The following is a 576,716-nucleotide window of genomic DNA, read 5'->3' on the forward strand; positions in this document are numbered from 1 at the left end:
TTTCTGTCCTTTATCGAGCCCATCTTTGCATGAAATGTTCCTTTGGTATCTCTAATTTTCTTGAAGAAATCCCTAGTCTTTCCCATTCTGTTGTTTTCCTCTGTTTCTTTGCATTGATCACGAGGAAGGCTTTCTTATCTCTTCTTGCTATTCTTTGGAACATTGCGTTCAGATGTTTATATCTTTCCTTTTCACTTCTCTTCTTTTCACAGCTATTTGTAAGGGCTCCCCAGACAGCCATTTTGCTTTTTTGCATTTCTTTTCCATGGGGATGGTCTTGATCCCTGTCTCCTGTACAATGTCATGAACCTCATTCCATAGTTCATCAGGTACTCTATCTATCAGATGTAGGCCCTTAAATCTATTTCTCACTTCCACTGTATAATCATAAGGGATTTGATTTAGGTCATACCTGAATGGTCTAGTGGTTTTCCCTACTTTCTTCAATTGAAGTCTGAATTTGGCAATAAGAAGTTCATGATCTGAGCCACAGTCAGCTCCTGGTCTTGTTTTTGCTGACTGTATAGAGCTTCTCTGTCTTTGGCTGCAAAGAATATAATCAATCTGATTTCGGTGTTGACCATCTGTTGATGTCCATGTATAGAGTCTTCTCTTGTGTTGTTGGAAGAGGTTGTTTGTTATGACTAGTGCATTTTCTTGGCAAAACTCTATTAGTCTTTGCCCTGCTTCATTCCGTATTCCGTGTCCAACTCTCAGCAACCCCATGGACTGCAACCCACCAGGCTCTGCCGTCCCTGGGACTCTCCGGGCAATAATACTGGAGTGGGTTGCCATTTCCTTCTCCAGTTGTCTCATGTTAAGTATCCTAAAACTTTTAAGACAATTTTAATTTTTCTCTTAATAGAGTGTCCAAGTTTGAGGCCAAATATTTATAAAATACATATAACTAGTGCCTAAAAGAAAAAAAAAAGCAAGTTTTAGTATTGTTTTACAATTATTTTTAGATAATGATTTATGTTTATACATGCTATTGAGCTTATATGCCAATGTTGTTGTTTAGTCACTAAGTCCTTTCTGACTCATTTGTGATCCCAGTGTGCTGTCTATGGAATTTTCCAGGCAAGAATACTGGAGTGGGTGGCCATTTCCTACTCCAGGGGATCTTCCCAACCTAGGGATGGATATCGCAGCTCCTCCTGTTCTCTTACATTGTGTGTGCTATGTTGCTTCAGTTGTGTCTGACCCTTTGCAACGCTATGTACTGTAACTCACCCATCTCCTAGGCTCCTCTGTTCATGGGATTTTCCAGGCAAGAATATTAGAGTGGGTTGTCATGTCCTCCTCCAGGAGATCTTCCCCACCCAAGGATCAAACCCAGAGCCTCATATATAGAAAGCCTGTCTTTTACCAGTGAGCTGCATCAACCTCTCCTGCATTGCATGTGGGCTCTTTACCACTGAGCAAAATTAATAAAAGGATGAAAAATTCAAGCTTCATATAATAAGAATTTTAAATACATTTCAATATATGTTACTAAAATTAAATACAGTAACATAATGTTATTAAAACAATAAATCATAGTGATTTTTTTAATATGCCTGGCAAAGACAGTTTTAAGAGTCAGTTATATCAAACTATCTTGGAAAAAATATTTCAATTTTGTTGATAGAATTCCACATCATAAGGAAAAAATGCTTCAAAACTATTTTACAGACCTTTGATATTACAGTTTATATAACTAACATTGAAATCCAATGAAAGCCCCAAATATAGACTTAAATCTTATTTATGACTAGAAGTAAAAAAAAAAAAATCATAGATAAAAGATAAACTAAAAGTATATTAAAAGATAAATACTCCATAATCCAAAAGGATACATTCCAGAAATGCAAAAGTGAAGTGATATTAGAAAGTATAACCATATGATTCACCACATTTCTAGATTTTTAATTTTTAAATAGTGTTTTAAAATGCAGTAAACAACATGTAAAACTTGAAAATACACTTCTATTTGGCTTTTTTTTTTTTTTTAAGTCGCTCAGTCTTGTCCAACTCTTTGTGACCCCATGGACTGTAGCCTACCATGCTCCTCTGTCCATGGAATTCTCCAGAAAAGAATACTAGAGTCAGTACCCTTTCCCTTCTCCAGGAGATCTTTCCAGCCAAGGGATCAAGCCCAGGTCTCCTGCATTGCAGGCGGGTTCTTTACCATCTGAGCCACCAGGGAAGCCCAAAAATATACTACTAATTAAAATTCTTAGAATACTATATGTAGACAGCTTCTCCACTTTTATTATAAAAGCTGAGGATATTTCTAAAAATGAAATTAATCAATTAAAGGCATTTTTAGCAATGAAACCACCACCACCAAAAAACAAAACTAAAAACGTATAGCAGAATCCAATTTAAAAAGAAAAAATGAAGCAAATAGTACTTTTTAGAATAATAGGAGAAAGCATACATAGAGAATCACTGCTGCCACCTCATCTGACTTCCCTCCAACCCATTCCTACTCACAAGATGGCCATCAGAGGTCAACGGGTAATCCATTCCCACTGACGAATGATTCAGAAATGTGACCCAAGTCATAAACTCATGGAAAAAAGGATGATTTGGAAAGAAGACTGTCACTCCTCTGTCACACTGTCATTTACACCAGAGGTACCTGAATTTAGCTTATTGAGAACATTTGAGTAAAGTCTCCAGAAATTGAAGACCATGCTCCAGGAAGGAGCAACTTCTTTCATTTCCCTCTGGATGCCATCATCTGTGCTTCATTGCCCTGAAGCCTTCTGTAGCCACTGTCTGAAGACGAGTTTGACTCACAAAACTCAGACTGTGTTTTTAGGACCACCTTGCATCCGGTCCCATCACTTCATGGGAAATAGATGGGGAAACAGTGGAAACAGTGTCAGACTTTATTTTTTTGGGCTCCAAAATCACTGCAGATCATGACTGCAGCCATGAAATTAAAAGACGCTTACTCCTTGGAAGGAAAGTTATGACCAAACTAGATAGCATATTCAAAAGCAGAGACATTACTTTGCCAACAAAGGTCTGTCTAGTCAAGGCTATGGTTTTTCCTGTGGTCATGTATGGATGTGAACGTTGGACTGTGAAGAAGGCTGAGCACAGAAGAATTGATGCTTTTGAACTGTGGTGTTGGAGAAGACTCTTGAGAGTCCCTTGGACTGCAAGGAGATCCAACCAGTCCATTCTGAAGGAGATCAGCCCTGGGATTTCTTTGGAGGGAATGATGCTGAAGTTGAAACTCCAGTACTTGGGCCGCCTCATGCGAAGAGTTGACTCATTGGAAAAGACTCTGATGCTGGGAGGGATTGGGGGCAGGAGGAGAAGGGGACGACAGAGGATGAGATGGCTGGATGGCATCACAGACTCCATGGACGTGAGTCTGAGTGAACTCCGGGGGTTGGTGATGGACAAGGAGGCCTGGCGTGCTGCGATTCATGGAGTCGCAAAGAGTCGGACATGACTGAGTGACTGAACTGAACTGAACTGAACTGAATCCACTCACCTCCCAGTTTTGCAGTTGTTTCAGCCAAGAAGTCAGACTTTGTTGGGTTTTTGTTTCCCTGTAATCAACAGCAGGACTCAGTAACTTCAGAAAAGGATCTAAGATAGTCAATAATTTAGGCTCTGTGGACATGGGGTCTGTAACCCAACTCTGGTGTTTTATTGCAAAATCAGCCTGAGGCAATAATAAACAGAAGCATGGTGGAGCTCCAGGACATCTTTATTTACCAAAACCCCTCATAAAGATACTCACTTTTGTTTTCTTCTATAACATTTGTAGTTTCACGATTTGCATCAAGGTCTTTGAATTGTTTAAAATTAATATTGGTATATGAGGCAAGGGATGGATATGTTCAGCATTGTTTATTCCTTGAGAAATCTATCCTTTCTCTGCTGAATTACCTTTGCATGTTTGTCAAAAAATCCATTGGCTGTGTTTGTACAGGTTTATTTCTGGACTCTATTCTTTTTCACTGATCTACTGAAGCGGTTAGTCACTCAATCATGTCTGACTATTTGCAACCCCCGTGGGCTGTAGCCTGCCAGGCTCCTCTCTCCAAGGGATTCTCTAGGCAAGAACATTGGACTGGGTTGCCATTTCTTACTCCAGAGGATCTTTGCAATCCATGGATGGAAACCGGATCTCCTGCATTGCAGGCAGACTCTACCGTCTGAGCCACTGATCTATTTGTCTATTGAATACCTCATTGAGCATTGCTCTGACTTAAAAATCAATCCTGAATCAGGCAGCATAAGTCTTCCAGCCTTGACTTCTCTTTCAATGCTATTTATTCATTTTGATATGAGTTTTAGGATCAGCTACTTAATTTCTACAGAAAAGACTGCTAGAATTTTGATTGAGGTTGTGTTGAATTCAGAGGTCATTTTAGAAAGACTTGGCATAATTTCAGTATCATTCTCTGTTTCAGGATCATCGTATGTTTAACCATGTATTTGGGTCTTTAATGTTTCTCAGCAATGTTTTGTGGTTTTCAGTAAATAAGTGACACTTTTTATTAAAGGTATCCCTATGTACATAATATTTTAAACTATTATATATGATTTTTATTGCAATTTCTTTTTGTGTGTGTGAATGCTGCTAAGTCACTTCAGTCGTGTCTGACTCTGTGCAACCCCATAGACGGCAGCCCACCAGGCTCCCCCGTCCCTGAGATTCTCCAGGCAAGAACACTGGAGTGGGTTGCCATTTCCTTCTCCAATGCATGAAAGTGAAAAGTGAAAGTGAAGTCACTCAGTCGTGTCTGACTCCTAGCAATGCCGTGGACTGCAGCCTACCAGGCTCCTCCACCCATGGGATTTTCCAGGCAAGAAAGCTGGGGTGGGTTGCCATTGCCTTCTCCAGTGTGTGTGAATAAGGTTGTTCAATACAGCAGCAATGTTTACCATTTGTCCAGCTGAAATCTTCCAAGATATTCTAACCAGCTCTATGGTCAAAAGTTGGCCAACGTGGAAGCTGCTCTTGAGAGCCTGATCATGACTGTTTTTAGGTCTTCTCCCTCAAGTCAAAATGAAACTATGTACCCAGAGGGAAAGAAAACCACTGTGAAGCCTTCTAGGATTTACTAAAACATTCCAGGAAACACAGTTCTAAATCTAGAACATAGGAATCTTTTGATTTATATCTTAGTTGAAGATCTTTTTCTTGATATAAAGAGGCAATTTGAAGGCAACATAGTCAGATGTCAGAGTCTTGATATCATCTCAGGTTGCAACCCAATTCTTTGAGGAAGTGAAAGCAAAAGCACTTGTCTTATAAATCCCATAATTATAACAACAGATATATGGCTGTGGAAACATTTTAAACCCATCTATTCTTTTACCAATCCCAAAATATTCCCCTACTTATGTCAAAAGGCTGATAAAATATTTGGATTTAGGAAACAAAAGCCCTTCTTGGAGAAACATATCCTTTCTCAGTGCCTATGAGAGGTAACTCTTTTACTTGTTCTCCTCCAGGAACAGAGTCATCTCTTGAAAATTTCAGAGAAAGACTTATTTAAAAAGTTAATTTTGAAATTAGGTGAATACAAAATTTTAAGTCTTTCTTACAAGTATTAATAAAAATCTTAGCCATCTGAGCAGGTAACCCTAACATATTCTATCCGGCAGAAACACAATTTGGATCTAGTTTGTGCTTTATAAACTAGTGGTTTAATAGAACTATAATATTATATCTGCATTATATCATATCATAGTTAAAAATTTTAAGTGAAAACTGTAAGATTTTTGCATCTATATGTCAACTAAAAATATATATTCACAACATAAAAATTGAGAATTATGTTTTATTTGGAAGGATTTTCAGGACTTCAAGCCCAGGGAGCAGCATCTCAAGCAACACTGAAAGAACTGCTCTGAAGAGGTGAGGAGGGAGCCAGGGTATATAAAAATTTTGCAGCAAAGGGCAGGTTGTCTGAAGGTTAAAGATTATTGTTAATTAAAGAAAACCAAATATGTCAAGTTAAAGAATTTAACACTTGTCTGTGTATCAGAAGATGCTAGAGTCCGGGCTATGGAGCCAATATCCTCTTGCTTTCATATCCTGAGTTTCCTCAGGGCTTACATTGGAAAGTGGCTGCTGCCTGATGGCTGCTAGATGGCTGGTATTCTTTCCTTTCTGAGTTCCCTCAGGGCTTACCAGTTCACCATCTGGTGGTGGCTGCAATCACTGATGACTTGTGACATTCTTTGTTTACTGATATGGCAGGAAACATTCCATTTATCATATTTGTATGGTTATATATATATATATGTTTTTAGTGTGTGATACTTTTCTACTTCTGGATGATATTGCCAAAATTAATTTATAAAAAGTGAAATTTAAGTGGCTTAAAGATAAACAAGTATAAATGAAGCATACTCTCAAAGCTAGAGAAACTAACCCAAATGTTTTTCTTAAGTTTACATGATCCAGAATAATCTTTGGTAAGTCAAATCTAGTTTAAGTTCAATTTCTGATTGTTTATTTCTACTGTAGATATTTTTATACCTTGATTTTGTGTCCTGGTCTTGCTAAACTCACTTTTTAGTTTTGGTAGCCTTTTCATAGATTTCATAGGATTTTCTACATAAATAGTCAAAAATATCATCTGTGAATAAAGACCTTTAATTTTTATTCTACAATCTGATTTTTTTTAACATTTTAAACTTTTTCAGGACAGTGTTGATTTTCCATAATCTCTCTTACTTTCATGCTTTTCAAAGAACTTCAAAAGAACACTAGGTTTAGAATTTAGAATTATATTTTATATAACTGAATCTGACCAATATTACTTAGAGAATTTTAAAGTAAAGAAGCTAATGTTCACTTGTTCTGCAATTTGGTATATTATTAGGTGGAAAATTTGAGTTGCAGAAATATTTGTGTGTGTGTGCATATATGCGTACAAAGAGAGAGACTTATCACATCTATATTATAAATATATGTAATTGAAAGTATTATATATGTGTCTCTCTCAGTGTGTGTCAATACCCTATCCATCTATTTATCAGTCTATCTAGGAGGGCACAGAAGAATGTCTGAAAAGACATACTGTAAATTGCTGTTTACTTGTAGAGGCTGGGTATAGGGGAAAAAAACATTTTACTACATATAATTTGCTACATATCATTTTTTACTTTATATTACTTTACTTTGTATTGCTCACATACTTTACCACAGACTTTCAAAAATAAAGACATCAAAATAGATAAAATATAAGCAAAGATTATAAAAGTGACTCATCAGGAAATTGTTGTTTCAGTGTTTCTCATATTCTTCTACATGCTGCCTTTCTTTTGTGCTATTAGAAACGCATTGTGTTATTAGTCCCACCAGGGACTTCCCTGGTGGCTCAGTTGTTAGACAATCTGCCTGCAATGCCGGAGACCCAGGTTCGATCCCTGAGGCAGGAAGTTCCCCTGGAGGAGGAAATGGCAACCCACTCCAGTATTCTTCCTGGAGAATCCCCATGGACAGAAGAGCCTGGTGGGCTACAGTCCATGGGGTTGGACATGACTGAGCGACTAACACATGCAGTATTCTTGCCTGGAAAATCCCATGGACAGAGGAGCCTGGCAGGCTACAGTCCATGGGGTCGCAAAGAGTCAGACATGACTGAGCATGTGAGCACAGAGCAAATGCAAACTATTATTATTAGAAACATGGGGCTTCCCAGGTAGCTCAAATGGTAAAGAATCTGTCTGCAATTCAAGAGACCTGGGTTTGATCTCTGGGTTGGGAAGATCCCCTGGAGAAGGGAATGACAACCCACTCCGGTATTCTTCCTGGAGAATCCCCATGGACAGAAGAGCCTGGTGAGCTACAGTCCATGGGGTCACAAAGAGCTGGACATGACTGAGCGACTAACACATGCAGCACGAATTATGAAAATAAAAATATTTATTTTAAAAAATATGCCCATGAGAAAGCTTTAGTATATTGAAAATACTATGAAAGCTAAGTCGTTTCTTCATAATAATCAAGCATGAGCTTATTGAAGTAAGAGAAACTAAATTCTAGGTTATTCAAATAAATGGCCAAAATCTATTTTCAAAAATATTCAAAAGAAATACTTTCTTTGAAATTCAATCACAAAAATATCATGTTAGATTCTTATCAGGATTTAATTTTAATAAAACCATCAACCAATGTTTGTTCCTGGCACTGATGCTTTTATAAAGGTGCTGCTGCTGCTGCTGCTGCTGCTGCTGCTCTGTCGCTTCAGTCGTGTCCGACTCTGTGCGACCTCATAGAGGGCAGCCTACCAGGCTCCCTGGTCCCTGGGATCCTCCAGGCAAGAATACTGGAGTGGGTTGCCATTTCCTTCTCCAGTGCATGAAATGGAAACGTGAAAGTGAAGTTGTTCAGTCGTGTCCGACTCTTAGTGACCCCATGGACTGCAGCCCACCAGGCTCCTCCGTCCATGGGATTTTCCAGGCAAGAGTACTGGAGTGGGGTGCCATTGCCTTCTCCTATAAAGGTTCTAGAATCATGGTATCAAAAATATCTAATTAGAATTATCCTCTGTTACTTGTATATTTAGAGTGAGATTTCTCATGTCTTCTAAATGTACAATTTAATTCTCATGATATAGATGACATTTTGTCATTTATCCCCTATAAAATGGCAAGTCAATACAAAAATAAAGGTTCTACTTTTCATTATAAGTCTGTCCTTCAAATTTTTAAATTTAAATGTTAACACATATGTAAACACAAACTTTGTGTGCACACACATTCATTAAAAAATATATATTTAGAACAATCAAAATTGCCCTCAGGCAGTAGTAATGCAAACTGATATGTTCTCTATTTGTGCACACTTTATCAATGTTTTAAAACCCTTAGCAGCCTTACTTTTCTGGTGTTGTATCTTTGTATATGTATGCTAGTCTCTCAGTCATGTCTGACTCTTTGCAACCTCATGGACTGTAGCAGACTAGGCTCCTCTGTCCATGGAATTCTCCAGGCAAGAATACTGAAGTGGGTTGCCTTCTGCAGGGGATCTTCCTGACCCCTGTCTCCTGTATTGCAGACAGATTATTTAAACTACAAATTTCTCAGACTTGATATGTTGCTTTCTAATGTTTCAAATGACATAGGACCAACCCAATGAAGAAATTATTTCTGAGTCACTTTGTATCCTGACCTTGGCATCCCAGATTACTACCTCTTCTACACTGTGCACCCTTGATATTTATTCATGTGCATATAATTTTTAAAATAAGAATACTGTAGGTGAGGAATAATGTGAAAGGTAAGATAAAGATAATTTGGCAGCTTCTACTTTGTTTCCTTTGGAATAGCCAAAGGAAAGAAAAGAAAAGAATGATGAAAAAATGGGGAAAGATATCTCCTAAACTGACATAGGACATTCCTTCTGACAGCCCATTAGCTGTAATTCAGTCATTTGACCACACCCACCATCACTTCATAGCAAATAGATGGGGAAACAGTGGAAACAGTGTTGGACTTTATTTGGGGGCTCCAAAATCACTGCAGATGGTTTGATTGCAGCCATGAAATTAAAAGACGCTTACTCCTTGGAAGGAAAGTTATGACCAACCTAGATAGCAGAGATATTACTTTGGCAACAAAGGTCCATCTAGTCAAGGCTATGGTTTTTCCTGTGGTCATGTATGGATGTGAGATTGGACTGTGAAGAATGCTGAGCACTGAAGAATTGATGCTTTTGAACTGTGGTGTTGGAGAAGACTCTTGAGAGTCCCTTGGACTGCAAGGAGATCCAACCAGTCCATTCTGAAGGAGATCAGCCCTGGGATTTCTTTGGAAGGAATGATGCTAAAGCTGAAACTCCAGTACTTTGGCCCCCTCATGCGAAGAGTTGACGCATTGGAAAAGACTCTGATGCTGGGAGGGATTGGGGGCAGGAGGATAAGGGGACGACAGAGGATGAGATGGCTGGATGGCATCACCGATTCGATGGACATGAGTTTGGGTAAACTCCGGGAGTTGGTGATGGACAGGGAGGCCCAGCGTGCTGCGATTCATAGGGTTGCAAAGAATCGGACATGACTATGCAACTGAAATGAAATGAATGAATGAACAGGCAAGGAAATATTTAGAAATTTATCTTTATGTTTCAGTGTTTATCTGCTTAGCTAAAAGTTCTATTAAAATGAAACGAGGGAAGAATTAGGGTGAAGGGAAATTGTCAACCTGCCTCACTGACCCACTTTTACCTCCAAGACTTAAAATGTTGGGTCAACCTATTTACTCGTGATCCATCCTGACCTATTTCATGATGTCTCATTTATTTCAGTTTGATGTGGTCTGGCATGTGGTTGCTTCTGTACTAGACCTCTTAGAGTTTTATTATTACATTATGATTATTATTATTGGCTTCTTGAATCTCATTCCTTCTTTGTTGAATCAGAATTTTTTGGGATGTGGCCTCATTTTACATTTTTAATGGTACCCAGCATGATTCTTGTAGGGGTTTACTCGGCACTTGTACATATAATAACCACTGATCTAGACTTCATATAGTTATGCCTGGCTTGATGAAAAAGAAATCATCACAAATATAATAGTAAATAAAATAAAACCTCATATTGTCATCTTTACATCAGTAAATCATGTCTACTTTGGGTAAAACCATGTTTCCTAAGTTCCCTTATTTTGTTCTATCTCTATGGGCTTCTCACTCTCCTACTTCCAAATCAAAACTTGAACACAGGAATTTTACTATGCTTATGTGAATTACTTCTCCAAAGACATCACTTTCTAAGATTTCTCTTTAGTTAACTAGTGATTCAGGGTTGGCCTCTCTCCAAGATATTGCAGGTACCGAATCAAACATTCAGAAACTCTGACATCTGGGCTATCCCAGGGACCCTAAAACTCTGTCAGAAACGATGCTTGCAATCATGTCAAGATGGAGAATATTTTGAGGACTCTCCCCTCAAAGTCCAGTATATCATGGAAGTAGATGTTTTAGATTGTCAACTCCCAACATAAGGAAATGTCATTAGGTGACTGTTCAAATGTTTATTTTAAAGTGAGACTGAATGCTGTTTGAATAGACTTAATTCATCTCTTCTCAAAATTCAGGCAAAAAAAGATTGGTTTCTGGAAGATGGACTAGATTTTCACTAGGATATTCACCATGAATAATTCAGTCTGAAGATAAATAAATGTACATGAAGAACAGATACCTTTTGCTATGCTAGTACCATAAATCCAAATAAAATTTAGTATATTTTTATGTATTCTTTCACACTGAGCTGAATTGACATTGTTCTTCTCAAGTTCAAGTGAGGAACAGCTCTAGTTCATGCAAAATTGGTATTAACTTTTACCAACCTACTGCACCTACTGAGCTATACTAAGTCCTTGATTGAGAAAGCTACAGGAATAAAGAAAAAAGGTTGAAAAAACATGTTTTAAATAGGTCAAGGAAGCTACTTTCTTCATTTTATTTATACCTCATTCTGGGGTTTATTTAAAACCCTCTGTGGTCCTCCTTTTATTATATGATTTTTCAGAAATAAAAAGCAGCAGGGCATCATCTTCAGACTTTATTTCTGTTTATTTAATTTTTTAAAAAAGGTTTTCTTCAGTGAATTGCTTCTGGGCCCAAATACTTAGCTAAATAACAAACTGTAAAAGCATAAATATTTTAAAAGACTAATATTAATGGCAATAATAAAGAAGATATCACTTTTATTTAAATTCCTAACCAAACTCATCATTGGTATTCTATTCTCTACCCAATACATTTTTTCTTCTCTACAGTTTTCTTGTATATCAGTTGCACACTAAATAATATCTAGATACCTAGAAAAAGGGTGTACATAAATTATATCAGGAAATATACTGTACCTTTAAAATGTTGTTTTTGTAAATTTTAAAACAGTGAGAAAATGATTTTGACAGTGTTTTAATGAGAAACACAAACTTGTGTAAAGAAAATATACTTATATTTATACATGTCATATGTATACTTACATGTATTTTCATACATATACATATATAATGCTGCATATTCACCCATCTATGTGTATTATATATATAATGTGTATATATATCCATATGTATATCTTCATACATATAGCTTTGCATAGTAAATACTAGAAAGTATGTAAAAATTGTAATGCTAATTTTGTTTGAAAGGAATAAAATATTTCAAGTACTATTCTGCCATTCTGCCAGTTTCAACCTATATACCTACACAGTTATTTTCTTCCATCTTCAACATTTCTAAAAAATATCATTTAGTCCCTGTAAGTATGGCAAGTAGAATCAGGTAAATTCTTAAAAGTTAGAACAAATGTGGTATGCTCTTCCACTTGGTTGCTGTAATTTAGAGAAATATCTAATTCTGCTGTTGTCAAGAATTTGCGTGTATAAATTCTGTGGCAATAAGAAATGATGTTTCCATGTTATAAGTTAACTTTTTAAGAAATATACTAGGATTAACTAAGGACTAGATTGTTTTTCTCAGATAAAAAATGTATGTATTTCTGAAGATGCAAGCTGCATTAGTAAAAACTCATAACTCAACTATGTGACATTTAAAAAATGAAAGCGAAAACTATGTGGGATTCAATCAAGTTTGCATATGCTGCTGTCTAGATAGTGTGGAAGCTCAAATGCCAAATATAGATTAGAAGATATAAATGGAATTTTTTTTCTCCTGACAACAAAATACTTCTGATACATGGTATTTAGGGAGAAAATATATACAAATCCTCTGGAACTTCTAAAAGTCCAGGGATTGAAATTATTTTCTTTTGAAGAAATATATTGGACAGATTACAGTGAATGACTTCCCCAAATAACCAGGAATTAGGTTAGTTTATATACTCCAGAATTAATATTAGCAGCACTATTAAAAAATGGGGGGGAGGCATTGTTATTTGTAAATTTGGTAATATGAGGTTAAACAAAGACTTAAAAAAAAAAACCTGGGAGACTTCTCAGTACCTTTAATATAATAAATAATAGCTCATATTATTGAGTGCCTGCTCTGAATTAGGTCATTATGACAAATCTACATATGATCGTTACAAGAGTCTTTTGAGGTAAGTAGTATTATCATCATTCCTATTTTAGAGCTGAAGCTCTTTAGACTTATATCAAATAATTTGGGTGGATTTACATGGACAGCAACTGCTGAAGAAGTTGTATGAACCAAATCAGACCAAAGCGAAAGTCTGGATTCTTAACTACCGTAAAATATGCAACACGTTTCCTCATTAGCCGATGCCCATTGATGGTCTCCAGCAACAGAACACAGTGTACTGTGCTTTGGGGGGACTTCCCTGCTGGCTCAGGCACAGTGTACTGTGTTTCTCAAATGTATGGGATCTCAGACCTTATACTTTTGTCCAAATTATCTGTGTCCTTCTGGATTAAACAATCCATTCTGCAAATATTCAAATCTTATGCCTTATCTATAATCTCTCAGTACATTATTAAAATGTCTTTGTTTTAAATAGTTCTTTTTTTAAAATCAGAGAAGGGTGTTGCATGGAAGAAAGAAAATCTGAAGGTAGGGCATGGGAAAAATCAGATAGTATTGTGTTTTATTCCATTTGGGTCAGTGCTCCTGTGGGTATTGCTCCCTACCCATTTTCACCCTCCATTCTGTCCCAAGAGGTTGTACTCTGGAATTGCATCCCCTGGGCCACAACATTCCCTGGTTCCAGTTGAGTTTGGCCAAAGGGAGCAAATCGGAGGGCAGGTAGGGAGAGAAATTAGAGTATTTCTTTGCTGGCTTACTTCCATGGTGGGCCATGGCTTTCCAGAGACTGCTCTCCTTTACTGTTAGCTGGAGTTGTTCTTCTACACTACAGTCCTGAATAAGGTGAGCCCATTCTTTTGGCTTCTTCAGCTTTCTGCATATTAGCAGATAATATCAATAGATAGCAGGAGATTTCCTGCGGCTGCTGGCCCTGGACAACTGCCCTCTGATAGTTCCCATTAATCATTCAGACAGACTTTGTTGGCTCCCATTAATCCTGTCCAAGCCTTTTTCAAAAGTGTTTTGTATTTATATTCAATGTCTCTCATTCTCGGTAATATTGGTTGATCCTATATGGCCTGTTTCCATTTACTTAATGGGAACCATCTCATTCTCTTTTATAATCCCCAGTTTCTGAAGGTGGATACTTTTCACAGCCAGAGTTCGATCTAGTCATTTGTGGTTTTTCTGAAGTAAAACAATAGATTCAATGGAGGATGCTTTTACCTAATTTAGGAAAACTATTTTTAAAGGTCCAAAGTTAACTTACCCCAGGAAAAAGTATGTTTGGACCTAAATGAATTAGGCATTATCCAGAAGAGTCAATGGGTACCGACCACAGCGGCCTTATTTGATTGGTTGACATGGCAAAAAAAAAAAAAAAGGGGGAAAAAAAAAGCACCTTGTGCTTTCACTTGTCTCTTGTGATATCTGGTATTAATTGTATTTTCAAATTCCTGAACTCTGTCTATGTTTATCTCTAGAGTATGTTTCTCTTCAGACTTTTTTCCAGACTTATTAAGATATAGCTGGCATTTAACATTGTGCAAGTTTAAGATGAGGGTTTGATACTTGCATATATTGCAAAATGATCACCACAGTCGGTTAGCTAACACCACCATAACTTCACATAATTACCATTTTCTTTTCATTTTGGTGAGCAAATTCGTGATCTGTTATCCTAGTAACTTTCAAGTATATAGGACAGTGTTGTTAATTATAGTTACATTAGATCCTCAGAACATACTCATCTTTTAACTGGTTGTTGTTGTTCAGTCAGTAAGTTGTGTCTGACTCTTTGTGACTCCATGGACTGCAGCACACCAGGCTTCCCTGTCCTCCACTATCTCCTCACTATTTGAGCATCAGTTTGCTCAAATTCATGTCTATTGAGTTGGTGATGCTATCACACCATCTCATCCTCTGCTACCCCCTACTTCTATTGCTTTTGATCTTTTTAAGTACCAGGGTCTTTTCCAATGAGTAACTGGTAACCTATACCATTTGATTGACGTGTCTTCAGTTCCCTGACCCACAGTCCTTGATAACCACCATTTTACTTGTTTCTGTGAGTTTGGCTTTTTTAGATCCCAGATATAAATGATATTACACAAAATTTGGCTTTTATATTATGTTTTAAAATATGTTTCAAATATTGTTTAAAGACAAGCAAGAAGTTGTTGCTCATGGTGTTGGATTAATGGTACTTCCTTGACTCATTTTATTCCATGCAATGTTGAAGGATAAAATAAATATAGAAAAATTGTTTATTAGGCAAGTGTCCGCTCTATTCAAATTATCCACAACTAATTTACATTCGTGTAGCTGTCTTGGCTTTAAAGAATCCACCTACAAAATAGGAGATTCAGGAGATGCAGGTTTGATCCCTGGGTCAGGAAGATCCCCTGGAGGAGGGCATGGCAACCCACTCCAGTATTCTTGGAGAATCCCATGGACTGAGGAGCCTGACAGTCTATAATCCATAGGGTCACAAAGAGCCAAAAAAGACTGAAACAACTGAGCATACATGCAGCTGGATTACAAATAGATTCATATATTTAAAGTGAAATGTCGTATAGAAAAATCAAGAGTTAATACTGAAAAGGTTTGACACCAACATATAGCAAGTTATGAGTCCAGTTTAAGCAGCTGAATTTATTTTTCCAGGAGAAAATACTTTTGTTTTTTTTCTCCACTTGGAATTATCAAGATGCAATTTTCAAGATGCAAGTGGTTAAAAAAAGAAGCAATTGGATGCATGAATAAAAGTTAGAAGAATGGACAATTTGGGCTATATAAAAAGGAAGTGACATTAGTTGAACCTGGGAAAATATAATCTGTAAATTGATGAAAAACTATAATAGCATACCATTCTGACAGAAGGTTTACAATAATGCCTTCTTTAATGTTTTTTCAAGGAATTTGAAAATTTACATTTCTCTTATGGCACTTAAAGTATTAAGTGTTCTATTTTTGTGCAAATAATTACTTTCTAAGAAAATAAGCACCACATGAAGCAAGACTACATCTAAATCATCTTTATATCTTGTAAATGTAACAATTGACTTCTAAAAAATTCTAAAAATGTGATAGGTAAACATAATTTTAGAAATGGAATTAGGAGTTTTGGGCTCCAAAATCACTGCAGATGGTGATTGCAGCCATGAAATTAAAAGACGCTTACTCCTTGGAAGGAAAGTTATGACCAAACTAGACAGCATATTCAAAAGCAGAGACATTACTTTGCCAACAAAGGTTTGTCTAGTCAAGGCTATGGTTTTTCCTGTGGTCATGTATGGATGTGAGAGTTGGACTGTGAGGAAGGCTGAGCGCTGAAGAATTGATGCTTTTGAACTGTGGTGTTGGAGAAGACTCTTGAGAGTCCCTTGGACTGCAAGGAGATCCAACAAGTCCATTCTGAAGGAGATCAGTCCTGAGATTTCTTTGGAAGGAATGATGCTGAAGTTGAAACTCCAGTACTTTGGCCACCTCATGGGAAGAGTTGACTCATTGGAAAAGACTCTGATGCTGGGAGGGATTGAGGGCAGGAGGAGAAGGGGAATGACAGAGGATGAGATGGCTGGGTGGCATCACTGACTCGATGGACATGAGTCTGAGTGAACTCCGGGAGTTGGTGATGGACAGGGAGACCTGGTGTGCTGCGATTCATGGGGTCGCAAAGAGTCGGACATGACTGAGCGACTGAACTGAACTGAACTGAATCCCTTCATACTGATACTGAAAAATTGAGACTCAGAGAATGTTAATGTTTTATTCAAGGTCACAGAACAACAATAGTTACCGAACTGGAATTTGATATCAAGTTTTCTAATTCCTAGGAGAAATCAGTTTCAGTTATAGCATGCTGGATTATTAACTGAGAGAAATAAAGAAATTAATAAGTAAAATAAAAAATAGTGTAAAACTATAAATTATAAAACATTTTCTAAAGTCTGGATATTTGACTAAAACAAAAAGCCTTATAACTAATTGTAGCATTAAAATAACTTCAAATATCTCAGCTATCAGATCAGATCAGATCAGTCACTTAGTCGTGTCTGACTCTTTGCGACCCCATGAATCACAGCACGCCAAGGCCTCCCTGTCCATCACCAACTCCCGGAGTTCACCCAGACTCATGTCCATCGAGTCAGTGATGCCATCCAGCCATCTCATTCTCTGTCATCCCCTTCTCCTCCTGCCCCCAATCCCTCCCAGCATCAGAGTCTTTTCCAATGAGTCAACTCTTCACATGAGGTGGCCAAAGTACTGGAGTTTCAGCTTTAGCATCATTCCCTCCAAAGAAATCCCAGGGCTGATCTCCTTCAGAATGGACTGGTTGGATCTCCTGCAGTCCAAGGGACTCTCAAGAGTCTTCTCCAACACCACAGTTCAAAAGCATCAATTCTTCGGCGCTCAGCCTTCTTCACAGTCCAGCTCTCACATCCATACATGACCATAGGGAAAGCCATAGCCTTGACTAGACAAACCTTTGTTGGCAAAGTAATGTCTCTGCTTTTGAATATGCTATCTAGGCTGGTCATAATGGGTGATCTCAATTCATATTAATGTAAATATAATATATATATAATGCAAATATATAGTCATAGGTAAAAAACTTACTATATAGCAAAATATATTCTACAGTTCAGTTCAGTTCAGTCGCTCAGTCATGTCCGACTCTTTGTGACCCCATGAATCTCAACATGCCAGGCCTCCCTGTCCATCACCAACTCCCGGAGTTCACCCAAATTCATGTCCATCAAGTTGGTGATGCTATCCAGCCATCTCATCCTCTGTCATTCCCCTTCTCCTCCTGCCCCCAGTTCCACCCAGCATCAGGGTCTTTTCCAAAGAGTCAACTCTTCGCATGAGGTGGCCAAAGTATTGGAGTTTCAGCTTTAGCATCAGTCCTTCCAATGAACACCCAGGACTGATTTCCTTTAGGATGGACTGGTTGGACCTCCTTGCAGTCCAAGGGACTCTCAAGAGTCTTCTCCAATACCACAGCTCAAAAGCATCAATTCTTTGGCGCTCAGCTTTCTTCACAGTCCAACTCTCACATCCATACACGACCACTGGAAAAACCATAGCCTTGACTAGATGGACCTTTGTTGGCAAAATAATGTCTCTGCTTTTTAATATGCTATCCAGGTTGATCATAACTTTCCTTCCAAGGAGCAAGTGTCTTTTAATTTCATGGCTGCAGTCACCATATGCAGTGATTTTGGAGCCCAAAAAAATAAAGTCTGACACTATTTCCACTGTTTCCCCATCTATTTCCCATGAAGTGATGGGACCAGATGCCATGATCTTAGTTTTCTTAAAGATGGAAAAATATCCAAGTTGGAATTCCAGCAGGAAAAATTATCTAGGAAAAAATACCATTGCTGATTTTATGTTTATCCACTCATTTTTTAAAATAGCATATAATATAGACCATTTTTGGGGAAATAGAAAATATCTCTATATTAGGTGTTTTCTAGGATATTAATCATTTTAAAACAAGGTTTTCTTAGCATTTATCCATTTAATGTACCTAATTCTATAACATCATTTGAATATTAAGTTATATTTCATCATTTTAAAAGCTCCTTCAAACTTAGTAATTAGTGCCAATAATATTTAATGTTTGATTTAATGTTCATTTTTAATGCCACATTTTATAATAAAAGTGTAAGTGATATAAATCAACAAATGCATTTGTGAGGTCAAAATTATTACATTTGACATATTTATGAGTAATTCTACAGAGATATTGTGCCACTAATCTAAATACCATATTTTAAAGTTCAAGAACATTAAATGATTCTGGTAACCCCCTAAGGGTATATATACTTAAAATGGTCAAGTTAGGTGGAAATGTTAATCTCATAAAGTTATAGACAAAAGATTTGAACATGTGTGCCAAAGCTTTTTTATTAGATATGCTCACAAAGTGAATGTTTTACCACAGTGTAATTTTACATACGAATTACGCACACATACATTTTAATCACAAAGCAATTTTGAAGACTATATTTTAATACAACTTTGAATAGAAAATAAGAATTATTATTAGGCGTAGTAAAATCAACCTGCTACTTCTCAAAAGGGAAGACAGGAGGTTGCCAATTGCTGCCCCAACTCATTCTTAAGAAATTGCTTGCCTCCCTTTTCATTCTTCTTCTCTTGAAAGCCAGAACTTGGGAAAGAGACAGGACCTTAGAGAACGAAAGAGCAGCAAGAGAGAAGGAGCCTGGATTACTGAATGATCATGTAGAATACAGCTGCCTGCCCACCCCCACAGGACCACTTACCTTGCTTTGAACTATGACTTAAGAAAAAGGTCATTTTCTAACTTATTTGAGATGCTATACATTGTGATTTTCTTATTACTGTGATTTGGTCTCTTCACAAAGTAATACAAACAACATACAAAATTGAAAGTGTCAGGAAGTTTGACAAACTGAGTATGGGATAACTGACATCACAAAAAGACATAAAATATATGTTTCCTTGTGAGCAGGTAATAGATCATAAATATCTAGACCACATTTATGAAAAACCAGTCATATGTTCCAAGTTGATCATCAGGCATTTGGTCCTGTCCAAAATGTCCTTGAGACATTTAGTCCACACCAAAAGGTCCTTGAGATTTAGTCCTGTCTAAAACCACTTCGCATAGACCAAATATACTTATAAACATGGGAGATTGCTCTAAATCTCAAGGACCTTTTGGTGTGGACCGAAGTTTTACAGACCAAATATCTCATGGATGCTTTGGAGAGGACCAAAATGTCCTGAAAAGTTCAAATCAGGTCATCAAATTTAAGGCTTCTTGGGACTTGCCTGGTGGATAAGTGCTAAGACTCCCACTGTAGGGACCTGGGTTCTAGCCTTAGTCAGAGAACTAGACCCCACGTGCCACAGCTAAAGTGCTTGCAGCCACATCTAAAGATCTCACATGCTGCAACTAAAAAAACCCTGCATGGAACGTCCAATGTGCCACAACTAAGGCCCAGTGCGGTGAAATAAGTAAATTAATTAACTTAAAAAAAAAGAAGAAAACATGTCTTAAGACTTCTTCTTCACAAGTAAGAAGGCTCAAGTTGAATATATTTAAACTGAGCAAAAACAAAAATTTTATTCTTATGATGATGGATTTCACTGCTGCAAAATTCAAGGCAGATCTGTCAGCGAGCACCATTAAAAGCTATAGCAATGTAAGTGACTAAGTGAAATTCATTATTTCTTCCTTGATCTATACTCACAAGAGATAGGGGGAGAAAAGGTCAAACTTTCATAATGAGCATAGTCACAGCAAAGTTTTTAGATCTGAATCATTTGCAAGTCCCTAAACTAGTTTTATTTTAATGTGACAGGCAAAAATATGCACCATAAAAGTGTAATAATGTATTCATTAGTCTTTTTTATTAGTTTGAGCATATATTTTGAGGAAGTAGACATACTCCTATTGCCTATAAACTGAGATGCACTCCTTTTTAAAGCCATTCATTTGCAGAAAATTTATTGTAATAAAATTAGAAAAGCATGAAAACAATTCAACATGTGCTCCCACAAGGCTAACAAGTTCTAACTAATCCATTTAGTTAAACAATTAGTTTCAGTTTGTAAAATACATAGTGGTTAATCAATTTTTGGCCGATGTGTCATTTTAGACATGCAAAGATGCATTAATAGTGTCATAAAACATGCATAACTAACATCTCCATGGAATGCTTTATGATCTTCTAATTTGCATAAGGTATAAACAGAATGTGTGAGGAGAATGAATATAATAAATGCTAGCTCTTGAGGACTGAGGTCACTTAAAGCATAGCAAATAAAAAGTGGTTTGTCTCATATCCAAGTTTCAACTTTCCTCACACGGGTTATTAATTATATTGTAAGCCATTAAAAAAATAAAATGAGGATGTTACAGAATGCATACTTGTAAAGTAGAAAGCCAAGTAAGTTATGATAATGTGTGTTGTCTGTTAGTATATGAATATTTTTGAAGGTTTGCTTGTGTGTGCTTGCTCAGTGATGCCTGACTCTGTGTAACCCTGTAGACTGTGGCCACCAGGCTCCCTGTCCATGGGATTTTCCAGGTAAAAATACTGGAGTGGGTTGCATTTCTTCCTCAGGGGATCTTCCAAACTCAGGGATCAAGCCTGAGTTTTCTGCTCTGCAGGAGGATTCTTTATTGTTTGGCCATCTGGAAGGCTCTTTTGAATGTTTATTATAGAATATTACGTAGGACAATGGATATATGTAAGGTGCGTAAAACTGGATATAAATTGTTTAAACAGTGACATCCTTAAGCTAGGGCAGCCCAGAGGTGTCAATATCAGGACGTTTCTGCTCAGTAAAAGCTCTAGTTTCACCTTTGGCAGGGGCTATTGTTTTATTCTTGCTACCAAAAAATTAGCACAACAAAACAGCTCTGATCAACAGCTTGACAGACACTAAAATGTGGGTAAGGGAAAGAAGGAAAGCTGTCAATCAAAAACATAGGAGCTATAAGTGATTTCCAAGTTTTAAGTCTTTAGAAGTAGGCTATTGAGACCCTTTAGAGAATTTCCTTGGGTATTTTTGTATGAAAACTCAGTATTTATAGTAGACATTGAGCAACTGCAAAACAGATATAAAAATTGCTGTGAGTGCATTAATAAGAGTGTCTGCATGCTCCTCTTTGGGATGTTAGCTGTTCAGGAAAATCTTTTATCTAGACTGGGACCCAGAACTGAGTGCTTTTATGGCTGTGCACACAGTGTTTTGATAAACAAAAGAAATATGGTTCAAATGAAAAGGAGGCCAAAAAGCAGAAACCGGTTTCTAAGCAATGGCACAAAAATCACAGAGTTCTTATCTTTGGAGGATTGAGAGGAGAAAGAGTTTGAAAGTGCCCCCTAAGGTGCCGAAACATAAAAGCAGGCAGAGTTGTATCAGCCATTTAACAAGTCATTGCCCAGGTGGAAATTTCATGGTGTCTAGTCCGTTCAGACAGAAAAGGCAGAGAAGAGTTCTTGCTTCATGGAATAACAATGGAGTAGGATACAAGAAGATTAGCAAACCTTGCACTACGAAAAAATAAGAATTCAAGAGGAATCAAATCCTACCAAAATTATGAATATCCTAAATTTCTTACCTAGCGAACCTTTAAAAATGATCTCTAGAGAGAAAATAACATCATGAAAGGTTCTATTCACTGAATAAAAGTACCTAGAATCTAGAAAATGCACACCAGATAAACAGTATCTTCTGTGCAGTGCTTCTCAAAGTGTGGTTCTCAGGAGGACCACCAGCATAAGCTTTGCTGGAAACCCATTAGAAATGAAAATCTCAGCAGAACTCAGAACCTGCCAAGTAAGAAACTCCCATAATCTGCATTTTAATAAACCGTACAGGTGATTCTAATGTACACAAAGTTTAAGGACCACCAGCATAAGCTTTGCTGGAAACCCATTAGAAATAAAAATCTCAGCAGAACTCAGAACCTGCCAAGTAAGAAACTGGGAGTGGGCTCCATAATCTGCATTTTAGTAAGCCTTATAGGTGATTCCAATGTACACTAAGTTAAGGAACATTGCTCTATGGAATATTGCCTTACTCTTTCTGGGTTGGTAACAAAATGTACAAGTTATTTCCTTTCAGTGCTCTGTTTCAAAGCTTTTTGTTCTCATTAAAATGCAATTCTCATCTAATAAAATAAAAAAAAATTATTCAGATGGAAATGAAATGCACATAATATGATTCCTAGTAATTTTCCAAGAAACATTGAAAGTCTTTAATGAACCTAGGAACCCTCATTATGAGATTATTGACACTGTGGCCTCATGGTGATGACTCAGAGAGAGACTGCCCAGTTTAAGATTTAATTAACAAACACCATGGACCTTAATCTACTAAAGCTGATCTAGCACTGATCCTGCTGAAAAACCAGACTGCCTGTCACAGGGACCAAAACTGAGTCCCCGTTATGATGGAACCATACTTCAAAAGACCAACCAGTCAGTCGGTAGCCAGTTGGCAGGTGATATTCCAGCAGGGTGGCATACTTTGTAAGGATCTGCCACTGTTCTTCAGAATGGAGGATGTGCAGCTGATCACAGACCTCTGTATGGCATTGTCTCCCAACTAGGAAAAATTCATGAGTCTACTAACCAATGGGTAAATGTAGAAGTAGTCACACGTAGCATCTGCACACAGCATCCGTGGGGGAGTTCGTGCTTCCCATTCATGCAATGCTTGGATCCTGTTACTGAATAGAACAGAGATACACAGCAAAGATACCATTTATTAAAAACTATAGCCGTTACCTGGGTGCTTTAAGCTCCTTATGTTCAGGGAACAGTAGGCAAGAATGGAGTTGCTATCTTGCCAGGGCTAAGGGATCTTGAGAGTTGAGGGAAGAATGTACCTGATATAGGCAGGAAGGGAAAAAAGAAAGAACCTGGTGACTTGCTTGGTGCTGCTTTGAACACCCTTGTCTAGTTGTGACTGTAAATATCAGGTACAATAACCGTAATCTTAGGAAGATACGGTGATCAGGGTTGAGATTCCTTATGAGATTCCTTATTCCTAAATCTCTATAGGTGAGATCATGAGGTGTTAATAAAATTTAAAAAGAAGACATAAAACATTAAGGAAATAAAAAGACATGAGACATAAGACAAAAGAAAAGGAAATAACCAAGAAGACACAAATAAAATTGGAAAGAAATCTAGGACAATATTTCATACATAATGAAAGCATCTAACAAATCGATAAATTCCTGGATAAAAGTGATTCAAGAAGAAGCAGAAAATAAGAATCCATCAAAAACAATTACAAAAATAGAAATACTAAACAATGAAAAACTTAATATTTAATTCAACACATATATTCTATGAAACATTCACAGAAATGTCAGTATTTAACTTATGTGTATATTACTCTGAGATATAGAAAAAGAGAGAAATTATAATTCATTTAATGAAGCATTCAAATCAAAAATGGTATGACAAAATTTCAACCAGTTTCACTTATGGCAAAGATGTTGTCCATTAATAAAATATGAGCAAATTAAATTCAGCAATGTATTTTTAATTGGGATTTTAAGTGTTTGTTTAATAGCTGGAATGGGAGGATATTTTACTATGGTAAAACATTAACGTAACATATAATGTTAATTAAAAGAGAAATATAAACATAAAAATAAATCAGATGTGATAATAAAGAACATTATAAAATCAAATACACACAGGCATCATTTTTTTTATTATCAATCAATTGGGTTATATTTTCTTTTTTTTTAAGTTTTATTTTATTTTATTTTTTAACTTTACAATATTGTATTGGTTTTGCCATATAGCAACATGAATCCACCACATCATTTTAAACTCAGAAAACTTAGGAATATGAGAACATTTTTTAATTTGAAAATAGGGATATATCAAAATACATGTCAAAAAATTCTGTGAAACTTAATAAACAAAACAAGAATGATAATCATCATCATTACTCTTTATAATTTTATGAAAATTTAAGGCAGTGTAAATAAGATAAATAAAACAAAACGATTTGGGACAAAGAAATAAAAATATAAATATATAATTGTTTTATTTGTCTACACAGAAATTAAAGAGTGGCACAGAGGTTACAGCATCTGCCTGCAACGTGGGAGACCTGGGTTCGATCCCTGGGTAGGGAAGATCCCCTGGAGAAGGAAATGGCAATCCACTCCAGTATTCTTTCCTGGAGAATCCCATGGAGGGAGTAGCCTGGTAGGCTACAGTCTATGGGGTCGCAAAGAGTCAGACATGACTGAGCGACTTCACTTTCACTTTATAAACAATTAACAGTAAATAAACTTAGAAAATTTACCTGGTATAGATCAATGTAGAAAATCAGTAACATTTATATACACAGCCAAAACCATTTTGACAATGGAATTAAAAATGTAATATCAATAAGTGTAAAAACAAAAGACATAAACATTCTGAATTTGGTCCGGCAAAACAGAAACCCTTTAGAAAAAGTATAATAGTTATTGTCTTAGTCAGTTTGGGTTATTGTAAATACCATTGACTGAGTGGCCTATAAACAACGGAAATTTACTTCTCATAATTCTGAAGGCTCAAGTCTGAGATCAGGGAGCCAACAGGAGTGAAGAAGGGCCCTCTTCCATGTTGCAGACTTGTCTGTGTATTCTTAAAGGGCAGAAGGGACTGGGGAGCTGTATGGGATGTATAATACAAGAGCACTAATCTCACTCATGAAAGCTCCACCCTCATGTCTAATCACCCCAAAGGCCTCACTCCTAATACTATCACCTTTGATAGGTTAGGATTTTAACCCATTTGGGGAGGACAAAAACATCAAGATCATCAGTTCAGTTGTTCAGTTACTCATTCATGTTTGACTCTTTGTGACCGCATGAATTGCAGCACACCAGGCCTCCCTGTCCATCACCAAATCCAGGAGTTCACCCAAACTTATGTCCACTGAGTCCGTGATGCCATCCAACCATCTCATCCTCTGTCGTCCCCTTCTCCTCCTGCCCTCAATCCTTCCCAGCATCAGGGTCTTTTCAAATGAGTCAGCTCTTCTCATCAGGTGGTCAAAGTATTGAAGTTTCAGCTTCAACATCAGTCCTTCCAATGAACAACCAGGACTGATCCCCTTTAGGACAGACTTGGTGGATCTCCTTGCAATCCAAGAGATTTGCAAGAGTCTTCTCCAACACCACAGTTCAAAAGCATCAATTCTTCAGCAATCAGCTTTCTTTATAGTCCAACTCTCACATCCATACATGACTAATGGAAAAGCCATAGCCTTGACTAGATGGACCTTTGTTGATGAAGTAATGTCTCTGCTTTTTAATATGCTATCTAGGTTGGTCATAACTTTCCTTCCAAGGAGTAAGCGTCTTTTAATTTCATGGCTTCAATCACCATCTGCAGTGATTTTGGAGCCCAAAAATACAAAGTCAGCCACTATTTCTACTGTTTCCCCATCTATTTGCCACGAAATGATGGGACTGGATGCCATGATCTTTGTTTTCTGAATGTTGAGCTTTAAGCCAACTGTTTCACTCTCCTCTTTCACTTTCATCGAGAGGGTCTTTAGTTCTTCACTCTCTGCCATAAGGGTGGTGGCATCTGCATATCTAAGGTTATTGATATTTCTCCTGGCAATTTTGATTCCAGCTTATGCTTCCTCCAGCCCAGCCTTTCTCATGATGTACTCTGCATAGAAGTTAAATAAGCAGGGTGACAATATACAGCCTTGATGTACTCTTTTTCCTATTTGGAACCAGTCTGTTGGTCCATGCCCAGTTCTAACAGTTGTTTCCTGACCTGCATACAGGTTTCTCAAGAGGCAGGTCAGGTGGTCTGGTATTCCCATCTCTTTCAGAATTTTCCAGTTTATTGTGATCCACACAAAGGCTTTGGCATAGTCAATAAAGCAGAAATAGATGTTTTTCTGGCACTCTCTTGCTTTTTCAATGATCCAGTGGATGTTGGCAATTTGATCTCTGGTTTCTCTGCCTTTCCTAAAACCAGCTTGAACATCTGGATGTTCACTGTTCACGTATTTCTGAAGCCTGGCTTGGAGAATTTTGAGCATGACTTTACTAGTGTGTGAGATTAAGATCATAGTAGCTGTCAAAAAAACATAAAATACCATATGATATCACTTACACATAGAATCAAAAAATAAAAGATATGAATGAACTTATTTTCAAAACATAAATAGACTCACATACATAAAAAACAAGACTGTGGCTATCAAAGGGGAATGCTATGGGGAGGGATAAATTAAAAGTTTGGGATTAACAGATGCACACTATTGTATATAAAGTAGAAAACAACAAGGGCCTACTGCATAGCACAGGGAACTACATTAAATATCATAATAAGCTTTAATGGAAAAGAATCTGAAAAAGAATATATATATATATATATATATATATATATATATAAGTTATTGGCTATACATCTAAAACTCACACAGCATTGTAAATCAACTATACTTCAATAAAAAAAGAAAAACAGAAACAAACAAAACATAAAACAAAACCCACATGGAGAACAATTTCTTTTAATGAAAGGAAGTTAGGATTCCTAAGATGAGAGTTCTTGGTCACATGAACTACAAATGCAGTACAGTATTTAAAATTCCTAAAGTTTTGTTTTTTTTTTTTTTAAATAAGACTTACCAACTGGTCCTAAAACATAGAGGTATGAGCAGATGTGAAAATAATAACCAAGGAAAATTTAAGATTAATAAAGAAGGATTTCCTTATCAGCTGATAAGATTTACTATGGTTATTAATTGCATATGATGATAGTAAGCATAAAACAGTCAAGAGTTAAAAATTATGGAAACTATATTTACAATAATTTGACAACAATACCAAACAAGACATTGGTACTATTAAATTGTGTTGTGGCAAATTTTTTTTTCTAATTTTATTTTATTTTTAAACTTTACATAATTGTATTAGTTTTGCCTTTAAAGATAAAGTTATTCCATGGACAGAGGAACCTAGCAGGCAACCGTCCATAGGGTCCTAGAATTGAATATGACTGAGCATGCACGCATGTTTGCATACCTATATCTAATGCCATATCATTTAATCTCAATTTCAAATCATTTTAAGACACAGAAAGACAAAATGGAAAAGAGGAAGCTGAAAAGTTTTTAGAAGATAATATAGATGAATGTTCTTATAATACCAGGAAAAATGATTGCTAAATTGGACCACATTAAAATTTGAAATGTTTGACTATTTTAAGATGTCATAAGTTACATTTAAAAGTTAAACCACAATTTAAAAATATTGCAATGGACATATGTATAAGCATTACTAGTCACAATATATAATAAACCTCAGCAAATTAATCAGATCAGATCAGATCAGTCGCTCCGTTGTGTCCAACTCTTCACGACCCCATGAATCACAGCACACCAGGCCTCCTTGTCCATCACCAACTCCCAGAGTTCACTCAGACTCACGTCCATCAACTTGGTGATGCCATCCAGCCATCTCATCCTCTGTCGTCCCCTTATCCTCCTGCCCCCAATCCCTCCCAGCATCAGGGTCTTTTCCAAGGAGTCAACTCTTCGCATAAGGTGGCCTAAGTACTGGAATTTCAGCTTCAGCATCATTCCCTCCAAAGAAATCCCAGGGCTGATCTCCTTCAGAATGGACTTGTTGGATCTCCTTGCAGTCCAAGGGACTCTCAAGAGTCTTCTCCAACACCACAGTTCAAAAGCATCAATTCTTCGGTGCTCAGCCTTCTTCACAGTCCAACTCTCACATTCATACATGACCACTGGAAAAACCATAGCCTTGACTAGACGAACCTTTGTTGGCAAAGTAATGTCTCTGCTTTTGAATATGCTATCTAGGTTGGTCATAACTTTCCTTCCAAGGAGGAAGCGTCTTTTAATTTCATGGCTGCAGTCACCATCTGCAGTGATTTTGGAGCCCAGAAAAATAGTCTGACACTGTTTCCACTGTTTCCTCATCTATTTCCCATGAAGTGATGGGACTGGATGCCATGATCTTCGTTTTCTGAATGTTGAGCTTTAAGCCAACTTTTTCTCTCTCCACTTTCACTTTCATCAAGAGGCTCTTTAGTTCCTCTTCACTTTCTGCCATAAGGGTGGTGTCATCTGCATATCTGAGGTTATTGATATTTCTCTCGGCAATCTTGATTCCAGCTTGTGTTTCTTCCAGTCCAGCATTTCTGATGATGTACTCTGCATGTAAATTAAATAAACAGGGTGACAATATACAGCCTTGACGTACTTCTTTTCCTATTTGGAACCAGTCTGCTGTTCCATGTCCAGTTCTAACTGTTGCTTCCTGACCTGCATACAAATTTCTCAAGAGGCAGATCAGGTGGTCTGGTATTCCCATCTCTTTCAGAATTTTCCAGTTTATTGTGATGCACACAGTCAAAGGCATTGGCATAGTCAATAAAGCAGAAATAGATGTTTTTCTGGAACTTAAAGACAAATGACGTAAAAAAAAAAAAACTGGAAAAAGTCTATGAATAGGCAATTCGAACCATAGAAGTCAGTCTGGGCAATTAACGGACAGCAAAAGGCAAATCAACAGAACTGTGGTAGGTGTGGCTCAGCTGGTAAAGAATCCACCTGCAATGTTTGTGACCTGGGTTCGATCCCTGGGTTGGGAAGATCCCCTGCAGAATGGAAAGGCTACCCACTCCAGTAGTCTGGCCTGGAGAATTCCATGGACTGTATAGTCCATGGGGTCGCAAAGAGTCAAACACGACTGAACAACTTTCACTTCACTTCAAAGATGAGAAGGCCCCAATCCCTAGAATCTCTTTGCATTACATGGCAAAAAGGACTTAGCAGATGTGATTAAGGGTATGAGCCTCATGATAGTGACAGCAGTTTGGATTATCTAGGTAGGTTCAACCCAATCAAATGAGTTCCCAAAGCACAGAACCTCTCTAGCTGGAACAAGAGAGGTAAGGTCTAAAGAGAAGTCTGAGAAATTCTAAGTGAGCTGGGATGGCCCCACCACTGCTTGGGGGGAACCACATGGGGCAACTGAGAGGAAAGGCAGGCAACCTCTCAGAGCAAAGCCTGGTCCCTGGCTCACAGCCAGACGGAAAAAAGAAACCTGGATTAGGCCAACACCATGACTGAGTTTACAAATGGAATCGTCCAGAGAATCTAGGGAAAAAAAGAAAACATAGACGTGCATACAGCTCGATTTTTCCCATGAATGATTTTAAACACAAAACAAGCTTAGACACATTATTCCCAGGCTTCTGATCTACAAAACTGTGACACAATAAATGGTTGTTATTTTAACCCCCTAGATTTGTGGTAATTTGTTATCGTAGCAATAGGAAACCAATATTGGCATATGCATACTTCCATGTGTAACATGCATAGTAGTGGGAAGTTGCTGTATAGTACAGGGAGCTCAGCTTGGTGCTCTGTGATGACCTAGAGGGGTGGGATGGGGAGATGGGAGGGAGAGAGGCTCAAAGAGGAGAGGATATTTGTATATGTATAACTGATCCACTTTGTTGTACAGCAGAAACTAATACAGCATTGTAAAGTGATTATACTCCAACTAAAAAATTGAATACTAATACAGCAGCAATGAAATATTTCCTACCCATTAGCACGGCCAAGATCAAACAAGTATTGATGGAGATGTGAGAAACAGGAACATATACACAACTATTGTTTTGGTAGGAGTGTAAGTTTTTATGGTGGTCCTGTGGAAAACAACTGGTCTCTATCTGGTTAATTGAACATGTGCATACCTTTGGACCCACAGATTCTACTTCTAGATATCTGTCCTAGAGATGAGTGCTCATGGAGACATGCATTAGATTACATTTTTAATTTGCAATAATTATAAAGATAAAAAATGGATAAAAACCTAATGATCATTTATTAAAACATAATGAAGGGCTACCCTAGTGTTTGAGAATCTGCCTGCCCATGCAGGAGACATGGGTTCAATCCCTGGTCCAGAAAGACATGCCACGGAGCAGCTAAGTCTGCATGCCCCAACTACTGAGCCTGTGCTCTGCAGCCTGGGAGTTGCGACTACTGAGCCATGTGCCACTAGTACTAAAGCCTGCAAGCCCAGAGCCCTTTCTCTGGAACAAGAGAAGCCACAGCAATGAGAAGTTTGCCCACCATAGCTAGAGAAAAAGCCTGAGCAGCAACGAAGACCCAACGCAAACAAAAATAAATAAATAGATAAAGTTATTTCTTAAAAAATTTAATAAAAAAGTAAATGGTTTATTCATTTAATGGAATCCTAGGCAACAATTATGACTGTTTTTCATCTCATATAATAATAATAATTAGAAGATAAAAAATATTTAACAGTTTTAGTTCTTACTCCATAGAAGGCAGTATTCTAATTACCTAACATATAATATCTCTTTTTGTCTTCACAGCTATTTGATGTAGGAACAATAGTTATCCCGATGAAAAGATGGGAAAACCAAGACGAGCAGAGATCATCAGCAATAAGGACACCAGGTTAACCATTTATATTGTAGTTCATGTGAATGATGCCCCATAGCCTCGAGCAGTATATGAAACATGTTGTGCTATGTGGATGACTTGAAGTAAATATAGTTTATCAACATTAGAACCGGGACTCTATCCCAAGCAGTATGACTCCAGAATTCTTGCTCTTAGCTAATATATTGCTATTACTTTCACTATCCAGCTATTAAGGCTCTGCTATATTCCAGGCATTGTGTGAATGCCTCACAACATCATAAGAAGTGGATCAATAAGGACTTTGCATGTTCAAATATGCAGTCCAGGGCAGGAGTGGGATAAATATATGGTCATAGCATAAAGTAATGATGTTCAGAAAGGGATGCCCTGGGTATAATGGCAGGCGAGGGACACCAATTTAGGCACAAGTGGAGGAATGAAGAAAGCCTAAAATAAAAGACACTGAAAACAGTTCCAGTAAAAAGGTAGTTTCATAGCAGATGAAAAAATGCCCAGGAAGGGTCCATTCTCAGAGACAGAGAAATAGAGAACCATGAAAGCTTGTGTTCCTTATAGAATGCTTTATATACATCCAATACTTTCATTAAAAATTAAAGTCTCATCAGATCCTTGCCTACAGATGTCACAATGAATGGCACAGAATGTCAAAAGGCCATATATGACATTCAAATGAGATGCCTACTGAAGACTTACAGAAAGGCTACAATCTCAAACTTGGCCATTACCAAGGCTCTTTTTTTATTAGTTCACTTCAGTTCAGTTTAGTCGCTCAGTCTTGTCCAACTCTTTGTGACCCCATGAATCGCAGCATGCCAGGCCTCCCTGTCCATCACCAACTCCCGGAGTTCACTCAAACTCATGTCCATCGAGTTGGTGATGCCATCCAGCCATTTCATCTTCTGTCATCCCCTTCTCCTCCTGCCCCCAATCCCTCCCAACATCAGAGTCTTTTCCAATGAGTCAACTCTTTGCATGAGGTGGCCAAAGTATTGGAGTTTCAGCTTTAGCATGAGTCTTTCCAATGAACACCCAGGACTGATCTCCTTTAGAATGGACTGGTTGGATCTCCTTGCAGTCCAAGGGACTCTCATGAGTCTTCTCCAACACCATAGTTCAAAAGCATTAATTCTTTGGTGCTCAGCTGTCTTCACAGTCCAACTCTCACATCCATACATGACCACAGGGAAAACCATAGCCTTGACTAGACGGACCTTTGTTGGCAAAGTAATGTCTCTGCTTTTGAATATGCTATCTAGGTTGGTCATAACTTTCCTTCCAAGGAGGAAGCGTCTTTTAATTTCATGGCTGCAGTCACCATCTGCAGTGATTTTGGAGCCCCAGAAAAATAAAGTCTGACACTGCTTCCACTGTTTCCCCATCTACTTCCCATGGAGTGATGGGACCAGATGCCATGATCTTTGTTTTCTGAATGTTGAGCTTTAAGCCAACTTTTTCACTCTCCACTTTCACTTTCATCAAGAGGCTCTTTAGTGCCTCTTCACTTTCTGCCATAAGGGTGGTGTCATCTGCATATCTGAGGTTATTGATATTTCTCCCGGCAATCTTGATTCCAGCTTGTGCTTCTTCCAGCCCAGCGTTTCACATGAGGTACTCTGCATTTAAGTTAAATAAGCAGGGTGACAATATACAGCTGTGATGTACTCCTTTTCCTATTTGGAACCAATATGTTGTTCCATGTCCAGTTCTAACTGTTGCTTCCTGCTCTGCATACAGGTTTCTCAAGAGGCAGATCAGGTGGTCTGGTATTCCCATCTCTTTCAGCATTTTCCACAGTTTATTGTGATCCACACAGTCAAACTTTTTATTAGTAGTGTTTTAAACCAGTGTTCATTACTTTTTCCACCACTGGAGTTGAAATGTGTGAATGTGGAGATGAGAAGTGGCAATTTCACAAAGAAGCAAAGGTACTTTTTTCCTAATTCACAAGAAAAAGAGAGTCAATGCAAAGAAAAACTTGTCTTGTGTGATAAGTATGCTGAATGGTTGGCTAATCCCACTCCCACATATATGTATATATGCTCAGCCTGTCCGACTCTTTGTGACCCCATAGACTGTAGCCCTCTAGGCTCCTCTGTCCATTGAATATTATGGGTAAAAATACTGGAGTGGGTAGTCATTTCTTACTCCAGGGGATCTTCCTAACCCAGGGATTGGACTGGCATCTCTTGTGTCTCATGCATTAGCAGGTGGATTCTTTACACTAGGACCACCTGGAAAGTGCCCACTCCCACATGTATGCCTCAGCAAAATTATGAAAGAATATAGGTAATCATCAGTATCTCTCATGAAAAATTAAAGTCTCAAATGTTTAACTTATGAATGTCAAGAGACTGTTGAACATTATTTTGGACTTTTAGGGGAAAACTGACTTTTTAAAAAATATAATAAATAAGAAATCTGACATTTTTTCATGAGAAAAGCAAGAGAAAAGAAGAAACAAAATTTCATATTTTCTAACAGTGGGAAATTAATTTTTCACTGCCTAAGATAAGTGCTAATGTTTAACAACATTCCAAAAATACTTATGCAAAATTATATCACTTCATGTATTTGTTTCAGGGGGATTTTGTTTGTTTTAACAGTGGATGTCAGAAAAAGGCGAGCTAAAGCTTTAGGGCTATGATTTGCTTCCATTGCCTAGCAACATGAGCAAATATAGATGTGCAGAAGCAAAAGTAGTGACCTTTCTTTTGTTCCTGCCTCTAATGTTTACAAAGGATCTTTTGAGTATTTCGGTATTGCTCATAAATTTGGAGGTCACTCAGGATGCAGACATTGTATTATTTTTCACTCTATATTTTGCATGAGCAAGAAGACTTCTGCATCTCAGGAAACAAAATGGAAAAACAAAGCCAAAAATATAGTAGCTACATGTTAAAAATTAGTATCCTTAATTATTGTTTTAGTAATATTTCTAATTTGTAGAATGCAGTTAGATACTATGCAATGTGAGAGACACATCTACCATATTGCGTTCTTAAGAAAAAAATGTGTTAATAATATTCTATTATGCTAGGAACCTGTGTTAGTAAATGGCTTTCCCAAAAGAATGAAGTATCACAGAGAAATCTTGGTTACATGATGGATAATTTGAAAATTACTTCTTCACCTGAGAAAGTCAGCTGCTATTTTATAAATGAAAGTGAAAGTGAAAGTCGCTCAGTCATGTCCGACTCTTTGCGACCCCATGGACAATACAGTCCATGGAATTCTCTACGACAGAATACTGGAGTGGGTAGTCTTTCCCTTCTCCAGAGGATATTCCCAACCCAGGCCTCCCATATTGCAGGCGGATTCCTTACCAGCTGAGCTGCAAGAGAAGCCCAAGAATATGGGAGTGGGTAGCCTATTCCTTCTCCAGCGGATATTCCCAACCCAGGAATCCAACTGGGGTCTCTTGCATTGCAGGTGGATTCTTTACCAACTGAGCTATCAGGTAAGCCATTTTATACATAGCTGGTAATAAGATGTACCTCTATGGAACCATGTAGCACTATCTGGCAAAGTTAAACACATACAGCCTACAACTTTGCAAACAGAGCTTTCAGTACATAACTAAGAGATACACTCATGCAAGTGTACAAGGAAATAAATAGCAAAAATATATAGTTGTTATGCATCTGGCATGCTCAGTCAAGTCTGACTCTTTGTGACCCTGTGGATTTTAGCCTGCCAGGTTCCTTTGTCCCTGGGATTTTTCCAGGCAAGAAAACTGGAGTGTGTTGCCATTTCCTCCTCCAGAGGACCTTCCCAACCTAGGGATCAAGCTCACATCTCCTGTGTCTCCTGCATTGGCAGGCAGATTCTTTACTACTGAGCTACCTGGGAAGCCTGATATTAATTTTCTACTGCTGTGTAACAAACGACTACAAACTTGGTCATTTACAAATTATCTTGCAGTTTCCAGAAGTCAGGAGCTGGGTCCTCTGCTCAGGAACTCCCAAGACTAAAACCCAAGTGTTGGCCAGAGCTGAGATTCCATCTGAGACTGGAGATCTCTCCCAAGCTCATTTGGATTGTTGGTAGGAAGCAGTTCCTTGTGTCTGTAAGCCTGGACCCTGTTCCTAGAGGTTACCCCTCTCTGCAGGCAGTTCACAATGTTTGCTTATTTAAAGCCAGCATGAGTATATTTTTCATATTTTGGATCTTTTCCTTTAGATAAGATCTGGCCCCTTTTAAGGGCTCACAGATTAAGTTAAGCCCACCTAGCACAATCTCCCACTTGATTAACTCAAAGTCAATTGATTTTCAACCTCAAATTCATTTCCAAACCACTTCAGCTTTGGCTTAGAATGTAACTTAGCTTTTTTTTTAAGTTAAATCTATCATATAAATAGTCTTGCCCACAGCTACTAGTAGGGAATTACACACGATGTGTAGAACAGAGGTTAGAAATCTTGGGAGCCATCTCAGATTTCTGCCTACCATACTGCTTTATTAAAATTAAGAAAAAAATGTATGAAATCAATGTGACAGTTAATTATGTTTTATTAGTTTCAAAAAATGAAGTAGTATTCAATACTGCAAATGAATAAAATAAAGCTATTTTTGTCAACATGGATGGATCCCATAAAATAAACTGAATAAAAACAGCAAGATACAGACAAAAAAAAAAAAAAAAAACATGGTATAAACTGCATAAAGTTTAAATTTAGTCAAACTATATAGTATATTGTGAGAATGTACACAATGGTATGATAATCTCCAAATTTAGTTTAAGAGTCACCTCTGGGAGGAAGGATGGAGTAAAATCTAAAGAGAGTCTCTGCCCATAATTGTGGAATTTTCTCTTTTAAAATAGGTTCAGTTCAGTTGCTCAATCTTGTCCGGCTCTTTGCGACCCCATGGACCACTGCACACCAGGCTTCCCTGTCCATCACCAACTCTAAGAGCTTGTTCAAATTCATGTCTATTGAGTTAGTAATGCCATCCAACCATCTCATCCTCTGCCATCCCCTTCTCCTGACTTCAATCTTTCCCAGCATCAGGATCTTTTCCAATGAGTCAGTTCTTCACATCAGGTGGCCAAAATGTTGGAGCTTCAGCTTCAGCTAGTCCTTCCAATGAATATTCGTGACTGATTTCCTTTAGGAGTGAGGTAATAGATACATTGGGGCTTAGTATAGTATTTTTATTTATATTTACTCATTCAATATATTTTGCAATAAATATTAAAATATAGAATTACCCAAGGAAACTTTTCATGATCTACATCCATAACATTCGGGCAGAATCAGTGACTTCTCTTAGATGTGTATCTTGAAACAACAGGGTCTTTATTTTTTTGGCTATTGTATTCTTTCTCTAAACAAACTGAAAGTAGAATTTGAAGGTATAAACCATTAAAAGCACAATCTACACTGGTTGAACCAGTGGAAAGAGACTGTGTAAGAGGGGACAGAAAGGGTGAAGAGCCCAGACATCCATTTTTTGCCCTTTCCACAAAAAGCATCTGAGTGTTTAAATCACAATCCACAGAATGCAAACCACCGCTCTGTAACTTTATGCCTCACTTACATATGCCTCCATTACGACAGTAACCATCCTAAAAATTGATTTCCATGGTTTTGTCTGCTCTGACAGACGTTGAGCATCTTTCCATCTCCACAGCTAGCTTTTTTTTTTTTTCTAAAGCTATACTTAGTATCAATGAATGTTTCTTAAATGTGTTATTGATGATTTCTTAGTGAAGTTAGGATTCAAGACACACAAAACACCTAGAACAGTTCAATAGGAAAAGAAGTAATACCTTTTATTAATTTAGCAGTCTTAGTGGAGAAGGCAATGGCAAGCCACTCCAGTACTCTTGCCTGCAAAATCCCATGGATGGACAAGCCTGGTGGGCTGCAGTCCATGGGGTCGCGAAGAGTCAGACATGACTGAGTGACTTCACTTTCACTTTTCACTTTCATGCAATGGAGAAGGAAATGGCAGCCCACTCCAGTGTTCTTGCCTGGAGAATCCCAGGGATGGCAGAGCCTGGTGGGCTGCTGTCTATGGGGTCGCACAGAGTCGGGCACGACTGAAGCGACTTTGCAGCAGCAGCAGCAGTGCTTTTTAGACATGCTTGAGTCAAGTGGACGCTGTGATGCAAGAACTCTGATGTTTGAAGGGAGGACGTTAGAAAGTCTTTCCCGTTAGAATGGTTATTTAAGTGAACACAGATCCAACAAAACTCCATCTGAGAACACCTCATGGCCCACTTTTAGTGTTACATTTTCTTACCTGATTTCTCTGTCTCCTCAATTCAGCTCCTTCATTTTAATGGTAATGGGTCATTTTCTCTGTTCCTCCCAGGGTTTGATTCCGCTAACTTCAACGCCCTTCCCTCTTTCCAATTTTCAGCTATATTGATTTAAAACATCTGCTTATATTTAACTGCCATCTAAAAAATGAAGAAATGAAGGAAGTAGTATATTCACATAAGAGCCACTTAATTAAATGGAGTAACACAGTCTACCATTATGACAACTTCAGTGCTCTATGCCCAAGAACAAACTCTGGGAAAATACCAAAATTTAGGGAGTAAGATTTTAAAATATTAGAAAAACAACACAAATCTTAAAATTCACCCAGGAAAGTACACTTTACAAAGAATCAATAGGAAAGTGTATGTGTAGCTTGCCAACCTTATGAGGACTGGGGAAAAATATTCCTTACTTCAAAATGCTGACTTAGTTGCTCCTTTATCTCAGCTCCCCTTTGCAATATGTTCATCCATTTATCATAGCATTTACAACATTGGATTTTAAATGTCGAGTTTTTCCTGAGCTTAAGTCTCTCTAGACACCCTATACTAGCCTTGCTCTTCCAATTTGTGACTTAGTTCTAGATCATGAAATAAGAGCAACAGTCACATAAAAGTTATCCTGTCCAACGGACTGTGCCATGATGTGATTCTGGAAGGCTCTCTCCATTCATGTGACCAAGGCCAAGGAATATATCCTGAAGGATGCTTACACTCTGATTAAGTCAACCACCTGCCCTGACTCTTCCTTAAATACTTGGGGTTAGAACATCTTAGCCTGTGCTGTCAGCAAAATGGACTCTAAAATCCTTTTTTTTTCCCCTCTTCCTTTATAAGCTTCATTAATGGTTACTGTGGGCTTCTCTGCTCTCACTGGTAATGAATCCATTTGCCAAGGTAGGAGGCACTGTTTTGATCCCTGAGTCAGGAAGATCCCCTGGAGAAGGAAATGGCAACACATTCCAGTGTTCTTGCCTGAAAATTCCATGCATAGAAGCCTGGCAGGCTACAGTCCACGGGGTTGCAAAAGAGTCACACACGACTTAGTGAGTAAACAACAAAAATAATGGTTACAGTGAGTCAGGACATAAATTTGTAAGCTAAAATTTTAGAAACAATTTTGAAGGCAATCAGGAAATATTAATAATATAGAGTCAGACACCATGCCAAAACTTTATTATATACAGCATGATTTGTGTAAAAGTTGAAACAGCACCATCAAGTTGATACTCTTGTCCTGATTTTATGGGAAATAAAAACAGACTCCAACAACTTGTGTCTTTGATGTTACAGAAAATAAAAGAAATACTGAAGACACTATTCAGAAGGAGAAATTATGACTTTAAAATTCCAAAGACCACGTAATTTTCCACTGTATGACTCATAGCCTTCTCCTAACAGTAGATGTTTACAGAGAAACATACTTGTCTACTGTTACCCTTTTCCCAGTTGCCCTTATTAGATGGCTTCCCAGAAGATCTTTTGAATTCTCAAAACTCCAGTCAGCTATCTCACCATCTCTGTGTGAACAGCTCACTACTCATATTGACAAATTACTCTGAATTATGTTTGGTTTGTCAAAGCTCAATGACAGAATGAGGTCCATGATCTCTTTCCAAATCTAGACATCAATTTAATCTTTGGATGTGGGTGGATTCCTGAATAATATTTTGATCCTGTGGGAGGCAAAGTCACTTACACTCCCAGTGCAATGATGTTCTGTTTTTGTTGTTTCTATTCCCTCTACTTTTCCTTTGTTGGTTCCTTTATTTATTTTGAAAGTTCAAAAATCCTGACACCTGAAAAGTTCATCTTTACTTTTGGTCCATTGCATGAAAGCAGTAAAGACACAGAGTCTGGAGCTTCTAGAGTCGGGATCTTTGTTCTACTGGGTCTACCATATACTCTTTGTGTGACTTTGAGCAAGTTACCTCTCTTTGACTCAGCTTCCTCATCTGTACAATGGAGTTATAGAGACATATGTAACTCTTCCTATTAGTAAGAATGAAACTAACTAATCATGTCAGGAGAGGGCCTGACACATAGTCAACACCAGTCTTGTTAAGGCATTAACTCTCTTTACAGCAGACCCCATGTTTCTCTTTTTCCAAAAATGTGTTCCTATTGGACATCAAATTCTCAGTTCATTTTTATGTTTTAATCAATTATTTTCCTCGATTTGGGGCAGATTTTTCTCATTCCTCATTTTTCTGTGATATGCCCCCCATTTTTTATATCCTTCCAGAAAGAAGTCACTTAAAATTTCAAACCACCAAATACATAGAAGAAATGAGAACTATTATAAGTTCAAACTCAGGAAGAGCAGATCCATTCCACAATACATGTCTTTTAACAGAGCTGAAATAATCAACTTTGCTTGTCTTGCTTGAGTTCTTACTTTCTGTCCAAATTGCTAGAAAAGGAAAGCAGACAATTAAAAGATAAATGTTTATCTCACTTCTTAGCATCCTTATAATCCTAAGAGGTTCACATTGCTACCTAGATCCAACTGTGTCTATATTCTAGAAATAAAATGTTGTACCTGGTCTGCAATAGTTCTTGAAAGTTTCATATAATCACAAGTATAATTCAAACAGGCTTACCAGTTAACACAGTGGTAAAAAGAATATGCCCACCAATGCAGGCAATGCAAGAGAAGTGAGGTTGATCACTGGAGTAGAAAATGGCAACCCACTCCAGTATTCTCACCTGGAAAATTCCATGGACAATGGAGCCTGGAGAGTTATAGTCCATGGGGTCACAGAGAGACAGACATGACTGAGCATACATGCACACATCCATATTCAAATATTTGTTTGGTTGTATCTTCTTTGTTTCTTTGAAACACGCACCATATATTAATGCTACGATACTCTGAGGGATGCAGAGATATTTTTTTTTTTTAATTCTTATGTATTCACAGAATTTTAAATACCCAGAAGCTAACTCAATCTTTCATGACCATAATTATCAAAAAGACAGTTATACCAAACATATTTATTCTGCACAAAAGAACAGACTATAAACACTATGAATTTATAGTAATTGACATCTTAGGGAAATCAAACTGTCAAGAAGCTCAAGTTATGATTTAACATGTAGTATATAATTAGGGTTTCCCTGGTGGCCCAGACAGTAAAGAATCCTCCTGCAATGCAGGAGAACTGGGTTAGACCCCTAGATCTCTGGATTGGGAATATCCCCTGGAGGAGGGCATGGCAACCCACTCCAGTATTCCTATTTGGAGAATCCCCATGGAAAAAGAAGCCTGGTGGGCTACCATCCTGATGGGTCACACAGAGCTGGACATGACTGAGTTGACTAAATACATATAATTACTACTGCTAGGTTTTGTTTTTCTTTTCTTAGAAAAGGAGATACCCTTATTACTCAGAATCAAAATATGTTGCTATTTTTAAATGTCTGTAAATCATGTATATGGTTATTCTGTTTATTTCATAATACCCAGTTTTTTAATATCAGATATTATTGATGGAAAATAAACATTGAGATTTCTCATCACTTAGTTTCTTCAGAAACTAGCTTTACATGCTATAATGTTAATATTAATGTGTGTATGTTCAGTCACTCAGTCGTGTCCTACTCTTTGTGACCCTGTGGCCTGCAACACACCAGGTTTCCCTGTCCCTCATCATCTCCTGGAGTTTGCCCAAGTTCATGTCCACTGAGTTGGTGATGCTCTCTAACCATCTTATCTTCTGCTGCCCCTTCTCCTTTTGCCTTCAATCTTGCCCAGCATCAGAGTTTTTTCCATTGAGTCCACTCTTCACATAAGGTGGCCAAAGTATTGAGGCTTCAGCTTCAGCATCAGTCCTCCAGTGAATATTCAGAGTTGATTTCCTTTAGGATTGATTATTTTGATCTCCTTGGTATCCAAGGGACTCTCAGGAGTCTTCTCTAGCCCCACAATACAAAAGCATCTATTCTTCAGTGCTCAGCCTTCTTTATGGTTCAACTCTCACATCTGTATATGACTACTGGAAAAACCAGTTAATATTAATAGCACACTTATATATTATAATCATTACAAGGACATGGAAGCCTGGCATGCTGCAGTCCATGGGGTTGCAAAGAGTTGGACACAACTGAGCGACTGAACAACAACAAATTACAAGAATAGTCTTCAAAAATAGCATATTTTATTGTCTTGGAACATTCAGGCTGCTGTAACAAAAATACCGTAGAGTAACTTACCAACAACAAATAAGTATTTCCCACACTTCTGGAGGCTGGGAAGCCTGAGATAAAGGCACCACAGATTCAGGGTCTGGTGAGGGCTCTATCCCCGGTGCACACATGACTGTCTTCTCACTGTCCTCACATGGTGGAAGCGACAAGGGGCTTCCTAGGGTCTCATTCATAAGGACATTAATCCCGTTGATGAGGGCTAATGACCTCCATAAAACCCCACCTCCAAATTCTATCACATTGGGTGTTAGGATTTTAACATATGAATTTAAGAGGAATGCAAACATTCAATCCATAGCACATATCAACAACAACAAAAAAATGTCTAAATAAAACACATGCACTACTTATACTTTATATGTGTTCAAATAATCAATATGGGCATAGTAGTTTCTCAATTTTGAATACCAAATTTTTTTGTAAATGTGAGCTGCAGTGCACAGGGTTACAGAGAGTCAGACATGACTGAAGCGGCTTGGTGTATGATGTGGTAGAAAACGCAAACTGACTGGCTGTATATAATACATAGAAATGTGGTTATAGACTACTTGTTACTATTGAGGCAGACTAATAGCTGTCAACTTACAGCTATCCTTTTTAATAGTGGGCTCCAATTTTACCTAAAAATACAAATCCCTAAAATGAAAAATGTTTATCCTGTTCTTTCATGTACCTGGATATAATCAAATGACTAAGTTCTGGCCATTTAGAGTAAATATAAATGATATGACAAGCTTACCAAAAAAGTTTGTAAAGGAGTGTGCTTGTCTTTTTCCTTTTATCTTTCCTGATGTCCAGAATGTAGGGGTAATGGCTGGAGCATAAGAAATCACTTGAGATGATAAGGTAAATTTAGGAAAGAAAATAGTTTATAGCAAAGCAACAAGATAGAAACAAGTATCACTGATTTGGAATACCATACTAACTAATTCTGGAATTCTTTATATTTCCATTATCAACAGGATATGTAAAATAATTTTGGCATATTGATAGAATGGAATCATGAACAGCAATAAAAATGAATAAACTACAACTATGTGTAAACATGAGCTTTATTCACTAACGTTATATTGAACAAAAAAGTATAATATTATCTGAGCTAATTTCATATATAATGTCTAGAGCATTCAAAATATAAAAGAAGTAGGATTACTAACATATAAATACAAAAAACTAAATATGATAATTACAAAAATGTAGAAAGAAGAGTTTCATTTAAAAGTAACACATAGTAAGTAACAAAAAACCTGATACAATTATTAAAAAGAAATAGATATATTTTGCAAAATCATTTTTTACAAAAGTCAGAGATTTGTGGAGACAAGAAGAGTAAAACTAGAATTCCAGATACAGAAGAGCCATTCATGAGTCAGATTATGTCCACAGGCTGTTTTCATGCCTTGTAGGCTTAACCACTGTGGTACCCAAGTGGTGAGGATAAAGCGTAGCCCTGGCAGACAGCCTTTAACAGAGGAAAGGAGAAACACACTGTAGTTTATTGCATGGGGCTTAAATGACACATTAGAAACTAAAAGAACTCTAAAGGAATAGCCAGTTTTCTCTATAGAGCACGTGGTATTTCTCAGGAAAGTAGGAGACTAGGGGAGAAATGAAAAGTTTTTAAAAGGGAGAAATACCTCAAATCCCACAATGTGTAGGAGAAATGTTACACAGAAGGTAAAAGCCTACCATAAATGTATAACTGATATCCTCTTTTTTTTTTTCCAAACTCATAAGAGCACTTTTTATTTGAGGCAAAGAAAAGCCTAGCTGAAAGGATTACAGTTCCAAGCAATCAAAACCCCACTGTTAGAGGCACTATTCTGATTTTGTGAATTCAATTTAGAAAAGAGTATTTGGGTTGCATGTTCCCCAGATCCCCAGACTAGAAGAGCAAACGAAAACTGAAGAGACTTCTACTAATCTACTGATTCTGCTCTTTGGACCCGACACCAAGCTGGCCGAGCCCTTGCGGGTTTGTCTAGAAGTTGCTGACCCACCACTGATATCCTCTTAATATGTAAACTATCATTTGAAGTAAGCTGGGAAGGAAGACTAAAGAACCCAGCCAATAACCCACAAAAAGGCAGAAGCAACTTTTCTTCAGACATACAGGGCTGAGAATAAAGAGACCAACCAAACTTTCAGTCAAAATCTTGATGGCCATAGCTGGGGAGGGACTGAGAGAAGAGAGAAGAGTTGTATTACTCAAAGGGCAAAAAAACATAAACCTAGCCCAATCTATATGGTACCCTCCATGGTTCTTTTAAATATTACCTTGAAAACAATCAAAATGTTCTAGCTTTTTAAAGTGCAAGATAATGTGGCCAGTAATTTTGTTTTAAAAAATGAATAATTAAATTGACTTGTAGATGACCTATTTTTTATATTGAATAGTGAAAAGTTTAATGTATTATTATTGATATATGCAAGACAATGAAAAACAGACCAAATGGACAAAAGATGGAAATTTTAACAGACATCCATATGAAAGAATCAAATGGATGCTCTAGAAATCTTAATATGAATGAAAAAAATAGAACCCAAATTTGTGCTTTGAATACACACCTTTTTGAGGTTAATTTGTGCTTTTATTTACAAGTATAACTTAATTACAGTGACCTGCAAACGTTTTTGATCAAAAAAATACATTTTATATCACAGTACAATAAACACACACATTTATATAATATGTATACATATATAAGTGAAACAAACAAAAGTTTTGCCAAAAATATCTACCCTGAGTGGCATTTTTTAGAATTTTATTAAATTGGAGGATAATTGCTTTACAAAGTTGTGTTGGTTTCTGCCATATAATAACTCAAGTCAGCCATATGTATATATGTACATATATGCATATATATGACTTCCCTGGTGACTCAGATGGTAAGGTATCTGCCTACAATGTGGGAGACCCAGGTTTAATCCCTGAGTTGGGAATATCTCCTGGAGAAGGAAATGGCAATCCACTATAGTATTCTTGCCTGGAAAATCCCATGGACAAAGGAGCCTGGTAGGCTACTGCCCATGGGGTCGCAGAGTTGGACACAATTGAGCAACTTCACTTTCTTTCTTTCTATACATGTATATATGTATCCCCTAACTTCTGAGTCTTCCTCCCATCCCCATCATCCCAGCCCTGTAGGCCATCACAGAGCACCAAGTTGGGCTTCCTATATTACACAGCAGCTTTAAATGCAAAAACACAGATAGTTTTAAAACAACATTATGGGAAATGGTGTACCATATAATTATGTAAAAATAGCATGAACAAAAAGGACTGATTTAGCTGTATTCATATCAGACAAAATAAATTTCAATCCAAAGGATGTTACAAAAGATAATGATGAACATGATCAGTCCTCCAGGATGGCATAATAATATAAATATATAGCACCTCATAATATAACATACAAATTTCTCAAGAGGCAGATCAGGTGGTCTGGTATTCCCATCTCTTGAAGAATTTTCCACAGTTTATTGTGATCCACACAGTCAAAGGCTTTGGCATAGTCAATAAAACAGAAGTAGACGTTTTTCTGGAACTTTCTTGCTTTTTCAATGACCCAATGGATGTTGGCAATTTGATCTCTGGTTCCTCTGCCTTTTCTAAATCCTGCTTGAACATCTGGAATTTCACAGTTCACCTACTGTTGAAGCCTGGCTTGGAGAATTTTGAGCATTACTTTGCTAGTATGTAATATGAGTGCAAGTATGTGGTAGTTTGAACATTCTTTGGCATTGCCTTTCTTTGGGACTGGAATGAAAACTGACCTTTTCCAGTCCTGTGGCCACTGCTGAGTTTCCCAAATTTGCTGACATATTGAGTGCAGCACTTTTACAGCATCATTTTTTAGAATTTGAAATAGCTCAACTGGAATTCCATCACCTCCACTAGCTCTGTTGGCAGTAATGCTTCCTAAGACCCATTTGACTTTGTATTCCAAGATGTCTGGCTCTAGGTAAGTGATCATATCATCATGATTATCTGGGTTGTAAAGATCATTTTTGTATAGTTCTTCTGTGTATTCTTGCCACATGGAACAACAGATGGGTTATAAATAGGGAAAGGAGTATGTCAAGGCTGTATATTGTCACCCTGCTTATTTAACTTATATGCAGAGTACATCATGAGAAACGCTGGGCTGGAAGAAGCACAAGCTGGAATCAAGATTGCCAGGAGAAATATCAATAACCACAGATGTGCAGATGACACCACCCTTATGACAGGAACTCAAAAGCCTCTTGATGAAAGTGAAAGAGAAGAGTGAAAAAGTTGGCTTAAAATCAACATTCAGAAAACGAAGATAATGGCATCTGGTCCCATCACTTCATGGGAAATAGATGGGGAAACAGTGGAACGGTGTCAAACTTTATCTTTTGGGGCTCCAAAATCACTGCAGATGGTGACTGCAGCCATGAAATTAAAAGACGCTTATTCCTTGGAAGAAAAGTTATGACCAACCTAGATAGCATATTGAAAAGCAGAGACATTACTTTGCCAACAAAGGTCCATTTAGTCAAGGCTATGGTTTTTCCAGTGGTCATGTATGGATGCAAGAGTTGGACTGTGAAGAAAGCAGAGTGCCGAAGAATTGATGCTTTTGAACTGTGGTATTGGAGAAGACTCTTGAGAGTCCCTTGGACTGCAAGGAGATCCAACCCGTCCATTCTAAAGGAGATCAGCCCTGGGTGTTCTTTGGAAGGAATGATGCTAAAGCTGAAACTCCAGTACTTTGGCCACCTCATGTGAAGAGTTGACTCATTGGAAAAGACTCTGATGCTGGGAAGGATTGGGGGCAGGAGGAAAAGGGGACGACAGAGGATGAGATGGCTGGATGACATCACCAACTCCATGGTCGTGAGTTTGAGTGAACTCAGGGAGATGGCGATGGACAGGGAGGCCTGGCATGCTGCGATTCATAGAGTTGCAAAAGTCGGACACGACTGAGCCCCTGAACTGAACTGAACTGAATCAAAATAATGAAAAATTTTAACAAAAATTAACCTTAAATGGCATATAAATGGATTGGGGAAAGGGATAAAATAAAGTAGTTTAATTGCTTAAAACCAAGTGTTTTAGTCACTCAGTTGTGTCCCAGTCTTTGTGACTCCTTGGACTGAGCCCTCCAGGTTCCTCTGTCCAGGGAATTCTCCAGGCAAGAATACTGGAGTGGGTAGCCATTCCCTTTTCCAGGGGATCTTCCCAACCCAGGGATCCAACCTGAGTCTCCTTCAATGCAGGCAGATTCTTTTCATCTAAGCCAACAGGGAAGCCCATTCTTTATATTGAAAAATGTATGTTATATTTTGAAAAAATGAAGCTAAATATGGGGAAAAGATTTCTAAATATTTTTAAAGTTATTTCCATGAGAATCAGTATGTAGACTGCTGTATATGACCACTTGAAAGAAAAAGGCCTTCATTTTGATAAAATAGTTAATTTTTTAAATGAGGTCTTTGCCTCCCTATACATTATTTCTTGCCTTTTCTTTTTGCTTTGCTGTAGTTGTAACTCAGTGGCACAGACACCATGCTATTTATGGTTATTTCAAGCATCGGTCACATGAGCACTGCTCTCGTATACATGAACTACCTTGTACGTACTTCTTAGGTAATGTGTTACCTACTTGTGTTATGCTTTGAGCTAAAGGTTATGATTGGTTTCAGATGTTTTTATCATTTTGAACCTGAGGTTCACAGTGCAAGGGGATGACATGGATGGCTGAGTCGGGTAGCTGTCAGACTTTATGGAATACTGGGTCTACTCTCCTAAATTTCATAAAATGTGCCCATTCCTCCAAGTCAGTGTTCTATGTCTCTCCCATGTTGCAAAATATTTGAACTTCAAATTGTTCCCACAAGTCTTTAGAATCTACTAAAAGACTATGTTCCCCCTAGCAGTTCTTACTTCTCTTGCAGGATTTTGGCACTGGTTATAAACTTGAGACATGAGTCTCAGTGAACTCCGGGAGTTGGTGATGGACAGGGAAGCCTGGCGTGCTGCGATTCATGGGTTCGCAAAGAATCGGACATGACTGAGCGACTGAACTGATCTGATATGATAAACTTGTACTCCAAAAAATTTTACTAAGCTACTTGCTGGCTACCTCTTTTCAACTTTGTTCAAATTAAAGGTTTGAGAAGCAATAGTAGGAATTTCGTTAATTCCCTGACTTTATCTACTTTCATATCTAGAAGGTAGAGACAGAATGAGAAGTTGTGCCATAGCATTCTTTAATTTTCTCTTTGTTTGAGAAAACTACTTTGGCTGCTAATTTTTAGCATGGCCTGATGACTGAAGATTTATTCTTTCTTCCTTTTGTTTTTATTGCTGCTTTTGCTCTTGCTTCTATTTCTAGGTTTCACTACCCATTATTTTTCTTTTACTATTAAATTCTGAAATAAATTCATCATTCTGCAACCTTTCTGTAGAAATGAAACATTTTTTAAAATCTAAGCTACTAAATATTATTTAAGTATCTAAAAGTCGACAAGGGATATGACTAGTTATTAAATCAGTTCAGTTCAGTTCAGTCACTCAGTCCTGTCCAACTCTTTGCAACCTCATAGACTGCAGCATGCCAGGCTTCCCTGACCATCAACAGCTCCCAGTACTTGATCAAACTCATGTCCATCGAGTCGGTGATGCCATCCAACCATCTCATCCTCTGTCAGCCCCTTCTCCTCTTGCCTTTAATCTTTCCCAGCATCAGAGTCTTTTCCAATGAGTCAGTTCTTCACATCAGGTGGCCAAAGTATTGGAGTTTCAACTTCAGCATCACTCCCTCCAATGAATATTCAGGATTGATTTCCTTTAGGATTGACTGGTTTGAACTCCTTGCAGTCCAAGGGATTCTCAAGAGTCTTCTCCAACACCACATTTCAAAAGCAACATTTCTTTGGCGTTAAGCTTTCTTTATAGTCCAGCTCTCACATCCATACATGACTACTGGAAAAGCCATAGCTTTGACTAGACAGACCTTTGTTGGTAAAGTAGTGATTCTGCTTTATAATAATGCGCTGCAGGATTGACACAGTTTTTCTCCCAAGGAGCAAGCGTCTATTAATTTCATGGTTGCAGTCACCTGCAGTTGCAGGTTGCAGTCATCATCTGCAGTGATTTTGGAGCCCAAGAAAATAAAGTCTCTCACTGTTTCTATTGTTTGCCAATCTATTTGCATGAAGTGATGGGATCAGATGCCATGATCTTTGTTTTCTGAATGTTGAGTTTAAGCCAGTTTTTTCACTCTCCTCTTTCACTTTCATCAAAGGCTTTTTAGTTCTTCACTTTCTGCCATTAGGGTGATGTCATCTGCATGTCTTAGGTTATTGATATTTCTCCCAGCAATCTTGATTCCAGCTTCTGCTTCATCCAGCTCAGCATTTCGCATGATGTACTCTGCATATAAGTTAAATAAGCAGGATGACAATATACAACCTCAACATACTCCTTTCCCAGTTTGGAACCAGTCTATTGTTCCGTGTCCAGTTCTAACTGTTACTTCTTGACCTGCATACAGGTTTCACAGGAGGCAGGTAAGGTGGTCTAGTACTCGCATCTCTTGAAGAATTTTCCACAGTTTGTTGTGACCCATGCAGTGAAAGGCTTTGGCATAGTCAATAAAGCAGAAATAGATGTTTTTCTGGAACTCTCTTGCTTTTTCGATGATCCAACGGATGTTGGCTATTTGATCTCTGGTTCCTCTGCCTTTTCTAAATCCAGTTTGAACACCTGGAAGTTTTCAGTTCACTTATTGTTGAAGCCTAGTTTGGAGAATTTTGAGCATTACTTTGCTAGCGATATAAAAAAGTTATTGTATATTTGTCATAATTGGAAGGAATTTCTTCTCTAACTACGGTTTGAGTTAGGCTTGGTTTAGTTCCATTCTATTTGGCTTATTCAAATTTAGATACACTTGATAATTAATAAAGACACTGGGGGAGGAGAGGGTGAGATGTATGGAAAGAGTAACATGGAAACTTACATTACCATATGTAAAAGAGATGGCCAATGGAAATTTGCCCTTTGGCTTAGGAAACTCAGACAGAGGCTCTGTATCAATCTAGAGGGGTGGGATGGGGAGAGAGATGGGAGGGAGGTTCAAAAGGCAGGGGATATATGTGTCCTTCTGGTTGATTCATGTTGAGGTTTGACAGAAAGCAACAAAATTCTGTAAAGCAATTGTCCTTCAATTAAAAAATAAACACATTGAAACAATACATGAGGAGTATTGTGCACTGCACAACAAAGCATATCATCGGTCGAGGTATCGTGGACTATATGGAAGTGGCTTGGAGTTATCTGTGTGTGTGTGTGTGTGTGTGTTAGTCACTCAGTCGTGTCTGACTCTTTGAAACCCCATGAACTGTATAGCCTGCCAGGCATCTCTCTCCGTGGGATTTCCCAGGCAAGCATACTTTAGTGGGTTGCCATTCCCTTTGCTAAAAGATCTTCCCAACCCAGGAATCGAATCCAGGTCTCCTGCATTAGCAAGCAGAATATTTACCATCTGTTCCATCTCTATATATGCCTAAGTAATTGCTGGTCACCCCACCGGAGGCATGATTCTGGTAGCACTCTTACTGCTCCCTGTGCCAAATTACCCAGAATCATGATCTGAAAGTTCAAGGCCAGAGGTCATAATGCATGGTGAGATATCTAATTCAGTGTTTTTAGTTTTGAAATCTGTCTTTTATCAAGTGAACCTCAAAATTCTCTCTGCTTTAGGTTTTGCAAAACCTGGAACTGTTCTTGTTGTTTAGTTGCTAAGTCCTGCCTAACTCTCTTGCAAGCCCATGGATTGTAGCCTGCCAGGCTCCTTTTGTCCCAGGCAAAAATACTGAAGTGGATTGCCATTTCCTCCTCCAGGGGATCTTACTGACCCAGGGATTGAGCCCATGTCTCCTGCATTCACATGTGTAGTCTTTATCACTGAGCCACCAGGGAAGCCCAAAACCGTCCATAAGTGTGGCCTAATTGTTTTGCCTTCAGTCTCAATTCAAATCCAATTTTACAATATATTGTCCATGGAGACTTGGGCAGCACCCTTAATTCATCTAAGATTTAATTTTCTCATCTGCAAAATAAAGATCAAATGATCAAACCACAGGATTAAAGAGACTTCTAATGCTTAGATTAATGCCTTTCAACATGAAGCAATTGAAAATTACAGTTACTCTAACTATTACTACACAGATAAAGAACACTGGTACATATGATGACTGATCCTAACCTTGTGTACTCTCATTACTTTCTTCCTTAGTTTCTCCTGTTGTGATATGATTTCTTTAAAACTTTGAAAATAGCCATTCATATCCCTGTGCATTAAAGTTCAATAATTTCTTTTCAGAGTTAGATTAAGAAAAGTACATGATATTATCAGGAAACTACTTCAGAATTCCACCTAATATAGAGCAAGGATAAACCTTGTTAACTTGGATATGTAAAAAATGTCATCTGTTCCAACTGGTATTCTCAGAATATTTGTTCTACTTTAGATAATTAATCTAGAAGAAAAGTGTTTCTATTAATAAAATCAGCATACAAATAGAGATGTGTTCATTCATTTTCCGTGGCTGAGACAGGGTCAAATATCTGAAAAGACTTAGAAACATATTTCCTATCCTTTTGCATGATTTATCCTCTCCTGAGTGTTAGTGTGCAATTAAAGTGCTCCAATATTGTAAAGTCTATTATTCTATTAAAGACTTTTAAATTCTAACTATAAAATAAATTATTCGTTTCTGATAGTTGGACTACTCAACACATTATTGGCTTTCAAAATTTTAATTACATGTAGAATGTTTATGGATCATCTCTTTCAATGAGGCTAATTTGAATTTTGGAAACTATATTAGAATTTGCATACTGAAATCTGGCAAAGAGTTGTTCAAAATATTTGCTGAAGGAATGGATGATTTAATGCCTAGAAGAATATACATATGGAATAAATCGATTTAGATATATTTTTCCATTAAATTGTATAAAATGAAAATTTTACTCTCCCACACTTCTGTGTCAAATATTTGGTTCAGATGTGCTTTTCTGCTTCCATTTTATGAAGGATTTCAGACCTATTTTTACTCTAAAAGAGAATTATGCAAATCACATTTAATCACTCAATAAAATAGTTCTGAATGAAGTGTTTCCAGTTATCCACAATTAGTTTGATAGCTGAGGTTATTAAACCAGTTTTCATGCTTATTTCATCTTGTAATTTTATTCATTCATTTGCAATTTTGACATTTGCATAGTAATTATAGGGGAGGAAAATTATTTACAATATATTGAAATACTCATAGATAAAATAATTTCTTACTACTGTCTGTATTTGCCTCAAAAATAGACAGACAAACAAAACTTCTCTGGATAATTTTAATTAGTGTCTTTTGAGGCACAAATGTCTAATTCAGAGAGGCTTTGGTACAAAAAAATTGGAAAAATAATTGGTCCTTTATTTTGTTAAACTTAAGACATTTTATGAGTTTAGCCATAAATTAGAGCACCTGGATCTCTATAATTGTCCCATAACTGATGCAAGTGGAGATTTCCCACAACCTTTAGAGAGAAAATGAAAATAAATAAGTTTTACTCTTGGATATGTGAAGCAAGAACTTCCAGATGTTCAAGCTGGATTTAGAAAAGGCAGAGGAACCAGAGATCAAATTGCCAACATCCGTCGGATCATAGAAAGAGCAAGCGAATTCCAGAAGAACAACTACTTATGCTTCGTTGACTATATTAAAGCCTTTGACTTAGTGGATCACAACAAACTGTGGAAAATTCTTTAAGAGATGGGAATACCAGACCACCTTACCTGCCTCCTGAGAAAGCCTGTTTGCAGGTCAAGAAGCAACAGTTAAAGCCAGAAATGGAACAACTGGTTCCAAATTGGGAAAGGAGTATGTCAAGGCCGTATATTGTCACCCTGCTTATTTAACTTCTATGCAGAGTACATCATACTAAATGCTAGGTTGTATAAAGCAGAAGCTGGATCAAGATTGCTGGTAGAAATATCAGTAACCTCAGATATGCAGATGACACCATCCTTATGGCAGAAAGCAAAGAGCAACAAAATAGCCCCTTGATGAAAGTGAAAGAGGAGAGTGAAAAAGTTGGCTTAAAACTCAGCATTCAGAAAACTAAGATCACGGCATCCAGTCCTATCACTTCATGGCAAATAGATGGGCAAACAATGGAAACAGTGAGAGACTTTATTTTTCTGGCCTCCAAAATCACTGCAGATGGTGACTGAAACCATGAAATTAAAAGACACTTGCTCCTTGGAAGAAAAACCTTGACAAACATAGACAGAGTATTTAAAAGGAGAGACAGTACTTTGCCAACAAAGGTCCATCTAGTCAAAGCTATAGCTTTTCCAGTAGTCATGTATGGATGTGAGAGCTGGACTATACAGAAAGCTGAGCGCTGAAGAATTGATGCTTTTGAACTGTGGTGTTGGAGAAGACTCTTGAGAGTCCCTTGGACTGCAAGGAGATCAAACCAGTCAATCCTAAAGGAAATCAGTACTGAATATTCATTGGTGGGACTAATTCTGAAGCTGAAGCTCCAATACTTTGGCCACCAGATGAGAAGAACTGACTCATTGGAAAAGACCTTGATGCTGGGAAAGATTAAAGGCAAGAGGAAAAGGGGCTGACAGAGGATGAGATGGCTGGATTGCATCCCCGACTCGATGAACATGAGCTTGAGCAAGCTCTGGGAGGTGAAGAAGGACAGGGAAGCCTGGCGTGCTGCAGTCCATGGGGTTGCAAAGAGTCAGGCATGACTGAGTGACTGAACAACAACAAACTAATGTTTGAGTATTCTAATGTTATTTCATCATTTTTCCCCATCACCATCTTCACACACACACACACATGCATTCACACATATACACAAACTCTAAGACTAAAAAATTCCCTTCCTCTTTGCTTTCAAAATTTAAATTTTCCAGTCATATGTATACTTTCCTTAAATAACTTTTCTTTCTCTATATATCATTCATGCTTTGATTCTGGGATATTCACTTACTTTTGTTCTTGTTCAGCCACTAAGTCATGTTGGACTCTTTTCAACCCCATGAACTGCAACACGCTAGGCTCCTCTATTCTCCAATATCTTCCAGAGTTTGCTCAAATTCACATCCTTTGAGTCAGGGATGCTATCTAACCATCTCATCCTCTGCTGCCCCTTCTCCTTTTGCCTTCAATATTTCCTAGTATCAGGGTCTTTTCCAATGAGTTGGCTGTGATCAGGTGGCCAAAGCGTTAGAGCATCAGCTTCAGCATCAGTACTTCCAATGAATATTCAGGGTTGATCTCCTTTAGGATTGACTAGTTGGATCTTCTAGCAGTCCAAGGGACTCTCAAGTCTCTCCAGCATCACTCACTTAGGTAATATATTTTATTTAAATACATTTAACCAGGTTTCTAAAAAGAGAAAGCCTCGATAAGTACTTGTCATTCTGGGAGTGTCTCAGCCCTCATAACATTTTAAATATGTGCCATCTTTATCTTCTCTCTTTTCTTTTTCTTTTTTTTAATTTTATTGTATTTTTTAACTTTACAATATTGTATTGGTTTTGCCATATATCAACATGTATCTTCTCTCTTAATCCATACAGATAAGAATGCAGGGGGAGAGTTGTCCCTCTGAATTCTCAGCAGAAATCTGAGGTAGAGAAGGGCTTTCTCCAGAGGAATATGTTAACATTGTCTTTTAACAAATGAATAAACTCAGAAATATTCAAGAGATACACAATGTTTTTAAGAAAATTTTATTGGTTTGGACTGTAAAAAAGCAGACATATCTCAAATGAAAATAGGTCTTGGAACCCCAAACTTCTACAGACAGAGAGCAGTGTAAGAAACCTACTACTACAGACTAAATATTTGTGTCCCCCCCAATTTTTAAGTTGAAACTTAATTTTCAACATGATGGCATTTGAAGATAGCAACAGGAGGTGATTAGATTATGAAGGTAGATCTCTCATGAATGGATTAGTGCCCTTATAAAAGAAACCCCCCAAATTTCTCTTGCCACATCCACCATGTGAGGATGCAGCAAGAAGACAGCAAATTGTGAATCAGGAATCAGGCTTTCACCAGACATTAAAGCTGACAAATCTTGATCGTGGAATTCCCAGTCCCCAGGACAGTGAAAAATAAATTTCTGCTGTTGATAAGCTATCTGGTCCATGATGTTCTATTATACATTGCAGCTCTACTGTACTATGATATCAGTGAAATAAAATTCACATTATAAAACAAGAAAATCTTAACCAGATATCCCCATGACAGAAATATTTGCTCAAACATAAAGATAAATTTTTCTTCTTTTGGCACCAGACATCAGTCTCCCTAGAAGATAACATTCTTTTCTCAATCCTGTAAGGGGTCATGATGATGCACCACTTGTCTTGTATATCTTTGGTGAATTTTATGTACAATGCCAGTATATCATTTCCCTTAAAGAGAAAAATAGAACATACTGTGTCAGATGGCTTGGGGATGTATTAGACTTCACCTAATAAAAGTCCGACTCTGTGCGACCCCATAGATGGAAGCCCACCAGGCTCCCCCATCTTGGGATTCTCCAGGTAAGAATACTGGAGTGGGTTGCCATTTCCTTCTCCAATGCATGAAAGTGAAAAGTGAAAGGGAAGTTGCTCAGTCTTGTCCAACTCTTAGCGACCACATGGACTACAGCCGACCAGGCTCCTCCATCCATGGGATTTTCCAGGCAAGAGTACTGGAGTGGAGTGCCATTGCCTTCTCCGAATAAAAGTTTTTAGCTTAAATACGTACTTACATGGTTATTGGTGTTCCCTTGTAGCTCAGCTGGTAAAGAATCCACCTGTAATATGAGAAACCTGGTTTCTATCCTTGGGTTAGGAAGATCCCCTGGAGAAGGGAAAGGCTACCCACTCTAGTATTCTGGCCTAGAGAATTCCATGGACTCTATAGCCCATGTGGTTCCAAAGAGTAGGACACAACTGAACAACTTTCACTAATACGTGGTTATTAAACTTACTATAGATACGTTACCTGTAATCTACATATTTTACAAGTTATTGTGTCTTGCATTACCAAATGTGTGACTGAGCTACCAATAAAAATGATGATGCCTAGGCAACTTGAATCAATTGACCAAATGTATAATTCTATTAGATCAATAATTGTAATAGTGGAACTCTAGATATGGAAAGAAGCAACAAGAGGGTGCCTTTTCCTGAACATAACAGACTAGTAGGATAGGTGTGTCCAGAGGCCTTTGGCTACACTTAATTGAATAGCCTGAGTGGCCTATCATGAGGAGTTCTAGGGCCATGGGACAAATGTTTCCCAAATCTTGATCAAAATTAAGACCAAAAGGGAGGGAATTGTAAATAAGGAATGTTGCCCACCATTCAGCTCTACAAGAATCGTTACTGGTCAACACAGTTGCTGATCTATAACACACTCTGAAAGAAATTTGGGGTAATATAAGAATCCCCTCAAAATGAGATAAGAATCAGAATCACTTTGTGCTCTGGAAAAACTGCCACAGATAGTAAAGATTATCTGAAAAAAAAAAATTTATGAACCCAGTTTCTTACATCTTGCCATACTAAGAAAAGCACCTAAACCATTAACTAAGATAGCTGGCCCCCACAAATAGTAATGGCTTTCTACTAAGATGTGTAATTTAATGCATGTACCCCCTACCCCAAATCATACATACACTGACTTTCCCCTTTGCCACTTCAGAACAGTCCTCAGAGTTTCCCAAAAGACTTTCTTCTGAGTCATAATCTTTAGGTTGACTAGAATAAAATTCTTTCTTTCTTATATTGAATATTATTTTTTTGACTATATAAATATTACTCATTTATAAATGTGGGGTATCACTAATAGAAAAAACCCTAAGAGTTGAGAAGGTGGAACCCTAAAGGATGGAGCCAAGAGATATGAACTATTACCAAAGAGTAGCAGGACTGAGTCCTAATCAAGGCAGTACCAAGAAGTGCCAAATGCAGGTTTCAAAAATTGTTATAGAATAGCGACTCCTGTGTGTTTCTTGTGTTTCTCTTTTTTGGATGAGAATATTTATAGAATTATAGTAATTAATCCTACTCTTGTTCTATTACTGTAGCATAATATAATGACTGCACAACATCCAGGATGGCAGATAATTTATCTCCTTATTTTACAAATCTTTTGATCTAAAGGGAGTACACTTGATAAAACAATAAAGAACACATTTCCATGCCTGTTCTAGTTTAGATGGTGAGACTCTAGAGTTGGAGTTGATGTAATCAGATGAGACTTCGGGAGCCTTGGAAAAGGGTGAGAGTATTTTGTAGTCAAATGCTCTGCTACTGAGCTACACCCACTCTGTGGGTGAGGGTATTTTCAACACGGGAAGATGTATATCACTGGAGTCCAGAGGGAAATCTATAATATTTTTCCTCCAAGAATAGTAGATCAGTTGACACTGATCTTAGTCTACCGATATTTACAAATGTGAGTAGTCTTCTCCTACACAGAATCATGGCTGGATGCCTAATGTAATCTAATAAACAAAAACCTTATTAAGACTATGGAAAGACCTGTACATGCAAATACAGTAATGTGTGATCAAGGCATGGAGGCTTCCATGTTGGTTACTCTTGATTCAGCCACTCTGGAAAAATGTGGCTTCTGTATACTGGTGAAGCTTGCTTGGAGAAGCCATTCATCAGCCATATAAATTAGACCCACCAGACATAGTTTTTCCTTTAAATAACATCAAACTCATAAGAAACTCTAAACCAGAATTTCTTCCACTGAATTATCGCTGAATTCATAACCCCTACACATTGTAAGAGATAATAAATGATCGTTGTTGCTTTGAGTCACTAAGAATACGATATAATAGACAATATTAGATAACTAACATAATTTCTTACACTGATGTCATTTATCAGATCAGATCAGTCACTCAGTCATGTCCGACTCTTTGCGACCCCATGAATCGCAACATGCCAGGCCTCCCTGTCCATCACCAACTCCCAGAGTTCACTGAGACTCACGTCCAACGAGTCAGTGATGCCATCCAGCCATCTCATCCTCTGTCATCCCCTTCTCCTCCTGCCCCCAATCCCTCCCAGCATCAGAGTCTTTTCCAATGAGTCAACTCTTCTCATGAGGTGGCCAAAGTACTGGAGTTTCAGCTTTAGCATCATTCCTTCCAAAGAAATCCCAGGGCTCATCTCCTTCAGAATGGACTGGCTGGATCTCCTTGCAGTCCAAGGGACTCTCAAGAGTCTTCTCCAACACCACAGTTCAAAAGCATCAATTCTTCGGCACTCAGCCTTCTTCACAGACCAACTCTCACATACATACATGACCACAGGAAAAACCATAGCCTTGACTAGATGAACCTTTGTTGGCAAAGTAATGTCTCTGCTTTTTAATATGCTATCTAGGTTGGTCATAACTTTCCTTCCAAGGAGTAAGCGTCTTTTAATTTCATGGCTGCAATCACCATCTGCAGTGATTTTGGAGCCCCAGAAAAATAAAGTCTGACACTGTTTCCACTGTTTCTCCATCTATTTCCCATGAAGTGATGAGACTGGATGCCATGATCTTTGTTTTCTGAATATTGATTTTAAGCCAGCTTTTTCACTCTCCACTTTCACTTTCATCAAGAGGCTTTTGAGTTCCTCTTTACTTTCTGCCATAAGGGTGGTGTCATCTGCATATCTGAGGTTATTGATATTTCTCCCAGCAATCTTAAATCCAGCTTGTGTTTCTTCCAGTCCAGCATTTCTCATGATGTACTCTGCATAGAAGTTGAATAAGCAGGGTAACAGTATACAGCCTTGACATACTCCTTTTCCTATTTGGAACCAGTCTGTTGTGCCATGTCCAGTTCTAACTGTTGCTTCCTGACCTGCATACAGATTTCTCAAGAGGCAGGTCAGGTGGTCTGGTATTCCCATCTCTTTCAGAATTTTCCACAGTTTATTGTGATCCATACAGTCAAAAGTTTGGTATAGTCAATAAAGCAGAAATAGATGTTTTTCTGGAACTCTCTTGCTTTTTCCATGATCCAGCGGATGTTGGCAATTTGATCTCTGATTCCTCTGCCTTTTCTAAAACCAGTTTGAACATCAGGATGTCATTTATACAAAGTTTTAAAACATGTCAAAGGAAATTACAGGATTTAGAATTACAAGAGTACACGTTTTTAAGTAGCAAAAAAAAAAAAAAAAACTTTACATAAAAATAATCTAGTGGCTTTCTTTGTACACCAGGAGAATCATGTATTTTAAAACATTGTTACATATAACTATACATTTCAACAGGAATTTTAAGTAACATAAATCAAAGGGAAAGTGCAGTACAGGATAATATGCTTTATGATTGATGTATTTTAGAAACTGAGGGGAATTTTGCTGAAGGAGTAAGAGCCATATTTGGGACTTGAAAGAAAATAAAAGTTAAATAAGGAAAAAGGAAGGAAGAAGAAAGAGAGTTGAATTAAGTAAAAAAAGGAAATAAAGATATTATCTGCACAGATTAAAAGCACAGAGCCAAAAGAGAGTTTGGATCTTTGACCACATTCACTTAAAAGTTACTGAATGGAGGATGAATGCATACTTTTGAACCATAGTTTTCTCTGGATATACACCCAGGAATGGGATTACTGTGTCATATGGTGGCTCTATTTTTAGTATTTTAAGGAACCTCCATACTGTTCTGCATAGTGGCTGCATTCTCACCAACAGTGTAGAGGATTCCCTTTCCCCCAAACCTTCTCCAGCATTTATTGTTCATAGACTTTTTGATGATGGCTATTCTGACTGGTGTGAGGTGGGACCTCATTGTAGATTTGATTTGCATTTCTCCAATAATTAGCAATTTTGGGCATCTTCTCATGTACCTCTTGACAATCTGTATATCTTCTTTGGAAAAGTGTCTATTTAGGTCCTCTGCCCATCTTTTTACTGGATTGTATTCTGTGATATTGATTGTGTGAGGAATCTAAAAAATGGATGCAAATTAACTTATTTACAAAATGTAAACAGGCTCACAGATCTAAAAAATAAACTTGTTACCAAAGGGGAAGGGAGGATGACAAATTAGGAGTCTGGGATTGACATAAACACTCTACCATATTTAAAATAGGTAACCAACAAGGACCTACTGCATAGCACAGTGACCTCTACTCAATATTCTATAATAAGTGAAATAGGAAAATAATTGAAAATTATACACACACACATATCTGATTGAAGTCAAAAGGAGAAATGGGCAGCAGAACACTAGATGGTTAGATAGCATCACCGACTCAATGGACATGAATCTGAGCAAACTCCAGGGGTTAATGGAGGGCAGAGGAGCCTGGCATGGTACATTCCATGCGGTCACGAGTTGAGCACGACTTAGTAACTGAACAACATTCAACAACAAAATATGTGTCTGAATCACTTTGTGGTATAACTGAAACTAGCACAGCCTTGCAAATCAATTGTAGTCCAATATAAATAAAAATTTTAAAAGTTATTTAAAGATTTTAAACATAGGCATGGTAAGATCAGACATGCTTTAGAAAGAGGAAAACTGGAGTGAGAAGGATAGAGTTTGGGAGTGTAGCCTCCTGTTGAATAATTAGGAGATCTTGAATTAAAAATATAGCAGTAACCATGGAAAGTCTTCCCCATAATAGGTAATGGCAATTCTATTCTTCCAATTTCTGAAACCCCAAACTTGTGCATTCTTTACTGCTTTCCCTTATTTTTTCACACATCACATCCAATAGTTTGGCAAACTCAGTCAGCTTTTCTTTCAAAATACATCTCCAATACCTAAACATCGCCTCTGCCTCAGGGACTTTGTGACTTCTGTTCTTCTCCTTTCAGTGCTGGTCCACCAAATATTTGTAAGGCCGACTCACTTTTCTCCTCCAGCTCTTTACTCCTTTATAACATTTTCACAGAGGACTTTTCCAGGGCATCACATATAAAATTACAGATCTTCCAATTTTCTTTATCCTCCTTCCTTACCCTATTATTGTTCCTATGTACTACTCCATCTATTTTATTTAATTATGTTGCTTATAATGTTTCCCCATTCTTAGTGATGGGAGTTGGAAATTTGTATACAAAGATGAAGAAAAAAGAGAGACATATGGTGGACAGTCAATAAATATTTATGAATGGTGAATAAATAGATTAAGAAGATATTAATACTTTTTGTTACAATTGGCAATATGATTTTAAGAATAGCTCCCAAGTTTTGTCTGTGTTAGGACTCTCCAGGGCCTCTGTCTACCATATACAAACTTCTTTTAGCCCTAAGTCCTGATGAGTCCAGTAAATTGATTCAGAACTAAATGTCAGGGGATGAAATATTCACACAATTTTCAGCTTCAAAGCTTAGCAACAATTCCATAAGTAGTTTTTAATAGTCATCTCTTCCTCCAAACCCAATATATTAACCTTTTATAATGATTTGACAATAGAAAGAATAAAAGGGGAGGAGGGTTTGAATTGAAATACCTGGGATTCTTATTCTATTTCTACTATAATTTAGGACTTTTAACTCCATTTAAAAGTTTCCACATCTCAAAAAATAAAAAGGCAAACAAAAATTAAATATATCTGCTCTAATTTGCAGATTACATTGCAAAGGAAAAAAGAGAGTTGTATAATATACTTATTTAAAACAGGAAAGGTTATATACTCTATGCACAAAAATTCTTTTAATGCTAAATTTCCAAGGAGTCTAACCCACTAATATTTCAAATATATAATTATAAATGAAGAATTTCCAGTCAGTTGTTATAATAATGTAAAAGTTCTCAGAAGTAAATTCTATGTAGTAGGAGTCAAATATGATAGCCCAAAACTTTTTTCTGATTATAAAACTACTTCTTAGTGATCTACACTGGTCATTAGTGTAAAATGCTTTGCTTATGTGAGCTCACTGTCTTCCCCTTAAAATCTCTGTAACCTTTAAAAGATTCTCTTTATGTATTTGTCAAAACTGAGAAATCTGAAAGAAAAAAAAATGTCCACACAGCCCAATTACAGATTACTGAAAAGGTCAGCAAGATGTCAATGTTACAGAGCAGTCTGGAAAATCTCATGAGAACTTTCAGCTGAAAGTTCAATTAAATTGCTGGGCTCCTGACTTGGAGGAATCAATCCCTCATAAGAATAAAGGGCAATAGCCACCCTGTGGGTAAAGAACACTGGTTGACTATCCTCCTGATGTAGAACAAAGGTAAGGGGAAAAGTGGTAGCAACAAACACAATGCTTCCGGCGATTAAAAGCCATTTGTTCTCTCATGTTTTTTCAACACTACCAGGTGCATTTGACTTGTAGTAAATACATTCTAGAAAAAGCTTCTGGTTTATCACAAAGGTCTTACAGTTTCATCAAATTTCATAATTTAAGAATTTTTAAAAATGATAATTAAAAGTATTTTTAGAAGTTTGTACCAGTACAAAACTCCAAGATACACTTGTTTTGTTTTCCTCTTAATAGTTTCAATTTATTTTGTACTTAGAGCACAAAATTTCAACATTTATAAGGCTTTGAGGAAATTTTGAATAACTCAAACATACGACCTAAAAATAAAAATATAACAAATATAGCTGTGTGAAGAATTCTAAAAGTAAAAGCACATGAACCTACTTTAAAATTATGAGATGACGTATAAAGTCCTAAGAATGCTTTTTGAACATCTTCTAATAATATTCACTGTAGCAGTTAGGTCTGAGGGCATTTTCATGGAAGTTATTATGTACTTTTTTTGTGGTCTAGTCAAATATATCTAAAGATGTCTAGATCTTGAATATTCATTAAGTTAAAACAACTTTAGCAGTATATATATAAATTTAGTATTATTATTATATAATGAAAACCTGGAACAATCATAAATTGCTGGTTAGAAGCACTTTGGTAAATAATTTGGCAATTTATTTTAAAGTTGAACGTTCATATACTGCATGACTCAGCAATTCTATTTCTAGATGCTAACTTGAGAAATAAAAGATTTTCTTTAAACTTGTATTAGAATGTTTATAGAAACTTTTTCACACGTGTGTGCTCAATTGGTAAGTCATGTCCAACTCTGTGACCCCATGGACTGTAGCCTGTAAGGCTCCTCCGTCCATTGGATTTTCCAGGCAAGAATACTGGAGTAGGTTGCCATTTACCACTCCAGGGGATCTTCCCAACCCATGAATTCAACCCCCATCTCTTGTGCCTCTTGCATTAGCAGGCAGGCAGATTGTTTACAAGAGTCACCTGGGAAGAAGACAACTTTTTCATAAATTAACATTATATAATAATGATATATTATTATACATTTATATGGTCTTCCCTGGTAGCTCAACTGGTAAAGAATCTGCCTGCAATGCTAGAGACCTGGGTTCAATCCCTGGGTTGGGAAGATCCCCTGGAGGAGGGCGTGGCAACCCACTCCAGTACCCTTGCCTGGAGAACCCCCATGGACAGAGGAGCCTGGAGGGCTACAGTCCATGGAGTTACAAAGAGTTGAACCTGACTGAGTGACTAAGCACAGCACACAGCATACATTAATATAATAGTATTACTATTAATGAATATTATATATATATTAGATTATTATTTGAAATGGATACAAGTGCATGACTGTGCTGTGTGATTAAATATAAAATGGACAGATATATGTGTGTTTAAATGAACCTGTCTTTGTGTAAATAGCAGTACGAACCCACATCCATGTATAGTGAGCCCACATGGACTCATATTGAATATATTAATTTGTGGTCTCATTTCTCAGTACCCCTAGAACATCTTTCATATTGAGTATTTTACTATATCTGCTGATTGCATTGTTTGGCAGAGTATGCACTCAAAGCTTCCTTACTGTAGAAAGCATTCTCAATAAATACAAGACTCCTCTAAACCACTATTGTTCTCCTCTGTGCTTAGGATTTGAATTGAGCCTGGCATACCTTTTAGAGAATGAAGTAGCAACCCACTCCAATATTCTTGCCTGCAAAATCCCCATGGACAGAGGAGCCTGGCGGGCTCGAGTCCATGGGGTCACAAAGAGATGGACACGACTGAGCAGCTAAGCACAGCGCAGAGTGTCCCATAGAGTTTTCAAGGATTAACTAAATTTATAGTGCATAAAATTGACCTGGCATGCATAAGCGCTCCATAGCACAGCTATTACAGTTATGTTTATTATTATCATGAGATCTGTCAACTGTTGGGTCAGGAGTAGGTCCCAAACAAGATTACATTTAGGTAGAAAAAATTATATGCTAAATAGTTAACTAATCGTAGCTACTGCAGATAATTACCTCCTAAGACCTGATGGCTCAGTGGTAAAGAATCCTCCTGCCAGTGCAGGAAACATGGGTTCAATCCCTGGTTTGGGAAGATCCCCTGGAGAAGGAAATGGCAACCCACTCCAATATTCTTGCCTGGAGAACATCAGCTACAATCCATGGGGTCACAAAGAGTCAGACAAGACTTAGAGACTCAACAACAAAAACGAAGATAAACTAAAAATGACGGATTGATTTACTACTTCAAAAAATGGCAAAAGTAGTCACTGAATGTATAATTTATTAAAATCATTTTGAGGAAACTGACAAGTGAATTCTTGGTTAGTCATTCAACTGTTTGATCAAAACAAGACTCATATGTCTTTTTTAATTGTTTTTATAAAAGGGCAAAATGGTAATGAGCAATTTTAAGTGTGAGTCACAAAAAATAATGAAATAACTTCCTACCATCCATCTGGATTCTTTAGTTGATCATTTTAGAGAACTAAATATAAAATCTTTTGAAAAATAAAATAGGACTTTCAGTATACATGTTTGTCTTTGCTAAGTAGAATTACAGCTTAAAATCTGTTACTTAAAATAAATGGATGTATTCATTTAAAAGAGTAAAAAACTAAGAGATAAGGATAACGCCTCAATCATCTATTTTGCACTCCTAAATTATATTTGCTTGTGTAACGCTTTATTAACTAGAAAAATAAGTATCTATTAAAGGATAACTGGACTGCCTTGTTGATTTAAACCAACTTTAAATTACTAGGAAGGGGATACATGGATGGGGGAATACCAGCGAACAGTACCTGCATGATGTACTTCTAAGTATATAAATAAATTAAAGCATATTCCCCAGATATCACAAAACAAAATCAAGTGTTCATATAAAAAAATGTTTAACTAATGTTCAGCTATTACCAACATATGGCATATCGCTTTGTATATTTTTCAGAAAGCATTACTCTATAAATTTCAAAATCCTTCCTTATTAAAATTATCTTTTCATTTGTGTATTTGCTCATTTGGACTCAGTGTAAAATAAATAGATAATATTTTAATATTTATCTAAAATAAATAGATAATATAGAATTATGCCACCCATTATTGAGCTTAGCAGTTGTGCTGCTTTTTTGCATTTTATTCAGTGCCTGAAAATAGGTTGCCTAAAAAATGCCTGAGTTACAACCAATAGTCTTTGGGGGAAGAACATACTTTGTGTTTAAGGGAAATAAGAATTGCAAATTACTTAGTAAACTGATGAATATGCATTACTGATCCAAAAATTATAATTATTTCAAAACAAAACTGTTTTACAGAATCTTGATATTATATAAATAATTTTATATTCAATAAGCATTTTATTTAATAAGATGCATGCCTTTTGCACATTAATGTTTTCTTTTAAAAATACAGCTCATTTGAATAATTGCCTCTTCTAGCATAAAGTCAAATGAAACCCTTGCATGTGGTAGGAAGCACTGTGGTACAGCTTTTGGTTTATTCAAAAAGTGTGAATAAACTAGTTATTCTAGAGTCATTGAGAGTACAAAAATCAAAAACGTATAAGCCTTTAAATAACTTTAAGTTCTGTGTTTAGAATTGTTAAGTGGTCCAAAATAAACTTCACAAAGAAGGCTTTCTTTTTCTTTTTCTGTGTATGTAAAGGCATGAGGGACCAACATAATTTCTTAAATATTTTAAGGTGATATAAAACTTGAGGACCAGAAAAATTTATTTCATGGTGATTGTAGTTAATACCAGAGTATATATACTTACAAGATGCTAAGAAAGTAAATATTAAATGTTCTCATCTGAGAAATAGTAGTTTTGTAAGATGATGGAAATGTTAGCTAGCACAATAGTGGTAATCGTTTGCAATGTATCAGTGTGTCAAACAGACACAATGTAGACCTTAACCTTACTGAAGATTGTATGTTAACTATACCTCAATACGGAGGAGGCAACGGCACCCCACTCCAGCACTCTTGCCTGGAAAATCCCATGGATGGAGGAGCCTGGTGGGCTGCAGTCCATGGGGTCGCTAAGAGTCGGATACAACTGAGCGACTTCACTTTTACTTTTCACTTTCATGCATTGGAGAAGGAAATGGCAACCCACTCCAGTGCTCTTGCCTGGATAATCCCAGGGGAGCCTGGATAATCCCAGGGGAGCCTGGTAGGCTGCCATCTCTAGAGTCACACAGAGTCGGACACAACTGAAGCAACTTAGCAGCAGCAGCAGCAGCAGCATACCTCAATAAAGTTGGAAAGGAAAAGATTGTAAGAAAATATATTCCAAAATTATAGAAATCTTTTTTGTTCCTGTTTTGTGTTGTATCCTAACACATAAAATAACAAATATATATATACATAGTTTATATAATAAGCATGTAGATACACATTAATATCTTTAATGATATCTAAAACTCATTCTAAAAAAATGCACAAATCTACACTTCAAAGGATTGTCAGTGAGTGAATGTGCCTGAGCATTCTTCACACAGATAAAGAAATTAACCAACAGCTGCAGAAGCTTGTCTCTTGTCTCTATCTTAAATATCATGACTACACTGATTTCTAAAAGCATAAGTCAGTTTTGCCTGTTTTTGAGCTTAATATCAATCAAGCCATACCAGTATTAATCCCCTGGGTTAGGTTTCTTTTGCTCAACAATTATATTTGCCTATTCATCCATCTTGTTAAATGTAAGATTCATTGATTAATTTTCATCGTTCATATGATATCCAGTTGTATGAACACAAAGCATGTTTTAACTCTTCTAGTACAGAATTACACTGGAGCTGTTTTTTTTCTTCCACTAAAGTAATTAACTTTGCTATACATGCTCATGATTTGTGGTGCCTATGTTTGGATGTTTTGGGGTAAATGCCTACAAATGTGATTGTTGAACTTCATGGAACAACAGACTGGTTCCAAATATGGAAAGGAGTACGTCAAGGCTGTATATTGTCACCCTGCTTATTTAACTCATATGCAGAGTACATCATGAGAAACGCTGGGCTGGATGAAGCACAAGCTGGAAACAAGATTGCTGGGAGAAATATCAATAACCTCAGATATGCAGATGTTACCACCCTTATGGCAGAAAGTGAAGAAGAACTAAAGAGCCTCTTGATGAAAGTGAAAGAGGAGAGTGAAAGGGTTGGCTTAAAGCTCAACATTCAGAAAACTAAGATCATGGAATACGGTCCCATCACTTCATGGCAAATAGATGGGGAAACAGTGGAAACAGTGGCTGACTTCATTTTCTTGGGCTCCAAATCACTGCAGATGGTAAGTGCAGCCATGAAATTATTTGCAAACCCATGGACCACAGCATGCTAGGACTCCCTGTCCATCACCAACTCCCAGAGATTACAAAACTCCTTGGAAGGAAAGTTATGACCAACCTACATATAATATTAAAAAGCAGAGACATTACTTTGCCAACTCCATCTATTCAGTTCAGTTCAGTCACTCAGTTGTGTCCGACTCTGCAAACCCATGGACCGCAGCATGCCAGGACTCCCTGTCCATCACCAACTCCCAGAGTTTACAAAACTCATGTCCATTGAGTCAGTGATGCCATTCAACCATCTCATCCTCTGTTGTCCCCTTCTCCTCCTGCCTTCAATCTTTCCCAGCATCAGGGTCTTTTCAAATGAGTCAGTTCTTCACATCAGGTGGCCAAAGTATTGGAGTTTCAGCTTCAATATCAGTCCTTCTAATGAACACTCAGGACTGATTTCCTTTAGGATGGACTGGTTGGATCTCCTTGCAATCCAAGAGACTCTCAAGGATCTTCTCCAACTCCACAGTTCAAAAGCATCAATTCTTTGGTGCTCAGCTTTCTTTATAGTCCAACTCTCATATCTATACATGACTACTGGAAAAACCATAGGTTTGACTAGACAGACCTTTGTTGGCAAAGTAATGTCTGTGCTTTTGAATATGCTGTCTAGGTTGGTCATAGCTTTTCTTCCAAGGAACAAGCATCTTTTAATTTCATGACTGCAGTCACCATCTGCAGGATTTTGGAGCCCAAGAAAATAAAGTCAGCCACTGTTTCCACTGTTTCCCCAACTATTTACCATAATAATGGGACCAGATGGGATCGGATACCATTGTCTTAGTTTTCTGAATGTTGAGCTTTAAGCCAACTTTTTCACTCTCCTCTTTCACTTTCATCAAGAGGCTCTTTAGTTCTTCTTCACTTTCTGCCATAAGAGTGGCGTCATCTGCATATCTAGTCAAGACAATGGTTTTTCCAGTAGTCATGTGTGGATGTGAGAGTTGGACTATAAAAAAAGCTGAGCACCGAAGAAATGATGCTTTTGAACTGTGGTGTTGGAGAAGACTCTTGAGAATCTCTTGGACTGCAAGGAGTTCCAACCAGTCCATCCTAAAGGAGATCAGTCCTGAGTGTTCATTGGAAGGACTGATGCTAAAGCTGAAACTCCAATACTCTGGCCACCTGATGCAAAGAGCTGTCTCATTTGAAAAGACCCTGATGCTGGAAAAGATTGAAGGCAGGAAGAGACGGGGACGACAGAGGATGAGACAGTTGGATGGCATCACCGACTCAATGGACATGAGTTTGGGTAGACTCCGGGAATTGGTGATGGACAGGGAGGCCTGGCGTGCTCTGGTCTATGGGGTCGCAAAGAGTTGGACATGACTGAGTGACTGAACTGAACTGAACTGAAGGATTGTGTATATTTAACTCTAAGATGTAATGTCAGTTTTCTAGTTTGACTTCTCCAAAACAAATTCCCACAAATTATGTATGAGAGAGTTTCTTTTGCCACACGTCTTTTCTGACATTCTAATCTAATGCAACTAGGATTGGCTTTAGTGTATAGATGTTAAAGTTAATTTTTATCCATATAGCTATTCACTTGGCACAGAATAATTTATTAAAAGATTATTCATTAAGGCACCAGTATTGAAATAAGCAGAGTATATGAAATGCTCACAGCTTGGAAAGATAGAGATTCCTCAAATAGTCATTTATTTTCTGATTTATTTCACTCGTATGACAGACTGTAGTTTCATCCACATCACTTTAACTGATTCAATTCATTCCTTTTTATGGCTGAGTAATATTCCATTGTGTATATGTACCACATCTTTATCCATTCATCTGTTGATGGGCATCTAAACTGCTTCCATGTCCTGGCTATTATAAACAGTGCTGCAATGAACATCAGGGTACATGTGTCTTTCTGAGTTATGGTTTTTTCAGGGTATATGCCCAGTAGTAGGATTTCTGGGTCATATGGGCTTTCTTGATGATGCAGTGGTAAAAAAATCCCCCTGTCAAGAAAGAGACTTGGGTTTGACCCCTGGGTCAGGAAGATCCCCTGGAGAAGAAAATGGAAACCCACTCCAGTATTCTTGCCTGGGAAATCTCATGGAGAGATGAGCCTGGGGGCTACAGTCCTTGGGGTCACAAAAGAGTTGGACATGACTTGGCAACCAAACAACAACAACATCGTAGTTCTACATTTATTTTTTAAAGAAACCTCTATACTTTTCTCCACAGTGACTGTCCCAATTTACATTCCCATCAACAGTGGAAGAGGGTTCCTTTACTCCACACCCTCTTTGGCATTTATTGTCTAGATTTTTTGATGATGTCCACTCTGACTGGTGTGACGTACCATGAGGTGTACCTCATTGTAGTTTTGATTTGCATTTCTCTAATAATTAGCAATGTTGAGCATCTGTTCACATGCCACTTGGCCATCTGTATGTCTTTTTGGAAAGATGTTTATTTAGGTCTTCTACCGATTTTTTGATTGTATTGTTTGTTTTTTTGATACTGAATTCCATAAGGTGTTTGTATATTTTTGAGATTAATTCTTTGTCTGTTGCTTCATATGCAAAATTCTCCCATTCTTAGGGTTGTTTTTCATGTTGTTTATGATTTTCTTTGCTACGCAAAAGCTTTTATATTTAATTAGGTCCCAATTATTTATTTTTGTTTTTATTTTCATTAATTCATATATATGTGGAAAATTCTGAAAGAGATGGGAATACCAGACCACCTGACCTGCCTCTTGAGAAACCTATATGCAGGTCAGGAAGCAACAGTTAGAACTGGACATGGAACAACAGACTGGTTCCAAATAGGAAAAGGAGTACATCAAGGCTGTATATTGTCACCCTGCTTATCTAACTTATATGAAGAGTACATCATGAGAAACACTGGGCTGGAAGAAGCACAAGCTGGAATCAAGATTGCCAGGAGAAATATCAATAACCTCAGATATGCAGATGACACCACCCTTATGGCAGAAAGTGAAGAGGAATGAAAAAGCCTCTTGATGAAAGTGAAAGAGGAGAGTGAAAGGCTTGGCTTAAAGCTCAACATTCAGAAAACTAAGATCATGGCATCTGGTCCCATCACTTCATGGCAAATATATGGGAAATAGTGGAAGCAGTGTCAGACTTTGTTTTTGGGGGGGCTCCAAAATCACTGCAGAGGGTGATTGCAGCCATGAAATTAAAAGATGCTTGCTCCTTGGAAGGAAAGTTATGACCAACCTAGATAGCATATTGAAAAGCAGAGATATCACTTTGCCAACAAAGGTCCATCTAGTCAAGGCTATGGTTTTTCCTGTGGTCATGTATGGATGTGAGAGTTGGACTGTGAAGAAAGCTGAGAGCCAAAGAATTGATGCTTTTGAACTATGGTGTTGGAAAAGATTCTTGAGAGTCCCTTGGACTGCAAGAAAGTACAACCAGTCCATCCTAAAGGAGACCAGTCCTGGGTGTTCACTGGAAGGACTGATGCTAAAGCTGAAACTCCAGTACTTTGGCCACCTCATGCAAAGAGTTGACTCATTGGAAAAGACTGATGCTGGGAGGGATTGAGGGCAGGAGGAGAAGGGGACGACAGAGGATGAGATGGTTGAATGGCATCACAGACTCAATGGACATGAGTTTGAGTGAACTCCGGGAGTTGGTGATGGACGGAGAGGCCTGGCGTGCTGCGATTCACGGGGTCGCAAAGAGTCGGACACAACTGAGCTACGGAACTGAACTGAACTCATATATACAGAATCTAGAAAAATGGTACTGATGAACCTATTTGCAGGGAAGGAATAGAGATGCAAAAATATAGTATGGCCTTGTGGACATGCTGGGTGGCAGGGAGGGAAGGGAGAATTAACTGAGAGAGTAGCATTAACATATATACAGTACTGTGTGTAAAATAGATAGCTTGGGGGAAGCTGCTGGATAGCACAGACAGCTCAGCGCTCTGTGATGACCTGGGGGGAGGGGATGTTGGGGGTCGGAGTGAGGCTCAAGAAGGAGTGAATATATGTATACATATGGCTGATTCACTATGTTGTACGGCAGAAATTAACACAACATCGTAAAGCAAATGTATTTTAATATAAAAAATGTTTCAGGGAAAAGAGTTATCTTATTGATCAGAGCAATGTGAATAAATATTTCTGCAGGTTTTTTTGTGCAAATTGGCAATCTGAACCTAAAATTTGTATGTATATGCAAAGAGTTAGTATAGTGTGCTGCTGCAGCTGCTAAGTCGCTTCAGTCGTGTCTGACTCTGTGCGACCCCAGAGATGCCAGCCCACCAGGCTCCCCCGTCCCTGGGATTCTCCAGGCAAGAACACTGGAGTGGGTTGCCATTTCCTTCTCCAATGCATGAAAGTAAAAAGTGAAAGTGAAGTCGCTCAGTCATGTCCGACTCTTCCTGATCCCATGGACTGCATCCTACCAGGCTCCTCTCGCCATGGGATTTTCCAGGCAAGAGTACTGCAGTGGGGTGCCATTGCCTTCTTCATAGTATAGTCTAGACAATGTTAAAAAAAGAAGATTAAATTTTGAAAACTGACATGATCATGTAGAAAGACCTGCAAAAGATTTATAGTAATAAAGGCTGGAAGGTATTGATGAAATGACAAATCATAGTCCATTAGAACCAAACAGACACTACAGAAATAAATTCACCCATATATGATTGTTCAATTTATGACAGAGATGACACTGCAATGCAATGAAGAAACATCTGTATGCATTTTTTACACCAGAATACTTACCAATAAATCAAAATCAGTTCCAGATTTATTGTGGATCTATGTGTGAAAGGTTAAAACAATAAATCTTCTGGAAGAAAACAAGGTAGGTTTTTAAAATAATCTTAAAGATTTCTTAAATAGAAGTTAAAAAGTGCCAGCTGTGAATGAAAAGACCACACTATAAGATTAAAAAGACAGGACTTTGAGTCAGAAAAAATATTAGCAAAACTTGTATTAGAAAAAGACAAATTGAAACTACAAAAATAATACCAACAAACCTATAAGACAAAGGGAATCAGGTCAATAGAAAAACTGCAAATATTTCAACAGGCACTTCAAAACAACACATGAATGACCAACAAAACACATGTGAAAAATTACATTAGTGATCAGGAAAAGGAAAGCTAAAGCTACAATATGATACACTCCTACTACTACTACTAAGTCACTTCAGTCGTGTCCAACTCTGTGCGACCCCATAGATGGCAGCTCACCAGGCTCCACTGTCCCTGGGATTCTCCAGGCAAGAACACTGGAGAGGGTTGCCATTTCCTTCTCCAATGCATGAAAGTGAAAATTGAAAGTGAAGTTGCTCAGCCGTGTCTGACTCTTAGCCACCCCATGGACTGCAGCCCACCAGGCTCCTCCATCCATGGGATTTTCAGGCAAGAGTACTGGAGTAGGTTGCCATTGCCTTCTCTGATGATACAGTCCATATCCACTCAAATAGCCAAAATTAGAGTGCAGTCAAAATCACATGTTGGTGAGATGTGGTGCAATCGTGATTCTCGTACACCACTAATGGGAGTGGAACTTTGTTCAGCTACTTTGGGAAACAATTCAGTGGTACCTACTAAGGTCAAACATACCAACACAATGACCCTAAGGTACACGCCCAACAGAAATAAGCAGATATGTTCATACATGTACCAGAATGTCCACAGCAGTCCCAAACTAGAAGCAACACCAACAACCATCTACAGAAGAATGATTAAATGAATTGAGATACATTCACTTGATCATATACTGTGCAGTAATAGAAATTATCCAACTGCATGCATCAGTGCTCAGCCGTGTCTGACTCTTTGTGACCCCATGGACTGTAGCATGCCAGTCTCCTCTTTCCATGACATTTTCCAGGCAAGAATACTGGAGTGGGTTGCTGCTTCCTCCTCCAAGGGATCTTTCTAACCGGGAATTGAACCCACTTCTCTTGCTTGACAGGCAGATTCTTTACCACAGAGCCACTTGGGAAGCTCTTAACCAACTACAACTAGTCACAAAAACATGGATGAGTCTCACAAATGTAGTGCTGGGTGAAAGAAACCAAACACACAAAAATATGTACTCCATTTCTGCTTTATTAACTATGCCAAAGCCTTTGACTGTGTGGATCACAATAAACTGTGGAAAATTCTTCAAGAGATGGGAATACCAGACCACCTGACCTGCCTCTTGAGAAACCTATATGCAGATCAGGAAGCAACAGTTAGAACTGGACATGGAACAACAGACTGGTTCCAAATAGGAAAAGGAGTACATCAAGGCTGTATATTGTCACCCTGCTTATTTAACTTATATGAAGAGTACATCATGAGAAACACTGGGCTGGAAGAACACAAGCTGGAATCAAGATTGCCAGGAGAAATATCAATAACCTCATATATGCAGATGACACCACCCTTATGGCAGAAAGTGAAGAAGAATGAAAAAGCCTCTTGATGAAAGTGAAAGAGGAGAGTGAAAGGGTTGGCTTAAAGCTCAACATTCAGAAAACTAAGATCATGGCATCTGGTCCCATCACTTCATAGCAAATAGATGGGGAAACAGTGGAAGCAGTGTCAGACTTTATTTTTCTGGGCTCCAAAATCATGGTGATTGCAGCCATGAAATTAAAGGACGCTTATTCCTTGGAAGGAAAGTTATGACCAACCTAGATAGCATATTCAAAAGTAGAGACATTACTTTGCCAACAAATGTCCATCTAGTCAAGGCTGTGGTTTTTCCAGTGGTCATGTATGGATGTGAGAGTTGGACTGTGAAGAAAGCTGAGAGCCAAAGAATTGATGCTTTTGAACTGTGGTGTTGGAGAAGACTCTTGAGAGTCCCTTGGACTGCAAGGAGATCCAACCAGTCCGTTCTAAAGGAGATCAGTCCTTGGTGTTCATTGGAAGGACTGATGCTAAAGCTGAAACTCCAGTACTTTGGCCACCTCATGCAAAGAGTTGACTCATTGGAAAAGACTCTGATGCTGGGAGGGATTGGGGGCAGGAGGAGAAGGGGACGACAGAGGATGAGATTGCTAGATGGCATCACCGACTTGATGGACGTGAGTTTGAATAAACTCCAGGAGTTGTTGATGGCAGGGAGGCCTGGCATGCTGCAATTCATGGGGTCGCAAAGAGTTGGACACGACTGAGTGACTGAACTGAACTGAACTGAACTGATGGCTACATTTATAAAAAGTTCAAACTTTGTCAAATCTAACCTATGAAGATTATAGATTTATTAGAAGATAATACATTGGTTACTATTGGGGTTGATGGTGACAAAGATGAGGCTCCAGAAGAGCTTATGGGAGTAAGAGTGATATTTTGTGTTGTTCACAATGCTAGTTATACAGATAATGCACTCAATGAAATTAATTGAGCTGCACACACTTACTGATTTGTGCACTTTTCTATAAACATTGTATACATTATTAAAAGTTTACTGTTAAAAAGTTTGTACAACCTATTTAAATTCCAATGTTGGCTTTTGTGGGAGATTATTTCAGCATCTGTAAGAACTTTGACAAGCAAGCTGTCAGCATTTTAGTTCAGAGTACCAGCTTTGTGAATTCACCCAAAGAATGAAATTCACCAGAGAACCAGCTCTGAGAATTCAGGAGCACCAGAGTGGAAGCTCTGGGTCTGTGGTGCTTTGATCAAGCTCCCTTTACCAAAGAATAGCCTAGACTCCCAGGTTTCCCTGCTTGTTGACATATACCATGGCTGTCATCTCAACCATGAGTTAACATTTTGTTAAATCTTCCAAAACATGGACGATAGACCTTGAAATAATTTCACAGCAGATTCCCCCCATTTTTCTATTTTGAAATCTAGCTACTTAACCAATGATCTATGTTAGAAGAGAATCTTCACACTTAACAAGAAAAAAGAACTCACATAATATCTTCAAAGAGCTAAATTCTTAAGGGATTTATTATTATCTATAATATTTTTATATACTATGAAGGCACTGATTATACATTGAATAGCATAATTTTTATTTGACAGGAGTGAAAAGCATTTCCTTCAAGAACGGCTCTGTAGGATGAAGCCGGTGCTCCCCAGCAGACGGGATTTGGCAATGCAGCAATTAAGCAGCATGGAAGCAGCACCAGCATGCTGTGAACATATTCATAGGAGCCTCATGAAAGTCCCAGGACTGCTGGGCCAGCAGCTGCTCACTACCAACAAAGCTGCTGTTATTACAGAGCACTGTTTTTTTTTTTTTTCAGTTCTCCCTACAATCTTTTTATAGTATGGAGTTCCTTTGCCACAAGGGCTCATCACCAGTGCAGGACTGATTAAGCACACAACAGCCAAACATAAATAACACCTAGTTAAGTGGACACATCATACATGAAAAAAGAACAATCCTGTATGTCCAGGAATATATACAGCTTATATCTCAATTACATAAAAATTGAATCATGGCCAATATCGCTGAACAATGTGGATTAACCAGAAAACTCATCTCAAACCTGCAAAACATAAGTATCTATGATAGGATGCTTAGAAGACAAGATATCTTAATTTGAAATCTCAGTTCCTCACACACACTTTCAGTAATTCTGAAGAGCAGTCAAACTGTATCCCTAAATACCGTCCTTCATGAGTCAGGAGAAAACAGGATGTGTTGTAAATTTAGTCTGGTATAAAATATAATTCTTGACATGGAAAGATCATAAGAGTATAAGTCAGAAGACATCCATTCCAGGTTCCATTGATAACTGGGTAAACTGAAGCAACTTACTTATATTTAAAATTGAAACAATAGCTGCTACACTGTTCAGGACTGGTGACAGAACACATGAAATAATGTATGAGGATGCCCTTTACATATAAAAAGCTGTAAAAATGTATAACATTTGGTTATAAATAGGATGACCCCTGATTGCTCCCGAATAATCTATACATTTCTGGGAGACATATAATTGATACATAAGACTAAATAAAAACTTCAACATATTTTTTCACTTTCATAAGCTGAAGATTCTCACTTTTTAATGTACAGAATACATTGAACTTTTTATAATATAAGCCTACTCTTAGCTTTCATCACATAAAATCCTCATATTTTGGCTGCCTCGATGTGCATATATCCCTGTTTTTGTAATGACTATATTTCAGGTCCCAGACTACATAGCATTTTCTTATTTTCACTACTTTTCCTTAAAAGAATCTCTTTTTAAAATATCTTTTGAACAATTAAATGTTGTCTTTCTGTATCAGTATTGTATCTAATTCTCTTTATTTGTAATGAACAAACAAATCCAAACATATATTTTTATAACCCTGCACATATTTACAAAGATTTCCAGAATGTTCTAAATGGAGTTGGCAATTTTGTAACAAACTTCTAAGAGAAAGATCTTTGTGAATCTCTATTACAACACACGCATGTGCGCACATGCAAACACACACTCACACACATACAGCAGTTAAGAGATGATCCTTTTCTTTATTTCTAGACCACACATCCAGTCAGCTTTGCAGATAGCAATGCTCTCCTAAGCTTACTGTACACAAAGGACAATCCAGAAAATGTAATTTAATTTTTTAATTAAACCTTCATTTCTATTTAATTGCACACTACACCTTCTTCAGCGCCGAAACATAATGAGAAGGAAGCAATTTCCAATGTGTTTAAAGGTCTTACACTGCTCCAAAGTAGAACTGGTTTCCATGGAAACTGGCATACCACCCTCTATTTATTCCAAATAAATAACAAATCAAAAGTGCAGCTGTAATATCGGGGAATTCTATTTCTCCTAACACAATACAAAGCCACAAATACCTCTGCTAGCATTAGGCTACCACTTGTGATAACCTAATAAGTGAAAAGAGCAGGTTTTCCAAACACAGTCTGTGGCTGCAGTATTCCACCCTGTGATGACTGTCACAATGACCTTGACTTCCATTCTATAAAATGCCCTTGGGTGGGAAGGCAAAACAGAAGGCATTATTTTCATGGTGTGAGATATTTTACACTGCAAATGAGATTTGCTTGTCTTAACCTAAGAAGCAAATCAAATTCTGAATTACATCATCTAATAGCTACTGCTGGGAGGTGCCGGCAAGAGAATTATTGATTTGGAAAGCCAACATCTGCAGAACGCTAACCTGATCTATTAAGGCCAAACAAAGGGCTTGTGGCTCAGCTGCTCCCTTTCTGTCACCTTCATCATGCTTTCGGCTAAATGAGCTTCAGCCCAGGAGACAGGAAAAGAGGCTGGTGTGAGTCCATCAAGTTTACTAGTGACCATATGGGAGAGCATCAATTTGACCTAGTGCAAAACCTGCATCCCTGGGGCTCATTCACATGAAAGCCTTCTCTTGCATGTTCACACATGCACGCGCACACATGCACACACACACACTCCTTCCCCTCGAACACAAGAGCCAGGGCATTAGACAAAAAAACATCTGTATCTTTCACATTTCAACTCATTTCTAAGTCCTCTCATGAAACGTAAATCTTGTGGGAAATTAAGTATCCATTCAAATAGAGATGGAAAATCTAATCTCATACTATTTTCTCATAAAAGCTACTATATTATAGTCAGAAATACTGGTATTTGCATTCATCATTTTATTTAAAAATATGCTTCAAGATTTGGGTATACATCATCTGCATGACTCTGATGAGATTGTTTGTGATCAACCAACCAAACAGATTTATTTTTCATTTGGCAATTGTAGAGATAAAATGAATAATGAAAACATACATGTAGGCATAACCCAGGCATTTTATTGTTTGTGTGTGTCTGTCAGTTTCTGATGTACAACAAAGTGAATCAGCTATGTATATACATATATCCCCTCCATCTTGGACTTTCCTATCACCCCCCTCTCCCATTGCACCCCTCTAGGTCAACACAGAGCACAGAACTGAGCAAATTTCCACTAGCTATCTATTTTACATATGGTAATGCATATATGTCAATCCTAGTCTCCCAGTTCATCCCATCCTCCACCCACTTCCCCTATATCCACATGTCCATGTCTATGTCTCAATTTCTATTCCAGGGAAAGAATAGAGAGGCAGATGTAGAGAACCAATATTTGTTGCTCTTTTTATCCTCTGCAATAAGGATGGGGGACCTCTAGGAAGAACAGAATCGTTGGTCTCTTGTTATGTTCTGATGTCTGGTGCTCAGTGAAAACACAGCCGAGCTGGGGTCAGCAGCACAGAGCTCTGATCATTCCACCCATTGTTTTCAGGCAAGACAGTTCTTTCTACAGAGGAACAGACTAATGAATAGAACTGTTTCAGCATGGAACTGTTAATCTCTTTATGATTTTTCAACATCACCATTTTTCTTGGATATCTTGCCTTGTGTTTTGTTGTAGCAATAAATGCAAAGAATCAGGGGCCAACATAGTTGGTGTTGAGATTTTTAAAGCTACTCACCCAAATCCTAAATATGCCAAAAATATGGATTCCTTCATGAACATTCGTTAGAACAAAACCCCTTTTCTTGAAAATAGATACACTACACCAAAGGGCTTCCCAGGTGGCACTGGTGATAAAGAACCTGCTTGCCAATGGAGGAGACTTATGAAATGCAGGTTTGACCCCTGGGTTGGGAAGATCCCCTGGAGGAGGTCAAGGCAACCCACTCCACTACTCTGGCCTGGAGAATCCCATGGACAGAATAGTCTGGCAGGTTACAGTCCATGGGGTGGCAAAGAGTCAGACATGACTGAAGTATCATAGAGCGCACTAAACCAAAACCAGCAATAAATCTGTTTAAACTAATAATTAGTAAAATCTTACACAAAGATTTAGCAAAACATCAAATATATGCTAATGATTCTATCAAATACTGATATATTGCTAAAATCATGTATTAATATTTAATCAAAAAGCAATAGATAAATTAAGTTGTCATATAATTAGCTAAAAGCTACCTAAGAATTCAATACTTACAATCAGCATTTTCTTAATTAACCACCTACACTCACTCAAACTGTTGAACTATTAATATTTGAGTACATTAGATCCAATAAAATTGGATATAAAATTCTGAGATTCAACATTTGACAAGAGTAAAGCTGAAATTTACCTTCAAGTTGTTGATTTTTAAATGAATTAATATAAACAAGATTGCAGAGGGCATACTGAATTAAGACAATGAAGGAGAATTTCACTTTATCAATGGAGCAAGTTCTGCACACGAAGAATTGATGCTAAGCAGGGTATCACTTTGGAGCCACCTATAGCTGAAGGTATCCCAAAGAAAGGCAATGCCAAAGAATGCTCAAACTACCACACAATTGCACTCATCTCACACGCTAGTAAAGTAATGCTCAAAATTCTCCAAGCCAGGCTTCAGCAATATGTGAACCATGAACTTCCTGATGTTCAAGCTGGTTTTAGAAAAGGCAGAGGAACCAGAGATCAAATTGCCAACATCGGCTGGATCATAGAAAAAGCAAGAGAGTTCCAGAAAAACATCTATTTCTGCTTTATTGACTATGCCAAAGCCTTTGACTGTGTGCATCACAATAAACTGTGGAAAAATCTGAAAGAGATGGGAATACCAGACCACCTGATCTGCCTCTTGAGAAATTTGTGTGCAGGTCAGGAAGCAACAGTTAGAACTGGACATGGAACAACAGACTGGTTCCAAATAGGAAAAGGAGTTCATCAAGGCTGTATATTGTCACCCTGCTTATTTAACTTATATGCAGAGTACATCATGAGAAATGCTGGACTGGAAGAAACACAAGCTGGAATCAAGATTGCTGGGAGAAATATCAATAACCTCAGATATGCAGATGACACCACCCTTATGGCAGAAAGTGAAGAGGAACTCAAAAGCCTCTTGATGAAAGTGAAAGTGGAGAGTGAAAAAGTTGGCTTAAAGCTCAACATTCAGAAAACGAAGATCATGGCATCCGGTCCCATCACTTCATGGGAAATAGATGGGGAAACAGTGGAAACAGTGTCAGACTTTATTTTTCTGGGCTCCAAAATCACTACAGATGGTGACTGCAGCCATGAAATTAAAAGACGCTTCCTCCTTGGAAGGAAAGTTATGACCAACCTAGATAGCATATTCAAAAGAGGAGGGAGGAGGGTTCAGGATGGGGAACACAGGTATACCTGTGGTGGATTCATCTCGATATTTGGCAAAACTAATACAATATTGTAAAGTTTAAAAATAAAATAAAATTAAAAAACAAAAACAAAACAAAAGCAGAGACATTACTTTGCCAACAAAGGTTCGTCTAGTCAAGGCTATGGTTATTCCAGTGGTCATGTATGGATGTGAGAGTTGGACTGTGAAGAAGGCTCAGCACTGAAGAATTGATGCTTTTGAACTGTGGTGTTGGAGAAGACTCTTGAGAGTCCCTTGGACTGCTAGGAGATCCAACCAGTCCATTCTGAAGGAGATGAGCCCTGGGATTCCTTTGGAAAGAATGATGCTAAAGCTGGAACTCCAGTACTTTGGCCACCTCATGCGAAGAGTCGACTCATTGGAAAAGACTCTGATGCTGGGAGGGATTGGGGGCAGGAGGAGAAGGGGATGACAGAGGATGAGATGGCTGGATGGCATCACTGACTTGATGGACATGAGTCTGGGTGAACTCCGGGAGTTGGTGATGGACAGGGAGGCCTGGTGTGGTGCGATTCATGGGGTCGCAAAGAGTCGGACATGACTGAGCGACTGATGTGATCCGATCTGATCTGATAGCTGAAGGTTTCTTTTTCTTTTTTAAAAAATTGGAATATACTTGCTTTACAATTTCGTGTTAGTTTCTGATTACAACAAAGTGAATCAGCTATATGTATACATATATTCCTGTCCTCTTGAGCCTCCCTCCCATCCCCAAATCCCACACATCTAGGTCATCACAGAGCATTGAGCTGAACTCCCTGTGCTATGCAGCAGCTTCCCACTAGCTATCTAAATTGATACAGCCACTATGGAGAACAGTATGGAGATTCCTTAAAAAAAAAACTAAAAATAGAACTGCCATATGACACATTAATCCCACTCCTGGGCATATACCCTATTCAGTTCAGTTCAGTTCAGTTCAGTTGCTCAGTCATGTCCAACTCTTGCAACCCCATGGACTGCAGCATTCCAGGCCTCCCTGTCCATCACCAACTCCCGGAGCCTACTCAAACTCATGCCCATTGCATCGATGTTGCCATCCAACCATCTTATCCTCTGTTGTCCCCTTTTCCTCCTGCCTTCAATCTTTCCCAGCATCAGGGTCTTTACAAATGAATCAGTTCTTTGTATCAGGTGGCCAAAGTATTGGAATTTCAGCTTCAGCATTAGTCCTCCCAATGAATATTCAGGACTGATTTCCTTTAGGATGGACTGGTTGGATCTCCTTGTAGTCCAAGGGACTCTCAAGAGTCTTCTCCAACACCACAGTTCAAAAGCATCAATTCTGTATAGTCCAACTCTCACATCCATACATGACTACTGGAAAAACCATAGCCTTGACTACATGGACCTTTATTGACAAAGTAATGTCTCTGCTTTTTAATATGCCATCTAGGTTGGTCATAACTTTCTAGGTTATTGATATTTCTCTCTGAAATCTTGATTGCAGCTTGTGCTTCACCCAGCCCAGCACTTCTCATGATGTACTCTGCATATAAATTAAATAAGCAGGGTGACAATACACAGACTTGATGTATTCCTTTTCCTATTTGGAACCAGTCTGTTGTTCCATGTCCAGTTCTAACTGTTGCTTCTTGACCTGCATACAGGTTTCTCAACAGGCATATACCCTGCTGCTGCTGCTGCTGCTGCTGCTAAGTCACTTCAGTTGTGTCTGACTCTGTGCGACCCCATAGACGGCAGCTCACAGGCTCCTCCATCCCTGGGAGTCTCCAGGCAAGAATGCTGGAAGTGGGTTGCCATTTCCTTCTCCAATCATGAAAGTGAAAAATGAAAGTGAAGTTGCTCAGTCGTGTCTGACTCTTCGCAACCCCATGGACTGCAGCCTACCAGGCTCCTCGGTCCATGGGAGTTTCCAGGCAAGAGTACTGCAGTGGGGTGCCATTGCCTTCTCCAGCATATACCCAGAGAACACCATAATTCAAAAATATACATGTACCCCAGTGTTCATTGCAGCACTGTTTGTAAAAGCCAGGATATGGAAACAATCTCAACATCCACCGACAGAGGAATGGATAAAGATGTAGCTGAGGGTTTTTGAGTCAGAGAAGACTTTGGTTTCAGTTCTTGCTGCGAAACTAAGAGAGGTATCATTTGCTTAAGCAATTTATTTACCTTCTCATCATTAAACCACTGTTCTGTGACCCAGAGTCCAAAATGTCTATCTCAGAGTGTTAAACTGAAGAAATATCAGTAAAGCACCTCTGCAATGCTTAGCACGTAGTAGGCCATTAATGAAGTTTTTTGCCCACTTCCTACTTTTTTCTAATTTAACGCTTAGACTGGGAAAAATTGTAAAGCTTAAAATGCATCCTTCTTAACTCTATATCAAATCCCTTCCCCACTAGCCGTCCTGTTTCTTCCATTCAATCTCATCCTCAAAGGAGATTCTGTCTCCTCAAAACTCGCTGAAAAAAAGCTTTAGGGACTTCCACTGCAGGAAGCATAGGTTCCATGCCTGGTTGGGGAAATAAGATCCTGCATGCCACATGGTGAGGCCAAAACACCTAAGTAAATAAGTAAAAACTAAGACCTACTGCATAAAACAGGAAACTCTACACAACACTCTGCAACCTATATGGAAAAGAATCTGAAAAAGAAAAGGGTGGATATATGTGAATGTATAACATTGCCATACAGCAGAAATCAACACAACGTTGTAACTTATCTATACTCCAACAAAAATTGAAAAAAGAAAAAAAGTTTTATAAGTGTGGGGAGAGAACGAATTAGTCAAAATGGCACGTTCAGGCTCTCTTGCCCCACATTTTATAAATAATTACTGTGTAACAGCTGAGATCATTTGTAGCACTGCTCATGTACGTTTCGAGGTACTCGTTTGGTCACGAGCTACTTTGTGCTGTAGAGATATGTGAGTTCCACCCAGAAGAAATGGTGGCATTTTACTGCTGCATCACAGCTGTGTCACTTGGGTCAGCCACAAGAGGAGAGACTATAGTGTGAATACTGCTACCGCTGCTGCGTCAGCCAGGAGAGAATACTGTTACGGCTGCTGTGTCAGTCAGGAGAGAGGTTGTGTGAGGTTATGTTGTGTTGTGTTATGTCTGCTGCTATGGCCGCTGTGCCAGCCAGGAGAGAATAAGCATGTCTGCAGTCCCTAAGGCTTCTTGTTCCAACCTTAGCTCGGCCTTGCCTACCCTGGGTTCAGCGAACAGTGCCGACAGTGTGAGCAGCAAGACAACTGGGATTGTGAACAGGATGAAGAGCAATACAAGAGGCTTTGGAGAAAGTAGAGAGATGCATTATTTTTTAAGAATAAATATAAAACATAGCTTTTGAAAAATATTCAAACAATGTTAAGGTATATGGAGTAAAATTAATGTTCTCATTATACTCATTCTTAATTTTCATTTTTATAATGATTATGAAAGTATATAGTTTTAAAAATCAAATAAACTCAGAAAAGTATAACAAAAATAGTCAATCTTGTCATTCATATATGCAGCTACCTGTTTACCCACTGCAGGCAATGTTTTTCAGTTCTTTCATTCCTCCATATATTTAGTGTCAGATTGTTAAATAAGGCAGTATTTATACTGCCTTTTTCTTCAAGTTTTGGATATTAACCTATTGATTTCCTAATACAGAATGTGAAGATTCAGATGTCTTTTTTCCTACCCCAACCATATGCTCACATGTACATATTTCCTCTGTCCAACTTCCAAAGTAACTTTATTCTAATTTTGGTGAATTCAATATTTAGTATTTGTTTTCTCTCTTGGAAATCTTTTTGGTTTCACTGGAATTAATAGTTGCATCTGTTTTTGCTTTGTCTATTTACTATGCCAAAGACATCATTTAATTGGCATTTTTTGGAAATATCTCCCCTGGAGTCCTCTTTCTTTCATTCCAGTTTGAGCCTGCATCTTCCAAAACCAGAAGTCCAGTTGAGAGAGTACTGTAATCACCATTTAAAAACACCCTTCAAGACATGGAAGCAACCTAGATGTCCATCAGCAGATGAATGGATAAGAAAGCTGTGGTACATATACACAATGGAGTATTACTCAGCCATTAAAAAGAATACATTTGAATCAGTTCTAATGAGGTGGATGAAACTGGAGCCTATTATACAGAGTGAAGTAAGCCAGAAGGAAAAACATAAATACAGTATACTAACGCATATATATGGAATTTAGAAAGATGGTAACAATAACCCGGTGTACGAGACAGCAAAAGAGACACTGATGTATAGAACAGTCTTATGGACTCTGTGGGAGAGGGAGAGGGTGGGAAGATTTGGGAGAATGGCAATGAAACATGTAAAATATCATGTAGGAAACGAGTTGCCAGTCCAGGTTCGATGCACGATGCTGGATGCTTGGGGCTGGTGCACTGGGACGGCCCAGAGGGATGGTATGGGGAGGGAGGAGGGAGGAGGGTTCGGGATGGGGAACACATGTATACCTGTGGTGGATTCATTTTGATATTTGGCAAAACTAATACAATTATGTAAAGTTTAAAAATAAAATAAAATTGGAAGAATAAAAAAAAAAAATAAAAAAAATAAAAACACCCTTAACTCTTTTACAGCACTAGGTTCCTGGTGTTTTCTCTCCCATGATTACCTCACATTATATAAAACCTCTTCTTGCTAGTAGACTCACTTTAGAGACTCTCCATGCTGATGTGATGAAATAAGTGTCCGTGTTGAGAAAAATCATGGGGCAGCAGCTGAGGGCAATTCTAAGAACTGTATAAACCTCTAAGAGCTTAGGAAGTCTCCAGTCAACATCTGGCCAGAAGATAAGACCATAAGTTCTATCCCACAAATGAATGAATTCTGCAAACAATGTGAATGTGCTTGGATGCGGAATCCTTCCCAGTCAAGCATATAGACATAGATGCCACCCAACTAACACTTTGACTGGGCCCATATTAGACCCTTAGCTGAGGATCCAACCATGACACGCCAGGACTTCAGACCCTGGATAAACAGGACATAATAAATACGTGTTTTTTAACTCACTATGTTGTCATTTGTCAGCAGCATAGAAAATGGACACTTTTTCCTTTCCAAATTATTTTTCTTATTTGTTCATTTGGATGTTCATAATTGCAATAAAGTACTTTGTTCAAATATTAGATAATCCTCAATTATATCTTTGTATTTACTCATCCCTCCAGAATGATTGGGGTTTTGGGTGTATGTTTTATTCTTTTATTCCATAGCTTTGGCTTAATTGTCTCATCAACTCACGTTTCCCTGGAACTGGGGATAAATCTCTATCCAGGAAGAAAACAATGGTTTGCTCAAGCAGAACACTGCATGATACTAGCTGTGCTTGTGTGCATGCTAACTCATTTCAGTCGTGTCTGACTCTTTGCAACCCTGGACTGTAGCCCGCCAGGCTTCTCTGTCCGTGGGATTCTCCAAGCAAGAATACTGGAGTGAGTTGCCATGCCCTTCTTCAGGGGATCTTCCTGACCCAGGGACTACACCCACATTTCTTACATCTCCTGCATTGGTAGGCAGGTTCTTTACCACTAGCGCCACCTGGAAAGCCCCATGACACTAGCTGCTGCTGCTGCTGCTTAGTCACTTCAGTTGTGTGCGACTCTGTGCAACCCTATGGACGGAAGCTCACCAGGCTTCTCTGTTTATGGGATTCTCCAGGCAAGAATACTGGAATGGGTTGCCATGTCCCCCTTTCAGGGGATCTTCCTAACCCAGGGATCGAACCCACATCTCTTACATCTCCTGCATTGCAGGCAGATTCTTTATGGCTGAGCCACCAAGGAAGTCCCCATGACACTAGCTACTTAACTCTATTTCAAGGTTCATTATAGTGATAAGAACAAAAGTATTGCTTATCTATAATCACAACATTCTCCTGAATAGAAGAGAGTATATCTTAAGCACTTTGTAATTATTAAAAGCAGAGTTAAAAGGGTATCCATTTAAATTTTAAAAACCTGTCCAGTGACATTTGAAGAGATGGAAATACCTGAGAGGAGAGACCTTGTGGCACGTATGGCACAGAATGGAGCTCTGAGAGGTTTTAACTTCAACAGTGAAGTTAAATTATCCCTAGAATGAAATCTTCTTATCTTAAACAGTTGAAAGAAAACTTCAGAATGATGAAAATGACCTCCCCCCGCCACCCCCACCCTGCCCCAATTAACTCTGGGCTGGAAAAAACAATATAACTAAAGGGAACCAACAACCTAAAATATAGAATTCACAATATTTAGCATGCTATTAGAAATTGTAAGGCACTAAAAATTATGGCCCATAACTTGGAGAAAAGAATGGAGACAGAACTACACATAACAGAGATGACAGAATCAGTAGCCAGAAACCTTAAGCTATTATAAATCTTATAAATGTGCTAATGGATGTAAAATGAAACATGGAATGATAAGAAAAATAGAAGATATGAAAAAGATTCAATGGAAACTCTACAGATAAATGTATTATACCAAAATGAACAATATTCTGAAAGAGATTAACAGTAATTAGATGCAGAAAATAGCCATGGAATTGAAGGAAACTCCAAAATAAAGTGCACAAAGAAAAGTTTAGAAAATAAAAATGAACAAAGCATAAGTGGTTTGTGGGAAATATCATGTGTAATTCAAATCCCAGAAAGAAGAGAGAGAGAGGAGAATACACACACACATACAAGGGAGAAAGAAGAAATAATGGCTGATTTTCTTTTCTTTTCTTTTTTTTTTTTTTGACACACACACCTGTTCTGACCACTTTTTCCAGTACTTTAAAGAGGTTAGTCAATTATATATGTAAATATAAAATATTAGAGCTTTAAAAGCATTGTTAAGAAAATAAAAACCACAAGCAGGATCAAATATGTCTAAAAAACCTCAATCCAATAGATGATTTGAATCCACAATATAGAAAGAATTCTTACAATGCAAAATTAAAAACAACACAGTAAAAACTGGACAACAATTTTAATCAGCCACTTCATCAAAGAACATATGTAAATGATGAACTTATACATGAAAGGAAGCTCAACATCATTATTTATTCAGTTCAGTTCAGTTCAGTCTCTCAGTCATGTCCAACTCTTTGCAACCCCAAGGACTGCAACACGCCAGGCTTCCCTGTCCGTCACCAACTCCCAGAGCCTACTCAAATGGATGTCCATTAGTCGGTGATGCCATCCAACCATCTTATCCCCTGTCATCTCCTTCTCCTCCTGCCCTCAATCTTTCCCAGCATTGGGGTCTTTCCCAGTGAGTCAGTTCTTCACATCAGTTGGCCAAAGGATTGGAGTTTCAGCTTCATCATCAGTCCTTCCAATGAATATTCAGGACTGGTCTCCTTTAGGATGGACTGGTTGGATCTCCTTGCAGTCCAAGGGACTCTTGAGAGTCTTCTCCAACACCACAGTTCAAAAGCATCATTTCTTCAGCACTCAGCTTCCTTTATAGTCCAATTCTCACATCCATACATGACTAGGGAAAAACCATTATTTAATAGGAAAATGCAAATTAAAACAATGGTAATGGCTCAATGGGTAAAGAATCCACCTGCAATACAGGAAACTCAAGAGATGCAGGGTTTATCCCTGGGTTAGAAAGGTCCCCTGGAGGAGGAAATGGCAACCCACTCCAGTATTCTTGCCTGCAGAATCACCTGGACAGAAGAGCCTGGCAGGCTATAGTCTTCAGGGTCGCAAAGAGTCAAATACGACTGAGCATGACATGGTAAAAACATACATTAACTGGAATGACTTTAAATTTAAAAGATTGACAGCAACAAATGTTGGCAAGATGAGAAACAATGGAATATCCATGCATTACTGGTGGAAACAGGCATGATCATCTTTGGAAAACATCTGAAGAATTATTATAAAATTGAAGGCACTACAATCATATGACATATCAAAACACTCCTAGAAATGACTCAAGACCATATATGTCCACAAAAAGACTTTTACATGAATGTACATAGAAACTATATTTATGATGGCTAAAATTGGAAGCAAACTAAATGCTCATCAATTAATCAATGGATTAGCAAACTGTGGTTTATTCACACAGTGAAATACTATTCATATTTTGCTGTTAAAAGGAGTATGCTACAATACAATGAAGAAATAAGGAAGAATCACAAAAGAATTTTCCTAAGTACAAGAACACATACAAAACATTACATACTTTATAATTCCATTAAATTACATTCTGCTGCTGCTGCTGCTAAGTCGCTTCAGTCGTGTCCGACTCTGTGTGACCCCATAGATGGCAGCCCACCAGGCTCCCCCGTCCCTGGGATTCTCCAGGCAAGAACACTGGAGTGGGTTGCCATTTCCTTCTCCAATGCATGAAAGGGAAAAGTGAAAGTGAAGTCGCTCAGTCGTGTCCGACTCTTCGTTACCCCATGGACTGCAACCCACCAGGCTCCTCCATCCATGGGATTTTCCAGGCAAGAGTACTGGAGTGGGATGCCATTGCCTTCTCCAAGTTAAATTCTAGAAAAAGCTAAAAATATAGTAACAGCAGATTGATGGCTGCTGGGACCATGGATAACAGAAGAAATTGATTGCAAAGGCACAGAGAAGCTTTTGGGTCGGGGAGGGGTGATAGAAATATTCTCTCTTTTGTTAGGGGCTTCCCTGGTGGCTCAGCCAGTAAAGAATCTGCCTGGAGTGCGGGAGACCTGGGTTTGATCCCTGGGTTGGGAAGATCTCCTTCCTGGAGAAGGGAATGGCTACCCACTCCAGTATTCTGGCCTGGAGAATTCCATGGACTATACAGTCCATGGGATCACAAAGAGTCAGACAGGACTGAGCAACATTCACTTTTCATCTTTTGATAGTTGGAGTGGGTACCAGTCTGCAGACATGCAGATGGTAAAATTCATTGAATTTTACATGTAAGTCATTGCCTTTGGGGGTTGACTTCAAAGAATAGACAAGTTTTATGAAGTTCTCTTTTTCCATTCTAAAAGCTCATCCTTATTTACATTGTTTAGTCACTAAGTCGTGTCCGACTCTGCGACTCCCACCAGGCTCCTCTGTCCAAGGGATTTCCCAGGCAAGAATAGTGGGATGGGTTGCCATTTCCTTCTCCAGGGGATCTTCCCAACCCAGGAATCAACCCGAGTCTCCTGCATTGCAGGCGGAATCTTTGCCTTTGTGCCACCATATAGACTCATGAAAAAGAGTGAACCCTGAGCTGAAGGCTCTGGGGACGAAGTTTCAGGATTACAGTAGGCAGAGTACAGAGATGGGTATTCTGTTCCTACATCCATAGCCTTGGAAATGAAAATCAATTGAATTGAGTTCACTGGTATTTTTAAATTATGAAATGATAATTTTAGTTTTACTGTCTAGAGCACAGACTAATGATATAAAAGCAAGTTTAATCACTGCAGTGATCATCACAGTAGAGCGATGTTAGAGGCACAAAATATGTGCTCAGCAGGAATTGTTTTTCTAGAGAGAAAAAAGCCTCAGCCCAATTGCTGTAAATAAATACTTCATGGGTACTATGTATGTCATCATTTGGTGACTAATATAATCAGTATTTCTTCCAACCCTTCCCAGCTGAGTTGGTATCCATATTTATGTGACCTTTTCATTAACATCTCAGAGCTGTCTTTGGCATAAAATTTTGTCCCTATAACTGTATAATTAATTGTTAAAACTTTAAAATATTTCATGGAGAAAGAATAATAAGGCATTTATCATGCTATGTGGTTTAAATAATTAAATATAAGTAATTATTTATATTGGAGAAGGAAATGGCACTCCACTCCAGTACTATTGCCTGGTAAATCCCATGGACAGAGGAGCCTGGTAGGCTATAGCCCATGGGGTCGCAAAGAGTTAGACACAACTAATTATTTATATAGAGAGATTATACACTGAGAAGGTGAATTTTTCTTGGACATATGAAATTACTCAATATTTTCATCAGAGAAACAATAAACAAACCTTACTAAAAATTTTTAACTATGTAAGAATTTCTTAACCTAGTATCCTCAGATCCCTTAGAATAAGATGCAAATCTGTGTAGATATATTATCTTCTGGTGAAAGACAAGATTTCAATGAAGTTAATTTTACTCGATGGAGTGTGTAACTTAAAAATACAAGGCAATTGGCCTTTGCTAATAATGAAATGCGGAGCTACTTTAAATCTCATTTTTATTTCTATCAATCAGCATTTTGTGCCTTGGTGATAAAGAAAGTTGGAACATGAAATTGTAAGTGTGGCTTTAATATAAACTTAAAGCTACTCATATGTCAAGATAAAATATAATAATAATAATAGTAATAATATTAATAACAACAAATACTTTATAGCAACTAACATCATCCAGGGGCTTCCCAGGTGGCGCTAAAGGGCAAAGAATCCACCTACCAATGTAGGAGATGTAAAAGACACGGGTTTGAGTCCTTGGTTGGAAAGATCCCCTGGAGAAAGAATTAGCAACCCTCTCCAGTATTCTTGCCTGGGAAATCCCACAGGATCAGACACGACTGAAGCGACTTAGCACACAGGCACATACTGTCTTCCAGATACTATTCTGTTTCATACATGTCATCCCATCTTTGTTGTTCAGGCGCTAAGTCGTGTCTGACTCTCTGCGACCCCATGGACTGCAGCACACCAGACTCTTCCGTCCTCCACTATCTACCAGTTTGCTCAAATTCATGTCCATTGGTTTGGTGGTGCTATCTAGCCATCTCACCCTCTGCTGTCCCCTTCTCCTTTTGCCTTCAATCTTTCCTAGCATCAGAGTCTTTTCCAATGAGTCTTTCACCCCATCTGTCTGTCACAATAATCTCAGAGACTAGGTACCATAGTCATTCCCTTTCACAGCCGAGGACATGAGCATTCAAGTGTCTTGCCAGGACCACACAACCAGCAAGAGTCACAGCAGTGGTTTGGAGCCAGCATTCAACCCAGCCAGTCTTGTTCTACAGGATGCTTTAACCCATCCTGTTGTCTTTTAGACTCCATATGCTTTGAAAATTGACATTAATTTTAAAATCAACTTGATTATTAGAATGCAGTCTACTTGGATTAAAGTCATAACAAGTATGATCACCTGTACTGATGAGAATTTTCAGCTTCAGTAATCAACTTTGATGTTGAAAACTTTTAATGTATATATTTACATTGCTTTTTAAATATGCCTTCTGTTAGAAAAAGATGAAATGGAGCAATTCCTTATGTGCCTCTTCAACTGCTTTGCATTACAGCATAGTCATAAGGATAATCTGAATTGATCATTGCTGCTGCTGCTGCTAAGTCGCTTCAGTCGTGTCCAATTCTGTGCAACCCCATAGACGGCAGCCCACCAGGCTCCCCTGTCCCTGGGATCCTCCAGGCAAGAACACTGGAGTGGGTTGCCATTTCCTTCTCCAGCGCATGAAAGTGAAAACTGAAAGTGAAGTCGCTCAGTCGTGTCAAACTCTTAGCGACCCCATGGACTGCAGCCCACCAGACTCCTCCACCCATGGGATTTTCCAGGCGGGGTGTAATAAAGTTACACATTTTAACAGAAGATAATGACTATGCAGATTTATGGCATTTTGTGAATATGTGCCTTTATTGCATGCTAAGCCACTCAGTCATGTCCATGTCCAGGTCTTTGTGACCCTATAAACTGTAGCCCACCAGTCCCCTCTGTCCATGTGATTTCACAGACAAGAATACTGGAGTGGATTGTCATGTCTTCCTCCAGGGGATCTTCCTGACTGAGGGATCAAACCAGAGTCTCTAACATCTCCGCGCTGGCAGGCGGGTCTTTACCACTAGTGCTACCTGGAAAGCCTTTATATTGAGGATAGTTTTGTTTTGTCTTGTTTTTTTTTTTTTTTAAGGATAACATAGCTGCAAATCCCATTACACGCAAAGCTTTAGAAAATAGCTGGCTTCCTAGAATTCAGTAAATTTTTACAGTAGAAGCTGAAAAATCCCTCCTCTGTCAAAATTGGTTCATATGTTAAGTATCTCTTACATAATGGTATTATAGTATGTAACTAAGAAATATATTCTGATTCCTACATAATACTTAAAGGATTTTTGCTTAAAGTTTGCACTGTCTAAAATATGAGTTATAATAGCTTGAGGGTTTCTTTGTGTATGAGACATCATATAAATAAAATCCTTACCACTGAGTAAGATTCAGTACCATACTGAATTTGAATTTACAAAGCATATGAAGTTGTAGTATCCAAATTCCTAAGAATTCACGATTTTAATTATTTGAGTTCACCCACTGAAGGCAAAATATATTAGCTTTTTAAATTCCAAAGTAAGTCTCTTATAAAATAAAATAATGTTAAAGAAATTCTCATACAATATAGAATCTGCAAAATTACGTTACCCTAATTTACAAAGCTATGGAAGTTGGAAGAAGGAGATGGAAGAAACTTTATAGATTTCCTCAAATAGAAGGTCTGGAAATTAATGTAAATTTTAATGTGTATGATTCTAAGAGACATAGAGTCACACTTTCAAATAGAAATAACAGACTACTTACATATGTGCATTTTGTTTAAAAGACCACTGGCCTGGTAAAGTCCTTTCATTGTATAGGTAGAATACTGGTCCAGATAAATTAAATAAGTTATTTTATGAGCAAAGAGTACTAGAACCAAGTTTATGTTTTTAATCCAAATTTCCAGTCTCTAGTGTATAATTTTAACTACAGATTTAAAGCAATTTTTCATTGGTACATTTTTAATTTCTGGATACATTATTTGAACATGCACTAAATTCCACAGTTTGTTATGCTTGATATCACAAGTAATATTAATAATTGTCTTATATGAGAATTTGTGACCTTCTTTCATTACCTTTACTGCAGAGAAAATATTACAAGCATATTAATTTCATAAAATATCATTCATTTACTTTTTCCTGGATATGATATTTTGAAAAGTGATAAAGCAAAGTTTAATTCAGCACAGAAAAGAAATCCCAATTGGAAAAAAAAGTACCTTTACATTCTTTGACATCTTACTTTGATTCAATCTTGAAAATTAAAATCGCTTCTCACAGTCCAAACCAATACCAAGAGTCTTCCTAGACAGTGTAATAAAATAGCTGTGCAATTTGGGTCTCACCTTTCCATCTCATTTTATTTGATCTCACTACCGCTATACAATTAAGGCTCAAATAATTCACATTTGTAACCACTTAATTCTTGCTATTTTTAGCTTCATACCATATTACAGTATTTGCAAGCTTTAAGCAGGTTTCAGTTCAGTTCAGTCATTCAGTCGTGTCCAACTCTGCGACCCCATGGACTGCAACATGCCAGGCCTCCCTGTCCATCACCAATTCCCAGAGTTTACTCAAACTCGTGTCCATTGAGTCAGTGGTACCATCCAACCATTTCATCCTCTGCCATCCCCTTCTCCTTCCACCTTCATTCTTTCCCAGCATCAGGGTCTTTTCCAAAGAATCAGTTCTCTGCATCAGGTGGCCAAAGTATTGGAGTTTCAGCTTCATCATAAGTCCTTCCAATGAATATTCAGGATTGATTTCCTTTAGAAAATCCTTAAGCACGTTTTGATATATATATATATATATCATATATTTATATATATATATATTTTTTTTTTTAAGAAGACTTTTAGGACTTCCCTGGTAGTCCTGTGGTTAAGAATTCACTTTGCAATGCAAAAGATAGCAGTTTGATCCCTGGTATGGGAAGATCCCATATGCCTAGGGGCAGCTGAGCCCAGAAGCCACAACTACTGAAGCCCTATACTGCAACCACTGAAGTCCATGTGCCCTAGAGCCTGTGCACTGCAACAAGAGAAGCCATGGCAATGAGATGCCCTTGTTCCGTAACTAGAGAGTAGTCCCACTTGCTGCAACTAGAGAAAGCCTGCACACAGCAATGAAGATCCCATGCAACCCAAAGTAAATAAATAAAGATATTTAAGCCTAGTAAAGGGATTGAATACCTCCCTCAAGGTCATAAGGGAACTGCCTTACATAGTTGTAAAACAGAATTTTTATAATAATAATGGCAGTATTGTAGTATATAATATATATAATAGTGGCAGTAAGATGTTGAAGAGAGAGTTTGAAAAACATCTTAAACTATTATCATGATACATGTAGCTCATCAGCAACTTGGCACTGATTCCTCTCCCTTCTTAACCCCATACCTTCAACTTTCTCTTTTACATTCTCTATTTCAGTCTTTAGTTGTTTGCCAAATTGCCCATAGTATCTTGGCATGATACTGCCTCTACCTCATGACGTGTTGGTCTTTCATTTACTTGTCAGATCAGATTGTATTTTCCTGTCCCCACCCCCACCCTGGGTTATGTGAAAGTGACTGCCATGAAGTGGGAGCTCATTATTTAGAAACCAAGTGGTGTCATAAGAAGACTGCAGATAAAATTGTATCAGAGTACATTTTATGAAAAGATTGCTTGGGTGAAGTTCTGGGAGAGAACAAGAACTGGAAAATCAGAAAAAAGAAAAAATACATAGGTAGTGTTGTTTGAGTAATGCTTCATCAGATAGCTAGAGCATGATGGGATAAAGTGCTAGACATGAGGGGAAAGAGATTGAACAAAGATAAATTATCAGGAAATTATGTATAAGAAAGAAGAATTAGCCTTGTCTGGCTACAAGAGTAGGAAGAAAGCAAAAGGGGAAAAAAGTTTGATACCAGACTCTAGAATATCCTGGAGATTAAGAATTAAAATTTTGTTTTGAACAATCATTGAATTAACAAATTGTATTTCAGGAGAATTATCTTTGTAGAATTTTGCAAAATGTAGTATAAGGGGAAGGGTTAAATTACTACCGACAGTCTCCTACTTACATGGTTTGACACAATTTTTTGAATTTACGATAGTGCAAATATGTGCACTCAGTAGAAATCTTGAGTTTTGATCTGTTCCTGAATTAGTTATGTGCAGTATGATATTCTCTCATGATGCTGGACAGTGCCCATGAGCTGGAGTACCCAGTCAGCCACAAGATCATGAGAGTAAACCACCAATATGTTTACAACAATTCTGTACCCAGACAACCATAGTGTTTTTCACTTTCAGTATAGTATTCAATAAATTACATGACTTTTAATACTTTCACAAGAGTGAACGTCGACATTCTAGGAATCAGCGAACTAAGATGGACTGGAATGGATGAATTTAACTCAGATGACCATTATATCTACTACTGCGGGCAGGAATCCCTCAGAAGAAATGGAGTAGCATCAACAAAAGAGTTCGAAATGCAGTACTTGGATGCAATCTCAAAAATGACAGAATGATCTCTGTTCGTTTCCGAGGCAAACCATTCAATATCACAGTAATCCAAGTCTATGCCCCAACCAGTAACACTGAAAAAGCTGAAGTTGAATGGTTCTATGAAGACCTACAAGACCTTTTAGAACTAACAACCAAAAATGATGTCCTTTTCATTATAAGGGACTGGAATGCAAAAGTAGGAAGTCAAGAAACACCTGGAATAACAGGCAAATTTGGCCTTGGAATACGGAATGAAGCAGGGCAAGGACTAATAGACTTTTGTCAAGAAAATGCACTGGTCAAACAGTTGCTGGAAGAGGTGCAAACACCCTCTTCCAGCAACACAAGAGAACTCTACACATGGACATCAACAGATGGTCAACACCAAAATCAGATTGATTATATTCTTTGCAGCCAAAGATGGAGAAGCTCTAAACAGTCAACAAAAACAAGACCAGGAGCTGACTATGGCTTAGATCATGAACTCCTTATTACCAAATTCAGACGTAAATTGAAGAAAGTAGGGAAAACCACTAGACCATTCAGGTATGACCTAAATCAAATCCGTTATGATTGTACAGTGGAAGTGAGAAACAGATTTAAGGGCCTAGATCTTATAGATAGAGTGCCTGATGAACTATGGACTGAGGTTTGTGACATTGTACAGAAGACAGGGATCAAGACCATCCCCATGGAAAAGAAATGCAAAAAAGCAAAATGGCGGTCTGGGGAGGCCTTACAAATAGCTGTGAAAAGAAGAGAAGAGAAAAGCAAAGGACAAAAGGAAAGATATAAGCATCTGAATGCAGAGTTCCAAAGAAATGCAAGAAGAAATAATAAAGCCTTCCTCAGCGATCAATGCAAAGAAATAGAGGAAAACAATAGAATGGGAAAGACTAGAGATCTCTTCAAGAAAATTAGAGATACCAAGGGAATATTTCATGCAAAGATGGCCTTGATAAAGGACAGAAATGGTATGAACCTAACAGAAGCAGAAGATATTAAGAAGAGGTGGCAAGAATACACAGAAGAACTGTACAAAAAAGATCTTCACAACTCAGATAGTTACGATAGTGTGATCACTGACCTAGAGCCAGACATCCTGGAATGTGAAGTCAATTGGGCCTTAGAAAGCATCACAACGAACAAAGCTAGTTGGAGGTGATGGAATTCCAGTTGAGCTATTCCAAATCCTGAAAGATGATGCTGTGAAAGTGCTGCACTCAATATGCCAGCAAATTTGGAAAACTCAGCAGTGGCCACAGGACTGGAAAAGATCAGTTTTCATTCCAATTCCAAAGAAAGGCAATGCCAAAGAATGCTCAAACTACCACACAATTGCACTCATCTCACACGCTAGTAAAGTAATGCTCAAAATTCTCCAAGCCAGGCTTCAGCAACACGTGAACCGTGAACTTCCAGATGTTCAAGCTGATTTTAGAAAAGGCAGAGGAACCAGAGACCAAATTGCCAACATCCACTGGATCATGGAAAAAGCAGAGAGTTTCAGAAAAACATCTATTTATGCTTTATTGATTATGCCAAAGCCTGTGTGGATCACAATAAACTGTGGAAAATTCTGAAAGAGATGGGAATACCAGACCGCCTGACGTGCCTCTTGAGAAACCTATATGCAGGTCAGGAAGCAACAGTTAGAACTGGACATGGAACAACAGACTAGTTCCAAATAGGAAAAGGAGTACGTCAAGGCTGTATATTGTCACCCTGCTTATTTAACTTATATGCAGAATATATCATGAGAAATGCTGGGCTGGAAGAAGCACAAGCTGGAATCAAGATTGCTGGGAGAAATATCAATAACCTCAGATATGCAGATGACACCACCCTTATGGCAGAGAGTAAAAAGGAACTAAAAAGCCTCTTGATGAAGGTGAAAGAGGAGACTGAAAAAGTTGGCTTAAAGCTCAACATTCAGAAAACAAAGATCATGGCATCTGGTCCCATCACTCCATGGGAAATGGATGGGGAAACAGTAGAAACAGTGTCAGACTTTACTTTTTGGGGCTCCAAAATCACTACAGATGGTGACTGCAGCCATGAAATTAAAAGACGCTTACTTCTTGGAAGGAAAGTTATGTCCACTCTGGTTAGCATATTGAAAAGCAGAGACATTACTTTGCCAACAAAGGTCCGTCTAGCCAAGGCTATGGTTTTTCCAATGGGCATGTATGGATGTGAGAGTTGGACTGTGAAGAAAGCTGAGCGCCAAAGAATTTGATGCTTTTGAACTGTGGTGTTGGAGAAGACTTGAGATTCCGTTGGACTGCAAGGAGATCCAGCCAGTGTTTTCTGAAGGAGATCAGCCCTGGGATTTCTTTGGAAGGAATGATGCTAAAGCTGAAACTCCAGTACTTTGTCCACCTCATGCGAAGAGTTGACTCATTGGAAAAGACTCTGATGCTGGGAGGGATTGGGGGGCAGGAGGAGAAGGGGACGACAGAGGATGAGATGGCTGGATGGCATCACTGACTCGATGGACGTGAGTCTGAGTGAACTCCAGGAGTTGTGGATAGACAGGGAGGCCTGGTGTGCTGTGATTCATGGGGTCGCAAAGAGTCGGATACGACTGAGCGACTGAACTGAACTGAGCTGAAACCCATTGTAAATCAAGGAAGATCTATATGAACAATGCCAAGGGGGAACTTGTTGCCTGTGCTAAAGAAGCTAATAGTTTATTGGATTGTACATTTTTGTGATCAAGTGCCTGCATGAAAAGAAAAGGTAGAAAAAAGAAAGAGATAAGAAAGAAGGTAGAGCTGAATTTGGAAGTCTTGACTCTGTTTTCACTAACTTTGTAAACTTTAGTAGTCGCTTAAACTTTCTAAGCTTTAGTTTTCCTAAATTGAGAAGTTAACCAACTATTCTGCCTGCAACATATGGTTCGTAAGAGGTTTATATGAGAAAAATAAATATGTTATAAAAATTGCAATTCACAAAAAAATCAGTTCTTTTGTCATAGTGTTTTAATGAAGCACAGAGCCCTTCTGAACATGAGTCCAGGGACCAGTTCTTGTTTTAATGCATAACATTATGCAAACATATATAGATAGTAAATCCATCTTCATATCCATGCACATTGAAAGAAACAAAAGTAAACTCTATAGCTGAAACTTTTAAAAATATTTTTTGGTATCATGAAGTTATAAGGCAAATAACCGTATTCCACTTGAACACTGCCTTATTGTTCTATATTGAATTTTCATTATAAAAACCCACATTTATCTAGTCAAATGGACAAGTACTATGAAGCAATCTGGTAAATACATCAGAAAATCACTTGGAATAAAAAAAATTAATTTGTTCTTGGATTACTCTATTTCCAGTGAAAATAATATGAATGAGACATGGCCTAGCAATGAGATTGTCTAAGAAAATATTTAAGAAAGACAAATCTGTTCTCCAGCTAAATGTTCTTGTGACTGGAAATCTGAACTCAGTGCCTGTAAAATTTAACAGAATCCTATAATGCTGTTAACCTTCTGAAACCAGAAATAGTGAACATTTATTACTCAAGAGTAAGTTGTAAAACTATTACAGAAAGTCAAGTATAAAAAGAAAAAACAGCTCAAAATAACTTCCATATTTTGTGACTATTTCTCCTAAAATGTATTTTAAAGTATAATTGCTTTTTCAGTATAATTTTTATCTCAAAATAATATATATTTTTTACCATTAATAAATAATATTAAATTGATTATATTTATATTTATTGCACATAAATAACTCCAAGACAATGTCAATATAATTTCTATGCATATTAAAAAGCAGAGACATTACTTTGCCAACAAAGGTTCATCTAGTCAAAGCTATGGTTTTTCCAATAGTCTTGTATGGAAGTAAGAGTTGGACTAAAAGAAAGCTGAGTGCTGAAGAATTGATGCTTTTGAACTGTGGTATTGGAGAAGACTCTTGAGAGTCCCTTGGTCTGCGAGGCGATCCAACCAGTCCATTCTAAAGGAGATCAGTCCTGGCTGTTCTTTGGAAGGACTGATGCTGGACCTGAAGCTCCAATACTTTGGCCACCCAATGCAAAGAACCAACTCATTTGAAAAGACCCTGATGCTGGGAAAGAGTGAAGGAGGGAGGAAAAGGGGACAATAGAGGATGAGATGGTTGGATGCCATCAACACAATTGACATGAGTTTGAGTAAGCCCCAGAGTTGGTGATGCACAGGGAAGCCTGGCGTGCTTCAGTCCACGGGATTGCAAAGAGTCAGACCCTACTGAATGACTGAACTGAATTTCTATGGCAGGGACATTGTCACTTTTCATAAGGTATATTCATTCATCTATCCAATACATAACATAGGGTAAATACTTCCAGCCAAGTGTTGCACTGGATAATAGTTACACATGCCGCTACCCACAGAAAGTTTGGGGCTTCCGTGGTGGCTCAGCAGTAAAGAATCTGCCTGCAATGCAGGAGATGCAGATTCAATCCCTCGGTTGGGAGATGCCCTGGAATAGGAAATGGAAACCCACTACAGTATTCTTGCCTGGACAGAGGAGCCTGGAGGGCTACAGTTCATGGGGTTGCAGAGTCGGACACGACTGAAGCAACTGAGCACACACATCAGAAAGCTTATATTCAAGAAGGGAAGAATATACACTAGAGGTGCCCAGTGTTATAAAAAGATTTAATTTGATCAATCACAAATGCTATAAAATATTACAGCATTTTGAAGATTTTAACATTCTAGGGCCAGTATTCTAAATAAGCTATCATTTATTTCCTACTTGCATCTTCAAAATATTTTCTCAGCTTTTGTCTTCCTCCAACCCCCACTGCCATATGCATGCACACCTCCTGAGTGCAGGCTAAGTTGAAATAGTGGTGTTAGACTCTTTGTGACACTATGGGCCATAGACTGCCAGGTTCCTCTATCAGTGGGATTCTCCAGGCAAGAACACCCGAATGGGTTACCATCTCCTCCTCCAGGGAATCTTCCCCACCCAGGGATTAAACCCAGGTCTCTTACTTACATCTTCAGCTTCAGGAGGCAGGTTCTTTACCACAAGCACCACCTGGGAAGTCCTGCCAAATGCAGCTACCAAAAAGTCAGGAATAAACAGTTAATTTCAAGCACGTCCAAGTATGTGCTTTATGTTATAATTGTTATACACCCAAAACACTTAACAAAATAATATGCAAGCCTAAGATTGTTGTTTTTGTTGTTCAGTCAGTCAGTCATGTTTGACTCGTTGCAGCCCTGTGGACTGCAGCACACCAGGCTTCCCTGTCCTTCACCATCTCCTGGAGCTTGCTCAAACTCATGTCCATTGAGCCAGTGATGCCAATCAATCATCTTGTCCTTTGTCGGCCCCTTCTCCCCCTGCCTTCAATCTTTCCCAACATCAGGGTCTTTTCTAATGAGTCAGCTCTTGCATCAGGTGGCCAGAGGATTGAAGCTTCAGCATCAGTCCTTCCAAAGAATATTCAGGACTGATTTCCTTCAGGGTTGACTGGTTTGATCTCCTGCTGTCCAAGGGAGACTCTCAAGAGTCTTCTCCAACACCACAATTCAAAAGCATCAATTCTTTGCCACTCAGCTATCTTTATGGTCCAACTCTCACATCCATACATGACTACTGGAAAAAAAATCATAGCTTTGACTAGATGGACCTTTGCTGACAAAGTAATGTCTCTGCTTTTTATACACTGTCTAGGTTTGGCATAGCTTTTCTTCCAAGGAGCAAGTGTCTTTTTTCTACATTATTTTTAAAATTAAATTTTTCTGCATCATTTTAAAAAATATGTTTAAGAACTTATTCATTATTTAAAACATAAGTACATAGCTATGGAGTGGGAAGAATGATCCAAATCTATATAAAATTTATTCCATATAAAGGAATAATCTATGTAATATCCATACACTATAAATTCTCTAGAGAGAACCATATAAATGTCACAACTGCTATTATGAGTATTAAGTATGCATAAAAGATTTTGTCCTCAAGCATTATGCAAGATTTCTTAATTAAGTGGTATTATGATATCTCATAGTAATTAAACAAAAATGAGTGATTTCAGAATCCACCAGAATTCTTTAACTAGAAAGCAAAACAATGTAAATTAATCTCAGGAACTAAAACCAGCATGATTGGAACCCAATTGTCCTCTATTTTCAAAGTTAGGAAATGCTGTATGTTGTTTTCCCATTACCTCATGGAGTCTTATGTTTCATTAAATATTGCTGTGCTTTTCCTGACCATTTCTATCTTCAAATAATCACAATAATCACATAGATTTGGTTGTGCAGGAAGAAACAGATGAGAATTGAGTGTCAAGATGGAAGTCTTGATTGTGAGATGGCCAGATGAAGGGAGAAATGAAAGGAAAAAAAATGCTGAATTTCATTATTAACGTAAAATACTGCCAATGAGCACGGGTTTTCTATAAATACCTTTGGGAAACCTAATACTTCATGTTTTCTCAATGCCAGAGGAATCTCAAAACTTTTAACCACATTCTGGCAGGACAGAGCCATGCACCACAACTGTAATATGCTTTGGCAATCAAACTGTTTGAATCTTAGTCTAACAACTTAGCAGCTATATGACCTTGGACAAGTTACTTAACCTTGTAATGTCCAGATTTCCTCTTAAAAGGAAGAGGCTGTGGCAGATTGCATTTCCAGTCTCCTTAATTCAGTGCTCTCTTTTCGGTCCCTCCTCCTGTGGAAAAACTATACATTCCCAAGCTATTGAATTCAGTCAGGACCACATGACTTTTTCTGACCAATGAAGTAAGTATGGAAACGGCATGAGTATCACTTTCAAACTGAAGGGTCAGGGGCGCAGCACAAGTATACATGGGCTCTGTCCCCTGCCACAAGGTCTAGACATGTCCTCAGACACCTTGCAGTACAGCCTCTGCAAGTCTACCTTGGTTACCTAGTAGAAGAGAGCAACTTGTGTTCATTAAGTCACTGGGCTATACAGATGGAGATATCAGTGAGATAAGAAGAAGATTTAAGACAGAGACTTTTAAAAAGAAAACAAAATAATAGTTTTCTATAGAAGCAGAAACCAGGAAAAACACTAAAAAATAGAGGCTAGAAAATTCCAAGACTCATTTGGTAGGATTCTAGTCATTTTGAGAACTAACTTTGCAAGCATTTGTATCCTTTATCTTCTCTTCTCTATTGAATTGCTTCCCCTTAACCTATCTATGTCTGTTGGTTCTGTGCTGCTATGCTTAGTCACTCAGTCGTGTGTGACTTTTTGTTACTCTTTGGACTGTAGCCCACCAGGCTTCTCTGTCTATGGGATTTTTCAGGCAAGAATACTGGAGTGGGAAGATCTCCAGGGGATCTTCCCGACCCAGGGTTGGAACCAGCATCTCCTGTGTCTCCTGCATTGCTGGCAGATGCTTTACCCACAGATGTTTTATAGGGAAGTCCTGTCAGTTGGTTCACCCAGATAAAATAACTATCAATTATGAATCTCTTTAGCTATTACCCTTTCTCTAACCTTCTCTAGAAAGTCAATATTTATAATTCTAAGTGTCCCACCTCATTTTTTACTTCATAACTATACAAATCCTCTACACAAGCCATGGTAAATAACATATAGTTTTCATTCCTGCCTTCTTCAAATCCTTTTCTTTTTTTGCTCTTCGCTTCTTTCTACTATAAAATATCATCTCTTTCTCATTCATTTGTCTGTTTCACGCTTCAATAAAAACAATCCAAGAAGGCTTCTTGGCTTTAAATATGATGGGTTAAGTTCCATGCTAACTTACTTCAGAACAGCCTTGGATTACTTATGTCACCTTTCATACCACATGCATACACTTTCAATTGACTCTCTGTTTTCATAGCCATGAACTCCTTGAGGCTAGAACCTATCTTCTTTATCTATTATAGTTAGTTTTCCTGAATCCAAAATGAACATGAACTGTGACATATTCTCACACATAGTCAGTCTGTTCCTTTGGCTTAATTTTACTCAACTGTGTACAGATACAAAAGATGCTGTTAGGAATTTCATTTACACCTTGATGCCTTGTAAATACATTCTCTTCAGCTCTGTCTATTTTGGACAACTCATTTTTCCTATCCATTTAGCTGCTCATCAGGAAAGATGAAAGTAATGGAAATAACATGTTCTGTTCAAGGACTAGTTAATAACTGCTTCTACCTGACAGAGCAAGAGCAGTTTTTCAATTGGAACCAAGCTGCTCATTTATTGATTAATGGCCCAAACAAAAATTGTTTTCTTCTCTCCTACAAACAGTTTAGCCACATTTCTAAAAGAGGGTTTTCAAAACCTCTGCCTGAACACTTAACATAAAGTTAATCAAGGATAACAGATAAAACATCTAATAGATAAAAGGTGATTCCATGTCACCACTGAGTATTCTAAATAAGTCATTTCCATTTTTTGTTCACTTGAAGCTATTCAGCATTATGTGAAGTTATTACAGCATCAAATGAACTTAAAATCAGAAGACATTTTATACTATGTTATTAGGATACTGGGCTTACATTTAAAGAGCTATTCTGTTCAAGTTTCTTTTTTAATCCAAGAATCCAGAAGATTAAACTAAGATTTTTGAGCCAAAAAGCCTGATAAAATAGAACATATCCTGCATTATATAATTAACACAATTCATGAGTATTACTATTTCTTCTCCTAACAACCTAACAAAATACATATAATTTGTACAAGCATTTTTGTCCTAGAGGTATTAAAACTTATTAAAATAATGTAATCACATTCCTGGAACAAATGTATTCTAAGTTGCTACAGGTTTATCTAATCAAATTTGTAACTAAACCCAACTCTGCTTCATCACTTGATAACTTAGATTCTTTTTTTTTTTTTAACTTTACAATATTGTATTGGTTTTGCCATATATCAACATGAATCTGCCACAGGTATACACGTGTTCCCCATCCTAAACCCTCCACCTTCCTCCCTCCTCCCTCCCCGTACCATCCCTCTGGGTCGTCCCGGAGTGTTACTCAGCCATTAAAAAGAATACATTTGAATCAGTTCTAATGAGGTGGATGAAACTGGAGCCTATTATACAGAGTGAAGAAAGCCAGAAAGAAAAACACCAATACAGTATACTAATGCATATATATGGAACTTAGAAAATGGTAACAATAACCCTGTATACAAGACAGCAAAAGAGACACTGATGTATAGAACAGTCTTTTGGACACTGTGGGAGAGGGAGAGGGTGGGATGATTTGGGAGAATGGCATTGAAACATGTATAATATCATATATGAAGTGAGTCGCCAGTCCAGGTTCGATCACTTGATAACTTAGGAATGAAAACACTGGGTAAATAAAAAGATAATCTTTATATCCAGACTATTTGTTTTCTCTATTCTACTTCCTTGAAACCAGAGAAATTCCTTTAAAAGGTTGATTTAGAGAATACTTACTTTAGTAGATAGCCATAGAGAGAACTTACTGAAGGGAAGAAAATTTTCTCCATTTACCAGTTCTTTTCCTTCTTTCTTTCTCCCTCCATTTCACAATAATAGTAATATCAGAACCCAAAAAACTATAATCAAAGAGTACATGAAGTTTTGGCACTGAGTTAAATTTCTTATTTTTTCCCAGATGATGTGCTAAACCAATATATATTGTTTAAATTTATCAGTCTTGTCCATAGACCAAGTGTTACTTGAAAAGCTAAGACTATTTTTACTAATACTTATTCTTTACTAATTTTCCTGTTCATTTGCATTATACCTCTCCCCATATAATATATAATATATAGGACTTTGAATTAATATTTTGATACAAATCATCTATTATTTCATTTATCATCTGCATAGGATTTATTGTTCAGAGAGCCAATCACTCTGAGATTCTTTCTTCAAGTTATATGATCTAGTCATCAACTGAAATAGGTAAATATTTGCATTCTTGGAATAAAGTTGCACCTGAAATTCTATATTGGATTGACCACATGTTCATACTTTTAAATAATTAGGGCCTTTAAAAATAATGATCACTATAGCATTATTTATTCCTTCCTGTTATCAGAGTCAAACCATAAGCTATATGGTTATAATTCCAGCTTTATAAGTATAAATTTGCTTCACATTTTTCTTTAATCTATCTTTTGCTCATTGGATCTATTCACCTTATATGAGAGTATTTTAGACAATGTAACAATTTGATCTGTTCTCAGATTGGTAGATACATGTGATTCTAATCTATATTAACAGCTTCAGTCAAAATTAGAATTGTAACTATGCAATATTGATAATATAAAGTATGCTATGCTTACAATAAGTATACTGAAAAAGTTATATCTTTTTATGTCAATGTTTTGTCTTTACATGGTTCAATCAATGGTAAATATTTTGCTTCAATTGTTTTGGTATTCTGTTACTAGATTTCTATTCACTTAAGATGATTATGCTACTTGGGGAATTGAACCCTTTATCATTGTGCATTGCTTTTATTTATCTCTGGTATGCTTTCTTGTTCTGAAATTGGCTTTGTCTGAAATTAACTACTTCAACTTATTTTGACTTTTGTTGGCTTGACATACATTTCTCTATGCTATCTCTTTACTTTTAACCAACCTGGGTCTTTATTTTTAATGTGGATTTCTTGTATATAGCATAATAGTTTATCTTCACTTTTATATCAATGCTGATAGTCTCTGACTTTTAATTGCTGCATTTAGACCAGTCATATGTTGAATGATTATTGATATGGTTGGATTAATATATGCCATGTTTGTAACTGCTTTCTATTCATTCCTTCTTACACCTTTTTTTTGGTTTCTGGTTTTGACTGGCACTGTATGTGATTCAGTTTCATCTCTGCTTTTAGCATATAAATTATACCACCTTCTAGAAAATTTTAAATGAATGCTCTTGTGTTTCTAAGATACATTTCTAACTAATCTAAGTCCACCTCAACTCACACTGTACTACTTCACCTGTAGTACAGATACTTACGTATAACGTAGTATTCCTAATTTTTCTCTCACCTCTCACTGATTTAATTTATTTCACTTATCTATATGCAAAGATCATCCAATATGTTGCTATTACTATTGCTTTAAACAAAATCACATTTTCCATTAATAAAGAATAGAAAAAGTATTTTATTACCTGTATTTATTTTTTCTGATGTTCTTTTTTTGCGTCCAAGAGGTTATTCTATACAATTTTCTTTCTGCCTAAAGAACTTTCTCCATTTTTTGCAAGCATGTCTACTAGTAATGAAGTTCCTCCGTGTTTGTCTGAGAAAGTTTTTGTTTCTTCGTTACTCTCGAAAGAGAAATTCATTAGACATATAATCCTAGGTTAGTGTTTGTTTTCTTTCAGTGCTTTAAACATTTTACTTTATTTTCTTCTAACTTCCATGAAGCCAGACCAGAAGTATTGTTTCAAAAAGTAGTTCTTGTTCTTCTTATGTCCAAGAGGTGATGTTTCCTTCTGTAATCTTTCAAGGTTTTCTCCATGTCTCCTCGATTTTCTTCAGTTTAAATGTGATACAGCCACGTGTAGAGTTTGGGGGTTTATGCTTTCATATAGTGACTCAGTGAACATGAATTTGAACAAACTCTGGGAGACAGTGAGGACAGAGAAGCCTGGAGTGCTGCAGCCCATAGGGTCCCAAAGAGTCAGACATGACTGAGCGACTGACAACAACATAGATTTTGATATAAATCATGGTTAGTCTTTTCTGAATTTCTTAGACTTGTGGTTTTGTGTTTGCTATTAATTTTGAAAAGATTTTGGCCATATTACTTCAAATGTATCTTCTGTTATATTTTATCTTTCTTCTACTCCTAGCATTATAATTGCGTGTTATATTACATTTGTTTTTATCAATCCACGGTTCCACTGGGTATTCTGCTCTGGTTTTGTTTGTTTGTTTTATTCTTCCTTCCCTTTGTATTTCAGGCTGTGAAATGAAATTTGACCTATCTTCAAACTTACTGATGTTTATCTCACCCATGTCAATTTACTGATGAACACATCAAAGGTATTCTTTATTTCTATTATGGTATTTTTTTTTTAGTTTCTAGCATTCCCATTTTCTAGAATTTCCATTAGCTTTTTCCTTAGTAATCCACCTTTGTGCTTATGTTACCTACCTATTCTAGCATGCTGCTTATTTTTCCATTGACGTCCTTAGAAGATTAATCACAGTTATTGTAAATCCCCTGTTGATAATTCCAACATCTGTGTCTTATCTGAATTTGTCTCTGACACTTGCTTTGTCTTCAGATGACATTGTTTTCTTGCCTTTTGGCATGCCTTGTAATTTTTTGCTGAAAGTCAAATATGCTAGATCAGGTAACTAGAACGGAAATAAGTAGTCTTTTAGTGCAAGGATTTACTTTATTGGGGCCAGGAGTTGATCTTTGTTTAAGTTTGCTATAGCTTTAGGTAACAAAAGATTCAGGTTCCTCTAAGGCCCTTGTTTTTACCCCCTCTGGTCTTTGGGTTTCAGTCAATATTCCTCTTCAGCAAGATTCTTTATCTTGCAGGACTTTTTTAGCTATAATCCACTGTTGTTGTTCGCAGCCCTGTTGATTTAGAGGAGATGGTGGTGGTAAACCATGTGTAGTGGAGGCAAGGGGGAATTCTGTAATCTTTTGATGAAATCTCAGTCTCTCAGTGAGCCTGTATCTCAAGACTTCAACCAACAGAAATCTTTTTCCAATGACATAACTTCTTCTCCTGACCCCTACTCTTTTCTGGGGATACAACATCCCACATCTATTTTCTTGAACCTCTAACTCCATTGAATGTTGGTTATATTTCTCTTAGGTGAAAAAGGAAGTCAGTAGCTATTGAAATGGAAGCAATTCCCTTCTCACAAAAGAAGTTAGGCTTTAAGGTGGCTCAGTAGATACAGAATCCACCAGCAATTCAGGTGACTTGAGTTCAACCCCTGGGTAGGGAGGATCCCCTGGAGGAGGGCATAGTAATGCCCTCCAGTATTCTCACATGGAGAATCCCATAGACAGAGAAGCCTGGTGAGCTACAATCCATGGGGTTGCAAAGAGTTGGATATGACTGAAGCTACTGAGTAGGCATGCATGCACTAAGTCCCTTTTTCTAGAGACTAGACTTTTGTCATGGAGAGAGCTCTGTATGTATTTCACAGTGGTTACACCTCTCCCCTTGCCAGCACCACAAAGTGATCTTTCTTGACTCTTCATTATTAGACTCTTATAGGCTTCTTGGAGGCAAAGCTCATTAAAAAAAAAAAAAAAGGGAGCCCTCAGGAGTTTTTCACTTTCTCATCAATCTACACTCAGCTTCCAACTGGTCAAAATTACTATTTTCATGTTCCTACATAAGTCTGTGGTTCCAACAGCTTCTGCTCCTGGTAAGCAGATCTCACCTGTGCTTTTCTGAATGCACCTGTCTCTCCAGATTTCAGGGTGTTGGTTTAGTCCACAATTGTAACTTTTAAAGGATTCAAGAAAAAGGCATTGAATTTCAGTTTCTCTAGCTTTTTCTGAAAGATGGAATGATGATATAAGCTCTTTACATGTGAAAGCTGAAGCCAAAAATTACTGATGGTAAGCATTTAACAACATTTTCTTATTTTTTCAATTCTAAGTTTTGATAAGTTGAGTCACCACATTGCTTTTTAAGAGATCCTAGTGAAATTACTGTTGTCATGCCATTAGACAAAACTATTGCTATCAAATTGGCACTTGCAAGAGTCAATGAAAGAAAAAGATTTTCTCTAACTGACGCATAAATGAAATGGTTTTCTCAACAGTTTTACAGGGAATAAAGGAAGATTGTAAAACTAAATATTGTCATTTTTATCAAATAAAAATTTACCTAGCAAGGCTTTAAGCTCAGGTAAAATAAAATTTAAGTGTCAGTTTAATGATAAGGCTTCCTCCCATGTGCAATACAGAGTCACTACATTTTTTAATTAGAAAGGATTTTAGAGTTCATTTAAACCAATGGTCCTTAATCCAAGGTTTATGTATTAGTTTCCAGGGATACAAAATTGAAAACAGCCTCTAAAACTGTGAGCACTTCTCAGGAGCACTGATCCTTTGGACCAGCATCAGTGAGACACATGCTCTGATGCAGAAGGCAGAGCTGAGTTGCTTACATAGACTTGGATGCCATGACTTATTTATGTCATCATTTCTATTACATCTTCAAGGGATATTTTCATTGGTTCTCTTCTTCATGTGAATTAAAGCAATCTTTCTTACCATAGTTCAGTCACTCAGTTGTGTCCAACTCTTTGCAGCCCCATGAATTGCAGCACACCAGGCCTCCCTGTCCATCACCAACTCCCAGAGTTCGCTCAGACTCACGTCCATCGAGTCAGTGATGCCATCCAGCCATCTCATCCTCTGTCGTCCCCTTCTCCTCCTGCCCCCAATCCCTCCCAGCATCAGAGTCTTTTCCAATGAGTCAACTCTTCGCATAACGTGGCCAAAGTACTGGAGTTTCAGCTTTAGCATCATTCCTTCCAAAGAAATCCCAGGGCTCATCTCCTTCAGAATGGACTGGTTGGATCTCCTTGCAGTCCAAGGGACTCTCAAGAGTCTTCTCCAACACCACAGTTCAAAAGCATCAGTTCTTTGGCATTCAGCTTTCTTCACAGTCCAACTCTCACATCCATACATGACCACTGGGAAAACCATAGCCTTGACTAGACGGACCTTTGTTGGCAAAGTAATGTCTCTGCTTTTGAATATGCTATCTATGTTGGTCATAACTTTTCTTCCAAGGAGTAACCATCTTTTAATTTCATGGCTGCAGTCACCATCTGCAGTGATTTTGGAGCCCCAAACAATAAAGTCTGACACTGTTCCACTGTTTCTCCATATATTTCCCACGCAGTGATGGGACCAGATGCCATGACCATAAGCACACAAAACTGTCCTCCAGTGCTGTGCTTTTTGTGTGTTGCTTTTCTTACATGGTCCATCTTCCTGCAACCGGACCACAAAAATGGAATACTACACTTAGGAACTCACTTTTCTAACGGGCATATGAAAGTGAGTGTTAGTTGTTCAGTCACGTCTGACCCTTTATGACCCCATGGACTGTAACCCTCCAGGCTCCTCTGTCCATGGGATTTTCCAGACAAGAATACTGGAGTGGGGTGCCATTTCCTCCTCCAGGGGATCTTCCCAACCCAGGGATAGAACCCAGGTCTCTTGTACTACAGGCAGATTTTTTACCATCTAAGCATTGGTGGACATGGGAGAAGCACAAATATCATAGTACACACACTCCAACTTGTTATTGTCAAAACAAATGTTTAATTACAGGCTCTTGACAATATAGCAATCAACACGCTGATACTGTAAATGGTCATATTGCTGCTGCTGCTAAGTCGCTTCAGTCATGTCCGACTCTGTGCGACCCCATAGACGGCAGCCCACCAGGTTCCCGTCCCTGGGATTCTCCAGGCAAGAACACTGGAGTGGGTTGCCATTTCCTTCTCCAATGCATGAAAGTGAAAAGTAAAAGTGAAGTCACTCAGTCATGTCCAACTCTAGCGACCCCATGGACTGCACCCTAGCAGGCTCCTCCGTCCATGGGATTTTCTAGGCAAAAGTACTGGAGTGGGGTGCCATTGCCATATTAGATATCTTGAAATCATTTATGTTTACTTCACTTAAGAATCCCTTTTTTTTTTACTACTGTATAGCACATGGAACTCTGCTCAGTGTTATGTGGCAACCTGGATAGGAGGGGAATTTGTGAGAGAATGACACATGTATGTTTGCCTGAGTCCCTTCACTGTCCACCTGAAACTATCGCGATAGTTTTAATCATCTATATCCCAATACAGAATAAAAAGTTTAAAAAAAAATTGGCAATGGCAGATAGTGAAGAACAGGAAGCCTGGTGTGCTGCAGTTCATGGGGTCTCAAAGAGTCAGACACGATTTAGTGACTAAATAACAAGCAAAAAAAGAAAAAATAAAGTGGAATACCAAAGTCCTGGGAGGATCCAAGACATTATTCAAGATGAAGAGTAAAAATGGACTGCTTGATGTTAACAAAAAAAGAATCCTTTTTTACATATCAATAATACTAAGCCCATAACTTGATTATATCTTTATGATTTCTATATCTTATATTTCTATTTTAGGCATCAATTCTATCATATAGAAGAAGCAATTTTAGTCTTTTTCCCAATACACTTTTCTTTAATTGAGTCTAAGATTTGTATTTCCAGGGAAGAGTGGTATGTGTGTGTGTAAAATAACTTTGGTTCAGTTCAGTTCATTTCAGTAGCTCAGTCATGTCCAACTCTTTGCGACCCCATGGACTCCAGCACTCCAGGGTCCCTGTCCATCTCCAACTCTTAGAGTTTACTCAGACTCATGTCCATCAAGTCAGTGATGCCATCCAACCATCTCATCCTCTGTCGTCCCCTTCTCCTCCCATCTTCAATCTTTTCCAGCATCAGGGTCTTTTCCAATGAGTCAATTCTTCTCATCAGGTGGCCAAAGTATTGGAGTTTCAGCTTCATCATCAGTCCTTCCAACGAATACTTTGGTAAGTGGTACCATATCCTGAAACTCTGTTCTGAATCCATTTCTCCAATATATTAACACCTATAGGCACATCAGCTGGTAATTCTGTAGATAGCATTAGCTCCACTCCAACCCCAACATACATAGATATAGACATATATTACATATCCAGAGTTTTCATGACTAGGTCAGTATAGCTGGCTATAGATACCGTCCTCACTCCTTTTGATTAGGGGATAAAGGAAAGAAGGGTGTAGTACTTATGCACAACCCACTACACTTAGTGATATTAAGGGCATGCTAATGTGGTTGTTTCTATCTCATTTGTAATATAATTACTAGATTTTTTTTCTATTCTCTCCTGGAAAAGATACAGCTATTTTAGAAATGCCTATTTCAAGATATAGACTTAAAAATCACCTCCCACAGATCTCCTTGTTCAAGTGTTCTCAGAACTGTCACTGGGAAAATTGAACATTGTCAGTTTTTACTCATCCTCCCTTGCTTCTGAAAATCACACTTTGTCCTTCTCAGGATGTTCAAAACAGTCTCTAGAGTGACTTCAAATTTCTTCTCATCACACAACTATGAAAAATTTCATATTAGCCAGGAATTCTGAGCCTGCCTCATCACTGACAACAATTTTCTGACAGAGTTGTGGCCAATGATTTAAGATTCTTTTGCTTTCATTCTAGTCTATTATTGCTTGTGACATATTACAATGCACAAACATAAAATGCATCCTTTTATGATGTACGATTTCGTACTTTTTAGTATATTCTCAAGTTTGTTCAATCATTACTTCAATTTAATTTGAGAACATTTCAGCACATCGAAGAAATTTAATAGCCAGTAGTAACAATTTCACATTCTCCCTTTCTCTTGCCTCTGGAAAATACCAGTCTACATTCTGTCTCTCAAGATTTGCCTATACTATTCATATAAATAGAATTACACAATATGTGAGGTTTTGTGCCTTATGTAAAGTACTTTTACACTTATATTAATTTTTCCAATGTTCATTCATGTTTTAACATTCATCAATAATTCATTCCTTTTTATGCTGAGTAATATTTCACTCAGCTGGTATAGAGTCTGGCAGACTACACTCCATGAGGTTTCAGACTCATACACAACTCAGCAACTGAGCACACATCCAAATATATATATATATATTTGGACATGGCATTTCTGTTTTGTACTACCATCTTTCCATCATGGTATCTTCTGAGACTATTACATTCCCCTCCAGTTCTTCTGTCCATAGAGGTCCCTTTTTTTTGCTCATTTCTTAAGGTGTCTAGATTGAGAATAACTTTTATTCTTTCTGTGCCCCTCTCTAGCGCAAAGGGAATTTATCTCCCTGCTCAATATTTCTCTGGGGCTATGAAAAACTCTTCAAGACTATTCAGAAACACTTTGCAGCCATTTCTGCTCTGGGATCTAAGGTGTCTAGATTGAGAATAACTCCTTTATTCTTTCTGTGCCCGTCTCTAGCGCAAAGGGAATTTATCTCCCTGCTCAATATTTCTCTTGGGCTATGAAAAACTCTTCAAGACTTCAGAAACACTTTGCAGCCATTTCTGCTCTGGGATCTGTCTGTCTAACAATCTATCCTCAGGGATCCTGACTCAGGTCTTTATTTGCAGGGCTCCCACAACCTAATCTTATGTACTTCCAGTATCTTTGCCATTTAGATCTAGACCCATGAAGTTATACTCAGGATATGGTGACCCATTAGCTTTTCAGATATCTTCATTTCACTTTTAGCTCTCTTTTCTTTTCTTCTCACAGCTTGAGAAATCTTTGTTAACATTAAGATTCATCGTTTCCTCTATTCCTGTGATGCTGTAGATTTTCAAAACTTTTAGTCTTCTGTGTGTTTTATGTGGTGTCTTAGCTTTCTTGAGGTACATCATATCCTATAATGTAAGTAACTGAAGGAAACCAAGAGGAAATACTGAAGAACAAAAGTGATAATTCTGTATCAAATTAACAAATAACACAAAGCTTTCTATCAAGATGCCTTTTTGTGTGTCAAGAGCAGGAAGCTGCATACAATAGCTAAACAATAAGTAACTCATGCATTAGAATTCTTTTTAAAGTAATGACGTGTGTGTGTGTGTGTGTGTGTGTGTGTGTGTGTGTGTGTGTATTCTTAGTCTCTCAGTCACAAAGAGTCACTGACTCTTTGGAACCCTTTGGACTGTAGCCCACCAGGCCCCTCTGCCCATGGGATTTTTCGGGCAAGGACACTTGAGTACGTTGCTACTTCCTTCTCCAGGGGATGTTCCCAACCCAGGGATCGAACTTGCATCTCCTATGTCTCCGGCATTGTAGCCGAATTCTCTACCGACTAAGCCACTGGAGAAGCCCAAAGTATTGGGGTCAAATGCAAAAACGAACATATTTTCCTTCATCTAATTACCAGAACTAGTCTGAAGCCTGTGACAGAAAGTTACCTCATAGAATAGGAGTTAACAGTGTTAGCACTCATATAATGGGCACTCATCTTAAATTTACTGATGTTGGGGTTAAAGTCACTTGCATTTTTTTATAGTAGTATAGAAGAGTTAGCATTTTGTGGACCAATGCAGTGACTTTTGTGCCCTTTGTTGTCAGAGATTTCTTATGGAATCAGAGAGGGAAACTTAGTTAGCCCTACTTAGTTCTAGTGATGAGGCAGCTAGAAAAAATCTATATCTTGCCCAGTTAAAAGAAGATGGCTCACATAGCAGAATTACAGTATATGCTCAATTGTTCCTAGAAACTTTCTAGAAAGGTTTTCCTTCAAATTGAAGGGTTTGTTGACCACAGTTGTGAGTGTAATAAACTTCCTTAAATCATTACATGCTGCTGCTGCTGCTGCTGCTAAGTCACTTCAGTCGTGTCCGACTCTGTGTGACCCCATAGATGGCAGCCCACCAGGCTCCCCCTTCGCTGGGATTCTTCAGGCAAGAACACTGGAGTGGGTTGCCATTTACATCATTCCCTATTCCTTAATTATTATGAAGAAAGTGATCATGGGTACTCTGTATTTTTTTACAGAAAAGTTAATTTGCCTTCCATAGTCAAATATTCAAATTTTAAAAAACTCTAAGTCATATTTGTTCTTTTGCAACCAACCAAAGACATTTATGAGGTGATTTAAAATAGTGTATCTTCAGCCTAGCAGAAAGAGTTAGAAATATCAGAGCAGCTAAATGAACTTCACATGCTGCTGGGATGAACATATGACTAGTGTTTTAATAGAAAATTATTATCTTGGATAAAACAATTTGAGAAGGAAAATTGTATTATTCCATTTCGCAGTAAAATATATTTCTAAAAATAAATATGCAAGCATTTAACTGAACAAAATTCCTTTGCAACAATTGAGTGACCCTTTCTATAGGTATCATCCCTCTGATGATATTAATGAAATAGAAATAAATAGATTTCAAATTAATTTGCCTTAAGTAGATTGTAACAACTATGCTGATTTAAGAAAATGGCAACCCACTCCAGTGTTCTTGTCTGGAGAATCCCAGGGATGGGGGAGCCTTGTGGGCTGCCATCTATGGGGTTATATAGAGTCGGACACAACTGAAGTGACTTAGCAACATGCTGATTTAATGAAAAGTCTCTCATTATGAGGCAATAGCCACAACTGACTAGAATTTGAACGAATATGGTTGGAGGATTTCTGATACATTCAACCCTCATTTCTTCCATAAAGCTGACAGAACTGGAGTTTGCTTCCACTGTTAGCTTCTACTACATGCTGGTATCATAAAGAATTTTCATCACTTTTACATGTGAAACAAAAGCCAGAAAACACATAAAAATAGAAGTGTTGGCATGCCCCTAGCTACATTATCAAAAGTTTCTCTTTGCTCAAACATCATTGAAAGACAAGTTATAGGAGGTGAATCCTTATGCAAATTTTATGTATGGTTACCGTTAATGTGAAACTAAATACCATAGTCGATTTTACTTTTGACTATATCTTAATGCAAAGGACTGCATCTACTTTAAAAATGAGAGCAACAGCCCAAATTTATTATTTCTAAAGACAGATATAGAAACTAGAGACCTGAAAATGGCATATTCTCTCAAGGCAAGAGCATGAGTTATTGACAGAGGAAGAAACAAATTCCAGATGTTTCTGACTCCAAATGCTGTAGTGCTTCCATCATAAAGTAATGCTTATCGAAACATCTGTGATAAATGAAGAATGGTATCCCTAGTATTCTTTACACAGCAACATGAAGCACTAGCGTGCTCATTGGAACTTCTGTATTGGATGGAAGATTTGGTAAGACAAAGGCATCATTTTTTACAAAAAAGAAAACATAATCAGTTCTGCAACTGGCCCCTCTACAAAACTCCACCTGTCAAAACTTAGTTGTTTCCTACTTTCAAATTTACCCAAAACCCAATAGAATCCCCCAAATAATGATAATCCTACCCAGGCACACTCTTACATTGCGGTAGGTACAATGATTGAGTATTCAATATATAGAAGCACTTAGGATAAATCACAGATGAATTGTATATAAAATATGGGAGGTTAAACCCCAGTAAGTTGTCTTCTGGAAGAAGCTACATTTCATATAACTAAATAGCTATGTTGATGTTCAAGCATTATAAATGCTTAATGCTTATATCCCTCTAACATCCTGGTGTTTATTTGTTGTTGTTTAGTTGCTAAGTCATGTCCAACTCTTTTGCAACCCCATGGACTGTAGCCCACCAGGCTCCACTGTCCATGGGATTTCCTAGGCAAGAATACTGACTGGAGTGGGTTGCCATTTCCTTTTCCAAGGGATCATCCCAGACCACGGATCAAACTCACATCTTCTACTTTGGCAAGCAGATTCTTTACCACTGAGCCACCAGGGAAACCCAGTAGCATTCATACTTTATCATTATATGATCCTAGATATTGTAAGATATCACTAACATATTATGTTTCAGCTTTCATGAGAAATTTGGAACAAAAAATAATTTGCTTAGCCTAAGACCAAACCATGAGACTTCCCTGGTGGTGCAGTGGTTAGGACTTCACCTTCCAATGCAGGGGGTTCAGGTTCCATCCCTGGTTGGGGAGCTAAGATGGAACGTGCCTCTTGGCCAAAAAACCAAAGCATGAGACAGAAACAACATTGTAACAAATTCAATAAAGACTTTAAAGACATGGTCTGCATAAAAAACAAAAAAAATGTTAAAAAAAGAAAAAGACGATACCATGGTATTTCAGCACTCTCCACCCCCGCTTAAAGGAAGCACAGTTAGTGTCCTGGGAGCTGATGTTGAAAGGTGGGCCACCACTCTCTGCTGGTCACACTTACCATCAGAGTAATTTGAGAAGCAGCACATGGTGGGGCAACTGTCCAAAGAACAGAACACTGTCCAAATAGGTAATCAATCTGTTAGGGCTGGGCAGAGAGAAAGCTTCCAAGTAAGGATGCCAAGGGCAGAGAAATCCAGGAGACCAGACTGGAGAGAGGGCTAAAGCAGATGGTAAGGTTTGTAGCCACCTGACTAATTCTCTGAGCCAATTAGCAAGTACCAGTAGTGGATTTGGGGATGACTCTTTAAGGCATGGAAGGACAAATGTCTCCCATAAGAATATAGGTTGAATTTAGGAGAGCAGACTCTAAAAAATCCGTAAATGCTTCTGTTTTCACATTTGGATATCAAATTGGATTAAAGAGTTGAAAAGATTTTGCATTTTTTAAACACCATGAGTCTATCCAAAAAATTAAAAAATTAAAAATAAAGGGAAAAGATTCTTAAATTTATCCTTTTTGTCCCTTATACAGGCTTCCTTTGTTGTCACTTCATTGTTCATTCAGCCTAGACCCCACTGTTCATTACCTTAATTTCTCCCCACAAGAAACCTCATCTAATTTTAAAGTGTTTCCTTATGTTACAACAATGGATAAATATCATGATACTGACTCTGCTCCTTAATTTAGGCTCCTTAGTACTCTAAAGAAAAATTTACAACCCAAGAATTCTTGTTAGTACAGATTTTTCCTGTAATCTGACCCCCTTTAAAGAAAATTTTTGATTAGAGTGCAGTTGTTTTACAGGTTGTGTTAGGTTGACTGTACAGCAAAGTGAGTCAGTTATAAGTATACATCATGTATACCCTTTTCCAGATTTCCTTCCCAGTTACATCACCACAGAGCATCAAGTAGAGTACCTTGTGCTATAAAATAGGTTTTCGTTAGTTATCTATTTTATACATAGCATCAATAATATATATACATGTCAATCCCAAGCTCCCTATTCATCCCACCCCCTCCCCCTTGGCACCCATAAACCTGTGCCTCTTTTTCTGCTTTGTGAGTAAGTTCATCTGCATCATTTTTCGAGATGCCAATGGTGTCACTAATTACCTAGCCTCCCAAGGCAGAAAAATCTTGTGTCTTTCTGTCTGTCCTTATAATCAATTACAAACTCCTCTCAAATATTTCTTGACTCTGTCCCTCATCTTCCCACTACCATGGCCCTAATTTTGCCTTATAACAATGTTTTGCCTGAACATGATGAAAGCCTTCTACTCAGATGTGACAAAAATGTGATGCTCCCTGTGAACCCCCACTGCTGGACTGAAATTCCTGAAAGTTTCTGAAGCTCCAGACCTTTAAAGTATTGTCATGATACAATTAGAACTTCAAACTCACTTGCCTCATTGCACCTTTTTTACTGCACCAACCCCAGATACCAGTTAGGTGACCAGAAGGAACCTCTGAGTGACCACACCTCAAGGAAAACCTGCCAAGTGCCCAAGCCACAGGTGATTCTGTGTGGCCCAAGAATCCATGGGGCTTCAAGAAACTCTTAGAACTCAGATTCTCCAAGTCCTCATCTTTGTTTAACAGCTGGTATTCAAAATAGCAGGACCCATACACATAAACATACACACAGACTAAAACTGCAGTTCTCATATTTATCTCATCATAAAAACTACCCCCAGCACTGTTTAAAAGCCAAATTTCCACATCTGGGTATTAGACCTGAGGTGAAAACTGGTAATCTGTGTTTTAACCTGAGTGTATTTGAATTTTCTCTTTAGGAAACATTGCTCTACCAATTTCATGACAGTAACTCAACTGTGCTCTCTTGCACAGTTAAATAAATTTTAATAAAAGATAAATTCATCTTGTGTTCTCATTCTCTCTCACTTTCTTCCCACTTGCTAAATATTTTGCCCACTAAAATGTCTCTTGCGAGACAATAAAATCCTCAGACTCTTTCCTCAATGTTATCTCAATGTTCTGATTTCATGAAAACCTGACTTTCTGCTGAGGATGAATCTTCTATTGATTTGCTCTCAAGTAAACTTATTCATTTTCTCATACCTCATGTACTCTGTGGGTTGAGAAGGTTGGTCTATGTCTTCCTTATTCCTTTTTTCAAATGTTTGCATCTCATTCCTCTTGTGAAAACCCCCTTTTATACTGTAGCTATGAAAAGAAGGAGGTGGGGTTCAGAGATAGCTCAGCCTGAGGACAATACAGAGTGCAGGGAAATATTCCTATTCTGAAAGGGACTCAAGCAGGGTCTGAAAGGGGGAAAAAAGTGGAGAACACGTGAGAGAGAGATCACTATGAGTGTAAGGTTTTTGGGAATTAAACTCCACGTCATAAGTGGAAAAAAATTATCCTTTGAAACATGAAAGGCACTTTCTGTATTGCAAAGTGAAAGAAGAAGTGGGTGATTATAGACACACTTTGACTTTCATATTTTTGGTGGAAAATTGAGGGAATTCCAATCTGGTGGCTTTTATTTAGTTATTCAAGAAGGAGACAAGCTTCTCTTTGCAGAAAGTGCAGTTTACAAGGAACCATTTGAACTTTTGAAGACCAGAAACAATTTGAAGTTGTTGCTCTGAGTAACAAAAAGCAAATCATCTAAAGAAATACAGTGTTAAAAACTACTGTATATTGGCATAAGTCCGATTTGTGTGTGTATGAGTGTGGCTGTGTTTTCTCCAATAACTACTCCATTTCACAGATGCCAAGTCAGGAAAGATAGGTGTTGGGTTCATCAACAATGATGATGAGGGTGCATGTGGCACAGATTTATACATGAGATAACCTATTAGAGAATAGAGTTTAGAGAATTTACAAGAAAGTAATTTAAATGTTGATCACTGATAAGGTTCTTCTTGGTGTGAAGAACTTCTGCTTCCAATGGTACCTTATGAACTTGGTGTGCTTAAGGTATGGTTAGGGTCCCAGTTGGCTTTTTGAAGTTTGGACTCCAGTCAAAGCTATATTGATCTATTGATATTCTGAGTCCTGAGGTATTAGGGTCACTTCAGAGCCAACAACAATCACTCCTGAAAAGCCTGGGTGTTTCCCACACTAGTCACTATCTATGCAAATGAACAAAACTCATTTTGGGGAAGAATACTTTGGCCACCTGATGCGAAGAGCTGACTCACTGGAAAAGATCCTGATGCTGGGAAAGATTGAGGGCGGGAGGAGAAAGGGGATGACAGAGGATGAAATGGTTGGATAGTATCACCAACTCAATGGACATGGGTTTGAGTGGACTCTGGGAGTTGGTGATGGACAGGGAGGCCTGGCGTGCTGCGGTTCATGGGGTCGCAAAGAGTCAAGACACGACTGAGTCACTGAACTGAACTGAACTGAACTGAAGAGGTTTCCTGGATATTCTTGTCATATTATAGGGTTCTTTCCCAAGGAAACTTAATTGTTTTCTTCCTTCAAAAGTTCTGTGTCCATGAGCACACTGAAGGTTTGTCTAATATTTGGATAAGGGGCATATAATCTCAGTGTTGCTTGCTCAAGCCAAATCTCTATTCATGAGAGGTGGATACTTATTATATTAAAACAATTGAAGAAGGAGTGTATTGAGTTGACCACCAGTATCACTTCTAGATACCTTGCCATCAATTAGCTGATATGAAAGAGCTTAGGAGATTGTACAAATCTCAGAGGTCTAGTCATAATGCTTGTCTCACCTTGTGTTGTGAAAATCATACGTGTATAGCCCTTTATGGTATATATGCTCCTCCCAGCTGTCACATTGTCTCATCCCCACTGACCTTGATATAACCATACAGAACCTGCAGATTCTTCTCAGCCTCAGCTGTTGCTAAGGCTGTTGACCACAGCCATCTCTACCAGGCCACAATAGAAGTGACCAAGTCTGTATGGGCTCTGACTAACTCCACGTTAGTATAACCAAAGTGTGTCACTTCATGCCAGCGTCACCACATGTGACTCATTTCCTGCTCAAGGGTGTCCCTGTGAAACTTCAGATGTGAAATCATGTCAACAGTCTTGGGGACTTCAAATGCAAAATGAAGGAGAGCAAGGGAGACAGTGGTTGATGGATAAATTCTTATTCCTTCATCCCTCTGGGTGGACTGTCCTACATTGTTATTTATAAGACACTCCCAAAAAATCCAGTTATTAGTTTTATGTGATTCCAAATAGTGGAAAAAATAAATTTGTTGTCACACCCCAGAAGGTATTCTCCCTTCTCTGCCTCATCCCTACTTTTTTGGTTTTGCATTCCCCTAGAGTAGCGGTTTTTGCTCTAGGCACTTGTCTCTGGATGAACCCAAGCTAACAGTCCATTTCATTTGTAGAGTATCCCACCAGCATTTCTAGCTTAGAGAAAGCCATGATTAAAGCATTATTGTAAATAAAATGTAAAATGTGTGTTTTCCTCAATATTTTCTTAAGTCCTTGGTAAAGAGTGACTCCTCCAGATTTTTCTGAAGGGAATATGGGCTTTGGGTGAAGGGGATGGAATCCATGTGATGGATTTAATATAAATATTGAATACTTTTTTCTATATTTGTCAAGGTCTTTCTGAACTCTCAGTGTCTGTAGTATAGGTCAGAGTTAGTCTGTATTGTTAGTGACTACCACTCAGCACTATGAACTCTAAGTAAAATGTCATTCGTTACTTACCCTTTCCTTCCTAATGCTCTCCACTGACTTTGAGATTAAGTCAAACCACTTTAGCCTCATAGGCAGGAGGCATCTATAGATCTCTCTAGCTTTATCTCCTGCTCCTACTAACCTTATTCTTCTCAAACTCTATTTTTAGAGTTTGTACATCACTCCCATACCTGCTTCTGTAATTTTGTTTATGCTGTCCCCTGTTCTGGGGACTCCAGCCTTATACTTCTCTTTCTTGTGAACTTTTTATTTATAAAGACTGAGATAACTTCACTTTCCTCCAAGAAACATTTACTGACTTTCCCCCTCCACATCCAAGAGACCATATTCTTATGAAATTGTATTATTATGAAAAGATCATTTATTTCCTTGGCATCTCCAGATGTAGACCAATTCCTTTAAAGAAGGGGCCAAGTTTTATTCATGTACGTATCTTAGGACTCAGAGCAATGTAGATTACACAGAATATGTCAAATAAATGTTTCCTGAATTGCTAAGATACCCATCAGAGGAATGTCTATGGAAGTCCATGAGACAAAGGCACAATTGACCAGAAAATAGATTTCAAAGAAAAATACTTAAGTTTAGCTACAAAGAAAAGACACAAACAGTGGTTTAGAAGAAGGTAGGCAATAAAAATTTCAAAGAAACACCGAAACTGAAGATGCCAGACACTGAACTTCTTCCTAACTGTAAGCATTGTTCCTGACAAACCGTCTTCTTCAGTATTTCCCTAAGATAAACTGCTTAGTTTCATTATAAACACAGACTCTCAAAGTTATTTCATTTTAATTTACTCTGCAGTTCATGTGATTATCACATAGGCTGAGAACATCTTTTTTATTGCCAGATGGCTTTGTTTCTCGTTTGATTATGATTATATGTGTGTGTGTTAGTCACTAAGTCATGTCTGACTCTTTGCAACTCCATGGACTGTAGCCCACTAGGCTCCTCTGTCCATGGAATTTTCCAGGCAAGAATACTAGAGTGGGTTGCCATGTCCTCCTTCAGGAGATCTTCCTGATCCAGAGACTGAACCCACATCTCCTGCATTGGCAAGCAAGTTTTTTACCACTAATACTTCTTGAAAAGCCCTATATTGTCAAATATCTTTGTTTCTAGCAACTTTGGATACTTGGACTGAAAAACTGTTAAGGAACATTTATTACAAAAGCTAGAAATAGCTAATACTTCAAAGATTGAAAAAATTATTATTATTATTTTGCTAATATCAGATTTAATAATTATACTTGCTGTGTGTTTGTGTTACTCTCTCATTCGTGTCCAACTCTTTGTGACCCCACGGACAGAGGAGCTCATCAGGCTCCTCTGTCTATGGAATTTTCCAGGCAAGAATACTGGAGTGAGTAGCCATTCCCTTCTCCAGGGGGTCTCCCCAACCCTGGGATCAAACCCAAGTCTCCTGCATTGCAGGAAGATTCTTCACCTTCTAAGCCACCAGGGAAACCCAATCATAGCTGCTACCATGTGTTAAGTGCCTACCAATAGGAAAGGTCCTGCTTCAGATACTTTGTCTCTAATCCTCATAAATAAAAAAGGAGGACTTTTTTTCACTTAAAGAAAACAAAATATCTCAGAGATAATGAAGGATTTGATCTGACTTCAGATCTACTTGAGGCCAAACTTGTTCTTTTAAGAGGACAAATGAACATGGTGTGATAGAACTAGTTTTAATATCAATGGGTAGCTTCATGATTATAAAATTTCAAAAAATAAGAATAAGAAACTTTCAACATTTAGTTCCAAGGGACAGGATTTCTGAAGAACACACTGAACTGTATTTCTTCTTGCCACTTACTTCTGGCATTCATTTCTGCTTCATTTGCTTTAAAGGTTGTATTTCATTTCAAATTGCTTCCACTGTTACTAAAAATGAATTTAGAGCATAAAGAAACAAAAACTACTGACAAGTTATTTCCAGTTCCTTAGATGAGATTTCCAGGACTCTTGTTATTTTAAAACAGAATCTTTTCTTTATCTACCCTTAGAAAATTACCCAACTAATGATGAAAGTAATTGTGACTTTTCCTGCATGTTGGGAAATTGCCCTTCATGGTCTCATACCTCCATCACCCCCACAAATCCCTCAAAATCTCCTTAATGAAATCCAGCAGATAAAAATATTCAAGAGCAATATCTTTCATCTATGCTTAAAAATTAGATTTATAAGTGGAAAATTTGTATTTTGTCAGGAGTTGAAGCTTTTATTATTGTTTCTGAACTAACACCAAGTTTTAATAACATATCGTTAAAAATGAGAACAGACTCTGATAGACTGAGATCATCCCAACCACGTTGGCAGAAAAGGACATCAAAGACCCCCAAAGGGAACTTCATGCAGGAGAGGAGATCAGGGCTGTGACGTCACTTTCCTGCCAGAGCTGGTCCTGGGAAAATGAGCAGCTGATGCTGGGAGCCCAGACGGGATGGTCCATCCTGGCTAAGAAACTGTGCTTCAGGGAAAAGGTTTGAACACGTGAATATCAACAAGTGTCCCTGACTGGAGAAGTCCAAGCAAGAGTCCCTCCACCTTCCAGGCAGGCAGGGTCTGTGCCAACCTGGACATGTGGTTCTCACCCCTGGGGGGCATGGCGACAGCTTGCAGGATGAATGCATTAGGACAGCAATGAGAGCACAAACAGACAAACACGTGGTCTCCCTTGAGCATGGAGGAGCTCTCTAGTTAGTCTCTAAATAGAATTGGGATGCTGGAAAGGTATTGAATAAATAAATCCCTTCAATATCTCAACAATTCAGTCAGTGAGGGAATTTCTCTAGAGAAATTCCAGACTTGTCCCTAATCCAGAAAATGGGGCCTCTATCAGTTGTAATTTTGAAATCAGAGAGATATGATCATTATGACACTGTATTCTAGTTACGTGCTTTCTACCTCTTGCATGTACATTACCTGTAACCAAGGAAGCTGCATGTAGTGTTTCTACTGAACTGTAAGTCAAGGATTTGAATCCACCCACTGGTTCCAAATAGGAAAAGGAGTATACAGTCAAGGCTATGTATTGTCACCCTGCTTATTTAACTTATATGCAGAGTACATCATGAGAAACGTGGGGCTGGAAGAAGTACAAGCTGGAGTCAAGATTGCCGGGAGAAATATCAATAATCTCAGATATGCAGATGACACCACCCTTATGGCAGAAAGTGAAGAGGAATTAAAAAGCCTCTTGATGAAAGTGAAAGAGGAGAGTGAAAAAGTTGGCTTAAAGCTCAACATTCAGAAAACTAAGATCATGGCATCTGGTCCCATCATTTCATGGGAAATAGATGGGGAAACAGTGTCAGACTTTACTTTTTGGGGCTCCAAAATCACTGTGGATGGTGATTGCAGCCATGAAATTAAAAGACACTTACTCCTTAGAAGGAAAGTTATGACCAATCTAGATAGCATACTGAAAAGCAGAGATATTACTTTGCCAACAAAGGTCCGTCTAGTCAAGGCTATGGTTTTTCCAGTGGTCGTGTATGGATGTGAGAGTTGGACTGTGAAGAAAGCTGAGTGCCAAAGAATTGATGCTTTTGAACTGTGGTGTTGGAGAAGACTCTTTCGAGTCCCTTGGACTGCAAGGACATCCAACCAGTCCATCCTAAAGGAGACCAGTCCTGGGTGTTCATTGGAAAAACTGATTCTGAGGCTGAAACTCCAGTACTTTTTCCACCTCATGCGAAAAGTTGACTCATTGGAAAAGACCCTGATGCTGGGAGGGATTGGGGGCAGGAGGAGAAGGGGACGACAGAGGATGAGATGGCTGGATGGCATCACCGACTCGATGCACATGAGTTTGGGTGGACTCCGAGAGTTGGTGATGGACAGGGAGACCTTGCGTGCTGCAATTCATGGGGTCACAAAAAGTCTGACACAACTGAGCAACTGAACGGAACTGAACTGATGCTCCCATTTTGCTTAAGAATGAGTGGAAACTCCCTAACCATTAAAATCAAGTTTGCGGTGTCCAGAATAAGCAAAATCAAGCACAAATACCCTTACAGATTGTGGTTTGAGCAAGGCTTATTTTAGTCTGATTGTGTTACCCCTTACAAAACCACAAAGTTCATGCCATGGAGGAGCTCTCATTTCAAGTGGACCACATGTCAACGATCTTAAGCAAATTATTCTTTCTTTGAGTTAACTGTGATGAAATCTTCACATTGGTACTGACATATTATTTGAAACTGAATAATTCTGACACATTTATTCCAGATGCATAACGAGATTGTCCTTAAGAACATGGGTTCATGACCTTGTATTTTGGAAACTGTGAAGTTGTTTTGTAATGTCTAATGGCAGTGCATTTTAGGAATGCATAATAATATAACTTGAGTATTTCAAATGTGAAAACTCTAATAAAGACTTTACATATCTAGACTTTATTAAACACTGTACTGCCTCCTTAATTGTATTTAATAATTATGTATCACATTATACATTTTCAAACCACTTTTCTCATTAATGAATGTATTCAATCTCATCATTGGTTAACTTTGAAAAAGATGAGCATTATGTAGCTCAGATGGTAAAGAATCTGCCTGCAATGCAGGAGATGCACATTCGATCCCTGGGTCTGAAAGATGCCCTGAGGAAGGGAACAGCTACCCACTTCGATATCCTTTCCTGGAGAATCCCATGGACAGAGGAGCCTGGTGGGATACAGTCCACGGGTTGCAGAGAGTCGGGCACAACTTTGTGACTAAGCACATACCCTCAGTTTAAGGATAACAAAGAACAATTCCCCCAAAGTCATATAGATACAAGCCCATAGCTTTATGTTTTTGGAATCTACTGCTGAGCAAGGGGGCTCCCCCAGTGACTCAGCAGTAAAGAATCCACCTGCATTGCAGGAGATGCAGGAAATGCTGGTTCAATTCCAGGGTTGGAAGATTCAGGAGAAGGGCGTGGCAACCCACTCCAGTATTCTTGCCTGGGAAATCACATGGACACAGGAGTCTGGTAGGCTACAGTCCATAGCATCACAAAGAATTGGGCACAACTGAAGCGACTGAGCACACACGCATGCTGAGCAAGGAGGACTAGTCTTTACAATTATTCAGGATTAACATTTAGCTTTTTATGAAGCTCCAAGGGTTCAGAGAAATGAGGTCCTTGTTACAAAGACCAGTTCATCCTCCAGCAGGCCCACCAGTGTCCACCTAGATTTAGTCCTTCTGCAGAGATGCTTCTTCAAGGATTGCTGCTGGAAAAGCACCAGGTATGTTATCATGTATGATCCCACCTCTTGATAGAACCAGAACACGAGCCAGCCTCTACTCACTTAGTGACCCCACTAATCTTTAACAGAGCCCCAAATCTAGTTTTGTATCTGAACAACAAGTTTCCAATATTGAAAAAGTTAAGACCCTTTGCTCAACTGCCTTACCAAATTTGAAACAAGAAACACGTGACTTTTTGATTCTCTACAAAATGTTAATTCTGAGCTAGCTTCCCTATAGGTATCTGTCAGTAAGGGAAGTTAGGCATTTGTGAAAATTCTCAAGAATCTATAAGGCAAAAGCACTAATATGAGCAGGTTTTCTGCAAGATGCTTGTTCACCAACCAAATGCTCTCCTAAACTCTTGTGTTGGATATGTGAGTGCTAACTGCTAGACACATACATTTCTTACTTACACTCGTGTTGTTCTGTTGCAAGGCATGGAGCATGGCTACCACATCACCCTAAGACATCTGGTTATAGAGAAGAATATTTAATCAAAAGGCACATTTGATGGTAGCCTGACTTAACTGACACTTATTTCAGGCGCTACAGAGGCATGAAAATATGAGTTTGTACCTAGTAACTTAGCATTTGTTAATTTCACATAAACAACGTGTTGTTTGTTGTTGTTTTTTAATTCCACTTTAGATATACATGAATGTCTATACTTCTATAAAGTCATCATCTTATTAGAATTTCCCAGAGAGTCATGCATACTTCCAAATGTATTTCTGTCTGTAAAGCCCTGCTAACAGTGCCCCAACATGAAAAAGTAGTCAAAGTCAAGATTTTTGATCAAGAAAAAATACTTTATTCTTTCTTAATTGCAAAATCATTTTACCTCAAATGCTAGCTTATTCATTTGTTTCTAACTAGTAAAATACATGAGAATTGCTGCCTTGGAGAATAATTAGGAAAATTACAAGATTTTGTTTTTGTAATACATTAAAAAATGCAAAATGAGTAAAGTTTCTGCAAAGGAGACAGACAATGTTTGGAGATAATTCGCCTAGGATCCACCATATCAGTACATCTTCTGAGCAAAAGGCACTGACAACATTATCCAAATCACTGCAGATGATGACTGCAATCATGAAATTAAAAAACACTTGCTCCTTGAAAGGAAAGCTATGACAAATCTAGAGCACATACTAAAAAGCAGAGACATCACTTTTCAGACAAAGGCCCATGTAGTCAAAGCTCTGAATTTTTCAGTAGTCATGTATAGAAGTGAGAGCTGGAACATAAAGAAGGCTGAATGCTGAAGGATTTATCCTCTCAAATTGTGGTGCTGGAGACGACTCTTGAGAGTTCCTTGGACTTCAAGTAGATCAAACCAGTCAATCCTAAAGGAAACCAGTCCTGAATATCCATTGGAAGGACTGATATTGAAGCAGAAGCTCCAATACTTTGTCCACCTGATGTGAAAGGCTAAATCATTGGAAAAGACCCTGATGCTGGGAAAGATTGAGGGCAGGAGGAGAAGGGGGCAACAGAAGATGAGATGGTTGGATGGCATCACTGACTCAACAGACAAAAATTTGAGCAAACTCCAGGACACAGTGATGGACAGGGAAGCCTTGCATGCTGCAGTCCATGCATTCGCAATGAGCTGGACACAACAGCTGAAAAACAAGGCAAGGGGAAGATTTGTTTAAATTCCAGAGTCATAAAGCTACAGACTTCCATGTCCTTACACACTCCAGGGTGATAAAGATGGTGATGTCTCTGGAGGAAAGGACTGGTGGAAGCTGTCTCCTTGTAAGACTGGGGTTTTCTCGAGGGTCAGTGTCCCTCAGGTGTGGCCAGGATACACTGTGTCCCCATATGACTGGGCTGGAGGCTGGAGGACAAGAGAAAGCCGTGCAAACAGGAACCCCAGGCTGTCCTCTGTGCCTACAGTAACAATATTAATCTACTTGAACCCATTGTCTACTTAATGCAAGAATGGGGCGCTCTGGTCTAGTGGCTTCAGAAGTCACTGCTTCTTAGGAAGTTTACCACTTGACAGGTAGACATAGAAAAGCAAACATTGGTCTTAGGATTGTACACTTTGCTCTGTTAAAAATGAGGAAGCCAGAAAGTAAGTGTGTAAGTAGGTGATGTCACAAGTTCTAGAATGAAGTTTTCATAGGAAAATATCTGTCTATGAGTCCAGGGTCAAAACACTCCCTTTCTGCCAGCAAGTTTAAGTAAAAATGATCCAGGGTATGTGTGTATGTGTGTGTGTGTGTGTGTGTGTGTGTGTGTGTGTATGTGTGTGTGCCTGTATGTGTTGTGTGTGTGTGTGTGGTGTGTGTTTTCATCTCAAGTATCCAGATTAATCTGTGTCTGGATTGTTGACAAGATGAAATGGGAAATTTGAGCCAACAAATCTGAGGTTTAAATGTAAGAAAAAGTAAACTTTTACTATGAATGTTATCAAACGCACATACACACACATTCATAAACTTTGGGGGAGAAAATTCAGAAAGTTCCTATTGACCAAGGGGAGACAAATGAAAATTGGTTGCACATCTCCTATTATTTTACAGTACAGAGAATAGTACTGAAATTCACTTAATTTTGTTATTTATTACTGTATTTCAGTGAAAACCAAAATTTTTCCATGTACCTTTATAGAACTGGTCATTTTATTGATCTTCTACCCTGTTTTTCTAACTCAGCTTAATATCTTCAATGGGACTTCTCCTATCAGGGATCACTGTATTTCACACTAAGGAAATGTTACTATTAGAGTTCTCCTTTCCAATCAATTTCACCAAAGTTTTGTTGTTTATTATGGTTTTAATCTTCATAATTCTACAATATTCAGTGAACCATCCTAAAGCTTTATTTAGTAAACTAAAACATTGGGGAATTAAAATGACTTACAAATGACTTTTTTGGAGCATGTATATTCTGATTTTCAGTTCAAGTTTTTTCCCCTGTTTTGCAATTCAGCAAGAATGTAAAAATTTCCTATGTTGTTTAACTTTCAAGCATCAGTTGTCATTTGTTGTTGCTCAGTTGCCAAGTCATGTCCGACAGTCTGCAACCCCATGGACTGCAGCAGGCCAGACGTCCCTGTCCTTCACTGTCTTTCAGAGTTTGCTCAAAGGAAGAATGGATGGCATGAAAGCCCAGCTTGCAAAGGTGAGAGTGGGGACCTATATCAACTGCTTGTCCACCTTTTGAAAGGCAAAATCCCTTGGAGGGAGATCTGGCAACCAACTCTAGTGTTCTTGCTTGGACAATCCCTTGGACAGAGGAGACTGGTAGGCTTCAGCCCTTAGCCCAGCTTCTAACCTTTCACTATACCACACAGCACATTATTATTTCTTCTCTTTACTTTAGAACTCCAAAATCTAACTTGAAATAAAATCTATGCTGAGGTTCTGATTATTATCCATGAAAACAGTTTAGAAGTATTTTGAAATCAGAAAGTCACTGGTCTATATTATTTTATTCTTTCATTTATTCATGCATGTATGCAATTGTTGACTGTATTTGTACTGAACATATACTGTGTATGACAGACACTCAAAGTTTATTCCCTAGCCTTATAATTTTTATCTAGCTCCCAATTAAAGTGTCTTGCTGCTGCTGCTGCTAAGTCACTTCAGTCGTGTCCTACTCTGCGACCCCATAGATGGCAGTCCACCAGGGCTCCGCCATCCCTGGGATTCTCCAGGCAAGAACACTGGAGTGGGTTGCCATTTCCTTCTCCGATGCATGAAAGTGAAAAGTGAAAGTGAAGTTGCTCAGTCGTGTCTGACTCTAGCGACCCCATGGACTGCAGCTTACCAGGCTCCTCCATCCATGGGATTCTCCAGGCAAGAGTACTGGAATGGGGTGCCATTGCCTTCTCCAGCTTAAGACACTTAAAGTGTCTTAAGTCCATAAAACTTGTTGCTATAGAGATTTCTTATAAAGTCAAGGTCTTTAATTACAGTTGAAGTCCATTATCTTCACTCAGTACCAGGTATACGAACATTTTCTAACTCTTCTTAGCCACCTATAAGATCACATACAAAAGGAACCAAAGAATAGAAAATAAACCATATCCAGAGTACTCCACTGGGCTTCACAGGTGGCTCAGTGGATAAAGAATCTGCCTGCAATGCAGGAGACACAGGTTCTACCCCTGGGAGGGGAAGATCCCCTGGAGGGGTCTTGGCAATCCACTCCAGTATTCTTGCCTGGAGAATCCCATGGACAGAGGAGCCTGATGGATTATAGTCCATAGGGTTGCGAAGAGTCAGACACAACTGAAGCAAGTGAGCATGCACGCACCAAGAATACTCCATCACTGCCTCTTCATAAACAATCCAAAATGCACACCTTCATTCTACCTCTAATGTTAAGAAAGAACACTGCTGGAAAAAAATCTAGAATCAACATGTACTACCAACATGTATGTATGTTTGGTTTCTGCAAAATTCAAATGTCCCTAGGAGGAACAAAACTTGTAAAAATTATCAAAACTGATAATGATGAGTCAATTTCAGATTATCTGGTAAGAGCTCTTTGATTTAAAAAAAAAAAAAAAAGAGCAAGGGAAAATAAGCTTTTCCTGGTCAACTAAACTTCCAAATGAATGGAGTTAAATAAAAGGTCATTATTTAGAAACACTGCTTTAGGTAGAGGTATTGAAGTTCTGCCAAAGAGGTTATTTGCCTACTAAACTAATTTGATTTGTTAAAACAAAAGCTTTCAAACTAATGAAATACTGGTATTTGCTTTCTGAATAATGACCTTCCTCCTTTTCCTGTACACTTCACTGTACACTATCTGTACACTTCAATATTCTTCCATTTCTCTTCCATTTTTTTCCTCTTGTTATATCCAATTCTTAGAGTGATGGCAAACCAGACTTCCCAGATCAATTACACTGAGAAAACAACAAGGAAACAGACCAGACTGAGCAAAGTATTCCACAAAGAAAGTGAATGTTCTGAAACAAATAAAGTGAATATGTGCATTTTTGTGCTTATCTTCCATTAAAATATTTCTTTGTCATGCTTAGTATATATTACTCATCAGTATCAATTTTATCTAATACTTTCAGTTTGAGAATAAAAGTTTCATTGTAAAGTCAAATGATTGTGTAGTATCAATCTACCCATCATGAGGAGATGTGTTTTCTATATTTTAATACTGCTCGTGTGGTGACCAGCCATGAAAATATTATTTGATACATATGCACTTTTTCAGTATAATCTAACATTCTGAAACTTCATATAAAAAGGAAAGCTTATTAAAAATCCCGCTTTATGCTGTGGTACATATATACAACGGACAATTACTCAGAACAGTCTTATGGACTCTGAGGGAGAGGGAGAGGGTGGCAAGATTTGGGGGAATAGCATTGAAACATGTAAAATATCATGTATGAAACGAGATGCCAGTCCAGGTTCGATGCACGATACTCGATGCTTGGGGCTAGTGCACTGGGACGACCCAGAGGGATGGTATGGGGAGGGAGGAGGGTTCAGGATGGGGAGCACATGTATACCTGTGGTGGATTCATTTTGATATTTGGTAAAACTAATACAATTATGTAAAGTTTAAAAATAAAATAAAATTAAAAAAAAAAAAGAAAGAAAAACACCAATAAAGTATACTAATGTAGGGAAAATCACTAGACCATTCAGGTATGACCTAAATCAAATCCCTTATGATTATACAATGGAAATGAGAAATAGATTTAAGACCCTAGATCTGACAGATAGAGTGCCTGATGAACTATGGAATGAGGTTCGTGACATTGTACACGAGACAGGGATCAAGACCATCCCCATGGAAAAGAAATGCAAAAAAGCAAAATGGCTGTCTGGGGAGGCCTTACAAACAGCTGTGAAAAGAAGAGAAGCAAAAAGCAAAGGAGCAAAGGAAAAATATAAGCATCTGAATGCAGAGTTCCAAAGAATAGCAAGAAGAGATAAGAAAGTCTTCCTCAGTGATCAATGCAAAGAAATAGAGGAAAACAACAGAATGGGAAAGACTAGAGATCTCTTCAAAAAAATTAGAGATACCAAAGGAACATTTCATGCAAAGATGGGCTCGATAAAGGACAGAAATAGTATGGACCTAACAGAAGCAGAAGATATTAAGAAGAGATGGCAAGAATACACAGAAAAACTGTACAAAAAAGATCTTCACAACCCAGATAATCACGATGGTGTGATCACTGACCTAGAGCCAGACATCCTGGAATGTGAAGTCCAGTGAGCCTTAGAAAGCATCACCATGAACAAAGCTAGTGGAGATAATGGAATTCCAGTTGAACTATTCCAAATCCTGAAAGATGATGCTGTGAAAGTGCTGCACTCAATATGCCAGCAAATTTGGAAAACTCAGCAGTGGCCACAGGACTGGAAAAGATCAGTTTTCATTCCAATTCCAAAGAAAGGCAATGCCAAAGAATGCTCAAACTACCGCACAGTTGCACTCATCTCACATGCTAGTAAAATAATGCTCAAAATTCTCCAAGCCAGGCTTCAGCAATATGTGAACCGTGAACTTCCTGATGTTCAAGCTGGTTTTAGAAAAGGCAGAGGAACCAGAGAGCAAATTGCCAACATCCGCTGGATCATGGAAAAAGCAAGAGAGTTCCAGAAAAACATCTATTTCTGCTTTATTGACTATGCCAAAGCCTTTGACTGTGTGGATCACATGTATTCTTCACAGAGCTAGAACAAATAATTTCACAATTTGTATGGAAATACAAAAAACCTCAAATAGCCAAAGCGATCCTGAGAAAGAAGAATGGAACTGGAGGAATCAACCTACCTGACTTCAGGCTCTACTACAAAGCCACAGTTATCAAGACAGTATGGTACTGGCACAAAGACAGAAATATAGATCAATGGAACAAAATAGAAAGCCCAGAGATAAATCCACGCACATATGGACACCTTATCTTTGACAAAGGAGGCAAGAATATACAATGGATTAAAGACAATTTCTTTAACAAGTGGTGCTGGGAAATCTGGTCAACCACTTGTAAAAGAATGAAACTAGACCACTTTCTAACACCATACACAAAAATAAACTCAAAATGGATTAAAGATCTAAACGTAAGACCAGAAACTATAAAACTCCTAGAGGAGAACATGGGCAAAACACTCTGACATACATCACAGCAGGATCCTCTATGACCCACCTCCCAGGATATTGGAATAAAAGCAAAAATAAACAAATGGGACCTAATTAACCTTAAAAGCTTCTGCACATCAAAGGAAACTCTAAGCAAGGTGAAAAGACAGCCTTCAGAATGGGAGAAAAAAATAGCAAATGAAGCAACTGACAAACAACTAATCTCAAAAATATACAAGCGACTCCTGCAGCTCAATTCCAGAAAAATAAATGACCCAATCAAAAAACGGGCCAAAGAACTAAATAGACAGTTCTCCAAAGAAGACATACAGATGGCTAACAAACACATGAAAAGATGCTCAACATCACTCATTATCAGAGAAATGCAAATCAAACCCACTATGAGGTACCATTTCACACCAGTCAGAATGGCTGTGATCCAAAAGTCTACAAATAATAAATGCTGGAGAGGGTGTGGAGAAAAGGGAACCCTCTTACACTGTTGGTGGGAATGCAAACTAGTACAGCCACTATGGAGAACAGTGTGGAGATTCCTTAAAAAACTGGAAATAGAACTGCCTTATGATCCAGCAATCCCACTGCTGGGCATACACACTGAGGAAACCAGAAGGGAAAGAGACACGTGTACCCCAATGTTCATCACAGCACTGTTTATAATAGCCAGAACATGGAAGCAACCTAGATGCCCATCAGCAGATGAATGGATAAGAAAGCTGTGGTACATACACACAATGGAGTACTACTCAGCCATTAAAAAGAATACATTTGAATCAGTTCTAATGAGGTGGATGCAACTGGAGCCTATTATACAGAGTGAAGTAAGCCAGAAAGAAAAACACCAATACAGTATACTAACGCATATATATGGAATTTAGAAAGAGGGTAACAATAACCCTGTGTACGAGACAGCAAAAGAGACACTGATGTATAGAACAGTCTTATGGACTCTGTGGGAGAGGGAGAGGGTGGGAAGATTTGGGAGAATGGCATTGAAACATGTAAAATATCATGTATGAAACGAGTTGCCAGTCTAGGTTCGATGCACGATACTGGATGCTTGGGGCTAGTGCACTGGGACGACCCAGAGGGATGGTATGAGGAGGGAGGAGGGAGGGGGGTTCAGGATGGGAAACATGTGTATACCTGTGGTGGATTCATTTTGATATTTGGCAAAACTAATACAATTATGTAAAGTTTAAAAATAAAATAAAATTAAAAAAATTAAAAGATGACAAATAACAACAACAACAAAAAAAAAACGTAAAAAAAAATAAATAAATAAACTGTGGAAAATCTGAAAGAGATGGGAATACCAGACCACCTGATCTGCCTCTTGAGAAATCTGTATGCAGGTCAGGAAGCAACAGTTAGAATTGGACATGGAACAACAGACTGGTTCCAAATAGGAAAAGGAGTACGTCAAGGCTGTATATTGTCACCTTGCTTATTTAACTTATATGCAGAGTACATCATGAGAAACGCTGGACTGGAAGAAACACAAGCTGGAATCAAGATTTCCGGGAGAAATATCAATAACCTCAGATATGCAGATGTCACCACCCTTATGGCAGAGAGTGAGGAGAAACTAAAAAGTCTCTTGATGAAAGTGAAAGTGGAGAGTGAAAAAGTTGGCTTAAAGCTCAACATTCAGAAAACGAAGATCATGGCATCCGTTCCCATCACCATGGCAAATAGATGGGGAGACAGTGGAAACAGTGTCAGACTTTATTTTTCTGGGCTCCAAAATCACTGCAGATGGTGATTGCAGCCATGAAATTAAAAGACACTTACTCTTTGGAAGGAAAGTTATGACCAACCTAGATAGCATATTCAAAAGCAGAGACATTACTTTGCCAACAAAGGTCCGTCTAGTCAAGACTATGGTTTTTCCTGTGGTCATGTATGGATGTGAGAGTTGGACTGTGAAGAAGGCTGAGTGCCGAAGAATTGATGCTTTTGAACTGTGGTGTTGGAGAAGACTCTTGAGAGTCCCTTGGACTGCAAGGAGATCCAACCCCGAAGATCCATTCTGAAGGAGATCAGCCCTGGGATTTCTTTGGAGGGAATGATGCTGAAGCTGAAAGTCCAGTACTTTGGCCACCTCATGTGAAGAGTTGACTCATTGGAAAAGACTCTGATGCTGGGAGGGATTGGGGGCAGGAGGAGAAGGGGATGACAGAAGGTGAGATGGCTGGATGGCATCACTGACTCGATGGACGTGAGTCTGAGTGAACTCTGGGAGTTGGTGATGGACAGGGAGGCCTGTGGTGTGGTGCGATTCATGGGGTCGCAAAGAGTCAGACACGACTGAGCGACTGAACTGAACTGAACTGAATGCATATATATGGAATTTAGAAAGATGGTAATGATGACCCTATATATGAGACAGCAAAAGAGACACAGATATAAAGAACAGACTTTTGAACTCTGTGAGAGAAGGCAAGGGTGGGATGATTTGAGAGAATAGCATTGAAACATGTATATTACCATATGAAATAGGTCTCCAGTCCACGTTCGATGCATGAGACAGGGTGCTCAGGGCTGGTGCACTGGGATGACCCTGAGAAATGGGATGGGGAGAGAGGTTGGAGGGGAGTTCAGAATGGGGAACACATGTACACCCATGGCTGATTCATGCCAATGTACGGCAAAAACCACTGCAACATTTTAAAGTAATTAGCCTCCAATTAAAATAAATAAATTAATTTTTAATCCCTCTTTTTATTATTTCTTTTAATGTAAACTTAATGGCATCTTAACAAATAGGTACATAAGGCAAAATGCCATTATTGATAATATTTCTTACTTAGCATCTACAAGGAACATTTTTTTTCACATTATTTTTTCACATTATTTTTTCACATTATTAATGTGAATAAAGGAATTCACATTTACCTCTTTCTCAAAGAACAGAAAAGTAACAACAAAGTACCACTTCAGGAAATTGGTAAGTTTTGAAACTGACATATTGACAGTATAAAATTGAGTGATAAATATGTAAACTTTATAAATGAAAGAAATCTAACCTATTACAAATCAAAATCTTGTATGGGGATGTCCAAATGCCCAATGTTCTTTAATCATCAGAGTTGTTGTTGTTCAGTCTCCTAGCTGTGTTTGACCCCAAGGACTGCAGCAGGCCAGGCCTCCCTGTCCCTCACCATCTCCCAGAGTTTGCCCAAGTTCATGTCCATTGCATCAGTGATGCCACCTAGCCATCTCATCCTCTGACACCTTCTTCTCCTACCTTCAATCTTTCCAAGCATTAGAGACTTTTCCAATGAGTTGACTGTCCACATCAGTTGACCAAAATACTGGAGCTTCAGCTTCAGCATCAGTCTTTCCAATGAGTATTCAGGGTTGATTTTCTTTAAGATTGACCATCAGAAAGGTCAATGTTTCATTTACGCTTTTGCACAGTTGAATAGCTTCAAATTATGTAAGTATTATGTCACATTCATATTTACATTTATCTAATGACATGACTGTTCCATTCTTGTCCTTTTGAATTCTAGCATATTTTCTCCTGTTTGAGATGAATAACTTGCCTCTGGTTTATTCAGAATCTAACATCTGTTTTATTGTTGATCACCAGTGCCTGTGATAATCATTGCAACTAAAAAAAAGTCCTCTGGTCCAGCAGCTAACACCCATGGTAGGTGGTAGCTTGTCCTCAAAGTATCAATTCTTCAACTGACCAGTTTCTCAGTTAAAAAGTGTGGGAAGGAATCCCCAGCAATCTAACCAGGGTCCAGAGGATAAGCTCTTTCAAATAGGCCATGTCCATGAAAGTTGGAAGATGTAAAGATTCAAGACAATTTCTGGGAGCCTTCTAACAGCAGAGACAAGGCACAGATACCAAAGCATTTCTTTAGATAAAGCCAGCTCACCAGAGGGCACCAGGGCCATCTGACTGAGCCTGAACCCCAAGGATCATCACAACTGTAACTGCCTGTTGTTTTCATTCTCACACAATGCAGTGTTCTGGATGAAAATCATTCCCAGCAGGACTTGATCAGGACTTGATCACTTCCCCATCCTTTGCTCACAATCTCAGTAGTTAATGGAAACTACTGGATGCCTGTTGCTGTCTCTAACAAACATGATAATTTATTCTGGGGCCTCCATTGACTTCCTTGCCTCTACTTTGAAGTGTTAGTCCCTCAGTCGTGTCCAATTCTTTGCAACCCCACGGACTGCAGCCTGCCAGACTTCCCTGTCCTTCACCATTTCTTGGACTTTGCTCAAACTCATGGCCATTGAGTCAGTGATACCATCCAACCATCTTGGTTGGGTCCACAGAAATCCATTCCAAAAGTGTTTACTGATGTTCAGAGACTCTTGATCCCTTCCTCTCAATAAATGATAAGTACATAGATAAATTGACTCAACCTGCTGTCAGCTTGGGAGAAGCTCAAATAAAAGCCAAAGTTCAGTCACGTCCAGCTCTTTGCAACTCCCACGGATTGTAACCCGGTAGGCTCCTCTGTCCACGGAATTCTCCAGGCAGAAATACTGGACTACCCACTGCCATTACCTTCTCCAGGGGATCATCTCGACCCAGGGATCAAACCTGAATCTCTTGTGTCTCCTGCGATGGCAGGCAGATTCTTTACCACTGGCACCACCATGGTAGAACACCAAATGAAAGCCAAAGAGAAGGTTGTAAATGGTGCCAGCATCTTTTTTCCTACCTATAGTTTGTCAGGCTCAGACAAAGTCCCACAAAGTCTATTCAAAATTATTTTCTCACTTTGGTTCTGAATTGAGAAAAAAATTTAATACAATATTATAAAGTAATTAGCCTCTAATTAAAATAAATAAATTTAAATTTAAAAAATTTAGTAGGCAAAAGAGAAATAAATGACTTTTGCTGTGCTTCATTCCATTTTACAAATCCATTACCAAGATCTGATGAGAAACGAACGCCAAAGGCACTTTGTCACCATTTAGTAGTCGTTGATATGTTATTGGGCATGGCCATTTTTTAAAATATGTATTTTTTTTTGAAGTATAGTTGATTTATAATGTTCCAGGTACATAGCAATGTGATTAAGTTATACATATACACATATATTATTTTTAAAATTAATTTCCATTATAGGTTATTACAAGATATTGACTATAGTTCTGTGTGTTATACAGTAAAACTTTGTTGCTTATCTTTTTTCTTTTAATTAGAAATCTAGCAACCTATTCATACTAAGTCTAGTGGAATCAAAATGTCACAAAATCTTAAGTTGGGCAAAAACTCATAAGTTCTCTGAAATATATATATATATTATAATATTATTTATATATAATGTATACAAAAGCCTTTCTACTATGATTGATAAAGGCTTGAGAAAGAACATCAAAAAAAAAAGATGAGATGGAAAAATTGGAAAACATAAACTAAGTGAAATTGGAGCACTGAATATGAAACAGAAAAAGTTAAACTAAATAAAGTAAAAGATCATCATGTAGTCCAGTTGTTTTTAAATATGGCTGCTCATTAGAAACATATCTGTAGCTTTGGAGAAAAAAATACATAGGCATTTGTATTTTTCAAAAAATTTCAAGATAATTCTTATAATCATTTGGATTTTAAAAAGTGATTACAGGTTTTTCTATTAGATGGTAGTTTTGGTGATACAGAATTCTATTATTTTTCTGTTGACCAATCCTGATACAATGATATTAAGTGAGTAATTAACATTAGGGCTTCCAAGGTGGCGCCAGTGGTAAAGAAAAGAAATGTGGGTCCAATCCCTGGGTCAAGAAGACACCTTGGAGGAGGAAATGGCAACCCACCCCAGTATTCTTGCCTGGACAATACCATGGACAGAGTAGCCTGGTGGGCTATGGTCCAGGGGGGCACAAAGAGACATGACTAAAGTCACCGGGATGCATGCAATCACAATAGTAAAAGATGTTTATCAGTTTTCACAATCAATAACCAGACAAAAAATAAAAGAAAATCACAATTTCAAGCAATAACGGGAACTTGATTAACTTAACAATATTTAAAAATTATATGCAATTTACATACAAAACTTACATACAACTCAAGCAGAGTACTACGGTAAGTGGAAATGCATACAGGTGTATGTTTTCATTTGCCCAGCCAGTCAATGTCTTTTGGTTGATGCATTTATCTGTATATAGGGCACAGTCATTCTTAAGGCCTTTTCTAAATGGTCTCTTATCATTAACAAGTTCAGTATGAAAACTATAGAAAAGTTCAATTTTATTTAGAACAATTAAGGCCTTTCCATGAAATCTATGGCCAGTTCTGAGTTTTTAACTTAATGGGTCAATGTTCATTGGAAGACAGTTCAGAGAACAATATGACCTCATTTTGTTTGCACAGTGGGTTTCTTTTGGTGACCACTGTCGGTAATTCTCATCTCTCTGGTACTGTTATTCTCTGGTTCTAGGATAATACAGAGAACAAAGAAGCCTTTGGCTTTCCAGAGGAGACATTCACTTTATTTGCAGTTTTTCCCTGGGGGTTTTGTGTCTTAATGCTTAAATTTTGTTAAATGATTCCCTAAATAAAATTTTAACTTTCTAGTCTCTGCCCTTTTGAAATTCCAAAATAACATTTCTGAACAGAATGTTTGATTTTGTCATACCAGTTCTTAAAATAATATATGAGACAATCTCTAGTAATACTTAAGAGTGTGGATGCTTTATTTTTAAAGATTTTTTTTTTATTTTGAAGCATCTCCAAAATACTAAATATTTAATCTGTCATTTAGAAATACATAAAACTAAACTTCATGGTTAGTTTCCTATGTATTTAAAATATGTATTATGGAAAGTTTTATGGTATTTGAGAAAAACTTTGAGTGCTTAAATTTGTTTTAAATTATTTTTACAGGATTGCAAATTAACTTTCATAAACTGAGATCCCTGAAGGACTGTGCTGTAAATTCAAAAATTTAATTAATTTAAACTTGGCAAAATTAATTAAACTTGGCAAATTTGCTCCGAAAGCATCACAGTTAGATCCAATAACTTCATGTGTGTTGGTGTGTGCCTCTGCATGTGTGTGTGTGTGTGGTTTATTATATGTGTGTGTACTTTCTAGAACTACTTTCTCATTCTTTTCTAAATGTATAAAATTGAATTTATTCACATTCTTCCATATGTAAAATTGTATATTAATGGAAGATTAAAACATGTTATTTTACAAATTGTGTAAATGTATTTTTACCAAGTGATGTCATAATTACATAGATATGCTGGGAGGATTGGGGGAAATTACAATTAATCAGCACAGAAATATGAACACATATGTTAAGTATACTCATGAATAAAATATTCTGCTCAAAAATATAACATATATGTATTTAGAAAAAAATATTTTGTAATCAAATTTGTTTTATCTATCTAATGTTAGTGACACCAAACAAGGAAATGACATATGTTTCTCTGGAATAAACTCTGGTTTGTCTTACTCCTTATGCTAATCCATATGCTCTAATTTATATGAATCAATCTGTGGCCAAAACTCTGTTGTGATAATGATTTAAATATATTTATATGCCATTAAAAATAGCTAAGAAAGAGTATCTTTAAACTCAATAATAGAACAATTACCCAAAATGAATATTATAAAACAAAGAAAAATAGGACAGATTTCTTACATGGAAAATGACAATATACATTTATAATGCAGATTAGGTGCATGAGGATGAAATATTATTTCATGTGAAAGCATTATATATAAAAATAGACAATAGTGAGTTATACAACTAGCTGTTTTTTTTTTTTTAATTATTGCACAGTTCTGGTCCATATAGATCACTTAGGGCTACTTTTTTTAATCCTCAAGTCTTACTGTCAAAATCAGATCTTCTTAAATTAAGCACTAAAATGTGGCCCGTCATCCAGACACCACACATTTCCCCATATGGTGCTGTCATCGCATTCCACACACTGCTAGCTCAGACTTTGCACATATTCTGTTGCTATGGCCCAAACTGAGTAAATATAGCCTAGGTGAAAATAAAAGACCCCTATTATCAGATATGAATCCCACTCAACTAAGAAGCTTCCTTTCTTTGCCCACATCAAGCACAGGGTTTCAGAAGAAATCCTGTATCCCTTGAATTTGCAATCACATAATTTGATAGATAAACTGTATGCAGAATTTCTCCTAATCATTATAATAGTAAACCCTTTGTTGAGGAATAGAATTTTTATTCAATTAATTTTTATTAAGTATCTATTATATGCCATGCAATAATAAGAAATATAACTGCAAATAAAATAGATACAGCCCCTGCTGTTAAAATTTTTTGTTGCTATGTGCAGATAAGATATTAACTAAATAATCTTCATGATAAATGTATATTTATATAATGTATGATGATGTATTAGTTTGCTCGTTGCCATTTAAAAAGTACTACAAATTAGGTAGCTAAAAAAAACAGAAATTCATTATCTCACAGTTCTGGAGGCTAAAAGTATGAGAAAAGATTGTCAGCAAGGTTGGTTCCTGCTTTTTACTCAGGGAAAATCAGTACCAAGCCTCTCTCTTTACTTCAGATGGTTTCCTGGGGGTCTTATTTCTTGACCTGTAGACATTGCATCCTGATCTTTGCCTTCAGGTTCATATGGTGACGTGTGTGTGTGTGTGTGTGTGTGTAAATTTCTCCTTTTTATAAGGCACCAGTTATTCTGTTTTAAGGAGCTCACCTTACTGTAGTATGACCTCATCTTAACTCACTATTTCTGCAAGGATCTTATTTCAAAATAAGGTCACATTCTGAGGTCCTGAGGGTGATGACTTAAACATACAAATTTAATGGAGATGAGGTGCACAATTCAATCCATAACAGATGACACATGCTTTTAAAGAAAAAAAAAAAAAAAACACTATTTCATAAGAGTATAAGTACGGTAACTTGGACTAGGGGGTAAAGGCCGGAGAAAAATTAAGGACAATTTGCCTAGACAAGTGACTTAATGAAGGAAACAAAAAAAAAAGAGAAAGTGAAGATGAATACAGAAAAAGGGAAAAACATCGTCATAGAAACTCTTGAGCTTCAAGGTGATTTTCTTCAATGGTGCTCAACCAACACCACAGGAAGCCAGCTAATTAAGACACTGGAAGGGCCTATGATATTCAGCAAGCAAAACATCACTGTTGATTTTTTATACTGCAATTGGGATGAATATCTATGAATGCTTATAGTGTAGACAACACTTACAAACAGGGAAAACGGTCATGAATGACACTGAGAGACTAGAATAATGAGAGAAAATCTAAAATACAGGAAAACTCAACGATGAGACCCAAACATATAGAATGTCAACATGTGCAATTAAATTTATAGTGTGCACTGGTGTCACAGAAAAGGGTTAAAAAAGATAAGTCTAGAAAACAAGGTGAATTTCACAAAATAAAAATGGGCTAAATAATTAAGACAAATATTCTATAATAAGTAGATATGATAAAGGAAAGATGGAGTAATTTTCTGAAATTTGGGGCAAAGGCAGTTAGTGGGAACAGAGAGGAGACAATTTTGGAAATATCAAAATATAGCAACAATTTCTGAAAAATCTGAAGTATATTCTTCTCAGATTTTGTCACATAGCAAACTTACAAGGTAGATCCTGTGAATTAACTGGAAAAATCTTATAAGAAAGAAATCCTGGTAAATGTTTAATCACTGACTTTCTGAAAACAAATATATGAAAATATGTGAATATGCATATATATGTGTTGACATAGATATGTACATAGATATATAGATCTAGGTCTATTATAAATTTATATTTATATCAGTTTAATAAACTGATATACAGGATGTATAACAAACAACTTGCAAATAATAAGATATACATTACTCTCCATTAGAAATTTCTTACAGCAAATTGATTCTCACAAAATACTTTTATTGATTTTTGCCAAATTCTTATATAGCCAATCTAGATTATTAAGTCAATAAGTGCAATTCCAACATATATATTGGTTGATATGAATGTTGGTTTCTTAATAAGATGATGACATTGAAATAACATAGGCATTATGTTGGAATTTCACTCAATCATACATAGAGTGGAATTACACTCATTCCTCAACCTGGAATTTTTCTCATTCTTTAAGGTCCTGAGTGACTTCTTTGCTGATTGGATAATAGTCTTTGGATACCACAGGAATATTTTCTCTGTATTTGAGGTGTTCACAATGTAACAGGTGTAGACACAGGGCACTTTTAGGTTTAATTGACATTATTAACATTTTTCCATCACTTTCTTCAGTCTGAGCAGTGTTCAGTCATGTCTGACTCTCTGTGACTGCATGGACTGTAGCTCACCAAACTCCTCTGTCCATGGAATTTTCCAGGCAAGAATACTGAAGTGGGTTGCCAGTTCCTACTCCAGGGCATCTTCCCAACCCAGGTATCAAACCTGCGTCTCCTACACCTCCTGCATTGGCAGGCAGATTCTTCAGTCTAGACAATCGAAAAATAAGTTGGGGGCTCCATGTTGATGAACACCTTTAGGATCTCAGAGAAACAGAGGTTATGGAAGCTCCACATGCCATCTCCTCAGAACCTGCCTATATATCTCTTTAATTTGGCTGCTTTTGAGTTGTATCATTTATAGTTAACAAGTAATCATATATATATATATATATATATATATATATATATATATATCAACCTGATATCACTTAATGCAAAGTTGGGAAAGGATACACCACATTATATAATGCTTTATATAGATATAAAGCATCAGTGCAACCATATAGATGCACTTTTATATATATATATAAAACCTCAAAAGCATAGATAATAATCAAATAATTAGAAAGGATTGAGTACTAGGACATACCAGGTGGCTCAGTGGTGAAGAATCCATCTGCTAATGCAGGAGCCACAGGACACTTGAGTTCGATCCCTGGGTTGGGTTGGGATGATCACCTGGAGGAGGTAATGGCAACCCACTCTAGTGCTTTTGCCTGGAAAACCCCATGAACAGAGGAGCCTGGAGGGCTACAGTCCATGGAATCACAAAGAGTTGGACACAATCTGAGCATGCTGCTGCTGCTGCTGATGTTGCTGCTGAGTCGCGTCAGTTGTGTCCGACTCTGTGCGACCTCATAGGCAGCCCACCAGGCTCCGCTGTCCCTGGGATTCTCCAAGCAAGAACACTGGAGTGGGTTGCAATTTCCTTCTCCAATGCATGAAAGTGAAAAGTGAAAGTGAAGTCGATCTGAGCATGCAGGTATACTAAATATTCATTACTTTTTTTCTTAAATTAAGTGTAGGAGTGTATTACTTCAGTTCAGTTCAGTTGCTCAGTCATGTCAACTCTTTGCGACCTCATGGACTGCAGCAGGCCAGGCTTCTCTATCCATCACCAACTCCTGGAGCTTACTCAACCTCATGTCCATCAAGTTGGTGATGACATCCAACTATTTCATTCTCTGTCATCCCCTTTTCCACCTGCCTTCAATCTTTACCAGCATCAAGGTCTTTTCCAATAAGTCAGTTCTTCACATCAAGTGGCCAAAGGATTGGAGTTTCAGCTTCAACATCAATCTTTCCAATGAACATTCATGACTGATTTCCTTTACGAAAGACTGGTTGGATCTCCTTACTGTCCAAAGGACTCTCAAGAGTCTTCTCCAACACCACAGTTCAAAAGCATCAATACTTCAGTGTTCAGCTTTCTTTATAGTCCAACTTTCACATCCATACATGACTACTGGAAAAACCATAGCCTTGACTAGATGGACGTTTGTTGGCAAAGTAATATCTCTGCTTTTTAATATGCTGTCTAGTTTTGTCATAGCTTTTCTTCCAAGAAGCAAGCGCCTTTTAATTTCATGGCTACAGTCACTATCTGCAGTGATTTTGGAGCCCCCCAAAATAAAGTCTGTCAGTGTTTCCATTGTTTCCCCATCTATTTGCCATGAAGTTATGGAACCAGATGCCATGATATTCGTTTTCTGAATGTTGAGCTTTAAGCCAACTTTTTCACTCTCCACTTTCACCTTCATCAAGAGGCTTTTTAGTTCCTCTTCACTTTCTGTCATAAGGGTGGTGTCATCCGCATATCTGAGGTTATTGATATTTCTCCTGCAATCTTGATTCCAGCTTGTGTTTCTTCCAGGCCAGCGTTTCTCATGATGTACTCTGCATATAAGTTAAATAAACAGGGTGACAATATATAGCCTTGACGAACTCCTTTTCCTATTTGGAACCAGTCTGTTGTTCCATGTCCAGTTCTAACTGTTGCTTCCTGACCTGCATACAGATTTCTCAAGAGGCAGAGAAGGTGGTCTAGTATTCCGATCTCTTTCAGAATTTTCCACAGTTGATTGTGATCCACACAGTCAAAGGCTTTGGCATAGTCAATAAAGCAGAAATAGATGTTTTTCTGGAACTCTCTTGCTTTTTCCATGATCCAGCGGATGTTGGCAATTTGATCTCTGGTTCCTCTGCCTTTTCTAAAACCAGCTTGAACATCTGGAAGTTCACAGTTCACATATTGCTGAAGCCTGGCTTGGAGAATTTTGAGCATTACTTTACTAGCGTGTGAGATGAGTGCAATTGTGCGGTAGTTTGAGCATTCTTTGGCATTGCCTTTCTTAGGGATTGGAATGAAACTGACCTTTTCCAGTCCTGTGGCCACTGCTGAGTTTTCCAAATTTGCTGGCATATTGAGTGCAGCACTTTCACAGCATCATCTTTCAGGATTTGAAATAGCTCAACTGGAATTCCATCACCTCCACTAGGTTTGTTCATAGTGATGCTTTCTAAGGCCCACTTGACTTCACATTCCAGGATGTCTGGCTCTAGGTGAGTGATCACACCATCCTGATTATCTGAGTCATGAAGATCTTTTTTGTATAGTTCTATGTATTCTTGCCATCTCTTCTTAATATCTTCGGCTTCTGTTAGGTCCATAGCATTTCTGTCCTTTATTGAGCCCATCTTTGCATGAAATGTTCCTTTGGTATGTAAAGAGCAATATTGCATAGGAACCTGGAAAGTCAGGTCCATGAATCAAGGCAAATTGGAAGTGGTCAAACAAGAGATGGCAAGAGTGAATGCCGATATTCTAGGAATCAGCAAACTGAAATGGACTGGAATGGGTGAATTTAACTCAGATGACCATTATATCTACTACTGCAGGCAGGAATCCCTCAGAAGAAATGGAGTAGCCATCATGGTCAACAAAAGAGTCCGAAATGCAGTACTTGGATGCAATCTCAAAAACGACAGAATGATCTCTGCTCGTTTCCAAGGCAAACCATTCAATATCACAGTAATCCAAGTCTATGCCCCAACCAGTAACGCTGAAGTAGCTGAAGTTGAACGGTTCTATGAAGACCTACAAGACCTATTAGAACTAACACCCAAAAAAGTTGTCCTTTTCATTATAGGGGACTGGAATGCAAAAGTAGGAAGTCAAGAAACACCTGAAGTAACAGGCAAATTTGGCCTTGGAATACGGAATGAAGCAGGGCAAAGACTAATAGAGTTTTGCCAAGAAAATGCACTGGTCATAACAAACACCCTCTTCCAACAACACAAGAGAAGACTCTATACATGGACATCACCAGATGGTCAACACCAAAATCAGATTGATTATATTCTTTGCCGGCAAAGATGGAGAAGCTCTATACAGTCAGCAAAAACAAGACCAGGAGCTGACTGTGGCTCAGATCATGAACTCCTTATTGCCAAATTCAGACTTAAATTGAAGAAAGTAGGGAAAACCACTAGACCATTCAGCTATGACCTAAATCAAATCCCTTATGATTATACAATGGAAGTGAGAAATAGATTTAAGACCCTATATCTGACAGATAGAGTGCCTGATGAACTATGGAATGAGGTTCGTGACATTGTACAGGAGACAGGGATCAAGACCATCCCCATGGAAAAGAAATGCAAAAAAGCAAAATGGCTGTCTGGGGAGGCCTTATAAATAGCTGTGAAAAGAAGAGAAGTGAAAAGCAAAGGAGAAAAGGAAAGATATAAGCATCTGAATGCAGAGTTCCAAAGAATAGCAAGGAGAGATAAGAAAGCCTTCTTCAGCAATCAATGCAAAGACATAGAGAAAAACAACAGAATGGGAAAGACTAGAGATCTCTTCAAGAAAATCAGAGATACCAAAGGAACATTTCATGCAAAGATGGGCTTGATAAAGGACAGAAATAGTATGGACCTAACAGAAGCAGAAGATATTAAGAAGAGATGGCAAGAATATACAGAAGAACTGCTTCTGTTAGGTTCATACTATTTCTGTCCTTTATAGGATTGTATTACTTGATCTCTAATAATGATCATGTTTAACGATTAGCTCGAAAACTCCTGAAAAATCATTAATGAGCTATCATGAGCCTGTTCATGATACCACTTTCACATAACACTGGAAAAAACTCATCCTGAAATTACTGCCACTCCAACTAGCATCAGGACACAAACTCTAGGTACTGTAGAGTGATGTCACTTCAATAAAAAGGCAAAAACTGAGCACTGTTATATCGAACTATGGATGTTGTTTGGTTAAATCTGAAAATGGAGTCAGGTGAGGCAAATACAGAAAGATTTCAGTATTTCTCTAAAGAAATACTTGAACACAAAATGTTCTAAAGAAATTCCCCAAAGAATTGTTCCTGTTGTTGTTTAGTCTCTAAGACATGTCTGACTCTTTTGCAACCCCATGGAATGTAGCCAAACAGGATCCTCTGTCCATGGGTTTTCCCAAGCAAGAATACTGGAGTGGGCAGTCATTTCCTTCTCCAGAGGATCTTCCCAACCTAGGAATTGTACCTGTGTTTCCTGCATTGACAGGCAGATTCTTTACCACTGATCTACCACAGAAGCCCCAGCAAAGAATTATTGAGTCCAAAAAGTTTCCTTTGACCTATACATTATAAATTTCAAAACTATGTCTCCAGGCCAAAAAAGAACTTGAAACCTGCATCTCATTTTATCCATTGCCCATGTTCATTTTAGAATTCTACAGGCATCTCACATGGAATGTATAGAAGACAAAATTTATTATCTGTTTCCCAAATCTGCTTCTTTCCATGTAGTCTCTAGTTTTGCAAAAAGAAAGCAGATTTCAATCTAGTAAAATCCAGTCTACACCATCTCTCTTATGTGCCATGTCTAATTAGCCTATAGGTCCTATAGTTCTTTCTTCAATGCTTCTCTCAAAGGCACTTCTGTGCCTCAGTGCTAATATGCATTATATCATATCATATCAAGAACTTCTTAATTGATTATCATTTTTCCAGCTTTAGGACCATTTAAGTCAAATTCTTAACCCATGCCAGTATTCTTGCCTGGAGAATTCCCATGGACAGAAGAGCCTGGAAGGCTACAGTCCTTAGGGTCACAAAGAATCGGACACAACTGAGTGACTAGGCACAGCACAAGCCATATTCTTACACTGCATTTATAGACATTTCTAAAATAAAAACCTGAGTATGTATTTCCTTTTTGAAAAATCTATAATGGTTTTGAAAAACATTTGGTCTCCTTAATATGGATTCAAACATTTTGTGACTACCAATATCAGGTTGACCTGACTCCATGCCAAATTTCAGCTTTCCTGAAAAATGAATATTAAGAAGAGCATTCCCTCTGTTTCCATGTAATTACCCATGATTTCATCATACCACTCAGCCCCATTCCCCAGCTGCATGATTAACATTCACTTATCCATCATCACACAATGGAAACACTGCCTGTTTTCTAATAGAATAGCAATATTCTTTAATGATAATGCTAGTATGACTGAACTGTCACTCTTATATACTATTGATAGATTTATAAATACTAACAACCATTTGAAAAATAATTTGACATTTAAAATGTTAATATTCTTACTTTTGGCAATATTAACATTCATTTTACACATAAGGTTCATATAAATGTACAAAGATACATTTGAAAAAAAAGTGACCTTTTTTAGTATTACTTGTTAAGGCAAAAAACTGGAATCAATTCAACAGAATAACTTTAAAATATGCAAATTAACATCTTGAAATAACTTGTAGGCATTTTAAAATGTGGTAGATTTGTGTCTATTGACCTGAAAATCTACACTATAATGCTCGAAGAGAGAGGAGCAGCATTTTAGTATTTGCAGATGATCCCACTATCAGCAAAAGAAAAGGTTTATCTTCACTTTTTAAATGTTGTTGGTGTTCCATCACTAAGTCATGTCTGACTCTTTGCAACCTCATAAACTGTACACACCATGCTCCCCATCCTCCACTGTCTCCCAGATTTTGCTCAGATTCATGTCCATTGAGTCAGTAATGCTATATATCTCATCCTCTTTCATCCCCTTCTCCTCCTACCTTCAATCTTTCTTAGCATCAGTCTTTTCTAATGAGCCTGTTCTTCACATCAGGTGGCCAGAGTATTGGAGTTTCAGCTTCAGCGTCAGTCCTTCCAATGAATATTCAGGGTTGAGTTCCTTAAGGATTGACTGATTTAATCTCCCTGAAGTCCAAAGGACTCTCAAAAGTCTTCTCCAGCACCACAGTTCGAAAGTATCAATTCTTCAACACTCAACCTTTTCTATGGTCCAAATCTTACAACCGAACATGACTACTAGAAAAACCATAGCGTTGACAATATGGACCTTTTTTGGCAAAGTAACATCTCTGCTTTTTAATACATTATCTAGGTTTGTCATCACTTTTCTTCCAAGGTGCTAGCCTGTTTTAATTTCTTGGCTGTGGTCACCCTCCACAGTGATTTTGGAGCTCTAGAAAATAAAATCTGTCACTGCTTCTACTTCTTCCCCTTCTACTTGCCATGAAATGATGGGACTGGATCTCATGATCTTCATTTTTTGAATGCTGAGCTTTAAGCCAGCTTTTTCACTCTCCTCTTTCACCCTCAAAAAGAGGCTCTTTAGTTTCTCTATGATTTCTGCCATTAGAGTGGTATCATCCTCATATCTGAGGTTGTTGATATTTCTCCCAGCAATCTTGATTCCAGTTTGTGGTTCATCCAGCCTGGGGTTTCATATGATGTGCTCGGCATAGAAATTAAACAAGCAGGGTGACAGCCTGCTTATACAGCCTTGACATCTTCCTTTCCCAATTTTGAACCAGTCAGTTACTCCATATCTGGTTCTAACTGTTACTTTTTGACCCACTTACAGGCTTCTCAGGAGACAGGTAAGGTGGTCTGGCTCTCCCATTTCTTTAAGAATTTTCCACAGTTTGTTGTGACCCACACAGTCAAAGGCTTTAGCATAGTCAATGAAGAAGTAGATGTTTTTTCTGGAACTCTACTGCTTTCTCCATGTTCCAACGAATGTTGGAAATTTTATCTCTGGTTCCTCTGTCTCTTTGAAACCCAGCTTGTACATATGGAAATTCTCAGTTCATGTACTGATGAAGCCTAGCTTGAAAGATTTTTGAGCATGACCTTGCTACCATGACAAATTAGTGCAATCATACAGTAATTTGAACATTCTTTGACACTGCCCTTCTTTGGGATTGAAATGAACTTTTCAATCCCAATTTTCAAACTTTGGATGGAAAGGACTTTTCCAGTCCTGTGGCTACTGCTAAGTTTTCCAAAGTTGCTGATGTATTGAGTAGCGCACTTAAACATCATCTTATAGGATTTTAAACTTTTAAAATAAAAACTTTTAATATGTTCATTATTTTTTGTTGTTGTTCATGTATAGGTGAAAGCAGATAGTATTTGGATATAACAAAACAGAAACAGACTCGCCGATGCAGAGAATAGTGGTTACCACAAAGGAAGAATGACATAGGGAAGAGTATAAACTGGAAATTATCAAATAATGAGTCACAGAGATGAAATGTACAATAAAAGGAACATAGTCAATATTATACAACTTTGCATTTCATGTAATCCATAAAAGTATCAAATCACTGTTGTAGACATGAAACTAATATAACATTGTAAGAGCTCTATATTTCAATTAATAAATAATTAAAAATAAAACTCCTTTATTTTGGAATAATTTTAGATTTACGGAAGTTACCAAGTTAGTACAAAGAATTTGTGGATACCCGCCCCACCCAATTTGCCCCATTGTTAATACCTTGTACTTTTACAATATATTTCTCAACTCCCCCCTCAAAACAGTATAGATATATAATGCTCAACTGAAATCTAAATTTTATACAGATTTCATCTATTTTCCAATAACATTTTTTCTCTGCTTCAAGATTCAATCCAGGGACCCCGGTACATTTAGATTTTTCATTTTGGGCTTAAAGTCTTCTGTTTTATTTGTATTTCTTTCTCAAAATGCACATACATGTTCAGCAGTGTTAATAATGGCTCAAGTGTCACTCTCTGAAATTCTTCCCTGTCAGAATTGAAAGACTCTCTTTAGTTCCCAAAGAATCTTAATTATCCCTCCAACAAACACGCATTATAATCATCAATTTTCTTTCCACCTCCACAACTGGTTTTAATTAGGCAACTCTGAAATAAAAGAGTTTTCCAAATTATTAGTTCATCTTGCTTCTTCATATCATGATACCCCTGGTGGAGCCAATATGCAAGCACATTAATTTTAAAAACACAATAAACTAAATAAATAATAAACACTGAATATTGCAATAGCAGAACCAAAGGATTAAATTACATAAAATATTCATAACTGCATATTTATACGTGGTCATGTAATCACTGAATGTCGAGAGGAAAGATACAAAGCTCACCAGCTGAGGCTCAGAATGAACTAACAAAATTTCCACCTACAATGAATTGGGTCATAAAATGAATTCATTTCAGTGTCATACAAATTCTCACGGAAACACCATAATAGGATGTGATAGAGATACCACGCACACAGCAAAGCAACACTGCTGATCACTTTTCATTGAGTGACAGACATCAACATTAACCACTGAAAGATCTTAGTTGAGAATTTTTAAATGTTCTTTCACAGGAGAAGTCTCCAGGAGCTATTTTACTGATTAGGGATTTTAGAAAATCTTTCCAAAACAGTGTGCCTATGACCACTGAACCTTTCTGTACTCATTTTATTAACAAATGAAGAAAGGAAGGCTCACAGAGATGAGAAAACTTCCTCAGAGTGGCATACCTAGTCAGTGGTGGAGCAGTACCACCAAAAGCCGTTTTTGCATCGCTTTTACTACCTAAGAAACTGAGGCCGTCTGAATGTTAAAGAATCCACCTGCCAATACAGAAGAGGTAAAAGACAGCGGCTGGATCCCTGGGTAGGGAAGACCCCCTGAAAGCACAGCAAACCACTCCATTATTCTTGCCTACAGGATCCCATGGACAGAGGAGCCTGGACGGCTACAGTCCACGGGGTCGCAAAACAGCTGGACACGATTGAAGCTACTTAGCACTCAGTCAGGAAACTGAAGCTCGGCTTTAAATTCACTATGTGCAAGGTCATAGAATAAATCAAAGTAATACAGGGACATTTCTAAAGCAGAAGGTTTATTTAACATAGATAAGAGTTATGCTCATTTGACACAGATAGGAACAGCCAAACTGTCAAATTTTTTTTTCAAAGTTTTAGAATAGAATTGAAAGACACGGAAGTCCAGCCTGTATTTCAATTATGATGAGGAGTAGTTGGTTAGGTGTCTGATGGTGATGGACTTGAAGTGTGTCGTCCACTGGAAAACGCTGTTCTCCAGGATTGCCGTCTCTGCACAATTCTGAGTTCAGTTTAGTTCAGTAGCTCAGTCATGTCCGACTCTTTGCGACCCCATGAACTGCAGCATCCCAGGCCTCCCTGTCCATCACCAACTCCTGGAGTCCACTCAAACAAATGTCCATTGAGTCGGTAATACCATTCAACCATCTCATCCTCTGTCGTCCCCTTCTCCTCCTGCCCTCAATCTTTCCCAGCATCAGAGTCTTTTCAAATGAGTCAGCTCTTCGCATCAGGTGGCCAAAGTATTGGAGTTTTCAGCTTCGGCATCAGTCCTTCTAATGAACATCCAGGACTGATCTCCTTAAGGATGGACTGGTTGGATCTCCTTGCAGTCCAAGGGACTCTCAAGACTTAGTGTGAGGCTAACTGGGACATTCTGCATGATATCTGCAAAGTGGAAGTGAGGCAGCAGTGTGTTCCTGTGCTCAGAGAGGAGCACCTTGGGCAGCTGATCATTGCCCTTGCTCACCCACGCTCACCTGCTTCACGCCAGGAGACCTCTGCCCACAGCTCCTTCAGCTCATGCCAGACCTGGTGGGTCAGCCTCTCCAATGCTTCCCCCCACCCCCCACCCCACCCCCCCACCACCATCCCACCACCCCACCACCCCCCGCCGCAAGTTGCACTGAACTCCCTGAGCACAAGAGCTTCTCCCACAGGACACCCCACCAGGGAAGCAGGAGTCTGGGAAACAGTGAGAGATCAATGTAGGTGCCAGTACATTCTAATTCCATTTTGCCCCATCATTTCTGGTTCAGCTTTACCCATGAGTCCCTCACTGTTTGCATTTTCCCTTCCAGACTACCAACCCTGTGGACTTCAGCCCAGTATCTCTTAGAGAAACATCAGCAGCACATATATGGTGTAACTAGCCCCACACTTGTGTAAAGTCAAATCCCTTATAACATACATAGCCTCTGGGGTCTCTTTTTCTGATCGAACTCTAAAAATGACCCATAAAAAATTCTTGGGGTTTACAAACAAGAAGGAGAAAGACTAAAAAGCAAACAAATGCATTTTACAACTCTTGGGAGCAACTTTCTATTTGTCATATTGGATGCTGCTCTACTCAAGAATTGCAGAATAAAAAATGTAATAGATCAGTTTAAACAAACAAAAACAAACTCAGTTCCTAATTGGAATACAAACCATTGAACTGTGATCAGTATGCCACAGTAATGGCAGGACACCCATGATGATGTGTTAGTTTCAAATATTCTCAAACAACTAAAAACAGTCTTAAACCACCCAAGAAGTAAAATATATTCAAACACCTTCGAAAAGGACAATTGTGGACATTGGTACCCTGTGGTCATTTTAATTTTTAAGGAGTATATGACTCATGTATTTTTTCCTTTTATCTAATTTGAGATAAGAATGTAACTTAAAAGTTATTCTGCATTAGGACACAATTCTGATTTTGTACAGTACAATTAATTTTATTTTCAGTGCAGCTTAAGAAGGAAATATATCAAACTAGTCCTTGCCCTTCTAAATAGTAGATAAACTGTGTGCCCATCTGTCAGTTTCTGCTTCTTTGAATTACAGACCAGTGAGCTTTCTGGGTTGAGTGATCCGTTTATAGTGGATCTTGAGTTCATCAATACATTTTACAAAGTATTTCCACTAGAAACAAAACCGTCATTGAAAATGAATCATAAGGGTTACTGTCAGTTTCTGTACTTGAGACACATAAACTAATATTGGCTAAAAAACAAATTTCTTTCATGTATATTAACTTAACTAATGAAGCTTTGTTATTTGGAGACTTTCTGTCATGTAAAACAGGAGTGATCGTGGCATTTTAGTCATACATTGACATATAAAACTTCCAACTTAAACAGCTTCTGTCTTTGGTACATCAAAATGACAAGGTATCTTTAAAACTAACTGTTTACTACCAAGTATATTGAAACAGGGTGAATGGAACAAAAGTAAGGATGGAAGAAATCAATTACTGAGAACTAATTCATCCAAACTTGACAGCAGAAACTATATCTATACACCCCTTAGTAGTGTCCAACTCTTTGCAACCTTATGGACTGTAGGCCACTTGTCTCCTCTGTCCATGGGATTCTCCAGGCAAAATACTGGGGTGGGTTGCCATGCCCTCCTCCAGGAAAACTTCCCAATCCAGGGATTGGAACCCACATCTCTTATGTCTCCAGCATTGGCAGACACGTTCTTTACCACTAGCACAACCTGGGAAGCTTCTCTTGGGCCTATAGGAAAACATATCAAATGTACTGCTAAAATAAAGTGTTAGTCACTTAGTGGCTTCTGACTCTTTGTGACTCCATCGACTGTAGCCCACCAGGCTCCCTCCATGGAATTCTCCAGGTAAGTATACTGGAGTGGGTTACCATTTCCTTCTCCAAGGGATTTTCCCAACCCAGGCATCAAACCAGGTCTCCTGCTTTGCTAGCAGATCATTTACTATCTGAGCCACTAGGGAAGCCCCAAATGCACTGATGATATAGCATATATTTGCCTTTCCATTAAAAAAAAAAAAGGCTGATAATAATAAAATGTGGGCAAGATATTTATTGAATAAAACCTCATGTCTCTTTCTGTGAGAAGTCATATTTGGATTTCTATCTATTAATATTTAATGGCTAGCATTGTACACCTGGGAGTTGGCCCCCACTTCTGAGACCTTTCTGAACCTTCATTTTCCTCTTTTACCTTTCTTGTTCTTCCTTAACCCAAGTTTTGTTGACTATTAAAAAAAAAAAAAAAAAAAAAACAAAGAAAAGCAAGTGAATTGACTGTTTACTTACAAAGAAGGGCAGTAAGGAGACTTTATCAGAGACCCCTTAAATTTTCTTTTTTCCTGGCAAAATGTCTTACTACATGGTTCAGTTTCTCCTATCAGAAGTGTGTCAGGGAAGACCTCTGAAGGCCCTGAGATTTTACTCTACTTGAATAATCACAAGTTAGCCAGTTTTATTTTCACAGAAGCTGACCAGAGACCCAAGACTCCTGGGACGGAAACAAAGAACTTTCACAGCACAGCAGGAAGCAGGTGCCTCATGCTTGTGTGTGTTCCTTTTGCTCTCCAAGTTTCATGGGGTGAAATAGAGGGGCCCAAGTGGATGCTGTGCTTGCAGAGGATCTACATCACAGCTGAGGGATCTCAAGCTTAGAAAACTTCGATCTTTAATAGCATGAGCTGCAAGGAAACCTGACCTTTGCTCCAGAGGGGAAGTTATTTCTCTCTCCAGGGTTGCTTGCTACACAAATATATTTGGGAAATAGCTGATATGAAAGATTGTCAGTGCTTCTGTTCTGAAGATGTGAAAAACTGGAAAATATCATGGAGAATTATCTTCCAACAAAAGTTATACTGGACTTAGTTCAACATTTTTGTAATATGAAGAGCAGGCATCTGCCTAACCTTAAACTCAAAAAGTGTGAAATAGCAAACAGAAGAAGTGCTCTCTAGCAGGATAGAACTAATCCAAGTAATTTATTAAGCTTCCAATTACATACGGCCTTGTATTAGAACTATACCAAGCAAATTACCTGTTAAAAACATTTCCTTCCTTAACTACTTCATTTAACATAAAATGAGAGTAATGTTCTAGAAATATGTTTATTCCAATTGCTTTGAAAATAAAACTCTGCCTTAGGAGCAGGGTCATTAGGCATATTTAAAGTGTGAATAGAGAAATAAAGAAAGATAGGTAGGTGGATAGATAGATGATAGTTTTGGATTTTTTTTTTTAATTGCACATAATGCAAAACATTCACTGAAGATAGGCTGATAGCCTCTTTTTTGTGCTATGTTCTTGAGGTGAAAGGAGAAGGGTTATTGAATTGGAGGATATGATTGCTACTAGCAAGGACTCATTTTCTCTATGTCAACAGACAAAATTGTGTTTACTCCTTAGGCTGTGTTCACAGATACATATTGGAATGTCTGAACTCACTCAGAAGAAGAATAAAAATAAATTTAATTAAAGATATGTTAGCAGTTTTATTTAAATTGTGGAAAAATAAGCAACTTGACTTTTCCATGAGATTTCTGTGCATTATAAGAGTTTAATCTTGCCGGTGTTTTTTCACATTGGTTGATATTTTTTCAAATACTAGGTTTTTGGCTTTTTCCCATCATCTGGTTTACCTGTATGTAACATATGATTATACATCTGCTAATTATGGAGTTATTTAGATTATAGAGGTAATACATTTTTGAATCACATAAATATAGATGGAAAGATGGAATCCAATATTGACACCACCGTGAGTTAAGTAACCACAACAGAGCCAAGGGTCTGAGAGCCTCTGAGGAGGTGCAAAGTGGGAAACCTTCACCTTCAGATGCACATTTCAGTAAAATGAATGGGAGTAAGGAAAGAAGCCAGAGTCATGCTCAATTCTATGTTAATGGCTGATTGAGAAAGAGGGAAAGAGAGTAGACTCTTCCTTTCTGTCCAGAGGAAAGTCATATCTCCTGAATCTCCACTCTGAGCAGAGTAAACAGCCCACCCAAAAAGAGTTTTAGAGGTGTCTCATTCTATTTTACCTCCTACAATATGTTCTGACTTGGTAATTCTATCTGTTTTATAGCCCCTCAAGTTAGCATCTATCTTTTCTCTGTAAATATGATAAATACTTGGAATTTGGCTATTATATATTGGTCTCTGTATTTGATTGTTTCACTGAAACAAAAACTTGGAATTGAATATTTCCAACTACATACATTTTACAGTTGAAATATTCTGTATTTAAGATATTTATAAGCTGTAAAAGTTTTCCCATGAAACTCACATTGTGTGTGTGTGTGTGTGTGTGTGTGTGTGTGTGTAAGTGATGATTTGAGTCACTGAAAGTCAAGTCATGACCTCAATGAAAATCTAACAATTATTTTATTTTCTGTAAGGTTCCTAAAAAGTACAAAGATCACTTTACTTCAGAGACTCCTACACACATATATCCATCCTGAAGTATAAAGTATATGAAAAGTAACTAAAACATCTGAAAGAATTTGAGAAGGAGAATACGCTTTATTTGGTTGCAAATTCATCAAGCAAGTAGGTTATTTATTTCCATAAGTTTAACAATACTTTTATGTACTTTCATGATGCTTAAAAAAAAAAAAAAAGCCTCCAGCACAGAATATGCAAGTTCCTTGAGTTGGCGGAGTCTAGGCAGCATGGTGATTGACAGCTGGGAAAATCTTTGTGATTGGCAGGAGACGGCCATTCCCTCCAGGGGACACTTTGCATGCTGCCACTAAAAATCATGCCAGCCTCTCTCTCTTACTTCTTCCAAAATCTTTTATTAGTAAATTCCTCCTGCTGTTCCACCTAAGCCACTAAACACCTTATAGGCTGGCTTCCCCAGAAAGGAGAAAATAAGATATTAGCTGAAGGACTGCATTCAACATCAGCACCTCAAAGGTGAACCACAGTGACATGTCAGAAAACCAGGTCAAATTCCCAGGTGAAAAAGCCAAAAAGATTTCCTCTTATTCCTTATTTCTAAAAGGGTGCAAAATATTCTAAATCTCCTCTGTAATTGTTCTCTTACCTCTCCAGTTCTCTCTGACAAGGGAAGGGTCCTGGACATAGCTAGTGGTCAAGAGAAGAAAGATCTAAAACATCCTTCTAATCTCCATTTTTTTCTAATATCTTATTTTTGATTGGATGATAAGTACTTTACAATATTGTGATGGTTCTTTCCATATCCAATTTTGTATTCTTACTTAGAAAAAGAATGAAGATCTCTCCTGATCTTTTTTTGTTTTCCTAAGTAAGAATACAAAATTGTGAATATGAGACATACCCATCTTCTCCATTCTTCATTTTCTAACATAAAAGCATTGGGAAAATATCCATTAGACTCCAGCCATACTGGCCTTCTTTTTCTTTCTCAAACATTCCAGTCATTTTTGGGTTTGCAACAGCTACATTTTGGGGAGTCAGAAATGCTCTTGTGCATGCTCAATTGCTTCAGGAGTAGCTGACTCTTTGCGACCCTGTGAACTGTAGCCCGCCAGGCCCCTCCATCCATGGGATTCTCCAGGCAAGAATACTGGAGTGGGTTTCCATGCACTCCTCCAGGGGATCTCCGTGATCCAGGAATTGAGCTTGCTTCTCTTATGTGTTTTGCACTGGCAGGTGGGTTCTTTACCACTAGCACCACCTGGGAAACCCAGAAATGCTCTCAGCAAACACTTAGTTATTTAATATTTTCTACTGTAATGAATAAATGAAGCAAAATAGGATGCTAAGCAATTCTGCACTAAGCTTTATTATTAAATGCATTAAGCAAAAATATTTACAAGTTACTCAAGGACTTCTTCTATTTTATGGAAAACTAAATCTATCCTTCCCTTTCCCCCAGACAAAGAACAGTTGTGTTTCTTTGATATATTTAATGTAGCTAATTTCTAGATTTCCCTAAATATTTTCTGTACCTAAAGAGAAGAGCCATTTAAAAAAATTCAACTTCCCTCCAGACCGATTCTAATTCTTAAATAGACCTGATGGGATAAAATATGGAGAGGATGGAGGAAAAGATTGAGCTGTGTGAATTAATACTGCTTGCAAAATAATGTGAAGTAGCATCTCCAACTTAAATGCACTTAAGAATGTTTCTGTTCCTTGGTGTTAAGAGCTAGCATATAGAATTTCTGACAATTAATATTTGACCTTGAGAAATGGGGTGGAGGGAGAGGAGATTCTATAATCCAAAGAATAAAATGTCTGCAATTTATACTGGAGAATAAATGGGGAAGGGAACTTGGAGAGCTCTGACCCACGTCTAAGGGTTGGCAGAAATCGTCTTGACTTTGAAAAGTATAAAGCAAGAGGCTGGACTTAATGTATGGGCCATGAGTAGAATTTCCAGAAAGAAGAGTAAGCCTTGGATGGTGGAGATTAGAAAAAGGAAATCAGTTCAGTTCAGTCACTCAGTGGTGTCCGACTCTTTGAGACTCCATGGACTGTAGCACGCCAGGCTTCCCTGTCCATTACCAATTCCTGGAGCTTGCTCAAACTCAGGTCCTTTGAGTCAGTGATGCCATCGAATCATTTCTTCCTCTGCCATCCCCTTCTCCCTGCCTTCCATCTTTCCCAGAAAAAGGAGAGAATCACTCTCAAAGACAGAAACAGAGAAAAGACCAGGGTAGATATTCTAGAACACTCTGAACATAAAATACAGCTTCTGAGGCACAAGTAATCAATTATTTGATGTGCAATTTAAAATATTTCTCTCCTGGTTTAAATGTTTCTCTTGGTACCATTTGCTAGAGCCTGATACTTTCTAGAGCTTTCAGTAATAGAGTTCTAGAGAAGAAAACACCAGGAAATGAAGAGAAGCATAGCCCACTCCATGTATTCCTCTCAGCGCTCCCCCAAAGACAGGAAAAAGCCAAGATGAAGAGTTGTTGGTTGAGCAGCTTCAGTGGGTGAGCAGGAGGGAAGTGAGCGATGGTTTATGGTAGAGCAGAGAACAGGGTAAGCGTGTTGTGTGGGAGCAGCCACATTCCAGACACAATGAGGGCATGAGCAATGAGACAACCCCTCTCTTTCTAAGGTAATAAATAGAAGGAATCATCAATTAGAGGGAGGAAAACTGATGCATGGGTTACCTGTGCTGCAAAATTGCATGCTTCACAGAGAGTTTTATCAAGCATCAGCAATAATATGTATCAAAGGTTCACCACTTTGATGTAATTGATGTGTTTATCAGTAAAGAATCTGCCTGCCAATGCAGGAGAAATGGGTTTAATCCCTGGTCCAGGAAGATCCCCTAGAGAAGGAAATGGCAACCCTCTCCAGTATCCTTGCCTGGAACTCCCCACGGACAGAGGAGCCTGGTAGACTACAGTGCATGGGGTCACCAAGAATCTGACATGACATAGCAACTGAACAACGATAGCAAAATGGTGTTTGACTAAAGCGTCCTATGTTGTGAAGTGCACTGATTGCTCAAATTTATAGTACAGCTTTCTACTTTAAGTAAGTTTTTAGGGAAAAGTTTGATGTTAGCTCATCAATTTTATATCATGTAACGTTAATGAAATCTCTTGGTTTCCACACAGTAGCAGTGCTAAATGGAGATTTAAAAATAATGAACAAATGACTAATAAATAAGGTTATTGAACCAATTAATGAATGCCCACATTTATAAAACAGAATTATAAGGAAGCAAATACATTTTTCAGAAGATGACTCAGTAGGATGTTCATTAAGAGGTCAAGACTTTTAAAACATGAATAAATTCCCCAAATCAACATATGCAACTTTCCTAAAACAATTCTACCTTTAAAAAGAGATATGTTCCTGTAAATAGCAAATTCTCAGCCTTGCCAAAGACTGTTCATTTGGTTCTCAGAACACTCTGAGATCATTTCTCTACTTCCAGGCATCCCTGTTCTCAGGTGATCCTGAACACTGCCATTTGTCTGAACGTTATAAAATATCACATTAATCTTATTATTCTTCTACCCAAACTTTTTGTGGTCCTTCATTGCTTATTAATATTAAACTTAGGTCAAATTTCTCTTCCTGTGGTTTATGTTTTACCATATTTTTCCAGTTATCTATTTGTTCAGTCGCTAAGTTGTGTCTGACTCTCTGCAATGTTGTGGACTGCAGCATGCCAGGCTTCCCGGTCCTTCACCATATCCCGGAGCTTGCTCAAACATGTCCACTGAGTCAATGATGCCATTCAAACATCTCATTTTCTGTCATCCTCTTCTCCTCCTGCCTTTAATCTTTCCTGGCATCAAGGTCTTTTCCAATGAGTCGTCTCATCACATCAGGTGCCCAAACGATTGGAGCTTCAATGCTACATAGCAAATCATCCCCAAACTAACTGATTTCAAACAATACCTTATTATCTTTCATGGTTTCTGGGGGCCAGGAATTCAGAAGGTGGTCTGGCATTAAGTCCTATATGAGGTTTCAGTCAGAGGGAGGCTGCAGCTAGAACATTGGGACTTACCTGGTATAAGGGAAACCACTTTTTGCAGTGTTTGAGTTTCTCCACGTGGTCCTTCTAAAGGTGGTACTTTGGGCTACCTCACAGCATGATAATCTGGGGGCAGTCAGATAGCTAGCATGGCAACTAAAGGTTCTACTGTGATTATTACAAAGAAATAGGTAGAAGCTTTTATCTGCCTATATAATGCATGCGTGTGTCTGTGTGTGTGTGTTAGTTGCTCAGTCTTGACCCACTTTGTGAGGTCATGGACTGTAGCCTACCAGGCTTCTCCTCTGTCCATGCAATTCTCCAGGCAATAACAGTGAAATTAGTAGCCATTTGATAGCTTATGGTGAATTTGATAGCTTTCGGATTCGTGATCTCCGAAGAAGATTTAGCTCTGGAACCAGGGACCAGGCTTGATCACTCAAGAGCTTTTGTGTAGCAGAGTTTTTTTAAGTAAGAAAATGGACAGAGAAAGCTTCTGACATAGACATCAGAAGGGGGACAGAGAGTCCCCCCCTCCTAGTGTTAGCAAGGGAATTATATACTTTTTTAATTGGTTATTGCAATAAATCAAAAGAATGTCTCAAGGTTGTAAAGATCTTACTAGACCCACTCCAACAATTTATATTTTAAGATGACAGGATTAGAACTAACAATAAAAAGATCTTACCAGACCCACTCCCCTAATATACATCTTAAGATAACAGGATTAGTCAGAAGGTTTTCAAGAAGGAGAAACTATCCTCAAGCAGGATACATTGTTGTTATATAATCCTTACTAAGGAATGTAGAAAAAAAAAAACAAAAAACTGTTTGTCCTTCCCTCCTCCTTGAGAATTCTAGACCCCTATCTCCTCTTTGAGAGCCCCAGACCCTTTTCTCCTCCTTGGGGACCCTGGACTTCTTATCAACCTGCCTAGGCATTGACTCTCTCACATACATTCCTTTGTCCAGGGGATCCTCCCAACCAAGAGACTGACCCCAAGTCTCCTGCATTGTAGACAGATTCTTTACCATCTGGGCTTCCCTGGTGGCTCAGAGGTTAAAGCATCTGCCTCCAATGCAGGAGACCCAGGTTTGATCCCTGGGTCGGGAAGATCCCCTGGGGAAGGAAATGGCAACCCACTCCAGTATTCTTGCCTGGAGAATCCCATGGACGGAGAAGCCTGGTAGGCTACAGTCCACAAGGTCGCAAAGAATCGGACACGACTGGGTGACTTCACTTTCTTTACCATCTAAACTACCTGGGAAATGTATATTGCATTATACATATAATGCAAATGTATCCCTAAAAACTCAGTTCGAATATCACCTTCACCAGAAATCCCTTTCTGATTCATATTTCTTTATAATTCTACTTTTTGCCATCCCCAATCCATCCTGTAAATATTTCTGTTAAAGTCTGACTTTGGGGAAAATAGCAGCATGTACTAATCATTGATTGAGAGATAAATCACTTTCTTTAGACTAGCACTCCAACTTGAGGAATAGCTCCATGTGTGTTCTGGGAAAGTCTGGAGTGAACCAGGCATTAATCTAACAATTATGTGAGCTCAGATGTAAGTGTGGATGAGAGATGAACAGAGCAAGACAGCTTCAGTTATCTCAGTAACAGAATCATGAGGTTTGTAGACATCACTGAATGTGTCTGATTCACACCATATAAACGGTAAGTTGTGAATACAGAAGGTCTCAATGCCATCATCCTACTGACAGACAGTTCCTGGAAATTCTAAGCTGCCCTTGAACTTTCCGAAGATATAAATAATCAGGCAGTGAGTCTACCTCTACAAGCAATTTTTCTCTAGACCTTGAAGTCACAGTTTTTGTAAATGAGTCATAACCATACTTCCTGATTCCTAGCAAAGTTCTGATTTACTCATTTTAACACAGCAAAACTATGGATAATATACCTTTTACTCTCACAAATGCCCTAATTTAGAGAGTAAATTGTATTGTCACCAAGGTCACATTTTTGATGTGAAATAGATCTTTCCATATAAATTTGCAGTTATTTTAAATTCAACACTAGCCAATTATTTTAAATAATAATAGATGTCAGTTTCCACTTTTTTATTATTTTTATTAAATTCAATTTACATACAATAATATTTATTGGTTTTAATTATACTGTTTATTGAATGTTGACAAATGTGGTCATACATGCAGATAGTGTTTCTTGATACACAGCAATTCCATTACCCTATAAATTTTTCTCATGCCCCTTTCCAATTTATTCCCCCACTTCCTCCAGGCAGGTTTAGTTCTGATTTATATCACCATTCTTCAGTTTGTGTATCCTGCAAGTTCATAGGAGTGGAAATATATAGTACACTCTCTATTTTTTTCAATCTTTCTGCTTCTTTTGCCCAAGGCAATGTCTGTTTTTTTCTAACTATTTTTATTTTTTTAATACATATATTTTATTTTATTTTTAACTTTACAATATTGTATTAGTTTTTCCATGTATCAACATGAATCTGCCACAGGTGTACACATGTTCCCCATCCTGAACCCTCCTCCCTCCTCCCTCCCCGCACCATCCCTCTGGGTCATCCCAGTGCACCAGCCCCAAGCATCCAGTATCGTGCATCGAACCTGGACTGGCGACTCGTTTCATATATGATATTATACATGTTTCAATGCCATTCTCCCAAATCATCCCACCCTCTCCCTCTCCCAACAAGTCCAAAGACTGTTCTATACATCAGACTTTATTTTTCTGGGGCTCCAAAATCACTGCAGATGGTGACTACAGCCATGAAATTAAAAGACGCTTACTCCTTGAAAGGAAAGTTATGACCAACCTAGATAGCATATTCAAAAGCAGAGACATTACTTTGCCAACAAAGGTTCATCTAGTCAAGGCTATGGTTTTTCCTGTGGTCATGTATGGATGTGAGAGTTGGACTGTGAAGAAAGCTGAATGCCGAAGAACTGATGCTTTTGAACTGTGGTGTTGGAGAAGACTCTTGAGAGTCCCTTGGACTGCAAGGAGATCCAACCAGTCCATTCTGAAGGAGATCAGCCCTGGGATTTCTTTGGAAGGAATGATGCTAAAGCTGAAACTCCAGTACTTTGGCCGCCTCATGCGAAGAGTTGACTCATTGGAAAAGACTCTGATGCTGGGAGGGATTGGGGGCAAGAGGAGAAGCGGACGACAGAGGATGAGATGGCTGGATGGCATCACTGACTCGATGGACGTGAGTCTGAGCGAACTCCGGGAGTTGGTGATGAACAGGGAGGCCTGGTGTGCTGCAATTCATGGGGTCGCAAAGAGTCAGACACGACTGAGCGACTGATCTGATCTGGTCTGATCTGATACATCAGTGTCTCTTTTGATGTTTCGTATACACGGTTATTGTTACCATCTTTCTAAATTCCATATATATGCGTTAGTATACTGTATTGGTGTTTTTCTTTCTGGCTTACTTCACTCTGATTAATAGGCTCCAGTTTCATCCACCTCATTAGAACTGATTCAAATGTATTCTTTTTAATGACTGAGTAGTACTCCATTGTGTATATGTACCACACCTTTCTTATCCATTCATCTGCTGATGGACATCTAGGTTGCTTCCATGTCCTGGCTATTATAAACAGTGCTGTGATGAACATTGGGGTACACGTGTCTCTTTCAATTCTGGTTTCCTCGGTGTGTATGCCCAGCAGTGGGATTGCTGGGTCATAAGGCAGTTCTATTTCCAGTTTTTTAAGGAATCTCCACACTGTTCTCCATAGTGGCTGTACTAGTTTGCATTCCCACCAACTGTGTAAGAGGGTTCCCTTTTCTCCACACCCTCTCCAGCATTTATTGCTTGTAGGCATTCATAGATGCTGTTGTGTATATCAATCATTCATTCCTTCTCATTATGGGGTAATACTCCAGGTATGCATATACTGTAACATGATTAGAAGCCATTCACCTGAGATGAGTGTGCAGGTTATATTCAGTTTGAGCTATTATAGGACAAAGCAAATATAAATATTATAGGACATGTTTTTGTGACCCAAAGTTTTTATTCTTCTTGGATTAAGTACCCAGTAGTGAAATTGCTACCTTGTAGAGTAAAGTGAAAGTGAAGTGAAGTAGCTCAGTTTTGTGTGACTCTTTGCGACCCTATGGACTGTAGCCTACCAGGCTCCTCCATCCATCGGATTTTCCAGGCAAGTGTACTGGAGTGGGTTGCCATTTCCTTCTCCAGGGAATCCTCCCAACCCAGGGATGGAACTCAGGTCTCCTGCATTGTAGGCAGACGCTTTACCGTCTGAGCCAGAAAAGGTCATAAAGTAGGTATATGAATAAATTTACCAAACCACTATCAAACTCTTCCAACTTGTCGTATTCAATGCCATTGTTTATTCCTAACATCAATGTATGAGACTATCAATTTCTCCACACCATTTCCAACACTGGGTATGTACAATCCATTCAATTTTAGCCATTATAGCATAATTGTAGTACTGAAAATAACCTTTGACTATTAATCATAATCCAAAGCAATTTTTAAATTTTTTTAGACAACAATATAATCTAACATGAGCACTGAAAATAGATATTTTAATCAAGGGTACTAATCACAAAATAAACAACTGATTGTGAATCTTCTAATTTTCCATATTGAAATATTTTTAAAGATTTTTATAACAACAATTTGAAAAAGAAACAAAGACTAGCAGAACCCACATTTATCTTGACTGTAGTTTTCTTCAATTAACAAGATAATTATCATATCCCAATTTTAGAAATTATTTTAATTTGTGCATCTTAATAGGTCAATATCATTGCAAAGGGGGTTTGGGCATTTGTTTTTCATGATGAAACTGGAAAATATAGAAAAGCCTTAAAATCCTAAAGTTTGAAAATTTTTTTACCAATTCAAAAAATTATATTCTTTTTAGTTCAGCTCACTTTAGAGTGACATTAGTCATAAAGATATGTTCAATGAAAATGAGGAATGAAAGCTCTGAAACCAAAATACACAAGGCTAATTTTATTAAATGATTGTGTTATCAAAGAAGATCATACAAAATATTACTTAAAAATGAGTTATTGTTAGCTACAGATAGCTGAGTAGCAGTCTCAGCCTGAAAATGTGTTCATTTCTGTTTTTAAACACCTGGTTATAGTTTTAAGGAATATTTTTTAAAGAATATTTTAAAAACCTTAGTACAATGTTAGACTAAGAGTTATCTAAATTCAAGATAGAATTCAACGTTGGTAGTACCTGCCCACATAGTCAATGAAGCTATTGACCCAAAGGAAATTTACCTGTAATCAGCTGAATATCTCAGGCTATTAGGTGGAACAATCCAAATTATAAAGAGAAAATCTATTACAGCTATGGCTCTTTATTATCCAAAGATGAGACTCTACAGTATAATTTTGGGAAAAGACATTCAATAACTAAAATTAATCATCAATCACCACATTACTAGAAATCCATTACTCTTGTCTGTCTAGGATATTTGGATAAAATTCATTTGATGAATCTTCATGAATGATAACCTTTTTGCTAAGGAGGCAATTAGAAACACAATTTAATATTAAATAGATACATATACTTATTAAAGCTACATTACCATCCAATTTTCTTTTTTAATTTATAATATATTATTAACACAGCCAAAATCCATTCCCAACACCTGTTTGATCATAGAAAAAGCAAAAGACTTAAAAAAAAAAAATTTAGTTCAGTTCAGTTCAGTCACTCAATCATGTCCAACTCTTTACGACCCCATGGATTGCAGCACGCCAGGCCTCCCTGTCCTTAACCAACTCCCGGAGTTTACTCAAATTCATGTCCATTGAGTCAGTGAAGCCATCCAACCATCTCATCCTCTGCCATCCCCTTCTCCTCTCACATTCAATCTTTCCCTGCGTCAAGGTCTCTTGAAATGAGTCAGCTCTTCGCATCAGGTGGCCAAAGTACTGGAGTTTCAGCTTCAACATCAGTCCTTCCAATGAACATTCAGGACAGATTTCATTTTGGATCGACTGGTTGGATCTTCTTGCAATCCAAGGGACTCTCAAGAGTCTTCTCCAACACCGCAGTTCAAAAGCATCAATTCTTCTGCAACTCAGCTTTCTTTATAGTCCAACTCTCACATCAATACATGACTATTGGAAAAACCATAGCCTTGACTAGACAGGCGTTTGTTGGCAAAGTAATGTCTCTGCTTTTTAATATGCTATCTACGTTGGTCATAGCTTTTCTTCCAAGGAGTAAGCATCTTTTTTATTTCATGGCTTCAGTCACCATCTCCAAATTTTGGACCCCCCAAAAAATAAATCTGTCACTGTTTCCACTGTTTCCCCATCTATTTGCCATGAAGTGATGGGACAAGATGCCATGATCTTTGTTTTCTGAATGTTAAGCTTTAAACCAACTTTTCACTCTCCTCTTTCACTTTCATTACCAGGCTCTTTAATTCTTCTTCACTTTCTGCCATAAGGGTGGTGTCATCTGCCTGTCTGAGGTTATTGATATTTCTTCCAGCAATCTTGATTCCAGCTTGTGCTTCTTCCAGCCCAGCGTTTCTCATGATGTACTCTGCATAGAAGTTAAATAAGCAGGGTGACAATATACAGCCTTGATGTACTCCTTTTCCTATTTGGAACCAGTCTGTTGTTCCATGTCCAGTTCTAACTATTGCTTCCTGACCTGCATGCAGATTTCTCAAGAGGCAGGTCAGGTGGTCTGGTATTCTCATCTCTTTCAGAATTTTCCACAGTTTATTGTGATCCACACAGTCAAAGGCTTTGACATAGTCAATAAAGCAGAAATAGATGTTTTTCTGGAACCCTCTTGCTTTTTTGGTAATCCAGGAGATGTTGGCAATTTGATTTCTGCTTCCTCTGCCTTTTCTAAAACCAGCTTCAACATCTGGAAGTTCATGGTTCACTTACTGTTGAAGCCTAGCTTGGAGACTTTTGAGCATTACTTTGCTAGCATTTGAGATGACTGCAATCATGCAGTACTTTGAGCATTCTTTGGCATTGCCTTTCTTTGGGATTGGAATGAAAACTGACCTTTTCCAGTCCTGTGGCCACTGCTGAGTTTTCCAAATTTGCTGGCATATTGAGTGCAGCACTTTCACAGCATTATCTTTTAGGATTTGAAATAGCTCAACTGGAATTCCATCACCTTCACTATCTTTGTTCATAGTGATGCTTCCTAAGGCCCACTTGACTTCACATTCCAGGATGTCTGGTTCTAGGTGAGGGATCACACCATCGTGATTATCTGAGTCACGAAGATCTTTTTTGTATAGTTCTTCTGTGTATTCTTGCCACCTCTTCTTAATATCTTCTGCTTCTCTTAGTGAAGTGAAGTCACTCAGTCGTGTCCGACTCTTTGCAACCCCATGGACTGTAGCCTACTACGCTTCTCCTTCCATGGGATTTTCCAGGCAAGAGTACTGGAGTGGGTTGCCATTTCCTTCTCCAGAGGATCTTCCTGACCCAGGGATTGAACCCAGGTCTCCCGCACTGTAAGTAGACACTTTACCCTCTGAGCCACCAGGGAAGTCCCTGCTTCTGTTAGGTCCATACCATTTCTGTTCTTTATTGAGCCCATCTTTGCATGAAAAGTTCTGTTAGTATCTCTAATTTCCTTGAAGAGATCTCTAGTCTTTCCCATTCTATCGTTTTCCTCTATTTCTTTGCTATGATCACTGAGGAAGGCTTTCTTATCTCTCCTTGCTATTCTTTGGAACTCTGCACTCAAATGGGTATATCTTTCCTTTTCTCCTTTGCTTTTCACTTCTCTTCTTTTCACAGCTACTTGTAAGCCCTCCTCAGACAGCCATTTTGTTTTTTTGCATTTTTCTTGGGGATGGTCTTGATCCCTGTCTCCTGTACAATGTCATGAACCTCCGTCCATAGTTCATCAGGCACTCTATCTATCACATCTAGTCCCTTAAATCTATTTTTCACTTCTACTGTATAATCATTAGGGATTTGATTTAGGTCATACCTGAATGCTCTCGTGGTTTTCCCTACTTTCTTCAACTTAAGTCTTAATTTGGAAATAAGGAGATCATGATCTGAGCCACGGTCAGCTCCCAGTCTTGTTTTTGCTGACTCTATAGAGCTTCTTCATCTTTGACTGCAAAGAATATAATCAATCTGATATCAGTGTTGACCATCTGATGATTTCCATGTGTAGAGTTGTGTTGTTGAAAGATGGTGTTTGCTATGACCAATGCATTCTCTTGGCAGAACTCTATTAGCCTTTGCCCTGCTTCATTCTGTACTCCAAGGCCAAATTTGCCTGTTACTCTAGGTGTTTCTTGACTTCCTACTTTTGCATTCCAGTCCCCTATAATGAAAAGGACATCTTTTTTGGGTGTTAATTCTAGACGGTCTTATAGGTCTTCATAGAACCGTTCAACTTCAGCTTCTTCAGCATTACTGGTCAGGGTATAGACTTGGATTACCATGATATTGAATGGTTTGCCTTGGAAACGAACAGAGATCATTCTGTCGTTTTTGAGACTGCATCCAAGTACTGCATTTCAGACTCTTTTGTTGACTATGATGGCTACTCCATTTCTTCTAAGGGATTCTTGACCACAGTAGTAGATATAATGGTCATATGAGTTAAATTCACCCATTCCAGTCCATTTTAGTTTGCTGATTCCTAAAATGTTGACTTTCACTCTTGCCATCTCCTGTTTATCACTTTCAATTTGCCTTGATTCATGGAACTAACAATCAAAAACCGTTACTTCTGCTTTATTGACTAAGCCAAAGCTTTTGACTGCATGGATCACAATAAATTGAAAAATTCTTCAAGAGATGGGAATAACAGACCACATTACCTGCCTCCTGAGAAACCTGTATGCAGGTCAGAAGCAACATTTAGTACCCGACGTGGAACAATGGACTGATTGCAAATTGGGAAAGGAGTTCATCAAGGCGGTATACTGTCACCCTGCTTATTTAACTTATATGAAGAGTACATCATGTGAAATGCAGGGTTGGATGAAGCACAAGCTGGAATCAAGATTGCCGGGAGAAATATCAATAACCTCAGATATGCAGATGACACCACCCTTAGGCAGAAATCAAAGAGCAAGAAAAGAGCCTCTTGATGAAAGTGAAAGAGGAGAGCAAAAAAGTTGGCTTAAAACTCAACATTCAGAAAACAAAGATCATGGCATCCGGTCCCATTACTTCATGGCAGATAGATGGAGAAACAGTGGAAACAGTGACAGACTTAATTTTCTTGAGCTCCAAAATCTCTGCAGATGGTAACTGCAGCCATGAAATAAAAAGATGCTTACTCCTTGGAAGAAAAGCTATGACCAACCTAGAGAGCATACTAAAGAGCAGAGACTTTACTTTGCCGACTAAAGTCCACTTAATCAAAGCTACGGTTTTTCCAGCAGTCATATATGGATGTGAGAGATGGACTATAAAGAAAGCTGAGTGCTTTTTTGAGTGCTGAATTGATGCTTTTGAACTTGTGGTGCTGGAGAAGACTCTTGAGAGTCCCTTGGACTGCAAGGAGATCCAATCAGTCCATCCTAAAGGAAATCAGTCCTGAATAGTCATTGGAAGGACTGATGTTGAAGCTGAAACTCCAATACTTTGGCCACCTGATGTGAAGGAAAAGACCCTGATGCTGGGAATGATTGAAGGCAGGAGGAGACGGGGACGACAGAGGATGAGATGGTTGGATGGCATGACCAACTCAATGAACATGAGTTTGAGCAAACTCCAAGAAAACTTTGGGATGGACAGAGGAACCAGAGAAACTGGTGTGCTTCAGCCCATGGGGTCCCAAAGAGTCAGATGCAACTGAACTACTGAACTGAATTGAACTGATTAACATAGCATTCACCTAGTTTTTTATCTAAAATAAGTATTATTTATGAGTCCCTTACTTACTGGAAAAAATATATAAATGTATGTGAAATTTTTATTTTAATTTTATCAAAGCAAGAGTTAGAATGCAGTAACTTGTGGGTAGCCATGTGAAAGCACACATAGCCATTCACTGTGCTTCACTAAATATTATACATAAACAAAATTCCAGAAAGTTCAGATATGGAAAGAAATTAAAAGCATCCAAGCTTAAGAAAAGAAAAAAGAAAAAGAAATAGTCATAAAAAAGTCTTAAAGTACTTTCATAACAAAAGACATAAAATTAATAAAGCAAAGTAAACTTGCTTTGTACTCTCACAGAATGTCAACTAAACTCAAAACGTCCTACCACAGCTGATGCAGCCAGCCATGGAAAAATCTAATACTCTATGTGAGTACCCATTCACCTCATGTTCTTTTCTTAGACTCAACTGAGCTTGTCTTGGAAGGGTTATGGTATCTTTGTGCATTCTATCTTTATCTTCATAACTCTGTGATCTCAACCTTTCTATAAAACTGCTGTCATACTTAGGTTTAAGTCCAATATGTATTAACTATTTGTTTATTCATTAGAAAATCTGATCAACTTTACTAGTATTTTTATTAGGAGTACTCTTTTCTTGGGGCTTCCTTGGTAGTTCAGGCAGTAAAGAATCTGCCTGCAATGCAGGAGATGCGGGTTGGATCCTTGGATCGGGACGATCCATAGAAGGAAATGTCAATGCACTCCAGTATTCTTGCCTGGAGAATTCCATGGACAAAGGAGCTTGGTGGTTACAGTCCATGCGGTTGTAAAGAGTCTGACGTGACTGAGAAACTAACACTTTCACACTTTCACTACAATGTGGTCTGTGGTTTTAGTGGCCTACTTTTGACTTTGTTTTGGACATAAGAGCCTTTAATTTTAATCTAATGATTCTGCAGAACTTGAGGGGGTTTTGTTACTGTTGTTTAGTCACTAAGTCATGTCTGACTCTTTTGCAACCCACAGACTGCAGCCCGCCAGGTTTTTCGGTCCACAGGATGTCCCAGGAAGAATATGGGAATGGGTTGCCATTTCCTACTCTAGGAAATCTTCCTGACCCAGGAACTGAACCTGCATCTCCTGCATTGGCAGATGGATTCTTTACCACTGAGCCACCAGGAAGGCCCTCAAGGGGTTTTTAGAAACACACATATTGCATTATAGTAGATAAACCTACAATGTGCAAGACACACATACATAATCACTTGTTAGGTGCTTCCACCATCCCCAACTTGAGAGCAAATGAGCCTATATGGAAATATTTCTGTGTTTCCCCCAGCCCCACCAGTTTGCCACTCACTTCCCAAATACACACACACACACACACACACACACACACGTATGCACACACCCAATTGGTTATAATCCCTCTACCAGTGAGTGTGATGATTACATTAAATCTCTGAATACTTCAAGGTATACTGAAGGAGTTCATTCCTAAAATAACACCATTCAGTTCAGTCACTCAGTCGTGCCCAACTCTTTGTGACCCCATGGACTGTAGCACGCCAGGCCTCCCTGTCCATTACCAACTCCCAGAGTTTACTCAAACTCATGTCCATTGAGTCGGTGATGCCATCCAACCATCCCATCCTCTGTCGACCCCTTCTCCTGCCTTCAATCTTTCTCAGCATCAGGGTCTTTTCAAATGAGTCAGCTTTTCACGTCAGGTGGCCAAAGTATTGGAGTTTCAGCTTCAACATCAGTCTTTCCAATGAATACTCAGGACTGATTTCCTTTAGGATGGACTGATGGGATCTCCTTGCAGTTCAAGGGACTCTCAAGAGTCTTCTCCAACACCACAGTTCAAAAGCATCAATTCTTCAGTGCTCAGCTTTCATTATAGTCCAACTGTCATATCCACCATGGTAGGCACTTATATAAGTATGGTGCGGCATTCTTACCTCTGGATGACCTCTGGATGCTTGCATTCTCAGGAAGACTCAAGTAATATACACAGAAGTATTGAAAATTGTAAATTGTGATAACTTTTGTCAAAACCAGACGTTTCTTTTATAAGAAATGTCAAGAATTTGGAGGGAAGGTCTTTGTGGGACCAAGCCAAGGTCAAACCAAATTAAGTGCCATCTAGAGTGACTGGAGAAGCTGGAAGAAACAGGAAGATACTCCCTCTTCCTTTGCATCTATTTCACTTTATGGTCACTTAAAACTTTAATCTTATCACTGTGAAATATGTCTATTTATCTAAGACGGGTTTCAGCTATGCATGCATGATTTAAAAGAGCTTTCTGAAGCCAAACATTTCACGATTACCCCACCACTCATTCTATCCCCTTATTTTATTTTCTAATTAGAAAAATGTCAAGCAAATAATGAAAAAACATTATTCTAAATGCCCACATGTATACTAGCCATACTCAGCAGTGGCCACAGGACTGGAAAAGGTCAGTTTTCATTCCAGTCCCAAAGAAAGGCAATGCCAAAGAATGCTCAAACTACCACACAATTGCACTCATCTCACATGATAATAAAGTAATGCTCAAAATTCTCCAAGCCAGGCTTCAGCAATACGTGAACCGTGAACTTCCAGATGTTCAAGCCGGTTTTAGAAAAGGCAGAGGAACCAGAGATCAAATTGCCAACATCCACTGGATCATGGAAAAAGCAAGAGTGTTCCAGAAAAACATCTATTTCTGCTTTATTGACTATGCCAAAGCCTTTGACTGTGTGGATCAAAATCAACTGTGGAAAATTCTTCAAGAGATGGGAATACCAGACCACCTGACCTGCCTCTTGAGAAACCTGTATGCAGGTCAGGAAGCAACAGTTAGAACTGGACATGGAACAACAGACTGGTTCCAAATAGGAAAAGGAGTACATCAAGGCTGTATACTGTCACCCTGCTTATTTAACTTCTATGCAGAGTACATCATGAGAAACGCTGGGCTGGAAGAAGCACAAGCTGGAATCAAGATTGCCAGGAGATATATCAATAACCTCAGATATGCAGATGACACCACACTTATGGCAGAAAGTGAAGAGGAACAAAAAGCCTCTTGATGAAAGTGAAAGTGGAGAGTGAAAAAGTTGGCTTAAAGCTCAACATTCAGAAAACGAAGATCATGGCATGCAGTCCCATCACTTCGTGGGAAATAGATGGGGAAACAGTGGAAACAGTGTCAGACTTTATTTTTTTGGGCTCCAAAATCACTGCAGATGGTGATTGCAGCCATGAAATTAAAAGACACTTACTCCTTGGAAGGAAAGTTATGACCAACCTAGATAGCATATTCAAAAGCAGAGACATTACTTTGCCAACAAAGGTCCGTTTAGTCAAGGCTATGGTTTTTCCAGTGGTCATGTATGGATGTGAGAGTTGGACTGTGAAGAAAACTGAGCACCGAAGAATTGATGCTTTTGAACTGTGGTGTTGGAGAAGACTCTTGAGAGTCCCTTGGACTGCAAGGAGATCCAGCCAGTCCATTCTAAAGGAGATCAGTCCTGGGTGTTCATTAGAGGGACTGATGCTAAAGCTGAAACTCCAGTACTTTGGCCACCTCATGTGAAGAGTTGACTCATTGGAAAAGACCCTGATGCTGGGAAGGATTGGGGGCAGGAGGAGAGGGGGACGACAGAGGATGAGATGGCTGGATGGCATCACCGACTCAATGGACATGAGTTTGAGTAAACTCCGGGCCTTGGTTAAGGACAGAGAGGCCTGGTATGCTGCAGTCCATGGGGTCGCAAAGAGTCGGACACGACTGAGCGACTGAACTGGAACTGGTTACTAGCCATATTGAATATTTTGCTCCATTTGCTTTAAATTAACACTAAGAGGACCCTGAAGGAGTTAATACTTTCTTTGTATTCCACTATGATATTTAACTCCCGGCCCCCCACCGCCCTGCAGAGGTGACTCATTTTCCTGAAGGCATCAAACATAATTTCTACCCATGAGTTCATGCTTTTGAGATCAAGAGCGATCCTTAAACAACATAAAGTATTGCTTTCAGTATTTTCAAGTTCTCATAGATCATTTTGTGTACACTAAATGCCTAGTTTTTTTTTTCTCCTATTCATTGTGTGTTTTAAGAATTATCCAGGCTGATTAATGGATCCTAGAACACTCATTTTAATGAGTATAAAACACTCGATTGTGTGGATATGCCAGAATAATTTTATTTCTTTGATAGCCATTTTTCTCTATTGCAAGCAATGCTTCTAAGAACTTTTAAAATATATATCACCTCTTGCATATGTACAGAAGAGTTTCTACTTGTTTCCTAGAAATGGAAATATCAAGCCATGGATTACACACAACTTCACCTTTAATGGACATTACCAAATTGTTATGCATGATATTAATAGCAGCAATGCTAACCATTTGTGCCACTCATCAAATATATCTTATCTCTGCTTTTCAGTCATTTCTGCCCACTTAAATTTAAGTGAGACCATGTGACTACTTCTGGCCAATGAGTAGTGAACAGAAGAGATATTGCTTTCTACTATTTTAAGCACATGAAGTTATTTTCTATTGTGTTTTATTTTCCTTGATAATATCTAAAGAGGTTGTGCATTTCATTGTTTATTTATTGACTCTTATGACTTATTGGTCATGGGGATTTCAGCTTCAATGAATTCATATATTTGCCAATTTTTCTTTGGCATTGTTTGCATTTTCTTAATTATTTGTCATTCATTCTGGATGGTGGGTCCATATCAACTAGCTGGAATGAATTACCAGAGTCTTCTAGGTTCTCGGCCTTTTGGCTAAGATCAAGTGAACTTCCCTGGTGGCTCAGACAGTAAAGCGTCTGTCTACAATGCAGGAGACCCGGGTTTGAGCCCTGGGTTGGGAAGACCCCCTGGAGAAGGAAATGGCAATCCACTCCAGTACTATTGCCTGGAAAATCCCATGGACAGAGGAGCCTGGTAGGCTACAGTCTATGGGGTCGCAAAGAGTTGGACACGACTGAGCAACTTCACTTTTCTCCTAGGTTGTGTCTTTTTTTTTTTCTTCTAATTTTGTGTAATGTATCTTCTGCCAAATTTTTAATACATTTAAAAACTCTAATGTATTAAAAATAAGCTTATCCTTTTATGATTTAAAACTTTTTACATATATATTTATTTTAAATAGACTTTATTACCTCTGTCATATATGTTTTCTCATGATTTTGCTTCTTTTTTACTTGGAGTATTTTAGTAGAAAGAAAAATTATAATCTGTGACATAAATTACTATGCTTCTTTTAAAAATAATCATAGTCAAAAATAAAATTTTTATACAGTAGATTCATTTCTTAAAAATTATCCAATATTGGTAAATCAAACTATATTTTAAATATCAGAAGATATTCCATCATTTATTAAACCAGTGGTAAAATATTTTGAATGATATATAACTGCTTTCTATTTCTTATCAAAGAAAGGATCTTAATTTTAGGTTTTGTAAAATGAAAGGAAATGGTTCAGAATAGAATAGATTGAGCAAAATAATATATTTTATTATTACTTGTGAGATGATAAAGCCCAAAGGACATTCAATGAAGGTTATTTTCTGCAATACTATATGGATGTTTAAAGCATCAACAAAATGAGGCTTCTGCATATTTAAAGCTTCAACAAAATGAGGTTTCTGTGAACATTAATGTCAGCTGATAATTCAGACCAACACTTCAAACAAAGATAATGAAAAATAAGGATTAAATATGCTTTTTAAAAATCATCCTAAAAGTAACAACCATTAAATAAATATTTACCAGGCCAAAACCTAGAAGAAAAAAAGAATAAATATAAGGTCACAACTCAAAAGTTATTTTTTCCCTGAAAATGTTTTTTTAATTATGAAAGAAAAGCTGTGAGATATAACAGACTTGAGAAATAACACAGGACCAAGAGAAAACTATCACAAGGCACCTGAGTTCCAAATTGTTTGGTTGGGAACTCTAATAAACCCCTTTCTTCAAACACAGATTCAGAGGATTAGATTTTAGAGTAAATGTTAATTAATTAAACTGGGTGGGGGGTTTGTTGATAAGTTGTTTCTAACTCTTGTGACCCTATGGACGGTAGCCCACCAGGCTCCTCTGTCCATGGGATTTCCCAGGCAAGAATACTGGAGTGGGTTGTCATTTCCTTCTCCAGGATATCTTCCTGACCCAGAGACTGAGTCTCCTACATTGTAGGTGAGTTCTTTATCAACTGGGCCACCAAGGAAGTCCCCTGCAATTAAACAAACCCTTTCCCAAAATTGCGATCTAGCTTCAAATCATCTGTGTAGTGAGGAATTCTCAAGCCTTGAACTTGGATTAAAGTGGTACAAGGGGAATGATGTGTTTCTGTATACAACTCTGCACCATCTTGAAGAGGGGGTGACAAAACCAACCCACTAGCCCACCATCAGCTTCTGAAAATAAGGTTTTATTCATACACTGCTGCTGCTGCTGCTAAGTCGCTTCAGTCATGTCCAACTCTGTGTGACCCCATAGACTGCAGCTCACCAGGCTCCCCCGTCCCTGGGGTTCTCCAGGCAAGAACACTGAAGTGGGTTGCCATTTCCTTCTCCAACACATGAAAAGTGAAAGTGAAGTCGCTCAGTCATGTCCGACTCTTCGCGCCCCATGGACTGCAGCCCACCAGGCCCCTCCATCCATGGATTTTCCAGGCAAGAGTACTGGGGTGGGGTGCCATTGTCTTCTCCTATTCATACACAACCATATCCATTTGTTCTGTTATCAGTGGCTACCATAGCTCTACGATGGCTGACTTGAGTACTCACAGCACAGGCAGTATTGCCCAATATTTGCTGCCTAACTCTTTACAGGAAAAGTTTGTGCATCTCTCATCTAGGGTACATCCTTCTGGGTTATCTTAATGATTCTTACTGAGGTATTTTCTCACTCAATAAACTGTAGATACATATACTTGATAGAAATACACAATAATTCTTGTCTGTATATATAAAAAGTACAGGTTCAATTGATTTCTTTCCCCCACCGTGGACAAAGTTAAGTTTTATCTCCAGTTTCACAGTCAATTCAACGTATTTCAAAAATTCTATTCAATATATTTCAAAAATGCTGAAATGAATGTGAAACTGGAGATAATACTAACTTGGTCCACAGTGGGAGAAGAGATAAATCAATTGAACCTTATTTTTGGGTGTATATATATACTTTTGTGTATATATATATATATATCTTTGGATTTCCTTTTGAGCTTGTTTAACATGGTCCCAGTTTCCTAATTCATGAGTTAAATAATGAGTTAAATAAAATCCTTAACATATGATTGCATTTATATCTGTCTGAAAGTTATGTTTTTAAGTTTCCTTCAAAAATTATTCTTTAAGAGTGCTCTCAGATTAAATTGTCACTGTGGAGGTTAAGCTACATAATTGTGTAACCAAGCCCACATTGACTTATCATGAAATTGTAGGAACAGTGGGTTTCTTTAGGACATATTGTGATGTTGGTGGCAACTTTGCACACAGTTTCATATTGATCTGTCAAACCTCAGCCAGGACAGACCCAGTAGGATCTGATATATTGAGATGTATGAAACCCATGACTCCACACATGGATACCTGTGCCATTTATAGTACAGCATGTTTGTGTCCTTAAAAGTAATTAACCTCCAATTAAAATAAATAAATTTATATTAAAAATGAATTCTGATTAAAAAAAATATATATATATTTGTGGCATTTAGTCCATTTTTGAAAGAAATTGATTCAGTGAGATCTAAATTTTGTATTCAGTTTTACATATCTGATGATTAAGGACATTTTCCACTGACTTGTTTTTTTGTCTTAATCTGATCAGGTTGCTTATAACAAAACACCATAGGCTGTCTGATTTGAACAATGGATATTTTGTTTCTTACCATCTGGAGGCTGAGAAACCCAAGATCAAGGTGCTAGCATGGCTGGTTTCTTGGTGAGGGCCTTCTTCCTGGCTTATAGACAGTCACCTTCTTGAAGTATTTTTACATAGTGAGGGAGAGACAGAAAGCTCTGGTCTCTCTTCCTTTTCTTCCATGTGTGTGTGCTCAGTCACTCAGTCACGTCTAACTCTTTGTGGCCCCATTGACTATAGCCCACTGGGCTCCTCTGTCCCTGGGATTTCTCAGGCAAGAATATTGGAGTGGCTTGCCATGACCTCCTCCAGGACATCTTCCCAATGGAGGGATTAAACTCATGTTTCCTGCATCTCCTGCTTTGATAGGAAGATTCTTTACCACTGAGCCACCCAGGAAGTGTTTTCTTATAAGAATAATAATCCTGTCTTGAGGACTCAACCCTCATGATCCTTCTAATTATCTCCCAAAGACCCTGTCTCCAAATACCATCACATTTTGGATTAGGACTTCAATACATGAATTGGAGTGTGGGGCAGTGTGGAAACAAACTCTTAGTCTATAACACATTTCAAAACCTGTTTCTACTTTGAAGTGAATTGAAAGTCATGTGAAAGTGAATTCAGTCATGTCTGACTCTTTGCGACCCCATGGACTATACAATCCATGGAATTCTCCAGGCCAGAATACTAGAGTGGGTAGCTGTTCCCTTCTCCAGGGGATCTTCCAACCCAGGGATCAAACCCAGGTCTCCCACATTGCAGGCGGATTCTTTACCAGCTAGAGAAGCCCAAGAATACTGGAGTAGGTAGCCTATTGCTTCTCCAGTAGATCTTCCTGACCCGGGAATCAAACCAGGGTCTCCTGAATTACAAGCAGATTCTTAACCAGCTGAGCTACCAGGGAAGCCCTACAACCCAGATACTTTCAGTGCATAAAAAAAAAAAAAAAAAATTATATACTGAAATAGGTAACAGTAACTGAACTATACACGAATGTGAAAATCACTCAGATATAACCCACTGAATACAAACCAGCAGTACCTCATCTCTACCTCCCCTTAGTTGAATCCTAAATGTACTTGACTCACCCTACTTGAGAGGAAGTTTTATGGAGAGGAAGACAAAAGAGCTGTCTCAACTAAACTGCCATTAAAATATTTTACTCTGAAGCACTACTGCATACTGAGGTAAGCAGTAAACTGTCTCTCACTACACTCTTGGCTCTTTCATTTTGTGATTTTGCTAGATTAAAGCTTCTTCCCTGTTACAGTGTAAGTTGCTCAGTCCTATCTGACTCTTGTGACCCCATGGCCTGTAGCTTTCTCTATTCATGGGATTTCCAGGGGAAGAATACTGGAGTCGATTGCCAACCTGGATCTTCCCGACTCGGGGATCCAAGCCAGGTCTCCTGCATTGCAGGCAGATTCTTTACCATCTGAGCCACCAGGGAAGCCCTGTTAAAATGTATTTAAATAATTGGTGATTTGAGAAAGAAAACATCTTCATTTGAATATCACAAAAATGCTCAAAAAATAACCAAGGTCAAGATTTATTTGATCTTCCCTTACTTGATTACAAAATGTTCTTAAATGAAGTCTTCATTTTACAACAGCATAAAGTTTAGCCCCAAATAAAACATTCCATCTGTTTCCTGAAAGGAAAAGGAATCCAACTCTCTCAAATAAACAAGGATATAGCCTATTGTCAATGCATGGAAAATCAAATGGTAAGGCCTTATGTGGGGAGGAAGCAATAGAAATCTTGATTATCTAATTTAAGATGAAATCTAAAGGCTCTCAAGAATAAAAACTGTTCTCATTTTTGTATATAGAGGTAAATGTTTTTGTGAATTCTTTCCAGGTACACAGTTTCCATGAGACTGTGTTAGTGGCACCCCGTTGTCACAGAAATCACTATGCAGCAGATAGATTGCAGATCTGAGAAATTATTGCCACATCATAAGAATCCTACGCCTGGGAATGGGCGTAAAATCTGTCTTTCACTTGATCTTTCCTCACCTCGGAAACTAAGTCATTAGAATTATTTATTTTTTACTGCAAAAGAGCATCTAAGTGTTTGATACCTTGAATTGCTCAATTTTCCACAGTTTAAATGGACAGATGTCCCACCGTTATACTCTGCACCCACTGAATTTATATAACTGGTCTTCATAAAAAAGATTTTGTGTGTGCTCTTAAATATATAGGAGTGAATGCTCCAAATGAACATGTTGTGTTTAGAAGAAAAAACTGCAAGCTCTATTGAATCTCTGAGACTATTTTCAATTTATTAAATTAAAACAAAACAAAACAAAACAAAACAACTCTGGCCCAGTACAAGTTATATCATTGTATGTTATAAATATTAATAAGCTTAACTCTACAAAATACTTCCAGGTAAATTAATTATATTTGACATACTCATCTTCTTTAGCTTTTGCTCCAAACCCCAACAAGAAAGGCATTAAAGTACCATAATTTTAAAAACTTTAAAATATAACTTTAAAAGCCACAGACATGATTGGACAGGAAACCACAGCAACAAAATGTTGGAAGTTGGAAAGTACAAGGACTAGAGGTACATGGCTTAGAAGAACTAAGAGAAATTTAAATTAACAGTATGAAAAGTCAGTTACAAAATCCTTACTTATGCTGCAAAGTTTTTATAAAGCTAAGGAATTTGAAGCACCTGGAATTTATAGAAGTAAGGAAAAAATAGGGACTAAAACTAGGAAAAGGGCTTCCCTGATAGCTCAGATGGTAAGGAGTCTGCCTGCAAAGTGGGAGACCCAGGTTCAATCCCTGGGTTGGAAAGATCCCCTGGAGAAGGAAATGTAAACCCACTCCAGTATTCTTGCCTGGAAAATCCCATGGTAAGAGGAGCCTGGCAGGCTACTTATGCTTGTATCCATTACTTGTTTTCATACCTTATTCAAGACTACACAATGGAGTATTACTCAGCGATTTAAAAAAATACATTTGAATCAGTTCTAATGAGGTGGATGAAACTGGAGCCTATTATACAGAGTGAAGTAAGCCAGAAAGAAAACCATCAATACAGTATACTAATGCATATATATGGAATTTAGAAAGATGGTAATGACAACCCTGTATGCTAGACAGCAAAAGAGACACAGATGTATAGAACAGTCTTTTGGACTCTGTGCGAGAGGGAGGCGGGGGGGGGATGATTTGGGAGAATGGCATTAAAACATGTATAATATCATATAAGAAATGAATCGCCAGTCCAGGTTCTATGCAGGATACAGGAAGCTTGGGGCTGGTGCACTGGGATGACCCAGAGGGATGGTATGGGGAGGGAGGTGGGATGGGGAACACGTGTACACCCGTGGTGGATGCATGTTGATGTATGGCAAAAGCAATACAATAGTGTAAAGTAAAAAAAATAAAAATAAAGGACCACACATGATATTTAATTGCATTGAGCAGCTTCAGCTGCATGCAACAAATTCTAGTAAATTCTCTTTTCATTTTTATTGTATTACAAATACCTTCTAATTTTCCTTGTTATGGCTTCTTAGATACACCCATCATTTAAAAGCAGACATTTTATTTCCAAATACATGAGATTTTATTTAAAGTATCTTTAATACTAATTTCTCATTTTTATATTATTTTCTAATTTAAGAGCTTTCTTTTCTGCAATCACCCTCTATGTCTTTATCAGTCTAACGTTTTGAGGCTTTCAGTGGCTTAGTCAAAGATATCTCTTGGTAAATGTCTCATTGCACTTGAAAATACGTGGGTTATTTTAAAATATTTTTTCATATTCAAATTTCTCAGATATGATTCTGATGTAATCAGATTATACCACTCATTGCCCCCATTGTTACTGATTTTCACAGACTCCAGTTACTCCTCTTTGTATGTCAATGATTTTAGCTTCTGGGTCCTTGCCACTACTTCCAATACCAAATCTACAAGTGTAAATGCAGATTTTCCTTCCAACAGTTTGTTTTGTTTTGTTTTTTTCTCTCCTCTCTTCATTTCTTGAGTCTTTCACCTCCAATGATGTGATGATGTTAAATAGCAACCTACCTCAACAAATGACTTCTATGATCCTGGTATAGATTTTGTCACTAGGAAAGCTCCATAATCTCAATTTAAGCATCTCAATTCATTGACCACAATTTTTGCCTTTCATTCCCTCCTTCCATCATCCCCCCACCATCCATCCTTTGGCTCTGACAGAATCTCCAGATCTTAGATTCTATCACTCATCTCTGTCCCTCATTCTGTTAGTAGGATCATTCGCCACCTTCTTCCCCCAACAAACTTAAATTCCATGTTTAATCATTGTAATCATGTCACTATAGCTGCTCTCCACTCCCTATCCCCCTTCTCACTTTGATTTTTCACTTGGTAAGACCACAGCCCTGGCTAGACACAACTGTACATGCATTTGAACCCACTGGAACCCACACAGCTATGTGCCTGAAGAAAAAAATCATACTTACACTTCAGTTCAGTTCAGTCACTCAGTCATGTCCAACTCTTTGTGAACCCATGGACTGCAGCACGCCAGGTTTCCACTGAATTGGTGATGCCATCCAACCATTTCATCCTCTGTCAGCCCCTTCTCCTCCCTTCAATCTTTCCCAGCATCACGGTCTTTTCAAATGAGTCAGCTCTTCGCTTCAGGTGGCCAAAGTATTGGAGTTTCAGCTTCAGCATCCATCCTTCCAGTGAATATTGAGTACTGATTTCCTTTAAGATGGAGTGGTTGGATCTCCTTGCAGTCTAAGGGACTCTCAAGAGTCTTCTCCAACACCACAGTCCAAAAGCATCATTTCTTCGGCTCTCAGCTTTCTTTATAGTCCAACTCTCCCACCCATACATGACTACTGGAAAAACCACCACTTTGACTAGACAGAACTTTGTTGGCAAAGTAATGTCTCTGCTTTTAAATATGTTGTCTAGGTTGGTCATAACTTTTCTTCCAAAGAGCAAGCGTCTTTTAGTTTCATGGCTGCAGTCACGATCTGCAGATTTTGGAGCCCCCCCAAAATAAGGTCTGTCACTGTTTCCATTGTTTCCCCATCTATTTGCTTACTCTAGTGTAATTTTAAACCCATGAATACAAACCTCAGTGAATCCTTACTGCTACAGTCACACAATATACCTCTCAGCAACATAGCCTTCCACTCAACTAGAATAATACATTTTTTCCTCCTCTCTCTAAACCCATGTCAGTTTTCTTAATCTCACCCTCAGTTGAGAATTGCTTTAATCTGCTTGAGCTGCATAACAAAATATCATAGACTGAGTGGCTTAAACAAACAGAAATTTATTTCTCACCATTCTGGATGCTAAGAAGTATAAGATCAAGGTGTCAGCCTGGTAGTTTCATTCTGAGGCTGCGTCTCTTGGCTTGTAGGTGGCTGCCATCTCACTGTGTGCCCACATGACCTGTTGCTTGTCTGAGTGTGAGGACAGAGAGAGAAATATCTCTCTCATCTTTTATGAGACCCAATCTATCATATTAAGATCCACACTCATAACCTCTTATAACCCCGTTGCTTAGTCTCTCAGTTGTGTCCACCTATTTTGTGACCCCATAGACTGTAGCCCACCAGGCTTCTCTGTCCATGGGATTTCCCAGGCAAGTATACTGGAGTGGGTTGCCATTTCATTTTCCAGGGGATGTTTCTGACCCAGGGATGGAACCCACATCTCTCACATTAAGACAGATTCTTTACCACTGAGCCACCAGGGAAGCCCCTTATATAACCTTATTTACCTCTTAAAAGACTGATCTTCAAATATAGTCACAATGGGGGCTGGCTAGGACTTCAATGTTTGAATCTGAGGGGATACAAAAATTAAGGTTTTGTTTGTTTTATTAAGGTTTTAAAAGTAGATATTAAACAACAAAGATAACCAAAGATAACCAAACCCTTAATAATTATAATACATCAGTGTCTCTTTTGCTGTCTCGTACACAGGGTTATTGTTACCATCTTTCTAAATTCCATATATATGCATTGGTATACTGTATTTATGTTTTTCTTTCTGGCTTACTTCACTCTGTATAATAGGTTCCAGTTTCATCCATCTCATTAGAACTGATTCAAATGCATTCTTTTTAATGGTTGAGTAATACTCCATTGTGTATATGTACCACAGCTTTCTTATCCATTCATCTGCTGATGGACATCTAGGTCGCTTCCATGTCCTGGCTATTATAAACAGTGCTGCGATGAACACTGGGGTACACGTGTCTCTTTCCCTTCTGGTTTCCTCAGTGTGTATGCCCAGCAGTGGGATTGCTGGGTCATAAGGCAGTTCTATTTCCAGTTTTTTAAGGAATCTCCACACTGTTCTCCATAGTGGCTGTACTAGTTTGCATTCCCACCAACAGTGTAAGAGAGTTCCCTTTTCTCCACACCCTCTCCAGCATTTATTGCTTGTAGACTTATGGATCGCAGCCATTCTGACAGGCATGAAATGGTACCTCATAATGGTTTTGATTTGCATTATCTAGTTTTAATATAATTTTGCTTCTTTCATCAATAGATCAGTTTGCAATTTCAATTTAAAATACCTCTTGAGTAATTGTTTTAGACTCATAAAATTAACTAGAAATTCCATTTAATTTACCCAAAAAAATAAATTAGACCATAAAAAATTAAACTTTTCCAGGATAAGTTTAATTTATTAGTCTTTCATGAACTGTTTTGCTACATAGGAATTTTACATTTTATTTGGGGTGAGCAAAATGATACCCCTAAATGAGAATCAAGTGTATTAAAATTATAAATTCTTTTAAAATATTAAAATATGAAGAATTATTCATAAAGTTGTCTTTAATATGACTATTAAAAGCTATCTAATTTATTAGAGTAATGAGATATGTAGTCAGCCCTAAAAACTTGATGATAAATAAGAAATTTAGAGTTCCACATTTGAAGTTTGATATATGGGTTATTAATTTTTGAAAGTGCTACACTCAATATGTCAGCAAATTTGGAAAACTCAACAGTGGCCACAGGACTGGAAAAGGTCAGTTTTCATTCCAATCTCAAAGAAAGACAATGCCAAAGAATGCTCAAACTACTGCACAATTGCACTCATGCCATATGCTAGTAAGTAATTCTCAAAATTCCCCAAGCAAGGCTTCAGCAATATGGGAACCGTGAACTTCCAGATGTTCAAGCTGGTTTTAGAAAAGGCAGAGGAACCAGAGATCAAATTGGCAACATCCGCTGGATCATCGAAAAAGCAAGAGAGTTCCAGAAAAACATCTATTTCTGCTTTATTGACTATGCCAAAGCCTTTGACTGTGTGGATCACAATCAATTCTGGAGAATTCTAAAAGAGATGGTAATACCAGACCACCTGATCTGCCTCTTGAGAAATCTGTATGCAGGTCAGGAAGCAACAGTTAGAACTGGACATGGAACAACAGACTGATCCCAAATAGGAAAAGGAGTATGTTAAGGTTGTATATTGTCATCCTGCTTATTTAACTTATATGAAGAGTACATCATGTGAAATGCTGGGCTGGAAGAAGCACAAGCTGGAATCAAGATTGCCAGGAGAAATATCAATAACCTCAGATATGCAGATGACACCACCTTTATGACAGAAAGTGAAGAAGAACTAAAGAGCCTCTTGATGAAAGTGAAAGTGGAGAGTGAAAAAGTTGGCTTAAAGCTCAACATTCAGAAAACTAAGATCACGGACTCTGGTCCCATCACTTCATGGAAAATAAATGAGGAAAGAGTGGAAACAGTGTCAGACTTTATTTTGGGGGGCTCCAAAATCACTGCAGATGGTGTTTGCAGCCATGAAATTAAAAGGCACTTGCTCCTTGGAAGAAAAGCTATGTCCAACCTAGACTGCATATTAAAAAGCAGAGACATTACTTTGTCAACAAAGGTCCATCTCATCAGGGTATGGTTTTTCCAATAGTCATGTATGGTGTGAGAATTGGACTATAAAGAAGGCTGAGCACAAAAGAATTGATGCTTTTGAACTGTGGTGTTGGAGAAGACTCTTGAGAGTCCCTTGGACTGCAAGGAGATTCAACCAGTCCATTCTAAAGGAGATCAGTCCTGGGTGTTCATTGGAAGGACTGATGTTGAAGCTGAAACTCCAATACTTTGGCCACCTGATACGAAGAGCTGACTCATTTGAAAAGACGCTGATGCTGGGAGGGATTGGGGGCAGGAGGAGAAGGGGACAACAGAGGATGAGATGGCTGGATGGCATCACTGACTCGATGGACGTGAGTCTGGGTGAACTCCGGAAGTTGGTTAAGGACAGGGAGGCCTGGCGTGCTGCGATTCATGGGGTCACAAAGAGTCGGACACGACTGAGTGACTGATCTGATTTGATCTGATCTGATGCTAGGAAAGATTGAGGGCAGGAGGAGAAGGGGATGACAGAGGATGAGAGGGTTGGATGGCATCACCAACTCAATGGACATGAGTTTAGGTAGATTCTGGGAGTTGGTCATGGACAGGAGGCCTGTCTTTCTGCTGTTCATGGGCTCCCAAAGAGTCAGGCATGACTGAGTGACTGAACTGAACTGAATTTCAAAAATAAAGTGTTTTGGACTAATGTTTCTTGTGGTCCAAAATATCCACACTATGAAAAACTTCACATTGATATAAATGAGTTCAACAAAAAGGTGTTCAGTTCAGTCAGTCCTGTCCAACTTTTTGCAATCCCATGGGCTGCATCATGCCATGTTCTCTGGTTCCCTCTTTCTTTTGTTCATCACCAACTCCCAGAGCTTGTTCAAACTCATGTCCATGAGTTGGTGATGTCATCCAATCATCTCATCCTCTGTCATCCCCTTCTCCTCCTGCCTTCCATCTTTCCCAGCACCAGGGTCTTTTCCAATGAGTCAGTCCTTTATATCATGTGATCAAAGTACTGGAGCTTCAGCTTCAGCACGAGTTCTTCCAGTGAATATTCAGGATTGATTTCCTTTAGGATGGACTGGTCTAATATCCTTGCAGTCCAAGGGACTCTCAAGAGCATTCTCCAACACCACAGTTCAAAAGTATCAGTTCTTCAGTGCTCAGCCTTCTTTGTGGTCCAGCTCTCAACATCCATACATGACTACTGGAAAAACCATACCTCTGATTATATGGAACTTTGTCAGTAAAATAATGTCTCTTCTTTTTACTAAGCTGCCTAGGTTTGTCAGAGCTTTCCTTCCAAGGAGAAAGTGTATTTTCATTTCATGGCTGCAGTCACTATCTGCAGTGATTTTGGAGCCCCAAAAAATAAAGTCTGACACTGTTTCCACTCTTTCCTCATCTATTTGCCATGAAGTGATAGAACTAGATGCCATGATCTTCGTTTTCTGAATGTTGAGCTTTAAGCCAACCCTTTCACTCTCCTCTTTCACTTTCATCAAGAGGCTCTTTAGTTCCTCTTCACTTTCTGCCATAAGGGTGGTGTCATCTGCATATCTGAGGTTATTGATATTTCTCCCTGAAATCTTGATTCCAGCTTGTGCTTCATCCAGCTCGGAATTTCACATGATGTACTCTGCATGTAAATTAAATAAGCAGGGTGACAATATACAACTGACGTACTCCTTTCCCAATTTGGAACCAGTCCATTGTTCCATGTCCAATTCTAACTGTTGCTTCCTGACCTGCATACAGATTTCTCAAGAGGCAGGTCAAGTGACCTGGTATTCCCATCTCCTGAAGAATGTTCGACGATTTGTTGTGATCCACACAGTCAAAGGCTTTGGCATAGTCAATAAAGCAGAAATAGATGTTTTTTTCTGGAACTTTCTTGCTCTTTCAATGATCCAATGGATGTTGGCAATATGATCTCTGCTTCCTGTACCTTTTCTAAACCCAACTTGAACATCAGGAGGCTCACGGTTCATGTACTGTTGAAGCCTGGCTTGGGGAATTTTGAGCATTACTTTGCTAGAGTGTGAGAAGAGTGCAGTTGTACAGTAGTTTGAACATACTTTGGCATAGCCTTTCTTTGGGGTTGGAATGAAAACTGACCTTTTCCAGTCCTGTGGCCGCTGCTGTTTTCCAAATTTGCTGTCATATTGAGTGTAGCACTTTCACAGCATCATCTTTTAGGATTTGAATTAGCTCAACTGGAATTCCATCGCTTCCACTTTCTTTGTTCGTAGCAATGCTTCCTAAGGCCCACTTGACTTCACATTCCAGGATGTCTGGTTCTAGGTGAGTGATCACATCATCATGATTATCTAGATTGTCAAGATCTTTTTTGTACACTTCTTCTGTGTATTCTTGCCTCCTCTTCTTAATATCTTCTGCTTCTGTTAGGTCCATACCATTTCTGTTCTTTATTGTGCCCATCTTTGCATGTAGTGTTCCCTTGTTATCTCTAATTTTCTTGAAGAGATCTCTAGTCTTCCCCAGTCTATTGTTTTTCTCTGTTTCTTTGCATTGATCACTGAGGAAGGATTTCTTATCTCTCCTTGCTATTCTTTGAAACTCTGCATTCAAATGGGTCTATCTTTCCATTTGTCCTCTGCCTATCGTTTCTGTTCTCAGCTATTTATAAGGCCTCCTCAGACAACTATTTTGTCTTTTGCATTTCTTTTTCTTGGGGATGATTTTGGTCATTGTCTCCTGTGCAATGTTACGAACCTCCATCTGTAGTTCTTCAGGCACTCTATCTATTAGATTTAATCCATTGAATCTATTTGTCACTTCTACTATATAATCATAAGAAATTTGAGGGAGGGTAGGGGAAGGAGGAGGGAGGAGGGTTCAGGATGGGGAACGTGGGTATACCTGTGGTGGATTCATTTCGATATTTGGCAAAACTAATACAATATTGTAAAGTTTAAAAATAAAATAAAATTTAAAAAAAAAAGAGAAAAAAAAAAGAAATTTGATTTAAATCATTGCTGAATGGTCTGGTGGTTTTCCCTGCTTTCTTCAGTTTAAGTCCAAATTTGGCAATAAGGAGTTCATGAATTGAGCCACAGACAGCTTCTGGTCTTGGTTTCACTGACTGTATAGAGCTTCTCCAGCTTCGGCAGCAAAGAAAATAATTGATCTGATTTTGGTATTGACCATCTGGTGATGTCCATGTGTAGAGACTTCTCTTATGTTGTTGGAAGAGAGTATTTGCTATGACCAATGCATTCTGTCAGCAAAACTCTGTTAGCCTTTGCCCTGCTTCATTTTGTACTCCAAGGCCAAACTTGCCTGCTACTCCAGGTATCTCTTGACTTCCTCCTTTTGTATTGCAGCTCCCTTTGATGAAAAGGACATCATTTTTTTGGTGTTAGTCCTAGAAGGTCTTGTAGTTCTTTGTAGAACTGTTCAAATTCAGCTTCTTCAGCATTAGTGGTTAGGGCATAGACTTGAATTACTGTAAGATTGAATGGTTTGTCTATGAAATGAGCAAAGATTGTTCTGTCATTTTTTAATGTGCACCCAAGTATTGTATTTCAGACTCTTGTTGACCATGAGGGCTGCTCCATTTCTTCTAAGGGATCCTTGCCACAGTAGTAGATATAATGGTCATCTGAATTAAATTATCCCATTCCTGTCCATTTTAGTTCACTGATTCCTAAAATGTCAATGTTCACTCTTGCCATCTCCTGTTTGACCACTCCCAACTTACCTCAGTTCTAACAAGGACCTAACAGATTCTAACCTGGACCTAACATTCCAGGTTCCAATACAATATTGTTCTTTACAGCATCAGACTTTAACTTCCATCACCAGTCACATCCACAACTGGGCATTGTTTTTGCTTTCCTCTTGAACAGTATGAAAACGCAAAAAAGTTATTGGAATAACATTATTTTGAATAAAGATTAAGAGAAATAGTGAAAATGAGGTGTTGGTATTGGGTGGAGAAAGTGAACACCCAGGAAGAAATGGAGCCAACATTATTTGTACCATATATACTCAGCCCAACAATTTCAGCTGGAAGTTGACCTGGACATTTGCCCTGTACATTGTCTGCAGTCGACCTTAAGTGCTTATCATATCTCTTGACTTTACTGAAAAGAGATTCAAATCCAGGGAGTCTGTATCGAGTCCATAGGGTGTACCACTACATCAGTTCAGTTCAGTTCAGTCGCTCAATCATGTCCGACTCTTTACAACCCCATAAATTGCAGCACGCCATGCCTCCCTGTCCATCACTAACTCCCAGAGTTCACACAAACCCATGTCCATCGAGTCGATGATGCCATCCAGCCATCTCATCCTCTGTCGTCCCCTTTTCCTCCTGCCCCCAATCCCTCCCAGCATCAGAGTCTTTTCCAATGAGTCAACTCTTCACATAAGGTGGCCAAAGTACTGGAGTTTCAGCTTTAGTATCATTCCTTCCAAAGGACACCTAGGACTGATCTCCTTTAGAATGGACTGGCTGGATCTCCTTGCAGTCCATGGGACTCTCAAGAGTCTTCTCCAACACGACAGTTCAAAAGCATCAGTTCTTCGGCCCTCGGCTTTCTTCACAGTCCAACTCTCACATCCATACATGACTACTGGAAAAACCATAGCCTTGACTAGATGGACCTTTGTTGGCCACTACATAGGCTGATTTTTTTTCAATTCCTTCCAAACCATGGTCTTAAAAGCAAGTAATGAGTCATGTATCCTCAATCCCTGTGCCTAGGTCTCTTTATTTAGATGTCTAGTCTAAAGCAATTAAGATGAAGAACACATTTTTTGTTTTTCTCAGAAGTCTCCAAGGAAAATCTTTCCTCTTTCAGATCCTGATAATCTTGAAGTTGTTCTCTGACATTTTTAAGGGGTTCTTTTAGTGTTGTTTTTATTTGAAGCATCTTAAATCTTTCTTTTGATGTCCTTCCACTATTGCTCTGTCAATGTAAATCTTCAAGGGAAAGAATTCTGGTCACAGTATTTCTTTTGTGATTGGGGAAGGAGGCACTTTGACTTTATAATTACTTATTTCAGAATTTTTCTTTTTCTATCCAGGTGACTACTTTGGCATCTCCAAGTCCTCTAATATTTAATATATAATTAAAATTACTTAGGTCCAATAATAGAAGTTGGTCAGTGGGTAATTTCTCCTGATAATCTATAGCTTCCAACTCTGAGCCCTGATTCTCCTGGTTTTTCCAACTCACCTTAACTTTTCTCTAAGTGACTGTACTTTCTCTTCACCCTGAGGTGACCCAATTTTATACACAAGTCTTAATTTCTGGCAAGCATCACTCTTAGGAGTCAGTTTTGAGGAATAGACTTTTATTGAAGATTCAGGGAGGAACACTAGAGTATTATATAGAACCCTAGCAGAAATTAAAACATAAAATTTAGCATATTTCTCTTTATTTTTTAGAAGTAAAACTGCTTTGTATTCTTTTCATTGGTATAATTTTAAATTAGTATTATACAGAAAATAGAATTAAATTAATCAGAATAATTATAAAGTTAAAAATTGCATATACAATTTTCCTCATTAGAGAGTGTTCCTATGATATTGCATAATTTTTAAAAACACCTTTATTAAAAGCTACACATTATTCAGGAAATACACTATATGTTAATCATCCATTTTTCCAATGTTGAACATTCCCTGTAATTTCTAAAATTTTCACTTAATAATTTTTTAATTAATTTATTTATTTTAATTGGCGGCTAATTACTTTACAATATTGTGGTGGTTTTTGCCATACATTGACATGAATAAGCCATGGGTGTACATTTGTGGTACATATACACAATGGAATATTACTCAGCTTTAAAAAATAACGCATTTGAGTCCATTCTAATGAGGTGGATGAAACTGGAGCCTATTATAAGAGTGACGTAAGCCAGAAAGAGAAACACCAATACAGTAGATTAATGCATATATGTGGAATTTAGAATGGCAGTAATGATGACCCTATTTTCAAGACAGCAAAAGAGACACAGATATAAAGAACAGACTTTTGGACTATGTGGAGAAAAGGCGATGGTGGTACAATATGAGAGAATAACATTGAAACATGTATATTGTCATATGTAAAATAGATGACCACTGCAAGCCTGAAGCATGAAGAAGGGCACTCAAAGCTGGTTCTCTGGGACACCCATATTTCTCTTTCTTAAAATCTCTGAACTGTCTTTATATTTCTCACATGCAAAATTTCTACTCTTTTACCTCTCTTTGTCCCAGGTGGTGCTAGCAGTAAAGAACCTGCCTGCCAGTGCAAGAGATACTGGCTCGATCCCTTGTTTAAGAAGATCCCCTGGGGAAGGGAATCGCAACCCACTCCAGTATTCTTGCCTGGAGAATCCTATGGACAGAGGAGCCTGGCAGGCTACAGTCCGAGGGGTCACAAAGAGTTGGACATGACTGAAGTGACTTAGCACGAGCAAAAGACACCTTTTTTTAATATATTTAATTCCCCTCCTTTGTTCCCTTTCTCAGTAACTACAAGTCATCCCAATTTCTTCTCAATTTGTTAAACAAAGCAACATGTATCCTTGAAGATTTTTTGCTAAAATTAATGATAATGGCTCCCTACCTATTTAAGTTAAAAATTAATGATTGTGTGTGTGTGTGGGGGGGGGGGGGTCTGTTGCTTAGATAAGCTTGAAAAGTGCTTAATGAAGATTTCTCTCTTGTAGGATGTCTTCTAAGCTTTGATGTGTAAGTGTGAGGTGGGTGCTGAATGGGGAGAAGACCTTGTAGTAATAATATCACTTAATATACAACTGGAATATACCTTCTAGTTTTCTTTACCTGGAAGTTTCTGCCATGTGATCACTGTGTTTAGACTTCTGAAATTCTAGGACAGTGCTTGATACATAGTCTGTAAAAATTCTTGGATGAATCTAAAAAGACATCATGAATAAATGAATAAATAAGTAAGAAGGAAGGAAGTTTCTTTCTTCTGAAGGGAGAAACTGAATTTCTTGTAGCCCACTTCTGTTTTAGACTTATAGATTCACTTTGAGAGTTGTGATTTTATGTATGTGAATTATGATTATTTTCTATTAACTGCACCATTCCTCTGTAGTTTGTAAAGCAGAGGGACTTCCATTGTTGCAGTGGAAGCATCAGGTTTCCAATTGGAATTATCTCCCAAATATCTGACTCTTCACTTAGGGTAAATACAAGATGGAAGCAAAAATATTCAGTCATAGGAGGGAAAGAATATGGAATATTTAAGTGTGGAAGAGAAAGTAATAATTTTCACAAACTGAGATGTGGAAAACAAAACACACTCTGCCTCTCAGATCCCCTATGGAATTGAATGACTGGGAATATTAATGTAAAGATAGGATCTCCAAGCCCAGAGGGAAGTCTCTTCTGATCACAGAGTTATTTGATAGCATCTATTCACAATACCATGATAGTTACTGACGTATTTTTCACAGAACCATGAAGTCATTTCCAGTTCTTCTTGTTTTCCTCCTCACAAGAGAAATGTAGAGATGTGACCCCAATTATTAATGTCACTAATCAAGCATATATGGTTAATGTTTACATTAACATTTGTTGACAATGTGGCTGGATTGTAGCCTCTTATCAGTACTTTTGTGTTAGAGAGGAAAAAATAATAAGCTTTAGCATCATCTTATCTATTGTAAATCACAATATACACTCACTATGCCACTCACTTTTAGGCCAACTATTTCTAATAGAATACTTACTTTCTAAAGGAAAGGAGACCACAGCACATCTTGATATCATACCCATTTAAGTGTCTATTATGGTTATGTGTGAACAAATAGTATTAAAGCCTGAAATGTTCTGCCTCCTCTGTTTCACAGAAGACCAATAGAAGCCCAGGGGAAAGGAAAAAATGCTGAAGACTTCTAAATCTCAGCTAACTTCATTCATGATACACTCTATATGTTCACACTGTAAAAACAGCTATAGAAGAAGGGTGAATTCTAACAGAGTCTCAAGATTAAAAAATACAAATTACTAAAATTGCTTAAAATATCAACTTTATATAAACCTTCAATTTTTCTATTAGTAGTCCCATTGATGAATGAGAAAAAGAGGTATTGTAAGCATTGACAGTCTCCAAACCTTTCTGGGGTTGAGAACCCCATGAACCCAACTTACTTGACAATTACTGTTGAACCTTGTAGGAAAGATGGTTGCCAATTTATTTTAGAGTTTAAAGAAACTAAACCTGGATATAGAAGGTAAATTGATTACACTTTCATTGATAGTCAAGATAATCCATATCAATTTTACAACAATGCTGTGTTCAATTTATTTGGTTGGTTACTGGGCTGGTTGTTTGATTGATGATAGATAGATAGAATAGATAGATCTCAATGAGAAAATTCACAGGAGATGGAAGGAAGATGTTAGTCAACTTAAAGAATGAGATAAAATAGTCAAATAGATTCTTAGTTTAATTCATAAAATCAGTTAAGCATTTGTAAAGGCTGTATGGAATGTACAGTCTTAAAGCTGTGATACTAAACCCATCACCAAATTTATGTTAAATTTCTTAGCATCCATATTTGACTCCACCAAGACACTTCTATGGGCATCTGAATCAGCATTTACTGATGTTATTAAAAGCTAATTGATTTTCCCCAAATATACTTCTCTTGGTCAAAATGAAGTCATTGAGAGAGTATCCCATTATGTGGAAGATTTGGAAAAGCAGAAGTATATACCTTTTGTTTGGGAGAATTATTTTGGCGAAAATAAACTTTTACCTTATATTCAGGTATATGTTATATTTATAAACCCAAACAAAAGGTTTTGGGAACTATTCTTTGAAGAACATTTTGTTTGGAACCATGGGACAAAGTGAACCACATTATCAAAAGGATTTAAAAGCAAGTGGATATGTTACTATATATCAAAAGAAAATCAACAAGAATCTACTGTATAGCACAGGGAGCTCTACACAATATTTTGTAATAACCTATGGGGAAAAAATATGAAAAGAATATAGATATGCATATAACTAAGCCATCTCGCTATATACCTGAAACTAACACAACATTGTAAATCAGCTATGCTCTTGTTCTTGTTCAGAGGCTAAGTCATGTCTGACTCTTTGTTGCCCCATAGATTGCAACACATCAGGCTTCCCTGTCCTTCACTATCTCACAAATTCATGTCCATTAAGTCAATGACCAACTATACTCCAATATAAAGTAAAATTAAAAAAAAATAAAGTATATATCTACACACATGCTAGCAAGATTATGTTCAAAATCCTTCAAGCTAGGCTTCAACAGTACATGAACCAAGAACCTAGTACATGAACCTAGATGTACAAGCTGGATTTACAAAAGGCAGAGGAACCAGAGATCAAATTGCCAACATCCCCTGGATCATAGAAAAAGCAAGGGAATTCCAGAAAAATGTCTACTTCTGCTTCATTGGTTATGCTAAAGACTTTGTTTGGATCACAGCAAACTGTGGAATATTCTTAAAAAGATGGGCATACCAGAGCACCTGACCTGCCTCCTGAGAAGCCTGTATGCAGGACAAGAAGCAATAGTTAGAACTGGACATGGGACAATGAACTGGGTCAAAATTTGGAAATAAGCACTTAAAGGCTGTATATTGTCACCCTGTTTATTCAACTTATATACACAGTACATCATGCAAAATGCTGGGATGGATGACTCACAAGCTGAAACCAAGGTTGTTGGGAGAAATATCAACAACTTCAGATATGCATATTATACCAATTTAATGACAGAAAGTGAAGAGGAACTAAAGAGCCTCTTGATGAAGGTGAAAGAGGAGAGTGAAAAAGCGGTCTTAAAACTCAACATTCAAAAAACAAAGATCATGGCATCTGGTAACATCATTTCATGACAAATAGGTGGGAAAAAAGTGTAGACAGTGTCAGATTTCATTTTCTTGGGCTCCAAAATCAATGTGGACAGTGACTGCAGCCATGAAATTAAAACATGCTTGCTCCTTGGAAGAAAAGCTATGACAAATCTAGACAGTGTACTTAAAAGCAGAGACATCACTTTGCCAACAAAGATCTGTATAGTTAAAGCTATAGTTTTTCCAGTAGTCATGTATGGATGTGAGAGTTGGAGCATAAAGAAGGCTGAGCACCCAAGAATTGATGCTTTTGAATGGTGGTGCTGGAGAAGACTCTTTGAGATTCCCTCGGACAGCAAGGAGTTCAAATCACTCAATCCTAAAGGAAATCAGTCCTGAATTTTCATTGGAAGAACTGATGCTGAAGCTCCCCAATACTTTGGCCACCTGATGCAAAGAGCTGACTCATTGGAAAAGACCCTGATACTGAGAAAGATTGAGGGCAAGAGAAGAAGGGAATGACAGACTATGAGATGGTTGGGTGGCATCACAGACAATCAGTTCAGTTCAATTCAGTCACTCAGTCATGTCCAACTCTTTGCGACCCCATGAACCGCAGCACGCCAGGCCTCCCTGTCCATCATCAACTCCCAGAGTTCAACCAAACCCATGTCCATTGAGTTGCTGATGCCATCCAACCATCTCATCCTCTGCCGTCCCCTTCTCCTCCTGCCCTCAAACTTTCCCAGCATCAGGGTCTTTTCAAATGAATCAGCTCTTCGCATCAGGTGGCCAAAATATTGGAGTTTCAACTTCAGCATCAGTCTTTCCAATGAATATTCAGGACTGATTTCCTTTAGAATGGACTGGTAGGATCTCCTTGCAGTCCAAGAATTTGAGCAAACTTAGGGAGACAGTGAAGGACAGAGAAGGTTGACATGCTGCAGTTCATGGGGTCGCAGATAGACATGACTTAGTGACTGAACAACAACAAAACAGACAAGTGAATAAGTAACTGTGATGTGTTAGGCAACTTGGAAAAGTCTGCGTTTTAAGATTTATTGGATCATCGTATTTGTTATGAATTGGAAGAATCAGAGCCCAGGGGTCAGAAAAAAGCAATTGAAAACAAAAATGCATCTGCGCAAGAAGAATCATATGGAAGCCTAGACTAAGATAGTGAGAGGAAAGGAAAAAGAAAGAACTAAATTTAATTGAGAGACTGTAAGAGCAGCAATAATTAGACCAATAACGTATTAGGAACACATAGAGCAAAAGAGCAAAAGGTAATAGATGTCTGATTTTTCTAGTTTGAGACATTGACATAGATGTTGACTTCAATGAGAATGAAAGACGCTTCTGTGATAACCTATTAGCACCTCCATAAGAGTTGAGAATTGATTGTTGGGTTCTGACACTTCCTGGGAAAAATTAATCCTTTCATAGTGAAAAATTGAAAGGAAGTGATATAAACAGGCTCTTTTTATTTTTCTGTGAAAATAATTGTGCAAAAAATTGAGGTCTAAGAGAAATTATACTCAGGTTTTTCCAGGTATAATTTACATTTAGTAAAGTTCAGCTTTTTTAGATATTCAGTGCAGAGAGTTTTGAACTATATACCTCCAACAAAACCAAAGTATAATTTCCATTTTTTTTCCAAAAAGTTATAACACTTTGTAATGAATCTTTTTCTTCCATCCTTAGTTCCTAGTAACTAATAATCTGATTTCTGTCTCTCTGGTTTGCTTTTCTAAAATGTCATATAAATGAAATAATATACCAGTTTTCATGCCTTTCCCCCTTAGCATAGTCCTTTTGATCTACATAATGCTGTTGCAAGAATTAGTAGTTTTTGCTCTTGTTGTACTATGTAAGTACACTGTAATTTGTTTAGCTACAAAGAAGTTGATGGGTATTTGGCCTGTTTCCATTTTTTGGTAATTATGGAAAAAGCTATAATAAATATTCATGCACAGAAGTTTTTACAGACATAATTTCTGAGGGTTTTTTTGTTTGTTCTAGTAAACACCTAGGGTTGATATGCTGGGTCAAATGATAAAGATATGTTTGAATTATTAGAAACTGCAAAATTATTTTCTTATGTGACTTAAATATTTCAAAAACCTAATTCTAAAAACTAAAACTCTAGTGTTAACAAAAGAGAGTATAGAAGAGAATCTTTATAACTTTAGATTAAGCAAAGATTTTTTAGATAGAAGAGGAGAACCATTAAACCATTTAAAAATGGCTTCCCTTCTGATAGCCAAAAGTTTTTTTCTCTAAATCTATGAATCTGTTTTGTAAATAAGTTTATTTTTTTATCAATTTTTAAGATTCAAAATAAGTGATACAATATGATATTTGTCTTTCTCTATGAGACTTACTTCACTTAGTATGGTAATCTCCAGCTCCATCCATATTGCTGCAAATGCACTATGCATTATTTCATCCTTTTTAATGGCTGAGTAATATTCCATTGTACATATGTACCACATCTGCTTTATACATTCATCTGTTGATGGGCATTTAGGTTGCTTCCATGCCTTGACTATTGTAAACAATAGTGAATATTGGGGTGCATGTATCTGTTCAAATCATGGTTTTCTCCAGATATATGCCCAGGAATGGGGTTGCTGGACCACAGGTAGCTCTGTTTTTGGTTTCTTAAGGAATTTCCATACTATTCTCCATAGTGGTTGTACCAATTTATATCCCCACTAACAGGGTAGAACAGTTCCTTTTTCTCCACACCCTCTCCAGCACTTATTGTTTGTTGACTTCTTGATGATGGCCATAGAATGCCTATTTTTCTAAATATAAATGAAGACAAAGAGCAACTAGAATATTTGTAAGGCTCAACCTCTTTATATTCTATTTCTGATGGTGGATTGACACTTGGGATAGAATAGTCTTTATTTTAGAGATAAGATATTTTCCTCTATAATATTACTCAACAACCATCTTTTAGAAACAATCAGACAAAATTCTTCCATTTTTAGCAACTTGTTTGGCACAAAATAGTTTTCTGAAGACATTGATTATAGTTGGAAATCAAGTCTCCCTAACTACTGTCTATAATAAATATATTTAGCTTGACAAAGAAAAGGAGACAGAGAAATAGAAAAAGAAAGAAGGAAGCAGGAAGAAAGGGAGGAAGGGAAGAAAGCAGGAAGGAAGAGAGGGAGAGAAAATATATTTCATCTTAACCCAGAGGCTAATATGGAGTTAAATGTGTCCATTGGGATTTTGAACTTGTGGTTCTGAACCAACCAAGCATAAAAGGGAAATTAAAAAAATTTTAAACTACTTATAGGCAGTAGTACCCTGGACTACAAGGAGATCAAATCAGTCAATCCTAAAGGAAATCAGTCCTGATGCTGAAGCTGAAACTCCAATACTTTGGCCACCTGATGCAAAGAACTGACTCATTAGAAAAGACCCTGATGCTGGGAAAAATTAAAGGCAGGAGGAGAAGGGGATGACAGAGGATGAGACTGTTGAATGGCATCCCTGACTCAATGGACATGGAGTAAGCTCTGGGAGTTGGTTATGGACAGGTAAGCCTGACATGCTACAGTTTATGGGGTCACAAATAGTCAGACAGGACTGAGCAACTGAACTGAACTGACTTCACTGTTATAGACTGTCTTACATCCAGAATGATACCATTTGAGATTTACTATTTTTCAGTTATCTATTCTACAATAGCTCTTTGGGATACAGATTATATTTTAACTGTCTCTATGGAATGCATTGAGTGATAATTGCATGCACAGAAAGGCAAAGTTAGGGTCCCTTTATTGTATAGATGTCAAACTCTGAAAGCACTAAATTAAAAATTCTGATCAAAGACTCCTTTTCTATATACTTAGCACTCATCAAAATAAATGCTTCTGTCTGAACTCAATTTGGCAACAGTTTGTTTGGTCAGTTATATAACCATCCATTTGCTTTGCCTACATATGTCCCCACTGACACTCATTGCCAGGCTAAGCAGAATCTAGATCAGGAATTTGCAGAGTCAGTATTAAAAAGCAGCAAGTGAGCGGCAGGTTCTGTTTCTGGTAGAGACCCAGGTCACAGGGGTGGGAAGGGGCAGCCAGGGGTCAAGGAAATACAGGGCCAAGTGGGTCCGATGCCAATTTCCATGGTAATGAACTGAAGCCAAGAAGCCATCCAGAGCCCAGGAAGCCTCCACAATGACACAAGGCAGGCAATAGTTTCTAGAGAGATCAAATTTTGTAGGATATTCTAGGAAACCTTTATAGGTTAACATGTCTGAGCCAATTCCTATTCTGCTGCTGCTGCTGCTAAGTCGCTTCAGTCGTGTCTGACTCTATGTGACCCCATAGATGGCAGCCCACCAGGCAAGAACACTGGAGTGGGTTGCCATTTCCTTCTCCAATGCATGAAAGTGAAAGGTGAAAGTGAAGTCGCTGAGTCTTGTCCGACTCTTAGTGATCCCATGGACTACGGCCCACCAGGTTCCTCCATCCATGGGATTTTCCAGGCAAGAGTGCTGGAGTGGGGTGCCATCACACCAGGCTTACTGTAGATCTTTCTGCTCTTGCTTTAATTGTTTATAATGAGTATTATCTTCATCAATGAGCACAATGACATAGATAATTTTATATCTTAATTGCACCTTTCTTCAACTTGATAATTGCAAACTCTCTATATTAATGTAATATTTACTTTTGCTTGTCTCTCATGTTCATATTGGCATGTTGAAAGATTATGTGCTTGATAAAATATTTGTAGACTAAATGTTTTCATTCATCTTTAGAGAGTTAATTCTATATAGAAGAAGCAGAGCTATATTAGGAGACAATTTGAATTCTAGCATTTTGTCAGTAGATAGGTTGAGATTTATTTTATTTAAATTTTATGAGCCTCAGGTGTCACATCTGCAAAATATAGCTAAATAATGCTTTATCTATCTGAACATAGGGGACTAAGCCAATATATCATCTGATAGTCACAAAAATAAATAGACTTTTGGGAAGAATAGAAGAGTTCTGCATGAGTTTTTGAAGGAATTGAATTCTCAGTCCTAAATCTTCCAACATGGAGCTGTAGGAAATATAGAAAGTATTTATATATAATGGCATTTTCAGAGACTGAAAAAGTAGACTTCAGAACAAACAGTGCCCTTAGCCCCACCCATTTCAATGAGATGCCTAACAACACTCTGGACCTGCATATCTCATATATAGTTTACCTTAACTCTATAATTTACATTAATGTTGTCAAACTACACCCTGTTGTATGAGAGTTTAGAATGTTCTAGAAAAGAATTGCTGGAAGGAGTACATATAGAAAACCCAAATTAATTGTCAAGGGAACCCAACTTCACATTCTAACTTTGTGATGGCACATAGATTTAGATACATATCTTCTTTCCTAGATACTATAATTAACAGTACATGTAAGAAAAAATAAGGAAAAGAAATAATGCATTATACAAAGACATGTACTATCGATGGAAAAGCAAATGGAAAATTCCTTGACATCAAGCGGCTATCACTCATTACTGAACTCAAGCAGAGGAAAGTTACCCTAAAGAATAAATGCAATATAGTTTTCAACCAAATAACTCAAATTTTAGGGTTGAAAGAGGAAATGACAGAGAGGCAATGTGGAACAGAGAAATTGCAAGAGTTCTGTCCACAGACACACCTGGCTGTAGCAATTCCACCATGTTTGGATTTGGCTTGGAAGAGTCACTAAGAGGGAATTCTGCCAAAGCAGACTGATTATTGGTATTAGGAGAGAGAGAAAAAGATAAGTGGTTCTCCAACTAACTTATCCCTACAATACACATGCAGGTTAAAATGACTCAGCACAGCCATAAAATCCTCAGAAGTTTTAATATTTATAGTAAATCCTGCCTTACCCTCTTACCACTTTAAATTCAGGCCAGAAATAGACACTTCTTTCTTCCTGAATAGAGTGTGCATCTCTCATTCTATGAAAATCTGTCCCACTATGTGTTTTCTCAGTCAACTTTCTCCTCCAAAATGTTGAATCACAGCAACAATAAAAAAAAAAAGTGTATTTTTGAAGTTTTGGCCACAGAAATCAGAGCAGAAAAAGAAATAAAAGGAATCCAAATTGGAAAAGAAGAAGTAAAACTCTCACTGTTTGCAGATGACATGATCCTCTACATAGAAAACCCTAAAGACTCCACCAGAAAATTACTAGAGCTAATCAATGAATATAATAAAGTTGCAGGATATAAAATCAACACACAGAAATCCCTTGCATTCCTATACACTAATAATGAGAAAATAGAGAAATTAAGGAAACAATTCCATTCACCATTGCAACGAAAAGAATAAAATACTTAGGAACATATCTACCTAAAGAAACTAAAGACCTATATATAGAAAACTATAAAACACTGGTGAAAGAAATCAAAGTAGACACTAATAGATGGAGAAATATACCATGTTCATGGATCAGAAGAATCAATATAGTGAAAATGAGTATACTACCCAAAGCAATCTATAGATTCAATGCAATCCCTATCAAGCTACCAACAGTATTTTTCACAGAGCAAGAACAAATAATTTCACAATTTGTATGGAAATACAAAAAACCTCAAATAGCCAAAGCAATCTTGAGAAAGAAGAATGGAACTGGAGGAATCAACCTGCCTGACTTTAGGCTCTACTACAAAGCCACAGTCATCAAGACAGTATGGTACTGGCACAAAGATAGAAATATAGATCAATGGAACAAAATAGAAAGCCCAGAGATAAATCCACACACCTATGGACACCTTATCTTTGACAAAGGAGGCAAGAATATACAATGGATTAAAGACAATCTCTTTAACAAGTGGTGCTGGGAAAGCTGGTCAACCACTTGCAAAAGAATGAAATAGAACACTTTCTAACACCATACACAAAAATAAACTCAAAATGGATTAAAGATCTAAATATAAGACCAGAAACTATAAAACGCCTAGAGGAGAACATAGGGAAAACACTCTCTGACATAAATCACAGCAGGATCCTCTATGACCCACCTCCCAGAATATTGGAAATAAAAGAAAAAATCAACAAATGGGACCTAATTAAAAGCTTCTGCACAACAAAGAAAACTCTAAGCAAGGTGAAAAGACAGCCTTCAGAATGGGAGAAAATAATAGCAAATGAAGCAACTGACAAAGAACAAAATAATCTCAAAAATATACAAGCAACTCCTGCAGCTCAATTACAGAAAAATAAATGACCCAATCAAAAAATGGGACAAAGAACTAAACAGACATTTCTCCAAAGAAGACATATCAATGGCTAACAAACATATGAAAAGATGCTTAACATCACTCATTATCAGAGAAATTCAAATCAAAACCACAATGAGGTGGCATTTCATGCCAGTCAGAATGGCTGCTATCCAAAAGTCTACAAGCAATAAATGCTGGAGAGGGTGTGGAGAAAAGGGAACCCTCTTACACTGTTGGTGGGAATACAAACTAGTACAGCCACTATGGAGAACAGTATGCAGATTCCTTAAAAACCTGGAAATAGAACTGCCTTATGACCCAGCAATCCCACTGCTGGGCATACACACCGAGGAAATCAGAATTGAAAGAGACACGTGTACCCCAATGTTCATCACAGCACTGTTTATAATAGCCAGGACATGGAAGCAACCTAGATGTCCGTCAGCAGATGAATGGATACAAAAGCTGTAGTACATATACACAATGGAGTATTACTCAGCCATTAAAAAGAATACATTTGAATCAGTTCTAATGAGGTGGATGAAACTGGAGCCTATTATACAGAGTGAAGTAAGCCAGAAAGAAAAACACCAATACAGTAGTATACTAATGCATATATATAGAATTTAGAAAGATGGTAACGATAACCCTGTATACGAGACAGCAAAAGAGACACAGATGTATAGAACAGTCTTTTGGACTCTGTGGAAGAGGGAAGGGGTGATGATTTGGGAGAATGGCATTGAAACATGTATAATATCATATAAGAAATGAATTGCCAGTCCAGGTTCGATACAGGATACAGGAAGCTTGGGGCTGGTGCACTGGGATGATCCAGAGGGATGGTATGGGGAGGGAGTTGGGAGGGGAGTTCAGGATTGGGAACACATGTACACCCGTGGCGGATTCATGTTGATGTATGGCAAGACCAATACAATATTGTAAAGTAATTAGCCTCCAATTAAAATAAATAAATCTAAAAAATAAAAATAAAGTATAAATTAATATTTCTAATTAGTATACTAGATTTTTAAAATCTAATTTTTAAAAATACTAAAAAAATTGTAACCTTGTAGCCATTCCCAAGGATATTTAAATGCAAAAAAAAAAAAAAAGATAATCATAAAGACAAAGAGGGTTAAAATTTTGTAGAGGCATAAAGTATAATATTATACCAATAAATTTTTAAATACAAATATGTTGTTGTATAAGTAACTACCTACTTAATGAATTCTATTGAGAAAGTCTACAAAAACCAAAAACAAATGTACCTGACCCATAAGACTTTCCAGGTAGGTTTTGGCAAAGAATCAAGACTTTTATTCTACTCCAGAGCATAGAAAACATGAGACTTTTCAAACATTCTTTATGAAGCTGTAATAACTCTAATATTCAATGAACAAAGATGGCATAAAAGCTATGATACATCAACATCACATATATATATACATGATTTATTAATATTTTAAAGGTATCATTTCATAAAATCCAACAGAAGTGAAAAAACTTTACCAAGAATAGTGTTCATTTGTTCCAGGAAGAGAATAGTACAACATCATAAATCTGGTGTGTAATGTATTACACATTAATGGAGAGTGCTAAAATAAAGTATTTAATATATGAAAATTGTCTAACTGAAAGGCCAAAATTTGTTAAGCAAAAAATATTGGAATAAATTTTTACTAGGTGGCCAGATTGTTTAAAAAGTAAATAAAATATCAACAGCACTTAATTTAGGTAACAATTGTCAGTTACATCACATTAAAATATTTTGAATTCTATAAAACATTGAAGATTAGATCTAATATGAAATGCACAATTCCAAGACAAAAAATAAACAAAATTTTAATGTAGAATGTTGAATAAATGAAAAGATAAATTTTTGCACTATATTGACTGAAAAGACCCGACATTATAAAGATACCATTTGCCAAATATTTATATAAATTCAGTGTGTGTTCAACAAAAATTGCTGCTACATTTTCTAAAAGTATTTTTATATTTTTTGTTCTAAAATTCACCTCCAATTGTCAATTATTGGCATTAGCAATAAAGCATTGATTTTTTAAAATGTCACTTAAAACCTACATCAGATCATGGAAGATCCCTCTTGAAATATTTCCATGACTGGTTCTTGTTTAAATTTAAAATCTCTACCATGGTTAAAAAAAAAAAAAGAGTGCATTTTTCCACCTCCTGCATTTTCATCCAGTACTCCACATTCCCACAAAGTTGCAATCTCTTCTCCTGTGAGAAGCAAAATAATGGGCTCCCAAAAGCATCCATGTCCTCATTCCTAGAGCCTCTAAATGTGTTCAGTTATGTGAAAGAAGAGAATTAAGATTGCAGATGGAATTAAGGTTGCTAATCAGCTGATCTTTTCCAAGAGCATCCTGTCTAAAGCAATTTTGTGACACTTCCTCTTATTAGCTTTATAGAATTCAGCACAATTTGCAATTTTCCCTTTACCATTTGTCTTCTTCACTAAGCTCTATATGAGCAAGAATCTTATCTTCCTTGCTCTGTGCTTCATTTCCAGGTCCCCACTCAGAGTTTAATATGTGTAAAGAACTGACTAAATGAATATACTATAAAGTCATAATAATAAAAGCATATGATAATGGCACAAAATATATGTAAAAATCAATAGATAAGAGCCCAGAGCCAGAAGAAAAGAATTATGAAACTATAGAAGATAATAAAGATTTTATTTAAAATCTGTGAGTTAAAAAGTACATGTACACCCATGGCTGATTCATGTCAATGTATGGCAAAAACCACCACAATATTGTAAATTAGTTAGCCTCCAATTAAAATAAATTAATAAAATAAAAAGTAGAAGAGCTAATAAATTAAAGCAGCCATTACCTGCATACACAGTTTCTTGCTATGCTCAAAAGTAAGTCCAGATAAATTGAAGATATAAGTGTAAAAACAAAAAGGATATTTTCATAACTTTAAAATGAAAAAAATCCTTTCTAATAGTGACATGAAATACAGAAACCATTAAGAGAAAAGACTGATTCCTTTGAGAACCTAATAATTCAAATTCTCTAAAAGCAAACAGCCCCATAAACCAAATTAGAAAATGCCATAAACAAAATTGAAAAACAGTGGAAGAAAATTTTGCAGTGCATGTTATGGACAAGAGATAACTATACAAAGTTTCTGGAGTGGGTTGCCATTTCCTACTCCAGGGTATCTTCTCCACCCAGAAATCAAATCTACATCTCTGTGTCTCTTGCACTGTTAGCCAAACGTGGCACCAGAGAAGCCCATGAATTCAGCAGAAATATATTAACAGTCTTAATTTTTAAAATGAGAAAGAACAGAATTCATGAACTTTCTAATAAACATGAAAAGACATGTAAAAAGCAATTCACATAACTGACCACTGAACAAATATGTCAAACCTTAAATAATAATCAGATTGTTGTTGTTCAGTCACTTAGTCATGTCCGACTCTTTGAGACCCCATGGACTGCAGCGTGCCAGGCTTCCCTGTCCTTCACTTCACTTCATGGTGACGCCATCCAACCATCTCATCCTCTGTTGTCCCCTTCTCTCCTTGTCCTCAATCTTTCCCAGCATCAAGGTCTATTCTAATAAGTTGGCTCTTCACATCAGGTGACCAAACTACTGGAGTTTCAGCTTCAGCATCATTCCTTCCAATGAACATTCAGGGTTGATTTCCTTTGGAATTGACTGGTTTTATCTCCTTGCAGTCCAAGGGACTCTCAAGAGTTTTCTCCAGCACCACTGTTTTCAAATTGAGTTTGAAAACATCAGTTATTCAGCTCTCAGCCTTCTTTATGGTCCAGCTCTCACATCTATACATGACTGCTGGAAAAACCATAGCTTTGACTATACCTACTTCTATTGACAAAGTGATGTCTCTGGTTTTTTGTTGTTGTTGTTGTTTTTATTGAAGGATAATTGCTTTACAGAATTTCTCTGTTTTCTGTCAAACCTGAACTGTATGGCTCAGGAAACTTAAATAGGGGCTTTGTATCAACCTAGAGGGGTGGGATGGGGAAGGAGACAGGAGGGAGTTTCAAAAGGGAGGGGTTATATGTACACCTATGTCTCTGTTTTTAATATGCTGTCTAAGTTTGTCATAGCTTTTCTTTCACATAGCAAGCATCTTTTAATTTTTGGCTGCAGTCACCATCCAACAGTGATTTGGAATCTAAGAAAAAGAAATCTGTCACTGTTTCAACTTTTTCCCCATCTGTTTGCCATGAAGTGACAGGACTGGATGCCATGATCTTCATTTTTTGATGTTGAGTTTAAGTTAAGTTTTTCACTCTCCTCTTTCACCTTCATCAAGAGGCTTTTTAGTTCCACTTTGCTTTCTGCCATTAGAGTGGTATCATCTGCATATCTGAAGTTGTTAAATTTCTCCCCAAACCCTTGATTCCAGCTTGTGATTCATACAGCCTAGCATTTCTCATGATGTACTCTGCATATAAGTTAAATAAGCAGGGTGACAATATACAGCCTTGACTACTCCTTTCCCAATTTTGAACCGGTGCATTGTCCCATGTATGGTTCTTAATGTAAATAAAAGCAATGGGATATTTTTCATGCATCAGACTGGCAAGATCAAAATACTTAGCCCCTTGAATGTGAGAAAGACAAAGGATTCTCAGCTTCTTAAAGAGAGTCAATTGGTACACCATATTTTTTTTTTATATATTGGTGTATAGTTGACTTACAATGTTGTGTTAGTTTCAGGTGTACAACAAAGTGAATCAGTTATAGATTATTTTCCTGTGTAGATTATTATAGACAATTCTCTGGGCTATACAGTAGGTTCTTGTTGATTATCTATTTTATATATAGTAGTGTATATATGTTAATTCTGAACTCCTAATTTACCCCTCCCCACCACCCTTCCCTTCAGTAACCATACATCTGTTTTCTTTGCAATAAGTATCAAGGCTTTTCTTTGAATTAAACATTTAACTTTTAGTGATTACATACAAATTTATTCAAAGTTATGGAAACAGAAGTACTCATCAGAGGAGTGCTTATAAGAATGAAGAAAGAGCAGATAGGAAGAAAAGAAAAGAGAAAGATAGAAAGCTTAAGAAGCAAGTTACAGAGCAGCATATGTAGAAAAAAAATTCCCCAGGTATTTGTGCGTATATGTTACATAAAAATCTGGAAGAACATATACCAGAATTTTAATCTGGAGATTAGATGATGGAATCAAAAAGACTGACTAAACATTCTTTTTGTGTGTTTTTTTCTTTTCTGGCAATACAATGACCCGCTTTAAAACCTGTTTAATATACCACCTTCTCTTTGGGTAACATAAATTGGTAAATAATAATTATCAAATTTGAGAACACTGTAAGACTTCTGAAAATGGCAAAGGAGAATGAGCATTAAATTTCCTAAGGGAACTTTATGGACAGCCAAACTTCTGCAAAAGTGCTTTACAATTTATATCTATTATATACAGGAAATTAAGGGAAATTCATTTATTATATTTCATAATTGCCATTTATTTCTATTTTGCAAATGCACATTACTTCCTTTCCTTCACTCTAGGGCACCAAAATATTTTGGGTAAAAGAGTAAGAACACTAGTCTCATCTTTAGCAAGGAGCTAACCCCAGAGATCAAAATCTAATAAGACAAATCCAAGCTATGCAAGAATGTTCTGAGGCATTTTTCAGGTAGAGATAGAGCAACTGAAGCACACTGAAACAAGTCCTCTCTGACATTTAAAACACCCTAGGCTTTTCAGATGGCGCTAGTGGTAAAGATCCAGCCTGCCAATGCAGAAGACATAAGAGACACGGGTTCAAACCCTGGGTCAGGAAGATTCCCTGGAGGAGGAAATGGCAACCCACTCCAGTATTCTTGACTGGAAAATTCCATGGACAGAGCAATCTGATGGGCTAAGTCCCTGGGGTCACAAAGAGTCGAACACAACTGAGCACGCACACACACTAAGGAACCAGTCAACAATCATACACATTCAGTCTTGAAGCATAAAGAAACAACCCCCATGGAATTAATTTTAGACCAGTGAGAGAAAAATATAGCAGATAACTTATCTCTCTCCCTTCCTCCAAAAGAACTGTCATGATATCCACTGGATCATGTCATCTCTTCAACAACAGTCCTGCCAAATCAATCATCATTGTTCTCATGCCAAACAATGGCTCACTCAATAATGCACCCCCCAACTTTGCTTTCTTCATTCTCTGCCTCATCCCCCTTTTCTCTCTCTTCTGCCTTTCTGAGACCTCGCGCTCCACAATAAGTTCTAACACATAAACATTTGGCTATAAGTAACTGAGGTCACTCAGTTGTGTCTGATTCCTTGTGATCCTATGGACTGTGGCCCACCAGGATCCGCTATCCATGGGATTTTCCAGGTAAGAATACTGGAGTGGGTTACTCTTTTCTTCTCCAGGGGATCCCAGGGGTCAAACTCGGTCTCCTGCATTGCAGGCAGACTCTACCATCTGAGCCACCAGGGAATCTCTAAACATTTGGCTAATAGCCTGCTTTCTACAAAAGTATTTGCCTCTTTTCTATGAGAGAGCTATGATATAAGATACACCTCTGCATAGGTTTCTTCTGTTTAAGATGCACAAAAAACTAAATTTTCAAAAATTAAACTAATTAAAATATATTGACTTTCATTTCTATGTCTTAATTATCAAAATTTGGCTCTGTGTCCTTAAACAAACTGATTGCTTATTTAGAAATTTAATTTAATAATTTATAAAATTAATTTTCTCCTTACTAAACATTTATTTCACTCATGCATATTTCTAATGTCTTATTTTTATTGTTGTGCAGTCGCTAAGTTCTGTCTGACTCTTTTGAGACACCATGCATTGCAGCATGCCAGGCTTCCCTGTCCTTCACTGTCTACTGGAGTTTGCTCAATGTCCACTGAATCAGTGATAATATCCAACCATCTCATCCTCTGCTGCCCCCTACTTCTGCCCTCAATCTTTCCCAGCATCAAGGTCTTTCTTAATGAGTTGGCTTTTTGCATCAGGTGGCCAGATTATTGGAGCTTCCCCTTCAGTATCAGTCCTAGCAATGAATATTCAGGGTTGATTCCCTTTAGGATTAACTAATTTATCTCCTTGCAACTCAAGGGACTCTCAATAGTCTTCTCCAGTGCCACAATTTGAAAGCATTAATTCTTCGATGCTCAGTCTTCTTTATGGTCCAACTCTCACATCCATACATGACACATGACTACTGGAAAAGCCATAGCTTTGATTATACGGACTTTTGTCAGCAAAGTGATGTTTCTGTTTTTTAATATGCTAAGTGTGCTATAGCTTTCCTAGTTGACATCATTGCTGCAGTCATCATCCACAGTGATTTTGGAGCCCAAGAAATAAATTTGTCACTGTTTCCATTGTTTCCCCTTCTATTTGTCATACTGTTTTATTAAATAATATTAATAAAAACATAAATATTACTAGTCAAGAATCTCAGTATTTGAGATAGACAAATACATCAGAAATCATGATACATTGTTCTGACTGCAATAACAGAGTTATCTGAAAAATTATGGTCAGAAGAGAAGGAGCTTCTAATCCAGGCTTCAGGCTTTAAAAAAGGTTAAAATCCTACTTGATGAATCAGTACCTGTGAAAATTCTTAAAGAATATGTAATATTTAGCTGAGAAACCAGATTAGAGATATCAGTCTAGGCAAAGAAGATAGCATGAGAAAAAAAAGCCTTTGAAAGCAATCTGTTTATGACATATACAACGTGTTACTGAAAAAAAAAAAAATCACAGAGCCAGAGATGCGTCACGAGTAGATAAAAGTAGACAAGGCTGCTTGTGCCTTTAAGATCTGGGCTCTGCTGAACGTGACAGGGAAGTAATGAAGACTCCTAAAAATAACATGGCTGCATTAACAGTTCTTGATGGTCTTTTCTAACTCAAATTCTATGATTCTACAGCCCTGTATTCTTGTAATAGGATAGAGATTAAAAGTGGCATTTTGTTGAAATTATATGCTATGGTAGTATGTTAGTAACAGTGTATTAAATAAAAATTATTATTGATAATGTAAGATCAATCCCATATGCATGGTTTCATGAGATCACATCTGGAATGCTCTTTTCATTGGAGCAATATCTTTAAGAAAAATGTTGATCTGACAATATCCATAAACTGTCCAAGACTAATGAAGGATTTAGAAAAACATTTCTGGGGAAGAAAGTACTGTCTGTCTTCAAATATTAAACAGTTGTCATATGAAAGAAAAACAGATATAAGCTAAATAGCTTACGGATTGAAAATACATATGTAATTTGTGAGCAAGTTATAAGAAGCAAAATTCCAGTTTAGTATATGAAAACAGAATGTGACAAAACTTAAGTTTTTCAAGAGGGAAAGCATTTTGACATATGCCTCAAGCAGAGGTTAAAAACAGCCTCTTCTAAAACTGGTGCTACTCTCTGGACAACACATGAAACTGTAACTCACCCTTTCATCATAAAAACAGAACAAAACCAAACCAATAAAAAATTTGCCCTCTCACCATATAAAACTGGGAAAACATCAGAGTTTAGACACATATATTTGTCGTGTATATGTGTATAGTGAAAGTGAAAATCTCTCAGCCGTGTCTGACTCCTTGCCACCCTGTGGACTATTCAGTCCACGGAATTCTCCAGGCCAGAAGACTGGAGTGGGTAGTCATTCCCTTCTCCAGGGGATCTTCCCAACCCAGGGATTGAACCCAGGTCTCCCGCATGGCAGGTGGATTCTTTACCAGCTGAGCTACCAGGGAAGCCCAAATGTGTATAAACCTCATACAAAATGGATGTAATATAGTTTTCCAAATATGTACTTTTTCATTATAGTTTTAGAATAAATTCATTACTGTCAATTTAATTCTCTTTTTGAATATTCTGCTTGGAAAATTATATTTGTGTGAACAGACATAAAATCTGCAAATATTTTGTATTAATAAATATATACTAATGCATATATATGGAATTTAGAAAGATGGTAACAATAACCCTGTATACGAGACAGAAAATAGACACTGATGTATAGAACAGTCTTTTGGACTCTGTGGGAGAGGGAGAGGGTGGGATGATTTGGGAGAATGGCATTGAAACATGTATAATATCATATATGAAACGAGTCACCAGTCCAGGTTCAATGAAGGATACAGGATGCTTGGGGCTGGTGCACTGGGATGACCCAGAGGGATGGTACGGGGAGGGAGGAGGGAGGAGGGTTCAGGATGGGGAACACATGTATACCTGTGGCGGATTCATGTTGATATATGGCAAAAGCAATACAATATTGTAAAGTTAAAAAATACAATAAAATAAATATATTTTTTTAAAAAAACAGCAATTCCAGCTAGAGATTGTGAGACTATATCATACTCTCTTTGATAGGGCAAAGGTTTGTAGAAACACGCTATTAGAATTTATTGTATTAATAATTTACCACATTGTGTTTTATATTGCTATTGTACATAATCATAAATAATATTTTAATACAACTTTTAATTTTCTTTCAAGACTTCATTTCTCGAAAGCCCAATAAACTGAAGCATTCTGTGAAAAAAATAAAAATAAATAAAAATAAAAAAGGGATCAGTAAAGTCAAGTCAATAGCCCACTGATTAACAACAGGATACACAACATTGCTGATAATTTTGTTACAAATCTCCAAATTCCTTTAACAGTGATAAATTAGAAACATAAAAAGGTTTTAGAAATTCTACATAAATGCAAATTTGTAATCTCATATTTCTTAATTATACTCACTAAAATTTTCTTTGCTCTTAAAAACTTACTTTTCAGTGCAGTTCCTTTTGTTATTCTATAATAAACCAGGTTTTAAGAATTCTGAACAATGTAGCAAGAGGGTGAGAACTTAACATTTATTATATACAGTGACTTAAAGTATTATTAACCTCATTATAGAACCAAGATACACTCTGTTGAAACTAGTTAAAATACTCAAAAAATATCCCCATTTCTTTTACATTTCTAGAACTGCATCAAGTATGGATTGTATGTTCTAAGAAGAGGAAGGATTAATAAATACCAAGCATGCAGATTGGTTCAAAGCACATCATATGATGTTTTGATATGATTTATCTATATACCAAGAAAACACATTCAGATATGCTTTATCTATACTTATGTAATACATTTGAAAATTTCTTATAATATTTCCATGGAAAAAATAGAGAAACATGCTATGAATGACAATATCATTGGGTAAACATGTAATTGAATTAACGACCCTGCCCAAAGGTAATGATTGATTTAATATAAGGAAAGATTTAGTGGGCTTCTCCTCACTTGTAGCTGTGCATTTTGATCAATATTTTCGATTTAAATAATGTTGTGAGACTTATGGAATTTCAAGACAGTGGAAGACACAAGGGTTAACATAATGACTGGTGAGATGGTCTAAACTTATCAAATACAATAAACTGAAAACAAATGTAAATACCTATGCCTAATTTTTTGATTGTCTGTATAGGCAATTAAAGGGGAAGTTGGCATTTTATAAAAAGTGCACATCACTTTATTAAAAGTGCATGTGATGAAAAGATGCTCAACATCACTCATTATCAGAGAAATGAAAATCAAAACCACAATGAGTACTATTTCACTCCAGTCAGAATGGCTGCGATACAAAAGTCTACAAGCAATAAATGCTGGAGAGGGTGTGGAGAAAAGGGAACCCTCTTACACTGTTGGTGGGAATGCAAACTAGTACAGCCACTATGGAGAACAGTGTGGAGATTCCTTAAAAAACTGGAAATAGAACTGCTATATGATCTAGCAATCCCACTGCTGGGCATACACACCAAGGAAACCAGAATTGAAAGAGACACATGTACCCCAATGTTCATCACAGCACTTTATAATAGCCAGGACATGGAAGCAACCTAGATGTCCATCAGCAGATGAATGGATAAGAAAGCTGTGGTACATATACACAATGGAGTATTACTCAGCCATTAAAAAAAATACATTTGAATCAGTTCTAATGAGGTGGATGAAACTGGAGCCTATTATACAGAATGAAGTAAACCAGAAAGAAAAACACCAATACAGTATATTAACGTGGTGTTCTTTGGAAGGAATGATGCTAAAGCTGAAACTCCAGTACTTTGGCCACCTCATGCAAAGAGTTGACTCATTGGAAAAGACTCTGATGCTGGGAGGGATTGGGGGCAGGAGAAGAAGGGGACGACAGAGGGTGAGATGGCTGGATGGCATCACCGACTCAATGGACATGAGTTTGAGTGAACTCCGGGAGTTGGTGATGGACAGGGAGGACTGGCGTGCTGCAATTCATGGGGTCGCAAAGAGTCGGACACGACTGAGTGACTGAACTGAACTGAACTGAACACATATATATGGAATTTAGAAAGATGGCAACAATAACCCTGTATGTGAGACAGCAAAAGAAACACAGATGTACAGAACAGTCTTTTAGACCCTGTGGGAGAGGGCAAGGGTGGGATGGTTTGGGAGAATGGCATTGAAACATGTATATTATCATATGTGAAATGGATTGCCAGTCCAGGTTCGATGAATGATGCAGGGTGCTCGGGGCTGGTGCACTGGGATGACCCAGAGGGATGGGATGGGGAGGGAAATGGGAGGGGGGTTCAGGATGGGGAACACATGTACACCCGCGGCAGATTCATGTCAATATATGGCAAAACCAATACAATATTGTAAAGTAATTAGCCTCCAAAAAATAAATTAATTTAAAAAAAAAAGAAGTGGAAAGGAACATTTCCCAGCTCATTCTGTGAGGCTGCTGCTGCTGCTGCTGCTAAGTCGCTTCAGTCGTGTCCGACTCTGTGCAACCTCATAGACGGCAGCCCACCAGGCTCCGCCGTCCCTGGGATTCTCCAGGCAAGAACACTGAAGTGGGTTGCCATTTCCTTCTCCAATGCATGAAAGTGAAAAGTGAAAGTCAAGTCGCTCAGTCGTGTCCAACTTTTCGCAACCCCATGGTCTGCAGCCTACCAGGCTCCTCTGTCCATGGGATTTTCCAGGCAAGAGTACTGGAGTGGGGTGCCATTGCCTTCTCCAATTCTGTGAGGCAGTATTACTCAAATGCCAAAACTAGAGGCCAGTTATTTTGTAGAATTCTCAACTTTGCTCCATCCAGTGTTTGCTCTCGAAGAATATCATGTTTTGCATCTTTGACAGGAAAATGATGGAAATGATACTGTGTTCACATCATCTCATTTTATCAAGTGGTTCATGATTTCAGTGTGTCCCAATATTGATGATATTCACTTGGATCACTTGATTAAAGTGGTTGCCATCTAGCTTCTCCACTGTCAAGTTACTCTCCCCATCTTGTAATTAAAACATTCTTTTGTATTTTAAAGTATATACATATTTTATTCCTCTCCAAAATTTATATTTATTAATTTAATTAAATCTATTTGATTAATAGCCTCTTATTTTACTAAGGGAATCATGACTTGTCACTATCATTATTTATATTGATATTCATATTTTTCCAGCCTCAGACAGTGGGAACCTCCTTAAGCCAGGCTCTCTGTCCTTTTGACATCTTCCCATCATTCTTTGAGCAATTTGATGCTTTTGGTAAAAGATATTCCAGGCTCGTCTTGTACTTTTCCTGACCTTGCCATGGAACTAACAATTTCTCCCAGAAATCCCCCCAAATTTAGTGGAAATTGGAATTTAGAATCCAATGTATGAGACTTGTATATACTCATTATTTCCCAGTTCCTGCCATTGGACAGAGTCTGGGAAGTGTACATGTGTGTGCATGCCTCTGTGTGTGTATCCCCCTCGTATAACTCTGGCTCTGATATCACAAAACTCTGGATTGTCCCCAACCAATGTGAATGCCTATCTCAACATATTCAGATTCTGACACCCACTCCAAGCAACCGTTTTATAAACATACTCCCCTTACCCTGCTTGGGCTTTGATACTCTGCAATGGAATACCCCCATGTTCAGATACTCCCCTTGTCCCACTCAGCCTCTAACTGCCCACACAGGGCTGCCCACTTCCATGCATGGATGCCCTCCTCTTCTTGTTTGGCCTCTGACTTTCTACACAAATCTGTCTCCTCCATGTGGATTTCGGCTTTTCTGGACTTAGGTTTTTACTCTGCATGCCTGGCCAGCCTCCTATTTAATATACTCTGGACTAAAGTGACTCTTGTGGCAGGCTTCTCTGCTCTGTGAAGGCCTCTTAATCCCAATTTGGCACTGACTTCCCATGATACGTCCTGGGATAGATATCCTTTTTTCCCTGCTCAAATTGTCACATCTGATACTACTCACCTCCCTTCCCTGTTCTTGTGGATCTTATCGTTTCACCCTATTTGAGTTCTGACGCCCCATACTAGGCTACCTTGTCTGAATGGATATCCTCTTCACCCCTACCATCTCATCTGGCCCACTATGGCACCATGCCCCCCTATCATGGATGCCTGTCTTGATAGATCTCATGGAATTGCTTTATGAATAGTTGCTTTATACTTTGGGGTGTAATCCCAAAGGATGACTTAATTAATTACGTTGTTCATTCTGTTTAGTTTTGGCCATTGGAAGCTCATTCCTGTCTTCTTTGACATAACCCCATTACTGTGGGGCTTTTTTTTTTTTTTTTTCACTTCTGTTTTGATACAATAAGATCCCCAAACTCCTCTTCTATATTTTTTCTCTGAGCCCTATAATCAGCAATTTCTTCTAGAAGCCTGGTTCCTTTCCTTGGAAAAAGTATTGGGAACCAAGATCTGTGCTTATTTCTACATCATTGTTTCTTTCAGATTTTGAGAGTATCACTTCTCTTAGACACTTTCGGCTCACGGAACAAAGAAATATATGTATGTATATTCATGTGCCATCTATTTAACAGTTTAATTCATGTATGCATGTGTAACCGTATCAAGATTGTTAACCTGTACCCCTATGAGAAAGAACACTATCAACAAGATTAAAGTGAATTTATCTTTTGCTTTCAGTCTTGCAAACTCTGTTCATTTCCAAAATTACTTGTCAGGGACTCTGATTGAGGTAGTTTTAAATATTTGCAATATAGTTAGATTGTTCAGTCAGATTCTGTATTCCATTCTTGATGTCAAAACTTTTTTTTTTAATATGCATACATTGATTCACTTTATGTGCTGTAAGATTCTAAGGGTTTTGACAAATATGCAGTGTCATCTATTTACCATAACATCACACAGAACAGTTTCACTGCCCTAAAACGTCCTCTATGTCTGGAGAAGAAAATGGACAGAGGAGCCTGGTGGGCTACAGTCCATGGGGTCTCAAGGAGTCACTCACGACTTAGCAACTGAGCATTGTCATTTTTAGGAACAGTGAAGGCAACAAAACACATCAGCGGCTCCTAGTTTGTGGCCTCTCCTTTATTATCTTTCTTTCCCACTTGGCCCTCTACTCCACAGGGGCACATGCCCATGGGTCTGCTCTGCTCACCCAGTGTCGGGATTTAACAAACGGAAAAATAAAAATGAAAGATGTACCCACCCTCCCAGTAGAGCACCAGGTTCAGAAAGAATACAGTGGCAAGGAGATGGCATTCTGTCACCCCCAACTCTTTTTCAACTACCTGCTGGAAATTTCCCCATCTTCCTTTAAGCCCTACTGCCAGTTGGCCCCGCAAGCATCCTTCTCCTCCACCCAGAAGTCATCACAATGGCCACAGGGGTTCTGGCTGGGGCGGGGCCCTCTACAACATCAGCAAGGGCCCAGCCCTGGCTGGTCCTCAGTCTCCAGGTGCCAGGGCAGACCAGCACACAGGAGCCATTTCTTCTTGGCTCACCATGTGGTCCCTCAAATCATTCCTGTGCTTTACCATGGATGTTACCTGTGTCTACGCCTTAATGTTTCCTTCTCTGAGAGACAAAGCTGAAGAAATCCAGGGGAAGATGCTCTGTGGAGGGCACTTTTTAATTCTGCAGAATCTACAAGAGCATGCCTGAGACTGGCTTGAGATCACGTTGCTCTGGCTTTTCTTCATTGTGCTGATGTACGCGACAGTGAAGCTGGTAGGAGAGAGTGGCGAGAGTCAAGTGTAGACTCCTGCTGCCCGTCAGGGCCGTTCATTCAGCTCTCTCGGAAGGAAAAAGGAAAAGTCTTCCTCTGAAAAATACTATGTGTCCCATATCTTAACCCTGCTCGAGACGTACTTTGCGAAATTTGTGTCCAGTGTGCAGAATCTGAAACTCATCACGTCAACTGGTGGTAACCACAACCTCCTCAGTGTTGAGGTTCCTGCAGGCTTATGAGCTCTGGGGCAATGAAGAATCTGACTGAGTGGGTTTGTGAGCCAAAGTAGGAGAGGAATTGTGAGCGCTGACATATCTTATCCAAACTAATAAAACTATTCTAAAGCAAAAAAAAAAAAAAAAGTGCATGTGAGAATAGCATTGAAACATATATACTACCATATGTGAAACAGATCGCCAGTCCAGGTTCGATGCATGAGACAGGGCGCTCAGGGCCAGTGCACTGGGATGACCCTGAGGGATGGGATGGGGAGGGAGGTGGGAGGGGGGTTCAGGATGGGGGACACATGTACACCCATGGCTGATTCATATGGATGTATGGCAAAAACCACTACAATATTATAAAGTAATTAGCCTCCAATTAAAATAATTAATTTATTTTTAAGTGCATGTGAAAAAGTCTTAGTGGATTCAAACCCCAAAGAGCTTGAATGGAATAGCTAAAGTACCCTTGAATTTTCTTTAACTGAACCCAAACTGTTCATTTGATTTTCTACAAGCTCATTATGAATCAACAGAGTGATATAGCTGCCCAAAATGCCATCCTGAGATGCATTAATTAGAATATTTGCTCAGAATACAAGAAGTCAGAATAAGTACAGCTTTATCTGCATTGTTCAGACAGTCCCGGGAGATTTTTGTTCAACATGGATGCCTCATTACAAATCTAGAAAGAAAAACCTACAAAGCAGTACCTGTGTATTCAAAAGACTGACAAATTGTGAATGTGTATCCTGAAAAAAAAAAAAAAAAACACTTAGTATTTCAGTTTGAGTTCCCCAAAACCCAGATGCTAAGATAGGACTGGATATACAAGAGATTTATTGGGAAATGTCTAATGAAGGATAGAGGGGAGAGTGAGAGTAGATAGGATGAATCTTGAGATTGTGATGCAACACAAACATTCATGAAGGAAATAGAGAAGGGAGGACTGTATAGGAAGAGCCTCAAAACACAGATCAGGTCTGAAATAGTCTTGGCCAGACCTATGGAAAGTTTCCAAAGCAAACTTGGCTTCTAAAGGGCAGAAACAGTATCTAATATGACAGCTGTGTTCAGTCACTGAATGGGAGCAACCTGAGAAAGGATGTCCTCACTTCACAACCCCCATGTATCCAAAGGTACAGCCACTGGCATGTTCTGAAGACACACCTCCATGGCTGCTACACTTGAGGAGGCATAGTAGCTATCTTAAATTTTCCTTAAAAACTGTAATATGGATGAAAGTCTAGATATTTTTTCTGAAAGACTTTAAAGCAGAAATGGATAAAATCTCAAGCTTCATCAAAATATGGAGTTCATAATAATTAAGAGCTAAAAAACATAATGAATAGTGTTACAAGATGATGAGTAGCAAAGGTCCGTCTAGTCAAAGCTATGGTTTCTCCAGTAGTAATGTATGGATGTGAGTGTTGGACTATAAAGAAAGCTGAGTGCTGCCCGAAGAATTGATGCTTTTGAACTGTGGTATTGAAGACTCTGGATAGTCCCTTGGACTGCAAGGAGATCCAACCAGTCCATCCTAAAAGAAATCAGTCCAGAATATTCATTGGAAGGACTGATGCTGAAGCTGAAACTCCAGTACTTTGGTCACCTGATGCAAAGAACTGACTCATTTGGAAAGACCCTGATGCTGGTAAAGATTGAAGGCATGAGGAGAAGGGGACAACAGAGGATGAGATGGTTGGATGGCATCACTGACTCAATGGACATGAGTTTGGAGTTGGTGATGGACAGGGAGGCCTGGCGTAATGCAGTCCATGGGGTCACAAAGAGTCGGACATGACTGAGCAACTGAACTGAACTGAACTAAAAGAGTCAGAAGTTAGACCAGAAGATCTGTGAAACCACTTCTTAAATCCTGAAGTCTAATGAGACTTAGGAATAAAGGAACTAAGAATAGTAGAAGCTCAAGCAATTAAGGAACATGGTTTGTTCAAATGATTATAAGGAGACTGGATTAGGAAGTTTTTATTTATTTATTTTTCTTTTGTAATAATGGTGCATTTTGCGTTTCAGAAGAAAATAGTGAGACATATACGGCAAATCCACTGCCTCTCGTATACTAAAAGTCCCCTGTGTGTGTGCTAAGTCATTTCAGTTGTCTCAGACTCTCTGCAACCCTATGGGCTGTAGCCCATCAGGATCTTCTGTCCTTCGAATTCTCCAGATAAGAATACAGGAGTGGGTTGCCATGCCTTTCCTCCAGGGGATCTTCTGGAGCCAGGGATCAAACTGGGGACTCTTGCATTGCAGGCAGATTCTTTACTTCTAGCACCCCCGGGAAACTCCTAAAATCTTCTGCATTGGATTAGAATCAGATAACTAAACTGCACTTAAGTCATAAGCTTTGGAACCCTGATGTTCTGAAAAACATAGGTAACACTTGTCTGCCCTTTTTTGAAAGGAAGAGTCCTTCTTTACTTTTCTTGTCAACACAGCATACATTCAGGCAATAGAGTATTCTAGATTTCAGTCATGTGCAAGTTTCTGCTTCCTTTAGAGGATAAAAAATTAAAAAGCTTTTGCACTCAATATTTTCTGAGGCCAGTGAACGGGTTAAATAAGCTAAAGTTAAGTCCTGAATATGAGAACTGAAAATCTGGCAACCAGCCCAGAGTCCATTTCCAAAAAGCAGCAGCTATCCTGGGCTTGTACAAAGGAGGTGGTTGCCCTAGCAACAGTAGCTAAAAAAGAAAATATGGCCGACAGGTATACGTACAGATTGCTCTAAAAAGAGGGAGATGGCTCTGCCAGCCCTGCACTCAGTATTAAGGAGTCATTTTGCAAATCTCAAGCTTTGAAACTGAACCCTCTAACTTCCAATTGCAGAGATTTTCCCTGTCATATTTATTGAGGTCGTGATCAATGCGTTTCATGATTCGCCATTTTAGAGCAATGGCTGAGAATGAATATGCCCCCAACCTAAACACAGTTACTACAAATGATTGTCAAGATACATCAGCTTACTCAAAAGGCCTCTTTCAAGAAAGATGTGCTCAAAATAAACATTGGTTTCCCCCCCGCCAAAGTCTTGAATTAAATTATTTATGTTCCAGCTCTTTTTTTATTCTTCTGCAGAACTGTGACTTTCATATGAAACATTTAAACTGCTCAGAGTCTCTGTTATTTTTTACATAATTATTTGTCACTTAAACTGTCATCTGTTCTTAAAAAACTAAACCTTCTCAGCATCCTGTGTGTACTAATTATCTTTTAAAAACTGTTTTATGGAATTAGCCTTAGAGATTTTTCTGAGACTCTAAAAGAATGGTGGTGGTTAATACTGTTTGGTTAGAAAGGACGGATGTGTTTTTATTGGAAAGCTTGCAGAATCCTTCCTAGAGTATCAGTTTCTCTAAAGGTATAGTCCAGATTGGTTTATTTATAGCGTTTATCATAATTTATGAGTACTGTGTTGAGTTATTCAGTCATATGGCAATCAGGTGCTGCTGCACTGTGCTCAGTCGTGTCCAACTCTTTGTGACCCCAGGCACTGTACTCTATTAGACTTCTCTGTCCATGGAATTTCCCAGGCAATAGTGGAGTGGGTTGCCATTTCCTTCTCCAAGGAATCTTCCCAACCCAGGGATCAAACTTGGCTTTCTTGTGTCTCCTGCACTGACAGGTGGATTCTTTACCTACTGAGCCACCTGGGAAGCCCTATGGAAGCAGAACCTTTGCCAGAAAGGCATAAGCCAGTGCTTAGTGGAACAGGTCATAATACACAAGCTTTCACTCCTCAATTCCATTCTCAGATAGCCAGTTCCATTTTCAAAAAAGCATATGATGCAAAGACTTATACTCGTTCAAGAAATCAGGGTCCCAGTTCTCTTAGCCTATGAAATGGCCTTAATAAGACCCTTCCCTTAGGCTCCTGATACTCCAGAGAGAGCATGATGAGCTCCATATAAGTAACCTCCAAGGTTCTTCTTGGCTGTTCTGTTCCATGAAAATGGGCCTTTGCCTACTATGAACACAAAGGTTCTGTTTAATTCATTCAATTTTGATTAGAGCTTCTTCATCAAGTTTCTTTACAAGTTTTCTCTGATTTAACACTCCTAATTTTCCTAGTAAAAATTAAATACTACCAGCTTTAAAATTCTAGGTAGACACTCATTGTGCACAGTGAATGAAGGACTCCAGCAGACACTTCTCAGAGATATTCTGATGTCTGGATCATCTGTTCCTTGAATTAGAGTATGAAATCCCCAGGGCAAATGTAAAAACACAAAGGAAGAGTATATCAAATGATTCTTAAGAATGGAATAGCAAAAGTTGGTAGGGAAGAAATAGACATATAATAGTTAGCATAAGGGGATGCTAGGATAATTTTAGAGTTATCCATGATTAACTCTTTAATTCAATGTTTCTAAACTTTAACCAGAACCCTTTTGAAGGTAAAAAAAGAATTGACCCACTGTGTTACTTTGTGTTACTTTGACTATACTTATGAAGTGTATAAATGTAAAGTTAGGTATAAACAGCATATGCTCAGAAGACAGCCATAGAAACAAATTGAACAGGAACTAAATGATAAAGTCAATAAAATTAAAATTAGTTATTAATGTAATGTGGTGAATCAGCTTGAAACTTAATCTGCTTTAAATTTGAATATTGTACTGACGGCCACATCATGGTTTTAAAAGCAGTTGGCAGGCTTATGCTACTCTGTGTCATCTGCTAACTCAATTCACCCACTGCTTTTCTCTGCTCAAACTCATGAGAAACTTTTATTTGCATAGTACTTCACTTAGCCTTCATGCCTGGGAAAGAATAGCGTACTTTCTTAATCACCTTCTATTCTTTTTTCTCTTGCAGATGACTACCACAGATATACCAGTGGTGCCAGTGTGAGCCATGCGTCAAAAGGCATGAGGAGCAATTCTAGTGCAGCCATTCTTGGAGTAATCACATGATCATGGAATCCAACCTTACTTTTCTCTCTGTGATCATAAAGAGAAAAACAGAAAATCAAGACAGTATTGTAGAATATCCACAAAGCCCCAGTTGGAGAAACAGAAATCTAGTGGATAATTACGTCCAAAATAATTTTGGTTTTAAAAATAGTTAATAAATTGTTTTGATTTTTAAGAAGTTCTTAGTTTCCAAGGCAAGTATCTTCAAAACCCCAATTTCCTTATGCATTTGCACAGTTGACTGTATAACCACTCAAGTAGCAATCTTCATTTCTGTCCTCCTTACAGAGTCTGAGATAAGACGAATTCTCACTTTCACAGACTTCCTTCCACATAGGGGTGGCGAAGTGATTTTATTGGGGCCAATGAAATAAATGTGAAGGACTGCTTTCAATTTGGGAAAGTGCTTCATTTTCCTGATAAAAGTGACAAGTATGAAATGATTAATTGCTTGTCCTCCCTCTCTCCCTTTGTTTCTGCTTTGAACATAGACTTTTTTTTCCCCCACTCTTTTTGATATCTCAGACTTCTCATAACTCTGAGGGCCAGGACATTAAGTGTGGTAGAAAAGAAAGGTAAGAACCTGTGTCCTTGGTGATTTCTAGATTTTTTTTCCCAAAGTTCTTATTAGTTAAGTAATACGTATCTGGAAAGTTTAAGCCACTGTTAAGCAAAAATTCTGTTTCTTACAGCCAGAAGCATTTGTAATTTAGAGATCTTATATCATCTTCCAAATCACCTAGTTTTTTATTGATGAAAAATAATCAGGAGCATGGAGTTGGAAATGGGGTGAAATATACTCCATTTATTCCATGTGGTATTCCACATTACATTTAATATTTTATGTTCCAAAATTTCATATTATATTTGTTATCCTTTGATCTAATACTAACCATGTATAATCACATAAAATGTTGATACTAACTTGCAATAGGAAAGATGGCTCTTTCTTATAGAGGTGTTGAAATGGTTTATAGTGCTGCATCCTGGCCCTGAGTATGTTTCCACCCCCAAGCTAGAGTACCTTCTATTCTTCCTTAACACAGCTGACTTCTTCCATGCCTTAGATGAGACAGACTTCCTCCTACTTGGATCTTGCATACACTGTTCCTCTGCCTGGAGTGCCCCTCCCAACACATTCCTCCTCCCCTCCTTCTGCTCCAGTTTACCCTTTGGATCTAACTTAACATTTCAATTCCTCAAGAAAGTTTGCTAGACTCCACCAACCTAAACCAGCAACTCTGATCTAACTCACTAAAATCCTTTCCTCCTGAGTACTTTTATTAACTTGAAATGACACATTAATTACTATATTTGAGCTTGATTTCTACCCCCAGTCTCTTTGCCTGAAACCCCATGCATTTTACGTTCATTAATGGATCTCTGTACCGAGCCCAGTGTTAGTTACCTGATAGATGTATGGTAAACATGTGTCAAGTCAGGGAATAATTTAATGAATGAAAACATAAGTGAATGGAAAATGGGAATAATGTAATGATATTTCAAAGGTAGCAGACCCTGAGAACTGATAACTTCTATTGATTATAAGAAATCTTATATTTCAATGTGTGTATTAGAGCTACTAAGCCTCAGATCAATTATATGGATATATACACTCCTATTAATTTGATAATCCAGTGATAGTGCTTTAGAAATTCATCAGGGTGCACAAATGAAATTATTCAGATCAGATCAGATCAGTCGCTCAGGCATGTCTGACTCTTTGCGACCCCATGATCGCAGCACGCCAGGCATCCCTGTCCATCACCAACTCCCGGAGTTCACTCAGACTCATGTCCATCGAGTCAGTGATGCCATCCAGCCATCTCATCCTCTGTCGTCCCCTTCTCCTCCTGCCCCCAATCCCTCCCAGCATCAGAGTCTTTTCCAATGAGTCAACTCTTCGCATCAGGTGGCCAAAGTACTGGAGTTTCAGCTTTAGCATCATTCCTTCCAAAGAAATCCCAGGGCTCATCTCCTTCAGAATGGACTGGTTGGATCTCCTTGCAGTCCAAGGGACTCTCAGGAGTCTTCTCCAACACCACAGTTCAAAAGCATCAATTCTTCGGCGCTCAGCCTTCTTCACAGTCCAACTCTCACATCCATACATGACCACAGGAAAAACCATAGCCTTGACTAGATGAAACTTTGTTGGCAAAGTAATGTCTCTGCTTTTGAATATGCTATCTAGGTTGGTCATAACTTTCCTTCCAAGGAGTAAGGGTCTTTTAATTTCATGGCTGCAGTCACCATCTGCATTGATTTTGGAGCCCAGAAAAATAAAGTCTGACACTGTTTCCACTGTTTCCCCATCTATTTCCCATGAAGTGATGGGACCAGATGCCATGATCTTTGTTTTCTGAATGTTGAGCTTTAAGCCAACTTTTTCACTCTCCACTTTCACTTTCATCAAGAGGCTTTTTAGTTCCTCTTCACTTTCTGCCATAAGTGTGGTGTCATCTGCATATATGAGGTTATTAATATTTCTCCCGGCAATCTTGATTCCAGCTTGTGCTTCTTCCAGCCCAGCATTTCTCATGATGTACTCTGCATATAAGTTAAATAAACAGGGTGACAATATACAGCCTTGACGTACTCCTTTTCCTATTTGGAACCAGTCTGTTGTTCCATGTCCAGTTCTAGCTGTTGCTTCCAGACCTGCATACAAATTTCTCAAGAGGCAGACCAGGTGGTCTGGTATTCCCATGTCTTGAAGAATTTTCCACAGTTTATTGTGACCCACACAGTCAAAGGCTTTGGCATATTCAATAAACAGAAACAGATATTTTTCTGGAACTCTCTTGCTTTTTCCATGATCCAGCGGATTTTGGCCATTTGATCTCTGGTTTCTCTGCCTTTTCTAAAACCAGCTTGAACATCAGGAAGTTCACGGTTCACATATTGCTGAAGCCTGGCTTGGAGAATTTTGAGCATTACTTTACTGGCGTGTGAGATGAGTGCAATTGTGCGGTAGTTTGAGCGTTCTTTGGCATTGCCTTTCTTTGGGCTTGGAATGAAAACTGACCTTTTCCAGTCCTATGGCCACTGCTGAGTTTTCCAAATTTGCTGGCATATTGAGTGTAGCACTTTCACAGCATCATCTTTCAGGATTTGAAATAGCTCAACTGGAATTCCATCACCTCCACTAGCTTTGTTCGTAGTGATGCTTTCAAGGCCCACTTGACTTCACATTCCAGGATGTCTGGCTCTAGATGAGTGTTCACACCATCGTGATTATCTGGGTCATGAAGATCTTTTTTGTACAGTTCTTCTGTGTATTCTTGCCATCTCTTCTTAATATCTTCTGCTTCTCTTAGGTCCATACCATTTCTGTCCTTTATCGAGCCCATCTTTGTATGAAATGTTCCTGTTCCAAGAAAAAAACATTTCCTTGGTAACCAATTTTGTCTGGTTCTATAATGAAATTATTAATGTATAGCAAATAAACATATGTTCTGTGAAGCATATTAAGTTATCTGTTACTTATAGATTAAATGTCCCTTTTTCTCACTGCCCATTGCTAGAGATAATCATGTCTATCTTTTTAGAGATCTTATGCATCATGACATAATTGTTAAATCAGATAATTTAATTGCCATAGGAGGTTTTATTTTCCTTGAAAACCTGAATCCCATGAAAGAATTATGCTTTCAAAATTTATACATACCTAGGCAAAAAATTCTCACTATAATAAGTTCTTTTGTAAATTCTTAAATATGAGTTCTCTTCCATTATATATTAGTTCTCAGGTCTTAAATGAAAGCCAAATATATAATTGTCTTACTTTTCCTATTTTTTTTATATAGGTGAGAACCTTCACCTATATCTTGGACTAAAGAGAAGGATTTCTGATTGTGTGTGTGTGTGTGTGTGCGCGCTCAGTCATGTCCGACCCTTAGTGACCCTTTGGACTTTTATAGTTTACCTCCTATTTTTTCTGATTTCTGCATTAAGAAGAACAAGTAACCATAAGCTCAGGTAGCTCAGTGGTAAAGAATCTGCCTGCCAATGCAGGAGATGCAGATTCAACTCCTTGGTTGGGAAGATCCCCTGGGAACGGCTACCCACTCCAGTATTCTTGCCTGGAAAATCCCATGGACAGAAGAGGGATTTTCCAGGCAAGAATACTGGAGTGGGTAGCCGTTCCCAGGGGATCTTCCCAACCAAGGAGTTGAATCTGCATCTCCTGCATTGGCAGGCAGATTCTTTACCACTGAGCTACCTGAGCTTATGGTTACTTGTTCTTCTTAATGCAGAAATCAGAAAAAATAGGAGGTAAACTATAAAAGTTAAAGAATAAAAAAAGTTAATGTAAAGCCTGATTAAAAAAATCTTACAAACCATATTTTTTTTCAATTATCTGTTTCTATTTTGTTTATCTATGACTATAGACTATTCTACTTGTCCTGATTTTTAAAGACCATCAAATTATTTTCTTAATTATTTTTAACTGGAGGATAATTGCTTTTCAATATTGTGTTGGTCTCTGCCATTTGTTATTGTTCAGTCACTCAATCATGTCCGACTCTTTGTGACCCCATGGACTGCAGCATGCCAGGCTTCCCTGTTCTGTACCATCTCCCCAAGATTTCTCAAACCCATTTCCACTGGGTGGGTGATGCCATCCAAGAATCTCATCCTCTGTCATCCCCTTCTCCTCCTGCCTTCCATCTTTCCCACTATCAGAGTCTTTTTTAATGACCTGGCTCTTCGTATCAGGTATTGGAACTTCAGCTTCGTATCAGGTATTGGAACTTCAGCTTCAGCATCAGTCCTTCCAAAGAATATTTAGAGTTTCCAAGGAGAAGGGGACGACAGAGGATGAGATGGCTAGATGGCATCACCGACTCGATGCACATGAGTTTGGGTGAACTCTGGGAGTTGGTAATGGACAGGGAGGCCTGGTGTGCTGCGATTCATGGGGTTGCAAAGAGTTGGACACGACTGAGCAACTGAACTGAACTGATTATTGATTTCCTTTAGAATTGACTGGTTTGATCTCCTTGCAGACCAAGGGACTCTCAAGAGTCTTCTCCAACACCACAGTTAAAAAGCATCAATTCTTTGGTGCTCAGCATTCTTCTGGTCCAACTCTCATATCCACACATGACTACCAGAAAAATCATAGCTCTGATGAGATGCACTTTTGTAAGCAAAATAATGTCTCTGCTTTTTAATATGTTGTCTAGGTTTGTCATAGCTTTTCTTCCAAAGAGCAAGCATCTTTTAATTTTATGTCTGCAGTCACCATCTGCAATAATTTTGGAACCCAAGGAAATAAAGTCTGTAACTGCTTCCATTGTTTCCCCATCTATTTGCCATGAAGTGATGGGACTGGATGATATGATCTTGGCTTTGTGAATGTTGAGCTTTATGTCCGTTTTTTCACTCTCCTCTTTCACCTTCATCAAGAGGCTCTTTAGTTTCTTTTCCCTTTCTGCTATAAGGCAGGTGTCATCTCAGTATTTCAGATTATTGCTATGTCTCCCGGCAATCTTGATTCTGGCTTGTGCTTCATCCAGTCCAGCATTTCGCATGATGTACTCTGCATAGAAGTTAAATAAGCAGGGTGATAATATACAGCCTTGACATACTCCTTTTCCAATTTGGAACCAGACTGTTGTTCCATATCCAATTCTAACTGTTACTTCTTGACCTGCATACATATTTCTCAGGAGGCAGGTCAGGTGCTCTGGTATTCCCATCTCTTTAAGAATTTTCCAGTTTGTTGTGATCCACACAGTCAAAGGCTTCAGTGTAGTCAATGAAGTAGAAGTAGATACTTTTCTGGAATTCTTTTGCTTTTTGGCTAAAAGCAGATGTTGGCAATTTGATCTCTGGTTCCTCTGCCTTTTCTAAATCCAGCTTGAGCATCTGGAAGTTCTGGTTCACATACTATTGAAGCCTCGCTTGGAGAATTTTGAGCATTAATTTGCTAGCATGTGAAATGAGCGCAGTTGTGCGGTAGTTTGAACATTCTCTGGCATTGCCTTTCTTTGAAGTTGGAATAAAAACTGACCTTTTCCAGTCCTAAGGCCACTGCTGAGTTTTCCAAATTTGCTGGCATATAGAGTGCAGCACTTTCACAGCATCATCTTTTAGGATTTGAAACAGTTTGGCTGGAATTCTATCACCTCCATTAGTTTTGTTAGTAGTGATGCCTCTTAAGGCCCGCTTGACTTCACACTCCAAGATGCCTGGCTCTAGGTTTTTCCCATATATAAACATGAATCAGCCCTAGGTATACATATGTCCCCTCCCTCTTGAACCTCCTTCCCATGTCCTACCCCTCTCTACTCCTCTATGTTGTCACAGGGCATCAGATTTGAGCTCCTTGCAGTAGATAGCAAATTTCCACTGGCTATGTAATTTTATATACAGACTATCAAATTAACCATGTATTTTTGCTGTAAAAACCAGTCCATCATTTCAACTTTAGGCTGGTATCCCCATAATAATAAAACTATGTCAATACTAAATTTCAAATTGTGTAAAAACTCTTACTAACATGGAAAAAATACTTGATCTGTCAAAATAAATAACAGTTAACTCAGATTGAGTAAATGATATATATTGACTTGATAGAAAGTTGAATTGTTAAGACATGTTAAGATATGTTAAGACATGCCCAGTGAGATTGTATAATGGTGAAGCTAAAGAAAGAACATACCCTTGTGAACATGAGTGTCATAAACTTGATTATGGGGAAAAAAATGGTAGATTTTAAGAGGATTGAGTTTGAAGTGAAGAATATGGGGATTATGAGCTGGATGATGAAGGGAAAAAAAAAACTCAAATTAAGTTCAATCCAGTTGCAAACCAACCATCCCAACGACATTCTACTGATCTTGAATATGAAGGTGGGTGCAAGAACCTACATATATAATAAAATTGCATAAATTAAATACATGTGCACACACATACAAACACACACTAATACAAGAAAACTGGAAAAACCTGAATAAGATTGATGGATTATATCAATGTCAGTATCTTGGCTCTGATGTTGTACTACAGTTTTATAAATTATCATTGTAAGGAATTAGGTTAAGGGCATATGGGATCACTCTGGATTAGTTTTTACAACTACGTGTGAATCTACAATTATTTCAAAAAATAATGTTTGAAGATGTCCTCTGGTTACAGTGATTACAATGAGCTAGAAAAGATGCTAAAAAAGAAGAGTTGGGTAGGGCAGGGCGGCTTCTTCATCTGTTCAGTATTCTCCATATTATATGCTAGTTGAAAAGATTTCCTCTAAATACTAGGATTTAGACTGTACCAATCTCATAGGCTTTTGATCTTATATTTTGTTAGCTCCTTATCTCCTTGATAAGAGATAGTAAATGTATTAAAACCAAGCATTGTCTCTTATCAAAGTATATAACTCCTATGACAGCCAGCACCAAGGTCATAGATATTAGATACCAGTTCTATATTTTTTAATAAATTACTGGATGCACGTGCACAAGCTAGGAGTACACAATCCTTCTTAACAATTTGGTTTTGCTGTAATTAGCTATGACAAAAAAAAACCCAGAAAAGATGGAGACTATTGTTCCTGCTGTTAGGTGTGACTAGTGTTCAGTGGGCTGCTGAACTATCGATTTAGAACACAGTTCGTTGAACCTAAGGCTAAAAGGGTATCTGATAGAAACCTCATCATCTATCTCCCTCATTTTTACAGAACAGATACATCATGTGACGTTCCTGAAGACCTGGGGGCCAAAGGTGGCCAAGATGCAAAGAGTGATTGGATAGCACAAAAGTCAGTTCACTTTGAAGCACATCAGGTTAGCACAAGCTCGTCTCAGTTAGGGATTAAAGTGGTTTCAAGTTGACTGAAAGCAGATTACTCAGTGGACATTTGTGGAACAAGCCAGTATGTGTTGATTAACAGATCAGTCATGGGTTCCACTGTCTGAGGGCTTTTCTATAAAGCCTAATAAAACCAGAGAAGCCAAAGGAATTACTGGATTCTCCGAATATTTGAATGACTGTTATTCTCCCTCTAAACCCATTTTGATAGAAAATATAAATACATAAAAATAGTAAATTTTTTATCTATAAAAAACACAATTTCCTTATTTTAATATAAACATAAAGGATGTTTGAGAGATGCAGTGTTACAAATGCTGGGGCAACTAAGAAAACCATGACAGGATTATTAAGAAAACATTCAAGGACAGTATCAGAATATAGTGGGATATTGTTCCATAGACCAGTGGCTTTTAACCCGACTGCATGTTAAAAGCACTTGAGGGTTTTAAAAATATCAGTGTTCACATACAAAGCCCCAAATTGAATCCAAATATTTGGGATGAGTCTTTGGCCTTGATTATTTAATCATTTATCATAATTGTTGTTTTGTGATTATTAAAGTTTCTCAAGGGTTTTTAACGTACAGACAGGTTTGGGAACCACTGACTTGAACCAAAGGCAAAAATGATACATTCAGAAATGCTGCATCCTGTCCCCCTCGACAAAAAAATTTCCCTCCATTAATCTTACTTTCTATCATCTTTACTAAATAATAAGCTTCCTGTAAATCAAATTTTATGAGTTGTTAACTTCTATTCTTGCCTAGATTTCCAGAAATTCAAGATGAAGGAGACTAGATATCAATTTACAATTGTTATTTTACACAAGACACAGAAATTATTACAAATATTAAATATTACACTTGAGTATATATCATCAGATGCATGAATAGAAAAAGTAACCTTTTTTTTTTTGGTCTGTTCATAGTCCTAGACCCCAAAGTGAATAAATCCTTTCAAATGGATCTCATTCAAAGATATAACATAATTATAAAGCTAGAGCTCATCTTGGCTCTCTTCTTTTGCAAATGTTTCTAAACTCAGATTATTAAAGGCAGTACTGGGTGTGCTTTGCAGGTAATGTAAACAGTGCTGTTTCATAACATTCCCAGACAATATTACAAAACTCCCTCCATCAAATAGTGCCTTGAATAGGTTTGCCTTCAGATGGGAAAAAAAGACCAAGACTTTGAAACAAAGGAATACATCAGCATCATGGCATAGTGAAGCCTTGATTGAGAAGAGAACACTCCCAAGATAAAAGGGAAAATGACATCTCTGAATCACTAGATATCAGATGCATACTGAGTAGCACCAGATATCTAGGATGAAAATGGACTTGTGTCCTGAGGAATCACTGCCCGGGTTACCCATTGATTCCTTCTCTGTCGTTTGGGAAAGCTCTGAGGTATAAGGGATTGAAGGTAAATTGAATACATTTGGAGGCAATAAAATGAGAAAAAGTTTAGGAATTTTTATACCTTTGATATGGCTGCATTTCTCCCTTAGAAGCATGACTCATAGTTAAAAGCTAATTCATTCAGTGTCTTTTGAATCTTTAATACGTCCTTTAGGAGTATAGAGAATACAAACATGATTTACAAAGAGTTTGTGACCTTAAATAGCTTATACTCCAGGGGAGAAATGAGAGCATAATAACCATGAAGGTATCTGTATGATTAAACTTTGCATATAGAAGTGAGGCTAGAGGTTTCCAGTTGACAGGCCCAGAGGAATGAGGAGGTAAGGACCATGGAACACAAGAATCTTGGAGTTGCTTTAGCCATTCGTGTGATGTCATTTATCCCTGAGTGATTCCTGTCAATGTGAACACAGTTCCATTTTGCGTCAGAGAAGTCTCTCTGCTGCTGCTGCTGCTGCTAAGTCATGTCAGTCGTGTCCAACTCTGTGCAACCCCATAGACGGCAGCCCACTAGGCTCCTCTGTCCCTGGGATTCTGCAGGCAAGAATACTGGAGTGGGTTGCCATTTCCTTCTCTGAGAAGTCTCTCACCAGACAGCAAATTTAGGACAGAAAACTTGCCTGTATTGTGTGAGCTCTCTCAGTAAATTGTTGATCAGCGTGACTCAAAAAGGAATACAGACAGAGAAGAAGAAATATCATATGCCATACCTTATATGTGGAACCTAAAAGAAATTATACAAGTGAACTTACAAAACAGAAACAGACTCATAGATTTAGAGAATGAATTTAGAGTTGCCGGGGGGAAAGATGAAGAGAAGGAAGAGTTAGGGAGTTTAGGATGAATATGTACACACTGCTATATTTAAAATGGATAAGCAACAAAATTATTCCAGTCCATCCTAAAGGAAATCAGTCCTGAATATTCATTGGAAGGATTGATGCTGAAGCTGAAACTCCAATACTTTGGCCACCAGATGCGAAGAACTGACTCCTTGGAAAAGACCCTGATGCTGGGAAAGATTGAAGGCAGGAGGAGAAGGGGATGACAGAGGATGAGATGGTTGGATGGTATCACCAACACAGTGGAGATGAGTTTGAGTAAACTCCGAGAGTTGGTGATGGACAGGGAGGCCTGGAGTGCTGCAGTCAATGAGGTCCCAAGGAGTCGGACACGACTGAGCGCCTGAACTGAACTGAATAATCTACTTCATATTTCGTCTCATCTACCTCTTATTAGCTTTGTCCACTAATTTTTGGGCCCCAACCCAGATCTTTTTCTACATACAATCTTGTTTCTTGGAAATTCCAAGTAAATATCCCAGCCTCCTAGGCCAAAGTAAATGTATTATCCCTGCACACACATACAGACTCACACACACGCACACATACATACTCTCTCTTTTTCTTCAGCCACACAGATTTCTGCATTTTCTTTTTGATGAATGACACTGTCATTAACCTCTCTAACCACAGCCCTCAGAGCCAGCCTCAACTTATTTTCCCTCACTACTCTGTAAACTCTTATAAATTCTACCTCCTAAACATTTCACTTGTTTTTTGTTTTTTGTTTTTTTTCACTTTCTACCTACACTCCCACTATCTTGATTTAGACTGTCTTTATATTTTCCTTAGTTATTCTAATAACTCTTACTATAGCCTCCAAGTCTTACACCAAGCTAAGCATTCTCCCAATAAACATCTAATCATGACACTGCCTTATTAAAATTCTTCATGTGACCATTACTGACTTGAAATTTGTCATGACCTTTTCTTACTTTTTCAGACTCAACTATCCTACATACACATGTATGCTGTGCCCTTAATATCCTTGTGAAGTACTGTATTCCTCATACCTCCATACAATATTGTCATGCCCTTTACTTTCAAGATTCAACTTGTCAAGTACTGATAACAGAGCCACTGGAAAATTAACTAGGAATGTGCCTTAAGCAGGACAAAATTAAGTTATTATTCTGGAGGTCTGAAGTGACAGAATCAGGTAGAGAACCAGAATCAATTCCAAGAAAGATCAAGGTCAGTGAAGTTAAGAAAGTTTCTGCAAAACAATATTTTGCCCATAAGAAAACAGAAAGAGAAGACCATAAATAAGAGTGGTTAATTTGTGGTCAGGATAGTTTAAAAAGAAATAAAGTTAAGAAAAGAGAACTTAGCTAGCAGTTCAAACTTGAGACAATAAATTGACAAGCTGGCAAGCCCCTTTTATTTGGAAACTGAGTCCTTTCAAGGAGATGAAGAAAGTACAAGGTTAACTGCAGAATGTAAGCTGCGATGGCTAGAACACTTGTCATCTTTCTCCCAGTGGTCAGTTCCACCAGTCTCTTTGGCCATGGTTGATTGAGTCCAGTAGACAGACATGTGACTCAAGTTAGACCCAAATTCTTTTCCTTAGGAGTTTATGAAGTAGAACATGGACAAGCAGAGACAAATGGCAGTGTGAATTGGATTCCATAACAGCAATGTTGAGTTACTCCCCAAACAGCCATGATTTCTTTCCTTTTGGAGGTTTGGTTTGGACAGCCCAGAATCTCTTACTAAATTTCCCTTTTGACTTGAGTACACCAAAATATTTCCCAAATTATCTGGGAACAAAAACAAATTGGAGAACAATATGTTCAATATAACTCTTTTGTTTGAAAAAAGAGGTGTCGTTAAAATTTAGATCTAAAACAGCATCCAAATAAATCTGGACCCCAGGAATGTGTTGATTTCCAGCGTGGGTGGAAGGTGCCTGTGACTTTCATGACTAGGGCTAGCTGCTCTCCTGGTTGCTGGTGCGGCCTCTAGTTGGCATCATGCAATTTGGTGGTGGTGGTTCAGTCACTAAGTCATGTCTGATCTCTTGTGACCCCATGAACTGAAGCACACCAGGCTTCCCTGTCTCTCACTGTCTCCTGGAGTTTGCTCAAATTCATGTCCATCGAGTCAATGATGCCATCCAACCACCTCATCCTCTGTTGCCCCCTTCTCCTCCTGCTTCCCAGCATGAGGGTCTTTTCCAATGAGTCATCTCTTTCTCATCAAGTGGCCAAAGTATTGGAGCTTCAGCTTCAGCATCAGTCCTTCCAATGAATATTCAGAGTTGTTTTCCTTTAGGACTGAATTACTTCATCTCCTTGCAGTCCAAGGGATTCTCAAGAGTCTTCTCCAGCACCACATTTCTAAAGCATCAGTTGTTTGGTGCTCTTTCTTCTTATGGTCCAACTATCATATCTGTACATGACTACTTGAAAAACCATAGCTTTGACTGTATGGACCTTTGTTGGCACAGTGATATCTCTGCTTTTTATTGTGCTGTCCAGGTTTGTCATAGCTTTTCTTCCAACTGGACAGCGAAGGACAGGCAATGGCAAGGAGTAGTTCATAAGCTTAAGGGCAAGGTCTTGGAGGAATCTGCAGTACAAATCATTTCGTCAAGAGTACCCCTCAGAAAGAAATGTTTCCTACACATCTCATTACTTAAAATTAGTGACTAGGTCAACAATTTAAAAGTTTGCTTTCCAGGAGGTAGGTAATTAAAATATAATATTGGCAGCATTAGGGCAGGATTATCCAGGGAGAGAAGTAACCAGACGATCATATCGAAGTAAATCAATTCAAAGAAGTCATTGTTTAAATTAACTTAGCACAGGCAGAAGGTAAAGTCAAAATTGAGATAAACCAAAATTATAACTGCAAATATCCACTCTGTGATGCATCCAGAGATTTGGGCAAAAACAGGAGAGCTAGTAATAGGGACAATGGTCAGCAGTATAAGACACTGAGGATGACTCAGGATGAGAAGTGAGTAGGTGCTGAAGCTATTTGGAAACCCTTTTCAATATGTCTCTGGATCCACGAGTTCATTACTTGATGACAGCATGTACCCTACTGGGATCACTGACTGTCTTATAGATGTGCCCCACAAAGCTTACTTAGCTCAAGAGGAGAGGAACGGTGGTTTCACCTCAGAGTGCCCAGCACTTAACAGAGTACTGGCCATGGGGAAGACCACAAATGGTTGTGGAAAGCATGTTGAATGACCTAGGGCATTAGGATACAACTGGAGCACAAAAGTAGTGTTTTAATCTGGTCTAGACAACTGCAGGAAAATAGCACAAGCAAATATATTTAAATAAAGGTATTTCTAAAAATACAAATAGACTTCCTTTGTGTAACATTCTTTTCCAAATTGTAAATAATTGCCTTATTCTTTGCAGACACTTTGAAATATTAAACTGATGCTAGAAATAGGAGGGAAGAAAGAAAACCCATCTTGCTTGCAACAAATTAAGGTATGCATTTTCTTCTTTTTCCAAATCCCCATATTCTAGGAGACTTTTCCTGTATGTATGTGACCCTCTAGTAAAGCGTTTGTTAATTTTAATCATGGCAGGAGTCAGTCACAACATGCTTAACAAAGAACAATCCCTTTGCCTTCACACCAAGTAAAATATTTGCACTGCTTTAATGAACACTAAGAACTGTACCTTTAAAAAATTGCCTATTCATGGTGCACTTACACTTTAAAAGGTCCCAGTATCTACTTATTTGAAAATATCAGCTCCAGCTCTGAAATCTCAGAATACAGAATCAAAACCTGTAGGCAATGATAAATTAGAATAAATCTGATTACACTGAGATTTTCCCATAATCAAAACATGAGCCTAATCTCTCATAGAAATCCTAGTGGTCTTCAATTAAAAAGAACAAGTAAGAGAGTTACAACATAGTTAAAACATTCAGTTTTAATCAGTTTCCCTAGTAGTTATAGAAAGACAATTGTAAAAAGTGTCAGAGGAATTGCTATGTGTGATGAAGCCATTTCTTAATGACTTTCTTAATAAATATGCACAAAAGCTTCAGCACTACAGTGAATTAAGCAGAACCTGGAATTGCATTTTACTTGTGAGGAAATCCAAATAGAACAAAAAGCCCTCCAAGAGGTTTAATTTTAATGTTTAAGTATTTCATACATATTTTTCTCCACAATAATTAAATATTCAGAAAGGACACTGTTTCTATTACTACAGAACTGCAGAGACATTATAGGACAGTGGAAAAGCATGACTTTAGAATGAGGTAGAACTCGATATGAATACCAACCCCCTAGTTTTAGCAAGTCAGGCAATCCACTTGAGGCTCAACCCCCAATCTACTCTGTAACACAAGACGAACGACATGCCTCGTTCACGTGACAGGAGGAAGGAAGCAGGTGGCACAACATAAAATTCCTGGTACGAGGCAGGTGCTGGAGAAATGTATCTGGGAGGTTTATTGATTTTTTTAATGAAGATTTTGAATACAAAAGGACAGCCTACAAAGGAGAGGAAAGACAAACGTGGATTGCAAAATGGAAGAAAACCATGCTGAGGTCTAAATGTCACTCACGGGTAAAATCTGTGTTGGTTTCCGATGGCATTACCACAGTGTGCAGTCAACCATCAGCCCAGTGTTCCCTCAGCCCTTTCAGAAAATTATCACTTAGCCTCTGAATTTATGTTTTGATGGATCTGACAAAGCCTTGCTAAATTGATGGCCTTTCATGTCCTGCTGTCACTGCAGAGTGAGAAAACCCTGATAGAAATAATAGCCGGAAAAAAAAGGTAACCTTTTATTCATTGATTTTTGGACCAAATTCAGAGAATCTGTATTTTAACATATATTGCCTTAGACAAACTCCACTTGAGATTGAAAGTATTTTCCATTTTTTTTTATTAATTATAATTAGCATTTCATTCATTTAGCTGTAATTTATGTTCTTTTGAGGTTTGGACCTCAGTTTTTCAAACATTTGGAAAATGTACTGTCTGTATAAACAATGTTGTAGGAGTATCTGTTGAATTCCATTAATCCCATCATCTTGACATGAATTTTTTAAAAAGAAAAAAGAAGAAGAGAAAAGGAAAAAAAAGAAAAAATTTCATGTTCCTGCCCAGAGGAGCACTAATGGGTTGTGAACCCTTTCAGAGTCATAGAGCAGAGAGAAAAATGGTTGCCTTGGTAACAAGGCAGACCAATCAGCTGCATGCACTCTCCCCAGAGCATCTAATTTATTCAGCAAATGCAGGCTAGAACAGGTGGCTAACCTAAATGATGCCAAAAAGCTTTAGCTCTCAAACATGCACACCCTCCACAATTTCTTATACACAAAGTTTCATTCTTGTACCTCATAAAGGAAGAGTTAACAAGATGTATTTCATTGTGGAATACAACACATCAGTAGTCAGAAGAGCTATCTGCATTTGTCACTTTTGAATTTTCTGGCAAAAATAAAGGTATGTGATTTCAAGAAATTATTGCTACTGACAGCTGCATCCTACTAGTTACTTCGAAAGTGGAGGTCATTCTAACTCTTATTGTAAAATTCTATTACTTGTATTTTAATAGATCAAATGTTATTGTGAGTTTTAATAGCAAGAGAGTTTATCCCTAGATTTCATGATTCTTGCTTTATATAATGGTCCCAGAAATTTCAAGACCTTAAGCCATCTGAAAGCACATAGATGTTTGTAAATAATTCTGGATTGTAAAAGGGGGAAAGAGGGAATAATAACAAACTAGTTAAAACTTTATTACAGCATTAAGTAATCCTATTAGCTATATCTAAAGTTATTATAGAAAAATCTGGAAAACAGTAAGGTATAAACTTTTTTCATACTATATAATCCAGCTCCACTTTCATTTTCCAACTTCATCTCCATACTGCTAGTGCTGCTGCCACATAGTCGCTTCAGTCGTGTCCGACTCTGTGAGACCCCATAGATGGCAGCCCACCAGGCTCCCCTATCCCTGGGATTCTCCAGGCAAGAACACTGGAGTGGGTTGCCATTTCCTTCTCCAGTGCATGAAAGTGAAAAATGAAAGTGAAGTTGCTCAGTCGTGTCCAACTCTTAGCGACCTCATGGACTGCAGCCCACCAGGCTCCTCCATCCATGGGATTTTCCAGGCAAGAATACTGTTCATCTCCATACACATTCCCAAATACATACTGACCTCCAATCAACAGAATACACCCCAATGAAATCTGTTCTTCACCTCTCTGTACTTTGCATTTGCTGTTGTCTCAGTTTAGAATGTTCTTCCAACCTTGGACTCCCTGTTCAATGTTTATCCATCCTTCAAATCTAAGATCAAGCATTTTCTCTCCCCAAAAGCCTTTCCTCACCTCTCCAGGAAGAATTACAAGCCTCCTGCTGTGCTTCCTCTGCAAGTAATTCCATTGTTTATTTCTACATCTATCTTCTGAGTCCCACAGACCTTAAATATAGGGACTATATTCTATTCCTTTCTCATCATGAGAATAGTGTCTGACTCAGAGGAGGAACTCATAAATATTTGATAGAAGAATAAATTAATGAACACAATTGTACATTATTAACACAAAATCTGCACAAAACTAACATATGACAAAACATTCTTAGAAAGTAAAATAATAACCTCACTAATTTAGACAAAGTATAATCAAATGTGCTTGCATGTATAAAGAATCTACATTTTCTTAATGAGTAGAAACTTTCTTTGAATGAAGTCTCAAACACAGCTCTATTTTTCCAAATCCAAATGTCTGTCCATTGTCTAAGATATGAATCCTACTCACTCCTCCTTTCAAAACATCTCTACCAAAAACCACAGGCTTCCAAGCTTGCAAATACTGGACCAGACTTGGTACACATTTAATTTAGCCTTCCTATTTCCCAGTACATAATAATCACATAAGTGTTTGTTGGAAAATAACATTTAAAACAGGAGCCATTTGCCAGGAAGTTCAGGTCTTGGTGTTTCCTATTGCTCTGCTTTTGAAGTCTTCCGTTTGATTCCAAAGGTGACCCTTGCCGCCTGAAGATGTTTCCTTGGCAACAGGGATGACTGTTTCCAGCATGTAAAGAAAAGGCATCTCTGTTTGCTTTATCCTCGAATACCACCCAGAGATGCTATGTTGCTTCAGAGAAAGCAAGAAACCCTCATTTTTAAGTATCAGGTCAGCTCTCCAGTTCATGGACTGCATGTTACTCTGGAAAGCAAGAGGTGGTAACAATTATCTGGTGATAGTTTCCTCATTTCATCAAAAGTAAACAAGCTCCATATAGATGTAAATATAGTCCCTTTCTCTAATTATCCCACATGCCTGCATATGCAGACACACAAGCACACACACATATATACATGTACACAACACACAGATATATTTTCATTTCTATTTCTTTTCATTTTCTGCAGTAAAGCTTTTAGCTTTCTATCAAATCTCTCCTTTCTGTATTGTCTCTATGTTACTTGTTTTCTATTTTCAGTAACAGTTTCTTTTCACATCTCAGTTTCCAACAACAACCAAATTACAAATCTGAGTTCAGTGTCAACCTATCACGGCCAAAAAAGGCTTGGTTCGAGCCACTGGCACTTGATGAGCTTGCATAACCCCGTATTATTACAAAATGAGTTGAAAATATAAAATAGATCTTGAAATCAGTGTTGTTCATGATAAATTCCCCTATAATTTGCATTTCTCCATACAGTCTTTTAAATAGTAAAGTAACATTTTGTTATGCTTTATTGCTCCCCCCAAAGCAATTTGAGAACATTTTCCTTGATATCAGTGAAACATCTTTATGCCAATTTAATACAATGACACACACATATCACAAAAGGGTTGGAAAAACTAATATGTCAGTTATAACTTCATAATAGTAAATTATTTTGTCTGGATTTTGTATTCAAAAAAGGGGGGGCAGGGATTAATGAGGTCAGAAGGGGTTGCACTGGGAAAAATTATTCTTAAAGGAGGTTTCTAGATATCGTTTTATGCTAATTTCAGTAGGTAATTACTAAATAAATTGGGCTTCCCTGGTGGCTCAGATGTTAAAGAATCTGTCTGCAATGTGGGAGACCCAGGTTCGATCCCTGGGTCTGGAAAATCCCCCTGGAGAAAGAAATGGCAACCCACTTCAGTGTCTTGCCTGGAAAATTCCATGGACAGAGGGGCCTGGTAGGCTACAGTCTCCGGGGTCGAAAAGAGTCAGACACAACTGAACAACTAACACCTTCATTTTCAAATAAATTGGACTTTTAGAGTGGATAGTGGTATGTCAAAAAGTTCAAACTCATAGTTCAGTTTTTCAATATAGAATGAACAGAATTCTAAGCTTGAACAGTAAAAGCATAATGATTTCTTCATGCCAGAAATATCCAAGGAATTTAAATTTTAAAATGTTATTCAACAGGTAGTGTTGTAAATCCATAGATTTAAAATACATTTTATTGTAATAAAGTTATAAGTTTAGATATGCAATGGACCTCAGAAATAATGCAATCTACTATTTTACATATGAGAAAATCACATCAAGAACCAGTAAAAAGCATGCCAATACAAATTGATCTCAGACCTTGGACAAATATCAGAAAATCTCTTGATGCTTTTTAGCTTATCATATAAAATGTTCACCATAAAGTTCCTGAAGATAAGAATTCTACTTTACCTTTATTGTTAACTGTTATAGTTTATAACACAATGCTCAACTTTCAACAACCTCTATAAATTATTTATACATGCAGCATCTGTTAGAAATGCTTCCAACTAAAAGTAAGGAGAAACAGCATTAGAGTGACTTAGCAAATACTGGCTTATCTTTTTGACATTAACAGAGTCTTGAGAGAGGCAGCTGGCATTGGTTCAGTGGTTTTAGCATATTATAGCTGGCATTTCTGAAATTCTCTCAGGATTTCCTCATATTTATCTCCTCATAGTCACAAAATGGCTGCAGAAGCTTTTGGCATCCCAGTCTGCCTTCAAGAAGGAAGAGAAAAGAAGCCATGCAAAGCATCTTTCCCTTATATCAAGTAGACAGAATATTTCATAAAGGTGTTGGCAAGTTCATGCTCATGTCTAGGTGTTCAGATCTAAAGAACATGGCCACTCTCACTGCAACAGAATCCAGACACTTGAGAACTTAGTTTTTCAACAGCTATAATAGAAGTGACAATGGAGAAATAGATCTGAAATACCTGAAGGTAAGTTCAAAGGTTAAATGCTTATTTTTAGGTTGATGACAGACAAATAGATAGATGATGTGCTCAGTCGCTAAGTCATGTCTGACTCTTTGCAACTCATGGACTGTAGCCTGCCAGACTCCTCTGTCCATGGGATTTCCCAGGCAAGAATACTGGAGTGGGTTGCCATTTCCTCCTCCAGGGAGATGCATCATACATACATACAAATAGAAGATAAAAAGAAAGCAGGAAAGACTCAAATAACTCAGGAAAGAAATTAGAGAAAATGCATTCCACTGCAATCTGAAAATAGAAAAATGAGGTAGTCCAAATGAGAAAGAGAAATGATATGAAGCTGAATATAAAAGTTTTCCAGATGTCTTCTGTGTGGAGTCCCAGAAGCACACTCAGTGAATAGGTTTCACTAGTAACCGAGGCAGCCAGCAAAGAGGGTATAGCAATGTCAGTGGATATTAAGAATCTGTGTGTTAGGATCCCCTGGTGGTCTAGTGGTACAGAATCTGCTTTCCAATGCAGGGGACACAAGTTCTATCCCTGCTTGGGGAACTACAACCCCACCTGCTCCAGGGCAGGTAAGCCTGCAGGTCACAACTACTGAAGCAGCACACGCTAGGGCCTGTGCTTCACAAGAGAAGCCCGTGAGCTGCAGCTAGAGAAAGCCCACACACCTCAACAAAGACCCAGTATAGCCAAAAAAAAAAAAAAAAAACCCTGTGTGTTTTGCCAGGTGTAGACCAAGGGAAAGTTCTAGGGTAACTACTGAAGACAAAAGGAGAAGAGGGCAGAAGAGGAAGAGATGATCAGATAGCATCACTGACTTAACAGACATGAATTTGAGCAAACTCCGGGAGACGGTGAACGACAGGGAGCCTGGAATGCTTGCAAAGAGTCGGATACGACTGAGCGACTGAACAACAAAATTGCTAACCAACTTAAGTACTTATGAGTGTCCCAAAATTAAAATCACTACACTGTGTGAATAATGTAAAATAACTTTTGCACATGTTCATAACACTACATTTGGAAGAACAATATTTTTTAATTTATTTATTTTTAATTGGGGGATAATTGCTTTATAATATTGTGTTGGTTTCTGCAATGTATCAACATGAATCAGTCATAGGCATTATATGTCCCCTCCCCATTGAACCTCCTCCCCCCCAATTTGTCACAGAGCACCAGATTTGAGCTCCATGTGTCATACAGCAAAATCCCACTGGCTATCTATTTTACACAAAAATCCCATGGATGGAGGAGCCTGGAAGGCTGCAGTCCACGGGGTCGCTGAGGGTCAGACACAACTGAGCGACTTCACTTTCACTTTTCACTTTCATGCATTGGAGAAGGAAATGGCAACCCACTCCAGTGTTCTTGCCTGGAGAATCCCAGGGACGGGGGAGCCTGTGGGCTGCCGTCTATGGGGTCGCACAGAGTCAGACTTAACTGAAGCGACTTAGCAGTAGCAGCAGCAGTATACATGTTTCAATGCTACTCTTTCCATTCATCTCACTCTCTCCTTTCCCCACTGTGTCCAAAGTCTGTTCTGTACATCTGTGTCTCCATAGCTGCCCTGCAAATAGGTTCGTCAGTATGTACCATCTTTCTAGATTCTATATGTATGTGTTAATACACAATATTTGTTTTTCTCTTTCTGACTTACTTCACTCTGCATAATAGGCTCTAGGAAGAACCATATTAGTACAAACTACTATTGTTTGTCTTTAAAGTCATTTCTGAGTCTTTTGAAAGTTTGTATACATACTTGTAGAAGCTCTTTCCTTTGGGATAGCATTGTCCAATATGAAAAGCAAGTGGGCTGGATGAATCGCTAGAGTATCAAGTCAGCAGGTTCAGCTTCTCAGTCACTTTGCCTTTTTGTGCTTCTACAAACATGTCAAAATTTCACGCTTCCTCTTCGTGCTCAGTCCCCTGCTAGGATGTAAGTCAGCCCCATAGAGAGGCTCTCTGGCTTGTTTGCTGCTATAGACCAAGTGTTTACAAAAGTTCCTGATACAATAGAGTCATTCAATAAATAGTTGTTGTCTAAATAGGTGAAAATTAAATCCCCTATAGACTGTCTACTACTTAAATATTTTACTTTGAAGTGAAATTCAATAAATTATTTTAAACTTTCCTCCAACATGAGCTGTACCACAAAAAACTTAAATATCAGATTCCTCTTCAGAAAATAGCTCACTGATTAAAAGATTTAGATAATAAAGATCTTGAGAGTGAGAACCACACCCTTGTCTTATTGCCTCTGTTGCCAAGCCCAACGCCTGGTACATAAATATTTGTAAAATGAATTGCTGATCAAATTATATATTGAACAATTACTAAAGTGGTCATGATCAATATTTTGGTCTAAATCTTAAAATAAAACTATATTGATGTTTCCAATGAACATCCATTCCCTGAAATTCCTTCTTAAGAATGCTGTTCAGGCTCAAAAGCAACCATATTTTTAACCAGAAGGCTAATGAAAATCTGAGAAGAAATTCATAAAACGTAGCGCACACAGACACAGATGACTGTGCTGTGCTTAGTCACTCAGTTGTGCCTGACTCTTTGCAACCCCAAGGACTGTAGCCTGCCAGGCTCCTCTGTCCATAGAATTCTCCAGGCAAGAATATTGGAGTGGATTACCATGCCCTCCACCAGGGGATCTTCCCAACCTGTGTATCAAACCCAGGTCTCCCCCATTGCGGGAAGATTCTCTACAGTCTGAGCCACCTATCATTCTGGTCTTATAAAATACACTGTTCTCAAAGAGAAAAAAAAGAGTACAACTAAGAACCCTAGTGTGTTCATCTCCAAGAACAGAGATGAAGTAACACTGTGAAGAATGAAGAACTGTGAAGAATACTATTCAATAAAATCATGCTTATTAATTTTTATCTATGCAATTCCAAGTACAGTCTGTAACAAATGTGAAGGAAAATAATATATTTATTTGTGGCTGAAAGATTAAAAACATTGCTTTGTTAAAATTAACTCTTTCTATAATCAGTATTCAAGCCAACCTCAAAGCAGAGCTCACCATTAACACCACAGCATACACAATTCTACAGCAGAGCAGCAGGTAAGGTAAATAAATGCATTCTCAACAAGTCAGATGCTGCATTTGTGGAAATACTTCTAAAGCAGACTGTATTTGTTCACTTGTGATATTTTCACAGTTACATGCAAGCTTAGCTAGTGAACAGGAATGTTAATATTCACTGGGTTTTAATATACTTTTTTAAAAGCACTATGATTCCTCCAACTCATTGATCTCAGCAAAGCCATGAGAATTTCAGGATCCTTGCATACATAGCTGCAAGCACAAAGATATTTTTAGTTTAAGGGTTTTATTTCATAAAATGAAAAGGAACAACAGCAGCAACAAAAAGACCCAAAGCAAAACATGCACATAAAAGACAGAAATAAGTCAGTTGGAAAACAGAAGGCTGAAGCGTTAATTGAACATTACCTTTTTCTCATAGTGAGGCAAATGCACCATGGTCATTTCTGTCTTTCCTCACAGTGCTGATTTGAAACCCCCAGCTGAGAAGGCAGCTGTGCGAAGCAAGGAGCTGGTGAGCTCAGCAGGAGTCCTGTGTCCTGATGCTGCTCCCAGAAATTCACGCTTTCTTTCAGTTGCTGTGCTGTCCTTAGTAGCGCCAGAAATGTGAAATGTTCTCCTTTCTGCAAAAGTGGTACAAAGATCACAGTGACGGTTGTCTTTAAAGACTTCAAAAGCCTGGATCACCCTGTTTTTATTGTTATTTATCTTCAACGTGGCCTCGGAAGAGCAGGCACTGGCTACTTTTCAAGGTATTTGAAATTCAGGAGAGCTTTCATTAATCATAATGTTAATGAAATACAGGGCAAAACAGACATGAAAGTTGAAGCATATGGGAGAGGGAAGGGTAAGGTCGCTTTTTTCTCCTCCTCATGCAAAAAAAAAAAAAAAAAGACTTCACTGTTGTACAGCAGCTTTTTTCCTAGATTACAACAGTGAAACCCTTATCTTAAAAACACAAAAACACTGTGTATTATGCCTCCCTCTGCTAAAGCAGTAGTATAAAACTGATGGCAGCTTAAAGTAACACTACATTTTTAAAGCCCTTAAAAATGGAATTAATTTATTATCTGTTTCTATATAGTGGCCTTAAAAATGTTTTATGAAGTACTCTGGAAATGACTTGAAAAATAATTATGGGGAAACAACTGGACAACATAATGGATGCAGTTACTGGGTGAAGGACTTGATTGAAGCTGCAAGATTGTCATGAGTGAGTAAAGCTTATCATACTCAGAGCTAGGGATTCGGTGGGGCTTAGGCTTCAGAATCAGAGGGAAAACAACTGTTTACATTTCCAAAGATATCATAGATTGCTTACTATATATAAACATAATAACATACATACATACATATGTTTAAAGTATATAATTACATTTATGTACATAAAATATGCATATATGTGGTGTGTATATTTGACATTAGGCTTTATTTCAAATATTATGCTTCAATATTTAAAATAATAAAATATTTAAAGTAAAACTTAAGCAATTTTAGTATTGAGTACATTTTCACTACTATTCCAAATGTTATACTTAGATATAAAAGTCAGGACAAAATTACTGATAAAGAGGAATATAGAGTAAATTTAGGACTTCTACTATTTAACTTTGTTATGTTTATAACTAAATTATATAGAAATATAACCAGATTGTATTTTTCAGTTAATTTTATAGGTCAATTTTGGGGAAGATGTAGAGTTGAAATGTTAGCATTTAGAAATTCTCATTTACCTATGGATTATGTCATCTAATAGGTATTTATAACAATATACTTGGTATCTAGAGTTTTATTATGCTCACTTAAGAGTTTGGGTAAACTCCAGGGGTTGGTGACGGACAGGGAGGTTGGGTGTGCTGCGGTTCATGGGGTCGCAAAGAGTCGGACACGACTGAGCGACTGAACTGAACTGAAACCAAGATTACATAAAACAAAATTTCAAATACATGCATCATGGACACAAGCTCTTATTCCAGAAACTTATTTTATTTTTTCATATAGAATTTCAATCAAAAATACTTAGGAAACAGAAAACTAATGTATTTTTTATTGTTAGATAAGAAATAACCACAAATTTATCAACTTAAACAGTCATCTCAGTTTGGAAACTATGTACGCCAATCACATAAAGAAGCATGTACTTCAACAATGGAGACTTGGCATCTTATTAATTGATTATAATATTTTTCTTATTCATTCACTCATTCACAATGTAATTATTGTGATTTCTGTCAATAGTTGAAATGTTTGCCCTGTAAGAATTAAGTATTTTGTCTGCTAAAACACTATTTCTAAAATTATAAAATATTCAGTTTAGTTTCAAAAAATAAATGCCAAAACTGTCCAAAGATGCTACTCTGTACAGGAAAATGCATGTTAACAAATAGAATGGATAATAATACCTGCCATAGTAATATCTCAGAGACACATGTTTCACCATTCTCCAAAATAATTTTCAGTTCAGTTCAGTCGCTCAGTCGTGTCCAACTCTTTGGGACCCCATGAATTGCAGCACACCAGGCCTCCCTGTCTATCACCAACTCCCAGAGTTCACCCAGATTCATGTCCATTGAGTCGGTGATGCCATCCAGCCATCTCATCCTCTGTTGTCCCCTTCTCCTCCTGCCCCAATCCCTCCCAGCATCAGAGTCTTTTCCAGTGAGTCAACTCTTCGCATCAGGTGGCCAAAGTACTGGAGTTTCAGCTTTAGCATCATTCCTTCCAAAGAAATCCCAGGGCTGATCTCCTTCAAAATGGACTGGTTGGATCTCCTTGCAGTCCAAGGGACTCTCAAGAGTCTTCTCCAATACCACAGTTCAAAAGCATCAATTCTTTGGCGCTCAGCTTTCTTCACAGTCCAACTCTCACATCCATACATGACCACTGGAAAAATCATAGCCTTGACTAGACGGACCTTTGTTGGCAAAGTAATGTCTTTGCTTTTCAATATGCTATCTAGATTGGTAATAACTTTTCTTCCAAAGAGTAAGCATCTTTTAATTTCATGGCTGCAGTCACCATCTGCAGTGATTTTGGAGCCCAGAAAAATAAAGTCTGACACTGTTTCCACTGTTTCCCCATCTATTTCCCATGAAGTGATGGGACCGGATGCTATGATCTTAGTTTTCTGAATGTTGAGCTTTAAGCCAACTTTTCCACTCTCCACTTTCACTTTCATCAAGAGGCTTTTTAGTTCTTCTTCACTTTTCTGCCATAAGGGTGGTGTCATCTCCATATCTGAGGTTATTGATATTTCTCCCGGCAATCTTGATTCCAGCTTGTGCTTCTTCCAGCTCAGCCTTTCTCATGATGTACTCTGCATATAAGTTAAATAAGCAAGATGACAATATACAGCCTTGACGTACGCCTTTTCCTATTTGGAACCAGTCTGTTGTGCCATGTCCAGTTCTAACTGTTGCTTCTTGACCTGCATATAGGTTTCTCAAGAGGCAAGTCAGGTGGTCTGGTATTCCCATTTCTTTCAGAATTTCCCACAGTTTATTGTGATCCACACAGTCAAAGGCTTTGGCATAGCCAATCAAGAAGAAATAGATGTTTTTCTGGAACTCTCTTGCTTTTTCCATGATCCAGCGGATTTTGGCAATTTGTCTCTGGTTCCTCTGCCTTTTCTAAAACCAGCTTGAACATCAGGAAGTTCACGGTTCACGTATTGCTGAAGTCTGGCTTAGAGGATTTTGAGCATTACTTTACTAGTGTGTGAGATGAGTGCAATTGTGTGGTAGTTTGAGCATTCTTTGGCATTGTCTTTCTTTGGGATTGGAATGAAAACTGACCTTTTCCAGTCCCGTGGCCTCTGGTGAGTTTTCCAAATTTGCTGGCATATTGAGTGCAGCACTTTCACAGCATCATCTTTTAGATACCTGTAAAGAAACAGAAGAAAATCAACCTCACCAATAGTCAGATAAACTCAAGTTAAAAATTGCATTCCACTTTTGGCTGTTAAATAAATATTTTTTTAAAATATTCAATCCACAGTAATGATGGAGATACAGTATCATATGTTACTGTTGATGGTCCAAATGGGTTCATTGCAATTTAGCAGGAAAATAACAGAAATAGAGACACTAAGGGAAAATGACCACAACTTGATACTAATTGTCATCTGTGGGCTCTTATCTTCTTACAGCTATATTTATAATATTGTTCAACCTATCACATCAGAGAATTGAAAAAGTAGAAAACTCAAAGTCCAATAATAAGCAAATCATTTCAGAAAGTGAAAATCAGTCCTGGCAGTGGGCAGTTAGAGCTACAGTATTAACAAACAAAACATCAGCATTGATCAGAAAGGTGTGACTATGACAAGTGTGAAACAAGACAGATACAAGGACACTCAGTTCAGTTCAGTCCCTCAGTCATGTCTGACTCTTTGCAACCACATGGACTGCAGCACGCTAGGCCTCCCTGTCCATCACAAAATCCCAGAGCTTACTCAAACTCATGTCCATCGAGTTGGTGATACCATCCAACTACCTTATCCTCTGTCGTCCCCTTCTCCTCCCACCTTCAATCATTCTGAGCATCAGGGTCTTTTCCAATGAGTCAGTTCTTCGCATCAGCTGTCCAAAGTATTGGAGTTTGACCTTCAGCGTTAGTCCTTCCAATGAATATTCAGGACTGATTTCCTTTAGGATGGACTGATTGGATCTCCTTGCAGTCCAAGGGACTCTCAAGAGTCTTCTCCAATACCACAGTTCAAAAGCATCAATTCTTTGGCACTTAGCTTTCTTTATAGTCCAGCTCTCATAGTCACACATAACTACTGGTAAAACCAAAGCTTTGACTAGACGGACCTTTGTTGGCAAAGTAATGTCTCTGCTTTTTACAGTGCTGTCTAGGTTGGTCAGATATGGGGAAACAGTGGAAATAGTGACAAACTTTATTTTGGAGGGCTCCAAAATCACTGCAGATGGTGACTGCAGCCATGAGATTAAAAAACACTCACTCCTTGGAAGGAAAGTTTTGACCAACCTAGACAGCATTGTAAAAAGCAGAGAAATTACTTTGCCAACAAAAGTCCGTCTAGTCAAGGCTACGGTTTTTCCAGTGGTCATGTATGGATGTGAGAGTTGGACTATAAAGAAAGCTGAGCACAGAAGAACTGATGCTTTTGAACTGTGGTATTGGAAAAGACTCTTGAGAGTCCTTTGGACTGCAAGGAGATCCAACCAGTCCATCCTAAAGGAAATCAGTCCTGAATATTCATTGGAATGACTGATGTTGAAGCTGAAACTCCAGTACTTTGGCCACTTGATGCAAAGAGCTGACTTATTTGAAAAGACCCTGATGCTGGGAAAGATTGAAGGTGGGAGAAGAAGGGGATGATAGAGGATGAGATGCTTGGATGGCATTACCAACTCAGTGGACATGAGTTTGGGTAAACTCTGGGAGTTGGTGATGGACAGGGAGGCCTGGCATGCTGCAGTCCATGGGGTCCCAAGGAGTTGGACAAGACTGAGTGACTGAACTGAACTCAACTAATCTAGGTTGGTCATAACTTTTCTTCCAAGGAGCAAGCATCTTTTAATTTCATGGCTGCAGTCACTGTCTACAATGATTTTGAAGCCCCAAAAAATAATGTCTGTCACTGTTTCCATTGTTTCCCCATCTATTTACCATGAAGTAATGGGACCAGATGCCATAATCTTAGTTTTCTGAATGTTGAACTTTAAGCCAACTTTTTCATTCTCCTCTTTTACCTTCATGAAGAGGTTCTTTAGTTCTTCTGTGATTTTTACCATAAGTGTGGTGTCATCTGCATATCTGAGGTTATTGATATTTTTCCTGGCAGTCTTGATTCCAGCTTGTGCTTCATCCAGTCCAGCATTTCTCATGATGTACTCTGTATATAAGTTAAATAAGCAGGGTGATAATATGTAGCCTTGAAGTACTCCTTTTCCTATTTGGAACAAGTCTGTTGTTCCATGTTCAGTTCTAACTGTTGCTTCCTGACATGCATACAGATTTCTCAAGAGGCAGGTCAGGTGGTCTGGTATTCCCAACTCTTAAGAATTTTCCACAGTTTATTATGATCCATGCAGTCAAAGGCTTTGGCATAGTTGATAAAGCAGATGTTTTTCTGGAATTCCCTTGCTTTTTCAATGATCCAACAGATGTTGGCAATTTGATTTCTGGTTCCTCTGCCTTTTCTAAATCCAGCTGGAACATCTGGAAGTTCACAGTTCATGTACTGTTGAAGACTGGCTTGGAGAATTTTGAGCATTACTTTACTAGTGTGTGAGATGAAAGCAATTGTCCAGTAGTTTGAGCATTCTTTGGCACTGCCTTTCTTTGGGATTGGAATAAAAACTGACCTTTTCCAGTCCTGTGGCCACTCCTGAGTTTTCCAGATTTGCTGGCATATTGAGCCCAACACTTTCACATCATCTTTTAGGATTTGAAATAGCTCAACTGGATTTTCAACACCTCCATTAGCTTTGTTCATAGTGATTTTTCCTAAGGCCTACTTGACTTCACATTCCAGGATGTCTGGCTCTAGGTGAGTGATCACACCATCCTGGTTATCTGGGTCATCAAGATCTTTTCTGTATAGTTCTGTGTATTCTTGCCTCCTCCTCTTAATATCTTCTGCTTCTGTTAGCTCCATACCATTTCTGTCCTTTACTGTGCCCATCTTTGTATGAAATGTTCCCTTGGTAGCTTTAATTTTCTTAAATAGATCTCTAGTCTTTCCCATTCTAATGTTTTCCTCTATTTCTTTGCACTGATCACTGAGGAAGGTTTCTTATCTCTTGGTGCTACTCTTTGGAACTCTGCCTTCAAGTGGGTATATCTTTCCTTTTCCTTTCACTTCTCTTCTTTTCACAGCTATTTGTAAAACCTCGTTAGAGACACTCAGCAACAACAAAACCACCTAACAGCCCCCTCTTTATATTAACCCAAGCGGTGTCTCAGATGGTAAAGAATATGCCTGCAATGCAGGAGACGGATTCAGTCACTGGATCAGGAAGTTCCCCTGTAGAAGGAAATGCAACCCACTCCAGTATTCTTGCCTGGGAAATCCCATGGACAGAGGAGCCTGGCGGGCTACAGTTCATTGTGTCGCAAAGAGTAGGACACGGCTGAGCAACTAACACTGGAGTGACTACGACTTATTTGCCATTGACTACCAGCATTGCTTTGATCTTCTCACCTTCTACAGAAAAATTGCCAAGTTAACCAATCCCTGATTGTCCCCTGATTTCTAATTCAGAAATGGCTTCCTCTTCTTTAAGCCCTGCTTAGAATCACCCAGCACAAGACCAAATCCTTTAACAGACCCCTTCCAAAATTCTCCTTGAAACTTCAACACTCTCCCTCACTGCCTGAACCTAAATAATCTTTGTTTCACTCACATGTTTTCCCACGGTCCCTGGCTGGTGAATTTCAATAAGTTAAACTGTGACAGGTTATTATACTGCATATTATGTAGCTATTCTCATGACAGCTTACCAATGGTAAAACATGATACTAACTACACAAAAGCCTATAAAAAATATAACAGCCACTGTGGTTCAAGCACTGGGTTTGTTGATATTTTTCCTCTTAGTAATTTCTTCCTCATTTTCCTTTCTATCTTCCTAACATCTTTAAAATTGAATAAAAACTTATATTCATAATGAGAAATATTGTGCTAAAAATATGCAAATTTTGAATGCCTTCATTCAGGCTGAGTGGCTTCTAATACCAGAAATTCATTGCTCACACTTGTGGAGACTAGGAAGTCCAAGAACAAGGTGGTAGCCCATTCAGTGTCTCATGTAGTCTCACTTGTTGGTTCATAGACTGTTGATTCTTGATGTGGCCTCTCATGGTAGAAGACAAAAGAGAGGTTTTTAGGGCATTTTTCAAAGGGCTTCCTAGATGGCACAGTGGTGAAGAATCCACCTGCCAGTTCAGGAAATGCAGGAGACCCCAGAGACACAGGTTTGATCCCTGGGTTGGGAAGATCCCCTGGAGGAAGAAATGGCAAACCACTCCAGTATTCTTACCTGGAAAATTCCATGGGCAGAGGAGCCTGGCAGACTACAGTCCAAAGGGGTCACAAAGAGTCAAACATGAGTAGCAACCGAGCACGCGTGCAATGGGGCACTAGTCTCATTCATGAAGGCTGTGCCCTTGTGATCTAATCAGTTCCCAAAGGTCCCACCTCCAGGTGCCAACATGCTGGGGATTAGGTTACAACACACGAATTTTCAGGGGACACAAGCATTCAGTCTATACAGGTAAATAGAACAAAATCTCCTCCCTCAGTTAAATATGAGAGTTCATATATGTATCTTATCTGCTTATTTTCTCCCCTCTTTTCAGCAAGAAGTAAATGTGCAAATAATCATTAATTGATACAAATTATTAATTTCTTTGATGGTCCTAGGTTGATAAAAATAATGATTGATTGATGCACACAATTAGTTGATAAATTGGTACACATAATGAATTAATTTATATGCATTGGTTATTATTGATGCGCATAATGCAATAATTCATTCTTAATGTTCATTCATTTATTTTGTGCTCATTTATTAATTCATCAGCCGTATATTGAATTTTGTTGATTATTAGTTGTACATCTCTGGGGCTAGGTGTTGGTGTGGCAGAGCTGAACATAAGAAACTGCCCACTGGAAAGAATTCAGTCTGCAATGGGAACATGACAAGGTTGATATGTTGTCAAATAGAGGAACACATGCCCTGTTCTCAGTTAGATGATGCTATGGGAGCAGCATCAAGGGGACACTTTACTTCCTTGGGGGCTAGAGGGTAGGAGTGGTCAAGGGTGACTTCAAGGAGGAGGTGACACTTTGCCTGAGTCCTTAATAACAAGTGTGTGCTTGTCAGGCACAGGAGCGAAGGAAGAGTGTTCCAGGATGCGTGAGTCTATAATTAAGAGCTAAAAAGAGAAAGACAATGAATGTTTCAGGAGATGAGAAAACTTGAGATCAATGTGGGTGTAATCATGAAGGATTTGTGAAGGAAGCGGTACTTGACCTAAATCTTAGAAAATGGAGATGGTGTAGAAGAGGAGAAAGGAGACTCAACACAGAGTAATGACATACATATTTGTCCCTGTCTGTGACATGAAGGGTGATATAAACTGATGGGATAGTTTGCTTGTGTCCATAGAGAGACAACAGATAAATCAGGAAACCATGTTTTAGTTTGAGGGCAATCTCTCCAAGGCCCATTCTATGAATTTTAGAGTTAAATCAGATGTCACATGTGACAAACCATCATTGTGTGATCACTTATTGCTGTATGTTTCTTGAGCCAAAGGAGGTTCACACATTCAAAAGTCAGCTGGAACTTCCCTAGTGGTCTAGTGGTTAAGAATTCACCTACCAAGGCAGGACACAATGGGCTGGATTCCTGATCCAGGAAGATTCCATGCTTTTCATGCCATGGGGCAACTAAGCCCATAGGCCACAACTACTGAGCCTGTGCTCCAGAGCCCATGCTCTGCAACAAGAGGCCACAGCAAAAAGAGGCCCATGAACCACATGTAGAGAGAGTAGCCCCTTGCTCATTGCAACTAGAGAAAGCCCGTTCAGCAACTAAGACCAAACACAGCCAAAAATAAAGGAAAAAAAGCAGCTGGAAGTCTTGGATGAGAACTTTCTGGTCTAATCCAGTCATCCCACAAAGCTACCACCTGTCTACTAGGATTACCCTCACAGTACTACAAAGAGCTTCTCTAATGCTTTTGCTACATTTTTGTGTTCTCTAAACTCAGAGTGGGCCAAAAACCATAAAAGTAGTAGGAAATACTTCTTTGAAATTAACTAGCTAAAAAAAAAAAAAAAAGGAAAAGAAGATCAGTCAGACTTTTCTGCCAAGTTCCAAAGGCATAGAAATGCAAAGTGAGGGGAAAGATATTTTTCAAACTTTAAATTGGGGCTGGAATTGTTGCAAGGATGGTTACATATGGCAGGCAAATAGAACACATGCCAAAAGAGGCAAAATGAGTATAAGAAGGTGTGAAGATTCATCTGTGCATATGGGGAACAGTAGCAATGAAAATATCTGTATAGGAAATGGGCCACATTTGTGCAGAAAAGAGCCCAGTGGAGATAACAGTGTTGAACATGCTATGAATGAGGAACCAGACAAATTATGGTTTGACATTTTATACTATCTTGGATGCTATTTGATTTTTATTTCCCTCTCAGTCTGAATAGCAGTCTTTTACTTCCTTATCTAGAAAGATCCCTTTCCTCTTTTCCATTTAATTAGCATAAACCATGTGAAAGAAGATTGTCCTGTTAAGTTTAAATGTAGACACATCTAGGAGGAAGCAGAATGTGGTACCAAACATTTATTTTGTCCTATTTCATTTTTAAAAGCACATCTTATTTTTGTTTCTTCTTCTAATGATTGGAGTCAGCACTAATTTAGGGGAAAATCAGTTGAAAATGCAATAGAATAACTCCTATTTCAAAGACATTTCTTTGATATATAGTTCAAATTGAAATGTATGATTATAATGAAAAGGTAGTATCGTGTGTGGTTCCAAACTGTCCTACATATACAATGATAATTCTCTTAACATGTATTGAGCCAGGACAAAGTATTTTCACAACACTGCAATATCATCCTTCTTATCCTCATTTACAGTAAGAGAATGTGAGGGCTCCAGCAGGATGGGCTCCAGGCCAAGGCGGTACTTGTTCACAGGCCACACCAACGGCAGCATTCAGATGTGGGACCTGACCACTGCCATGGATATGGTCAACAAAAGCAAGGATAAGGATGTACGTGGTCCAACTGAAGAAGAACTACTCAAATTACTGGATCAGTGTGACCTGAGCACGTCTCGCTGCGCCACTCCTAATATCAGTCCAGCAACTTCTGTGGTTCAGCATAGCCGTCTTCGCGAATCAAGTTCTAGTCTTCAGCTCCAGCACCATGAAACCATCCACGAAGCAGCTACTTATGGCTCCATTAGGCCTTACAGAGAAAGTCCTTTGTTAGCAAGAGCAAGGAGGACTGAGAGCTTTCACAGTTATAGGGACTTCCAGACTGTGAATTTGAACAGAAACATAGAAAGAGCTGTCCCTGAAAATGGTAACTTGGGTCCAATACAAGCCGAAGTTAAGACGGCAGCGGGGGAATGTAATGTGTCTGAGAGGAAGTCTCCTGGAACAGAAGTTAAAAGCTTGAGAGAATCATATAGTGTAGTGGAAGTTCATAGACTAGCCGAAGGTTTTCTGGAATCCAAGAAAAGGTCATCAGAAGATGAAAATGAAAATAAAGTGGAGTCACGGAAGAAAGGAGGGTTTGAAGGAGGAGGATTCCCTCGGAAGAAAGAAAGTCCCTCACTTGGCATCTTCACCAAGTACGTCTGATGGAGGAACTGACTCACCTGGTACTGCATCCCCGTCTCCTACAAAGACTGCGCCCTCTCCTCGGCACAAGAAAAGTGATTCTTCAGGTCAAGAGTACAGCTTGTGACAACTCAGCAAAGTGAGTAGTAGTTTCGTTATTCAGAAGAGAGTTAAACTCTACTGGATTTCAATTAGCTTTTACACCAAAACTTTACATGTTAAGATTGGACTTCATTTAGTATCATCTTTTTGACAGAATTACCTGGGTTAAGGAGATAAAATAACCATATCTCATCTGATCTTTTGGAAAATTTTTTTAGTTTTACAGGCACATTTAATAGATCATTTGTAAAGAAGGAGTCCATTTCCATGTTTATCTACTCTGGATTTTGGAAGCATAGTATTAATACCATGTCTCAATAAGATGGTGCCCATTATAGATGACCATCCCCTTAGAGTGTGAGAATCAACAGACTGCATTCCTTATGCTGATTTTGCCTGAGCTTTGTCTTGCAATGTTCTGTTTAATGAATTCCATAATTCTCTTTGGAACTTAATCTCCCAACCCTTACTGTGACTGCAGAGTGGTTTACCAGGTATTTAATGAGGTGCTATGTTTGTGGAAAAATATGTAATTCAAAAACACTATTGAATACCAGATTGCTCTGTGTAGTACTAAGTCCTTTAGGATAATTTTAATTGTGGTCATTTTCTGATTCTCATTGTTGGAGTACTTAAGTCTTGGCAAGCATCACCAATATTAAATGTCAAAAATCCATTTAAACTTTCTTTAAAGTTGGAGCAACTGTTTGAACAGATGAAATAAAGACAGTTTTGAGTGCCCAGAAAAGAAAACTACCAATTACTAATTTGCCTTGTTTGAGGAGCCACCATATTTTTTTCTTGTGTTAATAATGAAGATAATTAAATTAGAATGTGGCCATTTTGTTAAACTTAAGAGACTGCACTTCTGAATTTTTGGTTAAAGGTTTTGGCTGCTATAGAAATTTTATTTTAAATATAAGAACAAAAAAATCTTTTGTACTTTGATTTAATTGATTTCCAAATTTCTGCAAGTAAGGTAATTGTAAATTTAAAGCATTAAGCATTTATTGATGAATAATGTATATATTCCCATTCTGAGAAATATAAGTGGGTCAAGTCAAAATAAATTCTTTAAAGTTTATTATATTGCCAGTGGTTTCATAGACACTTTCTTGTAATTATTTGTCAAGTAAGGCAAATAAAAATGATTAAGACTAAAAAAATAAAAAATAAAAAAAAATAAAAGCAGAAGCTCACCTGGTGACTCAATTTTAATACTATATAAAATATATGTGACTGGATTAGTTATATAATGCTGCATAACAAATTACCTCAAATTTTGCAGCTTAAAACGAATGTTTTTTAATCTCACAGTTTCTGTGGGTCAGACAACCTGGTACAGCTTAGCTGAGTCCTTAGGTTCCTGGTCTCAAAGGACTCAGTCATGTCAAGACTTGACTGAGAGAAGGTGTACTTCCCTAGCAACTGCTGATTTGGTTTCCATTTCTATAGTATTTCTTATTCTGGAGTCTCATGTACATAGAATCATAAAGTCCATAACATCCTAAGACGGACTTCTTCGTTCAGCAACAGTCATTTAAGATTCATTCATGCTTTCACATGACTTGATAGTGCATTTCTTTTTATTAGTGAATAGTACAATACTGTATGGACATAGCACAGGTAATTTCTCCATTCATCTTTTAAAAGGCCTAAGGAATTCTCGCCATATGGGCGGCTATGAATGAAACTCCTACGAACATTCATGTGCAGGTGTGTAGGTTTTTTGTGGGCATAAGTTTTCTAATAAATTGAGTGAATTCCTACAGGCAAAAATGCAGAGTTATAAAGTTTAGCTTTATATAAACTTTTGAGCCAGTGATGGACAGTAATTTATACAAAAAAAAAAAATTAGCATGATGTGTTTTATATGTTTTTAGTACCACTTTACAAGGAAATGTTTCTTCTAAGCCATAAGAATACTGGGAGAGCATGAGATGCACAATTACTGTAAAGTAGCATTTCTTAGACTGGATTCTGTTGGGGAGGAAAGTGGTAGAGGAAAAAGATTTGAATGGAGACAGAAAATCTCCATTAAATTATAAAGATGAAAGGAATATTTGAAAAAGCAGCAGCCAAGACTGAAGGTAATGAACTTCTTATCTGAACTGGGGTATTACAATGCAAACTGGAAAAGATTAGTAGGGGATATTTGAAAATATCAGTCCTGAGAAGAGAAAGAAGTATGAAAGAAAAGACCCACAAAATATAAAGTAGGAAGATCAAGTAAACAGTAGGGCTGCAGAAAGCACGAAAGTATGAGCTGGGGGTACAGCATTATGTCTGAAGAGGTGCATCTGGACTCACTAGAAGGATGTGAGTTTGGGTGAGATGCACTTCTCTGATAATAAGGCAGGGTAGGATGAATCGGGAAGCTCTATACAGTCAGCAAAAACAAAACCGGGAGCTGACTGTGGCTCAAATGATGAACCCTTATTGCAAAATTCAGACTTAAATTGAAGAAAGTAGAAAAACCAAGAGGCCAGTCAGATATGCTGCTAGGTCGCTTCAGTCGGGTCTGACTCTGTGAGACCCCATAGATGGCAACCCATCAGACTCCCGCATCCCTGGGATTCTCCAGGCAAGAACACTAGAGTGGGTTGCCATTTCCTTCTCCAATGCAGGAAAGTGAAAAGTGAAAGTGAAGTCGCTCAGTCGTGTCTGACTCTTAGAGACCCCATGAAGACTCTTAGAGACTTCAACCTACCAGGCTCCTCTGTCCATGGGATTTTTCAGACAAAAATACTGGAGTAGGTTGTCATTTCCTTCTCCAGGGGATCTTCCTGGCCCAAGAATCAAACCCTTAATCTCCTGTGTCTCCTGCATTGCAGGCAGATTCTTTACCCACTGAGCCATCAGAGTTCCTACTGTTGCTTCTAGGACCATGAAAATGAATGGTAACTAAATCGGTAGTTCCTGAAACAATGAAATAATCCTGTAAGGACATGCTTTGTCTGCAGATGCTGGATTGATGCTGTAACCCTCTCTCTCAGGAAACCATGCTTCCCTGGGCTCCACTTTCTGTCCTTGCTCCCAGGGAACATCTTGACCTCTTTTGTTCTCTGAAATAATTGTAGAACTGTTTGCTTCAAGGTGTTCTGATAGCCAGGTAGCTAAATTAAGAAGCTTATAACGGATGTATGAGTGTGTCTTTTTTGTTTCTAAACGCATACCTTCCTTACAAACTTCCACAGTATTCTCATGAGGCTTGGTTTTTGAGTTTACTTGCACTCAGTCATAATTCTCAATTTTCACCAATGTCTTCAGAACTCTGAAATACAAAAAAAAATAGTCATCAATTGCAAGTATATGCACAAATGAGGTAATTTGCTATTTTGGCATTAAAAAATTATAATGAACTTTTAAATTTAATTTATAATCTTCTAATTAAAGTTTTTAAACTATTTCTCCACCTCCATCACTCCTGCACTAAAACTACCTACATGGACAAATATAGAGGGAATAAAGGATTTGTAATATCTGTCTCATGATTTATCCCTGATATATGTATATAAAGTACTGCCACCATTTCTTGATTTCTAATCTGCTTCCTATTTAAAAAGCTTCCAAAGTCACCACTGATAGGAGATAGACAAAAGCACTCATATGTAAAATAATCAAAATGTTTGAGTAGCTGAATCTAAAGATAGTCATTTTACTGAACAGTGAAAAACTTGTGGGACATTAAACAGTCAACATCCACTTATGAGCAATCTAGGCTTCTTCTGTCTCCAGATACAGACACTAGATCGGGAAAGACAGCACCACAGACTTGCAAGGACCCTCAGTAAGCGCTCATCAATATTTTCAAAACACATCACATACCTCCTGTGCTCCTTTGAGAAGTATTAGCCACCAAGGTAAGCCCTGCATTCTGAACTGTCTCCCTGTCTTAATCCTTGACCTACCAACATCTCAAACAACATTAAGGCAACCATTAGTTCCTTTCCTGCTTTTCTCTTTGTGCTGATCAGGCATTTAGCACTCTCTTTAAAGCAAAAGACTCATTTTTCTTCCACTTGGTGTGATAAGATTTATTTTAAATAAGTGAATAGAAACTGCACAATGATGAAGAACTTCAGAGGAGACATGATGGAAATAGAGATGGGAATAGAGGACACAGAGGGAAGAAAATTTGTGTTCTCATTAACTATCACTTCTTTATGTATTTTAATGTTCCAAACAGACTTTCAATTATTCTATGTGTGCATATACACATGCACATATGTATGTAATTAATATATTACATATAGTGTATATGTAAATGTAGTTATCTATAATTAGCCATGGAAACAGACATACACATAGATGCCAAAATTGCTTCTAAATTGTTGTCAATTTTTTTTTTTTTATCCTTTAGTCACTAAGTCATGTCTGACTCTTTTGTGACCCCATGGACTATAGCCTGCCAGGCTCTTTTGTCCTTGAGATTTCCCAGGCAAGAATATTCAAGTGGGTTACCATTTCCTTCTCCAGGGCATCTTTCTGACCGAGGGTTTGAACCCACATCTCCTGCTTTGGCAGGCAGATTCTTTATCACCGAGCCAACTTATTCATTAATCCTGTGATAATTTCCCTGGCCTCTTATTAAAAAAAAAAAAAAAAAACTCTTCTATATCTTTGTACAAGTCCTCTATAATTGAACCTAATATTAGCATCCAATCAGAATGCAACTGCATTCTGCATTGACACAAATTTTCTTGGTGGATTTGTGCTCATATCAAATAGAATGTGACTGATTGTTAAAAATGAGATATTTTCTGATGCAGCTGAGCCTCCAAGGCCAAGAACACAGAAGTTGGAGCCCTGAGGTGCTAGACAAGGCCTTTCCATTACTGGATGGTGGGAAAGCAAGAAAAAATCATGGAGAAAGGAAAGCCAAGAAAGAGATGCTGATTCAACTGGGGAACTCGAGGTAACCTACCTACCAAACTTGGAAAAGTATTCTTATATTTTAACAACTTGTAAAATTCTGCCACTAACAAAAGATGAGCTATGCTTAATACCTGGTTTACCTGGGCAAAATAGAAGGTCAAGAGGGAGTCTGATGCTGTTGGCCTGAGCCAATAGCAAAGAAAGATGGACAGACAGAGAAATTGAGAGAAAGATGAATCTGGAATGAGCATCCCTTTCAAGATGGAGCCAAGCAGAAAGAAACATTAATTTTCAATCTTACAATTTGACTATTATTCCAGTCTGGACATTTTAATGACTGAAATGAGTCTGTTCTCTGCAGTTTTATTGAAGCTCATTATTATCAAAGTGTAATTGAATAAAAATCTGAGGCAAGCCTAAGAGTTCATCCAGGGGCATGGAGAAAACTATCCTACAGTGTGAATTTAAGAGATTAGTGGCTGGAGGGCCAAATTTCTTTTCTGTTTGCACCTTAACTTGCATTCAATAAAAGAAAAGGTCATGATAGCAAAGCATCCAGTTTGAACTTCAACTGCCATTTGGACTAAACGTGCTTGTCTGATTAATTGTGGGGGAAGAGCAAGGGTATTTGGCAAGGTGTTTTTTGTTATTGGTTGGTTTGGACTTTGTCTGGAGCCAAAACTATGAAAGAGTGTAAAAAAAACAGAACGACTCCATGCTTAGTTGCACACGCTCCCAACTGAGGTTTCAGAGAACGCCTCAGGCAGAAAGGTCCACAGGGAGCTGACAGCATAGCTCAGGGAAGCAGATGTGCTGGGAGACCCAGATGACAAGAGGCGTGTCCTCCATTCATGTATAGAATGTAGTGGGTTTGGTAGAGCAGTGATTGCGGGAGATCAGCACCACATCAGAATCTCAACCTCATACTTTGGGGAGTAAGGAGATGAACTTGTGACTTGGACTCAGAGTGGTCCTAGCACCCTTGGCAGCAATGGTCACTGTGAGGTGTTGTTCAAGTGACCCTGAAGGAGCCAGGCTGACAGAAAAAAAAAAAAAAAGTGAAGCCTTTGATAGTGGGGATCACAACAAACTGTAGAATATTCTTAAAGAAATGAGAATACCAGACCACCTCACCTACTTCCTGAGAAACCTGTATGCAGGTCAAGAAGCAACAGTTAGAACCAGACATGGAATAATGGACTGGTTCCAAACTGGAAAAGGAGTACATTTAAGGCTGTATATTGTCACCTTGCTTATTTAAACGAGATGCAGAATACATCATGATAAATGCCATGCTGGATGAAGCACAAGCTGGAATCAAGACTGCTAGGAGAAATATCAATAATCTCAAATATGCAGATGACACCACTCTTATGGCAGAAAGTGAAGAGGAACTAAAGAGCCTCTTGATGAAAGTGAAAGAGGAGCATGAAAAAGCTGACTTAAACCTCAACATTCTGGTCCTATCACTTCATGGCAAATAGATGGGGGGAAAATGGGAGCAGTGACAGACTTTAGTTTCTTGGGCCCCAAAAACACTATGGATGGTGACTGTAGCTTGTTCCTTGGAAGAAAAACTATGACATAACTAGACAGCATATTGAAAAGCAGAGACATCACTTTGTCGCCAAAAGTCCATATAGTCAAAGCTATGGTTCTATCCAGCAGTCATGTATGGATGTTGGCCCATAAAGAAAGCTGAGCACCGAAGAATTGATGCTTTCAAACTGTGGTGCTGGAGAAGACTCTTGAGAGTCCCTTGAACAGCAAAGAGATCAAACTAGTCAATCCTAAAAGAAACCAACCCTGAATATCATTGGAAGGACTATTACTGACGCTGAAGCTCCAAAACATTGGCCACTTGATGCAAAGAACTGACTCACTGGAAAAGACCCTGATGCTGGGAAAAATTGAGGAGGAGAAGGGGGTGACAGAGGGTGAGATGGTTGAATAGCATTATTGACTCAATGAACATGAGTTTGAGCAAACTCTGAGAGATAGTGAAGGACAGGGAAGCCTGGTATGCTGCAGTCCATAGGATCACAAACAGTCAGACATGACTGAGCTATTGAACAACAACAACAGCAGAACATGAATAGTCTAGATCAGACGTTCTCAAACTTGGAGGCCTTCAGACCCCTTCACAGTTTAAAAAAAAACTATTAAAGAAGTAAACAGCTTTTGTTTATGTGGATTTTATTGACATATATCATATCAGAAATTGAGGCTTAGAAATTTTTTAAGCATTTTATTAAATCTTTTTAAAGTAGCAATGATGAACCCAATATGTGTTAATATAAATAATACTTTTTCATGAAAAATTATTATATTTTCTGAAGCAAACTTTAAAAAGGGGAAAGATTGTCATTGTTTTACATTTTTGCATATCTCTTTGATGTTTGACTTGATAGAGGACAGCTGGATTCTTATTTGAGCTTATGCAATTGCTCTATTATGACATATTGCTTCTTTTTTTTTAATTTAAAGTATATCTTGCTCCTGCTCAGCTGCTTCAATTGTGTCCAATTCCTTGCAACCTTATGGACTGTAGCCCACCAGACTCCTCTGTCCATGAGATTTTCCAGGTAAGAATACTGGAGTGGGTCACCATGCCCTCCTCGGGTATCTTCTTGACCCACAGATCAAACCCATGTCTCTTGGGTCTCTTGAATTGCAGGCAGATTCTTTACCCACTGAGCCATCTGGGAAGCCCTGGTCTTGAGCTTAGGACTACTTTTACCCATCCAGTATGTGGCATCGGAGGAGACTCATAGTGATGATGTTAATAAATGTGATTTTTTTTAATTATGTGTAATAAAATAATTTAAAGTTTGGAAGATTCATATAAACAATCTGCAACACCTATTGAAACACTCTATTCTTTTCCAGATAGACATCTGTGTGAGGCCAGGTTTTTTTTTTATGAATATATACTTTATATATATTAAACTATATAAAGAATGTATAAAGTGTTAATATTTGAAGTTTACAAAGAATATATATGCATAAAAATACCTGGCCTCATATAGATGTCTATCTGGAAAAGAGTAGAGTATTTCAACAGCTATTTCAAATTGCTGATATGAATCTTCCAAACTTTATTTTATTATACATTATTTTTTTAAAAATCACATTTATTAACATCACCACTATGAGTCTGCTCAGGCTGCTGTAATAAAATGCCACACACTGGCTGACTTAGAAAGTAGACCTAAAGTTCAAGATCAAGGAGGTTTCTGATGAGAACTCTCTTGCTAACTTGCCAGCAGCCCCCTTCCTACTATATCCTCCCATGAATGGGTGAGAGAGAGAGAGAGAAGTGAGTGAGTATACTCTGATCTCTCTCCCTATTCTTTATAAGGGCTTCAGTCTCCAAATGGAGGCCTTACACCCATGACTGTATCTATACCCAGTTCCCTCTGTCATATATGAAACGAGTCACCAGCCCAGGTTCGATGCAGGATACTGGATGCTTGGGGCTGGTGCACTGGGACGACCCAGAGGGATGGTACGGGGAGGGAGGAGGGAAGGGGCTTCAGGATGGGGAACATGTGTATACCTGTGGTGGATTCATGTTGATATATGCCAAAACCAATACAATATTGTAAAGTTTAAAAAAATAAATAAACTGAGACATATTAAAATTTTCAAATAAAAATCAATTTGAAATGGGCAGCATCCAATCGAGAAGACAGAAAAGGGCTCCGATGAGCTGTGTATAATGACTTTTATAAGCAGAGGGAATAAGAACCAGGAAGTTATACCAGGCAAAACGGTAGGTAGGCCATTGCAAGGTAGCTTTCCTTAGGGAGGCAGATTGTTTAATTGCTATTGATCAAAGGATTCCTGACTGACTGACAGAAGAGTCTCTTCCTGGAAAACAGAAACTGTAATTAACTTAAGTCTTGGTTTGGTGTCTCAGGGTTAAGCATAAGCTACTCCATTTTAGGCCTGATTTTTTTTTATTTAACAACCCCCAAAAGTACCCCCTATAAATACCACCATGTCAGGGATTAGGGTTTCAAATGAATCTTGGGAGACACAAGCATTCATCCATAACAACCACCAATCTTATCAAAAAAGTCTTTACAAATTTCCAAGCCCTAAAACAGTGGCTGTTAAAGTGCTGCACTCAATATGCCAGCAAATTTGGGAAACTCAACAGTGGCCACAAGACTGGAAAAGTTTTCCTTCCAATCCCAAAGAAAGGCAATGCCAAAGAATGTTCCAACTACCACACAATTGCTCTCATCTCACACTCTAGGAAAGTAATGCTCAAAATTCTCCAAGCCAGGCTTCAACAGTACATGAATCGAGAAATTCTAGATGTTCAAGCTGGATTTAGAAAAGGCAAAGGAGCCAGATATCAAATAGTCAAAATCTGTTGGATCATCAAAAAAGCAAGAGAGTTCCAGAAAAACATCTACTTCTGCTTTACTGACTACGCCAAAGCCTTTGACTGTATGGATCACAACAAACTGTGGAAAATTCAGAAAGAGATGGGAATACCAGACCACTCGACCTGCCTCCTGTGAAATCTGTATGTAGGACAAGAAGCAACAGTTAGAACTGGATGTGAAACAACAGACCGGCTCCAAATTGGGAAAGGAGTAAATCAAGATTGTATGTTGTCCACCTGCTTATTTAACTTACATGCAGAGTACATCATGCGAAACACTGAGCTGTATGAAGCACAAGCTGGAATCAAGATTGCCGGGAGAAATATCAATAACCTCAGATACACAGATGATACCACCCTTATGGCAGAAAGTGAAGAACTAAAGAGCCTCTTGGTGAAAGTGAAAGAGGAGAGTGAAAAAGTTGGCTTAAAGCTCAACATTCAGAAAACTAAGATCATGGCATCCGATCCCATCACTTCATGGCAAATAGATGGGGAAACAATGGAAACAGTGACAGACTTTATTTTCTTGGGCTCCAAAATCACTGCAGATGGTGACTGCAGCCATGAAATTAAAAGGTTCTTGCTCCTTGGAAGAAGAGCTATGACAAACCTAAACAGCATATTAAAAAGCTGAGACATTATTTTGCTAACAAAAGTCCATCTAATCAAAACTATGGTTTTTCCAGTAGTCATGTATGGATGTGAGAGTTGGACTGTAAAGAAAGCTGAGCACCAAAGAGTTGATGCTTTTGAACTGTGGTGTTGGAGAAGACTCTTGATAGTCCCTTGGACTGCAGGGAGATCCAACCAGTCCAATCCTAAATAAAATCAGTCCTGAATATTCATTGGAAAGACAGATGCTAAAGCTGAAACTCCAATACTTTGACCACCTGATACAAAAAACTGACTCATCAGCGAAGACCCTGATGCTGAGAAAGATTGAAGGCAGGAGGAGAAGGGAATGACAGAGGAAGAGATGGCTGAATGCCATCACTGACTCAATGGACATGAGTTTGAGTAAGCTTCAGGAATTGGTGATGGACGGGGAAGCCTGGTGTGCTGCAGTCCACAGGGTCGCAAAGAGTTGGACACAACTGAGCGACTGAACTGAACTTGAACAAACAGTGGCAAAAATACATTTTCCAAAAGTCTTATTTTCATTTGAAATCTCCCATTTTTTTCTTAACTATAAATATTTCCTTTTGATATTCTTGAAGTGACAGGCTCACTGAATTCATTTTTGAGCCAAATAGCCAAGTCAGAAAAGTCATAGTTTGTTTGCTATTCTTGAAGGCAGAATTAATGTCCCATTAAAAAGCAACTAGTTCAGCTCACAACTCAAGCAATTGAATAGGTGTTTTTCCTCTGAAACACGTCATCACCAGCATATTAAAAAGAGATATGTCCTCAAGGTTAGAGACTTAATAAAATTGATATTTTTTTTCTATTTTATCAAAGACATTTTCAAGGAAACTAGCCATTTTTTCACACTGTGGTGGTAAAAAGATCAATGACTGTTTGCAGAATTTAGTGCCACTGCCAGGATTCATGCTAAGGTACCATCAGTTTTACATCCCATTGCTTTTGCACCTTCAGTGGAAAAACCATTCAATTTCAATATTATTATGAAAGTAGTTTTCGACCTTGTAGTCCTCCTGAAAGAGTGTCGAGGATCTACTGGGATCCACAAACTACATTTGGGAATCCCTTGGTCTAGATTATGCTGTAGTCCAGGGGCATTAATTCAATGGTTTATCCCAGCAGTCTCTAATCTTTCTGGCACCAGAGACTGGTTTCACCAGGGAAGACAATTTTTCCATGGACTGGGGGACAGGGAGGATGGTTTGGGGATGATTCAAGCACATTTTACTTATTGTGCTAATGATAATCTGTATTTACAGCTGCTCCCCAGCACTAACATCATTGCCTCAGCTCCACCTCAGATCATCAGGCATTAGATTCTCATAAAGAGCATCAACCTAGATCCCTCGCATGCGCAGTTCTCAATAGGGTTGGCGCTCCTGTAAGAATGTATTGCTACTGCTGATCTGACTGGAGGCAGAGCTCCAGCAGCAGTGTGAGCGACAGGGAACAGCTGGAAATCCAGATGACGCTTCACTAGTTCACCCTCCAGTCATCTCCTGCTGTGCAGCTTGACAGTCCTAGTTAGGACATGAACCAGTACTAGTCTGTGGGCCAGAGATTAGGGGCCCCTGGTTTACCCAAAGGAGAGCTAGCATCCCGTTGTCTTGAAGTGAATTTGCATAAGCAAAGTCACAGGGCTGCAAGTGATAAAGACAGCCCTGAAACCCAGGGCTTCTGGCTCCATGCACAGTACTGAACCTTCTACACCACATTCCATTCCCGGTTAACTGATCCATTCCTTATCCTAGCATGCTTAGTTAGAGCTGCAGAGACAGAATCTTATGTTTTTAAAAGTTTCCGATGCTTTACCAAAAAAAAAAAAAAGAAGTAATTAAAAGTTGTCAGATAAAATTATTGTACTGATTTCATCCATAGGCTACAATTTCTGTCCTGTGAGCCCTGTTTATAAGTGCATTCAAGTAGAGAACTCAATATTCCCAAAGTCTCTGTTACCAGCTTGGTGATAGGGTCTTATTAATAGAGCACAAAGACTGAAAATGCACAGAAAGGCATAACTGGTTTTTTGAAGCATAGATAAAAGAGAAAAGCTGATTGCCTTTTCTTACTAAAAAGCAGAGTGATGTGCCATTTATGAACTGCAGAATCGAGCACTTCCCTGTGGCAGCCATCAAAACAAAAACCCATCTCTCTCTCACCTAGTTTTCTATAAAGGAGAACTAGGTGAAATCTGGAGCAGCACAGTACTAGGCCTAGAAAATACTGTGGAGGTATGGAAGTTGGGGTGGGGCAGAGTGCGAATAGATTTCTGGACCCAAGAGGTGTTTAATATTAGGGTACCAAAACTGTGCTTATAAAATGCTGCAAGGCATCCTGTTTTGCCTAACAATCATGTAACTTGGGTTTGTCAGCACCATTTGATCCTGAAAATATTCTCTGCTGATTGGGTATGAGGCAAGGAAGATAAGTATTAAGTGTAAAGTGAAAGTGAAAATGTTAGTCACTAGTGTCCAACTCTTTGTGACCCCATGGACTATATCCTTCCAGGCTCTTCTGTCCTTGGAATTCTCCAGGCAAGACTACTGGAGTGGGTAGTCATCCAAGAATATAAAAAATGTCAAGGGTACAAAGACACTGGGTTGCTGACATTTCAAGAGAGAAGGCTATCATATTTGGTCTATAGAATAAAATGAATGATAATTCTGAATTATATATATACATGTTATATATATATATATATTATATATATACAATAACTCAAAGCATGAGATAAAAGATGAATATCTTTTAAATTTATTGTACAAATATTACTTCTTATTCAAATCAATTTCTTTCACCCATCTGATTATTATACATTTTGCATGTTTAAATCACTTCAGTCATATCCAACTCTTTGTGACCCTATGGACCATAGCCCCACCAGGCACCTCTGTCCATGGGATTCTCCAGGCAAGAATACTGGAATGGGTTGCCATTTCCTCCTTTAGGGAATCTTCCTGACTCAGGGATCGAATCCGTGTCTCTTATGTCTCCTGCACTGGCAGGCAGGTTCTTTACCACTAGAGTCACCTAGAAACCACTGATAAATTTTAAATAGCTATATATTTTATTAGACTTATTAACTACTGAAGAATTAGCATTCTAATGAATTTGCTCTACAATTTTGGTGCTATTGATGTCATCTGCCATGTATTTATTTGTGAGAATTTTTTAAAAGATTGTACATAATGATTAATATAACTTCATTTTGACTATATAAAACAATATTTATTAGAAATAGTATAAAGATCCAACATGAGGCAACATAAAATTATTTGTTTAAGCATAATTGAAACAGTTTTCAGGACCACACAATGATCTCTTTGAAGGATTTGTAGGACTGTTTCCTAAAGCAGTGTTTGTTGTGTTATTGCACGTGGAAATGATTGATAAGGGTCTAATATCCTTCGAATAGCATTGGGCTCAGTGACTTGTGACAGAGTCAAGGTTCTAGTAATATATCTTTCAGAACCTGCCGCTTTGCCTGTAACATACCTGATAACTACTATACATTACCTGTATGTGTCATAAGTAAATTCGTACAGTGATATTTGCATGTCTGAGATATAGTTTAGGCATATCTCCTTGCATGGAATAGATGTTAGTTGTGAAATTCTGTGACTTCGATAAAAATAAAATTCCTTCTTTATGAATGTCTTATTTCAGCTAAACGTTTTTAAAAACCTCTATGCTTTGTTTCCTCCTAGGCATGCAAATCAACTGCAGAAATGCTTATACATCAAGCATACCTAATGCCAGACTCTTAGCAATGCTTTATCAAAGATATTAAGAATCTAAAGAGATACTTAAATGAAAAGATGATACACAAGCACTAAGTAGGGTTCTATTTAAACAATGGAAAGAAAAATGGACCTGGCCTTTTTATTCATGTTCCATTCCAGTGTATATGATAAAACGATGAAGACAATAGATTTTTCGATGCAGATGTGGAAGAGAAAAGAAATGTTGGTTCATTTATCAAATGAACTTTTTTTGATAAAAGTTCAAAGATCTTTGCAAAATCTTCATTTTTGGGATTCTCAAAACACTTTTTTATTGACATCAAGGAAAATGGAAAATGAAAGATTTTTCTTCCTTTCAGTGCACATTTGGAAATAATGCTTATTTAGCTACAGTTTAGAATAAACTTGTCGATCAAATTAAGGGGGGAAAAAAGACCACCCACTCACCTGCTAATTGCAGAATTAGGCTAATTCATACTCTAACAATAAATGCCTCCACTTGATACGTAACCTCTTTTGCACTGCACTGATCCTCTCAAGTACAATAATGCTCTTACCTTGGGATTCTCCACACTCATGAAATACATTTTTTTTCTTTCCATAGTAACTTTGCAAATAAATTTACACTCAGTAGGACACTGTTTTCCCATGTGACAAGCTTTACAGATAACTCCTAGTATCATCTTAGCAAATAATTACCAAGAGCTTGGCCTTATTTGAGACTCCAGCTCTGATATTTTACCTAGGAACTTTCCTTTAAACAACACTTCTGACCAAAATGTACCCCGGGAAACCCACAAATCAAACATATTTGAAATTAGTGATATGGTGAGAATTAGCTGACACCATTAGAACCAATAAAATTGCATCACACTATGCCCTGACCAGTATTGCAAGAAGAGGCTGAAATTGAATGGTTCTATGAAGACCAACAAAACCTTCTAGAACCAACACCCCAAAAAGATGTCCTCTTCATTATAAGGGACTGGAATTCAAAAGGGGGGGAGTCAAGAAACACCTGGAGTAACAGGCAAGTTTGGCCTTGGAGTACAAAATGAAGCAGGTCAAAGGCTAACAGAGTTTTGCCAGGAGAATGCACTGGTCATAGCAAACAAACTCTTCCAACAAGACAAGACAAGACTTTACACATGAACATCACCAGATGGTCAATACTGAAATCAGATTGATTACATTCTTTGCAGCCAAGGTGGAGAAGCTCTATACAGTCAGCAAAAACATGACTGGAGTTGACTGGCTCAGATCATGAACTCCTTATTGCCAAATTCAGACTGAAATTGAAGAAAGTAGGGAAAACCACTACACCATTCAGGTATGACCTAAATTAAATCCCTTATGATTATACAGTGGAAGTGACAAATAGATTCAAGGGATTAGATTTGATAGACAGAGTGCCTAAAGAACTATGCACGGAGGTTTGTGATATTGTACAGGAGGCAGGGATCAAGAACATCCCCAAGAAAAAAAAATGCAAAAATGCAAAATCTTGTCTGACAAGGCTTAGAAAAGAAGAGAAGCTAAAGACAAAGGAGAAAAGGAAAGATATACCCATTTGAAGGCAGAGGTTCAAAGAATAGCAAGGAGAGAGAAGAAAGCCTTCCTCAGATATCAATGCAAAGAAATAGAGGAAAACAATAGAATGGGAAAGACTAGAGATCTATTCAAGAAAATTAGAGATACCAAGGGAACATTTTATGCAAAGATGGATCAATAAAGGACAGAAATGGTAGGGACCTAACAGAAGCAGAAGATATTAAGAAGAGGTGGCAAGAATACACAAAAGAACTGTACAAAAAAGATCTTCATGACCCAGATAACCATGATGGGGTGATCATTCACCTAGAGCCAGACATCCTGGAATGTGAAGTCAAGTGGGCCTTAGGAAGCATCACTACACACAAAGCTAGTGGAGGTGATGGAATTCCAGTTAAGCTATTTCAAATCCTAAAAGATGATGCTGTGAAAGTGCTGCACTCAATATGCCAGCAAATTTGGAAAACTCACCAGTGGCCACAGGACTGGAAAAATTCAGTTTTCGTTCCAGTCCCAAAAAAAAGCAATGCCAAGGAATGTTCAAACTACCACACAATTGCACTCATCTCACAAGCTAACAAAGAAATGCTCAAAATTCTCCAAGCCAGGCTTCAACAGTAAACGAACCGTGAACTTCCAGATGTTCAAGCTGGTTTTAGAAAAGGCAGAATAACCAGAGATCAAATTGCCAACATCTGTTGGATCATTAAAAAAGCAAGAGAGTTCCAGAAAAACATCTATTTCTGCTTCATCGACTATGCCAAAGCCTTTGACTGTGTGGATCACAACAAACTGTGGAAAATTCTTAAAGAGATGGGAATACCAGACCATCTGACCTGCCTTCTGAGAAATCTGTGTGCAGATCAAGAAGTAACAGCTAGAACTGGACATGCCACAACAGACTGGTTTCAAATAGGGAAAGGAGTAGGTCAAGCCTGTATATTGTCACCCTGCTTATTTAACTTACATGCAGAGTATATCATGCAAAATGCCAGGCTGTATGAATCATAAGCTGGAATCAAGATTGCCTGGAGAAATATCAGTAACCTCAGATACACAGATGACATCACGCTTATGGCAGAAAGTGAAGAACTAAAGAGCCATTTGGTGAAAGTTAAAGAGGAGAGTAAAAAAGTTGGCTTAAAACAACATTCAGAAAACTAAGATCATGGCATCCGGTCCCATCACTTTATGGCAAATAGATGGGGAAACAATGGAAACAGTGACAGACTTTATTTTGGGGGGCTCCAAAATCACTGCGGACGGTGACTTCAGCCATGAAATTAAAAGACACTTACTCCTTGGAAGAAAAGTCATGACCAACCTAGAAAGCGTATTAGAAAGCAGAGACATTACTTTAGCAACAAAGGTCCATCTAGTCAAAACTATGATTTTTTTTTCCAGTAGTCATGTATGGATGTGAACGTTGGACTATAAAGAAAGCTGAGTGCCTAAGAATTGATGCTTTTGAACTGTGGTGTTAGAGAAGACTCTGGAGAGTCCCTTGGACTGCAAGGAGATCCAACCAGTCCATCCTAAAGGAGATCAGTCCTGGGTGTTCATTGGAAAGACTGATGTTGAAGCTGAAATTCCAATACTCTGGCCACCTGATGTGAAGAACTGACTCATTTGAAGAGACCCTGATGCTGGGGAAGATTGAAGGGGTGAGGAAAAGGGGACGACAGTGGATGAGATGGTTGGACGGCATCACTGACTCAATGGACATGAGTTTCAGTAAACTCCAGGAGTTGGTGATGGACAGGGAGGCTTGGCGTCCTGCAGTCCATGGGTTTGCAAAGAGTCGGACACGACTGAGCGACTGAAGAATCACAGATGGCTTGTTTTGCTTGCTGCTCTGCTCTCTGCTGTGTAAGGATATAAAAAGTCATCTATCTGCAACCCTGAAGAAGCCCCTCACTGGAACCTGACTGTGCTGGCACCCTGGTCCTAGACTTCCATTCCCCAGATCTGTGAGAAATTAATTTCTGTTGTTTTTATGCCACTCATCTATGCTATTTTTGTTATAGCATCCCAAGCTGAGACAGTCACCTTAAAGGATTCCCATTTATTCATTCAAAGCATTTTTGCCTTTGCCCCAAAATATTTAATCAGCACCTACTATGAATCTCATGCAGGCTCTCATCCAACACTGATCACACCGGGGCTTGGTTCATTGCTACACTCAGGGGCCCAGCATGCTATAGACTCTACCAATTCATCATGCCAACCCCTCAAGAAACTTTCATTATCTCTCATAGCAGGGTTAATATGACACTACTCTTAAATATTTTGTTTTCCAAAAGTGATACACATTACTCTGCTCACATTTTGTTGCCAAAAGAAAGCTCTTGATCATGTTTGACTTTTAGGGTCACAGGACTGTAATCCACAAAGAGGCAGGAAGGAAAGGAGAATTAGAAACATTGGTGAGCAATAATAATGTCTATCATGATACTCAGATTTAGCAAGTTCCCCCCAAAAGCACTTTGACATCTGATTAGTCAATCTAACACTTTATAACATTCTGTCTAATTGTAAAAGAGCATTTTACATGCTCCTTGATGTTTGCTAAAGTGTTGTTCCAATATTTCCAATATTATGTTCCAAAAATATTGGAAACTCAGAAAAATTAATTAAATTGATTAATTACTGAACAAACAGGTAATAAATGTTTCATTGTCAACTGGGCATACAATTGCTACAGAGAGATGAGATTTTCTCTAACAAAGAGTAGCAGGAGCAACATGAGGTCAAGTTGTGCTAATCAAGGTTGGCCACATGCCTAGACTAAGTAAATGAAGCATATGGAGAGAGCTGAGAGTGATGACGTCCTATCTTTCTAAAAGAAACTCTCCTTGCCCTATAAGGATACCTTCCCCCCTACTCAGAGCCTGAAATTCTCACTCTTAACTAGCAGATTTGTGGCTCTCACTCCACATTTTAAAACCTAAGAGTATTGCCTTGAAAAAGACAGGGTAACCATTATTTATTTCATTTATCTTTTTCCCCCTTTTTTTGGCTGCATTCTGTGACTTGTCAGATCTTTGTTCCCTGACCAAGGATCAACCCTGAATATTCTTTGGAAGGACTGATGCTTAAGTTGAAGCTCCAATACTTTGGCCACCTGATGTAAAGAGCTGACTCATTGGAAAAACCCTGATGCCAGGGTATACTGAGGGCAGGAGGAGAAAGGGGCTACAGAGGATGAGATGGTTGGATGGCATCACTGATCCAATGGACATGAGTTTGAGCAAGCTCCTGGAAATAGTAAAGCATGGGGAACCCTGGTGTGCTGTAGTCCATGGGGTCACAAAGAGTTGGACATGACTAAGCAACTGAACAACAGCTTCTCACTGTGTGCTCACAAGGCAGAGAGCTGTAATCTATTTTCTTACAAGGACACTGGTCTGCACGCTCATGACCTCGTCTAAACCTATTAATAGTTATCTTCCAAAGGACTTGCCTCCTATTACCATCCCATTAGAAGTTAGGGTTTCAACATACGAACTTTGGGGGAACACAAGCATTCAGTCCATAACACAGTCTGATACTTCCTTTCTGGGGTAAAACAGCAGCTCTCCAACCTCAGCCGGCATTCAACCATTATTAACTTTTTGCTTCCATGGAAGCAAACCCAGGGCAAGAGAGAACAAGGCATCCATTGCAGGCATTTGTTCAGGTTAGAAATTAAGAACCCAAGTGCCAGTTTGTTCTAAGCTGAAACCTGTTAAAGGATATGAGTCCAATTTTGTAGACTTGCTTCAGTAGTGCTAAGATGATGTGCCAGCATTGATTCCTTGCTTTTGGCATGACTTTCATTTTAATAATCCCCACAATCAAATGTTACAGGAAAACTGAAATGATAAAAGAGAAAATTATGCTTGAGTATGTCATTCTTCAAATTATCCAGGCCAGGTCAGGTGATATTGTACCTTTCTTATTCAAGACCCTAATTTTCCCATAAGCACATAATTGATAGTGAATGGAGAAAAATGTCATGTCAGACATGTAGAATCATTATCTTTATAAATAATAAGTGCTTACAATTAAAGTGGTTAGCAATAGAGAAACATGCAAATAAGTGATAGTTTAGTTCAGTTCAGTCACTCAGTCATGTCTGACTCTTTGCAACCCCATGAATTGCAGCACGCCAGGCCTCCCTGTCCATCACCAACTCCTGGAGTTCACTCAGACTCATGTCCATCGAGTCAGTGATGCCATCCAGCCATCTCATCCTCTGTCGTCCCCTTCTCCTCTTGACCCCAATCCCTCCCAGCACCAGAGTCTTTTCCAATGAGTCAACTCTTCGCATGAGGTGGCCAAAGTACTGGAGTTTCAGCTTTAGCATCATTCCTTCCAAAGAAATCCCAGGGCTGATCTCCTTCAGAATGGACTGGTTGGATCTCCTTGCAGTCCAAGGGACTCTCAAGAGTCTTCTCCAACACCACAGTTCAAAAGCATCAGTTCTTCAGCGCTCAGCCTTCTTCACAGTCCAACTCTCACATCCATACATGACCACTGGAAAAACCATAGCCTTGACTAGACGGACCTTTGTTGGCAAAGTAATGTCTCTGCTTTTGAATATGCTATCTAGGTTGGTCATAACTTTTCTTCCAAAGAGTAGGCATCTTTTAATTTCATGGCTGCAGTCACCATCTGCAGTGATTTTGGAGCCCCAAAAAATAAAGTCTGACACTGTTTCCACTGTTTCCCCATCTATTTCCCATGAAGTGATGAGACCAGATGCCGTGATCTTCGTTTTCTGAATGTTGAGCTTTAAGCCAACTTTCTCACTCTCCTCCTTCACCTTCATCAAGAGGCTTTTTAGTTCCTCTTCACTTTCTGCCATAAGGGTGGTGTCATCTGCATATCTGAAGCTATTGATATTTCTCCCGGCAATCTTGATTCCAGCTTGTGTTTTTCCAGCCCAGCGTTTCTCATGATGTACTCTGCATAGAAGTTAAATAAGCAGGGTGACAATATACAGCCTTGACGTACTCCTTTTCCTATTTGGAACCAGTCTGTTGTTCCATGTCCAGTTCTAACTGTTGCTTCCTGACCTGCATACAGATTTCTCAAGAGGCAGGTCAGGTGGTCTGGTATTCCCATCTCTTTCAGAATTTCCCACAGTTTATTGTGATCCACACAGTCAAAGGCTTCGGCATAGTCAATAAAGCAGAAATACATCAGTTTAATAGAATATCACTCCTACATTTAAATGATATGAAGAATGTGGATCAATATTCTATAATGTTAAGATTAATGGCACACTATAAAAATGTGGACACATTAAGGAAAATGACACCTGTCTATGAACAATGCTTAGAAGGGAATTTAGATTAAAACAATAGGTATTCAAATCAGAGTTTTATTCGTTCATCCAAAAAGAAAGCATTTGTGCTAGTTTTGAGAAATACAAAGAGAAAAAAAAAACAATCAGTTTCTCAGAGCAGTGAAAGTTCTTTATAAGTAAAGAAAAAAGATGAATCAATAGGCCTTCACACTGCAGTTTTGTTATAGCAGTGATAGACACAGACATAGCCAGAGAGCTAAGAAAACATGCAAGAGGCAGCTAGTCTAGTCTGGAGTGAGACGGTTAGAATAAAGATGTAGGGGAAAATTCACAGAAGTCAGGATACCTGAGTGAAATCATAAAAGGAAAAATAAAAATTAATCAGGATGAGACACAGCTGCAGGGAAAGAGTGATGTTGGGATGGGTGGCAAACACAAGTAAGAATTATGGGAAAGATTTCAAGTTTTCAGCTCAGCTGCTGCCCAGAATGAGTGAGGGAGAAAGAAGTGGGAGATGTGAAGAGAGGCTGGCAGGGGCCACATCACAAAGAAGCAACGCTTCTCAGTCTTCTAGGGAGCTAGAGCATCATCCAAGGCAGAAATTCATTCTAGAAAGATCATTTTGATGTACTCTGGGAAATGATTTTAGACTCTTAAAATAGCTCAAGAAGAAAATGTTAAGAGCTTAAATGAAGGCAGTGGCAGTGAGGATAGAGAAAAAAGAACTTGAAATAGTAGCATTGTGGACAGGTAGGATTTGTTAAGAGACCACATTTGGAGGTGAAGGAGAGGGTTAACCCAGAGTGATCTTTATGTTGATGGTTTGGTCTCCTTAATTCCTCAAAACAGAAACTACAGAAAGAGAAGCAGGATGGGATGGATTTGTTGTAGGTCAGTAACCATGAGAGATGCTGGATATATGATCTAGAGTGCCAGGAAATATTGAGACCAGAAATAAAAATGTGAATGACCTTAGCATATAGGATATGTTTGAAGACATAAGGAAGGATGAACTCTCAAGGAGGGTTTGAGTGTGGTAAGAAAGGCATGGACACATTCTTGAGGAAGTCTATCATTTAAAGAGGAAGTGAGGAAGAAATATCCATGGGGGATTGAGAAGAAACAATCAGAGAAGGAGAAGGTGAAGATAAAGATGATCTGGAATCAAATTAAGAGAGAGTCTCAAAATTTAAGGGTGGAAAATAGTTTAAAATACAACCAAGCACTGGGGCTCTATAACAACCTAGAGGGTGGGATGGAGGCAGATGGGAGGGCGGTTCAAGAGGGAGGGGACATAGATATACCTATGTTGTTCAGTCACTAACTTGCATCCAACTCTTTGGGACCCCATGGACTATAGTCCACCAGGCTCCTATGTCTACGGGAATTCCCAGGCAAGAATGCTGGAGTGCAGTGCCATTTCCTTCTCCGTGGTAAACCTATGGCTGATTCATGTTGACATTTGGCAGAAAACAACATAATATTGTAAAGCAATTATCCTTCCATTAAAAATAAATAAATTTATGTATGAAAAAATGCAACCAAGAGACGCTGCAAAATGTCCACTAGGCTACTAATAAAGAAAACATGGGAGCAGTCATGGGGAGTTCACCAGACTGTTGTGACAGAAATAAGTGTCTAGGGGACCAGGGGATAACTAAGAAGACAGGAGTGCGGAAAAGTCATAAGATAAACAATATCTCATAAACTTGGATGTGAAGGGAAAACAGATGAAGTGGCTAAACAGAGGAGCAATGAGAATGACAGAAAGAAATGGTAAGAGAGGGGAATCATCAAGATCACATGCCAACTAAAAGGGAAAACTGCTATACACGCCTTAAAATCATTCGCTTTTCTCCATCCACAGTGACAAAATCTTACTTGTACCCTCTTCACTTGGAGGCAGGATTACCATTCTCGTCTCGCCATTAAAAATACTGGAGAGGAATGCGTGTGTCTTTTTGCCCCTCTCTGGTTAGAGATGACTGTTGAGAGGGTGAGGTGCCGAGAGAAGAATCCAAAAACTAGTGAGAAATGGAAAGACCAAACATTCTAGAAAATGGGAACATCAAGAGTGTCCATTTGTGGCAGGGGCAGATAATTTGCTTCTGAGAAGAGAAATTTCTCTCTCTGGAACAAAAGAAAAATGAGCAAGGAAGGCTACAGTTATGGATATACTTAAGGAAATGGCAACCCACTCCAGTATTCTTGCCTGGAAAATCCCATGGATGGAGGAGCCCGGTAGGCTACACTCCAGGGGGTCGCAAAGAGTTGGACACGATTGAGCAACTTCACTTCACTTTACTTCACTTCACTTCACAGGTGGGAAGGAGGGCTTCCCAAGTGGTGCTAGTTGTAAAGAACCCACCTGCCAATGCAGGAGACATAAGTGGGGAGGGAGTTCGATCACTGGGTGGGGAAGATCCCCTGGAGGAGGGCAGGGCAACTCACTCCAGTAATCTTGCCTGGAGAATCCCATGGACAGAGGAGCCTGGTGGGCTATGGTCCAAAGTGCCGAAAGGAATCAGACACCACTGAAATGACTTAGCACACACACATAGGTGGGGAAAAGGAACAAAAGTTAAGAAAACTCTTTTTTATTATTCAATCCTTTCTTCAATCCTCAAGTATTAGGTCATTAAAACAGCCAGTGGTATATTGGAATAGATGTTTATTTTAGGCAAGGACCTGCAGTTTAAAAGTTTACAGTCTAAGGGACTTCCCTGTTGCTCCAGTACTTGAGTCTGCCTAGCAATGCAGGGAACGGACATGGGTTTCATCCCTAGTCAGGGAACTAAGATCACACAGGCCTCGGGGCAGCTAAGCCCTTGCACCGCAACTGAGCCTGTGCATGGAAACAAAGACTTGCCATGTATGTGCACTCAGTCCTGTCGGACCCTTTGTGACACCATGGACTGTAACCTCCCAGGCTCCTCTATCCATGGGATTTTCCAGACAAGAATACTGGAGTAGGTTGCCATTTCCTTCTCCAAAAGACTTGATGCAGCCATAAAATATATGTATATATAAAGTTTACAGTCTGATACTTGTATAAAAAGCCCAGAAAAGCACTCCAGAGTATGTAATCTATTGTCAGCCATGACAAGAGCTATGAGATAGACCATTTGGAGATAGATTGATCAGGGGTCTCCTTGAAAGGAAATCTTTAAATAATTTGTGAAAATGATTAGGAAAACATTTTAGAGAAGGTAATAACCTTAACTAATATTCAGTAAATAATCTGGTCTATGATTTCTAAAGAACATACATAAAACTTGTCTAGACCCACTGTGAGTTGAACTGAAGTAAACTCCAGCAGGTAAACGACAAACAGATAACAGACCTATTTACGCAAGGTGGAGTTGTGAGCCCTGGGCACAGGAATGAGGAGGGGGAACGGAAGCAGAGGGAGTCCTCCTCAGGGTCCCCTCACGTTACATCAACTATAACCAGCCTCTCTGATAACACACAGACTTGTTCTAAGACCACTGATGCAGCCTCTTTGTCTTTAGTTGTATTTCTCCTTGTCAATTTCTCACCTGTTCATAGAGTTTGCATAACCTAATTCATTTTCCCTTCTTTAGGCAAAGCTGGTAATTAGAAGGCACTTGTCTATTGGTACAAACCCCCCATCTCAGAAATTATACAAGTTCGGTCTATAGGACAAAACTGTGAAATGTTTTGTATTCAGTTCCCTGTCTTCCTCATTATTCATTATTTTCCTGCTCAAATCTCTGACGCTTTTCTTGAAGTGCCTCAGTTCAGCTCAGTTCAGTAGCTCAGTCGTGTCTGACTCTTTGTGATCCCATGAATCACAGCACGCCAGGCCTCCCTGTCCATCACCAACTCCCAGAGTTCACTCAAACTCATGTCCATCGAGTCGGTGATGCCATCCAGCCATCTTCTCCTCTGTCGTCCCCTTCTCCTCCTGCCCCCAATCCCTCCCAGCATCAGGGTCTTTTCCAATGAGTCAACTCTTCACATGAGGTGGCCAAAGTATTGGAATTTCAGCTTCAGCATCAGTCCTTCCAATGAACACCCAGGACTGATCTCCTTTAGGATGGACTTGTTGGATCTCCTTGCAGTCCAAGGGACTCTCAAGAGTCTTCTCCAACACCACAGTTCAAAAGCATCAATTCTTTGATGCTCAGCTTTCTTCACAGTCCAACTCTCACATCCATACATGGCCACCAGAAAAACCATAGCCTTGACTATATGGACCTTTGTTGGCAAAGTAATGTCTCCGCTTTTGAATATGCTATCTAGGTTCGTCATAACTTCCCTTCCAAGGAGTAAGCATCTTTTAATTTCATGGCTGCAATCACCATATGCAGTGATTTTGGACCCCAAAAAAAATAAAGTCTGACTCTGTTTCCACTGTTTCCCCATCTATTTGCCATGAAGTGATGGGACCAGATGCCATGAGCTTAGTTTTCTGAATGTTGAGCTTTAAGCCAACTTTTTCAGTGTCCTCTTTCACTTTCATCAAGAGGCTTTTTAGTTCCTAGACCTCAATTTATTGGCAAAATTCTTTCCTCATATGTCATCCATGTTCATGTGTGAGGAACTGGTAATACCTTTAAATATTGTAGAACATCTGACACAGTTTTTTAAAGAATAAAGGTCTTGATAAAAAGAAAGATGTCCTAAGTAAAATTACGGTATCCATGAAAAGGGGGAAGTAGTTTGTATTAGCTCAGGAAGTGGTGACCACAATAACCATGGAAAGAGCTTGAATCAAAGAGAGATTTTTCTTTTTGTACATTTTCATTTGCTTCCAAGGATTAAATGAAAGAGTATATAAAGTGCCCTGCATTGTACTAGAACACAGTAGGTGCTTCTAATTGCTTTCTTCTGTTTGGCAAGGAATTTCAAGTAACCATACCAGTTCCTCAATATTATAAACAAACCATGGGAGACCTTTAGTTAATATCTGGACTACTGGCATTTTTTTTTTTTAACCTGGGGCAAGTGATAATTAGGAACAAGAAAATTTGTGTGAAGTCCAAGATGTTCAAGAAAATATCATCTGTCTGAAAAAGAGACCTCAAAAAACAGAAAAAATGATAGAAGAAGAAAAAAGTGAGCTGAAACTCTTAGGCTAGAAATTAAAGAGACAATGAAATTTACATAGATATAACATAAGAAGCAACAAAGGGAGTTTAGGCAATGCAGAAAAAATATAGTTGGGGATCTGGAAGGCAATCTTGACAAAATGAACAACCATAACCAACCAATGAACAAACATAACCAGTGTTTGAGTCAGTAATTTACATTTCAGGTAATTTTTTAACATTTCCCTAAATTATATTGTAGGTATTATAAATTTATTTTTTTTGCCTTCGACGACTCCCCTTAGAAGGCATTTTCTGTTTCTTCAGGTTGTTAGTAGTCTCTTCCAGCATCTCTTGTTTCTTTAGGAGCTTCTTCTGATTTCTCCTTCCCTCTCTGGCTGTGAAACTCCTTAGGCCAGTAGCTGGGAGCCTTTATTTACCTGAAGTCATGTAGAGAGTGGTAGGAATGTCACACTCTTCACTTCCCAGGGCAGCAAAATGCTGAGCATTTCCCATCAAAGGACCTTCCTCTTTATCTCCATACACATTTCCTGCCTTGGGGATACACAGGACTCTTTGAGTTTCATTTCTTCTCAAGGCAGTGGGGATGGGGAGGGAGAAATGAGTATATACAGACCAAAAGTGACTTTCTTTTTAGAAAACCAAGGATCTAACATCTTCATAGCCTTTCCCTCAGGACTTTGCTATATTAATACCCAATCTTATTCTATATACCTTATGTTAATACCCACATTAAAAGGAAGAAAGCATCACTTCCCTTCAGGAAAAGCTGTAGGTCAAAATGTCCTGATTCTGGGAAATAGATGTTTTTAAAAGATTTGAGAGTGAAGAATCCAGAATCCACTTAAAGAAATCAGTTAAAGGTGATAAATAAAGAAAATACAGATATACCAGCCAAATTTGAGTTGCAGGAAAGGACATAAAAGATTAACATTTTGCCAGTGTTCTCATCTTTATAGGGAAGAACAACAGATATTTTCTAAATGAAAAAAATAGAATCCAAAATAAGATTGAGTTATATTCTAAAAACTAATTGAAATAATTCTGTCATCAAGAGAAAAGTATTATTCCAAAATTGAATCAGCAAAAATAGACAAAATAGCAAATTATAAAGAAAAGTGAAGAAGGCAATTTACAACAGAAAGTAATAGAAGAAAAGGTTTCATAATCGTAACAGCCTAAAGAAAGAATAAAATACATAATAAAGAATAAACCTAATAAGGTTTTTGTGAAAGTTCTATGAAGAAAATATTAAAACTCTCCTGAGATACATAAAAGAATGCATCAATAAATTAAAATGAGTATTGTTCTCTCATAGAGGAAGACTATTTTAAATGGCCCAATGATCCAAAAATGTATTGATATATTCAATATTTCCAATAAGATGCTATAAAAAGAAGGCTTTTGTGTTAATTGCCAAGCTTATGCTAAAGTTCAGCTAGAAAACAAATTGCAGTGATACCCTTAAATTTTCTGATAAAGAATGATAAAAAGGATAAATCAGACCTTCCAGGCAGTAAAATAATAATCAAAACATTTCAGAACCAGAGGCCAAATGCACAGATCAAGGTACAGAGTAGAGAATTTAGAAATATCTTCACATTTATACAGCAATCTAATATATTGGAAAGGTGGCACTGTAAGCCTATGAGGAATAGATGGATAATTTAATGAATGCCATTCAGATAATTGAATGGTTATTGGAGAGAAAAAATAATCCTTGGTTCCTATCTTTTTTTTCTTCTTGTACTTCTTTTTTCTTTTTATTGAGGTACATACTGTAAAGTATACTAGCCTTAACTGTAAAATTCCATTTTATTTTTTTACATGTGTACTTCACGTAATTATCATGCTCAACAAGATACAGGAGATGTCCAGAACTTCAGAAATGTTCTTCATTTCCCTTACCCCAGGAGGAAACTCAGCTCCTATCTTTTGTCACCATTGATTTGTTTTGCCTCTTCTTGACCTTCACATACATGGAATCATCCTATGTACAGAATTTTATTTAAGGCCATTAAATCAAGTCCAAATATGTCATTCCTTTATTTCCTAGGCCTTTTTAGAGATGGCTTACACAGGGGTTGTCCAGGCCATGGCCATGGTCTAGTATTACCAAGAAAAATCTGCTATGGTCAAAGGTGAGAAATTGGTCATTCAGATTCCAATAAATACAAGAAATTGCAGCTGCAGATAAAGAATTATCTCCTTCACTCAGTCATTCCAGAAGCATTCAGATGAGAGTCTTCTCTTTGTCAGCCACTAGCTTAAGGGCTGGTAAGAAGAGGGCAGAAAAAGATACAAAAATTATCCACTGCTTTGAGGCTATCACATGGGAAGGCAAACCATTACAACATAGTAAGAAAAGCGTTTACCGAGTTAAGTACAAAATGCAAAGGGACACTTGAGACAGAATGACCTGTGACCCAAGAAGGATTTAAAGGGAAGTTTTGAAAGATAAAGCAAGAAGGAAAAGGTAGCTACTTTGTTTGGTCCCTCTCTTATTCTTTATACCAAAGTAAATACTGAATGCTTCAAAAACACATTTGCAAAGTAAAGAAGAGTAAAAATTAAATCATGGAAGGATTTACTTAGAGAAAGATAGAATAAACACACTTTCCAGATACCTCCACTATGTACACTCAAACACTTGGATGTTATTGGCAGACAAACCTTAGGAAATGTGAATGTGGACCATAGAAGGTAGATGGATCTCAAGACTGAAGGAATCACCCAGCAGTGAGTTCCCTGGATTTCTTGTTGCCTCATATTTCCCACACTTGGAGTTGAAGAAACTGAAGTTGACAATCTAGAAATACTTCAGTGGACACACACACACACACACACACACACACACACACACAAACCCTATGAAAGCCTGATTTCTCTATTTAGAAGACCAGGAAAAGGGGATCTAGCAAGACAGAAACTATTAAGGAAGAAGCACTTGACTCCAGCCAAATATCTGGGGGAAGGATAAAAAAACTGTGATCCACTTCTACCCTCTTCAGTAAAATCTAAGTGGGAAACACAGTCAATGACCTTCTTCAAGGCTGTAACAAGGACCCTACCAACGACTGAATAAGTGAGTGGAACCCCACAGCTAGTAATAATAAGATGCCTACCCAGCGTAAAGAGGCCGCCTCACTGCTCTGTGGGGTCAATAGAAGACATGTGTGCAGTAGTAACGAGTTACTCCTAGCCCTGAATTGATCTCTCCAGTAGATCTCCATTGATCTTCTAGGGAACCAGAACCCAGTCATCATCCAGCAGTAACACAGAACCCCCAACACCAACATGACAAAGATGTTGGAATTATTCGAGAAATATTTTAAAGCAGCCATCATATATTTGAATGAGCTATTACAAACACACTTGAAACAGTGAAAAATAAAAGTCTCATCAAAGAAATAAAATTTCTAAGGAAGGACCAAATGAGAATTTTAGAACAGAAAAATATGATAAGTAGAAAAAAATATTTCAGCAGATGGACTCAGCAGCAGAATGGAGGGCATAAATAAAAGAATCAGTAAACTTGAAGACAGAGGAATAAAAATTAAACTACCAAATCTGAAAAGACAGAGGAAAAAAACTGAAAGAAATTATCATTGTCTCAGAGAATTGTGGAACTATATAACAAAAGATTTAACATTTGTGCCATCTGAGCCTTTGATGAAGATGAGAAAAATACTCAAAGATGTAATGGCTTAAATCTTCCCAATTTGGTGAAATATATAGATGCATAGATTCAAAAAGTTGGGTGAACTACAATGTGATAAACCCAAGTAAACCCATACCAAGATACATCATCACCAAACTTTTCAAAGTTAAAAATCAAGTTAGAGCAGTAGTCAAACAGAAGACATTCTCTGGTCCAACAGCATTTTTCCTCTATTGCTCTTTTATTCTCCTGCATTTCTGGGCTCATAGAAAGGGGAACTCAATAAGGTTAGCAGAAAGCATCATTCACCAAAGTAATTTTAGTTCAAAATCACTATAAATATCCCATAAAAGAACACACTTAAAATGTTGTTCAGTCACTAAGTTGTGTCCAACTCTTCGCAACCCCATGGGCTGCAGCAAGCAAGGCTTCCCTGTCCCTAACTATCCCCAAAGTTTGCTCAAACTCATGTCCTTTGAGTCAGTGATGCCATCCAACCATCTCATCCTCTGTCACCCTCTTCTCCTCCTGCCTTCAATCTGTTTTGGCATCAGGGTTTTTTCTTTTTTCTTTTTTATTTTATTTTATTTTTTACCTTTACAATATTGTACTGGTTTTGCCATATATCAAAATGAATCCACCACTGGTATACATGTGTTCCCCATCCTGAACCGTCCTCCCTCCTCTCTCCCCATACCATCCTTCTGGGTCGTCCCAGTGCACTAGCCCCAAGTGTTCAGTATCGTGCATCGAACCTGGACTGGCGACTCTTTTCATATATGATATTATACATGTTTCAATGCCATTCTCCCAAATCATCCCACCCTCTCCCTCTCCCACAGTCCAAAAGACTGTTCTATATATCAATGTCTCTTTTGCTGTCTCATATACAGGGTTATTGTTACCATCTTTCTAAATTCCAAATATATGTGTTAGTATACTGTATTGGTGTTTTTTCTAACTAGTTGGCTCTTCGCATGAGGTAGCCAAAGTGTTAGAGCTTCAGCCTAAGTCCTTCCAGTGAATATTCAGGGTTGATTTACTTTAAGATTGACTGATTAGATCTCCTTGCTGGCCAAAGGACTCTCAATAATTTTCTCCAATACCACAGTTCAAAAGCATCAATTCTTTGGTCCTCAGCCTTTTTTAAGATACAACTCTCACATTTGTATTCGTACATGAATACTAGAAAAACCATAGCTTTGACTATCCAGACCTATGTCAGCAAAGTGATGTCTCTGCTTTTTAATACACCATCTAAAATACAACTCTATTTTTTTTCTTAAATACAAATAATTCAAAATGGATGTGTTTGATGCCATAATGCCATTGTCACTTATAGATCACGTGGCAGAAAAAAAAAAAGAATTTTCCAGTTTTTATTTAACATGGTGGTTCATGAATTAGCCATCAGAGGGCCCCAACATAAGAACTTGTGAAAGCAATGTCATTAACACTCTTGGCTAATTAATGTATAGGAAAGTTTATAACTCCTCTCTGCAAATCCTCAGAGTACTAGGAGATGCTTGGGAATTGCTCTACAACTAAGGCATCACCTGACTTAGAAGAGTTTTCCAGCTTTGAGATCCACTAAGAAAAATAGAACATCTGTCACAAGGAAATGCTTTGAATCTATCAATCAAGGCCAAAATATAACAGTCTCACCCTGAGGGAGGGGTGGTTCAATTCTAGTAATTCTTCTGCTATTGAATCACTGTGTTACTTTAAGCATCTTTCTCTTTGTTGGCTGGACATTTTAAGCTGCAAATTACAGACATTCTTTAGGATAGTGACACTTTAGGGACACCAAAAATTCCTTCCATTCCTCAGAGCCTGAACAAGCCATTACAACAAAAATTCTCCTTGCTGGGGCACTAGTAAGAGAAAACTTCCTGAAATACTTGCTGGTGGACCACTATTTAATTCGTATCAGTAAGGGTGACATAGAAAAATATTTGATTATTAAATACATGCAATCCAAAATTACTTTATGGGTTTTATACAACATACAGAGAAATAACTTCACTGAAGGTTGTGTGATAAAAGCGTAGCACACAGACACTAATGGCCTCTTTTTTAGGTCTAAACATATATTTTGACCTGTCTTAACAGACTACAGGCTGTACCGACATCCAGTGAAAAACGGTGGAACTCTTTGCCAAAATATTTAACCTGAATTCAGGGTGACAAATTATCTGTATTTCCCACAGCCATCCATAATAAGTCCAGAAGGAAATATGGCTTTCATGGCAGCCAAGTTGTTAAAGTGAATAATACGTGGGAAAGTTCATAAATTCAGCAAAAACAATCTATTATGGAAGAAAGCAGCTGGCTTCTGATGAATTTAGTAGTGTTCCTGATGAATTTAAGAGTTATTCATCAGTCAACAAATTATTTATTGAGCACTTATTATACGTGGACAATGTTTCTGGCATTGGGGTATAGAAGTAAACAAAACAGTGAGCATACCTACCCTTAAGTAATTTACATCCTCAGGGGTGTGGGAAGAGGGGCAGGCAATACAGAGAGAGTCTAATAAATACATCTGATCATTTCAGACACTCCTAAGAGTTATGCTTAAGGTAAGGCAATTTGCTATAGACACAGGTCAGGGAGATTCTCCTGACAACATGAGACATGAGACCTATTTAGAAGGGGATATTTAGACTGGGGGAGGAGCTGATAAACATGTCAAGAAAGATCAAGTTCAATCTCAGTTCATAAAACTTATATGAGCACCCATATTTTTGTGCTGTGGTTAATTTAGTCTCACGTCAACCTTCAACTCCCCTTCCCATGTGTAGAGCGTTTTCATATAGAGGGATTTATCAAGTTCCTACTGCAACATGCATATTATCATCCCTATTTTTGTCTGTGAGAGAATGGAAACTAAGCAGTGATGTTTAGCAGCTTCCTCAAGGTTACATACGAATATGGAACAGAGCATACATTTAAATTTAGTCTTTTAATCTCCAGTCCTGTATAACCTGCTGCCTTATCAGAGATGTCACCCCATTAGTGTGTTAGTAAGGAATACTTCCTTGAGTCATTATTATTTTTATCTAAGAAAATAAACATGTCTTTCTACATCTCTATCAAACAAAGAAAAAATAAGGACATGGATTCTTTAAGAAGCCAGGAGTTACAGCTGAGCACCTAGGCTAAGGGAGTTCCCTTGAGTACAAAGTGTAGCTGAGGCAGTTGACATTTCATTGCATCTATCACTTGTTAAAAGACATTTCAGATTCTCTCTGGAGGCAAAAGGGATAATAATTAAGAAAAGATGGGCAGAAATACAGAAACTCAGAGATTTAAATTCCAGATGACAAGAGAGACAACATAAATCCAAAGAACAAGAGAATCAAATGGATTATTTCCACAAAGTTACTCTTGGTAAGTAATGAACACTTGTTCTCGATGTGACAGAAAACCTGAACATTTATTTCGATTCCTTTCACCAGGGCTCAAAACCATAGTGAAAGGACTGAAAAATAGAAAAAAATAAAATGAGGGGGGAGAGAAAATTTTCAAACACGTAGAAAATTGTCATTTTTACAGCAAGGTACTTAATCAGTACTGAGAAGGAGTACTGTTTCATGGTATCTTTTGGGTTCTATGCAAACATATTTTTCTAATTTTCTTTTTTGACCTGAATCTAACACAAGTACATAGACGATATCATTCAGCAATTTCTGCTGTCAGTCCACCTACACAACTGTGCCACCCTAGCATGCCCTTACCTTTCATTTGGCTGAGGATTAGGAAGATAAGATTACAGTGTCAAAGAGGAGCTATACACTGTAACATCTAAAATGGCCAATTCAATTTACTTTTATGAAATGAAAATTGACACTCAGTTACCCAGTCACATTAGCCACATTTCAAGAGCTCAGTAACCACAGGTAATTCATGGCTCCTGCAATGGGCAGCACAGAATAGAACATTTCTGTATCATAGAAAGTTCTATGGGGCACCTATGCACCAGATGGTATTTCTGCAAGTGCATAAATCTCACATCCTCTGTATCTACAGTCTCTCACATGCCCCATGTTTTCTCAAAAAAAAAAAAAAAAAAAAAGTCCTTACCCCAAATCTCATCTTAATTTCCTATATTTCATTTCTTTGCTATAATAGTTATAAAGCAAGAAGATTAGCTATAGATGTGAATTTAATTGTATTTGTTTCAATATCATGATTTTATAAATAAGGAAATGTCCCTTGTTGTAGTAAAATATATTCTTTAATTCAATAAATATTTAATTAGTCACTACATACCTTAGGCACTGAGGGCAGACCAAACCCTGATCCTCATGGTGTTTAAAATCTAAAGCAAGAGACAGACAATAAAAAAGAAGAAAGTGGATTCATGTTGAGATTTGACAGAAAACAAAATTCTATAAAGCAATTATCCTTCAATTAAAAAAAAATAAAATTTTTTTAAAAAAATGAAACTGTGCCATCTGCAGAGATGTGGATGGACCTAAAGACTGTCAAACAGAGTAAAGTCAGTCAGAAAAAGAAAAATATTGTATATTAATGCATACACATGGTATCTAAAAAAAAAAAATGGTATGGACGAACCTATTTGCAAAGCAGAAATAGACACGGATATAGAGAACAAATGCATGGACTCCAGTGGGGAGAGGGGGAAGGTGGGATGAATTAGGAGATTGATATTGACTCCATTATATATAAAATTAATAACTAATGAGAACCTATTGTATGGCACAGGGAACTCATTGCTATGTGGTGACCTAAATGGCAAGGAAATCCAAAAAAGAGGGGATAGATGTATATGCATAGCTGATTCACTTTTCTGTACAGCAGAATCTAAGACAACATTGTAAAGCAACTATGCTGCTGCTAAGCCTCTTCAGTCGTGTCCGACTCTGTGCGACCCCATAGACGGCAGCCCACCAGGCTCCCCCATCCCTGGGATTCTCCAGGCAAGAACACTGGAGTGGGTTGCCATTTCCTTCTCCAATGCATGAAAGTGAAAAGGGAGAGTGAAGTCGCTCAGTCGTGTCCGACTCTTCACGACGCCATGGACTGCAGCCTACTAGGCTCCTCCGTCCATGGGATTTTCCAGGCAAGAGTACTGGAGTGGGGTGCTGAAGGACAGGAAAGAAAATAAAGCAAGGTAAAAGGACAGAGGAGGGGGTGGGGACAAAAAGGAGGTAAACAAAAAGGGAGACAGCAGCTATAGCTTCTCCATGTAAGCAGGGCAGACAGAGCTTCTCTGTAAAGGTGATTAGTGAAACAAAGCCTAAAAATATGAAAGAACAGTCTATGAAGGTCTAGGGTAAGAACATTCCAAACACAGGAAACAGTAAAAGTCCATGCAGTAAAAATAATCTTGGTATGTCCAAAAAGAATAGACAAAGGTAGAGTTGTTAGAGAAAAGTGAGTGAGAGGGAAACACAGGGAGGCAAGGTTTGAGAGGAAACCTAGGACCAGATCCTGTACAGCCAGACACTCATTACTTACTGCCGTGTAACAAATCACCTCAGGAATAAGCAGCTAGGAACCATATTTGCATTTATCTCACAGGCTTCTATAGATCAGAAATCCACCTGCAGCTGGGCTGGATCATCTGTTTCAGAGTCTCTCATGGGCTATTTGTAATACAATCAAGGTATTGGCCAAGGCTGGGTCATCTGAAGTCTCAACTGAAGAAAGATCCATCCTCAACCCGATCCTGAACCCCCCTCCCTCCTTCCTCCCCGTACTATCCCTCTGGGTCATCTCAGTATGGCAAAACCAATACAGTATTGTAAAGTAAAAATAAATAAATAAATAAAAATAAATCAAGATCTAAAAAAAAAAAAGAAAGATACACTCCCAAGCTCATTCACAGGGTTTTGAATTCGTGATTCTGTTTTTTGCAAGCTGTTGGACTGTGAACTGAGGGCTTTGCTTTCTCACTGGTTTCTGGCCAAAAGCTATCCTCAGATCTTTGACTTTGGGTCTCTCCAACATGGCAGCTTGTTTCATCAAAGTGAGCAAAGGGAGAAGTCGAATCTGCCAGGAAAATGGAAGTCTCAGTCTTTGTAATCGAGTAGGAGTCAGGTCCCATCTCTTTGCCTTATTCTATTTATCAAAATAAATGACTAGATCTAGTCCATATAGTAAATAAGAAATTATGTAAGAGCCTGATTACTGGGAGACAGGGATCATTGAGGGACATTCTAGAAGTCTGCCCAACGAAGGCCTCATGAACCATAATAAGGAGTGGGAATTGTACGTTAAGACTGGGAGGCATGAGAACTTTCAATCAGGGCACTAATATGATCTGATCTTCAATTAAGACCTGTTGTTCTATAGGGAAGAGATGTAGCAGACCACCTATGGAAACAGGAACAAGATAATAATCGTGAAAAGTAATAAAGCTAAGAAGATAGTGAGCCACTGTCAGAACTGAGATCTATTTTAAAGATAGAATGTACAGTATTTGCTAACCGGTTGGGTAAGCAGGGTGAAAGAGACAGGAAGCCTAACAAAAAAGTCTGAAATAGATGGACCAGTAAGCACAGAATGATTTCCCATGCTTCTGTGCACTTTGTCTTTGCTTTCTCCCTACATCTTCTTTAACACCTCTCTGATAATCTTCACACGTCACAGGATAGTGTGAACGCTTAGAAAAATCTAGAATTTCCACACTTTTAGTATGTCACAATAGGAAGTCACAGTGCTAAGAGCTGTGGGAAAAGTAGGCTATAAAAAATGGTTGTCATTCAGTTCAGTTCAGTCACTCTCACGCCCAACTGTTTGTGACCCCATGGACTGCAGCATGCCAGGCCTCCCTGTCCATCACCAACTCCTGGAGTCTACTCAAACTCATGTCCATTGAATCGGTAATGCCATCCAACCATCTCATCCTCTGTCATCCCCTTCTTCTCCCACCTTCAATCTTTCCCAGCATCAGGGTCTTTTTCAATGAGTCAGTTCTTCGCATCAGGTGGCCAAAGTATTAGAGTTTCAGCTTAAGCATCAGTCCTGCCAATGAACTTTCAGGACTAATTTTCTTTAGGATGGACTGGTTGGATCTTCTTACAATCCAAGGGACTCTAATTACTTATTATCAAAAATAGGACACTGTCTTTTAAGTTTGTGCCCCAGTTTCTTATACTTACCAGCAAGCATATACCATCATCATCCTTATTTTCACTTAGAAAATGAAAATATTTTTATTCTTGTAAACAAAAAAAAATGCTAATAAAGAGAGAAAAAGGAATTAATTTCTCAAGAACATAAGGACGCTGGCTGTACATTTTAATGCTTCAACTTCAATAACAAATTGTTGTACTCTGTGAAATCACAGTGTCAATATTAGCTATTCCAGGAAGAATCTGATTTACAGCACCTATCTCCCCAAACCACTGAGAAATCAGCAGATTAAATGGGGTAGTATACATATTTTATGTGCTTTCTTGATTCATTCCATGTATTGTCTAATACCAGCTCTGTCTGTAGCCAAATACCAAGCAAAATTCAAGTAAGTCATAGTTAATACTGAACGGTACATTTTTTATTCTCTGGTGGTAATAATTAACCCAGATTGTTTCTTGACTAAAGCAACTGATAACATCTTTGCGCCCAGCAAAATGGTAACACTTTGGAACAAGCTTATTTTCATGTTATGCCCCTTTCTTTCATCTCACCCACTCCCTGTACACAAGGTTCTATCTTGGGTATGTGTTTCTCATTGAGAGTAGAATCCTCTAAGGGAGTTAAGATCCATAGGAAGAGATACCTCATAAAGCCTGAGTTTTTGCATCACTTTTATTGATATTCTCTCCTCACTCTTGATATTACCAGATGGGCAACCTAGGCAGGTAAATAAAAACATGATGCCATCCATTTATAAGAAATGACTAAACTCATCCAATCTCTGTGACAAGTCCTGTGTGTATTCTTCCAAAAGTCAAATTTAGCACAATGACAAGAGAACACATTTTTTTCCCTGACTCTGAATATATATTCCTTCAGGGGAAAAAAAAAAAGACCATTTCTCATCATCATTTCTGATGCTTTCAAGTTTAGAACACTGAAGTACAAAGGGGAACAGTGAGTCTTGATTTAGTCTTAAAGGGCCCATAATGAGATTGGTGCCAAATTGAATCTTAAAGACAGAGTTTGGAGAGAATTGGAGAAGAATAGCTTTACTTGCTTTGCCAGCAAAGGAGGACACAGGCTGAAAAGTATGTGTCCCAACCCAGGAAGATCTGATGAGCAGTTTCATAGCAAAGGCTATAAATGGTGAGAGTGCTGATAAGATTAGGGTATCTGCAGGACCTCCCCTACTCTAATCTGGTCTCAAGTAATCTTCTTGATGAGCTTTCCTGGTTCCTTTAATGTAGCCTCAGGTGGTCTTTCTCTGGTATGAAGAATGCTGACATCTTGGAGAGTTTAAAGATGTTATGTACATCCCTTGAGGTGGAACCAGAACCCTGCCCCAAGGCTGCACTATTATTTCTGTGGCTGCCCCTCCATCTCCTCTGTCTGTTCATCCTCTCCATTCCCAGATTAGCAACCATTTGAATCTGCTCATAAGAACTCAGGGAAGGTCATAGAGACAGGAGTCAAGAAATGGGGGTTGAAGGGCTTCCATGCCGAGGAGCCCCACAGGGTCTTGCTCAGTTTCACTGTCAATGTTGACAGTCAGCAACTTGAAGTTTCCATTAAGGAACATATACAATGTCAGGCATGGAGAACATAGTGATAAATAAGCACCATTTCAAGCACCTTATGTGATTCATTTCTGCTCTCCATGACCCATCAATAGACAGTCTCAAAAATTGGTACCATTGTTCTTCAACTCACCATTCATATTAACTCAGCTCAAATATGCAATTTTTCTAAACCTACATTAAACCTGTTTCTTCTTCCCATTTCCTACACTTCCATTTTCCTTCTCTGTAGCTTTTCCATGGACCTAAAGAATTCATGCATTTCCTTACCTTACCCCACTCCTTACAAAAATCCACTCATACTTCAAGATTCAGGCCAAATATCATCACTCAAATTGACTTCCCCTCTGATTTCCAGTAACACTGAACAAAAATCTATTTATAGCATTATATTATAATCAGTAATGTATACATCTATCTTTCCCATTATACCATGAACTCCTTAAGGGGAAGAATATATCCTAATTCATCTTCAATGCCCAGACTCACTGACTAGCCCTTTGCAGATATCAAACATACATATATATATATATATATATATATATATATATGGCAGAAAGCGAAGAAGAACTAAAGAGCCTCTTGATGAAAGTGAAAGAGGAGAGTGAAAAAGTTTACTTTAAGCTCAACATTCAGAAAATTAAGATCATAGCATCTGGTCCCATCACTTCATGGCAAATAGATGGGGTAACAGTGACAGATTTTATTTTGGGGGGCTCCAAAATCACTGCAGATGGTGACTGCAGCCATGAAATTAGAAGATGCTTACTCCTTGGAAGAAAAGTTATGATCAGCCTAGACAGCATATTAAAAAGCAGAAACATTACTTTGCCAACAAAGGTCCATCTAATCAAAGCTATCATTTTCCCAGTAGTCGTGTATGGATGTGAGAGTTGGACTATAAAGAAAGCTGAGTGCTGAAGAATTGATGCTTTTGAACTGTGGTGTTGGAGAAGACTCTTGAGATTCCCTTGGACTACAAGGAGATCCAACCAGTCCATCCTAAAGGAAAACAGTCCTGAATATTCATTGGAAGGACTGATGCTGAAGGTGAAATTCTAATACTTTGGACACCTGATACAAAGAACTGACTCACTAGAAAATACCCTGATGCTGGGAAAGATTGAAGGTGAGAGCAGAAGGGGACAACAGAAGATGAGATGACTGGATGGCATCACTGACTCAGTGGGCATGAGTTTGGGCAAACTCTGGGAGTTGGTGATGGACAGGGAGGCCTGGCATACTGCAGTCCATGGGGTCACAAAGAGTCGGACATGACTGAGTGAACTGAACTGAACTGAATATATTTTTTAAAATAATGCACTGTCAAATAATGATAACAATAGCTAATTTTCATTGAGTACTTGCAGCACTCTGAGTATCATTACAAGAATTCATGATTTAATCAATATAATCCTCATATCAAGCTCATGAAGTAGATCTATTATTACCTTCAGTTCAGTTCAGTCACTCAGTCCTGTCCAACTCTTTGTGACCCCATGGACTGCAGCATGCCAGGCTTCCCTGTCCCTCACCAATACTCTCAGAGCTTACTCAGACTCATGTCCATTGAGTCAGTGATGCCATCCAACCATCTCATCCTCTGTCATCCCTTTCTCCTTACATTACCTTACATTGCAGATATGGAAACTGAAGAGCAGAGTTAGATAAATTGTCCAAGGTCACAAAGCTAGGAAATGGAAAAGGCGGGATTTGAAACTAGCCTCTTTTAAGCACTGGGCAATATACTGGTTGTAGAATAGACAGACAAATAGCTGTGTGCTCAACTGTGTCCAATTCTTTGTGGCCCTATGGACTATAGCCTCCAGGCTCCTCTGTCCATGGAATTTTCCAGGCCAGAATACTGAAGCAGGTTACCATTTCCTACTCCAGGGGATCTTTCCGACCCATGGATTGAACCCAAGTCTCTTGAGTCTCCAGCATTGGCATGTGGATTATTTACCACTATGTCACCTGAGAAGCCTGATTGTAGAATAGGAGTCAACAGATTATTTTTTTCTCAAAGGGTCATAGGTCAAAGGTTTTGACTGTGACCAAATAGCACTATTCAACTTTGCAGCCGTAGCAGGAAAGTAGCCATAGGTGATATGCAAGTGATGCTTTCAAATCGTGGTGCTGGAGAAGACTCTTGAGAGTCCCTTGGACTGCAAGGAGATCAAACAAATCAATCTTAAAGGAGCTCAACCCTGAATATTCATTGGAAGGACTGATGCTGAAGCTGAGGCTCAATACTTTTGCCACCTGATGCGAAGAGTCGATTTATTGGAAAAGACTCTGGTGCTGGGAAATACTGAAGGCAAAAGGAGAAGAGGGTGGCAGAGGATGGAATAGTTAGATAGCATCGCCAGCTCAGTGGACATGAATTTGAGCAAACTCTGGGAGATAGTAGAGGTCAGGGAAACCTGGTGTCCTACCAGCCCACGGGGTTGCAAGGAATTGGACAACTTAGTGACTGAATAACAACAATAAGTGAATGAGTATGGCTATGTTTCGGTAAAATTTTATATATAAAAACAGACAATGACATGAATTAGCCCAAGCCATGTGGTTTCCCACACCCTGCTGTATGCTCTTTCTTGTATCCCAGTATCATCTACCTAAACAGATAATACCTAGAGAGTACATTCAAGTATTTGACCAAACATAGATTCACTGGACCAGTTATGGAAAAGTAAGAAAGACTCTTTATCAGCAGCAAAAGGAAAATGGTTGCAATGGCATAGTGTGACAACTGAAGGATGACAATGATCACAGTGGGCTTGTTAAGTCTTGTTTCCTAAAGAATTAAATTCATTCCTTAGAATAGCTAAGACTTTCCTGGACTTTTTCATAACATGGTTATGGCCACTAGTACTAATACTGCTCTTAACAAATCAAGCCTTATTTCCTTCATCAATACCACACTAAACACCTTTCATGCAGTTTCATCTTGGGCCTCATGCTTAGCATGGCCAAGGAAAGGGCTCCAGAACTACTGTGCTGCTCAGCATCCCTTGGTTACATGCCTAGAAGACAAATTAGGGTGGATGTCAAGAAAGAGTCTCAGTCTATTCCCCATCCGTGCAGCAATCACTTCCCCCAGGACTCTTGCAAATCTTGCACATGTAAGCCTTTGGACCAGGCTGACTGGGGTCTGAAGCCTACCTAGTATAAAGCAAAATAAATGTAAAGTCATGTATAGCAGCAGCTCTGCAAGAGACCTCCATCTGTTTGGTTTAGAAAGGGGAATGTCTGATGGTAGAATCCCTATCAGATTTTCAGATTTCTGAGGAAAAAGAATCAACCTTGATATCTCCTTGTGCTTGTAACATATTCACTGTACCCACAAGGCAACCATGCTTTTTGAGTAGAGCTCTAGTGAATCTACCCTGCTCTACAGCTTCTAGAGCTGTTGTTGACATCACCTGGCTTGCACCTTGCATCTCTCTCTGTTTCTACTCTCATAGTCCCTGGGTACTGGGGCCTCTGATATTTTATTTTTAATGCCAAGTTTCTGCCTGTGCTCTATTGTATCCAATGGACTTCCTTTAAGCATCTACCATATATTCAAGGATTTCTAAATTAATCACCTAACTGCCTCTGGGCCCTTGCAGATTTCATTTCTAAACTGATTGGATCAACCTGAAGACATTTTGTCCCTCCTCTTATTATCTCAGTCCACTTGATCACCCAACCTTGCTGCTTGTCTGTCATTTATTTTCTTGCTCTTCGAGTGTGATATAAATTCATTCTCTCTGGACTCTCAATCTTTTCAGTTGCTTTCTGATGGGTTTTGTCTTTTCTTCTTGGTTTAGAACTTTCATAACCATTCTGACAGTCATGCTCTCTCATCTCAACTTAGGTACTCTCTTTCCAGGTCTTCCCTGGTGCGTCAGATGGTAAAGAATCCACCTGCAATGCAGGAGACCTGGGTTCAATTCCTGGGTTGAGAAGATCCTTGGAGTAGGAAACGGCAACTCACTCCAATATTCTTGCCTGGGAAATCCCAAGGGCAGAGAAGCCTGGCAGGCTACTGTCCATGGGGTCACAAAGAGTCAGACATGATAGCATACTCTCTTCCTAACAGTCTTCCTTGGAGGCAGTTTGTCATCTAATCGGTTCTGGATGTAAGAAAAGACTGACTCTCACAGTCTCATATCTTTTAGGTGTGGTCTAGCTTCCCATTTGCCACATTCCACTTCATCTTCATGTTTTTCTGTGTTTTACAACTCTCTTTGTGAATAAAGAACCCTTTAAGGGCCTTTTTTCTAAAGAAGATTTTTAAAATTTTCTTGTCCAAACTCTCACCAACAACAAAAAAAAGGGAAACAACTCAGTTCACTGTATATTTAAGAAAACCATTGGCTCAATTTGTATAATTAAGAATTAAGAAATATCTCGCTTTTAGCTGTCAGTCACTGCTTGCCTACTAGGGATAGAAAAAATAGTGACATATTTTTAATTCTTTGTGTTTTTCTGAAAAGAACACAGAGAAAATCTGTTTAATGACCCAATACATGAAGAGTTTGTTCAGTGACTTGCTTGCACATTAAGGAAGAGCTCCAGGATGTCCAAATTTTATGGCAACTATTAGAAGCACACATGCACACACAAAATAACCCAAACATGAAGTCATTTCAGACATTATTTTGTTTACTTGTTTTATTTATTTATTATTTCCAGCACAATCCAAAACAGAGAATATATTTGTTAGCAGTGAATTTTCAAATCACTCTAGAAAAACATTAAATATTGTGTTTCTTTGTTCAGCCTTGTTCAAAGGCTGCTCTAGTGGTTTGAAAGAGACAAAAGACGTCTCTTAGTGAACACTGCCATTCCTCTAGGGGAAAGCTCTACCCATATAACAGCTATTTTAAGATGTTGAAGATGCATTACCACAGGCTGCAATTACTCTGTGAATCCCAATTTGAATTGAAGTATCATCTCTCAAGGGTGTAATCCTAGGGTCACATTTCCTTTTCCAGGCAAACTAAACCATCTCTTTGACTATTAAGTGCTCGACAGGCAATCTCAGACAACAAAGTTCCTCTTCATCTTTAAGTAAATAAAATAATCTTTTAAAAAAATAGGCAGTTTGAAATTCATAAGAACAATAACCTACAGTGATAATAAGAGCAAATCACCCACAAATAATTACCAATCATGGTCAAATGTTGAATAAAGATCAAATTTACTAATGAAGCTCCTTTAAGCATTATATCTATGTTTTAGATAAATATTATAGAAATGTGTCTCTGATTTTTAAAACTTTGAATGGGCTTTTATAAACCAATAGTGCCATGCTTTCATACAGCAATTATTATTTACTACTATTTGCTTTCTCCTGAAATTGTTACAAATCCTTTAGTGCCCTTTTCAATCAAGAGGACAAACCTGAAATGTCCTTCCAGCTTTTTGGTCCGTGTCTGTGGTTTTTAATCCCCTTTGAAAGATATCGCCAGAGACCCTGACTCTGCCTCTGGTTTGTCCAAACACATTATATGCATAGGTTCAGAGAGCATGTATATTAAGCACAGTCTGGCATCTCATTTTGATTTTTCTCCCAAGTTAAACAATAAATCTAGAGAATACCAGAAAATACTCCTCTATTTCAATTCCCTTGTTTGTTTCTTCTATCTCTTCTACTGTTAGCTTAATTGGTTTTGCTAAAAAGAAAAACTCAACAATAGCTCTCAAATATAAATGATCAAAAATGATCACCTTTATGAAGATGATACACCTGGCCCACACAGAGATGTATGTCTTACCTATGTCTTCTGATTGTGACGATTTCTTCATTTGGATCCTTTTATGTTCTCCCAGTTCCTTGTAGCTAAGAGTTCGCTTGAGATACCGTCCCCATTCCCCAGTCCCACAGGCAGTATCTGAGGTCAGGTGACCATCTCCTTCATATGAGTTATTGCACCATTTTCCATCTGGCTTCCCAAATCTCATCTTGCCCTCTCTTCCCACCTACTAGCCATTCTCTACAATTAAGAGAATTTTTAAACTCTAAGAAGTTCATTGAGCCTTTCAGCATCCAGTCTCTACTCATACTGGCCACCTCACATCTCTTTCTGTCTTGCTTCACAGTCCAAGTCCTGGAAATACTGGAAGTCTTTTTGTTCCTAGAACATGCTGTGTTCTCGTCCCCTTCAAGTTCACAGGTATCATACTTCAGTCAGCTTAAACCCTCTTGCCTCTCCTATTTTTGGTCAACCCCCATCCACCCTTTAGGTCTCAACATAATTTTTATTTCCTCCCATAAATTTTTATGTCTAGATCCTTTTCCCCCACCTAAAGTCCTCTACTCTGAGAATTTTTCTATCACAATATTTTTCACATTTTATGTGATGGCTTAATATCCTTTTCTTCACATGAAGGTAAAGTCGTGTCTATCCTGATACCATTATATAGCCAGTACAACAGATACAACTTAATATTTACAAAATGAATGACTCATTGAGTAGTTGGGTAGGAAGATGGAGGTATGGATGAACAGATGTGTTTTTAAATGTGTGGAGTTAGGATGGCTATCTGAGAAAAGGGCAGAGGCTGTGGAAATCAGCAGTGCCCTTGCTACCATCAGTACATCTTCAAAACATGCCACTGACTTCTCTCCACACTGATTTGATACAAGCCAAATTCACTATGAAAAAATGTTTAAAATCCTATTTATATAATCAAGTTTGCTGCTGCTGCTGCTGCTAAGTCACTTCAGTCATGTCTGACTCTATGCAACCCCATAGACGGCAGCCCACCAGGCTCCACTGTCCCTGGGATTTTCCAGGCAAGAGTATTGGAGTGGGTTGCCATTGCCTTCTCCAATCAAGTTTAAAGAAGTGATTTTCAAATAATCACTTATGTATTCATTCAGGCCAAGCTAGTACCTCAGGATAATGAGGTGAAATTTATAGTTTCTTCTCTTAAGGAATTTACAGTCTTGGGAGGTGCTATATAAGGAACTTTAAAAATAAAACAGTATCTTAAAGAAATAAAATGAAGTTATAAAAATTCTACATCATCTTTAAAAAATATTTCAAAAAAATAAAATAAAAAAGTAAAAATAAAAAGATAGAAAAATAAAATAAAATTAAAAAAAAAATACAAATCACTTTTTAAAAGTCCTAAAAATTTTGTAAAATTATTTTGACTGGCAAAAAAAAAGCATGAACTTAAATTCAAAGGTATTTATTTGTCAAATACTTCATCATATGACTTCTACAAAGATTAAATAAGATATATTCATATGAGCAAACTAGCAAAATAAATGGGAGGGAACAGAGTTGAGGCCTGAGACCCAAGAAAAATGATCTGAGGAGGGCTGAGGGTAGAATATTGCCTAAAGAAATGTTCTCCTATGGTGTGTTGAATAGAACATTCCATCACAGTCTCAAAGGTTTTGAGCCCCACTGTGTACAATATGGAACTAAGGACCTGGGAAACATAGTCCTGCTGTTTGTAAATATTAATAGATGTGCCTTCTAACAGTGAGGGGAAGATTGAGAATTCCCCAAGTAACTCTAGGAAATAGTTCTTCCATGGTGAGCACTTAAGAGAGGAACCACACAGAGCCACACTGCCTAGAAGCATCTCAAGAGGGAAAGCAGGTCATTTCAACAGTGCTTAATAGGCTCACAACAGATGTGACTGTATCAGAAACGGGATGGACTGTAAGAAGTGCTGAATTTGAGTATCTGCAGCTAGTCCAAACAATAATTAGTGCATTTGTGATCACTAATACTGATGACAGAATGGAAAAGACCTTGTGCATTTTACCTTCTTTATGATCTACTATAAAGCGGAACACAGTACAGTAGAAAAAGAGGAGCCTGAATTCTCAAGGTGCTCTCAGTTCAGCCTTCTTTTTCTTCTTCTTCTCCCCTCACTCCGGCCTTTTTGGTCCTTATATGGCACTCCATGTGTTCATACAGTAACTGTGCACATTTCTATATTAGCTTTGGTTTATCCAGGGGTGCGCTGGAAAAGGTTTAACAATTCACTCTTGTGGGGAAAAAAAATGCATGAACACCTATATGTACATAATTTTTATTGATGAAAAGGAGTATGAAGTACACAATTAATGAAAATAATAAAATATTCAATATTGTCTTTGTTGTAAATACAGCATAGTCAATTTCAGTTCATTTTCACAGGATATTTGTCCTATTTTTGCTGAAATCTTGTGTCCATAGACAAACTATGGTTGCAATTCCACCATGATTTCATAAAATTAGTCTGTGAATAAATGTTTGATTACTTCCCAGTTCAGAAGTGGTTCATATCATTGACAAACTAATGTAGTTCTGCCATAAATATTGATTGATATTTCCACTATTTTAATGAGGTAAAAAAAAGTGTGAAAATTAAAATGTATGTGACAACTTCACTAATTCATCAATGACATGAAAATTTACTTGCCCAATCAGATAACAGTTTTCAAATACTGGAAGAATATCTCAATTTGTTGCACTATTCACAATATATTAGCTTTAGACATGACATATTCAAGTTTAATCTATATTATTAACAGTTTTCCATTACTTTGTTAAGTCTAGATAATCATCAAAACAGTAAATGATATTCTGATGGAGTAAGTTGAAGGAGAAAGCATTTGCCAGTTTCTGTGGCGTAAATACTCCCATCATGATCAATTTCAGGCTCCAATATAATGTCACTGAACTCAGAGATGGGAAGATAGGCATAGCAACACACCATTACATGGTTTTCCACTAGATAGTCCTAATAGTCATAGAGAACCTCAAGAGCATAAAATAAAATAATTATGAAGTGATAAGCCCTGAATATGCATTAACTATGTTTTTAATAGAATTTATTTAATGGTAAATTTATATAATATGATTTTTAATAATACCCGTAGTTAGCAACAATGTGGCAAGGTTCCTAAAAATTTAACAGCTATCTCTCTTGAACCCATATGAGCCACTCCAGCATAGCACTGATTATTCTTTCTAGATCATTTATCCCTTCTTGCTACTTGTCACAAGCATCAAGCTACAAAATGACTATTTCTTCCTGAAGATCAGTGAATTAGGGATGGGATCGTTCTTCTCCATCACTGGTCCATGAAGGGTTTGGAACATTATAGAAGCTCAACAGATGCTTGTAATGAATACAGATTCATGTAATCAATACATGAGACATTGAGCAATATATGTCTAAAGCAATACCACTTTCGAGCCTGGGACCGGGGTAAAATTCTACTGCAAACCTTTAGCTATCTTTATTTCCTATTTTTGTTTCATAAATGACTCAGTTTAGCAGAGACCACCCTTTTGGTATTAACTCACATTAGAAGAAGCTCATAAAAATATCAATTAGGCAATTTCTGGATTGTTGTTGTTCAGTCACTAAATCATGTCACTAAATCTTTGCAACCCCACTGACTGCAGCACACCAGTCTCCCCTGTCCTTCACTATCTCCTGGAGTTTGACTGACTCAGAGAATCATATCAAAACAGAAAGGACCTTTGCGCGCATGTGTGCACACACACAAAACTAGTGAAATTTCTCACATAGTTGAGTCTTTCTCCAGGAATTGTCCTTGTATGAACAAAGCTGCCCAACCCAATGTCCTTCCTCTGTCCCTGTGACAGCCTGGAAGAAATGACAAATCAGTTAAGGGGCACATGGACTCTGCTCTTTTGCTTCAATTTGCAGGACAATGCTGCAGGGCCATTCCAGCTCCAGGGCTCTCTGAGGGCGGGGATGCGGGTGGGAGTGGAGGTTGGGGGGATCTGCTAAGGCTTCCAGTGCAGCAACACCATCCTCCAACTTTTACCTCCACCCAGCTCTACTTCTTAAACTCATTCAGTTTATGTACACAAAGCTCTACTTCAGAATCTGTTCCTTGGGGACCCCGCATACTACAGCCTTCAGTGTCAGATAATGCTTATCAATGCAACCTCCTGCCAAACAATGCATATTGTGAGAAATATCAATCGAAAAACTGGAGTGTAACATTAGTAAATAGAATAGATAAGCAATTGTAGTAGTATTGACAATTGATTTAATAAGACCTTGGAACTAGAATTACCATCTTAAATGCATCTTTATGGAAACAAAATTGCATATTAATTTAAATAGTAAATCTTCTTATGACTGTTGATTCTGCATTCCAAAATAGACAGTGTTCAGTGTGGTTTAGGAGTTTATTTCAAGGCTTGCATGAAACAAAACATTCTAATCCAAAGAGCTATATTGAGAGTATTTAGTCATTTGCATTATCAATGTAGTGTTTGTAAGTTTGAGATGAGTTGAAATTGGCCATACAAATGAAAAATAGCTTAGCTAACATTAACAATCATTAAAGGGTGAAAATGACCTTAATTTCTAAAAAGGAAGGGCATATTCAATGGTTCCATATTATACAACTCCCATCTTTTGCAATTACACAGGTATCTCTAGATACAGAAGACACTTGGCATGGATGAACAGTTCCCACTCTCAGGTGAAAAGTATTTGATGTTGCATGTTCCCTTCACTTAAATCGGTTTTTAATTTCAAGAGAGGAAAAGACAAAGCTAAAAAGCATTCTCTTAAAATTCCACCCCAATTAGTAGGATTAGAATACTAATGATCACATGCTATAAGGCAACTAAATCTTTTTACAGAGCCACTTTACAGGAGAAGCAGAGGATCAGAGACCTACAACCCAGTTATTTTTTTCTCATGACCATGTAGACACTGCAGGGGCTTTGCATTCTTTAGGCACTAACTGATGACAAACATTTAGATAGGTGTAGACTACTTCATTGGAGAAGGAAATGGCAACCCACTCCAGTATTCTTGCCTAGAGAATCCTGTGGACAGAGGAGCCTGGTGGGCTGCTGTCCATAGGGTCGCACAGAGTCAGACACAACTGAAGCGAATTAGCAGCAGCAGCAGACTACTTCATATGCACCCACTCTAAAACAGGTAAACTAGAGACACTGAATTTTTTATGAGAAATTGCATTATGAGGACAAATGTGAAATGTTAATATAGCAAAGTCAATTTAAGATATTCTGTGTTACTTAAAATAATATTTCAAATTATTTTTTCATCCTTAACACAAATAATAAAAATATGCTCCTTTAAATTGTTTTTGACAGCTCTCACCCATGGATTTGCATGCATCATTTTTATTACCCCAGTAAGTGAAGATCCAGTCCCTCTGCACGTCCAAATCCCTCAGGAGGAAGGGGTTGGGTAAGGGAGAAAGCTGAGGTAGAACTATATCTTATCACTCAACTTGGAATACTTGTGGGAGGAAAAGGGTCTGTGCAAGTCTGTTGTTAAAGGTGGAAAGGAAAGGGAGTATCAGATGAGATTGACAGCGGAAGAGGAAGAGGAGGATGGAGAGTGTGAGGGATCTGTTGAAGACCCAAGAAACACAAAGGGGGCCGGGGCTAAGGAGCCAAAGTTAGTGGGAAGTACGGTGCTGGAGCCCAGAAGTGAGGTCCGCTCTGAGGCAGGGCGGCTTCTCAGGCCCCCTTCCTCATGGCCCATTTGCACCTGAGTTCCTTCCTCCTGCTCCTCCTCCCCAAGATTCCGGCAAACAGGCTGCTTACAAATAGGGCACGTCTTCTTGGTCTGAGTGAGCCATGGGTCCACACAGCGGCAGTGATAGGCATGAGCACAGGGGAGGACCCTCAACTTATCCCCGTCCTCATATTCGTCCAGGCAGATGGCACACACATCATACCGGTCTCCCCTGCGATAGTCGTGGGTAGGAATCTGTTTCAGTTGCTCTTTGGTCAGCAGATTCCGCCAGCGCTGTTTCTGGAAATGGATCCAATGAACTATCACTATGGCTCCCGTGCCCAAAATGAGCATTGCCAAAATCCCATAGAAAAGGATGAAAAAATAGGTGGAGAGGAATCCATTGTCAGGGACCAGAAGCACCTGAGCTCCCTGCTGGTAGATGAAGAAGGCACGCAGGTACTGAGAGCTCTTTTCGCTGATGAACACAGAAGGGATCCAGATCTGCTGCTGGACTTCTTCGTTACTCCCCACCATGTTCAGCAGTTCATTGGAATTCACATTGTGTACCACGGCTGCACCATACCCGGCCTTCTGAGCATGTAGGACCTTGAGGTCAAATTTGCAGTCGAATCTTCGAAGCAATGCAATGAAAACTGATCCGTTAGCCTGGGCTGGGGGAGGTGGGGCAATGGGGCTGCAAGCGTTGGCTGGCTGAGCCTCCACGAGAAACCCCTTAAGTCCTTCCGGACTCAAGGCAGCCCCAAAGAGAGCTGGGAGGTCTGCAAATTCCATGCTGCCATTGTGGTCAGAAGTCGCTCGAATGAGTCCCCTGACAGGGGACGCTCCCCACAGCAGAGTGGCCACGACCACAGGAAGACAGAGGGCTGTAGGGGGCATGGCGACAGCACTGGGGGAAATGCGGAAGAGGCTGTGTCCTGGTGGCATAAGCAGAGTTCTGTGCCCTCCCCCTCTTCCTTTGGGTTCCCAGAGGTCCAACTGCCCCTACGTGCTACTTCCTAGCTACATGATGGTACAGGGAAGGAAAGCCGGCTCCACCCGTTTAGCAGAGCTAGGAGACAGACATTAATGAATCCTTTTCTGGTATACAGATAAAACGGGGAAAGAGCACAGAAGCAAGCATAGACGACAGGAAAACTTCTGAAAAGATGGGGGAGTTCAAAAATGTGGGACTTCCAGGCAGGCGGACCGTTTTCCTATACCCTGGAAAAGGGCTTCCGGTAAACAAAGTCAGGTTGCTTTCTGCCTTGGCCGCTCAAGATGTAGCACTTCCGGTCTTCTCTTCCTTCCTTCTCTTCCTTCCTCCAGTTGCCGTCATCATCGTCGGTACCTTCAGCTCTCGCGAGAGTGCTCACCACACTTCCGGCGATCAGATGAACTCTTGAGTCTATCTTCAAAGACCTCCGAACTCTGGTTTTGCCTGGCATACTCGATCTTGAGTCAAGACAAGCCAAACTGAGAGGATTCTAGCAGATTATTAACTTTAATATAGGTTTTATAACAATTGATTCTGACCTAAGAATGTGTACCAGTATCTACAAGTGTGAGTCCTTTGTCATCCTATCTCTCAAAACAAGTATTTGAAATCTGAGATAATTAATAAATTCTGCCATTATGATACAGGTAACCAAGGATCGTCTGTATTAAAATTTAACATTTTAATCCTTTTATCCCTTTGACACAATACAATCTTTTAAGCTATTTCCCATACCAAAGACAGTATGGAGATAGGAATTAAAATTTTATTTCTTTCTGAGGACCAGTTTAGCCTAGAATACATAAACTTACTGGGTGTTTGGACAGTACATTTTTCTAGGCTATTGTAGATGCCTGAAGATTTTGGTGTAGCATTGGATCCATATGACCAAGGAAATAGCCAGAATATAAAATTGTTGAAACTTAAATAGATACTTTTCCTTGTGACCTCATTTACAACATGAAATGAGGTCCTTTGGTTCTTAGATTTTGCATTTCCATGCAACTGTCTTTTTTCTCTTTAAGAAGTCAAAACTTGGATTAGAAAAGAAAATTATAGGCCACTTTAAATAAAGATGTGCCTCATTGGCCAAGTCAGAAACAGAAAGGTTTTATTCTAAGCACACAGTGTCAAGTTGTCCCTCCAAACTTGGGTGTTCAGCATCTCACATTACAGTATTATCTTGCCATTTTTGTACATTGGTTCCATTTTCCAAAATATTCTTGCAGACTTATCTCTGTGTTGCTGTATTTTTCCAATTTGGAACTAGAACAAGTTATTAAATGCCACTCTTCCTTCTTTCACATAATCTATTCAAGGTGAAGCACAAAACAGTAAGCTCTAAATCCACCTGGATGTTAAGACAAATGCTAATTTAAACCATTCCTTCAGGATTTTCAAATAAATGTGGAGAAGAGACAAGAGGAGTCCCATACTGGCCCTGTTAGCATTAGCAAGTAGCTATCCTCAGTCTAAAACAATTGAAGGACTGACACAATTTCTTTCAAGATGACTGTCAGTGAACTATGCTGACAACCACACACCCCATCCATGGGGAAGTGAGGTGGTACTTCCCCTTAACCTCAAGTCAAGGGAAAATGACTTGGAAACATTTGTGAAAATTGAGGCTCAGAGAAAAAGGAGGAGAGTACATTGGGTCAATCTCCATTTCTGCACCCAGAGAAGTTTCCAACGTAGGCCAGATTCCAAACATGGGCCTTGCTATGGAGAGCCCTTAAAAGGGATCTCACAGAGCCCTTGATCTGATAGGGTAAGGAGATACCAAAACAGAGGGGTGGATACTGGAATCTAGGGGCAGGAGAAGACTCACAGGTAGCCATCCTAGGAAAGATATTGTCCTCATCAGGTGAGCAGCCTAGAAGACTCAGAAAAAGAAAAAAAAAAAAAAACTGCTGAGGACTCCACCAAAGCAATGTATAAGAGAGAAGGAGTTAGTTTGAGATCATTTGCTGTGGGGACAGTCAGTGACACCAGATCGCTACTGAACCAGCCAACCATGATTATTCCTTCTGAGACCAGTCTTCGAGAGGTCAATAGCAGAAGCTGACCAGAGCAGTAGGGGCGCAAAGACAAGAGAAGAGAAGCCAGCAGCACCCCACTCCCCCACCTCTGCCACTCAGCCAAACTTTCCAAGTTTGATTTGAATCTGAGCCAGGGAAGAAAAAACTATTTAATGAGTCTGGGATTTTTTATTATACCAGACTACATTAGAATTGTGCAGTTGCTAGTCTGAATGCATTTGTATTTAAGATGATCAAAGACAGAATTGAATCCAGGCTTCTTTAGTTCTAGAATTTAACAATTTGGGAAACTTCTTCAATTAAAAAAAACAGTATGTGTGTGTGTGTGTGTGTGTGTGCACATGCGCAGACATACTTATACACAAAATTGTGGTGTCAAAGACAGGAGCATAGCCTTGGAAGGGCATCTGCAAAGAGAATCTGAAACATTCTCCCAGCTCAGGAAAGCAAGACTACTTTTTCCAACTCTGTTGTCTCCAGTGTCAACAAAACTTTTTACCAAAAAACTTAACTCAGCAAGAGTCTATAACCAACTATTATTGAGATTTTATCAAATTTATGTTAAATATACATTTTATTCACATGTGTAGTTAATATATAAATACATACTATCTCTATCAAATTTGTTATATATGAATTTTGTATCAATGGCATATATATAGAACCTAGGTCTCCTGCACTGCAGGCAGATTCCTTACTGACTGAGCTGCCAGGGAAGCCCCATATGTATGAATACATAATTTTAAAATAATTGTGTCTTAAGTAAAGTACAAGTTTTATTAGCTTAACTTGGTAAATTATTCATTTTTTGGTTAGACGGTCCAAATTAAATTCTCATTGTTTGTCACCAGTGATCCATAACTATCTCAATCCAGGGCATTTAGCTTGTAGGAGCTATCAAAACTATCTGCCTTTGTATGCCAGCTATTGTTCATATAAGATTATATATATATATTAAGAATTTCCATAATTTCAGCATTTCTTAACTCTATGTTTAACTTTCCCAAAAGAATATAAAGCTCTACCCTTTCCTCTTTTCTAGTTAGTAATGGCCTTCTCAGAAAAGTTTAAACAAAAGAAAATGTGTCATATAGAACAATAGATCCCCTTGATATGGTATCAGACAATCTGGACTCCTGTATAAACCTTCAAACCCATATTGTGTCCTTCCAGTGGGGGAAAACAATTAGTCAATTCAGTGGTGGAAAAAGAGTGAGGTTGTTGACAGGCATTGCATTATTTAATCAATTGGTGATCATATGTATTTTTTTCAGTTTTCAACTCATCCATACTGTAGACAGAGACACAAATTTATTTATTTATTTATTTATTATCTATTTATTGAAATAGAATCATCAATAAACCATTCAAGTTTGTAAAAATAAATGATTTTTCAGAGTTAAAAGAGAAAATATGTACTAAATGTGAATTATTTGAACATCTTGGCTGCCATCTTTCTTTGTAGGTTTCCATGGTCTCTTGACCATCACCCTTTTTCCCCCATCCATTCTTTTGGGCAAGATTCTGCATTTCCCAGCTTGTAAAGGATAATTTACCTTTAGAAGGTGGAGCTATTGAAGAGAATAAGAAAAAGGAAAAGTAGGAGTTAAAGCAGGGTCCAGGTTCCTTGCCACCTTGACATTTCAATAACTACAAACCCTCCACAGTACTACTTCCTAATTTTCCAGTCTCTGACCATCCCTGTCACCTTTCTATCTCACTCTCTAGATCTTTAACTGTCATACCATCTTGCCATTTTTTTCCCCTCTCTTCCTCATGCCCCAGGCCTCATATCCTCTTTCCTCCTCCCCAACTTTTACCCTAGTCAATCATTATCACTCGTTCCCTGCACATACCGTCAATTCCCTTGCCTTTCTCTTCGTGGAATGTGTCTGAGCAAACTACAGTCTTGCTGCATGTCTTCCCCTGTGCTGCTGATCATGGATAAAGAAAAAAAAAAATCTACCTGATCTAAATGTATAATCACTACCACTCAAGTAATACTGGCTTTTTGAAAGGGTGCTGAGGAGCTGTTCCCCTTTTATTATTAATGACATAGTGGTTTCTCTAATAAATGTATCACCCTTCCCCTTTGGAAGAATTGTCTAACCTGTTTGTAACATCCCTTCAAGTACTCTGTCATCAGCAAAAGAGCCCCCACATTGGATGTTGAACCTGTTCCCACAATGGCCCATGGCACTACACATTTCTGGAGATGGTGCTGAGCCAGGTGATGAGCCTCACATGGTCGCATTGATCAGAAAAGTCTGTATTGACCATATCTGCACTGAACACAAGAAGCAGTAACACAGAGAATAAGCCTCATGAAGAATTTCATGATTTAAGAGGACCACTTCAAAGACCTTGTCCTATTTCAAGAGAAACTTGACTCAGCTATTTTATTTTCCCAGACTAAACTCCTCCATTCTTTTGGTATTCATTTCATCCCAGATTTTCCCTCATCAAACCTCCAAAACTGCCTACAGTTTTACTCTCAACCAACAACTTTGCTTCCTGCCACTGAGAAAGGGAATAGCAATCCGAGAATTTTCACGTGTTCCCACATTGCAAGTACCTGCTTCATGGCATCTGTGTCCAAATTCTGCACCTAACATGTCTGACTCTCTGTGACCCAGTGGACTGTAACCCACTAGGCTTGTCTGTCCATGGAATTTTCCAAGCAAGAATACTGGAATGGGTTGCCATTTCCAACTCCAGGGGATCTTCCCAACCCAGGGATCAAACCCGCATCTCTTGCATCTCCTGAATTGGTAGGTGGATTCTTGACCACTGTGCCACCTGGGAAGCCTATGATAGAGATATATAATAGATAGATAGATAGATAATAGGAAGATAAAACAAAAATCCTCTTTTGACCTTACTTTCCTTGCTACCTGTTGCTCTCTTTATTTATTTACTTTTTGTTGTTGTTGTTATAGCAAAGCTCCTTGAAAAAGACCTTCTTTAACTCACTGTTTCTAATGTTTCTCCTCCTTTTCTGTTGCACCTTCTTCAATCATGCTTTGTCTCATTACTCTCCCGAAAATTCTTTTCACAGTAACTAGTTGTCTCCATGGGCTTCCCTGGTAGCTCAGCTGGTAATGAATCTGTCTGCAATGCAGGAGACTCCAGTTTGATTTCTGGACCAGTAAGATCCCCTGGAGAAGGGATAGGCTACCCACTCCAGTATTCTTGGGCTTCCCTGTTGTCTCCCACCTGCAATGTGGGAGACCTGGATTTAATTCCTAGGTTGGGAAGATCTCCTGGAGGAGGGCATGGCAACCCACTCCAGTATTCTTGCTAGAGAATCCCCATGGACAGAGGGGCCTGGTGGGTTACAGTCCATGGGGTCACAAGGAGTCGGGCATGACTGAGCAACTAAGCACAGCACAGTGGTCTCCATATCACTAAACCCAGTGCTCATTTTTCAGCCCACATCAGACTTCATCTGTAAGAAGCATTACCCCAGTTAATGGCATGCTCGTCCTGGAAGCACTTTCTCCTTTGTTCTCCAGATTCAGTACCTTCATCTTATTTTCTCACTTCTCCCTGGCTGGCCCTTCCTGTCTCTTTTGGGTTTCTCTATTTACCTCATGTCTAAATGTTAGAACGCCCAAAGTTCAGGCTTTGTCCTTATGTTGTCTACATTCACTGCCTTAGTGATCACAATCAGTTTCATAGATTAAAATACCACCTATATGCTCAGAAATTAATATCTCTTGCTCAGTTTTCTTTCCAAAATCCAGACTCAAAGCTGCCGGGAGCCAGCAGGAGGAACTCCACCCATGGCAAAGGTCATGAGGAAGGAGGCTCTGCATACGCAAAGGCGGGATCGAGCCTCAGGAGTCCCCCTGAAAATTCTCGAGCATATACCCCCAAAACCAGAGTCTGCCTACTTTCTGCTTTGTGCTCTCACCTACACCTCTGACTTTACAGGGGCTGTCCCCCACTACCTCTCTCTGAAAAACAAGTTAACTTACAGCTCCAGTTAATAGTTCCTGGGTGTGATAGTGTTTCAACCTACAAACTCCTTTGGAAGTCCTCTAGCCTGCCTGAATAGGTTTTCCAGCCACATGTGATTGTTCAGAGCCTCCCAACTGTGAGAGGCATAAGATGTTCTAAACTGTCTAAATACAGATTCCTTTGAGCAGTTAAAAGATTGATTAGAAATTGTATTGGTGAAGGATTTTTCACTTGTTGGGCCAGTGTTTGCTGCTAAGTTTCCATATCCCTTACCTGCTGTGTCCCTGGCAGTGTATTGATTAACATAATGGGTGTAAGTAGTAGCTTTAATGTTTGTAACCTTGGATCCTTGAGTTAATTCTTTTTCTTGTTGTAGCCCACCACACCTTTGCCCTATAGGAATGCAACTTTATCTAATGCTTTTGGAGTGTGGCGCCTGACTATCACCTTTAGAGAAAAATAAGTTTTCTGAAGAAAGGGTCTTAAAATGTTAACAGGCCTCCAGGCCAGAAGATGATGCAAATCACCTAAACTTTTGCATATGATAAGTTTGCAGGAAGAAAGCCTGGCTTACTGCATGACTCTACCCCTTCCCCTATTATCCTCTATGCATAACTTAAGGTATAAAAACTACTTTGGAAAATAAAGTGAGGGCCTTGTTCACCAAAACTTGGTCTCCCCATGTCGTTCTTTCTCTCACCTTCTGGCTGAATTATTCAGCCTCTTTTCTCCACTGGATTTCCTCACTGAGCTATCCTTATTCTATTACTCTTTATATCCTTAATTAACATTTAATTAAGCAATTGTTTCCTGATCCTCACCGACGCCGTCCCCGCTTCTAATTCCCTGGATCCACCGGGGCTGGACCCTGGCACAAAGCCGTATAGCCAGATGCCTACATGACCTATCAATTTAAGTATATAGTAGGCCTCCCAAACAGAATATATTCAAAACTTAGTTTCTAGTATTCATCTCCAAACAAACTCATTCACAATATTTGTTATCATAGGTAACAACAATTCAATTCTCTTTTTTTTTCTTCAACTCCCACATGGTCTATCAAAAAAAATTTCTTTTGGTGCTGAGTTCAAAGTGTATTCAGCATCCTGCTATTAATACCTCTTATCACACTCATTACCATCACCCTGGTCCAAAAAACTTTTGTCTTTCTCTTAAATTGTTGTTAAAGTCTCCTGATTGAGTTTCTTCTGTCTATACTTGCCTTCCTTCACTCTAGTGCTTCTACTCTCAATTCAGAACCTATTCATGCAGAATAAGATAGTATTTTTCTTTTACTCAGAAATTCCCAATAGCTTCCATCTCATGGAGAGTAAAAGGAGAAGTCTTTCTATCATGTGTAAAGTCATACACATTCTCTGACCCTAATCTTTACTAACCTTCCCCTTCTGCTATTTTCTTCAACACACAGACCTTCTGTCCCATCCTTGAGCCCAGTCATCCAGAATGACTGAACAAACATGATTTTTGTTCTTGACATTCCCTCAGCCTAGAATGTTCTTCCCTTGTGTAGTTTCATGGCTTGCTTCTTCATGTCTTTAAAATTTTGGCTCTCATCTTCTGTATTTTTGATGTAATACATATATATATATATATATATATATATATATATACACATATATATGTAACTAAAAGTTGCTCATATATACATATGCATGTATTCAATATATGTGTATATTTCTTCCGTATTGTATATTTTACTACTTTTTTTTTTTTGTCTATTTCCACCACTAGAATGAATGACAGAAGATCCTGAAGGCAAAAAATGCCTTTCTGCTTTATCCACTGATGGATATATCTTCATCATTCATCAGGTTGCTTAACTAGTTGTAGATGTTGAATAAATATCTGTTGCTATTTATTGAGATTAGATTGGAAGAGATTAGGATGGGGATGAGATTTGGGGAACTGGAAAGAGAGGACTACATGGAATGGCTTCTGAAGAGCCACAGGATATGGACGATATTGCTAATGAGAGATGTGAAGAAAAGGATTTTGATTTGTAAACTTCAATTTGTGGATTAGTTTCCCTCCTTTATTCTCAGTAATATAAAATTAATCTCTCCTAACTAATTTCTACACCTGGACTGTGTGTCTATTAATATACTCTATATAAACAATATATCACTTAAGACCAGGTTTTTTAACTAAATAAAATCTGATTTTGAGTCCTCAGACTTTTCCTTTGTTCCCTTTTCACGGGATTTTCCTTTTCTTTGTCTTTTATCCACCACTATTTTGGACTTCCTTTTTCTGTTCTAATTACCTAACAGTTTTTATCATTAAAAAAAATAGGCAATTACCTTTGCTACTAAACTGAACTTTGTTTGAACGTTATGCAATCTTAACACAGATCTCAGCTGATTTACCAGCTTCTTTTTTTTTTTTTTTTAAGTTTATTTATTTATTTTTTGGTAGGGAAGATGTCAGTGATTTTTTTTAATATAAATTTATTTATTTTAATTGGAGGTTAATTACATGGGCTTCCCTAGTAGCTCAGAGGTTAAAGCGTCTGCCTGCAGTGCGGGAGACCTGGGTTCAGTCCCTGGGTTGGGAAGATTCCCCTGGAGAAGGAAATGGCAACCCACTCCAGTATTCTTGCCTGGAGAATCCCATGGAGGGAGGAGCCTGGCGGGCTACAGTCCATGGGGTCGCAAAGAGTCGGACACAACTGAGCGACTGAACTGAACTGAACTGAACTGAATTACTTTACAATATTGTATTTGCTTTGCCATACATCAACATGAATCCACCACGGGTGTACACGTGTTCCCTATCCCGAACCTCTCTCCCTCCTCCCTCCCCATACCATCCCTCTGGGTCGTCCCAGTGCACCAGCCCCAAGCAACCAGTATCATGCATCGAACCTGGACTGGTGATTCGTTTCATATATGATATTCTATCATCCCACGCTCTCCCTCTCCCACAGAGTCCAAAAGACTGTTCTATACCTCTTTGTCTCTTTTACTGTCTCGCATACAGGGTTATCATTACCATCTTTCTAAATTCCATAGATATGCGTTTGTATACTGTATTGGTGTTTTTCTTTTCTTTAAGAAATCTATCTTCATCAGAATATCTTAATTTGGGTAGGATTATGGAAGCCTTGTTTCAATGGGATCTCTAGGATTCCACTAAAAATAAATCTTTCAACTGTCTCTTTTAATAAATGCATGCTTTCTATCTGCAGCCACTGGTTGTCCTCTCCAACCTTGCCCTCTGCAACATTGCTTTCCACTCCCTCTCATTCCTTTATTATGACAAGGAACTCTCTTCTCCTTGAAATGTGAACTTAAAAAGTGTCTTATCTGCAAGGTCAATCTCCCTTTATAATCTTTAAGAGCTGCTAACATATACATTTTCTCCATATCCTTACACTAAAAACAGGATAAGAAAATAAGAAAAAAAAATTGATTAAAAAAATTAAAACAGGAGACAACAACTCATCTTAAAGTCAACAATGAAACGTGTGATCCCTGTACCCTCTTCATTTTCTGTGTGTTTCTTAAAAGGGAAGCCTGACTTTATGTATCTTGTTGCTTTCTTCTTCCTATTTTTGCCTCTATCTCCTCTCTTCTGTGGTCTGAGTTTTCATCATAAGACCTGTGACATGGCACTGATTCTACCAATCAGCTTGCTCATCATTGTAACCTATATAAAATTCAGAAGCCATCACAAAAGATACAATAACATTTTTTACTTTTATTAAATTAGATTTAAAGCTTGGCACTGAAATCCCCAAAGTATGTAATTTATAGGAATGTATTAGGTTGCTCAGAATTTTTTGAACTAATGTAAAATTCATTAAAATGACCTTATTCACAGGATGAGAGTGCATTGAAGGATTAAATTAAAACACAGACTTTTCTTAAGGATAACCCATTATGGGGGGAAATATATTATTTTTCAAAAAGTTAATCTAATGTGCAAACATTTAGTAAATGTCACTTATTGTTATGAGAAACCATCCCTTGGGAAAATGCAATGTTTCTTTAATTTAAAATTTAAGTTCCTTAAGTTCATGAAAGTTAAAAACTCGGGCTTCCCTGGTAGCTCAGATGGTAAAGAGTCCACTTGCAGTGCAGGAAATCCAAGCTCAGGAAGATCCCTTGGAGAAGGAAATGGAAACCCACCCTAGTATTCTTTGCCTGGGAGACCCCAGGGACAGAGGAGCCTGGCAGGTTATAGTCCATGGGGTTGCAAAGAGTCAGATACCACTGAGTGACTAACACTTTCACTTTTTCACTCGCAAATTCTTGAAAGTTAAAAACTTGACATTATAATGCCAAAGCAGAAGCAAAATCGGCTAATGTTCACTAATAACAACCAGACCTAACAGGTTGCAACTCAAAATAATTATTTTTTAGTAAAGAAAGAAATGGAGATTTAGAACATTGCAGATTGTTCTTAACTAATGGTATTATTTCCTCTATATTAATCTTATCCCTAAGTCAGTCATCCTACTTTAAAAATATAAAAAAGAAAAGAAAATCCTTCTAATTCTATCTTTGACTCATGAGTTGTCAGCATAGACTTTAAACTCCTTTGATGTGTTCTGTGGTCATCTATCCTGTATTTCAGGTATGGTTCCTAAAATAATGGTAGTTTATTGCCCATAATTTATAGACAATATGGTCTGCCCTCTGGCACCTTAAATATTAAAGTACCTTAGAAAAAAATATACATGCAACAAAATTCATATACTCAGGGCTGATGTCAGAACCATCCCTGAAGGAGCCATATAGACTCTCAAAGCTTATAGACTAAAATAGTTCCCCATGCCCCCCACTCCTGTAGATGTCCAACTTGCTATATTTCAGTCCAGCACTAGAAGATTTAAACGATAATGAGTGCGACTTTTAAATTGAATTTAAGATCCCAAAAACTATAAAATGGAAAATATGTACGAGCAGAAACAGTTTTAAGGAAGTGATGAGGCTGATCCCAAAATGAGTAACGGTCTATCAGGTCAAGCCTGTGTGTTCAAGACAGACTAGAACCAAAACGAATGCGCTTAACTCACACATCTAATGATACGTCAAAAATAGCATTGAAGGAGCTTAACTTTCCAACCCTGAACATGATACCAAGTTTAACGAGAAAGTTTAGTTATTCAGAAACTTCTCTGGGGGAGTCTTTGCACATGTTCACAGGTAGTGGCTCTGTTGCCTCTGTTGCACACATACATGCTGATAAACTCTGTGACTTTATTCTGACTTTTGTCCAACTTTAAAACTCCTTTCTTCTCTTTTCAGGCAGAGCAATTTAACTTTCTCTTGCCTCTTCCCTTCCTAAGTAGACTAGCCTGGGCACGTTCTCCATACCCTCTCTATTCGCCAAAAAGGCAACTGTGAGTAGTTTCAGGAGAAGCTGCTTCTTCCCTGGAAAGGAGTTCATCTCTCCCCGGACTCAGGAGAAACTAATCACTATCCATTTTTGTCTTTTAAATAGAGATTTTATTTTCTGCTACTCAAGTAGGCACTAAGACTTAGAGATTCCACATTACATAGAAAGCTAACAAGTAGAAACACCAGATGAATTTCTCAGAAGTGTGATGAAAGATATTTCAGTGTTTGGGGATGAATTTTTTAAATTTTATCTTTTTTTATTTTATATCGGCATATAGATGATTAACAATGTTGTCATAATTTCAGATGTACAGCAGTGATCCAGCTATACATATATATGTATCCATTCTCCCTAAACTCCCCTCCCATCCAGGTTCCCACAAAACATTGAGCAGAGTTCCCTGCGCTCTACAGTAGGGCTTTGTTGGTGATCCATTTTAAATATAGCTGTGCATACATATCAATCTCAAACCCCCTGACTATCCTTTCCCCCTACCCTTCTCCTGGGGAGGAATATTAAGGCTGCAGAGCCACAAAAAGCACTAAATATGGGGTCAACATGTAGATACAGTGGTATGGTTACCACTGGCAGAAACCTAAGAGTCTTAAACAAAAATGGAAAATAAATTGATTCATGGAATTGGTGTAACAGATAAAACAACAAGCTAGGAATGAAACTGGGAATGCATGCAGGGGCTCCACAGGCTTTTACAGCACAGGATTCTACCTGTCCTTTATTTCTATATCTCTCTGTAATTTAGCCTCTAGTACTCACTCATTGTAAACTGGCAAAATCATGGTCCATGACAGGTCCTGAGTTTAACATTTTTTTCCATACTTCCCATCCAGATTTAAGTAGCACATCTCAAATGCCAAATCAGAGTAATAGCAATTGCTTTATCCAGTTTGACTGAGATTTCTCATAGAGCATGTTCCTGGTACTCACTTGAGATTTTCCTGGTACTTCCTTGCAATATATTTTATACTCTAGCCCTTAGTTGGCTGTTAAGCTAATTAATACAAAAATAAGATCTATTTTCTTCTGTATTGCCTGAATATTTTCCTTTAATTGTTATATAAGTTTCAAGATCTAGTCATTTATATTGGATTTTATATTTATATTTAATTTTATATTATATTTATATTACATTTTATACCCTTGGCCCTTTTGAGAAAAAGAGCATAGAATTTCATGGACTCATGTTTGATTATAAATTTATAAGTTTGCTTTAAACTTTTTACATAAGATATAAACTAGTATGTTATTATTTAGCTTTCTTTAACATTGTATTTTTATGTTTATACAATAATATAATAGGTATTAATTTTTTAGAGAATGTGAGATTTCAGCATAGTATAATTTTTTATACTGTCAATATAAATCAATAAATCATTAAAAATAAACTTAATGTCAACTAAATGATGCATAAAATCAGTTTTTTTCAGTTTGCATTTTCAATAGTAAAATAGACTTCATATAATACCCATGATCTGGTTTGCTTTTTTGCTGAAAAGTAGCAAGTTAAACTCAGAGAAGGCAATGGCAACCTACTCCAGTACTCTTGCCTGGAAAATCCCATGGACAGAGGAGTCTGGTAGGCCGCAATCCTTGGGGTCACTAAGAGTCGGACATGACTGAGCAACTTCACTTTCCCTTTTCACTTTCATGCATTGGAGAAGGAAATGGCAACCCACTCCAGTGTTCTTGTTTGGAGGATCCCAGGGACGGGAGAGCCTGGTGGGCTGCCGTCTATGGGGTCACACAGAGTTGGACACGACTGAAGCGACTTAGCAGCAGCAGCAGCAGCAGCAGCAGCAGCAAGTTAAATTGAAGTCAGTAGGTCCTTCAGAAGTTGGTGTTGAACTAACTTAGTTATATCCTTGAATTTCTGTATTTCATGTGCATTGGTAATCATAAGAAAAGCTGTGTTCATGTGATTCGAGTCAACCAATCACACTCCTCAAGCTCACTATTCATGGCCCCCAACACCCTCAACTTCCTTTTCACTCCTCCATGGTCTCACTTTGCAGAAAACCATCAGGAAGCCTACAAATCAAAATAACTGCCCTGTAGCCACTTCACAAGAACTCCCAAGCTGTAGCTATTCTATAAGCAAATTTAAAGTGCAATATGTAGTATTTGTTTCTTAACATTTTAAGAAGGTATAAAATGTGTATAAAAGCATGCAAGATGTATAACATTGTACTATATGTTTCCAGTTCAGTTCAGTCACTCAGTTATGTCCGACTCTTTGTGACCCCACGGACTGCAGCACACCAGGCCTCCCTGTCCATCACTATCACCAGACATTGCTCAAACTCATGTCCAACGAGTTGGTGATGCCATCCCACCATCTAATCCTCTGTCATCCCCTTCTCCTCCTCCTGCCTTCAATCTTCCCCAGCATCAGGGTCTTTTCCAATGAGTCAGTTCTTCACATTAGGTGGAAAAATATTGGAGCTTCAGCTTCAGCATCAGTCCTTCCAATGAATATTCAGGACTGATTTCCTTTAGGATCGACTGGTTGGGTCTCCTTGCAGTCTAAAGGACTCTCAAGAGTCTTTTCCAACACCACAGTTCAAAAGCATCAGTTCTTCAGCAGTCAGCTTTCTTTATGGTCCAGCTCTCACATCTATACATGACTACTGGAAAAACAATAGCTTTGACTAGAGGCACCTGTGTTGGCAAAGTAATGTCCCTGCTTTTTCATATGCTATCTAGGTTGATCATAGCTCTTCTTCCAGGGGCAAGCATCTTTTGATTTCATGGCTGCAGTCACCAACTGCAGTGATTTTGGAGCCCAAGAAAATAAAGTCTGTCACTGTTTCCACTGTTTCCCCATCTATTTGCCATGAAGTGATGGAACTTGATGCCATGATCTTAGTTTTCTGAATGTTGAGTTTTAAGCCAACTTTTTCACTGTCCTCTTTCACTTTCATCAAGAGGCTCTTTAGTTCCTCTTCACTTTCTGCCATAAAGGTATTGTTATCTGCATATCTGAGGTTATTGGTATTCCTCCCTGCAATCTTGATGCATGATGTATTCTGCATAGAATTTAAATAAGCAGGGTGATAATATAACAGCCTTGATGTATTCCTTTCCCAATTTGGAACCAGTCTATTGTTCCATGTCTGGTTCTAACTGTTGCTTCTTGACCTACATACAGATTTCTCACGAGGCAGGTCAGGTGGTCTGGTATTCCCATCTCTTTCAGAATTTTCCACAGTTTATTGTGATCCACACAGTCAAAGGTATTAGCATAGTCAATAAAGCAGAAGTAGATGTTTTTCTGAATTCTCTTTTTTCTATGATTCAACAGATGTTGGCAGTTTGATCTCTGGTTCCTCTACTCTGCTTTTTCTAAATCCAACTTGAACATCTGGAAGTTCACAGTTCACATACTGTTGAAGTCTGGCTTGGAGGTTTTTGAGCATTACTTTGCTAGCGTGTGAGATAAGTGCAACTGTGTAGTAATTTGAACATTCTTTGTCATTGCCTTTCTTTTTAGAATTGGAATGAAAACTGACCTTTTTCAGTCCTGTGGCCCTGCTGAGTTTCCCAAAGTTGATGGCATATTAGTGCATCACTTTAACAGCATCATCTTTTAGGATATGAAATAGCTCAGCTGAAATTCCATCAACTCCACTAGCTTTGTCCATAACCTGTTTTATTATATTTCTTTCTTTGTATGTGTCAGTGCCAAAGATTTTCAATGTAATACTCTTTTTCCCACAAGCTCTGTCTTTTATGTTGTGTCATTTTTCATAGGAGGCTGATTTTTAGGAGCATATGGCATGTTATAGCAGAATTGACTTTCTTTGTACTTTTCAAGTGTGTGCATACTCAGTTGCTAAGTTATGTCCAACTCTTTGCATCCCCATGAACTGGAGCCAGCCAGGCTTCTCTGTGTGTGGAATTTTCCAGGCAAGAATACTGGAGTGGGTTGCTACTTCCTACTCCAAGGGATCTTCCAGACCCAAGGATGGAACCCATGTCTCTTGAGTTTTCTGCATAGGCAGGTGAATTCTTTACCACTAGAACCACCATGCAAAGAAAATTTATCAGAATTAAAAAAAAAAAAAAAATTCAACCAACCCAACAACATACCATAGAGAACTATGTAACATAAGAAAATCCACTCTTGACACTGAAAACCATGCATTTATTTAACTGAGAGATCTTGCTCTAAAATGGTCACATTTAAACTAGATCTATACAACAGCAGGATGCTAATGTCGCCCTAAATGCTGTCGTGCTTTCCATGATTAAAATAATTCCACCACCATCTCTTACTTCTCTGAAGTACCTCCTTGAGAAAAAACGTGTACAATAAACATCAAGATAGGAGCAAAAGAATCGCCTGATGAAAACAAAGGGTTAAAATCAATTTAATGCCACTGAAATGGAATTAAATGGTTTGGTTCGTGTTTGCTCAATGACCAGAACAGAACTATTTGCAAAGAGCCCATTCTTATATATTTGCAAAACTTATTTCCTAAAGTCCCATGGTATGCAACACAGCATTGTCAAAAGGGCATATGTGCTGAATAGCTTATATGATTATAATATTTTTCCCTTCCTTATCTTGGGTAGAAAAGAAAAAAACAAAAACTGTAAATTAAAGAACTGGTCTACTTCTTGCCTTGCTAGCAATTTAATAAAGTCTTGGTTTCAATTTACAAAGCAATGGTTATACATTACTTTAGGACAAAGTTTGGATTTGTTACCAAAATCTGTCTGAAACCAATAACAGTTCCTCTGAAAGGTATTTACTTTTGCTATTTTAGTGGGGAGTACTATAATGCTTTCCAAAATAAATTAAATTTTATCCTAATTCTGTAACAATATGACTGTGAAAAAAGAAAATGAAAAACATGGGCATGACTACTAATTAAGATCTTAGTTAAACCTTTAGAAGAAAAATGTTTCCACACTCCAACTTAACTTTCTCTCAATTAGAAAGAAGGGTAGAATAAACAATGAGAAACAGTGAATATTTGGCCTTCTCTGTAGGCTTCATCAATCAGAATAGGACTGGGTATTCCAAAAAGAATTACCAAGCCCACTCTTTGTGTCAGGCCTTTTCTCCAAGCCTTGGGCATCCATGTCTTCAGTTTATACAAGGTCCAGCTTGCACCATTTTGTATTGACCAGAGCAGACCCATCACTCATCTGCATTTGCATGATTGAGGTAAGGTCTTTGCAGCAGTAGGTCAGCACTCCACAACCAACTTGGCATATTTTCTCCCCAAGTCTCCCCACTCCTAACACAGATTGGTCTCTCCTGTGTCTAGAAACCTTTTCTAATCTCCACTTTTCTTCTTGAAGATGTTGTCACTCCCAACCCCAGTATTCAATAATTACACCAGACTCCTATCACCAGCAATGACTAGGCTTTTTTTTTTTTTTTCCATGAGTTTAAATAATCACTGATGAAGCTGGGAAAAGAATAAAATAAAATTATTTCTAACAGGCCATTGCAATGTGCAAGGCCACATCAAGGGCTTAAACCTAATGGATCTGAATGTGATAGGAGGGAGTTCATTAACAAGTCTAAAGAAAGACTGTGTGTGCTTAGTCGTGTCAGACTCTGTGGCCCCATGGACTGTAGCCCACTAGGCTCCTCTGCAAGAATACTAGAGTGGGGTACCATTTCCTACCCCAGGGGATCTTCTCAACCCAGGGATCAAACCCACATGTCCTGAGACTCCTGCATTGGCTACTACCGCATTTACCACTACTGCCACCTGAGAAGCCCTATGTAACTCCAAAGTAGGTTTGGTGGGTTAAGGAAGCTATGAAACTAGAATTAAAAAGTTACCTGTGAGCTGCTCATCAAAGCATTTTAAAAAGGCAGTGGGCCCAGCCAGAAGACAGAGAATACTGTAGTCCATCGTCAAGGTTTTTCGTATTGCGATGGCAGAAACAACAGGCTAACTTAGCCTATTGTCGAGAAATATTGCAGGTCATCAAACTAATGCTTTATGTTCTGATGCCTTGCTAGCAAGTGTTCTGATTAGAATCTGTCTCTTCTTCAGGCCGACCTGTAGGGAGAGAATGTCCTGGTGCTGAGATCATTAATATTCTGGTTATATGACAGTTACAGCTCTCCCTGCAAATGGATGAATTTGCATTCTCTGTCCATATATCAGCATTAAGCTGATTAATACAAATCTGAGCCTTGGAGATAGATGCTTCTGAACTGCCTAACAAAAGCAAGCCTCCAAGTCTGTAAGCCTAGGCAACTTAATAACTCCAAAGTAATGCCTCCTTGGTAGATATCTAACAGAAAAGAACTTCAGACAGAAAGTTGTTTGAATGAGCGAGTCATTTCTGATTGAGACTTCTAAATTCCCAACCAGCTCATTTGTTGAATCTATATTACTACTGACTCACCTGACTTCATCATACAAGAAGATGATGTGAATTTTCTGTGGTGTGCTCATCTATTCACTTCACTACCATTTTCACCATGTTTAACTTCATAGTTATGAAAGTCTTCTGGTATCAAATTATCATACTGGTTAATATAACAAAAATGTCTTCCTACTTCAGGCTTTCTCCTCCAAGAGGGTCAATTCTGGCTTTCTCACCTGATCCCAACTTCCATCTCTTCTAACAGAACTCTATGTAGATTATCCATACAGAAATAAACATCTTTAAAACTAAGCTCTACAAAATGTGCTACCTACCTGCCTGTGGACTCTTCTAGGCCTCAAGATATTGGCTCTGATAATCACAGGTTTTATCCATCAGGTGTCTGTTCAAAAAGTACCTACAGAACATTATGAATGTGACAAATAATTTAGATGGGAAGATTAAACCCCTGCACTACCATGAAAACTGTATAGAGTTGATTAAATATGATTACTCTGATAATGGAGGGCTTCCGTGGAGGCTCAGTAATCAAGAATCTGCCTGCCAATGCAGGAGACTCAGGTTCAATCCCTGGGTCAGGAAGATCCCCTGGAGAAGGAAATGGCAACCTGCTCCAGTATTCCTGTCTGGAAAATCCTGTGGACAGAGGAGTCAAAAGGGTCACAAAGAATCAGCCACAACTTGGTGAGTAAACAGCAGCAACAGGATAACGGAATATGCTCTGAGCACTTATATCAAGCACGTTTCTCCCAAGGAATTGATGATTATTCTTAGGCTATTTTCACTGGTAACAGAAACGTTCTGGAAAAGCCTGTGTGTTTTCAGTGCGTGCTTTACAACATTTGTCCTGTGACTCCTATATTAGAATATCTGCCACTTGCTTCAGCAAGTTTATTTAAAAGTCTTAGATTTGCTAATATATCTGATCAACAGACCACTTTTTATTTTTTATTTTTTTAATTTTATTTTATTTTTAAACTTTACATAATTGTATTAGTTTTGCCAAATATCAAAATGAATCCGCCACAGGTATACATGTGTTCCCCATCCTGAACCCTCCTCCCTCCTCCCTCCCCATACCATCCTTCTGGGTCGTCCCAGTGCACTAGCCCCAAGCATCCAGTATCGTGCATCGAACCTGGACTGGCAACTCATTTCTTACATGATATTTTACATGTTTCAATGTCATTCTCCCAAATTTTCCCACCCTCTCCCTCTCCCACAGAGTCCATAAGACTGTTCTATACATCAGTGTCTCTTTTGCTGTCTTGTACACAGGGTTATTGTTACCATCTTTCTAAATTCCATATATATGCGTTAGTATACTGTATTTATGTTTTTCCTTCTGGCTTACTTCACTCTGTATAATAGGCTCCAGTTTCATCCACCTCATTAGAACTGATTCAAATGTATTCTTTTTAATGGCTGAGTAATACTCCATTGTGTATATGTACCACAGCTTTCTTATCCATTCATCTGCTGATGGACATCTAGGTTGCTTCCATGTCCTGGCTATTATAAACAGTGCTGTGATGAACATTGGGCAGACCACTTTTTAGAAGAGAATATTTACCAACAGACTTTTATAAAAGATTTTGCCTCTCTCAAACATGGTCACCCATTGTTAGCTATGGCTTTATCACCTGTCTTTAAAACCTAAGTACTTTCTGCTCCTCTTTTTTATTCTCTTTGACATTAAGGTTTTCTGTAACCCAGTCAATTTCTCTCATTTAGAATCAGCATTCTTTCAGCTATAGACACAGTACTGGGCTGGGTGTGATGATTAAAAAAGATAAATAGAAAAGCTCTGTCCTCAGTGAGCTTCCCATATCTAGGAAGATCAAGCAAAGTCATATTAAATATATATATATATATATATATATATATATATATATATATACATATATATATATATATATATATAGAGAGAGAGAGAGAGAGAGAGAGAGGAAATAAGTAAGTGCCAAGTGGTTAGTAAAAAACAAAGTGCATCTGTAGCAGAAGAGATCATTTTGAGTCAGAATGGCTCTTAGGATTTCTGAGAAAAAGAAGAGTTTCATTTGGACCTAAAACGTGTATAGGTTTTAAGGAAACAAAGGACAAAGAGGAAGGAATAGTAGGGGAAGGGGAAGTAGGGAGGGGAAAGATATGTTAGAAACAGAGGAAATGGAAAATAACTTGTAGAATTCATTTGTTGGAAGTCTTCTCATGAAGTAACTGATTTTGTAATAAACCAACCCTGACACAATGCAAAATTTCCATTAATAGCCAAAAAGACTTCATTCTTACCAAACGCATTACCCAGCAAGGTAAAGTTAATAAAAGATTTTGTAGGAAAGGTGGAAATTTTCCATGATACACTAGCCAACACACAAACACAGCCCTTTCATTCAAATGGTTTCTTCTCTAAGAAATCTTGCTACCAGAGAAATCATGAGTCTTTCTTGCTGAGACTGTCCCCCTGGGCCCTGCCCCATCCCTACTCCTCCCTCTCTCCTTCTTCTGTTACATAGAGAGCTTAGATACTTTTCTTGCCAAGTGTCTCTGTGAAGATCACTTCTCCCATTTGAGAAATTCACCAAGGCCATTTCCTAGAACAGTTTGCCCTTCTGCTTCTAGGTGCTAAGAAGGTGGATTTTCCCCCTCTGTATTATTGTATGTTGAAGTTGAAGCTCCAATACTTTGGCCACCTGATGCCAATGGACGACTCATTGGAAAAGACCCTGATGCTGGGAAAGATTGAAGGCAGGAGGAGCAGGGGGAGACAGAGGATGAGATTGTTGGGTGGCATCATCAACTCCATGAACATGAGTTTAAGCAAACTCTGGGAGATAGTGAAGGATAGAGGAGCCTGGTGTGCTGCAGTTCATGGAGTCACAGAGTCAGACACGAACAACAACAACACATATTATTGCATTAGTTATGCAGTCCACATTCACTTAGTGGAAGCAAGATAAGTAAGGAGGAAAAGTCAAGTTTGGGCCAAAAGGTTAAAGATTCTAAGAATTTAAAAACTACTAGGCACCATTTAGAAATGTATAAACAGAGATACATGAAGAAAAGAGGACTATATGAAAATTAATCCAAGGGCTGAGGTCAGTTTCATGGGTGTGTGCAGTCAGTCATCCAGAGGTCTGGACTCCGAAGAAGCCTACACATGGTTTAGTGCTTGCTCTTGCCATTTTGAAAATTCTTATCATTTTTGAACAAGCGGCCCTGCATTTTCATTTTTCACAGAGTCCCTTAAATTATGTAGCTGGTCCTACAAGGGGCAGACAGGTGTCCAGGCTCTAGCAAAACACCTGGTACATATAAGTTAAATATTTGTTACTGAAAGAACAGATATTTTCCTTAATAACTTGTGCAGAGGAAATTGAAAAGAGAAGCTATCAGAAGACAGAGGCCCTTCTCAGATGTCCCAAACAAGGTGATGAGGCTTATCCTCGAGGAGGTCAAAAGCAAAGAACTGAGAGTCAAAAGACATAGTCTCCAGAAATGAATCTCTCATTACAACAGAAGTCAAGTTTCCAAACGTTGCTGTCCTCACATGTACGTAAGATGACCTCCAACCTCACTGGGGTCTTTTCTAACAGTATCTGAGTACATTCTCAAAAAAAAAAAAGAGAGAGAGAGAGAGGAAAGAGAATGTGTGGGGTTGGGGGAGGAGAGAAGGAGAATAAATAACTGTAGGAGATATTGCTAAGAAAAAATATAGTCATTTAAAATACATGGAATTTTAGAGATAGAGAAAGGATGCACAGAAGAAGAGCAAGAAAGCAAACTTGCCACAAGGAAATAAATAAAGCCTGGGGGGACCAGATCAAATTCTAGCTACTGAGCAGCTGACCCAGCCCGGGAAAAGTGTCCAGCAGAAAAGAATTACATAGAAACCCTATTGAATCCAGTGGTTTCCTCTTCAAACATTTCACAGAAACTCCAGTTACAGTTTCTGGCCACAGTTAACCACATACTTTCCCCCTTCATTTATATGCCCGAAGGAATCTACTCATCATGGTTTTGGCTTATTTATATCCAACTCACCCAGATGTCATTTGTGAAAAGATATTTGATGCTCAAGAAGATTTGTGAGGCTTTTTAAAGGATATTTATTGCTGGAACTCATGGGACAGTGTGATACCAAATCTATAAACATGACAGACTTGTAGTCTGAACTTAGCATTAGGCCTCTTTCCATTTCAAAATGGCCTTGAAGTTGGCAAAGGGTGCCTTTGCCACTCGAGCCTTCATTATAATGTTCAAAATGCCTTGGAAGGAATAACAAATATTAATATAAATTTGGCAAAAACTGATAGTAGCATAGATATTGCATTTGGTCTGTGAGACTGGGTCACATTCTCTATCCAGCATGCTAAATATAAATTTCATGTCTCCTACTTTGATTTTGGGGCTTCCCAGGTGGTGCTAGTGGTAAAGAACCCACCTGTCAATGCAGTTGGATACCGCAGACAAGGGTTCGATCCCTTGGAGGAGGGTGTGGCAACCCACTCCAGTATTCTTGCCTGGAGAATCCTATGGACAGAGAAACCTGGATAGTGGGCTACAGTCCAGAGGATTGTTAAGAATCAGACACAACCGAAGCGACTTCCCACGCACACACTCTGATTTTGTCACTTGCTCCAGAGTACGTTTTCTGGCCATGTTAAGCAGAGTGCTGATGGCAAAAACTCAAGCATAAACATATGGTTCCTAGCCTAGCTGTTTAATCAAGTCCTGATATCCCCATATTTTGTTGGTCTCAAAATATACATTTGCAACTATCAATATATGATCGATATTACTGATCTTGCTAGTATGTTTCATAACTGTTTCAGAAACCACCACCAAGATTTACCTCAAATATTTCAATCTAACACTAACATAATTAATTAAGATAAAACTTATTAGTTTCCCATCTTTACTCAAACCTCTGAAGTATCTATTAAGCCAGTCTATTAAGCCCTCAATTAGGAAGTGTTCCAGGTAGCCAATTATTACTTTTTCTGCTTGTCAGTGAAATGCCATTTCCAATTTTTTTTCAACCCTATGTTCCTTCCAGATCTTCAGTCCAGTATTAAATATCAGCCCATCTGCATACTATATTATTGTTTGTATATTTCTAATGAGCATTACTGCTTCACTCACCTATTTATGCCCATTTCTGTTCATTCTGCTATTAATTTGATTTTAAAATATTCTCCATTTTGGTATGATTTCAAAAGGTCCTAATTAATTCTATTACATCTTCATCATTAAAATGAATGTAAATGTGAGGTTCAAGATCAAGAGGGGAGAATGCAAATTGGAAGATAATTTTCCCCAAATTGCAATTTCCTTTGTGTACCAGTGCAAAAGAGACACTGACCCTCCTCCGACATCATCCTTCCCCTTTGGCTGGCCATATAGCCTTAGCTGTTCTAGAGAAAATCATGAATTACTTTGTTTTCTTGGTAACATCAACTTTTGTGACAGTATTCAGAAATTAAACCTGGTTTGGCAGATTATCTCTTTTTCAAATAACTGAGAAAGTATTTAGAAGAGGAGAATAGGCAAGTGTGTCAACCAACAGAGAGAATTCAGACGGACCAGGAAGCTTTCCAACCTCTATGCGTCTCACTGTCAAATCACCAATGTTTGCAATTACTTGATTCAACATTTAGATGAGAACTTACATTCAACTCTGCAGAGAAGGGATATCACAGTGTCAAGGTCATGGTAGAGAGATGATTAGATACTTTCATGTATGAATGGTGCTGGATTCCATCACTGTAGCATAAAATGAAATGCACCCACCCTTAAGGGGCTTAAGGTTGCTCTTAGGTAGCAATTAGGAAAATCGTAAACTCCCTCAAAACTGATCAATTTTGTCTAAAGTCAGCCCTCAGAATGAATGTAAAATTCAGCTAAAACCAAAACAAATGGACGTGGTATTGTGGTGTTTGCCATTGTAATGCCTGACCCTGAGGCCCCCTTCTCATGCATAGGCTGCATCAGCTTAACTGTGCTCCAGAAACCTGCTTCATTGTGGAAATCGCCAGACTCATCAAACCCATCACAGGCCACGATTAAAAGAATATCCTAGATGCTTAATTCTGTACACTCACACCCAAATGAACAACAATATGATTCAGTGTGCCATGCACCACACTAAGTGTGAAGCCCTTAAATGACAAAACCTTACGTGCATGCTAGGTCACTTCAGTCGTGTGCAACTCTTTGCGATCCCATGAACTGTAGCCTGACAGGCTCCTCTGTTCATAGACTTATGCAGGCAAGAATACTGGAGTGAATTGCCATGCCCTCCTCCAGGGGATCTTCCAAACCCAGGGATTGAACTGGTGTCTCTTACACATCCTGCATTGGCAGGCGGGTTCTTTACCACTAGTGCCACCTGGGAAGCCCCAAAAATGGTTGTGCTCATGCTCAGTCACATCCAACTTTTTGTGACCCCCTGGACTGTAGCCCACCAGGCTCCTCTATCCATGGGATTTTCCAGGCAAGAATACTGGAGTGGGTTGCCTACTCCAAGGGATCTTCCTGACCCAAGGATTGAACCCATGTCTCCTGCTGCTTCTGCATTGACAGGCGGTTCTTTACCACTGAGCCACCTGGGAAGCCCTCAACAAAACTTTAACAAAGCAGAAAACAGAATCCTTTAATCCTGACTCTGGAAGCCATTGGGATGTTTGACCTCCAGGGTGGGGGATATCCCAGAGTGCATAGAGCAATTTACAAAACTGAAAAAGAGAAACAACAGAATGTCTATTTTTAATTTTATCTTGACTTTCTAAAGTTCTGTGACTCATGTGTTTATATTACTCTGTACAATGCTAAGACACGTATATAATTTATAATTACATATATAATAACTATATACATATATATATATATATATGTTGTTTGTTTAGTTGCTAAGTCGTGTCTCCATGGACTGTAGCCCTCCAGGCTCCTCTGTCTATGGGATTTTCCAGGCAAGAATACTGAAGTGACTTGCATTTCCTTTTCCAGGATATCTTCCCCACCCAGGTATTGAACCCATGGTTCCTGCTGAGTCTCCTGCATTGGCAGGCAGATTCTTTACCACTGAACTACCAGGAGAGCTGACTAACTATATGTATATATATATATATATAATATGTATCAGTTCAATTCAGTTGCTCGGTCATGTCCAACTCTTTGTGACCCCATGGATTGCAGCACGCCTGGCTTCCCTGTCCATCACCAACTCAAGAAATTTACTCAAACTCATGTCCATTGAATCAGTGATGCCATCCAACCATCTCATCGTCTGTCATCCCCTTCTCCTCCTGCCTTCAATCTTTCTCAGCATCAGGGTCTTTTCCAATGAGTCAGTTCTTCACAACAGGTGAACAAAGTATTGGAGTTTTCACCTTCAGCATCAGTCCTTCCAATGAATATTCAGAACTGATTTCCTTTAGGATTGACTGGTTGGATCTCCTTGCAGTCCAAGGGACTCTCAAGAGTCTCCTCCAGCATCACAATTCAAGCATCAGTTCTTTACATACTCATACATGTAAAACGACGTGCATGATGGGAAGGTTTTCTGGCCAGTGCCTAACAGGATGTTGATACCAGGACAGTCTTTCTTAAGCAAAATTTAACCCCAACCTCTTTTCCCATCAGAATTCAAGACATTTACAAAGCCTTTCCCACCACACGATAGTTACACACATTTGGGAAAAGTATTCTGCACTAATTGGTTTGTTTGTTTGTTTGTTTTCAGAAAAATTCTCAGTGGAGAATCTTTCATATTACAAAATAATAACACTTCCAACTTTCCACTGGATTTTGAATTGGCAAATAAAAACAAAAATAGAAAAATGGTGCAGTACAAAAACAGTTAGTGGGCAACTTTAGCAGTAAGGAAGGGATGCTGAAACTGGGTGGGGGAGAACTCAACTGTAATGTAATTGTAACCAGAGAAAGAGTAACAACATAATAATAATACCAGGAATCTACCAGAGTAGAGTGGGACATGGACACAGCCAGGCACATCAGCAGATCATTCAGATAAGCAAAACAAAATAAAAGGGAAGCCTAGATCAAAATCAATACGAAAGTCCTAACCTGGCCACTCTTTTCAGGAATAATTAATACCAATCTACTGAGTGAATGTCCAACTCTTTGTGACCTCTTGGACTGTAGTCTACCAGGCCCCTCTGTCCATGGGATTCTCCAGGCAAAAAAGCACAGGAATGGGTTGCTATTTCCCTCTCCAGGGTATCTTCCCAACCCAGGGATCGAACCCACATCTCCTGCATTGGCAGACGAGTTCTTTACCACTGAGCCACCTGGGAAGCCCAGTCTAATAATACTAATTTAACATTACACTACGGGTCTTCCTCAACACTCCTAGTGAGGTTTTTATGTCAGTGTTGTTAGGTGTAGAATCTGCGTCTCATTTCTAGTAAATATCAGTTTCTATAAAAAAAAAAAATTGAAACAAGAAGAAATTTTAACCACAACTAAAAGACCAACCTAGACAGCATATTAAAATGCAGAGACATAACTTTGCCGACAAAGGTCCATCTAGTCAAAGCTATGGTTTTTCCAGTAGTTATATATGGATGTGAGAGTTGGACTATAAAGAAAGCTGAGCACCAAAGAATTGATGCTTTTGAACTGTGGTGTCAGAGAAGACTCATGAGAGTCCATTGGACTTCAAGGAAATCCAACCAGTCCATTCTAACGGAGATCAGTCCTGAATATTCATTGGAAGGACTGAAGCTCAGGCTCAAGCTCAAATACTTTGGCCACTTGATGTGAAGAACTGACTCATTGAAAAAGACCCTGATGCTGGGAAAGATTAAAGGCAGGAAGAGAAGGGAACCACAGAGGGTGAGATTGTTGGATGGCATCACCAACTTGATGGACATGAGTTTGAGCAAGCTCCGAGAGTTGGTAATGAACAGGGAAGCCTGGCATGCTGCAGTCCATGTGGTCACAAAGCGTCAGACACAACTGACGGACTGAACTGAACTGAACTGAAAAGACTTTTGAACCGGTTGGCTCCAAGTGACTGAAGTCCCAGTCTTGCATGGACAAGATAAGTAGCACCTCTTGCCGAATAATTTCTGAAAAAGCTTCACTAATATGTGATCAAATCACAACTTGGAGACCAGCCACATAACCTGATGAAATATGGTTTTCAAAACGTGGTTTGTTCCCCCATGTCATTTTATACTCAGTGATGCTAAGATACTGTATATATTATTTATTTTTATCATATTTGGGTCACATGGAACTGTAGATCTTTATCACTTCATTTCATAATTTTTTCATTATTTAAACCAAGGGTTGACAAACTATAGCCCATGGGATAAACCTGATCTGCCATCTATTTTTGTATAGCCCAAGAGCTATGAACAGTTTTTACATGTTTAAAAGTGGGTGAAAAAAATCAAAAGAAGAATGTGTCATGATACGAGAATATTAGTGACATTTTTATTTGTGTCCATGAATGAAATTTTATTAAACCATAGTTCTATCTGTTCCTTTATATGTTGTCTCTGGATGCTATCACACTACGAGCAAAGTTGAACAGTCGTCACACCCAGACTTATGACCCCCCAGCCTAATATATTTACTCTCTTTCCCTTCGCAGAAAAAGTCTGCCAAGCCCTGATCTAAGTAGAATAAAATATGGGCTCATCATTTCCCACCTTTTATTGAAAGTCAGGCTACACTTGTCTTTTTAAAGCCTGTTGGATTCTTTTAATACTTTTTCAAAGGAGATAAATTCTGGTTTTACTGTGATTAGGCAGAAAAGAAAGGCAGATTATCTTAGGTATCTGGAACTATTCTAATTGCCCACATGGGTCATTTGCCCTAATGCCCGCCTTAATTAATTTTAGTAGGTAATTAAGGTTGCTAATTCATTCCACAATTGGGCCACCCTCTGCAGCACTTAACCTGAATAGATACAACCACAGTTGTACCTAAGCCAAATCTGCGGGTTTAAGTCTCATCAAAATGAGCTTAAAGACATGTTGAAATGGAATTAGAATGGCAGAGGAGATATCTTATTCCCCAAACACTGGCATTGCTTCCCTTCCCCAAATAGTATCTACATAACAGCTTTCTCCATGGCAATCCTAGGTTAAGGGAACTTTCAGAAATAATGACTAGTATAAAATTATTCCAGAAACATAGCTCTTCACACCAAGCATGATCTAGTGGGACAGCTGACTATTACACAGCAACTTCATCTCTTTAAAAAAACAATCACAAGGGACATAAAAATGACAATAAAACAAACACTATGTGATGGGACATGTTGTTACAATAGGCTTGGAATTTATTCTTTTTTTTTTTTTCCTGATTTTTCTTTCTCCTTTGATTTTTCTCTTACTGGAATATCATCTTCCCTTTTTATCCTGGTCAAATGCTACTTTAAGTCTGGCCTTATATTACTATAATCATGTCTTTACTCTTATAATCCCAAAGCACTTTGCATACACCTTCATTAAAACACTTTCACAAACTATTACAGCTACTGTTTGTTTGGTTTATCTCTTTCACTCTTCAAGTGAGTGAGTGAAAGTTGCTCAGTCATACCTGACTCTTTGTGACCCCGTGGACTATAGTCAGTCCATGGAGTTCTTCAGGCCAGAATATTGGAATGGGTAGCCTTTCCCTTCTCCAGGGGATCTTTCCAACCCAGGAACCAAACCCAGGTCTCCTGCATTTCAGGTGGATTCTTTACCAGCTGAGCCAACAGGGAAGCCCAAAAGTGAAAGTTTTAGTTGCTAAGTCATATTTGTCCATGGAATTCTCCAGGCAAGAATACTGGAGTGGATAGCCATTCCCTTCTCCAGGAAATCTCCCTGACCCTGGGATCAAACTCAGGTCCCTGCATTGCAGGCGGATTCATTACTGTCTGAGCTACCAGGGAAGCCCTCACTTTTCAAGCTTTAGTTAAATTACTAGCTTCCTAGAGGGAAAAAAAAAAAAAAAAATCATGCTCTCTTCATCTTCAGTCCTCAGCACTGGTCTGGTGTTGGGTGCATGGAAAGTGCCCAATAAAAAGCAGCTGAAGTGATTTGACATTTTTCTCCTTTGTTGTTATTACTCACTCCCTAGTCATGTCCAGCTCTTTGTGACCTCATGGACTGCAGCATGCCAGGCTTACCTGTCCTTTACTATCTCCAGGAGTTTGCTCAAACTCGTGTCCATTGAGTCGATGATGCCATCCAACCATCTCATCCTCTGTCATCCTCTTCTTCTCCTATCTTCAATCTTTCCCAACATCAGGGTCTTTTCCAATGAATCAGCTCTTCACATGAGGTGGCCAAATTATTGGAGCTTCAGCCACAGTCCTTCCAATGAGAACTCAGGATTAATTTCCTTTTTTTCCTTTACCATTTTACACATTTCCTTCAATAGTCAGTAATTTTTCATTATCATTCCCACCAGTGACATTTTGACTGTGACTGTACTCAAAACAAATACTCAGGCATAAAATAGAAAAACTGATCTTATTTTTTACTTAAAAAAATAAAATTTCTCTAGTAGGACTATGGACTTCCATGGTGGCTCAGACAGTAAAGAATCTGCCTGCAATGTGGGAGACCTGGGTTTGATTCCTGGGTTGGGAAGATCTCCTAGAAGAAGGCATGGCAGGCCACTCCAGTATTCTTGCCTGGGGAATCCCCATGGACAGAGGAGCCTGGTAGGCTACTGTCTATGGGTTTGCAAAGAGTTGGTCATGACAGAGTGACTAAGCACAGTAGGACCATAGTGACTAACTGTTAAAGGAGAAAGCCGGTGCCTTTCCCCCTCCACCCCTGCCCCACAGTAGATACCTTGGCAGCAAAGCGTAAGCCTTTTCACTGCTCAGCATGCAGCCTCCTCTAAAAAGCCCACGACTATTAAGGAGCTACCTGAATCCTATGTGCTGTGCAGTTCTGGGGAGAGGCTGTGCCTACCAACACTAGGGTCCAAAGCAGATTCAGAAAATCCAGGCAGACCCCTTTCCTGGGCTTGACTCTCCAGAGGTTGTGGGGACCTGGAGCCTATGAGCCACAGTGACAGCACCCATTTCGGTCCTGCTGGGTGATTCCCACTACAGCTCCTGATCACAGATTCCTGGCTTCTTTCAGCATCTGACCATTTCTCAGACCCAGACCTCCCTTCAGCCTTACCCCGATTATCTAACAGTGCTTGTCCAAGAATGGGCTTCCCTCATAGCTCAGTTGGTAAAAAATCGGCCTGCAATGTAGGAGACCCAGATTTGATCCCCGGGTTGGGAAGATCCCCTGGAGAAGGAAATGGCAACTCACTCCAGTATTCTTGCTTGGAGAATCCCCTGGACAGAGGATCCTGGCCGTCACAAGAGTCAGACATGACTTAGAAACTAAACCACCACCACCGTTTGTCCAAGAACTTCTTTTTTAGTCTTTCCTTTCTCTGGCTGACAAACAAAAAATCTGAGTGATAAGAGTGGTATCAGACAAGACTATTGATAGTGATAGTGACAAGACTACTGAGGCTAAGGCTAAATTTCTCTGTTGTTGTTCTTGTTCAGTGGCTAAGTCGTGTCTGACTCTTTGTGACCCCATGGACTGCTTCCTTGTCCTTCACTCTCTCAGAGTTTGCTGAAACTCATATCCATTGAGTCGATGATGCCATCCAACCATCTCATCCTCTACCACCCCCTTCAGTGAATCATAATAATAACTATTATTATTTACATGTAACAACTCTTTATTGTGTGGCATTTAATTCTCACAAAAACTCTATGGGATAAGGCAATTCCCATCATTGTCATCTTCTATCTTCCACAGACAGGAAAACTAAGAAAAAAAGAGGGTACATCAGCATGGTAGGGTCACATGACCCATAACTGATGGAACTTGGCCCAAAGCAAGTCAGTCTATCTTTATATTTCATTTTAATTGTATAATTCTTATGACTATTATTAATACTAATATCTAATATTTCTTATCACTTCCTAAGTACATAAAAGCACTGGTTATTTATTCCTTGCAATACGTTTTGAAATATTTTCTAACTTCATATTGGGTAATCCTTATTTTACAGAGGAGAAAGTTGAAAAATGATGAGATTAAACTAATAGCCCTGTTACCCAAAGCTAGTAATTGGTAGCACCAAAATTTCAACCCAAGCCATCCCAGCCACGTTCTCCCCACTCACCACAAATGCCCGACAGGAGCTTTGCAGCTGCAAGAGACTCAAACTCTAAATCCATCATTCCATGACTTAGCTATATGAACTTAAGTGCACCTTTATTCATGATATTACCATGATTATTCATGATATTCATGATTATTTGATATTAACAAACATTTAACATAATTTACAAGGCTTTTATGAGGGAAAAAGTAGATGCTATTTTAGAGTGTTTTGAAGATTGCTAGTCATGTGAACATTTATTAGATTTTTTAACCTGCATTGTTAGAAATGTGAAAGACGATGCTGTTTATCATCACTGAATTAAGGTATCTAAAAGAAATGCATGTGTAGATCAGAATCGTTTATAAAACATCACCGAGTGCATTTTAGAGAACTAGAACATTCTGGAATGATTAGGACAACTCTCACAACAAAGAATTATCCAGTCCAAAATGTTAATAGTGGCAAGATTGATAAGCCCTGGTTTAGCTCTTTCATTGTTGTTATCTAGAACTTTGTTCCAAAAGAAGCTTTTGGCTGAGAACAGTATATTTCTGTTTTTCCTTTTTTTTTTTTTTTTTTTCCTGAAATGGCATTTGGAGATTTTTAAAGAGCATATATCTGCTTGAGATGCATGTGAATAATTGGGTATTACCCAACATAATTGCTTTTATGCAGGGCTTCTTGCCCAAATGACTAGATATAAATGCTACAGATGAATCATTTGATACATGATATCAAATTTTAATTAGGCAAACTGAAAGGAAATTCAAATGGAAAAATTATTTTTTCTTTCTCAAACATCAGAACAAAAACCAAAATATTCAGTAATAACTCTAAGATGTAGGAGAAAAGGTAAAGTGAAGGGAGAGGATGAAATATTTTCCACCTTTAGCCTGATAAATAAGTGTGAGAAAAGTAATACATGCACGCTCAGTCATTAAGTAGTGTCTGATTCTTTGCAACTCTTTGGACTGTAACTTGCCAGGCTCTTCTGTCCATGGGATTTCCCAGGCAAGAATACTGAAGTGGGTAGCCATTCCCTTTTCCAGGGTATCTTCCCAACCCAGGGATCAAACCCATGTCTCCTGCATTGGTAGGTGGATTCTTTACCACTGAGCCACCTGAGGAAAATAAAGCTCAGTCTAAAATAATATTCTTCTCCTAACCCAAGAGCAACATACTTTATTCTAACTTCCAATTTTCTCCCTCAGCACACACATCCCAAATGACCAACAGTGTGATTGCAGCTCAAAGAGATTGGACATCAAATTGACTCCCTGTTCTGCACCCTTTCAACCAATATATAACTGCTATTGTGGGTACCAGCAGTTCCACCACTGTCTTGGTCCTGAGCTTCAATTTCCCATTCTCATCCCCAGTGACAGGTTTGATGCCAAGGTCTCTTTCAGCCCTAACATGCCATGATGCTCTGTTTTCACTCACATCACTAACTATTTAGACCAGCAGCTGGTACCTACTAAGGCTGGAGTTCCAGAGTAATGTGTGACAACAGATAGAATAAGTTCACAATTCACTTAGGTTCACATATCTCCAGTGAAAACATACAAGAATATAACTTTTTCCATGCCTTAAAATTTAAAACAACAACATGTAAGGGTCAAGGTAAACATCAACATAATTTGGAAGCTATGCCAGAGATGAAAGTTGTAAAATTAACTTACGTATTTTCCTTCTATGTTCTAATAGATTTTATATCTAAGAGATGGGTTGACATATCCTGAAGACTTCTTTGAGAGAGAACCATATTTTCTTGAAGAAATTCAGTGCTAACAACACTGAAACTTATCTATTTACAATAGATAAGACAGTATAATTCAAATATCTTGAATTTTACTTGTTTTGAAACAAGACTACAAATAGAGACCATTTGTTTATATATATATATATATATATATATGCACACACATATGGACTTCCCTGGTAGCTCAGCTGGTAAAGAATCCACCTGCAATGCAGGAGACCCCAGTTTGATTCCTGGGTTGGGACAATCCCCTGGAGAAGAGATAAGCTACCCACTCGAATATTCTTGGGCTTCCCTTGTGGCTCAGCTGGTAAAGAATCCACCTGCAATGCAGGAAACCTGGGTTCGATCCTTGGATTGGGAAGATCCCCTGGAGAAGGGAAAGGCTACCCACTCCAGTATTCTGGCCTGGAGAACTCCATGGACAGTATAGTCCATGTGGTCGCAAAAAGTCAGACATGACTGAGTGACTTTCACAATATATACATATGTATATATATTAACTCTGCCAACTTTACTGCCAAATATTAGTTCCCTTGTATCCCCTGGGATTCCCTGGTGGCTCAGTGGTAAAGAATCCCCCTCCCAAGCAGAAGACGTGGGTTCGATCCCTATGTCAGGAAGATCTTCTGGAGAAGGGAATGACAACCCCCTCCAGTACTCTTGCCTGGGAAATCTTATGGACGGATGAGCCTGATGGGCTACAGTCCATGGATCCCAAAAGATTTGGACATGACTTACAACTAAACAACAACAGAAACAATCCCCAAGATCTGTAGAATCATTTTGTAGAATAATATTGCAATTAAGAACAAGGGCTCTGCAGGTAGATTGCCAGACCTAGCTCTGACATTTCTTAGCTGTGTGATCTTAGACTTTACTCAGTCTTCTGAATCTTAGTTTTTTTGTTTGTTTTTTTTTTTAATCTACAAAATAGGGATAATAATAAGGTCTAAGCTTACAGACTCAAAAATACAGGTAATACTTCCTACTAAAATTCTCACTCACCAAAACTTAAAATAGATTCAGATAAATTTGGTAACATAGGTCTCTTTGGAAGAGAGGCATACCTACATTTCCAAATTCTTATTACTTAGTATCCAAAATTTAGGCTATGAATATCCTAAATTTAGGATTTAGATAATTCATGATGGCCCTTGTTATCTAAACTTACTACTGGGACTCTAATTATCCCAACTTGGAGTCTAATGGATTTGAATTGCAAGGGATACATGTAACATTATAATAGCATAATTTAAAGTAGATATAGCCACTGGAAATTGGATTGTTCATTCTTATCTGTGTTCCCCTCATTAAGGTATTACAGAAGAGAGGATATACAAATTTGTTTCATGAAGCTGGAATACTCTAATATCAAAATCTGGAAAGGAAAGTACACCAAAAAGAAAAAGAGAGAAGTATAAAAATAATAGGTCTTTAATGGTTTTTATCTATGGTTAAATGAGCATAATTTCAGATTGCTCTTTCTCTGCAATAAAAATAAAAAGCTAAAGAAAATAAAATATGATAACTCAGATATATGCTCCTGTTCTTTCAAAGCCTACATTTTCTTCATTTCCTAAGAGGATAAAGATTAAAAATTCATCATAACATCTGAGGCAAAAAATTTCTTAATTAAAAATCTCTAGTTAATTTTCATTTTCAAATTATATGTTTGATCAAACTCTACCAAAATTAAGATTTGGATTTATGCCTTGTTTTGAATTCTTTCAATGTAATTACATCAATGTATCAAGTAATGAATATGGAAGCACCCCCTTTTATTGAAACTAGCAAAAATATACACCATTTTAGATCATTGTTCAAAAATCATTTTTCAATAGTTAAATAGTAGAACTAATGCGTATTCATGTGTGCATGAGTCATGGGGCAAGAATAATTAGTAGTACCAGCAGAAATCACTGCTACTGCAAACCTTCTGCTGTCCCCTGAGCCAAGGGATTCTTAGGACTCAGCCCTTTGAGCAAGTGGGTGTATTGGCCGGCTTAGAGATAGTGAGTCAGATGGGAAATAAGGATTCTGATCCCTCAGAAGGAGCACAGATCATGTAGAACAGATGTCCACACAGATGGAGAAATAGGGGCAGCCAGCCACCAAAGTATTCAAAGGGCTCGTGGGCTCCCAGGGCACAAGAAGCTAATTGAACATAACATTAGGGAAAGAAGCAATAGACTAAAGGCCCAGGACCTGTGTAACCACAGACATGTCATTCAATCTACAAGACCTTCAATTTCTCACCTGTAAAGAAGTTGGAACAGATAAAGTGAAAATCTCTTAGTTGTAAAGTTCAATAATTCTACACAAATTACTTCATTTTAACTCATTTGTACTTAAAAACTGTCAATGATATTGTTTAGTATTAGAAAGTAATGAAAACCAAAATAAAAATCATGTGTAATTAGTTTTGATTGTCATAGTCTGAGGCATTTATGGTACTGACTTCCCATTATGTTTTAATGATGCTGTTTTTTAAATTAATAATTTCACCTCAGGGTTCAACTGAAAAAGATAGGAGGTGACCCAGAGGCAAAACAGTAGAGAAACTATAAAGAATAAATAAAACTATGTTTTTATCACAATCTTCTCACAAGGCATTACAAAAATCTGTGAAGTATGAGCAACTGTTTCACCTTGAGCAACTGGCCTTCAGATATTGCCCATTCTGTGTTTAAAAAAAAATTCATTTATGAGTGAGCAACTATTTCTTGAACAGCTTTGTCATTACCTTTTCATTAGCAAAAAAGTGGAAATGAAAATACTTGATGAAAGGGTTGTATGAAAAAAAACATATAATATTTTCTACTTGCAACTTCCCACAAATACAGTTTAAAGATAAATTGCACAATCATAAAGGAAAGATAACCTAGAGCCTATTATACACAGTGAAGTAGGTTAGAAAGACAAATATTGTATAATAATGCATGTGTATGGAATAATACTGATGATTATATTTGCAGGGTAGCAATGGAGATGCAGACATAGAAAATAGACTTGTGGACACAGTGCAGGAAGGAAAGAGTGTGATAAGTTGAGAGAATAGCTTGGAAGCATATACATTACCATATGTAAAATAAATAGCAAGTGGGAATTTGCTGTGTGACACCGGGAGCTCAATCCAGTGCTCTGTGCTAACATAGAGGGGTGGGATGGGTAAGGAGATGGGGGGAGGTTCAGGAGGGAGCAGACATGTGTATACCTGTGGCTGATTCATGATGATGTATGGCAGAAACCAACACAGAATTATAAAGCAATTATCTTCCAAAAATTTTTTTTAATATAAATGTGACATTAATTAGGAAAAAAATGATAGAAGTCAGATCCACTTATTTGAAATTGATGTATTATTTAACCAACATTTTATTAGTCTAGCAATCTTTTATCCTGAGATTATGGAATTTAAGTTTACACCATTTAAAAAACAAAAACCAGTTATACCACTTTCATAATGGTCCTTGTAGAATTAATATTTCTCTGGGTCTCAATTTGTTACAAATTTTCAGAGTAAGTTACGTGAAGTGAAGTTGCTCAGTCATGTCTGACTCTTTGCGACCCCATGGACTGTAGCCTACCAGGTTCCACCATCCATGGGATTTTCCAGGCAAGAATACTGGAGTGGGTTGCCATTTCCTTCTCCAGGAGATCTTCCCGATCCAGGGATTGAACCTGGGTCTCGCACATTGTAGGTAGACGCTTTTACCGTCTGAGCCACCAGGGAAGCTCATTAAGAGGAAGTGAAGCTCAGAGCAAGTTAAGCACATACCAACTGTTGGTTTTCATTAGTCATATCCTTACTAGTCATACAAAATCTGGGCTCCTTATAGGGCACATTACAGTAAAAAGAATTGTTCTTTTCTCCCTACTTTTGCATATTATTACTTGAAAAACTTTGACATTGTATTTTATGTTATTTTCACTCATCATTTGTCAGGTGGCCTTCTCCTAAGCGGACTGATTGATTCCATACTTCATTTTTATGACTGTCAGAATATCATTTTGTTAAAGGAGATCTCATTTTTATTACCTGCTTCCAACAAATGAAGTGGTGCAAATGTGTTATATGCAAACTTTAGATGCTAATAAAGTTCATTTTCTACAAGGGAAAGCACACACGATAAGTCATTTCTTATGAGAGCATGAGCAGCATACTCAAGCAAGGGAAGAGAATGTTGCAAGGCAAATCATTTCATTTCCTGGAAACTCAGAGTGCTCCAACTCAAACTATAAGCAAAAGATTATGAAAAGACAGCTATATTTCAAACAAGTAATTTTCTTCTCTTCCCTTTTCAGTCTTCATTACTTAATAAGGCTGCTTTTCTTGATCCGTTTAGTGTTCCTATAGTATTAAGCAGGGCTTCCCTGGGGACTCAAGAGAGTAAAGAATCCGCCTGCAATGCAGTAGACATTAGGTTGGCTTGGGAAGATCCCATGGAGGATGGCATGACAGCCCCCCGCCCCGCCCCCCGCAGTATTCCTGCCTGGAGAATCCCCATGCACAGAGGAGCCTCGTGGACTACTCCATGGGGTCTCAAGGAGTCAGACACAACTGAGCAACTAAGCACAGCCATGGTATTAACCTTAGAAGAACTACAAGCAAAATGTTCTGATTTTCATGTGAAGTCTGCAAAACATCATTTTATTTTGTCACGAAACAAATGTCTACCATGTATATTTAAATCCAGAGAACTTTGTGAAAAATATATTTTAACATGTCCTTAACGTAGGTTTGGGTAAATCTATTTCCCAGTCTTTGCCTGACCTCACTTTCAGCACTAGGCTTCTTCCACATAAAACTGCCTTTATACGTTGTGAATTTTCTTTTAATCACAGCAACAGAATTTTCTTTCAAAATACCCTTTTCTGACATTGCTCCCAGAAAAAAAAAAAAAAAAAAGATGTCATGGTAGATGAAGCATAAAAGGAGAATTCTTTTGAAAACTCTTCAAACACCAAATACCTTTTAGAAGTCTCACCTAAAGGTAAAGAAAAAATAATTAGAGATAAACCACATCATATTCTTCAGTCATCTTTCTAATTAGCGAAGTCCTTCCCCCTCCAGTGTTACAAAAGGAAAAAACTCTGTTAAGTATTTGTTGACACAGAAAATACACTGATGGGAGCTCACCAAAAACCATTCATGAATATCACAATTGTTTTTTAGACATTGTTGGTCACCAACACAAATAGTTCACCTCATTCATGAGGGCTCCTGGGTTTCTCTCACAAAATATTACAACCATAGGATGAGCATGCATACAGAATGGCAAAAACAGTAACATATCCATTCACACATAGAGTCATGAACTGGTTTTACAAACCAGATCAAGTTTTTATTCTCTGACCTGGAGGTACATGGGCCTCACTTTGCCTAATAAGTTTATTCAAAGTATATGCCATAATTTCCCAGCAGCAGGATTCAGCTAATAAGGTAGGTAAAATAAAACAGCAAAATTCTCCACATTCAGCTGCCACAGAACTGATGGGAATCCTAACCCCACAACAATATCAAGCAGAACTGTCAACCTCACTAGAATCTTACATCTTGTTCACTCAAGGGGAAGCATGCCTTAAAATACTCCTGTCAAAATTTCAATGGAATTTTTCACACAAAAAGGAAAACCAATATTGAAATTTGAATGGGACCACAAATAACCCTGAATAACCAAAATAATTTTGAGAAAAAGGAACAAAGCCAGAAGCTTCACATATCCTGACTTCAGACAATACTATAAAGCTATAGTAACCAAAACAGTATGATACTAGCAAAAAATATACACATAGACCAGTGGAACAGAATTAAGACTCAAGAAATAATCCCCCACATATATGATTGACTAATATTTGACAAAGGATCAAAAATATCCTTCAGTAAATGTGCTGAGAAAATAGAAAACCATATGCATAAAAATGAAATTGGATCCTTATCTTATATCAATACCATTAACAAAAGTTAATTTGACATGGATTAAAGACTTTACACATAAAGCATGAAACCATAAAATTCCTAGATGAAAATAGAAAAAAAATCTCCTTAACATTGATTTTGGCAATGCTTTTGGTGGTAGGACACCAAAAGAACAAGCAAAAAAAGCAAAAATTAAATATCTGGGATTACATCAAACTAAAATGCTCCTGAACAACAAAAGAGACAGTCACCAAAATTACAAAGGCATCTACAGAATGAGAGAAATGTTCACAAACCATCTATCTGATAAGGAGTTAATATCCAAAATGTATAAGTAACTCATACAACTCAATAGCAAAAACAACCTGACTTTAAAATGGGCAGAGAAACTGAATATACGTTTTTCCAAAGAAGCACAAGCTGGAATCAAGATTGCCAGGAGAAATATCAATAACCTCAGATACACAGATGACACCACCCTTATGGCAGAAAGTGAAGAGGAACTAAAGAGCCTCTTGATGAAAGTGAAAGAGGAGAGTGAAAAAGCTGGTTTAAAACTCAACATTCAAAAAACTAAGATCATGGCATCCGGTCCATTCAGATCAGATCAGATCAGTCGCTCAGTCGTGTCCGACTCTTTGCGACCCCATGAATTGCAGCATGCCAGGCCTTCCTGTCCATCACCAACTCCCGGAGTTCACTGAGACTCACGTCCATCGAGTCAGTGATGCCATCCTGTCATCTCATCCTCTGTCATCCCCTTCTCCTCCTGCCCCCAATCCCTCCCAGCATCAGAGTCTTTTCCAATGAGTCAACTCTTCGCATCAGGTGGCCAAAGTACTGGAGTTTCAGCTTTAGCATCATTCCTTTCAAAGAAATCCCAGGGCTGATCTCCTTCAAAATGGACTGGTTGGATCTCTTTGCAGTCCAAGGGACTCTCAAGAGTCTTCTCCAACACCACAGTTCAAAAGCATCAATTCTTCGGCGCTCAGCCTTCTTCACAGTCCAGCACTCACATCCATACATGACCACAGGAAAAATCATGGCCTTGATTAGACGAACCTTTGTTGGCAAAGTAATGTCTCTGCTTTTGAATATGCTATCTAGGTTGGTCATAACTTTCCTTCCAAGGAGTAAGCGTCTTTTAATTTCATGGCTGCAGTCACCATCTGCAGTGATTTTGGAGCCCAGAAAAATAAAGTCTGACACTGTTTCCACTGTTTCCCCATCTATTTCCCATGAAGTGGTGGGACCGGATGCCATGATCTTCATTTTCTGAATGTTGAGCTTTAAGCCAACTTTTTCACTCTCCACTTTCACTTTCATCAAGAGGCTTTTGAGTTCCTCTTCACTTTCTGCCATAGGGTGGAGTCATCTGCATATCTGAGGTTATTGATATTTCTCCCAGCAATCTTGATTCCAGCTTGTGTTTCTTCATGGCAAATAGATGGGGAAACAATGGAAACAGTGACAGATTTTATATTCTTGGGCTCCAAAATCACTGCAGATGGTGCTGCAGCCATGAAATTTAAAAAATGCTTGCTTCTTGGAAGAAAAGCTATGACCAACTTAGACAGCATATGAAAAAGCAGAGACATTACTTTGCCAACTAAGTCCATCTAGTCAAAGCGATGGTTTTTCCAGAAGCTTTGTATGGATGTGAGAGTTGGACTATAAAGAAAGCTGAGCACCAAAGAATTAATGAACTGTGGTATTGGAGAAGACTCTTGAGAGTCCCTTGGACTGCAAGGACTTCAATTCTAAAGGAAATCAGTCCTGAATATTCATTGGAAGGACTGATGCTGAAGCTGAAACTCCAATTCTTTGGCCACCTGATGTAAAGAACTGACTCATTGGAAAAGACCCTGATGCTGGGAAAGATTGAAGGCAGGAGAAGAAGGAGATGACAGGATGAGATGGTTGAATGGCATCACTGACTCAATGGACATGAGTTTGAGGAAATTCCAGGAACTGGTAATGGACAGGGAAGCCTGGTGTTCTTCAGTCCATGGGGCCCCAAAGAGTTGGACATGACTGAGTGACTGAACTGACTGACTGAGTACAAACCACTATATAAAAAATGGATAAATGACAAGGCAGGGGAATTATTGATACTTTAATATCCTGTAATAAACCATAATGGAAATCATAAACTATATACATGTATATACACACATATATACATGTATATATACATATAAACCATATATAGATATATACATATACATGTTACAGTGTGTTAGTTTATATATATATATATCAACTTGCTATACACCAGAAACTAATACAACATTGTAAATCAAATAATAAGTATATCAACTGTACCTCAATAAAAAATTTAAAATAATTAAAAATAAAAAGCCTCTTAGAAACAGTAAAATGGTGACTACTAGGGGTTTCAGAGCAGGGGAAATGGAGAGATGCTGTTCAGAGAGTACAAGCTTCCTGTTATAAAGTGAATAAATTCTGTCAATCTAATGCACAGTACTGTATTGTGGTGATAGTTAACAATACCATATTAAATACTCAACAGTTGCCAAGAGAGACGATCTTAGACATTCTCACCACGAAAAAGAAATGATAATTACGTGATATGATGGAGGTGTTGGTTGACACTACAGTGGGGATAATGTAATATACAAGTGTACCAGAATCGACATGCTGTGTATCTTAAACTCACATAATGATATATGTCAAGTCTACTTCAATAAAGCCAAAAAAAATTATTTCCAGCCAATCCATATATGTTAAACAAGAATTGTTTCCCCAATTTGAATTGAATTGTTCACCACTATGCATCCACTATGCAATCTTTTAACTTTGTAGGATTCATCAGAAAATGAAGGAAGCTACCCAGCACACTTTTACCAGCCACCTCTGGAGACTGGGCTTTGATTACTTTTTAAAAGGTCAAACAAGCATCTCTGGAATGTATATTCCTAGTTGTTGTTGTTTAGTCACTAAGTCATGTCCAACTTGCAACCCCATGAACTGTATCCCATCAGGTTCCTCTGTCCATGGAATTTCTCAGGCAAGAATACTGAAGTTGGTTGCCATTTCCTTCAGTTTGCCATCTTCCTGACCCAGGGATCGAACACATGTCTCATGCTTGACAGATTCTTTACCACTGACAACCTGGGAAGTCCATATTCCTGGTTAGAGTGCCACAAATATTAATTAACAGATCCAAAAACTAGAATGTACTATGTGTGTCACTGATTATGCCAAATAATTCAAAATAAATCACATCCGATACTGTCATTTTCAAGCATTCATTTAGCACAACTCATGGATCCCCTGGGTGTTGTCCTAGATTTGATCTGAGAAGTGTGAATTAAAGAACTCTGAATTAGCCACCTTTTTCTCAAAACCCACCACTCCAATTACTGTAAACAGTACACAGGAGTAATCAACAAATATTTCTTGAATCAAATCGAACTGCCTACACTCAAAAAGAAGACAGTGTTCTCACATGCCTTTAGGCTCCAACTTCAGAAAAGCTAGCAACCACAGTGGAGTGGAGCCTGATTTATTGTTGATAAAGTTCACCGTCATAGCCCCAGGACTTCAAAGTCAGGTTTATATAGGAACTAAATTACCCCTGTGGGGACTATGAAGACAGCCCTTATCCCAGGGCTCAGACTTTCTTTTAAGTTAGATTTCAGGATTTTTTTTTTTCATGCCATCAAATACTTTATGACCATAAGGCTTCAGATGTCATATTTCTTCTGACTTATCTTTTTCTCGCTTTTTGAAAAAAAAAAATGTTTTTAAAAATTGCCCAGGGTTCTGCTAAGAAAAATAGAAAGTGCTTTTCAAAAAGATAAAAAATATCTACATTTGATAGTTCTGGCAGTAAGGAAGTTCAAGAATCTGGAACAATCACCCTCAAAAGCTCGTTTACTTTTACTGCTGACAGACAAACAGTTATTGAATAGTGACAGGTCCTTAGTGTTTAGCTTAGTGGGATGTTTCTGCTTGGCTCTCAAACTATGTGACTGCTGGGAAACCTGTCAAACTTAAGTGTTTCCTGACAGATTTAATTGATCTTACAACTAACCTCTTCTTAGTTAGAGCTCTATTTTTCATACCCGACTATTGAAAATGGTAGAGGTTGAAAAGGTACTTTAGTTGCACATTCAGAAGAAAATTTCCCCCATCATCTTGGTATTTATCTTCAAAAGCAATTTGATTTCAAAATCAATGTTCGCTGTGGATAATGTTTAGTGTTACAGTCAACATTTTATAAGATGAAAGTCACTTAACGGTACAGTGTGAACCTGTAACCACACTACTGGTTTGTGATGACACTAACTTCTTTCCTGTCTTGCTTGAAAAAAAAAGAAATGACTCTAGTTCACATAATTCTCTGTGCAAAACACCAGTATTAAATAACATTAGAATCAAATCATTTGTGTATGTTTCTCTCTCCTACAATAATACAAACGCTTTAAAACCAAAGGATTTATGACTGCATCCTTAGCATTTAGCATGACAGTGTGCCAGACGTGTTGTCAAGATGCTTGAGGGGTCCCCAGGTTTTTAAACATTATGCATCTACTCTGATCCCTGCTAGACAAGTTCTCAGTCCAATAGATTTAACCAGTGACTTCATTAGCCTTAAGAATATGGAGTCCAGGCTATGAAATAAATCCATAGAGAAGCAGGAAGAGTGGCTTTTCTTTCTATAAATTAAATATCACAGAAAACGAGCTGAACAGAAGATTGGCTATTTCCAATGTTCTGTATTTAAATAGCAAGAATACTCCCAGGTAGACTAGAAGTGGCATGCATTTCCTGCCTGGCAGGAGACGTGCCTGGCAGTTTGTCGACATGACCCCTGAGAGGAGGGATGACATCCAGACAGGTTTCCCCAAATTCATCACTGTGCCTTGTGTTAGCCCTGGCATTAAGATAGGATTAGGAAAATTTGATTTCTTCTGTGATTTGTTGGTTATTCAGCAGCATGTTGTTCAGCCTCCGTATGTTGGAATTTTTAATATTTTTTCTCCTGTAATTGAGATCTAATCTTACTGCATTGTGGTCAGAAAAGACGCTTGGAATGATTTCAATTTTTTTGAATTTACCAAGGCTAGATTTATGGCCCAGGATGTGATCTATCCTGGAGAAGATTCCATGTGTGCTTGAGAAAAAGGTGAAATTCATTGTTTTGGGGTAAAATGTCCTATAGATATCAATTAGGTCTAACTGGTCTATTGTATCACTTAAAGCTTGTGTTTCTTTGCTAATTTTCTGTTTAGTTGATCTATCCATAGGTGTGAGTGGGGTATTAAAGTCTCCCACTATTATTGTGTTATTGTTAATTTCCCCTTTCATACTTGTTAGCATTTGTCTTACATATTGCGGTGCTCCTATGTTGGGTGCATATATATTTATAATTGTTATATCTTTTTCTTGGATTGATCCTTTGATCATTATGTAGTGTCCTTCTTTGTCTCTTTTTACAGCCTTTGTTTTAAAGTCTATTTTATCTGATATGAGTATTGCTACTCCTGCTTTCTTTTGGTCTCTATTTGCATGGAATATCTTTTTCCAGCCCTTTACTTTCAGTCTGTATGTGTCCCCTGTTTTAAGCTGGGTCTCTTGTAGACAACATATATTGGGATCTTGTTTTTGTATCCATTCAGCCAGTCTTTGTCTTTTGGTTGGGGCATTCAGCCCATTTACGTTTAAGGTAATTATTGATAAGTATGATCCCGTTGCCATTTACTTTATTGTTTTGGGTTCAAGTTTATACACCATTTTTGTGTCTCCTGTCTAGAAAATATCCTTTAGCATTTGTTGGAGAGCTGTTTTGGTGGTGCTGAATTCTCTCAGCTTTTGCTTGTCTGTAAACCTTTTGATTTCTCCTTCATATTTGAATGAGATCCTTGCTGGGTACAGTAATCTGGGCTGCATGCTATTTTCTTTCATCACTTTAAGTATGTCTTGCCATTCCCTCCTGGAGGGATGCAAGGATTCTTCAATATCTACAAATCAATCAAGGTAATATACCACATTAACAGATTGAAAAATAAAAGCCATATGTTATCTCAATAGATGCAGAGAAAGCCTTTGACAAAATTCAACATCCATTTGATAAAAAAAAAAAAAACTCTCTAGAAAGCAGGAATAGAAGTAATATTCCTCGACATAACAAAAGCTATGTATGACAAACCCACAGCAAACATTATCCTCAATGGTGAAAAATTGAAAGCATTTCCCCTAAAGTCAGGAACAAGACAAAGGTGCCCACTCTCACCACTACTATTCAACATAGTTTTAGAAGTTTTGGCCACAGCAATCACAGCAGAAAAAGAAATAAAAGGAATCCAAATTGGAAAAGAAGAAGTAAAACTCTCACTGTTTGCATATGACATGATCCTCTACAGAGAAAACCCTAAAGACTCCACCAGAAAATTACTAGAGCTAATCAATGAAAGTTGATTGATATAGTAAAGTTGCAGGATATAAAATCAACACACAGAAATCCCTTGCATTCCTATGCACTAATAATGAGAAAACAGAAAGAGAAATTAAGAAAACAATTCCATTCACCATTGCAACGAAAAGAATAAAATACTTAGGAATATATCTACCTAAAGAAACTAAAGACCTATATATAGAAAACTATAAAACACTGATGAAAGAAATCAAAGAGGACACTAATAGATGGAGAAATATACCATGTTCATGGATTGAAAGAATCAATATAGTGAAAATGAGTATACTACCCAAAGCAATCTATAAATTCAATGCAATCCCTATCAAGCTACCAACAGTATTTTTCACAGAGCTAAAACAAATAATTTCACAATTTGTATGGAAATACAAAAAACCTCAAATAGCCAAAACAATCTTGAGAAAGAAGAATGGAAGTAGAGGAATCAACCTATCTGACTTCAGGCTCTACTACAAAGCCACAGTCATCAAGACAGTATGGTACTGGCACAAAGACAGACATATAGATCAACGGAACAAAATAGAAAGCCCAGAGATAAACCCACGCACCTATGGACACCTTATCTTTGACAAAGGAGGTGAGAATATACAGTGGAGAAGAGACAATCTCTTTAACAAGTGGTGCTGGGAAAACTGATCAACCACGTGTAAAAGAATGAAACTAGAACACTTTCTAACACCATACACAAAAATAAACTCAAAATGGATTAAAGATCTAAACATAAGACCAGAAACTATAAAAATCTCAGAGGAGAACATAGGAAAAACACTCTCTGACATACATCACAGCAGTATCCTCTATGACCCACCTCCCAGAATATTGGAAACAAAAGCAAAAATAAACAAATAGGATCTAATTAAAATTAAAAGCTTCTGCACAACAAAAGAAACTATAAGCAAGGTGAAAAGACGGCCTTCAAAATGGGAGAAAATAATAGCTAATGAAGCAACTGACAAACAACTAATCTCAAAAATATACAAGCAACTCCTACAGCTCAATTCCAGAAAAATAAATGACCCAATCAAAAAATGGGCCAAAGAACTAAATAGACATTTCTCCAAAGAAGACATACAGATGGCTGACAAACACATGAAAAGATGCTTAACATCACTCATTATCAGAGAAATGAAAATCAAAACCACTATGAGGTACCATTTCACGCCAGTCAGAATGGCTGTGATCCAAAAATCTACAAGCAATAAATGCTGGAGAGGGTGTGGAGAAAAGGGAACCCTCTTACACTTTTGGTGGGAATGCAAACTAGTACAGCCACTATGGAGAACAGTGTGGAGATTCCTTAAAAAACTGGAAATAGAACTGCCATACGACCCACAATCCCACTGCTGGGCATACACACAGAGGAAACCAGAATTGAAAGAGACACATGTACCCCAATGTTCATCGCAGCACTGTTTATAATAGCCAGGACATGGAAGCAACCTAGACATCCATCAGCAGATGAATGGATAAGAAAGCTGTGGTACATATACACAATGGAGTATTACTCAGCCATTAAAAAGAATACATTTGAATCAGTTCTAATGAGGTGGATGAAACTGGAGCCTATTATACAGAGTGAAGTAAGCCAGAAAGAAAAACACCAATACAGTATACTAATGCATATATATGGAATTTAGAAAGATGGTAGCAATAACCCTGTATACAAGACAGCAAAAGAGACACTGATGTATAGAACAGTCTTTTGGACTCTGTGGGAGAGGGGGAGGGTGGGATGATTTGAGAGAATGGCATTAAAACATGTATAATATCATATAAGAAACGAATTGCCAGTCCAGGTTCAATGCAGGATACAGGAAGCTTGGGGCTGGTGTACTGGGATGACCCAGAGGGATGGTATGGGGAGGGAGGAGGAAGGGGGGTTCAGGATGGGGAACACGTGTACACACATGGTGGATGCATGTTGATGTATGGCAAAACCAATACAATATTGTAAAGTAAAAAAATAAAAATAATAATAATAACATATTTTAAAAAAGGAAAATTTGAAAACAAAAGAAATAAACTACTTCAAATCCAAAATGGAGTGAAAAATATAGCATAATAAGATTTTCCTGATCTAAACAGAAAGTTTAAATTACTATGATTAACAGAGGCAATTTTCCTAACTGTATCACTGAATACTGAATTAACTTTTAGCCATCCAATTAATCATACTATAAATATTCAATATGATTGATACCTAGCTAGATACAGTGATAGATGACAGATAGATAACCTACCATAACTTCAAAACACACAGTGAATCAGTATCAGTTATGGACTAGGAAAGAAAAGTTGTTTGAAATTAAGTACTTTAATGTATTACACACAGGGGAATAAACAACACTAAGTTGCAATCCGGATGCCCGAATTCATATTTTGGTATCGAGTTAGTTACTTTCCTTTCTGTTCTTACCTGTCTAAGGTATAAGATGAAAAGACAAAGGCTGACCCCTATTAGCCTAATCTTGATGAGCTAAAAGGCCAAGGAAGGAAAGAAATTACAACATTAAAAGGACAAAAAAAGAGAAGCATGCCTAAGAGAAGATATTTTATTCAGAGTAAGCATTTTTTAAAATGTACTGTTTGTGAAACCACTTCATTCAAAGCAGTAATGGGACATTCATTAGCATGTTGAGGCTTTTACATTGCAGAATAACAGCCAAGGTAAAAGGGGGGAATTAACCTTCCCTGAGCCATTGCAAGTGCATGAGGCATAGGGTTATCAGATAAAATACAGAACACTCAATTAATTTTGAATTTCATAAAAATAATTATTTTTAAGATAAGTTTATAAATATCTTATGGAGAATGCTTATACTAAGAAAGTATCTGTTATTTATCAAAATTCAGATTTAACTGGATATCTCATGGTTTCATTTGCTAAGTCCAGCAACTCTACCTGGGTGTCAAGATACATCTGAATTTCTAAATACAGCAGAAAGTCTCATAGCTTGTCATAAAATTACAGTCAAATGCTTACATTCTGACAGATACTCAGAGGATATTAAAGTTTCCTGTCACTTGTAGCAAAACCTGAACTATGAACGCTGGCTGTATTTTAAATTCAGAGTAATAAAGCATGTTAGGAAAAACAATGAGAAATTTCTTCCTCCAGTACCTGAAATTCTGGCCATCTTCTTTCCCTTGCTTTTTCACAGCAGATCAGCAGTTGCAGGTATCAAGCTGCCTCATAAATTTCTATGTTGAGGAATACAGTAAGGGAAGTAAGTGAAACTCTCACCAGAGCACAAAATTTAGGGGAAGGTACAAAAATAAACAACAAAAAAAAACTTCTGTAATCAAACTAAATAACATTTTTTGCAATATTTTTAAAGATAATTAACGCAAAAAACGGTGATGAGTAACAAAAATTTACATGAAGATGGGATCTGACTCAGCATTTGCATAATTTGTACCCTGGTTTTTAGACTTCATCACACTGATCCACACCCATGTTCACCTTGAGGCTTTTCCTGCCTGCTCTGATAGTAATAAGAGCTCTCTCCTCAGTGCCCGTGATCCAGCTGCGTGTGTTGTTATCTTTGTCACCTGACCAGAGATTCTCTGAAACCAGCCCAGGACACCCATACATCACCATGCAGTGTAGTACACAGCAGGGCTATATCTAAAGGGATATGACTGCATGCTAAGTTGCTTTAGCTGTGTCCAACTCTGTGAAATGACCCTATGGACTGTAGCCTGCCAGCCTCCTCTGTCCATGGAATTCTCCAGTCAAGAATACTGGAGTGTGTTGCCATACCCTCCTCCAGGGGATCTTCCCAACCCACGGCTCAAATCCATGTCTCTCATGTCTCCTGCATTGGCAGGCAGGTTCTTTACCACTAGCACCAGCTCGGAAGCCCTTCTATCATCATGCTGCTGCTGCTGCTAAGTAGCTTCAGTCGTGTCCGGCTCTGTGCGCCCACAGACGGCAGCCACCAGGATCCCCCGTCCCTGGGATTCTCCAGGAAAGAACACTGGAGTGGGTTGCCATTTCCTTCTCCAATGCATGAAAGTGAAAAGTGAAAGTGAAGTCTCTCAGTCGTGTCCGGCTCTGTGCGACCCCATAGACGGCAGCCTACCAGGCTCCCCCGTCCATGGGATTTTCCAGGCAAGAGTACTGGAGTGGGGTGCCATTGCCTTCTCCACTCTAACATCATAGTTGAGGGCAATTTTCTTTCTTTCTAATTTGTATTCAAATACTCTATGGACAATCAGTGACTCCATGACTGTGAAGATTGAGTCTTAAACTATAAGGTAAACATCTTGCTCTCTTAGCCAGAAAGTGCTGTCTTTCAAGATGGAAATGTGGAATGTTTGCTCTCCCTCATTTTAGGTATATAGTCCTCTTTCTGCAAAGTAGTATGGATCATATAAATAACTGTGCAAGTTGAACCCATGCCATGTGATCTTACTATTCAGTGGGGAAAATTACAATTTTCCATGATCTTTAAAATTTTTGTCAATATATTTTTAAATTTCTGTTGGTTATAAAGGTATATGAAAATGAAAAATAGCAAAAGTAATATTTATTTAATGCACTATAACTGGAAACTTTAGAAACATGAAGAATTAAAATGTTTTATTTCTTTTACAATAGAAACAAAAATTTCTCAAAGGTAGTTTGAACTTCCATTTCTTTCTTCTCATCATACCATTCACAGTATAGGCATGATCATCTCTTCTATGCCTTGGTGAATTGACATACCCCTTCCTAAGTTTGAATTAACTTTCAACATTTTTTTCCTCTATGCTTTTATGTTATGACATATTTCCAAAACTTCCTCTAATGTGAAGTTTTTTCCCCAGCATCACTTCCTCTGAGTCATCTTCATCCTTTTCGTCATGGCCACTTTCGTCACCTATGTTGGTAAGATCTCCATCACCAAGTTCCTCTGACTGCACAGCTAGAGTTTCTCAGATGGTGGGAGTGTCAGGGTTTCCACGGTCAAGCTAGCCCTTGTATAACTCCACGTGTTTTCAATGCAAATTACCCTCACAACATCATCACTTTTTGTTTCTCCTCTGGACTTTCATCACTGTTGGCCTGTTTGCTCTTCTTCCTATCTGTCTTTGTGAAATGTCACATAGATTGATCACTGAGGGAGGCAATACAATTACACATGAGCACTGCTGTATATGGTACTGCTTTGCTCTTGGTATCTGAACCAAATAACCAATGCATGGTAGTCAATCACCAACAGGCTCTGCAAGTGACATGACTGGTCATTGAGCATGATAACTGTTGTTGTTTACCAATGATTTGTGGAACAAAGGGTTAGCAGTAAGTTTACACTTTATGCAGTTACACAAAATATACCACAGTAACTGAAATTTAAATCATATTATATTATTCAACTAGACTGTGAAAACTGAAATTTATGCATATTGGAGCACTGCAAAGTAGGGCCTGCCTGTATTCTAATCTCTCTTAATACTCCTTCTAGAGCTAAAGTAAAATTGGCTGAATATAAACCAAGTTACATAATTGAATTTAGAAGATTTTTCTCCTATTCCCACTCAAAGTATATTTTATACAAAGTATATTTTCTTAGTTTTTCAGTCACTTTCCCCTTCCAAAATAATGTATACTGGCTCATGATGCTTCTGTCTTAAAACTAGGACCCAACGTCGTGCCTTACCACTCAAGCAACAGGGAACAAAGGATGGAGTTGAAAGAGGGGGAAAAATGGTTGTAGGAAAAAACAGTACAAAACTGGCCACTTATCCCTTCAAAAGAGATAGATTGGCAATCAGTCTCACAAGAAAAGGAAGTAAATACATTTTTTAAATGTCATGGAGATATGTATCTCCAATAAAAGCCTAGGTATGTATTTAATCTAAAATATTGAAAGTGCCATATTCTTTACTATTTTCCCTCTTACTATGATAATTAACATTTACGATTAAGACTTTTCAAATGAAAGACCCACATTTTTCCAAGTTCTGATACCAAATATCTTTGTGAGTTTAAGTCAGTCATTGAACCCCGAGTCTCTCTCACACTTTGTGTATGATCTCCTTTGTCACAACCCTATGAGATATTGTCCATCTTTTACAAAGAAAATAACTGAAGCAGATAAAGGATAACTAACTTGATCCAAAAAAAAAATACAATTTCTGAGTTTACAGCCTGAGATTTTAACCTAGAAATTTGACTCCAGATTCTATGAGTTTAATGAAATATTCTCATCCCTCACTAACTTTAATTTTTTGCTGAAAGCCCTGCCATCAAGTAAAAAGCTACTAAATAAAAGTAGTTCCATTTATTTTAATAGGATGAATCATGATCTGTTTCATTCAACATAAGATAGGCAAACACTTTAGTAAACAGAAGAACACATCAACTGAACAGTGAGAACAAGTTTATGTAAGCTAATAAAAAATCAAGTTGGAAAAAAAAATTAGTATGTTCATAAAATATTGAAAGAAAATGCCAGGTATTTGGCATGTAATATCATAAAAGTTTATTTCAGTCATGGGAGGAGTGATGTGGGATGGTCAATGGAGAAAAGGAGCAAGGTGGAATATTTTGCAAGCTGCATTTTTCTTCCTGCACCATTTTGTTTACTAATTTTGTTCAGTTTCTGGGGGGGGGGTGGTGGGTAGGAAGCTAATTGTTATATATATTCAAATTACACTTAAAGTTATATGTAAACAAATGAACATTCTATATTCTGATAAAACTTAATTGACAAAAACAGATGTGAGCCAGATGTGAGCCATGAGGAGTAATTTGTTGTAAATTATATTTTTACTATAATTTTTCTTGATCTAAAAAATAGAAGTGATGAATAGTGAGAGATGAAGTGTGTGCAGAGAAAAATCAAATCTAATTAGTGTCCAGCATACAGTGAGTTCACACTGCTTCTTGAATTAATAAATAAGACAATCATTATGAGATCTGTGTATAATTCCTCACCCTATAGAAAAGGAGAATACATCTGAAGAAAAAAATAATTGCAAGCTAAAGAATTAGTAGGAGAATATCTTCTTAGTGTTCTCACTAAGATACAAGAATAGATGTGTTATATAAAACTAGAGTGGGAATTCATAGAATAAAATATGTTGATATGAATGCAAAGATGAAAAGGGAGCTGGCTGAAGAAACAAAATGCAATAACAAAACGTGAGTCTACTTTCAAGGCAATAAAGTGCAGAATTGAGATGTTATTCTATCACATAATTTTATATTTTCTGATTACAAATGAGATGGATGTTTTCTTTCTCACTGGACATCACTTTAAAATTTAGCAAAGATTAATACTTACTCAAATAAGCTTATATTGATTATCTACCATATGCCAGTCACTAAATAAACAAGTCTCCATCACTGTCTTATTGAATCACAACTGTATGAATTCGGTTGGTTTTTTCTCCCATTTTACAAATCATGAACTAGAAGCTAAGGCCAGTTAAGTAATTGTACTGATGTCACTAAGCAAGTGTGCTACTTAGAGCAGTGCTTAGTGCTGAAAAATGGACTCAAAAGGTCTTTGGTGCATGTAACAACCACTTTATATTTTCTCATGTTTCTGTGAGATGACTGGTGAGTTCTCCTTCTCCCCATGATCACTACCAGGGCTGCCATTGTCTGAGGTCTTGACTGGTCTTGACTGATCCAGCTCCTTCACATACTGGACAATTGCCTGGCCCAGAGGTTAGAACTATCAATCAGAAGGCCTTAGTTCTTCTCTGTGTGGCATAAGTCTCTCACAGTAATGTGGCTGGGTTCCAAGAAGGAGGAAGTAAAATGTTGTGAACCTCTTGCCTCCTGAGCTAGAACTTCTGCTGCATTCTAATTGCCAAAGCCAGTCAAAATGAGCACAGAATCAAAAAGAGGTCAAATAAGCCCTACATTGTGAAGTGAGGAGTGACAAATGTGTACCATGAGCAAAGAAATTATTGGTGGCCATCTTTATAGAAACCAACACACAATAATTCATAATAATGTATGAACAAGAAATAAACATAAGTCACTTCTCAAATGAATGACAGACTGAGATGAAAGATTCCTAGTCATCAAGCAGCTCTCCATGCAAGGATTCAGACCCCAAAGCTCTTTCCATAATTTACAGGCTCACAATCATTTTAATCTAATAAGTAGAAAGAAGGAAAACATAGAGAAGGTGCTTGACTTCTTAAAAGCCTCAGAGAAAGTGGTAATACTCCCAATGACAACCCACAATCAATAGTCACATAATCATACCTCATATATATACACCAATCATATATATTGGCACAGCTTAAAAGAAAAAAAAAAAAACAACATTTAGTCACTGGCTGTATAGCTATTCCATCCGTCTCTCCCTCTTTTCTCCACAAAAAAACCAACTTGGCTAATCATCTTTGACAAGCTAGTAAAAGGAAAAGCCAGGACTGGAACCTAGATCTGCATGATTCTGGAATACACAGCCTCTCTATTATGCCTAGAGGAAACAGTAGTGACTACTATAAAAGACCTGCTAGAGATAGAGAAGAACAAATAAACCAAGTAAAAAACACACTATAATAATTAACACAATTACAGTATTCATTAAATACTGTGGAGGAAGGCTTTGACCTTAAAGAAAATGGACAGTGACAAAAAATGAAGTTAGAGAAATAAAAAGGAAGAAGATGTTAAAAAAAAAAAAAAACTCTATATGCAAGGATGAAAAACATTTGAAGGATTTTAATGAAAGAATGACATGATAAGACTTTAGAAGCAGCATCCTATTCGTATGATACAATATATGATTAAACAATGAGTATCCAATAACACCTTGAATTCTTTTATCATATCAAAGGTAAATTATATGCGGGAGAAGATATTCCTCTGAAAACAATTCAAATTATCTCTGTTACTGAGGTCTTGTACATCATTTCTCTCATAACCTGTCTATGCTCTTCTTGTCAGGACAGAGATCATTCTTCTTAGTAGAAAATACAAAAGAAAAATGGGAGTTGAAAGTGTTTTTCTTACAAAAAAGACAAGTTTGTTCTTTTTGTGTCAGACATAGCTTTAGATATCTTTTTCAATATCCATAGCACTTTTTTAATGCTATGTATATTTAAACATTATTTCTAACTGAAAGTACCAAGACATACATCACAAAAAACTTGAGAGAGGTTTGGAAGATGAAGTTAATGGTCTGATAATGAAGTAAATGGCATGCATTCATTAAATTCCATGTCATCTCTTTGGAAAGAGTGGAAAACACACTTGTTCAAGAATAACCTTATAGGAATATAATAAAAAATGTTGTAAAGATCTTTTGAATCCATTCTAGAAGTTCCAAGAATGACATACTTGGAAGTTTTGCTTTGTTCTTTGAGAACTACAGAAGCCATCAAACTAAAAGGCTTCTCGACAGCACAAAAAACAATCAAGAAAATGAAAAAACAACCTATATAATGGGACAAAATATTTTCAAACTGTATATCTGATAAGGGGTTAATATCCAAAATATGTAAGAGACTCATACAACTCACTAGGAAAAAAAAAAGGAATCTGAATTTTAAACGGCAGAGGAACAGCATAGACATTTTCCCAAAGAAGACATACAAATGACCAACAGGTACATGAAATGATGCTCAAAAAACATTACTAATGATCAGGGAAATGCAAATCAAAGTCAAAATGAGATATAACCTCACATCTGTTAGAATAGGTACTATCAAGATAACAGACAAGTGAGGTTGTGGAGAAAGGGAATCCACAATTGGTAGAAATGCAAATCAGTACAGCCACTATGGAAAGCACTATGAAGGTTTCTCAATAAATTAAAAACAGAACTAGAAAATGAGCCAGCAATCCCACTTTTGGTTATACATCTGAAGGAAATAAAATCACTATCTCAAAGATATATTGGCACCCCATGTTCATAGAAGCATGATTCACAAAAGCTAAGGTATTTCCATTCACATAGAAAATACCTAGTGTCCAATGACAAATGAATGGATAAAAAAAGATAAGGTATATATATGATGGAATATTCAGTTCAGTTCAGTTGCTCAGTCGTGTCTGATTCTTTGCAACCCCATGAAATGCAGCACGCCAGGCCTCCCTGTCCATCAGCAACTCCCAGAGTTCACCCAAACTCATATCTATCGAGTTGGTGATGCCATCCAACTATCTCATCCTCTGTCGTCCCCTTCTCCTGCCCTCAATCTTTCCCCACATCTGGGTCTTTTCAAATGAGTCAGCTCTTTGCATCACATATTATTCAGTCATAAAAAGGAGGAAATCCTACCTTTTGCAACATCATGAATGGACCTCAAAGGCATTATTCTAAGTGAAACAAATAAGACAGAGAAAGACAAATACTCTATGATATCAATTAAAGGTGGACCCTAAAAAAACTCAACTCATAGAATGGTGAAGGAGAAGTAGAATGGTGGTTGTCAGAGACTGGAGAGTGGTGGAAATAAGATGTTAGGGAAAGACTAAGAATATCTAGCTATAAGATCAATAAGTTCTGGAGCTCTAATGTACCACCCAGTGACTATAATTAATAATATTGTACTATATACTTGAAAGTTGTTCAGTCAGTTCAGTTCAGTCAGTCAGTTGTGTCCGACTCTTTGCAACCCCATGCACTGCAGCAGCCAGGCTTCCCTGTCCATCACCAACTCCCAGAGCTTACTCAAACTCATGTCCATCAAGCCGATGATGCCATCCAACCATCTCATCCTCTGTCATCCCCTTCTCCTCCTGCCCTCAATCTTTCTCAGTGTCAGGATCTTTTCAAATAGGGCAGTTCTTCACATCAGGAGGCCAAAGCATGGGAGTTTCAGTTCAACCTCAGTCCTTCCAATGAATATTCAGGACTGATTTCCTTTAGGACTGACTGGTTGGATCTCCTTGCAGTCCAAGGGACTCTCAAGAGTCTTCTCCAACACCACAGTTCAAAAGCATCAATTCTTTGGCACTCAGCTTTCTTTATAGTCCATTTCTCACATCCATACATGACTACTGGAAAAACCATAGCTTTGACTAGACAGACCCGTGTTGGCAAAGTAATGTCTCTGCTTTTTATTTTTTATGAAAAGACAATTTCGTATAATTTTAATTTTAGAAGTATGATATATTGGCTCCAAACTTAGCAGAGCTTCTCAGATGATCTTACAATAAATGATGCCAGATGCTATGCTTAGTTTAATTATATAATTTTACAGGTAAAATAAAATGAAAAGTAAAGGCTGATTTTTATTATGCAGAATAACAATGGTGACTATCATGGTAACAATTTAGTTCAGTTCAGTCGCTCAGTCATGTCCAACTCTTTGCGACCCCATGGACTGCAAAGCACCAGGTTTCCCTGTCCTTCACCAACTCCCAGAGCTTACTCAAACTCATGTCCATCAAGTTGGTGCAACCATCTCATCCTCTGTCGTCCGCTTCTCCTCCTACCTCCAACCTTTCCCAGCAACAGAGTCTTTTCCAGTGAGCCAGTTCTTCACATCAGGTGGCCAAATGATTGGAGTTTCAGCTTCAGCATCGGTTCTTCCAATGAATAGTCAAGACTGATCTCCTTTAGGATGGACTGGTTGGATCTCCTTGCAGTCCAAGGGACTCTCAAGAGTCTTCTCCAACACCACAGTTCAAAAGCATCAATTCTTCAGCACTCAGCTTTTTTTATAGTTCAACTCTCACATCCATACATGACTACTGGAAAAACCATAGCTTTGACTAGACAGAACTTTGTTGGCAAATAATGTCTCTGCTTTTTAATATGCTGTCTAGGTTGGTAATAGCAAAAGTAGTGGGTGGAATATTGTCCCCCCCCCCAAAAAAAAAAAATCCCGTTTCCCCAAACCTCAGGATATGACCTTATTTGGAAGCAGAGTCTTTGCAGATGAAGTTGGTTAAGGACCTTTTTTTCTTTTTTTTTTTTAATAAAAGCTTTATTTATTTACGGCTATGCTGAGTCTTCATGCTTTTCTCTAGTTGCAGCAACTGGGGGCTACTCTCTAGCTGTGGTGCACAGGCTTCTCATTGTGGTGCCTTCTCTTGTTGCAGAGCACAAGCTCTAGGGCATGTGGGCTTCAGTAGCTGCAGCTCCCAGGCTTCAAAGCACAGGCTCAGTAGTCGTGGTGCACAGGCTCAGTTGCTGCACGGCATGTGGGATCTTCCCAGACCAGGAATGGAACCCATGTTTGCTGCATTTGCAGGTGGATTCTTTACCACTGAGCCACAAGGGAAGCCCAGTTAAGGATCTTGAGATGAAATCATCCAGGATTTCAGGTGGGCCCTAAATCCAATGTCTCTGCTTTTTAATAAGCTGTCCAGGTTGGTCATACTTTCTCTTCCAAGGAGCAAGTGTCTTTTAATTTCATGGCTGCAGTCACCATCTGCAGTGATTTTGGAGCCCAGAAAAATAAAGTCTGACACTGTTTCCACTGTTGTCCCATCTATTTGCCATGAAATGATGGGACCAGATGCCATGATCTTAGTTTTCTGAATGTTGAATTTTAAGCCAACTTTTTCATTCTCCTCTTTCATTTTCATCAACAGGCTCTTTAGTGCTTCTTCACTTTCTGCCATAAGGGTGGTGTCATCTGCATATCTGAGGTTATTGATATTTCTCCAGGCAATTTCGATTCCAGCTTGTGCTTCATCCAGCCAGGCATTTCTCATGATGTACTCTGCATATAAGTTAAATAAGCAGAGTGACAATAAAAGTCAATAAAAGTTGTTAAGAGAATAGATCTCAAACACTATCACAACAACAGTAATGAAAAGAAGAGTAAATACAAATACATGAGAGGATGGAGAGGTGTTGACTAACACTATTGTAACAATCATTTCACAGTTATAAGTGTGCAAAATTATGTTGTGCACCTTAAACTTACATAGGTTACATGTCAATAATATCTCAACAAAACTGGGTGGGGAGTGTATGTGTGTGTGCAGAAACACCGAAGGGCTTCATGGAGCACCTTATCCAAGCCGTGCTTTTAGAGAGTAACTGGAGTATGGTTTGGAAGAATAGGAGAGTTTAAAGTACTGTCTTAGACTCTTTGGGTTGCTATAATAGAATACCATATACTGAAGGCTTCTAAACAACAAATTTATTTCTCACTGTTCTGGAGGCTAGGAAGCTCAAGATCAAGGCTCTGGAAGATTTGGTGTCTGGTGAGAGGGAGCTCCCTGGTTCACAGATGGTGTCTTTCTCACTGTGTCATCACATGGTAAAAAGGACAAGGAAGCTCTCAGAGGCTTCTTTTACAAGAGCATGAATCCCATTCATGAGGACTCCACCCTCATGGCCTAATCACCTTCCAGTGGTCCTTGGGGATTAGATTTCAACATACTAATTTAAAATAAACACAAACAATTTAATCTATAAGAGGTCCCTGGGCCAGTTAGAAGTTCAAAACCTCATTCAGTATGAAATGTCAAAGAAAAGATTGGAAATTCACATCTGGTAACCACATAAGAGCATCTTCCCAAGTGGCTCAGTGGTAAAGATTCCACCTACCAATGTAGGAGATGCCGGAGACATGGGTTTGATCTTTGCATTGAGAAGATCCCCTGGAGGAGGAACTGGCAACCTACTTCAGTATTCTTGCCAGGAAAATCACATGGACAGAGAAGCCTGGCGGACTCCAGGCTATGTGTTCACAAAGAATGGACACAGCTGAACACACAAGCAACCATGTTAAGAGACTACAGTTATATGAGTCTGAGGGCAAGAATCAGTTCAGTTCAGTCCCTCAGTCGTGTCTGACTCTTTGCGACCCCATGAATCACAGCATAGCTGAACCCAATTTCCTAGCTACTAGTTCATAGAAACTAGATTTTGGCACTATCTCCTGGGCACTAGTCATGAAGCTTGCCACATATATGTGGTTTTTTGGCTTGGAATTTATTGGCACAGAGAGTATGTGTGTGTATGTGTTCTTTATATTAGAAAATCACATATGCATTTTATATTGGCTAATATAAGAAAATAAACTAATCAGAAAAAAAAAATAAGAAAAATTACTGACTCAGAACTTGCCAGCTTACTAGTTTAATATGCCAGAACCCTGAGCACAGTAACAACTGAATTGTCCATGGCAAAGAGAATGTATTTTCTTTCATAGCAAAAGTTGCCACCTAACCAATTCTTTTTCCACTGCTGTCATTTGACATTTACTTCTACTCCAAAGGATTACTTCATAGCAAAAAAAAGCACATAGTTATTATGACTCTATAAAAATTAACTTTTTATATCCCCCAAATCACAAATTCCCACAGATCAAATCTCCGACTACTTAATGAAAAAGTAAAATTTGGTCACAATCATAAAACTGAATTCTTTAAAGTTCTTATGAAATTTGAAGTTGGTACATGTTACACAAACTAATCCCCCACTTACAGAAACCTATCAATATGTCAGCAAATTTGGAAAACTCAGCAGTGGCCACAGGACTGGAAAAGGTCAGTTTTCACTCCAATCCCAAAGAAAGGCAATGCCAAAGAATGCTCAAACTACCACACAACTGCATTCATCTCACACGCTAGGAAAGTAATGCTCAAAATTCTCCAAGCCAGGCTTCAGCAATACATGAACTGTGAACTTCCAGATGTTCAAGCTGGTTTTAGAAAAGGCAGAAGAACCAGAGATCAAATTGCCAACATCCATTGGATCATCGAAAAAGCAAGAGAGTTCCAGAAAAACATCTGTTTCTGCTTTATTGACTATGCCAAAGCCTTTGACTGTGTGGATCACAGTAAACTGTGGGAAATTCTGAAAGAGATGGGAATACCAGACCACCTGACCTGCCTCTTGAGAAACCTGTATGAGGTCAGGAAGTAACAGTTAGAACTGGACATGGAACAACAGACTGGTTCCAAATAGGAAAAGGAGTTCGTCAAAGCTGTATATTGTCACCCTGCTTATTTAACTTATATGCAGAGTACATCATAAGAAATGCTGGGCTGGAAGAAGCACAAGCTGGAATCAAGATTGCAGGAGAAATATCAATAACCTCAGATATGCAGATGACACCACCGTTATGCCAGAAAGTGAGGAAGAACTAAAAAGCCTCTTGATGAAAGTGAAAGAGGAGAGTGAAAAAGTTGGCTTAAAGCTCAACATTCAGAAAACTAAGATCATGGCATCTGGTCCCATCACTTCATAGGAAATAGGTGGGGAAACAGTGGAAACAATGGCTGACTTTGTTTTGGGGGCTCCAAAATCACTGCAGATGGTGACTGCAGCCATGAAATCAAAAGATGCTTGCTCCTTGGAAGAAAAGTTATGACCAAGCTAGACAGTATATTAAAAAGCAGAAACATTACTTTGTCAACAAAGGTCCATCTAGTCAAGGCTATGGTTTTTCCAGTAGTCATGTATGGATGTGAGATTGGGACTATAAAGAAAGCTGAGCACTGAAGAATTGATGCTTTTGAACTGTGCTGTTGGAGAAGACTCTTGAGAATCCCTTGGACTGCAAGGAGATCCAACCAGTCCATTCTGAAGGAGATCAGCCCTGGGTGCTCACTGGAAGGACTGATGCTGAAGCTGAAACTCCAGTACTTTGGCCGCCTGATGCAAAGAGCTGACTCATTTGAAAAGACCCTGATGCTGGGAAAGATTGAGGGCAGGGGGAGAAGGGGATGATGGAGGATGAGATGGTTGGATGACATCACTGACACAATGGACGTGGTTTTGGGTGGACTCCGGGAGTTGGTGATGGACTGGGAGGCCTGGCATGCTGCAGTTCATAGAGTCACAAAGAGTCAGACACGACTGAGCAGCTGAACTGTACTGAACTGATTGATTTACGTTTTAATGAAAAATGAGCATTCCTTAGAAAAAAAGTAGACTTTAAAAGTATATGAAAAGAAATTCACTTGAGAACACAAGCCTGCAGTTCTGAAAACTTTTCTGGTCTTTTAAATTTACATCTTCAGAAATTTTTCAGAGACATCGAATTTGTACACATACTTCATTTTTCCTATTCCTACCCCTTATCTCTCTCTCTTTTTTATCCTAATATACAGCATCTGTCAAGCCCAGATAGGATGAAAGTAATGTAAACAGGCAGCTATGGGCAGATTTTGTTATAAAAATAGAAACTAAAGGCTTGGAGCTGTATCCAAATTTCATTTGCTTGGCATTGATGTTGATGTTCAGACAGGACAGACTTTTACTGGAAGGTATGGCTAAAAATAAAAACATTCCCAAAGAGATGGCAACAAAATGGCATCACTTTCTGACTGAGCCCACCATTGAGTTGGATTCTTTCCTCCTCTGTGTTAATCAGACTTAAGTTGGATTCCTTAATCTTTGGGTGAGAGACATTTAAAAGTCCTGGTTACAACTTGGAACAAAATCCTTCACTATTAACCTGAACTTGTCATTTATAAGTAGTCAGAGGAACTTCAAGGCAGTTCAGCTAGTAGTTGGCATAATGAAGGACTTGGAGATCATAAAGTCTCCTTCTATTGCCCCAGGGTCCATCTAGCTCACAACCTAAGACAGCTGCCCTGTTCTGTTTTCTAACACTCGTGCAATCTCCCCCACGGCAGCAATCGTTTAGACCCATTTTTATTGGGATAAAAACTGGTTTAGATAACTGATCTGCCAAGCAGTTCTAAGGGGCATGCCTGGCTGAAGAAAGTTATGAATCATAAAAAATGAATAAGGATATCACTCTTCAAAAATAGTATTTTTAACAGGAAATGTGTGTGGTGCACATATTTTAAGAACTAGAAAGCTGAATAAAAGGATGAGTGTTGACAGAAGAAAGGAGAAGTGGTATCAGAGGTTGATGGCAGATTCAGGCAGCAGAGTCAGAGAATGTGACCCAAAATTCACATTATCTAGATCAACAGCACATTGAACTAGCCTAGTGATGAGGAAGTGAATTGAGAAATAGAGACCCTGCTTCTGCTTGCAGCCTAGAAGCTCTGTACGTGATCTGAGATGGCCTCTTCACCTAAAATTGCCTTTCCAGACTTTCGGAAGGTGCATCTCCCCTTTTACGGCCATTAGAATTTCATTTTCTTTTTAAAACACTAAGCTGTGTACAACAATAGGTACTTCTTTCTTTTAGAAATTTGAAATTATATACTAAGTGCAGTGTTTCAATCAATATACACCACACTCAGATAGTACGCTTTGCCCTTGTTTGAACCCTTCTAAAGTCTAATAGTCAATGGATGTGGCCTTCCAGGTGATTATGGGTGCTAATTTAATTAGTTGCTTTGCTATTGTGTGTTACCAAAAAATGTAGATTGAATGGAAATTGTCAACTGGTTGAAGACCCATGCCAGTCACTGGTTTCCCTGCCTCACTGCTGCCAGAATTCCCAACTCACCAAGAAACAAATCTTATGCCATCACATACCCACTTTTCACACCTTCATCTCCTTCTAGTTGCTTTGAGGTTGAATTCCAAATTTTATACACTGTATACAGGCCTTCACACTTGTCCCCAAATTGCCATTTTGATCTTACCTCTTATAATTCACATCTTCTCACAAAATCTGGGCTTCAGGTAAAATGACCCTCCTTTTCTATGTATTACTTCATTTGTGTACTTTTTTTATCTCTACCAGGAAAATAACCTTCTATGCTCCTTGTGGCAAAACACATGATCCTAGTTCATGTCACTGATCAAAGTTCTTATCTTTTGTGTGACCTGCATAACTACTGTAAGCAAAAATAGTTATCCTGCCCTCTTTGTACACAATATCTATCTACAGCACAGTTACATAGTGAAACTGGCCCCCCACATACCCTGACATTCAGGGTTTAAGGTCTTCCCATTGGTTATGTGTAAACCACTGTGGTAGATACAAAAGGAATGCCAAAATGAGAAAGATGCCATCCTCAAGATCCTAAAATGTAAGTGTATAAATAGCTCTTAATTTCAGACATAAGAATCCCCAACAATATAATAAACATATTATTGGAGTTCAAAGGTTACTATAACTACATCTCATTTCAGAGATCCAAAATGAACCTAGAGCATATGATACAGAGTGAAGTAAGTCAGAAAGATAAATATTGCATATTAATGCACTTCAGTATTCTTGCCTTGAGAACCCCATGAACAGTATGAAAAGGCAAAATGATAGGATACTGAAAGAGGAACTCACCAGGTCAGTAGGTGCCCAATATGCTACTGGAGATCAGTGGAGAAATAACTCCAGAAAGAGTGAAGGGATGGAGCCAAAGCCAAAACAATACCCAGCTGTGGATGTGACTGGTGATAGAAGCAAGATCCGATGCTGTAAAGAGCAATATTGCATAGGAACCTGGAATGCCAGATCCATGAATCAAGGCAAATTGGAAATGGTTAAACAAGAGATGGCAAGAGTGAATGTCGACATTCTAGGAATCAGTGAACTGAAATGGACTGGAATGGGTGAGTTTAACTCAGATGACCATTATATCTACTACTGCGGGCAGGAGTCCCTCAGAAGAAATGGAGTGACCATTATGGTCAACAAAAGAGTCTGAAATGCAGTACTTGGATGCAATCTCAAAAATGACAGAATGATCTCTGTTGGTTTCCAAGGCAAACCATTCAATATCACAGTAATCCAAGTCTATGCCCCAACCAAGTCTATGCTGAAGAAGCTGAAGTTGAACGGTTCTATGAAGAAATACAAGACCTTTTAGAACTAACACCCAAAAAAGATGTCCTTTTCATTATAGGGGACTGGAATGCAAAAGTAGGAAGTCAAGAAACACCTGGAGTAACAGGCAAATTTGGCCTTGGAATATGGAATGAAGCAGGGCAAAGGCTAACAGAGTTTTGCCAAGAAAATGCACTGGTCATAACAAACACCCTCTTCCAACAACACAAGAGAAGACTCGATACATGGACATCACCAGATGGTCAACATCAAAATCAGATTGATTATATTCTTTGCAGCCAAAGATGGAGAAGCTCTATACAGTCAGCAAAAACAAGACCAGGAGCTGACTGTGGCTCAGACCATGAACTCCTTATTGCCAAATTCAGACTTAAGTTGAAGAAAGTAGGGAAAACCACTAGATCATTCAGGTATGACCTAAATCAAATCCCTTATGATTATACAGTGGAAGTGAGAAATAGATTTAAGGGCCTAGATCTGATAGATAGAGTGCCGGATGAACTATGGACGGAGGTTCATGACATTGTACAGGAGACAGGGATCAAGACCATTCCCATGGAAAAGAAGTGCAAAAAAGCAAAATGGCTGTCTGGGGAGGCCTTACAAATAGCTGTGAAAAGAAGAGAAGTGAAAAGGAAAGGAGAAAAGAGAAGATATAAGCATCTGAATGCAGAGTTCTAAAGAAAACAAGAAGAGATAAGAAAGCCTTCTTCAGCAATCAATGCAAAGAAATAGAGGAAAACAACAGAATGGGAAAGACTAGAGATCTCTTCAAGAAAATTAGAGATACCAAAGGAATATTTCATGCAAAGACGAGCTTGCTAAAGGACAGAAATGGTATGGACCTAACAGAAGCAGAAGATATTAAGAAGAGATGGCAAGAATACACAGAAGAACTATACAAAAAAGATCTTCACGACCTAGATAATCACGATGGTGTGATCACTGGCCTAGAGCCAGACATCCTGGAATGTGAAGTCAAGTGGGCCTTAGAAAGCATCACTACGAACAAAGCTGGTGGAGGTGATGGAATTCCAGTTGAACTATTTCAAATCCTGAAAGATGATGCTGTGAAAGTGCTGCACTCAATATGCCAGCAAATTTGGAAAACTCAGCAGTGGCCACAGGACTGGAAAAGGTCAGTTTTCATTCCAATCCCAAAGAAAGGCAATGCCAAAGAATGCTCAAACTACCACACAATTGCACTCATCTCACGAACTAATGAAGTAATGCTCAAAATTCTCCAAGCCAGGCTTCAGCAATATGTGAACCGTGAATGAGAAATTTGTATGCAGATCAGGAAGCAACAGTTAGAACTGGAAATGGAACAACAGACTGGTTCCAAATAGGAAAAGGAGTTCGTCAAGGCTGTATATTGTCACCCTGTTTATTTAACTTCTATGCAGAGTACATCATGAGAAACGCTGGCCTAGAAGAAACACAAGCTGGAATCAAGATTGCCAGGAGAAATATCAATAACTTCAGATATGCAGATGACACCACCCTTATGGCAGAAAGTGAAGAGGAACTAAAAAGCCTCTTGATGAAAGTGAAAGTGGAGAGTGAAAAAGTTGGCTTAAAGCTCAATATTCAGAAAACGAAGATCATGGCATCCGGTCCCATCACTTCATGGGAAATAGATGGGGAAACAGTGGAAACAGTGTCAGACTTTATTTTTCTGGGCTCCAAAATCACTACAGATGGTGACTGCAGCCATGAAATTAAAAGACGCTTACTCCTTGGAAGGAAAGTTATGACCAACCTAGATAGCATATTCAAAAGCAGAGACATTACTTTGCCAACAAAGGTTCGTCTAGTCAAGGCTATGGTTTTTCCTGTGGTCATGTATGGATGTGAGAGTTGGACTGTGAAGAAGGCTGAGCACTGAAGAATTGATGCTTTTGAACTGTGGTGTTGGAGAAGACTCTTGAGAGTCCCTTGGACTGCAAGGAGATCCAACCAGTCCATTCTGAAGGAGATCAACCCTGGGTGTTCTTTGGAAGGAATGATGCTAAAGCTCAAACTCCAGTACTTTGGCCACCTCATGTGAAGAGTTGATTCATTGGAAAAGACCCCGATGCTGGGAGGGATTGGGGACAGGAGGAGAAGGGGACAACAGAGGATGAGATGGCTGGATGGCATCACTGACTTGATGGATGTGAGTCTGGGTGAACTCCGGGAGTTGGTGATGGACAGGGAAGCCTGGCGTGCTGGGATTCATGGGGTCGAAGAGTCGGACACAACTGAGCGACTGATCTGATCTGAATTTAATGCACATATACAGAATCTAGAAAGATGGTACGGGAGAATTTATTTGCAGGGCAGCAGTGGAGAAAGAGACATGGAGAACAGACTTATGAACACAGAGAGAAGGGAGAAGGTGAGATGTATGGAGAGAGTAACATGGAAACTTACATTATCATATGTAAAATAGATAGGCAATGGGAATTTGCTGTATGTCTCAGGGAACTCAAACAGGGGCTCTGTATCAACCTAGAGGGGTGGGAAGGGGAGGAAGATGGGAGGGAAGTTTAAGAGGGAGGGGACATATGTATACCTATGGCTGTTTCATGTTGAGGTTTGAGAGAAAACAAGAAAATTCTGTAAAGCAATTATCCTTCAATTAAAAAAAAATAAGAATTTGAACTTGAGGATGGGCCATGAAACAAGTAAAACTACTTTAAAAGAGTTGTGTTAAGAGAGGAGGAAGTGTGTTTGGGAAAAGTGGAATCCTCTCATTGGCCTGCAGCATGGGAAAGATGGGAAGATAGGGCAACAAACTGAATGAGGTCTGCCTTTCAGACCAGGGTTATGCATTCCTGACTGAGAAATGTATGTTTCATTTCCAGAGCAACATGAAACCTTTAAAGATTCTGGAGCAAGATAACATCAGGATCAGAGCTGCCTTAAAATTGGCAAACAGTCCCTCCCTATGAAATTTTCAGAGATCAACAAATCATCTCTCGACTCTAAAGCAAAAGAATAATATGAGCACTGATTTGTATTGATTGGTTCAAATTGACTCGTAGCCAACAAGAATGATCATCCCCAAATCATTTTAGAAGCTTCGGCAGAAAGAATATTAAGAAAAATATTTAATCCTCTTAAATTGTACCATTTGCCCACTAGAAGATAAATAACATATGTGCATTTTTGAAGTAGGATAAACAGAGAAAGAGGCTGTTCCTATACTATACTAAAAACTGTATTTTGAATCGGCATGATTAAAAAGTTATTTATGTATAATAAAATGAATCAACACCTAGTAAGTGAAGCAACTTGTACTATAAAATTTTTGTTATTTGGGGGCTTTTTAATTTTATTTTCAACTGGAAATCAAGGTTAGAGAGTCTCTTCAAGCTCACAGTATTAAAAATATAGCCAAATCCAAAATAAATTTTGCCTCCAAATTCCTGCTCTAACTAGCATGCTGCTGCTAAGTCGCTTCAGTCGTGTCTGCTTCTGTGCGACCCCATAGACGGCAGCCCACCAGGCTCCCCCGTCCCTGGGATTCTCCAGGCAAGAACACGGGAGCGGTTTGCCATTTCCTTCTCCAATGCAGGAAAGTGAAAAGTGAAAGTGAAGTCGCTCAGTCGTGTCCGACTCCTAGCGACCCCATGGACTGCAGCCCACCAGGCTCCTCCGTCCGTGGGGTTTTCCAGGCAAGAGCACTGGAGTGGGGTGCCATGTATAATTAAGTTAAATGTTTATATTCTAATGGTTTCAAATGATATTTTAATATATTCTTATTATATTGATGTTAATATGGTTGCTTATTGTAATATGTTTAAAAGAAGAATTCCCTTCTCACAAGGCCAAAGTAATGGTTTTTGAAACTAATGGGGGGAAAAATCTTTAGATAGGAAATAAAGATTAAGCAAATATAGTTTATCAAAAAAGAAACAGAAGCCTGAAAGACTTAGGAAAACTCTTCAGTAACTGGATATGTGGTTAGTTGCTCAGTCCTATCTGACTCTGACCCTTTGGACCAGGTTCCTCTGTCCACAGGACTTTTCAGGTAAGAATACTGTTGTGTGTTGCCATGACCTCCTCCAGGTGATCTTCCCGACCCAGGGATTGAACCCAACTATCCTGGGTCTCCAGCATTGCAGATGGATTCTTTACCTTCTGAGCCATCAGGGAAGCCTTCAGGAACCAGAAAGCACTTCAGTTTTGCAAGTCTTAATAATATCCAATAAGATACATTTAGTCATAAGGTTGTGGAAAATTATTTTTTCATTCAATTAGTTGCCCTTCAAGCCTCAACCAACTTATTTTTAACAGTAATCATAGTCGTTTATGCTTGTGATAAATTTAGAAATAAATCCAGTTGCTATGTCAGCTCTTTTGAGGTATAAATATTGGTTTCTTCTGTCTATAAGAAAAAAATGGTTTTATTGAATCATTGGTGGTAAAGACAACAAAGCCAAAATTCTACTCATTTTCCCCCAAATTCCAGGAATATATGTTGATCTTAACCATAGATTAAACTAGAAAATTGCAAAATACCACTAATTTTCTTTTAAAATCACTTCATCCCCACTGGAATTTCTCTGGTTAGAAGTGGAAAATAATAATTAAGGGAGGAACACACATCTCCTAAGAGCATGACTTAACAACCAGCAAATGCACAAATGCCATTAATTCAGGAAGAGTTTGCAGAAAGTTTCTAAGGATATATATGCATTCACACGTAGACAAAAAAAAAAAAACCATATAAATGGGCGCTAAGATACATGCTCCGGAATTTAAAGAAGTCACACACAATTGAAATGGCCAAAAATATAAACTTTAACAGTGTTTCTGTAAGCAGTCTTTGGAGAACAATTCTTGTAACCTTAGTTGGATCTATCATGCCAGGATCCTAGTCAAAACAACCCCCATATGGACACAGTAAGATGATTGAGAACTAAATGAAAAGTATTTAGTGTATTGTGTACACATAATTTTAGATATGCTATTTTGAATTATAATAAGTAAGAATAATCACGGTGTGATTGTAGTGTTAATGACTTCTTGCCAAAAAGCCAAAAGTCGGAGTCTTCACATAGAAAGAGAGTTATCATCTCAATATGAATCTCTCCTTTCCAAGAGATAGGCCTGCCTATTGTTGCTTATTTCTATATCCTTTGCTTCTTCACACCAAATGAAGCACTTCCTTGAATTAAACCAGTATACTGATTGCATGCTGTTTTATTTGTCTGAATTTGCTCAAAGTCCAATTCTTAAAGTATATGATTTCTTCTTCAACCATCAATAGCTCTTGCTTTTATTAAGTTTCTTTTGATACTGCCTTTTTCTGTTTTTAATTACAACAAATAGGAAATCTATACAAAGCTAGAACCCAGGAGGCATGACACTCCTGAGTAACTTTCTCGGAAGAAATGTGTTTTGTTAATGTGTCTTGTTAATGCCTTCTGTTATCACTTTTGATGGAGACATTCTTTTCAAAACTTCAAAATCGGAAAAAAATAATATCTTTCAAGGGTAACCTAAAAATATCTTTATAAAGGGCAAAAAAAATTTATTCTCTTATTGTGCCCTATCTCACATTACAGAAGTGCTTGAAGTAAAACCTATTTCTTAGGATGTTGCTTCAAACTTTCAAATTCACATGTACAGATCACATGTCAACATGGCTTCTGGGGATTTTTTTGAAAGTAGGAACTGTATTTGTTAAAAAACATTGCTATATGCTCTAGACAGATTACCAATATTTATCTATCAAGAAACTATTATACAGTGGTCTAGTGGTTATCCCTACTTTCTTCAATTTAAGTCTGAATTTGGCAATAAGGAGTTCATGATCTGAGCCACAGTCAGCTCCCGGTCTTGTTTTTGCTGACTGTATAGAGCTTCTCCATCTTTGGCTGCAAAAAATATAATCAATCTGATTTCAGTGTTGACCATCTGGTGATGTCCATGTGTAGAGTCTTCTCTTGTGTTGTTGGAAGAGTGTATTTGTTATGACCAGTGCGTTCTCTTGGCAAAACTCTGTTAGCCTTTGCCCTGCTTCATTGGGTATTCCAATGCCAAATTTGCCTGTTACTCCAGGTGTTTCTTGACTTCCTACTTTTGCATTCCAGTCCCCTATAATGAAAAGGACATCTTTTTTGGGTGTTAGTTCTACAATGTCTTGTAGGTCTTCATAGAACCGTTCAACTTCAGCTACTTCAGCGTTACTGGTTGGGGCATAGACTTGGATTACTGTGATATTGAATGGTTTGCCTTGGAAACCAACAGAGATCATTCTGTAGCTTTTGAGGTTGCATCCAAGTACTGCATTTTGGACTCTTGTTGCTCATGATGGCTACTTCATTTCTTCTAAGGGATTCCTACCTGCAGTAGTAGATATAATGGTCATCTGAGTTAAATTCACCCATTCCAGTCCATTTCAGTTCACTGATTCCTAGAATGTCGACATTCACTCTTGCCATCTCTTGTTTAACCATTTCCAATTTGCCTTGATTCATGGATCTGGCATTCCAGGTTCCTATGCAATATTGCTCTTTACAGCATCGGATCTTGCTTCTATCACCAGTCACATCCACAGCTCGGTATTGTTTTGGCTTTGGCTCCATCCCTTCACTCTTTCTGGAGTTATTTCTCCACTGATCTCCAGTAGCATATTGGACACCTACTGACCTGGGGAGTTCCTCTTTCAGTATCCTATCATTTTGCCTTTTCATACTGTTCATGGAGTTCTCAAGGCAAGAATACTGAAGTGGTTTGCCATTCCCTTCTCCAGTGGACCACATTCTGTCAGACCTCTCCACCATGACCCACCCATCTTGGTGGCCCCACACTGCATGGCTTAGTTTCATTGAGTTAGACAAGGCTGTGGTCCTAGTGTGATTAGATTGATTAGTTTTCTGTGACTATTGTTTCAGTGTGTCTGCCCTCTGATGCCCTCTTGCAACACCATGAACTATGGATGGAGGTTCATGACACTGTACAGGAGACAGGGATCAAGACCATCCCCATGGAAAATAAATGCAAAAAGGCAAAATGGCTGTCTGGGGAGGCCTTACAAATAGCTGTGAAAAGAAGAGAAGTGAAAAGGAAAGGAGAAAAGAAAAGATATAAGCCTCTGAATGCAGAGTTCCAAAAAATAGCAAGGAGAGATCAGAAAGCCTTCCTCAGATATCAATGCAAAGAAATAGAGGAAAACAACAGAATGGGAAAGACTAGAGATCTCTTCAAGAAAATTAGAGATACCAAGGGAACATTTTATGCAAAGATGGGCTCGATAAAGGACAGAAATGGCATGAACCTAACAGAAGCAGAAGATATTAAGAAGAGATGGCAAGAATACACAGAAGAACGGTACAAAAAAGATCTTCATGACAAAGATAATCATGATGGTGTGATCACTCTCCTGGGGCCAGACATCCTGGAATGTGAAGTCAAGTGGGCCTTAGAAAGCATCACTAGGAACAAAGCTAGTGGAGGTGATGGAATTCCAGTTAAGCTATTCCAAATCCTGAAAGATGATGCTGTGAAAGTGCTGCACTCAATATGCCAGCAAATTTGGAAAACTCAGCAGTGGCCACAGGACAAGAAAAGGTCAATTTTCATTCCAATCCCAAAGAAAGGCAATGCCAAAGAATGCTCAGACTACCACACAATTGCACTCATCTCACGAACTAATGAAGTAATGCTCAAAATTCTCCAAGCCAGGCTTCAGCAATATGTGAACCGTGAACTTTCTGATGTTCAAGCTGGTTTTAGAAAAGGCAGAGGAACCAGAGATCAAATTGCCAACATCCACTGGATCATGGAAAAAGCAAGAGAGTTCCAGAAAAACTTCTATTTCTGCTTTATTGACTACGCCAAAGCCTTTGACTGTGTGGATCACAAAAAACTGTGGAAAATTCTGAAAAAGATGGGAATACCAGACCACCTGACTTGCCTCTTTAGAAACTTATATGCCAGTCAGGAAGCAACAGTTAGAACTGGAAATGGAACAACAGACTGGTTCCAAATAGGAAAAGGAGTCCGTCAAGGCTGTATATTGTCACCCTGCTTATTTAACTTCTATGCAGCGTACATCATGAGAAATGTTGGGCTGGAAGAAGCACAAGCTGGAATCAAGATTGCTGGGAGAAATATCAATAACCTCAGATATGCAGATAACACCACCCTTATGGCAGAAATTGAAGAGCAACTAAAAAGCCTCTTGATGAAAGTGAAAGAGGACAGTGAAAAAGTTGGCTTAAAGCTCAGCATTCAGAAAACGAAGATCATGCATCCGGTCCCATCACTTCATGGGAAATAGGTGGGAAAACAGTGGAAAGAGTGTCAGAATTTATTTTGGGGGGCTCCAAAATCACTGCAGATGGTGATTGCAGCCATGAAATTAAAAGATGCCTACTCCTTGGAAGAAAAGTTATGACCAACCTAGATGACATATTGAAAAGCAGAGACATTACTTTGCCAACAAAGGTCCGTCTAGTCCAGGCTATGGTTTTTCCAGTGGTCATGTATGGATGTGAGAGTTGGACTGTGAAGAAAGCTGAGCGCTGAAGAATTGGTGCTTTTGAACTGTGGTGTTGGAGAAGACTCTTGAGAGTCCCTTGGACTGCAAGGAGATCCAACCAGTCCATTCTAAAGGAGATCAGTCCTGAGTATGCATTGGAAGGACTGATGCTAATGTTGAAACTCCAATACTTTGGCCACATCATGCAAAGAGTTGACTCACTGGAAAAGACTCTGATGCTGGAAGGGATTGAGGAAGGAGGAGAAGGGGATGACAGAGGATGAGATGGCTGGATGGCATCACCGACTCAATGGACATGAGTTTGAGTAAACTCCAGCAATTGATAATGGACAGGGAGGCCTGGTGTGCTGGGATTCATGGGGTGGTAAAGAGTTGGACATGACTGAGCGGCTGAACTAAACTGATAGGTCAAACTCTCACAGTTTGACCTATCAGTTGGACAGAGACAGTCCAACTCTCACATCCATACATGACCACTGGAAAAACCATAGCCTAGACTAGATGGACCTTTTTTGGCAAAGTAATGTCTCTGCTTTTGAATATGCCATCTAGGTTGGTCATAACTTTTCTTCCAAGGAGTAGGCATCTTTTAATTTCATCGCTGCAATCACCATGTTACAGGGAAAGGTGAGCCGTGTCAGAGGTTAACATTGGCCACTACGCTCTCTAGGTCATGAAGGACACTGAGATGCTGTGATGATATCACCATGGCCCAGTGGCCTTTTGCCTGAAGAGAACTAATCCTATGTAAAAGATGCCTAGTAGGTCCAAGACCATGAAGGATGCGCTTCCAAGAGGAAGTTAGAATCCCAAAGAAGTCATCACCTGAAGCATGTGGGAGAGAATCCAAGGGAATAAAAAGAAAGTAAGACACTGGAGCCAAAGAACAAGTACTCAGTAAGTCTGTTTCCAGGTGGTGAACCTGATACAACAAACATAACATTTTAGGGACTGAGTTTTAATAAAAATAGTAATCTTTTTCATATTTTTGGAAAAAAACAAACAACTTCTGTCCATATTAACAAATTGAAATACCTATGTGCTATGGACTAGATGGTGCTGTCTAGGCTAATTGATTGGGCATTGGGTCAACTTTGGGCTGACCACAATCGTCTTTCCAGATAGTGGTCTTTGCTGTATACTCAAGATTATGGTTCTAGTGCCCAATTTGTCTTCTCTGTGAATGTGAGATACCAAATTCAAGATGATGGTTCTCCTATATCTCTTTTAGAAGCAGTAAGGTCTTCTCCAATGCTAGCAACTCAGACAAGCATATTAGGATCTATAACTGACTTTCTATTTTCTCTCATTTTACAGTCTTCCTCCATTGCCTTCCATTAGCCTCACATGGAGGGAAGCCATTTGCCAAGGCAGATTGGCAAACACACTGGAAAGGACCAGCTCTGAGATACAGAACACAACCAAGAAAGGGTGGTATATGGTACTGAGAGTGAACAGGTAATAATTCACCCAATCTTATTGGTGATTTTAGGGGAAGAAAAGGTCATTTGGTGTAAAAAAAAAAAAATTCAGAATAATTTTACAGTAATGATGAACTTTGATGTAGGTCTTAAATAGCATCTTGTATATGTGTAAAGAATAGGGAAAGATGCAGAGAAAAGTGAGAGAATAATCAAGGTACAGAGTTCAAGAAAAAATATATCTGAAAATAATTATTTAAACAGTTGGTAGAAATATTGAGAAATATTTGCAGCTTGAGACTGAGTAAAGAGATTGAGATTACACCAAGGAAAGGTTCAAAGTATAGACCAAGGTAAATATGTTAAAGACATTCAGAGTACAAATGGGTAACAAACAAGTACCTACTGTAGAGCACATGGAACTCTGCTCAATGTCATGTGGCAGCCTGGATGGGAGGGGAGTTTGGGGGAGAATGGATACATGTATGTGTATGGCAAAGTCCCTTCCCTGTTCACCTGAAACCATCACAACATTGTTAATTGGCTATACACAAATATAAAATAAAAAGAGTTTAAAAAATAAAATATACAATGGAGGGGAGAAAAGACATTCAGTGTGCAAGTGCAATAGCAGGACCTCTGGCCAACTAGAAGCAGCAGGAGACAATGGAAGTAGTGGGAAGCCCAAGCAAACATGTCAGATAAAGCAAAATGTTGAATTGCTGGTCAACTTAACCACTCACATCTGAATCTATCCACTTGTCTCTGTTGCCATAGCGAGGACCTCAGTCCAAACCACAATCATTTATCACAGGGGTGCATTCAGTTTCCAGGTAGCTTTCCCACAGCTCTTTTTATATGCCACCTGCATCCTAGTCCACAGAGTAGCCAACATGATATTGCACATTTTTAACTGAATTTAGTCATCCCTCAGCTTAGAATGCTTCACTTGTGCCCTATTGTATTTAAAATCAGAATTTTTACAATCAGAATTTCTCCACCTCCTCCCATATAACACCCTTTTCTTGTTCCCTGTGTTGTAGTCATGTTGAGGTCCCCTTCTCTCAACTATGCATGTTACTCAAGGCTACTGTTTGGTTCTCTAGAGACACTTTCCTTCTTCCCCATTCTTCCACTCAAATGAGGAAAATAATGCTTTCAACTTCAGGTCAAAAACTATTTCTTCAGGAAAGACAGACCTGGTTATCCAAACTAAATAATTTCTCTGTCAGATACTTTTTATACAGGCTTCAAAATGCTATCACATTTGGTTCATTGGAAAAGACTCTGATACTGGGAGGGATCGGGGGCAGGAGAAGGGGACGACAGAGGATGAGATGACTGGATGGCATCACCGACTCAATGGATGTCAGTTTGAGTGAACTCCAGGAGTTGGTGATGGACAGGGAGGTCTGGTGTGCTGCAATTCATGGGGTCGCAAAGAGTTGGACACGACTGAGCAACTGAACTGAACTGAACTGAATGTATGAATAGAGATGACAGAAAAAGAGGAGTCAAAAATAACCCACATTTCTGACTGGCATAGTGACTGTGTGGTAAGAAGGACACATAGGGAGGAAAAAATTTATTTGGTGAGAAGACCAGGAATTGAGCTTCGGACACATGGATATTGAGGTACCTTTTTGACAAGCAGACGTGATTATTAGATAAGAGTTTTTGATGTGCTAGTCTAGATCACAGAGAAGAAATCAAATCAGGTTAAGACATCCTGGCTTGTTAGCCAGTTAATATCCAAGCTGGACCTCACCCATCTCCCACTAGAGCCTACATGATCTCAAGCTATGTCATGAGTTCTCTTGACCCTTTTATTTTCTTCCTAGGTGATTTCGCCCCTTCTCCTGGATTTAAAATTTTATCTTTATAAACATAATCCTAAATTTCATACTTAAACTTGATTTCTCCTCTGGGCACCAGAATCTGAAGAGAGTAATACTAATAGAATTCTGAAATACACTGAGGAGACTAAAAACATTCTAGGAACTTGATTGGGAATTTTAAGTCAACGAGGAAAGCAAAAACCAAGATAACAAAAATAATGATAGATTATGTGCATTATAAATCATTTATATACTTCTAAGTTGTGACAAATATCATGCAAAAAAAATTAAAATAAGGATAACAAGTGGAAGCCCACAGTTTTTAAGTAGGTCAGAGGTGTAAGGAAGGTCTTTCTGAATTGAACTTAATCTGGGAAATGAGAGGAAGCAGATTTCCAAGCATGATTATGTGTGGACAAAGGCAAGAAAGAAGAGTCAGGTGAAATAAACTTTTCAGACAGAAATGCAGCATATATGAATGCTTCAAAGTGAGAAGACTCCTGAGACTGAAAAAATGCCTGCATTTGAGGGAACTGTAGCAGATGACAGAGGTTGGAGAGGTTGTTAAGGCTGAAATAACGAGGGTCATCCAAGCTCATCACCTCTTGTTGTTGTTCAATTGCCCGGTCATGTTTCTTTGCAACCCCATGGACTGCAGCACACCAGGCCCTCCTGTCCCTCACCATCTCCTGAAGCTTTCCCAAGTTAATGTCCATTGCATCAGTGATGCCATCCAGTCTTCTCATCCTCTGATGCCCTCTTCTCCTTCTGCCTTCAATCTTTCCTAGCATCAGGGTCTTTTCCAATGAGTGGATTGTTTCCATCAGGTGATGAAAATACTGGAGCTTCAGCAGCAGTTCCTCCAATGAGTATTCAGGGTTGGTTTCCCTTAAAATTGACTGGTTTGACCACTCCCACACACTATGCTATGACTATATATGCTCTCTTTCTCTTTACTGGAACATTCTTTTGTATTATCTCCCCTTTCTCTACCTTTCAGTCTTTGACTCTTCTGACTTCACCCACAAAATCAAATATGCAATTTATCTTTTACATGCTACTTGAATATAGTAAATCATTATTTAACCATATTTTATTTATATTGTATTCTCAGTGCTTCAGTTCAGTTCAGTTCAGTTGCTCAGTCATGTCCGACTCTTTGCCACCCCATGAATCACAGCACGCCAGGCCTCCCTGTCCATCACCAACTCCCAGAGTTCACTCAGACTCACATCCATCAAGTCAGTGATGCCATCCAGTCATCTCATCCTCTGTTGTCCACTTCTCCTCCTGCCCCCAATGCCTCCCAGCATCAGAGTCTTTTCCAATGAGTCAACTCTTCACATGAGGTGGCCAAAGTACTGGAGTTTCAGCTTTAGCATCATTCCTTCCAAAGAAATCCCAGGGCTGATCTCCTTCAGATTGGACTGGTTGGATCTCCTTGCAGTCCAAGGGACTCTCAAGAGTCTTCCCCAACACCACAATTCAAAAGCATCAATTCTTCAGCGCCCAGCTTTCCTCACAGTCCAACTCTCACATCCATACATGACCACTGGAAAAACCATAGCCTTGACTAGACAGACCTTTGTTGGCAAAGTAATGTCTCTGCTTTTCAATATGCCATCTAGGTTGGTCATAACCTTTCTTGCAAGGAGTAAGCGTCTTTTAATTTCATGGCTGCAATCACCATCTGCAGTGATTTTGGAGTCCCAAAAAATAAAGTCTGACACTGTTTCCACTGTTTTTCTATTTCCCATGAAGTGATGGGATCAGATGCCATGATCTTCCTCTTCTGAATGTTGAGCTTTAAGCCAACGTTTTCATTCTCCACTTTCACTTTCATCAAGAGGCTTTTTAGTTCCTCTTCACTTTCTGCCATAAGGGTGGTGTCATCTGCATATCTGAAGTTATTAGTCTTGGCAAATAATCAACAGATGTTTATTCAAATAAGGACAGATTTGTAGGCAAGAGATAAATATTAATGGTCTAAAACATTTGTTTGAGTAGATGCAAGCTGTATGGATTACATCAGAAAATAATAATAATAATCAACTTCATGTTTTAAAATCTGCACAAAAGGAATTTGGTAATTTGCACTTCCAGAGCTAAAAGAAATATGTACTTTTTCTTGGCCACTATATTAAGGAAGATAGTGACTCTTCATGCCAGTCTCAGTCTTTGAAACACCAGTATAAAGGTCTTTCCTTGCTCCCATTGAGTCTGCTTTCTATTCCCTATATCATATACTCATTCATATCTCTTTATTATTTGGATTATATTCAGCAAATAGGTAGAACTAATGTGGTAGCACAAATGTTGCAGAGAAAAAAAGCAAAGCCCAGTTCAGTTCAACTGCCTCCTCCATCCAAGGCAAACTATGTGAAAAGCCATGGTTCTGAGCACCATTCAGTTCCAACTAAGCACTAACGTTAGAGGACTTTCTACTGTTCTATATTATATTGTACTTCCATGAGGAAAAATAGAGCTACAAAGTGTCTTCACCATCTAAAACAAGACTCTCTACATAGGTCATTTTCCATGCAACTCAGAAAAAGATGAGAGCACAATAATTCTGATGAAATGGTCATGCAGGCAACCATGAAAAAGGATTGTTCAGGCTGTGAACATGACTAACATGCAAGTTTGCCAGGGACAGCAATGGGGTGTCTGCAACCACAGACTGGTTTAGTTACCTTTGAACGTTTGCCTTTGGAGCTTAACAAGCAGATCTCACCTTGACCAGACGACTCATTTCCTCCGAGGGCCCACACTACTTGTCTCCTAAAACCCGGTCAGGACATACCACTCCCTGGTTTAATGATCTTTCTTCCTGATGCCCCAGGATGCATCAGGTAACAAATGATTCCAAAATTTGGAACATTCTAGCACCGAACCTAGGTGTGCTCATAGTTTCTCCTGTGAGCACACACACTGTTTCATTCTTTGGGCAAACTAAAGGTTACTGGGTATGGAAATTGCCTCAGGGATGGATGAGAAGTGGGAGACATGGGTGGAATGAAAGCCTGAGGGTTAAGAGGCTGGTGAGCCAGGGGCCTGGTTCCTCGGAAATAGGCCCTTCCGGACTCAGGCCTAGAAGAAGAGGACCTTCTTGTGCTTGGTGCTGGGCATCTGCATCTTTTCGCCGAGCCTGCGGCTCCCTCAGATGCTTGGGTTGGAGTGGGGGCGTCTTGCTTCACTTCTCAAACAGGAACAGGGCCTCTTCCACCACCTCCCTGATGAAGACCTTGGCCATTCCGGACATGGCTATGATTAAAATCGGGACACCGGCGTGCCAGCCACTGCCTGGTTCAGATGTTGGATAGTGGCCTTGGGGAAGCCTGAGCGGCAACACACTTCGTAACAGTTCAGCTGCTCCCTCATAACAAACACGACAGTTCTCATCTTCTGGGCCTCCTCTTCGTCCACTTCCCATTGCCTGGCTTTCTTGCCCTCAGTGTCCACTTTTTGTCTCTTGGCCGCAGAGGACATGAGGAGGAGTCCGCCTTTTCACCTGCTCTTGGCTGCGGGTAGTCCTGACGCCTGAGCTCCCCACCTTCTTCGTCAGAAGACTCCCTGGCTTCCTGGGTTGAGTCCTGCAGCAGGATACGGTCTGGGTAGCTGGGGTCCGAGCCTGGGGGTACGCCTGGTTCTTCCCAGACACACTGGCCTTCTCCATCCCAGCGCTGGTACCAAGTCCCCTAGCTCAGAAAGCTCTGGCTCTGGGTCCTCCCTGAGGCAAAATCAGTGGGAAAGAAACACCCTCAGCCTCAGCATCCGCAAAAGAAGGATCCGCCTAAGACATGCCTGGGCCCAGCCCCTGTATATGAGGGTCTGGGGCCCTGAAGCCACGCCTGCCTGAAAGTCGGCTAAACTCCTCAGCCAACCCTGCACAGTGGGGGAATAGGCCCCTCCCACTGCCCCAGGCAAGGGGCGGAGCCGGGGTGTACCGCCCTGGGCGGCAGGGGGCCAGCCCCAGCAGTCTGCCAAGTTTCTGAACCCTTCAACTTAGGCCACGATGGAAATCTAGACGTGTCCTCAGAAGACCTGTCTCTCAAAGCTGCCTTTTGAAAGCTTTCCAGCAGGCAGCCCAAAAGCCCAAATCCTCTCTCCGCTGCTCCTCAGAACAGGCTGGCTGTCTTGTGGGGTGATGGCTAATCCAGAAAGCCCAGAGAGTTCACTACTCTGGGAGACTTTCTTGCCACTTCAGGGTGGCCCCAGACCATCCTCTCCCGCAAGGCACAGGCATGAAAATAGGTCGGCGGGCCTACTCTCCTCCTGCCTCTCCACCTGCTCTCTGCTCTGCGTGGTCCACCCTTCCTCCGTCTGAATCCCTGGCCTCGGTAGAGGTTTTCAGGGTCACCAGGGCTTAAGTCTCTCCCCAGTGTCCCTATCCTGCGACGGCTGAGATCTGTGGCCATTTCCCCGTTGGTTCTTTTCCCGTGGTAAGTATGCCTTTGGAGTTCAACCCGCCCTTCCGGACTTGGCCTGATTACTCACTTCCTTTGAGGGCGGACGGTACTAGTCCTGCTTAAGCAGTTGCCACACATGATCCATTCACCTTTCATCCCCATCCCTTGGAGGGGCGTTTGGTTGCTGCTGACTTCCAGCACTTTGGAAAGCAGATTCGAGGTAGGAGTCCTGTATGCACAGCATGCCCTGTGGGCCCACACCCCATTTGAGAGAAACTCAGGGTAGAAGGGTCCCCATGGGAATGAAGAGGCCAGGGGAATGAAGGTCCATGGGGCCCTGACTTTCTGATCAGCCATCCCCCAAAGACAGGAGGCTTTCTTCCAGATCTGAACTCCTGGACTCCGTCTCTTGACTTGAAATGACCTGGGGCATGAGGTAGGCCCTCCGGCCCAATGGAGCAACCGCGTGTGGACAGGACAGAGGCTTGCCTCTTCCTGGATCTACCTGGGAGCGCTTCACTGCTTCCTCACCTTTCTGGTACAAGGCTCTTAGCTCTGGTTCTTTGCAAGAGGGTCCTGATCCAGTCGCCTGGCCCCACCTGCCCAAATGTGATCAGGAGTTGGTGAGTGGGTGACTTGGTCAAAGGCTGGGATCTCACCCCGACCCTCACTCCCACCTTCACCCCACCCATGGAAGGATTCTGTGAGGTTTCCTTCCGGGACCGCGGATGGCTCGGGGATCCCATCCCCTGGCCTTTGAAGGCCGAGCCAGCCCCAGGCGCCTGGGAAACAACCCATTACTTCCAGAGGCCTAGGCTTCGTCTTGCCCACGGCCAGACGTGGTTGGCTGAAAGGCACTGAAGCGCACTGGCGTCTCTCCGCGTGAGAGATCGTCGTCTGGTGTCCTCCGGGAAGGCCTTGCCTCTGCCGAGGAACACCAAGGCTTCACTCCCGTAGTGACTTTGAAAGAATTCCCTGGGCTTCCGGCTCCTGGACAGCATATCACAGAGGTGCTCTTATGTCAGCTGGATGGCTTTGCTAGAATTCCCTAAGTGAATCCACCAGAGCCTGGTGTTCCCGATCAGGCGTGGTTACAGTGTATGGATTCAGCTTCTCCGGTAGACAGGCAGGCGCCATTTCAGGGGTCTGTTCTCACAGGTGAGTTCTGGCAGGTCGTGTCTCTCAAAGAATTAGACTCTGGGTCTCGGGTCTCTCCCCAATATGCCTCCGGGTGAGAGATGTTTCTGCGTGTTACTGGTCTTTTCAAAGGAATAGCTCAAGTTGTGCTGGATGTCTTCTCTCCCCTTTGAGGCAGTTGATCCATCCTGGTTATGTCCCATCCTGGTGGCAATGTCCACGGGATGCAGGAGCTGCCTCGGAGATGGGGCAGGGGTGCCGTATGGGGAACACAGTGAAATAAAGCCTGAGGGTTAAGAGGCTGGTCAGCCGGAGGGCCAGGTTGCTCAGGAACAGGCCCTTCCGGGCTCAGGTCTAGAAGAAGAGGATCTTGTGCTTAGTGCTGGGCATCTGCCCCTTTTCGCGTAGCCTGCGAACAGCCTCCCTCAGATGCTTGGGTTGGAGTGGGGGCTTCTCGCCCCACTTCTCACACACGTCTAAGGCCTCTTCCACCACCTCCCCGACGAAGACCTTGGCCATTCCAGACATGGCAATGACCACGTTCTGGGATACCGGCGTGCCGGCCACGGCCTGGATCAGATGTTTGATGGTGGATTTGGGGAAGGCTGAGCGGCGAAACACTTCGTAACGGTTCAGCTGCTCCTTGCTCATAGCAGCCACGAGGGTTCTCATCTTCTGGGCCTCCTCTTCACCCACTTCCCGTTGCCTGCCTCTCTTGCCCTCGGTGTCCACTTTCCGTCTCTTGGCCACAGGGGAACGTGAGGAAGAGTCCGCCTCTTCACCTGCCCTTGGCTGTGGGCAGTCCTGATGCACCAGCTCACCGCCTTCCTCGTCAGAGGCTTTCCTGGCGTTCTGGGCTGGGTCCCGCGGCAAGATTCGGCCTGGGTTGCTGGGTTCCGGTCCCAGTGGCACGCCTGGTGCCTCCCGCGACACATCCAAGTTCGGACCTTGGTCCGGGAGCCACGCCCTGGCCTTGTCCATCCCGGCGCTGGGTCAAAGACCTTAGCTCAGAAAGCTAGAGCCCTGTGCCCTTCCTGATGCAGAGTCCGAGGCAGAGAAACACACTCAGCAGCAATCCCCTCAGAGGCAGGATCCGCCTGAAAGGGGCCTGGGACCAGCCCCTTTATATAAGGCTAGGCCTGAAGCCACGCCCACCCGGAAGTCAGATGAAGGCTCAGTATCCCCCGCGCAGCGGAGGGGGGGGGGGGGAGGCTCCTCCTACTGCCCCAGGCAAGGGGCGGGGCCAAGGTCTACCTCCCAGGGCCGCATGCTGGGGCAGACTGCTGGCAGTCTCGCAGGATTCTTCCTGCCTCAGTTTCTGAACCGTTCATCTTGAGCCACAATGGAAATGTAGACATGTCCTCAGAAGACCTGTTCTCTCAAAGCTGCCTTTTGAAAGCCTTCCAGGAGCCAGCCCAAGAGCCCAAGTCCTCTCTCCGCTGCTCCTCAGAACAGGCTGGCTGTCTTGTGGGGTGATGGCTAATCCAGAAAGCCCAGAGAGTTCACTACTCTGGGAGACTTTCTTGCCACTTCAGGGTGGCCCCAGACCATCCTCTCCCGCAAGGCACAGGCATGAAAATAGGTCGGCGGGCCTACTCTCCTCCTGCCTCTCCACCTGCTCTCTGCTCTGCGTGGTCCACCCTTCCTCCGTCTGAATCCCTGGCCTCGGTAGAGGTTTTCAGGGTCACCAGGGCTTAAGTCTCTCCCCAGTGTCCCTATCCTGCGACGGCTGAGATCTGTGGCCATTTCCCCGTTGGTTCTTTTCCCGTGGTAAGTATGCCTTTGGAGTTCAACCCGCCCTTCCGGACTTGGCCTGATTACTCACTTCCTTTGAGGGCGGACGGTACTAGTCCTGCTTAAGCAGTTGCCACACATGATCCATTCACCTTTCATCCCCATCCCTTGGAGGGGCGTTTGGTTGCTGCTGACTTCCAGCACTTTGGAAAGCAGATTCGAGGTAGGAGTCCTGTATGCACAGCATGCCCTGTGGGCCCACACCCCATTTGAGAGAAACTCAGGGTAGAAGGGTCCCCATGGGAATGAAGAGGCCAGGGGAATGAAGGTCCATGGGGCCCTGACTTTCTGATCAGCCATCCCCCAAAGACAGGAGGCTTTCTTCCAGATCTGAACTCCTGGACTCCGTCTCTTGACTTGAAATGACCTGGGGCATGAGGTAGGCCCTCCGGCCCAATGGAGCAACCGCGTGTGGACAGGACAGAGGCTTGCCTCTTCCTGGATCTACCTGGGAGCGCTTCACTGCTTCCTCACCTTTCTGGTACAAGGCTCTTAGCTCTGGTTCTTTGCAAGAGGGTCCTGATCCAGTCGCCTGGCCCCACCTGCCCAAATGTGATCAGGAGTTGGTGAGTGGGTGACTTGGTCAAAGGCTGGGATCTCACCCCGACCCTCACTCCCACCTTCACCCCACCCATGGAAGGATTCTGTGAGGTTTCCTTCCGGGACCGCGGATGGCTCGGGGATCCCATCCCCTGGCCTTTGAAGGCCGAGCCAGCCCCAGGCGCCTGGGAAACAACCCATTACTTCCAGAGGCCTAGGCTTCGTCTTGCCCACGGCCAGACGTGGTTGGCTGAAAGGCACTGAAGCGCACTGGCGTCTCTCCGCGTGAGAGATCGTCGTCTGGTGTCCTCCGGGAAGGCCTTGCCTCTGCCGAGGAACACCAAGGCTTCACTCCCGTAGTGACTTTGAAAGAATTCCCTGGGCTTCCGGCTCCTGGACAGCATATCACAGAGGTGCTCTTATGTCAGCTGGATGGCTTTGCTAGAATTCCCTAAGTGAATCCACCAGAGCCTGGTGTTCCCGATCAGGCGTGGTTACAGTGTATGGATTCAGCTTCTCCGGTAGACAGGCAGGCGCCATTTCAGGGGTCTGTTCTCACAGGTGAGTTCTGGCAGGTCGTGTCTCTCAAAGAATTAGACTCTGGGTCTCGGGTCTCTCCCCAATATGCCTCCGGGTGAGAGATGTTTCTGCGTGTTACTGGTCTTTTCAAAGGAATAGCTCAAGTTGTGCTGGATGTCTTCTCTCCCCTTTGAGGCAGTTGATCCATCCTGGTTATGTCCCATCCTGGTGGCAATGTCCACGGGATGCAGGAGCTGCCTCGGAGATGGGGCAGGGGTGCCGTATGGGGAACACAGTGAAATAAAGCCTGAGGGTTAAGAGGCTGGTCAGCCGGAGGGCCAGGTTGCTCAGGAACAGGCCCTTCCGGGCTCAGGTCTAGAAGAAGAGGATCTTGTGCTTAGTGCTGGGCATCTGCCCCTTTTCGCGTAGCCTGCGAACAGCCTCCCTCAGATGCTTGGGTTGGAGTGGGGGCTTCTCGCCCCACTTCTCACACACGTCTAAGGCCTCTTCCACCACCTCCCCGACGAAGACCTTGGCCATTCCAGACATGGCAATGACCACGTTCTGGGATACCGGCGTGCCGGCCACGGCCTGGATCAGATGTTTGATGGTGGATTTGGGGAAGGCTGAGCGGCGAAACACTTCGTAACGGTTCAGCTGCTCCTTGCTCATAGCAGCCACGAGGGTTCTCATCTTCTGGGCCTCCTCTTCACCCACTTCCCGTTGCCTGCCTCTCTTGCCCTCGGTGTCCACTTTCCGTCTCTTGGCCACAGGGGAACGTGAGGAAGAGTCCGCCTCTTCACCTGCCCTTGGCTGTGGGCAGTCCTGATGCACCAGCTCACCGCCTTCCTCGTCAGAGGCTTTCCTGGCGTTCTGGGCTGGGTCCCGCGGCAAGATTCGGCCTGGGTTGCTGGGTTCCGGTCCCAGTGGCACGCCTGGTGCCTCCCGCGACACATCCAAGTTCGGACCTTGGTCCGGGAGCCACGCCCTGGCCTTGTCCATCCCGGCGCTGGGTCAAAGACCTTAGCTCAGAAAGCTAGAGCCCTGTGCCCTTCCTGATGCAGAGTCCGAGGCAGAGAAACACACTCAGCAGCAATCCCCTCAGAGGCAGGATCCGCCTGAAAGGGGCCTGGGACCAGCCCCTTTATATAAGGCTAGGCCTGAAGCCACGCCCACCCGGAAGTCAGATGAAGGCTCAGTATCCCCCGCGCAGCGGAGGGGGGGGGGGGGAGGCTCCTCCTACTGCCCCAGGCAAGGGGCGGGGCCAAGGTCTACCTCCCAGGGCCGCATGCTGGGGCAGACTGCTGGCAGTCTCGCAGGATTCTTCCTGCCTCAGTTTCTGAACCGTTCATCTTGAGCCACAATGGAAATGTAGACATGTCCTCAGAAGACCTGTTCTCTCAAAGCTGCCTTTTGAAAGCCTTCCAGGAGCCAGCCCAAGAGCCCAAGTCCTCTCTCCGCTGCTCCTCAGAACAGGCTGGCTGTCTTGTGGGGTGATGGCTAATCCAGAAAGCCCAGAGAGTTCACTACTCTGGGAGACTTTCTTGCCACTTCAGGGTGGCCCCAGACCATCCTCTCCCGCAAGGCACAGGCATGAAAATAGGTCGGCGGGCCTACTCTCCTCCTGCCTCTCCACCTGCTCTCTGCTCTGCGTGGTCCACCCTTCCTCCGTCTGAATCCCTGGCCTCGGTAGAGGTTTTCAGGGTCACCAGGGCTTAAGTCTCTCCCCAGTGTCCCTATCCTGCGACGGCTGAGATCTGTGGCCATTTCCCCGTTGGTTCTTTTCCCGTGGTAAGTATGCCTTTGGAGTTCAACCCGCCCTTCCGGACTTGGCCTGATTACTCACTTCCTTTGAGGGCGGACGGTACTAGTCCTGCTTAAGCAGTTGCCACACATGATCCATTCACCTTTCATCCCCATCCCTTGGAGGGGCGTTTGGTTGCTGCTGACTTCCAGCACTTTGGAAAGCAGATTCGAGGTAGGAGTCCTGTATGCACAGCATGCCCTGTGGGCCCACACCCCATTTGAGAGAAACTCAGGGTAGAAGGGTCCCCATGGGAATGAAGAGGCCAGGGGAATGAAGGTCCATGGGGCCCTGACTTTCTGATCAGCCATCCCCCAAAGACAGGAGGCTTTCTTCCAGATCTGAACTCCTGGACTCCGTCTCTTGACTTGAAATGACCTGGGGCATGAGGTAGGCCCTCCGGCCCAATGGAGCAACCGCGTGTGGACAGGACAGAGGCTTGCCTCTTCCTGGATCTACCTGGGAGCGCTTCACTGCTTCCTCACCTTTCTGGTACAAGGCTCTTAGCTCTGGTTCTTTGCAAGAGGGTCCTGATCCAGTCGCCTGGCCCCACCTGCCCAAATGTGATCAGGAGTTGGTGAGTGGGTGACTTGGTCAAAGGCTGGGATCTCACCCCGACCCTCACTCCCACCTTCACCCCACCCATGGAAGGATTCTGTGAGGTTTCCTTCCGGGACCGCGGATGGCTCGGGGATCCCATCCCCTGGCCTTTGAAGGCCGAGCCAGCCCCAGGCGCCTGGGAAACAACCCATTACTTCCAGAGGCCTAGGCTTCGTCTTGCCCACGGCCAGACGTGGTTGGCTGAAAGGCACTGAAGCGCACTGGCGTCTCTCCGCGTGAGAGATCGTCGTCTGGTGTCCTCCGGGAAGGCCTTGCCTCTGCCGAGGAACACCAAGGCTTCACTCCCGTAGTGACTTTGAAAGAATTCCCTGGGCTTCTGGCTCCTGGACAGCATATCACAGAGGTGCTCTTATGTCAGCTGGATGGCTTTGCTAGAATTCCCTAAGTGAATCCACCAGAGCCTGGTGTTCCCGATCAGGCGTGGTTACAGTGTATGGATTCAGCTTCTCCGGTAGACAGGCAGGCGCCATTTCAGGGGTCTGTTCTCACAGGTGAGTTCTGGCAGGTCGTGTCTCTCAAAGAATTAGACTCTGGGTCTCGGGTCTCTCCCCAATATGCCTCCGGGTGAGAGATGTTTCTGCGTGTTACTGGTCTTTTCAAAGGAATAGCTCAAGTTGTGCTGGATGTCTTCTCTCCCCTTTGAGGCAGTTGATCCATCCTGGTTATGTCCCATCCTGGTGGCAATGTCCACGGGATGCAGGAGCTGCCTCGGAGATGGGGCAGGGGTGCCGTATGGGGAACACAGTGAAATAAAGCCTGAGGGTTAAGAGGCTGGTCAGCCGGAGGGCCAGGTTGCTCAGGAACAGGCCCTTCCGGGCTCAGGTCTAGAAGAAGAGGATCTTGTGCTTAGTGCTGGGCATCTGCCCCTTTTCGCGTAGCCTGCGAACAGCCTCCCTCAGATGCTTGGGTTGGAGTGGGGGCTTCTCGCCCCACTTCTCACACACGTCTAAGGCCTCTTCCACCACCTCCCCGACGAAGACCTTGGCCATTCCAGACATGGCAATGACCACGTTCTGGGATACCGGCGTGCCGGCCACGGCCTGGATCAGATGTTTGATGGTGGATTTGGGGAAGGCTGAGCGGCGAAACACTTCGTAACGGTTCAGCTGCTCCTTGCTCATAGCAGCCACGAGGGTTCTCATCTTCTGGGCCTCCTCTTCACCCACTTCCCGTTGCCTGCCTCTCTTGCCCTCGGTGTCCACTTTCCGTCTCTTGGCCACAGGGGAACGTGAGGAAGAGTCCGCCTCTTCACCTGCCCTTGGCTGTGGGCAGTCCTGATGCACCAGCTCACCGCCTTCCTCGTCAGAGGCTTTCCTGGCGTTCTGGGCTGGGTCCCGCGGCAAGATTCGGCCTGGGTTGCTGGGTTCCGGTCCCAGTGGCACGCCTGGTGCCTCCCGCGACACATCCAAGTTCGGACCTTGGTCCGGGAGCCACGCCCTGGCCTTGTCCATCCCGGCGCTGGGTCAAAGACCTTAGCTCAGAAAGCTAGAGCCCTGTGCCCTTCCTGATGCAGAGTCCGAGGCAGAGAAACACACTCAGCAGCAATCCCCTCAGAGGCAGGATCCGCCTGAAAGGGGCCTGGGACCAGCCCCTTTATATAAGGCTAGGCCTGAAGCCACGCCCACCCGGAAGTCAGATGAAGGCTCAGTATCCCCCGCGCAGCGGAGGGGGGGGGGGGGAGGCTCCTCCTACTGCCCCAGGCAAGGGGCGGGGCCAAGGTCTACCTCCCAGGGCCGCATGCTGGGGCAGACTGCTGGCAGTCTCGCAGGATTCTTCCTGCCTCAGTTTCTGAACCGTTCATCTTGAGCCACAATGGAAATGTAGACATGTCCTCAGAAGACCTGTTCTCTCAAAGCTGCCTTTTGAAAGCCTTCCAGGAGCCAGCCCAAGAGCCCAAGTCCTCTCTCCGCTGCTCCTCAGAACAGGCTGGCTGTCTTGTGGGGTGATGGCTAATCCAGAAAGCCCAGAGAGTTCACTACTCTGGGAGACTTTCTTGCCACTTCAGGGTGGCCCCAGACCATCCTCTCCCGCAAGGCACAGGCATGAAAATAGGTCGGCGGGCCTACTCTCCTCCTGCCTCTCCACCTGCTCTCTGCTCTGCGTGGTCCACCCTTCCTCCGTCTGAATCCCTGGCCTCGGTAGAGGTTTTCAGGGTCACCAGGGCTTAAGTCTCTCCCCAGTGTCCCTATCCTGCGACGGCTGAGATCTGTGGCCATTTCCCCGTTGGTTCTTTTCCCGTGGTAAGTATGCCTTTGGAGTTCAACCCGCCCTTCCGGACTTGGCCTGATTACTCACTTCCTTTGAGGGCGGACGGTACTAGTCCTGCTTAAGCAGTTGCCACACATGATCCATTCACCTTTCATCCCCATCCCTTGGAGGGGCGTTTGGTTGCTGCTGACTTCCAGCACTTTGGAAAGCAGATTCGAGGTAGGAGTCCTGTATGCACAGCATGCCCTGTGGGCCCACACCCCATTTGAGAGAAACTCAGGGTAGAAGGGTCCCCATGGGAATGAAGAGGCCAGGGGAATGAAGGTCCATGGGGCCCTGACTTTCTGATCAGCCATCCCCCAAAGACAGGAGGCTTTCTTCCAGATCTGAACTCCTGGACTCCGTCTCTTGACTTGAAATGACCTGGGGCATGAGGTAGGCCCTCCGGCCCAATGGAGCAACCGCGTGTGGACAGGACAGAGGCTTGCCTCTTCCTGGATCTACCTGGGAGCGCTTCACTGCTTCCTCACCTTTCTGGTACAAGGCTCTTAGCTCTGGTTCTTTGCAAGAGGGTCCTGATCCAGTCGCCTGGCCCCACCTGCCCAAATGTGATCAGGAGTTGGTGAGTGGGTGACTTGGTCAAAGGCTGGGATCTCACCCCGACCCTCACTCCCACCTTCACCCCACCCATGGAAGGATTCTGTGAGGTTTCCTTCCGGGACCGCGGATGGCTCGGGGATCCCATCCCCTGGCCTTTGAAGGCCGAGCCAGCCCCAGGCGCCTGGGAAACAACCCATTACTTCCAGAGGCCTAGGCTTCGTCTTGCCCACGGCCAGACGTGGTTGGCTGAAAGGCACTGAAGCGCACTGGCGTCTCTCCGCGTGAGAGATCGTCGTCTGGTGTCCTCCGGGAAGGCCTTGCCTCTGCCGAGGAACACCAAGGCTTCACTCCCGTAGTGACTTTGAAAGAATTCCCTGGGCTTCTGGCTCCTGGACAGCATATCACAGAGGTGCTCTTATGTCAGCTGGATGGCTTTGCTAGAATTCCCTAAGTGAATCCACCAGAGCCTGGTGTTCCCGATCAGGCGTGGTTACAGTGTATGGATTCAGCTTCTCCGGTAGACAGGCAGGCGCCATTTCAGGGGTCTGTTCTCACAGGTGAGTTCTGGCAGGTCGTGTCTCTCAAAGAATTAGACTCTGGGTCTCGGGTCTCTCCCCAATATGCCTCCGGGTGAGAGATGTTTCTGCGTGTTACTGGTCTTTTCAAAGGAATAGCTCAAGTTGTGCTGGATGTCTTCTCTCCCCTTTGAGGCAGTTGATCCATCCTGGTTATGTCCCATCCTGGTGGCAATGTCCACGGGATGCAGGAGCTGCCTCGGAGATGGGGCAGGGGTGCCGTATGGGGAACACAGTGAAATAAAGCCTGAGGGTTAAGAGGCTGGTCAGCCGGAGGGCCAGGTTGCTCAGGAACAGGCCCTTCCGGGCTCAGGTCTAGAAGAAGAGGATCTTGTGCTTAGTGCTGGGCATCTGCCCCTTTTCGCGTAGCCTGCGAACAGCCTCCCTCAGATGCTTGGGTTGGAGTGGGGGCTTCTCGCCCCACTTCTCACACACGTCTAAGGCCTCTTCCACCACCTCCCCGACGAAGACCTTGGCCATTCCAGACATGGCAATGACCACGTTCTGGGATACCGGCGTGCCGGCCACGGCCTGGATCAGATGTTTGATGGTGGATTTGGGGAAGGCTGAGCGGCGAAACACTTCGTAACGGTTCAGCTGCTCCTTGCTCATAGCAGCCACGAGGGTTCTCATCTTCTGGGCCTCCTCTTCACCCACTTCCCGTTGCCTGCCTCTCTTGCCCTCGGTGTCCACTTTCCGTCTCTTGGCCACAGGGGAACGTGAGGAAGAGTCCGCCTCTTCACCTGCCCTTGGCTGTGGGCAGTCCTGATGCACCAGCTCACCGCCTTCCTCGTCAGAGGCTTTCCTGGCGTTCTGGGCTGGGTCCCGCGGCAAGATTCGGCCTGGGTTGCTGGGTTCCGGTCCCAGTGGCACGCCTGGTGCCTCCCGCGACACATCCAAGTTCGGACCTTGGTCCGGGAGCCACGCCCTGGCCTTGTCCATCCCGGCGCTGGGTCAAAGACCTTAGCTCAGAAAGCTAGAGCCCTGTGCCCTTCCTGATGCAGAGTCCGAGGCAGAGAAACACACTCAGCAGCAATCCCCTCAGAGGCAGGATCCGCCTGAAAGGGGCCTGGGACCAGCCCCTTTATATAAGGCTAGGCCTGAAGCCACGCCCACCCGGAAGTCAGATGAAGGCTCAGTATCCCCCGCGCAGCGGAGGGGGGGGGGGGGGAGGCTCCTCCTACTGCCCCAGGCAAGGGGCGGGGCCAAGGTCTACCTCCCAGGGCCGCATGCTGGGGCAGACTGCTGGCAGTCTCGCAGGATTCTTCCTGCCTCAGTTTCTGAACCGTTCATCTTGAGCCACAATGGAAATGTAGACATGTCCTCAGAAGACCTGTTCTCTCAAAGCTGCCTTTTGAAAGCCTTCCAGGAGCCAGCCCAAGAGCCCAAGTCCTCTCTCCGCTGCTCCTCAGAACAGGCTGGCTGTCTTGTGGGGTGATGGCTAATCCAGAAAGCCCAGAGAGTTCACTACTCTGGGAGACTTTCTTGCCACTTCAGGGTGGCCCCAGACCATCCTCTCCCGCAAGGCACAGGCATGAAAATAGGTCGGCGGGCCTACTCTCCTCCTGCCTCTCCACCTGCTCTCTGCTCTGCGTGGTCCACCCTTCCTCCGTCTGAATCCCTGGCCTCGGTAGAGGTTTTCAGGGTCACCAGGGCTTAAGTCTCTCCCCAGTGTCCCTATCCTGCGACGGCTGAGATCTGTGGCCATTTCCCCGTTGGTTCTTTTCCCGTGGTAAGTATGCCTTTGGAGTTCAACCCGCCCTTCCGGACTTGGCCTGATTACTCACTTCCTTTGAGGGCGGACGGTACTAGTCCTGCTTAAGCAGTTGCCACACATGATCCATTCACCTTTCATCCCCATCCCTTGGAGGGGCGTTTGGTTGCTGCTGACTTCCAGCACTTTGGAAAGCAGATTCGAGGTAGGAGTCCTGTATGCACAGCATGCCCTGTGGGCCCACACCCCATTTGAGAGAAACTCAGGGTAGAAGGGTCCCCATGGGAATGAAGAGGCCAGGGGAATGAAGGTCCATGGGGCCCTGACTTTCTGATCAGCCATCCCCCAAAGACAGGAGGCTTTCTTCCAGATCTGAACTCCTGGACTCCGTCTCTTGACTTGAAATGACCTGGGGCATGAGGTAGGCCCTCCGGCCCAATGGAGCAACCGCGTGTGGACAGGACAGAGGCTTGCCTCTTCCTGGATCTACCTGGGAGCGCTTCACTGCTTCCTCACCTTTCTGGTACAAGGCTCTTAGCTCTGGTTCTTTGCAAGAGGGTCCTGATCCAGTCGCCTGGCCCCACCTGCCCAAATGTGATCAGGAGTTGGTGAGTGGGTGACTTGGTCAAAGGCTGGGATCTCACCCCGACCCTCACTCCCACCTTCACCCCACCCATGGAAGGATTCTGTGAGGTTTCCTTCCGGGACCGCGGATGGCTCGGGGATCCCATCCCCTGGCCTTTGAAGGCCGAGCCAGCCCCAGGCGCCTGGGAAACAACCCATTACTTCCAGAGGCCTAGGCTTCGTCTTGCCCACGGCCAGACGTGGTTGGCTGAAAGGCACTGAAGCGCACTGGCGTCTCTCCGCGTGAGAGATCGTCGTCTGGTGTCCTCCGGGAAGGCCTTGCCTCTGCCGAGGAACACCAAGGCTTCACTCCCGTAGTGACTTTGAAAGAATTCCCTGGGCTTCTGGCTCCTGGACAGCATATCACAGAGGTGCTCTTATGTCAGCTGGATGGCTTTGCTAGAATTCCCTAAGTGAATCCACCAGAGCCTGGTGTTCCCGATCAGGCGTGGTTACAGTGTATGGATTCAGCTTCTCCGGTAGACAGGCAGGCGCCATTTCAGGGGTCTGTTCTCACAGGTGAGTTCTGGCAGGTCGTGTCTCTCAAAGAATTAGACTCTGGGTCTCGGGTCTCTCCCCAATATGCCTCCGGGTGAGAGATGTTTCTGCGTGTTACTGGTCTTTTCAAAGGAATAGCTCAAGTTGTGCTGGATGTCTTCTCTCCCCTTTGAGGCAGTTGATCCATCCTGGTTATGTCCCATCCTGGTGGCAATGTCCACGGGATGCAGGAGCTGCCTCGGAGATGGGGCAGGGGTGCCGTATGGGGAACACAGTGAAATAAAGCCTGAGGGTTAAGAGGCTGGTCAGCCGGAGGGCCAGGTTGCTCAGGAACAGGCCCTTCCGGGCTCAGGTCTAGAAGAAGAGGATCTTGTGCTTAGTGCTGGGCATCTGCCCCTTTTCGCGTAGCCTGCGAACAGCCTCCCTCAGATGCTTGGGTTGGAGTGGGGGCTTCTCGCCCCACTTCTCACACACGTCTAAGGCCTCTTCCACCACCTCCCCGACGAAGACCTTGGCCATTCCAGACATGGCAATGACCACGTTCTGGGATACCGGCGTGCCGGCCACGGCCTGGATCAGATGTTTGATGGTGGATTTGGGGAAGGCTGAGCGGCGAAACACTTCGTAACGGTTCAGCTGCTCCTTGCTCATAGCAGCCACGAGGGTTCTCATCTTCTGGGCCTCCTCTTCACCCACTTCCCGTTGCCTGCCTCTCTTGCCCTCGGTGTCCACTTTCCGTCTCTTGGCCACAGGGGAACGTGAGGAAGAGTCCGCCTCTTCACCTGCCCTTGGCTGTGGGCAGTCCTGATGCACCAGCTCACCGCCTTCCTCGTCAGAGGCTTTCCTGGCGTTCTGGGCTGGGTCCCGCGGCAAGATTCGGCCTGGGTTGCTGGGTTCCGGTCCCAGTGGCACGCCTGGTGCCTCCCGCGACACATCCAAGTTCGGACCTTGGTCCGGGAGCCACGCCCTGGCCTTGTCCATCCCGGCGCTGGGTCAAAGACCTTAGCTCAGAAAGCTAGAGCCCTGTGCCCTTCCTGATGCAGAGTCCGAGGCAGAGAAACACACTCAGCAGCAATCCCCTCAGAGGCAGGATCCGCCTGAAAGGGGCCTGGGACCAGCCCCTTTATATAAGGCTAGGCCTGAAGCCACGCCCACCCGGAAGTCAGATGAAGGCTCAGTATCCCCCGCGCAGCGGAGGGGGGGGGGGGGGAGGCTCCTCCTACTGCCCCAGGCAAGGGGCGGGGCCAAGGTCTACCTCCCAGGGCCGCATGCTGGGGCAGACTGCTGGCAGTCTCGCAGGATTCTTCCTGCCTCAGTTTCTGAACCGTTCATCTTGAGCCACAATGGAAATGTAGACATGTCCTCAGAAGACCTGTTCTCTCAAAGCTGCCTTTTGAAAGCCTTCCAGGAGCCAGCCCAAGAGCCCAAGTCCTCTCTCCGCTGCTCCTCAGAACAGGCTGGCTGTCTTGTGGGGTGATGGCTAATCCAGAAAGCCCAGAGAGTTCACTACTCTGGGAGACTTTCTTGCCACTTCAGGGTGGCCCCAGACCATCCTCTCCCGCAAGGCACAGGCATGAAAATAGGTCGGCGGGCCTACTCTCCTCCTGCCTCTCCACCTGCTCTCTGCTCTGCGTGGTCCACCCTTCCTCCGTCTGAATCCCTGGCCTCGGTAGAGGTTTTCAGGGTCACCAGGGCTTAAGTCTCTCCCCAGTGTCCCTATCCTGCGACGGCTGAGATCTGTGGCCATTTCCCCGTTGGTTCTTTTCCCGTGGTAAGTATGCCTTTGGAGTTCAACCCGCCCTTCCGGACTTGGCCTGATTACTCACTTCCTTTGAGGGCGGACGGTACTAGTCCTGCTTAAGCAGTTGCCACACATGATCCATTCACCTTTCATCCCCATCCCTTGGAGGGGCGTTTGGTTGCTGCTGACTTCCAGCACTTTGGAAAGCAGATTCGAGGTAGGAGTCCTGTATGCACAGCATGCCCTGTGGGCCCACACCCCATTTGAGAGAAACTCAGGGTAGAAGGGTCCCCATGGGAATGAAGAGGCCAGGGGAATGAAGGTCCATGGGGCCCTGACTTTCTGATCAGCCATCCCCCAAAGACAGGAGGCTTTCTTCCAGATCTGAACTCCTGGACTCCGTCTCTTGACTTGAAATGACCTGGGGCATGAGGTAGGCCCTCCGGCCCAATGGAGCAACCGCGTGTGGACAGGACAGAGGCTTGCCTCTTCCTGGATCTACCTGGGAGCGCTTCACTGCTTCCTCACCTTTCTGGTACAAGGCTCTTAGCTCTGGTTCTTTGCAAGAGGGTCCTGATCCAGTCGCCTGGCCCCACCTGCCCAAATGTGATCAGGAGTTGGTGAGTGGGTGACTTGGTCAAAGGCTGGGATCTCACCCCGACCCTCACTCCCACCTTCACCCCACCCATGGAAGGATTCTGTGAGGTTTCCTTCCGGGACCGCGGATGGCTCGGGGATCCCATCCCCTGGCCTTTGAAGGCCGAGCCAGCCCCAGGCGCCTGGGAAACAACCCATTACTTCCAGAGGCCTAGGCTTCGTCTTGCCCACGGCCAGACGTGGTTGGCTGAAAGGCACTGAAGCGCACTGGCGTCTCTCCGCGTGAGAGATCGTCGTCTGGTGTCCTCCGGGAAGGCCTTGCCTCTGCCGAGGAACACCAAGGCTTCACTCCCGTAGTGACTTTGAAAGAATTCCCTGGGCTTCCGGCTCCTGGACAGCATATCACAGAGGTGCTCTTATGTCAGCTGGATGGCTTTGCTAGAATTCCCTAAGTGAATCCACCAGAGCCTGGTGTTCCCGATCAGGCGTGGTTACAGTGTATGGATTCAGCTTCTCCGGTAGACAGGCAGGCGCCATTTCAGGGGTCTGTTCTCACAGGTGAGTTCTGGCAGGTCGTGTCTCTCAAAGAATTAGACTCTGGGTCTCGGGTCTCTCCCCAATATGCCTCCGGGTGAGAGATGTTTCTGCGTGTTACTGGTCTTTTCAAAGGAATAGCTCAAGTTGTGCTGGATGTCTTCTCTCCCCTTTGAGGCAGTTGATCCATCCTGGTTATGTCCCATCCTGGTGGCAATGTCCACGGGATGCAGGAGCTGCCTCGGAGATGGGGCAGGGGTGCCGTATGGGGAACACAGTGAAATAAAGCCTGAGGGTTAAGAGGCTGGTCAGCCGGAGGGCCAGGTTGCTCAGGAACAGGCCCTTCCGGGCTCAGGTCTAGAAGAAGAGGATCTTGTGCTTAGTGCTGGGCATCTGCCCCTTTTCGCGTAGCCTGCGAACAGCCTCCCTCAGATGCTTGGGTTGGAGTGGGGGCTTCTCGCCCCACTTCTCACACACGTCTAAGGCCTCTTCCACCACCTCCCCGACGAAGACCTTGGCCATTCCAGACATGGCAATGACCACGTTCTGGGATACCGGCGTGCCGGCCACGGCCTGGATCAGATGTTTGATGGTGGATTTGGGGAAGGCTGAGCGGCGAAACACTTCGTAACGGTTCAGCTGCTCCTTGCTCATAGCAGCCACGAGGGTTCTCATCTTCTGGGCCTCCTCTTCACCCACTTCCCGTTGCCTGCCTCTCTTGCCCTCGGTGTCCACTTTCCGTCTCTTGGCCACAGGGGAACGTGAGGAAGAGTCCGCCTCTTCACCTGCCCTTGGCTGTGGGCAGTCCTGATGCACCAGCTCACCGCCTTCCTCGTCAGAGGCTTTCCTGGCGTTCTGGGCTGGGTCCCGCGGCAAGATTCGGCCTGGGTTGCTGGGTTCCGGTCCCAGTGGCACGCCTGGTGCCTCCCGCGACACATCCAAGTTCGGACCTTGGTCCGGGAGCCACGCCCTGGCCTTGTCCATCCCGGCGCTGGGTCAAAGACCTTAGCTCAGAAAGCTAGAGCCCTGTGCCCTTCCTGATGCAGAGTCCGAGGCAGAGAAACACACTCAGCAGCAATCCCCTCAGAGGCAGGATCCGCCTGAAAGGGGCCTGGGACCAGCCCCTTTATATAAGGCTAGGCCTGAAGCCACGCCCACCCGGAAGTCAGATGAAGGCTCAGTATCCCCCGCGCAGCGGAGGGGGGGGGGGGGAGGCTCCTCCTACTGCCCCAGGCAAGGGGCGGGGCCAAGGTCTACCTCCCAGGGCCGCATGCTGGGGCAGACTGCTGGCAGTCTCGCAGGATTCTTCCTGCCTCAGTTTCTGAACCGTTCATCTTGAGCCACAATGGAAATGTAGACATGTCCTCAGAAGACCTGTTCTCTCAAAGCTGCCTTTTGAAAGCCTTCCAGGAGCCAGCCCAAGAGCCCAAGTCCTCTCTCCGCTGCTCCTCAGAACAGGCTGGCTGTCTTGTGGGGTGATGGCTAATCCAGAAAGCCCAGAGAGTTCACTACTCTGGGAGACTTTCTTGCCACTTCAGGGTGGCCCCAGACCATCCTCTCCCGCAAGGCACAGGCATGAAAATAGGTCGGCGGGCCTACTCTCCTCCTGCCTCTCCACCTGCTCTCTGCTCTGCGTGGTCCACCCTTCCTCCGTCTGAATCCCTGGCCTCGGTAGAGGTTTTCAGGGTCACCAGGGCTTAAGTCTCTCCCCAGTGTCCCTATCCTGCGACGGCTGAGATCTGTGGCCATTTCCCCGTTGGTTCTTTTCCCGTGGTAAGTATGCCTTTGGAGTTCAACCCGCCCTTCCGGACTTGGCCTGATTACTCACTTCCTTTGAGGGCGGACGGTACTAGTCCTGCTTAAGCAGTTGCCACACATGATCCATTCACCTTTCATCCCCATCCCTTGGAGGGGCGTTTGGTTGCTGCTGACTTCCAGCACTTTGGAAAGCAGATTCGAGGTAGGAGTCCTGTATGCACAGCATGCCCTGTGGGCCCACACCCCATTTGAGAGAAACTCAGGGTAGAAGGGTCCCCATGGGAATGAAGAGGCCAGGGGAATGAAGGTCCATGGGGCCCTGACTTTCTGATCAGCCATCCCCCAAAGACAGGAGGCTTTCTTCCAGATCTGAACTCCTGGACTCCGTCTCTTGACTTGAAATGACCTGGGGCATGAGGTAGGCCCTCCGGCCCAATGGAGCAACCGCGTGTGGACAGGACAGAGGCTTGCCTCTTCCTGGATCTACCTGGGAGCGCTTCACTGCTTCCTCACCTTTCTGGTACAAGGCTCTTAGCTCTGGTTCTTTGCAAGAGGGTCCTGATCCAGTCGCCTGGCCCCACCTGCCCAAATGTGATCAGGAGTTGGTGAGTGGGTGACTTGGTCAAAGGCTGGGATCTCACCCCGACCCTCACTCCCACCTTCACCCCACCCATGGAAGGATTCTGTGAGGTTTCCTTCCGGGACCGCGGATGGCTCGGGGATCCCATCCCCTGGCCTTTGAAGGCCGAGCCAGCCCCAGGCGCCTGGGAAACAACCCATTACTTCCAGAGGCCTAGGCTTCGTCTTGCCCACGGCCAGACGTGGTTGGCTGAAAGGCACTGAAGCGCACTGGCGTCTCTCCGCGTGAGAGATCGTCGTCTGGTGTCCTCCGGGAAGGCCTTGCCTCTGCCGAGGAACACCAAGGCTTCACTCCCGTAGTGACTTTGAAAGAATTCCCTGGGCTTCCGGCTCCTGGACAGCATATCACAGAGGTGCTCTTATGTCAGCTGGATGGCTTTGCTAGAATTCCCTAAGTGAATCCACCAGAGCCTGGTGTTCCCGATCAGGCGTGGTTACAGTGTATGGATTCAGCTTCTCCGGTAGACAGGCAGGCGCCATTTCAGGGGTCTGTTCTCACAGGTGAGTTCTGGCAGGTCGTGTCTCTCAAAGAATTAGACTCTGGGTCTCGGGTCTCTCCCCAATATGCCTCCGGGTGAGAGATGTTTCTGCGTGTTACTGGTCTTTTCAAAGGAATAGCTCAAGTTGTGCTGGATGTCTTCTCTCCCCTTTGAGGCAGTTGATCCATCCTGGTTATGTCCCATCCTGGTGGCAATGTCCACGGGATGCAGGAGCTGCCTCGGAGATGGGGCAGGGGTGCCGTATGGGGAACACAGTGAAATAAAGCCTGAGGGTTAAGAGGCTGGTCAGCCGGAGGGCCAGGTTGCTCAGGAACAGGCCCTTCCGGGCTCAGGTCTAGAAGAAGAGGATCTTGTGCTTAGTGCTGGGCATCTGCCCCTTTTCGCGTAGCCTGCGAACAGCCTCCCTCAGATGCTTGGGTTGGAGTGGGGGCTTCTCGCCCCACTTCTCACACACGTCTAAGGCCTCTTCCACCACCTCCCCGACGAAGACCTTGGCCATTCCAGACATGGCAATGACCACGTTCTGGGATACCGGCGTGCCGGCCACGGCCTGGATCAGATGTTTGATGGTGGATTTGGGGAAGGCTGAGCGGCGAAACACTTCGTAACGGTTCAGCTGCTCCTTGCTCATAGCAGCCACGAGGGTTCTCATCTTCTGGGCCTCCTCTTCACCCACTTCCCGTTGCCTGCCTCTCTTGCCCTCGGTGTCCACTTTCCGTCTCTTGGCCACAGGGGAACGTGAGGAAGAGTCCGCCTCTTCACCTGCCCTTGGCTGTGGGCAGTCCTGATGCACCAGCTCACCGCCTTCCTCGTCAGAGGCTTTCCTGGCGTTCTGGGCTGGGTCCCGCGGCAAGATTCGGCCTGGGTTGCTGGGTTCCGGTCCCAGTGGCACGCCTGGTGCCTCCCGCGACACATCCAAGTTCGGACCTTGGTCCGGGAGCCACGCCCTGGCCTTGTCCATCCCGGCGCTGGGTCAAAGACCTTAGCTCAGAAAGCTAGAGCCCTGTGCCCTTCCTGATGCAGAGTCCGAGGCAGAGAAACACACTCAGCAGCAATCCCCTCAGAGGCAGGATCCGCCTGAAAGGGGCCTGGGACCAGCCCCTTTATATAAGGCTAGGCCTGAAGCCACGCCCACCCGGAAGTCAGATGAAGGCTCAGTATCCCCCGCGCAGCGGAGGGGGGGGGGGAGGCTCCTCCTACTGCCCCAGGCAAGGGGCGGGGCCAAGGTCTACCTCCCAGGGCCGCATGCTGGGGCAGACTGCTGGCAGTCTCGCAGGATTCTTCCTGCCTCAGTTTCTGAACCGTTCATCTTGAGCCACAATGGAAATGTAGACATGTCCTCAGACGACCTGTTCTCTCAAAGCTGCCTTTTGAAAGCCTTCCAGGAGCCAGCCCAAGAGCCCAAGTCCTCTCTCCGCTGCTCCTCAGAACAGGCTGGCTGTCTTGTGGGGTGATGGCTAATCCAGAAAGCCCAGAGAGTTCACTACTCTGGGAGACTTTCTTGCCACTTCAGGGTGGCCCCAGACCATCCTCTCCCCCAAGGCACAGATATGAAAATAGGTCGGCGGGCCTACGGGGGAGGCTTCCACCTTCGTTTGGAAATGCTCTTCAATTTGCCTAGAGGCAAAAGCAATCAGATCCCCTCGCACTCCTTTCCCCTCTCAACACCCTCTTGCTTCTCTCCCTCGTATTCCCCAACGCCAGCCACACAAATCCACTCCCTGCCCAGGCGAGCCTTCCCCTACCATCCTCATCAAGTCATCCAACCCAGAAGTAGGGTGGCTGTGGTGGGGGTTGGTGAGGTACAGACGTTCACTTCGGGAAGAAGCCACCTCTACACATCCTCTTCCTGCAAGGTCCATCACTTCCATGAGGAATCGCCCTCCCTGAGAGCTATTTCATGGAGATTCACAAAGCCTCCCGAGTCGAGGTACGCATCCCCCAGTACAGCCACGCCGGGAAGGAATGGTCTGTTTCTGACCTCCACCTGCTCTCTGCTCCGCCTGGTCCAATCTTCCGCCCACATCCCTGCCCTCGGTAGAGGTTTTCAGGGTCGCCAGGGCTTAAGTTTCTTCCCGGTGTCCCTATCCTGGGACGGCTGAGATCTGTGGCCATTTCCCCATTGGTTCCTTTCCAATGGTAAGTATGCCTTTGGAGTTCAACCCGCCCTTCCGGACCTGGCCTGATGACTCACTTCCTTTGAGTGCAGACATGGTTAGTCCTGCTCACGTAGGGAAAAGGAACAGGGTGAAAGAAAGCCTGAGCGTTAAGAGACTGGTCTCTTAGCCTGACCTGGGGCATGGTAGGCCCACCAGCCCATTGGAGCAAAGACTGGCTGAGATCTCTGACCATTTCATGGTCGGTTCCTTTCCCTTTGTAGTCATGCCTCTGAAATTCTGTTTGCTGTTCTGATCTTGATCTGATGACTGACTTCCTTATCTTGTGTCTGGAGGTATCAAGCATGATTCATTGACCTTTCTTCCCAATACCATGTCGGGAATTGTGGCTGTTTACTTCCATCAGTTTCAAATGCAAATTCCTCTGGGAGCAGGTTGTCCTGTGGGCCCCTCACTGTCGCCTCTTTTGGGCCAAAGTCAAGAACTTAAAAATCAGGACAAGAATACATGCCCCTTAGGATCATATAACCACCTTCTTTCTAGAGTCAACTTCCTCACTATACTTGCCTTTCTTCTGCAAGACCTCACATCATGGATGGCATCACCCACGCCAGCGTATTTTCTCACACTTCTGGAGTCTGGAACATCCCAGATCAAGGTTGGAGCAGGGTTTGTGGCTCTTTCCTTTGATGCACCTGACCAACTTCTCCCCGTGTCCTGGCGTGACCTTGGCTCTGTCCAATGATGAATCCCAGACACCTCTATGTCTTCTATGCAGGACCCCCTAGCTGTTGGAGTCATGTCCCTCTGTAATGGATGCCTTTGTTCTTAGTCATTTGTTTGAGATTCTGAGGCTGCAACCTCTGTGATACCTTGATCTAGACCTCTTTTCATCTAAAATTTTCTAAGTTATTGATGTTTTAAGCACTGTGCTTATTAACTTTTTGTTTTGTCAACTTGACTTAATTAAAGAATTGTCAGTCAGGTGGTATATAGTATTTCTGAGTTTGTCTGTAGCTTTGTTTTTGGAAAGTATTTTTGTCTATAGACAGAAGACAGTAGATCAACCTTCATTACTTTAGTGAGCATCATTCAATCTGTTCATGGCCCTACTAGACCAAAAATAGGATGACTAAATTATTCTCTTCTCTTGAGCTAGAACTTCCATATTCTCTTTTTTTCAAACATCACAGATAGATTGTGTTCAGTCTACAGACTGCAGTACTCACATCAGTTGTGTCTTACCAGGTTTTTAATCTTTTGACCTCAGATTCTTGGTTATACCTTTGCTTTCCCTATTTTTAGCTTTTTGACTTAGTTTTCTTATACAGCACACTTTCTTGGTTCTCCAACTTGCAGATAGCATTTCAGGAAATTCTAAGCCTTTATAATCATGTGAGCTATTTCCTATAATAAATTTTTAATATATGTATATGTATCCTTTGGTTCTGTTTCTTCAAATAACTCTAATACCACTATTCAGTATATTATGATTTCTTCCAGCAGTCTTCTAAAACTAAAATATGATGCATGTTTTTCATTTTCCTAAGAGATTTCTATTATAGCTAGTCCACTATCTGACATAGTATTAAAATTGAAGTAAATTAGTACACCTATTGACAAAAAATCCCTTATGATTATACAGTGGAAGTGAGAAATAGATTTAAGGGACTAGATCTGATAGATTGAGTGCCTGGTGAACTATGGATGAAGGTTCGTGACATTGTACAGGAGACAGGGATCAAGACCATCCCCGTGGAAAAGAAATGCAAAAAAGCAAAATGGCTGTCTGGGGAGGCCTTACAAATAGCTGTGAAAAGAAGAGAAGTGAAAAGGAAAGGAGAAAAGAAAAGATATAAGCATCTGAATGCAGAGTTCCAAAGAATAGCAAGAAGAGATAAGAAAGCCTTCGTCAGCAATCAATGCAAAGAAATAGAGGAAAACAACAGAATGGGAAAGACTAGAGATCTCTTCAAGAAAATTAGAGATACCAAGGGGACATTTCATGCAAAGATGGGCTCGATAAAGGACAGAAATGTTACGGACCTAACAGAAGCAGAAGATATTAAGAAGAGATGGCAAGAATACACCGAAGAACTGTACAAAAAAGATCTTCACGACCAAGATAATCACGGTGGTGTGATCACTGGCCTAGAGCCAGATATCTTGGAATGTAAAGTCAAGTGGGCCTTAGAAAGCATCACTACGAACAAAGCTAGTGGAGGTGATGGAATTCCATTTGAGCTATTCCAAATCCTGAAAGATGATGCTGTGAAAGTGCTGCACTCAATATGCCAGCAAATTTGGAAAATTCAGCAGTGGCCACAGGACAAGAAAAGGTCAGTTTTCATTCCAATCCCAAAGAAAGGCAATGCCAAAGAATGCTCAAACTACCACACAATTGCACTCATCTCACGAACTAGTGAAGTAATGCTCAAAATTCTCCAAGCCAGGCTTCAGCAATACATGAACCGTGAACTTCCAGATGTTCAAGCTGGTTTTAGAAAAGGCAGAGGAACCAGAGATCAAATTGCCAACATCCGCTGGATCATCGAAAAAGCAAGAGAGTTCCGTGAAAACATCTATTTCTGCTTTATTGACTATGCCAAAGCCTTTGACTGCGTGGATCACAATAAACTGTGGAAAATTCTGAAAGAGATGGGAATACCAGACCACCTGACCTGCCTCTTGAGAAACCTATATGCAGGTCAGGAAGCAAGAGTTAGAACTAGACATGGAACAACAGACTGGTTCCAAATAGGAAAAGGAGTATGTCAAGGCTGTATATTGTCACCCTGCTCATTTAACTTATATACAGAGTACATCAGAATCAAGATTGCCGGGAGAAATATCAGTAACCTCAGATATGCATATGACACCACCCTTATGGCAAAAAGTGAAGAGGAACTAAAAAGCCTCTTGATGAAAGTGAAAGTGGAGAGTGAAAAAGTTGGCTTAAAGCTCAACATTCAGAAAACAAAGATCATGGCATCTGGTCCCATCACTTCATGGCAATTAGACGGGGAAACAGTGGAAACAGTGTCAGACTTTATTTTTCTGGGCTCCAAAATCACTGCATATGGTGACTGCAGCCATGAAATTAAAAGACGCTTACTCCTTGGAAGAAAAGTTATGACCAACCTAGACAGCATATTCAAAAGCAGAGACATTACTTTGCCAACAAAGGTCCATTTAGTCAAGGCTATGGTTTTTCCAGTGGTCATGTATGGATGTGAGAGTTGGACTGTGAAGAAAGCTGAGCACCGAAGAACTGATGCTTTTGAACTGTGGTGTTGGGAAGACTCTTGAGAGTCCCTTGGACTGCAAGGAGATCCAACCAGTCCATTCTGAAGGAGATCAGCCCTGGGATTTCTTTCAAGGGAGTGATGCTAAAGCTGAAACTCCAGTACTTTGGCCACCTCATGCGAAGAGTTGACTTATTGGAAAAGAATCTGATGCTGGGAGGGATTGGGGGCAGGAGGAGAAGGGGATGACAGAGGAAGAGATGGCTGGATGGCATCACCGACTCAATGGACGTGAGTCTGAGTGAACTCGGGGAGTTGGTGATGGACAGGGAGGCCTGGCGTGCTGTGATTCATGGGGTTGCAAAGAGTCGGACACAACTGAGTGACTAAAGTGAACTGATTGACAAAATCGTTGACTTTCATAAGACTTCTTTCAGATTTTATTATCATGAAGTAAAGGCATTGGTATCAGAGTTTTTATCATTTATTTTACTGGTATGAGAAGGTCCTTACTATTGGCAGTTTGTGTCCCATTGTGGGGAAGAGGAGTGAATGCTTAAAATCTTTAGATGAAGCACAACATTTATGTAAACCATTAATGATCCATACAATGAGCAAAGCTTTGAGTTCCCACCTCTCGTGGAATGGATATAATTAAAGTGATCCTATGACCTTATGCATATCAGATTAATGCCATTTTGATACAAGACTGATATTACTGTGCATAATTTTCAGAAAGTAGTTAAAGATTAAAATATGGGGCTTCTTATTAAAAAATCATTAAATCTGTAAGACAGTATAGAATGGAACCAAGGACAGAGTCCTTCCAATCATGGGGCCTGGTGAAATTGCACAGGTCAAATGTGCCTGACACCAGCCTTGCAATGAAAACATTATCCAGTTAAAGTTTTTACCCAAGGAAAGGATGTGTTTTAATGAAAGCTTAAGAACTTACTCTTCCTGGGGGAAAAAAGGTATGTAATATGCTTCTATACTTCAGTATGGCAGAGACCCAGGGCAGAATACTCAGGCACTGAGAGCAGAATGAGAGGCAGTGAACCGTAACATCTCCCAAATAGAGGTGGTGACAGGAAATAAATAAAACTGGAACTAGGCGTATTGATGACAATCAGAGGAAAGCATTCTAGAACAGGGGGTTTAAACTTGAGCCCTTATAGCAAGTAAGCAAGAAAAGAGAATATTAGTTTAGCTTATTGCTAAAACAGATTCTCCTATTTCATGAAAAACTATAAACAGGATTATTCCTCATAATACCCTTAAATATGCCTGATTAGAAGGATTCAGGAATTATCACTGTCTAGCCATCTTATTCCCAGTATCAGCTAATTTACATTTAACCTGTATATTTGTTCTTAAATGAAGGTACATGAAAATAGTTGCCTAATAATTAATGATCAAATTATCTTCCCTCTCTCTCTCTCTCTCACACACACACACACACACACACAATGAAAACAGATTCCTACCAGAGTACATGCACTTATCCCAAATGGAGTTAGAAAAATAGAAGTGGACTGTGCAAAATTCTTATATGTTGGAAAACATGTTAAGAATATGGCCTTGAATTTAGCTTAGAAACTGGCAACATGGATTAACAAACCAGAGAACTGAACTTGTGTAACTAAAATTATCCAAAGATTGTAAAAGTAAAGCAATATATAATATACTAGCAAATCTATGCATTAACTATCCTTTGTTACATTTTCACATTATCTTTTGTTATATTGTTTTTCTTAAGATAGGGCTCTCAAACATATCAAATAATTTTTCCCAACTATCTCTACATATATATATATACTGTGATTCAGCTTTCTCATATTGTTTATCATTTCTGTTTTCTGAATTTTTAAAAAAAATTTTGACCACCTCTTTAGGTTAATCCTCTACATATTATAAGTTATCATATTTCAAACTCATCTTTTCAAAGCTATGCTATCTCCTGCATCTACATCCCTGAGCAAACCAATACAGGTACACATCACACATATACCAAGATACTGAAGGATAAAAACACATTCACAAGGCCAATCAATAGCAAAATAGACACATTTAGATACAAATATTTTTACATTCTAATTCAATCAATGTTCTGCCTACTGAGCCATGGTATTTCAGTAGGACATCTAGTTCATTGTTACTGATCAGCAACTGCCAAATGTTTAACTATCAGTGAAAATAGCTTTGTGCTCAACCTATGAATGATACCCAGATCAAAGCAAAACAGCTCCCAAACACCACATCATTGTCCCATCTATTGTTCCTAAATCCTAGGCTTATAGCCAGCCAACAAAATCAGCCTTTCTTGGTAGGCTTAATTACCTTTTTTATCCCAGTCATAGCTCCCCCAGTAAGAATAACAACCCTGACTAAAGCAAATCACAGTGTTACCATTCTGGAAAGAAAGGTTTGGGTGTGGGTGATAACTGTGCCAGAATTACTTGCCAGGTGAAAACATGGTGGGTGTCATGAGATTTCCCAACAAAGACATGTTTGGTTCCCTCCTGACACAAAGGATTAGATGTGACTCTTTAGATAGTTACTAAATTGAATCACTTTTGGGGGCCAAAAGAGCCTTAGTTATAAATTTTATAGAGTAGAAAACTGAGGGCCAAAGAAGTTAAGAGGCTCTATCAAGTCACACAAACCAGGTTAATATCTGAAACTGAAGTCCCCAGACTCTCCATTTCAACCTATTATCTTTCACAATGTGCTGCTCATCATGTAGTCCCAAGATACAATAGGTCAGAAATCATCAGCAAGTTATTGCAGATGGGAAAGTTAGCTTTTATTCTAATTATTGTCTATTTCCTTTACATTGATTAACAAAAATTAAAAATACCCCAATAGATCTTGGAAATGTATCTGTTCTCAAATGCAAAACAAGTGAACAAATAGAAAATTCTTACTAGAGGCTAAAGAAAAGTATTACGTATATTCATAAAACTTTTTTGGTGGCTCAGATGGTAAAGAATCTGCTTACGGTGCAGGAGACCCAAATTTGATCCTTGGGCCAGGAAGATTCCCTGGAAAAGGGAATGGCAATCCTCTCCAGTATGCTTGCCTGGAAAATTCCACGGACAGAGGCAGGCTTTATTCCATGGGGTTTAAAAGAGTTGGACGTGACTGATCAACTAACACTTTACCTCACTTCAAGTATATTCATAAATAGTATGATCATATAGCTAACTGCCACTAAACCCTTAGTAATAGACTGGCTTCTGAAAAACTAATTTTAAATAATTAAGAATAATTTATTTCACTATTAAATACCAAGATATCAAAATATTAAAGACATGTAACATCTTTCCATTCTATAATTGTTTAGAAAGAAAACATAATAGGAACTGGCTTGTTTTTAAGGTTTAGTCAGTATCACAGGAACCATGGCACAGCCCAGTGTCTTTTGTGTGGGTTTTTGTTTTATTTTTTAATTAAAATGACAGAGATTTATTCTTTCATGGTTCAGGAAGGCAAAAGCCCCACATCAGGAGGTCAGCAGGGTTGGTTCCTTCTGGAGGCAGAATCTGTTCCATGTCTGTCTCCTCGCTTTTAGTTCACATGTGCTAAGTCGTTGTTTCAGTCATATCCAACTCTGTGCGGCCCTGTGCACCATAGCCTGCCAGGCTCCTCCGTCCATGGGATTCTCCAAGCAAGAATGTCAGAATGGGTTACCCACACCCTCCTCCAGGGGATCTTCCCAACTCGGGGATTGAACCCAGGTGTCGTCTGTCTCCTGAATTGACAGGCGGGTTCCTTACCACCAGCACCACCTGAGGAGACCACTTTTTTTACACTCCTCGTCTTGTAACTGGATCACTCTAATCGCTGCTTCTCAGAGAAATTCTGGGGAGAGAATAAAAACCAACCAATAAAAAATACCCTATTGGGAAGAGAACGCAAATTTTGGAGTTTAGGGCTGCTGGCAGAGAGTAAATTGGAAGAAAAGTTTCAGAAAGGAGGGAGTCACAGAGGAAATACTCTAAAACTTGCATAGAAATTTTCCTCAAATCTTTGGCTTATACCTAAACTGTACATGGTTTTGGTGAGAATCTGAGGAACCCAGCTGAAAGCAGCAGCTGAAAGGATTAAGACCTGTGAAAGGATTAAGACCTGAAAAAATAAATAAGTAAACAAAATCTATATCAGCAGCTGCTTAGTAGTGGAGAGAATTTGTAGTTCAAGTCTGACCTGGCAGAGCTTGACAGATACTTTTGCTTTTCATTGAAACTCTAGAAGGGCAACAGTTTAGGATTAAGAAACACATATCATGACTAAAACCTATGGCATGAGAATAAGGGCAAAAACCAAAACAAGAACCTACACACAAACCCTAGAATCAAGACTCCAAAAAATCAAGGGATTAAGCTAGGAAATTAATAGCTGTTCAGATAAAATTTAATACTTTTTAGAAAAAGATAGCATAATCCAGGTTTACTATCCAAAATATTCTGTATCTAATCAAAAATTAATAGGCATACAAAAATATATAAATATCACCAAAAACAAAAAAATTAATCAAAAGAATCAGATCTGCATATAACTTAGATGTTGAACTTAACAAATATTTTGAAGCAGCTAATAAAATTCTGCTAGAATTTAGAGGAAAAGGTGGAGAAAATAGAAGGACAGATGTGAAATCTCAGCAGTTGAAACAAAAAAAGAAAAAAATTTAAAAAGAACCAAATGGAAATTGCATATTAAAAATACAGTACTGGAAATAAAATATTCATTAAAGTGACAACTTCAGGCTAGACCTACAGGAGAAAGAGCCAGTTAATTAACTCAAAGATAAAAATTAAGGAAAGGAAATACACAATAATATAGTATATGATATTGTAGTACCATATTTTATGATCTGACATATGTATAACTGAAGTCCCAGAAAGAGATGAGAGCAAGGCAGAAGAAATATTTAAAAGTAAAATACCTAAAACATTTTCAAACTGATTTTTTTAAAAAGGTATCCACAAACCCTTCCCAGAAATATGAACCTCAAGCAGGACAAACACAAAGATAAACACATCTAGGCACCTCATTTTCAAGCTAGTGAAAACCAGTGATTTTAAAAATATATTATTTTTTTAAATAAATGTATTTATTTTAATTGGAGGTTAATTACTTTACAATATTGTCTTGGTTTTGCCATACATCAACATGAATCTGCCACAGGTATACACATGTTCCCCATCCTGAACCCCACTCCCTTCTCCCTCCCCGTACCATCCCTCTGGGTCATCTCAGTGCACCAGCCCCAAGCATCCAGTATAAAAATAAAATAAAATAAAAAAATAAAAGTATACATATATATATTAAAAGGAACTGAAGGGAAAAAACAACACATCACATTCAGGGGAACTTCAATAAGAATTATGACTGACTTCTCACAAGAAATGATGGAAGATGGAAGATAATAGAATAATATCTTTAAAATTCTAAATGGAAAATCTCTCAATTTTTCACCAATAACTATACCCTTCAACAAAAGAAAGCAAACCAAAGTCATTTTCAAATGAAGCTGAGAAAATTTATTATAGGGAAAATTTCTCTCCAAGAAATGCTAAAGGAAATTCTATAGACTGAACGAAGTATCATTAAGTGGGAAAGCAGTTCAATAGGAAGAAATAAAAGACATAAGAAAAGGTAAACATTCCAATAAATAGGAAAAATGATTTTTTTAATTTCTTTAAAAGTCAACTGACCATTTAAAGTAGAAAAAACTTTTGCTGTGTTGTGAATGCTAAAATATAAAGCAAAATAAAACATTGGTAATGTGAAAAATACCTAGAAAGAATAGTAAATGGAATTATACAATTATAATATTTTAATCTTACACATATGGTAGTAAATGTTAATTTAAAGTAGTATTTGATAAGTTAAAGGTATATCTTGTTATACCTACAGCAAGCGAGGAAAAAATAAAATACCTTAGCAGCTGCTATTGTGAATAGAAAACAATAGAAAAGCAGATGCAACCCTCACCAACTCATCAATTCAAACTGTACTGAATTACCTACTTCAGGTATACAGGGTCAAATTGAAGGATGCTGAAATTTATAACACAAAGAGTTCTGATAATTAACTTGGAAGAAGAGGCAATGTTGGTACCGTCAATTCCAAAGCAAACTCAGCAATCCTCCTCTCACTTCCCTTTCTGAAACCTTCTCCTTGTCTTGCTTCTTAACTATGGTTTCTTCCTTTGCCAATATCATCATCTTGCCACTAGCTGCCCCAAATCCCTCATCTTTACCAAAATAAATACAATTTCTCCTTCTAAACCCCTACCTTGACTCCTTTCAAGACCCTTAATCTGATTAAAATAATTTATAGCTAGAGTTTGGTCAAGGAGAAAAACACAAAACGTCCTCAGAATAATTTGTAATTTAAAATCATTGTCGACCGAAAACAGTTTTGCTGAGTTTATAGAGGAGGATTCCTGAGTCCTTTGTTTATTCCCTCCCACCCCAATGCATCTCATGCTGTATTTCCATGCACACAGTAAAAGACACATACTTTTACTGTGTTTAAAACAGAACTAAATAAAAATAATCATTCTTTCAGGAAAATACAATGATTGGCTCAACAAACCACAAGTCACAAACTGGAAGTGAGGAGAACCTTTTAGACTTTATTTCTGGCCGATGACTTGAGCCAGTATCCCAAAAGATGCCTTTACTCTGGTGAACATGAAAGTGTTAGCCACTCAGTCGTGTCCAGCTCTTTGCAACCCCACAGACTGTAGCCCGCCAGGCTCCTCTGTCCATGGGATTCTCCAGGCAAGAATACTGGAATGGGTTGCCATTCCCTTCTCCAGGGGATCTTCCTGACCCAGGGATCGAACCCAGGTCTCCCACATTGCAGGCAGACTACCATTTGAGCTACCCAGAAAGCCTTTACTCTGGTATTCCATACTAAAATTATCTCAAATAATAAATTTAAATAAATGTTTTATTCTGGCATCCCCTGCTAAAATTATCTCAAATAGCAAATGTAGAGGAAGCTACCAAATCAATTTTTCACTCCGTGTAGGGGCTTTGACCAATTTCTTTGTCATTACACAATCAATCACAGTTTCCAGGCATATGTCCAACTGCCACTATCATAGCTAAATGGTTCAAATAATATGTTCTCAAATCAATATTTCACCACTTCAGGTTTTCATGATCTTATTTTATTTCCCTCCATTGTCATCAGTGTTTTCTGATAAGTTTCATAATTCCCTATGACTTGAACTTGCCTAAACTGTCATTCCAATATTAATTGCTATTATTAATAATTGACTCTTCACTATTAAAAATCTAACCATACAAATAATAGAGGTTAGTCATTAGAGTTTTAATATTTTATAAGACATTATATATAGTAGATATTTCATAAATATTTGTGAATAAGTTCATGAACTAATGAGTAAATGAACTGGCAGATATTTCTAAACTTCAACTAAAAGGTTGATGGCTTGAAGAGATTTCACTGTTTTCATTCCTGAGCATTATCATCTACTTTAAAAGTCTCTCTGTTTTTAAAAAACAATTGCAGATATATTCCAGTTTTGAACTATGTATCAGAAAATAGCTTCTTCCTTTTTCTCACACACTCTCATCAGAGAAAACTTAACTTTCCACAAAATGCACGCTCAGGCTTTCTTGAAATCACATATCAGTTCTGCACACACACAGGAAAGAGATGATGCTGTGGCACTTATACCTTGAAATCAAGCTTTAGTTTTGATTAAATAACCTGGTACCACATAGCTCAAACCCTATGCTGACAGCCTGATTGTTTTTTCCTTTTGGCCAGGATTATTGATCTTTTCTTTGCAAACCCAGAGGTTCCAGGCTCTTGGTTCTCCGGATTTCTTCTCTGAGTTTCTGATCCCTATTATCTGACTTCCATTTTCTCTGCAACAAGCTGAAGCAAGCCCACACATTGCAACTACAGAGTAGCTGCTGCTTAACACAACCAGAGAAAGGCCTGTGCACACACAACAAATGAGATTTAGCACAACCAAAAATAAATAAATAAACATATCATTTATTGAGAAAGGAAAAAAATCCTAAAATCAAGCATCGTGCTGAACGTGAACAAAGTATACAGTTTATATATAATTCATCACTTAATGACACAATTACCATTTTTCACTGCTTCCAAAATAAGTTGCCACACTCTAGTGAACCAATACCCATCTTCTTTTTCCTGAATGTGATTTTTTTTTTCTGCAAGGCCATTTAATCTTTATTTGTTTCAGATGCATGCTAACTATTCCATTTATATGAGTTCATGAGAATATTACTCAACTCTTCTACTTCAAGGCACATATGAAAGGGAGGAAAAGACTAGAAGGAGGAACTGCTAAAAGAAAAACTAAAAGTCAGAGAAAATATCTTTAAAAAGTCAAATATTAATTTCTTAAATGATTGCAACATGAGATAAAAGATGGCAAAAATTCCTCTGTAGAAATTATTCCTGGAGAGTCCCATTATAAAGGGTTTTCTCCTGGTATCAAATTCATTTCAAAGGGATTAAAAGGGATACCAGGAATCCTTTGGGGTGATAAAAATATCTTACATCCTGAATGTTGGTGGTCTTACTGGCATTTTCAACTGGCAACACTCATTTTGTACACTTTAAATTGATGTGGTCTGTATTACATATAAATTATACCTCCATAAAGTTGATTATAAAAACAAAAAGAAAGCAAAATACTAATTTATGGTGCTTACATGAGACTTAAGTGTACTGAAAATAAATGGTCTGTAAACAATTGTTAATGTTCACATTTTCACAAAAGCTATTGCTTTGGAAAGTACTCTTACACTCCAATATTTCCTAATAAAAATTTAAATTATGATATATAATAAATGTGAAGTATCACTGACATAGCATTCATTTGCAATCACAAGAAAAATCACAAAAAAAGGTAAATAATTTTTTTCTTATTTGATCCAATACTTAGAGTTATACCCTATTAATGCTCAAAAAAATGAAATATTTTATAGATGATAGTAGAATGTAGAGTCTGTGGATGAGAAGATAAAAATCTGAAATATGATAACCATCAAGAACTATGAAACATTTGAGAATTCATCCTACTTGCAAGTAGTCAAGTTAGCCTGTCAGAATTTTCATGGACACGAGAATCCCGAGTCAGAGACAGAAGACAGCTTATTAATCACAACAGTAAAAATGCCCAGAGTGAATCCAGTCTTCAAATCGCCTGCTCAGAATCACAAAGAACATTTCATTAATATGTTAATATGTAATTAATACACTCATTAATAATTTTATTAATATGTTGAAGAAGCCAAAATTGAGGGCGTTTTATCTGGTTTCCAGTCTGACGTTATTTAGAAATAAGGTGACAACATCAGTTCAGTTCAGTTCAGTTCAGTGGCTCAGTCGTGTCCGACTCTTTGCGACCCCATGGACTGCAGCACGCCAGGCCTCCCTGTCCATCACCAACTCCTGGAGCTCACTCAGACTCATGCATTGAGTTGGTGATGCCATCCAACCATCTCATCCTCTGTCGTCCCCTTCTCCTCTCGCCTTCAATCTTTCCCATCATCAGGGTCTTTTCCAGTGAGTCAGGTCTTTGCATCAGGTGGCCAAAGTATTGGAGTTTCAGCTTCAACATCAGTCCTTCCAATGAACATTCAGGACTGATTTCCTTGAGGATGGACTGGTTGGATTTCCTCGCAGTCCAAGGGATTCTCAAGAGTCTTCTCCAACACCACAGTTCAAAAGCATCAATTATTTGGAGCTCAGCTTTCTTTGTATAGGTGACAACATAGTCTTTTTCAAAGCAATTATATCCCTTATCAGCTCAATAACTAAAGTCAGAGATCTATACATCATTCTAGACTCCAATCCCTCTTGTGGTTATTTGCCCACCCTTGCCACTTTTATTTAATGAATAGTTATCATTATCTGTTTGAGAACAGGGACTGTGCCTTATATCTGAATATCAACAGCATTTTCCATTAGGTCAGTCACATAGTAAGTACACGGTGAAAGTTTGTGAAATGAATAGAGCTACCTCTTTATCAATATCAAAAAAATGCACAAAGAGACAGAAAAAATGTTATTTTCTTAGCAAATATGAATGATAGCTATTAAATAGCTGTGGAAACAAACAGCTCATTCTGGCCATGAGCAGGATTTCGAGTCATTAGGACACCCTCATCTTGCACAATGGAGAAGGCAATGGCAGCCCACTCTGGTACTCTTGCCTGGAAAATCCCATGAACAAGGAACCTGGTAGGCTGCAGTCCATGGCGTTGCTAAGAGTCGGACACGACTGAGCGACTTCACTTTCACTTTTCACTTTCATGCATTGGAGAAGGAAATGGCAACCCACTCCAGTGTTCTTGCCTGGAGAATCCCAGGGACGGGGGAGCCTGGTGGGCTGCCGTCTATGGGGTCGCACAGAGTCAGACACGACTGAAGTGACTTAGCAGCGGCAGCAGCAGGCATTTTAACACAATTAATAACACAAGTTCATGAGTGCTCAGTGCCTCAGTTGTGTACAACTCTTTGCAGTTCTGTGGGACTGCAGCCTACCAGGTTCCTCTGTCCATGGGACTTTCCAGGCAAGAACACTGGAGTGGGCAGTTATATCCTTCTCCAGGGGATCTTCCCAACCCAGGGAGCAAACCCACATCTCTTACATCTCCTGTACTGGCAGGAAGATTCTACCACTGTGCCACCTGGGAAACCCAACACAAGTGTGCATTGTATTTAATGGTAACCACAAAACCCACTAAAAAGTGACAAGATTTCTTCTCTGGCCCTTGGTCTAACCACTGTCTGCATGTGTTGGCTTAGATTTTAGAAGAAGACGGCACTATAACTACAGGACACTTGCATCCATGAATAAAATCTGAGATTTGAGTTACAGGACCCTGATAGCATTCCTGGCCCAATCAATTTGATCCAATTTGATGGTAAAATCTAAGATCATATCAGAAATGCCCATTCATTAGAAAGTATTTGTATTTATTTAGGGCTATTTTGGTTGTAACTCAGTGGCTATTCTCAAAATATACAGCTTCTGGAAGGGAGGATATAAGAAGGAAAAATCAAAGGAACTAGTCTCTGGTTCTCTTGGAAAAAAATCTTAGGAGCAAGTTCTCCCTGTTAAAAATAGTGATAAAAAATACTTTAGTGAAAAATAATATCCCAGCATGTTGTGAAAATTTTAAAATTTTTGTATGATATAATAGTTTTCTTTTTTATTTTTATTTATTTTATTTTATTTTTTAACTTTACAATATTGTATTGGTTTTGCCATATATCAAAATGAATCCACCACAGGTATAATAGTTTTCTTAAATGTAGATGCAGTAGTGTTTGCTATCCAGTGAGGTGATGACTAAGGAAAACATCTCTAGAAGATCTTTTAGTAACTGCCTGGTACATAATTGGGCTTCTCTGTTGGCTCGGACAGTAAAGAATCTGCCTGTAATATAAGAGACCGGAGTTTGATCCCTGGGTCAGGAAGTTCCCCTGGAGAAGGAAATGGCAACCCACGCCAGTATTCTTGCCTGGAGAATCCCATAGACAGAGGAGCCTGGCAGGCTACAGTCCATGGGGTCACAGTCAGATATGACTGAGTGACAAACACGTTCAGTCTGGTACAGAATTAACCTTAGGTATAACAGAGTCCACTAAGTAAGAATTTGCACTATCCTCTGGACTCAAAACGTAATCTAGGGCAGGAAAAACACCAACAGTGTTTTCAAGACCCCATCCAAAAAATATTAAGGGAATTTCCTGGTGGTCCTGAGGTTGAGACCCCACACTCTCACCGCCAAGGGCTAAGGTTCAGTCCCTGGTCAGGGAACCAAGATTCAACAAGCTACACAGTTTGGTTCCAAAAAAAAAAGTCAATACAAGAAAAATAATCATTTAATTAATGTATATTTTAAATTAATTTAAAATGTCTATAAATTGTTCTACTCCATCTGCTTCTTGAGTGCTATTGTTGCTCATTTCTGTCAAGTGTTAATTGTAAAATCCTCACAATTCAAATAAAAATATGAAGCACAATTAGAACTGGTTATTATCAGAAATTACTCATTCAAAAAAACAATTATGTTCATAATTACATCCATACTGTATTAGTCTCCTCAAGATGCCATAACAAAATACCATAGTCTAGGTAAGCTAAACAGGAGAAATTTCTCAGATTTCTGGAAGTTGGGAAGACTAAGGTGCTGGGTGATTTTATATCTAATAAGAGCCTTCTTCCTGGCCTGCAAGTGCCTGATTTTTTGCTGTTCCCTCACATAATGGGGAAGAGAGAGAAAGAGGGAGAGAGATTGAAAGAACACTCTGGTATCTCATCTTATAGGGACACCAATCATATTGAGGTAGAAATTGCTAGGAAGTCAGTGTAGAACTCTGAGACCTCAGTCTTATTTTCTGTAAACATCTTGTTCCATTAACCTAAAACTATATCCTTTGTTCCAAATTCCTGGAATGTGTCCTTAGTCTGATAGATTATCAGCACTCAGACCCAGGGAAGGGCAGTAATTAATTTCTGTTCCATATGCCTGAGGGAAAAACAACTGGTGATTATTAATCTTAAATCCCTACATCTGGTACCTTGCAAAATGGCCAGGGGGCATGAAAAAGAGTGGTGACTTAATCTGATAATCAAGAGAACCTGATCTGATAATAAAGATGTTAAGTTAAGCAGCTTGACCTTTAAACTGATTAGAAAACTGACTAGTTAGAAATAACATGGTTTAAGAACAGGAGCTAACAAAAGATTCATTAATATAGATTAATACTGGTAAAGATATACAATTGCTGTAATCCTCGACGTTTGAGGGACTCTTTACCCGTTCTCAGTGTCTATGCTGAGAGCTTTGTACTTTCCTTCTCTCTAATAAATCCTATTCCTTGCTACCGTGAGTGTTTTTGCATTTTTATGGATTCCATTCTTCAACTCCATGAACAAGAACTCAGATTCCTGTTTTGGTACAGGATTAGGGCCCCAACTTTGTGCTTTAATTATCTTGAGTGAGTCAAGTCGCTCAGTTGTGTCTGACTCTTCGCGACCCCATGGACTGCAGCCTACCAGGCTCCTCCCTCCATGGGATTCTCCAGGCAAGAGTACTGGAGTGGGTTGCCATTTCCTTCTCCAGGGGATCTTTTTGACACAGGGATCAAACCCAGGTCTCCGGCATTCCAGGCAGATGCTTTAACCTCTGAGCCACCAGTTCAGTTCAATTCAGTTCAGTCTCTCAGTCGTGTCCGACTCTTTGTAACCCCATGAATCGCAGCTCGCCATGCCTCCCTGTCCATTACCAACTGCTGGAGTTCACTCAAACTCAGGTCCATAGAGTCAGTGATGCTATCCAGCCATCTCATCCTCTGTCATCACCTTTTCCTCCTGCCCTCAATCCCTCCCAGCATCAGAGTCTTTTCCAGTGAGTCAACTCTTCACATGAGGTGGCCAAAGTACTGGAGTTTCAGCTTTAGCATCATTCCTTCCAAAGAACACCCAGGGCTGATCTCCTTTAGAATGGACTGGTTGGATCTCCTTGCAGTCCAAGGGACTCTCAGGAGTCTTCTCCAACACCACAGTTCAAAAGCATCAATTCTTCGGTGCTCAGCTTTCCTCACAGTCCAACTCTCACATCCATACATGACCACAGGAAAAACCATAGCCTTGACTAGACGGACCTTTGTTGGCAAAGTAATGTCTCTGCTTTTGAATACGCCATCCAGGTTGGTCATAACTTTTCTCCCAAGGAGTAGGCATCTTTTAATTTCATGGCTGCAATCACCATCTGCAGTGATTTTGGAGCCCCCAAAAATAAAGTCTGACACTGTTTCCACTGTTTCCCCATCTATTTCCCATGAAGTGATGGGACCAGATGCCATGATCTTTGTTTTCTGAATGTTGAGCTTTAAGCCAACTTTTTCACTGTCCTCTTTCACTTTCATCAAGAGGCTCTTTAGTTCCTCTTCACTTTCTGCCATAAGGGTGGTGTCATCTGCATATCTGAGGTTATTGATATTTCTCCCAGCAATCTTGATTCCAGCTTGTGCTTCTTCCAGCCCAGCGTTTCTCATGGTGTACTCTGCATAGAAGTTAAATAAGCAGGGTGACAATATACAGCCTTGACATACTCCTTTTCCTATTTGGAACCAGTCTGTTGTTCCCTGTCCAGTTCTAACTGTTGCTTCCTGACCTGCATATAGTTTTCTCAAGAGGCAGGTCAGGTGGTCTGGTATTCCCATCTCTTTCAGAATTTTCCAGTTTATTGTGATCCACACAGTCAAAGGCTTTGGCATAGTCAATAAAGCAGAAATAGATGTTTTTGTGGACTTCTCTTGCTTTTTCCATGATCCAGCAGACGTTGGCAATTTGATCTCTGGTTCCTCTGCCTTTTCTAAAACCAGCTTGAACATCTGGAATTTCACAGTTCATGTATTGCTGAAGCCTGGCTTGGAGAATTTTGAGCATTACTTTACTAGCGTGTGAGACCAAGGAAGCCCTTATTTAATCTTATTTACTTCCAAAAAACCCTGTTTCCAAATTCTGTCACATTGTGGATTAGGGCTTTAATAAATGGAATACTGTCTTCCATACACTGAACACAGGATGTCACAGTCATCAGCAATTACAACCACCACAGATGGTGAAGAAAAGCTATGACCAACCTAGACAGCATATTAAAAGGCAGAGACATCACTTTGCCAACAAAGATCCACATATCCAAAACTACAGTTTTTCCAGTAGTCATGTATAGATTTGAGATTTGCGCCATAAAGAAACCTGAGCACCAAAAAATTGATGCTTTTGAATTATGGTTCTGGAGAAGACTCTTGAGATTCCCTTGGACTGCAAGGAGATCAAACCAGTCAATCCTAAAGGAAATCAGTCCTGAATATTCACTGGAAGGACTGATGCTGAAGCTCCAACACTTTGGCCACCTGATGGGAAGAACTGACTCATTGGAAAAGACCCTGATGCTGGCAAAGACTGAGGGCAGGAGGAAGAGAGGGAAGAGGGTGACTGAGGATGAGATGATTGGATGGCATCACCAGCTAAATGGACATGAGTCTGAGAAAACTCTGAGAGATAGTGAAGGACAGGGGAACCTGGCATGCTGCAGTCCATGGGGTTGAAAAGAGTCAGATGTGACTTAGCACTGAGAAGCAGTAACAAATGGATAGTGATCTGGTGAGCCCTGAGGTAGCTCAGGAAGGAAAAAAAAAATACCTTCCATCTATCTCATCTATCTGCCATCAGACAGCAGCCCTCCCTACAGTAAGCCCTGAGGAAACTCAGGATACTAGCCCCAGATACCTGAGATGCATATCAAAGGAATCATTTCAGTGAGTTCAGGCTCTTGCATCATTCCATACATAGAAAAGCACTAAATTCCTTAATCTGTGATATCTGTTTAATTAATAGTAATCTCACCCTGATTATTTAACTTATATGCAGAGTACATCATGAGAAACTGGGCTGGAAGAAGCACAAGCTGGAATCAAGATTGCTGGGAGAAATATCAATAACCTCAGATATGCAGATGACACCACCCTTATGGCAGAAAGTGAAGAGGAACTCAAAAGCCTCTTGATGAAAGTGAAAGAGGACAGTGAAAAAGTTGGCTTAAAGCTCAACATTCAGAAAATGAAGATCATGGCTTCTGGTCCCATCACTTTATGGGAAATAGATGGGGAAACAGTGGAAACAGTGTCAGACTTTATTTTTGGGGGCTCCAAAATCACTGCAGATGTTGACTGCAGCCATGAAATTAAAAGATGCCTACTCCTTGGAAGGAAAGTTATGACCAACCTGGATAGCATATTCAAAAGCAGGGACATTACTTACTTTGCCAACAAAGGTCCGTCTAGTCAAGGCTATGGTTTTTCCAGTGGTCATGTATGGATGTGAGAGTTGGACTGTGAAGAAAGCTGAGTGCCAAAGAATTGATGCTTTTGAACTGTGGTGTTGGAGAAGACTCCTGAGAGTCCCTTGGACTGCAAGGAGATCCAACCAGTCCATTTTAAAGGAGATCAATTCTAGGTGTTCTTTGGAAGGAATGATGCTAAAGCTGAAACTCCAATACCTTGGCCACATCATGCAAAGAGTTGACTCACTGGAAAAAACTCTGATGCTTGGAGGGATTTGGGGGCAGGAGGAGAAGGGGACAACAGAGGATGAGATGACTGGATGGCATCATCGACTCGATGGACCTGGGTTTGGGTGAACTCCGGGAGTTGCTGATGGACAGAGAGGAGTGGCGTGCTGTGATTCTGGGGTCGCACAGAGTCAGACATGACTAAGTGACTGAACTGAACTGAACTGAATCTTTTATTCTTACTACCTGATCTTTGTTGCAAAATTCCTGTATATCCAACCCCTCCCCCTACCTTCTTGGAGCAGTTCTCTCAGAGTTACTTAAGATGCTACCTCTTGGGCTTGAAGTCCCAAAAATTCCCCATGAAGAAAACATAGCTCTGAACTTTTAGGTTGTGAATATATGTTTTTACTCAACAGCTTCAACCCATAAATTTTGAAAGGACACAGTTCAGTCCACAGTACACATCATACAGTGCTTTGAAATTAATTTTTCACTTTTTTTTGCAATTTTTAAAAATATAAATTTGGTGTTTATATTTTAAGTTAGCAGTGGCCACAGGACTGGAAAAGGTCAGTTCTCATTCCCATCCCAAAGAAAGGCAATGCCAAAGAATGCTCAAACTACCACACAATTGCACTCATCTCACACCTTAGAAAAGTAATGCTCAAAATTCTCCAAGCCAGGCTTCAGCAGTTTGTGAACTGTGAACTTCCAGATGTTCAAGCTGTTTTTGGAAAAGGCAGAGGAAGCAGAGATCAAATTGCCAACATCCGCTGGATTATCAAAACAGCAAGAGAGTTCCAGAAAAACATTTGATTCTGCTTTATTGACTGTGCCAAAGCCTTTGACTGTGTGGATCACAATAATCTGTGGAAAATTCTGCAAGAGATGGAAATACCAGACCACCTGACCTGCCTCCAGAGAAATCTGTATTCAGGTCAGGAAGTAACAGTTAGAACTGGACATGGAACAACAGACTGGTTCCAAATAGGAAAAGGAGTCCGTCAAAGCTGTATATTGTCACCCTGCTTATTTAACTTATATGCAGAGTACATCATGAGAAACGCTGGGCTGGAAGAAGCACAAGCTGGAATCAAGATTGCTGGGAGAAATATCAATAACCTCAGATATGCAGATGACACCACCCTTATGGCAGAAAGTGAAGAGGAACTAAAGAGCCTCTTGATGAAAGTGAAAGTGGAGAGTGAAAAAGTTGGCTTAAAGCTCAACATTCAGAAAACTAATCATGGCATTCAGTCCCATCACTTCATGGGAAATAAATGAGGAAAGAGTGGAAACAGTGGCAAACTTTATTTTGGGGGGCTCAAAATCACTGCAGATGGTGATTGCAGCCATGAAATTAAAAGATGTTTGCTCCTTGGAAGAAAAGTTATGACCAACCTAGACAGCATATTAAAAAGTAGAGACATTACTTTACCAACAAAGGTCTGTCTAGTCAAGCCTATGGTTTTTCCAGTAGTCATATATAGATGTGAGAGTTGGACTGTGAAGAAAGCTGAGCACCGAAGAATTGATGCTTTTGAACTGTGGTGTTGGAGAAGACTCCTGAGAGTCCCTTGGACTGCAAGGAGATCCAACCAGTCCATCCTAAAGGAAATCAGTCCTGAATATTCATTGGAAGGACTGATGTTGAAGCTGAAACTCCAATACTTTGACCACCTGATGTGAATAGCTGACTCATTTGAAAAGACCCTGGTGCTGGGAAAGATTGAAGGCGAGAAGAGAAGCGGATGACAGAGGATGAGATATTTGGATGGCATCACCGACTCAATGGACATGAATTTGAGTAAACTCTGGGAGCTGATGATGGACCGGAGGCCTGGCATGCTGCAGTCCATGGGGTTGCAAAGAGTTGGACATGACTGAGCAACTGAACTGAACTGAAGTATTACACAAACAAATTCTCATTCTCAAAATTTTAAATAAAATAGCCTTCCAGTCTACTTCCCTACCCGCAGCACTTTTTTCTACACATTTACCTAGAAAGTGCTCCATGGCCAACTCCAGGTCTTGTTTTTGCTGACTATATAGAGCTTCTCTATCTTTGGCTACAAAGAATATAATCAAACTGATTTCGATATTGACCACTTGGTAATATCCATGTGTAGTGTCATCTTTTGTGTTGTTGGAAGAGGATGTTTGCTATGACCAGTGTGTTCTCTTGAAAAAACTCTGTAGCCTTTGCCTATTTCATTTTGTACTCCAAGGCCAAATATGTCTGTTACTCCAGGTATCTCTTGACTTCCTACTTTTGCATTCCAATACCCTATGATGAAAAAGACATCTCTTTCTGGTGTTATTTCTAGAAGGAAAGCTACTTGGAAGGAAAGCTATGACAAACCTAAACAGCATATTAAAAAGCAGAAACATCACTTTGCCGACAAAGGTCCATATAGTTAAAGCTGTGGTTTTCCAGTAGTTATATACGGATGTGAGAGTTGGACCATAAAGAAGACTGAGCACTGAAGAACTGATGCTTTTGAACTGGGGTGCTGGAGAAGACTCTTGAGAGTCTCTTGGACTGGAAAGAGATCGAACAAGTCAATCCTAAAGGAAATCAGTCCTGAATATTCATTGGAAGGACTGGTGCAGAAGCTGAAGCTCCAATACTTTGCCCACTTGATGAGAGGAGCTAACTCATTGGAAAAGACCCTGATGCTAGGAAAGATTGAAGGCAAAAGGAGAAGAGGGTGGCAGAGGATGAGATGGATAGATAGCATTACCAACTCAATGAACATATATTTGAGCAAACTCTGGGAGATACTGAAGGGCAGAGAAGCCTGGCGTGCTGCAGTCAGTGGGGTCACAAATAGTCAGACATGGCCTAGCAACTGAACAGCAACACAACAGAAACTACACTTGAGATACTTCCACAATAACACATGCACACATATATACACACACCATCACACACATACCACCCTTAACCTCTTCTTTTTCTAGTTGCCTTGTTATTGCCCCTCATGGTAACAATTCTCCCTGCATCAAGACCTTTCTCTCCATTATCAACCTTCATGATACACCTCACCTCACCTCTCCTTCACTTCTCCTCCCAGCTCCCAGCTTCATATTTCATCTCTTCTGTTCCTATCAGTCCTTAAGCTCTCATCTTGACTTTCTTAGAAAAGAGTATCTTAATTCCTAAGCTAAAGTTCCCCTGTTAAACTGTAAGTTCTATGTACTTTCTATTGCTTTTCATCAAATACAGTAAGTATCATATGGTAATCATATCATTATAGATTTGAAAAATGTGAAGCCTATTTTATTCTATTTTATCCTTGGTTGAGGGAAGGAAACAAGGTTGCCTTATTCTCAACTGTATGTCAACTAGCATCATACCTGGCATCACAGAAGGTACTCAAGCAGTATGTATGAAGTAACAAACACACACTCTTACACAAAGTCTTCTTTCAGTAAATGAATATCTATATAATGTAAGCAATGTTAAATCACTTGGGGACATTTTTTGCTGCCAAACACCAAAGCTAATTGTAGCTGCTTTTTGAAAAATACAGTGGCTTTATAAAAAGCATCTTCCTGATTTGTGGGATAGAAGGTCTTCATTCTTTACTAAATGTTCACTGACTGAGAGAAGTGCCCTACCAAGAGGCTCAGCATTTCTGTAGCAGAAGGTGTAAAGAGAATCATCAGGAATAAAGCATATATGGGGTGGAAGGAAAGTGCAATTGTCCCTGCACAATTCAAAGATGCCAAGAAGAAACTTGCAATCAGAAGCTGTGTAACACAAGAGAGAGGAGGGAGATTATAGTTTTATTGTAAACAGCAGAATTCTTTAAAGATGACTACATTAGTAATCAGATCTCAAAGATGATAGAAATGCAAAAACTTCTTTTTCATTCAGGGTATGTGACTGCAGCATAATTTCTCTAGACTGGGAAAACGGAGGAATCTTGCTTCCTCACTCTTCCAACTATATCTCTAACCCAATCCTTGATTCCCCAAGGAAGTCGACCCCACGTCAGGTAAAAGACTACAAATACGTTCATGGCATTTTTAATAGTTATCATCATCCAACTCATCTAATTCTGAAAGAAGAGAAAGAGGAAAGAGGAGGAAAGAGGGATTGTTCCAAAGTATTTTGCAACCAAAAAAAAAAAAAAAAATTAACACCAAGACACATGAGAACTAAATGACAGAAATCACAGTATCAATGAGCTTCAGCATTACTCCTTCAACTGACCACCTGATGCAGAGTCACATCAGTACATGACTGTTAAATCACTTGGGGACATAAGTGATTTTGACTTTGACTTTATGGACCTTTATTGGCAAAGTGATGTCTCTGCTTTTTAATACACTGTCTAGGTTTGTCATAGCTTTCCTCCCAAGGAGCTTTCCTTCTATAACTAACACCAAGGTTGGCTAGAACTGAGACCAAGCCTAAACCAAGACATGTGAACAACCTGAGTAGCTGTGTACTTTGGCATACCTCGACTGTGAATAAGGCTCCCCTAGTGGCTCAGACAGTAAAGAATCCGCCTGCAGTGCAGGAGACCCAGGTTCATCCCCTGGGTTGGGAAGATCCCGTGGAAAAGGGAATGGCTACCCACTCCAGTATTCTTGGCTGGAGAATTCCATGGACAGAGGAGCCTGGCAGACTACGGTCCCTAGGGTCACACAGAGTCGGATACAACTGAGCGACTAACACACACACACAGAGCAATGAAAAGGTGTCTTCAGCACTTATTTAGAGGTGAGGCTGAGAACTGCATGGGGTGGGCCCAGGAAGAAGTAAGAGAGGGGCAGAAAATGACATGCAAGATGTTCTGCTGCATGACGACTGCCTTGAGCATTTCAGCTTTGCTCCCAAAGCTGTGTGTCCTACTCAGAAGACCTACAAGTTGTTGGATCCAGTCTCTCTAGAGGCAGTTGAGCCTGTTCCTTTGAGATCTCTGCCCCACTTCTCAAGTGGTCTTGAGTACCCTCTGTTTACATAGAGTGTTTTGTTTTTTTTTTAAAAGAAGACATGATAAATTTTTATCTAAGTTTACAGATAGATTAACTGGAGTTCAAAGGATCATATAATTAGCAAAGAAATTTAAAAATAGCTGGGTCTATGCATTGCCAAGAAATTGAACAAAACAAATAAAAAATGCATAATTATAGAAAGTATGGACTGGTGCAGGCCAAACAGCTGAATGATTTAAACAAGTTGTTTTCTTTTGATCAGTCAATTAAGCATTTCTTAATTCAGTCATTTTGGCAAGATTCAAATAAATTCTTTGAAATGACAACAGAGCAACAGACAGTAGAAACAGTAAATACCACCATTCTTCTCTTGGCGAGGAAGGTTACAAATAAATCTCCTGATATCCTAAGCGTAAAGAAATGTTCTAACAAGATCCACTTGTATAAAATCAAATCACTGGGCCCAGGCATCTGATTTCTTACTGTTTACTCAGAGCAACAGGCAAAAGGAAGACAGGGCTTTGGATTTATTTATAAAACACTCAGCCACAGGTAGGCAAAAGAGGAAGGACACAATGTAATTTGATGGTGGATGGATTTGCAAGCAAAAGAACCTAAAAAGGAAAAATGATGCTGACCCAAGACTCACAGTTTACTTTTTAAAGTTGTGGGCAAAAGAAAAGACAAAGCTTTCTATTTTGGTAAACTCTTGTTCTAAAAAATCAAATTAAAAATAACAATATCCAATCATCTCTAAATTACTTCCACTAAAAACACCGACAAACAGCTTATGATGTTTTTTAAAGACTTCTTCTTTAGTCCTGAAAATAATAGTTTAAAATAACTTATTTGCATTTCATTCTTTTCTTTCCTTTCTACACAAACATTTTGAAAAGCTTACCTATGGGAAAGCCATTGCATGCTTATCTTTAATCTATGAAATCTCTCTACTTTATTCACTTCAAATTGGCATGTCCCCTCCTTCCAGCAACATGGAAGCCTTTCCAATAAAGAGCACCTTTGCTAGAAGACATGTTTAAAACATAAGTACATGTATTTTTTAAAAAATAATAACTGTGCTCCCAAAAGAGAAAGGAACTTCAGATGTTAGAAATAAGGAAAAGAGTGAAAGTGGAATGAGGAAATATGTGAGCTGGCCCAGTGGAAGCTCTATGTATGGCAAAACACTAGTGTTATTTAATTCATCACTGCAATCTCCATAATGACATCTGCATTGTAGCTGTGGCACCCAGGGTAATCTTCACACAGCAGCAAGCTTCTGGCTTATATCACATTGTCAAGTGAAGATAGAGACATGACTAAAAATTTACTGATGGAAGTATTTATATATATCAGGAACTGGGCATTGTGTTTTTAAACTCTGTATGTGTACATTTACATTGTAAAAAAATATCATTGCAGAATGCAAAAGCAGTTATAAAATATTGGGTCAAATCATAAAAACCGGTAATATTTTTATAATTTTTTTAAGACACAAAATTACCAAATGACAGCATTGTGTCCAGTGAGTTCCCTTGTAGATGATTCTTTTCCTCAGTGAGCTTAGAAGTTCTTCACTCACTTCTCAACTCCCCCACTTAACTGTCTTTCTTTTGGTTTATCAGGCCAGAAAGAATTTTCACTCCTCTGAGTTCCTCTTATCCTTTCCTCAGCCTAGATATCCAGACATTCAGTTGCCTCTAGATGGACCAAGGCAGGAAGAAAAGTTATCCGGTCCACAGGTGAAGCTGAAATTGAAGGAGAGGCAGGAAGAATTCGCACCTCATTAATGCAATTCAAGGTCAAGCCATCTCCAAGACCATCAGAACTTCCAGACGTTCAACGATGTTCACCTCATGCTACGTGACGCTGTGAGTCTATAAATGTCTCTGCTTTGAGCTAAGTTATATAAACCCCCTTTCTATTTTCTAAGCTTGGAGAGTGCCAGGTCTTGGGAAGGAAGTTATCGGAGAGGGTAAAAATTCCCTTCATATTTATTTGTGCAGAATCGTCACTTTTCAACTATATACCAGATGTAAAGAACTGTTTTGCTCTTGTGCCATCTGCCATCTCAGAACTGGGATCGATTCACACAATGATATAGAGGAAAGAAAAAAAAACAAAATAAGAAGTAAAATGACCTGATTTGAAATCTTATCTCTGCTGTTACTGATTGTGCTTAATTTCTCAAGTTATGATTTCCTTGTCTATAAAGTAGAACTTAGCCAGGCCTCGCCACATAAGTTTATTGCAAGGATTAAATAAAATGAAATCTGGTAAGTGTTTTAAAATGTCACGGTGCAACCATGTGCCTGGGGAAATTTACATAGAGAACAGAGCTGGAATATCATGGTGGTAGAAAAACCAGAAAGAAAGCCAGAGTGGCTCAGTAAAAGATTCCAGAAGTTCGATTCCAAAAAGAATGTTTCTTTAGGATGTGCCAAAGCGTCTACTGAAGTAATAAACACAGCCATCATAGCTAAGACCAGCCACTTTCTTAGACACTGGTCTGCTGACTCAGTGGACGTTCCCCAGACCCAACACCTTCCTGCATTCACATCCAGATTGATAGCTCTTATTGGAGAAGGAAATGGCAACTGATTCCAGTATTCTTGCCTGGAAAATTTCATGGATAGAGGAGCCTGGCAGGCTACAGTCCATGGGACTGCAAAGAGTCAGACAAGATTGAGCACACTCATGTGCTTGCACTGAAGCTTGCAGGACAGGCTCCATGGACAGCCAAATATCTCTCAGTCCTCCCTGTTCTCCGTCTACTCGATACAGGAAAAAAAAATGATAGTCAAACATTTATGTGAGTAGGTCTTATGCCAAGACCTATAAGGTCCCACTATTAACTGCAAGACTCAAGTATTAAACAGTATTTCCTTAACTAATACAGTATTCACCTTAACAAAGTTTCCATATTTTAAGGAAAATGAATGATAAATTTGGCTATTGGATTAAAGAAGTGTATATTGCCAGAAAATAGACTTCTGTGTGAACTTCTAGCATAAAATTTAATTTTTAAACTCTGTCACATACATTCACACTTTTTTTTGGTTACAGTCTCACCTGAAGCTCCTAGAAAAGCGTATGAAGATCTTCTTACAGTCTATTACATGAGAGCAAAATAGCTGCCCAAGAGGACTTCCAGACTCAGAATGCAGTTGTGTGTGCATGCTAAGTCATTTCAGTTGTGTCCAACTCTGCACAACCTTATGGATTGTAGCCCACCGGGCTCCTCTGTCCCTGGGATTCTTCAAGCAAGAATATTGAGTGAGTTGCCAAGCCCTCCTCCAGGGAATCTTCCCAACCCAGAGATCAAACCCACATCTCTTATGTCTCCTGCATTGGTGGGCAGGTTCTTTATCACCAGCGCCACCTGGGAAGCCTGCAGTTGGCTGCAGCAAAACACATTCTTGCTATACCAACCGAAATACAGACTGTTTTCAAGAAGTCATCTTTAAAGAGAGCAGACTGTGGAAATGGAGTTAAGTAAACAAAAATTCTGCAGAGCAAAGAGCGTTTCCAGGGTGAGCTGTCTTTCACAGGTTGCTTTCTTCCTTGAGTCATTTAGCAATTCTGACTACAGTCTGAAGACCAGAACTTGGCATGCAGAAGAACTGTAGGATGACAAAAAGAGACCAGTAAAGATTTGGGCATGCAAATTTGGGACCACAGGGATTCAGAAACTAAAATATCCCTAAGTGCCTGGCCAGTTTTTCCCATAGTACCTTTGCTGAATTCTGGAGCTGAGCATAACGTTACAAACTTCTGTAAGGTAAACTAATTCTCCAGTATTCCCATAAAAACTAGGAGAAAAAGTCTCACTTGAGAAAAGGGGCCTGGCTCAGATCCATGACGAGTCTCCCCACAACAAGGAACAAATTTGGAAGTAGTGTGTAGCAAGATGCTAGAGTCCTCTACAGTCTCTCAGCGCTCTCAACCAAAAGTGCAAGAGAGATGGGCTTAAGGGGGAAAGGAGAACTGGAAGTGGAATGAGTCTTATGAAAACTCGCATCACTGACCCAGCTCAGTCCCTGTGGGTTGAGGGGATTAGCTCCTAACTTTGTCTGCCAGAAGTAGCATCATACAAAGCTTCGACACTTGTGTTTGTTTTTAGTATCTGCTAATCACTAACAAACTTGAAAAGAGACAGGAAAATGTAACCAATAACCAAGGGGAACAGACAACATAAGCAAATGCAAATAAAAAAAAATAGATACTGTAGTAAGCATCCAAAGACTTTAATATAATGGTTAATATACAAAGAAATTGGAAGAAAAGATGGCCAAAGTGATGAAAGACTGTGGAATTCCATCAAAGAATTAGACTCCATAAAAATATCATTTTAAGATTGAAAAAGACAGTATCTGAAAGTAAGACCTCATTGGATGAATTCAACAGCACAGCAGGAGGTTTATTAAATGATTTCCAAAGACAGATCAGTATAAAACACTCGGTTAAAGCACAGACAAAACAAAAAATACACATAAGGGTCATATGTAGGTCATAGTGCAAAACCTTACGTGCTTATTGTTGGAGGTCACTGAAGAAGAATAAAGAGAGAATAAAGCAGGAAAGCAATATATATGAAGAAAACATGGTCAAGAATTTTCCAGAGTTCTTAAAGAGAAGAACCCTCCCATTCAAGAATCTCAGCTAACCCCAAACAAAATAAATATAAAGAAAGCCATAACTAGGCACATCACAATCAAACTGCTGGAGACAATAAATTCTCCCTGATTCCAATAAGCTGGATGGCCACTGTGCCACAGACCTTATTTTAATGGAATGTGCTGCAAATTATTTTTTTATCTGTTAATTTTAAAAGGGAAATTAACTTCCATAATTTTAAAACAAGAGCAAATGAAAGATGCATAAATTGTGTTTACTGTCTGAAGATTTTAGCTGCTTTTCAAAAACAATAGTATTTTTACTTGAGAATGCTCAAGTATTCTTGTCTGGAAAATTCCATGGATAGAGGAAGCTGGCCAGCTACAGTTCATGGAGTTGCAGAGAATCAGACACAACTGAGCAGTTGAACATGAACACACACACAAATAATAGAAACCATTTGTTTGAAGTTTCTCTATAATAAAGATAAATAAGACCATTTTCAAGAAAAGTCTTCGGACTTCTCTGGTGGTCCAGTGTTTAAGACTCCACATTTCCCCTGAAGGGAGCCATAAATTATTTACAATTCCAGAATAATAGACAATCAGGCACAAATTGTGGGTGGATTCAGAGGTAAAGAATCAGCATTCATTGAGCTCTTAATAGGTGCCTGGAATTATTCTAAAGTCTTTACAGAGATCATCATGGATGTGAAATGAACTTTACATAGATCATATGTGTATATGAAAATGAATGTATTCATCACCTGAACCTCCATTATGTAAATCATTTCAGACAGTGCAATATCTTCAGGTCCATTTTTTCTGTTTAGAGATAAACATTTATTCTTAGCTGTTGACTTCTCAATTTTGTATGGCGTTTGTAGATCCCAATGGGATCAGCCTGATCCCATTTTAAGTGGGATTCCCACTGAATCTTTTTTTTCTTGGACCAAGCCTGTTCTCCTCTCTTTCATTTAGAAACTGCCAGCCCCTCTCGCTTCTTTAAACACCATCATCATCCACTTCCTAACCACAAGCTTGGCTGTGAAATGGGATATAGTCTCCAGAATGTCCTCTTCCCTTCCAGCAGATACATCCATTTCCTCCTAAATTGTTTCTGCTGATCACTTTGGGAAACAGGGATAATTAAAATCATAAACATAAAGAAATTTTAAAACTCATAATATCCTTGGTGCAGTGCTTTCTGGAGCACTCTTCGCATCTGAAATTGTAACTAAGCTCAGTTGGGATCTTGCTTCCCAGTATCAGTCACTGAATTTCCTTCTGGATCCTATCCCTTGGTTAAATTATATCCTGCTGGTGTCATGAAAACATCTGGTCTCTCAGTTCCTGGCACTCAATTCACAACTTGTAGAATCCCCGGGAGAGGTCTCTGCTCTCAGTCTATAAGCTATTTCCCCCAAAACATGGAAATCTCCAAGGTAAATGTCGATCATCCCTGAGTCCCTCTCATTCCCTTTCCCCCTGAGAGGAAAAAAAAAAAAACCAGATCAAAATTTGGAAGAGAAAGGTTCTCAAAATCAGAAGAGTGACATTTTGTCCTAGTTCCTGTGGGTGGACCCATGTACCATTTATCATAAATAAAGAAATCCTCAACGTTCAAACCAAGTATATGTATCTTCATTCAACTGAGTCCATTTTCTTTCCAAACTAGACACCCAGGAGTTATCAGTCCCTCCTTTTTAATCCTGCTCGTTTGACCTAAGGTTATTAGTTATTCCTCTTATATTTCATAGAATCGCTCTTTCATCATTACTCTTTTTTCTGCTGAATGTATTTGCTACTTATGCATGGGCGGCTCAGTCATAAAGAATCTGCTGGCCAATGCAGAAGACACAGGAGACTCGGGTTCTATCCCTGGGTCGGGAAGACTCCTTGGAGAAGGAAATGGCAACCCGCTCCAGTATTCTTGCCTGAAAAACCCCGTGGACAGAGGAGCCTGGCAGGCTACAGTCCCCAGGGTCACAGAGTGGGACACAACCGAGCCCAAGCACACAAGGAACTCTGTATAGTCACTCTTGAAATAGCTTGGAAGAAACTGAAAGCAATTGATGCTTGAAAGATTTACTTTCTATACTGCTCTTCAATTTCATTTTAATGATTGTTAGCCTATTGTTTGGGGGGAACATTTGTCTTTTTTTTTTTTTTCTAATTTTATTTTATTTTTAAACTTTACATAATTGTATTAGTTTTGCCAAATATCGAAATGAATCCGCCACAGGTATACATGTGTTCCCCATCGTGAACCCTCCTCCCTCCTCCCTCCCCATACCATCCCTCTGGGCCGTCCCAGTGCACTAGCCCCAAGCATCCAGTATTGTGCATCGAACCTGGACTGGCATCTCGTTTCTTACATGATATTTTACATGTTTCAATGCCATTCTCCCAAATCTTCCCACCCTCTCCCTCTCCCACAGAGTCCATAAGACTGTTCTATACATCAGTGTCTCTTTTGCTGTCTCGTACACCAGGTTATTGTTACCATCTTTCTAAATTCCATATATATGTGTTAGTATACTGTATTTATGTTTTTCCTTCTGGCTTACTTCACTCTGTATAATAGGCTCCAGTTTCATCCACCTCATTAGAACTGATTCAAATGTATTCTTTTTAATGGCTGAGTAATACTCCATTGTGTATATGTACCATAGCTTTCTCATCCATTCATCTGCTGATGGACATCTAGGTTGCTTCCATGTCCTGGCTATTATAAACAGTGCTGCAATGAACATTGGGGTACACGTGTCTCTTTCCCTTCTGGTTTCCTCAGTGTGTATGCCCAGCAGAGGGATTGCTGGAGGAATAAACCTACCTGACTTCAGGCTCTACTACAAAGCCACAGTTGTCTTTTTATCTTAAATAATTTTACATCCCAGGACTTCTCTGGTGGCCCAGTGGTTAAGAGTCCATCTTGCACTGCAGGGGGCATGGGTTGGATCCCTGGTTCTGGGAATTTAGATCCCACATGCCTCAAGGCAATTAAGCTCGTGCCACAGCTACTGAGCCCGTGCGTTCCAAAGCCTACACACAACTAGAGTCCTTGCACCACAACAGAAGGTCCGCATGACGCAATGAAAATCCCTCCTGCAGCAACTAAGACATGATGCAGCCAAATAAATAAATGAATATTTTAAAGAGTACTAATAATTTTACATCCCAAAAGTTTTGTCAGCTCTTTCTACTTAACTCTTTCTGAACAAAATAAAATTGGAAAGGGAGGGCTATTTCATATGTCCCTTCCACTATTCTAACCTGGATTCTTGGCATTTAGCATCAAGAGAAACAAATAGCGCAGTACAGCAGTTAACAACTTTCATCACTTCCCATTCTTTCCTCTCCCTTATTGAATCTGCTTAAAAACACATCACTCTGCCTGCTGGGAGATGTCAGGACTCAGAAAGGAAGTTTAAAATTATGTAAGAAATGAACTCATGACCTCTATTTCCTTGCCTATTTGGTAAATAATTTGTGGTTTTCAGAAACTGGAAACGTTTTAGAATTCAAGTAAGCTTGGCAGTAAATTGTCCAGGCTCATAAAAATGTGCACACAGGGTTTTGCAGACACCAAAGCAAATAGCTAAAATGAAATGAAACCAAAACAGACCTGATATGTGTATGCACATAGCCTACCTAAGTCCCAGCAGCAGTCCCCTACCTGCTGACACTGTGGTCTATCGTCTACTAATACAGTATACCATAAATTTTGTAATATTAAATAGTTCACTGATTAGGCAGGCTGTTCAAGTTGACTTTTTTTATTTTAAACTTTTAAAATATCTCTACAAGAAGAATAGATGCTTTTGAACTATGGTGCTGGAGAAGAGTCCTGAGAGTCCCTTAGACAGTCAATTCTAAAGGAAATCAACCCTAAATATTCATTGGAAGGACTGGTGCTGAAGCTGAAGCTCCAATACTTTGGCCATCTGATGTGAAGTGTGGACTCATTGGAAAAGACCCTGATGCTGGGAAAGATTGAGGGTAGGAGGAGAAGGTGATGAGATGGTTGGATGGCATCATCAACTCAATGGATATGACTTTGAGCAAACTCAGGGAGATAGTGAAAGACAGGGAAGTCTGGCGTGCTGCAGTCCATGGGATCACAAAGTCAGACACAACTGCAACTGAACAACAACAACAGCAGCAACACTACGTTTTGATTTCTTTAATGAAAGACATAGGCTGTGCATTACAACCTACAATTCCAGAACAGCTCAAGACCCAGCAAAACTGTTGTCCATTGCCTCCGGTCTCCTGCATGTGCTGAGGAAGGTCAGGAAAGGAGAACGGATAGTAAAGAGACTGTAAGGAAAGAGGCGGGGGACTTCCCTGGCTGTCCAGTGATTAAGACTTCGCCTTCCAATGCCAAGGGTATGGGTTCGATCCCTGGTCGGGGATCTAGGATCCCACACGCCTCTCAGCCAAAAAACCAAAACATAAAACAGAAGCAATACTGTAAAAAAAATTCAATAAAAACTTTTAAAATGGTCCACATCAGAAAAATAAAAAGGATAGAGGTGGGGAGAGCAGAGGCACACACTCTGGAATTAGGACATGAAAAGAAAACCAAACTCGGGGTCCTAGTAGGCTACCAGTCATAGGGAGTGACAGGAAACTGGCTCAAATGCATACTAACTACTTGGTCCCATTTCCCTTTCTAGTGAAACACTAAGTGATTGTCCCAAGATGCCTCAACAGTTGGTGGAAGGAAAAGTCTCAACTAGAATATAAAACCTGATCCCACAGGTCCTCTGCTCATTGGACATACGCCCCATTTACAAAACCCTCAGAACTAGGTTCCCCTGTGCCCACCCATGCCGTCCACTGGTTTCTCTCAAGGCATCTACCAGATGATGTTTTTTAAAAATAAGCCAGACAATAAAGCATGCTTACTCCTCTGCTTAAACTACCCCATGGACCTCAACATGACCCAGAGAAAAGTGAAAGTTCTGATGATAACCTCCAGGGCCACCATCATCACCTCCATCTGTCCCTTCCCACTCAACGCTTGACTTCTCAGATCTTACCTCCTGAAGAAACCCTTTTTCACTCTGTTCCAACTACATGCTGCTTCCTTGCCACTACACTGTTCATTCCTTCTACTGTTCTTCCAGATACCACTATGACTTGTTCTCTGCCTCCTTTAAATCACTTGTCCAAATATCTCCATCCTAGTAAGACCTTTCAGATCAGATCAGATCAGTTGCTCAATCGTGTCCGACTCTTTTCGACCCCATGAATCGCAGCACGCCAGGCCTCCCTGTCCATCACCAACTCCCGGAGTTCACTCAGATTCACGTCCATCAAGTCAGTGATGCCATCCAGTCATCTCATCCTCTGTTGTCCACTTCTCCTCCTGCCCCCAATCCCTCCCAGCATCAGAGTCTTTTCCAATGAGTCAACTCTTCGCATGAGGTGGCCAAAGTACTGGAGTTTGAGCTTTAGCATCATTCCTTCCAAAGAAATCCCAGGGCTGATCTCCTTCAGAATGGACTGGTTGGATCTCCTTGCAGTCCAAGGGACTCTCAAGAGTCTTCTCCAACACCACAGTTCAAAAGCATTAAGTCTTCGGCACTCAGCTTTCTTCACAGTCCAACTCTCACATCCATACGTGACCACTGGAAAAACCATAGCCTTGACTAGACGGACCTTTGTTGGTAAAGTAATGTCTCTGCTTTTGAATATGCTATCTAGGTTGGTCATAACTTTCCTTCCAAGGAGTAAGCGTCTTAATTTCATGGCTGCAGTCACCATCTGCAGTGATTTTGGAGCCCCCAAAAATAAAGTCTGACACTTTTTCCACTGTTTCCCCATCTATTTCCCATGAAGTGATGGGACCAGATGCCATGATCTTTGTTTTCTGAATGTTGAGCTTTAAGCCAACTTTTTCACTCTCCACTTTCACTTTCATCAAGAGGCTTTTTAGTTCCTCTTCACTTTCTGCCATAAGGGTGGTGTCATCTGCATATCTGAGGTTATTGATATTTCTCCCGGCAATCTTGATTCCAGCTTGTGTTTCTTCCAGTCCAGCGTTTCTCATGATGTATTCTGCATATAAGTTAAATAAGCAGGGTGACAATATACAGCCTTGACGTACTCCTTTTCCTATTTGGAACCAGTCTGTTGTTCCATGTCCAGTTCTAACTGTTGCTTCCTGACCTGCATACAGATTTCTCAAGAGGCAGGTCAGATGGTCTGCTATTCCCATCTCTTTCAGAATTTTCCACAGTATATTGTGATCCACACAGTCAAAAGCTTTGGGATAGTCAATCAAGCAGAAATAGATGTTTTTCTGGAACTCTCTTGCTTTTTCAATGATCCAGCAGATGTTGGCAATTTGATCTCTGGTTCCTCTGCCTTTTCTAAAACCAGCTTGAACATCTGGAAGTTCACAGTTCACGTATTGCTATATGAGATAATGTATTATAAAGGCATTCTAAAAAGTATCAAATCCCATATAATTTTAAATTATGACTAGAAAAATTACTGACTTAATTAGCAACTTCTCATAGGTGAAAGATATAGCTCATTCAAAAGAAATTACATGTATTAATATACATAGATAAAAGGAGATAGATATATAAACATAGAAAACATCTATTTATCTATACGGATATAGATCTAAGGATAAATATATAAAGATATAGACATATGGAGAGAAGAAGAAGAGGTGGAGATATGTAGTTAGATAGAAAAGGAAAAATCCAACACTCAGGGCTAAATTTGAGATTAGATTTTTGTGATGACCATTTTTTTCCCAATTAAGAAGTTGATGAAGAAACAGAGCTGACAAAAACAAGTACTAAGCACAATATTATACCTAAGTTTCTCTCTTTTACTTTAATAACTAAAAATTATTATTGCTTCTTCTTATGAAATAAGTTACGTGACAGAATGCAAGTTCCTTGAAATACTCATCAGTATATCCTCCTGGTCTAACAGAACGTCGTTTACCCAACAGTTGAGTGAATACGTAACCAGCAGAAGCAGTGAACAACGAAAGTAGTAGAAAAACAGGAACATTTCAGAATAAAGGTTGGCTGGTGTCACAAGTTGAATTGCATAGCTGCAAGCCATCTCTTCCTTGATTTGTGACTTTAAGGATGAGTGGACATTTCTGAAAAGGTACATGATGGTTCCTTTGCGGTTCAGCATAAGCCGTTGTAGACTCAGGGTGTCCTAGACACAGGGAATCATGAGTGGGTGGCAGAGGAGTTGGGAGGAGGGCAGTAATAGCCATCAGGCTGCTTCATAATTACTGTTTGATCCAGCAGATTCATTTTCAGAATCATAAAAGGCTGGTATTTAAATATTTTAATATTCAACCTGAACTTTAAATCAAAAAGAAAAAAGAGGAAAGTTTGGAACGAGAGTCTCTTCATACATAGTAAAACAAAATTAAGATAAAAGTAAAGACTTACGAAAATTAACCTAATATTGACATCTCTCAAAAAATAATCACCTTTAAAAAAATATGTGGAGGGGAGACAAAGTGTTCCTTTATTGTTCATTTTTCATTTTTTCACTTCTCCAACTTTATTTTAATAATGTGTCCAAAGTCTTATTCAACCTCTCTCCCACTTTAATAAAGGTTCATTAGTGGATTAGGAGAGATTTGAAACTGAGCCCAGTGGAGTCAGCAGAAACAAATTGCAAACAGCTACTCAGCGCATTTTGAAAAGTACCAAGCTAGCAACCTGGAAAAGATCCACCAATAAAATCTAGTTGTACTTGTGTATGCAGAGCCGCACTGGACAGACAAACCATCTCCACTTCCGGATGGGCAAGAGCGACAACACTGACCGCAGAAATTAACGTGGCAAAGACTGTTGTGTGAAGTTTGAGCCCATCCCAGCAAAATGAACGCAGCCCATCAGCATGGAAAAGAAAAACGGGAAAACTGGCCATCCAGAGTGTATTAATGTGATAAAAATAAGCGAATAAGGGCCACCACCTGACCTCTGCTATTTTGGGATCCTATTGTTCCCTTTGAAATCTGCAAAGTCCATCTCAATAGTAGCCTGTCCCGCATTCCACCTGGCCTACAAAGAGATGGATCAGAGGGGAACTGGGGCGGGGGAGGGGGGAGAGGGGAGGGGGGAAGGGGCAAGGGGGGGATTGTTGACTTCTTCCTTTACCCCCACTTCCACAAGCTTGCTCAAAATTATTCCGCAAACTGATGACATCTTATAACATGTGGGTAAAAGTACTACACCTACTATAAATATTATTGGAATTGAGAATAGTACTTATTATAACTTTTTCTAAAATTTTATGATTTCATTAAAAATTTATAAAGAGATGAGGAATCTGAGAAACAAAAAAGTTAAACAGTTTAAGATCAGCCAGGTGGTAAATGGAAAAGGCTGTGTTTAAATCCAGGCTGTCTTTCCCTAGAGCCTAGGTTACTAAGCACTATGACATGCTGTGATCCTCCAGACAACAATTAGTTTAGAAATGTGATGATTTTTAAACCACAATAAAGCATGGGTTTTCCTGCATTCTTTTAAATAATTGCTTAACAGGGCTGTGTTGGTTTCTGCCACACAACAACTCAAATTAGCTGTGTGTGTGTGTGTGTGTGTGTGTGTATTCCCTCCCTCTTGAGTCTCTCTCCCACCACTCTAGGTTATCACAGAGTGCCAGACTGGGCTGCCTGAATTATTAATATATATCAGCTTCCCACCAGCTATCTATTTTTTTAATTTTATTTTTTAACTTTACAATATTGTATTGGTTTTGCCATATATCAACATGAATCCAGCTATCTGTTTTATACATGGTAGTGTATAAATGCAGAGAAGGCAATGGCACCCCACTCCAGTACTCTTGCCTGGAAAATCCCATGGGTGGAGGAGCGTGGTAGGCTGCAGTCCATGGGGTTGCTAAGAGTCAGACACAACTGAGCGACTTCACTTTCACTTTTCACTTTCGTTCATTGGAGAAGGAAATGGCAACCCACTCCAGTGTTCTTGCCTGAAAAATCCCAGGGACGGGGGAGCCTGGTAGGCTGCCGTCTATGGGGTCGCACAGAGTCGGACATGACTGAAGTGACTTAGCAGCAGCAGCAGCAGCAGTGTGTAAATGGCATGCTACTCTCAATTCATCCTACCCTCTCCTTTTCCCGCTGTGTCCTCAAGACAGCCCTCTACATCTGTCTCTATTCCTGCCATGCGTTGGTTCATCTGTGCCACTTTTCTAGATTCCATTCCTGTAAAGTTTTTTTTAAAGTGTATCCATTAGCACAATTATTTACTCAAGCTCTCTTACACACTTTTGTCATCAGCTACAGACTCCCAACATAAGTTCTGGATCATCTCATCTCACCTCTCATCCCTGTTGCCATTTCTCCCAGACAAAACACCTATCCTGGATTTAGTCAACATTTTCCTTTAATTCTTCAATCTAAAATTATTTTAATCTGTAGAACATGCCAGTAAGCTGTAAGTTCCCTACCTGTATTTATCTCTATGCCATGAAAACAGGGAAACAGGAAAGAGGGAGAGGGGAAGAGGAAAGAGAGAGACCAAAAAAGACAGAGAGAGAATGAGAAAGGAGAGGGAAGGGGGCACAACAAGGGGGAAGGAAAAGAAAGAATAAATGGAAAGGAAGCACTATAATATCTAACTTCACCAAAATTGATACAAGATGTTGTGGCTACTTTTTAAGCTTTTTATTTGAAAATAGTCTCAAAGTTACCAAAAGTTGCAGAAAGAATATAAATAGTACAAATATCACTTATTTAATCTTCACAGATTATACTGTTGTTAAAATTTTCCTCCGTTTGCTACAGATCAGTGGTCCCCAACTTTTCTGGCATCAGAGACTGGTTTTGTGGAAGACACAGGGGTGGGGGAGATGGTTTGGGGGTGATTCAAGTGCATTATATTTGTTATCTATTTTATTTCTATTATTACTACATTAGTGCCACCTCAGATCATCAGGCATTAGATCCTGGAAGTTGGGGGCCCCTGTTTGATAGATGATTGATGATAAATAGATAGGGCAATGGATGAATGTTTGTGTCCCCCACCCCCAAATCTATATATTCAAAATCATAATCCCAATGTGATGATGCATGACGGTAGGATCTTTGGAAAGTAATTAGGTCATGATGGTGGAGCCCTCATGAATGGGATTAGTGCCCTAATAAGAAGAGGCCAGAAAATTAGCTGGCTGTCTTTCTGCCATGTGAGAATGCAGCAAGAAGAAGGGCATTTATAAGTCAGGAAAAGAGACCTCACCAAACACCCAGCCATGCTGGCATCCTCATCACTGACTTCCAGCCTCCAGAACTGTGAGATCTAAATCTGTTACTTAAGTTAGCTGGTAACTTTTTACAGCAACTTATAGAACTAAAGCAGATAGATGATTGATTGATTGATGATAGATTTTTTTTTTTTTCTGAACATGGTTCTTTACCTCTAAATTCGTTATAGTGTGCTTCCTAAGTAAAGAAATATTCTCTTATATAACCAGTGTACAGTTACCAATGCTGTACAATTAAATGGACACAGTAATTTTGTCTAGTCTACAAGACATGTTCTAATTTGGTCAATTGACCTATAAAGTCCTCCAATGTAGAACAGTCAACGCTTAACTGTAAGAGCTCTTTTTGTTATTGTTATTGTTGTTTATTAATTAAATACTTTGGTGAAATACTTTTCAGTCCGTTAAATAAGTCAACTCAGGAACATCCCTTCTCAGGACTCCGACTTGCATGAACACTTCACACTTTACAAATCTCCCATATTCATCCTACTGTTTTATTCTTTTCACTCCTTCGTGTCACAAGAAGCAAACAGAAGGTAATACCAACTTTAGACATGGGTAAGCTGAGCTCTTTCCTGGGTCCCTGATCTCCAGGGCCCCACACTCCTCTGTCTTTCAAGACATTCGGTAAGACTCCCTCCTCCCACCACTCTAGTACCAAGGCCTGGCTGGAGCTGGTAGTGGGCTGTCTGGATGGGCTCCCTATGGCTGGGTGGAGGTTGGAAGGCATCCAATCCCCATTTCTACCCTTTAGGGTTCTCTCCAACCTTCCATATTGTGTGCAGAGTGGACTCAGCACTCTGAGTTGCTCCAAAACTTGTCCTGTGAGGTTGCCCTGGGGCCCTGGAGCTGGGCTGCCTTTCCAGAACAGCCAGCTGGTGAGGGACGCTCACAAAGAGCTGACAGACATAGAATTGCTCTCCTGGGATGGATGAGCTTGGGCTGCTGCAATGGTGCTGACACTCAGATTTTGAATGATTCCCACTCACTTGGACTCAGGATGAGTTCGGCACTCTGGGCTTGCCCAACCTTGAGTTCAAACTGGTCTCTTGCATACTCAGTTACCCATCGTACTTCCACCATGGTGCTGCCTCTGGTTTCCAGCATCCAAAATGGCAATCGTCTTCTCCCCTGTGCACCCTCTGGCTAGTGGCACTCAGGGAAGCACCCTCACCCCTCCACAGGCTCTACACCACATGTAATACAATCCTCAGGGATGGCCCCATCCATCCCCTTGAGGGGCTTTGGAGATTGTTGTTTTACCACATCAATGGTCCCTTCTAATCCCAGTCTTCTCTTGCCTCCAATTGCTATAGTGATTTTTGGCTCTTCCAGGTTAAGCTAATTCAGATAAGGGTCAGGGATTCCACGCATAAATTGGATAACTCATCTTGTTCTACCTATCTGCCCCACTGGTACTTGTGAGTAGAAACCAAGGGTGCAATCAACATGGAAAGAGATCACATTTTAGGAATGCTGTGATTACAGCCTCAAGAGCTCCAGAGAAGACATGGTTGGAAAGGGTATTGTTCTATATATACATGCTGTAAAATTCCAAATGACAAATTTAACACAACCATAAAATAAATCACTGTTCACATTTTCCTGGGTACCGTGTGCATTTGTGGTTATCTTCAAAGAAGCACCGGAACAACCTTTGAAAGAGCCATCGGAAGCCGGTATTCACGGGAGCAGGATGGATGGTGCAGCATCATGAATCACGGCGTAACCAACATGAAACAAACGGCATAAGACACTTAGAGTCAAGCAGAGCTATATATAAGTTCCAATTCAGACAGGTCCTAAGAGCTATAGGACTTGAGTAATAGCAGTGTTGTTATCTTTTTCTCACAGTGGGAGACATGAAATTACCCAGTAACAGCACATTTGACAATAAAGAATATGAAAAGATGATTCCCGGATCTAAACTGAGATGATGCCTGGGCACTATGGGGGATCAAGTGCTCTGATTGGACAATAAGCAAACACATTAGTATCTCTCTTCTACCCATCATTCTAAATTTTTAGTGATAAATCACTATGCCTCATATGTTCATGAATTTTGCAAAGTCTCCTTAAATGAAATTGATTATAAAAAATAAAACTGATTATATAAACAAGTGACACACACACACACACAAATTTTACCCCGGGCCCCACACAGTCTAGAGGTGGCTTGAAGAAAGGGGTGAGGTGTAGCTATCTACCATGTCCCAGTTATAAAAGCTGCATCACAGTGGATGAGAAAATCACAAAGATGACTGGCTTTTTGATCAACTCCCACTTTTTTTCTTATTTATTAATTTGGCTGCACCAGATCTTAACTGCCGCATATGCGGTCTAGTTTCCTGACCAGGGATTTAACCCAGGCCCCCTGCATTGGGAGCTCGGAGCCTTAGCCCTGGGCCACGAGGAAAGTCTTCTCCATTCATTTTAAGAATCATAGAAAGTAGAAAAATTACAACTGGAGAATTTGTCTTCGGTTCCATAACAGGCTGAAATGCCGGTTGAAACTTGAGGCCAATGTAGGAGAAATTCTGACTTCATCCCAATAGGGTGAAGTCACCAGGGCCAAATAAACACCCTTTGACCAAGAAAAGCAAAAAGACAATACAGTTTTGCAGCTGTAGAAATTGAAGAAATAGCATATGAGGACTAGGCTGCCAGGACAACTAGGGAATGAAGTATTTATATAATAACATCACTGCAAACTAAAGAGAAGGACAATTCTTTGTAACAAGAAGTTTCCGTGGTAGTATCCAGAAGTCACTGTGGTTTTCTTCACCATTAAAACAAACCTTGGCAAAGAAGTTGAGCTGTTTTAAAGACCACTTGAGTCCCATGTTCTCTGGCAACTGCCTCCTTCTCTTTCCACTCCTTTTGTACCTGCATAGACACCATATTCCCCAGAACACTGAGACCACTGCTCTGTACTGAAAGAGCTCAGGCAAACACAGTATGTTTGCTCCTCACTCACAGGAATCTGTATACTCAGAAGTGCTAGCATGTATACGAATTCTTTACAGAATATTCACTGGAACGACTGGTGCTGAAGCTGACGATCCAATACTTTGGCCACCTGATTCAAAGAGCTGACTCATTGGAAAAGACCCTGATGCTGGGAAAGACTGAAGACAAAAGTAGAGGGTGGAAGAGGATGAGATGGTTAAATAGCATTACTGACTCGATGGACAGGAATTTGAGCAAACTCCCGGCGATAATGAAGGACAGAGGAGTCTGGCATATTTCATTTTTTTTTTTTTCAAACTCCAGAGAAATGACTGATTTATTTATACCTAGACATAATTTATTCTTTCTTTTTTTGAAGTTATGGTAAAGGCTTCCCTGCTAGCTCAGATGGTAAAGAATCCACTTACAATTCGAGAGACCTGAGTTCGATCTCTGGGTTGGGAAGATCCCCTGGAGCAGGGCATGGCAATCCACTCCAGTATTCTTGCCTGGAGAATCCCCATGGACAGAGGAGCCTGGTGGGCTGCAGTCCATGGGGTTGCAAAGAGTCAGACATGACTGAGTGACTAAGCACACACAGTTGTCTTACAATGTTCTGTTAGTTTCTGCTGTACAACAAAATGAATAACCCATATCTATACATATACCCACTCCCTCTTGGGTCTCCCACCCACCTCCCATCCCACCTGTCTAGGTCATCACATGGCACCGAGCTGAGCCCCCAGTGTTATACAGCAGCTTCCTGCTGGCTATCTGTTTTACACATGATAGTTTTTAGTGAGAGTCACTCAGTCATGTCCGACAGTTTGTGACCCCATGGACTATACAGCCCATGTAATTCTCCAGGCCAGAATACTGGAGTGAGTAGCCATTCCCTTCTCCAGGGTATCTTCCCAACCCAGAGATCAAACCAGGGTCTCCTGCATTGCAGGCAGACTCTTAACCAGCTGAGCTACCAGGAAATAATGTATACATGTCATTTTAAAATTTTCTTCCCCAAAATGAAAGCCAGCTGAATAAAGCTCCTTAAACCAAGTGCCCGCACACAACTTTAAGAGTGGGACTGGTGAGGGGTGGGATGCTCTTATTTAATTCTGAGAACTAACACACCTAGTGGAAATTTGATCCTACAAAACTGCACATTCAGGACAGCATCACCTTTCAGTCTCACAACCTCTCATTACCAATGTCATTCACGTTTTTATACAATGTAATTATCAGATAATATCACATTTGCACACAAACTTCACACAGGCAGTAAAGTGGACATAAATCAATTACAGTGGCCTGAACAATCAAAGGCACATAAGTAGCTGTCTGTTTAGACAAATTTCTTTTGAGTTTGTATCTGGGGCTAACAGTTTAAATCAAAAACAAAACAAAATCCCATTATTTCCATTTTTTCTAATGAGTGTTCCAAATTCAGTTTTAGAACTTATTGTCAATAAAAACTCTCTTAATGGTAATATTCAAATAAACATAGAAATATTTAATATCAATAATCAACATGTGGTGGGCTTTTTAAGTTTGTTAATTCATATATTATTCTTATTACACTCCGAGCAATGCTGTGAAAGGTCAGGCCATGTGATCTCCAACATTTTACACACATAAAATTTCAAACTGAGATAGGTGATATAGCATGATTTATGATCATGTGACTAAGATATACAGTTAAGATTCAAACCTAGGTCTTCTGAGGCTGAAATGGTCAGCAAAAATCCACTTGAGTATGCATCAGTCCATATTTATGCAAATTTTATCACACAGAAATTAAGAAAATATTCCAAGGATAGATTGTGTTTCCCTGAGGTATTTCCTATAAATTCAAGCCTAGTACAGCTTACCACCACATAAAGACAAAAGAGAAAACCAAACTCAAAATGAAAACCAACAGAGCTATTTTAACTGGCCTTGCTGTATAAAAGGAAACAGAAGGGAAAAGCTGAAAGATCAAATGACAAAGAATTTTCTAAACCTGTCACTTAGTAACATACTGTCAATTCTTGGTGTTTTTACCCCAGGAAGTTTAAACTCTGCATCCTGCTATCAAAGGGTTTATAACTATTCATATACTGTCTCCCCTTCTCTCTCCTTTATTTCTTCTCTCTCCTCCCCTCACCACTCTAAACCACCTTCTGCAGTACAACTGGAGAGTGACAGGCTCACCAATTAATGCATGTATGATTCAGAAAAATACATGACTACTGGAAAGACCACGGCCTTGACCATACAGACCTTTAGTCCATACAATAGTCATGTTCGAATGTGAGAGGTGGACCAGAAAGAAGGCAGAGCACCACAGAATTGATGCTTTTGAATTGTGATGCTGAAGAAGCCTCTTGAGAGTTCCCTGGACAGCAAGGATATCAAACCAGTCAATTCTAAAGGAAATCAACTCTGAATATTCATTGGAAGGATGGATGCTGAAGCTGAAGCTCCAATACTTTGGTCACCTGATGCCAAAAGCCGACACACCGGAAAAGACCCTGATGCTGGGAAAGACTAAAGGCAGAAGGAGAAGGGGAAGACAGAGGATGAGATGATTGGATGGCATCACTGACTATGTGGACATGAATTTGGGCAAACTACACGAGATGGTGAGGGACAGGGAAGCCTGGCATGTTGCAGTCTACGGGCTTGCAAAGAGTCGGACACGATTTGGTGACTGAACAACAATTCAGAAAAGTAAAGGGAACTGTTTTCCAAACTTTGACATTTTCTATTTTCCTCCCATTTTTACTAATTTTCCAGGGATGACATTGACTAATGAAGACACAGCGTACTGCAGAGCCAGGTCAAATACAAAGTATGTAATGTTTGCCCAAAAAGATGCATCGGTATGCACAGAAACCCACCCCTGAGCATCTTCCTTCTCTGTCTCTGCATGTCAGACCACCTAGAAAATGCTGGTGGGCAGCTGGTGATTCACTCCAAATCCATATTTAACCTTCTGAAGGCCCATTAGCTGATGGGGCTTTGGCATTTGTGGCCTCAAAAACAGATCAATATACTCTATATTTTGAAGGGCATCGAATTCTCCCCATCCAGGAGCAGACAGGCTGTGGGTCAGAGGACAGCCAGCAGCAAGCACATCAAGTCTCCCTGAACTGATCCACCAGATGGAATGGAACTTTCCTGAGGCTTGTGTGGCTTTACTCACTTACCTGATAGAGGTTGAGATGGTGCGCTTAGACTGGATACTCAGAAATCCATCAACTTGGGCCAACAAATCATGGCCAAAACCGAAACAAATCACAGCCTGTGGGCGGTGAGAGCAATCTCTAAAATACCTCCTTGGTTAAACCTCAGGAATGTACTGAAATATCTGTAGGTAGAAACATTTCAGCTGCTGCATCCTTTCTACAGCACCTAGGTACCTTCAACACACTCTCAGGCAAGAATTCAGGACCTTCTCCCTTTCTGTAGCATTCATTTCTATAACAAGTGAGTCTTCTAAAATAATAAGCAGATATACTTCTTATCAGAGACAAAAAAAATTAGATGTTTAAAAATGACTCCTAACTCAACACTCTTTCTAGAAATGGTTATACTTTATTTTCTAAAAACTTTTTATTTTATATTGGAGTTCAGTTCAGTTCAGTTCAGTCACTTAGTCATGTCCAGCTCTTTGCAACCCCATGGACTGCAGCACGCCAGCCCTCCCTGTCCATCACCAACTCCCAGAGCCCACTCAAACTCATATCCATCGAGTCGGTGATGCCATCCAACCATCTCATCATCTGTCATCCCCTTCTCCTCCCACCTTCAATCTTTCCCAGCATCAGGGTCTTTTCAAAGGAGTCCACTCTTCACATCAGGTGGCCAAAGTATTGGAGTTTCAGCTTCAACATCAGTCCTTCCAATGAATATTCAGGACTGAGTTCCTTTAAGATGGACTGGTTGGATCTCCTTGAAGTCCAAGGAACTCTCAAGAGTCTTCTCCAATACCACAGTTCAAAAGCACCAGTTCTTGGGCGCTCAGCTTTCTTTATAATCCAACTCTCACATCCATCCATATATTGGAATATGGTTGATTAAAAATGTTGTGATGGTTTCGAGAGGACAGCAAAGGGACTCAGGCATACATATATCTATATCCATTCTCTCCCAAACTCCCTTCCCATGCAGGCTGCCACTTAACATTGAGCAGAGTTCCCTGTGCTGTACAGTAAGATCTTGTTGGGTATTCATTTTAAATATTAGTAATTGCTATACTTTAAATACCACATACAAATGAAAAATATCTCTCCTCTGATTAAATTGAGTCACAGAAAATCAGGACTGAGATTCTTCCAACTACTGTTAAGAATGAACTCGAGCTCATTTTAAAGAAACATCTCCTTACAAACCATGAGTATCGTCTGTGAGGGTTTGGGGATCTGTTTCTGGGCCGCATATCCCAAACGCTGTGTCATTGACAACCATGTGTAAAATGACAGTCTGTGAGTAGCACACTGTTAGAAATTGCACTGTGTTTCCTAAAAGTCATGTGTTGAAGTCATAACCCCAGCACCTCAGAATGTGGCCGGTTTTGGAGATAGAGCTTTTAAAGAATTACAGTAAAAGGAGGTGATATGGGTGGGCCCTAATCCAATCTGATTTGTGTCCTTCATCCAAGGAGGAGATCAGGACACAGACATACAAGGAGGAAAAAACATGTGAAAACAGAGAGAGAAAACCATCCACAAGCCAAGAAGAGAGGCCTCAGAAGAAACAATCCTGCTGATACTTGACCTGGGACTTCTGGTCCTCAGACCTGTGAGAAAATCCCTTTCTGTTGTTTATTTTTTAATTTTTTAAAATTTATTTTTAATTGAAGGATAATTGCTTTACAGTATTGTGTGGGTTTCTGCTGTACAACAACATGAATCAGCCATAAGGATCCTTATGCCCCCTCCCTCTTGCACCTCCCTCCCACCCCTCCACCCCATCTCACCCCCTCAGAGCACTGGGTGAGCTCCCTGTGTTAAACAGCAACTTCCCACTAGTTATCTATTTTACACATGGTCAGGTATATATGTTAATGCTCCTCTCTCAATCTGTTTCACCCTCCCCTTCCCCCACTGTGTCTGTTCTCTGCATCTGCATCTGCATTTTCATTCCTGCTCTACATATAGGTGCATCAGTACTATTTTTCCAGATTTCATATATGTTAATATACAATATCTGTTTTTCTCTTTTTGACTTATTTTATTCTGTATAACTGCAAGGAGTATATGCAGTATATGGACTGCAAGGAGATTCAACCAGTCCATCTTAAAGGAAATCAGTCCTGAATATTCATTGGAAGAACTGATGCTGAAGCTGAAACTCCAATTCTTTGGCTACCTGATGCGAAGAACTGACTCACTGGAAAAGATCCTGATGCTGGGAAAGATTGAAGGCAGGAGAAGGGGACAACCGAAGATGAGATGGTTGGATGGCATCACTGACTCAATGGACATGAGTTTGAGCAAACTCTGGGAGTTGGTGATGGACAGGGAAGCCTGGCGTGCTGCAGTCCATGGGGTTGCAAAAGAGTTGGATACAACTGAGCAACTGAACTGAACTGAACTGAACTCTGTATAACTGGCTCTAGGTTCATCCACCTCAGTTCAACTGACTCAAATTCATTCCCTTCTGTGGCTGAGTAATATTCCTTTGTATATATGTAACACATCTCTTTATCCATTCATTTGTTGATGGACATCTTGGTTGTTTCCATGTCCTGGCATTGAGCATCGGGGTCCATATGTCCTTTTGAATTATGGTTTTCTCAGGGTATATGGCACCCCACTCCAGTACTCTTGCCTGGAAAATCCCATGGATGGAAGAGCCTGGTAGGCTGCAGTCCATGGGGTCGAACAGAGTTGGACATGACTGAGTGACTTCACTTTCACTTTTCACTTTCATGCATTGGAGAAGGAAATGGCAACCCACTCCAGTGTTCTTGCCTGGAGAATCCCAGGGATGGGGGAGCCTGTTGGGCTGCCGTCTATGGGGTTGCGCAGAGTTGGACACGACTGAAGCAACTTAGCAGCAGCAGCAGCAGCAGCAGGGTATATGCCCAGTATTGAGATTGTCGGGCACTTTCTGTTGTTTAAACCACTCGGTTTCTGGTATTTATTATGGCAACACCAGCTAACTAATATATACACACTGCATTTTGGCCCTGTCATTAGAAAAATGGAAAATTGTAAGTTAATTCTTGAAAGTGAGTTGGAAAAATTCCACTAAATAAAATTTATTTTATTAATAAATGTGCCACATTTTATTTGTCAAAAATGCTCTTGGATCTACCTTCAAAGACTAGACAGTACCTTAACTACTACTTACCATTTCCATTGCTACCACATTAGCCCAAGTCAATGTCTCTCACTTAGATTATAGGCTTTTAATGGATCCTTGAAAGAAAAGCCATAGCCAACCTAGACAGCATATTAAAAAGCAGAGACATTACTTTGATGACAAAGGTCCGTCTAGTCAAAGCTATGGAAAAGGCAATGGCACCCCACTCCAGTACTCTTGCCTGGAAAATCCCATGGATGGAAGAGCCTGGTGGGCTGCAGTCCATGGGGTTGCTACGAGTCAGACACAACTGAGCTACTTCACTCTCACTTTTCACTTTCATGCATTGGAGAAGGAAATGGCAACCCACTCAAGTATTCTTGCCTGGAGAATTCCAGAGACGGGGGAGCCTGGTGAGCTGCCATCTATGGAGTCGCACAGAGTCAGACACAACTGAAGCAACTTAGCAGTAGCAGCAGTCAAAACTATAGTTTTTCCAGTAGTCATGTATGGATGTGAGAGTTGGACCATAAAGAAAGATGAGTACCAAAGAACAGATACTTTTGAACTGTGGTGTTGGAGAAGACTCTTGAGAGTCCCTTGGACTGAAAGGAGATCCAACCAGTCAATCCTAAAGGAAATCAGTCCTGAATACTCATTGGAAGGACCGATGCTGAAACTGAAGTTCCAATACTTTGGCCACCCGATGCAAGGAACTGGCTTATTGGAAAAGACCCTGATGCTGGGAAAGATTGAAGGCAGGAAAAGAAAGGGACAACAGAGGGTGAGATGGTTGGATCGCATCACTGACTCAATGGACATGAGTTTGAGTAAACTCCGGGAGCTGGTGATGGACAGGGAAGCCTGGCCTGCTGCAGTCCATGGGGTTGCAAAGAGTCAGACACAATTGAGCAACTGAACTGAACTGAGCTGAATGAATCTGACAGAATCCTCTAATGTCTATTCGAAATACATGATCCTCTGAAAACAGGAGAGATCATGTTATTCCTCTGTCCAATGCCATGCAATGACTCCCTAGTTCCTGCCAAGGAAAACCAAAGCCCATATAAATGGCTACCATGCCCTACTTGAGTTGATCCCAGTTTGAGCTCCCCTCTATTACTCTAATCCAGCATAGCGGATGTCCGCAGTCACACCTTTGTTCTAGCTCCTCCCTTCTCCGAAAGTTTCTCCTTCAGTTATCTGCACAGCTAACTCCCTCACCTTCTTCATGTCTTTGCTCAAATTGTTCAGTTTCAGTATGGCTCCCCAGATCATCCTATTGCAGATTGTAACCGTGTCCCCTTCACTCTCTCATCATCCTTTGTCTGTGTGCAGGTGTGCTCAGTCCCTCAGTCGTGTCTGATTCTTTGGGGACCCAATGGACTGTAACCTGCCAGGCTCTTCTGTCCCTGGAATTTTCCAGGCAAGAATACTAGACTGGGTTGCCTTTTCCTATTCCAGGGATCTTCCTTACCCAAGGATCAAAACTGCCTCTCTTGCATCTCCTACTTTGGCAGATAGATCTTTTACCACTGGCATCCCTAGGAAGCCCCCATCATCCTACTCTACTGTTTTTTTATTCTGTTGCATTTAGTCTCTTCTGGAAAATTATATAAATTATTAATATATAGTTTACTGCTTGTGCTATGTCTTTATTTGGTTCACCCATCTATATCAAATCACCTGGAGCCATGCTTCACCCATGGTAGGAAGTCAAATATTTGATTAATAAATATTGAATGAAAGACCAGCTGGTTTTTGGTACACCCAAAACTAGCACAACATTGTAAATCAACTATACTTCAGTAAAAGTTTTTTAAAAAAAATATCAGTTGACTATGGAAGCTAGAATTTTCTCTTTAAGCACTATAAATTTTCAAACATTCCCCAATTTAGAAACAGTTACAATGCAACCCATTATGAATGTTAGGAATTTTCTTTTTCTTACTTGCTGTTCTTAATAGGGATTCACTTCTCCAAGAAAATCCCCAAAGGAAGGAAAGAATTTTCAGTCCTTCTCCTACTGCAACTAAAAGTCATACTTTTGGAAAAGACAAAATGGAAAGTAGGCCCCTAAAACATGGCAACTTGAAATTTTTCAGTTTCACGTGAAAGTATCCTTATGTAAGCATATTGCTGGAATGGCTAATAAATTGTGACAAATTAGGGGAAGCTGAGTGAAATAGTCAAAATTCAACTGGATAGTATTTAAAATAATTACTCAAGTCATAAGGTTTTAATATCGTGAAAGAATGCAGACTCAAATCAAGATTTTAAAAATCATTTAATAGAAAATACTTACTATCTTGAGGTTTCATCAAATCCAATGGCCTTAAGAAACCAAGTGGAAGTAGACTTACAGATCTTGTGACCCAAAGAGATGGAAACATCTATCAAGTGACCAAATTGGATGGAATCTGAAGATTTCTGTAAAAAAAAAAAAATGAATTAGGCAATGTATATGTCACGTGGAGCCAGAAATACGGGTTCCAGGACCAGAAAGACCTACAGCTTAAAGTTCTAAAGCCCATAACATAACATAGAATACAGGGCCCCAAAGCCACTTGCAAGATGAGACGTTTTACAGATAGGAGATTAAAAATATACGTATCGGCAATATAAATTTGAAAATATCAATATTATTATAGAAACATGAACAAAAGGCATAAATAATAGTCCTTACAGTTGAGCATGCATCAATATCTGGCAGGGCTGGCTAAAATGCCAATTTCTCTGCCCCACCCTCAGCCTCTGATTCAGTGGACCTAGGGGACAGCCAAGAACCGCATTTTTATTTTTATTTTTATTTTTCTAATATTTATTTATTTGGCTGTGCTGAGTTTTAGTTGATGGTCTCGGGATCTTTGATCTTCATTTTGGCATGCAGGGTATTGAGTTGCTGCATGTGGAATCTAGTTCCCCGACCAGGGATTAGATCCAGGCCCCCTTCACTGGGAAGCTCACCATCTTGGCCACTGGACCACCGGAAAGTCCTCAGAGAACCACATTTCTAACAAGCTCCCAGGCGATGCTGATGCCACTGATCCAGGGACCACACTTTGAGAACTACTGGAATAAATGGTTCTGCATTCAATTAATTTGCAAAACAGAAATAATAATTGTTTTGAGGTGTGAATAAAAAGGTACCTTATTGTTGGTACCCATTTGTAAAGAGAGGCCTCTCCATACGCTTAAAAGGGTATCCTTTCAGAAAGGATGTTACGATTTACTAAGTCCTTTGTGTACATCACCTCCCTTGAGTGTAGGAAGGCGTCTCTGGCGGCACCCTCCCCGTCTCCTATTGCTGAGGTGGCCTGTCGCAGAGAGGCTGAGAACAGAGCACACGTTAGAAGTAAACAATGGCAAAAAGGTTCTTAGCTGGCTGCAGACAATCAGCTTCTATTAACATTCCTGGTTTGAGACAAACCATTCAGGTCCCTGCTGGTGGATGTGAGTGATGCTGGCCCAGACAGAGCCACGTAGCGGGGGTGGGGAGGTGATCAGAGGCAGAAGAAGCTGGCTTAGGGTCCTAGCAGTGCCGGCTGCTTTGTGTGCGGTCCCTCGGGCCCCCAGTCCTGTGCAGCTGCAGCTGGCCTTCCATCTGTCTGATCTCCGGGCAATTTGCAGACGGGGTAATAGGGTAACATGAAGGCCAAATCTGGTGATTCTTTGCCTTTCTTCTTTTTTTTTTTCTTTCCAACCAGTTACTGATAGTTGGCAAAGAGATGAAAAGGAGAAAATATTAGACCTCCCTTTTCAATCCTCGCAGCAATGAATACACAGGGAAAAAAAAGTTATTTTATGAGAACTACAAATAGATATCAGACAATTACACACATTTAACTTGAACAGTGAGCCTGCTATATTTACGACACATTTACAAGTAGCTGTCCTTCCTATGCTTGTCCTTCATCTGCCCTGTGTTGCTTTTAATAAAGTTTAGTGTTCAGAGTTCAGAAAAGAAGTGAATATGAGCATTTGAGATTTGAGATGTGTGTTATTTTTTTTAATTGAAATAATTTTTCAATTAAAAAATAGCTATCTAAAATATGGAATAGATAAACCCACAAGGTCCTACTGTATAGCTTAGAGAACTATATTCACTATCCTATGATAAATTGTAGTGGAAAAGAATACAAAAAGAATGTATACATATGCAAAACTGAATCACTTTGCAGGATAGCAGAAATTAACACAACGTTGAAAATCAACTATATTTCAATTTAAAAATTGTAATCGAGCATTTTGTTTGTTAACTACTGTTTTGGGGAAGTAAAACAAAAAAGAATATGTTTACCCTAAGCCTGGAACAATAATGAGACATATTACAATAATTTATTTCTTTTATAGACCCTCTATCTTCTATGTAAAGCCTAAGTAATTTTTTTTTAAAGAGGAACATGCCTCGTAAACAAGCTTAAAATTAAGCAGAGAATATGGTGCTTCCATGTCTACAAAAGATTCTCTCTTAAATCTTCAAGATAAGCAAGGATTTTCAAAGGAAGTATTTGTGAAAATAGCTTCCTTTTGAAAGAACCAGTAAAAACAGCTAACCAGATAAATGAGGACAGCCCACTTTTAAGTATGCTTTCTTCCCACTATATTTTGGGTGCCCGTTTTTGTTTCTTTTTTTTTTTAATTTGGACCATGTGGCCTTCTGACAATGGCTGAGGTAAAACACACACTGTGTCACGGATCCGCTCATCTGACAGCAGAGGACGCAGGGTGACAGAGGCTGGAGAGAGCTACCCAGAGGGCTTGTGTAATAACCAGAGCTTCTGCCTCCTAACTCAGCATGCCTTTCTGAATTATGAAAGCATTTCCCCATTTCCGAGGAAAGGTCACTCGTAAGTGTATGTCTGTGGAAACTAACTCTGAGTCACCTACTCAGCCAGCTCTTTCATTGAGAGAAGAATTGGCTGACCTGGGGGCAAAGTAAGATTCCCACTAGAGCCTGCCTCCATAGTTCCTCGGGCAGAAAAGTCAGTATGATTTAACCATTAGTTTCTGAGATTTCCAGGTGACAGCTAAAAGCCTGAGAACATCACTGTGACTTCCCCTGGGGCAATGCCCATGACCCCTCTGCCCCCTCCCATCTCTGCTCTTCAAACTGAGACTCTTTCAGCTACAACCAAGGGAGATATTTGAAGCTCTAGTCTGTGTATGTGAGAGGTGTGACACCTGGAAAATCTCCTAGTATTTCCATCTAGGGGATTCTGGCCAATGAACCTTCCGAGCAGTCTCGAGGGAAAGGAGAGGTCTCAGAAGGACTCCTATAATCCACTGGGTAGGGGGAAGGACCCTCAGGGTAGAACTGGGCACACAACCTCTATCACCACTAAGCTGGCTTCTCACCTCGCTCTCAGTTGAGAAACTTGGGGAGACTGGAGGTTGTGTGACTCTCAGTCTATTCCTTTTCACCCCAAATTAGCTAATATTCCAACATGGAGCCAAAATCCTTGGTTGGGTGCACAGGGTGGGTCATCTGTCTTTCCTGCCCACTGCCCAAGAAGGCAGGCCAGTCTGAGTCATCTCTCACCCGACAGTTCTAATAACTCCATCAGGTCCTCAGTCAAAGAGAACACCTGGTGACTGGAGTCTGAAATAGACAGACCATCCCCTTCCTCCCTCCTTGGGTCTTATTTATTTATCAGATCCTTTTTTTCATGGATATCAAGATCTCCAAGACACAGACATGAAGAGGAAATTAGATACTGGAGAGATTTGGTGGGGATGGAAGGGAAATCCCAGGGAAGGATTATTGCTGTTCAGTTGCTAAAAAGTCCTATCCGACTCTTTGTGACCTTATGGACTGCAGCACGCCAGGCCTCCCTGTCCTTCACAATCTCCCAGAGTTTGCTCAAACTCATGTCCATTGAGTCAGTGATGCCATTCAACCATCTCATCCTCTGTCGTCCCCTTCTTATCTTGCCCTCAATCTTTCCCAGCATCAGGGTCTTTTTCAATCAGTTGGCTCTTCGCATCAGGTGGCCAAAGTATTGGTGCTTCAGCTTCAGTATCTGTCCTCCCAATGAATGAAAAGTGAAAATGTCAGTCGCTCAGTCATGTCCAACTCTTTGCAACCCCATGGACTGTAGCCCGCCAGGTTCCTCTATCCATGGGATTTTCCAGGAAGCGTACTGGAGTGGGTTGCCATTCCATTAAATATTCCAATGAATACTCAGGGTTGATTTCCTTTGGGATTGACTTGATCTCCTTGTGGTCCTAGGGACCCTCAAGAGTCTTTTCCAGAACCACAATTCAAAAGTGAAGGATAGACGGGAGGATATGTTACCAATGAGAGTCCTTAATCAATAGAAACTGATCAGAGGCCAGATAAGGAAATCAGGCAAGGCTTTCTTGGGGCCTCTACTGCAGCAGAGGGGAGGGAAAACAAACAACAACTTCCCTTGCTTGCTTGCTCTCTGAGGCGGGAGGGTGGATCTGGTTCCTTATATGGGGTGAGGGTAGAGGTATGTCAAAGGCTTGGGCCAGAAGGGTGGCTTAGGTGCTTTGCCCAGCTGCTCTGGTGATGTTGTGTGCAGAGTACATGCGCAGCACCCAACTCTTCAGAAATGGCAGTTGGGTTTTTGGTCTTTTTGTAACTTGCTGTCCAGAATTTGCCCCCATTGAGTATGCACGCAATTATTTTTACTCCCTTGTAGTTTCTTTGTACATTTACCTTGAAGAGACATTTGTCCAGGTGCAAGCATTATAGCACTGCAGCAAAGGGTCCCAGGTTCCAGCCTGTATCAGAGAGAGAGGGGAGATATTCTGGAGTCAGCCCTCAGACTGTGCTGCAGTTCTGACACCTGTGAAAGGAAAGAGCGAAACCTCAGCCAGCAGAGGACTCTGAGAACATCTCATCCAGACTGACAGTCAGCCCTGGAGCAGCACTTGCCCATCAGTAGACCCCTGCTGTCTGCAGCAATGCACAGATGCTAATGTTGCTCACCACCCTTCCACCTCCCAGCAGATTTTCTTGAAGGGATTGCTGGGCATCTCATGGCATCACCCCACACATACACCTGTCACCCTGATGTTGGGTTAGCTCTGGAATAAAGTTCCCTCACCTGACAGAGATACACTCTGCCTCTCAAGGAGGAAATAGCACGAACCCTATATGGGGTAGGCATATTGCTCTGTGTGTGTGTGTGTGTGTGTGTGTGTGTGTGTGTGTGTGTGTGTATGCTGTGCTCAGCCACTTCAGTCATGTCCAACTTGTGACCCTGTGGACCGTAGCCCTCCAGGCTTCTCTGTCCTTGGGATTTTCCCACCAAGAATACTAGAGTGGGTTGCCATGCCCTCCTCCAGGGGATCGTCACAACCCAGGGATCGAAACTGCCTCTGTTGCATCTCCTGCATTGCAGGCACTCTTTACATGCTGAGGCATTGGGGAAGCCCAGGCATACTAGTAGTACTTTTTAATTTTTTGGCTGAGAAAATGATTTTTTGTTTTGAAATAAGTATATCCCATTTCATTTGCACAATGATTGTATTTTAGGGCTAAGAGGGGGCTTTAGAAACACTTGAGTCAGTTTATAGGTGAGATTCAGTTTAATTTAAACAGACTTTCTCCCTTACCTCTTAACCTTAGTATATGCTAAAGCAGGTTTCCTGATTCCTTTTTTTTTTTTTTCCAGAACTTTTACCGAAAAATCCCACATTTAAGTGATACGTTTTGACATTCCAAATAGATTGCCCAGAGGAATTCCAGGACTACACTTATTTTGATACAATCCTAGCAGAGAACCCTGAATGGCTTTGACATCCAGTGGACTCTTCTGGGCCTCGCCTCAATTCCAAGAAATAATCCCACCTCTTAGAATTGCCCCAAATTGTGCATTTTAAATGAAATAAACTGAGCTTACCCTTTTCCTGTGTTGCAAATATCCATGACACTGTCCCTTCTCTGCCCCTCCTTTCCACTAAAATCCAACCTCATATCATTCGCATCCCCACTGCTCTTGAGTACAGCTCATTTTAGCTTCAGTACGACGTTATGGACTGTAGCCCTCCAAGTTCCTCTGTCTTGAGATTTTTCCAGCAAGAACACTACAGTGAGTTGCCATGCCCCACTTTGGGGTATATCCCCGACCCAGGGATCGAACCCATGTCTCTTAAGACTCCTCCATTGGCAAATGGGTTCTTTACAACTAGCACTTCCTGGGAAGCCCAAGTGCTGCATTTTGCAATAGCCCAGATTATGGATGTTTTGAGTTCTTTGGTCTTCAAAATACGGCTGTAGGATTTTTTTTCCCCTAAGCTCAGCAACCTGATTCAAATTGCCTAGAAAGCTTTGAATAGCAGCTGGTTTCCAAGGCACATGAATACCAGATAGGTTCCCTACTTCGTCATGAACACTGGAAAGCCCATTTTTGCTTTTGTTGGCACAGGATAACTGGAACAATCAGATCATGTATTTAGTTGGCATTGCATCTGAACAGATTTGCTTTCTTAACCTAGAAAGGAAATAGGAATATCACACTAATTGACTTGAAATCTAGAGTGTGTGTTCATTTCCTATATTAGATAGGTTTCTCAATGTTTACGTAGAGTGCAGGACATCTAGTCATAGAGTATTAAGTTTCAGGACAAGGAAAAAACCGTTATAAAATCTCTTACTCAGGACTCATTTGTTTACTTGTCTGCCTTTGTCTAACATAGTGGCTTAATTGTGGACTTGGCTCCCCTACTCTTCTTGGACTTCCCTGGTGGCTTAGCTGATAAATTATCTGCCTGCAATGCGGGAGACCTAGGTTCAGTCTCTGGGTTGGGAAGATCCCCTGAAGGAGGGCATTGCAACCCACTCCAGTATTCTTGCCTGGAGAATTCCATGTACAAAGCAGCCTGGCAGGCTACAGTCCATGGGGTCGCAAAGAGTTGGGACATGCCTGAGTGACTAACATTTTCACTTTCACTTCTACTCTAACTTTTCCTTTAAGGTTTTTAGGTAGTTTACAAAATACTGAGTAATTTCTAGGTACTAGGTGCTGTATGCTACACATGCATATGGTGGTGAACTGAATTCAATTATAGACAGCCTGAGTTTCATGAGATGAAGGGCTTGCTTGTTTATTAACTGTACCTCTGCATCATGGGGGAGAAGCACTCTTTACAGCCAAAAGACTCAGCATTATCTTTCCCAGGAGTGATCGTGGGTTGAAAAGCAATCTAGTCAGATACCTAGATCAAAATAGCTGTCACATTTATTGAGAGCTAATTATATTGATAGGCGCTGTCCTCATATCTTTATATATCTGTACAGATAAATAAAATGAAAGTGAAAGTCGCTTAGTCATGTCCAACTCTTTTCGACCCCGTGGACAATGAGGTCAATTAAGTCCATGGAATTCTCTAGGCCACAATACTGGAGTGGGTAGCCTTTCCCTTTTCCAGGGGATCTTCCCAACCCAGGGATCAAACACAGGTCTCCCACATTGCAGGCAGATTCTTTACCAGTTGAGCAACAAGGGAAGCCCAAGAACACTGGAGCAGGTAGCCTATCGCTTCTCCCAACCCAGGAACCGAATTGGGGTCTCCTGCATTGCAAGTGGATTCTTTACCAACTGAGTTATCAACACATTAATATCTATGTGTATCTATCTGGGTATATACATATATCTAAGTATATCTGTATCTATATATCTTTATTTACACATATGCAATTGATTTCCATTATTTGTAGTCATTATAATCTTTAGGTACCACAAACACTAAATTAGCAAATAACGAGCCTTACTGTTAGGGAAATACAAGGTTAGTTTCCTGCAAGCATCTAGTCACAACATCTTCATCATCTTCATCATCTGATCTTTATGTATACTTATATGTTTGTATGTTAGTCTCTCAGTCATGTCTGACTCTTTGAGACCCCATGGACTGTAGCCCACCAGGCTCCTCTGTCCATGAGATTCTCCAGGCAAGAATACTGGAGTGGGTTGCCATTCCCTCTCTTTAAAGACACCTTATTTAATATATGTTGGTGATTTGTTAATATTCATCTCATACCCAATAACACCATAACTCAAGACTAAATGTAGCTTATCTACACCCTATTGTCTCCATAAGGTACATCATGGCCTGCTTGTACTTAGGAGCTGTAAGGACTTTAGCCCTGCCCTGTAGGTCACTTACCAGTGAAATCACTAACAAAAAGCACAAAAATATTAAAAACATGGCACTAAATACATTGAGAAAGGACATTTCTTTACACGGTGAAAGCTGAAACTAGATGGCAGAGCCTGGCTTATTCAAGCTCACTGGGAACATGGACACTGATTGGGCAATTCAAATGTGTCACCTTCCTATACCTGTCCAAAAATGGCCCAGAGCATCACAGGTATTGGTTTGGACATTACAAGCAAAGGTTAGCAAGTAGGCAAACTCACAAACAGAGAATCCACAAATATTAAAGATTGATGCAGTAACATATATATACATATGTATGAATATACATATATGTGTATCAGAGAGAGAGAGAGACTGCTATTATGAGCAGCCAACTATAACAGATAATAACCCCATCCTGATTTCATAAATAAAGAAAACCGAGGGACAGAAAAGTTAAGTAGCTAGCTAAAGGTTATAATGCTGATAAAGTCTTTGAACCCAGGGAACCAAACTCTGGAGTTTGTCTCCTTGATACTCAGGGAGTGCTTGTTATTACTTTTTGTTTTGTTTTCCTCTATTTTTCAATGCATTTTTACAGAATACAGCATAAAGCAGAAAATGCTCATATTATAAGCATAAAGCTTGATGAATTTCACAAAATGAAGAAACCCATGTACCCAGCTCTGAATTCAAGAAAGAGATCAGATACCCTTGAAGCCCCTGGGGATGTCTTCCACTCACCAACCCCCCACCCCACCCTAAGAGCAACCACTGTCATGACTTTTTAGTATTAGCTACACATATTTTTTAAATGTGTAAAATGTAATTCATACCACCTAGATCTCAGTTTCTAATAATTCCTCCAATTAAAAGAATAAGGGCTCCTTGGAGAAAGTTCTGATTCTAGGACTAAGGCAGAAACACTCAAGAAGAGCCTAGAGCATCTTGTAATGCCAGAAAGTAAAAAAGTAGTCAAAAAAAAAAAAACCCACAATGATGGGCATATCAAAATGACACAGGAGTCAACTGAGCATGCTCCCAGTCTCCAAAGCTTGAACAATCTGAACAAGAAAATAAATGAAATCCAATGGATTATAACCCAAAGTATAAAATATTAATAAATATGAGTTATTATGAGTTCATAGTCTGAACTATGAGTTCAGACTGATATAAATAAATGATTGAATAAAGAAATAAATGGGTTAGAATAAACAAATCTCTTAGGAAGGAAAATTCCAAACAGTTTATGGAAATAATCAGCCTTCAGGAAAATAGCTCTCCACTCCTTAAGTATAAGCTATGCATCATTACTTCCTCCCCATGTCCTCTAAGGTTGCCCCAGTATGAAAGCAGTCTGGTCCTTGCTAGTCTACTCTTCAGTGACTTCCCCGTGCACCAGAAGTATCCTCATAGGCTGGAAACACATCAAACTAAGAGTCAAGAGACCCTGAATAATTGTCTTAATGCCAACACATCTTGTTGGGCAGGAATAAACTCTAAATCCTCAGATTCTTCTGTGCAAAACTGCAGAGAGAATTCCCTTTTGTCCTCATAAATTAGCCAAATTGTGGTTACATGTACAGACTCTCTAGATGAAGTGCAAATCCCAATATTGCCACTTATCAGCTGTGGGAACCTAAACGAGCAACTTGACCTCCTTTAGCCTTAATATCCTCATCTCCAAAACAAGGATAATAGCAGTGCTTACATCCTTGAGGTTTCATGTGGATTAAATGACAAAATGCATTAAAATTGTGTAGCACTTGACATTGAAAGCAGCCTATACAGGTTAGAGATTAATCATAATAACAATTATATGCCTGCCCTTGGAAATAGAGTGTATTCTTGGTTCAGAATAAGTCTTGGTTGAGAGACATAAAGATCCCTTTTCTGGAGTTCTCCATAAACTTTCATGGCTCCTCAATCCTCCGTCTATTGGGCATGCTGTTTCTTTAATATATTGGTACATTTGAGTAAGAGTTGAAGATTCCCTGGAGAAGGGAATAGCTGCCCACTTCAGTATTCTTGCACAGAAAATTCCATGGACAGAGGAGCTTGGTGTAAAGTCCATGAGGTTGCAAAGAGTCAGACACGACTGAGCAACAACACTTTTCTCTTGAATTCAACTAGCTTGGGCATCATTTTGCCTGTAATCAGTATTTTTGCAAACCTCTACTCTGCTCCCTTCCTTCCTGGTGGACTTCCCTGGTCACTCAGATGGTAAAGCATCTACCTACAATGCAGGAGACCCAGGTTCAATCCCTGGGTCAGGAAGATCCCCTGGAGAAGAAAATGGCAACCCACTCCAGTATCCTTGCCTGGAAAATCCCATGGACAGAGAAGCCTGGTAGGCTGCAGTCCATGGGGTCGTAAAGAGCTGGACACGACTGAGCAACTTCACTTTCGATTTCACTCTACTCCCTTATAAGTCAGTGTTACAGTGTTCTCAGAGGACCTCCACATTTTTCTAAAGCTGTGTTCTTAAGGAATTCCTAGTCCGCAGTTTTGGCCATCTGCTCTGACTGGAGAATCTCTGTGGTTTTTTTGTTACACGAATAAACCTATGATTAGGTTTCAGTTATGTATATACCAAATATCTACATAGAGATCTTTAACACTTGATCCCTAGAAAGAGATAAATCAACTGAAAAAAAAAATGATATATGAGTCTGTTACCAGTGCAAATTGAATAAAAATGTTAAGCACACTCTTTTTTTTTTTTTTAAACAGATAAAGCCAGGTGAAAATGTAATGTCTTATTATGGACCTTTCTTCACTATGTAATTTCTATATATTCATCATATAGCCTAGAAAAAATTGACTGTGTTTAAAATGACACAAAATTCATATGTAATTTTACATTAAAATATTTATTTAAAGAACCAAAGTAAGCTATTGACCCTCCCCAGCTGAGACACAAACAGCAGGGCAGGCAACCAATAATGATCCTTAACCTCTGTCTTCTCTCTCATATGAACACTTGCACACCAAATTTTTATCAACTGTGTGATTCTACAAACTTTAAAAACTAATCTGTTTTCTCATTGGTAGCCATTATTAAATGTTTACAATGCACACACACATACAAAAAACTATGTAACAAATACTAGTTTAAAAAAAAATGGGATGTTGGTAATAAATTGAGCCCCACCCTACAAGCCCCGCCTCGCTCAACTGAGACTGAAATATGAAAAGAAGTTAATATAAATCATCCTTTTATAAACATCAGTAACTTGCCAAAGTCATAATGAAGTAGAAGAACATTTAATGATAAGGGAAGTAAAGGACGGTGAAGAAAAATTCATTCCCAGAACTTATTAGACAAACCATGAGCAAAGTGACTCCAGAGGGTTATGAGGGAAATAGGGCTTCAGATAAGAGTAGGGAAAGTCAGCATGATAGATAATATATGTTATTACTTTACAATTTGTGTATTTATTTCTCACCTTAAGACTATGTGGAAAGAGACCCAGGCCAAGAAAACATTGGGCTTTCAAATCCAAAACCTGGATATAAATATCTGCTATTACTTTGTCATCAAATGTGGGACTGGGAATGAATCAGGAAAATGCTGCAACAAATCAGTTAGCATCAGCTGCCAACAGGAGCTTAAGGAAGGCAGACGTTTAATGATCTCATGTAGAAGGAAACCTGAGGTCAGTGGGTTCAAATCCGACAAGGTAACAAAGTGATGTCATCAGAGAGGTAAGTTTTTTCCTATCTGTTTTATCTTTTTTCTGTCTTTTAGTATCCCAGGTATAATGCATTTTTGTTCTTAGACTTTTTGACTCATGGTCCCTGAGATGGGTGCCGCTGGTCCAGCCATTGCTTTCTCACATAGCCATCTTTAGGGAAGAAAAATAGAGAAGATGTGGAACCAGAAAGCTCTCCTCTTGCATTTGACACTTTCATGGAAGAAAAAAATCTTTTCCAGAAGTCACAAAGTGGGATTCTACTTACATTGCTTTGGCCAGAACACATGGATTGGTCACATGGTTACTTTAACAACTAGGCTAATCATTTTTCCATCCTCCAAAATTTTGAAAGAAGAAGAGAAAATGATTCAATTGCTTGATATTCAATAACAGTGCCCATCAGACTTATCTTGTCATGAATGTAGCCTTCTGTTAATTTGCATCTATACACACAGTTACGTGTGTTTTGATTATAAAGTAACTGAAATCCTTGTGTCCTTTTTGCTGTTCAGTGAAGCAAAGTCGAGCTGATTAAAGATTTCTACCTTTTCAAGAAGACAAAAAACTTGAGACCATCTAAAATGACTATGAATATGCCATAAAAAAATTACTCAAATATTTGTAAGGCTTGTATATGTGCTTCAGAGAAGGCAATGGCACCCCACTCCAGTATTCTTGCCTGGAAAATCCCATGGATGGAGGGGCCTGGTGGGCTGCAGTCCATGGGGTCGCTAGGAGTTGGACACTACTGAGCGACTTCACTTTATTTTTTCACTTTCATGCATTGGAGAAGGAAATGGCAACCCACTCCAGTGTTCTTGCCTGGAGAATCCCAGGGATGGGGAGCCTGATGGGCTGCTGTCAATGGGGTCGCACAGAGTCGGACACAACTGAAGTGACAGCAGCAGTAGCAGCAGCAGTACATGTGCTTAAAAATAAAAAAACAATACATGTAATAATCACAGTTTTAGTCATGAGTCTTCACACTTTGCAACAATAACTGGGATTTTACTATACCTGTAATTTTCTAGTTTCCTTTTTAAGACACTACATTTTTATTGTTATTTTTAAAATAATTTATTAGAGGAAACATATAACCATTTACAAAACCAATATGGGTGTAACCTGAACTTTTTCTCATTCCAACTCTGATTGTTCATTGCTATGAAGGAAATTAAGACAAATTATCAAAAGAAATAGGTAAATGCTTAATTTCTACTGGGAATAAGGAAAATAATTCTACTGGGATTAAGGAAAATAATTCCTCTTATAAAAGGGAAAAGTTATATAACCACAGAGACTGGCCTAAGTAATGACCATAGGCCATTTGTAAAGATATATGAGACCCAAAAAGAGATAACAAGAAGGGCAAAGATAAATCTTCAGTTGTGTCAAACAGCTAAGAAATATGTGAGAAGAAAATTCAACAACTAAGTAAAGTAATTCAGTGACTTTAATGCCATACTGCTTGGAGAACAAAGGCTATGCTTATAAGATATGTAACAAATTGTAAGAATTCAAGAATAAAAAGTAAGCATCAGATCAGATCAGTCGCTCAGTCATGTCCAACTCTTTAAGACCCCATGAATCGCAGCACGCCAGGCCTTCCTGTCCATCACCAACTCCTGGAGTTCACTCAGACTCACGTCCATCGAGTCAGTGATGCCATCCAGCCATCTCATCCTCTGTCGTCCCCTTTTCCTCCTGCCCCCAATCCCTCCCATCATCAGAGTCTTTTCCAGTGAGTCAACACTTCACATGAGGTGGCCAAAGTATTGGAGTTTCAGCTTTAGCATCATTCCTTCCAAAGAAATCCCAGGGCTGACCTCCTTCAGAATGGACTGGTTGGATCTCCTTGCAGTCCAAGGGACTCTCAAGAGTCTTCTCCAACACCACAGTTGAAAAGCATCAGTTCTTCAGTGCTCAGCCTTCTTCATAGTCCAACTCTCACATCCATACATGACCACTGGAAAAACCATAGCCTTGACTAGACAGACCTTTGTTGGCAAAGTAATGTCTCTGATTTTGAATATGCTATCTAGGTTGGTCATAACTTTCCTTCCAAGGAGTAAGTGTCTTTTAATTTCATGGCTGCAGTCACCATCTGCAGTGATTTTGGAGCCCAGAAAAATAAAGTCTGACACTGTTTCCACTGTTTCCCCATCCACTGTTTCCCATGAAGTGATGAGACCAGATGCCATGATCTTCATTTTCTGAATGTTGAGCTTTAAGCCCACTTTTTCATTCTCCTCTTTCACTTTCATCAAGAGGCTTTTTAGTTCCTCTTCACTTTCTGCCATAAGGGTGGTGTCATCTGCACATCTGAGGTTATTGATATTTCTCCTGGCAATCTTGATTCCAGCTTGTGTTTCTTCCAGTCCAGCGTTTCTCATGATGTACTCTACTGCTGCTGCTGCTAAGTCGCTTCAGTCGTATTCGACTCTGTGTGACCCCATAGACGGCATCTCACCAGGCTCCCCCGTCCCTGGGATTCTCCAGGCAAGAACACTGGAATGGGTTGCCATTTCCTTCTCCAACACATGAAAGTGAAAAGCGAAAGTGAAGCCGCTCAGTCGTGTCCGACTCTTAGCGACCCCATGGACTGCAGCCTACCAGACTCCTCCGTCCATGGGATTTTCCAGGCAAGAGTACTGGAGTGGCATATAAGTTAAATAAACAGGGTGACAATATACAGCCTTGACGTACTTCTTTTCCTATTTGGAACCAGTCTGTTGTTCCATGTCCAGTTCTAACTATTGCTTCCTGACCTCCATACAAATTTCTCAAGAGGCAAATTAGGTGGTCTGGTATTCCCATCTCTTTCAGAATTTTCTGCAGTTGATTGTGATCCACACAGTCAAAGGCTTTGGCGCAGTCAATAAAGCAGAAATAGATGCTTTTCTGGAACTCTCTTGCTTTTTCCATGATCCAGCGGATGTCGGCAATTTGATTTCTGGTTCCTCTGCCTTTTCTAAAACCAGCTTGAACATCAGGAAGTTCACAGTTCACATATTGCTGAAGCCTGGCTTGGAGAATTTTGAGCATTACTTTACTAGCATGTGAGATGAGTGCAATTGTGCGGTAGTTGGAGCATTCTTTGGCATTGCCTTTCTTTGGGATTGGAATGAAAACCGACTTTTCCAGTCCTGTGGCCACTGCTGAGTTTTCCAAATTTGCTGGCATACTGAGTGCAGCACTTTCACAGCATCATCTTTCAGGATTTGAAATAGTTCAACTGGAATTCCATCACCTCCACTAGCTTTGTTCGTAGTGATGCTTTCTAAGGCCCACTTGACTTCACATTCCAGGATGTTTGGCCCTAGGAGAGTGATCACACTATCATGATTATCTTGGTCATGAAGATCTTTTTTGTACAGTTCTTCTGTATATTCTTGCCATCTCTTCTTAATATCTTCTGCTTCTGTTAGGTCCATACCATTTCTGTCCTTTATCGAGCCCATCTTTGCTTTAATGTTCCTTTGGTATCTCTGATTTTCTTGAAGAGATCTCTAGTCTTTCCCATTCTGTTGTTTTCCTCTATTTCTTTGCATTGTACATAAGCATAAATTAAACAGCAGTGGTTAAGGATTAATGATCAATTGCACAAACATACTAATTTATTTACACCTTTCACTATACATTCATCCTTTAAGATCATGTCCTAAAATGTTGTTGTAAAGAGTTGCTCATTCTTTGGTTGGTTTTTGAAGGAAAGATTCAAATTAAGTTTTTGTTTTTTGTTTAAAGATCTTTTTTTTTTTTTTTCAAGATTTCTTTTTTTTTTTTAATTTAATTTTATTTTATTTTTAAACTTTACATAATTGTATTAGTTTTGCCAAATATCAAAATGAATCCGCCACAGGTATACATGTGTTCCCCATCCTGAACCCTCCTCCCTCCTCCCTCCCCTACCATCCCTCTGGGTCGTCCCAGTGCACCAGCCCCAAGCATCCAGTATCGTGCATCGAACCTGGACTGGCATCTCATTTCTTACATGATATTTTACATGTTTCAATGTCATTCTCCCAAATCTTCCCACCCTCTCCCTCTCCCACAGAGTCCATAAGACTGTTCTATACATCAGTGTCTCTTTTGCTGTCTCGTACACTGGGTTATTGTTACCATCTTTCTAAATTCCATATATATGCGTTAGTATACTGTATTTATGTTTTTCCTTCTGGCTTACTTCATTCTGTATAATAGGCTCCAGTTTCATCCACCTCATTAGAACTGATTCAAATGTATTCTTTTTAATGGCTGAGTAATACTCCATTGTGTATATGTACCACAGCTTTCTTATCCATTCATCTGCTGATGGACATCTAGGTTGCTTCCATGTCCTGGCTATTATAAACAGTGCTGTGATGAACATTGGGGTACACATGACTCTTTCCCTTCTGGTTTCCTCAGTGTGTATGCCCAGCAGTGGGATTGCTGGATCATAAGGCAGTTCTATTTCCAGTTTTTTAAGGAATCTCCACACTGTTCTCCATAGTGGCTGTACTAGTTTGCATTCCCACCAACAGTGTAAGAGGGTTCCCTTTTCTCCACACCCTCTCCAGCATTTATTATTTGTAGACTTTTGGATCACAGCCATTCTGACTGGTGTGAAATGGTACCTCATAGTGGTTTTGATTTGCATTTCTCTGATAATGAGTGATGTTGAGCATCTTTTCATGTGTTTGTTAGCCATCTGTATGTCTTCTTTGGAGAACCAAAGACCTATATATAGAAAACTATAAAACACTGGTGAAAGAGATCAAAGAGGACACTAATAGATGGAGAAATATACCATGTTCATGGATTGGAAGAATCAATATAGTGAAAATGAGTATACTACCCAAAGCAATTTATAGATTCAATGCAATCCCTATCAAGCTACCAACGGTATTCTTCACAGAGCTAGAACAAATAATTTCACAATTTGTATGGAAATACAAAAAACCTTGAATAGCCAAAGCTATCTTGAGAAAGAATAATGGAACTGGAGGAATCAACCTGCCTGACTTCAGGCTCTATTACAAAGCCACAGTTATCAAGACAGTATGGTACTGGCACAAAGACAGAAATATTGATCAATGGAACAAAATAGAAAGCCCAGAGATAAATCCATGCACATATGGACACCTTATCTTTGACAAAGGAGGCAAGAATATACAATGGATTAAAGACAACCTCTTTAACAAGTGGTGCTGGGAAAATTGGTCAACCACTTGTAAAAGAATGAAACTAGGCCACTTTCTAACACCATACACAAAAATAAACTCAAAATGGATTAAAGATCTAAACGTAAGACCAGAAACTATAAAACTCCTAGATGAGAACATAGGCAAAACACTCTCTAACATACATCACAGCAGGATCCTCTATGACCCACCTCCCAGAATATTGGAAATAAAATCAAAAATAAACAAATGGGACCTAATTAACCTTAAAAGCTTCTGCACATCAAAGGAAACTATTAGCAAGGTGAAAAGACAGCCTTCAGAATGGGAGAAAATAATAGCAAATGAAGCAACTGACAAACAACTAATCTCAAAAATATACAAGCAACTCCTACAGCTCAACTCCAGAAAAATAAACAACCCAATCAAAAAATGGGCCAAAGAACTAAATAGACATTTCTCCAAAGAAGACATACAGATGTTTAAAGATCTTACTAACATTCCGCATCTACTATTAATAGAACAAGAACTCCATGAAAAAGAGGAACAGTTTCCAGCTCATTCTCTTTCATTCCTCCAGCATGAAGCACATAGTAGCAGTCAGTAAATATTGGTAAGATGAGCAAATGTCCCATGGTGAATACAAAAGCAAATGGATGGAAATCAACTCTCGGTGCTGAGCTTAGAGCTGTAGAAATATGTATAGGAACACTACAAATATCTCAGAAGTCTAGGAAAAATACAAAAAGATGTTCAGTAATCAGTATCATTTTCTCCAGAGAACAGTCACAACCCTTTTATGTAACATTTAATAACCATTTACCTAGCAACTATGTGCCTGAGACTAGGAATTATTTGGGTGAAAAATTCATACATTCTCTTCCCTTAAACTTGGACATAATTCAATCCACTCTCAAGAGAAGACAACTTGGCCTCCCACCCACCTCCATGTACACAGAACCTCAGGAGAAATATTTCCTGCTATTTTCTCATTGCTCTTACAAAACAGAAAGTAAAAACACCATTGTTGAAACTTATATGATCTCACCCTAGCAAAGTCTTCCATCTAGCTCTTTGACACTTTTCAAGACAGTAAAGAGTCTACCTGCAATTCAGGAGACCCGGGTTCCATCTCTGGGTAGGGAAGATCCCCTGTAGAAAGGAATGCCGACCTACTCCAGTATTCTTGCCTGGAGAATTCCATGGACAGAGGAGCCTGGCAGGCTACAGTCCATGGGGTTGCATAGAGTCAGACACAACTGACTAACACTTTCATTTCAATGTTTGGATATCTACCCATCAGTTTTTCTTCTCTACCTCTACCTCTAGTCTGAAAAATGCTGTGCATAACATACATTAAGATACATTACACTCTGGTACTTAATAGCCTCGATCTCCTCAACCTTGAAGACTTTTCCCCCTAAAACCAACTTAGCCATCCCATTCCATGGCAAATGTAGGGTTGTATCCTTTCTCTGAAATCTTTAATTGAACCTTGTTTTCTATTACCAGATCCTGTTCTTCATGTTACTCCATGCTTAAACATCTTCATTATTTTCCCCTAGATTGTAAAATCTAAACTCTCATCTTGGCTCATGTAGCCCTCTGCACTCCATCCAGTGCCTAACTTGACTCACTTCCTTTCTTACTACACACAACCAGGATTTCTTTACAGACATGCTGAAAGACACATTTTTCCCACTGTGGCTTCAGGCTTCTTAAGTGGTCTGTATTTTGCTCGGCTCTCCCTCCTATACATTGCTCAGTTCCTCAAAACTGATCTTAGAGTAATTTAAAAGAGTCTGTTGAAAGACTCTCCATGCCTAACTCACCCTGTCTGGCTTGCTAATTTCTTCCTACTGGTTCCCAGACATCCTTTGTATAAGTCCAGCAGACACTACCTAAGCCAAGGACCTCACATTTGTAACTGCAACACCTAAGACAATATTAGGAAGATGAGAGCCAGTTCAAACCTTGAGGCTGCTTTCTACAAAATATTGAGAACTAACACTAGGAAAGGGCTTCCCTGATAGCTCAGCAGGAAAGAATTCACCTGCAATGCAGGAGCCGCGGCAGATGCGAGTTCGATCCTTGGGTCAGGAGCATCCCTGGAGGTAGGTGTGACAATCCACTCCAGTATTCTTGCTGGAGAACCCCACAGACAGAGGAGCCTGGCAGGCTATGATCCATAGGGTCGCAAAGAGTCAGACATGACTGAAGTGGCTTAGCACTCACACAACACTAGGCAAACTGAAAAATATCAGTACTTCCAAGTTTAAAATTTTCTTATTATAGCTTTATATTCGTCTGTTAATACTTTTGGGTATTATAACTCACCCATAGATAGTGACTGTGTTTTATTCTTTTATTGAAGATATACACTATTATTAGTACACGGTGGTGATGATGATATTTAAAAGTTGAGTGGAGGATGATCAAATGAGGCTAGGTTTTCAAACTGAAAGAGAGAAGGGAAAATGGAAAAAGGTAAGTATTTCTATAAACTTTAAAGAATCAACAAAGATAACTTCTGTTTCTGAAGGTGTGTTTTATAAAACGTGAAGAGACTCACCACTTGGCTAAAATTTTAGTTATCAGCTGAATTATTTAAAACAAGAAATTTTGGGATTCCCTGGAGGTCCAGTGATTAGGGTTCTGTAAACTTATTGCCAAAGGCCAGGGTTTGATCTTTGGTTAGGGAACTAAGATCATGGGTACATTGCAGTGTGGTCAAATCAAAAATAATAAAACAAGAACTTTGAGCTCAGTTCCATTTTCATACAGAAAGCAAATGAGTAAAACAGATCTTCAGAATTATCACATAATAATAGTAATGAGTATATTAACCTCATCCAATCCACACATTACTGTAATGTAATTAAATAGGTATTACACATAAATATGGGTGATTACTGTCATATAAGCATTTGTAGTTTAAAATAAAATTAGATCTAGTACATACAACACTGGTACATACATGGAAGAACTGTACAAAAAGGATCTTAATGAACCAGATAACTACGATGGTGTGGTCTGTCACCCAGAGCCAGACATTCTGCAGTGTGAAGTCAAGTTGGCCTTAGGAAGCAGTGTGGTTAGCAGATGCAGTGGAATTTCGGTAAAGCTATTTGAAACCCTATAGGATGATGTTGTTAAAGTGCTGCACTCAATATGCCAGCGAATCTGGAAGACCCGTCTGTGGCCACATGACTGGGAAAGGTCAATTCTCATCCCAATTCCCAAGAACAGTAGTACCAAAGAATGTTCAAAATATTGGAAAATTACACTCATCTCTCATGCTAGTAAGGTCATACTTAAAATCTTACATGCTAGGCTTCCACATTACAAGAACCAAGAGCTTCCAGACATCCAAGCTGGGTTTAGAAAAGGCAGAGGAACCAGAGATCAAATTGCCAGCATTCACTGGATCGTAGAGAAAGCAAGAGAATTCCAGAAAAACATCTAACTCAGTTTCATCAATTACAATAAAGCTTTTAACTGTGTGAATCATAACAAACTGTGGAAAGCACTTAAAGAGATGGGAATACCAGACCATGTTACCTGTCTCCTGGTAAACCTGTATGCAGGTCAAGAAACAACTGTTAGAACCCTGTATGGGACAACTGATTGGTTCAGGATTGAGAAAGGTGTTCAACAGGCTGCCTGCTGTCACCATGTTTATCTAACCTATACGCTGAGCACATCATGAGAAATGCCAGACTGGATGAGTAACAAGCTGGAACCAAGATAGGCAGGAGAAACATCAACAGCCTCAGATATGCAGCTGATACCACCCTAATGGCATAAAGTGAAGAGGAACTGAAGAGCCTCTTGATGAGGGTGAAGGAGGAGAGTGAAAGAGCCAGCTTAAAATTAAATATTAAAAAAGCTAAGATCATGGCATCCAACCTCATTACTTCACAGCAAATAGAAGTGGAAAATGTGGAAGTAGTGACAGATTTCCTAATCTTGGGCTCTAAAATCACTGCAGATGATGACTGCAGCCATGAAATCAGAAGACGTTTGCTTCTTGGCTAGAAGGCTATGACAAACATAGATCATGTGTTGAAAAGCAGAGACATTACTCTGCTGACAGAGGTCTGTATAGTCAAAGCTGCGGTCTTCCCAATGGTCTTGTATGGTTGTGAGAGTTGGATGGTCAAGAAGGCAGAACACTGAAGAACTGATGTCTTCGAACTGTGGTGCTGGAGAAGATTCCTGAAAGTCCTTTGGACAGCAAAGAGATCGAACCAGTCAATCTTAAAGGAAACCAACTCTGAATACTCATTGGAAAGACTGATGCTGAAGCTCCAGTATTTTGGTCAACTGATGCAAACAACCAACTCATTGGAAAAGACCCTGATGCTGGGGAAGACTGAGAGTAGAAGGAGAATAGGGCATCAGAGGATGTGACTGCTGGACAGCAGCACCAATGCAATGAACTTGGGCAAACTTCAGGAGATGATGAGAGAAGGGAGGCCTGGTATGCTGCAGTTCATGTAGTCGCAAAGAGTCAGACACAACTGGATGAATGAACAGCAACAACATACAACACTTAGAGTCTTCTCTATACACCAGGTCTTTTAAATCAGCACCAGCACCCTGGTGGTCAAAAGATTAGAGTTGAAACTCAATCTGTGCCATTAATTGTGGAATCCACATTAGTCAATTAACCTCTCCAGGTTTTAATTTTCCTCATTTGTAAAATGAGAAGATATTAGATTTTTCAAACATTTTATTAATGGATAGAACTCTCTTCTTTTTCCCAAAGGAAATCTTACTAAAAATCCTCATAGAGACAATCTAAAGCATAAAGTCACCATGAAGATTTGGTCTTTCCCTTCTCCCTCCCTCCACACACTCCAGAGCTCTGGGACAGAGTGTTGGAAAATTAGCAGTCCAAGTGACATTTTTGGGTCTTTTGCAGCAATTCTAACAGTTCCTTGGGTGGTCCAATGAGTAATGATGAAACCAGGGAAGCTCTGCTAAGCGGAAGACTCATGTCAACTGACATAGATAATAACACATTTTCTCCTATTTCTAAATCTGAAAGTAGAATGGGAGTTTTGTCCTAAAGTAGCCTTGGAAGGGACTTCGTCAGTGGCTCAGCAGTAAAGAATCTACCTGCAATTCAGGAGACACAGGAGACTCAGGTTCCATCCCTGGGTTGGGAAGATCCCCTGGAGGAGGGCATGGCAACCCACTCCAGTATTCTTGTCTGGAGAATCTCACTGACAGAGGAGCCTGGTGGGCTACAGTCCACGGGGTCACAAAGAGTTGGACGTGCCTGAAGTAACTGAGCACGCGCACACACACAACCTTGGAAGACTGTGTCTCCATTTGCCTGATTGTGGTGCTGATGCCCAAAGGCATTTCCCACTGCCTACCAGCCCTTCTCACTGACTCAGACTCTCCAAAATCGCCCCCTGCCAGCTCTGTGCCCTGAGCCCATTTGGCCGGATCTCGGTCCACTCCAGGTGTGAGGGGGTCCCAAATCCAGCAGCAGGCCCTCTGATTCAAGAAACCTGGGGGATTGTCACCCGGAACCTCAGATTCCTCCATGACAGTGGAAGAGGATTTATAAAGAATGACCTCATAGCCATGTTATGACCCCAAATCTCCACGTCTCCTGCTCAGTCTTGCTCAACTAAAACAGCCCAGGGCTTTGCTTTTTCTCTTACTCACATTCAGAGATCCAGTGTAGATAATACTTCATTTTCTTCCCTCATAATCCTTAAGACAAAGGGAGAAAATGCTTTCAAAAGGAAATTTGGGACTTCCCTGATGGCTCAGTGGTAAAGACTCTGCCTGCCAATGCAGGAGACATAGGTTCCATCTCCATATGCCTTGGAGGGGCTGGACCCATGGGCCAGAACAACTGAGGCTGTGTACTACAACGACCGAAGCCCTTTGGCCTAGAGCCCATCCTCCACAACCAGAGAAGCCATGGCAATAAGTCCATGCACCGCAACTAGAGAAAAAGCCCACCCAGCAGCAAAGACCCAGCACAGCCAAAAATAAATAAATAAGCAACTACATTTGGCTCATTTTAACTATTTGGGGTGGAAAAAAGAAAATTTCGCTCAGGTGCTTCTACAACTTACTTCAAAATTTGTCAAAGAATCTTCTAGAACTTACTGAAGTTTAAAAATCTATTCACACACAAAATGTGCACACGTTTTTCAGCACTCTCAGTCCAGTCAGCAGCTGGTGCTCCGTGAATCACCTACTGTTCTTCCACCCTAATATTCACTTGTAAAACCCTCGAACACGCAAATAAACAAGTGTCAAAGAGCAAGCACAGAGCACAGAGCAAGCAAGCTCAAGGAATTCCCATTCTCATGCCTTGATCTCTCCACTGTCTAAATGTTTACCTGTCCCATCCACGTTTTGCACATCCCAGACCTGTGCCATATAAGCCTGTGTTTTAAAATCAAGCCAGATAAACGCAGCATTCCAAGAGATCTCCAGGGTGATGGCCTCCGAGCCCCTTTGCCATGGCCTGGACCCCCTTGAACCATCCCTTCCAGCTCCTTCAAAACCATCTGCTGGGGCTCCACAATCACTCCTTCTAAGGGGACCAGAGATGAGGGGACATCAAACTCCGGTTCCTGGACTTCCTGGTCTAACAAGGTTTGTTAGAGGCCATTTAGTCAGTAAACAATAGGTAGGAAGGCCGAGGTTCCTCTTGCTGGGATGATGAAATAACAGACTCTTACTCACCAACTTCCCCTTGCTAAAGTGCAAGCTCACCGCAGGAGTCATGCAGGGCCCCGTGGGAAGGGAGGAAAAGATGGCTTATCAATAATACATGAGCCCAGAAAGCCCTAGAAATGTGTGCTTAAAGCCAACTTGAAATGGGGGAGGGGAGCGTAGGAAAAGTCGAACTTAAGCTGCGAGGGTATCAGATAAAAGAGCTTTCTCGGAAACAGACTCACTTTCTGCTAAGAATTTCATTACGCAAACTGCCTTTTCTCCTGCTGGCCTGTCTACCTTCTGGTGAACTTTATACTCAGAAATCCTGAAACATGTACAGTAGCAAATATAGCCCTTTCTGTAAAAAGGCAAGGGAAGGAAAATTAAAAAATAAAACAGGAGAACATGGATCAAGCGAGTGTGTATCTATTTTACGTTTTTTGTTTTATGTTTTCTGTCATCTTTATTTTCATTCCTTTCATTCTTCAACGTTCATTTCTCACAAACTGCCCCCACTGCCTTGGTAATAACTTCAAGGCAGTGATTCTTTCCTTTGGAATTTAATCTCCAATCATTTTATCACAGTGGTAAAGAACAACAGAATTTCCGCATCAATTTTTCAACACTTCAAGGAATAGTGGCTCTAGACAACATTCACACATCACTGAATTTAACCTCTTTCCCTCAGACTCTCACTTTTACAGCAAACACCTTACTTATTGTAAGCTTCTTTTCCTTCTTTAGTAAAATATACAAACATAATCCAAACATTTCCTGATAGCTAAAGATTGTACTTATGAGAAAATATTTTATCGTGCTGTAATAGCATCACCTCCTAGCAGGTCAGGATGTGTAGAATGGCGAGCTTTCCTTTACTGAGTTCTGGCAAGTCTTCCTCCACTCTCACCGCCTGCCACTGGCTGACAGCCTGGGTCAATTATCATCTTCATTTTGGGCCAATCACCCTTCTGTACCTTTCTACCGTGCTGTGTTTCCCTTCTTTTCTTTTCTTTTGCACTGCTTTATTTTACTCTGTCTCTGCCCTTTGCTCTAAGCTCCTTTCCCTACCCTTCTCTTCCTTCTGTTCTCAGACTGGATCCAGCAGAAGGCTGGGTTCACCACATTACAAGTACCCCGAAAGTCTGCTTTATACCACTTCATTTTTAGGAGAGACCTACATTGTACCTGTTTTTTTAGTAAACTGTAGGTCTCTCTTCCGGAGAAGGCAATGGCACCCCACTCCAGTGCTCTTGCCTGGAAAATCCCATGGACAGAGGAGCCTGGTGGGCTGCAGTTCATGGGGTCACTAAGAGTCAGACACGACTGAGCGACTTCACTTTCACTTTTCACTTTCATGCATTGGAGAAGGAAATGGCAACCCACTCCAGTGCTCTTGTCTGGAGAATCCCAGGGATGGGGGAGCCTGGTGGGCTGCCGTCTCTGGGGTCGCACAGAGTCGGACACGACTGAAGCGACTTAGCAGCAGCAGCAGGTCTCTCCTAAAGAGGTATAAAGCAGACTATTGGCAGTACCTGTAATGTGGTTAAATTGTACTCGTTTGTGCTCACGTAGTTAAATCTGGTGGCTCAGATGGTAAAGAGTCTGTTTGCAATGCAGGAGACCCAGGTTCGATCCCTGAGTCAGAAAGACCCCCTGGAGAAGGAAATGGCAACCCACTCCACTATTCTTGCCTGAAAAATCCCATGGACAGAGGAGCCTGGTGGGCTAGAGTTCACGGGGTCCCAAAGAGTCAGACACATTTACTAACCTAAAGAAATCCAAAGAGGATTTTTTTTTAATTTTCTATATGTATTTAAAAAAATGGCAAAGGGAATTCCCTGGCAGTCCAGGGGTTAGGACTCTGTGTTTCACTGCTGGAACTAGGGTTCGATCTACAGTCAGAGAACTGGGATCCCACAAGCTGCACTGAGTGGTAAAATCTTTAAAGGCAAAAAGCAAAGATGCCATTCAATGTTTATTTCACAGTGAGCTTTTATAGAGGCTGCTCAGACCCTGGGCAGGGAGGGTAGCCCCGCCAAACTCCGTACCCCCAAAACTACATTCAGCATCAAGCCGCCATTGCTTTGAACTCTGTCTGTGAGCATCTGTGCTTTCAATTTATCTTGTGAATCTGTTAGCAAGATCTGTCCTAAGGCAATTGAATCTTCACTTTATGTGTGCAGACATGCTCAGTCGTGTCGTCTCTTCGCAACCCCGTGGACTGTAGCCCACCAGGCTCCTCTGTTCATGGAATTTTCCAGGCAAGAATATTGGAGTGGGCTGCCATTTTCTACTCCAAGGGATATTCCCCACCCAAGGACCAAACCCTGGTCTCCTGCATTGCAGGAGGACTCTTTACCATCTCAACAAATGTCAGAGTTCAGTGGAAGAGTTCGCTTGCCTCTCCCACATTGGCAAGCTGATTCTTTACCCCTGCGCCACCTAAGAAGCCCTCTTTTTTTAATACCGTGTCAGTTGATGAAAGGTTTGGTAGCAACCTTGCTTTCAGACTGTCAGGGAAACTTCTATTTAGGTCCCCATCCACTTTTTAAAATTTTTTATTTAAACTCATTTTGCTGTCAGAAATGCTTTCTTTCCCTCCCTCAACACTTCTCAGCTTAACATTTGCTGCCATCTGAGAATGATAAACTTCCCCCAAAACTGCCCTCCAGATCAACCAGACTCTACAGTAATTTCCAGATAGGAGAAAAGAAATTGCCATTTAGATAAATCAGAACTGGTGGCTCTTTCATTAAAAATACTCTTAACTACAAAAAAAAAAAATTACAAAAAAAGATTAAATAGGCACATGTGGAGAAGAATTAGAATTTTTGCTCTAGGACTTCCCTAGTGGTACAGTGGATAAGAATCCATCTGCCAATGCAGAAGACACAGGTTCGATTCCTGGTTCGGGAAAATTCCACATGCCTCAGAGCAACTGAGCCCATGTGCCAGAACTACTACAGCCCATGTGCTGCAGCTACGGAAGCCTGTGAACCTAGAGCCTGTGCTCCTCAAAAAGAGAAATCACCGAAATGAGAAGCCTGTGCACTGCAACTCACAACAGAGAAAGCCCAAGGGCTGCAACACCCCAGCACAACCATAAATAGATAAATATTTTTTAAAAAAAGAATTTCTTCTGGAAAAATGAAAAGCCTATTATAAAAATAAGAAGTGAATTCAGCAGCATATATGCTACCCAAGCCTGAAAGTTGCACCTGGTCTCCTAACTGGTAACCCTCGATTAAGCAATTCGTAGAATCCATTTTCCAATCACGTCTCACCAGCTGTGGTCACCCTCCATGGTCAGGGAGCACCATCCAGCCCACGTTATGTATTTCTTCCTTTAAAGGAGGCACATCTAAGGACTAGGCAGCCTGTTTCACCTTTCACAACTCTCAAGCTATCAAAATTGTTCTTGGCAACCACGTTTGCCAAGGTTTCAACAAACCATGTTTATTGAAAACTAACAAAATGCCAGGTTTTCATTTGCCTACTCAAATGTCCTTCCTTAGGAAATGTTAGTTTCAATTACATTTGACTTAAACTTTAGTGTAGGGGAGGGAGAGGTGTACCTATGAGTTTTTCATTCATTTCCACATTTCAGTTCCTTTAAATGCTGAGACATAATGATACTTAGGCAAGCCTAAAAAATAATGAGAACTCTTCTGGAAAAGTACTAGTATATGATAATATCTTTCAGAGTTAATTTTCAAATCCCTTTAATGATTATAATTACCCACTACATTTTTTCTCTGCTCCCCAGTCCATCACTTCAGTAATTAAGTGAATTTATTATGGTCTCTGGGCTTTCCTGGTGGCTCAAGACGGTAAAGAATCTGCCTGGAATGCAAGAGACCAGGGTTTGATCCTTGGTTTGAGAAGATTCCCTGGAGAAGGGAATGGCATCCCACTCCACTATTCTTGCCTGGAGAAGCCCATGGACAGAGGAGCCTGGAATGCTACAGTCCATGAAGTCTCAAAGAGTTGGACACGACTGACACACATATACACATTATGGTCTCTAAATGGATTGGGAAACAGTTTTCCTAACAATCTAGGTGCCAGGCACAAGTGTATGGAGTTATTCACATCCTTGCCTTGCCCAAACCGCAGGTGACCAGAGCTATGGTTCAGACAGTGCTGGCTGACCAGAAGAACGGCATGTGCTTGATTCTGATAGAAAATGCACAAACTTTTTCAACTCATATGCTAAATGAACAACCACATTTTATCCCACCCTGAAAGGTAACACTGCTTTATCAGGAAAACAAGAAGTTTACCTTACCTATGACCAAATCGGGCAAAGCTGAATACCTCAAGTTATTGGTTCAACCACTAAGAATGGGGCAGGAATTTGACTACCAAAACCAGAATTAAATTTTCATCTATTGTGATGATGCTGTCAGGATTCAAAGGAGATTTTGGAAGCAAAGATCTTATGTATGGCCAGAAATTATGCAATTCAATATGATCCGCACCATAGAGCAATCTTAAATGAACATTTAGCATAAATGTCCATTGTGAAAGGCTTATAGTAAATGAGAGTTACAGATTCCTTTTGGAGACTATGACCAAGAAAATGTTGTTTTTTTTACAACCAACCAAACTTTGAGCAACAAAATCTGGGTTGCTCAGTCCAACTTCAGTTATCTACTGTTTTAGTTTGTTAAAGGTGCTATAACAAAGTACAACAAGCTGAGTGGCTGAAACAATAGAAATTTTTTGTCTCATAGTTCTGAAAGCTGGAAGTCCAGGATCAAGGGGTTGGCAGAGCTGTCTCCTTCTGGGCTCTGTGAGAAAGAATCTATCTGTTCCATACTTCTTGTTTAACTTCTGGTATTTTCTGGAAATCTTTGGTGTTGTTGGCTTGTAGAAGCATTGCTCTGATCTCTGCCTTAATCTTCACAGGATATTCTCCCTGTGTGTGCATCTTTGTAACTAAATTGCCCTTTTTTTTTATAAGGACACCAGTGAAATAGATTAAGGCCCACCCTAATGACCTCATCTTACTACTTACATCTCCAAAGACTCTGTCCAAATATCTTCCAAATAAGGTCAAGTTCTGAAGAACTGAGGGTTAGGGTTTCAACATGGAATTTTGAAGGGACACAATGAGGCCCCTAGTATCTGCTCTAGGGATGGATGCTAAGGTCCAAGGGAGGAGGTAGTGATGCAAATCATGATAGAAATCTATTTTTCAGCAAGCCACTGAGTGTGTGTGTGGAGACGTGATATGATTGAAGCTGAGATATACAACACAAATGTATACATTTTGGTTTAAAATCAATGAGTTTATTATGTTCCATATTCAGAATTCAGCTTCACTTCATCTAAATACATTCAAAAAATGTGCAAATCTGCCTCTGCTTACTTCCACCATAATCTTGCATATGTTGATGTGGTTGGGCATTTTAGACAAAAGATTCAAGTGTCAACATGGCATCAAGCATACACTCTTTACTCAGAATGGAGACAATAAGAGCTTGTACTAAAGGCCTTTGTATTTAGTATTTCCTTTCTTCACACACACAAAACAGGTCTACTGAAGGTAAAATCCTTAAAGTAAAACTACAATAAAAAGATGATGTTGAATTCTAAATAATGTATACAAGTTACACATCTTCTTCTAGGAGACAGAGGGTAATTCTTCCACTCTGTTGCTTGTCAGCTGGGTTTAATGACTCACTTCCAAAGAAAGGAGAAAAGAGTGACTTTACAGTGTAGAAAACTGGTAAGCATGATCTTAACCAAGTGATGAAATTGACATCACCAATTGTAAGTCACGGACATCACGTAACCCCTGATACTTTGTGGTAAAAAAGCATTTCCTCTCTAGTTTTCTGTCCATATATCCATAATCTAGTTTAATCATGAGTATATCATCAAGCAAACCCAAACTGAGGAATATCCTATGAAATATCTAACCAACACTCGCAAAACTATCAAGAAAATGAAAAACAAGAAAATACGTCATAGACATGGAAAACAAATTTATGGTTACCAAAGGGGATAAGGGGGTTGGGGAAAGATAAATTAAGAGCCTAGGATAAACATATATACACTACTCAATTTGAGACCTACTCTATAGCACAGGGAACTCTACTCAATATAATTCTTATAGTAACTTATAGTGGAAAAAATTCTGAAAAAGAATACATATATACATATACATAAAAAGAAAGAGAAGTAGCTCGGTCGTGTCCAACTCTTTGCGACCCCATATGTATATTGTTGTTGTTGTTCAGCTGCTAAGTTGTGTCTGACTCTTTGCAACCCCATGGACTACAGCACACCAGACTCCTCTGTCTTCCACTATCTCCCAGCATTTGCTCAGATTCATGTCCACTGAGTCAGTGATGCTACCTAACTGTCTCATCCTTTGTCACCCCCTTCTCCTTTTGCCTTCAGTGTTTCCCAGCATCAGGGCCTTTTCCAATGAGCTGGCTCTTCACATCAGGTGACCAAAATATTGGAGCTTTAGCTTCAGCAATGGTCTTTTCCTTGATTAGGGTTGATTTCCTTTAGGATTGACTGGTTTGATATTCTTGCTGCCCAAGGGACTCTCAAGAGTCTTCTCCAGAATCACAATTGGAAATCATCAGTTCTTTGGCACTCAGCCTTCTTTATGGTCCAACTTTCACATTCATACAAGACTATTGGAAAAACCATAGCTTTGACTATACAGGCCTTTTTGGCAAAGTGATGTCTCTGCTTTTTAATACACTGTCTAGATTTGTCAAAATGAAAGAGACATGACTAAATGCATGGCTTATCTGGGTGAGATCCTGGAACCAAAAAAGGATATTAAGGAAAAACTGGCAAAGTCTAAATATAGTTTGGAGTTTAGTTAATAAGAACACAGCAATGTTGGTTACTTAGTTTTGACAAATGCACCACAGTAACATAATGTAATGACACAAAGAGAAATTTGAAAGCAGGGGATGGATATAGAAGACTCTCTATGCTCTCTTTGTAGCTTTTCTGCAAACCTAAAATTATTTCAGCATACAACATTTATGATGAAAATATATACGTATAGATAAATGCCATGATGAAGGAGAGTATCAGGCCTCATTTCCTACAATACTTGTGAAGCTTAAATATAAAACCACATTTAAATTCCTGCATGTAATTCAGAATCTGAAGTATAATACTTCAAATTTGAACCAAAAAGTAACAAAATGCTGCTACTTGTTTACTTTATTAGACTTAAAAGTGTTCCTGTGTTCCAGAATGTGAAAGGGTCATGGACCATGTCATGTAAGATTACACATGACACGAAACATACTGGAACTCCCTGCTCATAAAACTAAGGCTCCTATTCTTGAGATAATTCAAAAGATATCCCCTATCACATGCCAACATTACTCATCCTGAATCAAACAAAAAACATCCCAGTGGGTTTTTAAGTGCAATTTTCTGTCCTAGATCCTGAGAGAAACTCAATTGAATGGCTAATCATTAAAATTAGTTCAGGGAGTGAGGACCTACATTAGAGTTTACATGTGTTTTTCCTTGAATCTCTGGTACTCAATTTTCTCCTAGTTGTTCAAAATTTAAAGCTCTGATTGTTTAGATTTGGTAGAACATTTTGTTTACACATATATGAAGAATACGAAACAAAAAGAATTTGTTTCCAGGTTCGTGGAATTTTAAAAAGAAATAAAGCAGACATCCTCTGTCAAGTTGCTGTGTCATAAACTAACAGAGCATTGCACCCGGACCAGAAGGGAAAAGAGTTTTCATGTTAAAGAAAGAAAAAGTGCTGCTATGAGACTCGACTCTATTGCCTGCACCACACAGCAAGCTTTGAAAAACGTTTAAACGGATTTCCATGGGCAACGTCAGCCTTTCCCAATCCCACTTGCCTATCTGGGGCCCTGAAGTTCGTTCATTTAGTCCAGTTGTCATCTATACCCACAAAGTAGAAAGAATATCCTCTTCTACACCTTCACCAATATTATGTAATTTAAATACCCTTCTGACCCTGACCACATATAATGCAAGTTATCATTCTAGAGATTCCACCTCCTTTCCAATAAATATCATTCACATCCTTCACATTCCCCAGGATATCATCCATGCTCCTCCCAAATATCATATGGCAAGCAAATATCTGAAAATAGGGTTCTGTTCCATAGCCCTTCACTCATAGGATGTCTCCAGTGATACAGCCACATGTTCTCCTAAATGTTCATCCATGTCACCAAGACTCATGAAATTCACAGGGTCTAGTTACTATTGTTTCCTTCATTTCCCTTCCAACCATCCAACAAATGATTGTTTATTGAGTACCTCCTATGTTTGAGATTCTTCCAATGTATCAGTTCAGTTCAGTAGCTCAGTCGTGTCCAACTCTTTAAGACCCCATGAATCTCAGCACGCCAGGCCTCCCTGTCCATCACCAACTCCCGGAGTCCACTCAGACTCACGTCCATCAAGTCAGTGATGCCATCCAGCCATCTCATCCTCTGTCGTCCACTTCTCCTCCTGCCCCCAATCCCTCCCAGCATCAGAGTCTTTTCCAGTGAGTCAACTCTTCACATCAGGTGGCCAAAGTACTGGAGTTTCAGCTTTAGCATCATTCCTTCCAAAGAAATCCCAGGGCTGATCTCCTTCAGAATGGACTGGTTGGATCTCCTTGCAGTCCAAGGGACTCTCAAGAGTCTTCTCCAACACCACAAGTTCAAAAGCATCAATTCTTCAGTGCTCAGCCTTCTTCACAGTCCAACTCTCACATCCATACATGGCCACTGGAAAAACCATAGCCTTGACTAGACAGACCTTTGTTAGCAAAGTAATGTCTCTGCTTTTGAATATGCTATCTAGGTTGGACATAACTTTCCTTACAAGGAGTAAGCGTCTTTTAATTTCATGGCTGCAGTCACCATCTGCAGTGATTTTGGAGCCCAAAAAATAAAGTCTGACACTGTTTCCATTGTTTCCCCATCTATTTCCCATGAAGTTATGGAACCAGATGCCATGATCTTCATTTTCTGAATGTTGAGCTTTAAGCCAACTTTTTCACTCTCCACTTTCACTTTCATCAAGAGGCTTTTTAGTTCCTCTTCACTTTCTGCCATGAGGGTGGAGTCATCTGCATATCTGAGGTTATTGATATTTCTCCTGGCAATCTTGATTCCAGCTTGTGCTTCTTCCAGTCCAGCATTTCTCATGATGTACTCTGCATATAAGTTAAATAAGCAGGGTGACAATATACAGCCTTGATGGACTCCTTTCCCAATTTGGAACCAGTCTGTTCCCTGTCCAGTTCTAACTGTTGCTTCCTGACCTGCATACAGATTTCTCAAGAGGCAAATCAGGTGGTCTGGTATTCCCATCTCTTTCAGAATTTTCCAGTTTATTGTGATCCACACAGTCAAAGGCTTTGGCATGGTCAATCAAGCAGAAATAGATGTTTTTCTGGAACTCTCTTGCTTTTTCCATGATCCAGCAGATGTGATTTGATGGCAATTTGATTTCTGGTTCCTTTGCCTTTTCTAAAACCAGCTTGAACATCAGGAAGTCCACGGTTCACATATCTTTACTAGCATGTGAGATGTGTGCAATTGTGCAGTAGTTTGAGCATTCTTTGGCATTGCCTTTCTTTGGGATTGAAATAAAAACTGACCTTTTCCAGTCCTGTGGCCACTGCTGAGTTTTCCAAATTTGCTGGAATGTATAAATGCTACCAAATCAAGAAGAAACTGTGGACTTCCTATTTTCATAGAATTGTATTTCTTCCCCAAATTCCTTAGAAACTATAATGGGCAGAATAAAGCCTCTCATTCACCCAAACATGTCCTGTCCTGATGCTCAGAACCTAAGCATGTTTTGTGTTCCTTGGCAAGGGAAATGTCTGTTGTAGATGAAATTAAGGTTGCTTATCAGTTGACCTTAAGATAAGAAGAATATCTTGAATTATCTGAAGGGGCCCAATGTGATCACAAACATCATTAAATGGGGAAGAGGTTAGTAGAACGGTCAAACCCATAAAGGGTTTCTGCTGGTTTCTCATACCAGCAGTATGAGAAAGACCTAACTGACCATTGATGACTTTGAAGATGGAAGAAGGAAGGGTGTATAAGCCAAGGAACACAGGCAGCCTCTAGAAGCTGGAAAAGCCAAGAAAACAGGTTGTCCCCTAGAACCTCCAGAAAAGAATGAGCTCTGCCAACACCTTGACTTTAGCTCAGTGACAACCATTCCAGACTTTTGACCTCCAGAGGTAATAAACATGCACTGTTCAAACCACTAAGTTTGCTATAGAAGCAATAAGAAGCTAATAGGAATTTAAGTATAATTATTTTAAAATTCTGTTTTGTTCACTGAATTCTCTCTTTCTCCTCCAGAATTAATCATTGTATTTTTATCTTGATGCTTTTCTTCACAGGTTCTTTGTTAAATGTTCATATTTAGCAATATAATCTGGAGGTAGAAGGCTGTGTAGCTGCTTCCTCTTACCTGATTGGCAGTACTGCATCCTAGGCTCTGTGCACATGGCCAAGAAGTAGCAAGGGAAAAACCCCATCTGGAGGGCAAATGTTCACACTCATCATCTTCGTAGTAGATGCAGAAATGGTCACCAACAATCTCCACCATCCATGCCTATGCATGCTGTATGAGTGAGGGTTCTCCAGAGAAACTCAAGCACTAGGATATGGAGACAGAGAGTAAATGGGATTCGTTACAAGGAATTGGTTCACATGGTTATGAAAGTTGAGAAGTCTCAAGATCTGTAGGCAGCAAGCTGGAAAACCAGAAAAGCTGATGCGTCATTCCAGTACAGATGTCCAGATCCAGAGGTCTGAGATCCAGGAGAACTAAACGTGTGAATCCTGATCCAAAAACCAGGTGAGCTGCAATGTCTTGTGGCAGCCTGGATGGAAGTTTGGGGGAGAATGGATACAGGTATATGAACGGCTGAGTCCCTTCACTGTTCACCTGAACTGTCACAACATTGTAATTGGCTATACCCCAGCACGAAAGAAAAAGTTTAAAAAAAAAGCAGGTGAGCTCAAGAATCAAGAAAAGCCAATGTTTCAGTCTGAGTTCAAAATCCAACCGTGTCCCAGCTCAGCAGTCGACAGAAGGATACACTATGACTCATCCTTTTTGTTCTATTCAAGTCTTCAGCTGATTGGATAAAGCCCCCACACACTGAGCTTCCCAGAACCCACCTGCCAATACAGGAGACATAAGGGATGCAGGTTCGACTGCTGGATTGAGAAGATCCCCTGGAGGATCTCATGGACAGAGGAGTCTGGTGGGCTACAGTCCATAGGGTCACAAATTAGGAAAGGTCATTTGTTTTACTCAGTGGACCAATTCAAATATTAACCTTCTCCAGAAACACCCTCACAGATACATCTGGAATAATGTCTGCCTGAATGTCTGGCACCCATAACCCAGTCAAGCTGACACACAAAATTAACTATAACCCACGCCATTTCTCCCATCAAGTGGTAGAGTCTCCTCTTGCCTTGAACATGGCCTTGCCTTGGGACCTGCTATGACAAGTGGAATAGGATTGAAATGATGCCATGTGACCCTTCATCTCTCATTCAGCTACACTGATAGAACAGTGGTGAAGGAGTTGTAAAACCAGTACATTTACATATTCCTGATAGGATTGCCAACTGATTAGGTAATTTGATCATTGTTCAATTGCTAAGTCATGTCCGACTCTTTGCGACCCCATGGACTGAAACACGCTAGGCTCCTCTGTTCTCCACTATCTCCCAGAGCTTGCTCAAACTCATGTCCATTGAGTCCGTGATGCCATCCAACCATCTCGTCCTCTGTTGTCCCCTTTTTCTGCTCTCAATCTTTCCCAGCATCAGGGTCTTTTCCAGTGACTCAGCTCTTCACATCGGGCAACCAAAGTATTGGACCTTCAGCTTCAGCATCAGTCCTTCCAAAGAATATTCAGGGTTGATTTCCTTTAGAACTGACTGGTTTGATCTCCTTGCAGCCCAAGGGACTCTTGAGAGTCTTCTCTAGCCTTGCAGTTCAAAAGCATTAATTCTTCTGTGCTCAGCCTTCGTTATGGCCCAACTCTCACATCTATACATTACTCCATAATTTGATCATATATGGATATATTAATAAATAACAAAGACACCTAACTCACCTAAATTCTGCATTGTCTAGAAATAGACCTAATAAAAAGACTTGAGCCTTTGAAACCTTTTCTCTGTAATGGAATCTTGCCCATTTTACTGGTGCGGACTAGTCCATAGCAACTCCTGGAGCAAGCCAGGCCAGGACTAAGGTAGTTCTCCAGGATCTTTCTTAGAACTAAATCCAGTCCCTTCATGCTTGTAGAAACTCAGAGTTTGAAGAGGCTGTGTTCTCTCTGAAATGGGGGAAAAAAAGCTGACCAGCAAATGAATGAAATGAGGCGAACTGCTGAGCCTTGGAAAGAAACAGAAAAAGCCCTGGGGCACTAAAGCCCCTGATGTTGCCAGCTAGATGCACTTTCCTTTCCTACTGTTACATGCATGACCCTTTGTACCTAATAAATCCTCCCTTTATTTCTAAGCTCCTCAATCACACTTGAAAACAAATAGGTCCTTTTGCATCCAATGTCATTAAAAAGAGGTTTACAAATTTTTAACCTACCAATTTCCTTTGTAGAAGTTTCTCCTTAAAAAACAGTCAAAATCCTCGAAGAATTTTTATGTATAAAAATAATGCTTTGCAATACTTGTTTCCTTTATAATAACACAACAAAAACGTAGAGTCTAGATATCCAGTTATATGGAGATTGTTAAATAAATAACATATTTTTGTAACCAATATTTTAAGAGTGCTGTGAGTCACTGAATATGGTACATATTTACCTTGTTTCCAGATTTTTTGTTATTATAAACCTAAGTAACATTTGTAATACTAGGTTTAAAAAAGTCAGGATAAATTATAAGTACAACATGATTACAACTGTTCTAAAAAATACACAGTGGAAAAAAGTCTAGAAGAAAATAAACCAAAATTACAGTGTGAATAATACATGCTAAAGCTTCTGGCACCATTTTACATTTTTATAGTAAGCAATCATTGGAAAATGTTAGAAAATTAATAGTTTTCCATTGCATAATTGAAGAATATGCCCTTTCTTTCTTTCAACTCTCACAGGCACAGGAAGCTGAGAGGATATTTTGGTCATATAGTGGTATAAATATTATATTCTAATGTATTGAATTCTTAATCACCATGCAAATCATAGACAGTTCATTGCTCTTTGGTCTTTAGTTAACCTATCTGTGCTTTGCAGAACTAAAATGCAAATTGAGATCCTGCCAGGCAAGGTTCATATATCCACACCATTACTTTTTCTTAATCATGAAGCTAACCACCTAGAGCGACCAGTTTTTTGATGTCACATAATCATTCCATTCGGGTAATTACATATTCTCCAGTTTCATTTTTAATCAGCTTCTCAATGGAAGCAGAAATTCAACAACTGAAGCCAATTTTCTTTTGCCACATGTTTCCACCACTGAACATAATCATATCTCTGTCCAACAAGTGTTAATAGCTCCCAAATTATCTCAAAAACTCTTAAGGATTATTTAATATTTGTCCAACCTGCTCATTGTTGTATTAATAAGGAAGAATGCAAAAAAAAAAAAAAAAAGAATCCCTACCCAATAATTAATACCTGTGACTCATTCCCCCAGAACAGATGAACAAAGGAATTCTGGACAGCTTTTCAGGAGATTCAAATTACTGCTCTAGAACTATTAAGGTAGTTATTACAAGTTAATTGAATATCAGTTGATTAGACAAAGGAACATTTACTGAGTCTTTTCAGAGTATAAGGATTAAATTCAGCAAGAAGCCAGCTATTTAGGTAGCAATCTTTTTATTTCCTTTTTCTTTTTATTTTTTTACTTCCACCTCAATGTCTAGCTATTCTACATATGACCTTGTCACTCAAGTCAATTGATACACACCAATTTAGAGCTTATTATGTGTCATATACACAGTGGAGATGCAGAGAGGGCTTTCTTGCCCATATGACACTGACTGTTCATGATTCTCCAATGTCTCCATTTTTATTCAGGATCTCACATAAACACATTGCTATTTGTTTTTTAAGATGTCTTTATTTATTTAATTTTGGCTGCGCTGGGTCTTCCTGGCTGTGAGCAAGCTTTCTTTAGTTGTGGCAAATGGGGCTACTCTCTCGTTGCCAAACATAGGCTCTCGGTCATAAAAAAGAGAAAAAAGGAATGAAATAATGCCATTTACATCAACATGGATAGACCTAGAGATTACCATACTTAGTCAGACAAAGACAAATATCATATATCACTTATATCTGGAATATAAAACATGATACAAATGAACTTATTTACAAAACAGAAACAAATTCACGGTTACTGAAGAACTATGGACAGAGGTTCATGACATTGTACAGGAGACAGTGATCAAGACCATCCCCAAGAAAAAGAAACACAAAAAGGCAAAATGGTTGTATGAGAAGGCCTTACAAATAGCTGAGAAAAGAGGAAAATCTAAAGGCAAAGGAGAAAAGGAAAGACAAACCCATTTGAAAGCAGAGTTCCAAAGAATAGCAAGGAGAGATAAGAAAGCCTTTCTCAGTAATCAATGCAAAGAAATAGAGGAAAACAATAGAATGCAAAAGATTAGAGATCTCTTCAAAAAATTAGAGATACCAAGGGAAATTTCCTGCAAAGATGGGCACAATAAAGGACAGAAATAGTATGGACCTAAGGTTCGTCTAGTCAAGGCTATGGTTTTTCCTGTGGTCATGTATGGATGTGAGAGTTGGACTGTGAAGAAGGCTGAGCGCCGAAGAGTTGATGCTTTTGAACTGTGGTGTTGGAGAAGACTCTTGAGAGTCCCTTGGACTGCAAGGACATCCAACCAGTCCATTCTGAAGGAGATCTGCCCTGGGATTTCTTTGGAAGGAATGATGCTAAAGCTGAAACTCCAGTACTTTGGCCACCTCATGTGAAGAGTTGACTCATTGGAAAAGACTCTGATGCTGGGAGGGATTGGGGGCAGGAGGAGAAGTGGACGACAGAAGATGAGATGGCTGGATGGCATCACTGACTCGATGGACGTGAGTCTGAGTGAACTCCGGGAGTTGGTGATGGACAGGGAGGCCTGGTGTGCTGCGATTCATGGGGTCGCAAAGAGTTGGACATGACTGAGCGACTGAACTGAACTGAACTGAACAGAATCAGAAGATATTAAGAAGACATGGCAAGAATACACAGAGGAACTATACAAAAAAGATCTTCACAACCCAGATAACCATGATGGTGTGATCATTCACCTAGAGCCAGACATCCTGGAATGTGAAGTCAAGTGGGCTTCAGGCAGCATTAATTATGAACAAAGCTACTGGAGGTGATGGAATTCCAGTCGAGCTATTTCAAATCCTAAAAGATGATGCTGTTAAAGTGATGCACTCAATATGCCAGCAAATTTGGAAAACTCAGCAGTGGCCACAGGACTGGAAAAGGTCCGTTTTCATTCCAGTCCCAAAGAAAGGCAATGCCAAAGAATGCCCAAACTACTGCACAATTGCACTCATCTCACACACTAGTAATGCTCAAAATTCTCCAAGCCAGGTTTCAACAGTACGTGAACTGAGAACATCCAGAGGTTCAAGCTGGTTTTAGAAAAGGCAGAGGAACCAGAGATCACATTGCCAACATCCATTGGATCATCAAAAAAGTAAGAGAGTTCCAGGAAAACATCTATTTCTGCTTTATTGACTATGTCAAAGCTTTTGACTGTGTGGATCACAACAAACTGGAAAATTCTTCAAGAAATGGGAATACCAGACCACCTGACCTGCCTCCTGAGAAATCTGCATGCAGGTCAAGAAGAAACAATTAGAACTGGACACAGAACCAATCTGGTTCCAAATCGGAAAAGGAGTACGTCAAGGCTATATATTGTCACCTTGATTATTTAACTTATATGCAGAGTACATCATGTGAAATGCCAGGCTGGATGAAGCACAAGCTGGAATCAAGATTGCTGGGAGAAATATCAATAATACCAGGTACGCAGATGACACCACCCTTATGGCAGAAAGTGAAGAAGAACTGAAGAGCCTCTTGATGAAAGAGGAGAGTGAAAAAGTTGGCTTAAAACTCAATATTCAGAAAACTAAGATCATGCCATCTGGTCCCATCACTTCATGGGAAATAGATGGAGAAACAGTGGAAACAATGAGAAACTTTACTTTTCTGGGCTCCCAAATCACTGCAAATGGTGACTGCAGCCATGAAATTAAAAGACGCTTGCTCCTTGAAAGAAAAGCTATAACCAACTTAGACAGCATGTTAAAAAGCAGAGACATTACTTTGCCAACAAAGGTCTGTTTAGTCAAAGCTATGGTATTTCTAGTAGTCATGTTTGGATGTGAGAATTGGACTATAAAGAAAGCTTAGCACCAAAGAATTGATGCTTTTGAAATGTGGTGTTGGAGAAGACTCTTCAGAGTCCCTTGGACTGCAAGGAGATCTAACCAGTCCATCCTAAAGGAAATCAGTCCCGAATATTCATTGGAAGGACTGATGCTGAAGCTGAAACTCCAATGCTTTGGCCACCTGATGCAAAGAGCTGACTCATTTGAAAAAACCCTGATACTGGGAAAGATTGAAGGCGGGAGGAGAAGGGGATGACAGAGGATGAGATGGTTGGATGGCATCACCGACACAATGGACATGAGTTTGAGTAAGCTCTGGGAGTTGGTGATGGACAGGGAGGCCTGGCATGCTGCAGTCCATGGGGACACAAAGAGTCCCACTCAACTGAACTGAACTGAAAGGGTAAAGGGAGGAAGAGATTTATCTGTAGTTTGGGATTAACAGGTACACATTACTATATATAAAACAGATAAACAACAAGAACCTACAGTACGGGACAGGGAATTATATTTGATATCTTATAATAACCTATAATGGAAAAGATCTAAAAAAGAATATATATATAACTGAATCGCTTTGATGTACACCTGAAACTAGCACAACACTGTCGATCAACTATACTTTAAAAAAAGAAAAAAAAAAGTTACAGTCTTTTATAACCCAACTGTGGGAGTGACGGCCCATCATTTTTGCTGTAGTCTACTCACTAGAAACCAGTCACTACATCCAGCGAGCACTCTAAGAGCTTGCACAGTGATTACCAGGAGATGGTTATCAATTGCCTATCAATTCAGAAGCTGCTGACATAAAACACTGAAGCACCCTGAGCTCACATGAGATGACTTGTTCTGCTGGAAGAGGAAGATTACCTTCACCACAACTGAGTAGGAGAGGAAGATATGTGTGCAGGTGGGGATCGATTATTATAATTGGTGGTGACAAGTTGCAGGATTAGGCCCGATAGCATTTTTTTTTTTTTAATCTCCATGAAGAATGATGCAGAGTCATCTGCTAAAGGAGAAAACATGGCCTGGGGGCAAAAGAAAGGTAAGAAAGGACAACCTCAGCAAAAAGGGAGAGGACATCTACTAAAGAAGCACAGTAGAACTATCAGGCAATGACAATTGAAGGTTTAAAATAACTCAAAGTTTAAAAAAAAACGTCAGCTCAATGCAAGAGTTTCTTCATCACCTTTCAGCTGCCATGGTGCTAACTCAGAGAGATGTATGCCAGCTCTAGGGGAGAAAAAAACTTTCCATCCATGTGAGTACAGCCAAGAAATAACAGTGTGAATTATACTCATTGATGTTTCTCTCCTTCTGATCCTTCAAACCTACCCTGCCCAGCAGGTATCTTTCTACTGAGCAGTCCAACAAATTAAATAGCCTGGTGTGTGAGCTTTTGATACAGTGCTCTTGGACCTGTAGTTCATGCTAATTCCCTGGTTTTATTCCTCTCTGCACCCAACATAGCTGCTCAGTGGGCAAAACTCTGGAGAACTTCAAAGGAGATCTGTAACATGGAAAAGACCCAGGGGCTCTGTCTGCACATGGCAGATAAATACTGATGATAACGACCAAAATACTGTTCAATCTTCCCTCCTAAAACTGAGCGTTTGAATCTAGCTAAGATCTCTGATAGGAAACATATACCACTTATAATAAGATTACCTCTATACACTTTTAAGATGCCCAGAAGTTGGTTGGCTGGTTAGTTAGTTGATTGATTGTGTTTGTTGTTGTTCAGTAGCCAAGTTGTGTCTCACTCTTCGCAACCCCATGAACTGCATCATGCCACACCTCCCTGTCCCTCACCATCTCCCAGAGATTGTTCAAACTCATGGCCATTGAGTCAGTGATACCATCCAATCATCTCATCCTCTGTCGTCCCCTTCTCCTCCTGCCTTCAGTCTTTCCCAGAACCAGGGTCTTTTCCAATCATTGGGTCTTTTTCTATAACTGGTTTTAAATACATAGAAAAAACACATAAATGTAGCAAAAACAGCACCACTGCCCACCAAATGCACATTTGTTTTGGTCATCTTGGGTCTGGCCATAATAAAATACCACAGATGGGTGACCTCAGCACCAGACATCTGTTTCTCACAGTTCTAGAAGCTGGAAGTCCAAGATCAGCATGCCAGCCTGGGTGGGTGCTGGTGAGAGTTATCTTCCTGATTTTCAGGTGGCTGCCTTCTTACTGTGTCTTCACATGGCAAGAAAAGAGGCTCTCTGGTGTCTCTTGTGTGTGCGCTGGGCAAAGTCAATATTGTGTCTGATTCCTTGCAGCACCGTGGACTGTAGCCCGCCAGGATCCCCTGTCTAAAGAATTTTCCGGGCAATAATTCTGGAGCAGATAGCCATTTCCTATTCCAGGGAATCATCCCGACCCAGGGATAAAACCTATGTCTCTTGTCTCCTGCATTGGCAGGCAGATTCTTTACCACTATTGCCACCTGGGAAACCTGTGGTGTCTTTTACAAGGGCACTACTTTTGTTAGATCAGAACCTCACCCTGATGACCTTGTGTGTGTGTGTGGTGTGTGCATGTGCGTGCATGCACACGCATATGCTAAGTTGCTTCAGTCATATCCAACTCTTTGTGACCCTACGGACTATAGCTTGCCAAGCTCCTCTGTACAAGAGATTCCCCAGGCAAGAATACTGGAGTGGGTTGCCATGTCCTCCTCCAGCGGATCTTTCCCACCCAGCTATCAAACTCATGTTTCTCGCATCTCCTGCATTGGCAGGTGGATTTTTTATCACTAGCCCCGTCTGGGAAGCCCCTTATGACTTCATTTAACCTTAATTACTTTCTTACTTAAAATGCAGTCACACTTGTGGGTTAAGAATTCAAAATCCAGATTTGAGGGGCACAAAATGGCAACCCATTTCAGGATTCTTGTCTGGAAAATTCCCTGGTCAGAAGAGCCTGGTGGGCTACAGTCCACGGGGTCTCAAAGAGCCAGACATACCTGAGCGAATGCGCACACAGACATTCTGGCCCCCACAGCATTCCTGCTGAGATGACCGATTCATCCCAGTTTATCTAGGACTTTACTGGTTTTAGCACTGAAAACCCCAGAAGGCACTCAGTCCTGAAATTAATTACCTTAATTAACCTGAAGACCCTTTCGGGAGTGGTCCAGGGCAAGGCTGTCCCTGTGCAAATAGCTAGGACTGATATCGTTGTAACGTCTGATTCTCAGCCCAAGCCAAGCCACAGCTCTCACTCAACAACTCTGGCCCCTTATGCAGAGCTGACAGGGCTTCTGACAAAGAAATTATCTCTCAGCTCATCTCTATATTCAGTTCAGAGGTAATCACATTCATCAAAAAAAAATTTTGTTGCATGCTTATCATTTGTATGGGCTTCCCTGAAGTGGTTCAGATGGTAAAGAATCCACCTGCAATGTGGGAGACCTGGGTTCAATCCCTGGGTTGGGAAGATCCCCTGGAGGAGGGCATGGTAACCCACTCCAGTATTCTTGCCAGGAGAATCTCCATGGACAGAGGAACCTGATTGGCTACAGTCCACAGGGTCTCAAAGAGTCAGACATGACTGAGCGACTAACCACAGCACATATGATTTGAACAGAATTGAACCAGACATGGATGGAGACACAGAAGTGTAAAAAGTGTTCTTGTCCTTGAGGAACTTTTTCGTAAATACAACAAAAATTTGTGGGATAAAAAGGTCAATCAATAATAAAACTAACATGACAGAATAAGCCTTTTTTAAAAAATCACAGAAGAAAATAGATAGCAAACATGCCCTTGGAAAATGAGTGACTTTTAGAGTCAGTTCGGGGTTGTTTTGGTTTTGTTTTCTACTCAACAAACGTAGCATTTCTGATGACCTGCTACCATTGGTTGAATAAAGCAGAAGAGCGAAATGGGTATCACTTTAAACAACTTTTCAAGCTTGAAAATCGTGGACACAAGCTTTCCAGCAAGACACAACAGGTTCCAATCTCATCATTGCTACTCCTGTTGGGAAATTTGTCAAAACATCCTTTTCCTCAACTGAAAAATCAGGATAATCTAACTCCATCTTAGAACTGTGAGAGAATTCCATGTAATGAGGTTCATAATTACTTTGTATGTCAAGTACTCAATAAATAGCTGCTTTTATAATTCATATAATTATTAACTTGATGCTGGCATGTGCTATTTCCTCTTCACTCCAAACTTCACAATGGCTTTAATCTGGAAAGTCTGATGCAATTCAAATTTCATATTAAGTCACAAATGATGCCTCATTGTCCACTAAGAGAAACAGAGGGCTTTTGCATGTTTACATCTGAATGAATTTTCATTCAAAACAACCTTCATGTTGAAATGGCGAAGGTAAGGTCACATATAATACAAAAATTACTGTGGCCAGCAATGCATTTAAAAGTAATTTACGTTTATGAACTTGTCTTACCCCTTCTGCTCTCACATTAGTTATCTACCACTGCATAACAAATTGCTCCCCAAATGTACCAACTGAAAACAACACACATTTATCATCTCACAGCTTCCGTGGGCCAGGATCCAGGCATGGCTCTACTGTGTCCACTTACCTCAGGGTTTCTCATGGACTGAAATCAAGGTAAGCTCTGGGCTATGGTTCAAATGAGATTTAAAAAAAGAAAAAAAAAAAAAAAAAAAAACCTGCTTCTATGTTCATGGGACTGCTTTCCAGCACTTGGTTCTCTGTGGGCAGTTGAATTTAGGATCCCAGATGCTCACTGCTGTTGGCTGTAGGCCACCCTCAGGTCCTGGTCACATTGGCCAGTCCATCGTGGCAGCTTCATCACTGTGTTCACCAAGAAGTCAATGAAGAGAGCCTGCTAGCAACATGGAAGTCACAGTCTTTTGTCACCTAATCCTAGAGGAAGTATCCCCCGACCTTTGCCATAGTCTGTTGGTTGCAAGCTTGTCACTAGGTTCGGACATGCTGGAGGGGAGAGAGGAACACAAGGCCCTGAGCCAGGAGGGAGTGCCACTCCAGGCCCCTAGAAAACTCAGCCAACCACAGCTGCCTCATAGAGGTCCTCAGTCATGGCTGGATTCCAATAAAGCTGAATAATATCAATAACAGTGAATAGCAAATTGATGCAACAACACACATGAGCCACATCCTTCCTCCTGAGATAGTTGCCCCATTGATTTATAGTGTTCAGCAGAACTAAAGCTCTTTGGAATGAAATCGGGTCATTTGTAGGACATGGATGAACTTAGAGACTGTCAATAGAGTAAAGTTAGTCAGAAAGAAAAATATATCATATATTAAGGAATATGTATGGAATCTAGAACCGTATGTTGTTGTTCAGTCGCTATGTCCGACTCTGTGACCCCATGGACTGCAGCACACCAGGCTTCCCTGTCCTTCACTATCTCCCAGAATTTGTTGAAACTCATGTCCATTGAGTTGGTGATGCCATCCCACTATCTCATACTGTCGTCACCCACTTCTCCTCCTGCCCTCAATCTTTCCCAGCATCAAGGTCTTTTCCAATGAGGCATTTCTTCTCATCAGGTGGCCAAAGTATTGGAGCTTCAACTTCAGCATCAGTCCTTCCAATGAATATTCAGGGTTGATTTCCTTTAGGACTGACTGGTTGATCTCCTTGCAGTCTAAGGGACTCTCAAGAGTCTTCTCCAGCTCCACAGTTCGAAAGCATCAATTCTTTGACACTCACTTTTCCTTATGATCTAACTCTCACAACTGTACATGACTACTAGTAAAATCATAGCTTTGACTATATAGACTTCTGTCAGCAAAGTGATATCTAAGCTTTTTAATACACTGTCTAGGTTTGTCATAGTTTTTCTTCCAAGGAACAAGGATCTTTTAATTTCATGGCTGCAGTCACTGTCCTCAGTGATTTTGGAGCCCAAAACAACAAAATCTGTCACTGTTTTCATTTTTTCCCCCCATCTGTTTGCCAGGAAGTGATAGGAGTAACATCAGTAAGAAATTTAATATTGGGACTTTCCTGGCAATCCAGTAGTTAAGATTCCATGCTTCTAATCCGGGGGCTGTATCCCTGGTGAGGGAACTAAGATCCTACATACCTGCCATGTGATGCAGCCAAAAGAAAAGAAAGTTGACTGCTTTGGGGTTATGACCTCTAGGATATGGACAGTGAAACTTTAGGACTTGAGGTTTCTTGACTGAAGTTCACTTTCCCTAGATAGTGCTTAGATGGGTTATACCCTGTCTGCCTTGTGACTGCACTTGTATGCAAGCTTACATGTGCTCTGAACCTCCCTGCAGAAAGATGGTGTCACACAGCCAAGGAAAGAATGTTTTTCACTGGGTTAGAGGGTCCTAAGAACTGTGTTGTCTCTTTTAAGAATTCTTCATATTGTATGATTCTAACCCCACACCAGCTGATTTCAAAGTGTAACTCTCACTGGGAAATCTTTTTTTCTAAAGTCCAGGTGAACAGGAAACCATGGTCCCCAAGTACTCACAGTAGGACTGGCAACTAGCATCTTCAGTGAGCTGAACTTTGAAGCAAGTCTGCATTCTTTTTGGAGCCACATATCAGAAAAATGACAATCAGAACACAGAGACCCTGCAATATGTGCCTTCTACCAGTTCTTAGAACATTTCACTGATAAATTGCTCCATTTGGCAATGAAAAGAGGTCAGGATTGCAATCTTCAGAGAGATATATATAGAGAGAGAGATAGCCGAAATGTCATGATTTGTGTGGTCACCTGACAAAATGATCCCTTATTTATGAGTTCTCTCTGTAAGAGAAAAATACAAAAGGAGTAGAAATTTTCTCATCCAATTAACTACAACTATATGATTACTTTTCTTATATGAAAATGAGCAATAAAAGCTAATGTAAAGTGGATATTTTAATGAAATTTCCATAATATGTCTTTTTTTTTTCCCCTACAAAGTCATCTAAAAATGTGTCTTGTCCTTTTGTTAGGACCATTCTTGAGCCTGGGGGCAATTACACAGAGTGCATTGGAGTCACCACACAAATCTTCTAATTGCATTCTGGCCCCAAGCCAAGCTTTAAGTCAAGCCTCAGGGAAATCAAATGTAAGAGTCAGCTGCATTAGAGGTAGCAATTCGGGTTAGAGAAGAGATCGCCTTTCGTGATTTATTATAGCCAGTGCTTTCAGTACATTTAAACGATTATCTGGTTTAGTAACATCTTCAAGGGAGCAATGCTGCACAAAATGAGAAACATCTGAACTGGGAGTTAGCAGAAAGGAGAGACTTGATTAGAGCTTGAATTATGTGGAAAGCACGTCATTTTTCTTAGAAGCAGATCTTCAAATGCCCCAGAATCTGCCAAGAGGAACTACATTTTCAACCCCTAATATCTAATTTGTGATAGATCTGTCTGTTATGGCCATGTATTTAGTTCCCAAAGTGAAAAGTAATCATTTAGTATCAAAAATAAACATATGATTCAAAATATTAATCTTGCACATGCTTACAATCTATGAGAAAGCTGTACTTACTCTCAAAGAGAACTCCAAATCTTTCTCTGAACCCAGGAGAATTTTCACTAAGACTTATGACCTTAAGGATACTCGCTGGTTTTCCTCAATGTATGCCTTTCGTGTCTTCTACCTTGGGTGCAGATAGATGAGTGAATTAGTAAATCTTTTCAAAATATTATGGTGTTTAACACTCAGTTAAGATTTAGAGAAAATACAGGAGCTGCAGTTCTATTAAGTGCAAAGTAGTTCAGAAAAAAATATTATTTCTGCAAAACTAAATCTATCTGTACATGTATTTTACTTACTAATATATCTGCTAGGAAATAAACAAACAGTACCATGAACTTCAAGTTCATTTCCCACTAGTGTCTTCACTTTTATATTTTATTGCATTCTGCAGTGGTTTTGCAACCAGCTATATCAAGAGTTTCTAGGAGGAATGTAAACAAGGGCTTTGCAGTGACTTGAGTTAGAACACATGATATAACTGGGAGCAAAAATCTCTACTGAGCTACCCTAAGATGAATGGACAAGCTACATTCCAAAGCTCTGCCAAGTTTCTTCTGGCAAGCACATCAGGAAATAAAATCTCCCCACCAGAAAGGAACCAGGAACAGATTCATCTACCTTTAGGAAAACATCAACTCCACGCACATAATAAGCTAAATGGTATTGTTATCATTTTGTGTATATATGTAATGAGAACACTTTTGAGATATTAATCAAGTTTATTTTTTCTGGGATCTGTGGCCTTCCCCTAACTCAGGCTATGATACAGCTTCAAGAAAGGAATAACTCAAAAGGATACAAGTGTCCAATTCATTCATTTATTCATCCATTATTTTGTTCAACAAATTTGTATTGAACACCATCTTTGTGCAAGACACTGTCCTAAGTGCTAAAAATAATCTTTCCCTTCATGTGTGTGTTAGTCGCTCAGTTGTGTCCGACTCTTTGTGACCCCATAGACGACAACTCTCCAGGCTCCTCTGTCCAGGGAATTCTCCAGGCAGTAACACTGCAGTGGGTTGCCATTCCCTTCTCCAGGGGATCTTCCCGACCCAGACCTTCTCTGTCTGCCAATGAATGCAAACCTGCATTTCTTGCATTCATTGGCAAAGATTCTTTGCCATCTGAGCCACCAGGGGAAGTCAATGAACAAACTATTTTTAAAAGGAACAACTGATGAAAATTCTGTGAACAATAAAAGCAATTAGTGGGATACAGAAGGACAGAAGGACTTGCCTTTTTTTTTAATATGTTGTTGTTTAGCTGCTAAGTTGAGTTCAACTCTTTTGCAACCTCATGGACTTGCCAGGATCTTCTGTCCATGAGATTTCCCAGGCAAGAATACTGAAGTGGGTCGCCATTTTCTTCTCCAAGGTATTTTCCCAACCCAGGGATCGAGCTCACAGCTCCTAAGTCACTGAGGTGCATGCTAAGTTGTTTCAGTTTTGTGATTCTTTGCAACCCCATGAACTGTAGCTCTCCAGGCACCTCTGTCCATAGGATTCTCCAGGAAAGAATACCGGAGTGGGTTGCCATTTCCTACTCCAGGGCATCTTCCCAGCCCAGGAATCCAACCCATGTCTCTTATGTCTCCTGCATTGGCAGTTGAATTCTTTACCAATAGCACCATACCAGGGAAGCCCCTCAAAAGCCTTGTTGTGGTTCAATCACTAAGTCGTGTCTAACTCTTTTCGACCCATGGACTGCAGCACTCCAGGCTTTCCTGGCCTTCACCACCTCCCAGAGTTCACTCAAACTCATGTTCATTGAGTTGATGATGCCATCCAACCATCTCATCCACTATTACCCTTGTTAAAGGTTTGGTCCAAGTGTAAAAAATTGAGAAGCAATACTCAACCATATGCTGTTTTTTCTGTATCCTCAATGAGATGCAGATTTCTTAGACAAAAAGAAGGAGAAAGAAAGATTTGGAGGAGATACGGAGAATTCGTGGATGCCTGAGACCCCACTGTCCTTCCTGTCCCCAGAGGACACGTAGGCTTGGGACCTTGACCCCATTCCTGGAAGGGTCCAGATAGGAAGCAGGAAGGCACGGGACCTCAGATTTGAATGACTATTGTTGTTCAGTCACTCAGTCACATCCAACCCATGGACTGCAGCACACCAGGCTTCCCTGTCCTCCACTATTTCCAAGAGTGAGGGTGGAGCAAAATAGCATGGTTATGTAGATAGAAGGCAGGCCCAGCAGCCTGCTGGAGGCAGGGCAGGATTTTTCTGTAGGCCATGCTCCCCAACAAAGGTCCGTCTAGTCAAGGCTATGGTTTTTCCAGTAGTCATGTACGAATGTGAGAGTTGGGCTATAAAGACAGCTGAGCACTGAAGAATTGATGCTTTTGAACTGTGCTGTTGGAGAAGACTCTTGAGAGTCCTTTGGACTGCAAGGAGATCCAACCAGTCTATCCTAAAGGAAATCAGTCCTGAATATTCATTGGAAGGACTGATGCTGAAGCTGAAACTCCAACACTTTGGCCACCTGATGTGAAGAGCTGACTCATTTGAAAAGACCCTGATGCTGGGAAAGATTGATGGTGGAAAGAAAAGGAGATGACAGAGGATGAGATGGTTAGATGGCATCACCGACTCAATGGACATCAGTTTGAGTAAACTCCAGGAGTTGGTGATGGACAGGGAGGCCTGACATGCTGCAGTCCATGGGGTCGCAAAGAGTCGGACACGACTGAGTGACTGAACTGAACTGAACTGATGCTTGCCAGGGATTTGTATTAAGAGCCAGAGCATCCAGAAAAAAAGGCAATCTGTATAAACCCATAGCCAAAACACAGGCAGGAATGAGTGTCCCCAAAAGAGGTAACACGGACTGATGATGGAGACAGCCAGACACTCTGCAATCCCCATGGGGCTGAAATGCATCACAAAGTTCCCTGGAGATGAGGCTGCACCCCATACAAAGTGTGGGAAATAGAGAGGAGGGTTGCTAAATTAACTTAAAGGTTTTGCTGCCTGGTAGAAGGAAGGTTTGTAATAGGTATTGAATTCCATTATAGAAAAATAAATCAAGTTACATTTCCTGCATTGAGGAATCTTGTGGCTTTTGATTTGCACCCTTGTGGTCTTAAGTTAAAAAACAAAAAAACAGATGGTGAAATCTATTCCCAAGTCCAAGCTCAAATAATACAAAAATGAGAAAGGAAAAGTGCTAGTGAGCTGGACTAAGAAACTCTGCAACAGAGCATCTCTTCACAAAACCATCCCCAGTGTTGGGGCCCACACATCAGCTGCCTTCTTGTAGGGAGTTGGGAGTTGGGGGTCACCCCAGTTTTGCAGCTGCAAACTGATTGAATAGCCCTTTTCTAAATTAAGTCAAATTCAACCTACAACTCACCTGAAATGTCGTTCATTTCATCAGGCTTCCCTAAGAATGGATTATTATGATCAGTAAAAATGTGGACTGCATTCTATTAAGCCCATGACATGCCTGTCATCATACCAACCACTGCACAGAGTCGAGCTTAGGAGGCAGGAGGTAAATAATATGTATGTAACATCACATAACCATTCATGTAAAATGTATATCAGATACTTGTGCTCACAACCAGAAAATAGAAATATTAACAAAATACTCAAGATTGCCAGGAGAAATATCAATAACCTCAGATATGCAGATGACACCACCCTTATGGCAGAAAGTGAAGAGGAACTAAAAAGCCTCTTGATGAAAGTGAAAGAGGAGAGTGAAAAAGTTGGCTTAAAGCTCAACATTCAGAAAATGAAAATCATGGCATCTGGTCCCATCACTTCATGGGAAATAGATGGGGAAACAGTGGAAACAGTGTCAGACTTTATTTTGGGGGGCTCCAAAATCACTGCAGATGGTGATTGCAGCCATGAAATTAAAAGATGCTTACTCCTTGGAAAAAAAGTTATGACCAACTTAGCATATTGAAAAGCAGAGACTTTGCCAACAAAGGTCCGTCTAGTCAAGGCTATGGTTTTTCCTGTGGTCATGTATGGATGTAAGAGTAGGACTGTGAAGAAAGCTGAGCGCTGAAGAATCGGTGCTTTTGAACTGTGGTGTTGGAGAAGACTCTTGAGAGTCCCTTGGACTGCAAGGAGATCCAACCAGTCCATTCTGAAGGAGATCAGCCCTGGGATTTCTTTGGAAGGAATGATGCTAAAGCTGAAACTCCAGTACTTTGGCCACCTCATGCAAAGAGTTGACTCATTGGAAAAGACTCTGATGCTGAGACAGATTGGGGGCAGGAGGAGAAGGGGACGACAGAGGATGAGATGGCTGGATGGCATCACTGACTCGATGGACGTGAGTCTGAGTGAACTCCAGGAGTTTGTGATGGACAGGGAGGCCTGGCATGCTGCAATTCATGGGATTGCAAAGAGTCAGACATGACTGAGCGACTGAACTGAACTAAACTGAATAAAATACTAAAAATATTAAAATAAGATTTTTAAAGTAATACATTTTCATTATTTTCTTATTGATATATTTTCTTAGAAAGAAAAGGCTAAGATAAAAATCTGAGATCAAGGACAAGGTTTTGTTTCTGAACCCCAGAGTGTTGAGGAAGCTATGGTGCAAACTATTTCATTTTTGGTGCTAAAATTCTGTTATGAATGCTTGGCACAGAGAATGGTTCAGAAAAAAGGGTAACATGAGTTAAAGAATAGGGGCAACGATGATGTAAAGGCCACGTTTGAGAAACTAACCGGCAGGATCAAATGTCTGGGGGCAGACCATCAGCCGACCCCCCCCCACCCCCCCCCCGCCCCGGCCAGCTCTCTCCAAGACACAGGTGTGAGCCTCAGTGAGCCTTCAGCCACACTGTGCCACATTCAGCGTGTGCACACGAGTTCCCCATTCAGTAAGCCCCAAGATCCCCCCGTTCTCCAATTTAAATGGACTGCTGCAGAGCTCCAAGGGCCCTGAGATTCTCCAAGCCCCAGACAAGGCTGCGGGTTGACTCACAGTAAAGAGTCACACCAGACAGCTACACACACACATATATCCCCTCTTTTCTGGATTTCCTTTCTATTTAGGTCACCAGAGGCATTGAGTAGAGCTCCCCAGGTTACACAGTAGGTCCTCATTTAGTTATCTGTTTTATACGTAGCAGTGTATATGAAAGCGAAAGTGTTAGTCTCTCAATCCTGTCTGACTCTTTGTGACCCCATGGACTGTAGCCCTCCAGGCTCCTCTGTCCATGGGATTCTCCAGGCAAGAATACTTGAGTGGGTTGTCACTCCCTTCTCAAGGGGATCTTCCCAATCCAGGGATTGAACCTGGGTCTCCCACATGTGGACAGATTCTTTACCATCTGAATCACCAGAGAAGCCCTGTAGTGTATATATGTCAATTTAAAAACAAAAAAAGAATATATACCAGACACAGGAGACTCATAGATTTTCTCTTTCCCATGGTGACAGAAAGAAGGAAGTGAAAACAGTAAAGTCCTCCAGATCCTGAGAGAATTAAATGTTGTGAGAATGCTTACAGATCAACAGCTCGGGGAAAGAATAGCAAATCAGCAGCATTCCTTCCTACAAGCAAAATTTCATTAAAAATTAACTGTGAAAGAGTATGTCCAATATTTGATTCACATGAAAATCACCACAGTACCATTTTGAAAGATTTTGGAGGGGGTGGGGAGGGGAAGGGAAGGAGGTCCATCCAAACCTTCATGTGTCAAATGGAAACTACTCACCTCCTGCTATCCTCAACCTCAAAACATTGGTTCTACTTTCAGCAAGAAAATTGAGACAATTTGCCTTCACTAGCTAAACAATACTGCAATCCTCCATCACCACCATCCTCGTGTTTACTTTACTTCCATCACCATGTTTCTCTCACTTCCTTCCTACTGCTGCTGCTGCTGCTAAGTCGATTCAGTCGTGTCCGACTCTGTGTGACCCCATAGACGGCAGCCCACCAGGCTCCCCGGTCCCTGGGATTCTCCAGGCAAGAACACTGGAGTGGGTTGCCATTTCCTTCTCCAATGCATGAAAGTGAAAGTGAAGTTGCTCAGTCGTGTCCGACTCTTAGTGACCCCATGGACTGCAGCCTTCCAGGCTCCTCCACCCATGGGATTTTCCAGGCAAGAGTACTGGAGTGGGGTGCCATTGCCTTCCTACTAGAAGCACACAAAAAAGGCACATTTCTTCCTGGTGGACACTTGTGCACTTCATCTCTTCCACGCCCCCTTCTCCAGGGCCATGGTCCATCAGTGCTCCCTTCTCTCATCAGTTTCTTCCACCTCTTCATCTTTACTAGCTCTTTTCCATCAGCATCAAAGAATTCAAATCCTCCATTCTGTGGAAAAGAAGAATTCATGAGAACAATTTTAAACATCCCACTACACCAAACCCTAGAAACAATTAGAAGGAAAAGTAAATCTATTATATAACGCCTCCAGCAGCAACTATAAAAGTTGTTAGCATGTGGTTAGAACTCCAAACTTTTGATTACATACCACGGTTTAGGTTGACATCTAGATTTTTTGTTGTTGTTGTGAGCTTAAATGGTTGCAAAGGACAGAATTTCTGGAATCATATTTAAATTGTGATTTTTAAAACAAAACTGTTGATTTAAAGATCAGAGCCATTTGATCTTACCATCATTCATTTTCAAAATACATGAATAAGCTTTTGTGTAAAAGTCACAAAGGACACATTATCTGCTTTCTCTTTGAAATCATAGTTTTTAAAGAAAGTCATTTTATTTACTTATTTTTTGGCCACACCAATCAGCTTGCAGGGTCTTAGATCCCCAATCGGGGCTAGAACTGGGCTCCCATCTTCCCCCTGGCAGTGAAAGCACCAAGTCCTAAGCATTGGAACACCAGGGAATTCACTGAAGTCATATTTTCATTTCGTTTTCTCATACACTTTACCATAAGGTGATATCTTTTTCTGTCTGAATGTCTTTTATTGCTCACTCAGCCATAAATAATCAAACATGTATAGATAAGTTTAAATTTATATAGTGTTTATAAACCCCTGTGCTTATATAGGTCTAAGTTAAAATTTGAGGGATGGTTGTTTCAGAAACGTGCGCAGAGACAAAGACCCAGCACAGCCAAAAATTAAAATAAATAAATAAATATTTTGTTTTTAAGTCATGTCTTTAGTTCATTCATGGGCATACTCCCCTCTAGTGTTACTGGGAACACACCTACATGTAACTATTAAGGTTCTGATGTCAAAGGTGTCTGTTACAAATAGAGTACCATTCTTTGAGGCAGGAAAAGCAGGCCAAATGGAAGCATGATTTGAGGTCATTGTCACATTGTTTATAATTACAAGGGACAAATGGAAAGATATGACTGCTCACTCAGAGTACAGGAAGCAATGAAAACATGGAGAGGCAAGCATTTGAAAGACAACAGTGAAAGATCTCAAATGGTCTCTTCTTCTTCTGGAAACTAGGGCAGAGGCCAACAACATACGGTGGGCCGTTGCTTCAATTCAGAAAAGTTTTGTGAAGGATTGTAATCTGGGGCAAGTTGTCGTGGTTGAAACCTGCAGGTAAATCATGCTGTTTTTTGTGTTTCACAAGTAGATACTATGAGCAGTTGGAAATTAGCAATTTGAGTTCTTTTCCAAACATCTTTTCAGGAACGATTTGGGAGTCTTCTTAAAATTTAGATTACTGGGCTCAACCAGTTATATATACACACATAGGGCTTCCGTGGTGGCTTAGTGGTAAAGAACCAGCCTGCCAATGCAGGAGACACGAGTTTGATCCCTGGATCGGGAAGATCCCCGAAGAAGGAAATGGCAACACACTCCAGTATTCTTGTCTGGGAAATCCCATGCACAGAAGAGTCTGGTGGGCTACAGTCCATGGAGTCACAAAAGAATCTGATGGTATAGCAACTGAGCATGCATGAGTATATGTATATATATTATATATATATATAAACCTGCAAGATTTCTAGCTCAGGAGTCCTAAACATTTTTACTGTGCTGCTGTACTTATTTTTATATTGTATGTTCATTGTGCTACTAATATTTTACTTTTTTCTTAAGAAAGTAGAAAAATGTAAAGGAAGAGATTTTTTTTTTCAAGTGTAAATCCCAATATTTTCTTCCCACACCCAAATCAATCATCTGATCAAGGGTGGTCGAAAAATGTAAAGGAAGAGATTTTTTTCTTCAAGTGTAAATACCAATATTTTCTTCCCACACCCAAATCAATCATCTGATCAAGGGTGGTCAATGGAAGGGGAAATTTTTACTTAGAGGTTATCGTTTATACTTCTTATTAGCTTCTTTAGGCTTCAATTTATTTCAGTCATTTTTGCAAGTTTCTTAGATGTGTTAGTTGCTTTTCAACTCATTATGAAAAAAAATTACTAAAAACTGACTGAAAGCATGGAAGACCTAAGGCTTCCCAGGTGGTTCAGGGGTAGAGAACCTGCCTGCCGATGCAGGAGATGCAGGAGAGGGTGGTGTGATTCCTTGATGGGGAAGATCCCCTGGTGGAGGAAATAGCGACCCACTCCAGTATTCTTGCCTGAAAAATCCCATGGACAGAAAAGCCTGGTGGGGTACAGTCCAGGAGGTCTCAGAGAGTCAGATATGACCGAAAAACTGAGCATGCACGCAGTGTAAAATGACAGAAGGAATCCCGGGCAGAAACATGTCTGCAGAAGAAGGTTTTCTCTCCAACACCTCAAAAACAATTCTTCTTGGCTATGGAAGTGAGGGGACACAAAGGAAAGAAAGATTTGGGGATTCCTGATGAAAGGGCAAGACACGGAGAGGTCAGGTAAGCAGGAGGAAAGGATGCAAGGGACTTTGCTTGACCCCCAGAAGTTTTAGGGGAGCTGAGTGGCCCACCTTCTGCAAACTCTACATCCACCATTCATTGAACATCACTGGTGCCCGAGGACAGTGCCACCCTCAATCTGAGATGACCTCACTCACCAGCAGTCAATTCACCTCTGATGGTCACCCAGCAAGAGGGATATCTCATTCCCCCATAAAACGTTGCTCACAGTCTGTTTGTTTGGCTCAAAAAAAAATGGGGACCACCCGTGAGACCAGCATATTGTTAAAGAAGCTGCTGAATAGAAGCTGCTCCAAGATCCCTGGAGCTAAGACAGGTTGGAAACACTGCAGGCTTTTGCAAACACACAGATGCCCTACACAGTCTTCACTTCTTCTCTTCTACAGTGGGCAGGAAATTGCCAGTCAGTTTCTAAAAAAAAATCAACCAGTACTTCTAACTCTCTCCTTTCTTCCAACTCTGTCCTCACTGCCACCAAAAAAAAAAAAAAAAAAAATGCTGAGAAGAGAATGAAATTGTGTACAGTGATCTAACCAGGCTTTGGAAACTATGAAACCTAGACTATGTCATAGGTCTGTGTCATTGTTCCATAAGTTAAGACAAGAAGAATACTTAGTGACACATAAGCAAGAAAGCTGGAGTTACTGATTGCAATGGTTCATTTTTATATGCCATTTTGGAGGGTGTTTTTGGATGAGATCAACATTTAAATGGATGAACTGTGGGTAAAGTATGTTACCCTCCATAGTGTGTGAGTGAGCCTCATCTGATCACCTGAAGGTCAAGTGGAACAAAAGAGTTGCTTTCCCTGGTAAGATATTTTGCAACCTTCTGATTTGCCCTGCATCATTGGCCTTCCTGGGTCTTAAGCCTGCCAGCTGACACTAGAGATTTTGGACTTCCTAGCCTCCATAAGTGCATGAGCTGATTCCTTGTAATAAATCTCTTTGGATATGTAGATAACATATAATATCTATGTATATGTCATTATGTGTGTGTGTAAGTCGCTCAGTCGTGTCCAACTCTTTGCGACCCCATGGACTGTGGCCTGCCAGGTTTCTCTGTCTATGGGATTCTCCAGGCAAGAATACTGGAGTGGATTGCCATTCCCTTCTCCAGAGGAATTTCCCAACCCAGGGATCGAACCCTGGTCTCCTGCATCACAGGCAGGTTCTTTACCGACTGAGCTACAGGGAAGTCCTAACATTATATATAACATAATATTGTATGGAATATTTACGTACACACATATATAATGTTGTTATATTGTTTCTGTTTATCTGAAAGCACTAGTACACTCGTATTTTCTTTTTCTACCTTCCCCATGTGGGCTTAAAAATATGCACAATGTGAGAGTTGTGAGTTCAGTTATTGGTGGCAAAATGAGGACTATAGCCTGGGAGACAGCACCTTACATAGCTCTGAGAAACTGCTCCAAAGGGGCCAGGGGTTGGGGAGGGGTGTTCAGTATTTATGTGATTTTGGTAATGGGGGGGTGCATACAATCAAGTACATATTTTTTTGCAGAAGGTTTCTGCTAGTCATGAAAAGCAATCGTCACCAAGAAAGACTTTGGTGCTTCACAAGGAGATACAAGAATTGGGCTCATAAAATCAGCTTCTGAATATATCTAACTATCTGAAAACCTGTTCCACAAGTTGTTTTTTCTTTTTCCCCAGGGCACAGAGTACCTCATTTCTGCTCTCCACCTTGAATCCTTTCAAGGGTATTGAAAATCAGCAGCTATGTAGCACTTCATTTAATCTTTGTCAAAGTAGGTGGCAAGTGCCCACAGCAAGTGCCAATTTGTAGTTGACAACCACATCCAAGCTTACAAATTCTACCTTTGAGATATAGTACACACACACACACACACACACACACACACACAGAGGTTTCTCTGACAGTTCAGTTGGTAAAGAATCCTCCTGCCATGCAGGAGACCAGGGTTCAATCCCTGAGTTGGGAAGAATCCCTGGCAAAAGGAAAGGATACCCACTTTAGTATTCTGGCCTGGAGGACTCCATGGACTGTATAGTCCATGGGCTGACAAAGAGTCAGACATGACTGAGCAACTTCTTCACTTTTATATATATTTATATATATGTTTGGTCTCTGTTCCCATTTCTAGTACACATTTCCTAAAACACTTGGAATTTCCTGAATGATAGTGTCTTTTGTTATTCATAGCAACCACCTACAACCAGACCTAGATTTATGCTAATGAAGTGACTCTAGGCAGGAACCCTATAAGGCTTCCTTCCAGATAAGGGCTGGTCACTGGAGGAACATGAGATCAGAGGGTTGGAACTTTCTCACCACTCCCACCTCTGAGGAAAGAAAGAAAGCTGGAGATTGGGTTTACTCACCAATGGCCAATGATTTAACTAGTCATGCCTATGCAGTGCAACTTGAATTAACAATCTGAAACAGTGAAGCTAAGGAAGCCTCTGTGTTGGTGAATGCATCCACATTCCAGGAGGATTGTGCACCTCTGCTCCAAAGGGACAGAGGCTCCTGTACTTGGAACCCTTCCAGACCTCACCCTATGCAACTCTCCATCTCTCTGTTCATTATCTCCCTTATAGTAACTGTAATCCCAGGTAGAGCTATTTCCTGAGTTCTATGAGTCATTCTAACAAATTATTGACCCCAAAGGAGGACATCATAGGGACCCTCGAATTTGTACTCAGTTGGGCAGAAGTCCAGGTAGACTGGAGACCACTTATGAGGCTGATGTCTAAAATAGGGGTAGTCAGGGACTTCCCTGGTGGTCCAGTGATTAAGACTCTGTACTTCCACTGCAGGGGGCAAAGGTTCCATCCCTGGTCTGGGAACTAAGATTCCGCCAGTTGAGTGGCACAGCCAGATAGAAAGAGAGAGAGAGAGAGAGAAATTAAATGAGGTAGTCAGGAAAGTCTCCTGGAGAAGCTAATGGCTACCCACTCCAGTATTCTTGCCAGGAGAATTCCATGGACAGGGGAATCTGGTGGGCTAAGTCCTTGGGGTCACAAAGAGTTGGACATGACTGAGCCACTAACACACACATAGTCATGTGGAACTAAGCCCTGTGCTGAACCTGGTTAGTTAGTGTCAGAACTGAATTGAACTGTTAGACACCCAGTGGGTACTGAAGAGTTGGCTATTATTAAGGGGAAAAAAAGCACAAGTCCATATTTTGATTCCAGCCTCACTTTGCATGTCAACTGTCACCATCTAAGTCTGATCCACCTTCATCTCTTTCCTGGAATTCCCTGTGTCATAGACTCCTCACTAGCCCTTTTGTTTCTTCTGTTGGTCCTACAATAACATGACCCTCAACCAGAAGGGTGGGTTTTTAAAAAACATAAATCACATGCCATTCCTTGCTTAAAACCATTTACTGGCTCCTGTCACCTTATTCTTTCAAGGCCTTTTATGATCTGGGCTCTGTCTACTTATCTAACCTTATCACACAGCACACCCCTAGCTCATTCAGTCCCTTCCATGCAGCCTTCCTTCTAGCTTTCTGTTATTAAATCCACCAACCCTTTTCTAATCTTGGGGCTTTTGTACTTATTTCTTCCTTCACCTGACATGTTCAACCCTCTTCTAAACAGGCCAGTCTGAGCAATCATTCAGAATTCATCTCAGAGATGCCTCGCTGGACCACCCAAACAGGGCTAGAGATTCACCATCCCAACAGGCAATTCTAATGCTCTGCATTCCTTATCAGCATCTGACACATTTTCTGTTTATTTATCTGTTTATTGTCGGACTACACCTACTAGGATGTTAGCTCCACGAAAAATGGGATCTTGTCTGTCTCATCCATCACTCCTTCCCCAGAGTCCAAAACAGGATCTGACCCATTTGGCCAACTGATAAATATTTGAAGACAGAGTGGTTGAAGAAAACTGTCGCATGGAAGGCGAAAGACCAGCGGCTCCCCGAAGGCTGAATTAATTTACCAGAGAACAGCAGAGAATCACAACTGCTCTCAGCTAATTCTGTGCTATAGCATCCTACTGGCAAGAAGGACTCACGTTGGGAGTGAAACTATTTCAAGGATTTGCCCCATGAAAAGAGCTGTTTATTAGAGCATCAGCAAATATAAACAACTCCTTATAAAACCAAATAGGAGGGCCAGGACTAAACAAGGTTCTGGCAAGTTTCCTTGCTCAGTACAGGGCTTTTGCTGTCGTTCCCATGAAAACCATTCATTTTGCAAGGCAGTCAGCCTCCTGTCTCCTTGGGCACTAATTGCTCTGCTTGGTTAGGCAATTTAGGAAAATGCACCACTCTCGGCATGGCTAAAGGAAGGGAGAGAGGGGATCTGGCTTTTCAAAAGTACAATGTGTTCTGATAAAAAGAAAACACAGCCAATCATTCCAAGGGAGGATAATGCGTCTAAATGGATAGGAACGCCCCATCTGCGACCAGGAAGGGGCTTCAGCCCTCTAGCCTCTGTCTTCACTAGGAAGCCTAGAATCCCACAGCTCCAGTGGGAAATGGAGAATTTGGGCATTTCTTCAATCTGGCATTGGAAATGGTTTTTTCCCAAACAGACAGACTCTGTCTGCCATCCACAGGGTCTGCTCACTGTTCACAGAGATACAACTTTGTGCATGTTGGAATTTAAAAGTGCGGTTTCCAACAGACTCATGGATTTAGAGAACAAACTTACGGTTACCAAAGGGGAGATGGGGAGGGGTGTAAATTAGGCGGTTGGGATGAACATATACACAATGTTCTCTATATAAAATAGATAATCAAGGACCTAAGGTACAGCACAGGGAACGCTACACAATACTCTGTAATAAGCTACATGGGGAAAGAATCTGAAAAAGAATAGGTGTATGTATATGTCTGGGCTTCCCAGTTGGCACAGTGTGTAAGAATCCGCCTGCCAATGCAGGAGACACAAAGGATGAAGTTTCAATCCCTGGGTCAGCAAGATCCCCTGGAGTCAGAAATGGCAACCCACTCTAGCATTCTTGCCTGGAAAATTCCATGAACAGAGGAGCCTGGTGGGCCACAGTCCATGGGGTCACAAAGAGTCAAACATGACTGAGTGACTGAGCACACACATGTATAACTAAAATCACGGCTCTGTACACCTGAAACTACTAACACAGCACTGTAAATCAAATCCACTCCGACGTAAAAAAGTTTTTTTAAAGTGTGGTTTCCATACAAATATGGCCAGCAGCTAATGCCAACAGTTAAGGCTGCATATTTCATTTCTGCCATGAATTAATATCTCACAAGGGACATTTCAAATTTCTAAAGGGAAATCCATGTACAGTGTATAGTTAAATACTTCAAAATGGCTATAGCTTTTATCCAGGAATTCCACAACCAGAAATTCATCCTGAAGGGAAATACTAAGGAATGCAGACAAGGATTTATTCTCAAGAATGTTCAAAACCCTGAACATTATAAATAACTGAAATGTCCATCAATAGGGAAACAGTAAAGAAAAATTACTGAGTGTGCCTATGAAGGAATGTTATATAGGCATTAAAAATTATATTTATGGGGAACTTTTAAAAGCACACTTATGCTGTAAAGAATTCCACCATCCTTCCAAGAGGTTTGCAGAAACACCAGTTAATCCCAAAGAATTTCTGGATTTCCTCATATCCTTCCCTTTTGTTTCTTCTTTTTTGAAATCAGAGATGTTGACATGCCTGGTGTTAAAATGGGAGAAGATGGGTAGAGAGGAGGGTAATCCTCGTGTAAATCCATCTCCACACACGAAAACAAACTCTCCTGTCCTTGAAAGAGAGGAAGTATGGCTGAATCAGGGTTCTGAGTATTTCTTCCTGCCATCTGCTGATTCTACACTTTTAAGCTCTTTCTTAAGCAGCTGCTAGACAGCTGTTCTAGCCTCCTGAGATAGGTAGAGAGAGAAGGAATGAAAAAAGAATAAAAACTACAGAGACTTCCACATCATCCAGACTCTAAGTACATGCCTGTGCAAGCTAAGTCACTTCAATGGTGTCTGACTCTTTGCAGCCCTAGGGACTGTAGTCTGCCAGGTTTCTCTGCCCATGGGATTCTCCGGGCAAGAATACTGGAGTGGATTGCCATTGCCTCTTCCAGGGGATCTTCCCCACTCAGGGATCGAACCCAAGTCTCTTACATCTCCTTACATCTGCTGCATTGGCAGGCAGGTTCTTTACCACTAGTACCATCTGGGAAGCCCAGACTCTAAATATAGAGTTGTAATAATTTCACAATTTGTATGGAAATACAAAAAATCTCGAATAGCCAAAGCAATCTTGAGAAAGAAGAATGGAACTAGAGGAATCAACCTATCTGACTTCAGGCTCTACTACAAAGCCGCAGTCATCAAGACAGTATGGTACTGGCACAAAGACAGAAATATACATCAATGGAACAAAATAGAAAGCCCAAAGATAAATCCACGCACCTATGGACATCTTATCTTTGACAAAGGAGGCAAGAATATACAATGGATTAAAGACAATCTCTTTAACAAGTGGTCCTGGGAAAACTGGTCAACCACTTGTAAAAGAATGAAACTAGACCACTTTCTAACACCACACACAAAAATAAACTCAAGATGGATTAAAGATCTAAACGTAAGAGGAGAACATAGGTAAAACACTCTCCGACATATATCACAGCAGGATCCTCTATAACCCACCTCCCAGAATATTGGAAATAAAAGCAAAAATAAACAAATGGGACCTAATTAAACTTAAAAGCTTCTGCACATCAAAGGAAACTATTAGCAAGGTGAAAAGACAGCCTTCAGAATGGGAGAAAATAATAGCAAATGAAGCAACTGACAAACAACTAATCTCAAAAATATACAAGCAACTCCGACAGCTCAATTCCAGAAAAATAAATGACCCAATCAAAAAATGGGCCAAAGAACTAAATAGACATTTCTCCAAAGACATACAGATGGCTAAGAAACACATGAAAAGATGCTCAACATCACTCATTATCAGAGAAATGCAAATCAAAACCACTATGCGCTACCATTTCACACTAGTCAGAATGGCTGCGATCCAAAAGTCTACAAGCAATAAATGCTGGAGAGGGTGTGGAGAAAAGGGAACCCTCTTACACTGTTGGTGGGAATGCAAACTAGTACAGCCACTATGGAGAACAGTATGGAGATTCCTTAAAAAACTGGAAATAAAACTGCCTTATGACCCAGCAATCCCACTGCTGGGCATACACACTGAGGAAACCAGAATTGAAAGAGACATGTGTACCCCACTGTTCATCACAGCACTGTTTATAATAGCCAGGACATGGAAGCAACCTAGATGTCCATCAGCAGATGAATGGATAAGAAAGCTGTGGTACATATACACAATGGAGTATTACTCAGCCCTTAAAAAGAATACATTTGAATCAGTTCTAATGAGGTGGATGAAACTGGAGCCTATTATACAGAGTGAAGTAAGCCAGAAAGAAAAACACCAATACAGTATACTAATGCATATATATGGAATTTAGAAAGATGGTAACAATAACCCTGTATACGAGACAGCAAAAGAGACACTGATGTATAGATCAGTCTTTTGGACTCTGTGGGAGAGGGAGAGGGTGGGATGATTTGGGAGAATGGCATTGAAACATGTATAATATCATATATGAAACGAGTTGCCAGTCCAGGTTCGATGCACGATACTGGATGCTTGGGGCTAGTACACTGGGACAACCCAGAGGGATGGTATGGGGAGGGAGGAGGAAGGAGGGTTCAGGATGGGGAACACATGTATACCTGTGGTGGATTCATGTTGATATATGGCAAAACCAATACAATATTGTAAAGTTAAAAAATAAAATAAAATATAAAAAAATAAATAAATATAGAGTTGTGCTATTTAACATTATGGAAACAAACATGTTAATATCCTCAGATAGAGGCTCACCTGGCTGGGTAAATGCTCACAGCAGTCTGCTTGGTAGTTGACAGTCTAGGGCCTACAGGTTCATCAGTTGAAGTGTATTTAAATTACCAGCTTATGAAGAGGAGGTTGGGGAAAGGGTGTCGGGTAGGAGCCACATGGATGAAGGATAGGGGGTTGCCAGGAAGATAAAGGATTTTGAGACAGAACTAAACTATCTCATCAGTCTCCCAAAAACTCACCAGAAAAACCTGCTGTACTAGCAAAGCTAAATTTACCAGACTTCCTGTAATAAAGGAGAACAATCCTTGACAGAGCTTAGCAGTGTCTCAAAATGGGGAAACAGGCATATGGAGTTTCGAGGCCTGGGTGATGTTAAGATGGATCTTGCAATGTGGGGAAATGGTTGAGACTGGCCAGAATTTATAACATAATGTCCTTGGTTGATGGAACAATGAAGTGAGTGTTTTGAAGAGACCCCTGGAGAGCAAGCTACCTCAGGGTTCACAGTCTTGTTTCCCAGGAACCAGTATTCTCTGGAGAATGTAACTAAGATTTCTGTTCCTGGGTTTTGTTTGGTTTGTTTCCTTTTGGTTAGATTACTGTTGGTGTTCCATGCAGGCAGGAAAGTATACCTGACCCCAGTTACACAGAGCCAGGCAAATATGTGTGGGCCCAGTACTGTTTAACAGAGACAGGAAATGATATTGGTTTCAGTCCTTACAGGAGGTAAATGTAATTACTGGCTATGTAATTGACACCCTCTCCTGCTATCTCCTCAGAAATCTTTAGTGAAGTCTACATTGATTATAAGGCTTTTCAAAATGTTTCCATTGGTAGCTACAAGGAAACATGGTTCTGTTTCCAAGTTCGTACAGTTATCAGAGACTACCTTTTGAACCTTAGCTTTTGTGAGGAGGGAATGGCACCCCATTACAGCACTCTTGCCTGGAAAATCCCATGGAGGGAGGGCCTGGTAGGCTGTAGTCCATGGGGTCGCTAAGAGTCGGACACGACTGAGCGACTTCACTTTCACTTTTCACTTTCATACATTGAAGAAGGAAATGGCAACCCACTCCAGTGTTCTTGCCTGGAGAATCCCAGGGACAGGGAAGCCTGGTGGGCTGCCGTCTAAGGGGTAGCACAGAGTCAGACATGACTCAAGCGACTTAGCAGCAGCACCAGACTGTGTCTTCTAGCACCATATCAATTCAGTTCAGTTCAGTCGCTCAGTCATGTCCAACTCTTTGCGACCCCATGGATTGCAGCACACCAGGCCTCTCATCACCAACACCCAGAGTTTACTCAAACTCATGTCCATTGAGTTGGTGATGACATCCAGCCATCTCATCTTCTGTCATCCCCTTCTCTGCCTGACTTCAATCTTCCCCAGCATCAGGGTCTTTTCCAATGAGTCAGTTCTTCACATCAGGTGGCCAAAGTATTGCCATTTCAGGTTCAGCATCAGTCCTTCCAATGAGTATTCAGGACTGATTTCCTTTAGGATGGATTGGTTGGTTCTCCTTTTAGGCCAAGGGACTCTCAAGAATCTTCTCCAACACCACAGTTGAAAAGCATCAGTTCTTTGGTGCTCAGCTTTCTTTATATATAGTCCAACTCTCACATCCATACATGACCACTGGAAAAACCATAGCTTTGACTAGATGGACTTTTATTGCCAAAGTAATGTCTCTGCTGTTTAATATGCTGTCTAGGTTGGTCATAATTTTTCTTCCAAGGAGTATACATCTTTTAATTTTATGACTGCAGTTACCATCTGCAGTGATTTTGGAGCCCCCAAAAATAAAGTCTGACACTGTTTACACTGTTTCCCCATTTACTTGCCATGAAGTGATGGGACCAGATACCATGATCTTAGTTTTCTGAATGTTGAGTTTTAAGCCAACTTTTTCACTCTCCTCTTTCAAACTTTCATCACGAAGCTCTTTAGTTCTTCTTTGCTTTCTGCCTTAAGGGTGGTGTCATCTGCATATCTGAGGTTATTGATATTTCTCCTGGCAATCTTGATTCCAGCTTGTGCTTCTTCCAGCCCAGCGTTTCTTGTGATGTACTCTGCATATAAGTTAAATAAGCAGGGTGACAATATACAGCCTTGACATACTCCTTTTCCTATTTGGAACCAGTCTGTTGTTCCATGTCCAGTTCTAACAGTTGCTTCCTGACCTGCATATATGTTTCTCAAGAGGCAGGTCAGGTGGTCTGGTATTCCCATCTCTTTCAGAATTTTCCACAGTTTATTGTGATCCACACAGTCAAAGGCTTTGGCATAGTCAATAAAGCAGAAATAGACGTTTTTCTGGAACTCTCTTGCTTTTTCCATGATCCAGCGGATGTTGGCAATTTGATCTCTGGTTCCTCTGACTTTTCTAAAACCAGCTTGAACATCTGGAAGTTCATGGTTCACGTATTGCTGAAGCCTGGCTTGGAGAATTTTGAGCATTACTTTACTAGCGTGTGAGATGAGTGCAATTGTGTGGTAGTTTGAGCATTCTTTGGCATTGACTTTCTTTGGGATTGGAATGAAAACAGACCTTTTCCAGTCCTGTGGCCACTGCTGAGTTTCCCAAATTTGCTGGCATATTGAGTGCAACACTTTGACAGCATCGTCTTTCAGGATTTGAAATAGCTCAACTGGAATTCCACCAGCTCCACTAGCTTTGTTCGTAGTGATGCTTCCTAAGGCCCACTTGACCTCACATTCCAGGATGTCTGGCTCTAGGTGAGTGATCATACCATCGTGATTATCTGGGTCATGAAGATCTTTTCTGTACAGTTCTGTGTATTCTTGCCACATTCTCTTCTTAATATCTTCTGCTTCTGTTAGGTCCATACCATTTCTGCCCTTTATTGAACCCATCTTTGCATGAAATGTTCCCTTGGTATCTCTAATTTTCTTGAAGAGATCTCTAGTCTTTCCCATTCTGTTGTTTTCCTCTATTTCTTTGCATTGATCACTGAGGAAGGCTTTCTTATCTCTCCTTGCTATTCTTTGGAACTCTGAATTCAGATGCTTATATCTTTCCTTTTCTCCTTTGCTTTTCACTTCTCCTCTTTTCACAGCTATTTGTAAGGCCTTCCCAGACAGCCATTTTGCTTTTTTGCATTTCTTTTCCATGGGGATGGTCTTGATCCCTGTCTCCTGTACAATGTCATGAATCTCCATCCATAGTTCATCAGGCACTCTATCTATCAGATCTAGTCCCTTAAATCTATTTCTCACGTCCACTGTATAATCATATGGATTTGATTTAGGTCATACCTAAATGGTCTAGTGGTTTTCCCTACTTTCTTCAATTTCAGTCTGAATTTGGCAATAAGGAGCTCAAGATCTGAGCCACAGTCAGCTCCCGGTCTTGTTTTTGCTGACTGTATAGAGCTTCTCCATCTTTGGCTGCAAAGAATATAATCAGTCTGATTTCGGTGTTGACCATCTGGTGATATCCAATGTACAGTCTTCTCTTGTGTTGTTGGAAGAGGGTGTTTGCTATGTCCAGTGCATTCTCTTGGCAAAATTCTGTCAGGCTTTGCCCTGCTTCATTCTGTATTCCAAGGCCAGATTTGCCTGTTACTCCAGGTGTTTCTTGACTTCCTACTTTTGCATTCCAGTCCCCTATAATGAAAAGGACATCTTTTTTGGGTGTTAGTTCTAAAAGGTCTTGTATGTCTTCATAGAACCATTCAACTTCAGCTTCTTCAGTGTTACTGGTTGTGGCATAGACTTGGATTACTGTGATATTGAATGGTTTGCCTTGGAAACAAACAGAGATCATTCTGTTATTTTTTAGATTGCATCCAAGTACTGCATTTTGGACTCTTTTGTTGACCATGATGGCTACTCCATTTCTTCTAAGGGATTCCTGCCCACAATAGTAGATATAATGGTCATCTGAGTTAAATTCACCCATTCCAGTCCATTTTAGTTCACTGATTCCTAGAATGTCAACGTTCACTCTTGCAATCTCCTGTTTGACCACTTCCAATTTGCCTTGATTCATGGACCTAACATTCCAGGTTCCTGTGCAATATTGCTCTTTATAGCATCGGACCTTGCTTCTATCACCAGTCACATTCACAACTGGGTATTTTTTTGTTTTGGCTTCATCCCTTCATTCTTTCTGGAGTTATTTCTCCACTGATCTCCAGTAGCATATTGGGCCACTACTGACCTGGGGAGTTTCTCTTTCAGTATCCTATCATTTTGCCTTTTCATACTGTTCATGGGGTTCCCAAGGCAAGAATACTGAAGTGGTTTGCCTTCCCTTCTCCAGTGGACCGCATTCTGTCATTTGGGCTTCCCAGGTGGTGCTAGTGATAAAGAGCCTGCCTATCAATGCAGGAGTTGTGGGTCAGATCCCTGGTTCAGGAAAATCCCCTGGAGGAGGGCATGGAAACCCACTCTAGCATTCTTGCCTGAAAGATCCCATGGACTGAGGAGCCTGGTGGGTTATAGTCCATGGGGCTATAAAGAATCAGACATGACTGAGCAGAGAGGAAACATAAGGATATATTAAGCATATTATACATAATACTGAGCAATAAGAATGCAAAAGAAATAATGTTTGCTGAGTTTGAAAGCAGTGAGAGAGGATTGCAAAACTTAAAATCATCATTGACCCAGGCAGGGATGAAGATGAAGAAGAAAAACAGTGAGGTAAGGGTAAGCAAGATTTGTCCCCAAGGCTTTAGGCGAGTGCAGAGATTGTGCTGGAGAAACAAGAATATTTGCATAGGGACTTTCCTGGTGATCTAGTGGATAACACTCTGTACTCCGAATGCAGGGGGCACAGGTTCAGTCCCTGGTTGGGGAACTAAGATCCCACATGTCACTCAAAGTGGCCAAAAAAAGAATGTTCGGACAATGTAGCTAGAACTTAAGGCTCTGGAAACCAGACAGGTGGATATAAATGTTTGTGAATCGCAATGGCAAGATAAGAGGAATTTCTTTGAAGAAAACAAATCTAGCTAAAGTATTCAGCTTGGAGTGGAGAGGAATGAGGGAGAGAACAATTAGAAGGCATGAGGCAAAGAAGACTTCGATGAGGGTTTCCACAAAGTTTATGGAAAAGAAAATATAGAGACAGGATAAGAGCCAAAGCCAATAAACTACAGAACTCAGTGCAGACCAAATCCATGAGTCATCAAACAGAGAAGAAGAGTCAGACAGACTCCAATTTGGGAATCTCTTCTCCCATCCTCTCAGTTGGGAGAATCATGATATTTTTGAGAATCAGAATTAGAGAGAATGGGAAAGACAGGGACAGTTGGGGGTGGGTTGAGTTCCTTCAAGCATGGGGATATCTAAGATATCCCTCTTGAAGGTACTTAGACATATAAGGGTGGTACTTAGACATGTAAGGGTGATGCTTTGCTGAAATGAGAGAAGGTGAGAGATTAGAATAACCACTGCATCTCCAGTGGTTCCCACAGACAAGAGATGATGCACATGCTCACAAGTGAGATCTCTGCCAGCTATGCAATGGCAGGAAAAGCAGGTGGGCACTGTTTTATCCTAGGTGAAAAACTAGTCATTCACAAATATGCGAAGTATGAAGTATGTGTGAAAGCATTCCTATCCTTTTCCCTTTTCCCTTCAGTCCCTACACAGTGGGGCTTCCAGGGGCCTCAAGAAGAGGACTTGCAGCTCATCTCACTTCTGTTCTTTCCACATTTCTGATCTATTTGAAACAGGCCATGAGTCCCAACACATGCTCCAGGCCCAGCCTCTGGAACCCAAGTCCCTACCTTCATCCTTTGAGTTGGGGGTCTCCATCTGTTTCTCATAGAAGAACTCAGTAGAGACCTTCCAGACCCTTCAGTGCAACACAATTCCATGTTTTATTATGATTTTAAAATGCCCTCTTCTTCACTAAAGAGTGAGGAGGGGAGAATACAAAAAGTTGGAACTAGGAAATCTATATTCCCACTGATGAAAAAAATATCCCCTAAAATGACTTTATTTCAGTGCTAAGGCCTTTCTTGAAAGTCTTGTAATTTTCATTCTGTAAAGAACAAAGCACCAGAGCAAATTAGAGTGGGAGAAAGAGAGCAATCAACAGAGAAGAGAAAGCAAAAATCGAGGAAAGGAAGTGTCAGTAATCAAAGGATTAGAGGATTAACTTCTTCAGAAGCCCTGGAGAATAACAGCAGATAAAAAGTCACCAGACTTGACAATGAGAGAGATGGTGACCTTCAAAAGAGGACTGTCAGCAGAAAGAGGTCAGTATGCCAAATTTAATTCACATCATCCAAGAATCCTCACCTCTAAGCCTGTAGTTCCTTGACCTAGCTTGCTTGACTTGTTGTAAATAAGCATATGTCAGCCTCCCCAAATTTCACTGGTTACCTCAAGAAAGCAGAAGAACATTTTATATGAGTAGTAAATCTGTGGGTTTGGTGGCCCTCGTGATAATTTGTAAAATCACATATTTTAACCTATGCACAGCAAATCTACTTTCAAGAAGCATTTGCTAGTCTTCTACCCTCTGTCACAAAGTGGCTCCAGGCTGAGCTTCCTGAGACTGCATATTTGTGTCTGCAAGTCTTGAATCTTACAAAGAATGACTCTTACACCCGGCACCTCGGATAGATCTGTGGAGGGTAATTTTGAGAAGCTTCCTTAATTAGTTCGTACCCTGAGCACCTGTACAATTCTCTATCTTAGTATTTTCCGTCAGAAAACTGAGCCACATCCCTTAGCTGGTATTTGTTTTTAAACCCAGCTCAGGTTCTGACATCCTTTTTTAAGGTATTGAGATTTCACACAGGGAACCTTACCAAGCTTTGAACTTCACCCATCTGATTTGCCTCCATTTGCAGAGGGATCTTATATAATTTGCAGATGGGGGATTTTAGGCATTGCCATTATATCATTTTTTTTTCTTTTTTTACTAGAGGGTCAACTCAATGGCATATTTGACAATTAATACTTTGAAGGTTAAATCTCACAGCCAAACTTATATAAATTAATTTTATAAGATGGCACTGTCTAGTTTTAATAAACCCTACATTTAATCCAACTTGCAAATTATTTTCTGAGTTATTAGCCATTCCTAGTAAAATAGCCATTTCAGTTCAGTCACTCAGTCGTGTCCGACTCATTGCAACCCCATGGACTGCAGCACACCAGGCCTCCCTGTCCGTCACCAGCTCCCGGAGCTTGCTCAAACTCATGTCCATTGCATCAGTGATGCCATCTAACCATTTAATCCTCTGTCATACCACTTCTCCTCCTGCCTTCAATCTTTCCCAGCATCAGGGTCTTTTCCAAGGAGCCAGTTCTTCACATCAGGTGGCCAGAGGATTGGAGCTTCAGCTTCAGCATCAGTTTTTCCAATGAATAGTCAGGGTTGATTTCCTTTAAGATTGACTGGTTTGATCTCCTTGCAGTCCAAGGGAGTCTCAGAGTCTTTTCCAACACCACAGTTCAAAATAGATGTTTAGTCTACACAAACATATTCACAGCATCATGACTTCAATGATTTCTTATGCCCATTAGACTAGGCAATGTCATATAGACACTGAGCTTTAGCAAATACATTCCAAGTTTAATAATGCAAATGAATGAGTCAAAAAAAAAAAAAAAAAAACAATATTAATGTGAGTATCTTGAAGGGTTCTCCAAAGAAACAGTCTTCCCAGATGGTGCTAGTGATAAAGAATCCCCTTGGCAACACAGGAGACATAAGAGATTCAGGTTAGATCCCTAGATTAGGAAAATCTCCTGGAGAAGGTCATTGCAATCCACTCCAGTATTCTTGTCTGGAAAATTCCATGGACAGAGAAGCCTGGTGGGCCACAGTCCATGGGGAGTTGGACACGAGTTGTCCAAGAGTTGGACACGACTGAGTGACTGAACATACACACACACAAAGAAACTGAACCAGTATATACATGTATAAGTATGTATGTGTAAATATACATATATGTGTATGTGTGTATATATGTGTGTGTGTGTGTGTGTGTATCCTTTTTTTTTTTTGGAGCTTTATTTCAAGAAATTGACTTACATGTTTGAGGTGTTTATCTGAACTCCATAGAGCAGGTGGCAAGCTGAAAATTCAGGCAGGATTTCTAGTTTACAGTCTTGAGGCACAATTTCTTCTTCATACAAAAAACCAGTTTCACTCTTAAGAGCTTCAATTGATTGGCTGGCTGAGGCCTATTTATATTATCAAGGGTAATCACCTTTACTTAAAGTTAATTGTGCATTTTTAAATTGACATATAGTTGATTTACAATATTAAATTTCAGGTTTGCAACATAGTGATTCATAATATCTAAAAATTATACTTCATTTATAATTATTACAAAATACTGGTTATATTTCCTATGCTGTATAGTATATCCTTATAACTTATTCTTCACATAGTAGTTTGTACCTCTTAATCCCCTTTTCATTGAAATTTTGAATTTAGTTTAACTTTTATTTTTAAGTAAATTTCAATTTATTTTTAAGTTAATTTTTAATTTTATTTTGGATTAAAATGATTCTACATTTTTATCAAGTAAATAAGGCTAGTTGATTGTGGAGTTTAGCCACATGTACAAAATGCTTTCACAGTTATATAACTGAGTACTGTAGCCCAGGCAAGTTGATACATAAAACTAACTGTCATAGCCTGGCAATCCTCTGGGTCCCCCATGTCTTTATATTTCCAGTATCAGTAATAACTCTACCAGGTGGGCAAAAATGTTACCAAAACATGAAAAGCATGAGCTCCAGTTTTGCAAGAGAAGATCATCTAATGATAGAAACTGATAATCACAGAAAATTGCAAAAATCACACAAGCTATAATCATATAAGCCTTTGAGAGACATCTTGTAGGGCCAAAACCCAACACTAACTAATTGATTTTAGTCATTTATATAATCTTATTGTCAAAACAAGGCATTGTTTGTTTTAAGCAAACCATATCACATTAATGGAAAGCATTAATTCTCTTGGCTGAAAAAAGTCTCAAAATACATAGATTTTAATTTTATCCAGGCTATGCAATAGTTTTCTGTTCTCAGAGAAAAAGATTATTTTTTCACTTGACAGTACTACAAAAAAATAATTATGAAGCAAATTTTAATTCAGCTTCTAGAATATGCTTCCCTAATTGTTTTACCATATAGAAGTATTATAATTAAGGAAATGAGAAAGAAATGAAGGATAAGGAAGTTGCTAGAATAGTTATAATCACTTTTATTCTATCTGCCATGTTTCTTTTACTTCTTAGTTTCACTTCTTTTTTATTCCCTCCCTCATATTTTAAGAATGAATTTACCTTTAGGAAACTAGAACAATCAACCTCAAATCTCTTATTTTGAGCTTTTTGATAATTAATCTTATATGTCAACTTGGCTAGGCTCCAGTGCTGAATTCTTTGATCAAACTCTAGTCTAGATGTTTTGAAAGTATTTGAGGATGTGATTGACATTTAAATCAAAAAGCTTTGAGTAAGCAGATTATTCTTCATAATGTGATGGGTCAAAATCAAAGTGGAAACAGTGGCAGATTTTATTTTCTTGGGTTCCAAAATCACTGCAGATGGTGACTACAGCCACTAAATTCAAAGCCTGTTGCTCGTTGGGAGAAAAGTATGACAAACCTAGACAAGGTATTAAAAAGCAGAGACATCATTTTGCTGACAAAGGTTCATATAGTCAAAGCTGTGGCTTTTCTAGCAGTTACATATGGATGCAAGAGCTGTACCGTAAAAAAGTTTAAGGGCCAAAGAATCAATGCTTTTGAATTGTGGTGCAGTAGAAGACTTGATTGTCCCTTGGACATCAAGGAGATCAAGCCAGTCAATCCTAAAGTTATTTAGCCCTGAATATTCATTGGAAGGACTGATGCTGAAGCTGGAGCTCCAATACTGTGGCCACCTGATGCAAAGAGCTGACTCATTGGAAAATACTCTGATGCTGAGGAAGTTTGAGGACAGGAGGAGAAGTGGGTGACAGAGGATAAGATGGTTGGATGGCATCACCAGTTCAATGGACATAAGTTTGAGCAAACTCTGGGAGACAGCGGAAGACAGGGAAGCCTGGCGTGCTGCAGTCCATGGGGTTCCAAATAGTCAGACACGACTTAGTGGCTCAACAACAACAATATATTCAATCATTTACAGGTTTCTTGTAGAAGAAGAAATTCTCCCAAAACTGTAACATAGAAATTCTTCCTGCTTCTGACCTGCTGTCCTGAGGAGTGTAGACTAAACACTGAAACATCAGCTCTCACCTGAAGTTCCAGTCTACCAGTCTGGCCTTTAATTCCAGTCAATCAGTCAATAGATAAATTGATGCTAGATAGATAAATAAATGGGTTTCCCTGGTGGCTCAGATAGTAAAGAATCCACCCACAATGCAGAAGACCCAGGTTCAATCCCTGAGCTGGGAAGATATCCTGGAAAAGGGAATGGCTATCCACTCCAGTACTCTTGACTGGAGAACTCCATGGACAGAGAAGTCTGGCAGGCTATATAGTCCATGGAGTCGCAAAGAATGGGACATGACTGAATGACTAACACGTTCACTTTCTTTGCTTTTTCAGAGAGAAAGATACATGTACTATGTACTATTCCTCTAAGCTAAGACAAATCTTCCTAAAATTTTTCACAAATATTTTAAACAAGAGGCACAACTTATTATAACAAAAAAGTTTCAGTTCATCTGCTTATTTTTACCATAAATTAAATCATTTATTTCAGGGGGTTGAGGTAACTTAAGTTTTAACATGAAAATTTTGAGATGCATTTCTCTTACTTTATTTTTACTTTCAGGGACTCTCATACCTGTTCATTCTTAAACGGCAGTTGGCAAGACTGGATAACTCTTCCTCCTCCTAAACGCTGCTTTATTGTTGCCTGAGGTTTCTAAGTAATGGATACTGGCCAGTCTAAATAGATGACCGATGTTCAACATGGAACCCTCAAGCTTCTGCCTGGAAGGGATAAGAATTTGCCGTGGCGGAGCTAGGAAACAAAAACAATATGGTAACTTGGGGTTGTCCACTGTGATTTTTAACGATCATTCTAGTATTACTGTTTTTGAGTGACTGCGTCTGTGGAGCCATTCAGTCAATCTGCATTTGCTTAATTAATCTGAGAATTGCCATGGTTAAGGGACAGAGGAAAAAGCATAACAGACGTGTAATGATGTGAACACTAGGCTCTTATGAGACTGCTTTATTGATAAGCTTTAGCTGAAATGGGTAAGATTTGCCTTGTTGCTAAGGCAACATATGCACAGGAATAACCCAAGTATACCTCATTCTAGCAAGTGGTCCTTGCAATTTAATAAAAGGAAAAATAAATATAGTTACAGACCTGCATCAGAGAGAAGAAGGAAAAATAAAATTCAAAAGGGAAAAAGATAATGTTGGAGAGGTGGGTGTTGGATTTGAAAACTGAGGTTAAATGCTGTCTTCCCAATTGAAAGCAACTCTGTGAAGAATACAAAAACGACGTGTCTGTCTGACACATCGTTTCCCGTCCCTGCCCCCACTCTGATCTTCTTTCTAACCACCTTCCTGTGCTCTTTTCCTCAGAGCATCACTGGATGCCTTGGCTTCCCTCCAGCCAGGCTCAACTCTACCTTTGCTATTTTTTCTGCCTGGAAACCTCTCTCCCTAGATATGTACCTGGCTCCCCCTCTCATATCCTACAGGTCCTCTTAGAAAACCCTGCCCTGGCTACCACATTTAAAATAGCCTCTCCCCACCCCCACCACTGTCCTTACCTATTATTTAACCCTACTTTTTCCTCATAGGACTTATCACCTTGTAATATTAAATATCCATTTATTTCTTTATCCTCAGCTTCCTCCCCTAGACCATAACCTTCTTAGATCCTGCTCTGCCATCAACATTGCAAAGGGTATTTTGTTTCTTGTACAGTAAATTGCTATTTGTTAATAAAGTTGTGCTCCCAGACTTTAAAAATCCAGTTAAGGAGATAAAACTAAGACATAAAAACAAGTATGCAATGTTAATATGATAGAAAATAACAAGAGGGAAAAAAAAAAAAACCCAAAGACAATTGAAAGGGGATAGAGTATGGGTTGGGCTTCCCAGGTGGTGCTAGTGGTAAAGAACCTGCCCGCCAATGCAGGAGATGCGAGTTTGATCTTTGGATCGGGAAGATCCCCTGGAGTGGGAAATGGCAATCCACTTGCCTGGAGAATCCCCATGGACAGGGGCACCTGGAGGGCTACAGTCCATAGGATCACAAATAGTCTGACACGACTGAAGCAACTTAGCATGCAGAGTAGGGTTGGGAGGGGGCAGGGAGGAGCATCAGTGGGGACCTGGGACCTCAATTTCTACCAGGGAAATCTTTCTAAAATAGCACTTGCGTAAACTACGCCACATCTCACCAGGCAATGTCTGTTGTTGGTGCTTAGCAGGGGCTGGAAGACCAGAGGCTGCATTTCAGACTCCTTTGCTATCTGGTTCAGTCAAGGTTCTGCCAACAAGAGGCTGTCTCATGAGATTAGAGGGTTGAAGAAGAGTAGGAACCTTTCTTCCTGAGGCCATCACAGTAGCTATGAAGCTCCCTGGCACCTGCACTACACCTGGGCTAGAGTGAAGTAACAGACCGTCACAGCATGCTTGAGAGGGAGGGATTCAGGGCTGCACATCTGGCTGCATTTCCCTGTAGTTGCTTATGTCTGAGAACATCACTTCCTTTTCTGTTCCCCCAACCTTTCCAACAACTATTTTAAGCTTTCTTTAAAAAATTATTTATTTGGCTGCACCGGGTCTTGGCTGCAGCATATAGGATCTAGTTTCCCAACCAGGTATCGAACCTGAGCCCCCTGCCTTGGGAACGTGGGGCCTTAGCCACTGGACCACCAGTGAATTCCCTCCAATAATGTTGAAACCTAGTTCCCCATAGTAAATACCGCTCTGCTGGAAATACCTTAAGCGGTTTTTATTTTTCTTGATTTAATCCAATTGGACTACTTCTTATCCTGAAAGTGCTAGCCTTCTTTAATTCATATTCTATTAAACATGCATTTAATTCACATGTATATTATTTAATTCATATTCTAATTGTGGGAGAAGAAGCCTACATCATAACCATTCCCAAGAAAGCCCTCTCAAATGGCTCCCTCTAGTCATCATTCCTCTGTCCTTTGTCTAAACTCCTAAGTTACATAAGACACAGTCTGTAGCCCTCAGTTTTGCATTCAATTCCACATATGGTCATATTTTACTCTTTGTGTGCTAGTGTGATTGGTTAGTCATGTCTGACTCTTTGTGACCCCGTGGACCGTAGCCCATCAGGCTCCTCTGTCCATGGAATTCTCCAGGCAAGAACACAGGAGTGGGTAGCCATTCACCTCTCCAGGAGATCTTCCCAACCCAGAGACTGAACCCATGTCTCCTGCATTGCAGGTGAATTTTTTACAGTCTGAGCCACTAAGGAAGCCCATTTTATTTCTTAGTTTTCCTTAAATAAAAAATGTTCCTTCTCCAATTAAATTTTAAATTCCTGAGAAGGCAAGACCTTGGGACTTTTTTCTTTTATTTCTGGTAAGACCTATGACAATGTCGGGCATGTTGTCAGTGTCTGATAAATAAACACTCATTAGTTTCACTTGAAAGAGATCAAAGAAAGGGTATTTTTCACACTACCTTCAGTGTGGAAGGGCTATGATTTGATCACAGTCGTACGTTAGTGTCCTACTTATCAAACTGTCATACACCACCTTAAGCCTTAGTAATTGCAGAGTTCAAGGGCTTGGGAAAAATTCAGCAAGAAGAACTGCTAGGGGACCTTGGTCTTACATGTGAAAACTATTATTTCAGTTCACTAAAGATGAGTCTATTAATAACTGGAGCCTGAAAGCTGTTTTTAGCTAAGCTTTACACCTCTAAAACTTGCCAAAATGTCGCAGAATGCCATCCAAATTTCTACACAAGTAGAAGATAGCTTCCTTCACCTCAACTACCTTGATTAGTAGTCTCAATATTTGCTTATTTTTTTATCCATTATTGTCTACTAGATACAGACTTGTGAAGTGATACCAATACTCAATATCTTACTACCTTCCCCCCGCCACTCCACCCCAAGAGGAAATTGTTCCAAGCATAGCAGTTGATTTGGTGCATTCATGGAAGGAGGCAAGGTCATGCTCCTCCTACTTTGCCTTCTTGAACCAGAAACCTTCAGTCTCTTATCATGATCCAAGAAATTATTTTCTGAATGCATGGTTAATTCTATCACATAGTCAACTCTATTCAGGTCAGGAAGCAACAGTTAGAACTGGACATGGAACAACAGACTGGTTCCAAATAGGAAAAGGAGTACGTCAAGGCTGTATATTGTCACCCTGCTTATTTAACTTATATGCAGAGTACATCATGAGAAACGCTGGACTGGAAGAAACACAAGCTGGAATCAAGATTGCTGGGAGAAATATCAATAACCTCAGATATGCAGATGACATCACACTTATGGCAGAAAGTGAAGAGGAACTAAAAAGCCTCTTGATGAAAGTGAAAGAAGAGAGTTAAAAAGTTGGCTTAAAGCTCAACATTCAGAAAACAAAGATCATAGCATCTGGTCCCATCACTTCATGGGAAATAGATGTGGAAACAGTGTCAGACTTTATTTTGGGGGGCTCCAAAATCACTGCAGATGGTGACTGCAGCCATGAAATTAAAAGACGCTTACTCCTTGGAAGGAAAGTTATGACCAACCTAGATAGCATATTCAAAAGCAGAGACATTACTTTGCCAACAAAGGTCCATGTAGTCAAGGCTATGGTTTTTCCAGTGGTCATGTATGGATGTGAGAGTTGGACTGTGAAGAAAGCTGAGTGCTGAAGAATTGATTCTTTTGAACTGTGGTGTTGGAGAAGACTCTTGAGAGTCCCTTGGACTGCAAGGAGATCCAAAGAGTCCATTCTAAAGGAGATCAGCCCTAGGTGTTCTTTGGAAGGAATGATGCTATAGCCCTAGGTGTTCTTTGGAAGGAATGATGCTAAAGCTGAAACTCCAGTACTATGGCCACCTCATGCGAAGTGTTGACTCATTGGAAAAGACTCTGATGCTGGGAGGGATTGGGGGCAGGAGGAGAAGGGGACGACAGAGGATGAAATGGCTGGATGGCATCACCGACTCGATGGACGTGAGTTTGAGTGAACTCCACAAGTTGGTGATGGACAGGGAGACCTGGCATGCTGCTATTCATGGGGTCGCAAAGAGTCGGACACGAATGAGCAACTGAACTGAACTGAACTGAACTGATTCTATAGGGGCTTCCCTGGTGGCTCAGCTGGTAAAGAATTAATCTGCAATGCAGGAGACTGGGTTCAGTCCCTGGATTGTGAAGATCCCCTGGAGAAGGGAAAAGCTACCCACTCCAGTATTCTGGCCTGGAGAATTCCACGGCCTGTACAGTCCATGGTGTCACAAAGAGTCAGACACAACCAAGTGACTTTCATTCATTGTATTCTATAGATGTGAATAAATAAGAGGAGAAAGCTGTTAACAAAGAAAAACATCTAAAAAGAAAATGGAACTACACAAGCCAGGTACCTCCAAGAATTTGGGAGTAAACTGTCAAAACTGCCAGCTTTGAGCCTCCAAAGAAAAATCAGCTAAATTAAGAACCAGAGGGCACTTTCCTTTCAGCAGAGTATGAAGGCAAGATGGTGGTGCAGATTTCCAAGAAGAGGAAGTTTGTCACTGATGGCATCTTCAAAGCTGAACTGAAGAGTTTCTCATGTGAGAGCTGGCTGAAGATGGGTACTCTGGGGTTGAAGTCCAAGTTACATCAACCAGGACAGAAATCATTGTCTTGGCCACCAGGATACAGAATGTTCTCCATGGTTCAGAAGAGATTTGGCTTCTCTGAGGGCAGTGTAGAACTTTATGCTGGAAAGGTGGCCACAAGAGGTCTGGCTATCCTTGCCCAGGCATAGTGTCTGCGTTACAAACTCCCAGGAGGCCTTACAGTGCTAGGGCCTGCTCTTGCATGCTGTGGTTCATCACAGAGAGTAGTCAAGGACTGTGAAGTCGTGGTGTCTGGGAAACTCCAAGGACAGAGAGCTAAATCCATGAAGTTTGTGGATGGCCTGATGGTCCACAGTGAGGACCATCTATGTTAACTATGATGTTGACACCACCATGTGCCATGTGCTGCTCAGACAGATTGTGCTGGACATTAAGGTGAAGATCATGCTGCCTTAGGACTCAACTGATATGACTGGCCCTTAGAAGCCCCTAGGGCTTCCCAGGTGGCACTAGTGGTAAAGAACCAGCCTGCCAATGCAGGAGACTTAAGAGACATAGGTTCAATCCTTGGATTGAGAAGATACCCTGGAGGAGGGCATGGCAACCACTCCAGTATTCTTGCCTGGAGAATCCCATGGACAGAGGAGACTGGTGGGCTACAGTCCATAGGGTCACAAACAGTCGGACAGGACTGAAGCAACTCAGCATGCACGCATGCAAGAAGCCTCTGCCTGGTCACGTGAACAGTCTGGAACCCAAAGAGGAAATACTGCCCACCACCCCCCCACCTCCGAAGAGAAGGGTGGGGAGCCAGAGCCACCTGCCATGCCCCAGCCAGTACTCACAGCATAATAGGTCTTCTTGGCCACTAGATTTGGAGTCTGGATGTTGCTCTATAAAGACATTTAATAAAATGTTTTTGAAAGAAACAACCAGAGGGTAGGTCTAGAAATTTAGAAATACAAACAATTCTACTTCAGTTTTAGGAGAGAGAAAGAAACTTACATTAGAAAGAATTGATTTGTTATTCAGTGAGCAGAGAAAAAGTCAATATCTTCATATTACTAATAAAGCCATGAATAAGCTACTAATCTGGAACAGGGGAAGTATCCAGCTGAGGAACTGAGAAGCAAAGATTTTATTTTTAGATTCAAGAGAATACTAGGATGGGGGTTTTAGATGAGGTGTTTATGCTTTATTTCCTTGATTAGGGCACTACCATGCTGCTTTTTAAACATTGATGCATGCCTGTGGCTCTAACTTGGACCACATTAGATGGTCCTTATTGTGATAAATTACATTATTCAGGGTTGTTAACTGCTAACAACGGCAAATTGGCTATTTAAGCAGAAAAGGAATTTAGTCCAGGAAAATACGTAGCTCTCAGAATCTTCACATTAGTCAAAGAAAAGGTTTATAGGTTAGTTAAGTGACCAGGCACAAAACCCAAGTTATACCATCTATGACCTAGAGGCTACTGACATTATCCCAAAACAAGGACCCAGCATAGCAAGTCACTCCCCAGAGACCAGCCATACTTTCCATCTATGCTCTTGCAATTGTCAGCTTCCCAACCAAGTCAGGATGAAAACCACATGCAAGACCTCTGTTTCTGTGGGGGATTCACTGTAAATCCAACTTCAGCACAAGTGCATCTCATTTGTACCTCCTTGGTCACATGGGTGCCTCTCTGTGAAGGTGATTCAGTCGTGTCCGAGTCATGCAACCCCAGGGCCTTTAGCCCACCAGGCTCCTCTGCTCATGGGATTTCCCAGTCAAGAATACTGGAGTGGGGAGCCATTCCCTCCTCCAGGGGATTGTCCCATGCCTCTCCTCAGTTTGGTACAAGGGTTTTTCAGTTGGCTCTGTTGGTAAAGAACCCACCTGCCAATGCAGGATGTGTGGGTTTGATCCCTGGGTCAAGAAGATCCCCTGGAGAAGGAAATGACAACCCACTCCAGTATTCTTGCCTGGAGAATCTCTTGGACAGAGGAGCCTGGCAGGCTACGGCCCATGGGATCGAAAAAAGTTGGACACAATTGAAGCAACTTAGCATGCATGTGAACTGACAAAGAAAGCAGAAAGAGAAAGCTCCTACATAAAGGCCCAGATTGCGACTTAAAGGTGACACAGCCCACAGAATGATGGTCCCAAAAACATCCATCTTCTAATCCCCAGAACCCAAGAATGTGTTACCTTCCATGGTAAAAGAGACTTTGAAGATGTGATTAAGGATCTCATGATGAGAAAATCATCCTGGATTATTTGGGTGGGCCTTAGTTCTTCCCTAGTGGCTTAGACAGTAAAGAATCTGCCTGCAGTACAGGAGACAGAGGTTAGACCCCTGGGTCAGGAAGATCCCCTGGAGAAGGGAATGGCAACCCCCTCCACTATTCTTGCCTGGGGAATCCCATGGACAGAGGAGCCTGATGGGCTCCAGTCCATGGAGTCACAGAGTCAGACACGACTGAGCAACAAGCACTATCTAATCCCAAGCATCTTTATGGGATGAAGACAGGAGATTCAGAGGAACAGTGAACAGATAGAAGCAGTGAACACAGAGGTAGCTGGCGATCCTGTGCTGGCTTTGATAACAGAGGATGGAGCATCAACTGAAGGAATACAGGTAGGCTCTAAAAGCTGGAAAAGGCAAGGAAACAGATTCTAAAGACTCTAGAAGGAACGCTGGCCTGTGGTGCCTTAGTTTTAACCCAGAGACACTGATGTTGGCCTGCCAATCTCCAAAACTGTAAGACAACCAATTTGTGTTTTTTAAATCACTGTGGTTTAGTCACTAAGTCATGTCTGACTCTTGTGAAATCACTGTTTGTGGTAATTTTTAAATAACAGCAACAGAAAACTAATATAGGCGGTGAATTCTCCAGACATTATGAGGATGCTCAAAATGCAGGAGGCAGTTGACAACTGCTTGAATGTTTCACATTTTCAACTTATATTTTCATCTTTTACTCAAACTCCAATACTGACATACTGCTGTTCTTACAGCAGGGCTACTAACGGAATTTGTCAAGTGAAAAGATGAATTCTCCACTTGGCTTCTATCAATTCACCAAGTGTCTTGAGCTATGTCCTGCATATATGTTCAATTATCCTAGGGTGATTTGCAGTTGTGAGAGTGTAGGAGTCTTGTTTCTGCTGTTTTTCAAGCATTCAAGACAAAACACAGAGTCTAAGCCTTTAGTTTCTTCCCCAAAACACCAATAGGAACAAAATGGCAGGTAGTTTTTCTCCTGTTTTTCATTAGAAAATAATGACTTTCTGTCCTTCTTAAAAAATGGCTTTAATCCACTATAATGTAAGCCTCCTTACTGAAATAGCAACCACAACAAAATCTGGTTCAACTGCTTGCCTAGTGCTTTGGTTTCCATGAAAAACTAAAACATTGTAACATCATAAAAGACATTTTTCCTGTTTCTTAAGAAAAAACACTTGTGTGTTCTTCACCTCAGGATAAATAGAGTACACTGTGCTTTCAGAACAAAGTGAAGGTTCTGTTTGCAAATTTAATAGATAAAGGGAGCTCTAATGTAAATATAAATTCTATTCTGAGAGTTCATCCGTCAGCCAGTCATTTGGAGTTCATTTCAACATAGCAACAATACCATTGTTCAGTTCAGTTCAGTTCAGTTCAGTTGATCAGTTGTGTCCGACTATTTGCAACCCCATGAATCACAGCACGCCAGGCCTCCCTGTCCATCACCAACTCCCAGAGTTCACCCAAACTCATGTGCATCGAGTTGGTGATGCTATCCAGCCATCACATCCTCTGTCGTCCCCTTCTCTTCCTGCCCCCAATCCCTCCCAGCATCAGAGTCTTTTCCAATGAGTCAACTCTTCACATCAGGTGGCCAAAGTACTGGAGTTTCAGCCTCAGCATCAGTCCTTCCAATGAACACCCAGGACTGATCTCCTTTAGGACAGACTAGTTGAATCTCCTTGCAGTCCAAGGGACTCTCAAGAGTCTTCTCCAACACCACAGTTCAAAAGCATCAATTCTTCGGTGCTCAGCTTTCTTCACAGTCCAACTCTCACATCCATACATGACCACTAGGAAAACCTTAACCTTGACTAGACGGACCTTTGTTGGCAAAGTAATATCTCTGCTTTTTAATATGCTATCTAGGTTGGTCATAACTTTCCTTCCAAGGAGTAAGCGTCTTTTAATTTCATGGCTGCAGTCACCATCTGCAGTGATTTTGGAGCCCAAAAAAATAAAGTCTGACTCTGTTTCCACTGTTTCCCCATCTATTTCCCATGAAGTGATGGGACCAGATGCCATGATCTTCGTTTTCTGAATGTTGAGCTTTAAGCCAACTTTTTCACTGTCCTCTTTCACTTTCATCAAGAGGCTTTTGAGTTCCTCTTCACTTTCTGCCATAAGGGTGGTGTCATCTGCATACCACTGTTAACATACAACAATTATTGCAATCTCCCTGTAACAACATAAAGTCTTATCTTTGTAGAAGTTGTTACACGAATTCCATCTCAGTGAGGGATCGGGTTTGTCCAGAACATAATTTGAAGAGTGCATAGTAACCTGTGCCCTGAAGAAGAGAACAGTTTTGTGTGATAAAGGAGGCTGAACGGAATGAAGAGAGGCCCAGGGCTGCCTGAGGAAAAGATTCTCTGAATGCACAGATGAGAGTGACTCAGGAAAGGACAAACACATTCTGGGGACACAATGTTCAAGGTTTCATCTGGCTCACTAATGCCATTAGTGTGGGTAGGTTATTTGGAGGCTGGGGACGGGATGAAGTGAGCAGGTGTGTATTATGAGTGACATCCAGCCTGACCAAGGGCAAAAACAGATCACATGTGGAAACCCCAGGGTTACTTTTTTTTTGATGTGGACCATTTTTAAAGTCTTTATTGAATTTGTTACAATATTATTTATGTTTTATGTTTTGGTTTGGGGACCATGTGGCATGTGGGATCTTAGTTCCCCAACCAGGCATTGAACCCACACCCCCTGCAGTGGAAGGCAAAGTCTTAAAATCGCTGGACCACCAGGGAAGTTCCTACATTCTTTTATAACCAGATTCACTAAGAACAAATGAGAGCCTCCGCTCATGGCCCCAAGTCCCACCTTAAGGTTGCTGCTCTTCCTTGAGACCTGAACTCTCAGCCATAAAGTAGTTGGTTAATCTCAAATTATTCATTCATTTCCATAGTCTCAAGGAAAGACTGTCATTTGGCAGTAGGAGATGGAGAGGGGTAGGGGTGGAATAAACCTGAATTAGAGACACATTACTGGAAAAGATTCTCAAAGATTACACATACACACGCACATAACATCTTTTCAATGTGCAGTACTGAATGTTCTGTCCTGGAGGACAACTTCATAAAACACAACCCCAGAGAATATACTGCTAATGGTGGCCCCGAGAGTTGTGCAAAGAGGTCACCTGGACATGAAGAGAAATTTATTTTTACTCAAGGAAATGTGAGTCACATCATAGGTGAAAGTAATAAGGAAACAAAAACTCAAAAATTGTTGCATCCTCATTCCTGAGTCAGGAATATCCTACAGGAGTCCCTGAGGGCTGGGCTGTGTCTTGAGCCATACATGTTCTCATGGCCCCATGCTGAATCTAGCACAACCCTGCTGCTGCTGCTGCTGCTGCTGCTGCTAAGTCACTTCGGTCGTGTCCAACTCCGTGCGACCCCACAGACGGCAGCCCACCAGGCTCCTCTGTCCCTGGGATTCTCCAGGCAAGAATACTGGAGTGGGTTGCCATTTCCTTCTCCGCTAGCACAACTCAATCATCAACAAATTCTTTTAACTTTATCGTCCCACCGTATCCCAAATGCATCTACTGCCTTTTACCTCCACTATTACCACCAAATCCAAGTCACTATCACCACCAAATCCAAATCATTATTATTTGACCCCTTGACCGAGGACTTTCAAAACCTTTGGCTCATAGTGACATAGAAAAAATACCTTTTTGAGCACACACACTCATTAGGTATGATTTCTTTTTTTTTTTTTTTTTAATTTTTTTTAATGTGGACCAGTTTTAAAGTCTTAATTGAATTTGTTGCAATATTGCTTCTGTTTTATGGTTTCATTTTTTGGCTACAAGGCATGTGGGATCTTAGCTGCCTGACCAGGGATCAAACCTGCACGCCCTTCATTAGAAATCAAAGTCTTAACCACTGGATCACAAGGAAAGTCCTTGTATGTTGATTTCTTTATGAATAACAAATCTACAATGGTAAATATGCATATTACAGTATAGAAACATATTATAATATAGAAACAGAAAGTTCAAAGGAAGAAATTTAAATCATAAATAGATGTATATGCATATATAGACATACATATATATATATATATATATATATATATATATAAACATAAATATTTTCTTTTCTCCAGTGCCCCCTCCCTCACTCTCCAGGCTCAGCGTTCTCTACAACTGGAGCCACTGGCCTAGTCTACCATGCTGCTGCTGCTAAGTCACTTCAGTCGTGTCCAACTCTATGCAACCCTGTAGACGGCAGCCCACCAGGCTCCTCTGTCCCTGTGACTCTCCAGGCAAGAATACTGGCATGGGTTGCCATTTCCTTCTTTAATGCATGCATGCATGCTTAGTCACTTCAGTCATGTCTGACTCTGTGCGACCCTATGGACAGCAGCCCACCAGGCTCCTCTGTCCACAGGATTCTCTAGGCAAGAATAATAGAGTGGGTTGTCATTTCCTTCTCCTAGTCTACTATAATTGCCTCTTAATTGATCTCCCTACTTCCTCTCTTGTTTCCTATCATTCATTTGCCACAGAAAAGTTAAATTAGGTCATAACATTCTTCCGATAACAACTCTTCAATAACCAGTCATTGCACTTAAAATAAGATCTAAACTTCTGACCTACACTTGTCCATGATGGAGACCCTGCCCACTTCTCCAAACCCCTCTGCCTGAACTTCATCACATGGACTTTTTTTCTCTTCCTCCAACATGCCAAGCCCATCCGACTGTGGGGGTTTTGAAGCAATTCTTCTCTCAACCTTGAATACTCGTTCCTAGGTCATCACCAGCTTAACTCCTTCTGATCACATGGACCTCACATAAATGACTCCTAAATGAGACACATAAACTCCTTCAGCTAGGGTACTGGCTCCATCACTGTCTAGCCCATCACATTGGGGGGATTTTCAGCCTGGCCTTTGCCTCTATCTGATGTGATGACACACGTATGTTTATACATGTATGTGCGTTCACTGTCCATTTGCTTGCTATCAAATCAGAGTTGAGAACTTACCTATTGCCTTGACTGCAGTGAGCCTTCAATAAACTGGCTGAATGAATGAATTAATGGAGTACTTCGTTAATAGAAATTTGATGAATTATTCATATGAAGTCAGTTGAATCAAGCAGAGTAGTTTTATTAAACCTATTTTTATTGAATTCTTTCTTGCCAGCCACCTCTGTCAGGGAGCGGGTGGGGGGAAGTAGGTGGTTTTATAGAAATAGCTGGAAAGGGCTCAGGTTTCTTTGAAACACCTACAATCAAAGTAGTGTGAGTCTAACAAGAGAATCACAGATTTCCAAAAATAAACATCCCTTTGAGAACAGGCAACCTGCCATGCCTTGTAACGGGAGCTCTAAAACCCCATTACTGAGCCCTTTCTAGGAAACCTCAGTGATGGGAGTACTATTCAATAGTCTCTAATTGGCTGTGCTCTTAAAGGACCTTAAATAAATAACAGGCCTTATCTGATCTGAATTGTTGCCAAAGGTTGTCATTTGAAGGAGATAATACGCTAGTGATACCACATTGGGAAAAGAATATTGAACTGTTCTCTGCTCCTCAATGAGACATGTGAGGGAAAAATGTTGACTCACATGTCCCTATTGAAAAGAATTCAGTTTTGAAAAAAAAACTAGGCTCATTGGAATGTTCATATTCAGACAGATTGTTAAAATAAATCATCAAAGAAATAAATATTCTGAGAGGGTCCAATGTCTGACCCTAGGTTATTATGTTGTAGACAGAATTCCCATTCAAAATCATCAATTTGTTTGCGGTGTGAAGCACAATGAAAATTCATGATGCTCAGCTCTAAGCAAACTGCTGTATTAGGCAGAGTTAGAAATCCAAGTCCCTAACCTAATTCTCTCACACACACACACACATGCTTACACGTGCACATGCCTCATTCAATGTTTAAAAATCCAGGAGGGTATTGGAAAGATTTATTAACATTTTGTACAAGGTATCAATATCCTCACCAGGATCCTAACTCTTTCAGAAATATTTATACCTGCCTCCTTTTTATTTTTGCTTATTTTTGTAAGTTTATGTATTTATGTATTTAGTTTTGACTGCACAGGGTCTTCGTTGCCACGCTCTGGTTTCCTCTAGTTGTGGTCAGTGGGGGCTGCTCTCTAGCTGCTGTGCTCGGGCTTCTCATTGCGGTGGTTTCTCTTGCTGAGCACAGGCTCTAGGGCACTCAGGCTTCAGTAGCTGCGGCTCTCAAGCTCTAGAACACGGACTCAGTAGTTGTGGCACATGGGCTTCGTGGCTCCGCGGCCTGTGCCATCTTCTCAGACCAGGGATAGAACCCATATCCCCTGCATTGGCAGGCTGATTCTTTACCCTTGAGCCACCAGGGAAGACCTGTAATTTTTTTTTTTTTTTTTAATTTTTGGGCCATGTGATGTGGCATGTAGAATCCCAGTTCCCCAACCAGCGATCAAACCTGCACTCTCTGCAAGGGTCTTAACCCCTGGAACACCAGGGAAGTCCTGTCTCTTTTTTAAGCCATAGAAATCAAAGGTTTGTCTCTCTGACAAAGACAGAGTTGAACACAGAGTTGAAGGTGTTGTTTTGCACTTAGCACGCTAGCTCTTTCTGAAATCATGTCAGTTGAGTAGCCATGTAATGGTTCTAAGTGTGTCATTTTGGAAAAACAGCTCTACTCATCCAGGAGAGTTTGGCCCCGTCAGCTGGTTGGATGGAATCATTAACAGAAACACAAAAAAACTCAGGAAATTCCACCTGTCATCTGGAAACACAAACACACCCACACCCTCATCCACCTTCTTTTGAAAATGAACAGCTCAGATCATGCTGCTGAATTCAGTATCAATTTCTTAATTATTCATCCTGACTGTGCCTCCATGAAAACAAAGACATTTTTATCCCCCTTGCTTTCTCACATTTTCTTTCCAAAGAAAGATCCTGTCAGAAACTATTATGACTTGTTAGAAATCTAGGGCTTCCTGCAAACTACGAACTACTCAGAACACAGTCTGGGAAGGGCTTCTTTATGAATGTAACTGGCATCTTAAAAAGACAACCTGGACAGAACCAGGTAGACCCAACTGAATAGAGAGAAAGGAAAAGAACAGACTCTTGGAATATACTAGAATTGAGACACAGTTTCACCAGTCTACAGGCTCACCCCTACTCTCATGGCCCCTTTCTCTAATATGAAGAACTTCTTGTGGGCAGGGTCTTCTCTTTGGGATGGGTTCAAGTCTACACATGAGTTTCTTAAACTTCCTTCCCCCTGCCTCCCTATCACCCCCATATAACAGGGAATCTGCTTTGTAGTTTTATCTTTTTAACTCCCACAGCCATCCCGATGACCGCCGTGATGTCAACACCTGATGAGAGTTGAGCAGAGTAAAGGATGGATGCTGACTGCCTAATCCAGGAATCAGACTGATCCAATCAAACCCCTTCCTTTAAATTTTAGAATTTGAAACTGCTCGGTCATGTCTGACTCTGCTACCCCACAGACTGTAGCCCGCCAGGTACCTCTGTCCATGGAAAGAATACTGGAGTGGGTTGCCATTTCCTTCCCCAGAGGATCTTCCTGACCCAGGGATTGAACCTGGGTCTCCCACCCTGCAGCCAGACTCTTTAATGTCTGAGCCACCAGGGAAAGCTATCTCCTACACAGTGCAGCTTCAATACATAGACCCAGAGCTGCCAAATCCCTGGTGCTTGCCATGAGAAAGAAGCCAGACTGAGTGAATAGGCCAACAGAGGGAGTCGTAGAAGTGGGAAAGGGTGGGGAGAGTCCTGCTGGGATTTGTGTCTTGCATCCTGCTTTGTCCACACCATTCTCCTTCCTGTGGCTATATGGGTCTTTCAGGGAATCCCCCGTTTTGCCTAAGCTATAGCTGAGCTCATTTTCTATATTCTCCATGAGAAGGGTTCTAAGGGTCCTGGTGTGTGTTCTGTTTTCTCAGATTCACAGTGAAGGCCTTAGAGCTTATGTCTTCTTGTTTCAGAAGCCTCTGTGGTATACAGTATGGCATTTGGTACACAAAAGGCATTCAGTCAGCAGTCTAGTGCTTTCCAGAAAATGTGCTGTGTCTCTCAGTGCCGTGTTGGAGCAGGACAGATGATGGAGGAAACAGCTAGACAGGCATGGAGCTGGGAGAGCACTGAGCAAAACTGGGGTGAAAGCTCCTACAGGGGCCAGCCCCCATGGAGACCCCCAGTGACCCCTGCCTCTGACATTCGTATCTTGCATAGTTCCCTCCTGCCTGGTGCCACGGACGGTCTATGTGACAGAAAGTTCGCAGCAGAGTGAAGCGATGACCCTTCTGACATTTCGTTATAAAAGGCAAAACTGCTGTATGTTAGTCGGTCAGTCGTGTCCGACTCTTTGCGACCCCACGGACCATAGCCTGCCAGGCTCCTCTGTCCATGGGAATCTCAAGGCAAAAATACTGGTGTGGGTTAGCCATTCCCTCCTCCAGGGGATCTTCCCAACCCAGGAATAGGACTCAGGTCTCCTGCATTGCAGGCAGATTCTTTAGCGTGTGAGCCACCAGGGAAGCCCCCTATAAAAAGCAGCTTCCATCATGAGTGCCCCCTGGCTTTCTGGCCAGCTTTCTGGAGTATCACTGGCTCTGCAGAAGGCTAGTGAGAAACTGGGGCTTGCTGCCATCCCATCAGGGTACTTAGACATGGATCCTTTGGCCCTAGTCAAGTTCTGAGATGACTGCAGCCCTGACCAATACAGTGGCTGCAACTTTGTAAGCCTTCCTGAGCCAGAACCCTTGAGCTAAGCCTCTGCCAGATTTCTGACCCTCAGAAGCCTGAAAATTATAAATAACTTTTGTTTTAAGCAGCTAACTTTAGGGGGGGGGGGTGTGTGCTTAGTTGCTCAGTTTCTTTATTCATGACCAATGCTTCTTTGCAACCCCGGGGACTGTAGCCCACTAGGCTCCTCTGTCCCTGGAATTCTCCAGGCAGGAATACTGCAGTGGGTTACCATTTCCTGCTCCAGGGGATCTTCTCGACCCAGGGATTGAACCTGAGTCTCCTGTGAGTTTCCTGCATTGGCTGGCAGATTCTTTACCACTGTGTCACCTAATACAGCTTCCATGATCCCATGAGTGAGGTAAGGGTCCAGGGAAATTCAAGATGATGATGCAGTCCTAGGGATTCCAAGGCCTCGGTTGTCAGGGTTGACAACGAGAGCCAGAGAGGAAAAAACACACAAAACAAGAATAATGAAAGAATAATGAAAAGATAGGAGCCAGAGGTTTTGGCAATGAGTGGAAATGGAAAATCCCAGTGCCATTTTCACTATAAGCCAAACAAGGTATTTGGAGCCAGGAGATCAATACCAAAGTAAGAGAAGACCTCTGAGATTTCAGGGGCTCAGACTGGCAAGTATCTAAAACCCTGAAGGGCATGAGCAACCAGAATGCAGGAGAATGTGTCCCCCTAGGATTGGAATGGTTTGCTCTGGTCCCTATTAAACTTTGTATTGAGTGTGCATATCTACCAGACATTACAACAGAAAGTTGCACCTTATGATCAGTGGGTCATTTACTGCTAAGGCAAGGGCTAGACACCTTCAAGGCTTGTCTTTAAAATGTTTTCAATATTTGACATTTTCTACCTCTTGTATTTGATACCCTCCAGAACCCACCAACTTGGCACCTCCTCAGCAGAGACTTCACCCCCATATGTCCTCATCATAATCTCTTTTATGTTTTTGGTCCTGAGTCTCCTGTCCTCTTTTACTTTCTTTTTTCCCTTTTTTTTTTTTTTTTTTCTTCTCTTTTTTGGCCATGTGGCCTTGAAGCTGTGTGCAGAGCTGGTGTGCCTGGGTGTGTATCTGCTTCTGCAGCCAAGAGTGTCCTGTACAGGAGCCTGCTTTTGTAGATAGCTCCATGGTTTCAGAGGGCTTCCCATGTGGCTCAAGTGGGTTGCCATTTCCTTCTCCAGAGGATCTTACCGACCCAGGGATTAAACCTGGGTCTCCTGCATTACTGACTTAGCTACAAGGGAAGCCTTGCTTTATACTAGACCCTCTTGATTATGGTCACATAAAAAAAAAAATCTTAAAGGAAGAAGCATCTGTCATGAATAATGAAGCCAAGTGGGCACCCGTGGGGCTCCCATGCATGGAGGACTTCTGGTCCCCCATTTCTTGTAGGCAAGACTCCAGCCACCATGACATTCCCTGAGTTTCAAAGGGTGGATTGAAACAGTTGCTAGTCAAAGAAATAAACATGAGTTTGTGTAAGCTCCAGGAGCTGGTGATGGACAGGGAAGTGTGGCGTACTCCAGTCCATGGGGTCACAAAAAGTCGGACACAACTGAGTGACTGAACTGAACTGAACTGAATCAAGGAAGGATCAGCTAAGAAAGCCCCCCAGGTTAGAGGGACCAGAAAAACTCATCAAAATTAGTCAGACTACCTGAGAAGAGTTGAAGGGAGCACAGTTCAGTTCAGTTCAGTCACTCAGTCGTGTCTGACTCTTTGCAACCCCATGAACCACAGCACACCAGGCCTCCCTGTCCATCACCAACTCCTGGAGTCCACCCAGACCCATGTCCATCTAGTCAGTGATGCCATCCAACCATCTCATCCTCTGTCATCCCCTTCTCCTCCTGCCGTCAATCTTTCCCAGCATCAGGGTCTTTTCAAATGAGTCAGCTCTTCACATCAGGTGGCCAAAGTATTGGAGTTTCAGCTTCAACATCAGTCCTTCCAATGAATACCCAGGACTGACCTGCTCAAACCCTAATCTTGTCAGAGACCCCACCTTTGAATCATTGTCATAAAACACTTCATCAGATCCTCTGCAGTTGGGACACATCGTTTTTCATGGCAAAAACCTGGTGTGCCAGTGCACCAGCCCCAAGCATCCAATATCATGCATCAAATCTGGACTGGGAGGGAGGAGGATTCAGGATGGGGAACACGTGTATACCTGTGGCGGATTCACGTTGATATATGGCAAAACCAATACAATATTGTAAAGTTAAAAAAAAAAAAAAAAAAAAAAACCTGGTGTGTCTCCTTTTGCCTGGCAAAGTAATAAAGCTATCCTTTTCTACTTCATCCAAAACTCTCTGAGAGTAGTTTTGGCATTTGTATACAGAGAGGCTGAGCTTCTGGTAACAACAATATGTCTCCTGGATCTGAGCTTAGTTGAATATTTTAGGAAGGCATTATTTAATCATGCAAAACATCAGCTTGGACACTTGGGCTATATATGTTCCCAAATACTTTGTTAAAACAATCAGTCTACCTAAAATAATTCCATACTAGAGGTAAAACTTACTTTAAATAAATTCAGGGCTTTGATGAAAGATGTGACAAATGCATAAATTATTTAAGTTGTTCAATACATTTCGGCACCTGCACCACAGAAAATGATAAGCTGTGAAAACAGCAGGTATGTTTTAATAGATAATTAAATTTAATACAATATAAGTATTTATCTATTTATCCTAGACTGAATGTACTCTATTGCCAGGTCAATAAGTAGGTCTCATGGGCCTAGAATGGATAGTGCCAAGCAAAGCAATCTATCAAAACAGATAAATACTTTATGATGTCAGATAAATACTGTATGACATCTGATTAGCTTGGAGTGCCATTTATTAAAAAAAAAAAAAACCTGTGAGCAAAGGAGTGGAAATGTTCTCTGAGGAAAATTTAACGTGATCATGGCTTACATCGCCCTGATTATGAGTGTGTCGCTGTTGTTGTTTAGTCACTAAGTTGTGTCTGACCTGTGACCTCGTGGGCTGTAGTCCACCAGGTTCCATTGTCCATGAGATTCTCCAGGCAAGAATAATAGAGGGCATGGGTTGCCATGCCCTTTTCCAGGGGATCTTCCCGACCCAGAGATTGAACCCTGGTCTCCTGTATTGGCAGGCAGATTCTTTACTGCTGAGCCACCAGGGAAGCCATGTTTATGAGTGGCTCCTGTTAATAACCCGAGAAGGCAATGGCACCCCACTCCAGTACTCTTGCATGAAAAATCCCATGGACGGAGGAGCCTGGTAGGCTGCAGTCCATGGGGTCGTGAAGAGTCGGACACAACTGAGTGACTTCACTTTCACTTTTCACTTTCATACATTGGAGAAGGAAATGGCAACCTGCTCCAGTGTTCTTGCCTGGAGAAGCCCAGGGACGGGGGAGCCTGGTGGGCTGCTGTCTATGGGGTTGCACAGAGTCGGATGTGACTGAAGTGACTTAGCAGCAGCAGCAGCATGTTAATAACCACGTTAGGACTAGCAGGAAGAATTAGATATGTGTTCCCAACATATCTAATCCTAATTAGATATGAAATGTTAGCAGACATGTTTTTTTGATCTCACAAGATGGTGCTAAGAGAAACATACATATACCAACAGGTTTCGTCCCTGAAGTGACTCTACACATGTTTTTCTCATTGAATATTCACCAGTAGAGTACTTTCCTGCCAACAAACTAAGTTATTTACTATTCCTCAAACACAACTTGCACTTTCTTGCCTGGGTGCTTTCAGTCTTTTTTAATTTTTTCTGCCAAATACACAAATACTCTCTCCATGTTCTTCCCACCTTCACCTCCACCTCCACATTTTGTACCCATCCACATGACTGCCCCGCTGTGATGCCTTCCGGATCACTGCCCTCCACAGTCACTTCCTCCCTTGTGAGTTTCTCTTTTTTATTTGAAGTACAGTTGATTTACAATGTCGTATTAGTTTCCGGTGCACCGCAAAGTGATTCAGTTTACATACATTCATGTGTATGTTATACATACGTGAGTGTGTGATTCTTTTCCATTATATGTTATTATAAAATATTGAATATAGTTCTCTGTGCTCTACAGTAGGTCCCTATTGGTTATCTAATTCATGTATAGTAGTGTATATCTGCTAACCTCAGATTCCTAATTTATCCCTTTCCCTTTTCCCTCTGGTGACCATAGTTTGTTTTATATGTTGCCTTTGGTGACCACAAGTTTGGTCCCTTTCTGTTTTGTATATGGGGTCATTTGTACCTTTTTTTTTTTTTTTTTAGATTCTACATATAAGCATATAATATGATAATTATCTTTCTCTGTCTGGTTTACTCCACTCAGTATGATCATCTCCAGTCCCTGAATTTCTCTGATGCACATGCCCTCTGCCAAACTCATTTGGGAACTTATGAGAATTTCTTTCTCTTATAAATTTTCTAAATCATCACTTGTTTATGATTCATCTTGCCAATCATTTTAAATCCTTTTGGAGAAGACTTTGTCTCATACATCTTGGCAAGCTCAACACTGTCTTACAACTGGGAGGATGACAAGATATATCTGTTGATTGATTGCTTCTTTATTTGTGGAAGAAGGGATAGGAAAGAGATGTAAAAGTAAAGGCAACAGATACAAAGTATGTGCTATCTGCCAGGTACATACTCTTCATGCTACTGCTTGCATTTTATATCTTTTAATCTTCTCAGTATCTCATAAGATAGAGTCTCTTATGATCCCCATTTTACGAAAAGGAGCACATTCTCTAAGGAAAATTTGCCTCTCTGCCTCACTGCCCCTTCCCACTCACCCAGGTCGAATTCAGCATTGCCTAGAGCTTCCAGTGAATTCTGTCCTACCTGAAAATCTGGTTCAACGGAAAGTGATTTATCAGCCTGTGTCTAAGCCAAGGGGCAAACACAAATAGTTTAGCCTTACCTGTTCCCACTTAAAGATTTGTGGTAAAGGACAATAAAGATATCAATGTTAACAATAGGTAGAGAAACAAATTCAGCTTTGAAGAGAATAAGATAGTAGAGCACATATAACATTTTGCATGAGGCAAAATACTTGGACTTACTAAAACCAATTTGCAGGATGAGCTCAACTTTAAAAAAAAAAAAAAAAGCAAACACTATTTGATTGACAAATACCTGTATATTTCCTGCAATGACTGATTTAAATATCAAAAACCCCAAAGCAATCACAGGTTTTTTTCACCTTGCTTCAGGCTACAACCTAAAAATGCCACCAAGGCCCTGAAACTTCTGAAAAGCATAGTAGTGATCATTAACTATTTCCATCTCAAAAGCAGAACTATTCTCGGCTCTAAAAACCCACACAAGAAAGTGAAACTTCCAGCCGTGTATATATATGTGGCATAAGAAGAGACTCTAACAATTAAACTGCTTTAAATGAATTGATCTCTCTCGCCCTCCTTTAGGGAATATTTAGGACATTCATAACTTTTAAGGAAATTAATTATGAAACAATGCATCCAGCAGTCTCCCTGTATTCACATAAAAAATTAATATTAATAGCAGTAGTGTTCCCTTCTACAGCACCTGCCCCTGACTGTCCCAGTTAATTAAAGCTTAACTGTGGCCTTAGCCTTGGGCAATCCTTTGAATCATATACCCTACCCATGTCCTCTGTACCCAGAGATGTTGTGCTGACAGTTTTATTTCCCTAATGAACTGAAGTGATTGAAGCGAAGAATGCAAAACAAGCACCCTCTCAATTTGTCCTTTGGTAAAGATATAACCACTGTTTCTGACTGGCTCCAAAAAAATTAAGAACCAGTAAGAGGACAGTGTTTAACAGGAATATTGTTTGAAGCAGGAAAAGTGGTCTTGAAAAGTAATTTTGGAGTCAAAATTTTAAATTTTTGCTTAAGTGATATATGATATTGTTGGAGTTTCATAGATGGTTAAACAGATTGCAAAGCTGCCTGAGAAAGAAAGGAAAGGAAGAAGGAAAGAAAAGAGGGAGAGAAGGAGGAACGGAGAGCCACAAAGCAAGTATTGCTGATGACTCAAATTTTCTGACTTTGTTGTCATACGGCTGCAGTCAGCCCATCAGGGCAGCAAGCCCACAAGGCCAAGTCTATCTCCAAAATTCAAGAAGAAAGTCAGAAAAGATCATATCTGCAATAAAATCTAAGAATAAAAAAATGGGTAGAGAGAGAGAAATGGATCAACCCTATACCTAAGAGGAACCAAGTTAGAGATGCCTTGTAAGTATCGCACCAACATGTTTAGTATCAATTCAAATTCTACTTGAGGAGACTTAGCAATAACCAAGGTCAGTGAGGACATCAGCTATACGGTGCCCAGACAGAGTGAACTGACAAGCCAGTTTGATTCATCACCTGTTACCAGGTCCCGTTGGTCAAAGTTGGGTAGTAGTTGCAGTAATTTTTAGTACTATTTTACAAATATTCAGAGACCCTCCTCTGGGACACGGTAAAATTGTACTTCCTGGCACTCACATGGAGGGATGAGTCATGTGATTAGTCCTGGCCAATGAATTTTTTTAACTTATTGATTTGGGCTTCCCAGGTGGCGCTAAATGTAAAGAACATGCCTGCCGATGCAGGAGACATAAGACATGCGGCTTTGATCCCTGGGTCAGGAAGATCCCTTGGAGGAGGGCATGCAACCCACTCTAGTATTCTTACCTGGAGAATCCCCAAGGACAGAGGAACCTGGCAGGCTACAGTCCATGGGGTCGCAAAGAGTCAGACACAACTGAAGCGACTGAGCATGCACACATTTATTTATTTGGCTGCACCAGGTCTTAGCTGAGGCAGGTGGGATCTTTAGTTGCAGCTCGTGGGATCTAGTTCCCTAACCAGGAATCAAACTTAGACCCCCTGCAATGGAAGAGTAGAATCTTAGCCACTGGACCACCAGGGAAGTCTCCAGCTAATGAATTTTGAGGTGTCTTTTAATTACCAGCGTGATATCCATCAGAACTCTTTCACATATATGCCACAAGCAGTAACGTTCCATCAGCCTGGGTTGTAAAATGAGCTCAGCCATAATGCAGAGCACAGCCTCCAACCAAGCCACAGGGACATGTAGTGTGAGCAAGAGATAGACCTTTGTTGTTTGAAGCCATAGCAAAACCAAGTTCAGAGGTTCTCAAAGAGTCACCCCCAACCAGTAGAAGCAACATCACTTGGACCCTGTAAGAAATGCAAATTCTCAACCCTCCACCCAAGACCTACTGACTCAGAGGCTTGGGCATAGCCACCTGTGTTTTAACCAGCTCTTTGGGTTATGTCACCGCTAATAAAGCTGGAAAACCAAGCACCTACTAATTCTTCCTTCTGGACACACAGCTTTCCAAAAGATCAATACTAGGTGATAGGTTACGAGCAAAGCAAGTCTTAGTCCAATTTCCGAAAAATATAGGAGTATTTACTAACCAGCAGGTGTCAAAAAACCATGAGACATATTCTCAAAGTTCAGGAAAGTCCCCTCCCTGCCCCCAGGCTCTCTACAAGTACCTTACATGGAAGTTTCACTCTCAGGCCGGTAGAAAGCTCATTTGCAGGCTGGACCATCCAGGTCCTGGTGTGACATCAGCATCCTCCACAAAGCAGAGTGATGAAGGACTAAGATGACTCTAGACCTTGACTCCACACTGACCACGGCAGCCCGCTGGACTTCCGGGATCTTATGTCTTGTTCACTAAAGGTACTAGGACCCAGCCAACATTTCACTTACCTTGCAGATCACTCATTGCAAATCACTCATTGTAGGAAAAGTTATTTCCTACATCCCAGTTGCTAATTGATGAATCTCTCAGCAGAGATTTCCAGAGACTTGAAATAGTAAGTAATGGAAGAGTTAGTTCCTTATTACGACACTTCAGATGCTAGCTCTTTACCCTAGAATATGGGTTCTGACCAAGGCATTTCAACTACCTATAAGAGTGTTAATCACTCAGTCGTGTGAATCCTTTCGACCCTGTGGACTATAGCCCACCAGGCTCCTCTGTCCATGGGATTCTCCAGGCACGAAGACTGGAGTGGGTTGCCATTTCCTTCTCCAGGGGATCTTTCCCACCCAGGGATTGAATCTGGGTCTCCCGCATTGCAGGCAGATTCTTTACCATCTGAGCCACCAGGGAAGCCCAACTGCCTGTAAGGTGTAGATTACAGACAAATTTAACACAGGTGCATCACATTGTCTGTACACTAGGAGACATTATTATAACAACAATTATGGATTCTTTGTTAGAGAAGAAACAGGGAATCTGAGTGTCAGGATATCAAACTCAAGAAACATTTTTTTAAAAACCACTTCTAACAGACAGTACTGACTAGCTGAGTAGAAATATTTGTATACTACAAAGGGCAATTTGTCAAGCTACTGTCATTTTTTGGCAACATTCATTGGTGTAATTCTAAGTTTATCAAGCAAGCCCCTATTATTCTCTTCACATGACCAGAATCCTGTCAGAAGTGAGCATCCTGTGTAAAAAGATAATTCCACTTATCCTATCAGATATCTTAAGATTATACATTATAAACTGCCATCTGGTTTTTAAATCAGCATATTGTGGGTTTGTTAGTGTGGTGAGCTCAGTAATGTTTCCCCCTCCCCTCACCAAAGATGTCAAAGTCCTAATTCCAGAACCAGTGAACAGGTTGCCTTATGTGGAAAGAGAGATTTCACAGATGTGGTGAAATGAACAATCTCCAAGTGAGAAAATTACCCTGGATTATATGGATGGGTTCAATGTAATCACAATGGTTCTTACAAGAGGGAGCTGGGACGGCCAATGTCAGAGAAGTTAATGCAATGATGGAAGAAGAGGTCCACTTGGGGAAAGATTGAGGGCAGGAAGAGAAGGGGATGATGGCGGATAAGATGGTTGGATGGCATCACCAACTCAATGGACATGGGTTTGGGTGGACTCCAGGAGTTGGTGATGGACAGGGAAGCCTGGCATGCTGCAGTTCATGGGGTCGCAAAGAGTTGGACATGACTGTGAGACTGAACTGAACTTGCTGCATTGGCAGGCAGGCTCTTTACCTTCTGAGCCATGGTGTGAATCATTTTTAAAGTCTTTATTGAATTTGTTACAATATTGCTTCTCCTTGATGTTTTAACTTTTTCTGGCCTGGAGGCGTGTGGATCTTAGCTCCCCGACCAGGGACCTAACCTGCACCCCTTGAATTAGAAGGCAAAGTCTTAACCACTGGACCACCAGGGAAGTCTCTAAACGTGTGCTTTTCAGCCACTGAATTTGTGGTAATTTGTTATGGCAGCAATAAGAAGCTAACACAGTTGGTGTGATTTATTTTACAATCTGATAACGTCTGGAAGAACTGAAAAATTGGATTTCTGAAAGGTGAAAACTGGGCCATGGGCCTGTGATGAGCCCCTGTAACGTTCATTCTCTCCCCCGACTTTCTCACTTTCCCTTTCCTCTTTCTGTCTCTCTCATCATGAGCATCCTTACAACCCGGAAAGGGGCAGGGGAGTGGTGGGGAAATAGAATGTAGCAATCAATTCCAGAATCCTGTCCTTTAAGCAGTCAGACATTCAGAGGTAATGAGAGAACACATCACTTCTACAGAGTTTTTCTATCTTCAATCACCTATAACAGAAAATAAGCCCAGAATTTTAAAAATTAGCCAAATTAGATATAACACATTCCATATAGGAAATCTCCTCTGTCTCACCCCTAGGAGAGTATCCCTGGGCCTAATTGCTCTTACGTAAGCTTAAACAAGCTTAGTGATCTGATTGTCTAGCCCATGGTAAAGTCTGAAGCCACAGGCTCAAAATTTGGAATGAGAGTGAATTGCTAAGAGACCTGGTATTTGCAGAAAAAAGGGAGAGACCACAGCCTGATAACACAAATGAGACATAAAAATTCTTCTTAAAGAAGAGACTCTGGAATTTAGAAAGAAAACAAACAAAAAAAAATGGCCTGGACCCATTTATTTAAGGATCAGCTAGACCTAAGCCTCAACTGAGGCTCTGGACACATAAATGCATTAAATCTGGTGTTTTTAATGATGAAGCTAAGTTATCAGTATGCCGTTCCATCATGGCTTCTATACAATGCTTAGTAAGGTAGTTCTATAATTATAAATATAATTAATTATATGTTGAATAAGGTAAGATCCCTTAATATAACAACTCACTTAATAGGAAGCCTCTCATTCTCCAACTATGCCAAATAAGTAAAATGCTACTACTACTACTACTAAGTCACTTCAGTCGTGTCCGACTCTGTGTGACCCCATAGACGGCAGCCCACCAGGCTCCCCCGTCTCTGGGATTCTCCAGGCAAGAACACTGGAGTGGGTTGCCACTGCCTTCTCCGAAGTAAAATGCTAAAATAGTCTTAAATTTAGTCCATGATAATTAGTAATACTGAGAAATCAGAAGTCCTCTTACTCTCCCCCACTTTTTTATTTTTGACTCAAGAGTTTTAAAGATTGAGGAAATCCTAACACCAAAAGCAAGCCACCACCCTCACCATGGCCCACCCAACCCCGCACCCAAATTATCACCTTTGTGGTATTGCCAACAGCTTCACAAGAGACAATTTGAAAGAGCGACTTCACAAACCAGATTTTACTCATCCTAGAATCTGGAGAATTTACCTGTCACACTCTATAAAAGAGATCTGATCCTGCCCACGAAGGATGGGGAAAAGGTATAGCACAAAGCACTTCCATCTTCAACTCACATTTCCTGAGACTCTCAAGACTTGGAACCCAAGACTGAATCATCAATGGGATTCAGAGATGTCATTTAAAGTCAAGTTTTTAAAAGTCACTTGAAAAAACTTCTACCCAAATGTAACTTCCTTGAAAGTTGCTAGCTTTCAAGCAGCTTTCAACCTGCTAAGCTAGGCTTGCAGAAGACCTAAGCCCTTCCAATCAAGAAAATAGTCATATTTTGGTCATTGACAGATCTCCACCACCCCTAGCACCGAGTTTCCTTGGGTGAGGATTAAGCCCATGATTTGGTAACCATCAGCCAGGTAGCACAGTGGTAAAGAATCTGCCAATGCAGGAGATGCAGGAAATGTGGGTTCAATCCCTGGGCCGGGAAGATCCCCTGGAGAAGGAAATGGCTACCCACTCCAGTGTGCTTGCCTGGAAAATCCCACAGACAGAGGAACTTGGAGGGCTACAGTTCATAGCATTGCATGAGTTGGACTCCACTGAACACACATGCACACACTTTGCATATTGTAGCAAATGGTGCCTTAGGTAAGTACTTACTATTCCCCTAGGACTCTGCTGGAGGAAGGAAATGGGTCGTTGGGGGCACAGCGATAAACCAGAATGAAAAGACCCGTCAGACAAAAATGTGGATGGCTCTACAGCTCAGAATCACACTATCTAGTTTCTCATCTCCAGGCTCCATATCTTATCTCCTTGAGCAGCTACAGTAAACCCAAAGCTGGGGGGTGGTGGGGAGGGAATGCTATTTTTCAAGCTTCAGACTCAGAGGAGATTATGAGTGAAAAATCAGATATCAACTTTGTGTGCATATATGCAGGAATTTTATTACATCATTTCTATTCAGGCTTACAGACTTCACCATTGCATCATGTCATCCCCCAAGAGGACCCCAGGAAAAAAAGAAAAGTGAAAATGAAAGTTGTTCAGTCCTGTCTGACTCTTTGTGACCCCATGGACTGTAGCCCTCCAGGCTTCTCTGTCCATGGCATTCTCTAGGCCAGAATGCTGGAGTGAATTGCCTTTCCCTTCTCCAGGGGATCTTCCTGACCCAGGATCAAATCCAGGTCTCCTGCATTGCAGGTGGATTCTTTACTATCCTAGCCACCAGGGAAGCCCTGGTGAAGATCGTGGAGAGCCCCTTATACATGATTTCATTTGACATAACAGTAGGTCCTTGTTGGTTATCTATTTTCAATATAGCATTGAAATCTATCCAATCTATCCCTACCCTCGCTCAACCCTCTCCGCCTCTTAACCATAAGTTCATTTTCTAAGTCTTTTTGGATTCTTCTTTGCAACCAAAAGTTCTGGTCACTGATAATCCATCAGTGAACAAGTGTAATATAGCCCTTGTCCTCAAATAGCAGAGAAATTGAGCAAGAAAACGGGAAATGATAAAATGTGAAGTGTACCCTGACAAGAGAAATATAGGATCCAATGGGAGCCAACTCATTGGAAAAGACTCTGATGCTGGGAAAGATTGAGGGCAAGAGGAGAAGGGGGAAACAGAAGGTGAGATGGTTGGATGGCATCTCTGACTCAATGAACATGAGTTTGAGCAAATTCAGGGAGATAGTGAAGGACAGGGAAGTCTGGTGTGCTGCAGTCCATGGGGTCACAGCGAGTCAGACACAACTCAGCAACTGAACAACAACATGGGAGTTTATAGGAGGGGACTATAAATACCAAATACAAGCTGAGATAAGAGGGAGTTATCAGCTGAAAGTGGAAGCACAAGGTGCAGGGGGCATCCTACAGGAAGATAAAATTGCAGGAGCAGAGAGCCGATGATGAACATGTGCGCTGAGCATTGGAACCACTGAAACCAGCTCAGGTCAGTTCCCCTCAGGGGCCACGTTGGAGCGTTTCAAGTTGATCCAAAGAGTAGTGAGGAGTCTCTGAAGGGTTTGCAGTGTGCCAGTATCATCCAGTGGAGAAGGAAATGGCAACCCACTCCAGGATTCTTGCCTGGAGAATCCTGTGGACAGAGGAGCCTGGTGGGCTGCTGTCCATGGGGTCGCACAGAGTCGGACATGACTGAAGCGACTTAGCATGCATGCATGCATTGGAGAAGGAAATGGCAACTCACTCCAATATTCTTGCCTGGAGAATCCCAGGGATGGGGGAGCCTGGTGGGCTGCTGTCTATGGGGTCGCACAGAGTCAGACACGACTGAAGCGACTTAGCAGCAGCAGCAGCAGCAGTATCATCCACAGGGTTTCAAAAAATATACCTCTGGTTGTTGCCTTATGGGCCATGGAAAGCTTGAGAAAAGAAGACTTATTAGAAGGCAGTGGAATCACTCATAAAAGACTCTCATAGCAACAGAGTGATGGGGAAACACAGTCTGAATGGTAGGCTGCCTTCTCCCGAATTAGGTTCAATGATGAAGGATCTGGTGTACGCCTATCAGATGTATCAATCTGGCATCCCTGCAGGTCAAATCCAGTGATAAATAAATTTCTTGGCTGCACAGTGATTTTTCCTTCATTGAAATGTATTTGATTTACAATGTGTTAATTTCTGCCATATAGCAAAGTGATTCAGTTATATACATACATCTTCTTTTTTTAATTATGGTTTATCACAGAATATTGACTGTAGTTCCCTGTGCTATACAGTAGGATCCTGATGTTTATCCATTCTATATATAAAAGTTTGCACCTGTTAACCCCAAGCCGCCAATCCATCCCTCTCCTACCTTCCCTTCCCCTTTGACAATTAGAAATCTGTTCTCTATGCCTATGAGTCTGTTTCAGTTCCATATAAGTTCATTTGTGGCATATTTTAGATTCCACATATAAAGTGACATCATATGATATTTGTCTTTCTCTTTTTGACTTACTTCACTTCATATGACAAGCTCTAGTTCCATCCCTGTTGCTGCAAATGGCATTATTTTGTTCTTTGTATGGCTAAGGAGTATTCCTTTGTGTATATATACTACATCTTCTTGATCCACTCATCTGTCGATGGACATTTACGTGGTTTCCACATCTTGGCTATTGTTACAGTGATTTTTTTTTTTAATGAACTTAAATGTCTTTTTATAATTTTATTTTCTTTTTTAAATAGACTTATTTATTTTAATTGGAGGATAATTACTTTACAACATTGTGATGGTTTTAGCCATACATCAATATGAATTGGCCATAGGCATACACGTATCCCCTCCATCCTGAGCTCTGCCTCCCAAGTCCCTCCACAACCCATCCCTCCAGGCTGTCACAGAGCAGTGGCTCTGGGTGCCCTACGTCATACATCAAACTTGCACTGGTTATCTATTTTGCATATGGTAACGTATGTGTTGGAGAAGGCAATGGCACCCCACTCCAGTACTCTTGCCTGGAAAATCCCATGGATGGAGGAGCCTGGTAGGCTGTAGTCCATGGGTTCGCTAAGAGTCGGACATGACTGAGCAACTTCCCTTTCACTTTTTACTTTCATGCACTGGAGAAGGAAATAGCAACCCGCTCCAGTGCTCTTGCCTGAAGAATCCCAGGGACGGGGGAGCCTGGTGGGCTGCCGTCTATGGGGTCGCACAGAGTCGGACACGACTGAAGCGACTTAGCAGCAGCAGCAGCAACATATATGTTTCAGTGCTATGCTCTCAACAGTAAGGCTTGCTCTCTCCATCACTCCCCATTTTCCTATATATAGTCAGCCCAAATTGCCCATTTATGTTACCAGCATGGTGACTGTGGGTGCTTGAGTTTGTGAATCTCTGAGATAAAACATGAGATTATTTTTTTCCATTTAATTTATAAAATCATCATCATTCTTTTGGACATTTGGACCACCATTATGTGAGTGACCCCATAATGTACCAGCAGGCATTTGGGGTTCAAAGAAGTATAAATATTGCTCCTATCTCCACAGAAGGTTCACGTTTTTGGAAAAGGTATAAAAAGACAATCAGCAAAAGATTTGAATAAAACTTTCCTCAGTGAAAGTATATGTTTAAAACAGGCTCCACATCATCAGTCATTAGAGGAAAGCAAATGAAAACCACAGTGAGATGTCACTTCACACCCACCAGGATGGTTATAATCCAAAAAAAACAATAACAAGTGTTGATGAGGAGGATGTGGAAAAACTGGAATCCTCACCCCTGGCTGATGAGATGTAATATAGTACAGCCACTTTGGAAAACAGTGTTTCTGTTTGTTAAAAAGTTAAACATGAAGCTGCCATATGACCCAGCAATTCCCTCTTAGGAAATCATTCAAGAGAAATCAAAACATATCTACATGAGTGTTCCTAGCAGTACTTCTGTATCATAACAGCCAAAACAGTGGAAGCAATCCAAATGACCATGGACTGGTAAACGGATAAGCAAAATGTAAGCTATTTGTACAGGATATCTGTATATGTTGTTCTGAAACATAAATGAATGAAGCATTAATACAAACTGCAACATAATGAACCTCAAAAACACATGCTAAGTGAAAGAAGCCAGTTACAAATGAGCCCAAATCATATGATTCCATTTACACACAGAGTCTAAAAAAGGCAGATCTACAGGGACAGAAAGATCATTAGTTGCCTGGGGCTGAAGGTGGGGACAAGGAATGCCTGTGAACAGACACCCAGGAGCTTTCTGAGATCACAGAAATGTGCTAAAATTGAATGATGTTGATGGTCTTCATGACTGCAAGTAGGGTATATTATACTTCCACAAATCTGTTTAAAAAAAGGATAATCACATATGCTTAAACATGATAAATGTCAAACCTATGGTTTGAAAAAATGGTCTCCAAACTTCTAATATCATCTGATCATGCATCCCTCTCATTTAAAAAGTGTCCATCATCAATTTATATGCATTTGTGTCCTTACTCACTCAGGCATGTCCAACTCTTTGTGACCCCATGGACTGTAGCCCACCAGGCTCCTCTGTTCTTGGAGATTCTCCAGTCAAGAATACTGGAGTGGGTTGCCCTGCCCTCCTCCAGGGGATCTTCCCAACCTAAAGATCAAACCCAGGTCTCCCACATTGCAGGTGGATTCTTTACCTTCTGAGCCACCAGGGAAGGTCTTATGTGCATTTATTTCTTAACAAATAATGAAGTAATGTGTTGATATACTGTATAAATGGTAGAATATACCCCCAAAATAAAGCTAAAAGAAAAAGAGATTCAAGACACATAACCAGGTAATATTTTAATACAAAATTATTGGTTTGATCACAAGATTTTTAAAAAGAAAGGAAACTAGGGGTTAGAATTAGTGAACAAAGTGAATTCTAGAGTAATAAACATGTGAGTGCCAGAGGCTGCCAAAATTGACTGGGGATTCTGTGATGGACAAGACCATCCACGCATAATAAACTCTCAGAATATCCATCAACTGAAAATCTTGTCCAAAGTGATGCTGTGTTTGCATAACAAACAATGAAACATCCATCGAAATAAATCCAGCTGTTCTGAGGATGATAAATATTTAGGAACGTGGGACAGCAGGAGTGTTAATAACAAAAATCAAAGAGGAGAGTTCAAAAGAAAATAGCAGAGAAAGGAAGTTGCAGGAAGGATTCGTATGAAGAGGAAACTCCCTATGCAGGATGACCTTTTGCTTCCAGGTGGGATGGATTTAGTCACATCGCTCTGTCTAAACCACCTATTGTGACCAAAGTATAAAAAAGAACGTGCCAAGTTTCTGTTTCAGGAAATTTACATCCTTAAATAAGTTTCCTTCATCCATTGGTGTGTTTCCTTAACCTTTCCCTCTGAGGTTTCACAATACAAAAATAATGATCTTTGTTGGCTTTGATGTTTATGATGTGATTCTCACAGAGAGTTATAAACAATAAGGGAATGTAACCAAGATATAGAGTTCTTATTAGTGAGTTGTAAGAGACAGCTAAAGCTGGATGAGGAAGTGAGGGCCAGGTCCTGGAGGGACTTAAAACAAAATTATGGAGTTTGGACTTTTTCTGTGTAGCCATCCATCATGAGAGCCACTGAATATTTTTGAGCACAGGGCAAGTTGAATTGTGCTTGCCATATTGGACTTGACAGAGTGCCATACACACTGGGGACAGGTATAAGGAGAGATGAGAGGTGGTATTTTAATGTGTTAGAATTTTAACAATAAGCAGTCCAGTGCAGGCTGGAATTGAGGGTCTAGTTCAAGATGGTGGCACTGAGAACAGAAGGAAGAGAAGAGATAAAGTGAAGAATTTCTAGATGGCTGATGGTGATGTTTGTGACTGGTAATAGAAACTAGGTCCGATGCTATAAAGAGCAATATTCCACAGGAACTTGTGTTGGATATTCATGGAATGTTCCATGAATCAAGACAAATTGGAAGTGGTCAAACAGGAGATTGGAAGTAGTCAAATAGGCAAGAGTGAACATCGACATTTTAGGAATCAGCGAACTAAAATAGACTGGAATGGGTAAATTTAACTCAGATGACTACTATACCTACTACTATGGGCAGGAAATCACTGCAGATGGTGACTGCAGCCATGAAATTAAAAGACGCTTACTCCTTGGAAGGAAAGTTACGACCAACCCAGACAGCATGTTCAAAAGCAGAGACATTACTTTGTCAACAAATGTCCGTCGAGTCAAGGCCATGGTTTTTCCAGTTAGTCATGTATGGATGTAAGAGTTGGACTGTGAAGAAAGCTGAGCGCTGAAGAATTGATGCTTTTGAACTGTGGTGTTGGAGAAGACTTTTGAGAGTCCCTTGGACTTCAAGGAGATCCAACCAGTCAAGTAAACCAGAAAGAAAAACACCAATACAGTGTACTAATGCATATATATGGAATTTAGAAAGATGGTAACAATGACCCTGTATGTGAGACAGCAAAAGACACACAGATGTATAGAACAGTCTTTTGGACTCTGTGGGAGAGGGAGAGGGTAGGATGATTTGGGAGAATGGCATTGAAACATGTATAATATCATATATGAAACAAATCACCAGTCCAGGTTCGATGCATGATACAGGATGCTTGGGGCTGGTGCACTGGGATGACCCAGAGGGATGGTACAGGAAGGGAGGTGAGAGGGGGGTTCAGGATGGGGAACATGTGTATACCCGTGGCGGATTCATGTTGATGTATGGCAAAACCAATACAATATTGTAAAGTAATTAAACTTTAATTAAAAATAAATAAATTTATATTTCAAAAAAATAAAATAAAGGAGATCAGTCCTAGGTGTTCATTGGAAGGACTGATGTTGAAGCTGAAACTCCAATACTTAGGCCACCTGATGTGAAGAGCTGACTCATTTGAAAAGACCTTGATGGTGGGAAAGATTGAAGGCAGGAGAAGGGGACGACAGAGGATGAGATGGTTGGATGGCATCACCAACTCAATGGACATGAGTTTGAGTAAACTCTGGGAGTTGGTGATGGACAGGGAGGCCTGGCGTGCTGCAGTCCATGGAGTCACAGAGAGTCTGACATGACTGAGTGACTGAACTGAACTGAACTGATGGTGATGTTGAAGTTCATAAATCCTGGTGCCAAAAACCCTCCAACACCAGGCCAGAGGGCAAGTTCAAATGAAGTACACAAAGATACTCTACAAGCTCAGGCTCCACTGGGCACCTCTGGACTGGCGGTGCAGCCCGGAGCACTTTGGAGCAGGCTCAAGAGCCAAAGGTGCTCTATCTTGTCCAGTTCAAAACGTTCCCACCTCTTCAGTCCTGCTTCACTGCTTCTCAGTGGACTGCTAAAGAGACAGAGGAAAGGACTTAAGGGCATGTCATCGATTTGTTTAAAAGTACTAAATAAAATCATCTTATTTTGAAAAAGGGTACTTCCTCTACATCCATACTTGAGGAGTTTTCTAAAGAAGACTCAAGAATTAAAATGGAGAAGGAAATTGCAACCCACTACAGTACTCTTGCCTGGAAAATCCCATGGACGGAGAAGCCTACAGTCCATGGGATGGCAAAGAGTCGGACACAACTGAGCAACTTCACTTTCACTTTCAAGAATTAAAAGATCCATAAAGTCCTTATCCAGTTGACTTGGGTATGTTTTTGTTGACAACTAACTCCGGCCTCCCTGGGAGAAACAACGCCGTGATTTTCAGGAACTTGATATCTACATTTTCTGATATGCCTTGGAGGCTATAATCAAGTAACCAAAAGAGACACATTAATTCGTACATCTTGAGAGGGGAAAAAAAAAAGCTAATAGTTCATCCATGTATTTCTATCATCACTATGGAATCATTCTGGAGGAAATGGACTTGGAAGTTTGTCCTAATATTTTATTGTCTTATTTGAATATGTACTTACATCCAAGGGCTTCCCTAGTAGCTCAGCTGGTAAAGAATCTGCTTGAAATTCAGGAGACCCCGGTTCGATTCCCGGGTTGGGAAGATCCACTGGAGAAGGGATAGTCTACCCACTCCCGCATTCTTCTGCTCTCTAGGTGGCTCAGCTGGTAAAGAATCTGCCTGCAATGTGGGAGACCTGGGTTTGATCCTTGGGTTGGGAAGATCCCCTAGAGAAGGAAATAGCTACCCACTCCAGTATTCTGGCCTGGAGAATTCCATAGATAGAGGTGACTGGCAGCCTACAGTCCATGGAGTTGCAAAGGGTCAGACATGACTGAGAGACTTTCACTTTACATCCAAACTCAAGGTTTGGATTTTATTAGTGAACCAAACTGGAAAAAAAGCAACAGAAGAAAGATATTGTTTTCTATATCATCTGGTATCAAATTTTAAGATCAAATTATCTACCAGATTTATTTTTTCACTTTCCAACATTTTTGAATTTTCAGGTTGGTTGATGGTGATGGTCACTCAAATTGTAGAACTTCATCTGAGTAGCTTACTTGCTAGACATTTGGCTTCTTACAGTCTATTCTAAAGATCACAACCATCAAAGTCACCTTTTGCCCTCACTTTCCTTATGGAATTGCCTCTTGGGGCTGTCTAAAGAAACATTTTGCTGAGATTAAGAGTAGAAACCACATCTTCTTATTTAGTTTGATCATTCAGTTCAGTTCAGTTCAGTAGCTCAGTCGTGTCCAACTCTTTGCGACCCCATGAATCACAGCACGCCAGGCCTCCCAGTCCATCACCAACTCCCGGAGTTCACCCAAATATTTGGTCATTATTTAGTTTCCCTGGTTTTAAACGGGCAAAGCATTCGTTTTTAGTGTAACCCCCATTTGCTGTAGGAAATAAAAAACAAAACTGAGCATCTGGTACAAGATCAAATGAAGTTGATGCTTTGTTTAATGTTTTCTGTTTTGAATGTTATTTATTTATTTTTGGCTGTGCTGGGTCTTCGCTGTTGCATGGGCTTATCTCTAGTTGCTGCGAGCAGGGGCTACTCTCTATTCCCGTGTGCGGGCTTCTCACTGCAGTGGAGCAGGGCTCTGGGACACAGGCTTCAGTAGTTGTGGTGTGTGGGCTCCACAGTTGCAGTTCCCACGCTCTAGAGCACAGATTCAATAGTTGTGGCACACAGGCTTTAGTTGCTCTGCAGCATGTGGGATCTTCCCAGACCAGGGATTGAACCAATGTCTCCCACACTGGCAGGTGGATTCTTTACCAGTGAGCTACCAGGGAAGCCCTGTTTAATGTTTTTTATTACAGTAAAGTAAAAAACCTCATCGCAAAGGTTTGTATACCATCAGTATTCTAGACTACTTCAAGACAAGACATTAAACTCATGTTGAAATTGTCTTTCCCTAGGAGAAACTCAATATGCCAGCAAATTTGGAAAACTCAGCAGTGGCTACGGGACTGGAAAAGGTCAGTTTTCATTCCAGTCCCAAAGAAACACAATGCCAAAGAATGCTCAAACTACCGCACAATGGCACTCATCTCACACGCTAGCAAAGTAATGCTCAAAATTCTCCAAGCCAGGCTTCAGTAATACATGAACCATGAACCTCCAGATGCTCAAGCTGCTTTTAGAAAAGGCAGAGGAACCAGAGATCAAATTGCCAACATCCTCTGGATCATCAGAAAAGCAAGAGAGTTCCAGAAAAACATCTATTTCTGCTTTATTGACTATGCCAAAGCCTTTGATTGTGTCAGACAATCACAATAAATTGTGGAAAATTCTGAAAGAGATGGGAATACCAGACCACCTGACTTGTCTCTTGAGAAACCTGTATGCAGGTCAGGCAGCAACAGTTAGAACTGGATACGGAACAACAGACTGGTTCCAAATAGGAAAAGGAGTACGTCAAGGCTGTATATTGTCACCCTGCTTATTTAACTTATATGCAGAGTACATCATGAGAAATGCTGGACTGGATGAAGCACAAGCTGAAATCAAGATTGCTGGGAGAAATATCAATAAACTCAGATATGCAGATGACACCACCCTATGGCAGAAAGTGAAGAAGAACTAAAGAGCCTCTTGATGAAAGTGAAAGAGGACAGTGAAAAAGTTGGCTTAAAGCTCAACATTCAGAAAACGAAGATCATGGCATCTGGTCCCATCACTTCATGGGAAATAGATGGAGAAACAGTGGAAACAGTGCCTGGCTTTATTTTTCTGGGCTCCAAAATCACCGCAGATAGTGATTGCAGCCATGAAATTAAAAGACGCTTACTCCTTGGAAGGAAAGTTATGACCAACCTAGATAGCATATTCAAAAGCAGAGACATTACTTTGCAACAAAGTTCCATCTAGTCAAGGCTATGGTTTTTCCAGTTAGTCATGTATGGATGTGAGAGTTGGACTGTGCATAAAGCTGAGCACTGAAGAATTGATGTTTTTGAACTCTGGTACTGGAGAAGATTCTTGAGAGTCCCTTGGACTGCAAGGAGATCCAACCAGTCCATGCTAAAGGAGATCAGTCCTGGGTGTTCACTGGAAGGACTGATGCTGAGGCTGAAGCTCCAGTACTTTGGCCACCTGATGTGAAGAGCTGACTCATTTGAATAGACCCTGATGGTGGGAAAGATTGAGGACAGGAGGAGAAGGGGATGACAGAGGATGAGATGGTTGGATGGCATCACTGACTTGATGGACATGAGTTCAGGTAAACTCCAGGAGTTATTGATAGACAGGGAGGCCCAGCATGTTGCAGTCCGTGGGGTCGTAAAGAGTAGGACACGACTGAGCGACTGAACTAAACTGAGGAGAAAGTAATTTTTTTTAATATTCTCCCCTCTGATCTTAAGGAATAATTTACAGGACACCTCCTTTTGGCAGTATGATCACCATATTACTGAGTGTACCCCAAAAGGGGAACCTGAAAACCTAAAAAGCAAGCCAGTCCCAAATTGGCTCTATTCTGGGAGAGTTGTGCTGAACCCTGGGAATATGACGAAGTCCAGGGACATCCAAGCTGAAATCTAACAGGAAAACCTTTATGTTAAGCTGAGACCCCAAAGGGAAATAAATATAACTTGCACAAAAGGAGACCAAAACCAAAATGAAACAAAACAAAAATTATACATCCATCTCAAAGCTGGTGTTGGATGAATGAAAAAGAAACTTCCTTTAGGATTTTATGATGGTAGTCTGGCCTTTAAATGAGTTTTCAGTCTAAATGTACACTGGCCATGTGATCTAAAACATCTCAACAGAGAATTACATTAAAGTAGTCTCAGTTTCATTGCAAACAGAGTCAAGATACATCCTCTCCCAAAGATTCCAGTTCAAACCAAACCTCAAAGAATTGCCACTAATAAACTCCCAAGGGAAATGGGCAGCTCTCATTCAAACCTCAGAGAACACACAAGAAACAGACATCTCAGTGAAATTCAGCAAAAAGAGGACACATCTGAAACAGACATACTAAATTTTAGATATTGGAATTACTAGGCACAATATAGACAACTATATTTAATAGTTTTTGAAAGATGTTTTTTGAAAGAAGCTTTAATATATAAGTAGGAAAGAGGCAATTTTAAAAAAATGTCAAAATGATGAATATATTAGTAACTGAAATAAAAACTCAGCAAACATGAATATTTTATAATATGAAGGAATTATTTTTAATGATTTTAAGTGTGATAATAATATACTGGGGGATGTCCTTATTTTGAAGCAATGCATGCCAAAGTATTTATGAATCAAAGCTGATGATATCTGCTACTTATTTTCCAAAGGCTCTAGAAAGAGAGACAGGAAGACATATCAGTAGGTGGGTGGTTGAATGGATGCATGGAATAGAGAGATGAGGAGATAGAGGGCCAAGTGATAGCTGAACAGAGGGATAAATTGATGGGTGAATAAAGCAAAAATAGGGACATCTGAACAATTTGTTTAATCTAGCTGGGTGGATATACAGGTGTTCACTGAACTATTTTTTCTACCCTTCCACATCTTGAAATTTTTCAAAACAGAAGTTGCCAGAAAAAAAAAAAAACAATCTGTAAAAATAAAACAAAGACCTCCTTCTCAGTCCTGGAGTCTTTTCTCCTTCCAAAATTCCCCATGCTTTTCCCTTTTACTCTTCACCTAAGGCTGCCCTATTCTTTTCTTCCCAGACAGCAGAGAAGAAAAACGCGGTTTCCTACCTTCTCAGTGGGTACTTCTGGAAAGCTGTTCTTTACAGGGAAATAGAACAAGATTGTCTAAAATAAAATTTTTATTAATAATGAAATGTAGATCCTTTCGTATTTATTGACTTCAGAAATTTCCATGATGATTCTCCTTCATTATTTTATTGATTGAGACATAGTTGACATCTCATGTTATATAGGTTACAGGTACACCACATAGTGACTCACAGATTTTAAAGGTTATACTCCTTCATTCTTTAGTGCTAAGTCTAGAATTCTGTGTCTTTCCCTCCTTACAAGGGGGGCATATGTGTATGTACACACACACACACACACACACATACACACTCTCTCACACACACACACACACACACACACCTTTTCCACTACATCAAATTAAAGTCCAACTGGCCCTATGAGAATTGAACAGAGAGGTGATGAAGCAGACCACACAGTGTATTGAGACTGATCCCAGGAAGGAGTTGAGAATTCCTTGATGTCCCCCCAAGGAAAAGTAAAGCAAAATTGTGCCATTCTCAGACACGCACATAATTAAAATCATATAAAATTAAGGCCAAACTAAAATCTTTCTCTTTGTGTTAAAAGTAGTTCGCTTAAGCAGTCCATGTGCCATTGACTGCTCCTGCTGCACATGAATAAGTGGTTGAAAAGATTAATTTTTTTAAAAAAGATTAATTTTAACAGAAATCACAGTTTTGGTAGTTATTAGGCTAGCATTAAGCAAAGCAGCATCGGCCTCTGAAAGAAGCTGATGGCTGCTGGGCAGAGGGAAAGAACAGGATCATCTAGTTTTGCCACAGGCAGTACAATGGCGTTCGTATTCCTCATTTCAGTTTGCAGCTTGCATATTTGCCTGTATGCAAGCCTTCCACTTGTGACATATTAGGAGAGGACCCTTTTCAGGAAGTGAGAGTCTGAACTTGACATCTCATCTCATCTAGAATGACAACTGCCTGGTTCCTAAACCACAAGTATTCATTTCCACAATTTGCAACCATCAACCCTGCGCATGCCAAAGCATTCTGGACAGAACCAACAGTAGCGGGCTGGTCTTCTGGCCCACAGCCTTTTCCGCTAAAACCAGGTCCCTAATCAAATACTAAGAAAATATGTGCCCTAAACCCTGAAACAAAAATGTGAATGCAAATTATATGAAAAGAAGGTTCTCCGGGATCAGAGACGTGTATTAGTTTGTGTATGGAAATCGAGTTTGCTTTGCTAGGCACATCATGCTGAAACAAAGGTTAACAATTTCTTTGACCCTGACTGGCAGATAGGAGAGTATTAGTGACACCAAATGACACAAGCTGACCTCAGACTTGGGGAGGACAGAGGGTGGAAGGAAGAGAATACAGGAACTAAGGGTTTAGAGCGGGGGTTTAGAGCAAACTCTTTCTGGGAAGGGTCAGATAGTATATTTTTAGGCTGTGTGGGCCACTGCGTTTCTGCGGCAGCTCCCTACGTCTACCCCTTGGAGTGTGAAAGCTTCCAGAAATGATCTGTAAATGAATGGGTGTGACCATGTTCCAGCGGAACTATTTACGGACATTGAAACCTGAATTCATTATTTTAACACGTCATGAAATAGCGTTCCCTTTTTGAAACATCATTTTCAAATGTAAAAACCATTTATGTTCCATCCTTGATCATTTGCCAGGTTATGGCACTTTGTTCTAACAGTCTGAACGGAGTAAGACAATAGGTCTGGGTCCCAAGGGTGGAGAACCCACACCTAGGAGTATGCAAACACTTAAATCTTCTTGAATGAAT

The 576,716-nt window shown here is 39.9% G+C and overlaps 1 long non-coding RNA gene and 9 pseudogenes across 1 annotated transcript; 1 reads left to right on the forward strand and 9 right to left on the reverse strand.

Annotated features, from left to right (window-relative positions):
- Positions 1 to 18,890: 18,890 nt before the first annotated feature.
- On the reverse strand, positions 18,891 to 249,013 carry LOC113878990. Its single transcript, XR_003507174.1, has 3 exons — positions 248,497 to 249,013; positions 23,135 to 23,231; positions 18,891 to 19,188 (listed from the first exon to the last, which is right to left on the reverse strand). It is a non-coding gene; the product is annotated as an uncharacterized LOC113878990 (long non-coding RNA).
- A 59,775-nt stretch (positions 249,014 to 308,788) lies between these two features.
- Positions 308,789 to 309,823, reverse strand: LOC113879045 (annotated as a pseudogene).
- Positions 309,824 to 389,455: 79,632 nt separating this feature from the next.
- LOC113879046 lies at positions 389,456 to 391,874 on the reverse strand (annotated as a pseudogene).
- A 454-nt stretch (positions 391,875 to 392,328) lies between these two features.
- Positions 392,329 to 394,748, reverse strand: LOC113879047 (annotated as a pseudogene).
- A 1,713-nt stretch (positions 394,749 to 396,461) lies between these two features.
- Positions 396,462 to 397,622, reverse strand: LOC113879048 (annotated as a pseudogene).
- A 1,713-nt stretch (positions 397,623 to 399,335) lies between these two features.
- On the reverse strand, positions 399,336 to 400,496 carry LOC113879049 (annotated as a pseudogene).
- A 1,714-nt stretch (positions 400,497 to 402,210) lies between these two features.
- LOC113879050 lies at positions 402,211 to 403,371 on the reverse strand (annotated as a pseudogene).
- Positions 403,372 to 403,826: 455 nt separating this feature from the next.
- Positions 403,827 to 406,246, reverse strand: LOC113879051 (annotated as a pseudogene).
- A 454-nt stretch (positions 406,247 to 406,700) lies between these two features.
- On the reverse strand, positions 406,701 to 409,120 carry LOC113879052 (annotated as a pseudogene).
- Positions 409,121 to 540,641: 131,521 nt separating this feature from the next.
- LOC113879215 lies at positions 540,642 to 541,578 on the forward strand (annotated as a pseudogene).
- Positions 541,579 to 576,716: the final 35,138 nt, after the last annotated feature.

The sequence above is a fragment of the Bos indicus x Bos taurus genome, chromosome 20 (assembly GCF_003369695.1).
Source record: "Bos indicus x Bos taurus breed Angus x Brahman F1 hybrid chromosome 20, Bos_hybrid_MaternalHap_v2.0, whole genome shotgun sequence".
NCBI lineage: Eukaryota > Metazoa > Chordata > Mammalia > Artiodactyla > Bovidae > Bos > Bos indicus x Bos taurus.